At 37.5% G+C, this 541,603-nt stretch overlaps 4 protein-coding genes and 2 long non-coding RNA genes across 13 annotated transcripts; 3 read left to right on the top strand and 3 right to left on the bottom strand.

Annotated features, from left to right (window-relative positions):
- Window positions 1-65,912: 65,912 nt before the first annotated feature.
- Window positions 65,913-69,773, top strand: LOC149800077 (uncharacterized). Its single transcript, XR_016420939.1, has 2 exons — window positions 65,913-66,206; window positions 69,486-69,773. It is a non-coding gene; the product is annotated as an uncharacterized LOC149800077 (long non-coding RNA).
- A 7,951-nt stretch (window positions 69,774-77,724) lies between these two features.
- On the top strand, window positions 77,725-326,496 carry LOC149800076 (Na(+)/H(+) exchanger protein 7-like). 4 transcript variants are annotated; one of them, XM_089959635.1, is made up of 25 exons: window positions 120,249-120,757; window positions 123,265-123,356; window positions 186,024-187,284; window positions 189,372-189,417; window positions 213,811-213,852; window positions 216,681-216,752; window positions 259,319-259,400; window positions 260,859-260,886; window positions 262,445-262,557; window positions 268,991-269,066; window positions 270,386-270,456; window positions 271,699-271,810; window positions 282,197-282,278; window positions 282,703-282,798; window positions 283,892-284,025; window positions 284,602-284,678; window positions 288,807-288,935; window positions 289,420-289,509; window positions 300,151-300,216; window positions 303,492-303,598; window positions 304,195-304,278; window positions 305,330-305,487; window positions 316,424-316,545; window positions 319,544-320,338; window positions 324,942-326,496. In XM_089959635.1, the coding sequence occupies exons 3-25, from the start codon at window positions 186,849-186,851 to the stop codon at window positions 324,966-324,968; spliced, it is 3,045 nt and encodes a 1,014-aa protein (XP_089815761.1). In that variant the 5' UTR covers window positions 120,249-120,757; window positions 123,265-123,356; window positions 186,024-186,848; the 3' UTR covers window positions 324,969-326,496. The 4 variants fall into 4 exon arrangements, with proteins under 4 accessions (XP_089815759.1, XP_089815761.1, XP_089815758.1 ...); XM_089959632.1 differs by having other exon boundaries at window positions 319,544-320,371; XM_089959633.1 differs by lacking the exons at window positions 120,249-120,757; window positions 123,265-123,356 and adding an exon at window positions 77,725-77,905 and having other exon boundaries at window positions 319,544-320,371.
- A 2,610-nt stretch (window positions 326,497-329,106) lies between these two features.
- LOC149800075 (2-acylglycerol O-acyltransferase 2-like) lies at window positions 329,107-363,731 on the bottom strand. Its single transcript, XM_089959636.1, has 5 exons — window positions 363,335-363,731; window positions 357,239-357,757; window positions 353,554-353,728; window positions 342,269-342,468; window positions 329,107-336,780 (listed from the first exon to the last, which is right to left on the bottom strand). The coding sequence occupies exons 2-5, from the start codon at window positions 357,726-357,728 to the stop codon at window positions 336,623-336,625; spliced, it is 1,023 nt and encodes a 340-aa protein (XP_089815762.1). The 5' UTR covers window positions 357,729-357,757; window positions 363,335-363,731; the 3' UTR covers window positions 329,107-336,622.
- Window positions 363,732-430,141: 66,410 nt separating this feature from the next.
- On the top strand, window positions 430,142-432,448 carry LOC149800074 (uncharacterized). The gene has a single exon (XM_089957187.1). The coding sequence runs from the start codon at window positions 430,148-430,150 to the stop codon at window positions 431,615-431,617; it is 1,470 nt and encodes a 489-aa protein (XP_089813313.1). The 5' UTR covers window positions 430,142-430,147; the 3' UTR covers window positions 431,618-432,448.
- Window positions 432,449-452,237: 19,789 nt separating this feature from the next.
- On the bottom strand, window positions 452,238-461,828 carry LOC149800073 (uncharacterized). Its single transcript, XR_016420938.1, has 3 exons — window positions 461,577-461,828; window positions 457,660-457,774; window positions 452,238-453,584 (listed from the first exon to the last, which is right to left on the bottom strand). It is a non-coding gene; the product is annotated as an uncharacterized LOC149800073 (long non-coding RNA).
- A 58,167-nt stretch (window positions 461,829-519,995) lies between these two features.
- Window positions 519,996-535,786, bottom strand: LOC149800072 (uncharacterized). 5 transcript variants are annotated; one of them, XR_016421316.1, is made up of 4 exons: window positions 534,838-535,776; window positions 526,655-526,797; window positions 522,205-522,243; window positions 519,996-520,206 (listed from the first exon to the last, which is right to left on the bottom strand). XR_016421316.1 is itself a non-coding variant. In XM_089959631.1 (4 exons), the coding sequence occupies exons 2-4, from the start codon at window positions 526,787-526,789 to the stop codon at window positions 520,177-520,179; spliced, it is 1,908 nt and encodes a 635-aa protein (XP_089815757.1). In that variant the 5' UTR covers window positions 526,790-526,797; window positions 534,838-535,786; the 3' UTR covers window positions 519,996-520,176. The 5 variants fall into 5 exon arrangements, 3 of the variants coding, with proteins under 3 accessions (XP_089815757.1, XP_089815755.1, XP_089815754.1); XM_089959631.1 differs by having other exon boundaries at window positions 524,951-526,797; window positions 534,838-535,786; XR_016421315.1 differs by having other exon boundaries at window positions 522,205-526,797; window positions 534,838-535,782.
- Between the last annotated feature and the right edge of the window lie 5,817 nt (window positions 535,787-541,603).

Genomic DNA, 541,603 nt, shown 5'->3' with positions numbered 1-541,603 from the left:
GTGACTGGGTGGGACATCATGCTACATGTTTGCAGCATGATACCCCCAGTGCTAGATATCACTATAAACTGCCACACTGCAGACATCGTAGCAATATGACTGAAAAATTGTTAAAGCAACGTTAAAAACCAAATCACACACACAACCAAAATCCATTTTGTTTCTTATTAACTTGCTATCACTGTAACATGTGACCTCAAAATAAACAAGTTTTTTTATGACCTAAGAGCAAGCCATTAACAATATTTGGTCAAAGAAATTGCTCTAGAACAGTAGTTATAAGTTTGTTAGTGTCACAATGACCTTCATGTTTGACCTTTCGACCCAAAAAGTCAACAGCCCTCTTTGGACCTCAAAGTTTACACCATGTTATCCTATACAGTTGGCAAGTGATCAAACGGTTGCTTAAAATAGACGTTTCTATTGTTTTATGCGGACTAAATATATGTGCATGTAATCTGAGTATATGCCTATCGCCAAAGCATTTAACAGAAAATCCTGAATATATGCCTATCGCCAAAGCATTTAACAGGAAATCCTGAATATATGCCTATCGCCAAAGCATTTAACAGGAAATCCTGAATAAATGCCTATCGCCAAGGCATTTAACAGGAAATCCTGAATATATGCCTATCGCCAAAGCATTTAACAGGAAATCAATGATTACTACGTCATCTCATGCAGAAAAAATAGCTGCTGTTGTTTGCCTTCTCTCAACAAGCTGAGCACAGATGTGCTTAAAAGCTGTGCTCTTGAGAGATTGAGTTTATACACGAATCCAGGAAAAGTTTTAGGCTACGTGGTTGTACAAAAATATACGAACGCAAAGAACACTGTAGGATAGAGAATGAAGTGTATTGGAAAGTAAGGTTTATTATATCGATTTATACAAATGGTGCAACGGAAGCCGTATTCTGCATCCGATATGTGGAACACTAACGGTAGGCATTTCTTCTATTAAGGAGTATTTTATCTATATGATGTAGAGTGAATTGAAATTTCAATCGCGTTAATTACTGAATAAATCATTTATTGTTTATTGTAGCATACCATTATATTTTAACCAAAACAAAGTTTTTGATTTAGTGATGATTCTTTTATTAACTGATTAATATGTGAACACACCAAACTGATTTAAACCGGAAGTGCTTATATAAATCCATTCATTAAACGTTGAGGAAGTTTACGAGCATCCAAATGTATTCTTTGAACAGTCACAGGATGGTCAATTTGTTGCGATTTTCTGAGCACACATCCACATTACTTAGTCGCATTCCACTATTGTATAGGCAATTTTTTTAAAATAACCTTATTGCTATGGAGAGCGCGATTTCAGAAAGGTAAACAGAAGCGAAATAAAGCTTTAACCATGGTACCAGAGTTGCTCAGCAGATTGCTGTTCGACCATTTATCAAGTATTTTTCAGTTGGCAGGTATGTGTTTTCTTGACCTTCTCGATCTCCACTATTCAGCGATATCCTCGATCTGAGGTATCCGGCAATTCTTTCTACTTGAACGACTAAGGATACTGCAAAGGCACTGAGTTGGATACAAAGGATAGCTTTTTCGTTTGATGGCGCATGTCAAGTTTCAAGTTGGTGAGACGGTCGATGAAATCGTCAACACATGGGGATTGATGCATTTGCACGTACGAGCTGCACTTGGAGATCCATCAGTTTGTGCAGATGTCTTGGTGCTACCCGTGGCGTTCGCCAAAGCATCATCTTAACTACTGTTCAAGCCCACTGGGCGGTTCCAACGGAAACAATAGCGTTCACACAGCTGTCTCAGCAGTTTCAGACTGTGATAAAGGGGACTGCTCTGTTTCGGCTACACTTGTTACGAGGTCTCCAGCTGACTTGGTACAACGATATATTTTGTATGGGCGGGTAGTGTTATACATCGTTTCGCATCTGCTTTATAAATTTATCCTTAGAAAGATTGGAGAGGTCGCGTTTAGGTGTCATTGTGGATTCTTGCAGTTTCCTACCCATTCTCCAATTCCTAGGATCGACATAAGCCGTCTTGATGGACCCAACCTGGGTATGACTTGTACCACGACTGTGTTAGTACAGTTGCAAGATCCGGATCAACACTTATGCAAGAACCGTATCGGCTTCTGTACAAGAACCGTTTTGGATTCTACATGATTTCATTTGCTCCACCTTGCAAGTCTTGCCCACTTCTCCTGTCCATGCCCGCCACCAGGAAAACCAGAACACACCACCACCACCACCAAAATACCCCAACAACAGCAAAACCAGCAAAACAACAACAACAACAAAATAAACAAATCAGGGACGCGATGGCATGTTTGATCGCACGTGCGATGATCCAACGTTGGAAAAGTACGCATGCATTGTATATAGATGGACATGAAACTAGTATGGACAGATTCCTGGACAGTGCCAATTTTTTGCCAGCGCGATAAGAATGTTGTCAAGGTGGTCTACAAGCAAAATCAGTGCTTGTAACGACAAAAATATAATGTGTATACCTTGGACACAAAATCTGTGTAACGCGAAAAAAAAGGTGGCATACTTGCGCACCTTGAGTAAACAATTTGACAAGAGTGAGTTTGGTGGAACACTTAGAGGTTGTATATTGTTCGCCATCTTTGGAAATGCCAGTACTTGTGTGTTTATGCACGAAGTATGGACACATCCTTCCATGGTCGTAAGCATAGTGTGTAGTTAATACACTCCCCTCCCGCACCGCCCCTCAGCCCTCTCCCCGTAAAAATGTTTCTTAGGTGGCATATCAAGAGTTGACAGGCTAATAGGCACTTGCAGTCATCTCGACCGGAGTGGAAGATATATAGCAAGCGTTGCCAGTCTTGTTTGTCTTGCAGGCTGTTGTCCGTTACTACCCTGGCATGCAGCAAATGGGACTATGAGAATGATTATAGTCTGCCATCTTCCTGTTCTAGGACATATCATATTCATACGTTGGAGTCTCCTCATCACTTGTTAGCTCTCCATTGTCGTTGCATGGTTGTGGATATAGGATGGCTTGTTGTGCACTCCGAAAGGTGGTTTCCACAAAGCAGCTACAAATATATTGTACAGGTTCGGCAACGATTGTTTTTTTAAAATTTCCTTGTGTTCAGACGATGACAATTGGATTGTCTCCAGCATGGAGTTTTCTTTTGTGTGATTTCCACTAACAATCGCTGAACAATTTTCAAGAGGTTTAGATCCGGAGAGCACAGTATATGAAGTGGGTTCCAAAATATTTCTTGTTCGTTCTTTCGAAAGGCCCTGGTTGACTCTACTGTCGTTTCTTGCTCCAAAGCCCCTCGCAAAATGCCACCGGCCATGAAAAGCACACGGCCAGTCTGGTATATATCTTTGGCAAATATGTCCTGACATAGCTTCGTTTGGCAGTCGTCGTAGTCCACTAGATGCCGCCGAGATCAGAACGACGTTGTTGTAGAATTTTGTGCAGGTCGCGCATACTGCTAGTTTTATGAAGACAAAGGTTCAGACATGGTTGTCCATGATGTTGGTGTTGTCGAAAATGGTTGGCTTTGTCTCCCTTCATGTCGCAAGCTAGGCCTCCTGTAATCACATCTCCATGGTGGTTACAACAAGGACAGGCCTATATAAGACTCCCGAAAAGATACGTAGCGTCTATCAAAGATGTCGCTGAGCTAGGAAAGAAATTAAAATTTCCAATAATGCTAAAAACGATTAACTGGAGAGATTTTTTTACGAATCGAAGTATAAATCGAAAGGAGCTTCGATTGAAATTATTTATTATAATGCGCATGCCTGGATTAATGCAGTAATATTTCAACGAAATCGAGTAGTTAAATTTTACCAAGGAGATATATTTGATTTTATTAACGAAATAACTAAGAACGATCCTGTACCAGTTTGGTTATTTCAGAGTTCCGATTAAACTATGATCAGTTTGTACAACCTAATGGAGATATTTATCGCACAAAATCTCTCCCCGAAGAAATGAAAAATCTTGCGTCAAAATACACCCATGACGATGTCATGCATGAAAGACTGCTCAGTAATTGTTTTACGATTCCATTAGTCTCGGCTCATTTCGCTAGAGGGAAAAATTCATGGAAGCCTACGATATTTGATTTTCTCAATGATATAATATAGAGTTTTGTGGAATGGTGGATTATTGAATACCAGATACGATTATAACGATACTATCTTGGTTGATATGGTTGCATGTTATCCCGGAAGTTTTCTTGGAATGGGAGAATGTTCTAAGTATTTTGAGCGATTTGGACCTCCAACACACGAGGTGTCCAGAGTATCGATAAATGGACCATTGCCAGATTTTGACCTGACTGGATTCGCTTGTATCGAGTCATTTAAGTTTGTCGAAGATCTTCATCTGATTTGTTATATCTAGTTTGGCAAACATTTTTCAGAAAAAAATGTGGGCACCAACAGTATTATTACGATAAATGCTCTGTGTAAAAATACTAATATCGTTGGTTGTAAGTGAAGCAATTTTATCATATAGTTCGCAGAAACAAGTTTGGCTACCACAACAAAAGAAATATTCTGATGACGAGAATCCTAATATGACTGGTTTTGAGAATAAAATCACAAAAGATCTTGGCAGAAAAATAATCGGTAAATTCACCCAAGGAGGATCATATGATAATAAACGACGTTGTACAAGATTAATTATAGATAATGCTGAACTCGATTTTATAATTTCTGATACAACGAATATAAACACATTTATAAGTCGAAGTAATGTTGATTTATCAGACTTAACTAAATTAGGTACAATTGTGAGCCATATTGACGGTGAGTCACTGTAGTTTACTCATTTAAGATCTTCAATGCTCACTTACGGTTTGATACATCTATATATGATAAAAAGAGTGTCTGAGTTTGCTGTCAGAGTTGCTAGGGATTCATTTTATATCAACAACAAAAAATACACATAATTATTCTGAATCCGCCGACGATGAAATTAAGGATATTGTTTTAACCCAAAAAATTAAATATTAAAATTGTCATCTGCGCCATCGGTATATGATCCTGTGACCAGAAATAAGACTGTTTATCTCAATGGGCATGGAGTTCTGGTAAAACAACTCGTGTGATTCAATTATTTTGGAATTTTGGTATAGTTGTATTAACACCTACACACAGACTCGCAAGAAAAATGAAAGAAAGAAATATTACATCATGCACTTATCATAAATTCTTTCGATGGAAGGGAGATAAATGGACTCATGAAGAAATGGGCGATAAATATATTCAAAGGATTATTGTTTGGGATGAAATATGCACCGTTTCATTAGAAAAGTTAACAATATTTCTTGATTGGTTATTGACAAAAATGCTGCTGTGATAATGTATGGCGATCATGGTCCATATAAATGGCTGAAAAAGCTTGTGGATTATTATGAAGAAATAACTAATGTCATAAAGCACTTAATCCAGAATTAAGAGAGTTTAAGAAATTAATCAGACTACAACCGAATAAAGTTCAGTTTGAAATAATGCGCGAGATAATTTCAGAAACTCCTATAAACAATTTTTGGAATTTATGGAGACCAGATGATTTGATAGTTGCAAGTAGAAAGATAGTTCGTGATACACTTCAACAACAATTATTTTTGTTACATATAGAAAAAATTTCCAATTTACCCGTACCATTGTGTTATCGACCAAAAGATACGCGACGACAAAAATATCGATGTTGATATACCAGGATCGTCACAGAAACAAAATCTTGTATTTAATGATATTGTTTTAGTTCCTGTCAGTGTTGTTGAGAGCGCGTTAACTATGGACAAAACTCCATGGACGCTAGGCTACGCAATGACGATTCATTCATCACAAGAATTAACCATCTCTGATACAAATGTTTAGATCGTCGATGATCGTATCGAATGGTCCAATTTAATTTAGGTCGCAGTGTCCCGAGTCAGAATAATATCTCAGCTGCGGATGATTATCATAGACTTCAGAGAAAATAATCATCAAATTCAGGAAATTAATGATGATACAGTAAGAATTTGTTATAGTTATAAACAGTGTGACAAAAAATAAACGCGACTTTGATCTCGATACTGAATTTATCATGACATTGAAACAATGACAGAATATTCATTGTGCGAGCTATAACACAGTAATGTTGTGGCCGTATTCAAATAATAATCAAAGACAATTTACCGTAGACAGAATTAATAGTAGCCTTGGTCACACACGTGAAAATGTGATGCTGACCTGTCTTGAATGTAATCGACGTCGAGGCGCTAGTTTACAAAAGTGAATGCGTTAAAATGTAATTGTGTATCTTCAGGAATTACTTGTAATTGCTCGCGTACAAATCCACGTTGAGGAGCAGTTGAATCTACTCTGTAGATTGCAGGTCTACCCGTAGATCTTACCACGCTGGAAATTATGTGTTGCAACACTCCAAATATGATCAGTCGCTTTTTTTTACAACCTTCAAGTTCGTCAGGTTCATATAAATATCTGACAGTCACATTACCTAGTACTGGTTGTTTTGAAAAGTCATGTCGTTGTATTGGTATGTGTTTTTATGTAATTGCATTGATGGGTTTCATAGAAATTGCACGAGTAATTTCATTATTTAAGGCAGCTCTCACACTTGATAATCTTGCAACCCATTCGCGAGATATCTTATCTTTCTGAATTATTTCCTTCGCATCTTGATATCAAAATAACCGCTCAGCTAGTTTTCGATTAAATCATATAACAATTTCCTGATCGCAATGAATTGCGTTACGTCCTCGTCTAATTTTCACGTTATGTTTTTTCATCAGATATGATACTGCACCAAGACATACCTTGCCAGGATCAACCTGTAGCAACTGTGGCCATAGCAAGGGTCTTCGTTGATAAATTCGTTCAAAAGCACATACAACTTCAGCTGCTGTTTTCCTTGATAGTGGTTCTGCTTCTTTATATCTAGTTGTAACGTCAACGACTGTTAACGCGTATTTGTATGTAGGTGATTAACGTCTACCAATTTTAATAATATCTTGTGGTAAAAATAAAATATCTGCCTGAAAAACTTCATTCGGAGTGCTGACATCAAAATGTAAATGCTGAATATTTTAGGTGGTGGTAGTATAGTGTAGTATTTGCTGCATCAGCGAGTTTATTATGGAATTTAATGAGTGAATCAACTTCACATCTGCAATATATCGTTGTAAACCTTTACTTTTATAAGCTACATCATGAACGTGACATACCTGGTCAAGAACATTTATTGTTTAATCTCCAGGTCTTGGTTGATATTTCTCGTCAAGTTGGATATCAAGTCTTGTTCCTGGACCACACTAATTATATCCTGGAAGGTGGTTTTCTCCTGGGTATTTTGCCCAAGGAGCTTCTGGTAATTTTCCCAGTAAAGCAGCGATATCACCACCAGGCACTTTGTGTCAGGAGATAAATGTTAATTTTTTTTCATTTCACACACTTGCCTGTAAGTGCGCTCTTTATATTTGTTGTTATTATTGTTGTTAATTCACTTGTGGGGGTAGGTGCTCTACAGTGACCACAATATAAATCCATATTATTTATTATAGTTGTATAACATGGATGTCGTTGATTTCTCAGCGACACGAAAGCAAGAGCCAGTCAAACATCATGCAGCTGTACTAAATTCTATCAGAGCAGTTATCATTGGTCCATCTGGGTCTGGTAAGACGCAATTATTGCTTAATCTGATAATGAGATGTGAGCCAAACTAAATGGGATAAAGTTGTATTTAGTAGCTCAGTCAGTTGATGAGCAGAGAGGGTGCGACCACAAATAAGTGTCACGGTGGGTAAAAAAACATGCATTAAAACTTTTGAAAAATACAAACGACATAGAGTAACAAAATAAACTAACCCAAAAACTCTCGGTTTTTGTTAGAGACTTTGGTTTGACGTTATTGACCTTTAATTTTCATTTTTCTTAAGAAAGTTTTATTTTTCAAAAATGTGTTCACCCTTTCTGCCACTCAAATTGCTGCTTTTCTGTGTGCAATAATAACTGAATGACTATACGTTCATGTGACTTCCGCGAGCACAGAACGCTTAGTTTCTGAATACTATAAATTATGTTTACTAAGATCGTTCACTGTTTGTTCTAGCTCTGATGTCGCTTAGGGTCTGTGGCACGTGTGATAAACTTGGAGACCATTGATTCTCTTATAGATTATATTTGTTAGACACACCGCCACCCTGATGAAACATGATTGCACACTTTTGTTGAATCGTTTGTAAGCTGCGTTATATTTTATTTTTGCTTTTTAAAATTATGTTTCTATCGTGAAAAATGTCACTATTGGGACAGTAGGGAATTAAATGTTAGAAACGTCCAAAGGTTTAGCATTCATTGACAATATGGGGGAGATGGAAACTTAACACTAGACATTACTTAACAACTTTACAAACAAGTATAAAATATTTGTATGTAAGGATGTTTGCTTGTTTAAGAATTGTGTTTGTATGATAATTAATATGGACGTGTGTTTTTTTTATAGAATGTTCTTTAATTCATTTTATGATGTGTTTGGTTGTTTGTTTGTTAATACATATGTGTTTTTGTTCTTGTGGTTGTTATTAAGGATTTATGTGCATTTGTCAACACGAAGGTGTAAGTGGCTGTCACATTTTCCATTTCTCTCTGTTTTGATTCTATATGTGGTGTTGGATAGTGTATATATGCTTAAGTACCACTATTAAGCTTAGCTTTATTCGTGAAATGTTCCGGAAATGTTTGGTCTCTACTAAATTTTTCGTCAGTTTTTAAAGGTTACCACTTTTATCAAGGGCCAATTTAATAATATCCCATTTTTTTTATATTATCCCCTAAACTTCGTATGAGATTCGCAATATTAGTATTACGTTTACATGTGAACAAATTTAATAAAATATTCCCGGGTTTTATAATCTCTGCTAAATTTCAAATCAATTTAGGGAATTTTACTGCGACTTTTGTTTTTGATTATATTCATAAAATATTCCTTTCTTTTGGTCTTCCTAAAATATAGTGTCTGTTTCGGAATTTTAGTATCACTTTTAGTCTCCGTCTAATGGCCGTCATGTTGGATATATAATATCTCGTTAAGACTTTGTGTTAGTCAGTATGTGTAGGTGATGGTCCGTATGACACTAATTATCAGGAGATGTAGGTGCTTGTAAACAATGTTACTCAGTGTTAAATTACCGTGTCCACATAGAGCCATCCACTAAACAAATTAAATCTCAATTTCATACCGCGAAAATCCAAGATGACATTAGAGTAGATTTCCCATTCTCCGATACTTACCCCATAACTAGTCACGTTTTATATAAACGTGGTGTCCGAGTTCATGCCATTTCTTTTCCATGTCGCATTTATGATTCTTATTAACTCACCTAACCTTAAAGCTGAGTGATAACTTATGTACAGCCTGAGTCTGTTGTGCGTCCCCCATCAACCACAAATATTTTAAATTTCAAATAATATCTTCTCAAAGCTCGCTCAGCAGAATTCGACCAAGTATGAGGAAATCATCCCGTTTTAACGATATTCAAGTTTGTTTTTAAATGATGCCATCATATACAGCTACCAAAGAATACAATATTTAAACGACCTCTCCTCAAAATAGCTCAGCAGAATTTATTAAATGGTCGAAAGTATTATGGCATAAAGGGTTTTCCATTTGTATAAATGATACAAAGCCACCATCAAATACAGTCGCCGTGACTAATTATAGAAGAACGCTCAAACAACTTATCAGAAACGAATTAAAAGTACTTATTAAAATTTGATAGAAAGCATGTTTTATTTTATTGAATTTTAAATTTTAAATGTTACAATTTCACTTTAGCATCATCTGACACAGTGTTTTGGGAATTAAGCATAATTGTCGAGATGTCCTAACAGTGTGCACAGTCTATATAAACAACATAAATACAGAGATACATCTCTCTCTCTCACACACACACACACACACACACACACACATACGGGGTGTTACTCAGATTGTGAAAAATCTCAACAGTAGATACGTGGTTAGCAATAGTATTTTACGAGCTGTTAAATTTGTCAAGACGTCTACGTTGCCCCAAAATAATAGGTTTTATTATTTAGCTTTGTCAGATATCTTTTAACATCTTTGCATAAGTTAACTCAAACATTTGATCTAGATTTAAAAAAAAATATTCTATAAAGTCTATAAGAAGAAATAGACCATTTTATGCAAACGTCTGGGCAGGTTTTACCTTTTTTCTCATCCAAATGTTTTTGAATTTGATACATTCAATGTAAACCACTCTCAGAAAACATCCTGACGTGAAGGGATTTCAAGTTCATGCAACTGATTCTGATCTGCCGTCAAATATGGCTGCCGTTACTAAAAAATAAAAAAAGATTGAAATGACTTCTTAAAAGTCACTTAACAATTGATCGAATTCGAGAGAAAGTATCTTGGCCTGAATAACTTTATGCCACTCTGCAGTCAAGCCCGGCCCTATGATGCGCGAGGCCCAAGGCAGCAAGCGATGAGTGCGGGGCCCCAAGCGAAAAATATGCATTACCTGAAAGCGCGAGGCCCAAGGTGGTTGTCACGTTCGCCTTGCCTTGGGCCTGGCCTGTCTGCAATTAAGCATGGTCACCGTTATTTAAAAAGAAATGCTTTAAACTACGTCTCCGGAAAAATTGATACAGAAAATCTGCCAAAATATGACAGAGGGTGTTCCGACATGAAAGAACAATAAAACTCACATAAATGACTTCGTCTAAAAATATTGTTGAACAGAATAGGACAAATTTTGAAGAAAAAAAACACTATTAATGGTTTTGAAACCGGTAGGAATTATTCGATTCCGCTATCAAACATAGCCAGGTTGATCAAATTAGAAAAAGAAACATGCAAAGAACTTTATTGCAAATTGCTCTACAGACTGTGATCAAAGTAGTGAAGGGGGGCACTTTACGGACAATGGGAATTAGCATTACAAGACCCCTTGGGGTACTTTACGGACAATGGAAAATTAACATGGAGAAAAATCGTGGGGCACTTTACGGACAAGGGGAATTAACATGGAGAAAAATCGTGGGGCACTTTACGGACAAGGGGAATTTAACATGGGAATAGAGTTTGGGCTTGTTTAGGGACAAGGGGAATTTAACATGGGATATTTTTAAAAAAAAAAATTTTTTAAAAAAGGGGTAGGCAATTCAAAAGACTATCTCTTTTCGAGAAATATGGCTGGCCCTGAAAAGGGCCTTTGGTTTATGTTAATATGCCCTTAACATAGAGGGCATTTGCGACATCTTCTTTTCGTCAAACTTCGTCTTACAGCAGGGCCATACATCAGAGTCCTCTTGAGGCAACCTTGTCTCTCTATATAGACTCTTCTTATCCACAGGCTGCTGTTGGTCCTGTGGACAACGGTCCACTTGGATCGGACATACATGAGCATGTCCGTCCTGAACATCATTGTTGACACAAGGGTTGAAGATTCAACGTCTGTCCACATGTTGAGGCTCCGAGAATAGGTGAATCAATGCAGTGAACGGCGCTTATTTATAGGGACAGGAAGGATTGAAACGGATTGAGTTCATTCACCAATCCAAACACGCGTTACAGAATTCAGTCAGCCCGCATCCAATCGTAAGAGTGCAGTATGTGACGTCACGTAGTCTATATAGATTCGCTAGCGCTTGTGTGCAGTCAATCTATGCGACAGTGATTCAACATGACGGAAACTCAGAAAACGATCCATTGGGGTGCACCAGCAGGAGAGACTGCCCAAGGGAACTCGGACTTACTTTCAGAAGAAGTGAATTGGGATTTTGTGGATTTTCTCTCCTCGCAAGAATTTGTTCCGGAACCTGCGTTACCTTCTTCATTACCGCAAGTGGAAAATTTTAGACAGAGACAAAAAGAAGAATTGGAGAAATTTATACAACGACAAAAGGAAGCGGAACAGGCTTTTCTCCTACAGCAACAGCAACAAGAAGAAGAGGTAAGAAAAAAACAACAGCAGCAACAGCAAGAAGAAGTAGTAGCAGCAAAGAAACAAGAGGGTGAAAATCAAACGGTCACGGTACTGTTGGACATTTTAGCGGAGTTAAGAAGTCTGAAACAAATGTATCAGACTTCATTATCACGACCGAAGAGAATACGACCTTCCCGAGCCAAACATGTCAACCCTGTGACTAAGCCTACCGTACCACCCTTAGTGATTTCAACCCAATCATCATCAGCATTACGCAGTTCAGAAGTAGGCCTTGGCCGTGGCAAAGGCATAAGGCAGTTAAAATTGATTGCTTAAACTCACCCCTGCACCATAAAGAAAAAAGGCCCTTTTCAGGGCCACCCACATTTCTCGAAAAGAAATACAATTTCAATTTGCCAATAACTCAAAAAAAAACTCACCCATGTTACCCTTATAGTACGTGTCTGTGTATGAGTGCGTGAGTGTAGCTTCTTATTTTAAAATCAAAACTCAAAGACTCTTACCTTATATCATTCATTTATTCTTTTCTCCATTTTTTACAATCCAATTCACAATTCACAACACAACACTATAATAAAAAGTTCATTGATTTCTTCTTTTCTCCTTGTTTAGTCTCTCTGTTTTTTGAATTTCTTCACCATCACACTCTTTTCCTCTTCTTCTTCCTCCTCGCTTTCTTCCCTTCTTCTTTTTTTCTCCTGTTTCTTTTTCTTCACCTGTCTTCTTTCTTCCTCAGAAGAATCCCTCTCTTCCTCTGAAGAATCCCTCTCTTCTTCTGAAGAATCCTTCTTTTCTTCTGACTCCTCTTGTTTCTTTTTTGGGCAATCTGGAGACCAATGTCCTTTTTCTTTACAATAATAACAGGTATCTTGACTTTTGTCTTTTTTAGTCCCTGTTTTTGTTCTTTTTTGACGGTCTGGACACTCTGAAGACCAATGCCCTTTTTTCTGACAGATATAGCAAGTATCTTGACTTTTATCTCGAAAGGAAGGAGAGTAGTCTGTCGGCTGGTCTGAAGAGAATTTTCTAATGACCCCTCGCAAAGCTCTAACGAAACGTTCCATCTGGTCAGTCTCTTCCATCGTTGTGCTCGGCTTGAGAGTGAAATGAATAGTGAAAGGACAAGACACACACCCTTTTATATACGCTGGTCTGCTATGACTATAAAGTAGTTTATGGTGTTTGAACTTGAGTCATTTGACTTTTTGCTTTCAAGATGAAACGATCCCATTCATTCGAGAAGAAAGAAGAAGAAAGTAAGAGGCAGAAACGTGATCTATCGCCTCGAACCAGGGCTGAAATCTTGGCACAAATTCATGCCAGTGATTTTGAAGAGGACATGAGTGAACCAGAATTTGAAACCTCTAAACCAAGTTTACCACCCTTAGTCAACCCTGAAAAGTACTATTCCATTCGAGAGACGGAAAAGCGCTCCTCTAGAAAATTTAGAACCACGGCTTACAAATACACGGTGAAGTTTAACGATTTCAAGGCTGAAGTGCCGTTAGAGAAAGCAGAAGTGTTCATCACTGAGGTGTGGGATTCTTTGCTCACTGCACTCAAGCGACAATGTCAACCCAAAGAAGACGATCGCTTGAGACTTTCCATACAACACGACGGTTTGAAATCCCCTGTTTGGATCGAGTTTAGCACCCCTGCAGAATTGACTGCTTCCAAAGTCATGGACAAGATTCAACACGTACAACAATCTAATGATCAGTTTGACATCACCGATGGTAAAGCCACACTGGACATGACCCACGTCTCTCCTCCTCAAGGGACAGGACGCAAAAAGATGTTATTGGTGGACGACCTTCGCAACACCAAAAAGAGTCTCGTCCGAATTAACAACTCTCATGACCAGATGTGTTTAGCCCGTGCCATCGTGGTGGGACGAACCTATGCCAACAAGAACGACACGGTAGAATGGAAAAGAACCTGGGACACTATTCAACGATCCGATCGAGCCAAACAACGAAACGAAGCACAACTCCTGTTACAACAAGCCGGACTGTCCAAAGACACACCCTGTGGCATTCCTGAGATGCAAAAATTGCAAGATGCCCTAGCTCCACGCTACACCTTGAAAGTGCACCCTCAAGAAGTGCGCGGACCTCTGTTGTTTCGAGGCCAAGACTTTAAGGACGGAAAATACATTCATCTTTATCATCACGATGAACATTTCGATACCATTACCAGTATCACCGGATTCCTGAAATACAGTTATTTCTGTGAGAAATGTGACCTTGGTTATAACAATCGAGAGCAACACAAGCATTGTGGATCGAAATGCACAGGATGTTTGGCCTCTTCACCCTGTCTGATCGAAGAACCAGTGCCTTGTTCCACTTGTCTGCGCACGTTTGTCAGCCCTACCTGTTACCAACAACATCTGAAAACGCAAGGTTCACAGAAGAAATGCGCTTGTCAACTGCTGAGATTGTGCTCTACGTGTGAACAAGTCATACGTACCAATAATACCAAGGCACACGTATGTTCAGGAAAGAAAAAATGTCACATTTGTCACCACATCGTGGACTTGGAACACCAATGTTACGTGCAAAAATACCAACCCCCACCAGAGAAAGAGGACGGTCACAAGAAGAAAGGCAATTTCATCTTTTTCGATTTCGAATGCATGCAAGAAACCGGCATTCACATTCCTAATTTCTGCGTGGCTCATCGAGCGTGCGAGAAGTGCATTCAAGAACCTATCTTCAGTCATTGCCCTCACTGCAGCAAGATACCCGGAGGGCGTGAAAAAATCTTTCGGGGACCAAACACGTTAGCCGATTTTGCCCATGGGTCTTAGACCCCGTCGACAAGACGTGGAGCCAAGAGGACATCGAACGTTACGGAGATTGTCATCATCATGCCACGGTGATGGCTCACAATTTCTCCGGATACGATGGACAGTTTCTTCTCAGATACTATACGGAACAAGGCACCGAGCGTCCTAAAGTGACTTTGAACGGAGCCAAAATCATTTTCATGCAAGTGGGACAAGTACAGTTTAAAGATTCGATGAGCTATTTGGCCATGCCTTTGAGTCGAATGCCTAAAACGTTTGGAATGACAGAAATGGCTAAAGGGTACTTTCCACACTTTTTCAATACGGAAGCCAATCAACATGTCGTTCTACCCCATTTACCAGAGGCTCACTATTACGACCCCGACAACATGCGTACCGAACAACGAGAAGCTTTCTACGCTTGGTACCAGATTCACGCCTCGGACCCTTTCGACTTTCAGGAAGAAATGCTAAAGTATTGTCGTTCCGACGTGGACATTTTACGGCGTTGCTGTGGAAAATTTCGAGAACTGTTCATGGAACACGGAGGGGTGGATCCTTTGAAAGAAGCTTGCACCATTGCCAAAGCGTGTTCCTTAGTGTATCGACAACGATTCATGCCTGAAAACACCGTGGCTGTCATCAGTCCTCAAACGACCCACTTTGTCAAACGTCAATACTCGGTCAAAGCCCTACGTTGGTTACATTACTTGTGCGACAAGGAAGACAAGTGGATTCAGCATGCCCGCAACGGAGGGGGCGAAAAGACCATCGGAACGTATTCGGTCGATGGCTGGGACTTAGAAAACCCCAAGATCGTGTACGAGTTTAACGGTTGCTTATTTCACGGATGTCCCGTCTGTTACCCTGACCGTGGTACTAAAAATCAGTTTTTGCAACGAACCATGGAAGACTTGTACCAGGACACTTGTCAGCGACGCCTAAAGTTAGAACAGCAAGGATACCAAGTGGTGGAAATGTGGGAACACGAGTACGATCACCGTTTGAAAACCGATCCCGAGTTTAAACGCCTCGTGGAAAGTTACCAGTTCATGGACCCGCTGAACCCGAGGGATAGTTTGTACGGAGGAAGGACCAATGCCACCTGTTTGCTGTACCAAGTCGACGAAGAGAAAGGAGAAGAAATCAAATACTTGGACGTGTGTTCGCTGTATCCCTACGTGTGTAAATATTGTCGCTTTCCTGTAGGGCACCCGCAATTGCTGACGGAACACATCGACCTGAAAAACATTCGACAATACGAAGGCTTGATCAAGTGTAAAGTTTTGCCTCCCACGAACCTATACCATCCCGTCTTACCTCACCATTGTCAAGGCAAACTGATGTTTCCCTTGTGCCGTACTTGTGCCGAAACGTGCAACCAAGACCAAGCTTGTCAGCACAGCCAGGAAGAACGGGCCTTGACGGGAACCTGGGTCAGCGTGGAATTGTTCAAAGCTCTGGACATGGGATACCAACTGTTAGAAGTGTACGAAATTTGCCACTTTCCCAAGACACAACAGTACCGCAAGGGTGACCCCACGCAGAAAGGCATTTTCGCAGACTACGTGGATGCCTTTTTGAAACTGAAGCAAGAAGCCAGCGGCTATCCTTCCTGGTGTCACACTCCCGAAGACCAAATACAATTCAAAGAGAAATACTACGAACAAGAAGGCATCACTTTAGACCGCATCGAGAAAAACGAAGGCAGGCGATCGTTTGCCAAAGTGATGTTAAATTGCTTGTGGGGTAAAATGGCACAGCGACCGTGTTTACCCAAGACGGAATATTTGACAGAACCTTCCCGCTACTTCCAGATGATTCACGACAAAACCAAATACATGAAACACGTGGACGTCGTTCGAGAGAATTTAATCTTGGTCAATTACGAAGAAGATCTGGACTTTGTACAAGACGACCCTTTTGGAAATGTCATCATTGCGGCTTACGTGACAGCCCATGCTCGCTTAAAATTGTACGAGGCTTTAGAACTGTTAGAAGAACGTGTCCTGTACTTTGACACAGACAGTTGCATTTACATCCATCACCCAATTCAACATCACCCTGACATCGAAGGAGACCGTTTAGGAGCCTGGACAGACGAGCATCCCGACGACAAGATTTTAAGTTTCGTCAGTGGCGGTCCCAAAAATTACGGCTACGAATACCGTGACAAACAAGGAGAAGTGCACACGACGTGCAAAGTGAAAGGATTGACTCTGAATTATCGTACCAGTCGAGTGGTCAACTTTGGAGTATTGAAAGAAGCCTTGCAATCGGGAGAGGATGGAAACTTTAAAGTGACCACCTATCAACCGAACAAGATTGTACGTTTACCCACTCACCACATCGTCAGTCGGCCCTTGGAAAAAGTCTATCAAATCGTGTACCAGAAGCGAGTTCGACTTCCCAATCATTTCACCTTACCGTATGGACATGTTGGTATAAAACATTGGTTGTAAGAGGATAGTTACGAGAAAGATGACTTCGCCACAGCAAGAATCGAGTGAGAAACCCGATGAGAACTCCAAGTTCAAGCCCTACCATTTTCCAGTCTTCTTACCTGACTATTGTGATTGTGCCCGTCGATTGGACACATTTCAGAAATGGCCTACGGATAGGGAAGGATTACCTTCTTCGCATGTTTTAGCTAGAACAGGATTTGTCTACTTGTTACCTGAGTCAGGATTGGGATACGAGGTACAGTGTTTCGCTTGCGGACTGAAGTTACGAATGGATCTATGTATCTATAAAGATTCAGCTATTCTGGAACATACTCGATGGTCTCCGCACTGCCCTTACCTTTCTATGGCCTTTCCACCCATCACACTACGGTACAATGTTGACGGTACCTTAGAGACGGTACCTTCCAGAACAAGACATAAAAAACGTAAAAAAGGAAAGATGTACAAGCTGGAGACTGCATTGAGACTAGTATAAAAAGGGGCTATGGTCAAGATCGATAGTTCATTGTGACTACCAAGACCGAGCGAACAAGATGAATACTTTCAGAGAAACACAGAACAAGTTGTTTAGAAGGGCACAATTCAAGTGTGAGGCTTCGGAAGTGGAATGCGATTGTGAGCCTTGCGATGGGTACGATGCTGTACCTTGTGACCTGAGCGATGCCGTAAAGCATCATGGGAACTTTAGTGCCCCTACCCCTGTCATGGAAAGTGATGCTGTGCGTGTCAAACCTGTGGGATGCGAAAGCGATGCTGCTCGTCCTCTTGGACATTTTACTGGGTTTCGTTTTAAAGGGGAATGTCCACCTTCACGTTTACCTCCCTACGGATGTCATCCAGCCCTGAGCAAACTCCTGCCCATTTCACTCAACCCTCATCGAAACGAACCTGTGAAAAACGAATATTCGTTTCCTGTGCGTTTGTCGGAATACTGCGACTTTGAAAATCGTCTTCAATCGTTCAAAGGAAAATGGCCAAAGTATCTGGGAGGACCGACCCCCGAAGAATTAGCCAGAGCCGGATTTTTCTACTTGGGCGAAGGAGATAAAGTCAAGTGCTTCAGTTGCGGTGTGTCACTTCACCACTGGGAACCGCAAGATTCGGCCTACGTTGAACATGCTCGATGGTCACCGAATTGTCATTACTTACCCTTAGTGGGACCGAGACATTGAAGTAACTTCTTACCATAATAATTTGTTCATGGATACTTTACAAGAGAACATTCGTGCTTTGCCTGTGGAGTTGAGAGAACGCATTTACCGAGAGCTGGTCAAAATACAAGTGAAACGTAAAGAACAATTGCATCCGTTACGTCACCGGTGTTTGAACCACTGGTACCTGAAGGCTATACAAGGACTGATTCAATTGAAAGTGTTCCATCGGACAGACATTGATCAACGATCCTCTAGTTTTAGAAAGGATTGGTTTGGTATGGACGATTGCAGTTACATCATTGTAAACGTACTGCATCGAATTCCAGAGGAAGAGTTAACGAATTACCAACATTTTGAACACAATGTCAACTTAGTGAAAGAGGAAACTTCTGAACGAATTGTAATGTGTAGATTAGTGACTCAACGATTTAAATTCGACACTGAAGTGAAACCATGTTTGTGCAAAGAGTACATTTCTTGTGTCAGACCAAAGAGGAATTAGTATGACCTATTCATGGATACTTTACAAGAGAACATTCGTGCTTTGCCTGTGGAGTTGAGAGAACGCATTTACCGAGAGCTGGTCAAAATACAAGTGAAACGTAAAGAACAATTGCATCCGTTACGTCACCAGATCTTTAACCACTGGTACCTGAAGGGTATAAGAGAACTGATTCGTCAGAAATTGTTTCAGTGGTCAGACCTTGTTCAATACTTCCAGGCCCCCGATGATTCACGTGTTGATCATTTTGGTTACTTCGAGATTCACCTAGAGCAACCCATTGAGGAAGACGAGGTAAAGGATTACCAACATATTTTACGTGGAATCTACTTAGCGGAAGAGGAAACTTCTAATCGAACTCTGACGTTTCGGTTACAGTATGCAAGATTTACATTACCCACTGGAAAACGAACATCACTGGCTAGAAAGTACGTGTATTCTTTTCGAAACAAAGAGACTATAAAAACAGGCAGCTATGCCACGACTTATGTCGTATGTCATCCAACAGATTCCGTGGAAGGAACTCAATGACCATATTCAAACCGTGGATCATTACCATCGATTATTGCAAGAACTGTATCCATTCAATTTGGGACGACAAGTGGTGTGTGTCTTAGTGACTTGTTTTCTGGGATTTCGTTTACCAGCCGATTCTTTGTGGACTCTTTACGATCAGTACTTACCACCTCCATGGCCTTAAATGGTCACGAAAAACTCCTTTTGCTCAAAGCCTTGCGGTTTCATCTGGATACTTCTCGACCTCAACAGGAAAAAAAGATTCGTCAACTTTTAGCTACCCAAGACGTGTATGACGATGTGTGTGTAGCTTGTGACTTACACCCTCATTGGACAGATGTTCGTGACTGGAAAAAGGGGGGTTTTGAGGTTTGGACCCAAGAAGTGGCCCAGTATGCACAAGAGTTGTTCAAGGAAAAAAGTTACTTTTCAACCTGTGTTAGTGACGGTGCCAGAAGAACCCGTCACCGAGAACAACCACTCGCTTCAGGACAGGACTGTCATGGACATTCCTGAAAGGTCATTCCGGGAGGACACTTGTGTGACAATACCTCATGTAGAGACTGTAAGAACATTACACACTGTCCCTAGGACATCTTCGTTACCCAAAACATGTTGTACAGACACTTGTTTATATTCCACTTTGATCGCTTTGCTGTGTTTTATATTCCTGTACATCACTATTTGGGTTGTATGTATTTTTGTCTTTCGTGTTCATATTTGAAACATTCAATAAACGTGTTCTGAAAAAGTATATAAACTCTTGTCTTGTTTGTTTTTCGTGTCACAAGTGACATTTCTCACACCATGGCTACCTCTGCTGTCTCTGCTCCCTCTTCCTCTACTGTCAAAGTCATCGACGAACACTTAGATCGTGCCAGTTGGGAGGCTTTGTATCTTCGCCATCCCTTTAACATGCTCATTGCTGGACCTAGCGGTTCTGGCAAAACCGAATTCGTCAAACGTTTGATCGAACATAAACATCATTTGATCGATCGGCCCCCTCAACGGATCGTGTGGTGTTACAAAGAGTGGGAATCGGCGTACAGCCTCTTGCGAGAAAGTCAAGGCGATTCCATCGTGTTTGTGGAAGGCATTCCTAAAGAAGACGACGGCATCGTCTCTGACTCCCGTCTAACCCATTTGGTCATTTTCGACGACATGTTAGGAGAAGACGAAGAAGAAATTAAATTGTGGTTCACGCGCAAAGGGCATCACCGTAATGCCAGTGTCGTTTACATCACCCAAAATTTGTTTCAACAAAGTAAAGCCCATCGCACCATCAGTCTCAATGCGCATTACGTGGTCTTGTTTAAAAGTCCTCGAGATAAATCGCAAGTGCAAGTCTTAGCCAAACAGTTAGGAACGCCTTGGCTGACTCAGGCGTACGACGATGCCACTCAAACTCCACACGCCTATTTACTCGTCGATTTGAAACCTACGACCCCCGAGGATTTGCGATTTCGTACCCACTTGTTTCACCACTGGTGCCAAGACGGAGGGCCTGTCCTGTACACGTCTCCGTCCTCGACTTCATTTCACTCCCCATGAAAAAAATCTATAAAAACCTCAGACCCTTTTTCGTCTGTCTCACACAGTGTGAACATGACGTCCCTTCAGTCGCATCTTCCCGTCAAATTGATTCGTGCCTTGTATGACATCAGTCGAGAAAAAGATCCACAAACACGAGCCCGTGTCTTAGAAGCTAGTCTCAAAGAAGTCTTACGATGGTTCACGGTGACGGCACGTCAATTACTCCAAGGAATCATTCAGATTCCTCATCAAACCAAACGCTTTTTCGATCGAAACAAAGTCGCTTTGGTCCAACTGGCCGATCCCCGCATCGACACTCAAACCAAAAAACAAATCATTTTGAAACCTGGAGGGAGCGGTACTCTAGGAGGGGTCATCATTCGCTCACTCTTAAGATGGGATCCTAATGCCCCCAAAGTTATCCCCAAGACAAAAGTCCAACGAAGCCCCAAGAAGAAAAAGAAAAAGACCAGGTCCCCAAGAAGAATAACTTCTCCAGTGGCGGGACCCTCCTCTTACCAGACACCACCCCGAGAAAAGAAAAGAAGCCCCCAGAAAAAGAAACAGAGAAAAAGTCCCCAGAAAAAGAAAAGTCCACAGAAGAAAACTAGTCGCAAGAGAGGCACTTCGGCCAGGACGCAACCTTACACTCGCAAACCACGACCTGCCACAGCAGTGACTGCGTCTCCGGCATCCTCACGTTCATCCACTTCTCCGTTGATGACACCCAGAACTGAAGAGTACTTGGAGACGTTGATCACACCAAGAACATCTCCGTTGATGACCCCCAAAAGAACTTCCCCAGTGGCAGGACCCTCCAATTTAGTGGCAGTGGCTGCTGCTCACAAAGTACCTTCTCCCAAAATCAAAGTCCAAGAAAGATCGGGCATGTTACAAAGTTTACTGGATTTGTCCAAGCAAGAACTGGCTCGATTTAGTCCGTTGCGTACCCCTGCACGACGTGTCATGCCTGTCCTCAAACTGATAAAACGTAAAGACAATCAGTGGCGACGCGTTCCAGTATAAAAAGAGCCTGTGACCAAGTCGGGGTATCAGTGAACTTGTAAAAGATGTCACCTCCAAGAAGCCACAAAAGAAAGAGACAAAGGCAGATGCGTCATCCGACAAAGCGCTTAGCCAAGCATCGACATTACCCTAAGAAAAGACACAGTCGTTCCAAGAAAAAGAGGCGTCAACAAAGGGGAGGATTCCTTGGCGATTTTGGGAAAAACATTGTCACCTTTATGACAAAGCGATAGTCCCAAAAAAAGATAAAAGGGTGTGCGTTAAGTCATCGACGTTAGTGTCTGTTCGGTGAATGTCCCGGAACCCACAAGCAAAAAAATGTCACCCTCCAGAAAACCCCAAGGAAAGAAAAGGAAAGGACTGCCACCACGTTTAGCTAAACATGGGGACCTGTTATCTGTCCTGTCCAAAGCTTCTCCACCCCTACGAAAAAAACTCATTCAAACGGCCTCCAAAGAGGTCATCGATACCGTCTGCGAATGTTGTTTGAACGTTTTGAAAGGCACGATCCCTTTGTCCAAACACCAGAAACAATGCTTAGGCAAACATCGTCACGTTCTTCGCCAAATGGTTCAAAAGAAAATTCCCATTCGTCAAAAAAAGAAGATGTTGGTTCAACGTGGAGGCATTTTGCCTCTCTTGTTAGGCCCCATACTGAAAGGAGTCTTGGGAACCATGTTGGGAGGACTGATGGGAGCAAGATAAAAAGGCCTTCGAAAGTCCCAAGATCTCAGAATCGACCCCTGACAACCCCATGGAAGGACGAAAACTAGCTTTAGTGCCTTACAAAACGATGGATGGAATACCATCGGTGGCAAGAACAACGCACCCCGCATTTACCTCCCAATCCCAATTTGAGCGAGATGTCCCAGTTACAACACGAATTGCAATCCTTGATGGATCGCCAAGATTTGTCCGAAACAGAAAAATCGCAAAAGTACGGTCAACTCTTGCAAAGACTGCAACTCTTTCACCAGAAAGCTTTAGACGAAACAGCTTTACCCACTCTAAAAGATTTTAAGACCTTGATGAAAAGTCCAGCACCATCACCAGTACCAGTACCAGTACCACCAGTACCCGTGACCAAGACAGAAAAAGGAGAAGAAGAGGAAGGGTTTCAAACTCCACCAGAAAAATTACGCAAGTTAACAACACCACCTACCTCCAGAATTGGATGGATTAAAAAGATGATGGCCACCCCTTCTTCCTCACAAGAGAAAAAGAAAGTGAAGACAGAAGTGAAACAAGAACCGATATCCCCCGCTCAGACATCCTCCTCCTCTTCGACACCTATTGCCGGTCGCACACGCAAAGCCTTGCAATCCAAGAAAATACCCCAAGAGAAAAAGAGTAGCCTGTTCCAAGAGTGGGTGCCTTATTAACACACCAATCAACACAAAAAAAAATGGAAAAAGTCTTAGCCAGCATTTACTACGATCCCTCCCATCCTGCAGGTTACGCAGGAGTTCAAAAATTGTATCGTGCTGCCAAAACGCGACTGAAAAGTCTCCGTTTACCTCAAGTACAACGATGGTTACAAGAACAAGCTACCTACACTTTACACAAACCCATTCGACGCAAGTTTGCCAGAAGTCGCACCCGAGTGGAAGGCATCGATCATCAATGGCAAGCCGATTTAGCCGATGTCTCTCATTTGGCCAACTACAATCGCGGCTACAAATATTTGTTTTGTGTCATCGACGTCTTTTCCAAGTTTGCCTGGGTCGTGCCCTTGACTTCCAAATCGAGCAGCGAGTTAGTGCGAGCCCTGCAACGGGTGTTGAAACAAAGCGGTCGTCACCCTCTTCGATGGCAAACGGACAAAGGCACCGAATTTCTGAACCAAGCTTTCCAAAAAGAATTAAAGAAACGTGACATTCATTTTTTTACCACCGAGAATCCCGAAACCAAAGCCAGCATCGTGGAACGTTTTCAACGCACTTTGAAAGAACGCATGTGGAAATATTTTACGCATCACCACACTCTGAAGTACATCGACATCTTACCGCACCTGGTGCAAGCGTACAACCAATCTTACCATCGAAGCATCGGACGTGCCCCGCAAGACGTGACTCCCGACAACGAAGTGCTGATGTTTGAGCGCCTGTTTGGTACGTCCCCGACGAGGGCTGTCCCCAAGAAAAGTGGAGAGTTGACCGTAGGAGATTGGGTGCGCATTGGCAAAACCAAACGCACTTTCGACAAAGGTTACTTACCTAACTGGACGACCGAATTGTTTCGCGTCACTGGACGAGTGCATGGCCGTCATCCTGCCGTCTATAAATTGGAAGACATGAACGGAGAAGTACTCAAAGGAACGTTTTATTTGCCCGAGTTACAACGTGTCACCAAAAAAGAAGACGACGTGTACGACATCGAAAGCATTCTCGAACGCAGAACCCGTAAAGTGGGCAAACGACGTGTCAAAGAAGTCAAAGTACGTTGGAAAGGATATCCACCCAGTTTCGATTCTTGGATCGACGCTTCGCAAGTCATCGACTATAAAAAGAAGAAGTGACCATCATGCCCTTTCACACAGCAGACGCAGCTACGTCGACCACTCCTTCTTCCCCTAGTTCTTCTGTGCAAGATTTACAAAAACAACCCTTGTGGGTGTGGTGTGGAGAACGTGTGCCTAAAACGCAAATCGTCTTTTTCTGCCAAATCTTCGTGGTGTATTGTGTCATCGGGGCAGCCATCGCCAATTTGAGTTTGCAACAAGGAGACAAACAATTGTGGACCATTTTATTGAGCAGTTGCATCGGTTACCTGCTTCCCAATCCCTCCCTGAAATTCTCCTCGAACGGGAACGTTGTGTCCAGTGCCAGTGCCAGTCACCACTCCAACAACAACAACCAGAACCAGAACCCCATTTTGGGCGGAGACACACCTCTGACGTCCACTAATATTCCCTCGGACAGCCACAGAACTCTGGAATTATGAGTCACCAAAACCAATTTTACTTAACCTTACCCAGTGGCAGTTCCATGGAGGTGTTTCCCAACAACACGTTGTGCTGTTACACGGCCAAATTACCTCAAGCCATCCCCTTAGATCACGAAGCCCATTGGGAAGTGGCTTTAGTAGAAATGATTCACCCGACCCAAGTCCTCAATGTCGTTGCCAATCAAAATAAATTTGATGTGGAAGTTTATGACGAGTCATTGCAACAATGGATGGATATCAATAGCAAATATAAGCATAAAACCCCTGGCACAAAAAATCGACATTACACCATCTATCACTTGTTCATTCCCCCAGGTTATTATTTTAGTGGTCAACATTTGGTCAACACCATAGCCACCAGGTTTAATGGCGTGTTCGGGGAAGCTTTTAAGAATTTGAAGATTATCAAAACTGTCACCCTGGAATACCACAAAACAGCTCGTCGCTTCCTGATAAAATTTCCTGAGGATAAAATCATAGGTTTCTATTTTTGTGATGAATTGTTTGACATGTTGGGCGGTAACATGGAGATGAGAAAGAAAGTAGAACAACTAAAAAAAACCCCCGAATTATCAATCATTTACGACAACGAGTCTTTTGGCCAGTATTTTAATACCCCGGTAGAACTGAACCAAGGACTGAATTTGATGTTTGTGTATTCCGATGTGGTGGAATACAACGTGGTGGGACACACCTCCGTACCGTTACTGCGTGTCATTCCTTTCAAAGTGGATTCTGCCGCAAACGCTGACGAGGAAGGTGGAAACACTTACCACGTCCACCGCGAATTTGTCCATCCTCACTATTTGCCGGTCAGCAAGTCGTATTTGGACACGGTCAACATTACTATAAAAGGAGATCTGGGACAAAATATTCCATTCACCAAAGGAAAAGTCACGGTGAAACTCCATTTTCGAAAACGGTTCTCTCACGACTCGTAAGCAAGTCATGTATCCAGTGTACCGAGGGGTTGCTCGACAGCGAGGACACGGTTTAGGAGATATGTTAAAATCGGCCTTTCGTTCGGTGGCCCCGGTGTTGAAACCGATGGTGACACGCGGATTGCACGCCTTGAAAGATGCGGCACTGACGCAAGGCAAAGAATTTCTCCAAAATGTCATCATCGACAAACAAAACCCTAAAGAAGCCTTCATGAGGGCTGGTAAAAATGTCTTGCTGCAAACGGGCAAAGACATTTTGGGCCGACGAGACACACCTATAAATGGCCTGCACGCTACCGAGTCTGGCATTCAGCAAGGACAAGGCAGAAAGAGACGACGAAGAAAACACCCTTTCACCAGACTTCAAGCGAGAAAGGCCAAGAAAAGAAGAACCGTTCGAGACTTAGACGTTTTCGATTATTGAGACACAGAACAAAAAAATGATGCACCGAGAGTCTTGCGCTTGTTCCAAGACGGAACTGGATCTGTTTGCCATGCCCCCCACCATGATGACCATGCAAGAATCTCAGTGGGTGGAATTTCATCCCGTCTCCTCATTGACCGATTCCGCTCCCATCGAGTTTGAAATCAAAGGACAGCCCGAAGATTACATCGATCTGAATAGCAGTTACTTGTACCTGAAAGTCAAAATTCTAGATAAGACTGGAGGTCCTATAGACACTGAAGCAGTAGCTCCCGTCAACAATTTCATGCATTCCTTGTTCAGTGGAGTGGACTTGTACTTGAATAACAAACTGGTCAGTAGCAGCATGGATACTTACCCTTATCGTGCCTACCTGGAAAATCTCTTGACGTACGGAATAGATGCCAAGAACACTCATCTCAATGCCTGTGTGGTATGGGAAGCTGACGATGCAGGCCAGTTTGAAGAATTGGTAACTGATATAAGCAAAGAACACAATGCGGGATTTGTAGAACGAAGAGACAGAATCAAAGATGGACAGAGTTTAGAACTGATGGACCGTTTGCATTTGGACATGTGGTTGCAAGAGAAATATTTGCTAAACGGAGTGAATGTTCGCCTGAGACTGAATCGGAGCAGTACCGCTTTCCATTTATTGGCTAATGCTGACGAGTACAAAACCAAAATCCTAGAAGCCAGACTCTACGTACGCCGTGTGGAAGTGTTACCTAAAGTGGGAAACGACATCAGTCAGACATTGAGCAGAACGACCGCCAAGTATCCCATACGACGCGTGGAAGTGAAAACCTTCACCATTCCCAAGGGACAGCGATCCATGATCGAAGATCATCTGTTCCAAGGACAGTTACCCAAACGTTTGATCGTTGGTATCGTCGAGAATACAGCCTTCAACGGAGCTGCCGAAAAAAATCCTTTCTACTTTCAACACTTTGGCGTGTCCAAAATCGAAGTCAGTCGCGATGGCAAGACCTTGTGTACCCGACCTTTTGAACCTGACTTTAAAGAGAAGAATTACTTGAGATCGTACTTGTCCTTGTACGAAGCCACCGGTCAGTTAGGAACCAACACCAGTCACGGTATTTCGTACGAAGATTATGCAGGAGGTTATGCTTTGTGGGCTTTCGATTTCACTCCAGACCAAGGCAGCGACGAGGGACATTTCCACCCTATAAAATCCGGCCAGATTCGTGTGGAACTTCAGTTTGCAAATCCTCTGCCAGAGACAGTGAACGTCATCCTGTATGCAGAATTCGATAATACCATAGAAATCAACAGTTTGAGAGAAGTCATTCTAGATTATTAGAAGCCATGGAAGACTGTTATCCCTCTTTACAAAGTGAAGAAACTTTGGACATGGAATGTGAGGAGACCGTAGAAGGAGAATCCCAAGACGAAGAAATTGTCATGATGAAGTCGAGATGGCCAGAACAAGAAGCCCATTTAGTCTCCTGTTTTGCCAAACACTTGGTCGACAAAATGACGGAATTGATCAAGAAAAATTGCTATGGATGTCAAAACGATCATCCCAGTCAAATTCAACACGATAAATGCCTGATGTTGAGTCAAGAAGAAAAATTGGACGAGTATCTGGATGAAGCTTGGAGTCTCATCTCGAACAAAGACGTGTTGCACCAGTGGTATAAAGACTTGCGTGAACATTCTTGTCCACCATTAACCACTCAAGAGATCCATCGTATCGAAGCTCTCCTGAATCAGAGTGAGGAAACAGAACGAATAACCGTTTATTCGTCAGACATTTTCAAGCAAAAAGTCAGGATCGAATTGACGACTTATTATTACCTGTGAAGAAGAAGAAAAAAACACACACAAATCAATGGATACCTGGGAACTTTATTACCTTTTGAACCACAGTTCTTATACGGCTTCTTGGAATCCTGTCGTCTGTGCTAAAGATGAACTCCCTCATCGCAAACCTAAAGACCATCAAGCTTACGTGATCAACACGGACGACAGTCATCTCCCAGGAACCCACTGGGTAGCCGTCTACTTTCCTCAAGAAGGATGTGTGGAATATTTCGATTCGTACGGATTGCCCCCTTTGGAAGACGATATCATCGACTTTATGAGAAGAAATGCTCAAACCACCCGATTCAATAACGTGAAATTACAAGGCACAGATTCCTTGGTGTGTGGACAATATTGTGTGTATTTTCTGCATCATCGCAGCCTGGGCTATTCCTTAGAACATTTAGTGACTCATTTCGATCCTCGTTCTTCTGCTAGAAACGATGTGAAAGTAGACCGATGGTTTTGTGACCATTATGCTTATCTTTTGTCTCAAGCTAGGAAACGTAGTGTCCATCAATGGCCTAATGATTTCCAACAGTGGAAATCACAATTTCATTCACAACGTTGTCAGCCCTGTTTAAAGTAGATTGTAGATTGAAAAAAATGTTTGTGATTTGAAAAAATTGTTTGATGTTATAGTGTTGGATTATTGTTAAAAATGTTGTTGTTTAGTGTTAAGTGATTTTTGAATAAAAAATGTTGTGTTTTGAAAAAAATGCCTTTGTGGTTTGTTTAGCTATAAGAATGTTGAATTGATGCTCTTTCATTTCTTACTATCCCTCTCATGAACGTTGCGGCTCGAAAACCGTGTGGGGGATGTTTTCCTTCACGTCCGCGCTTTAACTTTAAGAACCGGGGTTGTTCCCAGTCTAACCATCCATTGTCGACTCATCCTCCTAAGAAGATGTGCTCCAAACTAGCTAAGCTCAACGAAGCCTACGTGAATTTGCATAGGGTCAGACACAGTCTGATACCGAAGCCAGAAGAAATAGAGAATGTGAGAATGTTAAAAATCACTGAAGACCTAATAGAAGAGCTCTTCAGAGAAGAAGTGAACAGGGAAAAAGAAGAATGGACAGAGAAGTACAGACTTCAAAAACAGCAGCAACAGCAACAGCAACAACAACAGCAGCAACAGCAACCTGAACCTGACAGAGGCTTTGTCGATTGTCGTATCGACACCAAAGAGTTCTTCTTCTCTTTCCGAAGAAGCAGACCTATTGCCAGAAAGTCTATCCTCAGAGGACATCGCATTCTTAGAAACTAAAAAAGAATGCCATAGCAAAACAAAAAACAGCCCTTTTCAGGGCTACCCAATACTCTAGAAAAGAAATAACTATTAATTTGCCAATGTGAGTAGGTAGAGTAGTGTGAAAATAAACACTAACTCTTTTATAAAAATGTGAGGGTATGTGTTGGTGTGTTAGTGTTAGTAAGAGCTTAAAAAATAAGTTGGTGTGGATAGTAGATTAAAATGATATATTTTCTTAGTGTTTGAGGTGTAAATTTGGGGTTAGATTGGATTGATTTGAGTATGTGGATAGTCTATTGAAGTGATTTATAAAAAATTTTAAATAGTAATGGGTAGTATAAAAAGTGAGTGAGTGTTTCTTTTAGGTCCGCGCATTGTTTTTTTGGTCATGATCTAGGTAAGATGAATTTTATGTTATTAGGGGGATGTTTTCCTTCACGTCCGCGCTTTCAGTATAAATTGAAACTCGTTCGGCAGTCCAGCTACCCTTGTTGATTGATCAACACCAAAAAATGAACACGAGACTTGAGAAACTGTTGGAGCTTCATGTGCATCTGGAATATGCCAGGCGCATATTAAATGAACTGGCCGCGGAAGCCATTGTCGAGGAGGGAAGGATAAGAGAGGAGGAAAGAAGAAAGAAAGAAGAGGAGGAGAGAAGATATAAAGAAGAAGAAGAAGAAAGAAGATATAAAGAGGAAAGAAGAAACAGAGAAGAGGAGGAGGAAAAGGAGAGAAGAAATTTCAAAATCCCAGAGAGCGAAAATTGGGATTCTGAAGCGACATATCCTGCCTCTGCTCTCTCCCCCCAAAAGGTAAAAAGTAACTGGGGGATAAGATGCGTATGTGGCGCCAGGCCTGGAAGGTGCCACCATTAACCAGGTGCCCATGAAGTTCCAAACAAAACAGCCCTTTTCAGGGCTACCCAATACTCTAGAAAAGAAATAACGATCGATTTGCCAATGTGTGTAGGTAGAGTAGTGTGAATATAAACACTAACTCTTTCTTTAAAAAATGTGAGGGTAAGTGTTTGTGTGATTGTGTGTTTGTGTTTGTAAGTGATAAAGTAGATTATGGGTTTCTTAGAGTATGTGAAGAGAATAGTTGGGGTTATATTATATGAAATGAAAAAGTAGGGGGATGTTTTCCTTCACGTCCGCGCGTTGTTGGGTCATGATCTAGGTAAGATCAATTTTATGTTTTTTAGGGGGATGTTTTCCATCACGTCCGCACTTTCAGTATAAAACTAACAGTGTTGGCCATTGGAGCTCATTCTACGGAATAAGCAAACAAGAAGATGCCAGCAGCTTCAGCTTTATATAACGATCTTATGGGAAGTTGGTATTGGATGGTAGATGGATTGAGTGTAGCAGAAAGGGTTGAACAGGAATGGAGGTATGAAGTGACAAAAGACTTCGTGTCAAGACAAGTAAACAGCCTGCACTTAGCCGTAAACATCGTGAAAGAAATGATAGAGGATGAGGAGAAGAGAATCAGAGGTTTAATTAACCCACCGTATGTCAAAGTGGGTAAGTTAAAAGAAGCAATAGATCATGTGACAAGTGCAAGGTGCTTTTTAGAAGACGTTGTAGAATGGACAGATTGGTGTTTCGCAAAGTGGGGGTTAGAAAAACTTAAGAAAGCTGAAGAACTAATGAGGAATGTGCTGACCAAAGAGGTCAAGAAGATCAAAGAAAAGTGGTCCAATGAAAGAAAAGACGAAGAAAATAGAAGAAAAAAGGATGAATTCGAAAAACTGAACACAAACTGGATGAAAATCCAAGAGAAGTTCCGGGCCATGGGCCACCCGGACTGGTTGCCGGAAACAGAAAAGAAAAAGAAGAAAGGAATGATGGACAAATTAAGAAGATGTTGGAAAAAGTTAAGAAGATAAAAGAAGAAGAAGAAAAACCCAAAGGCCCTTTTCAGGGCCAGCCATATTTCTCGAAAAGAGATAGTCTTTTGAATTGCCTACCCCTTTTTTAAAAAATTTTTTTTTTAAAAAAATCCCATGTTAAATTCCCCTTGTCCCTAAACAAGCCCAAACTCTATTCCCATGTTAAATTCCCCTTGTCCGTAAAGTGCCCCACGATTTTTCTCCATGTTAATTCCCCTTGTCCGTAAAGTGCCCCACGATTTTTCTCCATGTTAATTTTCCATTGTCCGTAAAGTGCCCCAAGGGGTCTTGTAATGCTAATTCCCATTGTCCGTAAAGTGCCCCCCTTCACTACTGATCAACTTTAACAGAAAGCACCCTGGCCTATGCTTTGTTAATATTTTATTAAGCTTGTAATCCTATATTGTCAATTTTTTTTTCAGGATTTCAATAAAATCGTTGTATTTATGTGTTGACCAGTTGCGAACCTGACAAACGTCATGTTGTTCTCTAGGAATATGATTTCTCAAACAATTGTTATAATCTTCTTCTAATATTTATTCTCTTGCAGCTATTCTATGAGACCTAATTTGATCCTACCTTGGCAACTTTGTGGCCATAATATCTGTGAAAACTTTTCTTTCCTTGCTAACTCTTCCTGAAACTGAATTAATTCAGATACAAGATTTTTCTTTTAGTTCTTCTGGATCCCCAATGTTTTCAATAACTTTTTTTCTGTCCTTTTTCAAGTAAAATCAAGCAATCCTTTCTCTGATAATTTTTAAGATCTTCTGGTGATACCACATAAATATCTGGCTGTTTGCCAAGTACTGCTTCGGTCAACAGTTTCTTCTGCCGTCTGCTGTAGACCCTTCCTGCCCAAACTTCTTTTTGAACTCTGCTCTGGTTGCAACAAATTTCTTTAGAGCCTCTATTTCTTTTGCATCCAATTTTTTCGTTTTATTTATTTTGTTATACTAATTTTATATTGTGGCCGTAAGACCAGTTTACCGTTAGATTAATTTTCGCAGTCTAAAAACGTGTATATTCCACATCTAAACATACGATTTTGATCTCTTGCTAGTTTATAAAAAAAAAAAGAAAATGTGTCGCCATCACTAGTAGGGTTATGATAAAGTTCGGCAAATTTATCCTTTAATACACCCCGCACTGTTCTCGTGTTGTATTGTATACGTCGATATTGTTTGGTCAACCAATATGAGTAAAATAAAATATTTTAAAACATTTTAACCCTCCCCCATTTTCATCCTCAGCTTTAACAGATATCAGATATAATGATATCTCATCTGAAGTGTATGATGAGTACAGAGAGTTTCTTGCCGATCCTGTCAATAAAATAATTAGTGCTCTGATCGATAAAGTTTCATCTGAAAATATTTTTACTACGGCGATTGAAATAATTACAGAAACAGTTTCATAATGACGAAAAAAGAAACAATAGACTTCAATCATATTTCAGCAGGTCTGTCAGACAATAATAGGGAAAAGCTCATCAAATACTACAAATATTACCATAAAAACATTACTGTGTCAGAAAAGTTTATTGTAAAATAATAAGCGCGCAGAATTATATTCCTAGGATTTTAAGAAAGAGTTTAATTTTTACAGTGGGGGAAACATTAAATCCAGTACTAACATTTTTCACTAGTCAACAGGACCACAGGAACAAATCCAAGTATTTCCATCGGGTGGGGATTGACTCTGTGTAGATACTTACAACATCCAAACATGACTTGCAATTCAAGAAGATTGATACACGTAAACCTAAATGTGTGCCCTCAAAGTGTGACATCTCATAATCGTCACCTTCATTAAACAACAGTCAAAATGTAACCAACCATAATAGTCACCACCACAATACAACTACAATTCTCACTGAATGAACTTTGAAAAGGATGTACATATTTTCATTCTCTTTAACTATTCACCCCAAGATTCACCCGTTGAGAAAAGTTTTAAGACAGTCGATTATAAGAAGCTGAAACCCGTTTTGAAGCTATCTGTATTTTATGTCGGTGAACGTTAAACATCTGTCTCACGATCGCCTACATTAAGTGTGCATCATGAAATCGCCCAAGAAACACATACAATTCAAGTTTGGTGACAGAAATTAAAATTAAGTTAAATTGTTTATTGCATGAAGTACTCCTCCATAAAATGAAAGACACAAAACGCTTCCAAAACTGCATAAAGATGTTATTAATGTTCGATGGCCTCATAATATCCATACGAATCGTAAACTAATTCTTTTATGACTCATCCGGATTAAAAGTTGGTTTGAAATATTTGCTATAACAATATATGAATGTTATATAATCGTGACCTCCAATTAACCTAAATTGAATAATACAATATGAGATTGTTGACATTTCTAAGATTAATTGCAAGATAGATAATGATTAACTAAGTAGAGTAATTTAACCCAACTGTTTTTTACTGAATGCATAATATATTTCACCCGATCCATCTATTTCTAAAGTTTACCAGACTTACATCATTCGGAGTGGTTAAAGTCTTCGTGCCTCAATAACGGAAGCTTTTGTAGCATGCAATATTTACAGCTAAACCGTGAGGGAGGATAATATAAACACGCTATAACCCCCTCCCCCCTTGATCGGAGAAACATCTAGGTGATATTACAGAAGGTGTATGAACTTATACATTGTTTGCTAAATGATGTCATGCTATGTCACACATCGTCAACGTATTCTTCAAAGTCACTCATCGATTTTAAAATGTTTTCCTCTTGGTCGAATTAATCCTAAGTTTCGATTTATCAAGTTTTAGGTTATTTACAAAACTGTCAAGTACTTAACTTTTACAAATAATTCGGCAAATTTACCGTGATACATTTGCACGGCAGTAATTTAATTTTGGTATTTCAGATTTTGGCTGATTTATATGCCATTTTTCGTTAATATTCATCTTTTTATGCTGAGTAACTCCGTTGAAATAGTTACAAGGTAGATTTATAGTCTACGTAAGCTATTTAAGATCTTTGTGTTTTTTAATCAACAAAACTCCATTTTCTTTAATCTCTACTTGTCTTTTTGTTTGTTCGTTCTTTAATGTTTAAAAGCATCCAGATGTTCTGAATGACGGAGACTCAACATAACGACAAATCTTCGAGGCTTTTCTATGGAAAATCCACGTAGAAATACTTCAATGAATGATTCAGTATGATGTCTTTTTCACACAGATTTTTGAAACATGAAGTTTTACTATAAGCTCAAACTTAAAAGGAGAAACTTGATTTTAGGGTCACGAGAAAATGATCCCAATCCTTGGGAAGCTGTTAAGAACTAGGTTATAATGCATTAAATCACAAGACGTCATTTAGTTAACCAGGAACATGTCTATACAGTGGACGCTTCTGATCTTTGATATTTCGAAGATATTGTCAGATGATTAGCGGAAAAGTTCGAGAGTGTCCCGATTGAGCTTCAGTATATCTTGTAGAATAAATACGTAAAAGTAAACCTTTCAGGTAACTTTCACTGAGGTCGAGTGCAGTAGATATATCAGAGTCAAATATATTTATCGAATTTCAACACAATCGTTGTGTGTGTGTGTGTGTGTGTGTGTTAATATGAATTAGCTTGGGAACAAAGTTTGAGCTTAAGTGAGAGTTCTTTACGAAATTTTAAACATGTTTAACATTACTGCGACAAGTGCATTCTTCGACAAATACTGTAAAAAATAAATTCTTTTTTTAACTATAGTATAATAATACAAACCCGTTTGTTTGTACCCCACTACCGATTTAAATAATGGAAACCTTTAATGTGATAACAAGTGCAAAGAACTAAAGTCAATTCATTCATTGATTTATAGTTTCTAACCTGACTCTGAGTAGAGTGGTCCTAACTCCGTCATGACTGCGCGGTTCATGCTTAACGGAAGTTTTCAGTGTAACAGACGGACATGCTCGGATCCATTTCCAGTTTCTGGACAAGTCCATTTTTAACAAAGGGGTGTAAGTAGTGAAGGGGGGCACTTTACGGACAATGGGAATTAGCATTACAAGACCCCTTGGGGCACTTTACGGACAATGGAAAATTAACATGGAGAAAAATCGTGGGGCACTTTACGGACAAGGGGAATTAACATGGCAATAAATCGTGGGTCACTCTACGGACAAGGGGAATTTAACATGGCAATAAATCGTGGGTCACTCTACGGACAAGGGGAATTTAACATGGGATTTTTTTTTTTTAAATTTTTTTAAAAAAAAGGGTAGGCAATTCAAAGACTATCTCTTTTCGAGAAATATGGCTGGCCCTGAAAAGGGCCTTTGGTTTATGTTAATATGCCCTTAACATAGAGGGCATTTGCGACATCTTCTTTTCGTCAAACTTCGTCTTACAGCAGGGCCATACATCAGAGTCCTCTTGAGGCAACCTTGTCTCTCTATATAGACTCTTCTTATCCACAGGCTGCTGTTGGTCCTGTGGACAACGGTCCACTTGGATCGGACATACATGAGCATGTCCGTCCTGAACATCATTGTTGACACAAGGGTTGAAGATTCAACGTCTGTCCACATGTTGAGGCTCCGAGAATAGGTGAATCAATGCAGTGAACGGCGCTTATTTATAGGGACAGGAAGGATTGAAACGGATTGAGTTCATTCACCAATCCAAACACGCGTTACAGAATTCAGTCAGCCCGCATCCAATCGTAAGAGTGCAGTCTGTGACGTCACGTAGTCTATATAGATTCGCTAGCGCTTGTGTGCAGTCAATCTATGCGACAGTGATTCAACATGACGGAAACTCAGAAAACGATCCATTGGGGTGCACCAGCAGGAGAGACTGCCCAAGGGAACTCGGACTTACTTTCAGAAGAGGTGAATTGGGATTTTGTGGATTTTCTCTCCTCGCAAGAATTTGTTCCGGAACCTTCGTTACCTTCTTCATTACCGCAAGTGGAGAATTTTAGACAGAGACAGAAAGAAGAATTGGAGAAATTTATACAAAGACAAAAGGAAGCCGAACAAGTTTTTCTCCTACAGCAACAGCAGCAAGAAGAAGAGGTAAGAAAAAAACAACAGCAGCAACAGCAAGAAGAAGTAGTAGCAGCAAAGAAACAAGAGGGTGAAAATCAAACGGTCAAGGTACTGTTGGACATTTTAGCGGAGTTAAGAAGTCTGAAACAAATGTATCAGACTTCTTTATCACGACCGAAGAGAATACGACCTTCCCGAGCCAAACATGTCAACCCTGTGACTAAGCCTACCGTACCACCCTTAGTGATTTCAACCCAATCATTATCATCATTACGCAGTCCAGAAGTAGGCCTTGGCCGTGGCAAAGGCTTAAGGCAGTTAAAATTGATTGCTTAAACTCACCCCTGCACCATAAAGAAAAAAGGCCCTTTTCAGGGCCACCCACATTTCTCGAAAAGAAATACAATTTCAATTTGCCAATAACTCAAAAAAAAACCTCACCCATTTTACCCTTATAGTACGTGTCTGTGTATGAGTGCGTGAGTGTAGCTTCTTATTTTAAAATCAAAACTCAAAGACTCTTACCTTATATCATTCATTTATTCTTTTCTCCATTTTTTACAATCCAATTCACAATTCACAACACAACACTTTAATAAAAAGTTCATTGATTTCTTCTGTCTCCTTGTTTAGTCTCTCTGGTTTTTGAATTTCTTCACCTTTACACTCTTTTCCTCTTCTTCTTCTTCCTCGCTTTCTTCCCTTCTTCTTTTTTTCTCCTGTTTCTTTTTCTTCACCTGTCTTCTTTCTTCCTCAGAAGAATCCCTCTCTTCCTCTGAAGAATCCCTCTCTTCTTCTGAAGAATTCCTCTTTTCTTCTGACTCCTCTTGTTTCTTTTTTGGGCAATCTGGAGACCAATGTCCTTTTTCTTTACAATAATAACAGGTATCTTGACTTTTGTCTTTTTTATCCCCTGTTTTTTTTCTTTTTTGACGGTCTGGACACTCTGAAGACCAATGCCCTTTCTTCTGACAGATATAGCAAGTATCTTGACTTTTATCTCTAAAGGAAGGAGAGTAGTCCGTAGGCTGGTCTGAAGAGAATTTTCTAATGACCCCTCGCAAAGCTCTGACGAAACGTTCCATCTGGTCAGTCTCTTCCATCGTTGTGCTCGGCTTGAGAGTGAAATGAATAGTGAAAGGACAAGACACACATCCTTTTATATACGCTGGTCTGCTATGACTATAAAGTAGTTTATGGTGTTTGAACTTGAGTCATTTGACTTTTTGCTTTCAAGATGAAACGATCCCATTCATTCGAGAAGAAAGAAGAAGAAAGTAAGAGGCAGAAACGTGATCTATCGCCTCGTACCAGGGCTGAAATCTTGGCACAAATTCATGCCAGTGATTTTGAAGAGGACATGAGTGAACCAGAATCCGAACCCTCTAAACCAAGTTCACCACCCTTTGTCAACCCTGAAAAGTACTATTCCATTCGAGAGACGGAAAAGCGCTCCTCTAGAAAATTTAGAACCACGGCTTACAAATACACGGTGAAGTTTAAAGATTTCAAGGCTGAAGTGCCGTTAGAGAAAGCAGAAGTGTTCATCACTGAGGTGTGGGATTCTTTGCTCACTGCACTCAAGCGACAATGTCAACCCAAAGAAGACGATCGCTTGAGACTTTCCATACAACACGACGGTTTGAAATCCCCTGTTTGGATCGAGTTTAGCACCCCTGCAGAATTGACTGCTTCCAAAGTCATGGACAAGATTCAACACGTACAACAATCTAATGATCAGTTTGACATCACCGATGGTAAAGCCACACTGGACATGACCCACGTCTCTCCTCCTCAAGGGACAGGACGCAAAAAGATGTTATTGGTGGACGACCTTCGCAACACCAAAAAGAGTCTCGTCCGAATTAACAACTCTCATGACCAGATGTGTTTAGCCCGTGCCATCGTGGTGGGACGAACCTATGCCAACAAGAACGACACGGTAGAATGGAAAAGAACCTGGGACACTATTCAACGATCCGATCGAGCCAAACAACGAAACGAAGCACAACTCCTGTTACAACAAGCCGGACTGTCCAAAGACACACCCTGTGGCATTCCTGAGATGCAAAAATTGCAAGATACCCTAGCTCCACGCTACACCTTGAAAGTGCACCCTCAAGAAGTGCGCGGACCTCTGTTGTTTCGAGGCCAAGACTTTAAGGACGGAAAATACATTCATGTGTATTATCACGATGAACATTTCGATACCATTACCAGTATCACCGGATTCCTGAAATACAGTTATTACTGTGAGAAATGTGACCATGGTTATAACAATCGAGAGCAACACAAGCATTGTGGATCGAAATGCACAGGATGTTTGGCCTCTTCACCCTGTCTGAGCGAAGAACCAGTGCCTTGTTCCACTTGTCTGCGCACGTTTGTCAGCCCTACCTGTTACCAACAACATCTGAAAACGCAAGGTTCACAGAAGAAATGCGCTTGTCAACTGCTGAGATTGTGCTCTACGTGTGAACAAGTCATACGTACCAATAATACCAAGGCACACGTATGTTCAGGAAAGAAAAAATGTCACATTTGTCACCACATCGTGGACTTGGAACACCAATGTTACGTGCAAAAATACCAACCCCAACCAGAGAAAGAGGACGGTCACAAGAAGAAAGGCAATTTCATCTTTTTCGATTTCGAATGCATGCAAGAAACCGGCATTCACATTCCTAATTTCTGCGTGGCTCATCGAGCGTGCGAGAAGTGCATTCAAGAACCTATCTTCAGTCATTGCCCTCACTGCAGCAAGATTCCTGGAGGACGTGAAAAAATCTTTCGGGGACCAAACACGTTAGCCGATTTTGCCCAATGGGTCTTAGACCCCGTCGACAAGACGTGGAGCCAAGAGGACATCGAACGTTACGGAGATTGTCATCGTCATGCCACGGTGATGGCTCACAATTTCTCCGGATACGATGGACAGTTTCTTTTGAGGTACTATACGGAACAAGGCACCGAGCGTCCTAAAGTGACTTTGAACGGAGCCAAAATCATTTTCATGCAAGTGGGACAAGTACAGTTTAAAGATTCGATGAGCTATTTGGCCATGCCTTTGAGTCGAATGCCTAAAACGTTTGGAATGACAGAAATGGCTAAAGGGTACTTTCCACACTTTTTCAATACGGAAGCCAATCAACACGCCGTTCTACCCCATTTACCTGAGGCTCACTATTACGACCCCGACAACATGCGTACCGAACAACGAGAAGCTTTCTACGCTTGGTACCAGATTCACGCCTCGGACCCTTTCGACTTTCAGGAAGAAATGCTAAAGTATTGTCGTTCCGACGTGGACATTTTACGGCGTTGCTGTGGAAAATTTCGAGAACTGTTCATGGAACACGGAGGGGTCGATCCTTTGAAAGAAGCTTGCACCATTGCCAAAGCGTGTTCCTTAGTGTATCGACAACGATTCATGCCTGAAAACACCGTGGCTGTCATCAGTCCTCAAACGACCCACTTTGTCAAACGTCAATATTCGGTCAAAGCCCTACGTTGGTTACATTACTTGTGCGACAAGGAAGACAAGTGGATTCAGCATGCCCGCAACGGAGGGGGCGAAAAGACCATCGGAACGTATTCGGTAGATGGCTGGGACTTAGAAAACCCCAAGATCGTGTACGAGTTTAACGGTTGCTTATTTCACGGATGTCCCATCTGTTACCCTGACCGTGGCACTAAAAATCAGTTTTTGCAACGAACCATGGAAGACTTGTACCAGGACACTTGTCAGCGACGCCTAAAGTTAGAACAGCAAGGATACCAAGTGGTGGAAATGTGGGAACACGAGTACGATCACCGCTTGAAAACCGATCCCGAGTTTAAACGCCTCGTGGAAAGTTACCAGTTCATGGACCCGCTGAACCCGAGGGATAGTTTGTACGGAGGAAGGACCAATGCCACCTGTTTGCTGTACCAAGCCGACGAAGAGAAAGGAGAAGAAATCAAATACTTGGACGTGTGTTCGCTGTATCCTTACGTGTGCAAATATTGTCGCTTTCCCGTAGGGCACCCGCAATTGCTGACGGAACACATCGACCTGGTCAACATTCGACAATACGAAGGCTTGATCAAGTGCAAAGTTTTGCCTCCCACGAACCTATACCATCCCGTCTTACCTCACCATTGTCAAGGCAAACTGATGTTTCCCTTGTGCCGTACTTGTGCCGAAACGTGCAACCAAGACCAACCTTGTCAGCACAGCCAGGAAGAACGGGCCTTGACGGGAACCTGGGTCAGCGTAGAATTGTTCAAAGCTCTGGACATGGGATACCAACTGTTAGAAGTGTACGAAATTTGCCACTTTCCCAAGACACAACAATACCGCAAGGGTGACCCTACTCAGAAAGGCATTTTCGCCGACTACGTGGATGCCTTTTTGAAACTGAAACAAGAAGCCAGCGGCTATCCTTCCTGGTGTCACACTCCCGAAGACCAAATACAATTCAAAGAGAAATACTACGAACAAGAAGGCATCACTTTAGACCACATCGAGAAAAACGAAGGCAGGCGATCGTTTGCCAAAGTGATGTTAAATTGCTTGTGGGGTAAAATGGCACAACGACCGTGTTTACCCAAGACGGAATATTTGACAGAACCTTCCCGCTACTTCCAGATGATTCACGACAAAACCAAATACATGAAACACGTGGACGTCGTTCGAGAGAATTTGATCTTGGTCAATTACGAAGAAGATCTGGACTTTGTACAAGACGACCCTTTTGGAAATGTCATCATTGCGGCTTACGTGACAGCTCATGCTCGCTTAAAATTGTACGAAGCTTTAGAACTGTTAGAAGAACGTGTCCTGTACTTTGACACAGACAGTTGCATTTACATCCATCACCCGATTCAACATCACCCTAACATCGAAGGAGATCGTTTAGGAGCCTGGACAGACGAGCATCCCGACGACAAGATTCTAAGTTTCGTCAGTGGCGGTCCCAAAAATTACGGCTACGAATACCGGGACAAACAAGGAGAAGTGCACACGACGTGCAAAGTGAAAGGACTGACTCTGAATTATCGTACCAGTCGAGTGGTCAACTTTGGAGTATTGAAAGAAGCCTTGCAATCGGGAGAGGATGGAAACTTTAAAGTGACCACTCACCAACCGAACAAGATTGTACGTTTACCCACTCACCACATCGTCAGTCGGCCCTTGGAAAAAGTCTATCAAATCGTGTACCAGAAGCGAGTTCGACTTCCCAATCATTTCACCTTACCGTACGGTCACGTCGGTATTGGTCTGTATATAAAAAGGAACCCTAGGCAAAATCGATAGTTCATTGTGACTACCAAGACCGAGCGAACAAGATGAATACTTTCAGAGAAACACAGAACAAGTTGTTTAGAAGGGCACAATTCAAGTGTGAGGCTTCGGAAGTGGAATGCGATTGTGAGCCTTGCGATGGGTACGATGCTGTACCTTGTGACCTGAGCGATGCCGTAAAGCATCATGGGAACTTTAGTGCCCCTACCCCTGTCATGGAAAGTGATGCTGTGCGTGTCAAACCTGTGGGATGCGAAAGCGATGCTGCTCGTCCTCTTGGACATTTTACTGGGTTTCGTTTTAAAGGGGAATGTCCACCTTCACGTTTACCTCCCTACGGATGTCATCCAGCCCTGAGCAAACTCCTGCCCATTTCACTCAACCCTCATCGAAACGAACCTGTGAAAAACGAATATTCGTTTCCTGTGCGTTTGTCGGAATACTGCGACTTTGAAAATCGTCTTCAATCGTTCAAAGGAAAATGGCCAAAGTATCTGGGAGGACCGACCCCCGAAGAATTAGCCAGAGCCGGATTTTTCTACTTGGGCGAAGGAGATAAAGTCAAGTGCTTCAGTTGCGGTGTGTCACTTCACCACTGGGAACCGCAAGATTCGGCCTACGTTGAACATGCTCGATGGTCACCGAATTGTTATTACTTACCCTTAGTGGGACCGAGACATTGAAGTAACTTCTTACCATAATAATCTGTTCATGGATACTTTACAAGAGAACATTCGTGCTTTGCCTGTGGAGTTGAGAGAACGCATTTATCGAGAACTGGTCAAAATACAAGTGAAACGTAAAGAACAATTGCATCCGATACGTCACCGGTGTTTGAACCACTGGTACCTGAAGGCTATACAAGGACTGATTCAATTGAAAGTGTTCCATTGGATAGACATTGATCAACGACCTCCTGGTTATAAAAAGGAATGGTTTGGTATTGACGATTTTATCTACTACATTGTAAACGTACTGCATCGAATTCCAGAGGAAGAGTTAACGAATTACCAACATCTTGAACACAATGTCAACTTGGTGAAAGAGGAAACTTCTGAACGAATTGTAATGTGTAGATTAGTGACTCAACGATTTAAATTCGACACTGAAGTGAAACCATGTTTGTGCAAAGAGTACATTTCTTGTGTCAGACCAAAGAGGATTTAGTATGACCTATTCATGGATACTTTACAAGAGAACATTCGTGCTTTGCCTGTGGAGTTGAGAGAACGCATTTACCGAGAGCTGGTCAAAATACAAGTGAAACGTAAAGAACAATTGCATCCGTTACGTCACCAGATCTTTAACCACTGGTACCTGAAGGGTATAAGAGAACTGATTCGTCAGAAATTGTTTCAGTGGTCAGACCTTGTTCAATACTTCCAGGCCCCCGATGATTCACGTGTTGATCATTTTGGTTACTTCGAGATTCACCTAGAGCAACCCATTGAGGAAGACGAGGTAAAGGATTACCAACATATTTTACGTGGAATCTACTTAGCGGAAGAGGAAACTTCTAATCGAACTCTGACGTTTCGGTTACAGTATGCAAGATTTACATTCCCCACTGGAAAACGAACATCACTGGCTAGAAAGTACGTGTATTCTTTTCGAAACAAAGAGACTATAAAAACAGGCAGCTATGCCACGACTTATGTCGTATGTAATCCAACAGATTCCGTGGAAGGAACTCAATGACCATATTCAAACCGTGGATGATTACCATCGATTATTACAAGAACTGTATCCATTCAATTTGGGACGACAAGTGGTGTGTGTCTTAGTGACTTGTTTTCTGGGATTTCGTTTACCAGCCGATTCTTTGTGGACTCTTTACGATCAGTACTTACCACCTCCATGGCCTTAAATGGTCACGAAAAACTCCTTTTGCTCAAAGCCTTGCGGTTTCATCTGGATACTTCTCGACCTCAACAGGAAAAAAAGATTCGTCAACTTTTAGCGACCCAAGACGTGTATGACGATGTGTGTGTAGCTTGTGACTTACACCCTCATTGGACAGATGTTCGTGACTGGAAAAAGGGGGGTTTTGAGGTTTGGACCCAAGAAGTGGCCCAGTATGCACAAGAGTTGTTCAAGGAAAAAAGTTACTTTTCAACCTGTGTTAGTGACGGTGCCAGAAGAACCCGTCACCGAGAACAACCACTCGCTTCAGGACAGGACTGTCATGGACATTCCTGAAAGGTCATTCCGGGAGGACACTTGTGTGACAATACCTCATGTAGAGACTGTAAGAACATTACACACTGTCCCTAGGACATCTTCGTTACCCAAAACATGTTGTACAGACACTTGTTTATATTCCACTTTGATCGCTTTGCTGTGTTTTATATTCCTGTACATCACTATTTGGGTTGTATGTATTTTTGTCTTTCGTGTTCATATTTGAAACATTCAATAAACGTGTTCTGAAAAAGTATATAAACTCTTGTCTTGTTTGTTTTTCGTGTCACAAGTGACATTTCTCACACCATGGCTACCTCTGCTGTCTCTGCTCCCTCTTCCTCTACTGTCAAAGTCATCGACGAACACTTAGATCGTGACAGTTGGGAGGCTTTGTATCTTCGCCATCCCTTTAACATGCTCATTGCTGGACCTAGCGGTTCAGGCAAAACCGAATTCGTCAAACGTTTGATCGAGCATAAACATCATTTGATCGATCGACCCCCTCAACGGATCGTGTGGTGTTACAAAGAGTGGCAATCGGCGTACAACCTCTTGCGAGAAAGTCAAGGCGATTCCATCGTGTTTGTGGAAGGCATTCCTAAAGAAGACGACGGCATCGTCTCTGACTCCCGTCTAACCCATTTGGTCATTTTCGACGACATGTTAGGAGAAGACGAAGAAGAAATTAAATTGTGGTTCACGCGCAAAGGGCATCACCGTAATGCCAGTGTCGTTTACATCACCCAAAATTTGTTTCAACAAAGTAAAGCCCATCGTACCATCAGTCTCAATGCGCATTACGTGGTCTTGTTTAAAAGCCCTCGAGATAAATCGCAAGTGCAAGTCTTAGCCAAACAGTTAGGAACGCCTTGGCTGACTCAGGCGTACGACGATGCCACTCAAACGCCACACGCCTATTTACTCGTCGATTTGAAACCTACCACTCCCGAGGATTTGCGATTTTGTACCCACTTGTTTCACCACTGGTGCCAAGACGGAGGGCCTGTCCTGTACACGTCTCCGTCCTCGACTTCATTTCACTTCCCATCAAAAAATCTATAAAAACCTCAGACCCTTTTTCGTCTGTCTCACACTCAGTGCGAACATGACGTCCCTTCAGTCGCATCTTCCCGTCAAATTGATTCGTGCCTTGTATGGCATCAGTCGAGAAAAAGATCCACAAACACGAGCTCGTGTCTTAGAAGCTAGTCTCAAAGAAGTCTTACGATGGTTCACGGTGACGGCACGTCAATTACTCCAAGGAATCATTCAGATTCCTCATCAAACCCAACGCTTTTTCGATCGAAACAAAGTCGCTTTGGTCCAACTGGCCGATCCCCGCATCGACACTCAAACCAAAAAACAAATCATTTTGAAACCTGGAGGGAGCGGTACTCTAGGAGGGGTCATCATTCGCTCACTCTTAAGATGGGATCCTAATGCCCCCAAAGTTATCCCTAAGACAAAAGTTAAACGAAGCCCCAAGAAGAAAAAGACCAGGTCCCCAAAGAGAAGAACTTCTCCAGTGGCGGGACCCTCCTCTTACCAGACACCACCACGAAAAAAGAAAAGAAGCCCCCAGAAAAAGAAACAGAGAAAAAGTCCTCAGAAAAAGAAAAGTCCACAGAAGAAGAAAACTAGTCGCAAGAGAGGCACTGCGGCCAGGACGCAGCCTTACACTCGCAAACCACGACCTGCCACAGCGTCTCCGACAGCCTCACGTTTGTCCACTTCTGCGTTGATGTCACCAGGAACTGAAGAGTACTTGGAGACGTTGATTACACCAAGAACTTCTCCGTTGATGACCCCCAAAAGAACTTCCCCAGTGGCAGGACCTTCCAATTTAGCGGCAGTGGCTGCTGCTCACAAAGTACCTTCTCCCAAAATCAAAGTCCATGAAAGATCGGGCATGTTACAAAGTTTACTGGATTTGTCCAAGCAAGAACTGGCTCGATTTAGTCCGTTACGTACCCCTGCACGACGTGTCATGCCTGTCATGAAGTTGATACGACGTAAAGACAATCAGTGGCGACGCGTTCCAGTATAAAAAAGGCCTGTGACCGAGTAGGGTATCAGTGTTTTTTTGGTGCTCCTGAAGACTCAAAGATGTCACCCTCCAGAAAACCCCAAGGAAAGAAAAGGAAAGGACTGCCACCACGTTTAGCCAAACATGGGGACATGTTATCTGTCCTGTCCAAAGCTTCTCCACCCCTACGAAAAAAACTCATTCAAACGGCCTCCAAAGAGGTCATCGATACCGTGTGCGAATGTTGTTTGAACGTTTTGAAAGGCACGATCCCTTTGTCCAAACACCAGAAACAATGCTTAAGCAAACATCGTCACGTTCTTCGCCAAATGGTTCGAAAGAAAATTCCCATTCGTCAAAAAAAGAAGATGTTAGTGCAACGTGGAGGCATTTTGCCCCTCTTGTTAGGCCCCATACTGAAAGGAGTCTTGGGAACCATGTTGGGAGGACTAGTGGGAGCAAGATAAAAAGGCCCTCGAAAGTCCCAAGATCTCAGAATTCACCCCTGACAACCCCATGGAAGGACGAAAACTAGCTTTAGTGCCTTACAAACGATGGATGGAATACCATCGGTGGCAAGAACAACGCACCCCGCATTTACCTCCCAATCCCAATTTGAGCGAGATGTCCCAGTTACAACACGAATTGCAGTCCTTGATGGATCGCCAAGATTTGTCCGAAACAGAAAAATCGCAAAAGTACGGTTAACTCTTGCAACGACTGCAACTCTTTCACCAGAAAGCTTTAGACGAAACAGCTCTACCCACTTTGAAAGATTTTAAGACCTTGATGAAAAGTCCAGCACCATCACCAGTACCAGTACCAGTACCGGTACCAGTGGTCAAGAAAGAAAAAGGAAAAGAAGAAGAAGAAGAAGGGTTTCAAACTCCACCAGAAAAAGTACGCAAGTTAACAACACCACCTACCTCCAGAATTGGATGGATTAAAAAGATGATGGCCACCCCTTCTTCATCACAAGAGAAAAAGAAAGTGAAGACAGAAGTGAAACAAGAACCGATATCCCCTGCTCAGACATCCTCCTCTTCGACACCTATTGCCGGTCGCACACGCAAAGCCTTGCAATCCAAGAAAATACCCCAAGAGAAAAAGAGTAGCCTCTTCCAAGAGTGGGTGCCTTATTAACACAAAAAAATGGAAAAAGTCTTAGCCAGCATTTACTACGATCCCTCGCATCCTGCAGGTTACGCAGGAGTTCAAAAATTGTATCGTGCTGCCAAAACTCGACTGAAAAGTCTCCGTTTACCTCAAGTGCAACGATGGTTACAAGAACAAGCTACCTACACTTTACACAAACCCATTCGACGTAAGTTTGCCAGAAGTCGCACCCGAGTGGAAGGCATCGATCATCAATGGCAAGCCGATTTAGCCGATGTCTCTCATTTGGCCAGCTACAATCGCGGCTACAAATATTTGTTTTGTGTCATCGACGTCTTTTCCAAATTTGCCTGGGTCGTGCCCTTGACTTCCAAATCGAGCAGCGAATTAGTGCGAGCCCTGCAACGAGTGTTGAAACAAAGCGGTCGTCACCCTCTTCGATGGCAAACGGACAAAGGCACCGAATTTCTGAACCAAGCTTTCCAAAAAGAATTAAAGAAACGTGACATTCATTTTTTTACCACCGAGAATCCCGAAACCAAAGCCAGCATCGTGGAACGTTTTCAACGCACTTTGAAAGAACGCATGTGGAAATATTTTACGCATCACCACACTCTGAAGTACATCGACATCTTACCGCACCTGGTGCAAGCGTACAACCAATCTTACCATCGAAGCATCGGACGTGCCCCGCAAGACGTGACTCCCGACAACGAAGTGCTGGTGTTTGAGCGTCTGTTCGGTACGTCCCCGACGAGGGCTGTCCCGAAGAAAAGTGGAGAGTTGACCGTAGGAGATTGGGTGCGCATTGGCAAAACCAAACGCACTTTCGACAAAGGTTACTTACCTAACTGGACGACCGAATTGTTTCGCGTCACTGGACGAGTGCATGGCCGTCATCCTGCCGTCTATAAATTGGAAGACATGAACGGAGAAGTGCTCAAAGGAACGTTTTATTTGCCCGAGTTACAACGTGTCACCAAAAAAGAAGACGACGTGTACGACATCGAAAGCATTCTCGAACGCAGAACCCGTAAAGTGGGCAAACGACGTGTCAAAGAAGTCAAAGTACGTTGGAAAGGATATCCACCCAGTTTCGATTCTTGGATCGACGCTTCGCAAGTCATCGACTATAAAAAGAAGAAGTAACCATCATGCCCTTTCACACATCAGACGCAGCTACGTCGACCACTCCTTCTTCCCCTAGTTCTTCTGTGCAAGATTTACAAAAACAACCCTTGTGGGTGTGGTGTGGAGAACGTGTGCCTAAAACGCAAATCGTCTTTTTCTGCCAAATCTTCGTGGTGTATTGTGTCATCGGGGCAGCCATCGCCAATTTGAGTTTGCAACAAGGAGACAAACAATTGTGGACCATTTTATTGAGCAGTTGCATCGGTTACCTGCTTCCTAATCCCTCCCTGAAATTCACCTCGAACGGGAACCCCGGGAACCTTGTGTCCAGTGCCAGTGCCAGTCACCACTTCAATCACAACCAGAACCCCATTTTAGACGGAGACACGCCTCTGACGTCCAGTAACCCCTCGGACAGCCACAGAACTCTGGAATTATGAGTCACCAAAACCAATTTTACTTAACTTTACCCAGTGACAGTTCCATGGAGGTGTTTCCCAAGAACACGTTGTGCTGTTACACGGCCAAATTACCTCAGGCCATCCCCTTAGATCACGAAGCCCATTGGGAAGTGGCTTTAGTAGAAATGATTCACCCGACCCAAGTCCTCAATGTCCTTCCCAATCAAAATTTTTTTGATGTGGAAGTTCATGACGAGCAAATGCAACAGTGGATGGATAGCAATGTCAAATATGACAAGAAAACCCGTACACAAAAGTACACCACCTATCACTTGTTCATTCCCCCAGGCTATTATTTTAGTGGTCAACATTTGGTCAGCACCATAACCTCCAGGTTTAATGTCGTGTTTCTGAAAGCTTTGGAGCATATCAACAAAAATGTCACCATGGAGTACCACAAAGCAGCTCGTCGCTTCTTGATGAAATTTGAACGAAGTAAAATCGTGTCCATTTTATTTTGTCCTGAATTGTTTGACATGTTGGGCGGAGACATGGACATGAGAAAGGCCATGCTCAAGAAAAACGAATTACCCATCGTTTACGACAACGAGTCTTTTAGCAAGTTATTTCGTGCCCCGGTAGAACTGAACCAAGGACTGAATTTGATGTTCGTGTATTCCGATGTGGTGGAGTACAACGTGGTGGGACACACCTCCGTACCGTTACTGCGTGTCATTCCTTTCAAAGTGGATTCTGCCACGAACGCTGACGAGGAAGGTGGAAACACTTACCACGTCCACCGCGAATTTGTCCATCCTCACTATTTGCCTGTCAGTAAGTCGTATTTGGACACGGTCAACATTGCTATAAAAGGAGATCTGGGACAAAATATTCCATTCACCAAAGGAAAAGTCACGGTGAAACTCCATTTTCGAAAACGGTTCTCTCACGACTCGTAAGTAAGTCATGTATCCAGTGTACCGAGGGGTTGCTCGACAGCGAGGACACGGTTTAGGAGACAAGTTAAAATCGGCCTTTCGTTCGGTGGCCCCGGTGTTGAAACCGATGGTGACACGCGGATTGCACGCCTTGAAAGATGCGGCACTGACGCAAGGCAAAGAATTTCTCCAAAATGTCATCATCGACAAACAAAACCCTAAAGAAGCCTTCATGAGGGCAGGCAAAAATGTCTTGCTGCAAACGGGCAAAGACATTTTAGGCCAACGAGAAACACCTATAAATGCCCTGCACGCTAACGAGTCAGGCATTCAGCAAGGACAAGGCAGAAAGAGACGACGAAGAAAACACCCTTTCACCAGACTTCAAGCGAGAAAGGCCAAGAAAAGAAGAACCGTTCGAGACTTAGACGTTTTCGATTATTGAGAAAAGAGACCAAAACAAAATGATGCACCGAGAATCTTGCGCTTGTTCCAAGACGGAACTGGATCTGTTTGCCATGCCCCCTACCATGATGACCATGCAAGAATCCCAGTGGGTGGAATTTCACCCCGTCTCCTCACTGACCGATTCCGCTCCCATCGAGTTTGAAATCAAAGGACAGCCCGAAGATTACATCGATCTGAATAGCAGTTACTTGTACCTGAAAGTCAAAATTCTAGATAAGACTGGAGGTGCTATAGACGATGAAGCAGTAGCTCCCGTCAACAATTTCATGCATTCCTTGTTCAGTGGAGTGGACTTGTACTTGAATAACAAACTGGTCAGTAGCAGCATGGATACTTACCCTTATCGTGCCTACCTGGAAAATCTCTTGACGTACGGAATAGATGCCAAGAACACTCATCTCAATGCCTGTGTGGTATGGGAAGCTGACGAACCTACCAAGTTTGAAATATTGGAAACTGATGAAAAGAAAGACAACAATGATGGATTTGTAGAACGAAGAAAGAGAATCACGGGAGCCGACACAAGTTTAGAACTGATGGATCGTTTGCATTTGGACATGTGGTTGCAAGAAAAGTATTTGCTGAACGGGGTGGATGTCCGCCTGAGACTGAATCGTAGCAGTGCCGCTTTCCATTTGATGGCTGATAGTGACGGTTACAAAACCAAAATCCTAGAAGCCAGACTCTACGTACGCCGTGTGGAAGTGTTACCTAAAGTGGGAAACGACATCAGTCAGACGTTGAGTAGAACGACCGCCAAGTATCCCATACGACGCGTGGAAGTGAAAACCTTCACCATTCCCAAGGGACAGCGATCCATGATCGAAGATCATCTGTTCCAAGGACAGTTACCCAAACGTTTGATCGTTGGTATCGTCGAGAATACAGCCTTCAACGGAGCTGCCGAAAAAAATCCTTTCTACTTTCAACACTTTGGCGTGTCCAAAATCGAAGTCAGTCGCGATGGCAAGACCTTGTGTACCCGACCTTTCGAACCTGACTTTACCAAGAAGAATTACTTGAGATCGTACTTGTCCCTGTACGAAGCCACCGGACAGTTAGGAACCAATACCAGTCACGGTATTACGTACGAGGATTATGCAGGAGGCTACGCTTTGTGGGCTTTCGATTTCACTCCAGACCAAGGCAGCGACGAGGGACATTTCCACCCTATAAAATCCGGCCAGATTCGTGTGGAACTTCAGTTTAAAGACCGAGACCCTGATGAAACGGTGAACGTCATCCTGTATGCAGAATTCGATAATACCATAGAAATCAACAGTTTGAGAGAAGTCATCCTAGATTACTAGAAACCATGGAAGACTGTTGTCCCTCTTTACCTAGTGGAGAAACTTTGGAGATGGAATGTGAGGAGACCGTGGAAAAAGAAGAAGTGATCATGATGAAGTCGAGATGGCCAGAACAAGAAGCCCATTTAGTCTCCTGTTTTGCCAAACACTTGGTCGACAAAATGACGGAATTGATCAAGAAAAATTGCTATGGATGTCAAAACGATCATCCCAGTCAAATTCAACACGATAAATGCCTGATGTTGAGCCAAGAAGAAAAATTGGACGAGTATCTGGACGAAGCTTGGAGTCTCATCTCAAACAAAGACGTGTTGCATCAGTGGTATAAAGACTTGCGTGAACATTCTTGTCCACCATTAACCACTCAAGAGATCCATCGTATCGAAGCTCTCCTGAATCAGAGTGAGGAAACAGAACGAATAACCGTTTATTCGTCAGACATTTTCAAGCAAAAAGTCAGGATCGAATTGACGACGTATTATTACCTGTGAAGAAGAAAAAAAACCACACAAATGGATACCTGGGAACTTTATTACCTTTTGAACCACAGTTCGTATACGGCTTCTTGGAATCCTGTCGTCTGTGCTAAAGATGAACTCCCTCATCGCAAACCTAAAGACCATCAAGCTTACGTGATCAACACGGACGACAGTCATCTCCCAGGAACCCACTGGGTAGCCGTCTACTTTCCTCAAGAAGGATGTGTGGAATATTTCGATTCGTATGGATTGCCCCCTTTGGAAGACGATATCATCGACTTTATGAGAAGAAATGCTCAAACCACCCGATTCAATAACGTGAAATTACAAGGCACAGATTCCTTGGTGTGTGGACAGTACTGTGTGTATTTTCTGCATCATCGCAGCCTGGGCTATTCCTTAGAACATTTAGTGACTCATTTCGATCCTCGTTCTTCTGCTAGAAACGATGTGAAAGTAGATCGATGGTTTTGTGACCATTATGCTTATCTTTTGTCTCAAGCTAGGAAACGTAGTGTCCATCAATGGCCTAATGATTTCCAACAGTGGAAATCACAATTTCATTCACAACGTTGTCAGCCTTGTTTAAAGTAGATTGTATTTGAAGAAAAAAATGTTTGTGATTTGAAAAAAAATTGTTTGATGTTATAGTGTTGGATTATTGTTAAAAATGTTGTTGTTTAGTGTTAAGTGATTTTTGAATAAAAAATGTTGTGTTTAGAAAAAAAATGCCTTTGTCTTTTGTTTAGCTATAAGAATGTTGGATTGATGCTCTTTCATTTCTTACTATCCCTCTCATGAACGTTGCGGCTCGAAAACCGTGTGGGGATGTTTTCCTTCACGTCCGCGGTTTAACTTTAAGAACCGGGTTGTTCCCAGTCTAGCCATCCATTGTCGACTCATCCTCCTAAGAAGATGTGCTCCAAACTAGCTAAGCTCAACGAAGCCTACGTGAATCTGCATAGGGTCAGACACAGTCTGATACCGAAACCAGAAGAAATAGAGAATGTGAGAATGTTAAAAATCACTGAAGACCTGATAGAAGAGCTCTTCAGAGAAGAAATGAACAGGGAGAAAGAAGAATGGACAGAGAAGTACAGACTTCAGAGACAGCAGCAACAGCAGCAACAGCAGCAGCAACAACAGCAACAGCAGCAGCAACCTGAAGCTGACAGAGGCTTTGTCGATTGTCGTATCGACACCAAAGAATTCTTCTTCTCTTTCCGAAGAAGCAGACCTATCGCCAGAAAGTCTATCCTCAGAGGACATCGCATTCTTAGAAACTAAAAAAAGAATGCCATAGCAAAAAAAACAGCCCTTTTCAGGGCTACCCAATACTCTAGAAAAGAAATAACGATCCATTTGCCAATGTGTGTAGGTAGAGTAGTGTGAAAATAAACACTAACTCTTTCTTAAAAAATGTGAGGGTATGAGTTTGTGTGTTTGTGTTTGTAAGTGATAAAGTAGGTTGGTGTGGATAGTAGATTAAAATGATGTTTGTTTTTTGGGCTGTTTGAGGTGTATATTTGGGGTTAGATTGGATTGCTTTGAGTATGTGGATAGTCTATTGAAGTGATGGGTAGCATAAAAAAGTGAGCGAGTGTTTCTTTTAGGTCCGCGCGTTGTTGTTGTTTTTTTTGGTCATGATCTAGGTAAGATGAATTTTATGTTTTTAGGGGGATGTTTTCCTTCACGTCCGCGCTTTCAGTGTAAATTGAAACTCGTTCGGCAGTCCAGCTACCCTTGTTGATTGATCAACACCAAAAATGAACACGAGACTGGAGAAACTGTTGGAACTTCATGTGCATCTGGAATATGCCAGGCGCATATTAAATGAACTGGCCGCTGAAGCCATTGTCGAGGAGGGAAGGATAAGAGAGGAGGAAAGAAGAAAAAAAGAAGAGGAGGAAAGAAGATATAAAGAAGAGGAGGAGGAAAAGGAGAGAAGAAAAAATTTCAGAATCCCAGAGAGTGAAAATTGGGATTCTGAAGCGACATATCCTGCCTCTGCTCTCTCCCCCCAAAAGGTAAAAAGTAACTGGGGGATAAGATGTGTATGTGGCGCCAGGCCTGGAAGGTGCCACCATTAACCAGGTGTCCATGAAGTTCCAAACAAAACAGCCCTTTTCAGGGCTACCCAATACTCTAGAAAAGAAATAACTATTAATTTGCCAATGTGTGTAGGTAGAGTAGTGTGAAAATAAACACTAACTCTTTATTAATAGTGGAAGTGTATGTGTTTGTGTGTTTGTAAGAGCTCAGGTATGTTTGTGTGAATAGTAGATTATGGGTTTCTTAGAAAAATGTGGAGAGTATAGTTAGGGTTATATTATATGAAATGAGAAAGTAGGGGGATGTTTTCCTTCACGTCGGCGCGATGTTGGGTCATCATCTAGGTAAGATCCATTTTATGTTTTAGGGGGATGTTTTCCTTCACGTTCGCGCTTTTCGTATAAGAACCCACAGTATTAGTTGTTCAAACCATTCTGCAAAGAATACAAAGAAGATGGCGTCAAACCAAATGGACAAATTACAAACCTTGCAAGACGTTTTAGACAACTTAGGAATAATGGAACAGATGCTAATAAGACTCGTTGAAGACCATTATTCCTATAGTCCCCATCGTGTAAAGATGGAAATTAACAATTTAAGAAAAGCAAAGGACAAGATTAGTGGTGTGATGAAGGAAATAAAGGAGGAGAAGGAGGATGAAGAGGAAAAGATAAGAATAAGAACATGGAACGAAAAAATTGAAAAAGAAGAGGAAAATGAAAAGAAGAAGAAAGAAGAAGAGGAAGAGAAAAAGAAAGAAGAGGAGGAGAAGAAAAAAAAGAAAGAGAAGAAGAGTGTAGGAGATAAGATAAGAACTTGGTGGAGGAAAAGAAGAAATTAGAAGAAGAAAACCCAAAGGCCCTCTTCAGGGCCAGCCATATTTCTCGAAAAGAGATAGTCTTTGAATTGCCTACCCTTTTTTTAAAAAAATTTTTAAAAAAAAAATCCCATGTTAAATTCCCCTTGTCCGTAGAGTGACCCACGATTTATTGCCATGTTAAATTCCCCTTGTCCGTAGAGTGACCCACGATTTATTGCCATGTTAATTCCCCTTGTCCGTAAAGTGCCCCACGATTTTTCTCCATGTTAATTTTCCATTGTCCGTAAAGTGCCCCAAGGGGTCTTGTAATGCTAATTCCCATTGTCCGTAAAGTGCCCCCCTTCACTACTGGTGTATCACGACTACGGATGTACATCCGTAAGTCGTCTGCTTCCGATATTTACAATGTCGAATCAAGCAAAGGAAATGACAACTACGCTTTTCATGTGGATTTAACAAGCGGTTTAATTTCTATGTTCATGTATGCAGAGGGATATAATTCCAAACTCTCAACGTTATGTAATTTACATCAGTATTTGCCGAACAGGATGAACTACGTCATTATGTTGTCCGATGGAAATAAACTAGCCTATAGTGTACGCAATATGGCGCCGTGTTAGTATGGAAAGTCCGTTAAGCATGAAATGGTGCAGGGGTTGCCAGCATTAGTCCATTCTGGTCACAGTCAGTTAGAAATTATAAATTAATGATTCAATTAACTTAGTTGTGTCACTTTTTATCACATTAAACGTTTCGTTTTTTAAATCGGGAGGGGGGTAGAAACAAACGGGGATGTTGAGTCAGACTATAGCAATGTATTAGCTTGTCCGCTCGGGCAAATACATTGAAGTGTGAATTAATAAATGGCTAAATTCTGACTATACAACATCAATTTTATCCAAGGTGAATTTTCTCTAGGAATAACGTGTGTATATTCAAATGTTCATGCAGAAGTAGTTTGAACTCAATTCGACAATTAATGATCACAAAGTCATGCACATCGACAGACTCCCTTATTTCTCCAAGGGATCAAGTTAAAGGAACTTTACAGATTCAAGCTGCGTGTTGCAAGGGTTGATTTTCTTGTCACAAGTTGCGCGAAACCGTCATACAATTTGCTTTTGTAATGTAACAAAAGTATCCGCTTTTTTATTTACATAAAATGGCACCGAAGAATCTACCGACAGGTGCATACAGATCCATTTTTATTGCAGACATTAAAAAATACAAACGCTTACGTATCTTAGATTACTTAACGATTAGTGATTTTTTTTATCAAATCAATATTTTTGAGAATATATGCAGATACTGAATTTTTACTTTCGCACCATAAGAATTAATTAAATTGACAGATAAGACAAGGTCAATAAGCAACCTTGAAATTGTTCGTCAAAGAACTTGTGCTGATAAGCTGATACCATTTTCATTAAACAAACACAATCATGCAGTGAGTTTTTGCTTCTTTTTTTAAATTTTGCAATAAAAGCAATAAGTAAAACAAATAAATCGCCATGCATTTAGACAACCAAGATTATCATGTCCACATCGATAATCAAAAGTAAATCTCATGTGTGACACTCCTTAGTATTCAAACATACTTTCAAGTCGCGAAGCCAATGAACCATCAAGGCTCCATTCTTTTAATTTTTGGGAGTTGCGGTGCTTCAGTGGTATATGTACCGGACTCACAGCCGAAAGGGTGCGTGTATGAACCTGCCCATCAAATCAATCTCTGTCAGCTTCCACAGGGTGCCCTGGGATAAGGAACTTTACTCCAATTGCCTTGGTCTTAAATAAGCTACTTGTATTACTGTACCGTAAAACACAAAACCAAACCGAGCCAATTAAATTAATTTCATGAAAAGTTTTAATAGTTTACGACTGAGAGGATTAATATGTCTTTATTCACAAAATACGCAACATACATACATACATACATACATACATACATACATACTACATGCATGCATGCATGCATACATACGCACGCACGCACGCACACGCACGCACGCACGCACGCACACACACACACACAGACACACATACATACATACATACATACATACATACATACATACATACATACATACATACACTGATTTCGGGTAGATAGATAGGTAATGACTGACTGATTGGCTTATAATTTAAATTAAATTCAACTAAATTATTTTTGTTCTTTTGTGTTCTTATTTTCGACTCTCTCAATTGATCAAGCAAGGCAAAATATTTTCAAATGAGTATGTTTTTTGTTTAAACAATATCTTCGATTTCCTTCCTGGTCTACATCACACAGTAAAGTGAACGTCATTAGCTATAAAACGTATTACTAGTCCCCGTTTACAAAACTAAATGAATTTAACATGCTACACAATTTCATCGTAATCATTTCTTTTTTCCATCCCATTCTCCTCTATCATGCATAAGGGACAATATAAACAGAAATAAGGAGTGAGAGAGAATTTTTTGGGGGTTTGGATGAAAACCTTTGAAACTAAACTTGCACCAATTTACCTACAAGAAAATAGTTCGTCGTCACTGTATATTTACACTTTCCTTGGGATCTATATACAGTGTTCATAATATCAATGATGGATTGTAGCAATAGCCTGTCGACACTGTAAGTTAAATTTATCGGTTAAGAGGCACACATATTGTAACCTATTTAATGCTTTATCCTTCTTGTTGTTGTTGTTTCTTCAACCTATTATAATGTTCTCATTTACTTAGATATGAAAATGTCCAAATCGCACCCCTGCTACTCTTGTGACCTTCTCCCAAGTTCTCCATACAGACGCAGCCTCAACAGTCTCATAAACAGCCACAACTCAAAAGTTCCTCTAACCAACCGTTCGCTAGGTGTAGCTTTAGGGAGTTCCAAAAGACTTCTGCAACGTCTTTCTCTTCAAAGTTTTTTGATAGGTGGTCGTCTAGCCTTCTTGGTGGGGCATCAACGACGATGTGTAGATCCATTACACATTAAAGGAGTGATACCGGTATCGTTTTCGGGAAGATCCTCCCCTAACGCAGACTGCCATCTTCCTTCGCCAGTCCAAAGCTGCTTAATTAAGAGAAGTACACGATCTGGGTTGAAAGCGTTTAAACTCATGGTTTATATTGCCTGATCTTTTGGTGTCAAGTAAAGGTTAAATGTTTCGGCTCATAAATCTATCATTCTGCCTTAAACATACATCGTTGGGAAGAATGCTTTACCATGCAGACTATTGCTTCGGTCGGGAGCTCTATAAGGCCCTGCGACTGGGCGAAATCCATCAATCGTCAGGATGTATACCTCCACATCCCCATGTTCCGGCCATACATACTATACCACTGGACAAGGAGACTTGATGTCTTTATGAATCCCAATCCTCCATTATTTCGACAACTGTTTGCTGCACAAAATTGCGGGAGATTTTTTCAGAAAGTGCTGTTCTTTGTTTGTCTCGGTTTTTTTGTACCAACATTCTCAGCACTTCTAATATGTGGGTATAATGTTCTCACCAGCATAATGAGGGTATGCGTTCCTCCAGACATGATTGACCAAATCCTGTGATATTTATATTTATCTTGCGTAATGTAAACAAAATTAAGTAATTCCTCCCTTAAGTTCAGCTCTTCAATTAAGTAATTCCTCCCTTAAGTTCAGCTCTTCAATTAAGTAATTCCTCCCTTAAGATCATCTCTTCAATCATTCGTTGTTGTGTTCAGATAAAATTTGGAATTACTAATTGCTCAATGACATTTTGGACTAAATGACTATTTTGGGATTACTAGTATTGTGAATTCATTTAAGGACGTGATGGATAATATCGTTATGATACATCAATACTGTTGGCATATCAGCTGATCCAAGACTATTGGCCCATCAGCACGTTCAATACAGGAATTCGGAAAACTATACATTTTTAACTTTTATAGACCTTTTAGGATCATTGGGCGATTTGATTCACAATGCAGTGTTTTCCTTTTAAATTTTAACTCTGTATTGCAGAGAAATATATTATTTATTGAATTTTACTGAACTTGCCAGTTTTACTTTCTATTTTTCTTAGTTTACGATAATTGAGTCCTTGTCCCTCAAAGCGGGACTCGTGATAAAGACTTCATCGTTGGCTGGCCTTAACCTTTCACCCCAGGGCAGTATGAACTCAGTTTCGGACTTAGTTCCCATTAAGAGGTTTTACATGTCTCCGCTCCAGTTACTGATTCTAGCAAACCAAAGACCGCAAACGGGCCTACTATCAGGTCGGATCCTCCTGGGTAGTGACTAAATCGGGACCTACACTTACCTGTTGGTAGAGGAGCTCAGGAGATTTCTGAATACGACAGACCCGCTGTCGCAGCAAAGGGGTCTCTCCTCCACAACATTGCGCGTATTCTCTGCCTTCACGCTTAGGTTATATAAAGGGATTGTTCCGCCACAGACAATTTTCGAGCAAGGTTGTCAATTGCATCGTTTAGTCTAACAGGTTAGCTACGCAATTAAGTGCTAAAGGGCTTCATATTGTGTCAGTGGAAATGGATAAATAATTTTTTTCTTGGGTCTTATAGTGACGGCACACCTTGTGATCCACATTTCTACTAGCCTGCAGGAATAAACACTGCTACAATAAGGAATAGTGCATTTATTTTTCTATAGCATAAACCTTCCCACTAAATGGCAAAAATTAGCAATATAATAGTATTACTGCTATTAAAATGTATTCATATAAAGATGTATGGGGGTATAACTAATTTTAATCATGTAATACTTAATGTTGCAAAAATTCCTTCTTCCCACCCGGTATTCTCGGTCCAAGTCAAAAGACTTTCGATATTCTGTATGATTGCTAAGACTAAGTAGTCAGTCTGTGTCAATCTTTTGGATTGAGAAAAGCTTAGCTTGGACTGTAGACTAGGAGTCAATTGAAAAGAAGGCAATACTATATATATATATATATATATATATATATATATATATATATATATATATATATATATATATATATATATATATATATATATATATATATATATAATCAGTCAGCATCCGTCCGTCTACGAGAGACGATTGTGTAACTTCCGGTTTTGGTGTCCTATCTGTACATTCGCAAGTTGCTGAAGAGTCAGAATCTATCTCTCTCTCTCTCTCTCTCTCAATGGGGATCTTGAAATAAAAAATATGATAACCTTCCTGGTGCCTCATAATGTTTGTATTATTTTCATGCATTGGACAATCTCTCAATCTCTCTCTAGGCATGCATGTATATATGTATGTAATTGACTGCATGTTTATATTTATTTTTATTTACATACGTACGTATGTATATATGTATGTGTGTGCATGGATAGATGACTGTTTAATATTTGTCATTCAGAATGGATAAGGGTTACATTGAAGACGGTATTTCATCAAAATACTTTGAAATAAACATGTACCCAGCTGACAGAAAACTGTTACATTATTCACACACATCTGATCACAATTTATCAAATTACAGCATAGTTACGAACAAATATAAATGAAACGCAAAACAGTCATTATGCCATAAACCAAGCCCTGTGTATACACAAAACGGGGCAATGAAATGTGAACGATTGACAATATGTTTGGTAGACTAAACATTGGACAAGATCAATAAGACCAGTGAAACTTGCTATCACATGGAGCAAGTCCTCTTTATTTAAAAACAATGACATACAAATGGGCTTTATATACCCTGATCCGTTGAACAAAATCTCCACTGACTTTTATAACTAGTCTTCGCATAGATGTGGTTGACTTAGAAGACAATAAACAACATCTTGTAAAGATTATACTGCGACATGTTGCGTGTAAGAATGACATCTCAATTTACTGTACAAGAGAGATGTACTACCTGCCGTCACCATCATTAACCCGTTCCATACTTTCAACCATGATTCTAAAAAATCTGTCAACAAGATATTTTCTTCCTGACTGAATAACTTAACCACGTCATTCAACTTTAAATTATCAATCCCACTCTCAGCATACTTACTGATTTAAACAATTAGTATTTCTCAGAATAAAATAGTACGTTTCGCTCAATCTCGATTCCACTAAGTTTACATTGCATTGGTTTGTCTAAAGTCAGGACAGATATTATCCTTTACTATTTCAGATAGAGATCATTGATGTAAAATCACGTCTTAGAAACCGAATGGATTGAATATAATTTAATGTTTTTGAAGTGAATGGCTCTCAATTAAAGTAAATATATAGCAAAGAGCATTTTAGTGTGCTGTCGCCAACGCACAAAACATAAAACTAAAATGAGGAACTACGTAGTTCAAACGCTAGAACTTCCATTAGTCCGTTTCTCTGTACACCTCACCAATATGTCCATGGGAGAGATGGTTCACTTTTGGTTACTACTGAAGAAAAACAAACACCTTTGTAACCCTTGACGAGAGAATGACCCAATCACATTCTTTACCACTGCATGCAATAACCTAAAAATTTTTTTACTAGACCTTACAACTGGCTCTGTTTCTTTTAACTGGACTGTTAAAAAGTCGACCCAGAACCAGCCGATCACATAGTACCGATCGATCAACCTTACTAATGAATGGCCCAATACTTTTGCGATATTGAATTAATAATACTGAAATAAATTGCAATGATAAGCTATATGTGCTTTACTTCAAGATCACAACAAAAAATAATTGATATGGCATATACAACCTACATAATTTAAAAAAAAACCAGCATTGGGATAAAGTCAACAGTTTTAGAGAAATCACTGAAGTGTTTAATGAGCCTAATTTAAAAGCAACAGTCTCTCGGTATAGATAGATAATGTGTACGTATTTACATGTTTCGATGGGAGAAACAGGACATAAAACTAACAACGTGTAAGCGCTTGAAAAAAAAATCTTGCAAGTTACTTAAATAAAATACCAGTTACATATCGATATTCTATTTGCTTATTGATCGTGTCTATAGGCAAGTTTTCTTGCGTTAACATGAACAAATTTATTTCACAAATATCTCAGAAAACAACTCATTCATCAGATCATCAAAACGCATCCATGGAACACGTTTGTCTTTGGTGTCAAGTCGGACGTTTTGGTGACCTTTATTGTCGAGGAGCGTTATTACTCCAACCAAGATGTAGCCGAGGGTAATATTCAGCTCGACTGCAACAAGATGTTGGATACAGTGGGCTGCCATATTTAGCCATTTATTATGTAGTGAAGCGGTCAGAGTGTCGCCGTCCTTGTTTCTACATAACCGTTTTCGTATGAGGAAGACAATGTTTCTGGTGACTTATTCTCAGTCTTAAAAGATCCATTCTTGAGACTGACAAACATAGCCTTGGGAAACTGGATTCTCGTTTTCAAATCCTCAGTGTCAAAAGATACGTTATAAAGAACTCAAGATATCGTGCAGAAATCCTACCTTCTTAGAGTCACCACGGCTTTGACATTCGATATTTTGACCCCTAATCAAAAGGTGTATTTTAACTAAAATACAAGCGATTTGCAAACTTTGGTCAATGTATTTGGTACACAATCAAATTATTGTGTACAAGCAGCTATTCTTTTTTTCAGTTCCAGCTACTTTGCTCTTGGACTTGTTGAGCCCGAAACGGACATGTTTTTTCTTGCCTCAAAATGCAAGCAGCTAGCAAAGTTTGGTAATGGTCGATGAGAGAGAACTTAAGCTATTGTACGGAAACAAAATAAGGAACAGACTGACAGGCAGACGGACAACATCATAACATGCCCCTCTCCTCTTGGGGGAGGGGGTTTATAAAAAGTGTTAGGGATGGCATGTATCTTTAATAGTATCTCAGAAATACTGAAAAATGTTTGATAAATACACTCAAGGGACAGACCGGGAATTATAAAAATCCTAACACAAGCAGATAAAATCTCTTCGGGATTGGTGGTTGGTACGCCGTGACTCCAACAACTGAAACACAAGGAAAACAGCAGGATAGTCGAAAGAAAGATGTGAATCTGCTTCAACAGCACCATCAGCAACACTATTAACAGTCAGGATCCACGATTAAGATATTTTTCATTCATTTCTTATTCTTCAAATTTTAAATGGATTTGTGCCTTCTGGATTACGACACTTGTTGAAGAAGCATTTCAGCATCCCAATGGGGTCTAATTATTTCATCATCACGAATAAAGGACCCAGGCCCTGTGCTTAGGTAAATGACACCCAAACATGACCTAAATATCATCCTTTAATGTATATAAGCTTTCATCATGATGATAGTAACTATTCAGGTATAAATATATCAAAGGTATTCGGGTATACAGATACCAAAGGTATGCAGGTATAAATATATCAAAGGTATTCGGGTATACATATGCCAAAGGTATGCAGGTTTAAAGATATGAGCACTTGAACGTTTACTTTCTTCAGAATATTCTTACAAATATGATCTTTTACGTGCCTCCATTTTTGAGCACTCTACACGGTTCTTGAAAACGGCACGAAATCTGTCATATACAACGGACATTTAGAGAACCCGTCATATGCGTTGGTGTAGATAAGATGATATGAAAGAGAGTGAGACAGTTGACTACCTACAATCAGAAAATAGATGCACTCGAGTGTGGAAACTACAGACGGAACAAATCTTTGGAAGTCGTTTTGAGGGTGTATGAAAGAGTGATTGAAAGACGTATCAGACAAACAATTTGTCTTCAAGCCTGGCAGTGGCACAGTTGATGCAATTTTCATTTTCAGGGAGGTGCAAGAAAAAATTCTGGAAGGGAGCAACAAGAATTACTTGACATTCGTGGATTTGGAAAAGACTTTTGATTGAGTGCCAATGTAAGTTGTATATTGGAGTTTAAGGAAAAAGGGAGTTGGAAAAGATTGTATCACTCATAAAATGTGGTACAGCAGGATTTGAAGAAACTCAGATTCACTGCAAACTATACTGGTGACAGGGCTGAATGGAGAAGAACCCATGTGGTTGACCCCTCTTTAGAGAGAGATTAAACTGGTCCGATGGTAGGATTCAAACCGCAACTTTCGGTACAGAACCCGGCACACCAACCCCTGAAAATTAAAAGAATGGCGCCTCGATGGTTCATTGGTTTCGCGAGCTGAAAGTGTATGTTTTGAACCCTAAAGAGTTTTCACACGATCACATGACGTTTGCTTTTGATTATCGATGTGGACATAATAATCTTTGTTGTCTAAATGCATGGCGATTCATTTATTTTACTTACTGCTTTTATGGCAAAATTTAAAAAAATTAAAATACAGAAACTCTCTGCATGATTGTATTTAGACTGGTGTAACGAAAATTATAACAGCTTATTAACATAAGTTCTTTGACGAACAATTTCAAGGTTGTCTATTGATTTTATCTTAGTTGTCCGTTTATGACGTTTTAATGCTGAAGAAGTAAAAGTTCCGAATCTGCACATTTTCCCAAAAATATTGAATTGGTCACAAAATTAATTTCACAGATCGTTAAGTAATATGTTTAAGAAAAGACGTAAGTATTTCTATTTCTTATTGGATACAATAAAAATTGATTTGTATGCACCTGTTGTTGATTCTTAAGTGTCATTATATGTAAAGAAGTGAGTTATTTTCTTACACAACGAAAGAAAAATGGATTTGTTGTGATAAGGGAATCAACCCTTGCAAAATGCACAACCTTTAGACTAAAGCTATAAAGTTGTCTACCTTGATCACTCGAGCAGAAACAAGATAATCTGTGTATTATCATTAGCCTGTGGTCTTTTGTGTCCTTTCGATTTCTAACTACCTCTGCATAACATTTGGATGTACACATTTTATTCCTACGAATATTCGCATTGGATAACTAGGTAAAATGGTTGTTGTCTCGTCAGAATTCAACCGTGTACTAATTAGCACGTTACAAAGAGATATATTGCTCGTAAAAAACCCAACATTTTACAGTATTTGTCGAAGAACGGTATACTTGCCACAATAATGTTATACATGTTGAAAGTTTCGTAAAGAATTCTCATTAAACATCCGTTTTTCAAAAATGTTGATAGAACTTTGAATTTTTCACTTTTTAAGCCAAACTTTGTTCCCAACCTAACACACACACACACACACACACACACACACAACGATTGTGTTGAAGTTCGATGCATATATTTAAGGCTGATCTATTATGATCTACAGCACTTGGCCTCAGTGAAACTTTACTGTTACGGAATTATTCCAAAATATATACTGAGGCTCAATCGGAACACTCTCGAACTTTTCCACTAAAGATCTGACAATATCTTCGAAATATTAAAGATCAGAAGTGTGCACTGTATAGACATGCTCCTGGTTAACTAAATGACTTCGTGTGATTTCATGCATCATAACCTAGTCCTTAACAGCTGCCCATGGATTTGGATCATTTTCTCGTGACCCTAAAATCAAATTTTTCCTTTCAAGTTTGTTCTTATAATAAAACTTTAGTTTACATAAATTTGTGTGAAAAAGTTAATTAAGCTGAATCATTTCAATGAAATATTTCTGACGTGGATTTTCATTGAAAAGCCTTGAAGATTTGTCATTATATCGAGGCTCCATCAATGCTTTTAAACATTAAACAGACAAAGAAAAAGAAAGTAGAGATTAAAGAAAAAGGAGATTTATTGATTGAAAATCCCACAAAGATGTTATACCTACATGGCTTACGTAGACATTAAATCGACTTTGTTACTATTTCAACGAAGTTACACAGCATAAAAAGAAGAACCTCAACGAAAAATGGCATTGAAATGAGCAGAAATCTAAAATACCAAAAATTAAAAAAAGCCGTGTAAACTTATCACGGAAATTTATTTGCAGAAGTTAAGCATATTACAGTTTGGTAATTAATCTAAATCTTGATAAATCGGAACTTATGACTAGCTCGACCAAGAGGAAAACAGTTTAAAATCAATGAGTGACTTTGATCAGGGGCACGTTGTGTGACACATCATGACATCATTTAGTAAACAATGGATAAGTTCATACACCTTCTGTAATATTATCTAGATGTTTCTCCCATCATGGGGGGATAGTAGCGTGTTTCTATTATCCTCCCTCACGGTTAGGTGTGTAAATACTGCATGCTACAAAGCTTCAGTTATTGAGGCACGAAGACTTTAACAATCCGAATGATATAAGTCTGGTAAACATTAGAAATAGATGGCTCGGATGAAATATAATATGCATTCTGTATAAACGGTGGGGCTTAAACTAGTCTACGTAGATAATCGTTTTTAATCGCTCATTAGCTATCTTGCAATAAATATTAGAAATGTCAAAAATCTCATATTGCATGTTTCTATTTAGGTTAATCCGAGATCACGATTATATAGCGTTCAGATACTGTTATAGCAAATATTTCAATCATACCTTTGCAAGAATTTGATTGCTGAAGAAGCAAGCATGCGTATATTTTAATCCTGTTGAGTCATAAAATAAGTAGTTTATGATGAGGATCGTGTTGGGGGATTCTATTTTACACAACTTAATAGCCATTTAATATAAAGAGGTGAGGAAAATATCGCGTGAATAGCCGTATTAAATATTCTCTTCGTATGGATGTTATGAGCCAAAGAATATTAATAACATCTCGATGCAGTTTTTGAAGCGTTTTGTGTGGGTTTTACGTAATGGAAAAAGCAATTGAAATTAATCTGAATTTGTCACTCAAAAAGCGAATTCTTGTTTACTCAATGACACACAACATTACCTTTAAAGGACACTAATATTTCGGGAAACAGTGACAAATGGGATGTAACTAACGGTGAGTTTTTACTTTTCATACTTTTTTATCCATGTATGCTCTGATCATGGTGTTTATACTTTACTGTCTATGTATATTTTTGATCTTGATGTTTATACATTATTACCTGTGTATACATTGATTTGATGTTTATACTTTATTGCCTGTGTATACTTGGATCTTGATGTTTATACTTTATTGCCTGTGTATACTTGGATCTTGATGTTTATACATTATTACCTGTGTATACACTGATCTTGATGTTTATACTTTATTGCCTGTGTATACTTGGATCTTGATGTTTATACTTTATTGCCTGTGTATACTTGGATCTTGATGTTTATACTTTATTGCCTGTGTATACATTGATCTTGATGTTTATACATTATTACCTGTGTATACATTGATCTTGGTGCTTATACTTTATTGCCTGTGTATACTTTGATCTTGATGTTTATTCTTTATTGCCTGTGTATACTTGGATCTTGATGTTTATTCTTTATTGCCTGTGTATACTTGGATCTTGATGTCTATATTTTATTGCCTGTGTATACTTGGATCTTGATGTTTATTCTTTATTGCCTGTGTATACTTGGATCTTGATGTTTATACTTTATTGCCTGTGTATACTTGGATCTTGATGTCTATATTTTATTGCTTGTGTATACTTGGATCTTGATGTTTATACTTTATTGCCTGTGTATACTTGGATCTTGATGTCTATATTTTATTGCCTGTGTATACTTGAATCTCGATCTTTATATTTTATTGCCTGTGTATACTTGGATCTTGATGTTTATTCTTTATTGCCTGTGTATACTTGGATCTTGATGTCTATATTTTATTGCCTGTGTATACTTGGATCTTGATGTCTATATTTTATTGCCTGTGTATACTTGAATCTCGATCTTTATATTTTATTGCCTGTGTATACTTGGATCTTGATGTTTATTCTTTATTGCCTGTGTATACTTGGATCTTGATGTCTATATTTTATTGCCTGTGTATACTTGGATCTTGATGTTTATTCTTTATTGCCTGTGTATACTTGGATCTTGATGTTTATACTTTATTGCCTGTGTATACTTGGATCTTGGTGCTTATACTTTATTGCCTGTGTATACTTGGATCTTGATGTTTATTCTTTATTGCCTGTGTATACTTGGATCTTGATGCTTATACTTTATTGCCTGTGTATACTTGAATCCCGATCTTTATATTTTATTGCCTGTGTATACTTATATCTTGATGTTTATGCTTTATTGCTTGTGTTGTCTTTGATATTGATGCATATACTTCATTGCCTGTGTATACTTTGATCTTGATGTTTATACTTTATTGCCTGTGTATACTTTGATCTTTGTGCTTATACTTTATTGCCTGTGTATACTTGAATCTCAGTCTTTATACTTTATTGCCCATGTATACTTGGATCTTGATGTTTATACTTTATTGCTTGTGTTGTCTTTGATCGTGATGCATATACTTCATTGCCTGTGTATACCTTGATCTTGGTGCTTATTCTTTATTGCCTGTGTATACTTAGATGCTGCTGTTTATACTTTATTTTCTGTGTATACTTTGATCTTGACCATTATACTTTATTGCCTGTGTATACTTAGATCATGCTGTTTATACTTTATTGCCCATGCATACTTTGATATTGATCTTTATAATTTATTGTCCATGTACACATTGCTCTTGATGTTTATACACTATTATCCTCATTTTCAAAGTATATTTGTTCTTTGAAATTGTCCTAATATTACATTGTTAATAATGTCTAAGATACATTCGTTTACTTCATATGTAAAATAATACTCAGATTTCGTGAAACTAGACAGTAGTATAGTAAGATGAGAATTCTGGCTCACCCGGGTCTAGAAACCTTTTTTTTTTTCTTTTTCTCACCAGATAACACCTACTACTAAGAAAATAAAATCAGGAAATATTTGGATTTTTAGAACACTAAGACACCTCAATAGGCTTTTGTTTTACCAACAAATATGAGATACACAACATTTTCCACCACATATAGAAAGAGACAACATATATGTAAGTGCTTCTGCATATACCTGAACATGTTCTTCCATTAAAGCTTTCTTTCCAGCTTCTTCAGGCCTTGCTTACTGTACTTTTTCCTTAATTTTTTCGCGACTCTCAGCGTATTTTTTGTGTGATTTTGATATTTGTCAGCTTGAGTAAGTAACTGGTGCCGGTGGTTTTGCTGAATTAGTTCAAGTATTTCCAGGATGTATTCTTGATATATTTCTTTCAGGTCTTCTTGAAGACATTTAATATTCCTAATATTTGGTATATTTAAAATTTGACAAATATGGACAATAAAACAAAATAACTCAATTAAACAAATTGGATGCTAGAGCGAGGGCTCAATATCTCATGAAAGCTTTATTTGTTGATGAAACAATAACATATTTGATGCGTTCTAGATTATTTATTTCCACCAACATTGCGTATTATCGCACGTTTTATGCCAATAAATTTGATTTGAACAAAAAATATTTACATATCTGTTGTCTCTTTTTATATGTGATGGAAACTGTTTTGTATCTCATATTAGCTGATGAAACAAAAGCATATTGAGGTGTCTTAGTACCCCAAAAATCTACATTTTTCCTGATTTTCTTTCTTCTTAGTAGTAGTGTTATCTGCTGAGAAGCAAAATGTTTATAGACCTTGGTGAGCCAGAATTCTCATTTTCCTATACTACTGAGATGTCTGTGTGTTCCGGAATTTCTTTGCTTGATACTATAGTGTGACCTCTAGAATCAGCCTTGAGAGGGTCAATTAGATTAATCTGAATACACATCAGTATACATTTTATTTTAAAAGTGTCTTGCAATTAGTTAACTACAGAATCCTTTAATTCATTGTCACCAAACTTGCATTGTTTTCTTTTGCCTTTCATGGGGTGGGTGTGAAGGTTAGAAGAGAACATTCTGTTCTGCAAGTATCTTAATCTTAAAAAAGGTGAGATCATAATTTCTTGAGAAAAGAACCTTTGCTTGATAAGCTTTGAATATAATGGCTATTAAGCTTGTGTAAGGCAACATATTTCAAGTATCCACCAACATGATTGTGACATTTTGGCTGGATAAATGAGGTGGCTATTTACCGACGCTAATTAAGCATGTTAAATGAATTTAATGTTTAAATCAGATTATGAATGCTATTTGTAATGTGGAATTGACTGTTATGGCAGGTTGTTGTTTAATGAAGGTGACCATTATGGAAGTTAATCAATGTCCTTGAATCTGAAGTCATGTTTAACTGTTCCAGGTGTCTACACAAATTGAGTCGATCTCCACCAATGTTACTTGCTCTGAAAAGAAAGCAGTATTAAAATCTGAACATGTGTGATTTGTGCGGTTTCAGTGTGGCCACTTGCACTAAAAAGATCCGGTCATTTAATTAAACTGTAAATATTTTCAGAAAATGCAGCGCAAACTATTCCTTCTGTCCAAGTTATTTCTCAACATATTTATAATATTCTTGATATACGTGAACGTGGAACTATTGTACTGAATGTCAGTTTAGAAAAATGAATACAATTTATAAGGAAATTAATTACTGTGTTGATTTCTTTCCAGTTTTGTGCTTTGCATTTATATTGACTCCCATTCTATTAGGTTAGAAACCAAATCATTTTCGATTTAATCATAATTGTCTTCATCATTGTGTTTCTCATCGTAGTCGTCGTCATCATCAAGATTGAAAATATTTCCGTCCAATAAAACAGACACCTCAAAGTAATTCATAGTTTAATTGGCATGCTGTTTTCAGTGCTAAAAATATGTATAATCTCCAATATTATTTGATAGAAGAAATTTCAGATTCTCTCTCTGTCTGTCTGTCTCTGTGTCTCTGTCTGTCTGTCTCTGTCTGTCTGTCTGTCTGTCTCTCTCTGCGCATAATTACTGATGCCCATAATAGCCCGCAAGAAGCATTTACTTGCTAATAACTATCCAAAGGCTCCATAGGGGATCGGGACTGCGTTACTACTGATGCTCATATTTACCCCCACCAAAACTTTACTTGCCGTACACGATAGTACACGGATGTCTTAATCATAGCTATACGCTTGTTTTAATTTTAGAACTTTTGTTACATACTTGTACCCCAGACCAGCTCTTTTTATTCCTGATAATTGTTGAAAGGTATTTCTGGTGGCTATCGATTTCTTGAAGATACAAAATCATATCGGTATTTTTCAGCCAGCAGATAGTTCTGCTTGACGTCCCATAAGGGAGAAAAATACCTTTATAATTTGGGTTCAGTGTTAACAATATGGCAGACAACAAAGTCATATTGGTTCTTGTAAATCAATGCAATTTTCCGTGTTTAATAATTGCATCGAGTACTTACTTCGCGTCTTTATTGCTTGCACACTTTATTAAAACTTAAATTTGTTATCTTTTAACTTTGATTTTGTTGTAATTTGTTTTACCAGTTATTGTGGCATCATCAATAAATATATAGTCATCATCGTCATTATCAAAATAAACAGTAACAGCCACCAAAAGGGAAACAGTAAAAATGGAGTCAGTAGTTGTAACATAGAAAGCAGCACTACATAAATCACTTAATAATAAAAAGCAAATATAAAAACTCATGTCTCCATCATCATGATGCCAGTTCGTGTGTTTATTTCAAGTTCTATTTATTTTCTATTTTCTTTATGATGAAAAACTTTAAAAAGTCTGGCTTGACTGAGAGCAAAACAAGAAAAATGTGATATTAATTATAATTAAATCGAGTCTATTTTTCACTAACTTTTTGGGCCCGTATTAAACTTCGATACAAAGAGACCCGAGTCTTTTTTTCTTCTTCTTCCGTTTAATAACTTTAACATGACTGGACGCACTGGGACAGTAAAAAAGAATTGCTTAGAGTTATGGCTAGTTGAAATCTGATTCTCAGCACTTTCCAAAGACACCTAACATGGATTAGCTTTCTTTTTATTGTACATGGTACATCTAATCCATCAGATTCTTGCGTATTATAGTTTAACTCGGCTGATACAGTTCATACATGCTGTTGCATTTCATACCGAAGACAACTGAAAGGTTCTGTGCAATCAGTGTTAAAAGAATTGCATATTTGATTGGAGATAGTCAACCTATGGTCCATACAAGCTCTGTATTTTTCGATTTTACAGTGTCATTAACTTTACATTTTGTGGATGCACGCATTAATGTACCCTGAGTCTTTCATTCTTGAATAGCCGCTGAGAGACAACATGTCTGTTTTCCAGTATATGACAACGACGACCAGTTCCAAACATGACAATTAACGTGTCCCATTGTAATTTATATAATATCCATCAGATTACATCTCAATCTACGCTGTTCATTAGAAAGCAATAGTAGAACGAGCAATGTCCAACATGGGTTCGTCTCTGCCGGCACATTATACATCATCATGTCAAGCTTAAACCAATCTCAGCTGGGTCTTCATCATTGGGAGTAAGGCTATTTGCATGTTCGATTTGATTTTTTAGAGCAGTTCTGTGAAACATTTCGAAATATTTCACAGGAAACGTTAGTGACAGAAGACAACCAAATAGACACATAACGGGAATTAAACAACATCATTCCGAGTGATAAAGGTTTTACCACACAATAAATGGTTGCGTAATTGGATTAGTATTAAGGCATTATGCATATGGACATAGAACACAATTAATTTTACTATATCTTCTCTACATTTGTTTCTCAGTACTGACCTTTCCACTGCGAGACAATCAATACAAAACAGGTTAATCTAAAATACCTTCAAAGATGACTTCACGGTGAAGTTCTAGTCAAAGGTTGACCTGCTCTTTTTTTAGATGCCGGACTGTCAACATAGCAGTATGTAAACAGAACACAGATTTCACTTCCGGATCATCACCAAGGCCTTGTTACTCACTGTGCACTGTCGCCGAAATACACACAGACAACAACACCCTGAGCTCATATTATCAAGAATAAACAGTTGCCTTTAAATCCTACCAAAAATGCATAAATAAAACTCTTCTATCACCACCAAAATGAGAGAGGAAAAAAATGTTCTAAAAATAGACTAGAACTACATTCGTGGGTACTGAACTGGAAGTATCAATTGTGAACCGATTCCATATACATAATGGTGTTATGGTTGTATCTCCATTGACGATGGTGTTATGGGACCAACGAGTTTGCTTTACAACTATAGTTAATGGTGTGTTATAAGCCTAATGCCATGACTTATTGTCATAGATGCTAGTGTCCTAGGTCACGTGTGTTTGCCATATCTCTATTGATGATGGAATCATGGGCCACATACGATGGTTTGTTTATTCATTATAGGTGATGATGTCAAGGGCCTATCGTGATTTCTTTACAGCTACAAATAATATTGTCAAAGGCCACATAAAATAGCTTCATCAAAATAGATGTTGGTGTTATGGACCACGTGTCATTGCTTTACTGCTATGGACTTCTGTCATGGGCCACAACCAACAATTTTAATTCCTAGTTCATTGATGAAAATATCATAGGCCACAATCAACGACTTTAATTACTAGTCTATATATAATGATGGCACAGGCCACATGCAACGACTTTAATCACTAGACTATATATAAAGTGATGTCATGGGCCACAAACGCCAGCTTTAATCACTACTCTATAGATGATGGTGTCATGGACACAAACAACGACTTCAATTACTAGATTATAGATAATGATGTCATGGGCCACAAACGCCAGCTTTAATCACTAGTCTATAGACGATGGTGTCATGGACACAAACAACGACTTCAATTTCTTGATTATAGATAATGATGTCATGGGCCACAAACGCCAGCTTTAATCACTAGTCTATAGACGATGGTGTCATGGGCCACAAACGACGAATTTAATTACTAGTCTATGGTGTCATAGGGTAAATTACAGTAATTATACAAGCTTGTCCTGGACGATTTAAAATCGCAGACTATGCCATATGGCTGTAGTAAAGTTAAACTTTTAATGAGGTGGTGACCACATTTTTCACAATAAAGCAAACATAAAGTGATTTTTGTATATCAAAGGATGGATATTATAACAATTGAAAAACTCCAGGACTAAAGAGAGTTTCATCAAAACCATGTGGAGAAGATTATTCAAATATTTATTCTACACTCAAAACAAAAACGTCTTTCCTAAACATGAGACGTTTTCAGGTTATACTTTTAATGAACAACTGGGATTCTTTACACGTCGCTCCTTTTCTCATACCAATCTTCCTCTGCTTACCAATAACTACTTCTGGTCCGTTATAATGGTGACAAATCTCCAATTCCGCTCTGTTGTTCTGTTTATAAATATCCGAAAACGAAATAAATCAAGTTTCATTTAACATTAATTACTTTCTATGGCTTTTATTTATCATGCTACAAATATTTCCGATAGTACCAATTTAATATATAACACGACAATGCTGCTCCTCCGCAAAGAATCAAAGTGGTACACAACCAAATCACTCAAATTCATTGTTCATGTTGCTGCTCCTTCCAACACAATGATCAAAAAATTAAAAAAAACAAAAAAAACAAACAATTGCTGATGTGTTATATATTTGGCTACATAAAACTGTTATGTCTACTTTGGGCTTCAAGTGTTACTATTTAATTTAATTTTATGAACATTTTCTCCTTTTTTCTGTGTTTTGAGAGTAGTTTTGTTCTTCCTAATGTGAACTGACCTGCACTCACTCCATCGTAGCACCACTGTTCTTGTTCTTGCATATTAGAACATCGTGGTTCCCTGGTTTAAAGTCAAAACAATGTTTTTAGATTATAAGACTTCAAACTGCATCTTACTGTAGGCATAAGATTTTGTAGTCTGCGATTATGTAATCTATACAGAAAAATATATGCTTAAAAGATGTGCTTACTGCAAAGAATAATATATTATTAAAGTGACCTTCACCAAGGGCAACATTATAACATATATTTAGTACGTCTGACTGAGTAAAGACACACGGACATTCCATGTAACATTGCATTGCCAACGATATTAATTCGTATGAAAAGTGCATTATCAAACTGACCCTAAGTCTGACTATATTATTCGCCTTCTCTCCCTGGCAGTTTGTGCCACCTACCGATCTTAAAATTGAAACGTCTCGCTGATATAAGAAGATGCAAACAACTTAAATTTCATTAATTAAATTTATAATTTCTAGACCGATTATATCCAGTGGTCTCTAGCACTGTCGTGTTGCTTGCATTTTAAACCAGGCTGGTGTTTTTCTACTAACACGGCGTATATACATGCTTAGGTAAGTTGTTTTTCATTTTAGGCAAGCGGAGCACAATGGCCGATAGCGGCCGAGAGATTTACAACGCAAAGTAACTAAAATTTCTAAAATGCGTTAGTGGCGGTCTACTCTATAGCTACAAAGGAACGCAAATTTGTTCACATACAAACCTTTCACATTAATAAATTAGAAAGAACAGCAATATTCTCTGATACGGAATTATCCTCTAATGTTATTTAATAGGTCTGGAACAATTACCAGAGCATCTTTTTGTTTACACGAACGCACAAGAAAGAAAGTGGATGGGTGAGGGTAACATGCATAGCAATAGGAATCAATAGCATTTTAACAAACCAGCACATTTTGAAGCAAGCATCTATCTCTCTCTCTCTCAAATTAATTAACATTTATTACCATTTATCTTATTGTAACGTCGCCCTCTTAGTAAGAGGGGTGGTTAATTGAATTTGGCTGGCGTTATCTAGAGGATGACCTCCCTCTATATTATAGCCCGATGGGAGTGGAAACAGAATTTCAACGGGAAATGAGCAAGAATATCGGGTAGAAATAATGTCCACGACTGATTGCACGTGTACCAACGTATTCCTACTTCCTCGAGCCTTCCTATTATCAACGCATCGCCCCTTCCTGGACTTCCTAGTCCTTTATACTGAACTCTCCCCACAGAGCTGTTCCTTACAGGACAAAATTACCCCATAATCTCTGTATGTATCACTTTCTACATGTACATAAAATTCCCTCACTTACGTTACTCAGAAGAATACTAGCTATCCACACTGCATAAATTCTGAACTAATCCAATAGAACATCACCCTCGCCTAACAGCAACAGGCCATAATTAACACGTTAGCGGTATATCTAACGTTAACGTATCTCTTTACCTACGCTACCACATGCTCGATTACTATTGCATAAAATTCACAAAATTGTAGCTCACAGCAATCCCTAACTTGCAAGATTATTCAAACATTACAAAATCAGATATAAAAATGCAAGTATTGTTAACTCACGATAATCAGTGTCATCCTAACAGACAAAGGAAATTATTTCATATAACCCTATGAGGTCCTACCCATGTGAAAACTTGGATAGGATGCAATCGTCAATTCTACCAATGAACTAGTAACTGTAAAATTAAAGAGATAAATTACGTAACAACTCTAGCATAAACAAATTTCCATGAACTTGAATAAACGATACATAATATGGATCCTAGTGATATCAAACACATTTGCATAAAAAAAAAACAATCAGAAAATAGAAAATTACGTTGGAAATTAAAATTGCGTACCTTAATGCTAAACCCTGTCTTTTCTTACAAGAGAACCACCTGGTCCCCTTTTCTTGTTTAACGAGGAAAGTACTATTCTTTTTAGGCGTCCTCGGTGTCAACTACTCTCTGGATTTTTGGAGGAAAGAATTTCGACTAAGGTCGTCACTTTAAATTCACATTATTTTCAAAGTGTACGCCTTAATTCACTCTGGCCAATCGTAAGCAGCGGTTCCTAGATTATCCCAAGACAAACATTTCTTTCGTCAGATCTCAGACAGCATAGAATCTTTGAATTACGGAAATATCAATCTCCCTTTGAAAAATGATAATTTGACATGGATTCCTATCAAGTGGTTATGGTTGGTAGCTCAAATGTTTACTTTTTCAGGACAGCGTACCAATGCTCTGTTCAATCTCACTGAGTCATAAATTCTAGCGTTTCAAGTTTTACCACTGACATGGGGGATAAAAGAGGAAATGTCGAAGTGACACTTCACAAAGATTTTTCTGGCTTAAATGTGATACAATTTTAATGCTCGATGCATTCAACCTTAAGGTTCAATACAACTCAAAATTCGACAACACTCAAACACACACACACACACTCAAACACACACACACACACACACACACACACACACACACACATATATCATAGTGACTTGAAGTGTTCATCAAATACCACAAGTTAGCCTGAATCGTGCAAAACAGATCATTACTGGACATTTAAAATAAGAGTTTGAACAACTGCTGGTTATTTATGAGTTTTCGAAAGTTTTAAGAAAAGTTTGATAAATGTCCCTTAATGATATTCCTGTTACATAATTTGTAAGTGTAACAGACTGTATTTGAAATGTATCTGCATTACGAAACGCATTTTCAACATTACATTAGACTTTTGCTATTATATTTCTCTAGTTAAGCCCATATTTCCTTGTACTTGAAGTTCTTATCACGTACGTACGTAGGACAAAATTGACTAAAATCAAGATAAAATAATATAACGAATATATTATATAAGAAGTTTCTATATCATAAAAATCCATCCAATGACCCTTTTATTTATGTTATCCATGTGGGAACGTTAAAGTGAATGAAGAGAATCCAGCAAAATTAGAAATGACCTTTATAATAATAGTTTAAATACGGGTCATTTGTTGTCCGCTACCCATAAAGCGTCGTAATGTATATTCATTCATCAAAAGATTTGAATTCTTAACGTACATGTTTGTTAGATAAGTAATCTGCCAGGAGAACTGGAGAACAAAAATGATGTTAGTCGTAGTCGTTGTCGTCATCTTCATCTACTTGATAGAGCTATTACATGGTGAAGATTGAAACTCGGATATGACAGAAACAACCATGGGGTAAGTCGAAGTAAGTAACATACACAACAAGTAACCAAAGCAAAGGCATCATAGATCATAGGAAGTCAAATCATGTTTAAATAACAGTAGTCAGTCTTAATTGAATATGCGTTTCTGTATGTGGTATATCTATTTCTATTAAACAATCTAAATATTTTCAATGTAAAGTTTGTATCATAAATTAGAAAATATATATAATATAGGATGCATTCTTGATATACCACTCGTTGTATAAGTTTATACAGCGCGTGGTATACCAGATATACAGCGTATGGAAATGTGTTGTTGTTTTAAATGCACTTTTAACACATTATTGACTTTATCACGCCAGAGAATTGAGATCTAAATGCCTATCAAATGAATGCAGACGAAAACCAATCTAATTTTCAATTGATATTTTGAAAGAGTTCTCTACAGTGTATGTAAATTTTGCTTCTTTGGCCTGGTAGATAATGTTTTTATGTATGCAAATGCTGACTGAACTGTCTTCACAATGGTTTGCGTCCATGGAAACGAGTAACGCTTGATTCTTATTTTCCCGCATACGCCAGTGGCTGGTCCATACACGTACGTTTCTACATCGAGTGTAGTACCATCGCATTAATATGTGTACATATATATACCTAAGGCAAGACAAAAAATACACGCTGTACCTGTGGATGAGCACAAGCAACAGTAGCATCATTGAAACATAAGGAATATACCAAATAACACTCGATTAATTGGCACGTCTGTAACCATTCTGTTCCTGAAGGATAACACTGGAATTCAAGGTGAGTGCTGATAAGCAAGCTTTTGTTGTTGTATGTCTTCTGGGTCTTTATTTTCTTCCCTTCTCAGCATGCAATAGTGCAGAATAAATAGTTTCTTGACCCTCAAATGCATGTCATAGGTCAGAATCTCATGATGTTGGAAAAAAATAAGCCCATAATGCTTAATATAATTTTTGTTAGCTTTTGGGTGACCTCTTACACATTTTTGAGGGATTATGTGCACGTCTACGCCAAAACCTTTTCTCGTGGTAAATCCAGGTTTTATTTAAGTGGTGGAATGTGATTAACCCCACCTGACCTCTCCATGACACACACACGCACATATGCACACACATGCACGCGCGCATACACTTATACACACACAGCTTGATAACTAATTACTTCATCTTATGACACACACACACACACACACTGTGATAACTAATTACTTCATCTGTTACAACGAAAACGTCGTATTTGCCTAACGATAAACCCACACTAAATTTAAATTTAAAGTGCCGATATATGCTAGCTGATCACGATAGAAAAACTGAATTAAAATTGGATTATGTTTTCTAGAAAATACAGCTTTAAAAAAATGTTAGAACTTTCTTTTCAATCAATTTGTTTCTTTGCAAAAACTGAAATAGATAATTAACAAGAGCATGGAAATATCAATCATTAATTCATTCTGAGTATTCAATGAAATATGAGACATTTTAATTACATATTTTCATTATTGATAATGGGGCTCTTCAGAGTACATGTATGAAAAAATTTCCGGAAATAAAAAGGCCACATTGAGGAGGATGGGAGGGGTGTGAGGGAACTAGATGTGACCGATAGGTTATTGCGTCTTATTAGATATATTCTAAACCGAGCTGGCACAAGGTTTAAATATAAGCAAGTTCTCTCTCTCTCTCTCTCTCTCTCAACTATGTTTTCCATTACTAGCAACGCTAAAGGCGATCCACAATTGAATCGTTCTCTGCAGGACTGTATGGATAATCTATGCTGTATTTCCTGATCGTTACGAAATTGATAGATGCCTAGTACACTCGAATATATTTGTAAGGTGTATCAATTACAGACCATCCACGAAAGCTCCCATGGGGAAACAATTGTTTCTTCTTATATTTATTATTGCTCTCTCTAAGTTCGTCGCAGTTTTACACGGGAATTGGTAATTGGTGTAAATAACCTAGCCGCAAAGACAACAGTGTGTGTGTGTGTGTGTGTGTGTTGGCTTTTTTGTTCTGTCTATTTATATATTCTCCGACAAGTGCTTCAGTGCTATTTACAACCCCTGCTGCCCACGCTAACAAGAAAACTAATTAACAGAACGAAGTGTATGTGTACAGAAATGTTTTCGTTGGTGTAATTTACCGACCTGTGAGCTTCTGAGCGTAAGTAGATAAGCATACTTCTCTCTCTCTCTCTCTCTCTCTCTCTCTCTATATATATATATATATATATATATATATGTGTGTGTGTGTGTGTGTGTGTGTCTCTCTCTCTCTCTCTCTCTCTCTCTCGGATCCTTCGTATTTATGTATCAGCAATGCAGTGTCATTTCCTTCATAATAAATGTGATATTGATTCTTGTGTCTTGGACTTAAAAATGTACTTAGTTATGCATGTCTCCTATCTGTACATAAAGAAGAAGTTAAATCCTATGAAGATTATGCTTGTGATGTTGAAATTTATGATGGAAAGAAATGAATATTCCGGTCGGCGGTCCAGATCTATTTATCAATGAAGTTTTCTAATTTATGATAAAAACTTTACATTGAAAATATTTACATATTTTGAATGGCGTTAGCAATTACACGGGATTAACTTTACTAAGCTGCATTGTTAAGTTTTTTACTCAGATAATAAATAACAAATTAAATGACTGGACCAAGAGTATCACCTGTTTAGCGAAGATCTAGAAAGAATACATGAGTGCTGTTAATGACATTTTCATTTTACATGGACTTATTATCACATACGGTTAATCAAGGAAAACAAATGATCAACTATTGTTGATTTCGCTAAAGACTTTGATTAAGTAGTAAGGGGAAATCATTGCACAATCATATTAATTTGGGGAAATATTTGAGATAATATAAAATATGCTTAATACTGCTATTTCAAGGGTTATGTGTAATAGTATGGTTGGAAATGAATTATCATATTATTATGTATCCTTGGAGTCAGGCAGGGTGAGAGTCTATTATCTTTCTTATTTTCAATGTTTACGTGCGATCTAGAAGAGGATTTTATTTTGGCATAGAGGACATTGACATTGGTAAGACACAAATTTTAATTTTACTTTGTAATTTTCGAGTTCTCGCACATGTCTTCAAAACAGCTGAGACTTTTTGGATGACTATTGCAATAGATGGAAACTTAAGGTGAACGTTTCAAAGACAAAAATTGTGATATCTAATTAAGGTCGTAGGTTACCAGTAAATGTAGTTTACGTATGGTGATACGACAGTAGAATTAGTAAACGGGCGGATCGTTGGATGCAATGCAGCTTATGTTTAATCACCAGGTCCCTAAAGGGCTATTTGTATTATTAATATGAGTATTGTTGATAAATCAATGTCACACATATTTAACTATTCTTGTCAGGTATTTGGTTTTATACTTGCTAAAATATTGATGTATTCTATTAATGTATTATCGTGAACTTACAAAAACGTCTTTTATTGTGGAACGGTATTATAGTATTATAAAATACTGGTTTAATGTTTTGATGGAAAATAGATAAGAGATATGAATACTATGATGCTGGATTATTTACGGTTATTGCATAATGTAAGCTGGGTTTACTAAGAGACTTGTTGTCTAGACTGACATTCTATGAAGTTTGGATCAGTCAAAGGAGTAGGTAATATATATTTCTGGATACTTTCAATGAAAGACTGCCTGGCCTGATATTTGTATTAAAAATTGCATGGAAAGGTTACAAAATTCTGCTAGAGCTTCCGTTTATATAAATATCGTTTCATTTCAATCTAAAGTTTATATCGACATTGTTCACATATCAGGTGTGCAACACGTACAACCAGCTGAAGAAAGCCAATATTCCATATTCAATACATACAGATTTCAGGATAAACTATATAGATAAGTGATACTGGAAATGACAAAAGGTTGACAGTTGTTCATCTTGTAAATTCAGAAAATATTACAAATGTACGAAGCTTTTGTTTTTATATATTTAAGGCTTTTGAACTGAGAAAAAACACCCAGTTTCTAAATAACTGATATTCGGTGAACGTGATGACGACAACAAGAATTACGACGACAAAGATGATGATGATGATGATGATGATGATGATGATGTGTGTGTGTGTGTGTGTGTGTGTGTGTGTGTGTGAATCTGCACGGATGAAAGTATTGCTTTAGTATCATTGCCACTCTTTTGCAACAGTTAAGGGTTGTTGGTCCTAAAAATATATGTTCTTTCAATATACATACCTGTGAACATGTTAATATATGGCACTTAGTGAGCTCGAGTTCCCTCAATCCTCACAATGTGACTGGGCCAATGGCAATCCGATTGGGCCAATGGCAATCCGATTGGGCCAATGGAAGTAAACAAACGCTTGCCTCTTCTTACTTGTATGTATGTATATAAACAAGTAGATGGGCATGCAAGTAACTATTTATTTAGATATGTACACAATGCATGTATGTAGGTAAATAGGTAAGTCGGTATGAAAGTAAATTGATAGGTAGGTAAATTGACAGGTAGGAAAGTAGGTAGGTAGATTGATATGTACGTAGGTTTCACTCACGAAGATTGTGTAAGAGAGGTCAAAGATCTTTCACAGAAAGATTTCATCAGGTGACCTAAAAATGTAAACTAAGAATTGTTCATTTTGCAATAGACCTGAATAAACTGAACATCCAATGATAATAGAACAGTGTCCGATTAGTGAAGAAAGTTGGCAACGTATATTGTTATAAAGCTACGACAATGCAAATAAAAAATTTTTAAAAAATAAAAACAAAACAAAACAACAACAACAACAACCATTATTGCCATTTCTTCTTAGTAAGTTCAAATTTAAAAGTCTAGCTCCGAATATACTATTAGAAATTGCAAAAGGTGAAACCAAATATCAGTTTATTCTAGTGTTACTATTTCGTATCAAATTAGAAAATCTATCCCATAAAAGGTAAATTTGAATTTCCATCAAACTTCTACACCATTTACATGATGTCTAAGTACGTAGTTACACAGGCAGTAAGCTACCACTGCATTGCAGGTCATCTGTCTTCGCATACTTTTAAATTAGTCATGAATTATATGAAAATATGGTTAAATACCATCATATTCAACGTCTTCGTCTTCTCTAATTACAAGTGAAACATTCATATGAATTCGAACACTGCTAATTATCTGCCAAAATTGTACATTTCTGCACAACAAATCCCAAATTGTACATTTCTGTACAATAAATGCTAAATCGTACATTTCTGTGCAATAAATGCCTGCCAATCTGCGAAAGCAACTTGACGTTACAGAACATGAACTTTTTTGACATGAACACAATCATAGCTTCGAGGACTGGAGACAACTTTTCCATAAAACGTACGAATTTCTGGGGAGAGGTTTGATCCATTTTGATGCCCGACAAACGTGTAATCTGTCATTGATATCGGTGTTACAAGTTCATGCGCCGGTGTGCTGTTATCAAAACAAGGTAGAAGAATTGACCTTACGCCAGAAGGTAGATCGCTCCGCCTACCGAACACGTGACTTGACAACCTCTTAACCTCCGACAAACATTCTGTGAAAATGGCGGGCGTGATAACATTAAAAGATATACCAGACGATTTTGGTGAGGAATATTTGCCATATGAAACCACATTGAGACAGAGACAGAAAGCGAGAGCATTTATCCATCGCTTGCACTTCTCTAAGTTACGTCGGTATGCGGAGAACTCGTCCCATGGAGAGCTCGCCCCCATGTATCTGGAGAAGTCGCCCCAGAGTGGTTGGTAAAATCGCCCCAATTGGTTGGAGAAGTCATCCCAAAATTTGTCACTCAAATAACCTTTCTATAACAGAATTAAGTCATCTTTTACGTGATTCCTATATATATATATATATATATATATATATATATATATATATATATATATATATATATATATATATATATATATATATATATATACACACGATTACAAAAGAGATATTAACTAAATTAAAGCAATTTCATAGTAATATTTATAAGGACGAAATTAAATCTATATATAATCTAATGAATGACGACAGTATAGTGATTAAAAAGGATGATATGCCAAACACTATTATTATTGTGAATCAAGATGATTATGTTAAAAAAGTTGAACGTCAATTAGAAATTAAATAAAAAGTTTCAACATCCATTAATGAGATCGCTAAAAATAATAATTCCGTTTGTGAGGATTTTGATATTTTCCCTCTTAACATACGTACACCTCAATTCTACATATTACCCAAAACTCATGCAAATCCATTAGCAGCAAACATAAACATTGGCAGAGATGCAGATTCATACATACTAATCGATCCTTTGAAATCAATTTCTAGCTCATAACAACTAATGCAACTGATTTGTGATTTTGTTGACGTTTAACGGATTTATGGGAATCGAGACCTGAAAGTCACACGATCTGAAGTGATTAGCTTTGATACATACGACAGGTATTTTTCTTATGTTCAATTTCATGCCTCCCCACAAAGTTACTGACCACTTTTTTTTCTAGAATTACAGTGTATTTAATTACATTCACCAGACACTTGGTTGGAACGGATTTATGTCACTTATTATTATTTCTTTCAATTCATTAACGACATTTTCCTAATGTTGCGAACTAGTTTTAGACATATCACTATGCTTTGCTTATTCGTTAATAGAAACCCATGCCAATCATTCTTTCTCTAGAGGTTGCGCTAGATTGGCTCCTTCGTGGATATATAGTGCGTGCTCTGGGATTCAAAGTAGTGCCAGAAAGACCAGCAAGGACCGGTTTATGGTTTCTATACCATGATTTGCTTCAACTGTACCAAGTGCAACTAAAGTTTTGCCTTTAAATTATTTATGACGATTGGTTCAAACCTGTCAAGAGTTGGACTTTCTGCAATGTGGGGAATAAACATTCTTGAAAAAAAAAGTTTATCGTGAGAGGGAAAGTTTTGACGCATTTTGTTCATTTAATTTTCTGGTGAAGGGTTGGAGGCATATTATTCTAATTCCAGGACTTCGAATTTCAGATACCACGTTTTGAAGTATCCGGTCTTTGTTCAGGGTTAAAGCCTCCTGAAGAGCATGCTTTGGACCAAATTCATGACAGAAGGAGAAAAGACCCTTGTCAGATGAAGCACATGCCGATTTCCTTTTATAATAGATGATTCTTCACAGAATAACCCAGATGCAATAGTTGACAAGGAGCGTCTTCTTTTCTTTGGTTAACATCTTTATTATGAACATAGTTTCTTCTTGCCCAGTTCAAATTTAAATGATCTGCTTTGACATGTCTTCTAATAGTAGGTTTCGTGATACATTATTCATTCTTCTCTGCCAACCAGGATGTCCTTAAATCATTTTGAAATTGTTTTCATCGTCACCTCCTGGACAAGTAGGATATTATTAGTTCTATACGTGTATACTTTCTTATTTATACAGAATAGTATAAAGAGTGTGTGTGTTTTTGGATTTTTAACGTAACTTTCACAATTTTTCAGTCATATTGATACAATGTCTGCAGTGTGGCACTTTATAGTGATGTCTAGCACTGGGGCATCATACCGCAGACATATAGCATGATGTCCCACTCTTATGTCACTCGTTTAGGCTCGAATAAACAGTAACACAAGAAATAATGAAAACAGCAAGCTTTGAAAAATATACAATAATTTATTTCCCTGGAAAAATTCTGTACAAATGAAAAATATGAACTTACTGTTTTATAGAATCAAATCGAGAAAAAAAATCCAAGAATAATCCAAGAATAAAGTTTGAATAGTTCTAATAACAACGTTCTACTGATTCGAATCCCGACGAACAATCCAAGATGGAAGGCGATGACGTATGCTGCAATCTGTAGTGTTGAAGTCTACGATTCCTTGTAGAAAAAAGAATTATCACTCCGGTTTCTTATAGCTGAATACATTTTTATAAAAAAAAACAAAAAAACTGTGCTTGTTCCACAATATTATGCGAGCACACGTATTTTCCAGAAAAATAACAGAATTAATCCTTTTGAAGCCAAGTAATTTGAAATAACTCCAAACAGCACAGCATACAACTAATAGTTTAACAGCCCAGCTTCTACTGATATTAATTCTTCAAAACATGGGTTAGATGGGCTTTCTAAAACGTAAACAAGGGTCACGTGATCATCTTCTGGAAACTTATAGAAAGCAAGTGCTTGTTATATGTCACGTAACCCAGTGTGACCCTGACGAAAACCAATCATTTTAAAATAAATTAGAACTTGTTTACGATGGTTGCTACAAATTTTGAAACAAGGTCAGGATTATGATCGACACATGGTGTTTTTAAACTAAAAGTCAAGGTCAAACTATTTTCTAAAAAAAGTATCATCTCTAGTGGATAAATTTACATTACAATATCATGTAATGAAAAATAAAATAATTTAAAAAAAAACTGACAGACAATTAAATTGAAATAAATATATATTAAATCAGATATAATTAAATCAAATATACATAACACCCACCCAGTCACATTATCCTGACACCAGGCCGACCAGTGCTAACACTAACCTCTTATGGACACACGGTACTAATGGTATGGAGAAATGGGAACCAGCCTGGAAATGGGTGAACATAAAATAGAGAATATATGGGTTAAGCTGACCAGGATTGGTTAATAATGTAAGTTATGTTGTAGGAAAAAGAATCTTTTGAGAGCTTATCCTAGTTGTAAGTGAAAAAAATAGAGACATTGTTTTATTGATGGAATTTCAGTCCTTTAACAGTCTTGAGTTTGGAACACTCATTACTAAAATTAGCACCTGACTCTTTGGTGCGGAATTGAAAGCACATGTTTCAAACACATGCAGGTCCAGAAAATGCCGCGGCTCATATCCTTTCTTCTAAACAGAAGCTGACAGCCACGTTTCATCTATACTGATAAATATATGTTTGATCATGAGCACTCAAAATTTTTAAGTTATTGAAATTTTAATATCGTGGTGTTTGCATAGGTCTATTATGGGAACTGAATTAGTACCGCGAGTCCTTAATGCTGAGCGCCAAGCGAGGCAGCAGTTACTACCATTTTTAAACGTCTTTGGTATGACCGAATTCCTTACAGATGGAGCAAAGATCCTTGTCAAATGAGTCACAATCCAACAAGTAGTGTCTTGTTTCCTTTGGCTGACATCCAAATTTATTAACATTATCATATTTCTCATTGCCCAGTTCAAATTCAAATGACCTGCGTGATGTGTCTTTCAATAACAGGTTTAGTGGTGATACCTTTTTCATGCTTCTCTGCCAACCATGATGTCCATAAATTTTTGAAATCGTTTTCATCGCCAAGTCGTGGACAAGTATAATAATATTATATCTACCCATGTCTATATTCTTATTCAAATGGTGCAATATAAGGACAAGGTGTATTATTATCAAATCTAGCCACCCAACTGAAGTTGATGCTACCATCCAAGGTGTAGAGAGGTGCATTTCTGATGTGAAATCATGAATGACATGTAACAAGCTGCAGATGAATGATGATAAAACTGAGGCCATTCTGATCACAACACAAAGACGTTCTCATTCACATCCTTTACCTAAAACAATAAATACACTGGTCAACAGTGAAATCATTACTGACTTGAAAAGGCCCTAATCTGTAGTATTTTGGTGTGCCGAACACGAATATAACCGTGAAAAATTTGTATTGGCTCTCGTTTTGAAGATATTCATATACCTCATTTTCTATGTTTCACTGTGTAAATTTCTCCAGTAGGACTGCAGCAACATCCGGAATAATGATGTAACATTGCATAATACCATCATGCTCACATCATCCACAGTTGATTGCATCATTTTCTGATGCAATGCAATACTAATGCCATGCGGCTGCTGAAGTAAGTTGACGTCAGCAGTGTACTATACATGTGTAGGCCTATTATACTAATGCCAGGCGGCTGCTGAAGCTGACGTAAGCAGTGTACTATATAAAGCCCAATCAGATAGGTTCAGCATTTAAAATATTTTAGACGTTGTGCGAGACAGTTCAAGCTACTGTTACATAAAACTTATTATTTTATCCATTTACGTACAATAAAGAACAGTAATGCCTCGAAAGTGTGTTAATACCGCGGACAATTTTTGCTATATTTGTGGGGAAGTGACATTTGCCAACCAGAAGAAAAGTATCAATTCTCAAGTGAAGAAGGCATATCATCTTTACTTCGGATGCAAGGTTGGTGACCAAGACAAGCCTTGGGCTCCGCATATATGCTGTGCTACATGTACAACACAGCTTTCACAGTGGTTGAATTGCAAAAGGTCATCAATGCCGTTTGCAGTCCCAATGGTGTGGAGAGAGCCAAGCAACCACCTAAATGACTGTTACTTCTGCTTGGTTCCTCCTCTTTCCGGCGGAATAACGAAGCGAAAGAAGTCGAGAATAGTCTACCCAAACATTCCGTCTGCATTGAGACCAGTTCCACATGGTGAGGGACTTCCTATTCCAGAACCTCCAGCAGAATATTCTCTTGATTCATCTGACGAAGACAAAGGTGAGTCGACCTGTTCTTCTCCTGGTCCATCAGCATGCAGTGATCCAGATTTTCACTGTGGTGCATCATCAACCCCACACAGAATAACACAGGAAGAACTAAATGACCTGATTCGTGATTTGGACTTATCAAAGAACAAGGCAGAATTGCTAGGATCAAGACTCCAACAATGGAATCTTCTAGAAGAAGATGTCACAATTACTGCATATCGAAAGCGCCACCAGCAATTGGAGCCTTTCTTCAGAAAGGAAAGTAATATGATATTCTGTTCCGATATTGAGGGCCTCATGAATGCTTTAAAAATCACTCATGACCCACAAGAATGGAGACTATTTGTGGACTCTTCGAAACTGAGTCTCAAGGCTGTGCTTTTGCACAATGGAAACATTCTTCCATCTATTCCAGTAGCGTATGCTGTCCACATGAAAGAGACATACGATAACTTAAGGCAGCTACTGAATTCCATTGAGTATAACAAGTACAGCTGGCACCTCTGTGGTGATTTGAAGGTAGTTGCCCTTTTAATGGGACTGCAGCAAGGATATACAAAATACATGTGTTTCTTATGCGAGTGGGATAGCCGAGCAAGGGAAATGCACTACATGAGGAAGGAATGGACTCACAGGCAGAATGTAGCCATTGGAGAGAAGAATATCCAACACCCAGCTCTGGTTGAGGCTCAGAAAATCTTGCTACCACCCCTTCACATCAAACTAGGTTTGATGAAGAACTTCGTGAAAGCCATTGACCGGACTTTGCCAGCATTCCGATACTTGCATGAAAAATTCCCTCGACTCAGCGAAGCAAAGATTAAAGAGGGAGTTTTTGTGGGTCCTCAGATTCGAGAGCTTTTCAAAGATGACCGGTTCAACAACGTGCTGGAAGGTGACGCGAAACAAGCATGGAATGCTTTTCGCCTAGTTTCTACAAACTTCCTCGGAAATGTTAGGGCAGAAAACTATAAGGAACTAGTAGAAGACATGTTGATGAAGTATAAGAAACTTGGCTGCAATATGTCTCTAAAGATTCACTTCCTTCATTCCCATTTGGATTTCTTTCCTAGCAACTGTGGTATTGTTAGTGATGAACACGGCGAACGTTTTCATCAAGATATCGCAACAATGGAACAAAGATACCAGGGAAAATGGTCCACTACAATGCTGGCTGACTACTGCTGGACACTCCTCAGAGATGCTCCCGAACAGCTGTACAAGAGACAGGCGAAGAAATCTAAGATGTAGTCAATGACTTGATTTTTTATAGGTAGGCTATTACAGTTGACCTTTTACTATTGGAATGCATTTCGTTATGTAAACATTAATTTCTTGCAGATTACAAAAAAACTAGAGCCAATTTTGCAATTTGACTGTCATATTCGTGTTCAGCACATAAAAATTGATAAGAATTGACTAATTTTATTTCAGTAACATGACTTTTGTAAAAATTTGTTGTCCAGTGATATCAGCAACACCAACATTAAATTCAAACAGTCAGTACGAAACCTAGGTGTTACGCTGGACAGTACTTTCACACTGCACCAACATGTCATGAACATACGCAAGGCTGCATATCTTGAGCTGAGACGCATCAGCTCGATTCGCAAATATCTTTCAGTTGATGCCACTAAAACACTTGTGTGTTCATTAGTACTTTCAAGACTGGACTATTGTAACTCAGTTCTGTCTGGTTCATCTCAATATCTGCTCCAGAAACTTCAAAAAGTTCAAAACTGCTAGGATCATACTTAGAGTACCACGATCATAGCACACCTCCCCACTGATCTGTACCCTACACTGGCTATCCATTCGATCCAGAATCAAACACAAAATGTATTCTCTGTGCTACGTTTCACTGTCGGACTCTAGTCCAGCATACCTATCCGACCTCACCCATGTGTACACACCAGCAAGATAATTACGCTCCTCTTCTGACAATCGTATACTCATTATTCCCACTATGAAAACAAAGTCATATGGACAGCATTCGTTTGCATACCAGGACCCAGCAACGTGGAATGAATTGCCCACTGAACTTAGACACAAAGACACAGTGATCACATTCAAGAGGGCTCTCAAAACTCACTTATTTCGACTGCAAGAACAAACTTAAAGACCTGATAATGTTTCCTACCTTAAATATTCTCAGCATGTTTTTTTTTTAATGTTTTCTAATTTCATGGTTTGTTTTTGTAATCATATCATTATATGTTTTTTTATCTTATAGGTGTTGTCTAATGTTGTAAAGCGCTTAGAGCTTCTAAAGATTAGGCGCTATACAAAGTGCTCATTATTATTATTATTATTATTATTAAGTGTCTGCATGCATAGCATCTCATTCAAATGCGGTAATATATATATATATATATATATATATATATATATATATATATATATATATATATATATATATATATATATATATATATATAGAGAGAGAGAGAGAGAGAGAGAGAGAGAGAGAGAGAGAGGTTGTATTAAGTGTACAAATGCCTACCTTCTCATTCAAATGGGGTTCGTAAAGACATGCCTATCTTCTTATTCAAACTGGGAAATATAAGCAAGTTGTACTATGTATGTGTATGCCTAATTGGAAAACATGTAGACAGGGTGCATTATTAGTCAGATTTTGAGAGGGCCAGAAATTGGTAAAAGTGATATTAAATAGTTGCGTTTTGCACTAACGCATGTACATATTATTCACCATTTAAAACACATTTATTGTATTATCTAAGCATGTTGTATTGAGTGTACAATTTTGTTTGAGGTGTACGATTGCCTCTCCTTTTTTCATCGCCTATTTAGCAAGCGTTTCCCTTCCTCGAGTGTCTCTTTATTCTGAACATAATGATATTTCTTCTCACTTACTTCACATTCAAAGATCTTCAAACGTCATAGTGAGCAAATGGTGTATTTATCGTCAAAAATGGATATAGTAGTCACGTGTTATCGTGCTGTTTTTCTTTCAGATATGGTGCAGATAGTATATACTATATTGGCAATTTTGATCAGGCTAATTTTACATGTACACGTCTCCTGGTGGCAATTTTGATCAGGCTAATTTTATATGTACACGCCTCCTGGTGGCAATTTTGATCAGACCCTTTTCACGTCTAAAAGTTTCTTGATGGCAAATTTTATTAGACCCATTTCAATTGCACACGTCTTGATGGCAATTTTGATCCAAACCATTTTAAATGTACACATTTCTTGTTGGCAATTTTCATCAAATTCATTTCATATGTACTCGATTCTTGATGGCAATTTTTATCAGGCCCATTTCACATATGTACACGTTTCTTGATGGCAATTTTCATTAGAACCATTTCACATATGTACACGTTTCTTGATGGCAATTTTTCTCAGGCCCATTTCACATATGTACAAGTTTCTTTAATGACAATTTTTATAAGACCCATTTCGCATATGTACACGTTGTTGATGGCAATTTCTTTTATCAGACCCATTTCACATATCCACACACTTCTAGACGGCAATTTTCATGGATCCATTTCACATATGGACATATTTTTTATGGCAATTTTCATCAGACCCATTTCACACATTTTCCCATTTCCTGATGGCACTTTTCATCGGACCCATTTCACATATGGACATATTTCTTTATGGCAATTTTCATCAGACCCATTTTACGCATGTACACGTTTCTTGATGGCAATTTGTTTCAGGCCCATTTCACATATGTACGCGTTTCTAGATGGCAATTTTCATCAGACCCAGTACACATATGTACAGTTTTTTTATGGTAATTTTCATCAGACCCATCTCACACATGTATACATTTCTTGATGGCAACTTTAATTGGACCCATTTCACATATGTGCACATTTCTTGATGGCAATTTTAATCGGACCCATTTCAATAATGTGCACATTTCTTGATGGCAGTTTTTCTTAGCCCCATTTCACATATGTACACGTTTCTTTAATGGCAATTGTTATAAGACCCATTTCGCATATGTACACGTTTGTTGATAGCTATTTTTTTATCAGACCTATTTCACATATTAACATGTTTCTTGATGAAAATTTTCATCAGACCCATTTTATATATGCACACATTTCTAGATCGCAATTTTCATCGCACCCATTTTACATATGGACATATTTCTTGATGGCAATTTTCATCGGACTCATTTTATATGTACGCGTTTCTTGATGACAATTTTTATAAGTTCCATTTCACATATGTACACGTTTCGTGATGGCAATTTTCATCAGACCCATTTCACATATGTACACGTTTCTTGATGGCAATTTTAATCGGACCCATTTCACACGTGAACACGTTTCTTGATGGCAATGTTAATCGGACCCATTTCACATATGTACACGTTTCTTGATGGTAATTTTTATCGGACCCATTTCACATATGTGTACATTTCTTGAGGGCAACTTTTCTCAGGCCCATTTCACATATGTACACGTTTGTTGATGTCAATTTTCATGAGACGCATTTCACACATGTACAGATTTCTTGATGGCAACTTTAATCGGACCCATTTCACTTATTTACGTGTGTTTTGTATGGCAATTTTCATCGGACCCATTTCACACATGTCCAGATTTCTTGAAGTCAACTTTCATCAGACCCATTTCACACGTGTAAACATTTCTTGATGTCAATTTTCATCAGACCCATGTCATATTTACACGTCTTGATAACGCTTTTTTGAGCAGACTCATTTCATATGTACAAATAATTTTAAAGCAATTTTGAGCCTACCCATTTCATATGTATACGTTTTGTGATGGGTTTATATGGGGTGCTTTATTTTACTTATAAATACATTAATTTTCATTATACCAGTTCGCATATGTATTGATTAATTTTCTAGGGGGGGGGGCGCCAGTTACGAGTCAGTTGTTGATATGCCTTGTTTTTGCCCCAGCTTCTTCACAATTTGTTTGTTGTTTCCTTCCAATTTTTATTATTTCAGCGGAGATTTTTGATGTGTTACAGGACTTGTCAAGATGCCATGGCTTACAGTTTTTTCTCCTTTGCTCTTGTAACACAATAATTTAAGCTTTGATTTCAAGCGTACTAAGATACTCTCAATAGTGATATTGGTTCCTTTGCGAATGAACTAACATAAATTCACATATTCGCTTTGCATCATGAGCATACTGTTGGGCAAAGCCATGGATGGGAATCTTCGGTAACAATTAGTGTCTAAGTTACAACAGAACAGAAGCTTAAGCATAAGCATGTAATATTTAGGAGTTAATGTGCGGAGTGTGGGAGGTAGGGTGATAAACAATAATCATTAAAAAAAATCTCTTTTGGTTTGCTTCACTTTTGTCAAGTAGTTCAACTGAACATTCTCGATTATGTTAGGAACTGTGTTCTAGAAGCTAAAAATGAACTAGTGTTTCTCTTTCGCTCGTCTAGCAACGAAGAGTCATTTGGAAGTTATAGCTAAAATTAGACGTGATGGTTCTCTAAACAGAACCGTCACTATGACAACTATGACTAGGGCCTGTGCTTAACTTTTAACACTTAGTGAATTCCAGTTGCATCACATATATGTGGGACGTACATAGATGGAACTTCTGTATTTATGGTGAGCGTTAGTTATCAGAAGTTTTGTATTAAACTTACTTACTTTACTACGATTTAGTCAGTAATGGAATGATAATAATTATTTTGACTCCTGCTAACACGTGCAATTTGTTCCCCTGCATGTATAAGGAGACCCAATTAGTGTTTTTATCATCAGGTGTTACATACGTTGAAATTGTATTGAGGCTACACGCAGGTTAAGCTGGTTTTGTGTTAATGGGCCAATTAAATTCCTTAACTGGGTTAACCTCACGATGGTTACTAATGGTAATTCAGATTAGATGAGACTTGTACAACCAATGCAGAAGAACATTGTTATTGGAGCTGCCGAGAGTAAGGTTAAGAATTCCTTATTCGTCATGTTTATTAGTCTATCAATACCATACTACCACAGGTTTTTGAAATTCTATCACTGTAGTACTACGAAAATGGCAGAATATCAGCGCGACTCCATTTCCAAAGTCAAGGTCGCATTTTTAAGGGCAAGGCCGCATCATGTTAGCTGCGGTAAATATCCGCGAAATGATAGTTGCAGCATGAATTATCTCCCTTTCCTATTTATGTTTGACATTACCTCAAACAAGTAAACAAAAAAGTTTTCATGTTATTTTGAGCAGTAGATGTATTTATTGGTAAATACTTAACGTCAGTTTATAATCATTTATAAAATACTTAGAATTAATATTAAGGGACTATGGTCTTAACCTCTGAAGAAAAACAAAAAGAAACAATGTGTTTTTCGTTTTTTATTAAATATGACATAAATTGCCGACTTTCTACAAGAACTTTTTACGACAGTACACGTGGTCCCGAAATGTAGGATCAGAATAAATCATATATGTTGGTATGATTGGATGTTATTGAAGAATTAGCATTTTATCCAGATAAATGCGATCAATGATTTAACTTTTGATTCGGTACATCGGAATCAGCACATATTTTTCTTCCTAGATACAGTGTTTGACTGAAATAAGACAAGCACAAAGTTCATTTTTTATCAATTTCCCATGATCTATATCAGTGTTTAAATGCAAAATTAAAGCCCGTGTTTCCATCGCGATAAACATTTGTGAATATGTTCGGAGGAAATCAAGCACATCACTTTTTTTATCAATGATATTTGCACCTGGGTTATTAAGCTTATCGTTGTCGGCAGTAAGCTTTCTCAGCATCCCAGTATAGTAACACTAGTGTTCTTCAGATATTTTAAAGAGAAGCTGTCTTATTGCTGTGACTGATCCCCCGGGAATCGCAAATCCAATACTGTGTTGATCTAATTACCGTTATTCTCCTCTATTCATTCCAGAAGCTGTGGTTATGCAGGAATAAATCGCTAATAAATAATTAAGCCTTTGCAGTATATTCATAGGTTTCAGTATATATAGGGGTTCCATCCTACCTGTCCTAAGAGGCGACTAAGGGAGGCAAGTTTTTGGCCCTGGGATGCATTCCGTGATGATGTACGACCCTAGATTCAGAAGATCTTGAAATTTGTTCAAGATTCATATCAAACCTTCATCTCGTATTTTTAGGATGTTAACTTTCTTGCCTCTATTTTGGTAAGCATTTGCTGGGATACCTAAATTTAATTGGCACTATGGTCAGGCTTGTGCTGATGTGCTGTTAGACAACATACATACATACGTACGTACGTACGTACGTACATACATACATGCATGCATGCATACGTACATACATACATACATACGTTATTCCTCCATAATTATTGCTTTAGGTTCTCTGGAGACCCTCTTCCTGCATAACCAATGCATTTTTGAGGTTATTCACACATAACCATGGCTTCCTTGACGTTATTCTTGAATAACTGATGCTTTCAATGTGATGTAAAAAAGTGACAGTAATGTAGTTTGAGAGACAATGTATTAAATTTGTGATTAACTGGTATCCCTCGTAATAATATGACAGCTTTGCCGGGGGAAAAAACACATATTTTATAATAAAAAAAATCAACTCTCCAAACAACAATAAAAATAAAACAACGAAACTTAATGTAACGTTACTAAACTGCTAGGGGCCCCGAGTGGTCTAAAGCGCTCTCCGTTACGGATCACTGCCATCTCACCTCTGTCTGCGCCGGTTCGAGTCTCAGATTCAGCCAATGTGGGTATGTGAGAAAGCTTGCCAGTAGCTTCTCGTGGGTCGGTGGTTCTTTCCGGTCTCTTCCTCCACCATTAATACTGGCCGCCATGTATAGCCTATAGTGTGCTGAAAAATGGCGTTAGACCCAACAAACAACAACAACAACAACAAACTGCTACATAGGTCTAGCCAAATGTGGACCGCTCCGGTGGCTCAGTGGTTAGAGCGTCCGCCTCGGATGCTGGAGGTCGTGGGTTCGATCCCTGGCCGAGTCATACCAAAGACTTACAAAAATGGTACTAACAGCTGCCTCACTTGGCGCTCAGCATTAAGAGGTTAGTATTAGGACTGGTTGGCCTGGTGTCAGGATAATGTGACTGGTGGTGGGGGGGACATCATGCTACGTGCCTGCAGCATGATGCCCCAGTGCTAGACATCACTGTAAACTGTCACACTGCATACATCGTAGCGGCATGACTAAAAAATTGTTAAAGCTAGGTTAAAAATACAAATCACACAACAAACACACACACACACACACACACTATCCGAGTGTGTTCATATACACTCAGGCTATTAGTGTTATCCGGCACTAATTATAGACCTACTGGTTGATCCTTGGGGTTGGGGAATAAAAAAATATTATTTTCAATTAATATGATGGATAAAGCAGATTCTATTTTATCGCAGATCTGAACAAAAATATCTTTGAAGCCTTTTGGGCTTATGGAACTTTTTATCGTCCTCCCATCTGAAGTCTACTCTTCCCTTTACTGTATGTATGTATGTATGTATGTATGTATGTATGTATGTATGTATGTATGTATGTATGTATGCATGCAGGCATGAGAAAGAGAGAGAGAGCAACTCCAATTCAGCTGTATTGTTGTCACAGCAGGAGGCATCACAGATGAAAAGTTACCTTCATTAGTCTCCGTTTACAAAATGAAGGAGAACGTGTTGGACTTGTTCAATATCTCTGATCCCGCAGAGGAAAACGGAGTATCAAAGGTCTGAAATCTAGCACAGATAGAAAATTTAGCAATTTCTTAAATGTACAAGTACTTTATGCTTTCAACTGAAAAGCTGAATCGTACATATTTAATAAATGATTTATTTATTTCCGTATAAAAGCAATGGGAGTTATGTCCAGTCCAGTTTTGAAGACCGGTCTGAATAGATGTTTTTGGCAGGTGCTCGTACCGCAGAGTTCATATTTTTGCCCGATACAACAGTGTGGTCGAGCTATGTTATTGACTTTGAATCACAGTTACTCTGTTACAAATATAACGAGCAAACTCATAAATCAGTACAATCTGTCAAGGCACTAACAAATCCAGGTTGGAACACAACATAATACAATACGATGGCTTGGCACTGACGACGATGGGTTGGGCACAGTATGTATCACATTTATTTCCAGCTCATGCATGCGAGTTCCCTTTAACTCGAAAAAAGATATGACGTTATCGGCAGCCATATTGGTACGCTGCAGACAGATTAAAATTGTGTATTGCAATTGAAATAAATCGTTCATATTTCTATGAACTGACATAAAACGTAAATTGAAATAGGAATATAAAAGTTTTTCGTTATTATGTATATTGTTATTTCTGAGCTGATTTTTGCTTCATTATGCCTTGTGGAATATTTTGGTATGATAAGATATGATGATCGGATAAAGTCAGTCTGCAAGCTCGAAAGGTTGATGGTTTGCATTTTGCCATTCTTGAAAAGAAATGCATGTGCAAAGATACGGGTATTATTTACAAAGTCTGTTCTTACACAGATGTGTCAAATGGAATTCTTATAACGGACGATGGTAATTGCACTGCGCAGTTGGCAAAAACTCTAGATTCATTTCCTTGGTTATCTGACTATAGACTTTGCCGTCATTATTGTTCATTTAAGATACTTTTAAATCATTTTAGGTAGGTGAGTATTATGTTACTTCCTTTATCATGCTTGTTTACAAGATGGTTTTTATATTCAAAACAATATTTCACATCATTAAACATATGTAATGACACAGACACTGCAGGGCTATATTGGTTCACTGGTGGTAGCATGCGATACGAGTTTAAACAAGTACATGTACCTTGCAAGGTTAACTTGATAAATGAGAACAGGTACGTCATTTCAACTTTTTTCGGGGGTGGGGCAAAACTTGATTCATGCAAGTATCAACGCGCTGGCTCAGGCTGAATAACAGATTAGAGAGACAGTAATATCAGGGACGTCATTTCAATTTTTGTTCAGGGCGGGCGGGGGGACAAAACTTGACGGGCTTGATAATTTTCGTATATAGGCTACAACAATTTTACAGCAAATTCAGGGCAATATCCCCCCTGCCCCCCCCCCCCCCCATGACGGCCCTGAATGAGAGCAATATCAAACATGTTTTGATCTATAATTGGGAATTAGCATCGCCTCTCCTCCAACATTAACTAGAGGATTTCAGTGTAGGTTAGATACATATGGTGTAGGTACACGATACGATTTGACATTTATCCTGCAATCCATGCATCAGTTAGGGGATTTTAAGCTAGTACGGATGTACTCTAAGACTGAGCTTTTCTGGCCTACTTTTGATAATAATGTTTGAAAAAATAAAAAATAACTAGATTTCAGTTTGTCATCGCTTCTTCTCCCACACTGCTCGGATATTCAATTTATTGATGTTTTTAAGGGCTAGATGTATGGTATACGTAATAAGTTATTTTCCTATTGTCCATTATGCTGGGCATTTGTTGAAATATTGTTGAAAAGAGGGTATTTGGGAGATTTAGTTCTTCGTCACTTCTTCTTCCACATTGCTTTAAATACTTTAAAGAAACTTTGTAGGCTAGTTATATAGTCGGTGCGCATAAAGTTTTATTTGTTTCCTTAGCTTCCTGCATGAAAGTTGGGGGATATTGTAAATTCGGTTTGTTTATTTAACTTTGATGCCATCCTATGCAATCTTAATGTTGGGCATTTACAGATGCGTAGAAAACATTTCGATATTTAATTGCTTCAGAAGTCTGGAGAGATATGAACTATATATCATTTGCCATATAAGAAATACATGTTCAGAGAAGAACGTGGATGAAGTGTGGGGGCAGCAAGCATGTACTTGATGCGATCTACAAATTGTTTGCATGAGTACTTAGCCAGGATGGATTAAATCTCCTACCACAAACATAAACATTTCATACATATTGGATACAATATCGCAATCTTTGTCACTGGAATTCGGAGTACTTTGGTATCTTATGGTGTTTTATGTGGGCCGCTTGAACCAATCGTTAACATGTTTGAAGAAATGTATCATTCGGAACTGAGAGGTTTGAGCTTACTTCTTTTAAAACTACATTGGCAATGTTTGCCAGAGAAAATTATGCCTCGGATTTATGCCGGTGGAGTAATTTACAGAAAAATCACAAATTTTGGTCACCTGGCATTTCACCCCCAAGAAAAGAAACACAATTTATTCAGACCATTTCGGTTATTTCTAACATTGGATGAATGTTCGATTGACAAAGAGGTTCCAAATGAAATGAAAAATAATTCAATAATTCGTAACTACTCATTCAATCCTTGTTTTTTTAAATAGCCTCATTATCATCGTCGTCGTCATCATCATCATCATCGAGGAATGATCCATATGAATGACATCAAATTTGCGAATGATCCTACTGATCACACGTAGAATGTATGCCGATAGTTGACATTCGGACCACCTCAGCAATGTATGTAACAAAAATTGACCGAGAAGTTACGAATGCATCGAACTTTTTTTTCATTCGCTACATCTCGATAAGTCGAACGGGTAATCCAATTGTAGAAGCATCTGGTGTGCTACGAGGAGATTGCGGTTTATATTTTAAGAAATTTCTTGCAACAAAATGTATGATTTTTTTTTTCTCTTCTGTAAATTACTTCTTCGACATACATCCGAGGCATATTTTGCGAAAGCTATAAAGGTAACCAAAATAAATTAGCCAGGCAGATAGTTATCTCAGCTGTTTTCTTTTTCTTCGGTTTTACAGTTTTATCTTTGATCGTAGACCTCTTTATTCCAAAAATTGTCATCATACATATTTAATCGAATTTAACACTTAAAAGAAATGAAGAATAAAATGTATATATACCTCAACATCAAATCAATTTAAAATTACTGTATGTACAATTTGCTCTTCAAATCTATCATAAATATTGATTTCATAAAATGACTTGTGTTATTATAACATTTATTTGTTCTGTTTCATTAGTAAATTGTCATAGATAACGATGAGAATTTGATTTCATGTGTGCTACAAATGTGTGCTTTTTTGTTCTCATTATCGTGTTTTATCAGTTTACTCTAATATTTATTTAGCTACTCTATCAGATGAGGTTTCCGTGCCTCACTTAATATCGGCCTTCAAAATTTTGAAATACTGAAATTTCACAAAAGGCGTGTTGTCTCGTTTCGGTAGGCATGTTTATGTTGACAAATGCGTTCTTCTACACATAGCTCTTTTTTTTAAAAAAAAATTGAAAACAGATATAGTATGTGAGGGAAAGTAGGACACTTGCCCTTCCTTACAAGAGCGTCGAAATCAGACTAAGGAAAATAATGTTCACACCTGATCACAGTGTACGCAGCTATTCGTATTCATGTAGCAAGAGTTGATAGTTCCTGACCGAGTTTCAGTGTTCCGAAAGTTTAGAATCATGGCCTCGTTTAGACAGAGGTTGCGTACGATTCAGATTATAAAAATCTTTACATATAAAACGATGAGATAGTGTTTTATTTTCCTTAATCAGGATTGGAGAGAACTATTAATATGTCTGCTGCCATTTTATGTCTTTCCGTTTTTCTTTGTTTCCAGGTCTCTGTATTTGTCTGATACTTTTACGATGATTTTATCTGTAACAAATCGTTTAATTATTCTGACCGCGCAGTCTTTGAAAATACACAGTACAAACATTGGCCATGAAACACTCATCACTTTTAAACCTATGTTTCCTATCTTGCAAATAAGAATTATTAGGTTTTATAAGTAGAAATATAACACACTATAATTATATGATCAGGTATGAAATCAGATTGTATTTTGAGTATAATATAGTGTAGATTATACGTACAAAAGGTGTAGTACACATATATCGGCACCAAGCCTAAAGCCTATAGGAGCATTTGGTTTTGGTTATTTCTCAAGGTGCGAGGACTAAGCGCATGTTTGGCACGGTAATCGTAATATAAAGTTATTTTTTGCTTTCTTGTTTTAAGAAAAGAGATGGTAGTTCCTTGTCTGATTCTTATAATCCTGCTCCAGAATGTCAGGAAATTTCTTCTCGAAGCTATAACCTGTTTTCGCTTAAATTGTCGAGAAGTTAATATTCTTTTTGGGGGGAAGTTATGTGCTTGAGTTCTGTTTTCTTCTGACTATCAGTGTCTGACCTTTGCGTAGTTTCGGACGTCTATTTTTAGAGGTCGTCGTTGCGTTAAATATCTGCGCGCTATCCAATTACTGGCGAATCATGCCACAGACATGTAGCATGATGCCCCAACCTGTCACATTATCCTGACACCAGGCCGACCAGTCCTAACACTAACCTCTTAATGCTGAGCGCCAAGCGAGGCAGCTGTTAGTACCATTTTTGTAAGCCTTTGGTATGACTCGGCCGGGGATTGAACCCACGACCTCCCGCGTCCGAGGCGGACGCTCTAACCCCTAGGCCACTGGAGCGGTCAAGTAAAGTAGTAATGTGATGTTATGAAAATAAAAGCTAAGAAATATATGCATAAATCCCATACATTACACTTTTGTTTCACCTGCGTAGCCCCCAATAGTTTCTAAACTCTTCTTAACAGGTGGAGGTAATCATTTCAAATGTCTGGACTTTCACACTAATTATTAGGGATCATAGGCAGCTCCTGATCCACATTTACAACTTGTACCCTTAAGTGGTGTTTTACTTGAAAATTAGCCAAATGGAATTGTTAGAATTATTTAACAAAATAATGATCTTTGGCTTCCTCATCCCCATCACGTAAACATTACTTACATTTTCTTGAGACAAAACCAAATCTATATGAATTTTAACGACGAACAATTGCCATGGAAATATTCCAGAATAAAGCCACCACGTAGTGCATACTGTCATCCAATTAACCATTTATTATATATTCAAACATTTCAAGCATTTGTTCTGCCCACAAAATGGAGAAGGTGGGCGCCGTTTTTTGCATGGCAGCGCTACGTGCGACACAAACCGGAAGGCACATTCTAATTGCCGCATGAAAACCGGCCTACATTTTAAGCTCAGTAGTCGATGGGCTCGAACTGTGTCAGACATTGTGGGAAACTCACCAACTAAGACTTACAAAGTCATTCTTTGAGAGTCTGACTTTTCTTGTTTGTTTCCAGTCAGCTCAAAAATAAAAGAAAACAAAAGAACAAACCAAATCAATCTTGCCGAAGCCAATGAAAATCGAGTAAAAATAGTTTTAAGTTCATAGCATTGCAATCGCTTTGTTGTGCAATGCTGGATTAGAGTTGTCAGAATTTTTTTATAGACATATAATCATGTAAAGTTTTCAAAATGAAGCGATTTCTTTGTATTTATTGTTTGTCATGTTTGTTTCTGTTTGTCATTGCCTTCGTGAAAAATTCTATAAAATTCTAAAGCGCTTGGACTAGTTAAAAATTACTTATTTACCATACGTTGTCAGTGTCTTGCACACACACACACACACACACACACGGAATTAATCAACTTACTTGCTGTCAGACCTTTGCATCTTGACTTTGAAAATTCGTCGTTTTGAAAACGATCAGTAGACCTGTGGACAATCTTAAGTGTAACAGAGAGACCTGTGGACAATCTTAAGTGTAAGAGAGAGTCTTGTGGACAGTTGTAGTGTAACAGAGAGTCTTGTGGACAGTTGTTGTATAACAGAGAGTCTTGTGGACAGTTTAAGTGTAACAGAGACTCCTGTGGACAGTTTAAGTGTAACAGAAACTCCTGTGGACAGTTTTAGTGTAACAGAGAGTCTTGTGGACAGTTTTAGTGTAGCAGAGAGTCTTGTGGACAGTTTAAGTGTAACAGAGAGTCTTGTGGACAATCTTAAATGTAACAGAGAATCCAGCTTTGTAGATTAAGATTTAACATGTGGCGGTATTTGATTGACACTGAATTAAATGAAGTGTAATATCGACGGAACCTATGAGATTTATCCATCTGTCATGCTTTATACTACTTTGGAAAGATATACTAAGTAATCACTTTGGTGACCAAAATCATTAATGTCACGAGCAAGGAACTTTTGTGGATAAAAATGTATGCCTCTTGGTAATCAATTATTTGCAGGAGAAATAGGAATTAAGTGCCTTTCCTAAGGATACACCGTGGTAGTAGACTGGGACTGGCCTGGACGAGTTCGGAATCCGCAACTCGTGTCCTATGTTGTACAGCGGCTCCTTCTTCTTGTTTTCATAATGTAGCTGTATGATTTGTGAGTGTGATTTGTATTTTTTAACGTAGCTTTAACAATTTTTCAGTCATATCGCTACGATGTCTGCAGTGTGACAGTTTATAGTGATGTCTAGCACTGGGGCATCATGCCGCAGACATGTAGTATGATGTCCCACCCAGTCACATTATCCTGACACCAGGCCGACCAGTCCTAACACTAACCTCTTAATGCTGAGCGCCAAGCAAGGTAGCTGTTAGTACCATTTTTGTAAGTCTTTGGTATGACTCGGCCGGGGATCGAACCCACGACCTCCCGCATCAGAGGTGGACGCTCTAACCACTAGGCCACAGGAGCGGTCATAATGTAGCTAAGATTCCTACATATAATGAAATGAATGTGTTGGCCACGGCCTCTTCCTTTTCGTTTTGCATCAGTTTGGAAGCAAATTATAGCTTTGATTTCATTTAAAATATTGGGATGAATTTCATCTGTGTAAGTCGCTCGGTTTTATGAAGTCCGTCCTGTATCTTGGCTTTTCAAGTGGATAATGAATGTCCACTTCGATTCTAGGAGGAATTTCAGTTATATGCCCCTTGGTGCAGTGACTTGGCAACAGGTGTAATGCAAATAGGGCTACGTGCATTTTGGCGCCCTTACCTGAGCGATTTTGGCGACCTCACAAGTTTTAATGCAACGCAATAGCTTCTGCGCAGCTGCAGCCATGGCCGTACGGCCCCTCACGGCCGTTATACAAATTCCCTGACGCAGATATTAAGCGTCTTTCTCTTGCCTTTTAGGGCCCGAGTTGCAAGTGAACACTTTCAGTTTTAGTCACCCTTCAAGTACAATCACACCACTGTAACTGCAAAGTAAAAGAGGAACGTCGATTATTTACCTGGCATGTTATCGCTCTTATTTCACGCTAATCGGTTTATTCCCAAAGAGATGATTCTGGTGTATGTACCTCGGAGTCTGCTTGTGGATGTTTATGTCCCTGCTCTGAGGGTTAACCCTTAATAAAGCAATCGGGTCTATTGTTCTTTTCGACACGATATTCTAGACCATTCTCTGTAGTTTGGGTTTTGATTCTGTATCTGTTTTTCTTCTTATTCTGCCAGTCTCAGAATCTTTATGTGAGCTGCTGGGTCCCAGCAATATGATCTATTTTGTGTACGTTGGTGTTTGCTCTTGAAAAGTTTCCCAAATATGTTGGTTTAGATTGTTGTTTCTCACAAGTATTACATCTTAGCTAGTCGTTATTTCGTTACCTCATCACGAATCACTTTTGAAACCATTCTATAGCAGTAAAAAAGGAATATATTAGATCAAATTAAAAACATGCTAAATGAAACTAATAAATACGTCGTGTAAAAAAAAGCCGTGGTCCAATCCAATCTCCTCTAGCTGTTAAATTATAATCCAAAATTGTGATGGATACTGTTTAAGGTATTGTTGCTATTATTCTATATTTTGTCTTGACACTCTAGGATGCCTACTACTATTACTATTACTGCCAATAACACTATAATAATAACATATACAACAACAATAATAATGATATTTCTAAAATCCTGCAGGGCCACTGAAATAGTGTATGATATAAGAATCCATGTAATATTTTTATTGCTATTTCATTCGGCTTAAATTTGAATTATTGTTCTTAAATATCCAAATTTATCACCCTTAACGTCTTGAATTATCACCCTAAATGTCGCAAATTAAGGTCCTAAATGTTCTTAATTATCATTCTGTGTCCCTAATTATCGCCCTAAATATCTCTAATAATAATCAACCTACATATCCCGAATAATCGTCCTAAATATCCAAAATAATCGCCCTAAATGGCCCTGATTGTCACCATAAATATTCATAATTATCAGTGTAAATGTTTCCTTTATATATAAAGTAAGATATAAGAGATGAGAACCATTCTCATCCTCGTGAATACATCACGACGACATGCAAGCCATAATATGATAATGTAAAAAAGCGGAGAAAGTCAAGTCATTCCAAATTATTTTTTTTTAAAAATTGTTTTATATTTTAATTATGCAGTAAGACTTAAAATCGGAAAAAATAAAATTTATCAAAATCTAAATACGCATTTTAATGCAAAACATTAGACACGTGCCATTATTTTCTCTTTCAAACGTCTTTCTCCGATATATATATTAAGAATTACAAGATCAAAACTGATTTATAAAAAAACATACCAAGGAGAGTCCTTATTTTCCAAACATTGACATAAATGGACTTTCACTGTTCTTCGTCGCAATTTATTGTAATTTTATATTTTATTATTATTTTAACTGCTGTGGAAGAAGGCACATTTTCATCATGTTATAAAACCGTCAGGAATATATTAATCACTTTTTGTTGCACCTGCAAAAACAATATTGAAAAACTGTTAGACTATTATAATATCGTAAAACAATATTGAAAGACTGTTAGACTGTTATAATATCATATAACAATATTGAAAGAATGTTAGACTATTATAATATCATATAGCTGATGTGTCATCATGTGTTTTCATAAAACTTGATCTGTTTCGTTGTTTTTGGCCAACACCCTTACCACGCACTTACATACGCAGCAAGTTTCCAAACATAGCCACAAGTGTCAATCTAAAAGTTACTGCCATCGAATAGAATTTGTGCATGGTAGAAATAATTTGAGTAAATAGCACTGTGTGCATGTAGAAAACGATGTATACGTTTCTCCATCTATATTTTTTATAGTCTATACATCATTTTCGTATGGAAACGAAACCCAGATCATTGCGCGTATATATAGCATGTACGCTAAATTGTGCTTTCTGTCCTCAGTGGATCTCTCTGGTGGCCTTATAAAAGACACAAAAATGGTACTAACAACTGCCTCGCTAGGCGCTCAGCATTAAGAGGTTACTGTTAGGACTGGTCTGCCCGGTGTCGGGATAATGCGACTGAGTGGGACATAATGCTACGTGTCTGTTGCATCATACCCCAGTACTAGACATCGCTTTAAACTGCAACACTGCATACATCGTAGCGATATGACTGAAAATCTGTGAAAGCTATGTTAAATCTCTCTCTCTCACCCACCCACCCACCCACACTCTATCTGTCTGTCTGTCTCTCTCTCTCTCTCACACACACACACACACACAGAGTCCTCAAGGTATTTAACAAACAAGAAGACATTAACTGCGTTTGAAAAACACAAGTGATTCCGAATTCTCAAAAGGTTTAGAGAAAGAAAGTCAAAAGTTGTTGTTGTTGTTGTTGTTGTAGGGTTTAACGCCATTTTCAGCACACGATAGGCTATACATGGCGGCCAGTATTAATGGTGGAGGAAGAACCCGGGAAAATCCCGGAAAGAACCACCGACCCTCGAGAAGCTACTGGCAAGCTTTCTCACATACCCACATTGGCCGAATCCGAGACTCGAACCTACGCAGACAGAGGTGAGATGGCAGTGATCCGTAACGGAGTACGCTTTAGACCACTCGGCCAATCGTGGCCCCAAAGTCAAAAGTAAGCCGAAGTGGGCAGATTTAGGAATATATATCCTGGGTTCTTTTTTCAATTTATGTTTTTAGCAACAAATCTAACCGCACGTTTAAATCTGAAAATGTTTACATTCTTTAAGTTTCATTATTAAAACCTTAGAATTGCATTGGAAGTCCCGGTGGCCAGGTGGTCAAATGCACTCGACTTCACAGACACTCACACATCTCACGTCTGTCCCACTGCGATGGAATCTCAGACTGAACGTAGGTATGCCAGAAAGCTTACTAGCAGCTTCCCATGGGTCGGAGGTTCTCGCCGGATTCTTCCTCCACCAAAACATATACTGGCCGCCATGTTATAGCTTACCACGTGCTGAATAATGGCATGAAACCACAAAAGCAATTAGAATCGCGGCATTTATGGATCTGTTTATCTGAGTTCCTTTTCTGTCGTACTTAATATCGTTGGTGTTGATGCATATAAAGGTTTCTTTTTTTTTCAACTAAGGCATGTGAACTTGAACTTGAGTTCGTGCTCTGAAAGTTTAGAGAATACAATGCTTGGTGACTTGGAAAACGTTTTCTGTTGTTTTTTTTTTTGTGGTCATATTTGAACTTAAGAACGATGCAAAGTGTATCGTTAATACAAATAGATCAACTGATTGAAAGTTGGATTTTATAGAAAAGGAAGTGCATCGAGCGAAGAAATTAATTCCGGCGTCATGAGTTTGCGGTTTGCCTAAATTTATTTTAGGGATTGGATAAGCTTTTATGGACAGAGAGACATAAGACGGAATAGGTTTGCTTCAGTGGAGTATTGACAATGGTGTATCATAATGATTGTACTTGTTTAGTTGTTTAATCAATGATGTGCTAAACAGAACACAACACGATTCGAAATTCCTTGTCCTAACACCAACAATTTGAGTCTTGCTTTTATCTTTTGAAGAAATAAAAACAACACAACATGTATATGTGGGTTTTTTCTCTCGCGTCTTTTCCCTTTGATTAGAACACCTATGACTGTTAAACATTATATAAGAATTATATATTCAGCTGGTACAAAAGACTCCAATTACACGAAATTACATGATTTACATGATAAAAGTATAATGAATTTAAAAGTGACTTAAACCGAACATAATAGAAAGAGATGACAATGGGATCCTCAGAGTTTGGAAATGAAAAGATGACGTTGTCGCTTCATCAGAAACCTGAGGTAAAAACTATCATTTATTTTGCCATGTAAATTAAAACAACGTCAATTTGCTAGTTATCAATATAACGTAATTTTGTGCCTTATTTGTGTCCACTGACCTACTGCGGAAATAATCTCATATCCGCTAGACAGCCGTCATACGGATTTATACCTGACGTCATTTGCTGAGATGGTGGCACTTAAAAAACTCGGAGAAGCTGATTTAACAACGAGCAAAATAAAATAAAAACACATACACAATCGAACCTTCGATAAATATTTCAACACTTTTACTCAAACAGCAGAATACTTAAATATTGCCTACTATGAGGTTATGTTTGTTTTTGCTCAATGTAGTTGCTCAAAATATATATATATATATAATATATTTCACGCTGTGCAATATAATAAGAACAAAGAAAATAAAAAAGAAAATGTGTCATGGTTATTAGAATATATGTTGCTTATAGTAAAGAAAAAGTTTCGGTATGTGAGGACTATTTGAAACTGCGCATTGAGGATATGAAATTTATTTCTTCTTGATTCACAACAGTTCTTGTTCTTGTTCTCTGAATAGTCTATTTCATATTAGCATAGCTTAAAATTGCGATGCTGTCTTATGTTATTGTGCACTTTCTTTACACACTTTCTTTAAAAATAATCTTAGCCTTTGAAAATGTCACTCTTACTTGTCGGTTACAGTCTAATTTTTAACTGTGCATTTTCTGAGTAGCACCAGCAATATTTCTGAAACCTTAAACAGGTATTTAATTGCCAATTAATTATGAATTAAGGAGACAACATTTGAAGGAAAAGAGTTGAAGAAAAAGTAATATCTCCAATCACAGTTCCCAATTCATTTCGAAAATGTACCTGCAAACTTTATAAAAAAAATATTTCAATATATACTTACTGGGGTTGACCATGTGATTAAAAAGACAAAACTCTTCGGTCTCGTAATCTTATCAATCAGCAGATAATGAACCTGCATGTGTATAACATTGAAACATTTATTTCAATATGGATTACACAGGTTTTGTTGAAAACATCAGTCTTCAATTAAAGTTCTTCGCCAACAAAATGATAAAACGGTTAGTACCTCACAGTACACTATCGACTCGATACACGAAGAGAACACAATTTCCCTGTGTACTCCAGGCTTGAGTAAGACTTTTTTTTAGTGAGTCCTACTTGTTTTATTTTCGCTTTTGTTCAGGCTTTTGATTCCACGGGGGGGGGGGCAGTTTGCCGATATTCAACGGATTATGAAAGTTATCATATCTGTACATGTATTCATTTCATCTTTGTACATTACTAATATAGTAACCAGATAAATATTTATGCCAATGTAGTTATACCAGAAATGTATCAAATTGATTTTTTTTTACATGGGATATCAATCAGTATGATAATTAGGCATCTGTTGATTTAACATCATTGATCACCATGCCAATGATATTTATCCTGGGAATCTCTTGTCTCTTGGCATCCGTCCGTCTACGGAAGAAGATGGTGTAGCTCTTGAGTACGATTTTGTTTCTCCTTCTGTCTAGCTCTCTTCTCAGCTTGTTTTATGTTTCTGTCTTCCTCAGCTTTTTGAACGCCCTGTCTGACAGCTAGGCTCCAGATGGAACGGTCGTTAGCACAGCTCTCCAAGTCGTTGACATTGATGCTGGCCATCTTCATGTCCTTCTGCAAACATCATTGTGGCGTAGTCAAGGTCGTCCAGTCGGTCGTGCACCTTCTGCTAACATGTCCTTGGGAATGCGACCTGGGTCCATTCTCTTGACATGGCCGAGCTAGTGAAGGCGCCTCTCGTTGAGAATGGACAACATGCTGTTCATGTTGGCGCGTTCCAGAACATATGTGTTGGGTACTTTGTCCTGCCACTGGATGTGCATATGCGCTGGAGGCTTCTCAGGTGGAAGCTTTTGGGTTTCATCTCGTGTCTCGCATAGTTGGTCCATGTTTCGCTGATGTAGAGGAGTGAGCCGAGCACGCAGGCCTGGTAGACACGCATTTTGGTCTTCTTAGTGAGGTTGGGGTTGTTACAGGCCGTCTGGTTAAGTCTGGCTATCACTGCTGCTGCCGTGACAATCCTGCCGTTCACCTATGTATCAATGGAGAGTGAGCTGGAGATGGTGGACCCGAGGTATGTGAAGTTCTCAACAACTTCCAAGTTGTAGTCATCAGTGGTGACGGAGGGAGGGGAGTCTGCGTCCTGTGCCATAACGTTCGTTTTCTTCAAACTGATGGTCAGTCCAAACTCCTTACAGGCATGGGAGAGGTGACATACCAGCTACTGCAGTCCATCTTACTTATGTGATGTCAAGGCTGCATCGTCGGCGAAGAGCAGTTCATCGATGAGTACCTCTGTGAACAGCTTGCCGCCAGCCCTAGTATGGATGTACACTCCATCGCTACAGTCCTTGAAGGCGTACTGGAGAATCATGGATAAGATGGGGAAGAGCGTCAGCGCAAGGACACAGCCTTGTTTGACTCCGCTTACGACTGCTAAGGCCTCCAATGTTGCGCCTTTGAAGCACACTGTGTTGTGCATGTTCTCGTGGAACGACGTGACGACAGCAAGCAGTCGTGGTGGTGGGCAGACGATCTTCTTCATCAGTCTGTAGAGACCACTCCGACTGACCAGGTCAAACGCTTTCATCAGGTCTAGGAAGGCAATGTAGAGGGGCATCTGCTAATTGCCGGCTCGAAAGCCACACTGGGACTCTGGGTAGGTGCGGCAGGCTAGGATCTGCAAGCGCGCCAAGGAAATACGGGCGAAAGCCTTTTCGACTATGCTGAGGAGGGAGATGCTCCAGAAATTGTTTCAGTCACTACGGTCTCCTTTGTTCTTGTACAAACTGACGATGTTGGCGTCACGCATGTCATGTGGGGTGTGTCCCTGTTCCTAGCAGAGGCAGATGAGTATGTGTAGGGACTGGAGCAGTGCTGATTTTCCGCTCTTGAAGACTTCAGGTGGAATACCGTCGCTTCTAGAAGCGTTCCCACAGGCAATACAATCGATGGGTTTTCCGAGCTATTTCAGGGTGTGCAGTGAGTCTAGTTCCTCCATGACATGCAGGTCTGGGATGGCGTCCAGGGCGGTGTCGGTGTCGATGTTATCGGTTTCATACAGCTCGAGATAGTGCTTGACCCATCGCTGAAGTTGTTTCCCCTGGTTTGAAGGGGGGGGGGGGGCGGTCTTGGAAGTGGGGTGGGGGGTGCTGTCGCCTTCTTGATGCCCTCATACATTCCTCTCGCATCCCCGGTGTCGTCATCTGTCTGTATACTGGTGCTGTGGTTCAGCCAGTAGGTGTTGGAACAGCGACGGGCGTTGTTCCTGGCAGTCTTGAGGGCTTATAGTGTTCTGGGGCTAGGTGCAGCCTTGTATGCCAGGAGGGCTTTCCTCTTTGCCTCAGTCACGGGCTCCATCGTCTCCCAGTTGCCCTCATACAAGTCGACAATTTTTCGCTCCCTCTTCCCGTAAGCAGTGATGGATGAATTGTAACCAGAGTCACTGAGGTAGGACCACTTGGAGTCGATGGTGTAATCAGGTGTCGCTTTGGTGAGAGCTTCCTGCAGTGTGCTGATGAACTGTTGTGTTTTCTCTGGGTTGCTTGCACAGCAGGTGTTGATGCGTGGGCGACCCTTCTTCCTGGCGTGGTGCATCCTCTTGGGTATTATTCGTACCTTTCTGGCCACGAGGGAATGGTCCGTGTCGCAGTCGGCTTTGTGTTAGCTCCGGGTGAGGAGGACACTGGCCAGTTCCGCACGCTTGATGATGACGAGGTCTAGCTGGTGCCATTGGCGTGAACGTGGGTGTCTCCATGACACCTGGTGGATCTCCTTGCATTTGAAGAAAGTGTTGGTCATACATAGGCTGTGGGAGCAGCACATCTCCAGCAGTAGCTGACCATTCTCGTTGATCTTGTCCCTTCCGTAAAAGCCGAGACAGGTGGACCAGGCCTCATGGTCAGCTCCCACACTAGCATTGAAGTCTCTTAGTAAGTAGGGCCTTCAGTGTTGGGGATATTGGATATTGCCTGATCCAGAGCCTCATAGAGCATGTCTTTCTCCTCGTGGGTGGAGCAGAGGGTTGGGGCGTACACGCTAAAGATGTTGACCGGGCCTAATGATGTTGACAGCCGGAGGGCAAGGATTCTCTCTGTATCTGATGACGAAGGTTCAATGAAGACGACTAGCGTGTTCTTTACGGCAAAGCCTACACCGTGCTGTCTAGGTTCATGTGAGGGCTTCCATAGGAATCTAAAGGCTCAGTAATACGTGATCAAGGGCGTAGTCACGTTTAATTGACATTTTAAAAAAGGAAACTAAAAAGGCTATCAGAATTGTTATAATTTCTACGATGAAATCACCTTTTTCGTATCCTTCCTGGGCGGTGCCCATCTGGCACCAAGAGTAATAATATTTCTCAACAAAAACCGTATATCTCCAACGTCTGACTGGTTGATGTAAAATCTCTGACCAATCATACATCAGCTTTTAGACATGGTTCTGGGTTCGATTCTTTTATTTGTTTGCAATCCTTTTATCGCATAGATTCATTAATTTACGCTTTAATGTTGGCCGATTAACTTCATTAAGGGTTAATTGAGCTTTATTTTCTCATTACGTTGTCGTCATGCAGTATACGTAGTCGATACGAAGCGTATGAAGGAATGGTAACCTCTTTATTCCAACAGGCATGTAAGACTAGTTATGGAATGGTGTCGATGCATCCAAACAAGTATAAAGCTCACCAGACATGGAATGGGCATCTCTGTTTTCCATTCGATTATCCAATGCACACCAGCCATGGAAAGGGTCATATTTATTTAAATAGGCGCCAATCATGAAATCGTACCCTATGTACTTTAACAGGTATCAAATACACCAGTCATGGAATGGTATCTATGTATTCCAACACGGTATCCAACAATTAGCTGTCATGATAAGGGTATCAAATACGCACTAGATATGGAATGTTACTTATGTATTCCAACAGAATATCAATCACACACCAGTCATTGAATATATACTGCGTACCAAACATGCCAGTCATGGCAATGTACCTATTTACTTCACCAAAGTATCAAACACACCAGTCATGGAATGGCACATACATGCATTTATTGGTATCAAAACACTTTTCATTTGATGACAGTTTGGTCTACACTGAAATGTCGACGACTACCATTTTACGATTACATCTGCCTGATGGTTTTTATTTCTTCTATTTTCTTGTTATTGCACTTTACGCATGCTCGTCACGTTAGGTTACTTCCTCTTGGCAGGATAAAACTACTACCACAATAGTGAACATTTGGTACGAAAATATCACATGTAGAAAACTCAATTCCTTGAAACCTTGTATTAAATTCAGTTTAGAGATTGATTCATTGTCTCCTTTTCCTTTAGAATGTGCAGATTTTGTATAGAATGTCCGAGTCAAAACTCCCATGATTCTTTGCTTGCGAGGACGGTTAGCATGCATGTTGTAGGTTAGCATGCAGGTGAATATATGCCATTATACACTACTATCATACACTGAAAGGATTCTGATCCGCCACATTTAGTCTGAATCATTTTCTTTTTCGTTTCCTTTCTTCCGTTCTTAATGGAATTTTGATTATTGCTAAAGAAACAAAGACAGGATAATTCGAGGTTCTCGCGTACCAATCTGTTTGAGCTGTGAAGAGCGCGTTTTCATGGCTTTTAGTTTTACATCAACATATTTCCCTCAGGCATCGTCTAATTTAGTCCATGATACAGTTTTACTTAAAATACATTGAGTATGTATAAACATTGATTACGGATGGGGAGGGAACATATTGCCCAATTTCTTTGAAGCGTTTATGTTTGCTGGAAGGTAGGTTTGTTACCAATAGCTCTCGACCCCTTTTTAGAAACGAATTCTCTTGTTGTAGAAAGTCCTAGGTGTGGTCGTTCCACTCAAGGAAAGCGTTATAAAACATTATAACAATTAACTTTACTTTGACAATACTCTCAAAGATTATTATCTATTTTCCCTTCTTAATTTTCTTGCTTCAATTAATAAATCAGTACTTCAGTCTATCTATCTATCTATCTATCTATCTATCTATCTATCTATCTATCTATCTATCTGTGTATATACCAGGATGTGTCTCTATTTTATCGTATTTATTTATTTATTTTATTTACCACCGTGCTTGTAACCTATCCTCTGGAAGTCCTGATACTTGTAGTATACTTGCGCTGAATTCTGATCAGAATGAAACGTTTGCTGTGACCCCAATCTTGCCCGGTGATGCAAACTGCTCTACCTTATAAGGAACGTCTCCTTATTGACAGTCGATGTAAATCTATTTCAAAATTGCCCTGGAGTAAGTCTTAGCGCTTTGGGGAAGATAGCATATAAAAAATGGTTTGAAAATTGTTAGAGTATGTTATAAGTTTTGCTAAATAAAAGTCTATTTTAAGTATGTGTATCGTATTTGCTGAACTATTGAACTGCGGTAACATAAAATACAACTAATTCTCAGATCGTTACATTTCACGACACTTAGTTACATGGCGTTAAGAAAACAAAATTGATCCTATCAGAATCAATGGAACCAATGCCTTATTTAAGTTTTACTTGTATTTTAGGATAAATGACGGCAACTGTTATCGGTTATCAAGAAACAGGCGTCATTTTTTTAAAAATTGATCACAATATTCCACAATATTTGGAGCCTTTCAAAAACTTTCTTAAAAAACAACCAAAAAACCCCCCAACCTTTACATCTTTTATAATTCACTGCCTCATGAAAAGATTACTAAAATATTTAGGAACGTCTTGTTTCCTTTAAAATCCGTTTGTTTTAGGCGAATGTCACGAGATAAAAGTTTGTAGAACTCAAGACGACCGTACGTACAAGTTAAACATTGCGTCTGTGTGGCTGATACTGCTTACCGGGAAATTGATAGAATTGATTGTCTCCATTATTGTTTTAAAAGGCTGAATATCAAGAAAATAGTACGCCACAAACGCCACCGGGCAAGATACACACACACACACACAAACACACACACACACACACACACCTTCTCTCTCGACCATGATAAATATTGACTCTAATGCGCATTTCGCAAGCAAATTTTGTTTCGTATTTAGTAAATACGATGGAAAATATGATCTTATAGCGATAAGAATATTTTTGTGTTAGATCAAAGAATGCGTTTGAGTCCTATCTAACAGACAACCAGTACACACGTACTTGAGCAACGACACACAAGTAGCTCGTATTCTGATTGGTCTCCCAGGCAACTGTGAATACTGATTCGTAAATGATTGGTAGTTGCCAATCATCGCGACTTAAAGCCATTTTTCGACAATTAAGCTTGCAGAGGTAACTATGTACATACAGATGGCTTATACGACAATCTTAAGGAATATTAATTTGTGCATAGATTTCTTAGCTATGCTCAGAAATGGAACCAATGTCTTATATCTAGTAGTATTGTTTATTTCGAGATCAAACATTTGCCTCGAAAGAAGTATATCGATTTATATAACTTCATATATTGTCTAGGAAAACAGCAAACTATCAAATGATGCGTCATCTAATGAAGAACAATTATCTTGATTGTTATCTTCCATTCCCTGGGACAAACATGATGGTCGTTAATTATTTTCATTTAGTCTTTAAAAGCTCATTAACATTCCAACGCCGCACTGAGCATTTTGATTTCCGACAAGTCATTATGACAGGAGGCTGATAGTTATTGGATTATATATATATATATATATATATATATATATATATATATATATATATATATATATATATATATATATATATATATATATATATATATATATATATATATATATATATATAGTTATTGTGGGGTTTAACGCCATTTTTCAGCACACGATAGGCTATATACATGGCGGTCAGTATTAATGGTGGAGGAACCCGGGAAAATCCCGAAAAGAACCACCGACCCACGAGAAACTACTGGCAAGTTTTCTCACATACCCACATTGGCCGAATCCGAGACTCGAACCCACGCAGACAGAGGTGAGATGGCAGTGATCCATAACGGAGATCGCTTTAGACCACTTAGCTAGGCTCAGGCGACAGTAAGAGGTTTTCCTCGAAAGAAGTTATATAAAATAACATTTAAAGTGTTAGTATAAAGAAAATTGATATACCAATACTATTGGTATATCAAATTGTGATCCGCACATGGCGCAATAATACGAATATATAAACATTCTTTCAACTGCAGGCCTATAGATCAATTATGAATTTCTAAATGACATATGAAAATAACAATACAAAGTATTAATAGTCCCTGTTTTCTATATGAAATTAAAATAGTACACAATTTCACCTGAATCCTTTCTTTTTTCCTTTCCCCTCTCACCTCTCGTGCGTAAGGGATAAAATAAGCTAAAAATCTGGTGTGAAAGAGAAAAACATATTGCGCTGGACGAAAACATTAAAAATGAACTTGTACCAATTAACCTGCATTAGCCGTGTTCGTCGTTACGGCATGCTTACGCATTCTGTGGGATCTATCTACAGTGTTCATAATATCAATGATACATAGTTGAATTACCAGTCGACAATAGGCCTATATGTTAAATTTGTCGGTTGCGAGGCATACACATTGTAGCAGCGTATATAATACTTTGTTGTTGTTTCTTAAACCTAGTATAATGTTCTAAATTTTTTTTATTTATTTATTAATTATTATACATAAAAATGTCCAAATGGTCGCTCCTCCCTCCCTCCCTACCCCCCCCCCCCCGATTATCGTAGCTAGTTACAGGCGAAAATGCATGAAAATACGAGCGTTGGGGATTTTCGCTTGTGCCATACGACGATGTCTCTCGACCTATATATATACATGATGGTAAAGTTTAGTCAAACCATCCAAAAGGGGGGGGGGGATAAGTTTTATAGTCTTTAGAAATGTTAATTAAATCAGACTAATGACTTAGATGAACTGTCAATATATTAAAATATTTTAATTACCTCTTGTTGGTTTGTCTTTTCGCTTAGTTTCTATTCCACGCTAATTTCCATGCGCCAGTATGTGAATGCCTGACAGTTCAGGTTCAGTGTACAAGTGGCTAACCTTGTCTGTGGTACACTACTTTCTTCATAAAACCCTGTTTATGTTTAAATCATGAGTGTGTCTTATATTGATTTAATAAATGTGAATAAAAACGGAAACTCAAAAAGAAACTAATCAACTTATCAATTTGTGATTGTGAACAATAAGAAAAGTCGTAGAAGTACATTTTGTGGCGGACACACTCGCAGGGATGTGAGCAGTTTATTCACTGGGTCAATACACAGTTGCCCGGAGTATATCGTAACTCCACTCAAAGGGCAAATATGTGTATTTGTATGTGATATATACCAAATATATGTATGGTGTGTACACTGTATCAATGATATACCACTCGTTGTATATATATATATATATATATATATATATATATATATATATATATATATATATATATATATATATATATTCATTAAAAGCCTCGTTTCCTTTTAATGAAAAATGTATACATCTTGTGGTATGTATGTATGTATGGATGGCTGTACGCTGTATCAATGCTATACCACGAGATATATGTATATAATGCAAGAAATAAAAGCATGAAATCCTCATATCAAAATACTGTTCGTACAGTACTACAGTCGTATTACAACTGTGTTTTAGCGGTTGAGACACAGGGTAAACAAAGTGACGGTTGGTTGTTTGATTTATTTTATATTTTAAAAAGACACTTTCAAAACATCATCGATTATATCATGGTAAAGCTATCAGGAGAAGTAGACGAATCTAGCTGGCCTTGGTGGGTATCGATCACGAGACGCTTTCATTTCGATTCTCACTCTCAACCATCTGAGCAACATTATTAATGATGATCTCAATCAGTCAAAAGAGATCCTTAGAGAGAAGAGAAAGATGTATCTCTATCTCTCTATCTCTTTCAACGAGGCGGACCGAGCTGTAAATAGTATATTTATGATTATTCCAAGGAAAATGTATTCCGTTAAATCCAGTTGTGATAATGTTTCTTTACTTATTTCGTGCGCAGGATGGTTTGTATTAAATAACATATATGATTTTCACTGGAGCTTCAGGCTAATCCGTTTTGGTTTATCTTTATTATAACCATTTCATAAATCAGCACGATTCTACCCAAATGGGGATTGATTGCGTGTACTTTTCTTATATGACGCGCACTTGTATTGATTCCATGGCTACACCTGAAACCAAATCTGAACGGTTCCACGGACAGGGTGATTGTCTCTCTGGATTTAGTTGTTCCAATTATGATAACGTTGGTTAATCGGGATAAATCATGCATGTACACACATGACTGTATCAGTTTTATGGCGGACAAATGGCTTTTCTTTTTTATACAAAGGAACTTAAGTATGTCAAATTCTTAATTAGTCGCCGAAAAGAGGTTAAATATTTTTCATTGCAATCAAACTGTTTAGAAGGAAATTTCGAGTCAGTTATATTCATTTTTTCGAACAATATCTTGCACAAACTGATTAATACTATGCTTGATGGGAATATAACAAATAATTATTTATAAAGATTTTTCAGCTACGTTCCAATGGACAACTCATTTACTTTTAAAGTGTCGGTCAAATTGACATTGCAACGGTGAAGTCGACAATTCGTACATTACAACTCTTCCAAAAGGTTGATCGAGACAATAATTTGACAGAACCATGAGTGGGATACTCAAACCGTTTCTCGCTAGAGACACTGTATTTAATAAAGGTTATTTATGTATCCATTACATTTTTCGAAGAAATATTTGGTAATCTCTTCTTTTATTGTTCAATATTTTGAAGCATGCATAATTAGTACGTGTATAAAATCAATCAATAATCAATTTGTTTTAAAAGTGTTGTTAGTGATGTATTCCAAAATCATTCAGTTAGGCAATATCAACGTAATTCCTCTTCGTATACGTGGACTATCAGCTACTGGACGATATTAAGTTACAAAGTAGTAATATATTGTTTGTAATATTTGTCTAAGAGAGCCACCAGACGATCCAGATCCTCCAGACGCTTCCGATGATTGAGAAAATATGTTAGGAAAGCATCCCATTAAAATCACAAACTGAGGGTCGATGTTTGTAACTTTGATAATATTTGAGGGCATAAAGATTGTGTTTTTCCCTCTGGAATAAAAGGTACATGAGATAAATTTGATTTTTTAAATTAGCGTTTAATATAGCGTGTCAGATAACGTATAGCTTAATATCAAGATGGTATCAACAGATTAGGGCTTTATGAATTGGTAAGAAACCAATTAATGATCATGAACGTTTAACGTTGGAATATTTGCAGCAATTGTAGAGGCAGATGTTTGAACTAAAATGGATATATAAATGTGATTTTCAATACAACGATGTAATTTTATCGTACAAGCAAAATGTGTTCATGATGACGCTGAATCAGAACAATAATTTAGGAGCTAACTCTATAGTTGTATATGAGAAATTGCTTGAATACAAATACAGAAAACACATTCGTGAACAACTCACAAGATACAAAACAATTATGAACTCAAAAAGGTCAAAATTTCGTATTTGTTCTTTCCATTTTCCCCCTCTTAGTTAGTATGTTTGTTAAATTTTTTTCATGTGTGTGTGTGGAAAACGGCATGCAGAGGGACCAAGTGACTACATTCCAATACTTTTATGCCGTTCTTTGAGGAAGTACACGAAGTACATTTTTCTATGTTCGTGAACCGACTTACTGTTGCGGTCGCTCTTACAGACTGGTTTGGCATGATTCCTTTGTACCAGCATGCTTCGTTACATGCACTGTTGTTGTCATATCATCCATTAGAATTGTGAGATGTACCGCTTTAATAATAATCATATTCATTTCCTCTTATGACTTTTATTATTATTATTATTATTATTATTATTATTATTATTATTATCCACAACATCAAAACACTAAATACACGTGATGACTAGTTTTAAGAAATTAAAGGTATTCAAAATTCTGAACGTGCTTAAAAGATGCTTGAAAGTGAAACCATGTGCTTTTCAGATAAGTATTCATCCCATCGAAGATTTAAAAACTTTTAACAAGGAGCTGAAAGAAAAAGCCCAAGCAAATGCCAAGGTTCTGCTATTGACAAAACATTGGATTGATGAAAACCCTTCTTCGTGTATTCATTTTAATACTATAGAGGAATCAATAACAGAGATTCCAGTGCTGTCCTGTCAATGTTCGTAGCCGAAGAGTATGCTAACTTTCAGCCACGAAAGCGTCATTAGCACGTGCTCTACGCCACGTGTTATACACTGGACTCTGCAAGAACCGAAGCCATGGGCTGAACAATAGGCAACAACTCACCTAATTTTGCACGTTTTGATTCTATACCAAAGGTGCCAGAAAAGCTATTGCTGCTGAAAACTTTTCTTTCTCTTTCAAATAACGCATTACATACCGCATACATTATGTAAGCCTGATTGCTATCCTCGTCAATGTAATATAACGAACGCTCAACACAAGCTTGATAAATTCACTTTCTAACCATTCTGAGATTTTGGTCTAATTAAAATACACTCCGGCACAAATCTACTACGAGCAACACTGTAACTGTTTTCCTTTTTAGAGAGTCATTAAAAGTGTGTAATTAGCGTAATATTTTATGTATTTCATGAGATAAAACTTTCCTCATATATATCAGGAAATATTGCAGGCTTGATAACTGTAGTGTGGTAAGTATTTTCCCTTTCACAAGTGCAACTAATTGCATAGCTTAACGTGAAGTGACACAGCATGGGAGATATTTATGAAGAGTCGACAAGACTTACTTTGTCCATACCAGTGATTGAGCTTGTCAATCCACAATTCAATGAATTAAGCTTATACCTAAAACTGAGATTAGGTAACACCCAGTCCAACAAAATTTGGCGCATGTGAATGAAGCTTAGTTCAGCAAACTCCGCGAGACTAATTTACAAACTTGAACTTGGTGACTGGTATGCAGCGTCCACGTATTGATCGTTTGGCTTGTGCCTCAAGAGATACGGCAAAGAACGTACTTTATGTCAATATTCACGTGTGCATGAGATAGACAAAAGTGGCGCTTGGGTCTTCTTGTGGGGCTATCATTTAGGGCCATTATTTTGTGTTTCCTATGGACTGAAATCCTTTATACATAAAAGCTGGGAGAATTTATTAACTGAGTAAGGAAATTATAATTCGAAACGAAGAAAGGACTCTTGAAAAAGGTATGTATTAACATTTATTATTGCAAAATAGCTTAAAGATCTGGTACTTACTATTTTTACACATCAAAATTATACATCAAAATTAGAAATTTTGATGTTTGACAAAGTATGTCGTAATTAACACATGTACTTATTTTATCATTTTAGCTGCACTGTAAGGTTTCAGGTTTGAATGTCAGCTATTTTGGGAGATTTATGTCTGAGTATGGTACCAACAGTAGGTAACGTCATGATGCAGTGTTTTCTACGATAAAACAGACTTGGCACGATAATAATTAATCGGTTAAAACAAGCAATTCAGTTGTAAACAACGTAAACTCGAACAAGTTTATCTTGTATCTTCGTGTTTTAAATGGAGGGAAATCAGGAAGAAATCAAAGTTTTCACTTTGGCGTTTCGTCATTGATCCTAAAATACATTTCATCAACGTAAACTTAGTATGAATAAGTATTTTGTTTAAAGAAAGAAAACAAATACTATATGCACTATTGAGCTTTGAAGGTTCAGACCTTAACAATTCTTCTACTACCGCAGACATAAATATGGGCTGAAGTCATACGATATACATACGCTAGCTCCAAACTTAAACATATCGCCAACACTGTGGATACGCTAAGCAAGAGAAATTGTCTTAGTCGAAACAAAAATGTTCAGCACGTAACTTGCTTCTTTTGTCATCAGTAGTTAGGAACAATAAGTAGTTTTATTAAATCTTTGCCACTATTTTGCATGTATTTATACGCAGGTTAATACGTACTAGAAATATCTGAGCTTAATTTATTAATTTAAGACTTCTGGTAAACCTCATTCATGGTTTTCGACCCTTTTCCAAGATTTGTATGGATGATAATTTGGCCAGCAGCCTAAAGAGTTTGAACATGTTTAGAGTTACCTTCTTTTGGTATTATAGCACTGTATATCAGGCATGACCTATTGAAGCGGTAACGCCAGTATAACGGAAATTGCATTGATTTAATGTGTCTAATTGCTTTTCATCAGAATCCTAAATTTCATTCAATATGAAACACATATCAAATTTTCCAGTAACTGTTTAACGTTTGCTTTTGACATTGAGAAAGAAGCTACACTGGATGGGATTATTTTAACACCATGATATTAGTCGGCAAACATTAACTGTTGGACGAAACGGAGGCGGATATTCAATTTACATACATCTTTGATCGAAGAGAGAGAGAGAGAGAGAGAGAGAGAGAGAGAGAGAGAATAAGTTATATGCGTTGTTGTAGATGAGGACATCCTACCCGAGGGTAAGAATTTGTGAGCAGGAAGTAGATCTTTTCCGAGTTTCTGTCCACAACGTTTGTCTGGGGACGGTTTTATTCTATACTCTTCGAGCGCATGTTATGTATATCGTTTTTATCATATCTTACTAGAAAATTGTTTTAAAAATGGATGATGTATAATACATATGGATGGGTATAACTTTTGGAAATACAGGGTATTTTCTAAACTCATTAACAAGTGCACGAAAAGAGCAACGAATTTACAACTCCTTAAAGGCAGATATAATTAATTTCTTAAGCATTATAAACGAAATAAATATTGCAGATCCTCATGACGTCATAAGGATAATGATGTCATATACAATGTGACTGAGGGCACTCAGCTTCATGTGCATGTTCATGTTTTCTCATGTATAACACAAATTATATCATCACGTGACTGTTATATTTCATCACACGACCATCTACTCCAGCCAAAGTCGTACACAAACTGGTACAGACTCTCAGATTTTCATTATCTCTGGAGCAGTCTTTTACAATAATGAGGATAAACATTAAGTTACACCCCCAAAATGCTCAGTGGTCCCGTACACAGTACGTTTTGTACTGGTATACCTAGCTTGAGGTACAGATTTTGTACTGAGGTATCGGATCGTAAAAATAAAAAACATTCTTTGCAATTGCTATGTTCATTCAATTTATGTTTATGTAAGTTTTTTTTTTAAGAACAAGACTATCAGTTTCTAACAAAGCTTAAAGGAGGGATCTATATCCAGTTGTGTCTGTCTCGTTTACCTGTAGAAATAAGAATAGACTTTTTCCATATGTTCACATTGATATAATTTTTTTCCACATGTTTAGATTTATATCAGCCTGTAAAGTACACAGTTTGGATGATGTATAATGCCATTATATCATCGGTCTTTGAATGCTGATGTATGTTTAACATCATTTACTGTTGTAAACCTATCCTTTTACATGCTTTCTTAAGGTCAGAAGTTTTGAAGGGCGTTTTTGCTATTTCAGAGTTAGGCCTACATAATGTGCCATTCTGACTTCGAAAACCATTTCCCATGAATATTCACTGGTGTTTTATTGAAACACTCCACTCTCCGGATCAGCAAATTTTGAGTAAAACAATGGGCAAAACCTCGTGTCTGGGCAAAATTCTGACCCTCTGCTGGAATTTTACTATCTTGCCCTGATGCATGTGAAGTATTCTAGTATTCTCACATTCCTATTTGTGCATGATCGTGTTTTCAGTGCAGAACATCGATGTTGGATAGCTCTGACCCACCTCACCTTTGATCTTTATCCTGAATCAAGGACCATCTTTACCTTCTGCTGCACACAAGGTAGGAAAAAAGTCCTAATTTCCATCATCACTTCAAAATTCTTTCACGATAATAAGGATAAACATTGATTGCAACACATTTAAGTACTTAAACAAGCAGCAGTTGAAGTGAATTGTCTCACAAACAAGCCGCTTCACACTGGTCAACCCACCAACATCACGTCACGGCAGATTTTTGAGAGACAGAGATTCAGAAATTAAAGATTGAAAGAACGATAACAAATTTCAAGATAAATCAAAACTGTAATGAGGTGTAAAGATATGCTAAATAATAATATTAATAATAATACTACATACATACATACATACATACATACATACATACATACATACATACATACATACATACACATGCATACACACATACATGATGCATGCATGCATACATACATACACACTTACACACATACATACATACATACATACATACATACATACATACATACATACATACATATTTGTTAATATTATTGTTATTAATAGCATTACAATTTTGGTTTTAAATTTTTTAAAACTATTTATCGTTCTCTACATCATTTTCCGACACGTCTGTCTCTCAAAAATTTGCCGTGACGGCCAGACCTTACCGCAGTTCCGTCCCAAGCATTGGTCAGTTATGCCCTTATATGGCACACACAAAAATGAGGCCAGGCGCGCTTTTTTCAGTCTGCTATAAAAAATATTGAACATGTTCCTTACATATCCTGAAAGAAATTAAATAGCATTCTTATTTAATACCAGAACTGCTGCATATTATTGTATAAATTATAATAAAATGTCGTTTTCCTTCTTTATCCGGTATTTTATTATGGATTGTCTGCCATATTAGTTAACTTATAAGTACTTCCGTTGTCAGCCTCGTTTTTGTGTGCATATAAGGACATTGCTGCCTTATATGGAAATATCAACAGGTTGTAGTAACAATATTGTATGTCTTTAATAACGTATCAAAGAATATCCATTTAACAAACCTTATTTTTTGGACAACGAATTACCACGAGAATCTCGTGTTATCTGTCATGGTGTAGAAAGTATGGTTACTGTAAACATATATAATATAATATAATTTTATCATTAGCCAAACTTTTTGAAAAACATAAATCAACGTAGGTTGTAGCTTTTAACTATAGTCAGCTTTTTTGTCGTTTGAAAATAGTTTTATTTGCTCCAATCGTAGCTATCGTGCTATATTTGCTTCAGTGTAGGATATAATCATTATTTAATCCTTATAATTTAAATGTTCCTCCTTTCTATTGTCAGATCAGTGAATACGACGAAAATATGATTTTAGGTAGCACGTAGTTCTCTTTAGATGGCAACAGAATACATAGCACCTACCTCGTTTGTCAAGGTACGCCCTATTACCGCGTTACGATTTCGAACACATGCCCGAAAGGAAGTCTGCCAACAATATCCAAAATCTCACTTGAAAATGGAAATTTTCAAAATTACATAAATCGAATGTTTTCTTGATGCAGGGAAAGATAGCAAATATGTATCAGTTTGTTTGTATGGCTTCAACGTTCTTGAGAATGTTAAAATCCCGCGGCAGTAATAAGTCATCCTAGTCATATATTTTGTTGCTACTCTATGGTCTTAAACTGAGTAACTGAAAAGAGCGGAAACCAACAAATTTTGTAAAATTCAACAAATAATTTACTTCCCTAAAATACAAAGTGAAAATTTTAAAAGAACTTGCTGTATTGTGAATTAAATTCCGAATAGTCCCAAAAGTTCTATAACAAGTCCAAAAGTACAAAGTTCCAATTGAATTCCAGTGGTATTCCAAATTAATTCCGGTACTGAATGTGTTGATGTGCCTGTAGTCTGGAATGTGCTAATGTGTCAATGGAATGGAATGTTGTGATGCATTAACGCTCTTCGATGTATCACAATAATATAATCTAAAATGTCCTTGTCTGAATTCACTATAATTCCAAATTAACATTTTTTTTTTCAAGAATATTATTGGTCATTTTGTAATTCCAGTGAACAATATTATGAATCAATATATCCATCCAAATTAAAAACTGAACACAACAATAAGACTGATTCTGCTTCGGATATTAAGACAAGAATGAATAATTCCTGAGTAAACTAGATTATATACCCTTATACTTGACCTATGTCACAATTACCATTTTCTGGAACTGGAAATACTCTGGCAACTTAATGGGACATTTCCATTCTGGAACTTTATAAGGTCAGAATAAAGACTGTATATTTACCTCATAATGAAGTAAACATGTTCACAGTCAATAATTATCTGAATATTTGATCCAAAATAATGAGAAATATTAGCTATGTATGGTGTTGTTTACAAAATAAATGTCACTGGTCAGGTACACCATTAACACGATTTGGGACAAAGGTCAAGTAGAAAGTACGTATACATAACATATAATCATTAAGGAACACCAGCGATCAAAAAAAATTAAATATACATCATAATATATGTGTGTGTCTGTGTGTGTATGAGAGAAAGAGAGGGAGACAAACATACAGACATACATTGCAGTGATCAGATGACTTGTCACATTGTATTCATATTTTTTATTACCTTCAGGCTAACGATTTTTAAAAATTTAAGCTGATGTCCTGTACGCATTGCTTTAGCATTCTTTGTTATTGCTTTATAAGTATTTTTAGTGAGATCTCCTGCTCGTACCTCGTCTAAATATGACCTTCAATATCACCCGTTGAAACATTGTCCAAGCGAAAATGAACGTATTCATACATTTATGAACGTAGAGTGACTCGTAAAGCCTATTGTAAGATTGTTTAGCTAGCGAGGTCAATGCTGGAGTGCAGGAACGACTGTGCAATTACAGTGATTGAGCTACTAGTCGAAGATTTTATCAAGGATGGGGGTAGGTGTTTATGTTGTTTTTGGTGTGTTGCATGGAGTTGGTTAGACATAACTTAACCTCAAGTGCACTGGACATTGATTGGTAACAGAATAACATATATATAATTTACCGATGCGATAAAAGTCCAGATCAGTATCATGTGACCATTTACATCCAATCACACAACAGAAATCTCTGCCAATTATTACAATTGGAATTATCGTAATATAATATCAGATTTGTGACGGCATGAAAATGAAAAGGTAATTATAATAAAGAATGGAAAAAGAAAAGAAGAAAATGACTTTCAAGATCATAAATCGAACAAGTACACTATGATTTATTTTAACTGAATAAAAATGGAAAAATTTGATAAATATCATCAAAAGGAACCTTATGCGTGAGACGCACTTATCATTGCCTGTATGTGTCATTATCAAAACCCGCCAGTTTTAGGCCCACATTATGCTTGAAGGAGAGAGTGTCGTTTTTATAATGTCTGTCCGTATGTCTGCATGTCATTCAAGTCTATATATTAGCGCAAATCACCAAATGTATTAGGGGCCCCAAAATACATATCATCTCTGTATGTGTGGGTTCGAATCTCGGATTCAGCCACTGTGGGTATGTGTGTAAGCTTGCCAATAGCTTCTCGTGGGTCGATGGTTCTTTCCGTTGTTTTTTTATTTATTTTTATATATATATAGCATATCTTGTGCTGCAAAATGGCCTTAAAACCCACAACAACAACAATAAAAAACGTATTAAACTTTTTATGGTCGTAAATTATTAATTTTTTAGACCATCACAATAATTTTACATTTTTTAAAATTATTCAGTGACATTTTCCTTGCTCCTTTATTACAAAAGCCCATATCACGCATATACAAAAGCAGTTTCAGGTAGAAAAATTAATTTTTTGTTGGCATCCTTATATTCATGTGTAAATGAATTGATTAAATTATCGGGCATTGCAGCAATTGTGTTTTTTCTTTTATACATTTTTAATTTATTTGGACTTGGATTATTTTGAGCAGAACCACGTTAGCGAGATATAGCAAAAAACACTTGATAGACAAATTAAATTTGATGTACATGTTACCATAGATGCAGTTTCTCGTGCCACGAAATCAAGTTTTTGATATTTTTCCTTCATTTGTATTGTTTAAAAAAATAACAGAAAAATTGGTGAGGGACACATAGCTGTTTGGTCTGGAGTGAGGACACGGGTGTGTAATTTCTCGTGTCATGAAAGCAGTTGTTTTGAATATTTGATTCCTTGTTTATAATTTTTATATGAAACTATTGTATTGTCTTTGGTTGGGGATATAAATTTATTTGGTCTTCCGAGGGGACACGTGTGGTTTACAACTAAGGCTCGGGACAAGTTTCATTTTCTTAATGTTAATTAAGGGTTTAGACGCGTTAGAAATTATAATGTTTGGTTTTCATAGTAAACAATACCATGATAAAGGAGCATACAGAAGAAACATAAACATGTTAACAACCCATATGTCCTCCCCGCCACTCACCACCACCAGCACCTTCTACTGCCAGTTAAAACTTTAGTTAGGTAATTGATGCATATAAAACAATATGGAGGCAAGTTCAAAACACATCCGGTAATGTAATAGCTACTGATTGTTTTTGTTTATCACTGATAAATAATTACATGACTACAAGGACTAAACAACATCAGCTTACTAGGGTTTTCATTTCTGCCAGTAGTCATCAAATTATACATATTCTGGAAAACGCTTGCATGTTGTCGTTCCCTGCCAAGATAGCGCAGAAGAAATTTAAAAGGGCACGGCGGGGTTTAGACTTTTCTATCAATCTTTTTCGCATTTAGACCTATCATACCGGCCATCCATTGGCTTCAGGCGTATCTTTACATATTACACATACCATTCATGGGTTTCGTGTGTCTCCGCATTTAGACCTAATGTCGCTTCGTTTATATTTTGATATACTTGATCCACGTCAGTTGATTCCATATAGTCCTGTAAAGACTTGTTCAATCTGCCTCATCCGAACAATAAATGAAAACAATGAATCATTGAAATGACGTTGGATTTTATTCGTAAGATCTGAGTGAAAATAAATGTGTGTATATACGTGTGTGTATGTATGTGTGTATGTATGTGTGTCTATGTACGTGTGTGTATGTACATGTGTGTATGTATGTGTGTATGCACGTGTGTGTATGTACGTGTGTGGATGTATCTGTGTGTATGTACGTGTGTGCATGTATGTCTGTGTATGTATGCGTGTGAATGTATGTGTGAATGTATGTGTGTATGTACGTGTGTGTATGTACGTGTTTAAGTACGTGTGTGCATACGTGTTTGTATGTATGTGTGTGTATGTATGTATGTATGTATGTGTGTGTGTATGTACGTGTGTGTATGTACGTGTGTGTATATATGTGTGTGTATGTACGTGTGTGTATTTTTAAACCTCTTTCACAAGCTCAGTCCAGGCATAATACATGTCATATGCAATCACCCAACATTTAGTTCCTTCCTTGAGATCGCTCCGATGGCTTAGTGGTTAGATCTACCGCCTCGGGAAGTCGCGGGTTCCACCTCCACCTTATTCATACCATAGACTTTTTAAAATGGTGCTAACAGCTGCCTCGTTATGCGCTCAGCATTAAGTGGTTAGTGTTAGGACTGGTTTTCAGTCACATCGCTACGATGTCTGCAGTGTGGCAGTTTATTGTGATGTCTAGCACTTGGTCATCATTCCGCAGACATTTATCATGATGTCCCACCCAGTCACATTATCCTGACACCAGGCCGACTAATCCTAACACCAACCTCTTAATGCTGAGCGCCAAGCGAGGCAGCTGTTACTACCATTTTTGTAAGTCTTTTGTATGAATCGGCCGGGGATCGAACCCACGACCTCCCGCTTCCGAGGCGGACGCTCTAACCACTAAAGCTGCATTAAAATTCTAAATCACACACACACACACACACAGGTCATGCCTTGAAACCAATTTTAAACATATTGTCTAAAGTAACGGTTATATCTTCATTTGATGTGTTCTGTCTGGATACTAATTGTACGGTTCTTTTACCATGCCAATGCAAATGACATTCGGAAAACGAAAAGCTGAGTTCCATACATAATGACACTAGAAGCTGGCATTATTCAAACATTGCTGCAATTACCACAATACACGAATTGGCACAAATACAACAAAATAAATATCAAACATGACTACAACTATATGTCTGTTTCACCTATGCAGTTCCTCATACCAGTCAAACATACCAAAGGCAATTTGCGTGTCATAGTCATTCGCAAAGAGAATTTATTTCTTCTTTCCCGGAGGATACACAATATCATATTTATGAACTAGGTGTATGACCCTCTATCCAGAATCCACAATACCATATTTATGAACTAGGTGTATGACCCTCTATCCAGAATCCACAATACCATATTTATGAACTAGGTGTATGACCCTCTATCCAGAATCCACAATACCATATATAGCGACCTTTTGATATGTCCAATGTTTGTGAAAAATAAGTTCCAATAAAAAACGGCTAGACGGATCTTCCTTCCAGCATAAGCAATTAATCTGAACTTTGACATTGTCGTGTCAGCGTGATCAGAATTGTAAAACCGTGGCCATCAGGCCGTGATGCTGTCGAGTTCGAGGCATACGTATATATTTGGTCGCATAATTAAAAATTTCATATCGTTTATGTAAGAATTCTCCAGGTCTGAAGAACAACTAAACTATTGCTCAGATATTTTTGGTCCTTTTAATTGTAAACTATATTTTAAAACGTCTGTTTTTTATGTGAGATCTGTAAACACACGTATGAATATGTTTACTCTGTTTGGTGATCAAAAATCGGGCTGAAATCTTGGTAGCAGCAAGATAATGCTATTTCAAGTGTTATTTCTTGGCGCAGGGTATATCAATAATCAAAAATATAAATAATCGATGAGTCCCAATATCACCACTTGTATCTATTAAAAGAGTTCTATACAGACACAGGCATTCAGAATATTATTTAAATAAAAAATATTAGAACATCGTTTTTAATAGAATTAAGTTTTCATGATTATAAGCTATTTTTGTAAATGTATGTACCTCATAATATATTTGAAAGAAGGAAGGTAATTGTTGCAGTGTTAGTGGTTAGATATTTGTCCAAGTGGGAGATAGTGATTATATTTTTCGAAATCTTTGTTTACTTTATACAACGATTTACTGAGCAAATCGCGTTGGACCTGTTATCTCGCCGTGTATACTTTGAGTAGAAAGAGGCCCAAATAACAGAAATTATCTTGTCGTGTATACATTGAGTCGAAAGAGGCCCAAACAACAGAAATTATCTTGTCGTGTATACATTGAGTCGAAAGAGGCCCAAACAACAGAAATTATCTCCTCGTGTATACTTTGAGTAGAAAGAGGCCCAAACAACAGACATTATCTCGTCGTGTATACTTTGAGTCGAAAGAGGCCCAAACAACAGAAATTATCTTGTCGTGTATACATTGAGTCGAAAGAGGCCCAAACAACAGAAATTATCTTGTCGTGTATACATTGAGTCGAAAGAGGCCCAAACAACAGAAATTATCTTGTCGTGTATACATTGAGTCGAAAGAGGCCCAAACAACAGAAATTATCTCGTTGTGTATACATTGAGTCGAAAGAGGCCCAAACAACAGAAATTATCTCGTTGTGTATACATTGAGTCGAAAGAGGCCCAAACAACAGAAATTATCTTGTCGTGTATGCATTGAGTAGAAAGAGGCCCAAACAACAGAAGCTACAATAGTAACGAATGTTATGAAGGATTGTGTACAACCAGGTGCATTAGAATACAAAATAATGTCTGGTCACTGATTCCAACGTCTTTTACATCGATCGATTCGAACGAGGATGGGAACTGTCAAGGAAATTCATAACTGGATAATGGTTAGTATTATGCTGCTGAGATAGCCACCAGAAAACCGGCTGGATGGTTCAGTGGAATCAATATGAGGACAGTGGTTATGATTTTGCTGCTGCGATGGCCACCAAGAACCAACGTCCCGTTGATTTCCTTTTAAAAAAAAACTTTTTTCAACGTACTTCATTTTACTCAGATGTTAGAAATATGTGAATACAAATGCGACTACACAGTGTATGTTCGTTTTATTTTGTTAAAACTTGCTTTGCCATTCAGAAAATGTTTTTATCTGTGTAACTTCAGTTGGAGTCTTTCATAACATTGGCGAAAATATTATAAATTATCCAGTTTTCAGTTTATTGTTTAAAAATTATTTTTTTTGTCAATGCTTCACTCGCTGTTCAGGTGTCGAATCTGTACTTTACTGGCTAATGAACATAAACATTGATATCATTAAAAAGTATAAAAGATACTTGATTCATAAAATCCAACATATTTATAAATTCTTGACTTTAAGTTAAGCAATTCAAGATTGGCGCTATTAAGTGAATCTTTTTTTAAGTACGACTGACATATTTAGTGGGTCCTGATATAGAAAGATTCAGCTAAACAAATTCTTTATCGATTACGAATGACGAAGGACCATTTCATTTTCTCTAGATGCTATCTAATCAGATTTGATTCACAGAAAGTCTAGCGTATTCTACTCATTCAGTTTTACATCTGATGGATCTGGAGTGCTTGTATTTCAAACATGATTGTAGAAAAGGTTCATTTAGTGTTTCGTACACATCACTGCTTGCAGATTGTTGTAAGTGTGCATTCGCTTGTCCAGCACTGTCTGGAGATTGATGTAACTGTGCATTCACGTCATTCTCGATTATTCATTTTGTCTTTGACTTGGACAGGAAAATATAATGAGAAATTATGCTTTCCTCGTCAAGTGGAAGAACTGACGCGTCATGGAATCGGTGCTATTTATAGCATAGTTATTTATGTGGGTCTCATCACGTAAGTAATATCTGACACCTGTTAGTACTAACTATGTCTTTAGAGAAATTGAAAAGATATTGGTTTTACATGCAACAGTACATAGTAGTATTTTAAATTAAAAATGAATTGTCATTATTATTATACTTTTAATTAAAGGGAGGCTACAATAAATTATGAGTAATTGCGACAATGGTGCGTTAGCAATGTAAGACCAATATATCATTGTATCGATGAAGTTCATAGTTTGATTCAATCGTGGATTCTTTTGATCTGTTTCGTTTTCCCTACTGTCGGCATGTTTTGCTTTGGAAAACGCCAAAATAAAAAAGATTATTCATTTCAATCTCAGTGTCAGTTTAACATCTATATTTAGATTTATTTTACTTTTATAATTAAAATGTCGTAGCTTCAGATACTTGTCAATTACATACACCGACATAAAACGAGTACTCCTGGTCATAAGGTATATGTGATAAACCCTACAGTTCTTCTTCTGCAAGGCATTTTTCCTCTCGTCTCATATGTGTCAAGCAAAGACGGATCACGTCACCGCTTCCATGAAAAAATATGCCGCACAAAGAAAATCATCTCGCAAAAGCCACGCGGCATTCAATACATAAACGGTGCTATACATATAATAACACAAATTTAGGAGACGATATTGTCCACGAGTTAAGGGGCATGTACAGGATGAACCACGAGTTAAGGGGCATGTACAGGATGAGCCACGAGTTGAGGGACATGTACAGGATGAGCCACGAGTTATGGGGCATGTATAGGATGAGCCACGAGTTAAGTAGCATGTACAGGATGAGCCACGAGTTAGGGGCATGTACAGGATGAACCACGAGTTAATGAGCCACGAGTTAAGGGGCATGTACAGGATGAACCACGAGTTAAGGGGCATGTACAGGATGACAAATTATGCTTAATGTATTCCATATAGCACGTTATTTCCATACGTGAACACGAGTTAATGTTGCATCACATTAACTTGTAAGAACATTGTAGCTTGTGGAATTTTCATACCGCCGATTTATTTGCCTTGCGATTCACAGATTTGGAGAACGTATGTTGATTAGCAAGGTTGTATGCAGAAGATGTGGCATTTTTCTCCTATTTAACGCAGGTTTTAACATCGCTTATATATATGTATTGTAGTATTCATCGAAGATTTCATTCACCGCAACGGTATCATATCTTACGAAATTCGTGAGTCGACGAAATTAGAAAAGAGCAGTTTCTTTCTTGAATGTACGACTCCCAAGGATTTTTGGTATTACTATAAAAATTCAGATAATATCTGATACAGTTCAATACTTTCAATCACCAGAATGAAAATCTCATTTAAGAAATAAAATGGACTCATCGCGATTATTATTTAGTATATCTGTAATGCTTCTGAAGGCATTGTAGGCTTAAAAATCTTATTAATAATATAAAAGAATCGGTTTATCACATTGTAACATTTGTTCAGCAATATGTAACGAAACGTACTCATTATGAATGAGGTCTCACCCAAGGTTGTACTTAATACACTTGAGGGGGCTACTTCAAGGTCCATTTTTGAATTGTTATGCCTTGTTGTTTGGTGCATGCCGATCAACGCCAGACTTAGAATTCTATGGTCTTATTGTTACGAGCAGGTTGAGTAAGGCCTGACTTTGATGGTTATGTTTTATTGTTTGGAGCTGGTATATTAAGGTGTTGCTTTTTGAGACCTTATTGTTTGGAGCAGGTCGATCGAGGCCAGACTTAGAATTCTTGGGTCTTATTGTTATGAGCAAGTTGGGTTAGGCCTGACTTTGATGGTGACATTTTTTTGATTGGTGCTAGTCGATTAAGGATTTGCATTTCTAGGCCTTATTGTTTGGAGCAGGTCGATCAAGGCCAGACGTAGACGTGTTGGGCCTTTTCATTGCGAACAGGCTGAGTAAGGCCTGACTTTTATGGTTAGGTTGTTTTGTTTGGAGCTTGTCGATTAAGGCGTTATTTTTGTTTAGACCTTATAGCTTGGAGCAGGTCGATCAGGGTCGAGCTTAGAACTGTCGGTTCTTTTTGTTGCGAGTAGGTTGAATAAGGCCTGGCTGTGATTGTTAGGACTTATTGTTTGGAGCTTGTCGATTAAGGCGTTATTTTTGTTTAGACCTTATAGCTTGGAGTAGGTCGATCAGAGTCGAGCTTAGAACTGTCGGTCCTTTTTGTTGCGAGTAGGTTGAATAAGGCCTGGCTGTGATTGTTAGGACTTATTGTTTTGAGCTGTAAGATTAAGACTTTGCTCGTTAGGCCTTTTTATTTGGAGTAGATCGATTAAGACCAGACTTTGAATAATTAAGCCTTACTGTTTTGAGCAAGTCGATCCTCGCTTTCTTGTGCAGTCATAGTTGAACCAATATTGAAGAAAGAATAGGAAGAAAGAATAGTTCACGCTGAGAAACGCATTATATAGAGATGAAGTTAAAGGAGATATTTTCATAACTTTACTCGCCACAGTCTGTTTTTTAATCTTTAATGTAAAAAATGATTAGATCGTAGCCATTACCAAGTACATATCTTTGTTCTTTTTTTTCTAAGCAGTAGATAGATTATGCTGGATCCATTTGACAGGCTGAAGGCAATATAACTCTTGTACGACGAATTCTTTACAATACTAGAAAAAGTTCGATCGGTAATTCGGCATAGATGATTAATGGCTCTCACTAAAATTATCAATGCTCTGTAATTTCCATTTTGACCTGTTCTGGTCGAACTTCTCTCTTACAAGTTAATGTTGAAACTATCCTTTGACATGTGTAGCTTAGGTGAACTTCCTCTGTTTCGCAATTTACATTTTGTCCTATATCTAATACGTATTTTATTAACTGATATGGGGAATGAAATAGACTAGTTTCGTTTCCTCCTTTCCACTAATTGAATGAAATGGAATCCTATTTAAAATGCGAAATACACAAGCATTTCAATAAATCAAAAGTGTCAGCTTTGTCCAACGACTGACAGAATACTATTTCGTATTATCTTTTTAATACATTTTACTTCGTCAGTACTATAATGAAGTGGCTTCTCGACAATGCGACGGTGGACATGGGCCTGTGCAGTTTGCAATCGACCTCATCGTTAAGCGATCAAAGACGGTATTTTTAGATCAGCTTTTGACGACACTGTTTTCGAAGAATGCATGTAAGTTTGCACAAAGGAATCTTATTGTTGACAAATGTTAACAAGTTAAAGAGTATGTTGACCATAACCAGGACTTCTGTTGCCATTTTTGGATATTTCATCTGAAACGAACAATCTTGATCTGTTCAATGGAGTATACTGCAGTAAAACGGCAATCGAAGACAATCCAAGACCCTTGAAACCAATAGTTGTTACGAAAAGGAAGAGCTGTGCATTCTCAAATTCATACCGATCAATATCTAATGTTTTCTAATTCATACAGGTTAGTATCTACTCTTCTCAAATTCATACCGATCAGTCATACCGATAAGTATCTAATGTTCTCAAATTCATGCCAATCAGCACGTAATGCCTGTTCTATGAATATTCAGTAGTATTTTTTCCTCGGGTTTCATAAATACCCCCGTTTGTGTGATATCTATTTAATTGTAGAGTGTACTAAAATCCAGATAATTTGAATGACCTCATTAGAAAGACCATTGGAAGAGATCTATTGAACCCTTAATGTACAAAACGTTTTGCTATGTTTAAATGTCAAGTATTTAATCTATTATATTCTCAGAAGTGACCAAAAGCCTATAATAAGGACAATAGCCTATCATTAAGGTGGAAAGAGTTACTAAAGTAGCGATTGTTTGATAATATACTTTTTGCTGCAGGTGCATTGTCCATAGCTTAGATTATTACAATCTCATTGTCCGGTACTTTGGCCTCACAAAATGTGATTTAAAATGAGGTGGAGTGGGTGGGCGGAAGTAACGATAAGCTTGTCAGTAATGAACTCAAACTGGAAGGTCTATAAAAAGAGAAGTAATTGTTCCTCAACAAAATGTAGTGTTTGTCTTTTTTTTTATAGAGTGCAGTGCTGAAATGATAAAGGTCAGTAGAATAAGCTGATATGTCCTCACTTTCTGTGTGTCCACCTTCATTTTACCTGATAGATTAAGCCTGATTTTATTGAAAAACACTGCTCTATCTATGTAATGTAAAACAAATCACTATATATCCGATTCTTGATTTTCTCATCTTCATCATCGTCATCATCGTTGTCATCATCAATATCATCACACACATATATGTGTGTGTGTTATTTTGAAACAACTGGAAATGATATCGAAGGCAGAATATTTTTTCATAACCTAAGCACACATTTAATGACATTATTTTGACTTGAAATTACTCACAAGCTCAGTTGCTGGAGTGCAGAAACTAGGAAAGCAAAGAAAACAACTGGACTGTCTGATTTAAGACTCTCAAACTCAACGACTTAAACTATTATTACTATTATTATTTTTATTATTATTATTATTATTATTATTATTATTATTATTATTATTATTATTATCAATACGTTGCATAAAGAAGACCGCAAATATTCATTAATGAGACTATAGCATATTTGGTATAAAATGTATCGAAAGATTGTCCCATCCTCATCATAGACGGATCAAAGGTGTGGCGCTTTGCTTGGAAAGTTTCCATTGTTCTTAGTGATTCTTTCCAGTTCCGCCAATCTATCAAGACATATCGACTGTTACACCAAAGAATGCATTTAAAACATCAATCTATCAAGACATATCGACTGTTACACCAAAGAATGTATTTAAAACATCAATCTATCAATACATATCGACTGTTACACCAAAGCATGCATTTAAAACATCAGTCTATCAAGACATATCGACTGTTACACCAAAGAATGTATTTAAAACATCAATTTATCAAGACATATCGTCTGTTACACCAAAGAATGCATTTAAAACATAACGAAGAGCATCATTGTTGACGCATTTTGTTTCCGTCAGCGATACACCCTCCACCACAACTACCTCACCCTCTCATGAAAATAAAACAAAATAAACAAATCGATTTTTTTATATGTCACTTCCACAAGTTAAGAGTGACTGGTGAATGTGGATGGTGAGTCTGAGTATGGTAAAAGCCGCACGTCTAGGAAATTCACATAAATCTGGACACACGGTTATATGGTCTCAACAGACCCGCATGTCTTTCGTAGGCGCAAGCGTCTTTAATTCAAATTACTTACATATGGTTTCGATGAGTCTCCAGTAGTCACTAATGCAGTATGTAGAAATTCCAGGTACTGATGACAAGTGGCGTCACCTTATTATGTGCGCACACTAAACCAATGGACACTACATCTGATAGACCAGAGAGAAGAACAACAGCTGGTAGAGAACTGTCGATATTCACAATTAAGATAGCAGCCCCGAGTGAAACTAACTTAGCTGAAGAAGGTTCAAACTAATGCAAATGATACTCACACTGTCTGGAAAAAGACACGCAACTATCATTAGCGCCTATACAACCGCAAGGACCAACCTAGATGAGAACAAAGACAAATATTATGAAGACCTAGAGTATCTTATTGCAGAAATATCAAAGGTAGATAAGTGCATCATCCTCGGTGACTTCAATGCTAGAGTTGGCACAGGCCACCAGACATGGTCAGGTGTCAATGACAAAGATGGCTTTGTCAAAGACAACAACAACGGACCCATCTTACTGAGGAGATGCGCTGAACACGACCGCCTAAACACCAATACAGTCTTCCGCCTGCTAAACCACAACAAGACGTCCTGGATGCACCCACGCTGCAAGCACTGAGATCTTATTGACTACGTCACCATCAGAGAGAGGAGTGAGGCAGGACATCCGAGTAACGAAACCAGTGAGAAGTGCATAATGCTGGACTGTCCACAGGCTCAATATCCAGATTCAGCCTAGCAGATGACCACAGGGCAATTAAAGTGCCGAAAATGTTCTATATCTCTAAATTAAAACAGTAGAATGAGAAACAGACATTTGTGGAAGAATAGTGTAGGCAACTAGATACAATCTATCGTAACTTCTAGAATGTCGAGTAAAACTGAGCATCCTTCAGAGAGAGAGAGACTCGGTGTGTCAGCTGTATATAAAACCCTCGATCCTACCACACGTAAATATCAAGATTGGTTTAATGAGAATGATGCTCACATATAGGGACTCCAGTCACAGAAGGCATGTTTTGTAAGACAGTACCTCATCATATAAAAAGGTAGCCTTCAAGAACATGATGAGGACTGTCTAATGTAAACTCCGAGTTGCAAGACTAGGACTGAGCAGTGAGCCAGACGAGATTCAGTCCCACTCAGGTAGCCACGAATGACATGAAGAACTTTTATGATGCTTTGAGGACACTCTAAAGATCACAAACATCAGGAACATATCCAATACTGAACACTGACAGCGCACAATGCTCACGTATATAGAAATAATGGGAAGAGCATTTGAACAATGTCCTCAATCAGCAGTCATCTATCAGCTTTCTTCAAATAGTCTGGGAATATCTAGACTGTAAATCATAAGACGAATACGATATAATTATGTGTAAAAATATGAACCAATATGTTATTTATTTAATTTATTAATGGATATTTGTCTGGGGATTTATTTGTCGCTTTCTTTTAATCCACCAATCAAAATAGTCACTTGTCAAGCTTCTTATCAGGTACTAAGTTTCTTTTCATGTTTATATTTTTGGTAGGATAGAAAGTCACGGACAAAAAAGTCACACTTTGAATTTTCGCTATTACTAGAGACATGAAATATAATGAAGGCATATGACGTAACGTCAAACTTTGAAATGTGTAACGTTGCAGGTTTTTATATGACAGTTAATTGCAACTTATTCACTGAAATATTAGCATAATAAACAAAACATCAAAAGTATGAGTTTTTCATATTTTGAAGATATTTTATAACAGTTTGCAAGAAAAACAAAATAAGAGTAAATATAGTACTTAAATGATGATCACATTGTTGTAACGGTCACTTATTATGCAAAAGCTCATCAATGATTTCATTTAATGGTGAATAAAATCTTAGGTAATTCTTGGTGCACTGCGGTATTTCTCGCCAGTCGAATGTTTATACCAACGTCACGAATAAACCCTGGAATGGTCTTCCTGCATGAAATACGATCAGTACAGCTGATGAACATTCTGCAAAGCAATGGCTGGGTGCTTACGGATCGACAAAGCTTTCTCTCTCTTGTTGCGTACTTCTGCTAATTTTAACAAGGTTTCATTTTATTTATATACCTTTTTCAAATGTAAATCTAGATTTAAACCAAAACGTTACTTGTGTATATGTACCAGAACTACGTTTTTATGTCAAACATGAGCCCTAAACAAGCCTCACTGTTGTCAATGTTACATGTTTGTTTTGCAATTTTTCCTTACGACTTGAGTTGCTCAACAATGTCTCCTTTCATGTGACTCCATCAGTTGTAATCATTTGTAGTAATAATTGTAGAATGTGACCTCTCGTCCTGTGACTTTTTGTCCTACATGACCATCATTACTAATTAAAACTGTGACATTTTGTCATGTGATCTTTATTCCTTTTACCTTAATGCGTGTGTGTGTGAGAGTGAGATTAAGTCTTATACGTGCTGAACAACATATGTCCTTAAAAGGTCATGTTAATTAATTGAAGAAGATGTTTTAGTCCAGCGTTGGTGCTCGGACATATTTGAAGACCCTCAAAATAATTTAACGATGAAGCGTCAGAAATTATCAAGTGAAGTTCCCAGCAAAATCAAGCCATTCGCGTTTCTTAACTTGTAGGTTTTGACAATAACGTTGACATTACCAAACGACAACAGACGTATCGCAGTTTAAAAACAGTATCATAAAGCTGTCTAGTTATGACATCACATGAAATTAGGTCCTTGAGAATCGAAAATCAGTTGTCAATTACTAACGACCCTTCGTTTAAAAATGTTTGGGACCCAAACTACGTTTAAAAAACCAATACACTTTATTTTCTACTACACACTAAGTTATAACTGGAAAGACTTAAACGATATTAAACATTCCGTTTCGTATGGGCTAGGCTAATTCTGAGTGTTTTCAAAGTAGATAACCTTATTTTTTGTACATGGGTGTTGTTAGTTAAAATGAGATCGTGTTTATTTTATAAGTAACCTTTAACAGAGTCCAAAAGAGATTTGATCCTACATCACATAAACGTAGCCTCCATAACCCAGTTTAAAAAAAAAACAAAATTAGACATTGAAGAGATTAATTGGCATGATTCGTACACACCTAGTCACGCTTTATTAAGCATTACATGCTAAGCATTGCCAAATAACAACATTTCTTTGATTTGAGTGATACAAGGCTTGATTGTTTCAATGTGGTAGCAATACTTGAAGACATAACCATGTGTGAATATATGAATAGTATCTAGTCATATTCTATGACAGATTATATAAAGATCACATTTTATGACAGATTATATAAAGATCACTTTCTATGACAGATTATATAAAGATCACTAGGATATGTTTGTCTGATTGGTACGAATACAAGGTCATATTCTATCGACCTTGGATTGTCCAATCGTATAACAGTTGTCTAATTTCTAAAACCGAGTAATTCATATCAAATCGTTACTAACGATAACACTTCTTAACATCAGATTCAAAACTTTTTCTGACTTTTTGATAAAAAATAAGTAGACCGGGAATTCCAAGGTCACCAGAACATGAAAATTTTATTGAATAGCAGCCTGGGAACGACGCTAGAGGTCGCGTGAGATCAATATTTAGATTTGCTCAAAATGGCAAGCTAATTAACCCTGGTACTTTCTCCGCTTTCGTAAACTAAAAGGCTGATACTATTAATCCAATGTATTCAAGATTTAAAGGTCAACTGTCTATATTTAGCGTATATGACTGCGTCTTTTGTACAACATATTCGGCGGAAAGAAACGACATCGTTTTTCAAACTGCAGCAAAACTAAATAAACGAATATATATGCAAACCTACGATTACTTTTTAATTATTTTGGAGATAATTTTACAAAAATAATGCTACATTGTTTGAGAATATTTGCGAAAAACCTTCGAATCACGTCTTTTAATAGGTCACCCATGCCAGCTGGAACTGTAACTCTTTCCGGCACGTAAGTACGTAAACAATGTAAACAGTGGCAACAATATGACAAAATTGAGTTAAAAACACACACAAGTTTCATTTTATGACAATGCGGATATTTACGCCTAGGAAGCAGATTATGCAAACGTGTCTTCATTCATTATACTAAATGAATTACAAAATGTGGGTACAATGTTTGGTGTGTAATGTACATGTATTTTCGAAGTTAGACTTGGACTTTATCGATATGACGGGTGAAATCAGGAGGCATCAGGCATCAGCAGGCCTATTTAATTCAAACTTTTCATGTTTAGTGTAGGCGAAAACGATATAAAATTTAAAAATTATTTTGAAGAAAAGAAAACAAATTCGTGTCATTTATTGCGAATATCAATCGTTTCTGAATATTGACATCATAAAAAGCAAACAATCGATATGAACAATATCACGTTACTAAAAACAAATAATCATTAATATTTCGTGACAATTCAATACCAGTTCCTTCTCTCGCACTTTTTCTGATTTCGCAGTTTGGTACTACTTCATGAACTATAATACTGCTCAAAACTGGTCACAATTATTAAGAAAATATTTTAAACAAATTTGACATCCAAAATTTTGGTGTTGAAACTTAGACCATAGAACATACGCCATCGAAATGCCGATTTACTGTCGTTCCAAATTAGCGGAAATCCTGTACAATGCGAAAATGTGAATGAGGAATTTGTCATGAATTTTGTCTAATGACTGACATCTTTTGGGGAATTGTATTCAATGTAAGTTATTTTTCTGTTTGTTTCTTTTCTTGTCATTATTTATAAAGATTTGAAAATTTACCAAAACTATCTTATGTTATGTATTTAGGCTCTAATAAACAGTAGCAAAGAAAGAGTGAAAACAGCAAGCTTTAAATTTTTTGTTAACAAATAGGTTTTTTTTTTCAATGGAAAAACAATGCAAAAATTAAAAAATTAAGAACTTACGGTTTCAAGAAATAAAATGCAGAAAGAATCTAAGAAAAATTCACGAATTAAATTTTAGAATTCCTAGTAATGCAATGTTCTAATGAAATTTGAGTTCAAGTCCCGACGAAAAAATCCAAAATGGAAGGCGATGACGTATGCTATAGTTAGTATTGCGCTGTTGTGTCTACAGTTCTTTGTTGTTCAACAGACAATATTCCGGTGTTTGAATTTCCGAATACAATTTTAAGAAATGTCTTTGTCCAAGAATGCTGTTTGAGCACTAATATTTACAGGAAAAAGAATTAAACGTTTAGAATCCAAATAATTTGAATAAAAATTAACATGTAACTCCAAACTGGTCACAAACAAACACTTTCCAGTGTAAAAACCCAACTGACTAGTTTCTCTATAGATAAAGGTTATACAGTCAAATAAGGCGCAAAATAGATATCTGTATGAGGGTAACATGATCACATAGCGTTTAGAAGCTATTTACATGTCTAAAGTCACGTATTCCAGTACAGCCTTGATCTCACTCTATGTATCTCAATCAAGGCCAGGAACTAGGTCAGCAAAAAGATACAAAAGTTCTATTTTTAGGTGTTTTCGTCTAAACAGTCAGGTCAAACTAATTTCTACAAAGTTTCAAATTCCAGTAAACAAAATCACATTTCTTAACATGTTATTAAATAAAAATAAAAAGATTGAAAAACTTACAAACAATTAAATTAAATCAAATATACATAACAATTATCTTTTCATAATTAAATTCTAAAGTGGCAATTGTTGTTTACTAAATTATGATTTCAGATCAGCACATGTACGTATTGGAACATTGTACTGATTACGCAATATTAGTTTAAAGAGTAAGATAAAAGTTTATGTATGACTCACCGTTATGATATTTCATGCAAAACTGAGGGGGGGGGGCACTTAAAACGGCACGAAAGGCTTAAGAAGTACCGCAACAAAAACGCAAAAGTGAAATTGTTATTAAAGCTGAATGTTTACAAAACATTTATATATTTCCATAAATAAGATATGTGCAAATTTCAGCTTGAAATATCCACGAGGTCAAGATTTTGCAAAAAGTGACCAAAGACCAATATTAAAATAATGGAAGGTGCATGTATTTTAATGAAGGCTGTAAATTTTTTTGAAAGATATAAAGCTGAGTTCAATTTTGAATTCTGTTCAACAAGTTATGTATAAAACATTAAACTGAATCAGCAACATACAATTCCAGCATCTATTTGACTCAATAATATAGTATTTATTACGAACATGGGAAGGGAGCACTTTATTAAAAGGCACAGAAAGGCTTCAAAAGTACCCGGAACATAGGAAGGGTCTATTAATTCTCATAGGTGAATGTTCACCCAACATTTCTATGTAACCATTTGCAAGAAATATGCAAATTTCAGCTTGAAATAACATGACCTCAAGATTTTGCCAAAGTGAAAAAAAAAACATATTAAAAATGTTGGACGGTGCGTGCCACCTGGGAATTATTCTGAAATGGTATAATGAAGATGAGTTCATTTTGTAATTCAGCACACCCTAATTATGCAGAAAACATTCCAGTTTTATTTATTCTAAAATTCTGAAAAAAAGATCATCCCCTGTTGCTATTCATTGGTGCCTGTCAGATAATCGTCCTGTCGAAAAACTTGACTTTAATCCGATTGTTCTCTTGTATTCTTCTGAGATTAATTTTCCATGCACCATATTGATTGGTCCAACAACCTCCTAATAAACGCCTCCCCCTTCTTTCTGAACTAAAAAGAAATTTCTACCTTGTCGAGGCTTATAGATCCGTATATATCCATTATGGTATATTCAAAAAATTAAAACAGTACATGGGTATTCCAACGACTGTTAAAAAAATCCAAACAATTTAATTTACATATGCTTTCAGTCAAACATCGATGTACAATATTCCTCGCACCACCACCACCGGGAAATTGCACCGCCCCGGTATGTCTATTAAAATAACGACGGTTTTTTAAAAATAAAGACCAAAATATGTGACTTGCGTGACTATCCTACGGATACACCAGTATCACAGAGAACGGTTTAGATAAATATCACTGTATTTTATAGTTGTCTCATGCAAAATAGTATCACAGAAGACGTTTTAGAGGAATATCACTGTATTTCATAGTTTTCTCATGTCAACCAGTATCACAAAGGACGGTTTAGAGGAATATCACTGTATTTCATAGTTGTCTTATGTCAACTAGTATCACAGAGGATGGTCTAGAGGAACACCACTGTATTTCATAGTTGTGTCATGTCAACCAGTATCACAGAGGACGGTTTAGAGGAATATCACTGTATTTCATGGTTGTCTCATGTCAGCTAGTATTACAGAGGACGGTTTAGAGGAATATCACTGTATTTCATAGTTGTCTCATGTCAGCTAGTATCACAGAGGACGGTCTGGAGGAATATCACTGTATTTCATAGTTGTCTCGCATCAACCATTATCGCAGAGGACGATTTAGAGGAAAATATCACTGTATTTCATAGTTGTCTCATGTCAACCACCTCGTCCTATGAAGAAAAGTGTCAATGTACAACGATCGTTATCGGCAGTATGGGCAATAGTTAACGTTTTGAAAAATTATAAGTTAAAAATACTATTAGAAAATGTCAATACAAGCATACATTTCATTGCTGTTCTAAACTCTGGGGAACCGGTTTTTAAGTCTGTTTGAATCTGTTAACCGTAATTTCTCTCTTAGGCAAATTAATTAAATTCCTTCGAGTACACAGTATAAAACATCGATTTTCACACGCTGAAGGTGCTTTAAGTATATTGGACTTTATAATCATCTAGTCGAGTAGAAACAATCATTGATTCAATCCGATCAATCCTTTCAACCTGTAACACTCAGAAATATTAAGCTTTTCAGTATATTCCGACATCCATGAAGAAATTAACGAAATTTGTTTGGCTTGATTACAGAACTAGCGTTCAAGTTACTAATATCCGTTTCTATTTGAATCGTTTTGGGTTGAATTTCATTCACAAAAGTGTGGTTACTGTTAAGCTTTCGTTAGCATGTTTGATTGTAAAGAACCGTTTGCATCAACAGCTGATTTTATTTTTACTAGCTTATTGCTCCTTTCTTGTAAAGCGGTGTCTTAGGGCTCTTTTGTTGCTTCAGTACGTACTTCAATCTCGACTTAGTAAGTCTATTCGAAAAAACAATGTTTATGATATGCAAAATTACACACACACACACACACACACACACAGATACAAACTGTGATCCACACATGGCGTAAGAATATATAAATATGGTTTCAACAGTACACTATTTCTTCCTTACTCTCCAGATAGTGATGAATTTCCACGTACTACTAACTCCCGTATCCTAAATAAATGAAATATTGTATACAATTTAATTTCGGTCATCTCTCTCTCTCTCTCTCTTTCTCATGGATAAGGACAAAAAATACGTGGAAATCTGTAATGAGAGACTGAAAAAATGAATTTGAGCGGATGTAATCATTGAACGTGCACGAACGCTATGTAACCTACAAGAACCTGCTTTGTAGTAATGATACGTGTAAGTGGGTACACTTCGAAATGTGATAAAATAATCAGTCAAAATCAAAATGTAACAATTTAGTAGATATTTGTACCTGTTTCGAAAACTCTTAATATATGCTGGGTTTATAATTCTAATAGTTCTTATTTATATAATAACATTTTGAGCCAATTTTAAATCAGCTTTAAAACGAATGAGAAATTAAGAAGAAATATATATGAGCGCTTATTTATAGCCGTTTTAGATCTACTGGTCGTCTGTCGTTCGTTCGTCCGTCCGGTAGCACAGGTTTGCTATCCCTGCTGCTTTTAAAATACTTGGAGGTTTGCCACAATCCTTTACATATATATCTGTTTCATGGTTTAAAGTGGTTCTAAATGAAAATGATGCTGCTCGAACATCTAATATGGCTTCCCTAGTTGCCATTTTGAAATTCTTGTTATGGCTACTCCTCCTGAATGGATGGTCATATAAACACGGGGTTTTCACTGAAAGACTCCTTATGATGTCAAGTTGGTTCTCAATGAAAACAATATGATCTTGGAAGCTTTGTTGTTTCAACTCATCCTTAATGGAATGATATATTGACATGGAATGTGTCACCAGAAAACATCGTATCATGCCTAATTAGTCCTAAACGTAAATGGGGCCTATCTGATGTCCAATATGGCCATCACAGAAGCCATCTTGAAAATCTTGCTTCTGCTAGTCCTTCTCAATGAAAAGTAATATCGCCATAGAGTCTTGACTAGAAATCTATGATATATGTTTGGTCCAAAGGGAAAATAGTGTCGATTAGATGTTTAGTATGGCCACCAGAGCGGTCATCTTGACAATATTGTTATCACAACTCCTCCAGAATGAATGGTCATAGTCGGGGGAAAATGATCGGAACTGGTTCTATGTAATTTGCTTTAAAGACACATAGAACTTGTACATATCGGCATTTTAGTGTCTTCATTTAGTTTAGACGTGGGGATCAATTCATGTTTTCTTTTCTAATGATTTGTCAACTACTGGGTTATTGTGCTGAACAGTTTAGAAAATAAATGTCAGACAGCAATATGAAAGAATTAATTTGATATTATTTATGTATTTGAATCCAGAATGCAAGTAAGGTTTCAAAGCTGCTTCAGTGTGAGTTGTAATTATAGTTGCTTTACATATAAACATTGATCAATATTTTCATTATAAAATCTATATAATCAACTGATAGTAGAATGTACTTAAAGCGTTGCAGTTTGGCCAAGGGAGCTGGAACAGATAAAGCAAGCTTACACATACTGCATGGTATTCAAAACATGATAGAAATCGACCGCTCCGGTGGTCTAAGTCTTTAGAGAGTCTGCCTGGGATGCTGGAGGTCGCAGGATTGATACCCGGCCGAGTCATACCAAAGACTTATGTAAAAAATTACTAGCATCTGACTAGCTAGATGCTCAGCATTAAGAGGTTGTGTCAGGACTGGTCGGTCTAGTGTCAGAATGATGAGACTGGGAGGGACATGATGCTACATGTTTGTAGCATGATGCGCAAGTGCTAGACATCACTATAAGCTGCCACACTGCAGTCATTGTAACGATACGACTGAATTTTCTAAATCTACGTTAAAACCCAAATCACACACACACACACACACACACACACACACACACGCACTAACACAGACACACAAACACACGATAACAATCAAACTCATTATGGAATAAGCATATAAAATGGGATGATGCACATGAAATTTGCGATTTCACTAAATGCACGAGGTCATTGAAAGCACAGAGTAAGTAAAAACTTAATTTTCTTAGAAAGATGCCTTAAACATCCTGTTCTCTTCACCGGCTGGAATGACAGACAAACACTGACCTAGAAACGTCCAGGATATAGACGCTTTAATAATTAAAGGTCAAGTCACATATATGCTTTTTTATATCATTTATTTAAAAAAATCAGAAGCCACCTGCTATTTCAGTTCTATTTTTAATAACTCTTGAATCAGGCCAATTATAGTCTTTTGGATTGTGTCGGTTTCCTCTGCTGTTATGGCACATATACAATGTCTTCCAGGCAGCTCGTACAGGAACTCCCGTTGTGCAATGATTGTACTTGCTGTAAGTCTGAGACGATATGCAGATGACCTTACACTCGATATATGGAAGAATATATTGGCCTCGTCCATTGCTCTTAGCTTTACGGCTTATCCAACTTTACACGGAATTTAAGTATTAGTTCTACACATTTTTTTTGACTCTTTTAGGATTTTTTAAAAATCTTTATCCTTTTCTGACTAGCTCCAGCAATTACTTTCTACATGTACTGAATGCGTCCCTTCATGTATAATGTTCCACTATACAAGCTATAAAATAAATTGCAGCTAACTTTAATTCCCATCCATTTACAATCTAATTCTCTGATAAAACTGCAAGTATTGTCAATTCGTTATATTAATAAGATATCTTGCACAAAATTTAATCTGCTTAAACACAGTTAACCATTTCCTCACTGTATTACCATGCATCTGGACGACGCAGATGAAACCTAGCTTGGCATGATGCTATGGTTGTACTGGTGCGTTGATATAAATTAATGATTTCTTTGGGAAGAGCATTCGCTCCTGTATGAGACGATAAAGCCACTGATAATTTTTGTGGATTTGAAAGAATCAAATGCTATATTTTAAATAATGTTAAAACGGAATTAATTGCGGAAGTGGACGGGTCTCAAACAAATGAGACTGAATTAAAGTATTGTTATTGAAAATGTGCCTGGTAATCCACGCTCATGCCACTTGCTGGGATGCAATTGAATTGCAAAGAAAACATTCCTGATAAAACCATAATGCTGTCTTGTAATGAAAATGCCTAATGTACTGACTTGGCTATCATACTATTCATAAATATAACTATTCAAATTACTTTTAACACTATGACGTTTTGATGTTTAAGTTTTCACCAAGATTAGGTTTTCTAGTAGTCTCTGACGTGCAATAATTCAAAGCAAATGAAACTGATTCTAGCAGGATAACAAAGCGGATTTATCACATGATTAATAAAACCGGCTAGATATTAGTCGATTTATCAACTTTACCTATTCAATCACAATGTATATAAAGTCTGATGGACGTTATGCTAACATTGCCAGTGATTAAGTGAAATGTACACTGTGATAAATACAGTCATGACTATTTAATCATTGGATTTCCAATTTTTTGCTCCTGAATGAGGTTAAATCAGCGGATTCCATGAACGAAACATTGGATTTTAGAGAGTACTTAATTGTTCTTTCACCAGCCCTTTAACCGAACTGTATTAACAATTACAGATCAATACAGCGTGACCGTTTATAAGACCAATCATATATCAGAAAACGCAATCTATTCATGCAAATGGAATTATTTTAATGTATTTTCTATCATGGAATAGCAGAATGTCGAGTGTTACTGATAAACGTCTTATTGTTTGGTTTTCTTTGATATTAATGTGAGCTGAGCATTGTCCAAATTAACTGACAGTACTTGATTCGTTTTCATTTATTTTGTGCTGAACCCGTATAATATCAAGCCATTCTTAATATTGATATAAATAAGATTCTTTGACCAAGAACATCGCAGATTAGTTTATGAGGATATTTATGAGTCCGCCGGTAACGTTCAGTTAAACAAGGCCGTATTTAATGTTTAAATGTAATGACCTTCATGATTGTGTAGTCAAAGTAAATGGTTGTTTTGAAGACAACGTTATATTTAATGTTTTTATTTGGTACATAACAAGTTTATTTCTCCCTGATACTGTATTGGATCTAGAGAACATCAGTTTCAATATCTTTGCCAAAATGTTTTCACGAGATAAAAAATTATTTATTGACAAACATTATTAATTTTCAATATGACAGAATCGTTCATGTTCACTTTTAAATGGCCATAGTTACAATTACTGTTGGAAAATTATGCATAATGCAGTACACTATCAATAAACTGAAAGACGGGGCCGGATTATATTTCATTTTACAGTTACTTAATTTTGTTTCGTATTACCTTGAAAAAAAGACCCTGAGTATTTTGCACAAAGATTTTTTTTCTTCATGCTTTTCGGTTTTTTATTCAGGTATATAACTTGTTTAAAGGATATACAAATGGCATGGGTGCTGGAATATTATTGCCTTTTGTCTCTGCATCACATAATTTTGCTACCTACCTTGAAGACAAAATAGTTAAAGAAATTATGTTCATCGCACATCTTTGTTTTATGTAATATTTTAGGTCATTTATAAACTAACATCTTTTATATCATGTCGTACGGAAAATCATCCTGAACTTGTTTCTTGTTTGGTCTGGTAGCACGTTTTATATCGGCCAATGATTGAAATCGTATCGAATACACGGCATGAAACATCGACTTTTTGGCACTGATGATCCAGTAAATGCATTGATCCTTTGCTTCAGTAAGCGAGTAGACACCAGTCATCAGCATTAAGAGGTTAATGTTCGGACTGGTCGCCTTGGTGTCAAGACAATGTGACCGTGTGGGACATCATACTACATGTCTGTAGCATGATGCCCCAGTGCTTGACGTCACCATAAACTGCCACATTGTAGACATCGTAGCGATACCGCTGCAAAATTGTTAAAGCTACGCTAAAAATCAAAATCACACATACACACACATACATTTACTTAAGGTAGTATTTTTCCTTCGCTTCTTAAGTAGAAATGTCTCGAAGCATTTTGTGTCAGCTGGGCATTTACCTCAGCCTTGACTGGTCCAAAATATCTTTGTGCAGGAAAGGGAATCAAAGCAGGGTCATCATACTTGGGTTTCAGAGTTGGAAGATTGGGTCCTCGGCTGTCTGCATTGAACATGTGACAGTGTAGAAATGCAGCACCCTTCTAGATCATTTTTAATATCGATGGATAGTTGAGATCTATCATCTCCGCAACAGTCGATTAATGAAACGAAAGTAAACAACAGTTCCTAGGAGTGATTTAGATTCAAAGAACTCGCATATACTCACCAACCTTCACATATCAACACGTTAACATATCAACACATATATTCATTTACTTTGCTTTTATATTTTACGCAGAGTGTGCAGACTAGATCACTATATTTATGTAAAAGTTAGAAGTAGTCCTCATCAAAGCAGCATGTGGCATGAGACGTGGAAAATGTGCAATTTTTGATGATCGTGACTCCAGTTTGCTCTAGAAGCAAGTTAGCAAGAACATCAATTCTTCATTAAGGAATAATGATATGAAATTTGTAAAGTGTATTTTACGATTTTAACTGTCTTTTTAAAAAAGCTGGATGTATTCTAAGATAAGATAAGAATTCTTTATTTCAGACTACAAAGTCCATACCTCTAAATTAAAATATAATTATAAAGTAAAAACATTGTAAACATAAAATAACATATATATATCATACATACAAGTATACATATCCATCTACAACAATTAATTGTGCCATTCATTGCTAAGAATGATATTAAACGGCACATTTAAAGAGTGATTTGTTCCATCTAATAATAATATGAGAAATTAAATGAATGTCATAGTTCCAAAGAGATTTCAATATACAATTTTTACTATTAGATATTCTAGTCATCACTGAGAAAACATACTTTCTCATTACTTCATCAAAACTGAATACATTATAATTTACAAGCATGTTGGAGGCACTGTTCCACATAGGAAGACCTAACAGAAAACGAAGACTATTATTATAACCAATAACTAGTTTTCTTTTCATACATTCATTAAAGTTTGTCCACAGAGGAGCACACTACATAGTGCAGCAATAAGATTTGAATAATCTAATTTTGATATTCAATGAACAATTCTTAAATTTACGTAGAAGTATGTTTGTTCGAGTACACAAAAATCGGTAATGTCTCATCCTATCCTCATTATCTGACCGATTGGATTTCAAAATATGACCCAAATAGGTATAACTGTTGACATATGCAAGAGCATTGCCGTTAAGATGTACCGGGGGAGAAGATGGTAATTTGAAAGAAGTTGACTGAAAGACCATGCATACTGATTTTTTTTGTATTATAGATGATATCATTCTCAAATGCGTATTGTTCACGTATCTTTAATAATTTTCTTAAACCTGTGATAGAAGGACTTATCAAAGACATATCATGAGCGAAACAAAAATTGTTAAGGAACAACACATTTGGTGGCAAACGTAACCCCACGTGACACTGACCGAGCTTACGGTTTAATTCGTCTATATATATATATATATATATATATATATATATATATATATATATATATATATATATATATATATATATATATATATATATATATATATATAATAACAAAGGGGAAAGAATACCGCCCTGCCTCACCCCATTGGTTACACGGAAAGCACTGGATATTACACTTCCCCATCGCACACAATGCAACTGTTTGCCACACCAGTTAACTAAAGTATGAACTATGTAGACAGGTATTTTAATATCAATCAACTTTTAAAAGAGTGTCCAATGATTGACCCTATCAGATGCCTTGCTAGCGTCTAAAAAGCAGGCAAACACTGGGCTGCCGTGTTCTACATAATAGCTAACAGTTTCCTTAAAGGCATATATGCATAAATCTGTTGAATGCTGCTTTTTAAAACCAAACTGATTATCGGAGATTGTGACTTCACATCTTTGCAGTATGATGCGTTCAAATATTTTTGAGATAATAGTCGTAAGAACTATAGGTCTGTAGTTAATTTTGTCCGCCATGTTACCAATTTTGCTCTTTGTAACTTGTAATTGTAACTTTTGTGAAATCATCTGGTACAAAGTGATGCACAAACATACAATTAAATAAAATCATCAATAGTACATGAAGTCGAGTATCTGAAAATTTAAAATGTTCCACATATAAAAAATCTGATCCTGGACATTTACCCCCCTTTTTGTCTTGTAATTGCACTTTGGATCTCAGATAATGTGATTACCTCAATACGAGCAGAAGGGGTATTCAATGCTTAAAGCACATGCTTCTTATTCGATTCATTTTTAACACTATTGAGTAAGTCTTCAAAATGATTTTTCCACATGTTGCGTATATTAATCTGACCATGGTTCCCAGCAATGCAAATTGGTAGTTTATTGGAAGTTGTCGTAGTATTTTGTTTAACTTGCTTCCAGAATTCACGTTGGTCGACATTTTCAAATTTTTGTGCTAGCGAGTCTGCTCTATGTTTTACTTCCTCCTTCTTACATAATCTAAGAGCATACTTAAATTGTGCTATATGATACGATCGAGTATTACTTCTACTGCCTTTTGTAACCAGGCGTGTTGTGCAGAGCTTGATGGCGAAAATCAAACATATCAAAGAGAAGACAAAATCTCAATTTGACACCTGTATTGCATACATAGTAATTTTACAAAGCCTGATCTCTAATGTAGACTCTTTCTATCTCTTGCTGATTCAGACGTACATCTGAGATCATTGATTAAATGCCTTTACAAACAACTCTTTGTTTGACCTTTTTTTTGTTATGTCTTCTAATAAATCATGTTGATAGGCAAGTAATGATTCTGCAAATACAATAGGGCATCTTGTGCATGTAAGCTGTGCCATTATATTAGGGTATCGATTCATTTCAAGAACAATGTACAATAATACCGTCACTTAACGCATACAAATGTTCCTTTCCCTCTAAAGAGAGACGGTACTAACCACATTTACTCGTGTAGTACCTCCGTATCTTGAATACGAGACAGATCAGGGTCGACGCTACTTGCACTGAGTCCAATGCATAAACGTCAGTGTAGACCTACCGTTGTTTAGTGCTACGAATCATAATTGTTGCTGCATCTCCCATCGCACTTGTGATTGTGACAATCATGACAGATCATGGTGTACGCTACTTGTTTACAGTCATATGCAGAATATGCAGAACCAACAGTGTAGACCTTTGCTTAGTGTGACAATGGATAGTTGTTGCTGTATTTCTCCTTTGCAGTGTGGAAATCATGCAGATCAGGATCTTAGCTCCTTGCTTACAGCCATGCGCAGAACCAACAGTTTAGACCATTTAGACGGTGCGACAACAGCCTAACTTTTGCTACATTTCTCCGTGATAGTTGCAGTCAGGATTGGTGGACGGAGTTGTACCTTTATTATATGCGATCGTTTGCTTCCTTAATACAGTGGTAGTGTAGACTTGCTATTGATTCTGACTTGTTTCTGACAAAGGTCATGAAGCACTGGTGACAGAGGGATCAAGAACTAGAGGTTCAATTGATCAAAAACTACCTTGGTTATTTTGCAGTCACCCGTGCATATTCGTTATAAGTTACATTTCAGCCTGCATATTCGTTATAAGGTACATTTCAGTCTGCATATTCGTTATAAGTTACATTTCAGCCTGCATATTCGTTCCAAATTACATTTCAGCACTAGTACGTACACACATAAAATGTTGTAAAAATTGTTTTCGAATAAGGGTCAATCTGATATATTGAGTATGCCGTTTTTATAGGCTATAATACAAAATAGAGAACCAATACAAACAGATCAGATACGAGACTAGTATACATTGTCTTAACTATTCACTCACAGAACCACACCTCTTCCATTCGCATGGAACATAGTTCTTTGCCCAGGTTGATTGCTGTATTCAAATCGACATCGGAGGGCAACCTCATCAAGCGCATTGGAAATGAACGTGATGCGGGGTGTACATCGTAACGATTGCCATGCGGAGATTAACAGAGGGAACTGGTTATGCGAACTATATTGGCAAGTCCTGCAAGTTCTTCTTATGTTGGTAACCGTTATCTATTTGATGGAATTGACAAAAACTTAGAAACAAAAGTAAAGAAGTTATACTCGTAGGGTGACTACGAAGAGATGCTGAAGACTACGTAGAGTGACTCGTAGGGTGACTACGAAGAGATGCTGAAGACTACGTAGGGTGACTCGTAGGGTGACTACGAAGAGATGCTGAAGACTAAGTAGGGTGACTTGTAGGGTGACTACGAAGAGATGATAAAGACTATGTAGAGTGACTCGTAGGGTGACTACGAAGAGATCCTGATAAGTCTTAAGGACCTCGTAAATTCAGCTCTTCATTTTTTATAACCGTACCTCTTGGCAATAAAGAATCTTGCCAGTGCTACGAAATAAACAACGCTTTTAGTATGAGTATAAACTCATTTTATTTGGAATTTATAAAATTATTAATTAATGTTTTAATCATTGTTCCACTGTAGTAACATCTTAGATCAGATGGATTATCACGGACAAGAAATGAGCCTAGAAGAATGAAATATGGGGGCAATGATGGCAGTAACTGCAGGACTCGTCATCGATATTAAATTCTTTTCCTTCTAGTCTTACATGAAATGAAGTATTCTCATGTGGCCGGATGACAAGAATCAAATGTCGAGATGGCCTCTGAAAACAAATCCTAATGCCTAGAAATTAGTCCTTAAGTTGTAGCATTTCAGTGGTTTATTGAGTGATGATGTACACAATTGGACACTGGTTTATTGATTGATTTACACAATTGGACAGTGATTTTAGTAACCAGACAACACCTTAATCAATCATGGAAACCACATAACCGGCACAAGATATTAAAACTGGCCTTGTTTTCAAATTATTTGATACTTAATTTCGGTAGCGCAAAGAAAATTAGTTTTCCTTAAAATTGCCAGGACACAATATTCTTGACTTAAATATGAATTAATAATTCTTGAGAGGGAAACATTACAAAATTTCATTGACTTTTGAAATCGGATTCTATACAAAAATAAAAAAATAAAGGTTTTATCGTATAATTTTGCAGCAAGAATCCTTTATTTCAAATATATAGGCTTTTCCTTTTAGATATTCGGTTCTTTAATGCAAATTGTATATTTCGATTGTAAAATGGCCATTTTCCCCTCAAGTACGATACACGTTTCACCAAGTAGATTTTGAATATTTTCGGATGATTGAAGAAAAAATTTCTTTTTCGTTTCAAAGCTGTAAAATATGATATGATGTAAATTCTCATCCAATGTCTGCAAATGTTGTACTTCTCTTGGCAGAGTAAATTAAATCTCGCTGATGTGACAGTATAGAATAATGAAGTCTCGTAGATGTGACAGTATAGGATAATGAAATCTCGTTGATGTGACAGCATAAACCAATGAAATCTCGTTGGTGAGACATTATAGAACAATGAAATCTTGTGGATGTGACAGAATAGGACAATGAAATCTCGTTGATGAAACATTATCGGACATTGTGTTCAAAATAGGTAACAATTGTACTACACTGGCATTGCAAACAAATTGAAGTTTCAACCCATGTTATTTATGAGGCTGAATTACGCGACAAGCTAATACGAAAGAAATAGGATCAGCTTTTGCGGAATGATCTTATAAACCTCTTAATGACCACTTGGCATTTATTCAAAAGTTAATATCCGTCTAGACAAAGACAGATATATCTACGTATCTTTAAGTATTGAGTCTGCACTGTAATGGTGGAAATTGTGACTGGCTTACTGATTTTAGAGTTGAATCCGTATCTGAAAGCGAGAATTTAAACCAGTCTGAACTTCCAACCTCACTTCCATGCCAATTAAACTCTAATATACCAGCCATGAGACTGTACATCTATATGGGCAGATACTTTGATACAGCTAATAAGAATCAATATTTTATCATACACCATCTTTCCCATATTAAGGGAAGATGAGCGTTTTTTTTTTTTTGATAGATTACGTTGTCACATAAAAACTAAACAAAACTTCACTCGCATGATTACATTTCTTTTTGCTCAGAGGTTCCTTATCGCCATATTCATTTTCGCCATCCAGGCTGTATTTCAGTCTAGACAGTTTTGTTACACTATAAACATTCATGTTTATGTCTGTTGGAGAAGATTTACGTGTATCTCCATCTTATGATATAGAACAACTTTGTCCCTTTTCCTCCGGCGTTGTCTATGGACTTATTATTTTAACTGTACATGTATGACAATCCCATTCAGCCGAAGTATACTTTAGCTGTGGTCGAATAATGCCCTTTGTCGAGCTAACGTTAGTGGGATGCGAAACGAAACAGTCTCTTTTTTTTGTTTACGTTTTGGTGAATGTTTTCATTTACATATATTTCCTAAAATCTTTGACAGCTTCGTACTATGCTTGGCAATAAATGCTATTAACTGAAGACAATTCATTCTACTAGATCCTCGTGCTCCCTTATACCTTGGGGTCAAGGTCAATACCAGGGAAACTTTGCGTACAGATCGTCGTTTAAAAATTAAATTTCCCAATGCTTTCTAAATTAATTGATAGATTCTTATCATACTTGGCATTGATCAATATGAAACAAACACAATTCAGTCTACGAGACGATCGCACGACCCTATGACATTGGGGTCAAGGTGAGAGTGATATATACAATTTATTTTAATGTTTTGGCTTATAATTTATTCGCTTGCTTATATTTCACAAACCCTTGATGGATTGTCTTAATATTTGGTTTGGATCATTATGAAGCTAAGACGATTCATTCAGTTCATGCAAGCATGCCACTGGACACCTTTCGTTCAAGTTCACAGTCATAGAGAACCTGCTTTTAGGTTTTAGTTTAAACAAATTCATTGGTATAATACTCACTAAAAACTGTCTGATGCATTTTCTTCAAGCATGGGTTGAATCGTCATGAACTAACCCAATTCATTCTGTGACATTTGCTTTCACTTCTTTAATCGTTAGGTAAATGTCACAAAAATTGCGGTAAGGTATGGGTTTTAGATTTCATTTCCGTATATTTCACAAACCATCTTGATTGGCTTTGTTCACACATTATATGAATTATTATGACGCTAACTTAAAGGCAAATGAATTCTTAATTTGCATGCTTTATCCTTTCGACACTAGGGTCAAGCTTAAAGTTTACGCCAATGCTTTGATTGTACTTTCTACATTAAGGCCCTGGAGATCTTGTCTTATTAGATCATGTAATTCAGTCGTCAAGAAGTTGGTGCTTTTATGGGTCATCGTTAGTGTGTTTGTGGTTCTCTTGTGTATTGTTTTAATGCTTATTTGCACTGAAACATGGTCATATATGCCTTATTTTTTATTCATGTAACGAATGTTTGTGAAAAATACATTTCTTAAAATAAATTTCGATGGAAAATATTATGAGTCATGCACACACACACTTGCACATATTAAACACACACACACTGACACAAATATATATATATATATATATATATATATATATAGGCTCGAATAAACAGTAACACAAGAAAGAGTGAAAACAACAAGCTTCGAAAAAAATAAAATAATTTATTTTCCTGGAAAAATTATGTAAAAATGACAAATATGAAATTACGGTTTAAGAATCACATCAAAAAATAATCCAAGAATAATCCACGAATACATTTTTTTTGAGTCCTATTAACAAAATGTTCTAATGCTTTGATGATTTCAAGCTCGAGTCCCGACGAAGAATCCAAGATGGAAGACGATGACGTACGCTCTATCCTGTAACCTGTAGTGTTGAAGTCTACAGTTCCTTTTAGAAACAAGAACTATCATTCCGGTTTTGGAAATCCAAATAAATTTTTATAAAACTGTCCTTGTTCAGCAATTTCACATGATCATACGTATTTACCAGGAAAAAAGAATTATTCCTTTTTTAATCCTAGTAATTTGAAATAACTCTAAACAGCACAACATACAACTTCCAGTGTAAGAGAAAGCCCAGCTGCAACTGAGAATAACTCTCCAAAACAAAGGCTATATTGTCTTCTAAAACGCAGAAAGGAGGTCACGTGATCATGTTCCAGAACTTAGTAGAAATTAGGTATTTGTTAAAGATCACGTATACCCGGCGTGGCCCTGACGAAAACCAATCATTTTACTCTAAGAAATAAAAAAGGAAAACAATTGTTCACATTTTAAACACGTAGTCCCATTATGAATGACATCGACAACAACCAGTCGTATTAAAATAAAAATAGATTTTGCTTACGTGGTGGCTACTAATTTTGAATCAAGGCCAGGATATAAATCAACACCCAGTTGTTTACAAAACGAACAGTCCAGATCAAAATAATTTCTGGACAAATAACATCATATGTGCATAAATTTACATTAAAACTACCAAACAATTAAACTGAAATATATATATATATATATATATATATATATATATATATATATATATATATATATATATATATATATATATATATATATATATATATATATATATATATATATATATATATATATATATATATATATATATATATATATCTTGTGAATTGACCTTTGTCGAAATTTAATAAAATAGCCTACCTGTCTAGTGACATTTATTCTGTAAACAACATACTACATAGCTGATATTTGTCTGTGACTATAGATTCAATAATCAGATCATTATTAATTAAGGAAAAGATGTTTTTATTTACTAATGGCTTGGAAATTCGAGCTCGTGTTGGCAACTTGGAATGTTTTATAAAGGACACCTACCTACATCCTGGTTGTATTATTGTGTCTTAGGCTTTTCTATCACGATGTTGTTTTTATTCAAAATTACTCATTCCTACTTTAACATTGGAAGTGGAACTAGTCTTAATGTTGTGTTCAGTTGTTACTTTTGTTTAATTAATTTATTTGAATTGCTCGTTAATACTTCATGGGATAAAGCATTATATTGAAATTAATGTGAACTCATTCAAGGACCTATTTGATTATAATATTGTGTTACATCAATACTAATAACACATCACTACATTCCAGGCAATTGGCACATTAGCACGTTCGAGAAAACATGCACATCAGCACATTAAATATTGGAAAATATTTGGAACACCACTGGAATTCAATTGGAACTCATTATATTTTTTTTTAAGTATGATAGGGCATTTAGATATATTTGGGATTTAATTCCCAATACTGTGGGTTCTGTTAAAATTTTCACTTTGCATTTTTCGGAAATAAATTATTTGTTGAATTTTACAAAAGAAAGATATATATTTTCCATGAGACGTGGTAAAATTACATTTCAAGAATAAGCATCGATTCGATATCAGTGCCTGTCCATGGGAAGACGGGTGATTAAAAGTCAATTTATACAAATACATACCACATTTCTAATCGATGATTCTTTGTCAGGACATAGTCACACGCTGCAGTGCATTTCTATTTGTGTTAATGTTTGTAATACGTATCTCACACATATGAGTGTTGTGTTCAGTTCGATTGCAAAAGTTAAACCAGCTGACATCCTTTAGAGTAATTGAAACCGATATTTTGATATAACACCTGCATTATGTAAACAGTAATTTTACAGTGTTTACTCTTCTGTGTAGTTTCTACCTATCTATAGCTGACCCAGGCAGCGCCAGGAATTTTTATTTTAGATCCTTTGTAAGCAGCTGTGCTCTATCATCTTTAAACGTTAGTGTTGCTTTTACCACTCATAAAACAGATTAGAATATGGATTGAGATTGTGCAGATGCGAATATGCCGCATGCGCATGGAAATGGTGCTAACAACATGGTAAATATATTTGCACACAACCACAGGAATGTACAAGTATAAAGGTACTGAAAAATATAAAGATGTTCAATAAGACCAAGGCAAAAGATCAATATGTCCAAGAGAGACGTTCAGTATGTCCAAGAGACTATTCGTATGTTAAACAGAGACGTTAAATATGTCCAAGAGACATTCAATATGTCCAAGACACGTTCAATACTTCAAAGAGACGTTCAACATATCCTAGAGAGACGTTCAATATGTCCAAGAGAGACGTTCAATATATCCAAGATACGCTCAGTATGTCCAAGAGAGGTTCAATACGTCCAAGAGACATTCTGTATGTCTAAAAGAGACGTTCAGTATGTTCAAGAGAGACGTTCAGTATGCCCAAGAGACATTCAATATGTCCAAGACACGTTCAATATGTCCAAGATACGTTCAATATGTCAAAGAGACGTTCAATATGTCCAAGATACGTTCAATATGTCAAAGAGACGTTCAATATGTCCAAGATACGTTCAGTATGTCAAAGAGACGTTCAGTATGTCCAAGAGAGACGTTCAATATATCCAAGATACGCTCAATATGTCCAAGAGAGGTTCAATACGTCCAAGAGACATTCTGTATGTCTAAGAGAGACGTTCAGTATGTTCAAGAGAGACGTTCATTATGTCCAAGAGAGACTATCAATATGTGCAACTGACATTCAATAAGACCAAGAGAGACGTTTAATATACAGCAGTTGTAGGGAGTATAACAATCTAGAAGGTCAGGACAAACAGAAGATCAGACAAGAAAGTAAGCTTAAAGGCCGTCGTAATTATTTAAGCACAGAAGTCAGATACGCTTGGCGGAATAATAACCAAAGTATAACCCTTCTAGTTCTTTGCCAGTGAATGTTATTTGATTTAGATGTTAAAGGCGAAAATCATTGATCATATTGTTTATGAATTCGACGTATTGTTTCTTCTGTGATCACGATGCTTGCCAAGAGGAGATAACCTGTAGGAACATTGTAGGCAGAATATAAATCCTTTGTATGATATTCGTGTTCCAAAACTTTATGACTGTGGTATGGGTGATGCAGTTTGCAAAACATTGTGAACACAGTGGTTCAGTCTAAGCGGTCGCTAATTCTTAAACGCTTAATCAACTTTTATCTTAATCACTAATAATCGTGTTATTATTTGTCAACGGTCTAACCAATAAACATCATCAACACAAATAATTGTTTTCGTATTATCTATGGGACGACTGAACCCACATCTTAATAACTAATAACCGTGTTAATAGTTGTCAGAGGACTAATCAACACCCGAATTAATAAATAATAATTGTGTTAGTATTTTCCAAGGGCCTACTGCATCTCCATCTTAATCATAAATAATCGTGTTAGTACTTGTCAACGTCCCACTCAGTCCCCATCTTAATCACTAATAATCGTGTTGGTACTTGTCAACGTCCCACTCAGTCCCCATCTTAATCACTAAAAATCGTGTTGGTACTTGTCACCGTCCCACTCAGTCCCCATCTTAATCACTAATAATCGTGTTGGTACTTGTCAACGTCCCACTCAGTCCCCATCTTAATCACTAATAATCGTGTTGGTACTTGTCAACGTCCCACTCAGTCCCATCTTAATCACTAATAATCGTGTTGGTACTTGTCAACGTCCCACTCAGTCCCCATCTTAATCACTAATAATCGTGTTGGTACTTGTCAACGTCCCACTCAGTCCCCATCTTAATCACTAATAATCGTGTTAGTACTTGTCAACGTCCCACTCAGTCCCCATCTTAATCACTAAAAATCGTGTGAATATTTGCCAACAGCCTACCCAATCCCCAATTTAATCACTAATAACCGTGGTTAATATTTGTCAAAAAACCTGCAAATCTTGAATGAAAATGGTCTTTTCAGTATAGATGTCAGCACGTTGTTCTTGAAAGTGTTGTATTGGAATCTATTCTCTCTACCACTAGTCCTACGTGTAAACATATATTCACAAGTGACTTTATTCGTTAGAAATTGAGGCAATTTATCTGCTAATATTAAGCAAGTGAATGGATGAGATATTCTTTTGCATGAACATCAGTTTCTGCCGTGTATTGCCGTGTGGCAATACATTGTATGGAATAGACAAAGATATTTCACTTTACAAAACAAAACAAAACAATATAAAAAAAATTATTATACAGTTCTGTAACAGACAATTCTTATATTGTTTATGATTTATATCAGTATGAAAATAATCAATACTTACTTAAAAATCATCATTTAAGAGGTGCAGGTTTTTAAATTTCTGTATCATGGGAAATCAAGATATTTACAATAAGAGAAAGTTTAGTTCTGGAATTTTACATAAAGATTTTCTTTTTCTGATCTAGAACATTTTGTTTCAGGTACTCATTCTGAAAATGTTTCGTGACTTGTATAGTTCGATCGCAATTTGGCGATCCATTATTTAAATGCACCACATTTGTTTAAGAACTATTTCCAAAATTAAATGTGCAGGTCATTATTACAACTTTTCAGCTGAGCTCTCTTTGTCTGACTGTCTCTTAATGTTATATACGAAACTCGACAAATCCGTAGACTGGTAACCGGTAGTAAATTTCTTCACTCATAGTTTGGAATGTAAGGTAGAATTCACAAGTGACCATATTCCGAGAAAATAATCATCAGATAGCCATACAAAATAAATCAGATGCCCTTAGTAATTAGAATGATTTGCATTTCAAGATTTCAGTGATTAATTCGCTATTGGAGAGTGATACTATTAACTTGGCGACGCAGTGACCAGTTAAAGAAACAGAATCGCGAAATATGTTTAGATAAATCTGATAAAAAGAATAAAATTACTGGAGACTAATTCTTTTTATATAACGTAAAAAGCAAATATTGGTAGTATAACCTGACTATATATGATACTATCAGCACGACACATGAATATTTGCTTGCTATCAACATCTTTTCAATTTTGCAATGGCATGCTGTGTTACATTAAACATAGTCTTGTGACTCCAAAAATATGCATGGTTTTTTCCTAAGTATGATGGAAAAGAGACGAATGCATCTGCAGCTGATGTTTTGTAGCAGCTTTCCATCCTAATTTCTTGCAAAGTGGTGTGTATGGACTTTTTATGTCCACCGAGCATTTACGTCAATCACAGACAGTTCAGCTGCATATTGACTGAGCGGAAGAAGTATCAGTGGGATATTACATTTGTCATTACGTGACAAAGACAAGAAGTTCGTGCTATCCTCTGGTAATCTTCAATGTCGTTCGTGTTGCTATTATTATTACCCATGTCTCAATCAATTTGCATGGAGATTCTTCTCGTAACAATAATAGAATAGGGAAAGTATGTATGTATGTATGTATGTATGTATGTATGTATGTATGTATGTATGTATGTATGTATGTATGTATGTATGTGTGTGTGTGTGTTTGTGTGTATCTAAGTATGCATGCATGTATGTATGTATGTATGTATGTATGTATGTGTGTGTGTGTGTGTGTGTGTGTGTGTATGTATGTATGTATGTATGCATCTATATATGTATGCATCTATGTATGTGTGTGTTTGTGTGTGTGCGTGCGTGCGTGGATGGATGGATGGATGGATGCAAGTATGTGCGTAACAGTGTGAATTTAGTAAGATATGGCAACACATAACTGAGTGAACACTGCAGGGTCAACGTGACACATTAAATTGACGAATGTGTTTAGGTACCGTGTTGAATCGCTATATTGCGGTGGTTTTAATATCCATGTTGAGACTTGATTGATATTTGTTTTGTGTCCGTTTACTAACTGTCAGACAGATGGACAAGGCAAGCTGAATTTGGGGTTGAGCACCGGAAAAATTATAAAGTTGAAATGATGCAATTGAACTTTCCAGAAATTGATTTATTAAGAAGGCGTGGAATTATGAGTTACTCAAACCTGGATAGGCGTGTGTTAATTTTCGGCGGTTAGGTAAATTTAGTCCTGATTCGCTAAGCTAAATAAAAGTGATGCAATGCAATGTTTTAATTTTTCTCCCTCGGAAACTTAATCAATCCATGTTTCTTCACGACGTTCTTGGCTCTAGGAGAAAATACAGTATTCTTTCGGTAAAAATCGTCAACAAAGCTATGGGTGTCTGTTAGTTTCAGTGACATGAGACCTTAAACGTATAGAGAGATTCTTCTACGATAGAAGCAAGCAAGTCTCGGAAGACATGGTACTCGTCTCATTCTGATGCAGTTTGTCGTTTGATATGAGTTGGTAATTATTTGGTTGAATTTATTTGTTGTAAATTCATACATCAATTTTTGTTTGAACCGATTTAGGGAAAATAATTGATTACAATCATTTGCCTTGAATGTTTTTCGACTCATTTATTCTAAGAAGTTCATACACTGTTTCCATTATGAGAATTTTGAGACCATTCTCTTTTATTTATAATGCGAATCATGTAAGTAGTAATTGATATTACTGTGTCTGAAAATGATCTGCCAATGATTTGTTAGTTAGCAAATATGTTAGTTAAGACCTAATTTGGTTAATAAATTTACAAAAGTAAACGGTGAATTCTTTTAACCAAGAAATTAAGCTCCTGCTGGTTGACATTTATTCCAGGTAGTGATTTATGGTCCACAGCAGTGCGTAATGGTTTATTAAGAGGTCTGGAATATGTTATAGTTCGGTTAGGGATAATAAATAAGGGGAAAACATTAATGTTCAGTACAAGGGTTTGTGTATCAACTCTCAGGATGCGAACTGATCCATATTAGGCTTAGTTTCTGTAGTATTACAATATGAAGATATCTGACGTAACAATAGAGGGGTTAATGTTCGATCTTTGCGGTAAAAGCCGGCAAATAATTAGGTCGCATATGTATTTTTGTTAACTCCATATATGCACACATGCAGTGAGGAGACTACCAAACTACGGTTAATAACCAGAAAGAGACTTGATGGAGAGAAAAGATGAAAAGGAATACTATGACTCTCACCTGTCACCAACATTAAATTTAGAGTGACAGGCATGCAAACAGGTTATGGATGTGTGCTGGACAATTGAATTCGATCTTTCTCTCAGTTACATGATGAAATATCCCTAATCGGTTTGAAGAAAACGACTAATTTTCAGTTTTTAGATAAACTTATAAATATTTCTAAGAGAGATGTATCATTCAAAGGTATTTATAATTTCATTTTGTTTAATATTTTATTTGCATTTATTATTTACTCGATCTGGGCAATAACACCGTGGTCGAGCATCCTCTAAATAAAAATAACCACCCCCACGGTACAGTATGAATGTATATAATTCTGATCTATTAATAAATAAAGGTTAAAATAATAATAATAATAATAATAATAATAATAATAATGAGGACTTTGTATAGCGCCTAATCTTTAGAAGCTCTAAGCGCTTTACAACATTAGACAACACCTATAAGATAAAAAACATAATAATATTATTACAAAAACAAACACCATGAAATTAGAAAAATATTAAAAAATAAAAAAACATCCTGAGAATATTTCAGGTAGGAAACATTATGAAACACTACACATTGCTGTTGCACAGCTGTCTATTTGAAATGTAAGTCAAGTGCCGCTCCTGCATTTAATGTTTCGGCAACGTCCTGCAGATGCAGATGCTAATACATTATAACATGAAAATGTTTCGTGATATTTTTTGTGCGAAACGTTCACACATCCCAATACCAACTCCACACCATTGTCCATTTACCAGTTCCAATCGTGTTGAAATCCTTTCTGATATCCACGCGAGAAAGTTATCTAAAATAAAATCCCGAATCAACAGCTAGCATTTATAGGGATGATCCATTTAAAGTAGACATTTTTTGTTGCTTTCTAAATGGCTTATAATTGACAAAGAAGTCGTTGATATAGTTCTTGCAAGGCAGTTAGAACTCTTGTGATAAACTTACCTTTTGGAACATTGAAAAAAATGCAGACCGCTAACTATGTTTAAAACATCGGGTCTTCTGCTTTTGCTCTCTTGATGTTTGTTCGAAGTTCTCCTAAAAATAAATTGGTTATGCTGGAACGCTCATCCAGGATGTGGGCAAATTAGAACATTCCTTAGTAACTAAATCATTCTTGAAATCACGTATCATTTGCTGCGAACCTTATTTCATAGTTCATCCAGGACTCTTTTCTATATTTCTGAGATAACTTATCATAATTGCAAATCACTAACTATATAAAAAGGTGACGTGCCTTTCAGCATTTTACTCCGGCAAATACAGAGATCATAAAACTGGGAGCTCCTCATGGGGTTTTCGCTGAAAATGAACATAAATAATTATCTATAAATAAAAAGACCATATTAAAGGAATACAATTTTTATTCTAGAGTTATAACAAAACACGATGTTTCTTGTCATGCTATGTTTATAAATTGTACATTTAATTAATTTTGCCAAAATGAATTCAGTCGTTTGTCGCAAAATAAAATGAGGTACTATGCTAAAAAAGCAACAACAAAGGACTTAAAAATGAAAGAGATCAGTAAACAGACTGGATTAATGAATAATGACTTGTTAATATAACCATGCAAATTGGTGTAATGGTTAATTATGGGTAACTTGTATAAACTGATAATAAACTACGCATGTGCGCTTCAGTGAAGTTTTCGATAATTTTTTCGGAATGGGACACGGCAATGACACTTTATAAGTAGCATCAGATTGAAATTGTATTGTACTGCAATAATCTCTAAGTGACGTTTTAGATTGGAATTGTATTGTATTGCGATAATCTCTGAGTGACGTTTCAGATTAAAATTGTATTGTATTGCGATAATATCTGAGTGACGTTTGAGACTGGAATTGTATTCCGTTAATCTCTCAGTCATGCTTCAGATTGGAATTGTATTGTATTGCGATAATCTCTGAGTGACGTTTGAGACTGGAATTGTATTCCTTTAATCTCTCAGTCATGATTCAGACTGGAATTGCATTGTATTGCCTTGATCTCTCAGTCATGCTTCATAATGGAATTGTACTGTACTGCATTAATCTCCGAGTGACGTTTCAGATTGGAATTGTATTGTATTGCGTTAATCTCTCAGTCATGCTTCAGATTGGAATTGTACTGTACTGCGTTAATCTCTGAGTGGCGTTTCAGATTGGAATTGCACTGTACTCCATTAATCTCTGAGTGACGTTTCAGATTGGAATTGTACTGTACTCCATTAATCTCTGAGTGACGTTCCAGATGTGAATTGTATTATACTGCGTTAATCTCTGAGTGACGTTTCAGATTGGAATTGTACTGTACTGCGTTAATTTCTGAGTGACGTTTCAGATTGGAATTGTACTGTACTGCGTTAATCTTTCAGTCGTGCTTCAGATTGGAATTGTACTGTACCGCATTAATCTCTGAGTGACGTTCCAGATGTGAATTGTATTATACTGCGTTAATCTCTGAGTGACGTTTCAGATTGGAATTGTACTGTACTGCGTTAATCTCTGAGTGACGTTTCAGATTGGAATTGTATTGTATTGCGTTAATCTCTCAGTCATGCTTCAGATTGGAATTGTACTGTACTGCGTTAATCTCTGAGTGGCGTTTCAGATTGGAATTGCACTGTACTCCATTAATCTCTGAGTGACGTTTCAGATTGGAATTGTACTGTACTGCATTAATCTCTGAGTGACGTTCCAGATGTGAATTGTATTATACTGCGTTAATCTCTGAGTGACGTTTCAGATTGGAATTGTACTGTACTGCGTTAATTTCTGAGTGACGTTTCAGATTGGAATTGTACTGTACTGCGTTAATCTTTCAGTCGTGCTTCAGATTGGAATTGTACTGTACCGCATTAATCTCTGAGTGACGTTCCAGATGTGAATTGTATTATACTGCGTTAATCTCTGAGTGACGTTTCAGATTGGAATTGTACTGTACTGCGTTAATCTCTGAGTGACGTTTCAGATTGTAATTGTATTGTATTGCGTTAATCTCTCAGTCATGCTTCAGATTGGAATTGTACTGTACTGCGTTAATCTCTGGGTGACGTTTCAGATTGGAATTGTACTGTACTGCATTAATCTCTGAGTGACGTTCCAGATGTGAATTGTATTATACTGCGTTAATCTCTGAGTGACGTTTCAGATTGGAATTGTATTGTATTGCGTTAATCTCTCAGTCATGCTTCAGATTGGAATTGTACTGTATTGTGTTAATCTCTGAGTGACGTTTCAGATTGGAATTGTACTGTACTGCATTAATCTCTGAGTGACGTTTCAGATTGGAATTGTACTGTACTGCATTAATCTCTGAGTGACGTTCCAGATGTGAATTGTATTTTACTGCGTTAATCTCTGAGTGACGTTTCAGATTGGAATTGTATTGAGTTAATCTCTCATTCGTGCTTCAGACTGGAATTGTACTGTACTGCATTAACCTCTGAGTGACGTTCCAGATGTGAATTGTATTATACTGCGTTAATCTCTGAGTGACGTTTCAGATTGGAATTGTACTGTACTGCATTAATCTCTGAGTGACGTTTCAGATTGGAATTGTACTGTATTGCATTAATCTCTGAGTGACGTTCCAGATGTGAATTGTATTATACTGCGTTAATCTCTGAGTGACGTTTTAGATTGGAATTGTATTGTACTGCGTTAATCTCTGAGTGACGTTTTAGATTGGAATTGTATTGTACTGCGTTAATCTCTGAGTGACGTTTCAGATTGGAATTGTACTGTATTGCGTGAATCACTTAGTGACTTTTCAGAGTGGAATCGTATTTTACTGCGTTAATCTCTGAGTGACGTTCCAGATGTGAATTGTATTATACTGCGTTATTCTCTTAGTGACGTTTCAGATTGGAATTGTACTGTATTGCGTGAATCACTTAGTGACTTTTCAGAGTGGAATCGTATTTTACTGCGTTAATCTCTGAGTGACGTTCCAGATGTGAATTGTATTATACTGCGTTATTCTCTTAGTGACGTTTCAGATTGGAATTATATTATATTGCATTAGTCTCTTAATCTCGTTTCAGATTGGAATTGTATTATACTGTATTATTCTTTTAGATACATTTCAAATTGGACTGTGTTAAATGAATATTTTTCGATTTATCTCTTAGTTTTACTGAATTTCCTCATCAGGTCTGTCATTTTTATGTTTGCTTGGAATGACAAAGTGGAAAACCATCTAACACAAGTGATACTATTTTCATGTATTTATACCATGATTTGATAACGTGTTTTTCTTTTTCTTTCATTGTATGATCGTGCACCAATACTACTTTATCTTATACATGTCAAGTAGACTTCAAATGGTTTTGCGGGGGGGGGGGGCCGAGTGGCCGAGTGGTCTATCGCGCTCTGCATTGCGGATCACTGCCATCTGACATCTGGCGTTAACTACATCAACAACTACAACTTTAAACGGTATTGCGAATACTATCTGATGCTTAACCTGAGACGTATTAATGCGAACGGTATCACTAACGCACAAGGAGAATTCATTTTATAAGAGGTTATTAATTTCGTACCTTTTGTTTCTCCTTTTAAACGGACAGGATGCATTCAACTCACCCTCAAACAGTCAAGGCCCTCCGAGTGCTAACATTATCGCAATGTTGGCAAATGGCGTTGCCTTGCAAGGGTGCGTAGGCTCCAAATTTCTGTTTCAGGTCAATAGCTACATCAGTAATTTATCTTGAACATTTTATTTAATTTTTATACGTTTTCTTTTATCATGAAGGATATTGTATTTATTCGTACAAACAAATATATGATTGCAAATTACGAACACAAGACAGTATTCAAGGTGGATAACCATTGCATGGCATTGCCAGGGGCTAATGGAATGCATACTGTACGCATTAAAGTTATTGAAGCTCGTGTAAAACTCTGCTTTGTTATCCACTGTCAGGAAGTATGCATAACACATTTTATATGTGATATCAGTTAACATTCGCGACGTTGAACATGTGCAGCGATTCCCTGAACCATCCAGGTACTTGTCTTATGTGAATTCATCTGCGTGCAGCTTAGATTTAAATCTGTTCTTAATTAGTGCCTTGGCCTAGTGATCCTACAACTCATTTACACTGTCAGCCAGTCAGAAACAATCTTTGAATACTAACGTAATTTGTGATGGTTGAAAAAGACATAATCTCATTATTAAAATAACAAGAAGAATGAATAAGGTAGACCTGGATCTGTCGACGAATGAGATGGAAAATTGGTGTTCACGTTTTTCATAGTCGAGTTCGTTTTATTTAGGAATAAATAGTTTTATGATGATGCTTTCCAGCAATTTCTATCCTAAACCCACCACCACCACCACAACCACAAAAAAGCAAAAAACAACTTAGCAAAATATGACCTCTAACAGGTTAAATGCTCGTTTGTCTTTTTAACTTGAAACCATAATTCGGAAAGTTCAATTTATATTCTCATAATTCTCATTTTAAAAGAGTTGCAATATATTTAAAAGAATGTGAGAACACAGATGCACCGGTCTTGAACTGTTTTCAAATGGCTCAGTCGAGTTTAAGATTTGGGCGCTACTAGCAAATAAAGTAACGTGATGTTGCACTAGGATTCAGGCCAGTCATCTGAACACAAGACAGTCCTCGTCACGATTCAGGCCAGTCATCTGAACATAAGACAGTCCTAGTCACGATTCAGGCCAGTCATCTGAACACAAGACGGTCTTCGTCACGATTCAGGCCAGTCAGCTGAACACATTAAGGTCTTAGTCACGATTCAGGACAGTCATCTAAACACAAGACAGTCCTCGTCGCGATTCAGGACAGTCATCTGAACACAAGACAGTCCTCGTCACGATTCAGCACAGTCATTTGAACACAAGAAGGTCTTAGTCACGATTCAGGCCAGTCATCTGAACACAAGACAGTCCTCGTCACGATTCAGGACAGTCATCTGAACACAAGCCAGTCCTCGTCACGATTCAGGACAGTCATCTGAACACAAGACAGTCCTCGTCACGATTCAGGACAGTCATCTGAACACAAAAATCAGTTCTCGTCACGATTCAGGACAGTCATCTGAACACAAGACAGTCCTCGTTACGATTCAGGACAGTCGTCTGAACACAAGACAGTAAGCGTCACGAATTAGGACAGTCATTTGAACACAAGATGTACCTCGTCACGATTGAAGCTAGTCATTTGAACACAAGACGGTCTTAGTCACGATTCAGGACAGTCATCTGAACACAAAACGGTCCTCGTCATGATTGAGACCAGTCATTTGAACACATGACGGTCTTCGACACGATTCCGGCCAGTCATTTGAACACAAGATTGTCTTCGTCACGATTCACTACAGTCATCAGAACACAAGATGGTCCTCGTCACGATTGAGACCAGTCATTTGAACACATGACGGTCTCGACACGATTCAGGATAGTCATTTGAACACAAGACGGTCTTCGTCACGAATCAGGACAATCATTTGAACACAAGACGGTCTTAGTCACGATTAGGGCCAGTCATTTTTTAACATAAGACGGCCTTAGTCACGATTCAGGCCAGTCATTTGAACACATGACTGTCTTCGTCACGATTCCGGCCAGTCATTTGAACATAAGATGGTCTTAGTCACGATTCCGGCCAGTCATTTGAACACAAGACGGTCTTCGTCACAAATCAGGACAATCATTTGAACACAAGACAGTCCTCGTCACGATTCGGGACAGTCATTTGAACACATTACGGTCCCCGTCACGATTCGGGACAGTCATTTGAACACAAGACAGTCCTCGTCACGATTCAGATCAGTCATTTGAACACAAGACAGTCCTCGTCACGATTCAGGCCAGTCATTTGAACACATGACGGTCTTCGTCACGATTCAAGACAGTCATTTGAACACAAGACGGTCTTCGTCACGAATCAGGACAGACATTTGAACACATTACAGTCCCCGTCACGATTCAGGACAGTCATTTGAAAACAAGACGGTCTTAGTCACGATCCAGGCCAGTCATTTGAACACAAGACGGTCTTCGTCACGAATCAGGACAGACATTTGAAAACATTACAGTCCCCGTCACTATTCAGGAAAGTAATTTGAACACATTACGGTCCTCATTACGATTTAGGACAGTCATTTGAACACAAGACGGTCTTCGTCACGAGTGAGGCCAGTCATATATATTAATATGCATATACATATACATATATACACACACACACACACGCACACACACACACACATATATATATATATATATATATATATATATATATATATATATATATATATATATATATATATATATATATATATATATATATACACACATATATATACATACATACATATATATATATATATATATATATATATATATATATATATATATATATATATATATATATATATATATATATATATATATGCATACATAGATATATACATATATACATATATGTACATATATACATATGAAATAATCAACGTCACTGCGAACACATTTCATCGTCTAATGCTTATATCGACGAAAAGCTAACTGTGGCGTATTTTCACTCAGATGTGTCTTAAATGAGACCTTTATCTTCAGCTTTAGCATATAAAATGTGACGTCTTCCACTGAGATGGTTTTCAGTTAGTATTTACATCCAGTATAGTACTTACTAACACGAGACATGAATAACTTCTTTCCGGCATGACAATGAACCGTACTTTGCATCGCCTAGTTATAATTACATACGGCTATCTGGACGACAATCAGTTGAATTTGAGTATAAGTATCGATGAAATATTAGATATTGTGGGACATTACGTGGGGCTTTTTCTAACAAAAACTGACTAAAATATATGGCGTATGATATATTAACCACGAGCAGGAATAATTATGAAACTACAGTACCGTATTTGTTAAATTTGAGATCTCTCTTACTTTCGGATGGAGAGATGTCTCTGTAAAATGTTATTATTTTTGATAATCCAGTAAAGATGTTCATATGCAATTTATAATATTTGGGACTTAAAAAAACTTCCCCCAAAAGGTACTGTTGTATTATTTTTCCTTCTTTGGCAGTATCACGTTGAATTACATTTACAAAACTCTCGTTAATAATGTCTCTTTTATGTTCATGTTTCGACTGAAATGAAGGATGAAGGCCATGTAATAACCAGAACCATATCATATTACAGAATCGTTCTTGAGTTGGATGTGGCAATGTCTGGATATATTTAATAAGTAACGCTGTATCCATTTTTAATGATTGATGAAATTGTCTGTGCCTTGGAAAAGAAAACTAAATTACATAGTCCAAATGCAATATCAGCGGATAATTCGGTAGGAGAGATTGCAATGTCCTGGGAACAATTTAAGGTTAATCTAGATATATTTCGCTGATACAGTACTTGCCAAATTACTTAGAAAGATTTCATAGCTGGGGTGAATTCATCTTAGGAAGTATTGGAATGTGAGGAGATTTTTTATGTGAGCTTCGTTCGATGACATTTCAGGTTCATGATATAATGGTTGTGACAACTAATAGTTTGTGAGATAGATGTGCTCCTTTGAAGGCAAATTAGAGCTGATATCTTGTGTATTTATCCAAGTGTTTTACTGTAAGAATGTGTTACTCTTTTGAAAATTTTAAAGTCCAAATGATATTCAACTCTGGTTTGAAATTTCAACTTTCCTTATTTACTCGCTTATAAGAAGAGTCCAACTGCATGCTAAACAGCTCTAAATATGACGTCACATAATGCACCGGTATATATGGGTCTATGCAGTTTCTTTTGGAGTAATTAGTAGAATAAAGAAGATGGACCTGATCTGACGGCGCATTATGTGACTGCTGTCCAGTGTCCATCTTGTTTGCAGTGGATTTGAGTATATATGATATGTCACGAGAACGGCAATTCTAGTACGTTGTGTATTTTGTTGTTCTAAGTGGTTGTTTTTCTTCAATTGGTTGATTTTTGACATGTTTTCTGTGTTTAAACCAACTGCATTTTATTTGTGGTATTGTAATCAGATAGGAAAATCTGGGAAAGTTTTGTCATCATGATAGCCAGTTCATTCTTAAAACTTCAGTTGTTACAAATGTAATAGTAAATCAGGTTAAATACTGCATTCATATATGCTGAAATATTTTTAATTGTCTGACTTTTTCACCCTACAGCCGTTCCATATTTCATCAGATAAAGTACATTTTTAATGACTGAATAATTTGTGTAAACTTGGAACCATGACCTCGTGAAAAGAGATATTGTTTTGGTAAGACAGTGTAATAAATTATTTGAATTAAACTGAAAAACCACAAAAAGAAAAAGAGAAAAAACATATTCCATTACACGAATTTACCCATCCTGGATATATTATGGGACGTCATGCACAGTCACAGCAAAATTATTCGAGAAGCTGCTGCCAAGCTTTCTCACGTACCCACATTAGCCGAGCCCAAGACTCGAGTCGACGCAAAAGGTAAGATGGCAGTGATTTGGAACGGTGAGCGCTATAAACCACTCGGCCCCTACAACAGACTAGTTTCATATCTTGTTCCCAATAATTCGTTTCACTGGTATTGCGTACCCCTAAATAACAGCAACAATAATAAAAACGAGTTAATAGATGCTGCTTATAATGATAAAAGTAGTTGTCGATGATACAGGTAGAACTATATTAAAAGCTGTTTCGTCTGTCAATTTTGATAATTTCGCACACACAGTATGTAAATGAGTATTATACACATTTCAAAAGAATTCTCTTACACGTTACGAGAACGTCGTGTATTTTACTTTCCGACGCCTACCTGATCTGAATTTAACAGACGCATTAATGCAAGCATTTCCATGCAGGCAAAATGACTTAACAGAGCGTCTGAAGCACTCACAGTTTATTGATTTGTTTTGTGAGTGGGGACGGTGCCAATCATCCAGATGACGTTTTGGAATTGGTCACAACAACTGGAAATTAGAGTTTATAAAAACGGTTTTAGATTTAGATCCAATATTACGGCATAGAGAGCAGGCTCTAAACCAAGAGTTTTCACTGCGCCAGCCATAATGATATTACAGTTTGTCATGTTCTACCTCAGGAATCTAGTTCAAATACTGTTGTTATTTGGATGACTTTCATTACACTCAACCGTCCGTAATATCACATACAATAATATACAGGGAGGTTAGTGAATTCAAGACGTTTATCGCATACGGGAAGCGGGTAGTTGTTCGAATATTTGAATTTTTGTCCTGCTTTCTCGATGTATGCATTTATAGGAGCTTATGAAAATCCGGTTATACATCTAAAAATAGTCTATTTAAATTTACATTATACGATTTGTACTTGACCTCTAAATCCAGTAATGTAAGGAGTTTGTTCCCTGTCGGCTTCACAACCACTCGCGTTTACAGCATATGAGTTTTTCAAGCTATTATTTGAATTTTACAGTTTGGCCAAGTTTTGAAAATTGTCTTTTTATAGGTGTCTTTTTATAGGTAAAATAGTTCTATATTAATAGCACACATTTCATGGACCGCTTAAGTGGAATAGTGATTAGAACATCAGCTTCAAATGCGGAGGGTCATGGGATCGAACCTCGGCCAAGTGATACCAAATACATAAATTGGTACTAACAGCTGCCTCACTAAGCGCTCAGCATTAAGAGGTTAGTTAGTGTTAGGACTGGTTGGCCTGGTGTCAGGATAATATGACTGGGCGGGACATCATGTTACATGTCTGCGGCATGATGTCCAAGTGCTAGACATCACTATAAACTGCCATACTGCAACATCGTAGCGTAATGACTGAACAATTGTTAAAGCTACGTTAAAAATAACACACACACACACACACACACACACACACATTTCCTATAATAGTCTATCGGTTTCCTCCATTCGCCACCCCATGACATCAAATGCAGAAAGTGTTGTGACAAGTCATTTTTATACCTCGAAATGTGACACGGCAACAGCGAAAACCTTGTAAGTTCACTTTTATATTTAGTCACGCGGAACACATGCCACAGCATCTTGTATATCATGCGATGACTATTATATATTATGTTAGTTTTCCTGAAATTATTGTGCCATTATTTACTCAACCGTTCACACAACGCTTTCTTATAGTTGTGCCCTAGTTCCATCCGAGACAGATTGTTCTTTAAGTCGTTGGTAAACCACTTAAAATATATATTATTGCTAAAGACTGAAGATATTTTCCTGCACGAGGCAAACACGAGATGAGATACAGTTTAATCATAAAATCATTCCACAATGAGATGTATCCGTGCATTCGTTATTTCGAAAGGCCGTGGTGAACGGCATGATAAATGGGTCGCACGTTATTTCGAAAGGCCGTGGTGAACGGCATGATAAATGGGTCGCACGTTATTTCGAAAGGCCGTGGTGAACGGCATGATAAATGGGTCGCACGTTATTTCGAAAGGCCGTGGTGAACGGCATGATAAATGGGTCGCATGTTATTTCGAAAGGCCGTGGTGAACGGCATGATAAATGGGTCGCATGTTATTTCGAAAGGCCGTGGTGAACGGCATGATAAATGGGTCGCATGTTATTTCGAAAGGCCGTGGTGAACGGCATGATAAATGGGTCGCATGTTATTTCGAAAGGCCGTGGTGAACGGCATGATAAATGGGTCGCATGTTATTTCGAAAGGCCGTGGTGAACGGCATGATAAATGGGTCGCATGTTATTTCGAAAGGCCGTGGTGAACGGCATGATAAATGGGTCGCATGTTATTTCGAAAGACCGTGGTGAACGGCATGATAAATGGGTCGCATGTTATTTCGAAAGGCCGTGGTGAACGGCATGATCAATGGGTCGCATGTTATTTCGAAATGTATTGTCATCAGTTTATCAACGTTCTGAGACTTGGTACAATGACATTGTCTATCACTGGCTTCTATCTCTTGGTCAAACAATATATTACAGTCAGTTGCTCTTCCATTCATAATAACGGTGAAATATGAACGATATGGACAATTGATTCCTTGTATATTTTGATTGATTTTGGATTCCACTCTAAATTATGAAAGAGGACATGAAAGATAGAAACAGATAAGGTTAATGTCTATTGAGACAGGAATCTTAATTTAATGTATTTCTGGATTAGAATGATAGACAAGACACAACTGTTTTTTTTTTTTTTAACCACAGACTATGTCTCCTAGCAGCCAGAGTGAATGTTGGCAACAAGTGTCACCGTTCGATATTAAGTTTAGTTCAAGAACAAGCTCTGTAAAGGTTAGTTCGTAAACTGAACATATTTACCGTATTTAGTACCTTTCCCCGACGGTTATAAAATATTTGTATAATTATTCCGATATTTTGCATCATGTAAACGATTGTTTATGGCGAAGAAATGATTTACAGTATGTGGTAGTTGAGTCACCGCTATAGACTTCACGGCTTTGTATAAAACTGTGCGTACCTCACAATGAGATCTTCAGCTAAAATAACGTGCTTGATTCTGTTTTGGGGGTATATGATTCATACAAATAATATGCCATTATTTGGTTTGGTTTGCATTATTGAAATATGAAAACGATTTAGCTGGAATTCATTGCGAAGCAGTTAAATGTAAAGCTACGTTTTTTATTTAAAAAGAACCTGTAGATCGATGAAATATTCGTTCTCGCGTTTAATTATATTAAAATAATTCTGGATAAAGAGCTAGTGGTTACATAAAGTATCGACAATCGATCTAAAATGTTTGTCAGGTTTGACATCTTTAACATCTGAGGGGTGCTTAAATTTTGGTTTGCCTATTTGTGAGGTACCGACTTTTAATGTTATTTGTGGGGAATCAAGTTTTGTCTATATTTTGGTTGCTATTAATCATGATTTTAAAGACCTAAGAAAGACATATTCATATGATGAGAAAAATGGCCCCTTACCAAATCCACTAATTTATATACTAATGAAATAGTAATTTTTCTTTATGGAAAACAGCTAAAATGTATATTCTCGACTGGTGAGAAAATTGGCTGAAATTTGTTTTCAGCTGGCCAGATAATGATATTGGCGTTTATTTGGCTATTTTCAGAGTAGATTAAAAGTGTCTCCGGGACGAAGACTTTATCTGCTGAAATCACGTGTGTTTGATTTGTTTTCGACATTCGTCGTAACTGCTCCATAGTTAACAGACTTAATTCTGATTTTTGTCTCATTTATTAGGCTGCATTCATAAGTATGTTACATAACATATACAAATATCATTCTAAATGTAAAACCAGCTACTACATAGATTGCCAGGAGAAATTGTAAAATGACTTCGTAATGAGCTCTATCGATAATTAGTCTGCTTTATCTCCCCTTAAAATTCCTATAAAGGCTGTACATGTAGTAATGGTGTAATTATATTCTGTCCGCGAGATTCTGACAAATTTAAATGAAGTTCAGTACTCATGGGTAACACAAGGACATGAGGAAATGATTGGCGACTGATTTCCAAACGAACTCTTTGAAAAAACGGATAATGCACCACCTACTTCTAACAATACCTATTCGTTTAAACTTTTAATTTTATTTTTTTCTTCAAAAATCCAGTATATGACACCGATTTTTTTTTTGTATAGAAAGAAAAATCTAGGGAAATTGACAATGTCCATTTTATAAATATTTAAATAAAATAATATTACATTTTAAACACCGTTGTATGAAACGCGGTTTCTGATTGGTCGAAAATATTTGGTGCCTTTGTAACAACATGACTCTCCATATCACGTAGTGTCACGAAACGTAATATATTTTTCTTTTTTTCGACAAAATGTTTGATAGCTTTATTAGCATAGCGAAAACGTTCACTTGTTTGAGGTTTTAACAACATTAATTGTAGTTTTACTGCGTGAACTTCGCTGATTCACTGCATAATCTCTGTTCGCGATATTAGAATCACCAGATAAGAGTGGTGTAATTTTTATATTTTTCACCAAATTTTCACTAATCAGATGGATTTTAATTTAAATTTAAGATTTGTTGACCCTGTACTTCTTCCTTTTCTTTTTGCAGTTTCTTGGTCACTGTTAATCTATTTCTTAAAATTAATAATTTTCATTCAGTTCTAATAGATTACTTGTATCAATGATCCTTTTTAATCTATTAATTTATCTGTATATTTTGTAGAAGGCCAACAATTACATTATATAGGCATCTTATGTTTTATATTTTCTTTGCTTTAAGCAATTTCCTGTTTTAACAAATTCAGAAAGTTTCCAGAAGAAAATAAAACTGTTCGTTAGATCATCGACCATCTTATATCGAAATTGAATGATATACTTACATAGTCAAACCACAACATGGATATCACATCATTAGATAGTGGTTATAGTTTATGTATGGTAGATTATCGATAATCTCTAGACCCTATTTGCTATGTTCACAAAAGGTTCCACCTTCCCATAAACGTGCATGACTTCAAGTTTATAGCTTTCAAAATTATTCATCACCCACAGCAGAATTTGTTCATTCTTCTTCAGGGTTCGATGCATTGATCTTCATAGATTCTGTAAACTTAACATGTAGTTACAAATTGCTTTGAGTAAATGCATTTTACCAGGGTGTGCCCGGCTCTGATATAAGCAAACGAATGCAGCTGAGTTTACAGAAAACATTTCATTGCAATAAAACCACATTCGGATTTCGCCATTTTAACCGTAGATTACATATTTCACGTGAGCTGCAATTGGTCAAGTAGGTTACGTGGCATTTCGCATTAAAAATGGCGTCCAGATCAAAACACACATGTAATTTCATGCACGAGGCTGCAGACTAGTTAGACGAAGCTATACTTATGCCAACCAGCGAATCAGAATCCGATAGGAAAGAACTTTCCGTAAAATCAACTTAATCTAGCCTGAACCTTCGTAGAATTCGGTTCTCTTTCATGGTGGGATGCGTGCGTTTAATATAAAATTGAAAAGCTTTCTCTCTCTAAACAAATGCACATTTTTTTTGTTGTCGTAAATTAGGAGCAGATTGGAATAGATAATTTTCGAATTATTTCCACTGGGCAATACTTCCTGAGACCTCTAGTCCTTTCTGGATCCGTAATGAGAACTCTTTTATCGGCCCTTGTAAAATCTAAGTATTTGATCGGGAAGATTATTATCATGGCTTAAAGTCAAATATGTTTATGTCTTCACCGCAGGTACTTCATGCCTTATTTATTATAGATTACGAGAAATTTTATTTTTTAACAGTCGCTTTTACACTGAGTTACTATGTACAAGATCGAACAGTGGATGGGGTGGAAACACTTTGAGGTCTTCTGCCCATTCCCAAAAGAAAACAATAATATAGAATAAACAAAATTTCAATTTGATGTAAACTATTTTTTTTAGCGTGGCCTTTAACTGTAAACTAAGAACTGCATTTGAACTGAATCGGTCGTCGCGGTTAGACAAATATATCTCCATCATAAAATCGTATATTAATGTTAATATTTTAATAAACCTAGGGAATGTGTCTTTTGAATTTACGTTTCCGTTTATAGCTTTGTTACATTTGCTTAATTAATTGTTTGATAATGGAACATAATTTTCAGCACGAGTAATTAACCAATTTCTAACAAAATACGTCATAATATACAATAATTCACAAAACTTTATGATAACGTGAATTAGTTTCGTAAAAGGGACCCTCCCAAATTCTTGAAAACAGATAATTCTCTGGAGGGGTATACGTGTTTAGCAGCTTGAAATATGGTTGGAGAAGGATAAAATGTTTACGGTTGGTATGTATCCACGTAGTTCCTATCTTAATTTATAGATGTTGTTTGGTCGTGCCTTTCAGTGTGAAATATTTATCACAGAGACTGAGTTTTACCATGGAAGAACTGGAAGGAGTCACCCCTTTATTTTGAGATGTCATTTATTGTGTTGTGAAAGCGGTGTCGTGGAAGGGCTCATGTAGGGTGATTGTGAAAAGCGGTTCAAGGCTGTGTTTAAATTAACTCCGAGATAGAATCGGAAGTACTAATGTTCTGCTAGAAAAGGCTTACCTGGCGAATCGTGCAAATTGTGAAACAATGTGAAGACATGCAAATGTTAAACAACGAGAAAACATGCAAATGTGAAGTTATAGTTTCGTTATTTGTTATCATTGGTTGATTAGAGAAAAATATTTGTAGTCTCTGCCCGTTCTGGCATCTTCCAGTTGACAACGACAATTGTCTTGAGGAAATTGGAAATAGGGGAAAACAATGGACTTCAAGCCAGACTAACTCAGGTGTTTGATTCGCTTGATAGAAAGAGACCCATTGCTTGTAGTAATAGTCCTGTAGTTTGCATAGGAATTAATAATAAACTGTCTACATACTTTATAGTAATTATGGAAGGTGTTCATGCCTCACATCACATTCAAGAACAAAACAAGCCAGAGGAACCTAATTCACACGCACACACACACACATTAAACACTAATATCTGATAAGGTCACATAATATCCTCAAGTTAAGAAATCTGACAGGGGACAATTTACGAAACTACCCTGCCACCTTGAACAGTGAAGGTTACTGATTTGCAACTAAGTTATGAGACAGTCAGGTATGGGAGGAAACTCTTGGTATTTTTCTGGAATCTTAAATTGAAATTAAAGTGTTCATTTGTAATTGTTGCTGATGTGATAGCATTCTGATCGATACATTAATATGGTTATTTTCTATCTAAGAATCAAACATTTTGTTTGCAAACAAATTGCAAATTTTATTGCTATTAAAACACCATATAATTTGGGATTCCATCATATAGCCAAAACGGAACAGTGCTGAACGGTGTTCATGTATACAAAGAGGATTATATTGATAAGTACACGGGACCTTGTCTTATCTTTTGGGACCGGGACTAGTTGTCTTATCTTTTGGGACAAAGACTAGTTATGGATTAGACTGATTTCGTGTTGGAGCAATTGGATTAAGGTGTCAGGCCCAAGGTCACGCCGCAGTAGCAGACCAAGGCTGTTCCAGTGGTCCAGCACGCTAACCACTGGGCGACCACGGCTCCTACATCTATTAGTCGCCTTATGCGACATGAAGGATAATGTTTACTTGTTGCAAAACAAGGCATACATACGTGTTTGTGGTGACGGCTTTTTTTTTAAACACACACACACACACACACCATGAGGGTCATATACAATTAGTATCTTAATGACGTGACACAAGGTGAACAGGAGAAGGTAACTAAGAGCTTTCCCCGAAAAAGGCATATTTTACACCCTGATCTCGTGGGTAATACAGTAATTATCAACGCGACACTGAAGAGCTGACGAAGGCCTATACAGACAAAACATGCACATACATTTCAGTTTTACTGCAGTGTCTATTTTTCACGTATAGTAATTTGTATCTAAGCTTGAGCTTTTTGCCCAAAATACGGGACAATACGAAACTTAGATACAGGGTCAGTTATTTTATCTTCCATAATTAACAGCAGATGCTATACATATATGGCTATTTCTGCATTATCCGGTTGGTTTTCTGTCTAGGACACATTTCGCATTTGTGTCTGTTAAGGTAATGTCGATTTAAATGAACTTTATGCATCGCCCAAGTTGGTTTGTATTTCAGCGTTTTCTTGCTGTTTAATGGCTGAAATGGTGTGGCATTCAATATAGAGGTTCAGTGCCCATTTTCGGTAGTAATAATCAAAGAGTCGTTGCCTTTAAACAGAAAATATAATTAAAGCTTCCAAAAGCAATACTCATTGGTTTTCAGGCTGGAGATTGTGTGATGTTTATAGCATTCCTTTATATTGAACAAGAGCTCAATTAATTGTTGATTGATATATTTCTTTCTGATCACCCGAATTGGATAAAATATGGCTCAGTTTTAGTCGCCTGTAAATGTCAAGTGTCCCCACTATATACATGCTTGTATAAGAGTTCTGAAGCAGGTTGCTGCTGTCTAAATAAGACTGCAACAGTCTCATGTAACATGGCATGATATATGCCTTCATAGCTTTTGCAGCTGATATTGCGAGTTGCAAATTAAAGTGATTTATATAGTTCCTATCCCTGACAAAAGTTATTGTACGTTCATGACTAAGCATCTGTCATATTCTCATAAGCGTAATTCGTCGCGCGCATGCGCGCAAGCCTCTCTCTCTGTGTGTGTGTGTGTGTGTGTGTGTGATTCGTTGTTATTCATTACCAAGGAACGTAAGACAACTTCAAGTCTAACCATATAAATATCCAAATCAGATAAATACCTTAATTAAATATATCAAAGACATACAACATTTTCGGAACTATTGTTAGAGATCAGGCATCTGAACAAGATTGGCTTTTTCAAAGAAAATGTAAATGGATTACTGCACATTGGTTATCCAAATGTTATAGGCACAAGCTGTCGCTACGTCACAAATCTTTTGATGTCTGATAGAGACAGCATAATCAGTTCTTGAATTATCCTTTTCGTTTATGACCTCAAAGATTATCACTGAAGGGATTTAGCTTTTTGTGATTGTTTTCACGTAGCACTTTTGCAAATAGTATAGGTCCAGATTCACTTGGGTGGTATATAGAATACATATTTCACAGCAGAGATAATGGAAGCTTTGAGGAATAGCCCGGAGTGTAAAATGGGTTCTCGAGGACTGCTTCCTTTTGTGTGAACTTATCGCATTGTGCGTTTATTTTATGTCCACGTGCTTGTTATAGTAACAAAAATCGATGTGGAAGAATATACCATAGATATAGCGTGCGTGGAAATTGTAATCTTCGATGCTGGGCAACGCGTGATATCGTGAAACTAATTATGATGTTTGTAACATTAGTATCTCACAACCTTCTGCGTTATAGAGTTAGGTTTGAAAAGAAATAATTTTCTTGTGGGTCTGACGACACGAAATTTTGATATATTTAATACCGCTTTGATTTTGTCTTGTGCATAACATGCAATCATTAGTAAAGAGAAAGCACGTTCCTTTATCTATTGTCACTTTCTAAGAAAAGAGAAAAATTAAACAAAGAAAACGATTTCTCTTAATTGATTTCTATTATTTCAGAATGGTTTTCCATCATAATTAAGATTAAGGGGTTTTACTTTTTAGTCTCCTGTAGGCTATTTAAACTTATTTTAGCTCTAAATGCTGTACAAATGGGTTTATTTTATTTATAAAAAAAAAAAATACTTATTTGATGGATTGTTACAAAAATGACAGTACCATTATGACCAGTGTAAAATCTTCCAAGTAGTCGGCAATTTGTTCCTGACCAATACGGATATGTTCGATTATCATGTGTGCAAGAAAAGGTTGCACTACGAGGAATATTCCACTCCTGACCTTACACTCATTAAACATTAGCAATTACCCATTATTGACATACACTCTGTCTCATAATTTTATTCTTTTACCAAAGGTTTCCTTTAAAAACTTATATAAGTGTGATTTGTTAACAAGGTATACGTTTTTTGCCTATTCATCTGGTAAGAAATTAATGCTTTACTACCTGGAAAATATATGCTAGCTAGTGGAAGTCCGTGATACTATTCTGACCACAGAACAAACACCTGAATTTCAATAGACATATTTGGGTGTTTTTGAAAAATATATACGTATTGAGATGCGTATTTTCATAAAATCGAAATCTGATTTATGTCTCTAAAGTTAATACACACCGGTCGATCATAACTCATCGGCAACGATGCCAACGCATCTCAATGTTTCTGACCACTGGCAGCAATAACAAAAATGAGGCGGAAGTTGCGGCCGTGGAAAAGGTTCGAGTTTGATTTCTCTGTGCATATAAGACAATAATGCTGCTGCCGGTAATGGTGACATGGCATGTCGAAAAGATTCAACTTTTGACCTTCATTTCCCGTAGTAATTAATTCCCACAGGCTTAGCTGCAATGTTCATCTCTGTGTATGTGACAGTTAACTTTGACATTTCACCGTAGATTTTCTTGTGTGCGGAAATTATTTCGAGACATGTGTCTAATTTCTTAACTTGTCGTGAAAAAGCGCATGATTCAAATAAATTCTATCAATTGTCGCAGTTAGACAAGATGCATTTATTATTTTATGGCTGTGATTATAGTAGAAAGGATTGTTGAACGATTTAGGTACAACATAGAACCCATAATGATGCCGATAGGTATTAGATACTGCTCATTACATGATCGGTTACTTTTCATTTTTAGGAAAGATGTGGTACAAATGAACTATACTGTCATACTCTCCATGAAGTTTTATTTGATCAAAAGGTGCAACGTAGCTTTTAAAGTGTACAGGAAATAAGAGAAGAACGCAGCTGCTCCTGCGAGAATTAGGAACGGCATTTCACGCGCATGCCCAAAATCTACAAGCTAGCATCCGTGTTCCATATTTGCGAAGTAGATAATAACGAACATATGGTACATTAGCTAAGTAATCAGCAAAATTCTAGAATACTTTCTTCATAGACTGGATTTTAATGTTCGTATTTGCCACATTTATTTTACACGCTAGCGAATGCTTTGTTTTACTCTCTTAAGACGCTTTACAAGATTTTATATACGTCTTTGAATTGCTCTCTTATGTTGTTGACTGACGATAATTTATGAGAAACATAGCACCAGGGAAACTACTATGGCAGTGCAAAAAATGTTAAATCACATGTAATTTCTAAATGTAAAACGTGACTATGAAGTCTAAATGCACAGAACACACGAGTCGACCTGCGGTATATAAAACTGCTACTTGTGCGTTCCTATATATACCGTGACATAGCCAGCATGGATAATATTACTCCATTTATAATTTCAGGACCAACAACGGTAATTTGATAAACCTGCATGGATAAATGGCCATCTCCGGATTGATCCACATCCCAGACTGTCAAATAGACCAATCAATTCAGTATATGACATATGCTGGTATAATTCGTCCAGCTTGATTACAAGTTGCTTTTCTATTCGTCTATGTGACATGACAAAGATGAAGATTTCTACGGCGCCGATTCTGATTTCCTCCATGTGGTGTGTCTGAAGTTTTACCAGAAAATGTTCAGTGCTAAAATCAGGACGAAAAAGCATCTGTCTATTGTTTTAAAATGAAAACCGATATTTGGCAATTTGTCACAAACCCATCAGCTTTTTTATATATAACTCAATGTGATTGCTTTCCTTGGCAAGAAACATACATTATGAATTTAATAAGGAGAACGTAGATTAAAGTTTATTTGCCAACGTCTTCTAGAACCGGATATATCTTTCATTCGGATTACAAATAATTGCAGAAGTCTTAGCTAAAGATAAGGAGAGGGATTGCATTTGCGATTCTTCATTATCAGTGATTCCTCAACTTAATTCGTTTGGTTTTATCTTCAGCTATTGACTAAATTATATATTCCATAATAGGGAAATTACATTCTTGCTTTGATCTGTGATTTCTGTTGCAACCAAAAATATGATCTTTTTCCTGTTAGAAATGAAACGTTGAAAAGTAGATTGTAAGTTAGTACCTCTGGCTTTATTTTGTTGTTCTCCTTCTCACGATCGATAAGTCCAAAGTACAGTACGTATAGAAAACTAAACATGGTATAGTTTGCATGGAAATATATATATGACAGTACTTCATACCTGAATAAAAATGGGATTGGTACAGTTCTATTGGTTTCTTCTCATTGGCACCATTGCCTTGACTCTCCGTAGTAACTGTGTAGGTGAATCACACGATAACAATGGCGATAAAGAGAAAGACCACTGGTCTTACTTAAAAAGCATCCTGCATGGCTTTCATGGACTACCCATAAAGGCTAGGTCAATAAATGATGAGATGTCCAAAGGGTCCACAAAAGATACATCCACATCCTTCAGTAATGTGACGCAATACTCCGTGGGTAACGCACGTAGTGATGAAGATGTTCACCACGACAACAGTGACCATAACAACGATAGTGGCCATGGTAACTCGGACCATAAACAAAAATATTACAGTATCCATGTTGCAGAGTGGAACTTTGAACACGTACAAGAGCCATTCGTTATAGCTGTTTTTCTTTTGTTTGCTGGGATTGCCAAGTTATGTGAGTAAAATTGTCGTTTGTATGTCCTTGTCTATGTAAAGCTCTTATATAATTGCTCTTTTTTTCCCCTGCTTTTCTTTAAGTGGCATTAAGATCTTCAGACTTGTCTTTACTATATAGAAACTCATTTAATTGTAAGCTACTGCCTCAGTTTTCAATTTTTTCCTAATCAGATGATTATGGTACATGTCAAAATTTAATTCCCGAAGAAGAATGTCATATTGGCTCCATTCAGGCAGTTTGAAGCGAACTGAAATGTCGTCGACAAATAAATAAAAAAGAAATCGAGAAATAAATAGATAAATACATTTTGCACATGAAGGAATATATAAATGATAGTGTGCTTTGTTTCCTTTTTATATTTGATTAGATAGTGTGAAAAGACCTAGAATATACGATCTGGAATCGTTTTTCGCAAAGCCGATTAGTTTAATCATCATGCATTCCATTTACACACATCGCTCTTAAAAATTTAAAAGTACATAACTTATAAGTTATTTTCCGAATTGTGATACTATGCATCTTAAATGATACAGATATTAGAGTCTACAAATCCTGGGTCATGGTTTCAGATGTGAGGATGATGATGCTGAAATCATTTTACAAATACAAAATTTAATAAATATAATAGAGAAACACTTTCAAAGAGTTAATGACTCTATTCTAGAGGCAGCAAATAAATGTCTATTCGATACCTATGGGAGATCTTCCGAGGACGACACCCTGCATATTGATGGCGAATACCAAGAAATTATTTTAAGAAAAGAATCATATATAAACATTTATTTGGTTACATAATTTACGAGTAATCGTTGGAGAAAACCCGCTCATAAAGCCCTGTGATGCTAATCAGCAGTAGAAAGTATAAACGTGTTCCAGTAATCGATGTTCAGCCATGTGATGACGAAAGCAGTTAAAGTAATCGCTTAGTGAAGTGCTTAAATTGGGTACCCCTTTTGACAATCTGTGTAAAATCAGATCCCCGCAGTTATACAGGAAGATCTGACAGCGACCGCTTATTGGTCATGTTCTGGTAACCTATGTTATTACCATAATTGCCAGTTTTATCAACCAATCAGATGAAGTCTAATATCTTCACGTTTGGAGACAGAGTTCTGTGAAAGAAGAGCTTGAATGTATACCGAATGATTTGTTTCACTTTCTGATTTTTGAAAGCTGCATTTCCATTGGTTATTTCAATAGGTTGCCAGAACATGTCCCTCAATCGGTCGTCGTCAGATCGTCACGCAGGACAGCGGAGATCTGAATTCAATCAGATTGCCCCCTTTGAATAAGTCTGACGTCAAGAAGCATTTGATCTTACTCAAAAACTGTTATTTTAACTTTAAATTTTCTCCTAACCCTCTAAAATCTAAATAGTATACTATTTTTTTTAGTTTAATTGAATCTAATGCTTACCATACCATAGTGAACAATACCGTCCTTACTCGTTTAATACGTTTCTTAAACCTACACTATTCTTAATCGAGTTAATATAATACGTAAACAATACCACTCTTAATTGATTAATACGATTCTTAAACCTACACTATTCTTAATCGAGTTAATATAATGCGTAAACAATACCACCCTTAATCGATTAACACGATCCTTAAACCTACACTATTCTTAATCGAGATAATATAATACGTAAACAATACCACCCTTAATCGATTAATACGATCCTTAAACCTACACTATTCTTAATCGAGATAATAAAATACGTAAACAATACAACCCTTAATCGATTAATACGATTCTTAAACCTACACTATTATCCGTCCTATTATGATACTTAAGCTAAAATTGCTAGCTAAAGTTTGCGTAATATTCAGTTAAGCAAACAAGTTAATGATTGCGCTAAATCCTCAGGTAACGTATGTATTCTTATATTTTTGCAGGTATCATTTTTCGCTGTTTTGCGAAAGCTGACAAATCTTCAGTACTGTTATGGATTTGAAAGGTTCATTCTGTTTACGTTGTAGGGTCATTTTTCGTGGTTTGTTTTGCTTGCGTGGTTATTCGTACCCTATCCTATTCATAATACAAGTTGATGATAAAGTATAACTTTTGCTCTAATTGTACAGGTTTCCACAACGCAGAATGTATCTCCAATCACTTCCCCGAATCCTGGTACGTATCCATTTCCTGGCTGTGTTTTTCTATATATAAATAAAATGTGTACAAGAAAACTATCACCACCAGCAATGTTGTTAACGCTATCAGCTTAAACTCTGTATTTCAAAAGCCCGTACTTCACATCAAATTTTGCAGACGTATTTTTCAGTGAGGCGGCAATATATGGCAATATTTACTCTTTCATATAAAGTTTGCATTCCATTTATGGCCAAAATACCTTTTCCTTACTTTATTTATATATTGCAAGATACACTACACGCGTTTTCCGACCAAACAAACCAACGCTTTATTTATTTGCTTTATCCTTTAAAATGATAAAATGTGTCCCTTTGCTTAGAATAGTTAAAAGTGAGTAGTTAATAGTGAAAGGTATTCAGGTTTGTATTTTTTTAATATAAAAATGTTTTCTCTAACCAAGAACAACGCCCAATTTCACACTCAACTTGTTCCTACTGCACCCGATGTTGAACGTTGAAAGCTCCCGGTTTGTACACTGGATCTCAGCATGTAACCTTCTAACATCTAAACTCTGTTGTGAGAAAAAAGTGAAGTATTACAAAGAAAAGGAAAAAAGTCAGAAAAATATGTGGATTGTTCTGCAGATGAAATAATCTAAATCAAACGTTTTCGTGGAATTTTCTTGTAAACGACGAAAGATCGGCACGACTTCTGAATGTTTATGTGATATTTTATGAATCTGTGATTTTTTATATGTCGTTCAACAGTCTGAACAATATCACAATGGAACACACTGACATATAACTCTGTCGGCATTGTCTTGACGTCTTTATTACATATTTCAATTTGATTCAAGCTTTTTATGGGCTTTTGTATATTTGCACTCGGCAACGAGTATTGTGCTTGCGTCAGATGACAAAAATTGTACAGTTAGGGCTCGTATAGGAAATGGATAATAAAAATATTTTAAAGAAATTATTGCTAAAATGTGGGCAGATGATATCGTTGGAATTCTATCACTTAAATTCGTCATCATAATAATCTTCAGTCTCTTCCTTTTTCCATCATTAAGAAAATCCATAAACACGATAACAAATGGAATGAAAAAGATTACTGAAATTGGTTTGATTGTCATTAGAGTTCTGTAAGCTTTATTTCACCAGTGTTTATGTGTATAACTTCTTTTTAATTTCTCCTTGCAACTGTGTACAAGAAATAACAACACAAAAAACAATAGAAAGAAAGAATTAGCAAATTTTGAAAAAAGAAAATGTACATATAAAATAAATAGTCATGTTACTTTGTGCTGCAGTTTGCGGTAACAATTAACATTAATGTTCAGTCTCCCGCTCTTCTCTTCCTGCACCCTCCAAACAACAACAACAACAACAACAACAACAACAATAATAATAATAATAATAATAATAATAATAATAATAATAATTATTATTATTATTATTATTATTATTATTATTATTATTATTGTTTTTATTGTAGACTCATGTGGTATATTTTTTACAATAATCTTTTGCGAAATTTTTCATTTACTGATGAATTATGGGTAGAAAGAAGGTATTTAATGCCCGTGTACTTCACTATTACGATCTGCTGAAGATACCAATGATCTCTTTCACTTGAGAGAGATCAAGTCAGTTTAGATGATGTGACTTTGTTCGTTTCTTTCTACACCTAGTCACAGCATATATGACAAGAGAATGACAAAACGCAGTTTACTAGAATATAAATGAAAAGAAAATACTCCATGGATTGGATTATTTTCCATCTATCCAGAAAGGAGAGAAAATTATAAACGATTTACTTCATAATTTTTTTAATAACTTTGGGTTAATCTGCTTTTGATCCTTTATATATCGTCCATTCGCATCGGAATTCGAAACAATTTACATCTATCCCTTACTGAACCCCACTGTGTAACGTAAACTCGTACACTGACATACGTACTTAATAGGTTCTGTTCGAGATATGTATTCGATGAAACTGATCGACTGTTCAGGGTTCTGTCATTAAAAGTTGGTGGCTGAGAAATGAATTAACTGCATGTTTCTCAGTGAGTATTATGGATGTTTACCATACCATAGTGTAATCGATGCCCTGTTTCCACCTGTTAAAGAAAGTCACATCATGCACACTGCGACTTTTTCGGGTTGTTTTTTTTTGCCAGTTGCATAACCACGTGGAATGATGTCATTTTTGCAATTACGCTCACAAAAAATGAACTTCCATATAGTGACGGTTAACAATACATGTATACCAATTTTTCATACAAGATGCTCCTTTAAATAGTCGGAGAATAGGAATAACACCGTTTGAGTCGCTTATTGGCATCGAAAAGCGTGGAAAGTATTTCCTGAGTAACTGCACCGTATCCTGGACTTTCACGCACAGATAAATGTCATTAAAAATAATCATTACAGTTTCAGGAAAATCATAGTGTACACAAGTAATTAGAACGGTAAAAGTTCTTTGCTTCCGCATCTTTACACAAAGCCAATTACTGTCTTATGCAATTCCTTGAAATGTGAACAGTGGGTTATTACGCGTATTTGTGCCAAGTTCCACATTCTGTAATGTCACTTTCATGAATACATGCTAGAGAATATGACTGTTATGACCCTGTTAGAGCAACTCATCAAGATGAACTAATGAAAATGTCAATAAATCCTTTGATATTGCTTTCAGAATAGAGATAAAAGCAGTGGAATGAGAACTAAATGAACATCTAGCCCTACTTTCATCGTAATGCATTGCTTGTGACATGCTTTTCTCTAGCACACTCCTAAATTAAATTAATACGATGAAGCGTGTCTAAAATAATTTGATACTACGATCATCTTTTGGTTAATGTTCGTGAAGCGATCATTTAAAAATAAACTGGTTGCGTTTATTGCCGCTTTGTGAATCTAGAAGTGACTTTTACGGAAGTTATCTAAATGCATGTATCTCTCTTTACCGATATTAGGTTCGCTTTGCTCTAGCAGACATCGTAAAAGTCAAATAAATCAGAAAAATAAGAGTTACTGCCGTTGGTTTTCATGCCAAATCTATATTTTTAAAATTATATTTTCTGACCTCCACCCTCTTTCAACAAACATCCACTTCAACAGAGTGGTGCCAACCGAAAATCTGTTAAATACATTATTTGTCCTCAAGCTATGGCTGCATATAAACAATTTTATTATATGCTCATTTTTTCCCCCGTTAACTTTACATTGTCAGAATCGTTCAATATTACCCGATACTGAACTCGCGTGACAATACACATATAGCATTCACGTGCATAAAGGAACTACTTTCTATTGTAAACAAACAATGGACACAGACGCCAGCACTTTTGATTTGTATACAAATTATGTACACTCGCGTAAGAGGCTCTTTACGTTGTGGTTGTTTAAATTTGTTTCTGAATGAACTAAAACATGTTTCGTAGACTGCAAAAAAACCCCAGCTGTTTTGGCACATTTAGCGTTGATACAATGTTACGGATTTAGGCTAGCTACATTATATAACAGACGGAAGATAAGGTCCTTACAAATAACATACAAGTGACAAGTCATATACTCTCTTCTTTAGCTGGTGATAAGAATGGCAAAATAAAATATACATACAGTTATACATCCCGAATGTCCTCAAAATGTATTTTCTCAATTCTGCAAATCCGAATTACATGAGCCATGTCATATGTTTTCAATCTGGATTACACATTTCGAAATTCTGCTGTAATTTCGATGGTAAGTGCAACTGCATCCTCCTTATTGTACTCAAAATGAAATAAGCATTAAATTCCATAGCGTCTTTTTGATAATTGCAATTGAAAGACTTCATATTTTCACCACATTATGATTTCAAACATTTAATGACAGAAACAGAAACAAATTTGCAGATGTAAACACGCTTCTCCCGCGCCACTTCAATCCGATGTATTTCATGTATAATTTGCACAGATGAATCCAGTCCAAAATCATAAACTTTCGTCGTATCGAAACAAAATACCAAAATATATTCATTCCAGATCAAATGGAAAAGTTGTTGCGATGCGCATTCTCTCACAATATGACTGCAAATTTCAATTTTAACTAGACACGCCATTTTCTTTCGAAAGTTATGTCGAGCGCGCGACTAAGTTCAAATTTATCTGGGCGGAGTTATGTGCGTATTAATAATGATGTCATTGTGTAATGACAAATCTGCGCTTGTGTATTTAGTTTGGAATACGGCATTCATTCATTTACTTTGTTTCTTGTAGTGTATTTTGTTTATATAATTAAACCTTAGGTAGAATAAAAAAAATGAGCATATAATAAAAAGGTTACTGCACTTGTATGGGAAAATTTGAACTCGTTTTGTCGGAAGGATATATTGTACTCCCAAGGTCGTGCAGTATTCCATCCCAAAACTCGTTCATATTTTCCCATACAAATGCAGTAACCTATAAGTAGTCCACAACATAAAGAGGATCTCAAATGGGTAATGATTCAATATCGATTTATGAAACGAGTTGAATAATGTCCTTATCTCGCAAAAACTGGAAATTATTCAATGAGTGGCATAAATTTAATACTGAATCACTTCCCATTTCATACTCTTTTTATCAATTGTTTTTATTTTAATTGAAATGGATTAGAGAGAAAGAAGGACAAATAATTTCGTTCATTCTGACTCGACAATGCACATTTCATTTGTTGTGCATAAACATATAGTCCCAGACCTATTCCCAGTTCTACAACAAATAACATGTAAAAGCATATTTTTTTGTAAAAAAAAATATGAATTAAAAGAGCAACTGTCTTTCCTAAGTAGTAAATGGGGTGAGATTAGCGACAATGGGAATTAGCATTACAGAGACCCCTGGGTCAGATTAGCGACAATGGAAATTTAACATGGCGAAAAATCGTGGGTCAGATTAGCGACAAGGGAAATTAACATGGGAATAAATCGTGGGTCACTCTAGCGACAAGGGGAATTTAACATGGAACTATAGTGTGGGTCTGTCTAGCGACAAGGGGAAATTAACATGGGGAATAGAGTTTGGGCTTTTGGGATTTTTTTTTTTAAATTTAAATTTAAATTTAAATTTAAATTTAAAAAAGGGGTAGGCAATGGAAAGGCTATCTCTTTTCGAGAAATATGGCTGGCCCTGAAAAGGGCCTTTGGGTTTATGTTAATGTATTCATTAACATAAATGGTACCGCATTGGTCTTCTTCTTGTCCTTAGGCTACGTCTCACTGTTGGTCCGTAAATCAGCACTCTTTTCAGGCATCCTTGTCTTTCAACGTAGATCCTACGTATCCACAGGCTGGTATTTGTCCTGTGGACAACGGTCCACTTGGATCGGACATACATGAGCATGTCCGTCCTAAACATCATGGAAGACACAAGCGTAGAAGATTGCACATCGGTCCACATCTTGAAGCGACGAGAACAAGTGAATCAATGCAGTGAACTGCGCTTATTTATAGGTACAGGAAGGATTGAAACGGATTGAATTCATTCACCAATCCGAAGACGCGTTACAAAATTCAGTCAGCTCGCATCCAATCCGAAGAGAGCAGTCTGTGACGTCACGTGGTCTATATAGATTCGTTAGCGCTTGTGTGCAGTCAATCTATGCGACAGTGATTCAACATGACGGAAACTCAGAAAACGATCCATTGGGGTGCACCAGCAGGGGAGACTGCCCAAGGGAACCCGGACTTACTTTCAGAAGAGGTACATTGGGATTTTGTGGATTTTCTTACCTCGCAAGAATTTGTTCCGGAACCTTCGTTACCTTCTTCATTACCGCAAGTGGAGAATTTTAGACAGAGACAGAAAGAAGAATTGGAGAAATTTATGCAACGACAAAAGGAAGCGGAACAAGCTTTTCTCCTACAGCAACAGCAACAGCAACAAGAAGAGGTAAGAAAAAAACAACAGCAACAACAGCAAGAAGAAGTAGCAGCAAAGAAACAAGAGGGTAAAAATCAAACGGCTACGGTACTGTTGGACATTTTAGCGGAGTTAAGAAGTCTGAAACAAATGTATCAGACTTCTTTATCACGACCGAAGAGAATACGACCTTCCCGAGCTAAACACGCCAACCCTGTGACTAAGCCTGTCCTACCACCCTTAGTGATTTCAACCCAATCATCAGAAGTAGGCCTTGGCCGTGGCAAAGGCTTAAGGCAGTTAAAGTTGATTGGTTAAACTCACTCCTACACCATAAAGAAAAAAGGCCCTTTTCAGGGCCACCCACATTTCTCGAAAAGAAATACAATTTCAATTTGCCAATAACTCAAAAATAAACCCCACCCATTTTACCCTTATAGTACGTGTCTGTGTATGAGTGCTAGAGTGTAGCTTCTTATTTTAAAATCAAAACTCAGACACTTACCTTATATCATTCATGTATTCTTTTATCCATTTTTTACAATCCAATTCACAATTCACCACAGAACACTTTAAAAAGTTCTTACACTTCTTCTTTCTCCTTATTTAGTCTCTCTGTTTTTTCAATTTCTTCACCGTTTTTTCCTCATTTTCTTCCCTTCTTCTTTTCTTCTCCTGTTTCTTTGCCTCTTTTAAATAGAATTGTCTTCTTTCTTCCTCTTCTTCCTCTGAAGAATCCCTCTCTTCTTTCGAAGAATCCCTCTCTTCTTCTGAAGAATCCCTCTTTTCTTCTGACTCCTCTTGTTTCTTTTTTGGGCAATCTGGAGACCAATGTCCTTTTTCTTTACAATAATAACAGGTATCTTGACTTTTGTCTTTTTTAGCCCCTGTTTTTGTTCTTTTTTGACGGTCTGGACACTCTGAAGACCAATGCCCTTTCTTCTGACAGATATAGCAAGTATCTTGACTTTTATCTCGAAAGGAAGGAGAGTAGTCCGTCGGCTGGTCTGAAGAGAATTTTCTAATGACCCCTCGCAAAGCTCTGACGAAACGTTCCATCTGGGTAGTCTCTTCCATCGTTGTGCTCGGCTTGAGAGTGAAATGAATAGTGAAAGGACAAGACACACACCCTTTTTATATACGCTGGTTTGCCAAGACTATAAATTAGTCTATGGTGTTTAAACTTGAGTCATTTGACGTTTTGCACTCAAGATGAAACGATCCTATTCATTCGAGAAGAAAGAAGAAGAAGAAGAAAGTAAGAGGCAGAAACGTGATCTATCGCCTCGTACCAGGGCTGAAATCTTGGCACAAATTCATGCCAGTGATTTTGAAGAGGACATGAGTGAACCAGAATCCGAACCCTCTAAACCAAGTTCACCACCCTTAGTCAACCCTGAAAAGTACTATTCCATTCGAGAGACGGAAAAGCGCTCCTCTAGAAAATTTAGAACCACGGCTTACACCTACACGGTGAAGTTTAAAGATTTCAAGGCCGACGTACCCTTGGAGAAAGCAGAAGGGTTTATCACCGAGATGTGGGATTCTTTGCTCACCGCACTCAAGCGACAATGTCAAGCCAAAGAAGACGATCGCTTGACACTATCCATAGATCACGACGGTTTGAAATCCCCTGTTTGGATCGAGTTTAGCAGACCCGCAGAACTGACCCCTTCCAAAGTCATGGACAAGATACAACAGGTGCAACAATCTAATGACCAGTTTGACATCACCGATGGTAAAGCCACACTGAAAATGGCCCACGTCTCTCCTCCTCAAGGAACTGGATGCAAAAAGATGTTATTGGTGGACGACCTTCGCAACACCAAAAAGAGTCTCGTCCGAATTAACAACCCTCAAGACCAGATGTGTTTAGCCCGTGCCATCGTGGTGGGACGAACCTATGCCAACAAGAACGACACGGTAGAATGGAAAAGAACCTGGAAAACTATTCAACGATGCGACCGAGCCAAACAACGAAACGAAGCAGAACTCCTGTTACAACAAGCCGGACTGTCCAAGGACACACCCTGTGGCATTCCTGAGATGCAAAAATTGCAAGATGCTCTAGCTCCACGCTACACCTTGAAAGTGCACCCTCAAGAAATGCGTGGAACTCTGTTGTTTCGAGGCCAAGATTTTAAGGACGGAAAATACATTTATGTCTATCATCACGATGACCATTTCGATACCATTACCAGTATCACTGGATTCCTGGGATACAGTTATTATTGTGAGAAATGTGACTATAGTTATAACAATCGAGAGCAACACAAGCATTGTGGAATGAAATGCCCAGGATGTTTGACCTCTCCACCCTGTCTGAGCGAAGGACCAGTGCCTTGTTCGACTTGTTTGCGCACGTTTGTCAGTCCTACCTGTTACCAGCAACATCTGAAGACGCAAGGTTCACAGCAGAAATGTGCTTGTCAACTCTTGAGATTGTGCCCTACGTGTAGACAAGGCATACGTACCAATAGTACCAAGGCACACGTATGTTCAGGAAAAAAAAATGTCACATTTGTCACCGCATCGTGGACTTGGAAGACCAATGCTACGTGCAAAAATACCAACCCCTACCAGAGAAAGAGGACGGTCACAAGAAGAAAGGCAATTTCATCTTTTTCGATTTCGAATGTATGCAAGAGACCGGCATTCACATTCCTAATTTCTGCGTGGCTCATCGAGCGTGCGAGAAGTGCATTCAAGAACCTATCTTCAGTCATTGCCCTCACTGCAGCAAGATTCCTGGAGGACGTGAAAAAATCTTTCGGGGACCAAACACGTTAGCCGATTTTGCCCAATGGGTCTTAGACCCCATCGACAAGACGTGGAGCCAAGAGGACATCGAACGTTACGGAGATTGTCATCGTCATGCCACGGTGATGGCTCACAATTTCTCCGGATACGATGGACAGTTTCTTCTCAGATACTATACGGAACATGGCACCGAACGTCCTAAAGTCACTTTGAACGGAGCCAAAATCATTTTCATGCAAGTGGGACAAGTACAGTTTAAAGATTCGATGAATTACTTGGCCATGCCTTTGAGCCGAATGCCTAAAACGTTTGGAATGACAGAAATGGCTAAAGGGTACTTTCCACACTTTTTCAATACGGAAGCCAATCAACATGCCGTTCTACCCCATTTGCCTGAGGCTCACTATTACGACCCCGACAACATGCGTACCGAACAACGAGAAGCTTTCTACGCTTGGTACCAGGCTCACGCCTCGGACCCTTTCGACTTTCAGGAAGAAATGCTAAAGTATTGTCGTTCCGACGTGGACATTTTACGGCGTTGCTGTGGAAAATTTCGAGAACTGTTCATGGAACACGGAGGGGTCGATCCTTTGAAAGAAGCTTGCACCATTGCCAAAGCGTGTTCCTTAGTGTACCGCCAACGATTCATGCCTGAAAACACCGTGGCTGTCATCAGTCCTCAAACGACCCACTATGTCAAGCGTCAATACTCGGTCAAAGCCCTACGTTGGTTACATTACTTGTGCGAAAAGGAAGACAAATGGATTCAGCATGCCCGCAACGGAGGAGGCGAAAAGACCATCGGAACGTATTCGGTCGATGGCTGAGACTTAGAAAACCCCAAGATCGTGTACGAGTTTAACGGTTGCTTATTTCACGGATGTCCCGTCTGCTACCCTGACCGTGACACTAAAAATCAGTTTTTACAACGAACCATGGAAGACTTGTACCAGGACACTTGTCAGCGACGCCTAAAGTTGGAACAGCAAGGATACCAAGTGGTGGAAATGTGGGAACACGAGTACGATCACCGTTTGAAAACCGATCCCGAGTTTAAACGCCTCGTGGAAAGTTACCAGTTCATGGACCCGCTGAACCCGAGGGATAGTTTGTACGGAGGAAGGACCAATGCCACCTGTTTGCTGTACCAAGCCGACGAAGAGAAAGGAGAAGAAATCAAATACTTGGACGTGTGTTCGCTGTATCCCTACGTGTGCAAATATTGTCGCTTTCCTGTAGGGCACCCACAATTGCTGACGGAACACATGGACCTGAAAAACATTCGACAATACGAAGGCTTGATCAAGTGTAAAGTTTTGCCTCCCACTAACCTATACCATCCCGTCTTACCTCACCATTGTCAAGGCAAACTGATGTTTCCATTGTGCCGTACTTGTGCCGAAACGTGCAACCAGGACCAACCTTGCCATCACAGCCAGGAAGAACGTGCCTTGACGGGAACCTGGGTCAGCGTGGAATTGTTCAAAGCTCTGGACATGGGATACCAACTGTTAGAAGTGTACGAAATTTGCCACTTTCCCAAGACACAACAGTACCACAAGGGTGACCCTACTCAGAAAGGCATTTTCGCCGACTACGTGGATGCCTTTTTGAAACTGAAACAAGAAGCCAGCGGCTATCCTTCCTGGTGTCACACTCCCGAAGACCAAATACAATTCAAAGAGAAATACTACGCACAAGAAGGCATCTCTTTAGACCACATCGAGAAAAACGAAGGCAGGCGATCGTTTGCCAAAGTGATGTTAAATTGCTTGTGGGGTAAAATGGCACAACGACCGTGTTTACCCAAGACGGAATATTTGACAGAACCTTCCCGCTACTTCCAGATGATTCACGACAAAACCAAATACATGAAACACGTGGACGTCGTTCGAGAGGATTTGATCTTGGTCAATTACGAAGAAGATCTGGACTTTGTACAAGATGACCCTTTTGGAAATGTCATCATTGCGGCTTACGTGACAGCTCATGCTCGCTTAAAATTGTACGAAGCTTTAGAACTGTTAGAAGAACGCGTCCTGTACTTTGACACGGACAGTTGCATTTACATCCATCACCCGATTCAACAGCACCCTGACATCGAAGGAGACCGTTTAGGAGCCTGGACAGACGAGCATCCCGACGACAAGATTCTAAGTTTCGTCAGTGGTGGTCCCAAAAATTACGGCTACGAATACCGGGACAAACAAGGAGAAGTGCACACGACGTGCAAAGTGAAAGGACTGACTCTGAATCATCGTACCAGTCGAGTGGTCAACTTTGGGGTATTGAAAGAAGCCTTGCAATCGGGAGAGGATGGAAACTTTAAAGTGACCACCTATCAACCGAACAAGATTGTACGTTTACCCACTCACCACATCGTCAGTCGACCCTTGGAAAAAGTCTATCAAATTGTATACCAGAAGCGAGTGCGACTTCCCAATCACTTCACCTTACCGTACGGTCACGTCGGTATTGGTCTGTATATGAAAAGGAACCCTAGGCAAGATCGATAGTTCATTGTTCATTGAAGTAACTTACCATGTCGTTGACGAAGAAGAAACCAAACTGGTTAGGAGTCAAATGTTGGACATCACCGAGACCAGGGTTTTGAGGCTTGGACACAAGAGGTGGCCCAGTATGCACGAGAGTTATTCAAGGAAAAAAGTTACTTTTCAACCTGTGTTAGTGACGGTGCCAGAATAACCCGTCACCCAGGACAGGACTGTCGTGGACAGGCCTGAAAGACCCTTTCGGGAGGACACTTGTGTGACCTTACCCCTACTATAGAACTGTTTAGAACTTTACCCAAAACATGTTGTACAGACACTTGTGTTTATTCCACGTTCATGGTTATCATGTGCCTTTTATTCTTGTACTTAAGCCTTTGGCTTTTATGCATTTTTGTCTTTCGTATTCATGTTTGAAACATTCAATAAACGTGTTCTGAAAAAGTATATAAACTCTTGTCTTGTTTGTTTTTCCTGTCACAAGTGACATTTCTCACGCCATGGCTACCTCTGCTGTCTCTGCTCCCTCTTCCTCTACTGTCAAAGTCATCGACGAACACTTAGATCGTGCCAGTTGGGAGGCTTTGTATCTTCGCCATCCCTTTAACATGCTCATTGCTGGACCTAGCGGTTCAGGCAAAACCGAATTCGTCAAACGTTTGATCGAACATAAACATCATTTGATCGATCGGCCCCCTCAACGAATCGTGTGGTGTTACAAAGAGTGGCAATCGGCGTACAGCCTCTTGCGAGAAAGTCAAGGCGATTCCATCGTGTTTGTGGAAGGCATTCCTAAAGAAGACGATGGCATCGTCTCTGACTCCCGTCTAACCCATTTGGTCATTTTCGACGACATGTTAGGAGAAGACGAAGAAGAAATTAAACTGTGGTTTACGCGCAAAGGGCATCACCGTAATGCCAGTGTCGTTTACATCACCCAAAATTTGTTTCAACAAAGTAAAGCCCATCGCACCATCAGTCTCAATGCGCATTACGTGGTCTTGTTTAAAAGCCCTCGAGATAAATCGCAAGTGCAAGTCTTAGCCAAACAGTTAGGAACGCCTTGGCTGACTCAGGCGTACGACGATGCCACTCAAACGCCACACGCCTATTTACTCGTCGATTTGAAACCTACGACTCCCGAGGATTTGCGATTTCGTACCCACTTGTTTCACCACTGGTGCCAAGACGGCGGGCCTGTCCTGTACACGTCACCGTCCTCGACTTCATTTCACTCCCCATAAAAAAAATCTCTAAAAACCTCAGACCCTTTTTCGTCTGTCTCACTCTCAGTGCGAACATGACGTCCCTTCAGTCGCATCTTCCCGTTAAATTGATTCGTGCCTTGTATGGCATCAGTCGAGAAAAAGATCCACAAACACGAGCTCGTGTCTTAGAAGCTAGTCTCAAAGAAGTCTTACGATGGTTCACGGTGACGGCACGTCAATTACTCCAAGGAATCATTCAGATTCCTCATCAAACCAAACGCTTTTTCGATCGAAACAAAGTCGCTTTGGTCCAACTGGCCGATCCCCGCATCGACACTCAAACCAAAAAACAAATCATTTTGAAACCTGGAGGGAGCGGTACTCTAGGAGGGGTCATCATTCGCTCACTCTTAAGATGGGATCCTAATGCCCCCAAAGTTATACCCAAGACAAAAGTCCAACGAAGCCCCAAGAAGAAAAAGACCAGGTCCCCAAGGAGAACTTCTCCAGTGGCAGGACCCTCCTCTGACCAGACACCACCCCGGAAAAAGAAAAGAAGCCCCCAGAAAAAGAAAAGTCCACAGAAAACTAGTCGCAAGAGAGGCACTTCGGCCAGGACGCAACCTTACACTCGCAAACCACGACCTGCCACAGCGGTGACTGCGTCTCCGGCAGCTTCACGTTTGTCCACTTCTCCGTTAATGACACCCAGAACTGAAGAGTACTTGGAGACGTTGATCACACCAAGAACTTCTCCGTTGATGACCCCCAAAAGAACTTCCCTAGTGGCAGGACCTTCCAATTTAGTGGCAGTGGCTGCTGCTCACAAAGTACCTTCTCCCAAAATCAAAGTTCAAGAAAGATCGGGCATGTTACAAAGTTTACTGGATTTGTCCAAGCAAGAACTGGCTCGATTTAGTCCGTTGCGTACCCCTGCACGACGTGTCATGCCTGTCCTCAAACTGATACGACGTAAAGGCAATCAGTGGCGACGCGTTCCAGTATAAAAAAGGCCTGTGACCAAGTCGGGTATCAGTGTTTTTTCGGTGCTCCTGAAGACTCAAAGATGTCACCCTCCAGAAAACCCCAAGGAAAGAAAAGGAAAGGACTGCCACCACGTTTAGCCAAACATGGGGACATGTTATCTGTCCTGTCCAAAGCTTCTCCACCCCTACGAAAAAAACTCATTCAAACGGCCTCCAAAGAGGTCATCGATACCGTGTGCGAATGTTGTTTGAACGTTTTGAAAGGCACGATCCCTTTGTCCAAACACCAGAAACAATGCTTAAGCAAACATCGTCACGTTCTTCGCCAAATGGTTCGAAAGAAAATTCCCATTCGTCAAAAAAAGAAGATGTTAGTGCAACGTGGATGTATTTTACCTCTCTTGTTAGGCCCCATACTGAAAGGAGTCTTGGGAACCATGTTGGGAGGACTGGTGGGAGCAAGATAAAAAGGCCTTCGGAAGTCCCAAGATCTCAGAATCGACCCCTGACAACCCCATGGAAGGACGAAAACTAGCTTTAGTGCCTTACAAACGATGGATGGAACACCATCGGTGGCAAGAACAACGCACCCCGCATTTACCTCCCAATCCCCATTTGAGCGAGATGTCCCAGTTACAACACGAATTGCAGTCCTTGATGGATCGCCAAGATTTGTCCGAAACAGAAAAATCGCAAAAGTACGGTCAACTCTTGCAACGACTGCAACTCTTTCACCAGAAAGCTTTAGACGAAACAGCTCTACCCACTCTGAAAGATTTTAAGACCTTGATGAAAAGTCCAGCACCATCACCAGTACCAGTACCAGTACCACCAGTACCCGTGACCAAGACAGAAAAAGGAGAAGAAGAGGAAGGGTTTCAAACTGCACCAGAAAAAGTACGCAAGTTAACAACACCACCTACCTCCAGAATTGGATGGATTAAAAAGATGATGGCCACCCCTTCTTCCTCACAAGAGAAAAAGAAAGTGAAGACAGAAGTGAAGACAGAAGTGAAACAAGAACCGATATCCCCCGCTCAGACATCCTTCTCCTCTTCGACACCTATTGCTGGCCGCACACGCAAAGCATTGCAATCCAAGAAAATTCCCCAAGAGAAAAAGAGTAGCATCCTCCAAGAGTGGGTGTCTTATTAACACACCAACCAACACAAAAAAATGGAAAAAGTCTTAGCCAGCATTTACTACGATCCCTCCCATCCTGCAGGTTACGCAGGAGTTCAAAAATTGTATCGTGCTGCCAAAACGCGACTGAATAGTCTCCGTTTACCTCAAGTGCAACGATGGTTACAAGAACAAGCTACCTACACTTTACACAAACCCATTCGACGCAAGTTTGCCAGAAGTCGCACCCGAGTGGAAGGCATCGATCATCAATGGCAAGCCGATTTAGCCGATGTCTCTCATTTGGCCAGCTACAATCGTGGCTACAAACATTTGTTTTGTGTCATCGACGTCTTTTCCAAATTTGCCTGGGTCGTGCCCTTGACTTCCAAATCCAGCAGCGAGTTAGTGCGAGCCCTGCAACGGGTGTTGAAACAAAGCGGTCGTCACCCTCTTCGATGGCAAACGGACAAAGGCACCGAATTTCTGAACCAAGCTTTCCAAAAAGAATTAAAGAAACGTGACATTCATTTTTTTACCACCGAGAATCCCGAAACCAAAGCCAGCATCGTGGAACGTTTTCAACGCACTTTGAAAGAACGCATGTGGAAATATTTTACGCATCACCACACTCTGAAGTACATCGACATCTTACCGCACCTGGTGCAAGCGTACAACCAATCTTACCATCGAAGCATCGGACGTGCCCCGCAAGACGTGACTCCCGTCAACGAAGTGTTGGTGTTTGAGCGTCTGTTTGGTACGTCCCTGACGAGGGCTGTCGCCGAGAAAAGTGGAATGTTGGCCGTAGGAGATTGGGTGCACATTGGCAAAACCAAACGCACTTTCGACAAAGGTTACTTACCTAACTGGACGACCGAATTGTTTCGCGTCACTGGACGAGTGCATGGCCGTCATCCTGCCGTCTATAAATTGGAAGACATGAACGGAGAAGTGCTCAAAGGAACGTTTTATTTGCCCGAGTTACAACGTGTCACCAAAAAAGAAGACGACGTGTACGACATCGAAAGCATTCTCGAACGCAGAACCCGTAAAGTGGGCAAACGACGTGTCAAAGAAGTCAAAGTACGTTGGAAAGGATATCCACCCAGTTTCGATTCTTGGATCGACGCTTCGCAAGTCATCGACTATAAAAAGAAGTGACCATCATGCCCTTTCACACAGCAGACGCAGCTACGTCGACCACTCCTCCTTCACCTAGTTCTTCTGTGCAAGATTTACAAAAACAACCCTTGTGGGTGTGGTGTGGAGAACGTGTGCCTAAAACGCAAATCGTCTTTTTCTGCCAAATCTTCGTGGTGTATTGTGTCATCGGGGCAGCCATCGCCAATTTGAGTTTGCAACAAGGAGACAAACAATTGTGGACCATTTTATTGAGCAGTTGCATCGGTTACCTGCTTCCTAATCCCTCCCTGAAATTCTCCTCGAACGGGAACCCCGGGAACCTTGTGTCCAGTGCCAGTGCCAGTCACCACTTCAATCACAACCAGAACCCCATTTTAGACGGAGACACGCCTCTGACGTCCAGTAACCCCTCGGACAGCCACAGAACTCTGGAATTATGAGTCACCAAAACCAATTTTACTTAACTTTACCCAGTGACAGTTCCATGGAGGTGTTTCCCAAGAACACGTTGTGCTGTTACACGGCCAAATTACCTCAAGCCATCCAGTTAGATCACGAAGCCCATTGGGAAGTGGCTTTAGTAGAAATGATTCACCCGACCCAAGTCCTCAATGTCCTTCCCAATCAAAATTTTTTTGATGTGGAAGTTCATGACGAGCAAATGCAACAGTGGATGGATAGCAATGTCAAATATGACAAGAAAACCCGTACACAAAAGTACACCACCTATCACTTGTTCATTCCCCCAGGCTATTATTTTAGTGGTCAACATTTGGTCAGCACCATAGCCTCCAGGTTTAATGTCGTGTTTCTGAAAGCTTTGGAGCATGTCAACAAAAGTGTCACCATGGAGTACCACAAAACAGCTCGTCGCTTCTTGATGAACTTTGAACGAAGTAAAATCGTGTCCATTTTATTTTGTCCTGAATTGTTTGACATGTTGGGCGGAGACATGGACATGAGAAAGGCCATGCTCAAGAAAAACGAATTACCCATCGTTTACGACAACGAGTCTTTTAGCAAGTTATTTCGTGCCCCGGTAGAACTGAACCAAGGACTGAATTTGATGTTCGTGTATTCCGATGTGGTGGAGTACAACGTGGTGGGACACACCTCCGTACCGTTACTGCGTGTCATTCCTTTCAAAGTAGATTCTGCCACGAACGCTGACGAGGAAGGTGGAAACACTTACCACGTCCACCGCGAATTTGTACATCCTCACTATTTGCCTGTCAGTAAGTATTATTTGGACACGGTCAACATTGCTATAAAAGGAGATCTGGGACAAAATATTCCATTCACCAAAGGAAAAGTCACGGTGAAACTTCATTTTCGAAAACGGTTCTCTCACGACTCGTAAGTAAGTCATGTATCCAGTGTACCGAGGGGTTGCTCGACAGCGAGGACACGGCTTAGGAGACATGTTAAAATCGGCCTTTCGTTCGGTGGCCCCGGTGTTGAAACCGATGGTGACACGCGGATTGCACGCCTTGAAAGATGCGGCACTGACGCAAGGCAAAGAATTTCTCCAAAATGTCATCATCGACAAACAAAACCCTAAAGAAGCCTTCATGAGGGCAGGCAAAAATGTCTTGCTGCAAACGGGCAAAGACATTTTAGGCCAACGAGAAACACCTATAAATGCCCTGCACGCTACCGAGTCAGGCATTCAGCAAGGACAAGGCAGAAAGAGACGACGAAGAAAACACCCTTTCACCAGACTTCAAGCGAGAAAGGCCAAGAAAAGAAGAACCGTTCGAGACTTAGACGTTTTCGATTATTGAGAAAAGAGACAAAAAAATGATGCACCGAGAATCTTGCGCTTGTTCCAAGTCGGAAATGGATCTGTTTGCCATGCCCCCTACCATGATGACCATGCAAGAATCCCAGTGGGATTAAATTTCACCCCGTCTCCTCACTGACCGATTCCGCTCCCATCGAGTTTGAAATCAAAGGACAGCCCGAAGATTACATCGATCTGAATAGCAGTTACTTGTACCTGAAAGTCAAAATTCTAGATAAGACTGGAGGTGCTATAGACGATGAAGCAGTAGCTCCCGTCAACAATTTCATGCATTCCTTGTTCAGTGGAGTGGACTTGTACTTGAATAACAAACTGGTCAGTAGCAGCATGGATACTTACCCTTATCGTGCCTACCTGGAAAATCTCTTGACGTACGGAATAGATGCCAAGAACACTCATCTCAATGCCTGTGTGGTATGGGAAGCTGACGAACCTACCAAGTTTGAAATATTGGAAACTGATGAAAAGAAAGACAACAATGATGGATTTGTAGAACGAAGAAAGAGAATCACGGGAGCCGACACAAGTTTAGAACTGATGGATCGTTTGCATTTGGACATGTGGTTGCAAGAAAAGTATTTGCTGAACGGGGTGGATGTCCGCCTGAGACTGAATCGTAGCAGTGCCGCTTTCCATTTGATGGCTGATAGTGACGGTTACAAAACCAAAATCCTAGAAGCCAGACTCTACGTACGCCGTGTGGAAGTGTTACCTAAAGTGGGAAACGACATCAGTCAAACGTTGAGTAGAACGACCGCCAAGTATCCCATACGACGCGTGGAAGTGAAAACCTTCACCATTCCCAAGGGACAGCGATCCATGATCGAAGATCATCTGTTCCAAGGACAGTTACCCAAACGTTTGATCGTTGGTATCGTCGAGAATACAGCCTTCAACGGAGCTGCCGAAAAAAATCCTTTCTACTTTCAACACTTTGGCGTGTCCAAATTCGAAGTCAGTCGCGATGGCAAGACCTTGTGTACCCGACCTTTCGAACCTGACTTTACCAAGAAGAATTACTTGAGATCGTACTTGTCCCTGTACGAAGCCTCCGGACAGTTAGGAGCCAATACCAGTCACGGTATTACGTACGAGGATTATGCAGGAGGCTACGCTTTGTGGGCTTTCGATTTCACTCCAGACCAAGGCAGCGACGAGGGACATTTCCACCCTTTAAAATCCGGCCAGATTCGTGTGGAAATTCAGTTTAAAGACCGAGACCCTGATGAAACGGTGAACGTCATCCTGTATGCAGAATTCGATAATACCATAGAAATCAACAGTTTGAGAGAAGTCATCCTAGATTACTAGAAACCATGGAAGACTGTTATCCCTCTTTACCTAGTGGAGAAACTTTTAGTGTTGGATTATTGTTAAAAAATGTTAGAGTTCTTGTTGTTTAGTGTTAAGTGATTTTTGAATAAAAAATGTTGTGTTTTGAAAAAAATTGTTTGATGTTATATTGTTGGATTATTGTTAAAAATGTTAGAGTTGTTGTTTAGTGTTAAGTGATTTTTGAATAAAAAATGTTGTGTTTTGAAAAAAAATGCCTTTGTCTTTTGTTTAGCTATAAGAATGTTGGATTGATGCTCTTTCATTTCTTACTATCCCTCTCATGACACTCACTAAACGTTGCGACTCAAAAACCGTGTGGGGGATGTTTTCCTTCACGTCCGCGCTTTAACTTTAAGAACCGGGTTGTTTCCAGTCTAACCATCCATTGTCGACTCATCCTCCTAAGAAGATGTGCTCCAAACTAGCTAAACTCAACGAAGCCTACGTGAATTTGCATAGGGTCAGACACAGTCTGTTACCGAAGCCAGAAGAAATAGAGAATGTGAGAATGTTAAAAATCACTGAAGACCTGATAGAAGAGCTCTTCAGAGAAGAAATGAACAGGGAAAAAGAAGAATGGACAGAGAAGTACAGACTTCAGAGACAGCAGCAGCAACAACAACAAGAGCAACAGCAGCAGCAACCTGAACCTGACAGAGGCTTTGTCGATTGCCGTATCGACACCAAAGAGTTCTTCTTTTCTTTCCGAAGAAGCAGACCTATCGCCAGAAAGTCTATCCTCAGAGGACATCGCATTCTTAGAAACTAAAAAAAAGAATGCCATAGCAAACAAAAAAACCCAGCCCTTTTCAGGGCTACCCCAATACTCTAGAAAAGAAATAACGATCGATTTGCCAATGTGTGTAGGTAGAGTAGTGTGAAAATAAACACTAACTCTTTTTTTAAAAATGTGAGGGTATGTGTTTGTGTGTTAGTAAGTGCTTAAGTAAGTTGGTATGAATAGTAGATTAAAATCATGTTTTTTTTGGTGTTTGAGGTGTATATTTGGAGTTAGATTGGATTGCTTTGCGTATGTGGATAGTCTAATGAAGTGATTTATAAAAAAATTTAAAATAGTGATGGGTAGCATAAAAAAGTGAATGAGTGTTTCTTTTAGGTACGCGCGTTGTTGTTTTTGGTCATGATGTAAATAACATCAATTTTATGTTTTTTAGGGGATGTTTTCCTTCACGTCCGCGCTCTCACTATAAATTGAAACTCGCTGGGCAGTCTAGCTACCTTTGTTGATTGATCAACACCAAAAATGAACACGAGACTGTCTAAACTGTTGGAACTTCATGTGCATCTGGAATATGCCAGGCGCCTGTTGAATGAACTGGCCGCGGAAGCCATTGTGGAGGAGGGAAGGATAAGAGAGGAGGAGGAAAGAAGAAAAAAAGAAGAGGAGGAGAGAAGATATAAAGAAGAAGAAGAGGAAAGAAGATACAAAGAGGAGGAGAGAAGAAACAAAGAAGAGGAGGAGGAGAAAGAAAAGAAGAGAAGAAGAATAAATTTCAGAATCCCAGAGAGCGAAAATTGGGATTCTGAAGCCACATATCCTGCCTCTGCTCTCTCCCCCAAAAAAGTAAAAAGTAACTGGGGGATAAGATGTGTATGTGGCGCCAGGCCTGGAAGGTGCCACCATTAACCAGGTGTCCATGAAGTTCCAAAAGAACAGCCCTTTTCAGGGCTACCCAATACTCTAGAAAAGAAATAACCATCAATTTGCCAATGTGTAGGTAGAGTAGTGTGAATATAAACACTAACTCTTTTCTAAGATAGTGTGAGGGTATGTGTTTGTGTGTTGGTGCTTGTAAGAGCTAAGGTATGTTTGTGTGAATAGTAGATTATGGGTTTCTTTATTGTTTCTTAGCGTATGTGGAGAGTATAGTTTGGGTTTTGTAACCGCTCACGTACGATTGTGTGGATAGTAGATTATGGATTTTGTTTATCGTTTCTTAGCGTATGTGGAGAGTATAGTTTGGGTTTTGTAAGCGCTCACGTACGATTGTGTGGATAGTAGATTATGGATTTGTTTATTGTTTCTTAGCGTATGTGTTTGTCGTTTTGTGTTTGTGTGTTTGTGTTTGTACCCGCTCACGTACGATTGTGTGGATAGTAGATTATGGATTTGTTTATTGTTTCTTAGCGTATGTGAAGAGTATAGTTTGGGTTTTGTAAGCGCTCACGTACGATTGTGAGGATAGTAGATTATGGATTTTGTTTATTGTTTCTTAGCGTATGTGTTTGTGTGTTTGTGTTTGTGTGTTTGTGTTTGTACCCGCTCACGTACGATTGTGTGGATAGTAGATTATGGATTTGTTTATTGTTTCTTAGCGTATGTGGAGAGTATAGTTTGGGTTTTATTATATGAAATGAAAAAGTAGGAGATGTTTTCCTTCACGTCCGCGCGTTGTTTGGTCATGATCTAGGTAAGATCAATTTTACGTTTTAGGGGGATGTTTTCCTTCACGTACGCGCTTTAAGTATAAGAACCCACAGTATTCGTCGTTCAAACCATTCTGCAAAGAATAAAAAAGAAGATGGCTTCTAACCAAATGGACAAAATACAAACATTACAAGACGTTTTAGACAACTTAGGAATGATGGAGCAGATGTTGATAAGACTGGTTGAAGACCATTATTCCTATAGTCCCCATCGTGTAAAGATGGAAATTAATAACTTAAAAAAGGTAAAGGACAAGATTAGTGGTGTCATGAAAGAGATAAAGGAGGAGAAGGAGGATGAAGAGGAAAGAATAAGAATAAGCAAATGGAACGAAAAGATTGAAAAAGAAGAAGAAAATGAGAAGAGGAAGAAAGAAGAGGAGGAAGAGAAGAAGAAGAAAGAAGAGCAGGAGAAGAAAAAGAAAGAAAAGAAGAGAAAGAGTGTTGGAGATAAAATAAGAACTTGGTGGAGAAAAAGAAGAAACTAGAAGCAGAAGAAAACCCAAAGGCCCTTTTCAGGGCCAGCCATATTTCTCGAAAAGAGATAGCCTTTCCATTGCCTACCCCTTTTTTTAAAATTTAAATTTAAAAAAACTTTTTAAAAAAAAAAAAATCCCAAAAGCCCAAACTCTATTCCCCATGTTAATTTCCCTTGTCCCTAGACAGACCCAACTCTATGTTAAATTCCCATTGTCCCTAAAGTGGCCCAGCGTTTTTCTCCATGTTAATTTCCCTTGTCGCTAATCTGACCCAGGGGTCTCTGTAATGCTAATTCCCATTGTCGCTAATCTCACCCCATTTACTACTTTCCTAATAAATAAAACTTTTGACGGTGTTACGACTCCATCGTCTTAAAGTAACAGAAAAGTGCGAAAACCGACAAGTTTTGTAAAATTCATCATATAATTTATTTCCGAAGATAACAAAGTAAAACGTTGTAAGCAAAAATACAGTATTGTAAATTAAATCTCAGATAGTCCTAAAAGTTATATCACAATTGCAAATGCATGAAGTTTCAGCTGAATTCCACTGGCGTTCCAAATAAATTCCGATATTGAATGTTTTGGTGTGCCTGTAGCCCCGAATGTAATAATGTGCCAAATGGCTTGGAATGTAGCGATTGATGTCTTGCAATAATATAATTCAAAATAACCTTGTCTGAATTTGTTATAATTCCAAATCAATATTTCAGTTCATTAATATTTTTGAGCATTTTGTAGTTCAAATGAATAATACTTTGAACAGATAATTCCACCCAAATTAAGAACTGAACAAAACAATAAGACTGATTCTGCTTTTGATGTTACGCCAAGAAAAAAGTAATTCTTAGGTAAATAAGATTACATACTCCTTTAGGTGATCGAGGTGGTAATTACCATTTCTGAAAATACTCTGTCAACTTAATATGAAATTTCCATTATGGAAGTTTCTTAGGTCCGAATAATCAAGACTGTATCTTTTAATCAAATAAACATGAATGCCAATCATAAAAATCTGAATATTTAATCCACAATCAAAGATAAATATTTTGCAATGTATTATGTTGTTTACAAAATAAATGTCACTGGTCAGGTACACCATTACCTTAGGTCAGAATCAAGACTGTATCTTTTAATCAAATAAACACGATTACCAATCATAAGGATATGAATATTTAATCCACAATCAAAGATAAATATTAATTATGTATTATGTTGTTTACAAAATAAATGTCACTGGTCAGGTACACCATTACTTTAGGTCAGAATCAAGGCTGTATCTTTTAATCAAATAAACATGATTACCAATAATTAGGATCTGAATATTTAATCCACAATCAAAGATAAATATTTTGCAATGTATTAGGTTGTTTACAAAATAAATGTCACTGGCCAGGTACACCATTAACTTAATTTTGCACAAAGGTCAAGTAGAAAATACATATATACATATATGGTCTTTAATGATACAACAGATAGGAGTTAAAACCAACAAGCTTTGTGAAATTCAACAACTAATTTATGTCCCTGTAATATACGGTGAAAATGTAAAAAGAACTTACGGTTTTGTAAATTAAATTCCAAAAGATCATATAATTTTAGCACAAGTCCTAATGACTAAAGTTATGAGTACACTTTAGTGGAATTCCAAAATAAATCCAACGCTAGACGTGTTGATATGCCCGTGATGACCTGTGTTGTAGTGATGTGTCAATAGTCTTGTGTTGAATCACGATAATAAGATTCAAGAATATAAGTTTATTTATATTTTAATATAAATCCAAGTCCCCATTTCCAAGAATGTTATTTTTGAACACTTTGTATTTGCAGAGAAAACTAATTTGAATTAAATAACTTGAATAAATCAATTCCCGCAGAAATTAAATACTGGACACAACAATATTACCATGATTCTGCTCAGATCTTAAAGCAGGAATGAATAATTTCTAGCTAAACACGATTATACGGTCTTCTACCTGACCTCAGGTCACAATTAGCATTTATTTAAACAAAAGACAACTATTTACTAATGGAACGTTTCATTCTGGTTAGTTTTAAATGTTTACAAGATAAAATCTTAGTTATAAAAAGGTTCGTTGCTAAATTTATAATATAAAATGTGGTAAACAACATGTAGGCATTCAACACCGACTATTTCAGTAATCTGTGTTACTTTTAGGAATTGGAGTTTACATACCTAAAAATGGTAACTATTCACATTATTTGGATCTTCATACAGCCATATTCATTTGGAAGATCATTATTTATACACCAATAGAAGTATCCACGGTAAAGTCAATGTTAAAGTACGTCGATATTTTCCGACGAAATCAACCTAAAGATGTGATCCAGTTTGATCCAGATTGAATGTCGCGCGATTTGATGTCACAATGAAAACTAAGCATGTTGAGATACAAATTCTTACAACCCTGTATTATGACGACTGGACTATATGTGCGCTTTTCTTGACCCAGTTTAGTCCCTGTCCACCATAGTAAAAGTCCGAAACGACAAATAAAACAGGCAAAATGAAAACTTCGCTTCAAAACAAATATCAGAAGGAACATTTTAATGTTAAGATCACTTTAGATGGGATTTATTTTCTGCATGATATATAATATTCATAATGGGTTCTGAAGACATCTTAGGGCTTCGTAGAGGTGGGAAAAGTAACTGTTGCTTACATTATTGTTTGTGCTAACCTTCTGGTATGGCTAATAATTGCTGTTTTCCTTATTTAGCTTGCTGATCATCCTTGGTGCATTTGTCGGTGCTATATTCCAGTAAGTATAAAATAACATATCGTACGAATTAAAAATTATCTAACCTGTATGTTACTATTATTTATATTGAAATATTAATTATGCCTAGTATGAAGCATTCCCTGTAGAATCCTGAGATAACACTTCCCGTTCTGCTTCGTGTATATTTTTAATTCTCTGTTATTAATAATATATACACCTTGATTTATGTTGTAAGAGTTCAGAATGACTGTAGTCTGATGAGAATTGACTACTAGGTCGACATGCGAGTGTGTCTGCTACGCTCGAGTACATATATCACCGACTTTGTAGCATCATTTGTTTGGTGAAGTGTGCTTAGTTGTGATGGTATATTGACTGGTGCGTGCAGGTAAGACGATGCGTGCCGTTTAGACGCTGATCTGAGTTCGAATCTCCGTAGAGTACGTGCACGTATCTTGTGCAATGAATGTATCACATAAGGCTTCAAAGTAAGGGCTGTATTCATATTCCTTGGTTATTGACAGTTTTAAAATGTAATAATTAACAAGACCGAGTCTTTACGATTTAATCTTCAAATTATAGTTAAGTATTGATTTAAACTAACTTTGATTTGTATCGTCCTTACTACGCCATTCTAAAAGTTTGATCATCTGCAGTGATTTTAAAGGCAAATACATTTCACAAAATAAAGATGAAATATATCATATTCATACGCACTATTTCCTCTTCCACGTCAAATAAGATATGTTTGGCGCGCTATTTTCTCTTCCACATGTCACTATGCTTGTAAGAAACATCAGTTATCACCAGGTTTAGTAGAAAAAGGTATGAATAAAAGTTGCATATTTTTATTTTATCTCTTTCCTTTGGTTTTGAAAGTTAAAAAGGTACCAGTACGGTAAAAGTTTCAATCGTGAAATTCATTTACAATCCAGTCTATAAATACACTAATTAGTAAGTGTCCTTTACAATTAAGTCTATAAGCAAACTAATTAGAAATGATCATCTATAAGTACACTATTTAGAAAGTAGCATTTACAGTTTAGTCTATCAAATACACTATTTAGAAAGGACACGTTATAATTCAGTCACTGAATGCACTAATATGAAAATACCCTTCACAATGCCTCCAAGTATAATGGATCGTTTACAGTTCAGGCTTCGAGTAAACTGATTAGAAAGGATCATTCTTCATTTCAGACTCTGAGTACACTCATGAAAAAGGATCGTTTATAATTCTGACTGATTAAAAAGGAACGTTGTTTGCAGTTAAGAGTACGCTAATTAGACAGGATCATTTTTAATACAGAATATGAATGTACTAATTAGAAAGTATCGCTTTTCAATTCAGACTCTGAGTACACTAAATAGAAAGTATCGCTTTTCAATTCAGACTCTGAGTACACTAATTAGAAAGTATCGTTTTTCAATTTAGACTTTGATTACACGAATTAAAATGGGTCGTTTACAGTTCAAAAATTAGAAGGCATAGTTTATAACCGTACACTAATCAGAAAGGATCCATTTGCAATCCCTACTCTGAGTACACTAACTAGAAAGGATCCATTTGCAATCCCTACTCTGAGTACACTAACTAGAAAGGATCCATTTGCAATCCCTACTCTGAGTACACTAACTAGAAAGGATCCATTTGCAATCCCTACTCTGAGTACACTAATCAGAAAGGATCCATTTGCAATCCCTACTCTGAGTACACTAACTAGAAAGGATCCATTTGCAATCCCTACTCTGAGTACACTAACTAGAAAGGATCCATTTGCAATCCCTACTCTGAGTACACTAACTAGAAAGGATCCATTTGCAATCCCTACTCTGAGTACACTAACTAGAAATAAATTTAAAATTCATACTCTGAACACTCTATCCAGAAAGGAGCATTTAAAATTCAGACTCTCAATACTCGCATGAGAAAGTATAAATTATAATTATGGTTCTAGATTGTTTACAGTTCTATCTCACTAATTAGAAAGGACCATTTATAATTAAGTCTCCGTATACACTAATCAGAATGGATCGTTTGCAACAGTCTCAGATTGCACTAATTAGAAAGGGTCGTTTACAATTCAGACTCTGATATCACTAATTACAAAGGATCCATTACAATTCAGTGTCAGAGTACACTAGTTAGAAGGGGCCAGTCCAGTCTCTGAGTACACTAAATAGTTAGGATCAAATCAGTCTATGAGCACACTAATTAACTAGAAAGGATCAATTCAGTCTCTGGGTACACTAATTATAAAGGATCAATTCAGTCTCTGAGTATACTAATTATAAAAGATCAATTCAGTCTCTGAGTACACTAATTAGAAAGGATCAATTTAGTCTCTGTGTACACTAATTAGAAAGGATCAATTCAGTCTCTGTGTACACTAACTAGAAAGGATCAAGTCAGTCTATGTGTACACTAATTATCAAAGATCAATTGAGTCTCTGAGCATACTAATTAGAAAAGATCAATTTAGTCCCTGTGTACACTAATTAGAAAGGATCAATTCAGTCTCTGTGTACAATAACTAGAAAGGATCAATTTAGTCTATGTGTACACTAATTATAAAAAGATCAATTGAGTCTCTGAGTACACTAATTAGAAAAGATCAATTAAGTCTCTGTGTACACTAATTAGAAAGGATCAATTCAGTCTCTGTGTACACTAAATAGAAAGGATCAATTCTCTGTACAATAACAAGAAAGGATTAATTCAGTCTATGTGTACACTAATTATAAAAGATCAATTGAATCTCTGAGTATACTAATTAGAAAAGATGAATTCAGTATCTGAGTACACGCATTAAAACGGATATCAATTCAGAAAAGATCTGTCAAGTTGCTTTACCTATTTCTTTCAGTTTTTCACTCGAGGAAGGTGCAAGAAGCCCGAATATGACGTCTAACCTTTTCTTTCTGTATCTACTTCCTCCGTAAGTTTTACCTTGGTATTTGTAAACTGACTCTGAGACTACTCTCCAAGGATGCATGTACAATTTTATATATATCGAATCATTTTTATTTGTAAGTTGAAATTCAACAATTACTTGATGAAATGACATAACTTGATTTGCTAAACATCATGTTTTAAAGGGCTTAATTTTAATAATAGGACAGAAGTAGTATTTTGGGAAACTCACGGGTCTATGAAAATCCCAGTCAAAAAGGTCGTAGGACTGTTTATGGTCTATGGGAATTTAACATGGGGAAATTAAACATGGAGTGAATGGGGAATTGAACATATCGACAAGAGATTGGGATACTATTGGGACTATGAGACTTCTGTGTTAAAAATAGGTGTTTGTACTTTAGGGTCTAATGGGATTTAACATTGTGGGATAATATACGGGTAAGGGAAATTAAACATGGGCGGGACGATATACGGACAATAGGAATTTAACATGGGTAAATTTAACATGGGCGAGACTATATCGGGACAAGGGAAAGTTTATCATAGGTTGGTACTGAATAGGGACAAGGGGAATTAAACATAGGGAATGAATAGCGACAATGGATTGGGACTAATTAAGGACAAGGAGAATCGCACATGGGACTATCTAGGGACAAGGGTGGCTTGAACATGGATGGGCCTGTTTAGGGACAATGGGGAAATTCTATAGGGCCTGTCTAGAGACAAAGATGGTAGAGGGACAAACGCAACAGAGACAGAGACAGCCATACATTAGTAAAAGCCGGAGATTTATATATAAAGTATTACCTAGATCTGAAATAATGTTGGCAGTATTCATAAATTTGCATAATTATAATGATGCTATAAATACCTATAATCAAGAAAAAGACCACCGCCAAAATGGATGTGACTAAAAGTAACGCTAAAATGACGAAATTGTCCCAGAATTTAAAGGAAATTTATCGCTATCACCTGTTGAAATTCCTATGAAAACGCACTATCTGTTTATAGTTCCAACCTGTGGAAATTCCTTTGGAAAACCCCACTATCTTTTTATTGCCTCAATTTGTGTGACGTTCCTGTTTAAAAATCCTAGTATCTGTATATAGCTACAAGCTGTGGAAAAAACAAAGTTTATATTTCTAGCTTGAGAGACGTCACTGTACTGGACACTAGGGGAATAATGGCAACAGTGTTGCAATTGGCTGACCTGAATACGCGCAACTGTAGGTATATAACTGAATTGAATTTGATAGGGATAGTGTGAGTTGTATAGGGAGAAAAAAAAGACCAATACATACACACACAAATAAACGTACACACACACACACACACAAGAAAACAAACACCAAATCTACTATTCACACAGGGAAGAAGAAACGTGTTGAGTAATGAGAAATGTGTAAAGTACTTTGCATTGGAATATAGAGATGAATATGTACATAACTTGCAAATATGCTTGTTACATGTCCAATTGTTATGTATTAAATGGATAATGCTTAGACCAAAACACAGGTCGTAGAGATCGTTTTGTCCCATACAAGATAATTTTCTTTTTGGACACTCTGCTCTATCTGTGAGTCTTTCTCTGAAATATCGCTGTCTTTTTCTGTGTCTTTCTATCTTCTGAGACTTGGAAGTTGACATCCCTTCGATTCAAAACCTACAATGAAAGTGAAAAGTTGCAAGAAAAAAAAAGACAGTTTGTGTAATCAAGAGTGCTAGAGACGGTACTGTGTCGTTAGGACACGTACGTACTCCAGAAAACTACGCTAGTCGGCAACGATCTCTCCTTCTCTCATTCACTTCTACTTTGTCGTTGACCACGATGCCTACCAACCCTGATTTAACAATCCTGTTAGTTCATTTGCTATTTTTATATATAAAAAACTACCCTTATTCGACAGCAGCGACGAAGTCTCCTCCTGCTCTTACCACTGTTGTTGCACCTACAAAGGTGATCTTTCCTAAGACCAAAGAGTGAGACCGAGCAAATAAGTTGTGACGTTTAGTGGATGTATCTAAACAACAACTGTCAAGCCCCTACGTTCCACTTCTGTTTGTGATAATTTGTGATACTTCACATTTTCTAAAGTGGAAGTTTACAAACCTTACAAAAGTTATTTGACTTTAGCTTTTGACACTTGCACAGACTCTTCACTTTTTGAATATCACAAGAAAAATATATATTAATTTTTCCATTTTCCAAAACACGCACATTTGCAGCTTAATAGAAACCTGTATTTCTTTTATTTATGTTTATCCCACAGACTCGTCCCAGCATACAGAGCTGGTTAAGAACGTTATGAATATCCCCTCAAGTTTTCAGAAATATCAAAGCTTTTATGCGTATCTTCCTTGTTACACACATTATTAGTGTTTAGGTACGTTCCAAAAAAAAAAAAAAAATAGAAACAGAAACAATATTGAAAAAAATTAATTTGGAATTAAGGTTTCTCTCTCTTTATACATTTTTTTCTTCAAGTTGTTAGTGCATGGCAGATTACACCCACATACCTTCTCAAAGTGAGATGCATATCTACACATGTCATTGCCTTTCTTGAATTCGGTCTTGTTGGTTAGTAATCTTTAATCTTTAATGTAAATTTTTTATGCATTTCTTTTTTTATAGAATATATAAGGCTTTCTGTTGTTGCAACGGTATTTATGTTGTTTAGTCTGTTGCTGAAATTATATATAGTAAAGTGCTTTTGTTTGTTCAGTGTTCTTATATCAAGCCCTACAAAAACATACCAAGTTTGTCATTTAATCAATCAATTAAAGAATTTAAGTCGCCTACGAAACTTGTGCTTTCGCGACTGGTTAAGTCTCGACGGTCGAGAACTTCAGTTGATCGGGACTGTAGGAATGGAGCCACTACAGTCCCGCTTTTATGTGCGAATGTCACACTTTTTAATTCGTGAACATGTCCGGCCAAGGAAATGAGGAAAGAGGCACGCGGGACGCGAAACGCCACAGGAAACTGTACACCCAGAAACGGCAAAGCGCGTAAGATCAAATCAAGTCCAGTTGTACTAGTGGACAGAAATAGATTCCTATGGTGTGTAAGCCACTCGTGTAATTTTCCTAATCTTTTGAGTTGTGTAATTTCATTACTATTTTTAATTAAAGTTGGAATTTGGTGTACATGGCGTACTTCTGATTTTCCGAAATGTTGTCAATCAGCTGGGTGTCAGACACCCTATACATGTTTCGGTCACGCTGTGTTTACATTCGGTTTTTACTTTTGATGGTGGTTCACAAAGGGTCGAGTTAGGGTTGTGGGGATATAGCTTTTATCGAAAGAGGTCTTCAATAGCCAAAGGAAGAACCTCATATAAATTGGCAATTTGAAAGTCGATGTCCGTTTTCTACTTTACACCTTTTTCAATCTGTGTTACACTCTTTCTTTCTTCTTCGTGCTGCTGTAGTGTTTGGCTGTTTTGCTAGAGTTCGCTGTTCTGCTTCGACTCGACTTCCACTGCTTAGATCTTGATGTTTGCGACTGGTCTTTTATCGCCACGATTCTTTGTTTAGTAGCTATATTGAATTTGGAAGGTATATTGTGTCCCTTTTTTAAATACAAATTAGTATGTTTAGTCTGAGTATCAGTGTTGGATTTACATGTCGTGTATTGGGGATTGTGTTGTTTTTGTTTATTTAGTTTCGCCTTGTGTGTGGGGCCTGATGACTGGGCTTAGGTCAACTTATAGTCTTAAAATGGTTGGGGCCTAAAAAAAAATTGTGTTTATTTATATCTTACCACTCTTGTTGTCGTGTGTATCTGGGTCTGATGGCGGGGGTTTGCCACGTTTATAATATGTATACATAGTTATGGGAATATATGTGTTGTTTTTCTCAGACCATGATGGTTAGTAATGTGTTAGCTGCATGCCTACATGCGGGAAAAACCCACACACAACAACAACAATAACCATGGTCGTGCGCTTCAGCTAGTAGTTTTACCTGAGTGCTTTAGCCCTTCTATTAATTGTAATTATAATTACTTGTGGTTGTATTTATATGTTGCCATGTTTGTTAATTTATTTGAGGTACCTTATTATGTTCATGTATGTGGCATCGATGTTTCTGTTGCGTACCTTGTCCAAAAATTCAGGGTATGTTGTAGGGGAATTAATTTTCTTTTGGTAATCTTGGAAACCGACTCGTTGATTATGGTATCTGGGACAGGTGTTGAATACGTGGTCCAGTGTTTCTGCAGCAGGGCAATGTGGACAGTTAGTAGTTTGGTTCAATTCCTTCCTGAGATGTTTCCCAAAGCTGTTTCGGAGTAAAGCGTTTCCTCTTTTGATCCTATTGATAATTCGGATTTCCACAATTTCCAGGAATTTAGGTGTCTTGATTACTCTTGTGGCCTCTTTTTGCAGTTGGTATAAATTTCTGCCCTTGTTCATTTTGCTTCTTACCTGGCTATATATCTCGTACACTCTGTAGTTAAGTGTTTTTGTTGCATTGTTCAGGAGATTGTATTTCGCCCTTCGGTCAGCTTTATCGTTGCCAATCAGATTGATGAGAGAAGGTACCCATAGGAATTTGATGGTTTGTTGTTTCTCTTCGCTCACCCTGATGGACAGCATAGTGTCTTCTAGCATATTTGCTCTACTTTTTGACATATCAGTCTCAAAGGATTTGAGTACGCAAAGAGAGTCTGTTATAACGACGAACTGACTGTGGTTTTGGGTCTTAATCCATTTGAGGGCTTCATTTATTGCCCAGAATTCTGCTGTGTAGATGGAGCAGCCATCCGGGAGAATTGCACCAAATTCAACTTCTTGTTGCAGCACCACTGCAGAAGCAGTTCTGTTTAGTTCTTTCGATTTAGATCCGTCTGCATAGATTTTAAGAAATCCAGAGTAAGTTTCTTCGATGATTTTCTGGATTTCTGTTAGTATTTGTGGTGCGTTTTGTATTTTGGATCATAAGTTCTGGGCAGACAGGTTTATTTTGGGCGTGCAGTTTTTCCAATGGGTAGGATCTTTGATTTTGTATTGTTCTGCTTGAATTCCGGATTGTTGAATTTCATCACAGAGTGTGTGTATTTTCTTACCTGCTGGGTGGTTTAGAGCTCGTTTTTGCCTGAACGGAATGTTGCACTTTTTAATCATCATTTTGGTTGGGTTGGTGTCTTGATGTATTGAGTTTCTGGTAGCATATCTCAATATGTGCTCTTCTCGTCTGAGATGCAGCGGTAGATCTCCCGTCAGTATTTGTAGCTCCTCGAGTGAGAAGTTAGGTAGAGTCCCCGTACATAGTCTAAGTGCTCTATATGTTATGCTGTCCAGTTTCTTAAGCAGGTCATTGTTTGCCGAGGCATACACCTGGCAACCGTAGTCCAGTTTAGCCCTGATTATGGATTTGTAGAGCTTTAGCATTGTTTGTTGGTCAGCTCCCCACATCGTCTCCTTGATATTTTTTAGGAGATTGATGTCTTGTTGGCATTTTTTGATTAGGGTTGTTATGTGTGTTTCGTTAAGTAGCAGTCCCAAAAGGTATGTTTCTCTTCCGATTGGGATTGGTCTATTTTGGACTTATTACGCTTCCCTGGGGAGTTCCGTTGTCCAGAATGTAAGTCGCGGAGAGTGCATCGCCTACTCTGGTTTTGATTTGCCTCCCCGTTAGGAAGTTTGAGATCCAACGGTGCATTCTTCCTGTTATGCCGAATTGATTGAGTTTGGAAATGAGGCCTTTAGTCCAGACCATATCAAACACTTTTCGAGGTCTAGGAAAACCGCAATGAAGTGCCTATCTTTATTCCTTTTGGCATTGAAGGCAAGTTTAATGCTGGCTTCTAGCCGAATTAGCTGACCAATGGTGGATCGTTTGGTTCTAAATTCACTTTGCTTTTCAGTATATAGGTGGTTTTGTTTTGGTGGTGCCTTAGCCGGTTTTTGATCATTGTTTCCATGACTTTGCAGATGGCGTTAGTCAAGGAGATGGGTCCATATGATATTATGTTTTGGGGGTCTTTTCCTGGTCTAGGTATGGCTATGACCACTGCTTGTTTCCATAATATGGGTATGTTTCCAGTGTGCCATATTAGGTTTATCATGTCAAGTATAATTATTTGCATATTTATCGGGAGATTTTTTATAGATGTCGTAGACGAGGAAGTCTTCACCTGGGGATGTGTTTTTATGTGTTAAATAGTGCTTTTCTCCATTCATCGAGGTTGAATGGGTCATTTAGTGGTGAGTCATTGTTATTTTGGTCCATGAATATGTGAGGAAATTCTTCTTCGATTGCCCGTCTTTGCTCCATACATTTTTGGGTATGATTGTTATTACTGCTGAAATTAGCAAAATGTCCTGCCAACTGTTCTGCTTTGTTCTGGTTGGTGTTGGTTCCTGATATTTTTTGTGATGTTGCCGGGACCTTCCCTTTCATGGCTTTGACTTTTGCCCAGACTTCTTTAGAGTTGGTATGATGGTTGAGTATAGAGCAGTATGCTCGCCATGAATTAGTTTTTGCTTCCTTTATTACTGATTTTGTGTTGTTTTCTTTTTGCTTATATATTATAAAGCCCGAAGTTAGTTTTGTGTGTTTAAAACGGTTGAGGGCTTTTTTTTTCTTTCTTAATGGCTATGCGGCAATTGTCTGTCCACCATTCTATACTATTGTGGTTGGATTTCCCGCTAGTTTTAGGTATACTGTTTTGTGCCGCTTTATTTATAGCCTGGGTTATGTTATGATAGTATTGATTTGCATCGTTACTTTGAAATTCTTCAAGTTATATCTTGACCAAGGCTTGTTGGAAGAGGTCCCCATTGGCTTGCTTTGTTTTCCATTTTTGTATGGTTACTTGATGCGTTTTTGGACTTTGTATGTATATTGTTATACATAGCGGGAAGTGGTCACTACCAAGTGAGCTTTGTTGTAGCACTTTCCAGTCCGTGATTATGCAAGGTTTGGTGCTGCGAGTGTTAAATCTATAGGTGTCAGTTTTCCGTGGATGGGGTCTATTCTGGTGGGTGTGCCGGTATTTAATATTACAAGCTGATTCTCTCTGGCGTATTTTTCGATGCTTTTCCCTCTTGTGTCTATATGGTCACCACCACTTTCAGTGTGGTGCCCATTAAAGCCCATACAAATTATGTTAGTTATACCCTTACATTTGAATAGCATCGAGTAAGATTGGGTGGGGTTTGTATTATTTTCTCCAGGGTCATATATGTTATACATATGTAAGTATTTTTGTCCCAATTTAATATTGATTGTTTGATATTCAATTAGGTTTCCATTTAAAGTAATGTTAGTGTCTATCTCTACTGCATCTGTGGGTGGCCGGACAAAATGGTAGCGGAGAAAATGGTACGGACAAAATGGTATGGACAAAATGTTAAGTGGACATAACGGTATTGGACAAATTGGTATGGATAAAATGGTGCGGTCAAAATGGTACGGACACAATGGTTTGGGACAAAATGGTACTAGGATTAAATGGTACAGACAAAATGGTACGACTACAATTTTATTAATACGAAATGTAAAAAAAAACCAGACAAGTCTTTACTAAATAACGTTAATAGGCTGCTATTGTGAACTGACCATGGATGATTTATAATAATTACCTATGCAAACAATTTTAAAACAGAAACGCAATTCAAGAAAAACAAAGCGCAAACTATAAAGCTACATGACAAAAGACAAGTACAAAACCTCTGACTGCTATAAAATATTTTAGAAATAGAAAAAATAAACAAAAAAATGTCACACATCCAAGGCATACTCAAATAACATTTATCATATGAGGTCAAACTTTTTAACCATTGTTACTGCGAGGTAGGTTATCGATGCATCTAGAATATTTGTTCCACAACTGAATTGCGAATCTTGGTGTACCTCTCTTCCTCTCCTTGGTCTTCCGATGAAGTTGTCCTCCATGTAATTACATATTACTTCACTTTCTCGGTATGCTGGATCTGCGGTAAGAATTTCGAAGACTTCTATGACGCTATATGTTGGAATAAACGCTAAAGCAAGAAGACGCTTGACAAGAAGCGAGAAATGTCTTGTTGATCATTCGGTCCAGCCATTTGGCAATGCCTTCGTACGTCTCGTGATAAGGTTGCTCGTTTTGGAAGTAGATGAGCGGCTGCAACTGCAACGCTCAGCAATTCATTGTGACCAATCGATCGTGTTGCTTCTTCGGTTGTTTCTGCTTTCCTTTTCATGTTGGCACGAACTGTTTCAGCTTCGACTTGCCCATGCGTTACCGTGTGATTATGAACTCCAAATTCAAGAACGATTACATTCGCTTGTGTATGAATTCGTGCCTTGCACGTTCTTCTTTCACAACGCCAGAGCTCCTTGCCATCACTGTCATCGGTGTTCTTGGTAAATAAATAACCTTGAAATACAAGCTGAATTTTTTTTTACAAGTTTAAATATTAAATAATCAAGACAATAAAGTCCTCTTAAAATGGTATGCAACTGTTTTCAGTTTTAGATTCAAACTACAAAAATGAAGGCACCACAGACGTTAGCGCGCAGTTCACTTTAATACTTTGATCGATAAACTCTATATGCCGTACAATACTGTTGTAACTCATACAGCAATTCAGTTTATTCTACTCTAAACTGTCAGCTTTGTCTGATGCCAGATTGGCTATAATTTAGGTTCAACTCGCGCAGTTCGGAAAATGTTACTCGTACGACGGGACACCAAAAATTAAGTGTATGTAAAAGAAAAACAGTCATTAAAATTACATTAAATTACTATTTGGTATCGTTGCATTTTGTAGATTCGGCATAAGTTATTAGCAGTTGCACTTTATTTTGCCTGTCTTCCATGATTTGTATGATTTTTATCTCCTGTGTTGTGTAGGGGCACTCCGTAGAGTATGGTGTGTAATTTTCCTCTGCAGTTAGCACATTTAAACGAATTTGCCGCACATTTTCCTTTGTGCTTTCCTCCGCATTTATTGCATCTTGTGTGATATCGGCATCGGGAGGTAAAGTGCCCCCATCGTTGGCAATTATTGCAGTAACGAGGCTTGTTGGTGTATTTTTGTAGTGTTGTGGGCTTGCCATATGGACCGAGCCACTCCTTGATGATTTCTTAGTTCCGTAATTCGTCTATATGGAATATGGTGGTATGTTAGGTCATATTCTATTTCCGATGTTGTCAGGTGGTGGCCTGTAAGCTTTAAGATAGCTTGGGGTTTCTTTCCTTTCATTTTCCTTGGTCTTGGTTGGTTATTTGGCCCCCTGTCTCGCGTCTCTTCTCCACAATTGGGTGTTGTTGTTTTGTTAGTGCTGATAGTGTTCGTTGTTGTATGTCTGTTGATGGTGACAGGGATGCCCGCTATGTTTGTTAATTCCAGGTATTTGGCGAGCTGCCGTGCAGAGTTACGCCAGATAACTACGTAGTTGGCCTCTGGTCGAATAATTTGGAAGGTACCGCTGTGGTGTTGTGTTAATGTTACTGCTAAACTCTTACTACTTATTCGTAGAAATCTTTCATTGGTGCTACTGATAAATATTGTTAGCTCTGGTGGGTGATAGTGGTATTTCGCGGGTTTAGATTTTTCCTTATGTTGGTAGTATCCATATGTTGTGTTGTTATTTCCCTTTGATCTTAGGTGGCTGGTGTTGTTGTTATTCTTGTTTCTTGTATCCATCATGGTTTTATTGTTTTCCTATTGTTTTTGACCGGTTGTTGTTTCTCATATGTTTGCTGTGTGTTGGTTGTGATTGTTTTTTTGATATGTTGAGTTCCTTTGATTGTTTTTTCCCCTTCACCCTGGTGCTTGTTCTTCGTAATCTGGTATATCATGGTGGGTATGTTTTTTTTTTTTTTGTGGTTCTTGGTTTGCTTCTTGGAGGGCTTTTTCTATTTCCGCTATTTCCCTGGCCGTTATGTGCTCCAATGGACCCGCTAGCTGACTGTTATGAATGGTGTATTTTTGGGGTAGTGGACGGGCGTGAGGTTTTGTGTGTTGTGCTAGTGATTGTTGTTGTTGTTTCTGTGGATGATGTGGTATTGTTGACAATGTTTTGTCCAAGTACTACCATTATATCTTGAGTATCTTGATGGTCTAGAGTGCTAGGTGTTGTTTGTTTAGGCGTTGTTGATGGTGTAGAGTGTTAGGTTTTGTTTGTGTAGGCGTTGTTGATGGTGTAGAGTGCTAGGTGTTGTTTGTGTAGGCGTTGTTGATGGTGTCGTTGTTGTTAGCTTGTTGTCTCTCATCCTTTGATTGTTGCTCGTCGTTGTTTCTGGTCCATGCTGGGTCTCATGGTGTTGGTGTGTATTGTATGTTGTAGTCGTTGTTGCATTTGTATCAGTTGATATTTTCTTGTTGTCAACCTTAACATCCTTTGCAAGGGCAGCTGGTGGTATTGTTGCTATTCTGTTGCCGGTCCCCTTTTCATTGGTGGTTTTGTCCTTTTGGGTCTCTTGTTTTTGTTGTGAGATGTAAGTTGTTTGGTTGGAAGTAGTTGTTGTGGTTATCGTTTTTGTCACTGTCGCTACTATGCTGTCAGAAGGTATTGTTGGTAACTCTGCTGTTACTCTGTTGTTAGTCTTTCTGTTTTCAGTTGTGTTGTCTTCCGGAATCTCCTGGTGTTGTTGTGGGCTGTAAGTTGTGTATTCGTTGGTTGGTGTTATTGGGGTGGTAGCGGTTGTTGTTTCATCATTGTTGGTTTTGTCTTCCACTATTGGTGTTGGTGTTGCTGTCGTTACCCTGTTGTCGGTTTCTTTGTTTTCAGTTGTGTCGTTGTTTGCTGCAGTTAGGTTGTCGTGATCAGGGTCTTGGTTTTTTGTTTCAGTTTCAGTTCTTTGATCTACTTGCAGTTGTATGGGAATCGGTTTTTTGGTGGTTTTAGTTTTTATGGCATCATCAAGGTTTGTGATTTCGGTATTTGTCTTTCGTGTGGAGGCTCTAGTGGTTCTGGTTGAGTGCTTTTGGACTTCTAATTTCCTTTGCGTGACTTCCTTTGATGTAGGAGATGTTAGAAAGTAACCTTTAACAAGCTCCCTGCGGGGGTTCCTTCCGTATTGTATTACCGGTTTCTTCTTTTGTGTCATTATTCTTTTGCTGGTTAATTGTTTCCATTTTTCTAGTTAGTCTGCTCTGCTTTGCAGTTTCCAGTCTCGTTTTGTTGAGCAGGGCAATTTTGTTTCTGGTGCCCTGTGACATAGCTATATACTGTACCTGTCTTGATTTGATGTTATGGTTTGATGATGTTATAATTAATATATATATATATATATATATATATATATATATATATATATATATATATATATATATATATATATATATATATATATATATATAATGATATATAATATTTGGTAAATAAGGCTAGAGAATAAACTTTACAATAGTAAAGGTTGTAGTTAGATTTGTTAAATTAGGACTGTTGTGTGTTGTGTGATGTAATTGGGTCCGTTAAGTAATGATGTAAGTTTAGTTTGGTGTTTTGCCAGTTCTTTGTTTTTATTGTAACTGTAAGTCAATTGTCATGAACAGCCTTAAGTGAAAAATCTGTATCAACAATGACTTGTTGCTTTTCAGGATTTCACCCAGGTAGTGCTAGTATATGTTGCCTAGCACCTGTTTAAGGTCTGCTCTAGTGCGTTTTGTAATATTTTAATTAGTGAAGGAGTCCTATAATGACGGTCTTTAAGCCTGCTTGTGTCTAGGATGTAAAATCAAATCTGATTGGGAGTTGAATTCCTTGATAGGTTTCCTAGTGGTGTGGATTTAGTTATGAAAGCTCAATTCTGATTGGTGGTTGAATACTTCGGTCGATTTTGTATGTTCCTAATTTGTTTATGTAAGGCCGAATCTGATTAAGAGTTGAAATTCCTGGTTGGCTCTGTAACTTTCCTTGTTAGTTATATAATGCCAAATCTGATTGGGAGATGAATTCTTTGGTATATTGTCTAAGAAAGTGAATTTAGTTATGGAAGGCCAAATCTGATTGGAAGATGAATTCTTTGGTCTGTTTTCTAACAGAGTGAGTTAAGTTTTGTAAAATTAATTCTGATTGGGAGTTGGTTATTTTGGGAGAATTTGAGTTCGTGTTATAAAGTTAGAGAAGGTCAAATCGGATTGGTAGTTGATTATTAGCTTTTTATTGTTTACTTAAATGTTTTAATTTTATTCACTTATAAGCAAGTTTTAATGTGAAGTTTTTAGTAGCCTACATCATCAATATTAGTATTTTAGCGTGTTTAAACTATAGGTGTTTAGAAGTTTATCCTTAATACTAATGCGGGTTGTAATTTGATATATAGAGATTATCTTTAATTTGGTAGTTTTGTCAGGTTTCTCTTTTGTTGTCGTTGTCAGGAACAGCCTTTGGTGAAAAGTCTTTTAACAACATGGGCTTGTTGTTATTGTAAAGGATCTCACCCAGGTATTGGCTAGTCTGTTTTAACTAGCACCTCTTTTAGGGCCTCTCCGGTCAGTGACGTCATGTTATAGTTGTCTAAGTTGCCTTAATATGTTTAATTCTACCGTATAGGAGTTATGTATGCAGGGTAGTTATTTTATGATGATTATGTTAATAGAGGTTTGCAGTTAGTATTGGTATAGCTAGTTGTTTTGTTAGCGTAGGTTATAAGGATGTTAGTCTGGGATAATATTGTGGATTAAAATGTAGTTAAAGTAGAATAAAGGGTCACAATATAAATTTCCCGTAGGTTTAAACCTGAAATAATGGTGGCTTATACTTCTTACCTCGTTGGTGAATTAACTCAAGGCTAAGTGTAATTTAATTGCAACCAGTCGCACTGCTGCCACAGGCCTTCCTTTTTTTCTTTGTTCGGCTAGGCTCCCTGCTGCTCGCTTTCCGTTGTTCTTGTTCCTGGTCGATTTTTAATTTCTAGATTCTGTATCCTATGCTGGCTATTCTTGAATTTCGGTGTTTTCTTGCTCTCCTTTAGCAGTGGAAGTACTAATCTTTGTTAATTATCGGTTCCAGACAGCTTCATGCTTTTTGATACTGTTTCTTCGTAGCTGCTTGGCTCTACCTCCCGTGTCTTGAAAGAGGATTGAAACTCTAAGTTACACAGACGTGAAGGAAAACACCGCCGTTGTTACTACAGTTAGCTGTCGTTGTGTTCATTCTAATCATGCTTGCCGTATATCAGTAGTGAATGGGGTGAGATTAGCGACAATGGGAATTAGCATTAAAAACACCCCCTGGGTAAGATTAGCGACAATGGAAATTTAACATTAACCACCCTGGGTAAGATTAGCGACAATGGAAATTTAACATGGGCAAAAAACCCTGGGTAAGATTAGCGACAATGGAATTTAACATTGGAGAAAGGAAAGAAAAAAGGAAATATCCATTTTAGCGACAAAGGCATTCGAACAATGGAAAAAAAATATCGATTCTAGGGACAAAGGCAATTGAACATGGGGAATAGAGTTTGGGTCTGTCTAGGGACAAGGGGAATTGAACATGGGAATAGAGTTTGGGTTTGTCTAGGGACAAAGGGGAATTGAACATGTTAGAAAAAAAAAAAAGAAAAACTACTTTAGGAACAAGGGGAATTGAACATGGGATTTTTAAAAAAAAAAAAATTAAAAAAGGGGTAGGCAATCGAAAGGCTATCTCTTTTCGAGAAATGTGGGTGGCCCTGAAAAGGGCCTTTGGGTTTCTTCTTCTTCTTCTAACTCCTCCACTTCTTCCACCAAGTCCTCACTTTTTCCATTATTCCTTTCTTCTTCTTTTTCTCCTCTGGCATCCAGTCTGGATGGCCCAAGGCTCTAAACTTTTCCTGGACTTTGATCCAATTCTGATTTAGCCTTTCAAAATCAGCCTGTTTCTTTTTGTTTTCCTGATCTTTTCTTTCTTTATTCCATCTCTCTTTAATCTTCTTTACTCTACCTCCATCACTTTTCTCATCAACTCCTCTCCTTTCCTCAGTCTTTCCTGACCTCTCTCCACAAAAGAGCACTCTGTCCCATGTGACATATTTTCAAAAAAGCACCTGACTTTGCTTGCATTGTCAAGTGCTTCCTTTAGGCTTCCCACTCTGACATAGGTGGGATTTATCATACCTCTCAATCTCTTTTCCTCCTCTTCTATCATTTCTGCTATCACTTCTTTTGCTATGTTTAGGCATTTAGCGTAGTCCAGATACTCTACTATCTTCCATTCTTTTTCTAGTCTCTCCACTACATAGATACCATCCATTATCCAATTGTATATATGTACCAAATTGTTGAACAACTCACTTGCAACCACCATCTTCGCTTTTATTATTCCGTAGAATGGTTCGAACATCAAACCTTGTGGGTTCTTATAGTTAAAGTACGGACGTGAAGGAAAACATCCCCTAAAAACATAAAATTGATCTTACCTAGATCATGACCAAACAACGCGCGGACGTGAAGGAAAACATCCCCCTACTTTTCTCATTTCATATAATATACTATCCACATAAGTGAAGCAACAATAAACAAACCCCAAATCTACTATTTACACACGCAAATCATTAAAACAAAATCCATAATCTACTATCCACACAATCGTACGTGAGCGGTTACAAAACCCAAACTATACTCTCCACATACGCTAAGAAACAATAAACAAACCCCAAATCTACTATTTACACACGCAAATCATTAAAACAAAATCATTAATCTACTATCCACACAATCGTACGTGAGCGTTTACAAAACCCAAACTATACTCTCCACATACGCTAAGAAACAATAAACAAACCCATAATCTACTATTCACACAAACATACCTTAGCTCTTACAAACACAAACACACAAACACATACCCTCACACTAAAAAGAGTCAGTGTTTATATTCACACTACTCTACCTACACACATTGGAAAATTGATGGTTATTTCTTTTCTAGAGTATTGGGTAGCCCTGAAAAGGGCTGTTGGTTTTTTTTTGAACTCCAGATGCACCTATCTAATGCTGGCACCTTCCTGGCCTGGCGCCACACACGCATCTTCTTCCCCAGTCTCCTTTCACCTTTCTTCTTGGGAGTGCAGAGGCGGGATATGTGGCTTCAGAATCCCAATTTTCTGTCTCTGGGATTCTGAAATTTCCTCTCTCCTCTTCTTTGTTTCTTCTCTCCTCCTCTTCTTTTTTTCTTCTTTCCTCCTCCTCTTTCATCCTTGCTTCTTCGACAATGGCCTCCGCGGCCAGTTCATTTAGTATGCGCCTGGCATATTACAGGTGCATCTGGAGTTCTAGCAGTTTCACAGTTCTGTTATTCATTGTTTTGTCATCGAATGAACAGGGTAGCTAGACTGCCCAGCGAGTTTCAAATTATAGTGAAAGCGCGGACGTGAAGGAAAACATCCCCCTAAAAACATAAAATTGATCTTACCTAGATCATGACCAAACAACGCGCGGACCTAAAAGAAACACTCACTCACTTTTTTATACTGCTCATCACTATTTTAAAAAAATTTTTCATTAATCACTTCAATATACTATCCACATACTCAAAGTAATCCAACCCCAAATCTACTCTCCCCACACCTCAAACACCTAAAAAACAAAAAAGACATGATCTTAATCTACTATTCACACCAACGTACGTGAGCACTTACAAACACACAATCCTATACACAAACACATACCCTCACACTATAAAAAAGAGTTAGTGTTTATATTCACACTACTCTACCTACACACATTGGCAAATCGATGGTTATTTCTTTTCTAGAGTATTGGGTAGCCCTGAAAAGGGCTGTTTTTTTTTGTTTTTTTGCTTGCTATGGCAATCTTTTAGTTTCTAAGAATGCGATGTCCTCTGAGGATAGACTTTCTGGCGATAGGTCTGCTTCTTCGGAAAGAGAAGAAGAACTCTTTGGTGTCGATACGACAATCGACAAAGCCTCTGTCAGCTTCAGGTTGCTGCTGCTGCTGCTGTTGCTGTTGTTGTTGCTGTTGCTGCTGCTGTCTCTGAAGTCTGTACTTCTCTGTCCATTCTTCTTTCTCCCTGTTCACTTCTTCTCTGAAGAGCTCTTCTATTAGGTCTTCAGTAACTTTTAACATTCTCACATTCTCTATCTCTTCTGGCTTCGGTATCAGACTGTGTTTGACCCTATGCAAATTCACGTAGGTTTCGTTTAGCTTAGCTAGTTTGGAGCACATCTTCGTAGGAGGATGAGTCGACAATGGATGGTTAGACTGGAAACTACCCCGGTTCTTAAAGTCAAAGCGCGGACGTGAAGGAAAACATCCCTCCACGGTTTTCGAGCCGCAATGTTCAATGAGTGTCATGAGAGGGATAGTAAGACGTCAAAGAGCATGAATCAAACATTCTTATAGCCAAACAAACCACAAAGGCATTTTTTTTCAAAACACAACATTTTTTATTCAAAAATCACTTAACACTAACCAACAACTCTAACATTTTTTAACAATAATCCAACAATATAACATCAAACATTTTTTCAAATGACAAACATTTTTTTCAATTTACACTCTACTTTAAACAGGGTTGGCAAAGTTGTGAATGAAATTGTGATTTCCACTGTTGCAAGTCATTGAGTCATGGATGGACACTACGTTTCCTAGCTGAAGACAACAAAACAAGCATACTAGTCACAAAATAAACGATTTACTTTCTCATCGTTTCTAGAAAAATCACGATCAAAATAAGTCACTAAATGTTCTTTTGCTGATAATAAGTGATCAATTTCGATCTCGACTTTCTCTTTGAATTTGTCAAAGAGGGCTTTGATGTAATGGATGTCTCGAGTCGTTAATGGAGGACAGAAATGTTCACGCAAGTCTTTATACCACCAACGTAACACGTCTTTTTTAAACAGACTCCAAGCTTCGTCCAGATATTCGTTGAATTTTTCTTCTTGACTGATGTTTTGACATCCATAGTAATCATGCTTCATCCATATCGTAATTGTGTCTGCCAGGTATGTAGCACAGTAGGAGACCAATTGCTGTTCTTGTTCTGGACATCTCGACTTGATCACGATGTCCTTTTCGTCTTTGTGTTGGGATTCTCCTTCCACGGTCTCCTCACATTCCATCTTCAAAGCTTCTCCACTAGGTAAAGAGGGAGAACAGTCTTCCATAGCTTCTAATAGTCTAGAATGACTTCTCTCAAACTGTTGATTTCTATCGTATTATCGAATTCTGCATAGAGGATGACGTTCACTGTCTTGTCCAGTGGTTCTGTAAACTGAAGTTCCACACGAATCTGGCCAGATTTTATAGGGTGGAAATGTCCCTCGTCGCTGCCCTGGTCTGGAGTGAAATCGAAAGCCCACAAAGCATAGCCTCCTGCGTAATCTTCGTACGTAATGCCGTGACTGGTGTTGGTCCCTAACTGGCCGGTGGCTTCGTACAAGGACAAGTACGATCTCAAGTAATTCATTTTATTGGGAGAAATGTTAGGTTCGAAAGGTCGGGTATACAAGGTCTTGCCATCGCGACTGACTTCGATTTTCTTCACGTTGAAGTGTTGAAAGTTGAAAGGACTTTCTTTGAAGGCTCCGTTGAAGGCTGAATTCAGGACCATACCAAGGATTAAACGTTTGGGTAACTGTCCTTGAAACAGATGATCTTCGATCATGGAATGATGGTTAGCGGGAATGGTGAACGTTTTCACTTCCACACGTCGTATTGGATACTTGGCGGTCGTTCTGCTCAACGTTTGACTGATGTCATTTCCCACTTTGGGTAACACTCTCCACGCGTCGTACGTAGAGTTTGACGTCCTCGACTTGGCTTTTAGGATTGGCAGCAGCAGTATCAGCCAACAAATGGAAAGCGGCACTGCTACGATTCAGTCTCAAGCGAACATTTACCGCGTTCAGCAAATATTTCTCTTGCAACCACATGTCCAAATGCAAACGATCCATCAGTTCTAAACTCTTCTTATTTAAGATTTTGCTTCGTCTTTCCTCAAAGCCGTCATTGTCTTTATCTATTTCGTCAAACTTGGTCGCTTCGTCAGGTTCCCATAGCACACAAGCATTGAGATGAGTATTCTTGGCATCTATTCCGTATGTCAAGAGATTTTCCAGGTAGGCACGAAAAGGGGAAGTATCCATGCTGCTGCTGACCAGTTTGTTATTCAAGTACAAGTCCACTGAGCTGAACAAGGAATGCATGAAATTGTTGACGGGAGCTATATTCTCAGTGTCTTCTACTGCACCATCATCCTTATCCAGAACTTTGATTTTCAAGTACAAGTAACTGCTATTCAGATCGATGTAATCTTCGGACTGTCCTTTGATTTTAAACTCGATGGGAGCGGAATCTGTCAATGAGGAGACGGGATGAAATTCCACCCATTGGGATTCTTGCATGGTCATCATGGTGGGGGGCATGGCAAACAGATCCAGTTCCGACTTGGAACAGGCGCATGACTCTCGGTACATCATTTTTTGTTGCTGTGTCTCAATAATCGAAAACGTCTAAGTCTCGAACGGTTCTTCTTTTCTTGGCCTTTCTAGTTTTAGAAGTGTGAAGTCTGGTGAAAGGGTGTTTTCTTCGTCGTCTCTTTCTGCCTTGTCCTTGCTGAATGCCTGACTCGGTAGCGTGCAGGGCATTTATAGGTGTGTCTCGTTGGCCCAAAAGGTCTTTACCCGTTTGCATCAAGACATTTTTGCCTGCCCTCATGAAAGCTTCTTTAGGATTTTGTTTGTCGATGATGACATTTTGGAGAAATTCTTTGCCTTGCGTCAGTTCCGCATCTTTCAAGGCGTGCAATCCGCGTGTCACCATCGGTTTCAACACCGGAGCCACCGAACGAAAGGCGGATTTTAACATATCTCCTAAACCGTGTCGTCGTTGTCGAGCAACCCCTCGGTACACTGGATACATGACTTACGAGTCGTGAGAGAACCGTTTTCGAAAATGGAGTTTCACCGTGACTTTTCCTTTGGTGAATGGAATATTTTGTACCAAATCTCCTTTTATAGCAATGTTGACCGTGTCCAAATACGACTTGCTGACAGGCAAATAGTTAGGATGTACAAATTCGCGGTGGACGTGATAAGTGTTTCCACCTTCCTCGTCAGTGGCCGTGGCAGAATTTACTTTGAAAGGAATGACACGCAGTAACGGTACAGAGGTGTGTCCCACCACGTTGTACTCCACCACATCGGAGTACACGAAGATCAAATTCAGTCCTTGGTTCAGTTCTACCGGGTAACGAAAATACCTTGCAAAATGCCCGTTGTTGTCAATGTCTGCTATGTGAATCTTTTTGGTCTGCTTATCCGTGACCATATTGAGGTCTCCACCCAAAATGTCATACAATTCTGGGCAAAATTTAATACGTATACTTTTTTCCTCACTTTCAAATTTGATGAGTAGACGGTGAGACAGTTTGTGGTACTCAGTGGTGACACGTTTTTTTAGTCCGGTCAGAACTTTGTCAAATGCTGCATAGAATTTGTAATCGATGGCCTCCACCAGATGTTGACCACTAAAATAATGGCCTGAGTTAATTTTAAAGTGATAAATGTAAAAAGGAGGAGAATGTGTCACTGTTGAGTAATGGGGTCTTGGGAAGTGATTTATGTTGAGAAGTGGTCGTCATGGTTTGCTGCACTGTTGGGTCCAGAATTTCGACGTCAAAAGTGTTTTGAGTTTCAGTGATGTTTTTGATTTGTGTTGGGTAAATCATTTCTACCAAAGCCACTTCCCAATGGGCTTCGTGATCTGAGGGGATGGCCTGAGGTAATTTGGCCGTGTAACAGCACAACGTGTTGTGGGGAAACACCTCCATGGAACTGTCACTGGGTAAGGTCAAGTAAAATTGGTTTTGGTGACTCATAATTCCAGAGTTCTGTGGCTGTCCGAGGGGTTACTGGACGTCAGAGGTGTGTCTCCGCTCAAAATGGGGTTCTGGTTGTGGTTGGAGTGGTGACTGGCACTGGCACTGGACACAAGGTTCCCGTGGTTCCCGTTGGAAGAGAATTTCAGAGAGGGATTGGAAAGCAGGTAACCGATGCAACTGCTCAATAAAATGGTCCACAATTGTTTGTCTCCTTGTTGCAAACTCAAATTGGCGATGGCTGCCCCGATGACACAATACACCACGAAGATTTGGCAGAAAAAGACGATTTGCGTTTTAGGCACACGTTCTCCACACCACACCCACAAGGGTTGTTTTTGTAAATCTTGCACAGAAGAACTAGGTGAAGGAGTGGTCGACGTAGCTGCGTCTGTGTGAAAGGGCATGATGGTCACTTCTTTTTATAGTCGATGACTTGCGAAGCGTCGATCCAAGAATCAAAACTGGGTGGATATCCTTTCCAACGTACTTTGACTTCTTTGACACGTCGTTTGCCTACTTTACGGGTTCTGCGTTCGAGAATGCTTTCGATGTCGTACACGTCGTCTTCTTTTTTGGTGACACGTTGTAACTCGGGCAAATAAAACGTTCCTTTGAGCACTTCTCCGTTCATGTCTTCCAATTTATAGACGGCAGGATGACGGCCATGCACTCGTCCAGTGACGCGAAACAATTCGGTCGTCCAGTTAGGTAAGTAACCTTTGTCGAAAGTGCGTTTGGTTTTGCCAATGCGCACCCAATCTCCTACGGCCAACTCTCCACTTTTCTTGGGGACAGCCCTCGTCGGGGACGTACCAAACAGACGCTCAAACACCAGCACTTCGTCCTCGGGAGTCACTTCTTGCGGGGCACGTCCGATGCTTCGATGGTAAGATTGGTTGTACGCTTGCACCAGGTGCGGTAAGATGTCGATGTACTTCAGAGTGTGGTGATGCGTAAAATATTTCCACATGCGTTCTTTCAAAGTGCGTTGAAAATGTTCCACGATGCTGCCTTTGGTTTCAGGATTCTCGGTGGTAAAAAAATGAATGTCACGTTTCTTTAATTCTTTTTGGAAAGCTTGGTTCAGAAATTCGGTGCCTTTGTCCGTTTGCCATCGAAGAGGGTGACGACCGCTTTGTTTCAACACCCGTTGCAGGGCTCGCACTAACTCGCTGCTCGATTTGGAAGTCAAGGGCACGACCCAGGCAAATTTGGAAAAGACGTCGATGACACAAAACAAATATTTGTAGCCACGATTGTAGCTGGCCAAATGAGAGACATCGGCTAAATCGGCTTGCCATTGATGATCGATGCCTTCCACTCGGGTGCGACTTCTGGCAAACTTGCGTCGAATGGGTTTGTGTAAAGTGTAGGTAGCTTGTTCTTGTAACCATCGTTGCACTTGAGGTAAACGGAGACTTTTCAATCGAGTTTTGGCAGCACGATACAATTTTTGAACTCCTGCGTAACCTGCAGGATGAGAGGGATCGTAGTAAATGCTGGCTAAGACTTTTTCCATTTTTTTGTGTTTGTGTGTTAATAACACACCCACTCTTGGAGGATGCTACTCTTTTTCTCTTGGGGTACTTTCTTGGATTGCAATGCTTTGCGTGTGCGACCGGCAATAGGTGTTGAAGAGGAGGATGTCTGAGCGCGGGATATCGGTTCTTGTTTCACTTCTGTCTTCACTTTCTTTTTCTCTTGTGATGAAGAAGGGGTGGCCATCATCTTTTTAATCCATCCAATTCTGGAGGTAGGTGGTGTTGTTAACTTGCGTACTTTTTCTGGTGGAGTTTGAAACCCTTCTTCTTCTTCTTCTTCTCCTTCTTCTGTTTTGGTCACTGGTAGTGGTGGTACTGGTACTGGTGATGGTGCTGGACTTTTCATCAAGGTCTTAAAATCTTTCAGAGTGGGTAGAGCTGTTTCGTCTAAAGCTTTCTGGTGAAAGAGTTGCAGTCGTTGCAAGAGTTGACCGTACTTTTGGGATTTTTCTGTTTCGGACAAATCTTGGCGATCCATCAAGGACTGCAATTCGTGTTGTAACTGGGACATCTCGCTCAAATGGGGATTGGGAGCTAAATGCGGGGTGCGTTGTTCTTGCCAACGATGGTATTCCATCCATCGTTTGTAAGGCACTAAAGCTAGTTTTCGTCCTTCCATGGGGTTGTCAGGGGTCGATTCTGAGATCTTGGGACTTCCGAGGGCCTTTTTATCTTGCTCCCACTAGTCCTCCCAACATGGTTCCCAAGACTCCTTTCAGTAAGGGACCAAACAAGAGGGGTAAAATACCTCCACGTTGGACCAACAACTTCTTCTTTTGACGAATGGGAATTTTCTTTTGAACCATTTGGCGAAGAACGTGACGATGTTTACCTAAGCATTGTTTCTGGTGTTTGGACAAAGGGATCGTGCCTTTCAAGACGTTCAAACAGCATTCGCACACGGTATCGATGACCTCTTTGGAGGCCGATTGAATGAGTTTTTTTCGTAGGGGTGGAGAAGCTTTGGACAGGACAGATAACATGTCCCCATGTTTAACTAAACGAGGAGGCAGACCTTTTCTTTTCTTTCCTTGGGGCTGTTTAGCAGAGGGATGTTTTCTGGAGGGTGACATCTTTGTATCTTCAGCACCAAAAACACTGATACCCCTACTTGGTCACAGACCTTTTTTATACTGGAACGCGTCGCCACTGATTGTCTTTACGTCGTGTCAGTTTGAGGACAGGCATGACACGTCGTGCAGGGGTACGTAACGGACTAAATCGAGCCAGTTCTTGCTTGGACAAATCCAGTAAACTTTGTAACATGCCCGATCTTTCTTGGACTTTGATTTTGGGAGAAGGTACTTTGTGAGCAGCAACCACTGCCACTAAATTGGAGGGTCCTGCCACTGGGGAAGTTCTTTTTGGAATCATCAACGGAGATGTTCTTGGTGTGATCAACGTCTCCAAGTACTCTTCAGTTCTTGGTGTCATCAACGGAGAAGTTGATGAACGTGAGGCTGCCGGAGACGCAGTCACCGCCGTCGCAGGTCGTGGTTTGCGAGTGTAAAGTTGCGTCCTGGCCGAAGTGCCTCTCTTGCGACTAGTTTTCTTCTGTGGACTTTTCTTTTTCTGGGGGCTTCTTTTCTTTTTCCGGGGTGGCGTCTGGTAAGAGGAGGGTCCCGCCACTGGAGAAGTTCTCCTTGGGGACCTGGTCTTTTTCTTCTTGGGGCTTCGTTGGACTTTTGTCTTGGGTATAACTTTGGGGGCATTAGGATCCCATCTTAAGAGTGAGCGAATGATGACCCCTCCTAGAGTACCGCTCCCTCCAGGTTTCAAAATGATTTGTTTTTTGGTTTGAGTGTCGATGCGGGGATCGGCCAGTTGGACCAAAGCGACTTTGTTTCGATCAAAAAAGCGTTTGGTTTGATGAGGAATCTGAATGATCCCTTGGAGTAATTGACGTGCCGTCACCGTGAACCATCGTAAGACTTCTTTGAGACTAGCTTCTAAGACACGAGCTCGTGTTTGTGAATTTTTTTCTCGACTGATGCCATACAAGGCACGAATCAATTTGACGGGAAGATGCGACTGAAGGGACGTCATGTTCAAAATGTGTGTGAGACAGACGAGAAGGGTCTGAGGTTTTTATAGATTTTTTTTGTGGAGTGAAATTAAGTCGAGGACGGAGACGTGTACAGGACAGGCCCTCCGTCTTGGCACCAGTGGTGAAACAAGTGGGTACGAAATCGCAAATCCTCGGGGGTCGTAGGTTTCAAATCGACGAGTAAATAGGCGTGTGGAGTTTGAGTGGCATCGTCGTACGCCTGAGTCAGCCAAGGCGTTCCTAACTGTTTGGCTAAGACTTGCACTTGCGATTTATCTCGAGGGCTTTTAAACAAGACCACGTAATGCGCATTGAGACTGATGGTGCGATGGGCTTTACTTTGTTGAAACAAATTTTGGGTGATGTAAACGACACTGGCATTACGGTGATGCCCTTTGCGCGTAAACCACAGTTTAATTTCTTCTTCGTCTTCTTCTAACATGTCGTCGAAAATGACCAAATGGGTTTGACGGGAGTCAGAGACGATGCCATCGTCTTCTTTAGGAATGCCTTCCACAAACACGATGGAATCGCCTTGACTTTCTCGCAAGAGGCTGTACGCCGATTGCCACTCTTTGTAACACCACACGATCCGCTGAGGGGTTCGATCGATCAAATGATGTTTATGTTCGATCAAACGTTTGACGAATTCGGTTTTGCCTGAACCGCTAGGTCCAGCAATGAGCATGTTAAAGGGATGGCGAAGATACAAAGCCTCCCAACTGGCACGACCTAAGTGTTCGTCGATGACTTTGACAGTAGAGGAAGAGGGAGCAGAGACAGCAGAGGTAGCTATAGTGTCTGGGATGTCACTTGTGACACGAAAACAAACAAGACGAGAGTTTGTATACTTTTTTTCAGAACACGTTTATTGAATGTTTCAAACATGAATACGAAAGACAAAAAAAATACGTAAAAGCCAAGGATAAAAGGCACATGATAACCATCAACGTGGAATAAACACAAGTGTCTGTACAACATGTTTTGGGTAATGTTCTGACCAGTTCAATAGGGGGTAAGGTCACACAAGTGTCCTCCCGAAAGGGTCTTTCAGGCCTGTCCACGACAGTCCTGTCCTGGGTGACGGGTTCTTCTGGCACCGTCACTAACACAGGTTGAAAAGTCGCAAGGCTCACAATCGCATTCCACTTCAGAAGCCCCACACTTGAATTGTGCCTGTCTAAACTTGTTTTGTGTTTCTCAGAAAGTATTCATCTTGTTCGCTCGGTCTTGGTAGTCACAATGAACTATCGATCTTGACCATAGCCCCTTTTTATACTAGTCGCAATGCAGTCTCCAGCTTGTACATCTTTCCTTTTTTATGTTTTTTATGTCTTGTTTTGGAAGGTACTGTCTCTAAGGTACCGTCAACATTGTACCGTAATGTCATGGGTGGAAAGGCCATAGAAAGGTAAGGGCAGTGCGGAGACCATCGAGTATGTTCCAGAATAGCTGAATCTTTGTAGATACATAGATCCATTCGTAACTTCAGGCCACAAGCGAAACACTGTACTTCGTATCCCAATCCTGACTCAGGTCCCAAGTAGACAAATCCTGTTCTAGCTAAAACATGCGAAGAAGGTAATCCTTCCCTATCCGTAGGCCATTTCTGAAACGTGTCCAATCCACGGGCATGATCACAATAGTCAGGTAAGAAGACTGGAAAATGGTAGGGTTTGAACTTGGAGTTCTCATCGGGTTTCTCACTCGATTCTTGCTGTGGCGAAGTCATCCTTCTGGTGGGTGGCTATCCTCTTACAACCAAAGTTTTATACCAACGTGTCCATACGGCAATATAAAGTGGTTGGGTAGTCGCACTCGCTTCTGGTACACGATTTGATAGACTTTTTCCAAGGGCCGACTGACGATGTGGTGAGTGGGTAAACGTACAATCTTGCTCGGTTGATAGGTGGTCACTTTAAAGTTTTCATCCTCTCCCGATTGCAAGGCTTCTTTCAATACCCCAAAGTTCACCACACGACTGTACGATAATTCAGAGTCAGTCCTTTCACTTTGCACGTCGTGTGCACTTCTCCTTGTGGGTCCCGGTATTCGTAGCCGTAATTTTTGGGACCGCCACTGACGAAACTTAGAATCTTGTCGTCGGGATGTTCGTCTGCCCAGGCTCCTAAACGGTCTCCTTCGATGTCAGGGTGCTGTTGACTCGGGTGATGGAGGTAAATGCAACTGTCCGTGTCAAAGTACAGGACACGTTCCCCTAACAGTTCTAAAGCTTCGTACAATTTTAAGCGAGCATGAGCTGTCACGTAAGCCGCAATGATGACATTTCCAATGGGGTAGTCTTGTACAAAGTCCAGATCTTCTTCGAAATTGACCAAGATCAAATCCTCGCGAACGACGTCCACGTGTTTCATGTATTTGGTTTTGTCGTGAATCATCTGAAAGTAGCGGGAAGGTTCTGTCAAATATTCCGTCTTGGGTAAACACGGACGTTGTGCCATTTTTCCCCACAAGCAATTTAACATCACTTTGGCAAACGATCGCCTGCCTTCGTTTTTCTCGATGTGATCTAAAGTGATGCCTTCTTGTTCATAGTATTTCTCTTTGAATGTCTTTTCGTCTTCGGAAGTGTGACACCAGGAAGGATAGCCGCTGACTTCTTGCTTCAGTTTCAGAAAGGCATCCAAGTAGTCGGCGAAAATGCCTTTCTGCGTGGGGTCACCCTTGTGGTATTGTTCTGTCTTTGGAAAGTGACAAATTTCGTACACTTCTAACAGTTGGTATCCCATGTCCAGAGCTTTGAACAATTCCACGCTGACCCACGTCCCCGTCAAGGCCTGTTCTTCCTGGGTGTGATGGCAAGGCTGGTCTTGGTTGCACGTTTCGGCACAAGTACGGCACAAAGGAAACATCAGTTTGCCTTGGCAATGGTGAGGTAAGACGGGATGGTACAAGTCCGTGGGCGGTAAAACTTTGCACTTGATCAGACCTTCGTATTGTCGAATGTTTGTCAGGTCGATGTGTTCCGTCAGCAATTGCGGGTGCCCTGCAGGAAAGCGACAATATTTGCACACGTAAGGATACAGCGAACACACGTCCAAATATTTGATTTCTTCTCCTTTCTCTTCGTCGGCTTGGTACAGCAAACAGGTGGCATTGGTCCTTCCTCCGTACAACCTATCCCTCGGGTTCAGCGGGTCCATGAACTGGTAACTTTCCACGAGGCGTTTAAACTCGGGATCGGTTTTCATACGGTGATCGTACTCGTGTTCCCACATTTCCACCACTTGGTATCCTTCCTGTTCCAACTTTAGGCGCCGCTGACAAGTGTCCTGGTACAAGTCTTCCATGGTTCGTTGTAAAAACTGATTTTTAGTGCTACGATCAGGGTAACAGACGGGACATCCGTGAAATAAGCAACCGTTAAACTCGTACACGATCTTGGGGTTTTCTAAGTCGCAGCTATCGACCGTATGCGTTCCGATGGTCTTTTCGCCTCCCCCGTTGCGAGCATGCTGAATCCATTTGTCTTCCTTTTCGCACAAGTAATGTAACCAACGTAGGGCTTTGACCGAGTATTGACGTTTGACATAGTGGGTCGTTTGAGGACTGATGACAGCCACGGTGTTTTCAGGCATGAATCGTTGTCGATACACTAAGGAACACGCTTTGGCAATGGTGCAAGCTTCTTTCAAAGGATCGACCCCTCCGTGTTCCATGAACAGTTCTCGAAATTTTCCACAGCAACGCCGTAAAATGTCCACGTCGGAACGACAATACTTTAGCATTTCTTCCTGAAAGTCGAAAGGGTCCGAGGCGTGAGCCTGGTACCAAGCGTAGAAAGCTTCTCTTTGTTCGGTACGCATGTTGTCGGGGTCGTAATAGTGAGCCTCAGGCAAATGGGGTAGAACGGCGTGTTGATTGGCTTCCGTATTGAAAAAGTGTGGAAAGTACCCTTTAGCCATTTCTGTCATTCCAAACGTTTTAGGCATTCGACTCAAAGGCATGGCCAAATAGCTCATCGAATCTTTAAACTGTACTTGTCCCACTTGCATGAAAATGATTTTGGCTCCGTTCAAAGTGACTTTAGGACGTTCGGTGCCTTGTTCCGTATAGTACCTCAAAAGAAACTGTCCATCGTATCCGGAGAAATTGTGAGCCATCACCGTGGCATGACGATGACAATCTCCATAACGTTCGATGTCCTCTTGGCTCCACGTCTTGTCAATGGGATCTAAGACCCATTGGGCAAAATCGGCTAACGTGTTCGGTCCTCGAAAGATTTTTTCACGCCCTCCGGGAATCTTACTGCAGTGAGGGCAATGACTGAAGATAGGTTCTTGAATGCACTTCTCGCACGCTCGATGAGCCACGCAGAAATTAGGAATGTGAATGCCAGTCTCTTGCATGCATTCGAAATCGAAAAAGATGAAATTGCCTTTCTTCTTGTGACCGTCCTCTTTCTCTGGTGGGGGTTAGTATTTTTGCACGTAGCATTCGTGTTGCAGGTCCACGATGTGATGACAAATGTGACATTTTTTTTTCCTCAACATACGTGTGTCTTGGTACTGTTGGTACGTAGGCCTTGTCGACACGTAGGGCACAATCTCAGCAGTTGACAAGCACATTTCTTTTGTGAACCTTGCGTCTTCAGATGTTGTTGGTAACAGGCAGGGCTGACAAACGTGCGCAGACAAGCAGGACAATGTACTCTTTCTTGTCCTTCGCTCAGACAGGGTGGAGAGGTCAAACATCCTGGGCATTTCCATCCGCAATGTTTGTGTTGCTCTCGATTGTTATAGCCATAGTCACATTTCTCACAGTAATAACTGTATCCCAGGAATCCAGTGATGGTGGTAATGGTATCGAAATGGTCATCATGATAATAGACATGAATGTATTTTCCGTCCTTAAAGTCTTTCCCTCAAAACAACAGAGGCCCGCGCATTTCTTGAGGGTGCACTTTCAAGGTGTAGAGTGGAGCTAGGACATCTTGCAATTTCTGCATCTCAGGAATGCCACAGGGTGTGTCTTTGGACAGTCCGGCTTGTTGTAACAGGAGTTCTGCTTCGTTTCGTTGTTTGGCTCGGTCGGATCGTTGAATAGTTTTCCAGGCTCTTTTCCATTCTACCGTGTCGTTCTTGTTGGCATAGGTTCGTCCCACAACGATGGCTCGGGCTAAACACATCTGGTCTTGAGAATTGTGAATTTGGACGAGACCCTTTTTGGTGTTGCGAAGGTCGTTCACCAATAACACCTTATTGCGTCGTCCGGTCCGTTGAGGAGGAGAGACGTGGGCCATTTTCAGTGTGGCTTTACCATCGGCGATGTCAAACTGGTCATTAGATTGTTGTACGTGTTCAATCTTGTCCATGACTTTGGAAGGGGTTAGTTCTGCGGGTCTGCTAAACTCGATCCAAACAGGGGATTTCAAGCTGTCGTGATCTATGAATAGTGTCAAGCGATCGTCTTCTTTGGGTTGACATTGTCGCTTGAGTGCGGTGAGCAAAGAATCCCACATCTCGGTGATAAACCCTTCTGCTTTCTCCAATGGTACGTCGGACTTGAAATCTTTAAACTTCACTGTGTAGGTGTAAGCCGTGGTTCTAGATTTTCTAGAGGAGCGCTTTTCCGTCTCTCGAATGGAATAGTACTTTTCAGGGTTGACTAAGGGTGGTGAACTTTGTTTAGAGGGTTCGGATTCTGGTTCACTCACATCCTCTTCAAAATCACTGGCATGAATTTGTGCCAAGACTTCAGTTCTGGTACGAGGCAATAGATCACGTTTCTGCCTCTTACTTTCTTCTTCTTTCTTCTCGAATGAATAGGATCGTTTCATCTTGAGTGCAAAACGTCAAATGACTCAAGTTTAAACACCATAGACTTATTTATAGTCATGGCAAACCAGCGTATATAAAAAGGGTGTGTGTCTTGTCCTTTCACTATTCATTTCACTCTCAAACCGAGCACAACGATGGAAGAGACTACCCAGATGGAACGTTTCATCAGAGCTCTGCGAGGGGTCATTAGAAAATTCTCTTCAGACCAGCCGACGGACTACTCTCCTTCCTTTCGAGATAAAAGTCAAGATACTTGCTATATCTGTCAGAAGAAAGGGCATTGGTCTTCAGAGTGTCCAGACCGTCAAAAAAGAACAAAAACAGGGGCTAGAAAAGACAAAAGTCAAGATACCTGTTATTATTGTCAAGAAAAAGGACATTGGTCTCCAGATTGCCCAAAAAAGAAACAAGAGGAGTCGGAAGAAAAGAGGGATTCTTCAGAAGAAGAGAGAGATTCTTCAGAGGAAGAAAGCAGCCAGGTGAAGAAAAAGAAACAGGAGAAGAAAAGAAGAAGGGAAGAAAGTGAGGAGGAAGAGGAGGAAAAGACTGTGACCGTGAAGAAATTGAAAAAAAAGAGAGAGTAAAAAAAAGAAACAGAAGAAGTGAATGTAATTTATAAAGTGTTCTGTTGTGAATTGTGAATTGGATTGTAACTATGGAGAAAAGAATACATTAATTATATAAGGTAAGTGTCTTTGAGTTTTGATTTTAAATAAGAAGCTACACTCACGCACTCATACACAGACATGTACTATAAGGGTAAAATGGGGTTTTTTTGTTGATTTTTGAGTTATTGGCAAATTGAAAGGCTATCTCTTTTCGAGAGAAGTGGCTGGCCCTGAAAAGTGCCTTTTTTTGGTGTAGGGTGAGTTTAAGCAATCAACTTTAACTGCCTTAAGCCTTTGCCACGGCCGAGGCCTACTTCTGATGATGATGATTGGGTTGAAATCACTAAGGGTGGTACGATAGGCTTAGTCACAGGGTTGGCGTGTTTAGCTCGGGAAGGTCTTATTCTCTTCGGTCGTGATAAAGAAGTCTGATACATTTGTTTCAGACTTCTTAACTCCGCTAAAATGTCCAACAGTACCGTGGCCGTTTGATTTTCACCCTCTTGTTTCTTTGCTGCTACTTCTTCTTGTTGTTGTTTTTTTCTTACCTCTTCTTGTTGCTGTTGCTGTTGCTGTAGGAGAAAAGCTTGTTCCGCTTCCTTTTGTCGTTGCATAAATTTCTCCAATTCTTCTTTCTGTCTCTGTCTAAAATTCTCCACTTGCGGTAATGAAGAATGAGACGAAGGTTCCGGAACAAATTCTTGCGAGGTAAGAAAATCCACAAAATCCCAATGTACCTCTTCTGAAAGTAAGTCCGGGTTCCCTTGGGCGGTCTCCACTGCTGGTGCACCCCAATGTATCGTTTTCTGAGTTTCCGTCATGTTGAATCACTGTCGCATAGATTGACAGCACACAGGCGCTAGCGAATCTATATAGACCACGTGACGTCACAGACTGCTCTCTTCGGATTGGATGCGGACTGACTGAATTTTGTAACGCGTGTTCGGATTGGTGAATGAACTCAATCCGTTTCAATCCTTCCTCTACCTATAAATAAGCGCAGTTCACTGCATTGATTCACCTGTTCTCGTCGCCTCACGATGTGGACCACAGATGAATCATCCACCCTTGTGTCATCAATGATGTTTAGGACGGACATGCTCATGTATGTCCGGTCCAAGTGGACTGTTGTTGATAGGACATATACTAGTCTATGGATGAGAAGAGTTTACATAGAAAGACAAGGATGCCTCAAGAGGGTACTTGTGTATGGACCTGCAGTTAGAAGGAGTTTAAGAAGAAGAAGATGTGACAGATGCCGTCTATGTTAATATTAATATTAACATAAACCCAAAGGCCCTTTTCAGGGCCACCCACATTTCTCGAAAAGAGATAGCCTTTCGATTGCCTACCCCTTTTTTAATTTTTTTTTTAAAAAAATCCCATGTTTAATTCCCCTTGTCCCTAAAGTAGTTTTTTTTTTCTAACATGTTCAATTCCCCTTTGTCCCTAGACAAACCCAAACTCTGTTCCCCATGTTCAATTGCCTTTGTCCCTAGAATCGATATTTTTTTTCTATTGTTCGAATGCCTTTGTCGCTAAAATGGATATTTCCTTTTTTTTCCTTTCTCCAATGTTAAATTCCATTGTCGCTAATCTTACCCAGGGTTTTTTGCCCATGTTAAATTTCCATTGTCGCTAATCTTACCCAGGGTGGTTAATGTTAAATTTCCATTGTCGCTAATCTTACCCAGGGGGTGTTTTTAATGCTAATTCCCATTGTCGCTAATCTCACCCCATTCACTACTTATATCTTTCTGTTTTAGAGGTCATATTTCTTCTTAAGTAAATACACGCATCAATAGACAGACAGCTTGGGTCATAATCCTTGAGGGTCGCTGTACTTTCGCTTCTTTACTTTATATAAACCCGAAATTCACTAGTTTGAAGAAAGAAAGACAGAAAGAAAAAAGCCACTCAATACTGTAACACTTCTGACTCTACCGATGTGAGTGTGAGTGTTTATGTCAAAATGTTTAAGTGAGATAAAAACAAATTGTCAGCTTGAAAACGCGAACCAATATTGTGACCGCGAAGTATTTGATGTAAGAAGAAATGATAAATACACAACAGAGGGATTGTAAGTTCACATTCCAGTCAGTTGTGCAATGATAACAACACAAGATCGTAGGCATTAGTTTGTCACACTGCCTTAGAAAAAAACGATACATCACCCGTTGTAAGCCATTTCGTTGACTATACTTATTTTCTAACCGTTTTCGCTTCGAATTGACTTCAGTAGCGCTTCACACAGTGACGAGATATGCCATATTTTTCTGGATCTCGCCGCTAGGCGTTTTATAAAAAGAATATTTAAAAAAATTAAACTAATGCACGAATAATCGTACCATGGGCTATCCCATGGAAATTGTGTCAGTCTTATTGCAAAATACATTAAGGAATGTTTAATTGTACTATTCTGTGAGTACGTTTTAGTCGCATTCGTCATCAGTTCACTGGTGATATTTTACAATGATAGATTTTTCCTATGGATTTGATTTTCTAAGTGGAAAGTGTGTTTCCTAAATTTTTCTTGGGGAATTTATACCATAAAAATCAAACGTAAGTGTCGTGATACTTTTTAAAAAGTAGGAATAACAGTCTCTCTCTCTCTCTCTCTCTCTCTCTCTCTCTCTCTCGTAATAAGTTGGATTGAACTCCTAATGGTATTTGTTCCGTTTGAAGATACCTCTCCATAAATGTGATCAGTAGTTACCATAATTACGTAAACTGTTCTGTTTGTCATTTACTTTCTTTCAAAAACGTACACTCTAACAATTGTACAACGATGTTTTTATTCTATCAATAAATCGCTGGATGAAATTAAATCTTGAGTTGACTTGAACTTGTACAATTTAAGTATCTTCGCTTTATCCTTATTTTGGCACTGCAGTGTGCCACGGAAAAATATTCTAACATTATATCTACCGTTTTTCAGAAAGGAAACAAAGACAAGGCTTTCTCAAGAATGAAGCGAGTGACATTGCACTGTATAACCCTGCCCATAGTTAACTCTGAATTCTAAAAGCAAAACACACGTTCGGAAAAAAGTAACAATGTTCGACCTATTTTTTCTTAGTCTAGATTGTCGATAGAACAAGGCGCGTGTTGGTGCTGCTTTTTTTAAATATTTTTCCCCCGCCCTAAGATTTGTGAAAATTTTGCGAAACGCAGGACATCTTTTGAATATGGGATATGTTAAGCAATGTTAAGCAGTCAGTCGACAATACATATCACACTACCTTTTTTTTAATGAAATTGATGAATGAAAACAACGAACATATTTCACATAGAATGTATGGTTTTCTTAATTATCAGCGTCCTTTAATACCGCAAAAAATAACAGAACCAAAAATGGTAGCCTACGTTTTTTTCTTCTTACCATTCTTTTTTTTTTCTGTCTCCAATGTAAAGTTTGTCTGCCCATCTCTCAAAACACTCCAGACTAAAGTACTGCCCGTTCTGCTGTTACTCAATGCAGTAACATTTGTGTGTGCGTGCTTGTGTGTGTGTTAGCTTTCGCTTACACACATATCGTTTGTACTAAAATTTCATTACAAAGAAAAAGCAACAATGGACGTAAACCATTTATTTAACCGTGTAGATCGCTAGCACAAACCTATACCAACACATTTTGAGAAGTACTGTGTAACACGGATCGCCGTTATCGCTTGGTGTCTGCTTTCTCCTCGGAAAATATAGTTTCATCTTGATTATAAAAAAATAATTTGACTAAGTTTTACATAATACTTGAACCCTTAACAGTTCACGTTGTAGGTGTAAGCCGTCGTTCTCTTTTTTCCTTCTGGACGTTCGTTTTAGCCTTTTTCAAATCTATTTTATCCACCGAACGATTTTTTTGTCGTCAATCAGGACTCTTGATTTTGTGGCATAACTGGAGAGCACTGATTTCGTCTTCGAAATCGCTGGCACGGATTTGAGCTAACATTTGAGCTCTTTGTGTGAGGCGACACGGCATGTCTTTGTCTCTTACTTTCCCAATGAAATCGTCTCATCTTAGTGCAAAATTTCATTTGACTAGGTTTCACGCGCAGCAGGTCCCTGTATATAGGGAGAGTGTCTTAGAGTCAGAGTATTCATTCAACTCTCAAACGATCAAGAAGATGGAAGAGTCAGCACAGATCGACCTGCTTTGCTAAGAGTCATACGAAAGCATAATTCACAGGCTAAAGTGGCAACAAAACTTACCCTTCTGGTCGTTGATTTGATGAGAGTTATACGAAAGTGCATAAGTGCTGATGTAGTTTGGTATATCTGCAAGATAAACGGATATTTGTCTCCCGAACACCTGCTTCATCCAAGAAAGAGCGACAGAAGTCAAGATACCTGTTATCGTTGTCAGGAGAAAGGACGCTGGAATTCAAAGTGCACTAAGAGAAAAGAGAACAAACAGAAACAAGAGGAGAAAGAGGAGAGGGGTTCAGAAGAAGAAATTGATGATGAAGAACTTGTGCCAGTGAAGAGACAGAAATGGAAAAATTAACAATTTGAGCCGATGCGATGGCCCTGATGTGAAATTTCATACTAACTTCTAAAAAAAGAACAGATCAGAAAGAAAACGTAAGTGTCTCATGATCTTGAGTTTTTATAATAAGGATGGTGTTTTTTTATTGATACTGCGTGCATATATGCTGTTTCACCTCTCTGTATCCTTCTGTGTCATTCTTTTAGTTAGAATTGAAATGAAAGAGATGTTTTCCTTCACGTACGCACTTTAGGCATGCAAGTGGGTAAAAAATAGTCTTTTCATCCATCATTTTGTGTCTTTATTTTGCATAACAGCACACACTGACGCCATAGAATAATGGGTTAAATGGGTTTTGGAGTGTATGTGTGGAGGGGTGTAGGTGTTTGGTGGAGTTGGTCAGTGTAGGTGAGGGTTTAGGTGCTTTCAAAAAACCTTTTCTTCTTCACTCTGTGTGGATAGTACATATAATGAGTTATTTCTTCGCTCTTTGTGGCTGGTATATACTGGTTTTCTTCTTCCCTCTGTGTGGTTAGTATATTATGAGTTTTTCTTCTTCCCTCTGTGTGGTTAGTATGTTTTTTTTCTTCTTCACTCTGTGTTGATAATTAATATATTGAGTTATTTTCTTCACTACGTGCTAATAGTATACATAATGGGTTATTTCTTCGCTCTGTGTGGTTAATATATAATGGTTATTTTTCTTCACTCTGTGTTGATAGTATATATAATGGATTATTTCTTCACTCTGTAGATAGATTTTGTCTTCTTCTTCTTCCCTCTGAGTGGATAGTGTATATTGGTTGTTTCTTTTCTTTTCTTCTTCCCTCTGTGTGGATAGTATATATTGGGCTATTTTGTCTTCTTCTCGTTATGTGGATAGTATATATTGGGTTTGTTGTTTACTTCCCGCCTCTGTGTGGATAGTAGATATGGGTTTTTGTTTTTCTATTCCACTGTGCAGATAATATATTTGGGGTTTGTTTTCCCTCCCTTCTCTGCTGATAGTATATTTGGGGCTTGTTTTTTCTCCTTCCCGTGTATGGATAGTATATTTTGGCTTTTGTTTCTCACTCCCTTCTGTGTGGATAGTAGATTCTTTTTTTTTTCTCCTCTTCTCTGTATGGAGAGTAGATTTGGGGTTCGTTTTTTCTTCTTCCCTTTGTGTCAATAATATATTTTGGGTTTGTTTTTTCTTCTTCCCTCTGTTTGGTGTGTGTGTGTGTGTTGGTTTTGTATGTGTGTATGTGTGCGCGCGTACGTTTGTTTGTGTGTGTATGTATTGGCTTTTGTTTATCCCTATAAAACCTCCTTTATACCTATCAAGTTCATTTCACCTACCTACCTAGATACAGTAGCGCGTATTCAGGTCAGGCAATTGCAACACTGTTGCCATTATTCCCCTAGTGTCCAATACAGTGCCGTCACTGAAACTAGAAATATAGACTTTTGTTTTTCCACAGGTTGTAGCTATACATAGATACTAGGGTTTTAAACAGGAACGTCACACGTGTTACGGCTATAAATAGATAGTGGGTTTTTCCAAAGGAATTTCCACGGGTTGGAGCTATAAATAGGCAGTGGAATTTCATAGGAATTTCGACAGGTTATAGCTATAAATAGATACATGGGTGTTTATCCACCATCGTCACACAAGTCAAGACTATAAATAGTTACTAGGTTTATACATTTTAGTCTAAACCAATGTAATATATTGTTCGGGGATATGTTTAGTCGCCTTTAAGTTCTGGGACAATTTCGTCATTTTAGCGTTACTTTTAGTCACATCCATTTTGGCGTTGGTCTTTTCCTTGATTATAGCTATTCATAGCATCATTACAACTATGCAAATTTATGAACACCGCCAACATAATTTCATGTCTAGGTAATGCTTTATAATAAATCTCTGGCTTATACTAGTATATGCTGGTCTCTGTCTCTGTTGTGTTTGGCCCTTTACCATCCTTGTCCCTAGACAGGACCTATACAATTTCCCCATTGTCCCAAAACAGGACCATCCATGTTCAAGATCCCCTTGTCCCTAGATGGTCCCATGTTCAATTCTCCTAGTCCATAGACAGTCCCAATCCATTGTCGCTATACATTCCCTATGTTCAGTTCCCCTTGTCTATACAGTACCAACCTATGTTAAACTTTCCCTTGTCCCGATATAGTCCCACCCATGTTACATTTCCCCATGTTAAATTCCCATTGCCCGTATATCGTCCCACCTATATTAAATTTTCCTTGTCCGTATATAGTCCCACCATGTTAAATTCCCATAGACCTTATAGTATAAACACCCACTTCTAACAAAGAAGTCCCATAGACCATATAACATCGGAATCCCTTGTCGCTATGTTCATTTCATCATTCACTCCATGTTAAATTTCCCCATGTTAAAGTCCCATAGACCCTAAACAGTTCCACGACCTTTCTGACTGGGATTTCCATCGACCGTAAAGTATCCCACTATACTACTGACAGATGCATTTGATTGAAATGAAGTTTAAGATGAAAAGATTAAGTAAAACAAAATCTAAGATCAGTTAATGATAGCGATCATGACTCCGTAACTGATACTCGGATAAGACGAGTGAAAGAGGACCATGTCCATTCAGGTTAAATGATAAATGAAGGTAAAAATTATTGACGTTAAGGCTTTTACCTACCGATATACTTTTAATACCAATACCCGAGTTGTACATATCGTATCGTGTTCTTTGTATGTATTTAGAGAGAGAGAGAGAGAGAGAAGGCCCCTCCTCAAAAATAAAGGTAAAAAGGTAAATTACACAATATAGAAATCATATGTTTACTTTCTCTTCTAGACGTTTACCTTATTCTTTCTCGTTTATTGTCGAATTTATGGTCGGAACAGTATCCTTTATTTATAGTTCATACGTCCATTTCCACCCCACAGCGAGTAACATAGTTCTTGTCTAATCTGCGCAGAGAAACTTAATCTGAATATTACTCTCTCTCTATTTTGGATCAAAACTTGTCTGGAGAGGCAATTGCAAATGATATTGTGAAGTATATTGATAATATGCTAAAGTTCATGACTTACAAAACAATTTGTGAAAAAGTGACAAAAGCCTCTGTGATCTGAATTGATTGAAGTCATTTAAAATATACTCGTTTCTCGTGTTAAACTTTTTTCAGTGCAAAACAAAAATTGGAACCCATTACGACAAAATATTAAAATTATTACCAACAGAAGCAGATGTAAAATTGCAATACAAGTTTACTTACCCAAACAAGCTGAGATTACCACGGAAAGGAATTTGTTTCTGTTATTGGTGGCATGTGAAATTACTTTTTAAAAAAATACTATATAAACGTTTTTGTTCTTCAGCAAGTGATACATTTTTGACACATATCCTTACTTGAAGTAACTATTTCTTGCCCCCAAAACACTGTTATCCACATTTCTTCGCATTATCTTCCACCTAATACTTATTTCCCCAATCTGGTTGAATGGTGTTTTGTTTTACATTGATTGTCATTGAATTATCTCTCTTGTGCGTATAGCTAGTCTTGTTTTAGACAAGTCGTCGTTGTAATGTGTTCTTTTATTTCGCTTATTCTCTTACATGTCCTTATTTACGTTTTTCTCGTAAATATTGTACCACAGATTAGTCCGCATTTGAAATAAGCTCTGTAAATGTATTATTATTAGTCCTTGGTTTATTCAGCGTATATAGTTTGATTTATGTAAGGTGTACCTCATTTGTATAATTTGTTATCATGTAGTATTGTATCTGTTTTTATATTATTTAGTGTATGGTTAATATCTTGCGTCGAAATTATTATCTATTGAATGTTGAATTTACCAATACAAGTACAACTACCACGTGGTCAGGCCTCACTTTGATTTCTCTATCTGATTACATACATAACTCAAAAACTACGACTACCCATTGGACAGGCCTCTCTTTGACTCCTCTTTCTGAGTACATACTCAACTCAAAATACTAACACTATCCCACGGATATGCCTCTTTGACTCCTCTATCTGAGTACATACTCAACTCAAAAATACTACAACTACCCCAATGTCAGGCCTCTCTTTAACGTCTCTATTTGAGATGATACTCAACTCATAACTTTGTGTCCTCTGTAAAAATAATTTGTCTCGATAGTCAATATATTATTGGTAAGAATAAAAATAACCAGCTTATTTCTAAACAAAAGATTAATGCAATTATCCTACTGTAGTCTGAAAATAATAAACATGCTGAACGTGAGCTGAGATTTTAATCAAAGCTGATAATAATAATAAAAAAATATGAAAGTGGGATCAATATGTAAAGTTTCCTTTCTGAGACCTGGAGTTAATTTCACCAGCATACGGTTTAAGTTAAGCCTAGACGATAGACACCTGATTGGTCAAATTTCAGTCAGATTTACAATTAAGTCAATGAGATCGATGGATTCTAAAGTATAAGTCTAGATTTTAGTTCTCAGTTGTGAAATTTAGTCCTGAAGAGAATATAGTAAGTAATTACAAGGAGATCGATTTTAACCTTTTAAGAATAAAATGTGTGGTCTTAAAAATAACACATTGTTTGCCTATTTTGACAGTTGATAATGTAGATATGTTGTAGACTATAAGACTCTTTTGGGTGAATTCGCGAAGGATTCGAATATTAAAAGAAAGCAATATCTCTATTCATGTAAAATAAATTCGTAGCTGAAATATTTTGCAGACAGACGTAAGAAATGGTATAGCAGATATAAGTTCTTTGGAAGTGGAAAGGAGGTGGGACTGCTCCATCACGACCCCTCTCCTCGTCCTTTCGCATATAATGTTTTGTCCGTGCTGAATAAATCTTCAATCGGATGTTGGCATTCATCTAGGGGCTCTGGTTAAATCACAGGTTACAATGGACCTTCTTCGGACACATGCCAAATGAGTGACAGAGCTACAAACTGCAGTAGTGAACTACATTGCTCTCTTTGCCCAGTAGGATGGGCATCAGCTTTTGTACCTCAGCCAACATACCCCCTGTGCTATCGATGCGATCGATTCTAGCTGGTAGTTAGATAACCTATTTTTATGTATTTGTATACGTTCTTGTTCTAGTGGATGGGCAGTGTGAAACTTGTGCAGTTCCCCTGATACTAAAGGTTGACATCGAGAATGAGTATCTATTCCGAGTCTGCTGAATGAGATGTAATCACAGCAACAAACGCGTATAGTGCAGTCATGCCTTGTACTCACTTAACTCAGTCTGTATGGAGCGCCTAAAACAGCGCTCAATCATGCAGGCTGTTGAGAGGTAGATGATGTGACCTTTTGGCCAACGGGCCGACTGAGCAGTTCCATCTCCGTCCTTTAAAGAAGCGCGTCTCAGCTAGGGTCTGTGCTAGTATAGTAGTGAGCCAGGTCAAGGTTGTTCTGACCGGTTCAGCAAATGGTCTCAAATACATTGGAAAGCAGGAATACGTTCGTGCGCAGTTACAGATGGTCGTATTCACCCCACCCATGTTGCCTTCACAGATGTCTCACACTGTTTGCGTGTGACAGAATTCGGCCTAAGAAATGCTCTCATCAGAGAGTTTTCAATAAAATGTCTCTTTGGGTGACAGGTGGATCTCCTGAAAATGTTCACGGCTGTCAATGTGTTGGTAGGGGCATGTTCCCTTGTAGTGGAACATGTACATGTCTCTTCAGGCTCGTATTTTGCTGTAATGTGGAAGTTGTGTTTGTTTGTTTGCTTGTTTGTTTGTTTTGTTTTTTTTGCCTTCACAAGCCCGACTAAGGGAGGCAAGCAAGAGCTGGGAGCTGTCTTTAACTCAGCTGTCGAAGAGAAAAGCAAAAATACTTCCCAATGTTATTGGGGATAAGGCGTCGTTGCCATGTGTTTGTGGAATCTAACCGGGATGATGGTTTTCGGGTTAAGGCGTAGTTTAAGGTAACATGCGCTGTAGTCTGTGTCTCTGTATTTGCTTGTTATTTAGCAATGGTCTCTAACTATATCTCCGTCCATTTGTCCAGAGGTTTGCTGCAAACATGGCAGTCTGTGGCAACATATTGGTCTTGTCGGTCGTCTGTTTTAGCCGCATAAGCAAGCAGTTGGTAAGGATATCTTTGATTTTGTCCTCGTCTCTTTTAAGTAGTTGAGGAAGCTCTTTGTCGCATCACCCGTCGGTATACGACATATGTTCACTATGGCCATCGCAATGCATGACTATGTTGCTAAAGTCGCAGGCCGTGTGCTGGCATGTCTTTTATGTGTCATCTGGATTCAGGCCCAGGCCAGTTATTTTGGTGAGCAGTACCTCAAAGTTTACATAGACGATGTAGCAAACCTCTTGCTGCTTATGCCAGTTCTCAAAGCGCAGGGTGTCCTTGCCCTCATGGGTCATCCCAACGAGCTAGTATTTGCCTTTGTATTCTTATTTGAATTTCTCGACTGGACCCTTTCGAAAGTAATCGTGGATACATCATTCGCAGAAGTACTTGCACACTCCTTGGGCACTTTGGCTAATGGGCAATCGGTTTAGACTTTGTATACATCCGATGTGCTACTTGCCTGCCTGCTCGACCATCGTCAGGTTGATTCGTGCAAGATTAGGTTGGATTTTGCTGTTGCTGTGGATGCCATTTCCCATATAAACAGGTTCATTGCAAGGTCGTTGCGTCTCGACTCTGTCAATCTGAGTGTATACGGCGCATCTACCCCAGATGGGCCAGTTGTGTATGTAGTTTTATTCATAGAACGCTCTGGATGGTCCGGCAGGCCTCACAATGTTTCTAGTAGATGCCAGGTAGGCACTAGTCGTCTTTGTTAATCACGTCCACGACTCCTCTAGCTTTACACATCCGCCAGAAGAGGGACACATGAACCACCTCGCAGTGGCTAATAACGGAAGATATTCAGTCATTACAGGTCTACCCATTCGAAAACCCACTCAGCTGGGTCCACTTTCGAGAACCTCGCGTACCAGTGAGAATTCCGTAAGCGCGTATTTAAAACCTCGTGAGCGTTACGAATCGCTTTTAGTGCGCTAGATGGGATCTGTAAATCGTTCCTGCCTTGCGTGACTGCACTTTGTCGGATAAATGGAATTTCATAACGTTTTGTCTTTGTGATTTGTATCAGGATCTATGTCCGTGTGTTTTCTAAACATGGCACCGATGCAGCTTTTAAAGGGTATCCCTTAGGGATGCAGATCTGCCATTCTCTGAGAATGTTGTTGATTACACAGGGCGTGCACTTAGTCGCAGTTTACGTAGTAGCTGTATAGCACACAGTGTGCTTTAACGCCTATCACAAACACTTACATCGCAGTTTACGTAGTAGCTGTATAGCACACAGTGTGCTTTAACGCCTATCACAAACACTTACATCGCAGTTTACGTAGTAGATGTATAGCACACAGTGTGCTTTAACGCCTATCACACACACTTACATCACAGTTTACATAGTAGATGTATAGCACACAGTTTGCTTTAACGCCTATCACAAAACTTACATCGCAGCTTACGTAGTAGATGTATAGCACACAGTGTGCTTTAACGCCTATCACACACACTTACATCGCAGCTTACGTAGTAGATGTATAGCACACAGTGTGCTTTAACGCCTATCACACACACTTACATCGCAGCTTACGTAGTAGATGTATAGCACACAGTGTGCTTTAACGCCTATCACAAACACTTACATCGCAGCTTACGTAGTAGATGTATAGCACATAGTGTGCTTTAACGCCTATCACACATACTTACATCGCAGCTTACGTAGTAGCTGTATAGCACACAGTGTGCTTTAACGCCTATCACACACACTCACATCGCAGCTTACGTAGTAGATGCATAGCACACAGTGTGCTTTAACGCCTATCACACACACTTACATCGCAGCTTACGTAGGAGATGTATAGCACATAGTGTGCTTTAACGCCTATCACACACACTTACATCGCAGCTTACGTAGTAGATGTATAGCACATAGTGTGCTTTAATGCCTATCACACACACTCACATCGCAGCTTACGTAGTAGATGTATAGCACGTAGTGTGCTTTAACGCCTATCACACACCCTGCTAAGTTCTCCATCCCCTTTTAAGCCTTTTTAGGTTGATTTAAAGTGATCACCAATACAGGTTTTTTCCGGTCTTCTCCGTTCATGCAAGTGTCACCCAAGCAAACAGTTTTTGTCGCGAAACACCGAGGCTGGTGGGGCCGTGTCTCATGCTTGCCTTGCTTTTGAGACTTATCCATTTGCCAATTTCCTTGAAAACGGGATCTAGGAGTCCATAGTTTCTTTGCCGCATTGCCCAGAGATGTGATTGAAATGGCCTAACTGTCTTGTTTCAGGAGCATTCTAGAATCAGCATACAGCCTCCATGACAGAACATTTTATGACAATGTTGGAACAGTTTTGATATATGCTGTGATAGTAGGTATCCGCACATTTCTCTGACACACACACACACGGACATGTACGCAGACATAACAAAGCACGATAGTATATATAAAAAACTGGCCAAAAGCTTATAAGATATACTGATCGCATTTAAACTAGTTAAAAACATGTATCAGTTCAAAGGATACTATTTTCTGCTTTCATACGATATATTTGCATTACCTTTCTTTGATGCTTCTGTCAGCAACAAAACAGCATTATGTAAATATATATCTTGCTAGCATATTTGTGCTTGTAACTTTTATTTGTCTGTGTTGTCCGCTTTGGAAATGGAATCTAAAGATATCGAAAGCCTTTGGTCAGATTTTTCCGATTTGCCGCAGCGTGCATTGTCATGCTTGTTTCTACTATATTTTTTCATTCACAAAAAAACAACGATTTCTCAGCGATATTTATCTAAAAATATGCTAAAATTTCAAGAGAACTTGAATTTTCACATTTCAGTCATGCAAGGTCCGTCATATGTTTTCATATCGAAACATTGTTTTTAAGATAGGACTGAGCAGAGCTATATACCGACTATATTCGCTTATAAGTCTATTCCAACTTCAAACTGCACAGACTCATATCTGCCGTTGCATAAAAAATCGGCAGATCTGGGTCTGTACAGTTTGTTAGGAATAATCTGTAGAACATACAACATAGACCTTGATCTGCATGCATATTATGCTACGGCAGATCAGGATCTTTATTGATTGCATTTTAAAGCGACTTATAAGCAAGTACAGACGGTACATTAACTCCAACCACTTTGTACAAAACGACAAAAATAAAAATAAAGAATTTGACTAATAGGAAACAATTCAGGTAGATAACTTTTGTAATGCGGGAAGTACCAAGCATGGGAGGTTTCCCTTACTGGATATAATAAATTCCATCTTATGCAACAAATTCTCATCAATATTACGACAGAACTTGTTGAAATGCAACACAGCAAGGCATTCGAAGACTTTATTTATAGGGTACCCATCTTTAAATTGCAAAATAGACTTTTAAGAATAGTAAGTTTCCTTTCTTTGTCACAACTACAATGATTTCTCAATTAAAATTTTCATTAAAAAAAATAATACCGTCAGCTTGTAATTAATTTATTAGCAATGAGCTAAAGTGCAAAGAATAAAACTCGAACGTCTGCAATTCAGTTATACACATTACATTGAACAAATCTTGCCAGAGGTGGATATGATGACCAATGCTTCTCCATGACTACATGATTTTTAACGAGACATGCTTTATTATTGCTGTCGATTACATAAAGTTTTATTAAGCCTCACTAGGGCGTTGCCAGATTTCACAACTCTCCTCTACACCCATGTATTAAATCAGTATTTAGTACATGCATTATGATTACATATCATCTGTATTACGATGACTCAAGTTTAACGTTTTATATGCCAAGTACTGAAGACAACATTATTCTTTTTCTTACAGGGGACTGTTTTCAACTTTTTCCTTATTGGTAAGATTTAATTAATCTGGTTGCTAGTTTGCTAACCTGTGTGTGTGTGTGTGTGTGTGTGTTGGATTTGTAACGTGACTTAAACTTTTTCAGTCATATCGCTTCGAAGTCTGCAGTGTGACAGTTTACAATGATGTGTATGTGTGTGTTTTTTTATTTTTTAAAAAAGTTTTAATATTTTTTAGTCGTATCGGTACAATGTCTGCTTTGTGGCAGTTTATAGTGATGTGATAGTATTGGAGCATAATGTCTCAGACATATAGCATCATGTCCTACCCTGTCAATTATCCCGACCACAATGGCCTCAATGCGGAGCGCCTTGAGAGGCATCTGTCTGTACCATTTTTAATATTTGATATGACTCGGCCGGGGTTCGAACGCGCGACCTCCCGCATCCGAGGCGGACGCTCTAATCACAAGACCACTGGAGTGGTTTTGTTAACCTGATAATGTTGAATATTTATATTGTTACTATAATATCTAAGAAAGCATAAATTCACGAGTTTTACGGGGTGACCCGACAAAAACGTGCATCAACAAATGCGCATAGGACATAGGCGCGCCTAAGAACATGTGAGCAAATGCTCTTACAATATAATGCATGAAGTAAATAAAACATTTAAATTTGCTCTAAAAAATGTTGGTTTATTTACTTAGAATGTTTAGTACTCTATATACACGGCGGGCGCCCTATACACGATGTGCTTTGTTGGATGATTTGTCGAGGTTTCTCCACGACGTTTACAGCTCGTTGACGAATTTCGGCCATAACTTTATTTGCTTCATTTTAATCTGGATCTGATGCATGTTCGGACACAACAACCACATCAGCTGTTTGACTAACTTTGATGTGGCCCCGAGTGGCCGAGTGGTCTAAAGCGTTCTCCGTTACGGATCACTGCCATCTCACCTCTGTCTGCGTGGGTTCGAGTCAAGGATTCGGCCAATGTGGTATGTGAGAAAGCTTGCCAGTAGTTTCTCGTGGGTCGTTGGTTCTTCCTGGGGTTTTCCCGGGTTCTTCCTCCACCATTAATACTGGCCGCCATGAATAGCATATCGTGTGCTGAATGATGGCGTTAAACCCAACAACAACAACAACAATTTAACTGTGTGGATCATTTAACTTAAATGGTTGAGAAGACCGAGAAGTTGGCATTGCTTAGAATTAATGTACTATGAGAAAAAGTTAGTTGATCCACACAGCTAAATTGTAAAGAAGACCTTACAATTGACTTGTGCGTATTGTCTTCTAAGTTAACATTTTGTATTGTCTTATCAATTGTCGATACTATACCCTTTACGAGAGAGAGAGAGAGAGAGAGAGAGAGAGAGAACTTATTTCTATTATCTTCCACATTTTCATCACCAATCTCCATTTCATATGCATCACACGTTTATCTTACGTCATTCATATACGGCAACATAATACATGTAATGTCCTAAGAGGTCAAAGATAGATATTCCATTCTGTTGTTATGACCTATCTGTTTTACCTTAAATCAATGACGGATGAAAGTTTCATGATTTCTTGAGGTTAGCATTTATATAAATATTGCAGGGCCTGCACTGTACGGGTTGATATATGTGGGAGCAATGGGCAGCAATATCCATATCAACCTGATTCAGTGTCTCGTATTCAGCTCCATCATTGTTGCCGTGGATCCCGTGGCTGTGAGTTATCTTCACACACACACACACACACACACTGGCGTTAAACATCAATGTGATAAATATTGTAAGCCACACTGCTGAATAATATTCAACAACGTCATTCAACAACGTAAACGTTTATGTAATTAAACGATAAAAATCTCGAGCGTGTGTTCACGAATATATACATTTAATTTAATAATACAAAAACCTTTTCTGCTCATTTTCGTAACATGTTTGAATACTTTCCTAAGATACTTAATTCTCGAAGCAGTCTTACTGTTTGTTATATTGGAATTTCTGACACAGAGATTGAAATTTGCTTAAGATACCAAACTGCTTGTACCACTTATGAAAAAATTATATGGTTGATAAAAATTAATGTTATTCGTATGCGTTTAATCAATCGTACCATAAGTTTACTATTGACTAGTTTTTATTGATTGGAAGAAGAATGCAGCTTTACTATTGACTCACGATGGCTGATCTGAAACAGAATATAATCTTTTACAAGGAAAAGTGTGAAGAGGTAACCGAACGCATTCACACCTGCTGTCTTCGGTCAACAGAACGATTCTGGCGGCATTGAAAGTAATTCCATTTAACATTCTCAGCTTAAAACATATTCATAAAATAGAAAGGAAGTTTCGAGGACAAACCTGATACCCACTTAAAGTTATATTATCCATCCAAGACTATCGCAATAATTGTTTCAAAACGATTCCATTCGTGACTATAGCGATATTAGCCCCAAGAGGTGTTCAAATGACAAAATGAATCTATCCGTGACTATAGCGATGATCGCCCCAAGAGGTGTTCAAATCAGTAAATGAATCCATCCGTGACTATAGCGATGATCACCACAAGAGGTGTCAAAATCAGAAAACGACTGTTGAAATTAAGCAATACCCCAAAGGATACTTTGTACCTAACAGTGATAATTCTATCATTATCATCTTAACGTATTTCTTTTTTCCAGTCCGAACTGAGCGAGTTGAAAGACCGCGAGTCCCATGATAGATGGAAACATAATTGCCCTTTTACATCCACAATAATGCATAATTGTTACCAGCTCAAATGAAGGCAAGACAAAAAGAACACATCCCTGTAATTACTATGCATTGGAAATATAAAACGGTTGTCAAGCTCACAGTGGATTCAGCTCTGAAACATAATAGGATTTCCTGTCCGCCAATACACGCTTTCTGGTCTGTATTTTAACTCGTTTGATTATCACCAGTTTTGAGGTTAAGGTTCTGAGTCTCAGACTTAGACTCGCCTTACATTCGGAATCATTTTGATTTTGCATGCGACAAGTCTTTTGGAGTTCGTTGGATATAACCCCTCAAGCTCAAACAAATCTTCGAGAATCATATTCTTTCCAGGTCTAAAGACTATGGAACTGTTAGCTTGAGTTTGTGATCTTTATATGCAGCAAACACAAAGGGGTATACTGTTGTTTACATAATTATGCTTCTATAAAGTGAAAGAAAAAAAAAATTTGAATCTGGCGTGTAGCTACGATGTCATAGCCTCAACTTGATTTGTTGTGGTTGAGGCTACGAACTGATCCCATATCATGTAATGGAGCAAAAATAATCATCACTAAAGTCAGAAAAACAAACAGTGTAGAAATCAACTACATAAGTATAATCATGTTGTGAAAGAAGTTTAGCTTATTTTGAATTTATTAAGCCCTTACACGATAAAATAAATTGGCATGGTTACTCTAACCTTATCCTGCCCGCCATGACAGATAACGCGAGACTCCCGCCGTGACCCCTTTTTAACGTAAGGCTTGCCAGAACATATTTTGGATATTCTACGCTTAATTATTATCAATCAAGTGCGAATAATCGCTTCTTGGTTGAATTTCAAAGTTGCCAATAAACCCTATTTACTTTTAATGCGCAGAATTTCTGACCAAACGGCGCCAAATTTTTACTACGATTTGTTTACATTTCCAAATAAGGCGTCAATGTCCTTATATGGCACACAAACAAACGAGGCTGAGAACGGAAGTAATCATTATTTGAAATAACATGGCGGACGATCTAAACGAAAATATCGGCTGAAAAAAGTAAACGAGATTTTACAACTATTTCTACAATGATTTTCGATACTTCCGGTATTAAATAAGAGGACTACTCTATTTATTGGATTATTTGCAAGGAATATGTTTAAAGTGTTATTATTAGGCTAAAAGAGCGCCGGGTGTGATTCACACCCGGCTTGCTCCATTAACACGTATATACTCATGTTAGTACCCTGTCCACGAGGAACGAGTAAGGGTACTAATATTAGTACTATCTGGCGTGTTGATTTTCGTAACATTACAATGACTTAGTAATTTTTGTTGCCTCCTATTGACAGTGTACGAAATAAAAACTACTGGAAGTTGTCGGGAATGTGTGTGTGTGTGTGTGTCTAATTTTATTACAAGTCTGTTGGATATTAAAGTCGGAATTCAAACATTTGTAATTGAAGCGCTTTTCTTCATCATAATGAAGTGTTATATAATACAACAATGAAACATGTCCTCAGACACAGCGAGCTCATAACTTCATAATCTTCATAATTGGCACAACAGTAGGGTATTCATAATGTATTCACAATAGGGTACAGTTGGAAAGTATTCTTTACATATTCTTAATTGGTACAACAGGAGGGTATTCATAATGTATTCACATTAGGGTACAATTGGAAAGTATTCTTTACATGTTCTTAATTGGTACAACAGGAGGGTATTCATAATGTATTCACATTAGGGTACAATTGGAACGTATTCTTTACATATTCTTAATTGGTACAACAGGAGGGTATTCATAATGTATTCACAATAGGGTACAGTTGGAAAGTATTCTTTACATATTCTTATTTGGTACAGAAAGAGGGTATTCATAATGTATTCACAGTATGGTACAATTGGAAAGTATTCTTTACATATTCTTAATTGGTACAACAGGAGGGTATTCATAGTGTATTCACAATAAGGTACAATTGGAAAGTATTCTTTACATATTCTTAATTGGTACAACAGGAGGGTATTCATAGTCTATTCACAATATGGTACAATTGGAAAGTATTCTTTACATATTCTTAATTGGTACAGAAAGAGGGTATTCATAATGTATTTACAAATACATATTCTTAATTGGTACAACAGGAGGGTATTCATAATGTATTCACAATAGGGTACAGTTGGAAAGTATTCTTGATGTATTCTTAATTGGTACAACAGGAGGGTTTTCATAATGTATTCACAATAGGGTACAATTGGAAAGTATTCTTTACATATTAAGTGGTACAGAAAGAGGGTATTCATAATGTGTTCATAATAGGGTACAGTTGGAAAGTATTCTTTGCATATTCTTAATTGGTACAGAAAGAGAGTATTCATAATGTATTCACAATAGGGTACAATTGGAAAGTATTCTTTATGTATTCTTAATTGGTACAAAAGGAGGGTATTCATAATTTATTCACAAATACATATTCTTAATTGGTACAACAAGAATGTATTCATAATGTATTCACAATAGGGTACAATTGGAAAGTATTCTTTACATATTCTTAAGTGGTACAACAGGAGGGTATTCATAATGTATTCACAATAGGGTACAATTAGAAAGTATTCTTTACATGTTCTTAATTGGTACAACATGAGGGTATTCATAATGTATTAACAATAGGGTACACTTGGAAAGTATTCTTTACATATTCTTAATTGGTACAACAGGAGGGTATTCATAATGTATTCTCAATAGGGTACAATTGGAAAGTATTCTTTACATATTCTTATTTGGTACATAAAGAGGGTATTCATAATGTATTCACAATAGGGTACAGTTGGAAAGTATTCTTTACATATTCTTAATTGGTACAATAAGAGGGTATTCATAATGTATTCACAATAGGGTACAGTTGGAAAGTATTCTTTACATATTCTTAATTGGTACAGAAAGAGGGTATTCATAATGTATTCACAATAGGGTACAATTGGAAAGTATTCTTTACATATTCTTAATTGGTACAACAGGAGGGTATTCATAATGTGTTCACAATAGGGTACAGTTGGAAAGTATTCTTTAATTATTCTTAATTGGTACAACAGGAGGGTATTCATAATGTATTCACAATAGGGTACGATTGGAAAGTATTCTTTAATTATTCTTAATTGGTTCAACAGGAGGGTATTCATAATGTGTTCACAATAGGGTACGATTGGAAAGTATTCTTTAATTATTCTTAATTGGTTCAACAGGAGGGTATTCATAATGTGTTCACAATAGGGTACAATTGGAAAGTATTATTTAATTATTCTTAATTGGTTCAATAGGAGGGTATTCATAATGTGTTCACAATAGGGTACAATTGGAAAGTATTATTTACTTATTCTTAATTGGTTCAACAAGAGGGTATTCATAATGCATTCACAATAGTATACAATTGGAAAGTATTCATTAATTATTCTTAATTGGTTCAACAGGAGGGTATTCATAATGTGTTCACAATAGGGTACAATTGGAAAGTATTATTTACTTATTCTTAATTGGTTCAACAAGAGGGTATTCATAATGCATTCACAATAGTATACAATTGGAAAGTATTCATTAATTATTCTTAATTGGTTCAACAGGAGGGTATTCATAATGTGTTCACAATAGGGTACAATTGGAAAGTATTATTTACTTATTCTTAATTTGTTCAACAAGAGGGTATTCATAATGCATTCACAATAGTATACAATTGGAAAGTATTCATTAATTATTCTTAATTGGTTCAACAGGAGGGTATTCATAATGTGTTCACAATAGGGTACAATTGGAAAGTATTATTTACTTATTCTTAATTGGTTCAACAGGAGGGTATTCATAATGTATTCACAATAGGGTACAGTTGGAAAGTATTCTTTAATTATTCTTAATTGGTTCAACAGGAGGGTATTCATAATGTGTTCACAATAGGGTACAATTGGAAAGTATTATTTAATTATTCTTAATTGGTTCAACAGGAGGGTATTCATAATGTGTTCACAATAGGGTACAGTTGGAAAGTATTCTTTAATTATTCTTAATTGGTTCAACTGGAGGGTATTCATAATGTGTTCACAATAGGGTACAATTGGAAAGTATTATTTAATTATTCTTAATTGGTTCAACAGGAGGGTATTCATAATGTGTTCACAATAGGGTACAATTGGAAAGTATTATTTACTTATTCTTAATTGGTTCAACAGGAGGGTATTCATAATGCATTCACAATAGTATACAATTGGAAAGTATTCTTTACATATTCATAATTGGTACAACAGGAGGGTATTCATAATGTGTTCACAATAGGGTACAATTGGAAAGTATTCTTAATTGGTACAACTGGAAAGTATCCCTTATGCATTCACAAGGTGTACAGCTCAAGAAAATTCTTTATGATATCACGGTACCAATTGTTTTTCCATATACCTCAATGCTAATGTTTTGTGAAATAAATATACTTTCTATCCTACCTCAGCATGCATGTCATACACTGTAATAGAGAACAATGCAATTTGACAAGGAAAAAACCAGGTACTCCACTGCATTTAAGTGCATAACTCTGCTGGAACTAGACAGGGGTAAGAGTTAGCTAGTCACAACAGACTCAGTTTCAGCCAGGTGTACCACATTTTAAAAAAATCATAAAAAATACAAAATATGATCTAGATAGGAATTAACATAACCTCACATGTTGCCAAGAGGCTGAACTTTTTTTTAAGCCTAACAGAAAGTACAACTCTTACATAATACACCAATCACAGCTAGCATTGTTCTTTATTTATGAATGCAGTGTTCCCTGCAACTTAAGCTCCACCCACCTGGACTTGCACAATTGGTACCATTATACCTTATGTAGTCACAGTGGGTACAACTGGAGAGTATTTTTATGTATTCGAAATGGGTACAACTAGAAAGTATTCTTTTTGTATTCACAATGGGTACAGCTGGAGAATATTCTTTATGTATTCACAATGGGTACAACTGGAGAGTATTCTTTATGTATTCACAATGGGTACAACTGGAGAGTATTTTTTGTATTCGCAGTGGTTATAACTGGAAAGTATTCTTTATTTATTCACAATGGGTACAACTGGAGAGTATTTTTTGTATTTGCAATGGTTATAACTGGAAAGTATTCTTTATTTATTCACAATGGGTACAACTGGAGAGGATTTTTTGTATTTGCAATGGTTATAGCTGGAAAGTATCCTTCATGTGTTAGGTTGGGTTCATTTGGAGAGTATTAATTTGCAGCAAATGCAATTTGATAGTTTTCATATATTCAAAATGGGTGCAATTCTGTATTTGTTGTCATTTATTTAAATATGTACATTTTGAGAGCATTCATAATGGGTATAATGTGTATCCTTCCTTAGCTTACATTTATGTACATTTGATCAAGGTAAATACTTTTTCAGGTACTGGCCACTTTCCAAGAAGTCGGCGTCAACAATGTTCTCTATTTTCTTGTTTTTGGAGAGTCTTTATTAAATGGTAAAACATACATGCACACTCACATGCACACACACAAACACACACACACAAACGCACACATGTATACTATCTGAGACAATAAAATATGGCAAAATGATTCTGTTTTAATGTAAACAGAGGTATAATTAATTATAAGTAGAAAAAAATTATATTCAACCCTTAAAATATTGATTTGTGTCATTCAGTGATTTACTCAGGAATATTTATGAAATTTTGGATATATTTAAAGTTAAAAATTTTCCTCTCTAAATCTAAACAAATGTTGCTTCCTTTTTGTCAAAAATTACATATTCCAGGAAAGTATTTAAATATACAAAAAGGAACTAGGTTGAATAAGGGTCTTCTTTGGTCCTTTAACTTCATAAAAATTAAATAACATTATCCTGTTGTGTATCATGATACTCAAAGTAAAATATCGATATCTTTGCTGTGAATTTATTACCACATTTTATAAACAAAATTAGAAGATTAACGTAAATGTCGATGAAAAAAGCAACGTATTCACAATTGTGCACTTGTAAATAAAGTAAATCTTATTCCTTGATCAAAATAATTTGCCTTTATGGACCGCAATGGGAACACTTCTAGAAATATCTACTTCATAAGTACTTCTGTGGAGTGATACAACTTAAAAAGAGGACAATTGCTGGAAAGTAGCGGACAACTTGGCCACAACCGGAATTACGCTAGGGAAAATAGAAGCATGTCAAAGTATTATGATACGTTTGTGCAACGTTTTGCACAAGTATAGTATTAAATTTCTCCAGTAAATTTATATCATTGAGGGTGTGTGACGTCCACATGACATCACTTGTAAAGAAGGTACATGTATATGCACTGGCAGCTACTGAGTGTGTTCCGATTGTATGGACACATGTCCATAATCAGAGGTTACATATTGATGTAGACTATAGAAAATGGGTTTTAACATAATTTCATTGATAAACGCGGTCTTTATATGAATACACATCTAGGCAGGGGCATCACTAAGGGGGTGCAGACCGCACCAGGTGATACCATCAGAGGGGGTGACACCAAAATGCCTGTCTATAAAATTTTTGAACATTTGTTCATGGGGTGACACCATGAGTTATCACACTGAGTGACACCAACCCTAGTGACGCCACTGCATCTATGGCAGACTTGGCGACATCATATGTAGACCTTAGGTCAAAACAGGAACAACTTAAATATATTTACCTAATTTCAATATAATACAAAAGTTGCATGTGAGAATCTCCTGCTACTGTTTGTGTTTCAGTTCTCCCTATTTGTGTGCTGCATGAATACAGATGCATTAATTTGCATGTATTTTTCAGATGCCGTGACAGTGGTTCTATACAACATGATGAATACCTTCAATCTAATGCCTTACATCACAATTGACCAGGTATAATTTGTACTGTCTTAATTGCTTTTTGAAAGATGATACATACGGCTACATTTTGATTAGCTGACTGCCAATAGAGCTCACTCACCACAGTTGTCAATAGCTCTCTTGATTTCTGGTTCTTTTACTTTGGCAGCCATTTCTCACAGATAAAAAATGTTAAACATTGAACTATAAGATTGATAGAACACATGTGCTATATGCAGAAGTAATTAAACAGGTTCTAAATATATATATGAAGGATCTAAAAGATACATGAGTCTCTAATAAAACCTGAATCAGTAAAATAATAAAATAAAATAGAGAAAAACAGTCATACATATAATTATATTGTTATAAAAGATATACAATATATCAAATTAGAAAAAAATAGATACAATTTTATATAGTGCATTGGCATCAAGGCCATTAGGATACAAAGTAACTTATGAATCCATAAAGTTTCCTTTATGAGTCTATTCATGTTTTCATCAAAGATCTAAATTTAGCAAAATAAAAAACAGGATAGAAAAGTAAAGGTTGGCTTCCACCAGTGGTATTATTTTTAGGGAGCTACCATTATTATTATTATTATTATTATTAATGTACATTGAAGAGTCCCAGAATATTACCCTTTTTCTCACAGGACGTATATTTTGCAAAGTGGAAAAGTGTGTAGTTGGGTCGAAGATAGTTTTTCTCCCTTGTTGTTTCTATAATCAGATGGTTGACTAGCCTATATAGATATATAGTTCCTAATTATCTTTTGTCTGTAATTCTTGGAATCATCGTCCAGGAAAACAAAATGTTGAAATAGTCAATCATTGTTGCAAATAAAAAATAAAAATGCTTCTTACCACTGCTGATGATTGTTTTGCATATTGAAACCCAGAAACTTTATCTTTACATGTCATTCCGAAATCTATCTATCTATTGGTCTGTCTGTCTGTCTATCTGTCTGTCTATCTATCTATATTTCTGTCTGTCTGTCTGTCCATCTGTCTATTTATGTATCTATCTGTCTATCTATCTATGTATTATCTATCTATCTATGTATTATCTATCTATCTGTCTATCTGTCTGTCTATCTGTCTATCCATGTATCTGTCTATCTATGTATTATCTGTCTATCTATCTATCTATCTATCTATCTATCTATGTGTCTTTCTATCTATTTATCTATCTATCTATCTATCTATCTGTATTTTCAAGTAAATTATTTAAATAGCTGAAAACTTGGACAATTTCTTTTCCTTTTTGCAGGTAATACTGGGCATTGTGGCTTTCTTTGTGGTTAGTTTGGGTGGAATGACCATTGGCCTTATGTTTGGAATTCTGACTGCCATAATTACCAAGTACACTCAACATTGCAGAGGTAAATTTGTTACAGTAAGATTCATACTGAAGTATTTTCTCCTGAGAGTTATTTGGAAATTCTTTTCAATAATCAAGCAAAAACTGGAAAATACTGGTATCTTCCCCACTATCATTTTACTGTTGTATGGTTTGACCCTGTGTCTGGTGTGTGTCATATGGAATTCATTGTGGGTCAACATTTTCTGTATTGATCTTCTTAAATACTGTTACAGGCCAGTGGGGTTTCTTGTTAAAGCAGTGTCAACCCTATCGTGAATCCCTCTGGAAGTTGCACAGTTCCCATGGATTCCAAGGACTCCCATACAACTACTATTGTAAACTGGAAATACCAACACATCCAAATTATAAATAATTTTACTCTAATTAATACATGACCACAAACTCAAAACTTTCCGATTGGCTGTCAACCTCACAACTGCATGGTTTCTCCTCATTAAATTTCCATAATGTACTGCCGGTATTTCATGCTGTGAAAATATACAACTCAACCACCTAATGCAGGGAACTATTTTTACTATGCCACCTTATGCCAGTCAAATCATGGCTTTAAGCCTCATTTCACCTGTAATTCTACACCATATCAGCAATACACGGCACCTTCCGAGGACGGAACAGTCACACAATCAATTCACACAATTAGATTTTAATAGGAACTACTGAGCAACAGGAACACTCATGTGGCTATGACCTGATTTCACTAAAAGTGAACCATGACATCATGAAATCTCACTAAAAGCTCCCACTGTGTTGTTTGCCCCTAGTAACTGGCTAATTATTCGGTCTGAGGACTATCTCCCCAGCACTGACTTCCCATAATGAAACAAGTAATCACAAAAATCTAACAAAATCCTTAAATTGGAGAGCATAAAAAATAAAAGCACATCTTCCAAATTTATTACAAATCTTCTGGACTGCATTGAATCAAATGGTAGAAAGCAGTTTCACATAAAGCCATTTGAACGTCGATCGCTGTGACCGACGTTAATGACAACATAATTTTTTTTATAACTTCTATTTAAAGACATACAAACAAACAAAAACCACCATTACCACCCGGCAACAAAAACCACCACTACCACCCGGCAACAGAAACCCACCACTACCACCCAGCAACAAAACCACCACTACCACCCGGCAAAAAAAAACACCACTACCACCCGGCAACAAAAATCACCACTACCACCCAGCAAAAAAAACCCACCACTACCACCTGGCACAAAAAATCCACCACTACCACCTGGCAAAAAAACCCACCACTACCACCTGGCAAAAAAACCCACCACTACCACCCGACAAAAAGAACCACCACTACCACCCGGCACAAAAAAACACCACTACCACCTGGCAAAAAAACCCACCACTACCACCCGACAAAAAGAACCACCACTACCACCCGGCACAAAAAAACACCACTACCACCTGGCAAGAAAAACCACCACTACCACCCGGCAAAAAAACCCAACCACTACCACCTGGCAAAAAAACCCGCCACTACCACCTGGCAAAAAACCCCACCACTACCACCTGGCAAAAAAACCCACCACTACCACCCGGCACAAAACCCACCACTACCAGCCGGCAACAAAAACCACCATTACCACCCAGCAAAAAAAACCACTACTACCACCCAGCAAAAAAAACCACAACAAAGAGAAACAGAAACAAAATCACACCAAAAATTTAAAGCAAATTAGAGAGAAAGCAGCGTGGCTTGAAGGTATTTTGCTATATTTTATTTTGCAAAGTATGACAGCCATTACGAAATAAAAATTAAAAAAGCGATTAAAGATTTCATCTCACAAATTGCTCAACAGACTTGATCCAAGTAGGACATAAAACACCTGGTACAGAGGCCTTTCAAAAACTTTGCAAAAAAATACCAATCTGCAATAAAATATGGCAATATACTGACGCCGACCAGCCATTAAATATAGAATGCCATCACTAAACATCCCATGCATTTATGCTTTTACGTCAGGTATAACTGACAGAGAATACTAAAAAGAAATGCTCAATAGATTATATTTTTGTATATTGCCATATCATATATGGATTTGAGGGCACTTAGTTCAAATTCAACTTACTAATCTGCTTGTAGTTTTATAATTTAACATCTCCTATATAGATAAAAAAGCATCAAATGTTATACTTAAAGTATTACTTTTCCAGGCATATTCGAGGAAATCTTGAAAATTTATTAAAATTACCATATAATTTAGACAAGAGTAGGAGGTAATACAGTGTTGTCTGATGTGCTTTTGCATGGAAATAGTTGTATTGCATAGAGTACTTGTTGTGTTCATAAGTAAAGCAGTATGGCGTAGGTTACATGCATACAGAAATAAAATTGTGTAATTCAAAACTCGGCATAAAAAAGTCTTTTTAAATAAACAAGAACAAAATACATGAGCGCAACAGTGACATATGTCCCAATTCAGTGGATCAACGAAACATGTTACTGGTTTCTGCTCATATATGTGGGTACCCAACAAACCATGACCACTTAAGAATGAGTTGGAACAATCACACGTGCATGGTTTCTGCTCATTAAATGATGACATAATCAACAAAAACATATATGTACACAATAAATGATGAGGTCTATGTACATACTGAAAGATGACATGTATGTGCACAACATGTGATGACGTAAAACATGGACTCTTATAAACATACAAAGTAGTTAATCAGACACATAAGGAAATGACATTGAAAGTGATTTAAATAAATCTTTGAATGAATAAGTATTTTATTGTACTAGCAATGATGATTTGTGGTGCATTTTTCAAGGACATTTGAAGGAGATTGTGTTCTGAAACATTTTAACAATTTGGTTGAAAAAAATTAAAACCATGCATAATTATTAGACTTATGAAGTGACTCACTTGAGAAAGAGGACAAGCTAAGTACATAAACAATTATTTTAAAAAAATAAAAAGCAAACCCTCTAAATGTATTGAACAGCAGTGAAATTCAAATGGCAACATAAACCCTCTTTGAAATAATTCATGCGTAGTTTGGACAGAAAATAAATGAAATAACAATAAGGTGTTTGACAGGAAAGACCATTGAACATTGCACAAAAATAGGAACCAGGTGCCTAGAAGAGGCTCGTGCAGAAATTTACCTAAATAAATTAGCTGAAACATTTTTACAGTAAGAAATAGACGCTATGGATTTCTTTTATGATGTGGAATCGGTGTTAAATTCACCAAACATTTAGACACACACACACACACACACTATGGTAGTCATAATGACTAAAAGGATAAAATGTACTTTATGTTGGAATAAAGCTATATCGATGTCACTTTTTGACAATTATGCCAATATCGCGTATAGCTGATTATTAAAATTGCCGATACCGATTATGAGACCGATTATTTCAAGAAACTGCCTGTTCTACAGTTAGTAAAAGCACTAGCATTTGATTGACAAGTAAACCATGTCCTATTTTTGTTATAACTAACAATGCCTAAAATGGGTGCGGATTTATGTTAACAGTTCAGTTGTGGTCTCAAGCTACCATATATGTGATAACTATTTCCCACATTTTATATCCCACCTTATTTCTTATTGTTAACTCATATATGCAAATAAAACTCTTTACTAAATAGCATATTTATTATGAATTAGTTTTTTGGGGCACCTATGCTTTGTGATATGTTTCTTCATTCCTTCTTTTAATTTAATGATGGTAATCAATGCTTATATATACAGTACAATAATGCTAGGTCAAGTTTACTCATGTAAGTTTCATTGGTGAGAATGGAGATCATAATTTGCTTGTTGAGAAAAAATCCACAGCATTCAGTGATCATTCCTGGGATTTAGGAAGCAGTTCACTAACAAGCAAAGCATGTAAAGCGCTGCAAAAATAAATTTCTGAACTCCTGGATGACACAGATGTACTTTGTGAGGCTAGCCATAAAAAAGAGGAGGGGGGGGCATTTAATTCCTGAATGCGTGAAATTGACGGTCGCATTATATGTCACTTATCTTACATTGCAAAGTATGATTATAGGGTTTTAGTATTAAAATGTCATCTAAACAAAGTTTCTTACAAAACTATTATTTGGAAAATAATATACATAATGTAGATTTGCTTAATACCTGATGTTTCTATTAAAAGAAGAGAGACTGTAGGAAAGTAGATATTTTCCATTTGAGAATGCATTTATTTCAGGTAACAACAGTTAGACCTATGTACTAACGATGACGTGCAATGCAAAGACCATGATTTATTTTGTAATATTATGACTGCTTAAATAAAGTAAATAAAGTAAAAAATATCCCATCTTTTTCAATTTTCATTGCCTATTACATTAATAGTCTTGGAAAAATATTCACTACTTATTCTGGCGACATTTTTTTGAAAAATGGCAACGAAATATTGAGATTGGCGATTTTTTTTGGCAACAACTTTTTAAAAGCCAGGACCATCCCTGTAATGTGTATGCTGGAAGTTAAACAGCCACATGAGGCCTCATTGGCTGGTTGGCTGCCATGATTGGGATGAGTGCATGCATGGTATTGATAATTTATTGTGAGCAGACAATCAGCGATAGTTTACAGCAAGCGTGTTAAAAAGTATTTACTTTTAAGAATATACTGTCTTTCAATTAACCCCCAAATCAAATGTTTATTCCTTAATTTCCACTCTTTAATTCTGATTTAAAATTCGAGCCATGTCAAGATGAATGTTATGATTAAATTAATATTTTGGAAATTTGTTTACATTGGCACCGATTATTTCTGCCGATACCGATTATACAGATTGTTCCAATAATCGGCCCGATTATGAGTATGGCCGATTAATCAGTACAGCTTTATTCTTAATATACGTATACAAAATGTTTATACACAGAAAATATGGGTGGCCTAGATAGTTCTATTTCACCTGTATGAAGTAGTGGAGATCTATTGTTCTAACCTCTACATTGGCATCCACACCTGTCATTGCATAAACAATATATACAGCCTATTCACATCTCAACATTCTTTCTTGTACATCCTAGTCAACAGTTTAGACTGAGTTTCATAGCATCTAGCAAAAGGGTCTAAGAGGGCTAACTTTTGTCATAAATGTTCACTAGTAGTTTAAGGGCCCTGAGTGGCCGAGTGGTCTAAAGCGCTCTCCATTACGGATCACTGCCATCTCACCTCTGTCTGCGCCAGTTTGAGTCTCGGATTCAGCCAATGTGGGTATGTGAGAAAGCTTGCCAGTAGCTTCTCATGGGTCGGTGGTTCTTTTCGGGTCTTCCCGGGTTCTTCCTCCACCAATAATACTGGCCACCATGTATAGCCTATCGTGTGCTGAAAAATGGCATTAAACCCCACAACAACAACAACACTAGTAGTTTAGTTAATTTCTTTTTGTATAAATACCGTTGTGACTGAAATCATGAAACATTGCAAAGGGATGCATATTAACAAGTACTACACACTCATCACAAGAAGTTTATCACTGTGAGCTTTATCTTACATTTTATGACTTCGATCAAGTATTGCTTTTTACGTTTACAGGCTCAGTTCATGAAATAAGTAAATTAGATGAATATATGCATCTCTATTAATATTACATTCTTACAACAAAAGAAGGTCTCTGTGACCCACTTTCACTTTCTATCAACTTAGGCTAAAATCTGTGTTTAGCTCAAGACAAAATCTGTCTTCTGCATATTTATTGCTATACCTAGAAGCAGGAAACTCGATGTGTTTTGATGAGTACTACTTGCTCACCTCAAACGTTAGTCACCATGACCCAAATTCCAAGCTTCACTAAACTTGATTTTGTCTCAAGTTGGATGATTAGGTCTATAGGCATCTATGTTAGTAACATAACATTAGCATAAATGAAGGTCACTGTTACCTAGATTTCACATTTCACTGGCTATGGTTAAGTTTTTATGCAAAGCTCATGAGCAAATAGCTTGGTTCATTTTCAATCCTGCACACTTACTGACTTATCTGGAATCAAAATTAAAAGCTTGTTAAGGTGATGCAGCTTGATGAGTACTTTCACACTCATCACAAATTGACCCATAGTTGATGCTTCAGAAACTTTGGTTAACTGTTTTGTTTCAACTGCTCATGCTTGAATTGCTTCTCTGTTTGTACCACACTCGTACAGAAAAGGTCAATGTGATCTACATTTTACACTTCAGTGGCATAGTTAAAGTTTTTGTGTGTAGCTCATAGATGTTGAAATGAGATGTGCATGCTATCCTGTCTAAAATCATGAAACACGGTGAGAAGATTTTGATAAATACTTTCTCCCCATTTCAGTAGTAGATGATTATGATGCATGTATTACGCTTCACTGACTTTGGTTAGATTGTGTGTGGGGGACTGTTAATTTTTTGGGCTCTGTTCGTTCTTGAATCATGAAATTGGTGATTATATTCATCTCGCATAGCACTACACTCTTACAACAAAAGAAGTTCATCGTGACCTCTGTTTAATCTTATCCTGGTGTTGATTATGTTCTTGCATTTATCTCATGGCCATACAAGGTTTTAAGATGCTATATGCATGCCATCATACCTTGAATTTTGAAAGTTGGTAAGGGATTGCATCATAATAACTGCTACATCCTTATTGCAAAATGAGGTCTACGTAACCTATACTTCATGCTACAGTGTTTGTATCGAGATATTTTATTGTTCATAATAAAACTTGACATCTGGATATTCTCTGTTAGTACTATATTCTTATTACCAGAGGAGGTCACTGTGATCTAAATTTTAAGCTTTGTTAACATAGGTTAAGTATTCATGTTTAGTACAACACTACAAAGATTTGTTCATGATATTTACATTCTAGCCTACTCAGAAAGCCATTTCAGATCAGTACGGCTGGAAGCACAAATACTTATTTTATGTTCATTGCTAAACTTTTGATATTACTAAATACTATACTGGCTATATGATACATATTAAAATAGTTTATTTTGAACAGGTCAACACAGCACTGTACATGTAAATGATTATAGGAAATAGATGTATGAAATATTCATTTTTATTGTTAGGCATCAGTTGAAGCAGCTAATCAATTCAATTTTGATACACAAACTTGGCTTATAATAATGGCTGTCACTCCGAGGTAACTCAAACTTGGCTTATAATAATGGCTGACGCTCCAAGGTAACTCAAAGTCAAACTTGGCTTATAATAATGGCTGTCACTCCAAGGTAACTCAAAGTCAAACTTGGCTTATAATAATGGCTGTCACTCCAAGGTAACTCAAAATCAAACTTGGCTTATAATAATGGCTGTCACTCCAAGGTAACTCAAAGTCAGAGACTTTAAACCAGTAAAATCTGACTTTGGACAATGATAATAGCTTCTGCAGGAGATTTTTAAAAACATGATTTAAAAAAAAGAAAAAATAATTATATCTCTTGTTTGAAATTAACTTTTCATAGTACATCTACTTTAATATCATAGAAAACAGTGTGTTTTATTATTTTATGGCTTGTATGATCTGTAAAAGTGGGTATGAGATGTTGGTAGGTAGGTAGGTTGGCTGGTAGGTAGGTAGGTGTCTTCGTTTAGTGAAGTTGAGTATGCCATTAAACATTAGGTTCTAAAACTGTTAAGATTTTTATAAAAACAGCAAAAATAAATAGGAATGGGGCCAGCATTTCCTTGACATGATCTCTTTTTTCCGAATTTATTTTCTGCATGATAATGTCAACAATAGCTGTTGGAGACTACTAAAAACTTCACTGTCTATGTAATCATTCATTACATTCTGTTTTTTTTTTATGTTATTATTGTCATATCTCTCTATACAACATGATAACGGACAAGCAAGATGACTGGTTCACCGAATTATAATTTGACCTTTGGTATTTTCTCTCCATGTATGGAATGCAGAATACATCACTGGTCCAATAATGGCATGGTCTTGATTTCTTTTGGAAGATTGCCCAAAAGAATTTACTGTATTAGACAGGGTGTAACATCCCTTGATTGATTCCGTCATTTCGTGAAATAAACTTAGGATACAATTACTCATCATCCAGAACTATATTCTGTACTACTTTTGTTAACATGGAGCAACATGGAGGTGGAAGGAAACAAAGTCACAATGGGGGATACCCCTGCTTTTGCTGTCATAACATATCTGATGGACTCTGCCAGAGGCAAATCACCAAACACATCAATTTGATGTGTATTCCTACAACCACTTCTGAGGTTAAGTCACAATTTGACGGAAATGGCTGATTGTCTTAAACTTGAAGACTGTTGCATGATGCTGAGCCGTCATCATGAATAGTTGCCCTCATAAATGAGACAAATTTATTCACAATTTTATCTCAGAAACCGCTCATCAAAATTAAAGCAAATGTGACAGGCTGCATCATGGCTTAAACACTGTCCATTATTGTACTAAATATTCTTATCTGCTGTTAAATATGGAAGACGATAAACATAAAGCAAAAAACCTTGAATGTTTTCAAAACATATGCAGTCAACAGAATTGGAAGAAATTCCACATTCAACATCGTAGTAACCTCTTTTTATTGCCCAACTGCTTTTTTGTATTTGACTGTTATACACTTGGCCCCCCTTTTTCCACAACAGAATGGTTCAGAAAACCGATATGATAAACTAGCTGTGGGTTTAGCTTATGTACCGTGAAGCGTATCTTTTCAGCCCACATTTTGCAAACAAATCGGACCAAAATAATGAAAAACTGCTGGACTGGCTCTTCATCCCTTCTCACCAAAACTTTATTCTAATTTCATATGACCAAGAAAGCTACAAATGCTAGACTCAGTCATGTTATACAAATGATTCTTCTATATAAAAAAATGGACACTACCACATACTCGGTTATCGATCTGGGAAAAATATTTAAATAGGTCACGTAATGTTTGATCATCATACAGCTTGAAAGTTAAATCAAATAAATACTGGCATCATGCTCTCTCTGAGATAATTTTGATTTATTATGTGACTACCTTGTTATTTAGTTTAGTACACGACTACTGTGTTATTCAGTTTAATACATGGCTACAGTGTGTTATTCACTTTAATACATGACTACTGTATCAAACACAAAATTTGTTCTCTGTGCTACGTTTCACTGTTGGACTCTAGTCCAACATACCTATCTGACCTCACCCATGTGTACACACCAGCAAGGTACTTATGCTCCTCTTGTGACAAACGTATGCTCATTATTCCCACTATGAAAACAAAGTCATATGGACAGCGTTCTTTTGCATACCAGGGCCTAGCAATGTGGAATGACTTGCCCACTGAACTTAGACACAGTGATCACATTCAAGAGTGCTCTCAAAACTCATTTATTTCGACTGCAAGAACAAACTTAAAGACCTAATAATGTTTCCTACCTTAAATATTCTAAGCATCTTTTTTAATGTTTTCTAATTTCATGGTGTTTGTTTTTGTAATCATATTATATGTTTTTTATCTTATAGGTGTTGTCTAATGTTGTAAAGTGCTTAGAGCTTCTAAAGATTAGGCGCTATACAAAGTCCTCATTATTATTATTATTACTGTTATCTAGTTCAATAGTCATGACTACTGTGTTAATCAGTTTTATGCAGGACTACTGTTTGTTTTAGTTTAATACATGAATACTGTGTTATTTAGTTTGATACATGACAACTGTGTTATTCGGTTTAATACTTGACTACTGTGGTATTCAGTTTAACAATGACTACGTTGTTATTCAGTTTAATACATGACTATTGTGTTAATCAGCTTAATACATGACTACTGTTATTTAGTTTAATACATGACTACTGTGATATTTAGTTTAAAACAAGACTACTGTTTTATTTGTTTTAATACATGACTAGTGTATTTTTCAGGTTAATATGACCATATCTGTGCAATAGGTATAAGAACACCTCGTACTGTCATAAATTATGTCACAATCATTAAACCTTTTTAGAAAGCATACACGAGAAAGTATCCAATAAATAGAAAACCGCATTTGTATTTGGTTCTGAGTCAGATGAAAAAACTCGTTTCATATAAGTAAGTCTCGGCCAGGCAAACTCAGCATATCCTTATACCATATCCAAGTCATTTTTTCCCCATCAACTCAAAACAAAACACATTGTAATTTTGCTTATATCTCAACCAATCTCAAACAGACATTCACGTCATATATAGTATTATTGATTAACGTTTTAAATCTCAATGTATCGATTATTGTAATTGACTGTGAACAGTGGAAGCTCTGTGACTTATAAATACATGTATTGGTAGAATGAAACAAGTATTAATGTAGCAATTTGTCCACCAATATAAGCGGAATAGATGAGAAATCTGTATTGAACTACTTGGAAAGTAAAAAGGTTAATAAGTTTTTTTGTTGTTTTTGTCTTTTTATTTTGCAGTGGTGGAACCGCTGGCTGTATTTACTATTGCCTACATCTCCTACCTCTCAGCAGAGATGTTTCATTTCTCAGGGATTATAAGGTTTTACTCCTTTTCACTTTTATCTCGACCTGTAGTCTTTGAGAGAGAGAGAGAAAGAGAGAGAGAGACAGAGAGAGAGAGAGAGAGAGAGAGAGAGAGAGAGAGAGAGAGAGAGAGTACTTTTTTAGATATGTTTTGATACAGCATCATTGTTAGATTGTTAGTCTACAGTACGGAAATGTGTGATTTTCATCAATGAAGATTATTACTATTTCTACTGATAATAATAATAATAATAATAATAATAATATTATTACTAATAACGAAAAATGCTAATATAAGGATACATATTTTAGACATTTAGTGAAAGCGGAGATATCATTGAATGTAAAAAATAACAATAATAAAGTTTAATAGAGTAAAATTTTGCATGACTGTGATAGTTCTATACTCTTCCACTGACACCTATTCATTTCATTTTCAGTATTATAGCATGTGGACTAACACAGGCACAATATGCATTTCACAATATATCAAGGAAATCGTACACCACAGTAAAGTACTTCAGCAAGATGCAAAGGTATCAAGTCTCCTTAAACAAATTGTCTACTTTTTAATAATACTTTTTAGCGATATCTGACCATTATACACTAACTGTGATAGTTTTGAGGTACATTTTCAAATATTGATCAAATGCATAAGAATGAAAATTATTCAAAAGGAAATTTAGAAAAAAATTAAGCAAAATAGCAAATAAAAACTTGAACAGTGAAAAAATGAAATTATTTTAAGTGTTTACTTTTCCTTATTTCCACGTTAGCAGGAAGCGAAACATAGTCACTTTTCCATCGTCGTTGGCATTGTCAAAAGATTGTCAGGGTTTTGGTTAAAATTTTGCTTTGCATTATACTTCTTAAAATTACTTGATGCATTTTCTTGACACTTTGCATGAATCATTATGATGACAACTCATTCTACAGTATGCTTGCTAGCCCACCCATTATACGTTGTGGTCAAGGTCACAGTTACAGAAGATTTGCGTTATGTTTTTTTTTCCTTTTCATTTCTTGATATTTCCAAAATACCTTCATTGATTTTCTTCATATCTTGGACGAGCCATTATGAAGTTAAGACAACTCATTCAGTGACACACATATTGTTATTTTTTACATTGTGGTCAATGTCACAGCCTTACAAATATGCATCAAGACTTTGGTTAAAGCTTTATCTTTGCTTATATTTCCTTAATAATCAGTGGAGTTAATGGGATGAATCATTATGACGCAAAGACAATTTATTGCAAGATATGCTCCACCTTTTGGCCTTGGAACCAAGGTCAGACGTTTTACATCAATGCTTTTGATCATGGACTCTGCATGCAGGCCCTTGCCTTTTTGGTATTGGATATATACATGTGTGTGTATATATATATATATATATATATATATATATATACATGTACCTGCATTGTAGGGAAGTTATAATATTACCATCTGTACATGTAATGTCATAGCCAATTTGTTTACTTATGGGTTTCATTTGATGATGATGATGACAACAACAGCAATACTACTACTTCTACTACTATTACTACTACTACTAATAATAATAACAGCAATAATAATAATAGCATACCATATATGTACACATACTTTATCAACTGTTATTTCTAGTTCTACCAGTGAATGTATCATTTTTATGTTCCTGGGATTCGAACTGTACCAAGAAGATTTGTTTACGTCAGCAAAATGGCATGCAGGATTTATCATCTGGGCAGTGGTTCTCTGTTTTGTTTCCAGATTTATCGGTAGGTAACGCTGATTGATGGATAGTTGTATTTATTCAGTGTGCATTAAGGATCAGTATAGTTTTTATATAAGAACCAACTACAAATGGTGTTAAGTTCTGTTAAGAAGAGATCCTTAGTATTGTTTTTATTGTTGTTGTTATTATTTATGAGGATGATGATGACGATGATGATGAAAAACAAACTGGTGAATCATGTATAAATAACCAGACTGCTACTGCTTGTGGCATTATTTCCTTTTTTTCTCTATATTCTAATTTGTTGGGGCTTTATTTGTTTATTTATTTATTTGCAGGGGTATTCAATTGTATTTTTTAGTCACATAATTTTATGTTACCACTACCTTGTTTTGTTGCATTAGTTTCCTTTGGTTCTTACTTAAAATAACCAATACTTTCCTTTAAATCGTAAGGTTTGTAAAGGTTAAAATGTCTTACATAAGGTTCATTTAAAGAGCAATTGAGAAATTGTAAAGAAATCACTATTACAAATTCAAAATACAAGTGATACAAGCCAGACTTATCTCACAGACATGTTTCTAGCAATGTAGATCAAAGTTATTTTGATCTTTTCCAGTTGTGTTTCTCTTGACCCTTTGCATCAACCATTCCAGTCGTCTGAGAAAGATAGATGTGGAAGAGCAATTCATTATGGTAAGAATAGCAAGCAGATGACTTCTTCAATATCCCATTTAACTAAAAGTATTCTTGGAATGTTGCATCCAATCTGTATCAGTATATAATCAATACAATTGCAAAATTCTTACGTCATAAAAGTGTTACATGCAGTCATGCCTACCGTAATGCAGTGGGAAGGCATGAGTAGTGCATGGGGATGATATAACGACAATGGGAAAAGACATTTCAGACCCCCCAAAACAATATAGTGACAAGACTTTTCAGATCACCCTGGGACGATATAGCAGCAAGGGGTATTGAACATGGGGTATATTGGGACTGTATAGCGACAAGGGAAAGTGGAGTTGTTGTATTGGGATAATAGGAATGGAACAGTTGAAGTGATAGCACTGTACTGGATATTGGGAACAATGTAGCGAGGGGCTGACCTGAATACGTGCTACTCTATGGTTGTTGTTGTTGTTGTTCTAGGGTTTAACACCATTTTTCAGCACAAGATAGGCTACTCTATGGAGAGACAAATACAGGAGAGATATAGGCATGTACATATATAACAAATACAGCACATAGACATAGATTGATACCATAGGGCAAATGAGAATATATAAGGAAAAACACCCTCAGAATGTATAGGGACAAGAGGAATTTAACATGGGGAAATTTAAAAAGGGTGGGACTATAGCGGAACAAGGGAAAGTTTAACATAGGCTGGGACTGTCTAGGGACAATGGGGAAATTGGATAGGGCCTGTCTAGGGACCAGAATGGACCACATACAGCAGCGACAGAGACAGACATATACTAATACAAGTCCGAAATTTATATATAAAGCATTACCTAGACATGAAATTATGTTGGCGTTGTTCATAAATTTGCATAATTGTAATTATGTTACAAATAGCCATAATCAAGGAAAAGACCAATGCCAAAATGGATGTGACTAAAAGTGACGCTAAAATGATAAAATTGTCCCAGAATTTAAAGGAGACTAAACATATCCCCGTACATTAGATTACATTGGTATAGACTAAAATGGATAAACCTGGTAAATATTTATAGTTGCAACTTGTGTGACAATCGTGGATAAACACCCATGTATCTACTTATAGCTATGACCTGTTGAAATTCCCATGAAATCCCACTATCTATTTATAGCTACAATTTGTGGGAAATTCCTTTGGAAAACCCACTATCTATTTCTAGCATCAACTTGTGTGACGTTCCTGTTTAAACACTTTAGTATCTATTTATAGCTACAAGCTGTGTAAAAACCCAAGTCTATATTTATAGTCTCAAAATTTCCAGCTTCAGTGATGTCGCTATACTGAACACTAGGGAATAATGGCCACAGTGTTGCAAGTGGCTGCCCTGAATATGAGCAACTGTAGGTAGACAACATATATACATACAACATTTAATGACAAATAATGCACTTACCAGCCAGAAGGAATCATTTGTTCGTCAACTTATTAATCCATAAGCAAATTTCACTGTAGTACTTGCCATATTTCCAAGACAGAAGAACAGATTTTCAAAGAATCTGTGACTTGAAAGTTTAGAACATAGTTATCCACTAGTGTCTGTATTTGGAGGGTCTTTTATACATGGGGTAATGTTACAATCAATATTAAGGACAACACGAGTATGTCATAAACAGTTTCACGTCTTCTAAAGAAAAGGACAGCTATATATGATAGTGACACAGATCACTAATCACCCATGAATAATCGAGTGCAACATGTTACTCTGCATTACAGCTTGTACTAAGTATAATAATAATAATAATGAGGACTTTTTAAAGCGCCTAATCTTTAAAAGCTCAAAGCGCTTTACAACATTAGACAGCACCTATAAGATAAAAAACATATAATAATATTATTACAAAAACAAACACCATGAAATTAGAAAAACATTTTTTTTTTAAATTAAAAAAAAGAAGTATAACTACAGTATCGTTTCATTATTTACAGTATAACTTTTCAAAATTGGAACTGATGAAAATGAAACAGTTTCTTGTAACAAATATTAATTATTGTCAATTTCATATAACATCCATATAGTAAATGTGACAATACCTCATTACTCTGCGACATTTTATGTTGTTATTTTTCTTTGCTCATGCATATAAACTGTGTACTTTGGTTGCAATGGTCACACCACAGCCCTCATTAACATATTTGTATTAATGAGCTGCATGTAAACATTTGCACATGAACTGTATTACACTAGTGAAGAGGTCTTTTTACTTTAAAGGAAAATATTGGGTGAGAAAAATAATCTATTGGGGTTTGGACCAAGACAAGGATATCCCAGTTGCAGGGTTAAATTATATGTCTCCCCACAAGGCTTGCCACAACATAGATTATATATATGTCTTTCTCACCCATGCAACAGAGAAATCTAGCTGTTTTGCTAGCCTTACTGTTCTTATCTCAGTCTAGTCATCTCAGACCAGTTGTCTCAGTCAAGGTGTCCATGCGCTCAGAACTACTTTAAAAAAAAAGAAATCCTTGTTGTCTTCTGCTGTGCCTGACATAGTTGTTCTAAAATCAAACAAAAACAACAACAACAAGTATATTACAAAAACATAGTAACCTAAGGTAATCCATCTTTGAGAACACACCATACAAAAACATTTCAGGAGAGACAAAGCCACACCCGCATACGATTTCAAGCTTTTTGGTATTATGCTAGTTTGTTCTACACAGCATGGTCAATTTTATCCTATATGCAGGCCTAGCTCAGTACATTTTCAGGTCAGCGTCATTAAACGTATCTAAAGCTACGTACCTAGTTTTAAATACTTTGTGTGAAACAAATTATATACTGTTAGCTACATTTAATGATGCTGACCTGAAAAATTACTGCTACAGATAGGATAAAATTCTCAATGCTGTGTGAAATGAACTATGACAGAAAACACTGATTCATCTACATAGACTATTGACCTATACACTTCATAGCCTCCCAACTCTCTTAACAACTACAGAAAACTTAGTAACAGCCAGAAATGTGTTATGTCAAACATGCTTTATTCTAATTTTGTTAAGCATCTCCATTGTGCCCCAGTTGAATAAAAAATATACTTATAATATTTAATGACAAATAATGCACTTACCACCAGAAGGAATCATTTATCCATCAACACATTAATCCATAAGCAAATTTCACGGTAGCACTTGCCATATTTCCAAGACAGAAAAATACATTTTCAAAGAATCTGTGATCTTGAAAGTTTAGCACATGGTTATCCACTAGGGTCCATATTTGGAGGGTCTTTTATACACGTTGGTTATTTTACAATCGATATTAAGGACACAAACAGTTTCATCACCTCCAAAGAAAAGCAGAGGTATATACAATAGTGTCACAGATCACCAATTACCCTTGAATAACCCAAGCACGGACACTCAAGCTACATGTAACTTTTCATTATAATAATAGCCTATACACTACAACAGATGTGTGGACCCAGTATCATTTCATTATTTTCATTATAATTTTCCAAATTGGAACTGATGAAAATGAAACATTTTCTTGTAGTAAATATTAACTATATTATTGTTCATTTCATATAACATCCATATATTAAATGTGATAATACCTCAATACTGTGTAATGTTTTATGTTGTTATTTTTTTTGGCTCATGCATAAAAGCTGTGTACTTCGGATGACAATGTCACGCCACAGTCCTCATTAACATATTTGTATTAATGAACCACATGTAAATATTGCACAACTGAGAAGATGTTTTTTACTTTAAAGGAAATTATTGGGTGAGAAAAAGAATATACGTTGGGGTTTGGACTGAGACAAGGAAATCCCAGTTGCTGGGTTACATTATATGTCCCCCACCCCTCGGCAAGCCTCATGAGGAGACAAATAATGTAACCCCTTGACTGGGATTTCCTTGTCTCAGTCCAAATCCCAACATAGATTCTATATGTCTTGCCCATGCACACACATGGCTACATATTTGGTCTAGTCTACACATTGGCACACTAACTCAGAACTGCCACAGCTCCTTTAAATAAGAAACTTTTTCATATGTATGTGTGTATGTATAAATGACAAAACACAACACAAAACTTATGTCATACTAGTATTAGTTGTTTGGACCTTTATGTTCATTTTTATCCTTAGGGTTATGGTGGACTCCGGGGTGCTGTAGCTTTTTCTCTAGTGGACCTTCTGGATGTGAAGGATGTGGAGAGGAAAGGACTATTTCTCACTACTACTCTTGTGCTCATCTTTTTCACAGTGTTCGTACAGGTAAATTCAAAAGCCCCTAATAGGCACAAGATGGCTGTCCTTGAGAAATGTGATGATATAAAAATCCTGTTTGGTGTGTATGTTTGTATTGTATGAAATTGGTTTAAAAAAAACAAGTTAATAAATCCATTGTCAATTACGTCTTGTAATCCAATGACTGTTAGCATAATCAAAGATCATCCATTGATAAACCAAACCTAATTCCAAATGCTAATGGATTGATTTGTAAAACATATGTATGTTGAAGTGTTTCTGTATATATCTGTGCATGTGTTTGAGAGGGAGAGAGAGATATAGAGGGGGTTGGGTAAAAGGTACAATTTGTTGATGATAAACTTATGTGAACCATGAATGACACAGATCTAAACAAAAAGTGCATCTGTATTTGAAGTCAAGAAGTCAGCTTCCAACCTGAGGTTTATATTATTCAACCCTCAACACGGTGTCATTGTGGAAAAAAATGAAATTCTATTTTTCTTCACAGGGGATTAGCATTAAGCCACTAGTCAAGTTTCTGAGGGTCAAGATGCAGGAAAAACAAAAGTCTACCATCAGTGAGGAGATTCATCGTCATGTACGTGTATTGAGTGTATTAATAGGCTTTACACTGGCTATCAATATTTTCTTCAGTTTGTGGGGCTGATATTGGTCCCTTGATTAGCAGGCAATCTATATATATTTTTTACGATCGGTTTAATATGTAATACATAATTAACTGTATGAAATGAGATAAAAATGCGCATGGATTTTGACTTAATATTGTCTTAACTCCAAACCCTTCTTTCTTATGTTGTCTTTCATAATCCTAATTTTAATTCCAAATACAGTGCACTGATTTGTAAATATTTTGGAACTTAGAACTTGAGTGTGTGCTTCGTTTTCAAAACTTGTAGGGAATATCCATTAATATCAAAAAGATTTTGGAAACAAGACGGCCGCTATCGCTTAACTGGCTTGAAGCAGCTGTTCCGATTTTTTAGTGCCATTTTCATGATATTTGTACTTGTTGCCTGTCTTCATCTACATTATTGTGTTCATTATGTATTGGCTGTTCAATTCGTATGTGTTTCTTCATCACCTTGTTTTGGAAATGAGAACAATAAGACTTTTTCTCAGCTGTCTTGCTCCACTATTTTTGAACAAACCACCATCATGTGATACTCGCCAGTCAACCCGTTGATGCTATGATGGACCCTCATTAATTGCTTTAAATGATCACTCCTTGGCTCTCCACACTACATTGTGCTCTAGACTAAATGAACCGGGACTACATTCATCATTACCTAAATGTAAATAGAAGTGAAAAAAGAAACGTTGTTTCAAAGCTGGCTGGCATAGAACAAGAAGAAGAATTCCAGTTATCTTCCTTTTTTCAGCTCAGCAATTTAAAAAAAATTTGACCGTTAATTTAGATAACCTAATTAAAATCCCAATTAATTCGTCAACCTTTGTGTCAACTATCCAAGAGATACCTCTGTGTATTGCATTATTCAATGCCCAGTCAGTAGGACCACCGGAAAAGTGCACAGAAATAGTTAATTTTATCAACGACCAGAATATTGACGTCTTCTTCCTGATAGAAGCATGGCTAAAACCGTCGGGCGATGAGCCCAAGTGTGCGGATCTAACACCTACTGGTTACTCCATCAAGTCGATCCCCTGTAACTCTCGCGGAGGTGGAATTGCTGTCATCACAAGGAACTCTATGATCAAATGCCTTAACCACACCACAACATTCAATTTCGACCACACATCATTTGAACTAGTCCAAACTACACACACTGGAGCAAAGTCAGTCCATTTTTTCTGCCTATACCGCCCTCCTCCTTCACAGACCTGATGATAACATTCTACGGTCCTCCCTGGTATCCCATGACCTTGCATCCGATCACCTCTGCATTATATGCCATCTTGATGTATCAGTCCCTGACCCTCCACCTTTATCTGCTACTGAGAGAAATTTCCATGTGATAAATAGAACCAAACTAATGCACGACATCCAAGCAAACCTAACAACTTGCTTACCTCCTACAGCAGAACAACTCAGTAACTCAACCTGCATTCATTGCTCGACAAACATGCCCCAGCTACCAAGTGCAGAGTATCAAATCAAAAGTGTTCTCCATGGTATAGCAGTGTTAGGGATCAGCTTCGCTCTGCTAAAAGAGACCGTCGTAAAGCTGAGAGGCTTTGGCTATCCACCAGACTCACTATTCATAAGCAGATCTATGAAGCCGCTAAGAAGAATGTCACAAATATAGTCCATGCAGCGAAATCAGCCCACTACACTACTAAGATCATGGAAAGTTCCAACTGCAAGGAGCTCTTCGAGATTACTAACAAACTAATTTCAAGGAACAAATCTACACCACTTCCAACTACCTTTTCTCCAGTCAACCTTCCGGACATGTTTGCAAATTTCTTCTGTGACAAAGTACAAACCATTAGAGATAAGCTTGACACCACAATTTCAACTGACTCATCGTCACCATACAGTTGGGACACAGAATTTGAGCAGCAACCATTAGCAGCATTTGAACCTGTCTCTATGGATTTCGTATGTACAATCCTGATAAAGAGTGCACCAAAGTCATGTGAACTTGATCCAATTCCAAATTCACTGCTGCTTGAATGCTTAGTTCCAGTATTGCCTTCTCTAACTGATGTTATTAATACCGCTCTCTCATCCGGGGAATTCCCATCATTTTTCAAAACTGCCATTGTAAAGCCTTTGCTGAAGAAACCAACACTAGACCATAATGATTTAAAGAACTGCCACCCAGTTTCTAATCTCCCATTCATATCAAAAATCTTAGAAAAGGTTGTCCTATCCCAGCTTGTATCTCATCTGAATTCAGACAATCTTTTTAGCAATGTACAATCTGCATATCGCCCTTGCCACAGTACTGAAACTACTCTTCTAAAAGTAGTTAATGACATTCTCTCTGCGTTGGATAGTGGAAAGATTACAGTCCTCACCCTCCTTGATTTGTCAGCAGCATTTGACACAATAGACCATGATATATTACTTCACCATCTCCAGCATGTATTTGGCATTCATGATACAGCCTTACTGTGGTTCAAGTCCTGCTTGGTCAACAGGACACAAATTATATCTGCAAATGGAATACACTCCAGCCCAGTTGATCTATGTTGTGGTGTTGCACAGGGGTTTGTTCTTGAACCTGTTCTCTTCATTCTATACACTCAGTCGCTCTCAACTGTCATAGATCATCATCCAGTGTCTCATCAATTGTACGCTGATGACACCCAAATATACAAATCTAGCCACCCAACTGAAATTGATGCTAACATCGAAGGTGTAGAGAGGTGCATTTCTGATGTGAAATCATGGATGACATGTAACAAGCTGCAGATGAAATGATGATAAAACTAAGGCCATTCTGATCACAACACAAAGACTTTCTCATTCACATCCTTTACCTCAAACAATAAATATCAGCAATGCCAACATTAAATTCACACAATCAGTATCAACCTAGGTGTTACTCTGGACAGTACTCTCACATTGCACCAACATGTCATGAACATATGCAAGGCTGCATATCTTGAGCAAATATCTTTCAGTTGATGCCACTAAAACACTTGTGTGTTCATTAGTACTTTTAAGACTGGACTATTGTAACTCAATTATGTCTGGTACATCTCAATATCTGCTCCAGAGACTTCAAAAAGTTAAAAACACAGCTGATCAGATCATACTTAGAGTACCACGATCAGAGCACATCTCCCCGCTGCTCTGTACCCTACATTGGCTATCCATTCGATCCAGAATCAAACACAAAATTTGTTCTCTGTGCTACATTTCACTGTCGGACTCTAGTCCAACATACCTATCCGACCTCATCCATGTGTACACACCAGCAAGATACTTACGCTCCTCTTCTGACAATCATATACTCATTATTCCCACTGCGAAAACAAAGTCATATGGACAGCGTTCTTTTACATACCAGGGCCCAGCATAGTGGAATGAATTGCCCACTGAACTTAGACACAAGGACACAGTGATCACATTCAAGAGTGCTCTCAAAACTCACTTATTTCGACTGCAAGAAAACAAACTTAAAGACCTAATAATGTTTCCTACCTTTAATATTCTCAGCATGTTTTTTTAATGTTTTCTAATTTCATGATGTTTGTTTTTGTAATCATATCATTATATGTTTTTTATCTTATAGGTGTTGTCTAATGTGAAGCGCTTAGAGCTGCTAAAGATTAGGCACTATACAAAGTCATCTTTATTATTATTACTAATGTACATGGAAAGTAAAAATTAATGTTGACGAAGAATTGTACTGATCAGTTGTCTGAAACTCCTGAGTAGCTAATTTCAAGCTCTTGTTATTGACATTAATTATGACTGGGCTAATCCTGTCAAAAGTGTGATTATCACTTGAAAGTGGCATTAGAACACACCACAGTAATAGTACTGTCTTGATGGGAAATGGACATGAGTTCGAAACAGTGTTATCTATACCAGTCTGAATATGAATTGGCTTGTAAAGGCATTATTATCTATACCAGCCTGAATATAAAGTGGCTTGTAAAGGCAGTGTTATCTATACCAGTCTGAATATGAAGTGGCTTGTAAAGGCAGTGTTATCTGTACTAGTCTGAATATAAAGTGGCTTGTAAAGACAGTATTATATGTACTAGTATGAATATGAAGTGGCTTGTAAAGGCATTGTTATCTATACCAGTCTGAATATAAAGTGGCTTGTAAAGGCAGTGTGATCTATACCAGTCTGAATATGAAGTGGCTTGTAAAGGCAGTGTTATCTGTACTAGTCTGAATATAAATTGGCTTGTAAAGGCAGTGTTATCTGTACCAGTCTGAATATAAAGTGGCCTGTAAAGGCAGTATTATCTGTACTAGTATGAATATGAAGTGGCTTGTAAAGGCATTGCTATCTATACCAGTTTGAATATGAAGTGGCTTGTAAAGGTATTGTGTTATCTATACCAGTGTGAAGATGAAGTGTCTTGTAAAGACAGTATTATATGGACTAGTCTGAATATGAAGTGGCTTGTAAAGGCAGTGTTATCTATACCAGTCTGAATGTGAAGTGGCTTGTAAAGGCAGTGTTATCTGTACCAGTCTGAATATGAAGTGGCTTGTAAAGGCAGTGTTATCTATACCAGTCTGAATATGAAGTGGCTTGTAAAGGCAGTGTTATCTGTACCAGTCTGAATATAAAGTATCTTGTAAAGGCAGTGTTATCTGTACCAGTCTGAATATACAGAGGCTTGTATAGGCAGTATTATCTGTACTAGTCTGAATATGAAGTGGCTTGTAACGGCATTGTTATCTGTTCTAGTCTGAATATATAATGGCTTGTACAGGCAGCCATTGTTATAACTACTCTTCTGATTATGATGTTTGGTCTAATATGGAAAACTTGATGAGCTGTCACCCAGCTTGAAGATTACGTTGGAATTTATTATTATAATAATAATAATAATAATAATAATATATGCTGTGGGAATATGTGGGTACAGTGTTCCCTTACTATATTTGTGTGTTCCCTTACATTGTTGGTGCTCTCCATTGTCATCATATCATGATTCAAACAGATACTATCTGCTAATATAGTTTCGAGGTCACATCCTGCCATACCATGGGGTAATTTATTTACACACTGCTCCATTAAATAGTATAGGATCTTAATGGATTTCCTGAATACATCCTGATACCATATACATTCTAGCTCAGTTCATTCCAAAAACAAAACATAGTACAGGAAAATAAATGTATTTCTCTACAGATCTATTTAACATCACTAATCGATCTTTCGCATGGTCTATTCCCAATTAGTCAAAAATTAATCCCCTGCCATGTAAACTAATAATCACTGTCATTACTAAGTCAAACACATGTACGTATACGGTTGACAATAAATCACTCTCAGTGTTGCTCCATTGCTAATACAATCGAGTCTCTGTTAAAAGAATTCACATCTTATTTATACAAATGAATTAGCAAAATTCACTTCTTGCCTTAACTACATTACAGTGTGACCCCGCTATAACACGGCAGTTGGGAGCCATAGAACCTGACCGCGTTATAGAACGAACCGTGTTATAAGCGACCAGGTCATTTGGCTGAAGAAAATTATGCATGTACCCAAAACAAAATTGCAGGGAGAGGGTGTAGGTAATAAATGCGGGCGTAAAATAACATACTTCATCGGCACAGTTACTATATTAAATCGATGCATATTAAATGAGAAATTCACATGTAGTGAAAACAGAGAAGACATATGTCACAGGTCATATTGTTCTGAATTCAGTGGAAAAATATAGCACAATCACGTAATGAATGACGAAACACATTTACTTTTCAGTACGTTCCAGGTTGGTAAAAGTTAATTTGTGTTTTAAGCTGCCGTTGGTAGCATTTGTAAGCATTAACATTTTCCCTGCAAAAAGAAAACTTTCACGGCACAGTTAACGTGTTCCAGTCACGTTGGACTATGCAAAAATCTATCAGATTCTATCACTTTCGTTTAAGTTTGGTACTGGCTTCCTTTGATGAAAAGTTCTTTATTTTTATTGAAAGATTGTAGTCGGCTTTCCTTGATGAAGGGTGCATGTGTTATTGAAGTCACCACAAAAGGACAGCTTTGGAGAACCAAACAAATGCCCATTGCTAATTGCGGTGGCAACATCAAATAATTGTATTGCATGATTGAGACCAATTTTTTTTTTCTCTGTTTGCTGAGTATGTTTTCATAACAATCGATGCTTCAAAGGTAATCTGTTTCCTTTGAAATTTCAGCAAACTATTTAATCTGGGTACATTTTTAAACAGTAATTGGCCGGCGTTTGGACTATTCTAGTTATGGTCCCCCAATGCATATTCAATAAACCAATAAGTAAAATGTATTTTTTAAAATTATTTTTTTTTTACATTTGTGGTAGCAGCATGATGCTGTCTTCCATGCATACGTCTGAAAATTAACAAAGGTCAACAGACGATAGAGACGCAGGTGTTCAGGTTTGATGACAGGGATTATTACAGAAAATGTGAGTGTTCTGAAGGAAAAGAAGAGGAATTTTACTTACCATCCACATACAAATGTCTTCCTCCACCAGTTATACTGGCCGCCATATATGACCTATCTTGTGCTGAAAAATGGCGTTAAACCCTAGAACAACAACAACAACAACAACATACAAATGTCAGTCTTTGTAAATATATTAATTACTAGTGAGCAGCCAAAAATCCGATGAAAGATAGATTACGAGACAACACCATGTCCGGTTGATCAGAAATGTCAACAACAAAAAAGCAGATCATTCACAACATACAGTACTCATGCTAGATGTCATTATAAGTGGATTATAACATAACAATGCACTGTTTAGATGGTTTGTCAATATGGACAAAGAATTTGTTTATGTAACAATAGATAAATTTCAGTGCATTTTATATCCAGTTTGTGGCTTCCTTTCATGGGGCCTCTGAATTTCTGCACTCCAAACCAATGGTTGTATATAAATGTTTAAACAGCCAACAACATCGCCAAAAAAAAAATTGCCACATGGTATGTTTTGTCGCCAATAAGGAAAAACAATCCAAATTTGTGACATTGGCGAAGACCTACACAATCCCAGAATAAACTTTATTTGCATTATTTTATGTTCTTTTAAGAAGAAAAAAAATACTTTTTCATGTACAAGAAAAATACATACAAAATTTCAGGAGCCACACCACGATCGTCATGTATTATTCATATGCGACCTCTTCCCAAAAATGATAACAAAGCTTTTACATTTTTTTTTGTACTTTTAAGAAAGAATTTTTTTCGTGTACAAGAAAAATACATGTATATTAAATTTCGTTAGCCACACCATGACAGTGTTATATCCAAATTCATGTTATAATGGAGCATGCTATAGCGGGGTCACACTGTATTTGCTAACTAACATTCTGTCAGCATAAGAACCCTACCAACCTAAGAATACTATCGATTCATCGCATATATGATTTACACGACATATAAACCAATAAATTCAAACAATTATCTCCAGACTCCTAGCAAGCAAATAAGGTATGAAGTTCTTAGAATACATGAACCATGTGATGTTCGTGATAAATGAGGGAATTTATATATTTATCTTAAGGCGCATATCAAAGAAAATTGTATGAAACTATGATTTGATACATTTCTCTTTTTTACCCATTTACAGAATCGTCTATGCAGTCTTCCAATACACATCTCTTGGACATTTTTTTATGAGAAAAATAATTTCTTTTTTCTGTGGAGTCAAGACTTCATTCCTCCCACAGAAAACTTTGACTGACTATTGTAATGGCATAAGACCTTTATAAAACAGGAAACTTCACATGGAAACAAATTCCTGATTGTTAACTTAGCTAAGCAGGATCTTAGGTTTATTTAATGGCCAAATTTAACACATGAACATCCAGAGTTTGGAAAAACTTTACTTTCACTCTTCCTTAATAACCAATGTTTGCAAAGTTTCAACTTAGGAAAAATATTTAAGCAAGTACAAACACTGTTTTGCAACATTTCAACCCTTGGCATTCTTGACAAGCAACCAAAACTTCACCCGTTAGCCTGGCACAGTTATCGGAAAGGCCTCTTTAAGAATTGATCATATCTCCAACAGATTTATTAGTGTACCCGATCCTTACCCACTGCCATGAATTTAATTCTGTGCCAATCATACATCAAATATAAATGGCTGTTTAAGACTCTGATATCTACAACATTCACTCAGTTATGTGTTCCCAGAACATCTACAACATTCATACTTTTTAACCGACATTAATTAAGAAGTAAACATTATTAAGTCTTTAAGTCTGTTTTTTCAGTAGAATAGGTTTTTAGAGCACTCTTGAATGTGGAGAAGTGTCCTTGTGTCAAAGATCTATTGGAAATTCATTCCACTTAGCTGGGCACTGGCATGCAAAAGAATGTTGTCCACATGACTTCACTTTAACAGTGGGAACAAAGAGAATATGAATTTGGAAGAAGATCACAAGTTTCTGTGTTGGATATACACATGGGTGAAGTCAGATAGGTGTACTGGACTGGAGCCAGTCAATGAAATGTAGCATAATAAACATTTTATGTTTGATTCTGGATTGAATGTGTAGCTAGTGATGGTTACAGAGTAGGGGGAGGTGTGCTCAGTTCTTCGTACTCTAAAGATGATCTGACCAGCCATGTTTTGAACTTTTGGAAGTGTCTGTAGTAGATACTGAGATGAGCCATATTGAAGTGAATTACAATAGTCCAGTCTTGAACATACTATGGAATACACAAGTGTTTTAGTGACATCAGCTTTGCATATTTCCATGATATGCTGGTGTAATGAGAGTGTACTGTAAAGAGTGACAACTAGGTTTCATATTAACTGTGTCAATTTAATTTTGGTAATGCTCATACTTATTGTTTGAGGTAAAGGATGTGAATGAGAAAGTCTTTGCATGGTGATCAGGATGGCTTCAGTTTTATCATCATTAATATGCAGCTTGTTAACTATAATGCTGACCACTCCGATGGCCTAGTGGTTAGAGCATCCACTTGTGAAAATGGAGGTCATGGGTTCGAACCCCAGCCGAGTCATACCAAAGACTTATAAAAATGGTACTAACAGCTTCCTTGCTAGGCGCTCAGCATTAAGAGGTTTGTGTTATGACTGGTTGACCTGGTGTCAAGATAATGTGACTGGGTGGGACAGCACGCTACATGTCTGCGGCATGATGCCCTAGTGCTAGACATCACTATAAACTGCCACTGCAGACATCGTAGCAATATGACTGAAATAAATTTGTTAAAGCTATGTTAAAAATCCAAATCTCACACACACACACACTATAATGCCAATAATGTTTAATGCTATATTTACATTGGTATGTGTCTTCTTATGTTAGGTTTTCATTTTAATGCTTGCATGTTTGAATTAAAATAAATATTTTATCTATCAATGAACAATGTAGTTTGAAACAAAGAGTTCTCATCTTATATATAGGTCTCAGGATGAGAGTTCTTTTCTTACATTTAGGGCTCAGGATGAAAGTTCTTATTTCTTGGACTTGGAATGTAGAATTACTATATTTAGGGCTCAGGATGAAAGTTCTTATTTCTTGGACTTGGAATGTAGAATTACTATATTTAGGGCTCAGGATGAATAGTTCTTACATATTTGACTTGGGATGTAGAGTTCCTATATTTAGGGCTCAGGATCAATAGCTCTTATATCTTGGACTTGGGATGTCGAGTTCCTATATTTAGGGCACAGGATATAGAATTTTAATCTTACATTTAGGGTTCAGAATGAAGAGATCCTATATTTAGGGCTCAGGATATAATGTTCTTATCTTACATTTAGGGCTCAGGATGAAGAGATCCTATATTTAGGGCTCAGGATGAAGAGATCCTATATTTAGGGCTCAGGATGAAGAGATCCTATATTTAGGGCTCAGGATGAAGAGATCCTATATTTAGGGCTCAGGATACAGAGATCCTATATTTAGGGCTCAGGATACAGAATTCTTATCTAAGACTTATAGTCATGGCTCAGGATGAAGAGTTTGTATCTTATATTTGGGTTTCAGAAGTGATATTGAATGAAGATTAATTCGCAGTAACATATCATTTCCTCACCACCCTTATTGTCTGTAGGAACTATTTTGCTACATTTCTATCCATCCACTGGAACCAATGATATAATGGTTTGTTTACTGACTTTTTTTTTTTATGCCTGTTCTTCAGTTAGGCATTTATCGTGTATGTTTTGTATGGATGGCAGCACTATACATATGAGGAAAGCAAAAACAAATCAACAGAAAATATAACAAGGAATAGCTTTAACATTCTAGAGTTAAATTAACATTTGAAAATGTATGCTTGAGTCACTTTGTCATAGCAATCCAAATTATATTTTTGATTACAGATATGTTATATTATAAACTTTTGTCATCCAGACATATAAAGCAAAAATAGATTGATTCTTTAAAGTGTTCCTCATTAACACTCCTCGGTACCCTCAGTAACACTACTCAATACCCTCAGTAAACACTACTCGGTACCCTCAGTAACACTCCTTGATACCCTCAGTACTACCACATACATCAGCAGCTTTTGAAAGTCACATCAGCTAAAATACACAAAGCTTTTTTTGGGAAGCTAATATTTGCAAGAATCTTGTTTTTCAGGTGACAGATCATGTGATGGCTGGGATAGAGGAAATTCTGGGAGAAAGGGGAGAGCACTATGTCAGGGTATAATAAGATTATCTATCCTTTCCTAGAAAAGTTAGAAAATTTGAGTGAGAAATCATCTTCAGTCATTTTGCTGAAGTAATTTAAAAGTCTTTTTTTCTACCTAAACAGAATTTAACAAGAATTATACTTTTATCTGAGATACAGTGTAACCTGTCTTGAAAGACCACTGTCAGTAAATAAAGGTCTCACAAAATTAAGAGGTCTCTCATAACAGGTTGTAGAACTATACAATCAGTAGACCTGTGCTTGGAGAACCAAGTCTCCCAAGACAGGTGTCTCACAGCAGTGGTCTCTCAAGACAGGTTTTACTGTATTAATCAAACCACAGAGTCTTGTATTTCAACACTTATGTTTCTTGTCAACAGTATATTAAGGACTTTAGATATGAAAATTCTGTAAGATTTTTTTGTACAATAACATTGAGCAGACTTTTAAACTTTCGTAAGTATTTTAATATATCATCAACAGATAAGTTTTCTTACAGGCAGAATATGTGTGATAAGTGCATTTTTGTTTTTATACAGAGATGTGGGTATCAAGGAATCCATGTGTCCACCTGGCCATCCTTCCACCTTTCCATCTAGTATATGTCAATGCAATTTGTTCCACTGTTTTCAATGGATCGGCATGAGACTTTGTGAATATTTTGCTCATTAACTATAAGATTTATGGACTTTTTTATTTGCAATCAATATGGCTTTTGACAAGATCTTGTGAATGCAACTAATCCCATAGCCATAGAATGTTTGCCCGTAAACATTTGTTGAATATAATGCACTGATCATGTACATATTGACAAATCACTTTGCTCTCACAGTTTTTGAAAGAGTTATTGCCCTTTTTTGATTGCAGCTGAATACAGTATGTGACAAAATCTTGTGAATGTAACTAGTATCATAGTTTTCAACGGACTGCCATGCAACTTGATAAATGTTATGGTATGTAACTAGTATCATAGTTTTCAACAGACTGCCATGCAACTTGATAAATGTTATGGTATGAGCCTTTTCCAACTATCATTTTGCTCCCACAAATTTTGTCAGAGTTATTGTAGTTTTTGTATTACAGCTGAATGCAGTTTGTGAAAGACTCTTGCGAGTGCAATTTGTCTCTGGGTTGTATGGATTGCTGTGAAAGTTAGTACATATTATGGTCACCACCCATGTGAAGATCTGCATATTGATACATTACTATGCACTTGTGACTTTTGTTGTAGTTTTATTATCATATTTGTTGGGCAGCTGGATGTTGTGAAAGACAGAATGTTGTGAACACAATTACCATAGTCTCAGTTTTCAATTAATCATCCCGAAACCTAGGAAATTATACAGTCATCTAATAATATGTATATCAACAAATGACTGTGCGCTGAAGAGTTTTGTTAGAGTTATTGAAATGTTTTACTTGGATCCTGATGTAGTGTATGATAAAATCTAGGGAAGGCAACACAACTACTGTCCTTCCATGATATTTTTGTTAGCGTTATTGCCCTTTGTGACTCACAGCTAAATACAGTGTATGATAAAGGTGTGCAAATGCAGATAGCTCCAATATTTTTGTATGGATCACAAGGAAACTTAACATATTTTGAGCAATACCTGAAGATATGCATATTGAGAAATTGATGGGCTCCTGTGTTTTTTGTTAGAGTTATTGCCTTTACAGTTTTCAGTTGATTTCCATGAAACTTTTGCACATGGTACGGCTGTCATATGAAGATGCTCATAAGACAAAGCAGAGAACTCTTCCGATTTTCTTATAGTTATTTCCCTTTTTTGTCTAAATGCATTACATGATATGATTCTGTTTTGCAGTACTTATGGATGGTACATATCAAAGTCATCATTTAAAGATGTGCATATTGATAAATCTGTTTCCTCTATTTTTATGAGTTATTTCCCTTTTTGACTTACAGCGTGATTTAATATTCTGCACTTTTCAGTGCATTACTGTAAACCTTGGTAAACAGATCTGCATTTTGGCCAGTCATTGTACCATCACTATGGTAGACTGAGTTATAAATAGTCTGATTATGGTTGCACTCAAACAATCTGAGTATAGTTGTATTCAGACAGACTGAATTTGGTTGTACTTGAATAGTCTGATTATGGTTGTACTCAGATAGTCTGATTATGGTTTTACTCAAACAGTCTGATAATGGTTGTACTCAAACAGGCTGATTATGGTTGTACTCAAACAGTCTGATTATAGTTTTATTCAGACAGCCTGAATTTGTACTAGAATAGTCTGATTATGGTTGTACTCAAATAGTCTGATTATGGTTTTACTCAAACAGTCTGATAATGGTTGTACTCAAACAGTCTGATTATGGTTGTACTCAAACAGTCTGATTATAGTTTTATTCAGACAGCCTGAATTTGCTTGTACTAGAACAGTCTGATTATGGTTATACTCAAATAGTCTGATTATGTTTGTACTCAAACAGTCTGATAATGGTTGCACTCAAACAGTCTGATTATGGTTGTACTCAAACAGTCTGATTATAGTTTTATTCAGACAGCCAGAATTCAGTTGTACTAGAACAGTCTGATTATGGTTGTATTCAAACAGTCTGATTATAGTTGTATTCAGACAGCTTGAATTTGGTTGTACTCAGATAGTCTGATTATGTTTGTACTCAAATAGTCTGATTATAGTTGTACTCAGTTAGTAGAAGTACAATTATTTGCCCACATGCACATCTGATGATGACCATAATCCACTGAAAACAGCTTTATATTTGTTTCAGTCATGGAGATGAGTGTACTCAAACAGTCTGAGTATGGTAGTTACAGGAGAGGCATAGATATATTTAGGTGAGCAAATTGCTCACCAGTTCCTGTAGTTTTTTAATTTTATTCGAACCATTTGTACTGTATTTGTGCTTGAAGACTGGTACACACATGCAGACAGTACTTGCACTGTTGTTGTTGTTGTTGTTGTGGGGCTTAACGCCATTTTTCAGCACACGATAGGCTATACTTGCACTGACATGCAGCCATATTAATACATCAATCTGAACATGCTCAGGCCTTTCCACTAATGATCAGAATATTCAGTGGAAAAGCCACAAGGTGTTTGAAATGATAATGAATTTTTACTTTTTATGATTTCAACCCAACAGATTAGACTTAGCTTTCCTGCCTTATTTAATGGTACATCTGGCGCATGCTGTTCGCATTTGGATGTTAATAATGTACTTGTGACATCACATGGTCTTTATCACAGTTACATTCATGGCCTACATTTGTTTTATTTCTCTTACCCTACAGGAAGTTATTGAACATTATAATAATAAATATTTGAAAAACTGGTTGCAACGAAATCCAGTGACAACAGATGATCAAATAATGAAGATGTTTCAAAAAATAGCACTGAGGTAAGTCAGACTGGGGGGAATACAATTTGTTTTACATTATACATTATTCTAAAAGAATGTACTAAAGCATATCTATTTATCCTAAATGTGGCATAACAAAATTGCAGAGTTAATTTTATTATGCGAATTCGAAACATGCCATTCAGTTTGTTTTGCAGCAATAGAAATATGTAAACCATTTTATCAGTGTGTACATTTCCCAACAGCTTGGCTTGCTTCGCCAGTATTTTTCTAGCAGATGCTGCCTTTTACCAAAAGCTTTAATCTCATCTGGGAGGCATCCCCTTATTAGGCCATAAACGATTAGATATGACGACACTTGTTTCTTTTATTTTATTTAAGTTTGGTACCTGCCTCATATGGCTAATATTGTTTATCAACTTTAGTTTGAACATTAGTACAGTATATATATATATATATATATATATATATATATATATATATATATATATATATATATATATATATATATATATATATGGGTTTGCGTGTGGTGGTCAATTATATCAAGGTGGATGGAAGACATTCACAATATGCATATGTTTGAAACAGATATCACATTGTCTAATTTGCCTTATGTGTCTGTGTTATTGCAGACAACATTTTGAGAATCTGGCAGGAAGTAAGATGATACAAGAGAAATATGGAAATGTATCAATTGATGAAGACCATGATGTTGGGTATGTCTCTCTCTTAGTAAATTTTCTGCATATGGGCATTTTTCTTCAGGACACAAAAGTCTGTTATGATATACATTAATTTGGATTAGCTTATCTTTGCATTTGGAGTTCTCGGTTTCATTTTACCTTCCATCTTATAAATATTATATACTAGTCATTACATTTGAACTTGGTGTTGTTTTCTTTTTGTTGTTTTCTTTTTGTTGTTTTATTTTTAACACATTAACCCCTGGAGCTTTTTGTCCTTTTTGCCTAAAAATCGAGTAGGAAACACATTTTGAAAGCTATTTCTGAATAGACTCAAAAACACCAAATCCCCAGTCATCTTTCAATAAAATACTGCCTATTGGTGTTAGAAACATCGATTTTCATTGGCTATTTGACTCGCACATGAACAGAAGGGTAAAAATTGGCCTTCTTATTTCAAATGCCCATCTTATCCTACTTTTTGCAAAGGCTCATCTGTCTGTTTGCAGTTCATACTGGTTTGCCTTAGATCTGAGACCAAAAAGTATAAAATCCGGACACAAAATCAGATTCCGACCATGGGAAAATTTTGGGTAAAAAAAGTCGGGTCCAAAAAATGAGGTTTTTCTATCAGTATTTTGTAGTGCAACTAGATATTCCAGATTATTTGATATCATTGTAGAGCTACATCAGTCTACCTTTCTATGATACCACCCACTTTAGTGTATCATGCATGACCATGACACTACAGAGCTCGGCAGTAGGCTATTACCTCCTGCCCCGTAAAGTCATCGCTTGGGGTTAATGTGTTAACAGCATGGCAAAATATAATTATAAATTTAACAATATTTTATATAGTTATTATGCAAACCATAATTTTCTAGCAAATTTTCTGCATTTTTAGTTTCTTCACATTATGAATGGATGGTGCTGGCTCTGCACCTGATTGAAATGTTTTTCAAGCAAATTTTTAATCTTGAATTTACTATTTTACTTTTTATGCTTTTTATAAATGTTGCTTTATTGAGATTTCTTAATTATCAATCAACGAATCAAATAATCAGCCAGTCAATTTATCTATTAGTTCAGAAGATTTAGAGGAAATAGAAGAAACAGTCGAAGACTCTGAGTCAGATGGTATTGTCCTTCCGTCCACCACTGTGTCTTCTATATCCCTGCCTGCCTCCCCAAGTCCAGACCTCAGTGGTCAAGGAAGTGACTTTGAGTTCTTCAATGGAAAAGGTGAGGGAAATACAGAATGATACAGTATCAATCCTCATTTTGTACTTATCTTTTCTAAGACCATTTGGAAGTCAATAGGCACAATACATCCAAGCCAGATCATAACAGTGGAACATATCACATTTGGACTAAGAACAAAGTTAATAATTATTATAAACTTGTTCCTATCAAACCAAAATCATAAGCTTATTTTTAAGGTTGCATCAAGATTGCTGCAGGCTCATTATGTAGGTTTGTTGCAAGCTTAGATTTGAAACTGCAGCAAGCTTGCCTAATTGTAAGCTTGTCTAATTGTAAGCTTGTGCAAGCTTAGATTTGAAACTGTAGCAAGCTTGCCTAATTGTAAGCTTGTCTAATTGTAAGCTTGCCTAATTGTAAGCTTGCACAAGCTTAGATTTGAAACTGTAGCAAGCTTGCCTATTGTAAGCTTGTGCAAGCTTAGGTTTGAAACTGTAGCAAGCTTGCCTAATTGTAAGCTTGTGCAAGCTTAGGTTTGAAACTGCAGCAAGCTTGCCTAATTGTAAGCTTGCGCAAGCTTCACTATTACTAGCTTGTGCAAGCTAGTAATAAGGAAGCTTGTAATAGGTAAGCTTGCTATTGGCAAGCTTGTACAAGCTTGTCATGTCAGCTTGCACAAGCTTACTAATTACAAGCTTGCACAAGCTTGCAAACAAGCTGACCTAGCTAGCTACATCAGAAGAACTGACATGGCATAGATTAAATTATTCTATACATGGTCACATACCTACATTTTTCTAGCTTTTGATGTGCAAAAAGTATGTTAATATATGGTGAACATTAATTAGCATGAGATCTTACTGTCACAATGAAAGAAAATAATGAAGTCATCAAATCATTTAATAATATTTAATCAGATAAGAATAAGAGCATATGAATGGGATTTTTGTGAGGAAACTCTTTATACTTTGTTCTGTATGGCTTTAGAAATGTTCTACTAATTTACTTCCATGAAGAAATCCCATTTGGGGGAGGCTGTTATCAAATGGTTAGGTTCCCTCTGTCAAAATGATAAACTGCTAGGTGAAAAATGTTTGCCATTTGAATTACTCTGAACAACCTCTTTTAAACAAAATCCTCAGAATAAAATTCTGCATCCTCCTCTGCTTCTGGTTTGATTCATGTATCATCCACTGAAATGGATTACAGCAACATGCACTATGTAACCAGGAAAAAAGCTAGAGTATTTACCTCTTTGGCAAAATCATTTCATTTTTAGTTCCAAAATCACTTATCAAGTCAAAAATTATCAGTAAATGTTATTCAAGATCATTCTTTATTGAGCTTCTAAATTTTAGTTTTACCATCCATTTTGAAAGGCACATGTCAAACGAATGGCACTTCAGAGCTTTAAACAACAACCAAAACATCTGATCAAACTGATTGGTACTATAAGACATTTTGAAATAAAATAACTGCCATCTTTGTTGAGAATGAAAATAATTAAATATAACAACCTCTGAACAATTATTAAATCTGATATGATAAGAGGAAAGAAAGACCCTAAGAATAACAGAAATGAGATTCACAAGCGTGCGTTTAATTTTAAAATCTCATAACCCTATTGTCGATAACTGACAGCACTGCATCGATTACTGCAGTTTGGCAAGCACAGCAATAAATAATAATGATCTTCAGAGTTGTCATCTCAATCATTGGATGAAGCAACGTTACAAAGTCATTTTTTGACGTCTTTAAATCGTAAAAGTGAAACAGAACGCAACCACCAATCTACAGTCCTGAAAACTGGCAAAATACAACACACTCTTGAGTTTACTCACCAACATGATAACTCAGTGACTTCAAATTATCTCTCGGGTTATAGGATCAATTATTGCACAAATATTGCTTCAGCAGGCAATAAAATTTACAGAATTAACGTGCTAAATTGTGACGTTTCAACTTTGAAAATTGCTTCTAATTTTTTAATGCAAGGCTACAATGGTTGCTTTGTATTCTTGCAACTCAAATATGTTGTGTGTATATTTAGAGTTCGTGAACCAGTCTGCTGACTGTAAACAGGGGAAGTAACTGCCTTTAATGACTAAACAGCCTTATTAAATGTGTGTCACAGAAAACCAAATTTCATCATGCATGTTTTATTTGATTTCTTTTTAAACAAGCAAAATTCACAAAGCTCAATTCAGGCAGAATGGGATGCATCTCTCTTCCAAAGAAAAATAAATATTGTATATATTTTAAATTTTTATTTATTAAGTAAATAACTGACAATTATTTTTTTCTTCTGACAGCAGATTGTCATTGAAACAAATATATGACAATTCCTTCAAAAACTTAATGACAGAAGTTAATATTATAAGAGTTATTGAGACTATTTTTGATGGTGCAGTCAGTAAATAGCATTTACAAGACTTGACATAAATATCTTGCTGTATTAAGTTAATCGGTGAGTAACTTTGTAATCAGCAATTACTATCTATTTACGGGATTTTACTAAATGGAATTCGTTATTCAGTCTTCCATATATGTTCTAAGTTAAGGTTTATCCACTGTACTTGATGAATGATTGCAGATGCACTCCTTCATTCTTTGCAATTGTAAATAAATTCACAAAAGAAGAAAAATGTGCATTTGTAGATAAAACCACATTGGTTCATGCATGTTTGATTCACATTTGTACTGGGAAATTGCCACACCTCTTGAAAACATTGTTGATCTGGGTTTATTTATTAATTTTTAAAAGATGAGAGCTGTATCATACTAAGACCTAATACTGTAGAAAGTGATTGAATTAGTTCTAAAGTAAACATTGTATGGGATGACTTTGATAATATACTGGTTATGTGTATTTGTAAGGACACGTTTTTGTACAGTTTAAAACTGTTTTACCTGTAGATTGAAATATTTGTATTTTTAGGAACATAAACAGATTAAAGACAACCAAGTTATTTTATGATTATAATCCATGTCACTCACTGACAAATAGTCAATTCAGTGTACAATCACTTAAAGAATTTTTCTTATATGCAAAAAGCTCAATTGTTTATCTAACCTGGCTGGTATTTTAAACAAGATATATCATTAAATTGGAAAAAAGATATTTGTAGAAATAAATTACATTTTATATTAAACAAGGACAAGAAATCAGTTTATTTTGAAATATATATTAATAATGTTTCTTTTTAAATTCAGACAGAAATCAATCAACCTGCAGCCTCTATCCTTATTAACTGTAACTATTTATTTTTCTTTTTGTAAGTGTGGGGTGTAATAATGTTGTCATCCTGTGCCTCTAACCACTATTCTGTACAACAAGTTGAATACCCATCATACAAAAAAATTTGTCCCAAACAAGCTGAATATCCATTTTGCAAAATTAGTCCCAAGCAAGTTGCATGCCCTTCTTACAAATTTAGTCTCAAACAAGTTCTAACCCATCTGACAAATTTAGTCCCAGAAATGGAATACAGTGCATGCTTGAACATTATTTATAAATAAAACAGAAATATTGGGACACTTTCTCTTTTGTGACCTTAATTTTGATGCAAAATTATATTTTATGTCAGATAATTCAAAACAATAAGCCTTTGCTCGGAGAACTATAGTTTCACTCCACCTGTCAACTGCAAACACTATTATTACTCATTCCAAATCACATACATCACACATAAAATAAAGTGATACAATCATATTTAAGATAAAGATTTTCATACTGTGAAATATATTCTATTAAGTCCAAAATCAAAATAGCATATACCAACCAACCTATCTTCCAATATAGACATACCAGTAAACTGAATTTGATGAGCACTGGGAAAATCTACAATACAAAAATGGGAGTAAACAGAAAAAAGACACGATCAATTTATGCATTTAAAATTTAAAGCATAAGGTTTGAAAATTGCAGCAAATACATTTTCATACATTGTGAAAGCACATTATAATGATCCAAAAAAGAAAGCTACTACACAGTAATAGACCGTGAATCATGATTCGAAAAGGAAAGCTACTACACAGTAATAGACCATGAATCATGATCCAGAAAGGAAAGCTACTACACAGTCATAGATGATGAGACAGGATATCATCCAAAAAGGAAAGCTACTACACAGTAATAGACTATGAATCATGATCCAAAAAGGAAAGCTACTACATAGTAATAGACCATATAGCATGATACCATCGAAAAAGGAAAATTACTACACAGTAATAGACCATGAATCATGATCCAAAAGGAAAGCTACTACATAGTAATAGACCATATAGCATGATATCATCCAAAAAGGAAAGCTACTACACAGTAAAAGACCATGAATCATGATCCAAAAGGAAAGCTGCTACACGGTCCTAGACGATGAGACAGGATATCATCCAAAAAGGAAAGCTACTACACAGTAATAGACCATGAATCATGATCCAAAAAGGAAAGCTGCTACACAGTCATAGACGATGAGACAGGATATCATCCAAAAAGGAAAGCTACTACACAGTAATAGATTATGAATCATGATCCAAAAAGGAAAGCTACTACATAGTAATAGACCATATAGCATGATATCATCCAAAAAGGAAAGCTACTACACAGTAAAAGACCATGAATCATGATCCAAAAGGAAAGCTGCTACACAGTCATAGACGATGAGACAGGATATCATCCAAAAAGGAAAGCTACTACACAGTAATAGACCATGAATCATGATCCAAAAAGGAAAGCTGCTACACAGTCATAGACGATGAGACAGGATATCATCCAAAAAGGAAAGCTACTACACAGTAATAGACCATGAATCATGATCCAAAAAGGAAAGCTGCTACACAGTCATAGACAATGAGACAGGATATCATCCAAAAAGGAAAGCTACTACACAGTCATAGAGCATGATATCATCGAGAAAGGAAAATTACTACACAGTAATAGACCATGAATCATGATCCAAAAAGGAAAGTTACTACACAGTAAAAGACTGTGAATCACGATCCAAAAAGGAAAGCTACAACACAGTCATAGACGATGAGACAGGATACCATCCAAAAAGGAAAGCTACTGCACACTAATAGACCATGAATCATGATCCAAAAATGAAAGCTACTACACAGTCATGGACCATGAATCATGATCCAAAAAGGAAAGCTACTACAGTCATAGACCATGAGACATGATATCATCCAGAAAGGAAAGCTAGTACACAGTAAAAGACCATGAATCATGATCCAAAAAGGAAAGCTACTACACAGTCATAGACGATGAGACAGGATACCATCCAAAAAGGAAAGCTACTACACAGTAATAGACCATGAATCATGATCCAAAAAGGAAGGCTACTACACAGTCATAGACGATGAGACAGGATACCATCCAAAAAGGAAAGCTACTACACAGTCATAGACGATGAGACAGGATACCATCCAAAAAGGAAAGCTACTACACAGTAAAAGACCATAAATCATGTTCCAAAAAGGAAAGCTACTACACAGTAATAGACCATAAATTATCATCCAAAAAAGAAAAGTTCCTAAGCAGTATTAGACCATGAAGCATGATATCATCCAGGAAAGCTACTACACAGTAATAGACCATAAGACAGGATATCATCCAAAAAGGAAAGCTACTATACAGTAATAGACCATGAATCATCATCCAAAAAGGAAAGCTACTACACAGTCATACACGATGAGACAGGATATCATCCAAAAAGGAAGGCTACTACACAGTAATAGACTATGAATCATGATCCAAAAAGGAAAGCTACTACACAGTAATAGACCATAAATTATCATCCAAAAAAGAAAGTTCCTAAACAGTATTAGACCATGAAGCATTATATCATCCAGGAAAGCTAATACACAGTAATAGACCATAAGACAGGATATCATCCAAAAAGGAAAGCTACTACACAGTAAAAGACCATGAATCATGATCCAAAAAGGAAAGCTGCTACACAGTCATAGACGATGAGACAGGATATCATCCAAAAAGGAAAGCTACTACACAGTAATAGACCATGAATCATGATCCAAAAAGGAAAGCTGCTACACAGTCATAGACGATGAGACAGGATATCATCCAAAAAGGAAAGCTACTACACAGTAATAGATTATGAATCATGATCCAAAAAGGAAAGCTACTACATAGTAATAGACCATATAGCATGATATCATCCAAAAAGGAAAGCTACTACACAGTAAAAGACCATGAATCATGATCCAAAAGGAAAGCTGCTACACAGTCATAGACGATGAGACAGGATATCATCCAAAAAGGAAAGCTACTACACAGTAATAGACCATGAATCATGATCCAAAAAGGAAAGCTGCTACACAGTCATAGACGATGAGACAGGATATCATCCAAAAAGGAAAGCTACTACACAGTAATAGACCATGAATCATGATCCAAAAAGGAAAGCTGCTACACAGTCATAGACAATGAGACAGGATATCATCCAAAAAGGAAAGCTACTACACAGTCATAGAGCATGATATCATCGAGAAAGGAAAATTACTACACAGTAATAGACCATGAATCATGATCCAAAAAGGAAAGTTACTACACAGTAAAAGACTGTGAATCACGATCCAAAAAGGAAAGCTACAACACAGTCATAGACGATGAGACAGGATACCATCCAAAAAGGAAAGCTACTGCACACTAATAGACCATGAATCATGATCCAAAAATGAAAGCTACTACACAGTCATGGACCATGAATCATGATCCAAAAAGGAAAGCTACTACAGTCATAGACCATGAGACATGATATCATCCAGAAAGGAAAGCTAGTACACAGTAAAAGACCATGAATCATGATCCAAAAAGGAAAGCTACTACACAGTCATAGACGATGAGACAGGATACCATCCAAAAAGGAAAGCTACTACACAGTAATAGACCATGAATCATGATCCAAAAAGGAAGGCTACTACACAGTCATAGACGATGAGACAGGATACCATCCAAAAAGGAAAGCTACTACACAGTCATAGACGATGAGACAGGATACCATCCAAAAAGGAAAGCTACTACACAGTAAAAGACCATAAATCATGTTCCAAAAAGGAAAGCTACTACACAGTAATAGACCATAAATTATCATCCAAAAAAGAAAAGTTCCTAAGCAGTATTAGACCATGAAGCATGATATCATCCAGGAAAGCTACTACACAGTAATAGACCATAAGACAGGATATCATCCAAAAAGGAAAGCTACTATACAGTAATAGACCATGAATCATCATCCAAAAAGGAAAGCTACTACACAGTCATACACGATGAGACAGGATATCATCCAAAAAGGAAGGCTACTACACAGTAATAGACTATGAATCATGATCCAAAAAGGAAAGCTACTACACAGTAATAGACCATAAATTATCATCCAAAAAAGAAAGTTCCTAAACAGTATTAGACCATGAAGCATGATATCATCCAGGAAAGCTAATACACAGTAATAGACCATAAGACAGGATATCATCCAAAAAGGAAAGCTACTACACAGTAAAAGACCATGAATCATGATCCAAAAAGGAAAGCTACTACACAGTCATAGACGATGAGACATGATATCATCCAGAAAGGAAAGCTACTACACAGTAATAGACCATATAGTATGATATCATCCAGGAAAGCTACGGTAATAGACCATGAAGCATAATCTTCATACATGTATATAAACAATGACTTACAAACAAAGAGCTAAATTCAGTCATGAAACAAACAGCTAATAAAACGTACAACTAACTTAGAAAGTAAGCAACAAATACTTAAAATAACAATGTACCAGATATACTCACTTATAAGTCAAGTCCGAATGCAAACTGCACAGATCCAGATCTCATGTACCAGCAGATCTGGGTTTAAACAGTTTGCTAAGAGCAATCAGTGGAAAAAGTACACAGATGCTGATCTGCTGGCACATTATGTGATGTCTAATCAGGGGCTATGTTGTTTACAGTTGGACTCAACTGATGAGTGGGTATATATGATAACTAAAAATGAAGTAAAACTGATGGATTGAAAGTAAAAAAAAGAATCGGGCTGATGTGAGATAGTTTTTGACAGGTGATATGACACCATATATACTTGTTTATAAGTTGGATCCAAATGCACGCTGCACAGATTCAGATCTGCCATTGCATGACAGATAACAGTCAATTTGTGTGCAGCTGGACTTATAAGCAAGCAGAGATGGTACTCTGCTGATGAAAATCTTTCCTTCAAAGATGGAATATATTATTTTTTAAAACAAATCCATATTTCCTTTATGGATATGGTTCCATTGAGCCACATGGAAATCAAAGTAGAACTGAACTAGAAGATTTTATTGACACAAAATATTGCAGAACCCAGGAAACCAAATATAATTTTTATCTTCATCAACAATTGATTGCTAAATGGCCAATAAGGAAGCATCACATTTGAACATTATCAAACGATAAAGTTCATAATAGAAGTCTTTTCCAAATATTAACAATATATTAATTAGAAGGTACTATATATTAATTAGACGGTACTATATATTAATTAGAAGGTACTATATATTAATTAGATGGTACAATATATTAATTAGACGGTACAATATATTAGAAGGTACAATATATTAATTAGAAGGTACTATATATTAATTAGATGTTACTATATATTAATTAGATGGTACAATATATTAATTAGAAGGTACTATATAAAATATTCATACTATTTAATAACAGAAAATTAATAACAGATGAAAAATGTACTATGCAAGCAACAAGGAATTGACCATGCAATGAACAGGAATAACTAGCAAATAAAAAACCCCATCTCTCATTACTTTTCTGTACAATGTGTAATTGGAACTATAAAAGTCCTTTCAGGTCACATGTGTTCTTCACATAGCAAGTTTAACCTTTTGCCTCAGAGCAAGAATTTGGCAAGATATTAGGAAAATCTTGCTGCTCTCTCACCCTCCATCCAAAAATAGTTCTTTCTCTCTATCCTCCACCCAAAAATAGTTCTTTCTCTCTAATCAGACCTGTACAGTATTCAACATAATGCTTTTTAGTTGTTAGTACCTTATGAACTAACTTCTAGGAATATCATTGGTTAATTATAAAGGTATTTACCCAATATTTCTGTTAAAAATGGTTCCAGTGAGGTGTAAAAACAAAGTTCATTGCTAGATCATGTGACTTACACACTGTGTGTAAGAAAATCACATGGCTCCTTGCAATCCACAACTGGATAACAGAAACCACACTAGATATCAGATTTATGATTCAGGTACATACCTTGGTTTTTTTAATTATTAAAAGGGCACCATCCTGAAAAGATATAGATTTTTATATAAATACAATGTAGTACTGATTAATTAGTCACTTAGAGGATTTATTTTGATCCAAAGAGAGGTAACTAACACTTGTATAAATAATTATCTGTGTAGTCAGCACTGGCTGATAAGATATTCTTCTGTATTATTCTTTCAACAAATAAGTTTATTGCTTTGAAGTAATAAATTCATTACCATATAAGACAAGTCCAACGGCAAACTGCACAGACCCAGATCTGCAGTCGTATAATGCACCAGCAAATCTGGGTCAGTGCAGTTTGTTAGGAGTGATCAGTAGAAGAAACAGAATAGATGCTGATCTCCAGGAGCATTATGCTATGATAGATCAGTAACTTTGTTGTTTAGTTGGAACTGACTTATAAGCAAGTATATATGGTATCTGTAAGTTTACAAGTAATGTTACATTAGTCTTAAATCCCATAAAACCTGAGCCATTGACTCAAGGCCTAGGGTATTCAGGACAAACAAAAAATCCTGGTAAATTCACATATATCTAATAATACACAAGGACAGTACACATGCTGAACTGCTTACAGAAATGGAAGTTGGAAGGCACTTGATGAACTCATATCTTGAAGATCAGCTAATGTCTTTATGTTGGATAATTAAAACAATGCAAAAATCTTGTCAAACCTTTCACCACAAACATATTCAATAATATTCTTCAATCTAGAACTACACAAACTAGGTTCAAGCTTTCCAGCTGCACTTAATCTTGAAGAAGAACAATGACTCAGAACTTAAAAATATCTGTAATGGTGTTTAACACTTACTGTTTAAATATAGTTTACTGACATAACCACAGTCTGAATTCACTTAAGGATTTTTGCCAGTCTTTGCAAGCATACCTACAGATTTCAATTTTTAGTAATTCTACTTAAAAAGCTAACAATATGTGTGTGCAAGTGTGTGTGTCAGATTAGGATTTTAATGAAACTTTAAAAACATTTCAGTCATAGTGCTACAGTGTCTGCAGTGTGGCAGTTTATAGTGATGTCTAGCACTGTGGCATCATGCCGCAGACATTTAGCATAATATCCCACCCAGTCACATTATCCTGACACCAGATTACACTAGCCTATTAAAGCTGAGCACCTAGCGAGGCAGATGTTAGTACCATTTTTGTAAGACTTTGGTATGACTCAGCCAGGGTTCGAACCCACGACCTCCTGCTTCCAAGGTGGATACTGTAACCACTAGGCCACCGGAGCGGTATAAAGTAGTAATAAATAGGAAGGATGAAATGAATCAACAGGAAAAGTAGCTCTGTTATGTAAATAAATTCTTGTAAAACACCAAAATGTTGATACAAGTAAATGGAGGAATGAGCAAAGAAATGTACAGGTAATTGCATTTTAAATAAGACAGCTAGTCAAGAGATGTGACTTATTTTCTTGAATTGGCTAGAACAAGAAGCACTGGTCACATATAGATAAAATACATGGTCATCTCTTGACCAGTCAAAATTTTAAACATTTGTGTGCAGTGGGATGATAACTCTTTTAAAGGTTCATTAAAAGTCATGTGTACAATACACAACAAAACTGAAACACAACTTGGCATCAATGATGTGTTTCATGAAAGTTAACAGTTGTATGGTTGATGAAAAATTAGTTTTTGATCTCTAATTATAGTGGAAAGGAGAAGAAAGTCCATGTTTCCGATGATTAACCTAGCAAAGAGGCAGGAACCTAGGATCCCTGAAAATCCAACACCCCTCGACATCAGAAGGATGATGGCGCCCACTCGTAGACAGGTTAATATGACCCTCTCCTTTTTTTGCTGTTGTCAAAAGACAGGTTACAATGACCGTACCCTTTTTTGTGCTGTTGTCAAAAGACAGGTTACAATTACCCTCCCCTATTTGTGCTGTTGTCAAAAGACAGGTTACAGTGACCCTCTCCTTTTTGTGCTGTTGTCAAAAGACAGGTTGCTATAACCCTCCCTTTGTTGTTTATTTGTGTGTCATTAAGTGTTTCTTTTTGGGGTTGTTTTCACATACGTCATGACTGTGTTCACAAATACCCATAGTACAGCATGCCACCATTTTGATTTCCTAACAAACCTTTGTCAACATTTGTCATGTTCAAGATCAAGATATTTACTTCATCAAAATGATACATGGATTATACTTGAAATTGAGTGCCCCTGTTGCATGAAAGATAAAATAAAGCCTCATGTCCCCCTGGCTTATATTGAAAGACGGAATCATGAAGTTAAACTGCAATCATGCATATTGCTATCAAATAGAAATGTAGTTATTTTTGACAAACAAATATATTTTGTATGATGTTCCCAAGATTGTCATCTTGAAAGAGCATTTCTGGACAATGATCTTCAGGATACAGTATAATTTACAGAATTAAAATTTCATGTATTATGGGAGAACTTGTATGTACAATACTTTTTGTGAATGCAGGTGCTTGTGCCAAAGACAGCTGACAAAACCAATTTTAATTAGTATGGTCATATATTGTATTTGTGGATGGAGGATAATAATGAATGAAAGTGAGAACTTTTCAAAGACATTTCATGTGTCTAACAGAACATGGCTTTGTGTGGAATGAAAACCATATATTCTGGAAATGCTTTTAGAAATATGAAAGTATATATCAGTGATTGTCTTTTTAACTTGAATGATAACCAAATAATTTGATTTTCAGCTCATGAAAATTTAAAATCATTACAAGTTTCTACTTGTCTGTCTAACCATTTGTTTATTGGATCTGTTTATTAATGGACCAATTTGTTTTTAAAAGAACATTTCTGAAAGCATTTCAAGAATACTTGGTTTTGACATTTGACACAAAGTCATTTTAATGCAGGGAAATTGAAACAACATCTCTGAACAGGTCTTGCTTTCATTCGATATCTTCTTCATCCTTCATCTCCACCACAAATCATACTTATCAGAATTTGATTATATCTTTATCAATGATTAGATCAGAGTTTTATCTTGAATACATGTGATGTTGACAAAGGATTGTTGGGGAATCAAAATGGTGGTACAAGGTGTATGTGTGTTGGATTGTGGGTATTTGCATGCACAGTTATGATGTCTGAAAACAACCAACACCATGTTTGCCTGAGATAATACCCAGTTGAACTAAACTTACTTATTCCATGCTTGGTAATGTGATGCATTCATGATAAAAATCAAGTATGTGTATACCCATTTTAGAAATGCAGATGCTCTTTCTTTTTTATTTTCCATTAAGTTGTAGATTTCATAATTTTGAGTACTTTATCCTTTGCCATTATCTGTGAATTATCGGTAAATCAACAATTTTCAAAAGACACAAATTGTATTCATATGAATGTTTGTCAATATTTATAACTCAGCATCAATTTTGTATACGATATGCAGGCTTTATTTTTCACACTCATTCATTCAACCATATGGTTGAAAAGCATATTTTAGTACATCCATTAATTACAGTCTCGTCATAATACAATCATTGATAACAAATCTCATTTTAATACATTGATAACAATCTCATTTTAATAGTCATTGATAACAATCTCATCATAATACAATCATTGATAACAAATCTCATTTTAATACATTGATAACAATCTCATTGTATTACAATCATTGATAACAATCTAATTTTTGTACAGTCATGGATAACAATGTCGTTTTAATATAGTCATTGATATCTATCTCATTTTAGTACAGACATTGATAACAGTCTCATTTTAATTCAGCCAATCTCACTTCAGTACAACCACTGATAACAATGTCATTTATATATAGTCATTGATATCTATCTCATTTTAGTACAGACATTGATAACAGTCTCATTTTAATTCAGCCAATCTCACTTCAGTACAACCACTGATAACAATGTCATTTATATATAGTCATTGATATCTATCTCATTTTAGTACAGACATTGATAACAGTCTCATTTTAATTCAGCCAATCTCATTTCAGTACAACCACTGATAACAATGTCATTTATATGCAGTTATTGGTCTAATTTTAATACATTGATAAAAATCTAATCTTAATAGTCATTGATAACAATTTCATCTTAATACAATTATTGATAACAATGTCATTTTTGTACAGTCATGATAATGTAATTTTAATTGTCATTGATATATATCTCTCATTTTAGTAGTCATTGATAACAATCTCATTTAAATACAATCATTGATAGCAATCTCATTTTCATAGTCATTAATAATAATGCCATTGTAGTAGAACCATTGATAACAATCTCATTTTCATACAGTCATTAATAATAATGCTATTTTAGCACAACTGTTGATAACAATTTTATTTTCATACAGTCATTAATAATAATGCCATTTTAGTACAGTCATTGATAACAATCTCATTTTAATACAGCCATTAAAAACAGATACACAGTATCACTAAATCTTAAGATATGGGTGTATAGGACATAAATACTTAACCTCTTTGATATTTCTTCAACTACTTTCCAGTGTTAAAACTCATGTTTGGGCCCCCAATTAATTACAAGTTGGATGCATTCAGGTATGAAATAAATAATCCGTAGCACTTTAATTTACTTTTCTGCAGTTTTACCTGTAAGAATTATTCAAGACACAGGTGCAGGAGTATCAAATCCATGCTCTACTGCAATTCACATTTGACATGATGACATGCGTGTACTTGTAGTTGATGAATTTATCCAAGCCCAGAACCATATTATGTTTCTGTGTGTATTTCTGGATATAACATGATATTTGGCATCCTTTATATTACATCTGTTGTATTTCAGATGCAGGTAACAAAACTGGACAAGAACTTGAAAACAGATTCCAGTGAACATGACCTCCTCCGCTATCTTCGGGAGAAACAGAACAGAACTCGCAGAATATCCAGGGCAGTTCCATCACTGTACTCAGTTTCAGGGATCATGGACATGAACAAAAGTCCTGCAAAAAGTGCTGCTAATGCCACTGCAAATTATCGTCGTAGGCTAAGTCTGGCTGCTCCAGAAAAACGTCCAGTTGTGAGTGAGAAGCGTCATTCAGAAGGGAATATTTTCAAAGGAATAGCATTGACTTCTCCAGTTCTGAGAAGATTAAATTTGTATAAAGCCAGATCTAAGATTTCATCTGATGAAAATGATGAACAGGAGTTATCTCCTTTGAATGTGAGCAAGGAAGATAATTTCAAATTTCCATCGGTTAGTCATGGTTCATTAGAAATAATATCTGAACATTCAGAAGAGGGTACTTTTAATGGTTCAGGATCTCCAAAGAAAACAAGTTCACCAAAGTCTTCAAATCCACGAAGATCACGGTTAAAGAAATCCAGATCATTTGATTTGACAAAGCCTTCTAAGGCTGGTGCTAAAAAACCTCAGAATATGCAAACTCTAGTTCAGTTTACAATCGATTCATCAGAAGCCTCCCCTACACCATCTATAGTGATACATGAGGCAGAAACAAAAACAGCAAGCAGACGTAAACACTTTAGGAAATCTCAGTCGATGATGGAACAGGATACAGCTATGTCATTGGAAGAGGAGAAGGAAAGCTTAGATGAGACAAAGGAAGCACTTGACAAGGCGAGTCAACCGTCTCAGGCAGTAGTCACAAAAGTACGACTTCCTGTCAGAAATCAAGACAGTATACACAAAAGTCCTTCATATGCTAGAGCTATTTCAATGAACCCATTTGGACCAGATATTACATAGCGTAGGGTATGATGTGGTCACTTGCTGTATAATACCATTTATGTTTGCTTATAAGTCAAACTGCCAACAACAGAGATCATGATCTGCAATAGCATAACATGCCTGCAGATGAGGGTCTATTTTGTTTGTTCTCCTGATTACTCATAACAAACTCCACAGACCCAGATCTGCCAGTGCCTTGTGTGATGGCATATCTGGGTCTGTGCATTGTGCAGTTGGACTCATAAGTTAGTATATACAGCAGGTTTTTTGTATAGCCTTGATGACCACATTTATCTCCAACCCTTATTTCAGCATATTTCTTGACAAGCATGTTTTACCTTTACGGGCTGTAACATGCAACTATAGGCCTTTATTAATATAACCATCAACTTTAGCACCCTAGAAGTGAAAGTAAATAAGCATTTATTCACAAGAAAAATAGGTTGTTGTTGTTGTTGTTGTTTTGGGGCTTAACGCCATTTTTCAGCACACGATAGGCTATACATGGCGGCCAGTATTAATGGTGGAGGAAGAACCCGGGAAAACCCCGGAAAGAACCACCGACCCACGAGAAGCTACTGGCAAGCTTTCTCACATACCCACATTGGCAGAAAAATAGGTGTACAGCCCGTATATTGTACACAATAACATAGCAGTATAACCAAAAGTTTTCACATTAAGGAACATATGACAGGCCAAAAACTGGACTCATATAAAACATCAGAAATAAAAGCTTCCATATAAAGAAGATAACTAAAGTTAGAAATATAAGAATAAATATAATGATAATGATTTAATAAAATTTATTATGAAAAAATACACTTAGAATGAAAATAATTGGATATAAGGAAGATTTCATAAACGTTATCATGATAAAACACTCTAGCTGAGACATTGTGCAGTTTATTATTAAATTGAATATGTAATCAAGATGCCAGGTTTTAAATAATACTGAATTGTTTCATGAAAGAAAATTCTGAAATGATGTTGGATTGGCTTCTTAAGTCAGTTTCCAAAATAATGTGAAAAACTGAATATAAATTTCTATTTAGAATATGGACAGAAACATTATATAAAATACACGAATTTGCCATGGCAATGTTTTTTAAGCAGCAGCTGTGGGAATCTTCTGAACAAATTCTTTGTTCACTGCCTTAACTTTGTCTGATTGCCACTAATATTACTCTGCCAACAATCTGTCCATCTTTTTATATCTTGCATTCACTTGCAAAGCTGCACCTCACTTTTACAACAGTTATGTAAGTTATATAAATCCTTTCATGTGCCTGAAACTTAATTATAAAAAAGTTCTGCAGCAGCAAAATCTCAAAGGAGGTATGTTTCTCTATCCCACCAGTATCAAAAAACTTTGTTAAAAAATGTCTCAGTGAACTAGATACCAAGAAAGCTACAGGACTTGATCAGATTGGTCCACGACTCATTAAATCTTCTGCCGCTGCTATTGTAGATAGCATAACATTCATAATCAATTTAAATATTGCAACGTAATCTGTCCCCAAAAAATATGGAAAACTGCAAAAGTAACTACTATTCACAAATCTTGTTCTAAGGATGACGCTGATAACTACCGACCAATCTCAATACTACCAAACTTGTTAAAATTGATTGAAAAACATGTCCATGACTCATTCATATCATATTTAACCAAACACTTGCTGTTACATCCTAATCAATCAGGCTTTAGACAGAAACATTCCTGTGAAACGGCCTTGATCTCCCTAACTGATAAATGGCTTCAAGCACTTGACCAAGGTAGAATAATAGGATCTGTATTTGTAGATTTCAGGAAAGCTTTTGACATGGTGGATCATGAAATTATTTTGAAGAAACTGAAAATCTACCAATGTAATGAAATCACATTTAGATGGTTTACTTCTTTCTTAAGTGAGAGAACACAACATGTTTACATAAATAATGTTCTGTCTAAACCTGGAACAATTAGATATGGAGTACCACAAGGCTCAATTCTAGGTCCATTACTATTTATTTTATTTATTAATGGCCAACCACTTTTACTAAGGGACTCAGTATCATCTACAGATCTCGATGTAGATGACACAACACTGTCAGACATCCAAACCACAAAGCATGAACTCAAAATTTCTTTACAGAATGTCCTAAACAAACTGGACAACTGGTGGACATGCAAGGGCATGGTGGTAAATGCTGGTAAAACTAATATATTACTTATCTCAACATGGCAAAAAAGGACCAATCTTGATAGTGATGAGCTATGTCTGACATGGAAGGATAAAAATTTGCAAATGGTCTGTCATGATAGACTACTTGGTGTTCTGGTAGATAATAACCTATCATGGACTGAACATATCAAACATATCAGTAAAAAAGTCAATTCAAGTTTATGGCTTCTCAGTAGGATAAGAAATTTTCTCCCTGAAAGGTACAGAAAACTATTTTATAACAGTTACATACAACCCTATTTAGACTGATGTAATACAGTATGGGGTAATTCAAATGATAAAAACATAGCAAAGCTGGCACATCTTCAAAAAAGAGCTTTAGGGCTAATATTAATCCAGTAAGAATGCAAGGAAAATTTAGCTGGTAAGTTAAAAATATTACCTATTAAAGACCGAATCTGTTTGAGAAAAGCCAAATTAATGTACAGGATATCCCATAATAGTGCTCCTGAATATTTACAATCACTATTCAAGTATAGGCTACCTGGTAATGCTCCCATCCTGTGATCCATGTCTACGAAAGAGTATAAAATTTCCAAACCAGATAAGGAGTTATTATAAAAAAGTTTCCAATACTCTGGAACTCTGCTCTGGAATAGTATTCCAGTTGAGATTATAAATGCCCACTCTATTTCCTTCTTCCAGAACCAATATATCCAGTGGCTTCAGAGATGCAGCTAAAATAAATAAATTCCTTTGTATGAATACCTCAAGGTAGATTAGTTCTTAGCTAATTGTATTACCCTCTTTAAATAAGGTCATTATTATTATTATTATTATCATTATTATGAAGGACCTGCTTTTGATTTAGGCTTAGAAGCATCAGATTCTGTCTTGGAAGTTTGTTGGAAATGATCATAGAAAATAAACTGCTGCTGTTTAGATTTCTGAATATAAAAATTTCGTACCTTAGAGCTTTGCAAGCTGTGTTACAATTTTGTCCTTTCCAAGCATTTTTATCTTCACTATGAATTAAAAAAAGTCTGCTTTCTCTTATTTCTCCTCTTGGACTGGTAATTTACTGCAAAACCAAGATGAGCAAAAATATTTGTTTCTTATTACAAAATTGTAATGATCAAAGCCACATATTGCCCAATCACACAACAAGAACCTTTGTCTAAGTGAGCACAAATAGGATTATTTTAATCTTTATAAGCTTATAAATTTCTAATTAACTTTTGTATACCCATGCCTCAATAGCTGCAGTTCCTGACAATTCCTTATGAGACTTGGTAAATATTTAGGTCATTAACAAAAGATAAACATGTTGAGAAATCATATTGCTCCCAATATTTTGTTAGAGTTATGGCCCTTTCTGTCTTGTAGCAGTGTCTAAGACAATCTTGCTAATGTTGTAGGTTTTGATGGATTTAAATGAAACTTGGAAATTACTAATGGAAGCACTATCGTGACCTGAGATGCCAGTATTGACAAGTAACTTTGGTCCCACAATATTGCTAGAGTTATTGCCCATTTTATATTGATAGATCGCTTTGGTCCTGCAATTTTTGAGTTACTGCTGCTACTAATTTCTAGCTTAATGCAGTGTGTGACATTGATACTGGTGCAGCTATTCACCTATTATTTTTTGGATAGCTACGAAACATGGATTACTTTTTGTATAAATCCTTAACATTTTTCTATTAAATATATGCAAATTTGTAAAATGAAGATGAATGATTTAACATGCAAACAAGCTTCAACTTATTATCAATCAATAAAATACATTAATGATTTTTACTATGGCAAAAAAAGACTCAAAAGTTTAAATGTAAAGTTTGCACATTATTTCAGAATTTAGCCAATAAATAAATAATTTCTATAGAAGTTTGACACGGTTTTCACAATAAAGTTCGGAAGTTTCTAGGTTTATATATATACTTGCTAATAAGTTGAGACCAACTGCAAACATCACAGACCCAGATCTGTTGTTGCATAATGTACCAGTAGATCCAGTTCTGTGAAGTTTGTTAGGAGTAATCAGTTGAACAAGCAACAAAAACCCTAATCTGCAAGCGTATTATGAAAAGGCAAATCAGTGTCTTTGTTGTATGCAATTTGACTTGACTTAAAAGCAAGTATATACAGTAGCTGTATTACTTCACATACCCATTCAGCTTGCTTGTTTCTTTAGCTTTTTACCAGTTGTTCTTTCTTATTTGTTGGCATACGTTTCTTTTGTTTTGTGTCATACTATAGAAATTTCTCTGAAATAACTGTAAATTTTGAGCTAATCATTTTTCTGAAAGTTTGATTTGCTTCTTTTTTAGCTTTCAGTTGAAGCCTGCACGGGATAGCATCCCCAAGGAAGCTTCTGTCCCCATGCCTTCACATCCGGTACAGGCATTGCTTTTGCTGCTGTTCACTTGCATTTTCTGCTATATTCCCTTCTAAAGATCGCATCTGGGAAAATTTTTGCACTGTACCAAATTTGCGAATTTCCTACTTAAACACTCATATTTTGAATTTTAGTGAGTTTGCATTTTTTCAGTGATGTATTGAAATTATAATTAAGTCAGATTTTCATAATTTTCTTCCAGGTCCCAAAATAAACAAGCAAACATTTACTATGTAAATATTTTCCCATATATCCTGAATGAGTGAATAACATACATCATACATATTGCAAGTAAACATTCCTTCAGGCATAAAAATTGATATTCTGACATTTTAAATGAAGCAACATTTCTTGAATATAAATATTTTTTTCAAACAAATATCAAGATGATTAAGATGCAGTGGTGTAGAAATTTCATGCAACAAAGTTATGACATCAGAAATTACTTTGTAAAATGTCATTTTAAAAGGACATTCTCTAGTATTGCACACATACACACACACACACACACACACACACACACACACACATACATGTATGTGTGTGTATATATTAGATATATATATTAGAACTTTTTTATTATTTAGCTTGCAAGCTAGGTAACCAGCTATTTACTTATCTATGACTCATTTGCCTAATATTTTAATGAGTGGTATATCATATAAGATTATTTTTCAGTACAGTTGGCACATATATGACAGTATTTGAACAATATTGTTTCATAATGGAAGACAAAGAATATAGGTCTGTCATGTTATAGATTCTTTTTTGCTGCCAGCTACATTCTTTTTTTAGAATTGTTTGATTGTAAATAAATTTAAAAGCAGGAAAGAGTAAGAATGTTTTTGAATTCCATTTTCTGTCCTTCTTTTTGTGGGTGTTTTTTTTCTTCCTTCCATTTATTGAAGCACAGAGAAAGAGAGAGAGAGAGAGAGAGAGAGACTGAGATAAGTCAACTTTACATATCACAGTAAATTGTTTCTAGCCCATTTAGTCGTCACATAATTTTCTTTTGCTTTTTAGTAATTTCGTACTTACAAGCATAATTGAAATTAGTATAAGACTGAGTCTGTACTGATACTTTCAAGCTAACATTTCCTGCGACTGCTGTGATAAAGTAACTGTTATGAAAAAAATCATTTATTTGTACATATATTTTCTGTGTTGTCATTAATTTGTCTCACTTTTTGCTGTTTTAGGTGTATAGGTACAAATAATAATTATAACATTTGGAAGTTACTACAAGTTTTAAATTTTTTAAAAGAAACAATTGATAAGAAAAATATATTCATGGTTTTCATGGATTGAGAGTGTATGAAAATTACATAATAAATTAATACATTACATGTATATTGCCTCACTCAACACTGTGCCTGATTGTTATGCATTTGATATGTAATATTCATCACTTATTATGGATTGTGAAAAAACAGAATTCAAAGAAAATTACTAACATTCTTTTCTATATAAAGTTTTTTTAAATTTGAGTTTGCTTGTTTTCTTTTGATGTTTTTTTGTGTGTTTTTTTTTCTTCATATCTGGCATTACAAGGCAATCATATGAAAGTCTTAACTTAGTGACCCCGTACATTTTTTTAAAACAAAGCTATAATACACTGTAAAAAAAAAGCAAATCCAGCTTGACTGAATGGAGGGATCAAGTCAAAACATGTAAAGAGCTCACACAACCAGCATGAACCAACCAAAGCTAACATACAAAAATATTTTAGAAGTACACTTTCAGCCATTATTCAGGCATCAGGTTCCAGTTATCACTGCAGTTGGTCCTGTATGTACGAATGCAAAACAATAAATATAAGTTTCCCCATATTTTTGTGCCCCTAACCTCACCCCAAGTGAAGTTATAGATCAAAAAGTATAAACTAAAGCACATGTTCAGTGTTTGTACGCGGACAGTTTCTAGCACACTATATGTACTTGGATGGATTCAAGTACAGTGTTTGTACGCGGACAGTTTCTAGCACACTAAATGTACTTGAATGGATTCAAGTACAGTGTTTGTACGCGGACAGTTTCTAGCACACTAAATGTACTTGGATGGATTCAAGTACAGTGTTTGTACTCGGACAGTTTCTAGCACACTGAATGTACTTGGATGGATTCAAGTACAGTGTTTGTACTCGGACAGTTTCTAGCACACTAAATGTACTTGGATGGATTCAAGTACAGTGTTTGTACTCGGACAGTTTCTAGCACACTGAATGTACTTGGATGGATTCAAGTACAGTGTTTGTACTCGGACAGTTTCTAGCACACTAAATGTACTTGGATGGATTCAAGTACAGTGTTTGTACGCGGACAGTTTCTAGCACACTATATGTACTTGGATGGATTCAAGTACAGTGTTTGTACGTGGACAGTTTCTAGCACTCTAAATGTACACGGATGGATTCAAGTACAGTGTTTGCACTGGGAAAGTTACAATGATTGTACTTGGATGGTTTCGAGTACAGCATTTTTGTACTTGGACAGTTTAAAGCACATATTCATTATTTCTACTTGGACAGTTTTCTTGAAATCAGTACCAGATTTATCTGCTTAATCAAAGACCTGGAATCAGACAGATTTGTTTAAATCGAGTGAATTTATAACAAACAATATAGCTAAGGATGGAATTCCACTGAATTTGTTTTGAAAAAGAAATGTCATAGGATGCAGAAGAGGGTCTATATTATTAGTGATCAGAAGTTTGTCCTATATCCTTTTTTAAAATTGATATAAATCTGATAAATAAATTTTTAAAAAGTGTATACCTTCTCAGCCATTTTTATACAATCAAGGAAGGCCCCATTTCTGAATGGAAGGGATCTTCAGTATTCTTGAAACGTTTAATTGCACAAGTTGATAAATATTATTCTGTTCCAAAAACGTAAACTTTTAAAGATTCTTTTTTCCTTTCCTTTTCAATACAACATTCCTCTTTTTGTCTTTTATTACTGTCAAATATTTTCAGATTTTAAAAATACAGATGCCTTCGGCTTTATGAGTAAATTGTTCTATTCATATGACCTGTACTTTCTAGTGTTATGGACTTTTAAAACTGTAAAATAGTAATTAATTTACTATTAAACATGGGGCTTCTGTTGTCATTTTCCTTAAAGATTTTAAATGAGTTCACTTCATATATTGGTAATAAATACGAACAAATTTTAAAACTTCAGTTGGAGCTTACACTGGGTTTCAACTTGAATGCAGTGCAATTGTGATCACATAATGCACCAGTCCTATAGATTTGAATCTATCTGTATGGTTCATTCATATTTTAGTTTCAAGCGAAGAGAAGTATGGAACATAACAAATCTGAAATTACTCAGGTGACCTAGAGTATGGCAGCATCATGTTTTAGTGTGGTATGTCGTTTTTCGGGCTAGCTGCAAGTCTTAGTCTGTTGGCACTAGAACTTTTGGAGTAGATAGATGTAGCATGCCTGATGGTGTAACATTGTTATTGCAAGTCATTAGGTAAATTATTATTAGTTTCATACATTAAAGTGGTGAAGACCCTATTTTGATTATGAGTGCTCCAAAATATATACTTAAAAAATGAGTGCAACTGCAAAATACACAGACCCAGATCTGATGTTGCATAGTGTGCAGTTTGTTAGGAATAATCAATAGAACAAACAATATAGACCCTGATCTGTAAGCACATTAAAATACGGCAGATCTGGATTTTTGTTGTTTGCAGTTTGACTCGACTTATAATGGATTATATACAGTAAATGAATAATTTACGATCATGCTGCGAGACCCTGTTTGCATCTACTGGAAAGATACTAATCTTGGTGTGTTACCTGATCATGGCATTCATTGCTTGCAGTCTGGAGTGGGTTCTGCATTAGCAAGTACCTGAAAATGACCTTGCCGTTGATACCATCATTAACTACTTAATGAAAGAATGACAGACAGGATGAGGGAAGGATAGATTGATGCATAGGTCAATGCAACTGCCAATATAATTCCTTTCCTGGTTCTTTCTGAAAAGGGTGGACTGCCAAAGTCAGATAATAATTTCCAACAGCTTGTGTTAAAAGCATGCATACAAGTGTAAATAGATAAAGAAACAACAACTAAAAAGTTGTAAATAATTAGAAAACAGTGATTTTAATTATCAAACAATCAAAACAATTTATATATGCAAAAAGTACATTATCATAAATATATTTGTATTAATCATTAATATACTGTGATAGCTTATAATGACTAAATTAATGTCATGTGTAGTAAGCGTTTAATAAAAAATTGATTTAGTTCTGTATATCTTTAAAAAAATATAAATTGACTGCTTTCAATGTTAAGAAATAGAAAAAGATTATATATAATAAAATGAAAGATGTGTAAAATGTATGATTTAGCACTGAATGGTAAAAGACTTGTATTTCTTACTGCATGGATTCAACTGTTTATTGGATATCACATGCCAATTTTAATATTTCTTATGGCAGGAGACATGATTGCTGTTGTCATGTGAAATGGTAAATATTTCCAAGAATTATGCCAAGCTGAGATATAGTAACAAGCCATTGAGCTGCATAGGGTTTGGAACTTAAGTTTGTGCAACTGTACAACTGGTAAATAAGGTCTACATGCAATTTACACATTTTTCAGTTGAACATAATGTTTACCATGGCTGCATGTTTCGCATACTGAACTATAAAATACATTTTCTATTTTAACAATAATAGTTTGATATTTTGTTACACCTTACTGAAAACTGGTCAGACTTATGGAAAAAAAATCAACTGCCTTACTGAGATAGTCTCGTCAGGGTTGGCAGGTCTGCTAATGTTGGATAATACCATCTTGTGTTGACAATAATATTTACATAATTATATTTACAGATTTATCTCAGCCAACTGTAAATTAGCTATACCTTGTTTACATGAACTTCGTGGACGCATGAAAACTATTTAGAATTAGGGGATTTTGTATTAATGCTTTTTGATAACTCGATGGCCAGGAATTGTAGCGCTGTAGAAAATGTAGCAGGATGACTTCAAATGAGATCACAAAATAAATCCCATCCAATTAACCACCTTAAATATTAAAACTTCTCTAGGATGAAAATTGCAAAAATATAAATAGCCAAAATTAAACTCTCCCATTGTGAACAAAATTGCCAAAGTTTACATGTACAAAACATATCAATTATATTGTATACTATTGCCAATATTGGCAGACATGTGGGAGTTATGCAACACTGAAACTCTTTGTAAAGAAAAGCTGATATTATCAACTGTATCCAAGGTAAACAATAAGGGGCATGTCTGTAGTACAAACAGCTACTGAACACTAAAAGGCAACTGTCGTGACACGAGATAAAAAGTCTGATTACTTGTATATACTAGCTTTAAAGCAGAGTCCAACTGCAAGCTGTACAGACCGAACTCTCCCATCACATAATGATGGCAGATCTGGGTCTTTGCAGCTTGTTGGAGTAATCAGAACAAACAACATGGACCCTCATGAATCACCTTATATGTGACTGTAGATCATTTGTTTATGCTGTTTTCTTTGGTACTTGACTTATAGGTGAGAATATACTGAACTTAAAATTTAACATGGAAACAGCACATTTTCAAAGGAAACTGCATGATTTTATGAATCCATCATATAGAAAGATTTAAATGAGAAAAATCTCAATATAACAATTACATTACAATTGTGTCAATTCCAATAATCCAATTTTTGGCACCTTCTAATATCTACCGTCTATACTCACTTATAAGACAGGTCACACTGCAAACAACAAAGCTCCTGACCTGACAGCAAAATGTGCCTGCACATCAGGATCTATGTTGTTTGTTCTACTAATTACTCTTATCAAACTTCAAAGACCCAGATCTGCCTGGGCATTATGCGATGTCAGATCTGGGTCTTTACAGTTTGCAGGTGAGCTCTACTTAAACGTGAGTATATATGGTATATTATTTTTAACAAACCCGACAAATAAAAACAATTGCAATAACATTTGTCAAATAAATGCTACCTTATTAAAAGTCATATACACGATTAATTTCTTTGGCTTTCTAAGTGATAACTATGTCTTTGAGATTTTGCAATTTTATTTCCTTTTTACGAGGGAAAATTGTACCAAAAATATGTATGAAGGAAATTTTGTCCATTAAAAGTCATTCTGAAGTCTTTGTTTCTATTAACTATCATATGGTCTGTTTAAAATAATTCCACCTGTCAGAAATGTTTTTAAAAAATATTGAAAATACCAATTATCTACTGACCATTACCATTGAAGCCAAGTGCAAGTTATAATTTTGTGCACAGACTGAAAAGCTTGTTCCGACTTCAGCTCTAAAGGATGACTGTAACTTAAGAAATTATAATTTTGTGTGAATATATTTACAGCTGAACCTACTTAATATGAGGCTAGTTAAAACAAAATCCTGCAAAATATTTTTCCCCTGCAATCTTCCATCAATTTTCCCCTCTAATCTTCCATTAATTTTTCACTGCCATCTTCCAGTAATTTTCCCCTGCAATCTTCTGTTAATTTTCCCTGCAGTCTTCCATTAATTATCGTCTGCAAGCTTCCATTGATTATCCTCTCCAATCTTTCCATAGTTTTTCCCTACAATCTTCCATTATTTTCTTTGCATGATTCTTTAGTTTGTGTGAAATCACTTAGTACAGGAACCTGCCTAAGTTAAGAAAATTTCAAGTTTGCTGGTCATTAATTATCTCACAATTTATGGAAAGAAAAGCAGCAATTATGTCGTTTTGCTCGTGTTATTTATATTCATCCATTAGTATTCTTCGAGATACATACCTGAAGCTTTGGGTTATGAAGAGAGTCTGCAGATGTGCCCTACAGTTTTAAAAATTTTCATCTTGTCCCGGGGGGGGGTGGTGTTAATAATTTGATTCAGGACATTTTGTAAAAGTCTAAAAATATTTCTGAAGTACTGTAGATGTAGATCTAAAGGTTACCATGAATCCTCATCAAGGCCAGGCCTATAACATATATAACAAGTTTCTAGATTACACCATTGGGTCTTGCCCAAGAGGAAAGGGAATGTTGGCCTGGGTTAAAACTAGGAAACTATTCCAATTCCCACCCCAAAAAAATATACAGCCTTGAAGGACTTGAGGATACAATGTCAGACATTTATCCCCAGTGATAGTGACTTGGCCCTGGATCATATATTGGAAACTGTTATGACCCCCAACCTTTAACCAGGAATATATGCCAATTTTCCTGATTAGTGAAAACACCTTGCAAATGTACTCAGTCATTTTGCCATATCAAATCAGCTGTTGTTGCTGTAGGGTTTTAATGCCATTTTTCAGCACACGATAGGCTATACATGGCAGCCAGTATTAATGGTGGAGGAAGAACCCGGGAAAACCCCGGAAAGAACCATGATAAGTTACTGGCTCAAATCAGTTATGTAGATATATCAAATCACTGTCTTAAGGAATCATGCAACACTAATGGGTTTAATGTAATCGAAGTGATGAAACTTTACACTGTTTGAGTTTGCTCATCATGGATTGCTGTGTTATGGGAAGCATTTCCTACAGCACTGCTGCATGCATTTATGAGTACCACATGTCCACTTTATTTACATGTCATTAATTTACTGACCTCCATTAACGTCCTCAGATTTCATATAAAAAAAAAAACATTAAAGTCAATTAGAGTACAAAAGTGAAAGGACATCAGAGATGATAAATCAGCATCACTACCTCATCCCCCGCTGTGACCAAAAAAATATCTATCTACATCACTATATTGCACCTATGTTGTGATCTATGCTTTTAGACTGCATCACTCATTAATTATCATGATATTGTATTGTGAAAGTAGCATAACGTGAACAGAGAAATTATTATAACTAATGACTTGGGGATCTGCAGTAGCTAAATTGGTTGAGTATCAGACTTGTAATTCAAGGATTGCAGGTTCAATACCCACCCAGGCCAGATCAGGTCACCCACATCACAGTATTTCATTGGGAAAGGCACTTAGATCCCATTTCCTTGGCATGATATAGTCAATGTTGTTAAAAGTTCTGGTAACACCAACATTAAAAATACTGTATATTATTAACCTCGCTTCATGAACAGATGAATAAGAATGACTTCACAAAAATACTGTCATTGACACTGAGCAAATATTTTTAACTTTAAAACCATTACAAATGCAAAAAAATTGAAGCACGAAACTTGCACGCTGTCATACATTTATACCTAAACATTTACAGGCAAAAATTTAAATGATTTACAAACAATTAAATTCACTTTACTTTGAACAGACTAGAAATGAAAATTAAAATATTAAAGACTAAAAAAACTATTTTAATTTTGTAACAGCTACCAACAGGAAACAAAAATATATATAAGTGCAAAACAACTTTACTGACTATAAAAATTCTGACACATACACAATCTTTGTTGTGATTTAGCAATACAGTGTGACCCCGCTATAACACGGTAGTTGGGGAGCCATAGAACCTGATCGTGTTATAGACCGAAACGTGTTATAAGCAATCAGGTAAGTTAGGTGAAGAAAATGATGCATGTACCCAAAATAAACTGCAGGGGGGTGGAGTAGGTAATAAATGCGGGTGGTAAAATACATTCTTCATTGGCACACTTACCATCTTAAATCAATGCATATTAAATGAGAAATACACCTGTAGTGAAAATAGAGAAGGCATATATAATAGTTTACTTTATTTAGAAAACCACGAATTGGTACATATACCTGAGTAATGTTTATATATACATGTCTAATGTATAGCATGAATAGAGCATTAACACCGTTTACTCACCCGCGAATTTCATCATATACATTGAATCCACAATACAAGTGATTTCCATCGAAAATATGCACACAGAGATTTAAAATATTAAATAATTTTGTCACAGGTCATTATGGTCTGAATTCAGTGGAAAAACATAGTACAATCATATAACGAATGATGAAGCACATTTACTTTTCAGTACGTCCCAAAGTCAGAAGAAGTTAGTTTGCGTCTTATGCTGCCATTGGCAGCATTCGTAAGCATGAACTTTTTCCCTGCAAAAAGGAAACTTCCACGGCACAGTTGACATGTTCCAGTCACATTGGAAAAGGCAAAATTCCATCAAATTCCATTACTTTTATTTAAGTTTGGTCATTTGAAGAAAAGTTCTTTGTTTTTATTGAAGATTGTAGCTTTCATTGATGAAGGGTGAATGCGTTATTGAAGTCACTGCTAAATGACAGCTTTGGAGAACCAAACAAATGCCCATTTCTTATTGTGGCAGCAACATCAAATATTTGTATTGGATGACTGAGACTGATTTCTTTCCATTTGCCGAGTACATTTTCATAACAATCAGTGCTTCAAAGGTAATCTGTTTCCTTTGACATTTTAGCAAACTATTTTAACTGGATAAATTTTTGAAAAGGAATACGCTGTCATTTGGACTATTCTAGTTACTGTTCCTCCCAGCCTAGTGAATAAACCAAAGTAAAATGTCTTTTTTTTTTTTACATTTGTGGTAGCCACATGATGCTGCCTACCATGCATGCATCAGAAATTTAACAAAGGGTCAACGGACGATAGAGAGGCTGGTGTTCTGGTCTGATGACAGGAATTATGAAAGAAAATGTGAGTGTTCTGAAGGATTTAATACCTAGTGAAAAGAAGAGGCATTTGACTTACCATCCACATACAAATATCAGTCTTTGTAAATATATAAATTACTAGCGAGTGGCCAAAAATCCGACAAAAGATAGATTACAAGATAATGCCTCGTCTGGTTGACCTCCGTTACCAGAAATGTCAACAACAAAAAGCAGATATCTCAAAACATATGGTACTCATGCTAGATGTCAAGATAAGTGGATTATGATATAACAATGCACTGTTTAGATGGTTTGTCAATATGGACAAAGAATTTGTTTATGTAACAATAGATATATTTCAGTGCATTTTATATAAAGTTTGTGGCTTAATTAATGGGGCCTCTGAATTTCTCCACTCCAAATCAATGGTTGTATATACAAGTTTAAACAGCCAACAATGTCGCCAATAAAAAAAAGTCACCAGATGGTATATTTTGCCACCAATAAGGAAAATAATCCAAGTTTGCGACATTGGCAAAGCCCTACGTGATTCCAGAATAAACTGTTTAAATGTTATTTTCGTACTTTTAAGAAGAAAAACTACTTTTCGTGTACAATAAAAATGCATATAAAATTTCAGGAGCCATGGACGAGAAAAATACATGTATATGAAATTTCGGGAGCCAGACCACAACCGTGTTATATCTGAATTTGTGTTACAACTGAGTGTGCTAAAGCAGGGTCACACTGTATAAATAAAATCTGCATCAAGTTTTAAAATATAAATTTATAGAAAAAATAATGTTTATAATATAGTAAATGCATTAAAATGTAAACAATTTAATACTGCTAAAATGTAAACAATTTAACACTGCTAAAATGTTAAACAATTTAACACTGCTAAAATGTTAAACAATTATAGACTGCTGCTAAGGTGAATATAACCTAATAAATCTAATAGTGACCAATGCAAAATGGAGGTCCATACAACATGTTTCCTGCCTCATAAAACCATAAATGTTTTATTTCATGATTTAGAACAAACTTATTTAAGAATTGTGAAAATGGTATTTTAGCTACATGATTCTACAAAACACATTACAACACCATGTAAAAGTCAACGATGTCATGACAGTGCAATATTATTCAATTAAGATTTCATGACAGTGCAATATTATTCAATTAGATTTCATGACAGTGCAATATTATTCAATTAAGATTTCATGACAGTGCAATATTATTCAATTAAGATTTCATGACAGTACAATATTATTCAATTAAGATTTCTTGACAGTGCAATATTATTCAATTAAGATTTCATGACAGTGCAATATTATTCAATTAAGATTTCATGACAATGCAATATTATGCAATTAAGATTTCATGACAGTGCAATACTATTCAGTTATGGAATTTGGTTGAATTCAATATATAACAAGTTGTGAAATACTGTACTTGAAGCAGAATATAATATTTATATTTCACAGCTCAATAAAACAATGTGGGAACCTTTTCCCATACATGTTTTATATCTTTCATACCATCTAACAATATTCTCACATAAGCATAATATATATCGTTTTGCTGAGTTGAAGTCACTGTTGGGACACCAATAGGTTGTGTTACTAATAAGTGCATCAGCCAATCAGAATTCAGAATAAACTTCATGAAAGTAAAAAGCTAAATTATTACAATCTCATGACATCATTTCAGCAAATGAATGATTACCTCACATGTGAATTGTCTAATAAATGTTTTACAGGAAGTTTTCTTAGTTACAGTAGGCATAAAATTTGACACAGTATACCATCTGTACTCACTTCCAAGCCCTACAAACAACATAGATCCAGATCTGCCATCACATGATGTGCAGACAAATCAGGGTCTATCTTACTGTTCTACTGATTACTCTTAGCAAACTATATAGACCCTGATCTGCAAGTTCATTATGCATCAGCAGATCTGACTCTTTGCAGCTGGAACCAACATATTATTGATCACGTACGGTAATTATCTGAAATTAACCAACGAAATTCAGGTGCTGTGATTCATCAACACCACATTCTCTTTTGTGCGTCTCAAACAGGTCAATCAGTGCATCCACATATTTCTTGTGTAGGTCATCTATGTCCTCCTGGCTTGGTTTGCTTTTCTTCTCTACCTCAATCGGCTTACCAACTGAAATGGATGGAAAAAATAAGCATTATCTATTATCTGCTTATTCTATCAATCCAGTTATCTATCTTATTATCTCCCTCTCTTGACTACAATGATCTTCCATTTGCCCTGAAAGTTAACTTTGAAACTCATCCCCAATTTACATTATAAAGTGACTGAAACAAATCCTTAAAGTGTCACCAACTCCTAGTGGTTTGGCAAACTGTCAAATGTAACAGAAGCAGAAAAGCACCAGCGCTGTCAAGGATCAAATCTTTTAGCCTTCATCCAAACTAGGTTGGCATAATGATTCCACACAAATATCTGACAAGAATATAAAATAGTTCATAACTTAGAAGCTTTTCATAGTCCCACCCATAAAGCAATCACTTACTTGACAGAACAAAAGGAGTTAATCTGTCCAGTCAGCATGGATTCCTGGGTCTATCGATACCCCATGTGGCCTAATCCAAGGATTCACAACTTGGAAACCATAAAATCTGCAACCAAGAGAGCCATGGTGGCTAACCAATTCTTTTAATTGTAAAATATGCTTCTTCGAGAATATTTACCTAATCATAATACCTTAGAATAATTACTACTATCCTGCAAATCCAGCCCTCCCAGGCTAAAAAGCTGAAGTTATCTGCTCACATAGGCAGTGTTCAGGAAGACTTATCTCCTCTTGGTACAAAGACTGGCATCAAATCCCATGAAATCGTCAGTTACTACTTAAGTTGAGGGCAAACTCACTACTGTATACAGATGTAACTGCACAGAGGATAGGAGGGTGTATGTTTACTATGACTGGGTAAGTATACTCAAAAAATCATTTTACTATATAAAAAAATTGGTTTCTTTAGATATATTATCCAATCATAATACCTTAGGAGAATAGGTCAGAGGTGAAGGGAGATAATGAGAGACCAGCTCCTGTGAGAACAAAGTCATGACTTCATGAGGACCCATGAACTGTTCATGAATGTGCATCAACCGTTCTTGAAATGTTCCTGATCAGTTCATCATATGAGTTCATGAACAAATATTCATGAAAGTTCCACAACTAAGTTCTTGAACACTTCATGAATTTTGATGCATTATACATGAATTTTATGTACATACTGGTGAATTTTGATTATAATAACTTACAAGTTCTTGAAATTTTATGAACTTGGTTCATGAAACAATTCAAGACCTCTGATGCAATATTATTCATTGAAAGTTCTGACCATATTTCCAAACCACTATATTTATAAAATTGTCATGTAAGTTCAATATACAAACTTCCTCACAATATTTGTGAAATAAATAAATTAAAGGTTCAAGAAGTTTAACAATGATATGAATTCTGTAGAATGTTTATGGAGGTTTTTATTCTGATACTTGTGTTCTTAACCCGAGTAGTTTTGGACTAATTTGGATAAATATTTTCAGACCTGCATAAATAAAAATTTACTTGCTATAAGAGCTTTCAATGACTTTGTTCTGACATCTACTGATATGTTCTGTGCAGAAAAAAAATGGTATAAAACAGTTCTTGGAAACAGATGTCTGTGACATTTTTGGCATTCAAGGGATTTTGTCCATTCTTGTCATTAACTACAATTTGTAACAACTGTTTCTCATTGATAAGCCATAGAAAGTTAGCTGTAGTGATATGGATGCCACACTTGGCCAAAATCGTTTACCTCTTTTTCGGATAGGATTCAGTTTGTACGACATGTCTTTGTTGAATACATTGGACAATTTCAGTAAAACATCCCTAGGATTGTAATGATATAGTTTCCTACTGTTATAAATATATAACATGTATGTATATACACCACTCCTTCATTAACTCGTGCCCTGATAACTCGCGAACCTGCTTATAGTGCAGGGTCTGAGGCCTGGAGCCAATTTTTTTTAAAGGAGAAAATACAAACAAAATTGGTCCCAATGTTTTAAACCTGAAAAAAATTGCGATCAAAATTGGTAACTGAAACATTGCTATATCACTTGTTTTATGGTTGAAAATGGTAGTTATAACCTAAAATTAGTTACATTTTCTTTCCAAATGACATTCTCAGTATACCGTAATCAAAGATATTGAATGAAATGTTGATCAATGAAAATGTCACTTACATCTAGTGTAGGCAGTTCATTAATAATTAAATGCCAATTAAAAAACTTTTACTAAGTGAAATTTATGGTTTAATTCTATCTTTTAGTTCCTCTTAAGTGTAATCATCATACATTCAATATATATTTAAACACAAAATCTGTCAATCTACCATACCAGCTATTTCCATCATAAATGCAATCTGTACTTAAATGTAAAATGTGTTAATCTACTGCAACAGCCATGTCAGCAAGCATTTTTCTGAGAACCTAAGTAAATGCTGACCATGTTTTGATAACTAACTTGCAGAAGTATTTGTTGTATTACTGAATTAAAAGCTAGCCTCCTTTGTATGATCACGTTAATTATGTCTTTTGAATCAAATAAATGAGGTGGAATAAAAAAAAGTTAAAAGGCACACAAATCCTACATTCTTAAAATCTAGTGGCCCCGGTTGTATGCCTGGTGAACTCACTTCAGTTGATCACTCGAACACTGTTATAAGTGTTATTGTCTATGCAACATAAACCACCTTAAAACCAAACAAAATGAATACTTCATAAAAAAAAGAGCTTGGTTTCACAGATATGGACCATTGTGGGCAAGCAATTTTCAGAGAATTTCTGAACTGGTACTTTGAGATATCCTTAAGGATGATAAGAAGTTTCACTATTACTTCCATTGAAACATGACATCAATATTATACTAATTGAACAAGACCAAAATTGAGTTTCAATGTAGGTGATTGTTTCACGAAATAAATGTTGCTACCTTTTGGAAAAAATGGAATCTTGTTTGGTGGTGTATCAACAGTTAGTCTAGTTCACGGCTATTTTGACTCCCGACTTGGTAGTATTCTATTACATACCACTCTGGGAACCAGACTAATCAACAAAACAAAAAGCAGTGGCATAATATACAGATGTTTTCATGTACACAAGATGGTTGTTGAAACGAGATGGAACTGTCTTTCACATGTTGGACATTTTTGAAAATACATGTTATTTATACAGAATAACAAACTTCATTAGAAAAGCACGTTATTATTAACAATAATTATCAACGTGACTGTAAATGAGGATTCAGTCATTAAGCAGCCCAGTTCCCTAACACACACCCATTGCAGTTTTCTCGATATATAAGTGGATTTTTTCAATTTTTGGAGATCCCTTACTAATTCGCACCCTCTCTTATAGTGCTGTCTATGTTGGTGGACCCCATTATGCACGAGTTATCAGGGGAGAGGTGTCTATTCACACACACACACACACACACATATATATATATATAAAGAATACAAGTCATATTGGGAATAATGATCCTTCCATGTGCGCTGGATCCAGCAAGGTGTCACGTGTGTCAGTGATTGATTAAGATAAATGCAATAAACTTACAACGAACAGTGTGAAGCAAGTATCTAGCTATACGAGTGCTTTTGACTCTTCTAATGGGTCTTTTTCAATGGCAAATACAAAACACAGGCAAGAAAAACAAATAAAACAGAAAAACGGTTATGTCTGCAAAACTTTACATGGCTGTTTCTACAGGAATAATTAACTTTATTATGCATCAACTAGTTTATTTCAGCTTGTTGCTTATACTGGAACATACTTGTACTGACCTAGAAATTGATGAGCCATAACGACATTTGTTATTTTAGGTAAATTTATGTAAGTGCAGATTATATCCTGGGTATTTTATTGTTATAGTAATCGGCTATGAGGCAAATTTAGAGAATTATTTAAAAGAAAATGTGTCAGCTGCAAAAGATAATTTTATTTGTGCATGGTTGTCTTTTTCTAGTCTTCTTGGTTTAAACCACTTGGTTTCAATGTTCTAAGGCAGTGTATCCAGTAAGATTCCTTTTCTTTCCTGGTTTGGGAACTCCAGTTGGGATTGTAAGCAAGTGCAATAAGTGTTATATCACTGAAAGTGTGGCCAGGGGAGGAGAAGTGTTCTGCAACCGGGCTTCTGTACAGCTTCCTTGTCATCCAATCAGATCTATGTGTAGCTTCCTTTTGTGTAGGTCATTGCGGTCATAGCTACAACAAAGACCTTATTACGCAGGCAACCCAAAAGGGCTAAACAAACTGTGATGACCTACTAAAATATGGAAAGAAGGAAAAGGCCGATAGGATACCATTTATCCTGACCTACCATCCAGACAACCCCAAAGTAGGTAAAATCATTGGGAAACACTTGTCTATCGTGGAATCATCGGACACACTAAAGTTAATCCTCCCTAACAAACCTGTATTTTCCTACCGGCGATCAAAAAATCTCAAGGACATCCTAGTCTGGGCGAAGCTAATGCCAATTACTAATCAACACCACCCTTGTTAATCTGGCCCCTGTGCCAATAAAAGGTGCAAAACCTGTCAACATATGATAGAGACCAGGACATTTTAAAGCACAGTTACAGAGAAAAACTAAACATACATGGATCAAACAAAACGTGCAAAACAGAGAATGTAATTTATCTCATCACATGTAAGATCTGTAGCCTTCAGTATGTCGGAGAAACTGAAAAGCTACACAAAAGGATCAACCTTCATACATCTGACTGGATGACAAAGAAGCTGTACAGAAGCCCAGTCGCAGAACACTTTGAAAGCACTCAGGCTAGCTAATACTAGTTTTACACTGTTTGTTGTCAGTTTAATGCATTTATATACAATGGGTAAGAAACTATATGTATTAGTTTACAAACCTTGAACAGCACTTGACAATAACACTTACATACAAAACCTGATCAAAATCTCTTCCAAAATGTAGCCTCTACAGTGTTCACAAGCTCAACCAGTCAACTGGAAGACCACCTTATTAACACAAATAGATGTTGCTCATAATCAAAATTATCTGAAATGTTGACGCTAAAGGTTTACTAAGTCTGGTAAAAATCTGTTCAGAAATACGGTGTCTGGTGTGTTTGCAACCTCATCCAATAAGATTCAAGACCACATCATTAACATGCATGGATATTACTCATAATTGAAAATATCCTTGATTCTGATACAACAAGCTTAAATATGAAGTCTGATCTATAACGTACACAAACTTAAGCAATAACATCACCTCTCTAATATAACTGGATGTCACTCATATTCGAACACATTCAAAATCTTGCAATTATAAGCTTACATACCAAGTTTGATCAAAATCTGATAAAAAAAGAAGAAGCCTCAAGAGTGTTCAAAAACAAGTATTGATACACAAATGGATGATAGATGATGCATCATGGATGCAAGACTACACCATCAGCAAACACTGCCTTGGACACTCGGCTTTTGGCCAAGTAAGATAACAAACTGACCCAATCATTAGGAATCTGTTCTTATATACTGTAGTCTCAAATGACAGTAAACATTTAAGTTAAACATTAATTTACTCATATGTATTTAATTTTCTTACCAACTGTAGTTACTGGATGCCTGTAAGGCATGATACCAAAGGTATAGTTGAAGACACCACGGCCATGAAAGATGGGAGGGGAAAAGCCAAATCTGTGGGTCAGGAACATTTGTAGTTTCTTCAGGAATGATCCATCTGGATTGTTTACCTGATCATACAAGTCTGTCTCTCCAAATGAGAACACTGGAACTAGTGGAGCACTGCAAAAAAGTCTAAACTTATTAATCCACTGCAAACAAGGCATATTTATTAAAAACCAGGCATATTTATTAAAAACCAGGCATATTTGTTAATTCATCGATAAGGGCCTGAATAGCAAAGCTGTACGTAGCGCTGGGAATCAGTTAAAATTTAAAGTTTGATGATTAGAGCCTCATATATATGAATGAAAGACCTCCTGTATCCCAGGCGGATGCTCTGTCCACTTAGCACATCATAGCGGTCCAACTAATAAAGACGTTTACTGTCTAAGTTTAATTCAAAGGTCACACGGTACATTTTTTCTTTGCTGTCACAATCAACAGAGGTGTCACTCATTAAACTGGTTGCATTGTTACATTTTCCAAATTGTTTCAATACTCCATTGCCTTAAAACACCAAACAAAAGTGGTATGAAAAACATCTTCCAGGACCTATTGAGAAAAAAAAACTATAACTAAACCAATACTGCAGGCTTGGTACAACAGACCTTATTAAAAAAAAATGTAACTGAATGAATGCCACAGTTTCTGTACTACAGATAATTTTTATATAAAAACAACTATAACTGAATGCCCCAGGGTCTGTACTACAGACACTGCTCCTCCACATTGTGTGATTTGTGTTGCAGTATCAGTACTGAATAATTTCATGTGAAACTTAAGCTTGAATTAAGAACAAAAGGTATTAACAGCAAAAACTGATGTTTACTATTATCCTGAATGACTTATTTGGGGACCTGACTTCATCCCTAACTTTATCTGAAACATCCATTAGTTACATGTTACATACTTTTTGATGTATTTTGCAAATCAGCCTCTTGTCAATTAATAAATCATTTCCCCCAAAAAATATAGAATAGAAAAATGTTATTGGATGAAATTCTAATGCAAAGTCTTCTGAAAGAAAAAATTATGTTTTATAAATAATTACTTCAAAATGAAACCAGTTAGCTGTGGAAGGATAATACAAAATGAAACCAGTCAATTGTGGAAGAATAATACAAAATGAAACCAGACAACTGCAGAAGGATAATACAAAATGAAACCAGTTAATTGTGGAAGGATAATACAACATGAAACCAGTTAATTGTGAAAGGATAATACAAAATGAAACCAGTTAATTGTGGAAGGATAATACAAAATGAAACCAGTTAATTGTAGAAGGATAATACAAAATGAAACCAGACAATTGTGGAAGGACAATAAAAATGAAACCAGTTAACTGTGGAAGGATAATACAAAATGAAACCAGTCAAATGTGGAAGGATAATACAAAATGAAACCAGTCAATTGTGGAAGGATAATACAAAATTAAACCAGACAATTGTGGAAGGATAATACAAAATTAAACTAGTTAATTGTGGAAGGATAATACAAAATTAAACCAGTTAATTGTGGAAGGATAATACAACATGAGACCAGTTAATTGTGAAAGGATAATACAAAATGAAACCAGTTCATTGTGGAAGGATAATACAAAATTAAACCAGTTAACTGTGGAAGGATAATACAAAATTAAGCTTGACAATTGTGGAAGGATAATACAAAATTAAACCAGACAACTGTGGAAGGATAATACAAAATGAAACCAGTTAATTGTGGAAGGATAATACAACATGAAACCAGTTAATTGTGGAAGGATAATACAAAATGAAACCAGTTAATTGTGGAAGGATAATACAACATGAAACCAGTTAACTGTGGAAGGATAATGCAAAATGAAACCAGTTAATTGTGGAATGATAATACAAAATGAAACCAGTCAATAGTGGAAGGATAATACAAAATGAAACCAGTCAATTGTGGAAGGATAATACAAAAGTAGTAACTAATCCATAACTAAAAATGATAAAAAAAAAATTCTGGTACATTTAATAATTAGGTATATCAATCTCCTTTATTTTTTATATTAAGTTCATATTAGTAGTTGGGAAATTAGGTCCAGCAAATTGGGGCCCTGGAGTTTGTAATTGCCTGGAGTAGTCCAAAAATTGAGAAATTCTGAATTTGTTTACAAAGGTAATTTACCTGTATTTATAATGTAAAGATACCTGAATTTTTACATAATTCAATAGCCAAAGATACTTCGACTCCTTAGATCCCAACACACACTCATTATAGCTTTTTTCTTGGCACACTCATTATAGCTATTTTCTTGGCATGCTCATTGCAGATATTTTCTTGGCACATTCATTACATCTATTTTCTTGGCACACTCATTACAGTTTTTTTCCTGGCACACTTATTACAGTTATTTTCTTGGCACACTCATTACATCTATTTTCTTGGCACATTCATTATAGCAAATGTCTTGGCACATTCATTATAGCTATTTTCTTGGCACACTGATTACAGTTATTTTCTTGGCACACTCATTACAGTTTTTTTCTTGGACACTTATTACAGCTATTTTCTTGGCACACTCATTGCAACTATTTTATTGGCACACTCATTATAGCAAATCTCTTGGAACACTCATTATAGCTATTTTCTTGGCACACTCATTACAGCTATTTTCTTGGCACACTCTTTACAGTTTTTTTTCTTGGCACACTAATTATAGCTATTTTCTTGGCACACTAATTACAGCTGTTTTCTTGGCACACTCATTTTTGCTATAAGATTGCTGTAAAAGATCAGACTGGGAAAATTTTACACTCAGATAATAAGAAAAATAGACAGAATTAGGCACTGAAAGTGGGGCCAAAGTTCATTCTTAAAAGATGACAAGAAAAATCCAAATATATGTGTGTGTGTGTGTATGTACATGCGTGCACGCATGTGCATGCGTGCGTGTGTGATGAAGTAAAAACATTAAAATGTAAGGTAAAATAAACAAATTTCCTGACAAAAATGTCTGTGTAGTTTTCTCCAGCTTCAGCTTCAAATTACTTTAATTCAACTTCCCAATACTTTTCCAACTGAGTAACTTGTTTTATTGAAATTTATCAATGCTGTACATTTTAATTTTCTCATGTAAAAAGGGTAACTCAATCTGCCAGTAACAGCAAACCTCGCAGGGGCAATCCTATGGACCATGCCTTACTATTTGGACCATGTGTGCAACCTACAAAGCAAGGATTGACCAAGAAGTTGCAAATGCATAAGCAAAACTTCTCAGTCAATCCTATGGTCAATCCAACCATACCTGAGGTAGTCCAAGTAGATCACACATTTTTGTTTTGAACACATTTCCAGCAAATTACTATACCGACATAACATCTAAAGCATACTTTTGTTGCATAAATACCAAGGTGATCCAAATACACCAAACCTGTTAGTCTAGATATTCCTCAATACTGCCCTTGTTTTATTTGTTATTGTTATTGTTATGGGGTTTAACGCCATTTTTCAGCACACGATAGGCTACGCATGGCGGCCAGTATTAATGGTGGAGGATGAACCCGAGGAAACCCGGGAAAGAACCACCGACCCATGAGAAGCTACTGGCAAGCTTTCCCACATACCCACATTGGCTGAATCCGAGACTAGAACCCACGCAAACAGATGTGAGATGGCAGTGATCCATAATGGAGAGCGCTTTAGACCACTCTGCCATTCGGGGCCCCCGTTGTTTTAATAGGAAACTGGTCAGTGTAGTATTTTGCTATTTTGAGTGATGGCAGCTTTATCTAGTGGTACATCATCGTACTTTACACAAAACTGGAACTCTCTACACCAGGATGCTTTCTATGGTCAAATTCTGTTGTGTGGATTTTGCAAAGAAATCACTTAAAGTTTCTATATTAATGCCAGATGATTGTTATTTCTAAAACTTGAAAACCCACTATGCCAAGATACTTTCAAATCTGGTCAAATCCTGTTGAGTGCTTTTGACAAAATGTTGTTTACGGTTTATCTTCATTTAGTAATGGTCATAACATCATCATCATCTATATAAACTCGAAAACCTACTATCATGCCAGGAGGCTTTCTTTCAAATTTGGAAATTTGGTAAAATTCTGTCAAGTGGCATTTGAAAATAAGTTGTTTAAATGTTTTCTCATTCATAACAATAGGGTAGATCAGCATCAACTGTACAAATTCTGAAATGTCTTCATGCCAGGATGCTTTCTGTCAAGTTTGAAGGTAAACAGAGCAGTGATACCGTAAGTGCCTTAAGTGCAGAAAATTCTAAATTCAATCCAGACATGTACTATACAGTGTATACTATCAAATCTTTATATAAGTGGATATGCAGATATTTACCTATGACCTACATATGTATTATTATCAAGGTGGATGTATCTCCAGAGTTCAACTGTACTGTTACAAAGATCTCTCTCCCCAAAACTATGTACTGTAAAGATAGTGTCCACCATTTCTTAAATCTAATGTAATGTCTGGAGAAAATGGAATGGAGCAATACATATCCAAGAAAAGCTCAATTCTCAAAGGAATAACAACTTTTATATTTTTATATGAATAACACAGTATTTAAAAACATTTTTGCTCATAAACACTTGAAAAGAAAAGCTGATTAGCATGAGGAAAGATTTTGCATTGATATTTTAATTCCCTGAGTCTAACAATTTCTGGTCAAGGTGGTCAGTTACAAAGCCTTTCATGTAAAAACCTACATCATTACTGTCCCATTCTTGTTCATCAACTTTTTAAGGGTAAAATGAACTTTAATTTACTTCTCACTCCTATTCCCCCATCTCAGGGATTCAAGGACAACAGTGGATTTGCTACATTGTTCTAAATATCTGTACACTTGGCCTTAATTGCAAATCTGACTTGTAAAAACAAGACACCAGCACACTGTTCTAAGTGATTACAGGCATTTTCCCAATACATGTATCTGCATATTTCATATTAATTCTACAAATCTGGTCAAATTCTATCCAGTAATGATTTAAAAAAATAACATTTGACTGTTTCTCTGTCTTTATTAACAGCTGCCATATTTGTTTGCAGATCAAGAATTTTTATACAAATTGGAAAGGTCTTCAGGCAAAAATGCTTTTCTTTTATGCTTTGGTCAAATTCTTTTCAATGAATTTGGAGAAGGAAAAATATCTTTTAAAGGGATTTCTATTTTCTGTAACAGACGTTTTTCTTATTTAATAACAGTTTCTATATTTGAAGGTAGACTGGCATCAATAATACAAACTTGAAATGTCTTCATGTCAGAGTGCTCCCTGTCAAATGTGACCAAATTCTGTTCTGCTATTATTTTCAGCTATTGTTTAAAAGTAAAGGTTGGTCATATGTGATAGCAAACTGCCATAATTTGCTCTGTGCTGAATGTAATAAAACTGTAGTGGCTTTATAAGAGTTTTTTTAAAATAGCGATTTCTGACAAATGAAGGACCATGTCATACATTCACATGACTGTAAGGTCAGGTTAAACAAAAATTTAAAATGAAGGAAATATACAAGGACCTTATTTAGTGAGTGATGCCTTTAGTATAGAAAATTCTACAATTATCTTTATATCATTTGATACATGTATGATCATCCATGACCTACATGAGTATTATTATCAAGGTCGATGTCTCCAAAGTTCAAGTGCATTGCTACAAAGTTCTCTCCCCACAACTATGCACTGTTCAGATACTGTGACCCTTTTTTTCCTTCTAATCTAACAAATGCTGGAGAAAAAGGAATGGAGCAACATCTATCCAAGAAAATCTGAGTTTGCAGAGCCAGTTCTTTTCATGTCAGATAGAGAATACAGAATTTTATATATATTTTCTGCCTGACAAGGAAACCTAATTGACATGAGAAATTATTCTGTACTGGCATCTTAATTTGCTGATTCTATCAATTTCTTGTCAAGAAGGTTCGTCACAAAGCCTACATCAAAAATGTCATATTTGTCCAAATTTTCTTCAGGGTAATGAATCTTTTTATTTCTCCCATGGCCAGGGTTTCAACATGGCAGTGACTTTGTTTTCTTCTTTATACAGCTGTACTCTGAACTTAGCAGAAAATAGGACTTACAAAAGAAAAGAATCATTGTACACTGTTCTGAGTGATTTGCAGTCCTTTCACCAAATATTCAATACCAAGGCATTTAATATGAACTGCATGCATTATTTTAAGATGTTTACAAACACTGATTTCAGAAGAAAAGTTAGAGTCTATCCGCTATGGGGACTATTGTGTCTAGCTAGTACATAAGAACAAAATTCAGAAAATGTTTGGGGTAAAGATTGTCAAATGGAAATGGTGTCAATAATGATTATGGTAGTGACAGAATGATTATATTTGTGATGAGATTATATGGCAATCAATCTAAGAGTGTGAACAAATGTTATGGTACCAGCATTAATCCAAATTTTGGGACATTAAAAAAAAATTACTTTTTATTGTCTTGATAGCTTGCATGTTACTGAAAAATTATCATTTTCCCCAAATATTTTCTCAAGAAAATTAATAACTATGTAATGATGCACCAGGGTTTTTCACTATCAGTAGAAAGTGGACAAGACAAACTAAGTTGTATTGTATCCTTGTCTGCAAATAAAGAATATTTACTGGACACATGCTAATAATTTGGTGTTTTCAATAACAAATAAGGAATACTGGTGGAAGTTCTAAATGAATCAAGTGGATCCAAAATGGACTATATAAAGTGCACTCACTGCCAAAGAAGCATAAGAAGATCAATTTCACTGGTTGACAAAAATATGTTTCTGATTTTGATTAGCTTGGCCACCAATCAAGGGTACATGGTCAATGATAACTGAGAGAAAATGTAAACAAACAGTGGATGAAATTTTGAGCAAAAACAATACATTTATTTTCCAAGTCTAAATAACCTCATTTGTTGACATGGCTGGGGCTACTGGGCCCAATATTTTCCACTTCTAAAATGAACAGTGAGCCCAAGGTCAATTTGGTTTAGTTTTCCAAACCTGTTCAGAAAAGTGTGGCTATTTTGTTGGTTCATATCATCAATTTCATTCATAACCAATCAAATATTGCAAGAAGTATGTTAATGAAAATCCCCTTTCAATTCAGCCATTCATGCAAGAAATACATCGAAAGTATGATCTTTAATCTCTGTGGTGCCTAGCTACATACTTACTAGTATTTTACAATATAAAAAAAACATGTCAACAGGACTGTCCATTAGGCCTTTATCAGTATCATCTTAAACAGGAACAATTAAATACTGCAAACGAGTAGTTTTAAAATATTTAAAATCAGTGGTACACCCACCTGTTCTGGAGATTAATTGTTTACAAGATTTTTAAAATTTTGGGGAGGTTACACTGGCATCATTTTCATTTAGGACCAACTAAATACAGAGAGGTGATTTTGTGAAATGCACACGTCAGTATGAACATCCTCTGATGTGGGTTAGTTACAGCAAGATTTTTAAGACGGACACCATCATTTTTAATAATATCAACAATAATATTTCATTTAGTCATACATGTGATAGAAAAATCAGGTCAGGTCAGGACAGATCAGATTTCCCAAATTTGGTCAGGAGCTTTGACCTTAAAACAGGGAACAGGGATATTTTCGCTGACTCTATTTTTAGCGGGCAAATGAACAAAACTTACAGCTATTCAACATATTTACATATTTTAAATATTAAAATATGCACATCATTTCATCAGATCAGTCCATTCACAGTAACCTGTCATTCACACTCTTCTTACAAGCATTTTTGGCATTTCTTAAAATGATTGCTGGATTATATAGGTATATATAGGTAGGTATATAGGTATATATAGGTAGGTATATAGGTATATATAGGTAGGTATATAGGTATATATAGATAGCAGTTCTTCATTGATCTTAACACTTAGAAGATGATGTACTGTTATTGGATCCAGGTTTCCTCTGTATTGGAATGTGGCAATGTCATTAAAACTCTAATCATTACACCAAAAAGTTTAAATTGTTTCTTTCCTCTAGGTAGATTCAGATTGTTGATTGACTGCCAGAACTGCCTGGGGCCCCGAGTGGCCAAGTGGTCTAAAGCGCTCTCCGTTACGGATCACTGCCATCTCACCTCTGTCTGCATGGGTTCGAGTCTAGGATTCAGCCAATGTGGGTATGTGAGAAAGCAATGTTGCCAGTAGCTTCTCGTGGGTCGGTGGTTCTTCCTGGGGGATTCCGGGTTCTTCCTCCACCATTAATACTGGCTGCCATGCATAGCCTATCATGTGCTGAAAAATGGCGTTAAACCCCACAACAACAACAACAACAACAGAACTGTCCAACGTTGGTACGGTCTGGGTCTAAATCTATTATTATTTTAATGTCACTAAGATTCTTTACACGAAACTCAAACACATAAATTACAGCATAACACTCTTCAAGATTTTACATCTAATTTCCAGACTCTTTTGTCCTTTCATTTGGGGTAATACTGATTACAATGACAGTTTGTGACATGTTCTTTAGTATCCTGGCATGTCTAACTTATTAACATTTAGTGCAGAGTCCAAGAACATAGATTTCAGTGATGGCATATTTGTTGTTGTCGTTAATATGCTTTAAAGAGATCAGAATTCTAAGTTCCTGATTTCATTCTTGCTACTAAAACAGACTTTAAACTCAGCTTTACAGGAAGAACAGAGTGCATATTCATGTCCATTTGAACACGACTGCAACCACTAAAATTCCCATATCCAAACATTATTAGATTTTGTGTTATTTTGATTGCTTTGATTTTGGTGTTTTGACGTTGCCATTCTTCAACATCATCTTGACCAATCTTAAACACTAAAATCAAACTGACCCCGTTTAATGTCACTTGAGTTCGTAGGTCCATAATCAATTAACAAGCTTTAATCCTGTCCAAATTATATTTGATTATACACAGAATAAATTCTAATCCATCATGACACCGAAGCAGAACATACCTTGTAGAGAGATTCAAAATAATGTTTATTGTTTTATGTTGACTGGGCTTTTTAGCAACCCAACCATAATCAAATAGTGTCTACTAAAGACACCATTAATATATTGCATCCATTTCTGAATTACTTCTAACGTATATTATGTTTCACCTCGACAAACATCAAACAATTATGACAGGATCATTAGCGGTCTTGCCCTGCTATAGTAACATGGTCACATGTTGTATTACCTTGAATATATGACACACCAGAATCAGAATATGTAAAACATGGAAAAAAGCTAATTTTTCACTAATAATATTGTGTACACAGGGGTTTTCTGTGAGTGACAGAAGACACCCCTAAATTCGGAAGGAAAAATACTTCCACATAGGAGGTTCAAATGCCATTCAGACATCATGTTTTGTTTAGAAATGATAATCCATTCTGGAGATTTTAAGCTATAACAAGCTATAACAAGATTTTTTTTCAAAGTGGCCATGACAGCAGCTATATTAGGTTTTGAAGTATTTTAGTGAAATCCCTATCTCAATATGACCTATATTAATATGACTTATATATTAATATGACCTATATTAATGACTTATATATTATGACCTATATTAATGACATATATTAATATGACTTATATATTAATATGACATATATTAATGACCTATATAAATATGACATATATTAATATGACCTATATTAATGACCTGTATTAGTATGACCTATATTAATATAACCTATATTAATATGACCTAGACTAATATGTTCTATATTAATATGACCTATACTCATACGACCTATATTAATATGACATATACTAGTATGACCTATAATAATATGACCTATACTAATGTGACCTATATTAACATGACCTATATTAATATTCAGGAAGAGTATTAATAAGATTTTCAAGGTCAGAATACGAAAGGTAAGTCTGATAGGCATCATTTTCATTTGTGATAAACAAATAATATAAGAAGTCTTTTAGTGAGAACCCCATGTTGATATGACCATCAGTGCAGATGGAGCAGCAGTAAAATAATTTTCAAGCTAGATGCCATTATGGCCATACCGGATGTCTGATCAGCACCATTTTACTTTAGATTCAATCAGACATCATAAGCTGCATTTAGTGAGATCCCTATGCTAACATGACCATCCATTCAAAAGGTTTTTGTTTTGTAGGTTTAATGCCACATATTTTTCAGTATATGACGGGCTAAAGATGGTGGCCAATATATCAGACAGAGGAAGAACCTTGGAAAGAACCACTGACAGATGGCAAGCTACTGGCAAACTTTTTCAAATACCCATGTTGGCTGGACCTGAGGCTTGAACCCATGCAGAAAGAGGTGAGATGTCAGTATCTGTTAAGGTGAGCACCATAGACCACTTTGCCACTCACAGCCCCCATTCTGAAGGAGCAGTGATAACAAAATTGTCAAAATGGCCAGTGTGATGGCCATATTTGATGTCTGATGGGCACCACTTTTAACTTGAACCAACTAGACATCATAAGAGATCTTTCAGCAAAGGCACGACCATCTAAACAGGAGGAGCTGTGATCAGAAGATTTTCAAGATGGCTTTCAATGTGACCACATCAAATATGGGATTGGCACCATTTTCATTTAAGACCAACTAGACATCATAAGAAGTCTTGAGAGAAAACACCATGTCATATGACCATCCATTCAGCAGCAATAAGATTTTCAAAATGGCCAGCACAGCAGCTGTATAGAATGTCAGATTGGTACCATTTTTATTCAAGACCAACCAAATGTAAAAAAATATCCTTTTGGTTAAAATATGTCCATCTGTTCATTAGTAACAGCAATAAGAAGATTTTCAAAATGGCTGCCATGATGGCATATTGGAATAAATGCATCTGTAAACCTCTCGTGAGATTATTAGGAATAGCATTACCTAACTGGTACTAACAGATGCTGCATAAGAGGACATCATAAAAACTCTTTTGGTCTATGACCAGTGGAGATAAAATTGTTTAGATAAGGTGACAAAATGGTGATAATACACTGATCTATTGGAGAAATAAGAATCATCAGATTTGGTTAACTGCTGGTTTCTGGCCCTCTCAGTAAATAGAAAAAAAACCGATAATTTGTATAATCAAAGCAGTTTCAAGCACAGATGACTATCTATTCAATCAATACATTTTTTGATGATAACTGTTCTCCAAAGATAACAAACAGATTGATAAAATGCATTACAAACTTTAAAACAACAACAATGTTCAAACTTACCCATGGATGAGTGCCATTTTGATAAATCCTTTTCTCTTGTTAATATAGAGGTTGTATTTTCCTGGGTGTGCTTCTAATGCTTCAACAGCACCTCCTACCACCACTCCAAGACAGCGGCCTCCCTTTTCCTGTGATAGGAGGTAGTTCATGCTCTCCTTTGTTACCTCCGCCACACCTGAGGTACAACATAAGTATGATGATCGACCTCATGCTTAATAGTCCTCTGTTTAACTCAGGAAATTACTGATTAACAGACCTCACTGATCAAAGTATGCAGGCTTAAACAAAGCTTGCTGTGCAGAAAGCATTATTGTCTTATTTATGAATCAATTTATGACTTTGACCTTTCACCTTTCGACTCCAAAAATTTAAAGGTTTTTTTCCTTAACCTACGTGTGAGTTACCCATGTTTGCTCTAGGAACACGCTTTAAAACAAAGACTTTTGTGCAAAACTCATTTCTTTGAGCCATAACTAACACGACCTTTGACCTGTTCATCCCCAAATCAAAAGGCTTCTTTCTTACCAAAACTATCCACAAACTTTGGAGCAGGTGTATGGTCAACAACTCAACTTTTTGTGCAGAAAACAACTCATCTTTCTCCCCCCAGTAATACTGACCTTTGACCTCAAAATCAAAAAGCTTTTTCCTTTTCGCAAGGTGCAGCTGGCCATCAATAAAGTTTGCTCCAGGTCAGTGATGTACACAAATATCATTGGGTGGAAACCATTTTTCTTTCAGTCATGGTGATCTTGACCTTTAATCTTTTGACCCCTAAACAAACTCCATGTGCAGGCCATCAACAAGTTTGGTACAAGTAGATGGTGTAAAAAAACAAAATTATTGTGAAGAAACAAACAAGGTAACAGACAGACAAATGTACAGATGGATAGACTCATAAAAGGATCGATGTCATACAAATATATGTTAGCAGCAAATAAAAACTGTATGAAGTAGCATAGAACAGCAGATTAAATCTTTCATAAAAACCCTGTAACCAACAATCCTGGCTGTTCCATCGTGATGGAAAGTATATAGAGGTTTGATTATATCAGACACCAAATTATGCAGCCCAGTTTTATAGCACAAGTATTACTGACACCAAATTATACAACCCGGTTATAAAGCCAAAATATTAAATTTACTGATACCAAATGAAGCAGTCCAGTTAAAAAACCAAAATATAAAGTCCCAGTTTTTATGTAATAATACACTATCTTTGCATCTATTTAGTTAATACTTTAATCACCAATTCCAAAATTCTGCAAGGGCATGTGGTTACCAACCCAAGGTTGGTGGTTTCTTGAGCATTCTCTTTTGCTGCACATATGTGACCGACATTAGCTGCCATTAACACAATTACCATGGAAGGATTGTATTGGTTTGTGGTATAAAAAAGTGAGATATATTGTATTAGGTGGAGAAGAGACATGAAAAATCTGTTTTAAAAATAGGCACAGGACACAAATTTGTGAAGTGTTCTATATTTTTTCCCCTAGAAAAGACAGTGGTGTTTGTAGCTTTAGACACCGAGTGTCACAGACACTCTGTCCAATAAATGAAGGGTCCTGTAAATAGTCATATGTTCAATCTCCAGCCCAGTTGACATGAAAAGGTAAAATGAGTTGCCCATTCAAGGTTGGTAGGTTGCCCATTCAAAGTAAATAGTTTTTGGTGGATATAATAGGTTGCCCTTTCAAGGTTGGTAGTTTTTGGTGTGTATAATGGGTTGCCATTTTAAGGTTGGTAGTTGTCTGTAGGTATAATGAGTACAGAGTTGATAGTACTCAGTGGGAATAATGAGTTACCATTTCAAGGTTGATAGTGCTCAGTGTGTATACTGAGTTACCATTTCAAGGTTGATAGTGCTCAGTAGGTATAATGAGTTGCCATTTCAAGGTTGATAGTTCTCAGTGGGTATAATGAGTTACCATTTCAAGGTTGATAGTTCTCAGTGGGTATAATGAGTTACCATTTCAAGGTTGATAGTGCTCAGTGGGTATAATGAGTTGCCCATTCAAGGTTGATAGTTCTCAGTGGGTATAATGAGTTACCATTTCAAGGTTGATAGTGCTCAGTGGGTATAATGAGTTGCCCATTCAAGGTTGGTAGGTTGCCCATTCAAAGTAAATAGTTTTTGGTTGGTATAATAGGTTGCCCTTTCAAGGTTGGTAGTTTTTGGTGTGTATAATGGATTGCCATTTTAAGGTTGGTAGCTGTCTGTAGGTATAATGAGTACAGAGTTGATAGTACTCAGTGGGAATAATGAGTTACCATTTCAAGGTTGATAGTGCTCAGTGTGTATACTGAGTTACCATTTCAAGGTTGATAGTGCTCAGTAGGTATAATGAGTTGCCATTTCAAGGTTGATAGTTCTCAGTGTGTATAATGAGTTACCATTTCAAGGTTGATAGTGCTCAGTAGGTATAATGAGTTGCCATTTCAAGGTTGGTACTTTAATATGGATATAATAGGTTGCCCATTTGAAATTGGTAGTCTTCTATAAATAATACAAAGTTGTCCATTCAAGGTTGGTAGTTTTCAGTGGGTATTATTAGTTACCATTTCAAGACTGGAACATTTTTACAGATAAATAGGCCCATTCAAGGCTGGTAGTTATCTATAAGTATAATAAGTAGCACATTCAATGTTGGTAGTTATCTATGCATTTACTGAGTTGCCCATTCAAGGCTGATAGTTTTCTCTGGGTATAATAGGTTGCCCATTCAAGGCTGGTAGTTTTCTATGGGTATAATAGGTTGTCTCATTCAAGGTTAGTATTTTTCTATGGATATAATAGGTTGCCCATTCAAAGTTGGTAGTTTTCTGTGTATATAATAGGTTGTCCATTCAAGGTTGGTAGTTTTCTATGGGTATCATAGGTTGTCCCATTCACAGTTGGTAGTTTTCTAAGGGTATGATGGGTTGCCCATTTAAAGCTAGTAGTCTTCTATGGGTGCCATGGATTGTCCATTCTGGTTGGTAGTTTCTATGGGTACAGTACATTATCCAATCAAGGTTGGTAGTTTTTTACATACAATGGGTTGTCCAATCAAGGTTGGTAGTTTTTTTGCATACAATGGGTTGTCCATTCAAGGCTGGTAGTTTTTTTAATGGGTTTCTCTGCCACATTAAAATGCATGATGCCAACATAAAGCAATTAAGATAGTTTTAATAAAATATGTGAAAACTTTAACTTATACAATCATGTGAAAACAAATGTTTCCAAAAGTTTCCAAATTGGATTGATCCAATACAATGAAGACCATATTGCATGCAAACTGGCCTTTTACTTATTAATATAAAGTTATTTTCATGATTAACTGGCCTTTCACTTGTTAATATAAAATTGTTTTGAAGATCAATTGGTCTTTCACTTATCAATATAAAGTTATTTTCATGACTAACTGGCCTTTCACTTGTTAATATAAAATTGTTTTGAAGATCAATTTGTCTTTCACTTATCAATATAAAATTGCTAACAGGATTAATTGACCTTTAACTTATTAACATAAAATTGTTGTCAGGATCACATGTATTTTCAGATACTCTTATTTCCAAAATGTTCTTCACATTAATAAACCGTTTCTAATTCATTGAATTTTTCCCCCAAAATAATTTCAAACTCAATAATACTTATGAATTATTATTTTCTGTTTTTAGACCTTAATTTAACTTTTCTTACCAGACAACATGAAATAATCTCGGTATATTGGAAACTTAAAATGGCCGGCTAAGACAAGCAAATGTGGAGTTATTCCAGGAAACTTCTCACTCCATCCTGTGGCCTCTGTGCTAAGATTTAAGAATGCACTACAGCTAAATATTCCATGAGGATGAATTCCTAAAATGTAGTTCTTTTTCGGGTCCAAATCAGCTGTTTTGACAAGTCTCATTGGAAAATAGTCCCGGAAGTATTCCCATAATTTCCATTGACGAACCCATTCACTCCGCCTCCCTCCTCTTGCACTTGTTTTTCTGTCATATACATACCAAGCGAGGCAGGCAAGTGGAATATGGTAATAATGAGTAAATAATAGTAAGTAAACACAGAGAAAAAAACATCCAAATCCTAAAAACAGAAAAGACAAAATATGCTGAAATACTGCTAGCGTCTGTAGTCGCCTCTGTAATGGAATGTTCAATGGAGCAAACTCAACACCAAAGACCTTCATCCTGGTTCTGGTTAAGTAAGGGTACAAATCTGAAAATAACATAACGATTATTATTAATGTTCAGGATTTAAAAAAGGCCATTGTTTAAATAATCCCATAAGTCAGTTCCAAAATGCAAGCAAGAGACTCAGATCTGCTATTGCAAAATGCAGAAGCAGAACTGGGTCTATTTTGTTTGAAATAATAATCAGAGCTAACAAACTCCATGTACCCAGATCCTAGAGTGCACTATGCATGGGTATGCAGTTTGCAATTAGACCCGACTAAAAAGTGAGTACACTTAATTTATGTTAGCTCAATGCATCTTTTCATCCATCAGTCTCTCAATAAATGTATACCTACCTACCTACCTACCTACACACACACACACACACACACACACATACATACATACATACACACCTACATACACACCTACATACATACTTTTACTTTAAAAAGCCACTGACAATACTAAACAATCATGATGAGCTGACTCATAGTATATAAGATCTGTAACAATGAACATCATGTAAAAATTAGATACATGTACCATTTGGTGTTGACATTGGGAAGTTGCATAGTAGCCGACACAACAAACTTAAACGAACTTTAATCAAGATATACCTATATGAAATCGATAGGAATATAATTTATTTTAAATTTACAGAAATTGCGATTATGGCATTCGTTATGTCTTTAATCCGCTGACAGACCAGACAAAAGTACATCATTGCTGAAATTTGACCTGGATCTGGCCATTTGCATTCCTAGTCATGTGACTACACAACTCTTGCAACCTACATGTCAATGACATCAGAGGTCATTACAGTCACGTGATATCCAGAAAAAAACATTTCTAGCGTTGCTGTAGGAAAACAAATTGAACATATAAATGAAAGTCACATAATTTTTCATAAAAATTAAAAAACAAAAACTTCTCAAACTATTTATTGTGAAAACAATGACCAAAAATCTGCAGCAACTGGAAGAAAACCAGACTGACTACGCAGAAAGCACATGGCAATGTGGTAGTCACGTGACACCAACAAAAATATCACTGACACGTGCTCAGTACTTCTTTAAAATGTTTTTTTTCTGCCCTGCTGTGATACCGACAGGTTTCTGGTCATTGTTCTCAGAATAAATATGTTGAGAATTAAGTGTGCATTATATTTATTTACAAACATTAAGTGCCATCCATATAATATGTCGAAATTCTGTACACAACAACTTTGGAAATGTGTTTATTGTTGATATCATGTGACTGCATGACCTCTGATGTCATTGACATGTAGGTTGCGAGATTTGTATAGTCATATGACTCAGAATGCAAATCATGGCCAGACCCAGGTTAAATTGAAGCAATAACGTACTTTTGTCTCATCTGTTAGTGGATTAAAGACATGACGAATGCTATGCTCACAAGTTTTAAGAAAATAATTCATATTCCTATTGATTTCATGCAGGTATAGCTCAATGAAAGGTCGTTAAAGTTTGCTGGGCTGGCTAGTAAGCATCTACCTTATGCCGACATCAAATGGTGTCGGAGAATTCCAACTTTTTGATAGGGAATGGACTCTGCCCATACACCCAGCATAAATGTCCAAATATCAAAAATTGGGTGACACGGGTAAGAGGAAACTCAGTCTAGTGTATATTTATATATATCCTCAAAGTAGTACATGTATATCCATGGTCATCGATAATTACATTTAGCAGCAGCTTTAGACTAACTAAAACTTGTTTTAAGTTTTAAAAACTTGGTCAATCACTGAGGATTTTAGTCTTTTACAGCAAGAATGATCAATGGTAAAATCCATATTTATTGGAGATTTATGGGAAATTCTAAAAAGTCTTGACAGATATTTTCCCCTGAAATGTAGCAGCTATATATTTGCTAGATTTCATGCAACAACATTCATAGGTGATGTAACAAGCTGTGACAAAAAAAAAAGATTGATATATCTAATTATTAAATGTACCAGAAAATGTGTCACTTCTGGTTTAAGATTTACTGTTTCCTTAGCATTAGCATTATCCATCCAAACATTTACTATTACTATAGCATTAGCAGCATCCTTATTACTTTAATATTAACAGCATCCTTATTACTTTAGCATTAGCAGCATCATTGTTACTTTAGCATTAACAGCATCCTTCCAAGATATGCTGTTACTTTAACATTAGCATCATTCTTCCAAGATTTGGTGTTACTTTACCTTTATCAGCATCCTTATTACTTTAGCATTTGCAGCATCCTTTTTTACTTTAGCATTTGCAGCATCCTTCCCTAACATGTTGTACTTTAACATTAGCAGCATCCTTCAAAGATATGCTGTTACATTAACATTAGCAACATCCTTTTTACTTTAGCATTAGTAGCATCCTTCAAAGATATGCTGTTACTTTAGCATTAGCAGCATCCTTCAAAGATATGCTGTTACTTTAGCATTAGCAGCATACTTCCAAGATATGCTGTTACTTTAACATTAGCAGCATCCTTCCCTAATATGGTGTTACTTTACCTTTATCAGCATCCTTGTTACTTTAACATTAGCAGCATCCTTCAAAGATATGCTGTTACTTTAGCATTAGCAGCATCCTTCCAAGATATGCTGTTACATTAACATTAGCAACATCCTTTTTACTTTAACATTAGCAGCATCCTTCTTACTTTAGCAGCATCCTTCCAAAGATCTGCTAATCATTTCACATTAGCAGCATCCTTGTTTCTTTAGCATTAGCAGCATCCTTCCAACTAAGGTTGTCACTTTAAAGTCTGATTGCTTCTAAAGTGTATGCCTTAATTTATTCTGCCCAATCATAGGCAGCAGTCCCTAATATTTCCCAAAGAAATAATTCCTTTTATCAGGTTTAGACAGCTCGGAATCTGTGAACAATGGTGCATAACAATTTCCCTTTTAAATAATGATAAATGGACATAGGTTCCTACCAAGTGGTTAGGGTTGGTAGCTCAGATGTTTACTTTCTAAGGACTGTGTTAAGATCCCCAGTCAATTTCAATGAGTTGGAATGCTGCCCCTTTGAAGTTGACACTGACATGTGGGGAGATGAATGAAGAATGGTCAAAGTGACCTTTCACAATGACTTTTTTGGCTTAAATGCGATAAAATTGTAATGCTCAATGCATTCAACTTTAAAGTTCAGTGCAATTCAAAATTCGACACTTCTTTTGTCAATTGTACTAGTAGAAAATGCATTTTCATGATTGTTGTTATTGTTATTGCTGTTGGGTTTAACGCCATTTTCAGCACAAGATAGGCTATACATGGTGGCCAGTATAACTGGTGGAGGTAGAGCCCTGGAAAACCCTGGGAAGAACCACCGACCCACGAGAAGCTACTGGCAGACTATCTCATGTACCCATGTTAGCCTAGCCTGAGACTTGAACCATTGCAGACAGAGGTGAGAAGGCAGTTATCCAGAACAGTGAGCACTTTTGACCACTGGCCACTCGGCGCCCCATCTTCATGATGCCATATGTATAAACATGGGTTAAAGTGACCTAAATAGTGTGCACTGGAGTAAGCCCTTACAACACATCCCTGCATATATTTTCTTTTTCTTTTCTGAATCAATCATGGTTTTAAAAATATCAGGTACACTCAGACAGCCAGGCCTTAATGCCGTCTCTTGCTAAAGTCACTCAAGGTTATCAATTCATCTGCTTACACAATGACCTTGAATTGGCTGTTTAGTAGTGTTTGGTGATGAATGCACACTGAATGTTTTAACAAAACTGAAGACAAAAGCATAAATAATAATAATACCAGTAATAATATTAAAATAATAATATCTAAGGTAACTATAATGACACATTATCATAAATCCCAAGGGTACAAGTCTCTGTCTATAACGATACCTCAGTACATAAATATTGCAAACATAAGGGGCGAGGGCCTGTGGCAAATTTCAATGATTTTTATGATATATTTCAATACACATCACCACCCCAGTACTGTACCTCACCTCCATATAGTGACCTAGAACTCATCAAACAATCTTTGTCAACAAGAGCCCATTCATGTACATGGTCACATGACTTGACATTCAACTTTTACCTCGGCTAGCAGGATTACCAAGACCTTACTGAATGGACAACATATATTATTGCTTCAAGTTAATAATAAAAACAATGAAATTGTCCATTTGTCAATAATGCCAAAATTATATCACAACAATTTTATTTTACAACATGAGACAAGATTTGTGAAAATTTACTAAATTATGAAATTACTGACCTTAATTTTTCATTGCCCTTCATAAATCAAATAGTTTTACCTGCCCACTGTGATAGCACTGTGACATTATCTAGGTCAATCACTGATGACCTTGTATGATGCATCTTTCTGACTGTGCCTGCACAGACAACTGGGTCAGAAAGTGTCATTTTAATATTGATGTTTTTGTACATTTTACCTTTAACTCACTCCATATCACCTCATGGGTGGGAGTACATGCACATTTTTCTGTCAGAAAAGGGTTTCAAAACACACAACAAACTCAAAAACCCTATTAATTATACCCATCCCCTTCTCCCAATCTAAGGCCCTTCCCACACTATTTTATAAACTTTGACATTTATGTAGTAGGATCCCTCTACCCCAACATAATGTCAAAATATGTCAAATGGGCTGGGGAGGGTAAATTCTATTATTTTTTTGAGAAGTTGTTTAAAGTTTTTATTTTTTTATTTTATTAAAGGTTTGGTCGTATCTCAGCAGATAGCATAATAAGAAATTCAGACTAGTGCAGTGGGTGTTATCTATAGTTTTCCCCTTTCTACTTAATGCAAACAACTCTATGACATCATTCTCGCAGTTCTGCCAGTCCTTGTTTCCTCTGACCTTTCCCATTCCACTTATGTTGGGAGGTCAAAATGTCTATAATGGTATAGGAAAGGTGAGAAGAATTTCTACCTATTCACATCCCTTCTGGAATTTGTAAGCCATCTGCCATCAGCACATACCATTAGTCCTATATGCAAGACGTATCACACGTTATTTGTTTTATTTTTAGTGCCACGTCCTGACGCCCAAAACATAAATATCAGCGTCGATGTCTTACATGACGCCCACAACATAAAAATCAGCGTCAAGGTCTTACATTTGGACTACACATACCATTTCTAAGTAGTTATGCCAACGAAATCGTTTTCGCGCGGACGCAATGTTATCCCTCGGTAAATGGTTTACCTCAAACGGATTTGTATTGATCTATATCTCTGCCCCCACCCCACCCAACCTCAATGCTCTATCCGCACACATACGATACAAACTGCACGTTCAGTGAACTACGTCAATATGTACCTGTTGCAGTAACAGTGAACATAATACGTCACGTGTTTTTTTTTTTTTTTTTTTTTTTTTTTTAAGACAGATGCTTCTATACTCGTTTTCTCAAAGAAATGCTTGAATGATTGGTTGTAATCACTCATTACAGACTACTTTAACGAATATCTATATACCGTTACACCACACAACACTGGGACATATATAATCCGGGTGTGTCGTGTGGCTGTGTGAACCAGCCCTTGTGGCATGAACTACTCCTACGTTACAGGTCCCTGTGGTTGCTACTATTTTTCTTAAAACAGAACTCACCCCCAAATCCTTCAAAACTCGGCCTTCTTGATGTGATGTTGTCACACTCACCAGTCCGATATTAACGTTACTTATACCAGCAATCGTCCTTCAGACCCTATCAGCCCTGCGAGTCAAAGTTCTTGTTTTGTTGTGTAGCCAGCTGTACGTGAAAAATCATTCAAAGATGTGTTTAATATAGTTTAATTGTCGAGAGTTCCTTTAGAATATATACACGGGGGCTTGGTGTTAGACTCTTTTTCGTCTTCATCTGAATCGTACCATGTATCATTTTTACAAGTAAATACAAGGTATGATCCAGGAAAGAAAACAGAAACACTATCTTACGTCGAGCTCGTGTGAACATACATACATGTATGTATGTATGTATAATGAGGACTTTGTATGACTTTTAATCTTTATAAGCTCTAAGCGCTTTACAACATTAGACAACACCTATAACATAAAAAACCATATATAATGATATTATTACAGAAAACAAACGCCATGAAATTAGAAAACATAAAAACTTGCTGTAAATATTTAAGGTAGGGAACATTATTGGGTCTTTAAATTTGTTCATACATACATACATACATGCATGCATACATATACACAGACAGACAGACAGACATGCATGCATGCACGCATACATACATACATATAATTATATATATATATATATATATATATATATATATATATATATATATATATATATATATATATATATATATATATGATTTTCTAATTAAAATAATATTGATATTTCACTGTAGTGAAAAAATAATATTTGTTCACTACAGGAACTACTTTTTCGGGTCAGAACGTACTTACCTCCCTTTGATATTCTGTTTTAATAAAAAATAAATAAAAAACAATTATACATTGATGAATTACTTGTGGTTGTTTTTTTTTTATATATTAATAATCCCTGTCTGTTATCTTTGAAACTTGTAGTTTGTTATTCTGGAAATTATTATGTAATTAATTAAAGTGGATTTTTTTTAGATGTATAGTGACAATTTTTGAATAAAAATCAATATTTATAGTGTGTAGTTGAGTACATAATAAATCGCACTAATGAAAATGAATAAAGCTCTGGATGTATGGTTTTGATGTGACCTCATTTGTTGATTGTCGTTTTTAATATCAGTTTAATAAAGTTGCTACAATGTATGGTCTTGATGCGACCTTCTTATTTGTATATTGCTGTTTTGGATATCTTAAAATTTATGATTTAGGTTGATTTATTTCTTTTTATACTAGGATGGTAGGGAATGGTTGAGTACAGTAGAGTAGATAGCATGTGAGATATCTCCTAAAAGGCAATGCCATTTTTTAAGTTGATATTAATGTTTTTTATTTTATTTTATGATAAGCAGTGAATTACTCGATTTTCTAATTAAAATAATATTCATATTTCACTGTAGTGAAAAAATTAACTTTTTTCACTACAGGAACTACTCTTTTGGGTCAGAACATACTTACCTCCCTTTGATTTTATGTCAGTGGACTAGTTTTTCTTTATGTACATGTTTTCTTATTAATTATTTCTGTCTGTTATCCTTGAAACTTGTAGTTTGTTATTCTGGAAATATCAGTTAATTTTTATCAATCTGATGTGGAACTAATTTTTGTGCGCAGGTACACATAGCACAGCAGAACATGTACGGTAAACAGCTGACATTACCGTAAGAAATCTGCTAATTCACTGTGTCACAAACTTTAGGTAGCCAACGTATGCTAGCATAAAATAAAAAGAATATTTGCTTGAAACGAGTGAATAACGGATACATTTCATCTCGTGGGTGAAAAACTCTAGTATTTTCACTTGTGGCTGCGCCACTCGTGAAAATACTGAGTTTTCATCCACTCGATTAAATATATCCGTTATTCACTCGTTTGAAGCAAATATCCTCTATTTATTTAAAATTGTCACTGTACATCTAAAATAAATCCACTTTAATTAATTACATACGCAAAATGATTGGGAAAATGTATTTCCGCAAGCTTATCAAGCTTTCTAAAGATGCAGTGAATTATATAAGTAGTGAATGGGGCCACCCTAGCCTCAATGGGAATTATCATTACAGAGACCCCTGGGCCACTCTAGCCTCAATGGAAAATTAACATGGAGAAAAATCGTGGGCCACTCTAGCCTCAAGGGGAATTTAACATGGGAAATAGTCTTGGGCTACTCTAGCCTCAAGGGGAATTGAACATGGATAAAAAACCCTGGGCCACTCTAGCCTCAAGGGGAATTGAACATGGGATTTTTTTTTTTAAATTTTTTTTAAATTTAAATTTAAATTTAAGTTTAAAAAAGGGGTAGGCAATTGAATAAAGTCATTATCTTTTCGAGAAATATGGCTGGCCCTGAAAAGGGCCTTTGGTTTTTCTTCTTCTTCTGCTTCTAATTTCTTCTTTTTCTCAACAAACTTCTTATTTTCTCTCCTACACTCTTTCTCTTCTTTTCTTTCTTTTTTTTCTCCTCCTCTTCTTTCTTCTTCTCTTCCTCCTCTTCTTTCTTCCTCTTCTCATTTTCTTCTTCTTTTTCAATTTTTTCGTTCCATTTGCGTATTCTTATCCTTTCCTCTTCATCCTCCTTCTCCTCCTTTATCTCTTTCATTACACCACTTATCTTATCCTTTACCTTTCTTAAGTTATTAATTTCCATCTTTACACGATGGGGACTATAGGAATAGTGGTCTTCAACGAGTCTTATTAACATCTGCTCCATCATTCCTAAATTGTCCAAAACGTCTTGCAATGTTTGCATTTTGTCAATTTGGTTAGAAGCCATCTTCTTTGTAGAATGGTTTGAACGACGAATACTGTGGGTTCTTATAGGGAAAGCGCGGACGTGATGGAAAACATCCCCCTAAAACATAAAATTGATATTACCTAGATCATGACCTAACTTCGTGCGGACGTGAAAGAAAACATCCCCTACTTTTCTCATTTCATATAATATACTATCCACATAAGTGAAGCAACAATAAACAAACCCCAAATCTACTATTTACACACGCAAATCATTAAAACAAAATCCATAATCTACTATCCACACAATCGTACGTGAGCGGTTACAAAACCCAAACTATACTCTCCACATACGCTAAGAAACAATAAACAAAATCCATAATCTACTATCCACACAATCGTACGTGAGCGGTTACAAAACCCAAACTATACTCTTCACATACGCTAAGAAACAATAAAGAAACCCATCATCTACCATTCACACAAACTTACGTGAGCAGTTACAAACACAAACACACAAACACATACCCTCGCACTATGAAAAAAGAGTTAGTGTTTATAATCACACTACTCTACCTACCTACACACACACACACACACACACACACACATTGGCAAATCGATAGTTATTTCTTTTCTAGAGTATTGGGTAGCCCTGAAAAGGGCTGTTTTTTTTTAACTCCAGATGCAACTATCTAATGATTGCACCTTCCTGGCCTGGCGCCACACACGCATCTTCTTCCCCAGTCTCCTTTCACCTTTCTTCTGGGGAGCGAAGAGGGAGGATGATTCGCTTCAGCACCCCAATCCTCTGTCTCCGGAATATTGAACGACATCCTCTCTTCTCTTTTCTTTTCCTCCTCATCCCTCTGTCTTCTCTCCTCCTCTTCTTTATTCTTTCTTCTTCTATTATAGCCTCCGCAGCCAGTTCATTTACCAGGCGCCTGACATATTCCAGATGTATCTGGAGTTCAAGAAGTTTGCTTATTCTGCTACTATTCATTCTTGTGTTGATCAATCAACAAGGGTAGCTAGACTGCCGAACGAGTTTCAATTTATAGTGAAAGCGCGTACGTGAAGGAAAACATCCCCCTAAAAACATAAAATTGATCTTACCTAGATCATGACCAAAAAAAAACAACAACGCGCGGACCTAAAAGAAACACTCACTCACTTTTTTATTCTACCCATCACTATTTTAAAATTTTTTATAAATCACTTCAATTGACTATCCACATACTCAAATCAATCCAATCTAACCCCGAAATCTACACCTCAAACACCAAATAAAGACATCATTTTAATCTACTATCCACACCAACGTACTTGATCACTTACAAACACACAAACTCACAAACACATACCCTCACATTTTTTTAAAAAGAGTTAGTGTTTATTTTCACACTACTCTACCTACACACATTGGCAAATGGATAGTTATTTCTTTTCTAGAGTATTGGGTAGCCCTGAAAAGGGCTGTTTTTTTTGTTTGCTATGGCAATCTTTTAGTTTCTAAGAATGCGATGTCCTCTGAGGATAGACTTTCTGGCGATAGGTCTGCTTCTTCGGAAAGAGAAGAAGAACTCTTTGGTGTCGATACGACAATCGACAAAGCCTCTGTCAGCTTCAGGTTGCTGCTGTTGTTGTTGTTGCTGCTGTTGCTGCTGTCTCTGAAGTCTGTACTTCTCTGTCCATTCTTCTTTTTCCCTGTTCATTTCTTCTCTGAAAAGCTCTTCTATCAGGTCTTCAGTGATTTTTAACATTCTCACATTCTCTATTTCTTCTGGCTTCGGTATCAGACTGTGTCTGACCCTATGCAAATTCACGTAGGCTTCGTTGAGCTTAGCTAGTTTGGAACACATCTTCTTAGGAGGATGAGTCGACAATGGATGGTTAGACTGGAAACTGCCCCGGTTCTTAAAGTCAAAGCGCGGACGTGAAGGAAAACATCTCCACACGGTTTTCGAGTCGCAATGTACAGTGAGTGTCATGAAAGGGATAGTAAGAAGTCAAAGAGCATCAATCCAACATTCTTATAGCTAAACAAAAGACAAAGGCATTTTTTTCAAAACACAACATTTTTATTCAAAAATCACTTAACACTAAAAAACAACAACTCTAACATTTTTAACAATAATCCAACACTATAACATCAAACAATTGTTACAAATCACCAACATTTTTTTCTCAATTCACAATCTACTTTAAACAGGGCTGACAACGTTGTGAATGAAATTGTGATTTCCACTGTTGGAAATCATTAGGCCATTGATGGACACTACGTTTCCTAGCTTGAGACAAAAGATAAGCATAATGGTCACAAAACCATCGATCTACTTTCACATCATTTCTTGAAGAAGAGCGAGGATCAAAATGAGTCACTAAATGTTCTAAGGAATAGCCCAGGCTTCGATGATGCAGAAAATACACACAGTACTGTCCACACACCAAGGAATCTGTGCCTTGTAATTTCACATTATTGAATCGGGTGGTCTGAGCATTTCTTCTCATAAAGTCGATCATATCGTCTTCCAAAGGGGGCAATCCGTACGAATCGAAATATTCCACACATCCTTCTTGAGGAAAGTAGACGGCTACCCAGTGGGTTCCTGGGAGATGACTGTCGTCCGTGTTGATCACGTAAGCTTGATGGTCTTGAGGTTTGCGATGAGGGAGTTCATCTTTAGCACAGACGACAGGATTCCAAGAAGCCGTATACGAACTGTGGTTCAAAAGGTAATACAGTTCCCAGGTATCCATGTTTTTTTCTTCTTCACAGGTAATAATAAGTTGTCAATTCGATCCTGACTTTTTGCTTGAAAATGTCTGACGAATAAACGGTTATTCGTTCTGTTTCCTCACTCTGATTCAGGAGAGCTTCGATACGATGGATCTCTTGAGTGGTTAATGGTGGACAAGAATGTTCACGCAAGTCTTTATACCACTGGTGCAACACGTCTTTGTTTGAGATGAGACTCCAAGCTTCGTCCAGGTACTCGTCCAATTTTTCTTCTTCACTTAACATTAGGCATTTATCGTGTTGAATTTGACTGGGATGATCGTTTTGACATCCATAGCAATTTTTCTTGATCAATTCCGTCATTTTTTCCACCAAGTGTTTGGCAAAACAGGAGACTAAATGGGCTTCTTGTTCTGGCCATCTTGACTTCATCATGATCACTTCTTCTTTTTCCACGGTCTCCTCACATTTCATGTCCAAAGTTTCTCCACTAGGTAAAGAGGGATAACAGTCTTCCATGGTTTCTAGTAATCTAGGATGACTTCTCTCAAACTGTTGATTTCTATCGTATTATCGAATTCTGCATACAGGATGACGTTCACCGTTTCATCAGGGTCTCGGTCTTTAAACTGAATTTCCACACGAATCTGGCCGGATTTTATAGGGTGGAAATGTCCCTCGTCGCTGCCTTGGTCTGGAGTGAAATCGAAAGCCCACAAAGCATAGCCTCCTGCATAATCTTCGTACGTAATGCCGTGACTGGTGTTGGTTCCTAACTGGCCGGTGGCTTCGTACAGGGACAAGTACGATCTCAAGTAATTCTTCTTGGTAAAGTCAGGTTCGAAAGGTCGGGTACACAAGGTTTTGCCATCGCGACTGACTTCGATTTTGGACACGCCAAAGTGTTGAAAGTAGAAAGGATTTTTTTCGGCAGCTCCGTTGAAGGCTGTATTCTCGACGATACCAACGATCAAACGTTTGGGTAACTGTCCTTGGAACAGATGATCTTCGATCATGGATCGCTGTTCCTTGGGAATGGTGAAGGTTTTCACTTCCGCGCGTCGTATGGAATACTTGGCAGTCGTTCTGCTCAACGTCTGATTGATGTCGTTTCCCACTTTAGGTAACACTTCCACACGGCGTACGTAGAGTCTGGCTTCTAGGATTTTGGTTTTGTAACCGTCACTATCAGCCAATAAATGGAAAGCGGCACTGCTACGATTCAGTCTCAGGCGGACATCCACCCCATTCAGCAAATACTTTTCTTGCAACCACATGTCCAAATGCAAACGATCCATCAGTTCTAAACTTGTGTCGACTCCCGTGATTCTCTTTCTTCGTTCTACAAATCCATCATTGTTGTCTTTCTTTTCATCAGTTTCCAATATTTCAAACTTGGTAGGTTCGTCAGCTTCCCATACCACACAGGCATTGAGATGAGTGTTCTTGGCATCTATTCCGTACGTCAAGAGATTTTCCAGGTAGGCACGATAAGGGTAAGTATCCATGCTGCTACTGACCAGTTTGTTATTCAAGTACAAGTCCACTCCACTGAACAAGGAATGCATGAAATTGTTGACGGGAGCTACTGCTTCATCGTCTATAGCACCTCCAGTCTTATCTAGAATTTTGACTTTCAGGTACAAGTAACTGCTATTCAGATCGATGTAATCTTCGGGCTGTCCTTTGATTTCAAACTCGATGGGAGCGGAATCGGTCAGTGAGGAGACGGGGTGAAATTCCACCCACTGGGATTCTTGCATGGTCATCATGGTGGGGGGCATGGCAAACAGATCCAGTTCCGTCTTGGAACAAGCGCAAGACTCTCGGTGCATCATTTTTTTTTTGTTCTTTCTCAATAATCGAAAACGTCTAAGTCTCGAACGGTTCTTCTTTTCTTGGCCTTTCTAGCTTGAAGTCTGGTGAAAGGGTGTTTTCTTCGTCGTCTCTTTCTGCCTTGTCCTTGCTGAATGCCTGACTCGGTAGCGTGCAGGGCATTTATAGGTGTCTCTCGTTGGCCTAAAATGTCTTTGCCCGTTTGCAGCAAGATATTTTTGCCTGCCCTCATGAAGGCTTCTTTAGGGTTTTGTTTGTCGATGATGACATTTTGGAGAAATTCTTTGCCTTGCGTCAGTGCCGCATCTTTCAAGGCGTGCAATCCGCGTGTCACCATCGGTTTCAACACTGGGGCCACCGAACGAAAGGCCGATTTTAACATGTCTCCTAAGCCGTGTCCTCGCTGTCGAGCAACCCCTCGGTCCACTGGATACATGACTTACTTACGAGTCGTGAGAGAACCGTTTTCGAAAATGGAGTTTCACCGTGACTTTTCCTTTGGTGAATGGAATATTTTGTCCCAGATCTCCTTTAATAGCAATGTTGACCGTGTCCAAATACGACTTGCTGACAGGCAAATAGTGAGGATGGACAAATTCGCGGTGGACGTGGTAAGTGTTTCCACCTTCCTCGTCAGCGCCCGTGGCAGAATCTACTTTGAAAGGAATGACACGCAGTAACGGTACGGAGGTGTGTCCCACCACGTTGTACTCCACCACATCGGAATACACGAACATCAAATTCAATCCTTGGTTCAGTTCTACCGGGGCACGAAATAACTTGCTAAAAGACTCGTTGTCGTAAACGATGGGTAATTCGTTTTTCTTGAGCATGGCCTTTCTCATGTCCATGTCTCCGCCCAACATGTCAAACAATTCAGGACAAAGTAAAATGGATACGATTTTACTTCGTTCAAATTTCATCAAGAAGCGACGAGCTGCTTTGTGGTACTCCATGGTGACACTTTTGTTGACATGCTCCAAAGCTTTCAGAAACACGACATTAAACCTGGAGGCTATGGTGCTGACCAAATGTTGACCACTAAAATAATAGCCTGGGGGAATGAACAAGTGATAGGTGGTGTACTTTTGATTTTGTGTACGGGTTTTCTTGTCATATTTGACATTGCTATCCATCCACTGTTGCATTTGCTCGTCATGAACTTACACATCAAAAAAATTTTGATTGGGAAGGACATTGAGGACTTGGGTCGGGTGAATGATTTCTACTAAAGCCACTTCCCAATGGGCTTCGTGATCTAACTGGATGGCCTGAGGTAATTTGGCCGTGTAACAGCACAACGTGTTCTTGGGAAACACCTCCATGGAACTGTCACTGGGTAAAGTTAAGTAAAATTGGTTTTGGTGACTCATAATTCCAGAGTTCTGTGGCTGTCCGAGGGGTTACTGGACGTCAGAGGCGTGTCTCCGTCTAAAATGGGGTTCTGGTTGTGGTTGAAGTGGTGACTGGCACTGGCACTGGACACAAGGTTCCCGGGGTTCCCGTTCGAGGTGAATTTCAGGGAGGGATTAGGAAGCAGGTAACCGATGCAACTGCTCAATAAAATGGTCCACAATTGTTTGTCTCCTTGTTGCAAACTCAAATTGGAAATGGCTGCCCCGATGACACAATACACCACGAAGATTTGGCAGAAAAAGACGATTTGCGTTTTAGGCACACGTTCTCCACACCACACCCACAAGGGTTGTTTTTGTAAATCTTGCACAGAAGAACTAGGTGAAGGAGGAGTGGTCGACGTAGCTGCGTCTGCTGTGTGAAAGGGCATGATGGTCACTTCTTTTTATAGTCGATGACTTGCGAAGCGTCGATCCAAGAATCAAAACTGGGTGGATATCCTTTCCAACGTACTTTGACTTCTGTGACACGTCGTTTGCCCACTTTACGGGTTCTGCGTTCGAGAATGCTTTCGATGTCGTACAAGTCGTCTTCTTTTTTGGTGACACGTTGTAACTCGGGCAAATAAAACGTTCCTTTGAGCACTTCTCCGTTCATGTCTTCCAATTTATAGACGGCAGGATGACGGCCATGCACTCGTCCAGTGAGGCGAAACAATTCGGTCGTCCAGTTAGGTAAGTAACCTTTGTCGAAAGTGCGTTTGGTTTTGCCAATGCGCACCCAATCTCCTACGGCCAAGTCTCCACTTTTCTTGGGGACAGCCCTCGTCGGGGACGTACCAAACAGGCGCTCAAACATCAACACTTCGTTTTCGGGAGTCACGTCTTGCGAGGCACGTCCAATGCTTCGATGGTAAGATTGGTTGTACGCTTGCACCAGGTGCGGTAAGATGTCGATGTACTTCAGAGTGTGGTGATGCGTAAAATATTTCCACATGCGTTCTTTCAAAGTGCGTTGAAAACGTTCCACGATGCTGGCTTTGGTTTCGGGATTCTCGGTGGTAAAAAAATGAATGTCACGTTTCTTTAATTCTTTTTGGAAAGCTTGGTTCAGAAATTCGGTGCCTTTGTCCGTTTGCCATCGAAGAGGGTGACGACCGCTTTGTTTCAACACCCGTTGCAGGGCTCGCATTAACTCGATGCTCGATTTGGAAGTCAATGGCACGACCCAGGCAAATTTGGAAAAGACGTCGATGACACAAAACAAATATTTGTAGCCACGATTGTAGCTGGCCAAATGAGAGACATCGGCTAAATCGGCTTGCCATTGATAATCGATGCCTTCCACTCGGGTGCGACTTCTGGCAAACTTGCGTCGAATGGGTTTGTGTAAAGTGTAGGTAGCTTGTTCTTGTAACCATCGTTGCACTTGAGGTAAACGGAGACTTTTCAGTCGCGTTTTGGCAGCACGATACAATTTTTGAACTCCTGCGTAACCTGCAGGATGGGAGGGATCGTAGTAAATGCTGGCTAAGACTTTTTCCATTTTTTTGTGTTGGTTGGTGTGTTAATAAGGCACCAGCTCTTGGAGGATGCTACTCTTTTTCTCTTGGGGTACTTTCTTGGATTGCAATGCTTTGCGTGTGCGACCGGCAATAGGTGTTGAAGAGGAGGAGGATGTCTGAGCGGGGGATATCGGTTCTTGTTTCACTTCTGTCTTCACTTCTGTCTTCACTTTCTTTTTCTCTTGTGAGGAAGAAGGGGTGGCCATCGTCTTTTTAATCCATCCAATTCTGGAGGTAGGTGGTGTTGTTAACTTGCGTACTTTTTCTGGTGGAGTTTGAAACCCTTCTTCTTCTTCTTCTTCTTTTCCTTTTTCTGTCTTGGTCACTGGTACTGGTACTGGTACTGGTGATGGTGCTGGACTTTTCATCAAGGTGTTAAAATCTTTCAGAGTGGGTAGAGCTGTTTCGTCTAAAGCTTTCTGGTGAAAGAGTTGCAGTCGTTGCAAGAGTTGACCGTACTTTTGCTATTGTTCTGTTTCGGACAAATCTTGGCGATCCATCAAGGACTGCAATTCGTGTTGTAACTGGGATATCTCGCTCAAATTGGGATTGGGAGGTAAATGCGGGGTGTGATGTTCTTGCCACCGATGGTATTCCATCCATCGTTTGTAAGGCACTAAAGCTAGTTTTCGTCCTTCCATGGGGTTGTCAGGGGTCGATTCTGAGATCTTGGAACTTCCGAGGCCTTTTTATCTTGCTCCCACCAGTCCTCCCAACATGGTTCCCAAGACTCCTTTCAGTATGGGGCCTAACAAGAGAGGCAAAATACCTCCATGTTGCACTAACATCTTCTTTTTTTGACGAATGGGAATTTTCTTTTGAACCATTTGGCGAAGAACGTGACGATGTTTGCCTAAGCATTGTTTCTGGTGTTTGGACAAAGGGATCGTGCCTTTCAAAACGTTCAAACAACATTCGCACACAGTATCGATGACCTCTTTGGAGGCTGTTTGAATGAGTTTTTTTCGTAGGGGTGGAGAAGCTTTGGACAGGACAGATAACATGTCCCCATGTTTGGCTAAACGTGGTGGCAGTCCTTTCCTTTTCTTTCCTTGGGGTTTTCTGGAGGGTGACATCTTTGAGTCTTCAGGAGCACCAAAAAACACTGATACCCGACTTGGTCACAGGCCTTTTTTATACTGGAACGCGTCGCCACTGATTGTCTTTACGTCGTATTAGTTTGAGGACAGGCATGACACGTCGTGCAGGGGTACGCAACGGACTAAATCGAGCCAGTTCATGCTTGGACAAATCCAGTAAACTTTGTAACATGCCCGATCTTTCTTGAACTTTGATTTTGGGAGAAGGTACTTTGTGAGCAGCAGCCACTGCCACTAAATTGGAAGGTCCTGCCACTGGGGAAGTTCTTTTGGGGGTCATCAACGGAGAAGTTCTTGGTGTGATCAACGTCTCCAAGTACTCTTCAGTTCTGGGTGTCATTAACGGAGAAGTGGACAAACGTGAGGCTGCCGGAGACGCAGTCACCGCCGTGGCAGATCGTGGTTTGCGAGTGTAAGGTTGCGTCCTGGCCGAAGTGCTTTTCTTGCGACTAGTTTTCTTCTGTGGACTTTTCTTTTTCTGGGGACTTTTTCTCTGTTTCTTTTTCTGGGGGCTTCTTTTCTTTTTCCGGGGTGGTGGTGTCTGGTAAGAGGAGGGTCCTGCCACTGGAGAAGTTCTCCTTGGGGACCTGGTCTTTTTCTTCTTGGGGCTTCGTTGGACTTTTGTCTTGGGGATAACTTTGGGGGCATTAGGATCCCATCTTAAGAGAGAGCGAATGATGACCCCTCCTAGAGTACCGCTCCCTCCAGGTTTCAAAATGATTTGTTTTTTGGTTTGAGTGTCGATGCGGGGATCGGCCAGTTGGACCAAAGCGACTTTGTTTCGATCAAAAAAGCGTTTGGTTTGATGAGGAATCTGAATGATTCCTTGGAGTAATTGACGTGCCGTCACCGTGAACCATCGTAAGACTTCTTTGAGACTAGCTTCTAAGACACGAGCTCGTGTTTGTGGATCTTTTTCTCGACTGATGCCATACAAGGCACGAATCAATTTGACGGGAAGATGCGACTGAAGGGACGTCATGTTCACACTGTGTGAGACAGACGAAAAAGGGTCTGAGGTTTTTATAGATTTTTTTATGGGGAGTGAAATGAAGTCGAGGACGGAGACGTGTACAGGACAGGCCCTCCGTCTTGGCACCAGTGGTGAAACAAGTGGGTACGAAATCGCAAATTCTCGGGAGTCGTAGGTTTCAAATCGACGAGTAAATAGGCGTGTGGCGTTTGAGTGGCATCGTCGTACGCCTGAGTCAGCCAAGGCGTTCCTAACTGTTTGGCTAAGACTTGCACTTGCGATTTATCTCGAGAGCTTTTAAACAAGACCACGTAATGCGCATTGAGACTGATGGTGCGATGGGCTTTACTTTGTTGAAACAAATTTTGGGTGATGTAAACGACACTGGCATTACGGTGATGCCCTTTGCGCGTGAACCACAGTTTAATTTCTTCTTCGTCTTCTCCTAACATGTCGTCGAAAATGACCAAATGGGTTAGACGGGAGTCAGAGACGATGCCGTCGTCTTCTTTAGGAATGCCTTCCACAAACACGATGGAATCGCCTTGACTTTCTCGCAAGAGGTTGTACGCCGATTGCCACTCTTTGTAACACCACACGATCCGTTGAGGTGACCGATCGATCAAATGATGTTTATGTTCGATCAAACGTTTGACGAATTCGGTTTTGCCTGAACCGCTAGGTCCAGCAATGAGCATGTTAAAGGGATGGCGAAGATACAAAGCCTCCCAACTGGCACGATCTAAGTGTTCGTCGATGACTTTGACAGTAGAGGAAGAGGGAGCAGAGACAGCAGAGGTAGCCATGGTGTGAGAAATGTCACTTGTGACACGAAAAATAAACAAGACAAGAGTTTATATACTTTTTCAGAACACGTTTATTGAATGTTTTTTTCAAACATGAATACGAAAGACAAAAATGCATAAAAGCCAAATGCTTAAGTACAAGAATAAAAGGCACATGATAACCATGAACGTGGAATAAAAACAAGTGTCTGTACAACAACCACATGTTTTGGGTAAAGTTCTAACCAGTTCTATAGTAGGGGGTAAGGTCACACAAGTGTCCTCCCGAAAGGGTCTTTCAGGCCTGTCCACGACAGTCCCGTCCTGGGTGACGGGTTCTTCTGGCACCGTCACTACCACAGGTTGAAAAGTAACTTTTTTCCTTGAATAACTCTCGTGCATACTGGGCCACCTCTTGTGTCCAAGCCTCAAAACCCTGGTCTCGGTGATGTCCAACATTTGACTCCTAACCAATCTGGTTTCTTCTTCGTCAACGACATGGTAAGTTACTTCAATGAACAATGAACTATCGATCTTGCCTAGGGTTCCTTTTTATATACAGACCAATACCGACGTGACCGTACGGCAACGTAAAGTGATTGGGAAGTCGCACTCGCTTCTGGTATACAATTTGATAGACTTTTTCCAAGGGTCGACTGACGATGTGGTGAGTGGGTAAACGTACAATCTTGTTCGGTTGATAGGTGGTCACTTTAAAGTTTCCATCCTCTCCCGATTGCAAGGCTTCTTTCAATACCCCAAAGTTGACCACACGACTGGTACGATAATTCAGAGTCAGTCCTTTCACTTTGCACGTCGTGTGCACTTCTCCTTGTTTGTACCGGTATTCGTAGCCGTAATTTTTGGGGCTGCCACTGACGAAACTTAGAATCTTGTCGTCGGGATGCTCGTCTGTCCAGGCTCCTAAACGGTCTCCTTCGATGTCAGGGTGCTGTTGACTCGGGTGATGGATGTAAATGCAACTGTCCGTGTCAAAGTACAGGACGCGTTCTTCTAACAGTTCTAAAGCTTCGTACAATTTTAAGCGAGCATGAGCTGTCACGTAAGCCGCAATGATGACATTTCCAAAAGGGTCGTCTTGTACAAAGTCCAGATCTTCTTCGTAATTGACCAAGATCAAATCCTCGCGAACGACGTCCACGTGTTTCATGTATTTGGTTTTGTCGTGAATCATCTGGAAGTAGCGGGAAGGTTCTGTCAAATATTCCGTCTTGGGTAAACACGGTCGTTGTGCCATTTTACCCCACAAGCAATTTAACATCACTTTGGCAAACGATCGCCTGCCTTCGTTTTTTTCGATGTGGTCTAAAGAGATGCCTTCTTGTTCGTAGTATTTCTCTTTGAATTTTATTTGGTCTTCGGGAGTGTGATACCAGGAAGGATAGCCGCTGGCTTCTTGTTTCAGTTTCAAAAAGGCATTCACGTAGTCAGCGAAAATGCCTTTCTGAGTAGGGTCACCCTTGTGGTACTGTTGTGTCTTGGGAAAGTGGCAAATTTCGTACACTTCTAACAGTTGGTATCCCATGTCCAGAGCTTTGAACAATTCTATGCTGACCCAGGTTCCCGTCTAGGCCCGTTCTTCCTGGGTGTGCTGACAAGGCTGATCTTGGTTGCACGTTTCGGCACAAGTACGGCACAATGGAAACATCAGTTTGCCTTGACAATGGTGAGGTAAGACGGGATGGTATAGGTTCGTGGGAGGCAAAACTTTACACTTGATCAAGCCTTCGTATTGTCGAATGTTTTTCAGGTCGATGTGTTCCGTTAACAATTGCGGGTGCCCTACAGGAAAGCGACAATATTTGCACACGTAGGGATACAGCGAACACACGTCCAAGTATTTGATTTCTTCTCCTTTCTCTTCGTCGGCTTGGTACAGCAAACAGGTGGCATTGGTCCTTCCTCCGTACAAACTATCCCTCGGGTTCAGCGGGTCCATGAACTGGTAACCTTCCACGAGGCGTTTAAGCTCGGGATCGGTTTTCATACGGTGATCGTACTCGTGTTCCCACATTTCCACCACTTGGTATCCTTCCTGTTCTAACTTTAGGCGCCGCTGACAAGTGTCCTGGTACAAGTCTTCCATGGTTCGTTGCAAAAACTGATTTTTAGTGCCACGGTCAGGGTAACAGACGGGGCATCCGTGAAATAAGCAACCGTTAAACTCGTACACGATCTTGGGGTTTTCTAAGTCCCAGCCATCGACCGAATACGTTCCGATGGTCTTTTCGCCCCCTCCGTTGCGGGCATGCTGAGTCCACTTGTCTTCCTTGTCGCACAAGTAATGTAACCAACGTAGGGCTTTGACCGAGTATTGACGTTTGACAAAGTGGGTCGTTTGAGGACTGATGACAGCCACAGTGTTTTCAGGCATGAATCGTTGTCGATACACTAAGGAACACGCTTTGGCAATGGTGCAAGCTTCTTTCAAAGGATCGACCCCTCCGTGTTCCATGAACAGTTCTCGAAATTTTCCACAGCAACGCCGTAAAATGTCCACGTCGGAACGACAATACTTTAGCATTTCTTCCTGAAAGTCGAAAGGGTCCGAGGCGTGAGTTTGGTACCAAGCGTAGAAAGCTTCTCGTTTTTCGGTACGCATGTTGTCGGGGTCGTAATAGTGAGCCTCAGGTAAATGGGGTAGAACGGCATGTTGATTGGCTTTGGTATTGAAAAAGTGTGGAAAGTACCCTTTAGCCATTTCTGTCATTCCAAACGTTTTAGGCATTCGACTCAAAGGCATGGCCAAGTGACTCATCGAATCTTTAAACTGCACTTGTCCCACTTGCATGAAAATGATTTTGGCTCCGTTCAAAGTCACTTTAGGACGCTCGGTGCCTTGTTCCGTATAGTATCTGAGAAGAAACTGTCCATCGTATCCGGAGAAATTGTGAGCCATCACTGTGGCATGACGATGACAATCTCCGTAACGTTCGATGTCCTCTTGGCTCCACGTCTTGTCGATGGGATCTAAGACCCATTGGGCAAAATCGGCTAACGTGTTCGGTCCTCGAAAGATTTTTTCACGCCCTCCAGGAATCTTGCTGCAGTGAGGGCAATGACTGAAGATAGGTTCTTGAATGTACTTCTCGCACGCTCGATGAGCCACGCAGAAATTAGGAATGTGAATGCCGGTCTCTTGCATGCATTCGAAATCGAAAAAGATGAAATTGCTTTTCTTCTTGTGACCGTCCTCTTTCTCTGGTGGGGGTTGGTATTTTTGCACGTAGCATTCGTGTTCCAAGTCCACGATGTGGTGACAAATGTGACATTTTTTCTTTCCTCGACATACGTGTGCCTTGGTACTGTTGGTACGTATGCATTGTCTACACGTATGGCACAATCTCAGGAGTTGACAAGCACATTTCTTCTGTGAACCTTGTGTTTTCAAATGTTGTTGGTAACAGGTAGGGCTGACAAACGTGCGCAGAGAAGTCGAACAAGGCACTGGTTCTTCGCTCAGACAGGGTGGAGAGGCCAAACATCCTGGGCATTTCCATCCACAATGCTTGTGTTGCTCTCGATTGTTATAACCATAATCACATTTCTCACAGTAATATCTGTATCCCAGGAATCCGGTGATAGTGGTAATGGTATCGAAATGGTCATCGTGATAATAAACATGAATGTATTTTCCGTCCTTAAAGTCTTGGCCTCGAAACAACAGAGGTCCGCGCACTTCTTGAGGGTGCACTTTCAAGGTGTAGCGTGGAGCTAGGGCATCTTGCAATTTTTGCATCTCAGGAATGCCACAGGGTGTGTCTTTGGACAGACCAGCTTGTTGCAACAGGAGTTCTGATTCGTTTCGTTGTTTGGCTCGGTCCGATTGTCAAATAGTTTTCCAGGCTCTTTTCCATTCTACCGTGTCGTTCTTGTTGGCATAGGTTCGTCCCACCACGATGGCTCGAGCTAAACACATCTGGTCTTGAGGGTTGTTAATTCGGACGAGACTTGTTTTGGTGTTGCGATGGTCGTCCACCAATAACATCTTTTCGCGTCCAGTCCCTTGAGGAGGAGAGACGTGGGCCATTTTCAGTGTGGCTTTACCATCGGTGATGTCAAACTGGTCATTAGATTGTTGTACGTGTTGAATCTTGTCCATGACTTTGGAAGGGGTTAGTTCTTCGGGTCTGCTAAACTCGATCCAAACAGGGGATTTCAAACCGTCGTGATCTATGGATAGTGTCAAGCGATCGTCTTCTTTTGGGTTGACATTGTCGCTTGAGTGCGGTGAGCAAAGAATCCCACATCTCGGTGATAAACCCTTCTGCTTTCTCCAAGGGTACGTCGGCCTTGAAATCTTTAAACTTCACTGTGTAGGTGTAAACCGTGGTTCTAAATTTTCTAGAGGAGCGCTTTTCCGTCTCTCGAATGGAATAGTACTTTTCAGGGTTGACTAAGGGTGGTGAACTTGGTTTAGAGGGTTCTGATTCTGGTTCACTCATGTCCTCTTCAAAATCACTGGCATGAATTTGTGCCAAGATTTCAGCCCTGGTACGAGGCGATAGATCACGTTTCTGCCTCTTACTTTCTTCTTCTTCTTCTTTCTTCTCGAATGAATAGGATCGTTTCATCTTGAGTGAAAAACGTCAAATGACTCAAGTTTAAACACCATAGACTAATTTATGGTCATGACAAACCAGCGTATATAAAAGGGTGTGTGTCTTGTCCTTTCACTATTCATTTCACTCTCAAACCGAGGAGAACGATGGAAGAGACTACCCAGATGGAACGTTTCGTCAGAGCTTTGCGAGGGGTCATTAGAAAATTCTCGACAGACCAGCCTACGGACTACTCTCCTTCCTTTCGAGATAAAAGTCAGGATACTTGCTATATCTGTCAGAAGAAAGGACATTGGTCTTCAGAGTGTCCAGACCGTCAAAAAAGAAAAAAAACAGGGACTAAAAAAGACAAAAGTCAAGATACCTGTTATTATTGTAAAGAAAAAGGACATTGGTCTCCAGATTGCCCAAAAAAGGAACAAGAGGAGTCAGAAGAAAAGAAGGATTCTTCAGAAGAAGAGAGGGATTCTTCGAAAGAAGAGAGGAATTCTTCAGAGGAAGATGAGGAAGAAAGAAGACAATTCTATTTAAAAGAGGCAAAGAAACAGGAGAAGAAAAGAAGAAGGGAAGAAAATGAGGAAAAAAACGGTGAAGAAATTCAAAAAACAGAGAGACTAAACAAGGAGAAAGAAGAAGTCAATGAACTTTTAATTAAAGTGTTCTGTTGTGAATTGTGAATTGGATTGTAACTATGGAGAAAAGAATACATTAATGATATAAGGTAAGTGTCTTTGAGTTTTGATCTTAAAATAAGAAGCTACACTCACGCACTCATACACAGACACGTACTATAAGGGTAAAATGGGTGGGATTTATTTTTGAGTTATTGGCAAATTGAAATTGTATTTCTTTTCGAGAAATGTGGGTGGCCCTGAAAAGGGCCTTTTTTCTTTATGGTGTAGGAGTGAGTTTAACCAATCAACTTTAACTGCCTTAAGCCTTTGCCACGGCCAAGGCCTACTTCTGATGATTGGGTTGAAATCACTAAGGGTGGTACGATAGGCTTAGTCACAGGGTTGGCGTGTTTAGCTCGGAAAGGTCGTATTCTCTTCGGTCGTGATAAAGAAGTCTGATACATTTGTTTCAGACTTCTTAACTCCGCTAAAATGTCCAACAGTACTGTAGCCGTTTGATTTTCACCCTCTTGTTTCTTTGCTGCTACTTCTTCTTGCTGTTGTTGCTGTTGTTTTTTTCTTACCTCTTCTTGTTGCTGTTGATGCTGCTGTAGGAGAAAAGCTTGTTCCGCTTCCTTTTGTCGTTGCATAAATTTCTCCAATTCTTCTTTCTGTCTCTGTCTAAAATTCTCCACTTGCGGTAATGAAGAATGAGACGAAGGTTCCGGAACAAATTCTTGCGAGGTAAGAAAATCCACAAAATCCCAATTCACCTCTTCTGAAAGTAAGTCCGGGTTCCCTTGGGCGGTCTCCCCTGCTGGTGCACCCCAATGGATCGTTTTCTGAATTTCCGTCATGTTGAATCACTGTCGCATAGATTGACTGAACACAAGCGCTAGCGAATCTATATAGACCAACTGACGTCACAGACTACTCTCTTCGGATTGGATGCGGGCTGACTGAATTTTGTAACGCGTGTTTGGATTGGTGAATGAACTCAATCCGTTTTTATCCTACCTCTACCTATAAATAAGCGCAGTTCAGTGCATTGATTCACTTGTTCTCGTCGCTTCAAGATGTGGACCGATGTGCAATCTTCTACGCTTGTGTCTTCCATGATGTTCCGGACGGACATACCCATGTATGTCCGATCCAAGTGGACCGTTGTCCACAGGACAAACACCAGTCTGTGGATACGTAGGATCTACGTAGAAAGACAAGGATGCCTCAAAAGAGTCCTGATTTACGGTCCTACAGTGAAACGCAGCCTAAGGACAAGAAGAAGACCAATGCGGTGCCCTTTATGTTAATGGATACATTAACATAAACCCAAAGGCCCTTTTCAGGGCCAGCCATATTTCTCGAAAAGAGAATGACTTTATTCAATTGCCTACCCCTTTTTTAAATTTAAATTTAAATTTAAATTTAAAAAAATTTTTAAAAAAAGTCCCATGTTCAATTCCCTTTGAGGCTAGAGTGGCCCAGGGTTTTTTATCCATGTTCAATTCCCCTTGAGGCTAGAGTAGCCCAAGACTATTTCCCATGTTAAATTCCCCTTGAGGCTAGAGTGGCCCACGATTTTTCTCCATGTTAATTTTCCATTGAGGCTAGAGTGGCCCAGGGGTCTCTGTAATGATAATTCCCATTGATGCTAGGGTGGCCCCATTCACTACTTATATATTCAGTGAATTATATATTCTCATAAGAAGTTTCTCGAGGAATTAGAAGAGTCGTTCAGTACATTATTATTCATAACAGGAAATTACATAGAAACATAAATTGAAACCGCACGAAGAAAAAGAAAAAATACCGGTGAACTGATTTTTAGTGGCCAGTCAGCTGAAGTGTTGTATTCAGTCTTATGAAGAGTTGTCGTTCGTAATAATATTTTCCAGATTATATCTTTTCTTTCAGAAATGTGCCAGCTGTAACTTTGTTGATACATTAAGCTGTCAAAAGAACATTATTTTTTACTGGTGCCCATGAATCGACAGCTTATAAATAGAGATGTTGATCAGATTGCCAGTATATCAGGCCTTTTGCGTCAGGTTAATGTTCACTTCGTGATGGTGGTCATGCTTTGCTTATAGTTCGTCTAGACGGCCGTTTGCCCCCAACTCTTTCGACTCTTTGTCTGTCAAATTCCCATCCTTCCCCCTTTTGCGATTGATGCAGACTTGCGAAAATCGTATTGGAAACAAGGCAATTTCGATAAACTCTTTATTTTTTAACAGTATTGTATTTGCAATCAATATACACATTTTGAGATGCGATATTAAGAATGAAGAAATTGAAAATTGCAGTCTTTGAGGAAACAATATAAATTCATTTTTCATAACGTTCTTATATGTACATGAATTGCTTCTCATTCGACACACGGTGAGATCGCATAGATGAAAGATCGTAACGTTGTATCATTGCGGCAGAGATCAAGGTTAAACGAATTCATCCATATATTTATTAAAGATATGAAAAAAGCAACATTGATTCAGGAAAACTAAAAACTTGCACAATATTACAGCTATAAATCTGCACAATGGGAAATATTTGGAGGAAAATTAAAGACATTATTTGGGTTACTTGTACATCTTTATAGCAGATTTTAAAAACCATAACTTATGGCAAAAAGTGATACTGTTAAAAAAAAAGACAATTATTTTGGTCTGGTAACACTTTTATATCTAAAATCTCAAAGGTCTTATTGTTCTTTGCAGTACAACCCTCAAAATGAACACTTTAAAAACACGTACTGTGATTTTAGTCATATATTTTTTTCCACCATAATGTCAATGTTTATATCGCACACAGAAGAAACCCACTGAAAATATGACAGTTTCTATTTATTGCATCAAATTAAGAATGAGTTTGTAGCCAGACTACGCTGCCTTTCTAAGTTCCAATGGCATGGTAATGCTCGCACTCGCGTAATGGTTGGTCCAGTGACAATAACTATTTAATCTATGTATCTCGGCACCGTCTTTATTCAATATTAAATAAAGGTCCTTTCCAGGGCAGGACACTGCGCTCACATGAAACACGTGCAGGCCACTTATTGGAGTTATGCAACTGAGAAAGTTAGGGTGTTATCCGCCCAATATTGGTTACAAATATTGTCAAAGGTAAAGGCATGGTGGATTCCAAGTTTCAATAAATCGGGTACTATTACGTGTGCGTGGAAAAAAACATTACCTTCTATATCTTGCCCTGCAGCTCAAAATTAGGAAATTAAAAATTATAAAGATTTCGAATACTACCTTACCTCTGCAAGTCTTATTCATAGTGCTTCCTTTTAAAACACAATGGTAATTCTAGAAATCTAGATCTGTTGTTTGAAGATAACATGTATAATTTTATGCATTACATATAAACTTCGATTTTATGGCAACCTGAATTAAGTGAAGAAGAAAGAGATTTTTTCAACTGGATGGATTTGTCAGATATTTTGCAGAACAGGGGAAATATTTAACTGATCAAAATATATCGTCCTTCAAGGATCAAATTTGCAATACATTTTTCATAATGTATATCCCATAAAGTGTGAAAATAATAATTGTTGGGATTTTTTAATTGCTCGAATATTTGGTGGAAAAGAAATAAGTTACATGGTTTATAATGAAATCTTACTTTTGACCAAATGACATCTAATTATTGATTCATAGGTTTTAGAAACAGATTTAACCCTAGAAGACAGAGCTGAGGATTTTCATTTGCCTCTAGCTCCCATCGTGAAATGCGAAAGGACATGGTTTACCAGAAAGGTATTAGTTTTCGTCCCTTCTACTTGCACTAAAGATACCTTAGAGTAGTCAGCAAAATCATTCAGTGATGTTTAAGCTTGGTTGTTTATTGCCTTGTTTTCTTCTTTTAATTTGTAATATATATATATATATATATATATATATATATATATATATATATATATATATATATATATATATATATATATATATATATATATATATACATACATACATACATACATACATATATATATATATATATATATATATATATATATATATATATATATATATATATATATATATATATATATATATATACGGATTCATGTGTTTATATTTGGATCGCCAGTCACGAAAAAGCTTCAGGTTTTTGACAAATTTGAAGATAGTGAAAATCTGATACTCATTTATAAAGTTCATGATCTGATGAACTTTGGAATAACTGGATACTGATATTGAATAACCAAACATATAAAGCGTTGCTTTTGTTAGTAACAATGACTCGAATTTTTTTTTCTCTTTCAGAAATATGTGAGCTATAATTTGTTTGACAAATTAAGCTGCCAAGAGAATACAGCTTTTAATCGGAGCCGTAACTTAACTTCTAATAAGGAGAACTCGAATTTAATTCAGATTCCAGAAACTTAATTACTCCTTGTATGTAATGTTAATTTTGGCTTCTATGGCAATGGCTTCGCTTATAAGGGGCCGTCCATTTAGTATGTACGCATGGAGGGGGAGGGGGTTATGTCCTTTATAGTATAGATGTGTCTACAGTTCTTTGCTGACTCGCAACAATATTCCGGTGATTGAATTTCTACATAAAATTTAAAGAATTCGGTATAAGCACTAAAACATTTCAAGGAAGAAAAATTAATCTTTTAGAATCCAAAAAATGTGAATAAAAATTAAAATATAACTCCAAACTGGTCACAAACAAACACTTTTCCAGTGTCCAAGGTAAAAGCCCAAACTGATAAAACATCTCTTTAAACATCATTATTAAATCTAAATAATGCGCAATTTCGGAAAACCCAGAATTGCGAAATGGAGAGTGTTTGCATCTAAAAATCACTACTCTCAGTATGACCTTGATAAAAATTAATCATTTTACTCCAAGAATAAAATAAATATAGAAGTTGTATAGTTGTCTCGGTGATTTCTGAATTATGGTCGGAAACAGTGTTTCTATTATTAGATATTTATGATAAGATTCAGGTCAAAACTGAATTTTCTGTAAAATATCAAATTCCTAGTAAATAAAATTACATTACTTTGACATGTAATGAAATTAAAAATAAAAAGATTTAAAAACTTACAAACAAATAAATTAAATCAAATATAAATTTTGGCATTGGTCTTTTCCTTGATTATAGCTATTTATAGCATCATTGCAATTACGCAAATATATGAACAACGCTAACATAATTTCAGGTCTAGGTAATGCTTGATATATAAATCTAGGGCTTGTATTAGTACATGTCTGTCTCTGTTGTGTTTGGCCCTCTAACATATTTGTCAGGCCCCATACAATTTCCCCATTGTCCCTAGACAGTCCCAACCTATGTTAAACTTTCCCTTGTCCCGCTATAGTCCCACCCATGTTAAATTCCCCTTGTCCATATACGTTCCCAAGGTGTTTTTCCTTATATGTTCTCATTTGCCCTACGGTTTCAATCTATGTCTATGTGTTATATGCGTTATATATGTTTATGTCTATATCTCTCCTGTATTTGTATCTCGTTAGATTAGCGCGTATTTATGTCAGCCCCTTGCTACATTGTTACCAATATCTAGCACCGTGACGTCACCTCCGTCCTATTGTCCCTATATAACAACCCCACTTTTCCCTTGTCGCTTATAGTCACAAAATTCCCCATGTTCAATTCCCCTTGTCGCCATATTGTCCCAGGATGATCTAAAAAGTCTTGTTACTATATCGTCACGGATGGGGTCTGTAATGTATTTTCCAATAGTCGCTAAATCGTCCCCATACACTACTAACGTGTCATTATACGTTCAGTTTTAAAATCGGATCCTTATGCTAAGCTAAAAAGGCAAAACCTAAACGAGAGAAACACGAAGAGATGGATAGAAGATCGATCGATAGAAGTAAAAGATGATGATAGCGAAAACTTAAAGGAAAAAAGTTTCAAGATAGGCACTGCCGCTAGAACGCGAACGCACTCAAGAAAACATTGCTTTGATTTTCTTCTACTCCTTCTCCGTTAACGACGTTACCAACTGGTCTATTTTACGAGCAGCATTTCCTCATTTGACGAAAAAATTAAACCATTCTTTCAGGAAACATCGACTTCGTTGATGACTTCTTCTTTTGCTCTTGACATCTTAGATAAAAGCACGAGACAAAATAGATGTGTTACAAAGTGTACAAGATTTACCCGAATAAGAACTAGCAAGATTTAGTCCGTTAATAACACCAGTAGTGCCCAAAGCTGATACAACGTCCAACAATCAATGGAGACGAATTCCAATATAAGATGTATTAATTATGGTTCATGTCAGTTTTCCTCTTGAACAAAGATGTCAAAAATTTCATAAAAATGATCAAAGATACCTTAAAAAAGTCTGTATCCTCGTTTAGTTAAACATTGGGCTATGTGTCAGTATTAACCAAATCCGGTGCCCAAGTGCAAAAAACAATTATTCAAAAAAGCGCCAACAACTTATCGATGTAGTTTGTGAATGTTGTTTGAATTTTGGAGAGGAATGGTTTATTTGATCCTCAGAGAGAAACAACAATTATGACGATATTGTTACGATCTTCGATAAAAAGATTAAACAATATCTGAAATATCAAAAGAAACAATTATTGATCAACCAGGAGGATTTCTACCAATGCTGATCGGACTGTTGTTAATCGAGATTGCCGCTTTGTTAGAATCAGTTGCTGGACCTCTTTAAGGAGTAGTGACGAGATGAAGAAAACAAAATAAAAGGACACAATCCCCTGGAAAAACATAGTACTTGTACGCTTGGATCGTAACTATGGACGAAAATCAACTTAAGTTCTTTTCAAGGGATGTATGGAACTCCGTCATTGGTGTGAACAACACATATTTCCCGCCTAATTATAATCTCACCGAAATGTCACATTTGCAACAAGAGTTAAAGTCGTTAATGGATAGAATACATTTGTCAGATACCGAAAAAATGCAACGTTAAGGACAATTATTGTAAAGTTTCTAACGAGTGCTCAGGAGAATATCTTTTGTGGGCTTTGACTTTACTTCAGATCAGGGCAGCGACGAAGCACATTTTCACCCTATAAAATTAGGCTAACTTCGCGTGGAACTGAAGTTTATATTTGTCCTCGTGAACACAGTGAACATCTAATACACATAATTTTACAATACTCCGGAAATCAACCGTTTAAGGCAAGTAATCATACAGTGATAAAAAATAGAACACGAGCCCAGGGAAATACTTGAACAAGGTAGTTTCAATTCAAAAAACAGCAACAGTCACAGACACCAAGTGGAAGGAAACGAAAACACGAAAATATATGGAACAAGACGTCATGAAGGTATGTGAAGAGGATGCTGTATTGACCTTGACCTTATGGGCGGTAGATTTTTGTTCAACGCACAACTTTACCACATTAACTGAGACCAATGAAGTGGTTTTGTGGCCACTGAAGCAGTGTTGTGAAGTTTATATCCCTTGTCAGTAACATTTAGAAACCGCAAAGGTACTGTACCCAAAAGAGGATTGAATATAGTTTTAGTGAACAGGATTTCATGAGTCTCATTTAATTTTCTTGTCGCTTTAAGGAGTTAATGAACAAACTGGGTCAATAAGTTTCCAAAGAATAATGCTGTCTCAGCCGATAGGAATAATGACATCATCAGGGATTGAAACACGCTACAAATGAGTTATACTTTAGTTTGGTATCGAAAGCATTGCGTATTTTCCCCATTTTACCGTTACAGTTTATTTGTTGTTGTTTTTTGTTTTTTTCAAGAGAACTTCAATTGGATGTCCAGTCATGAAATCTAGACAAAACATTCCGTTCTATTTTGTGTTAGCTACGTTAACCTCGTGCCTAAACTTTGGACTTCTTAGGGCAAGGTCATGCTCTCGTTTTCCTAGGAAGGCTTCATATCTTCAGCTACGGTCACTAAATTTAATTTCACAGATCTGAAGTTTATCTGTAGAGTCTTATTTTGTTTTTAGTATATTGCCATTAATAGTAACACTGGGACCAGTATCCACAAGCAAATTTAATTGATACTTTCGTACGTCAGCACAATCGAAGAGCCTTAAGTACTGTTAGTGATGTTACTGATCATAACATCAGTCGGTCTATTTGTTTCTTCAATTTCTGCTGACTTCTACTTCTAAATTCATTACTAACTAGTTTATATCAGTCTGATATTTGATTGACTATGTCAATACTGTTGCGTCTGTATAATTTCCCTACCCTGGGAGTTTAGGTTGTTATTGTGACTTTTACACTTTTGATTTATTTTGTAATTCTGCTTGTCTTTTTATTGGAGCTTTGATTACCATTCCAAGTATTTGTTTGTCTGCTGGTGGATCTATTCTGTCTAGGGTTACCCTACCCAAACTGCATTTTCTATCAGCTGTTTACTAGTATTATCATGAGTTTAAATTGATTCATTTAGAATCCTAATGTCGATGTCCTCCTTTTTCTAAGCGACAGTCTGTTTCTGGGCATGACAGACAGTTATACTACTTTCATGCTCTGCAGAGAGATTGAATTCCCAATTTGTTGTTCAGCAAGTTCAGACTGATAGCACAACTTTCAGCTTTATTGATAGTTCTGGGCCTAAGTTCCCTTATTTGGAGTATTAATTCTACGTCTTGGATAGTTTCAAAAGAAATAATAAAATGTTTTAAAAAGGCCTAGTCAGATTGGCTAACCGGGTTAGCTTTAGGACTGACTGTGCAAATTCAAATAAGAATTCATCTTTTCCCCTACCTCTTGTGAGCATTATTTGCTTTATACCTATCCAAACTGATCCAAATCAGATATTTAACATTCGAACTAAAGAATGAAAATCTTGCCTCTCTTGACGTCGTAATTCAAGTAAAACGACTAAAACTGTCAGATTGATTGGTTATTATTATTATTATTATTATTATTATTATTATTATTATTATTATTTCTTAATGTAAACAAATAGGTATAGATTAAAATTCTTGTGTTAAAAGTGTCGTAAGCTTTAAAATGGATACTATTAGAATATTAAATGATATAATTACCAGACTGATGTACTATACTAAATTATCACGCTGGTGTACTGTAGAAAAAGTAGTTGTCATATGAACTGAAACTATAGGCAACACTCGGCAAACTAGCATCAACGATCTCAGATACAATAACCATTTGTGCTCATATTGATAGACTATCAGGGGCGGATTAAGGCTCACTGGTGCCCTAAGCACTGACAAATCATGGTGCCCCCTCCTTTCCACGTACACCTGGGAAGATAACCCTAGGGTGCACCATGATCAAGAAACAGAACATTATGATCAATTTGCACTAGTTTTATCAATTTTTTTTTTTACAAATCTTCATTCGTTTTTTTTCTTTTCACCCTTTTCTCAACTTTGTGGTGCCCCCTTTGGCACTGGTGCCCTAAGCACGTGCTTAGTCTGCTTAATGGTTAATACGCCCCTGTAGACTATCATTTAATTTTTTTAAAATGCCACAGTTCGCATATTCTTACAAAAACATACTACATGTGTATGATAACATAATTTTGTTGCGAGACCCATCTCTAACGTCATTCCATCATATGACGTGGAGGCCTTTTAATGTTTAGCGAGTCAATTGATCGTGTGAAGGTAAATCGCTATTTTTTACGTTTACTAAGTATTCCATGGAAGTAGGCACGAGATGGGTTTGTAAACACATATGTATGAACGATAAAAACTAAAAAACCTCCATAGAAATGTTTCATCACTGCATTCTTTCTTCTTTAAGATCAAAAAACTATTCGAAATGCAGCCGCTTCCAATCCACAAGGTCTGTCTGTGAATTTCAACAGCTTGGTCGCTGGGATTCAAATGTCGTTGAAACAATGTTAGCAGAGCATGTTTCTGATTTATGTTATTGGTGTCTTCCATGCATGTCTGACGTCATTTACTATCCTTTTATTCTACTTTTTATATCATATCTCTTGTGGCCATAGACCACAAACGGAATAACAAACATGATTCTTGCAATCCCCAGGCTGTATAGTACACACATGAGATTTCACGCAAATCGCGCGTGGCGGTCCATATAGTGGTTGTGAAAAGCAGACTTGAATTATGTCTACCCATTATTTCAATGGAACTTGGCAAGAGGTGGGCAAAATACGGCATGCGAGCTGGTTTTATTCGTTAATTTACGAGATATGATGTGATTTTAAAAATCACCATAACGCAGAAGACATGCTTATGTTGCGACTCGCGCTGATTCCTGGATATATGGAAGAGTAGAACAAACTTTAATGTGGGTCCCGCAGGTATCGTCCATTCGTTGATTTTTTCGTCCTCCAGTCCTTCTCTATTCTTTTTACCAGTTCTGTATTGTTTCATACGTTTTTAGGTTTTATAGACATGTTATTGTCGCATGGATTCTCAGAAAACGACCGATATTTTCTCTCCTGTTACTGTGAGAATAAGGTGAATACCACTGTCTGAGTAGCAACAGGGGTTGCCGCTAGAGGGCACTGGCGATCAAAATTAACGTTTTCTCAAAATGCCAGCCTTATTACACACGGTACTTTCTCCGCTTTAATATGTAAAAAGCCGACATTATTACATCCGAATGTAATCCTGGTTGAAAGGTCAAATGTCTATATTTAGCATATATGACACTGGGCCATTTCTACAACTTGTTCAGCGGAAAAAAACGAAAACCGAATTTTTCAAAACGCTGAAAAACTAAATAAACGAACATATACGCTCACCTACGCCTACTTTTTAAATACTTTGGAGTTCTTTTTAAGAGAATAATGATAAAATGTGAGCGAATATTTGCGGAAAACCCACGAATTACGTCTTTTTCAACGGTCACCAGTGCCAGCAAGAACAGTAATTCTTCCCGGCACATGGGTACGTACAAAATGTAAACAATGACAACAAATCGACATAATTTGGGTTCAAAAACAAACGAAAACTTGATTGTATGAAAAGGCAGACGTTCATAGCAAGGAATCGGATTATACAGACCTACTGTCATTCATTATATCAAACGTATTATAAAATATTTGTACAACTTTTGTTAGAGGTTAGAGACGCGACGGGAGTAGCACTCACCGACTCAGTGATACTAGACGTATTGATAATATGTATGTGATTGTGATCACTGAGATATTATCAATGTCAGGTCATCTGTTCTACGTACGATTCTTATCTAGAGACACTGGTTCAAAATTAAAATGTTCATGTTTAGTAGGGACGGAAAAGAGGTAAAAGTTCAACTATTTTTCAGAATTTTGAAGAATGAAAACAAATTCATTTAAAATTTTCATGCCATTATTTTGTGAATATCAATATGAATATTGTCATCATAAGCCAAGGAATAGAAAATCAGTCTGTAGTATTTCTCCGTTTAAACAAATACATAATCATAAATGTTTCTTGAGAACCAACTTAGTGCCAGTTTCTTCTCTATCTCTGACACCACAATTGTCTTTACTTCATGAACTATGTAATATTGCTCAAAACAAGGGTCAGAATTATTATAAAAATATGCAAATTTAGGACATTCAAAATTTAATGTTGCACCATCCTAAGTTGGCATTGTAGAAATCCTGACTTACTGTAATGAAAACTTAGTGGAGAACCTTTTGTCATTGATTTTATTTTATAGATATGAAAACTGATCAAATATATCTTATGATAACTAAATTCTAAAATAGCAATTGTTATTTACTAAATTGTGATTTCAGATAAATGTATAAATGTACAAGAACACTGTAATGAATATGCACTATTGGTTTTAAGAGTAACATACAATTTCAACTTGGTATGACTCATGATTATGCTATTTCATGCAAAAATGATAAGGGGCGTGTGATAAAAAGGCACAGAAAGTCTTCAGAAGTACCTGGAACATAGAAAAAGTGAATTTATTCTTGAAGCTGAATGTTCAAAACACATTTTTATATAACCATATGTGAAAAATATCCAACTTTCAGCATGAAGTAACATGAGGTCAAGAATTTTCAAAAAGTGACCAAAGACCAATATTAAAAATGGTGGACGGTACATGTGTTTGAATGCTTCCTGTGAATTTATTTGAAAAGATATCATAAAGTTGGGCTTATTTTTGAATACTGCACACTCAAATTAAGCAGAAAACATTCCATTTTAAAAGCAACATATAATCTCAAACTGTGTATGACTCAAAAATATAGTATTTCATGCAAAAAAGTTTGTGGGGGGGGGGCTGATAAAAAGGCACAGGGGGGCTTCTGAATTACCTGGAACATATAAAAAGTCAATTTATTCTTAAAGATGAATGTTCACAAAACATTTCTTTATAAAATATATGTAAGAAATATGCAAATTTCAGCTTGAAATAACATGAGGTCAAGAATTTTTAAAAATTGCCAAATAACAATATTAAAAATGGTGGACGGTAGATGTGTTTGAATGCTTCCTGTGAATTTATTTGAAAAGATATCGTGAAGATGGTTCATTTTTGAAATCTGCACACTCAAATTATGCAGAAAACATTCCATTTTTATAAATTCTATAATTATGAAAAAACCATCCCCTGTTGCTACTGTCTGGCAGGTTATTGTTTTTGTATCTTGTTTCATTTTATACAATGTAAGTAGTGAATGGGGCCACCCTAGGGACAATGGGACTTACCATGCAAAAACGGGCCATGCACTCTGGGGACAATGGGAATTTAACATGGTAGGCTTGTCTAGGGACAATGGGACTTTAACATTAGAAAAGGGTATATCAATTCTGGGGACAATGGGACGTTAACATGGTGGGCTTGTCTAGGGACAATAGGACTTTAACATGGGTGGGACTATAGAGGGACAAAAGGTATTGGGTCTGTCTAGGGACAATGGGAAAAATACATTACAGCAGAGATAATACAGACAATACACAAACACTGATACAACATGAACAAAAAATTAAGGCAAGAAAGTCATTTCTTTTCGAGGCCTATGAGGGGCCCTGAAAAGGGCCTTTGGGTTTATGTTAACAGCCTTTCGTTAACACAGAGGGCATGGCATTGGTTTCCTTCTTTTCCTCAAACTTTTTCTGACTTCTGGTTCGTAGATCATAACTTTCTTTAAACAGCCTTGTCTCTCCACATAAATTCTTCTTTTCCAAACGCTTGTATCTGTCCTCCTGACAATGATCCACTTCTCCGTTGATGACCCTATGGAAGCCCGTGTCTCCAAGAACTTCTCCTCCAGTGGCGACACCCTCCTCTTTAGTGGCAGTGGCAGCTGCTCACAAAGTACCTGCTCCCAAAATCAAAGTCCAAGAGAGATCGGGCATGTTACAGAGTTTACTGGATTTATCCAAGCAAGAACTGACTCGATTTAGTCCGTTGCGAACCCCTTCACGACGCGTGATGCCTGTCATCAAGTTGATACGACGTAAAGCAATCAGTGGCGACGCATTCCAGTATAAAAAAGGTCTGAGACAAAGCATGGATATCAGTGTTTTTTGTGCTCCTGAAGACTCAAAGATATCACCTCCCAAAAAACATCCCTCATCTAAACCCAAAGGAAAGAAAAGGAAAGGACTGCCTCCTCATTTAGTCAAACATGGGGACATGTTGTCTGTCCTGTCCAAAGCTTCTCCACCCATGCGAAAAAAACTCATTCAAACGACCTCCAAAGATGTAATCGGTACCGTGTGCGAATGTTGTTTGAACGTCTTGAAAGGTACGATCCCTTTGTCGAAACACCAGAAACAATGTTTAGGCAAACATCGTCACGTTCTTCGCCAAATGGTTCAAAAGAAAATACCCATTCGTCAAAAGAAGAAGAAGTTGGTCCAGCGTGGAGGAATTTTGCCACTATTGTTAGGACCTTTGCTGAAAGGAGTCTTGGGAACCATGTTGGGAGGACTCGTGGGAGCAAGATGAAAAGGACCTCTGGAGGCCCTAGATCTCAGACGTGACCCTTGACATCGAATGGAAGGACGAAAACTAGCTTTAGTGCCTTACAAACGATGGATGGAATACCATCGTTGGCAAGAACAGCGGACCCCGCATTTGCCTCCCAATCCGAATTTGAGCTAGATGTCCCAGTTAAAACACGAACTGCATTCATTGATGGATCGCCACGATTTGTCCGAAACAGAAAAATCGCAAAAGTACGGTCAGCTCTTGCAACAACTGCAACTCTTTCGCCAGAAAGCTTTAGACGAAACAGCTCTACCCTCTCTGAAAGATTTCAAGACCTTGATGAAAAGTCCATCCCCCACACCACCACCAATACATTCCCCAGTGGTCATGAGAGACGCTACCCCACGAAAGCCTGAGGAAGAAGAGATACGAGAATTCTTTCAAATACAGTCAGCAGCTCCCATTTTTAGTAAGATTTCAGCGTCCTTGTTGACCCCTTCCCCCACATCCCAACGGGAAGAAATGAAAGCCTGGGTTAAAAAGATGATGTCCACTCCTCCTTCGACAGAAGTGAAAAAGAAAGAAGCGAAACCAGAAGTGAAAAAAGAAAAGAAGACCAAAGCTATTCCATTATCACCTCCACCATTTGCTTCGACTTCTACTCCCGTGACTCATCGGACAAGCAAATCCGTTTCCAAACCACCCTTTCGCCCCGTCCATCAGCGAAGAGTGGGTGACTTATTAACAAACAAAAAAATGGAGAAGGTGTTAGCCAACATTTACTACGACTCATCCCATCCTGCAGGTTACGGAGGAGTTCAGAAATTGTATCGTGCTGCCAAAACTCGACTGAAAAGTCTCTGTTTACCTCAAGTGCAACGGTGGTTACAAGAACAAGCTACCTACACTTTACACAAACCTATTCGACGCAAGTTTTCCAGAAGTCGTACCCAAGTGGAAGACATCGATCATCAATGGCAAGCCGATTTAGCCGATGTCTCTCATATGGCCAGCTACAATCGGAGCTACAAATATTTGTTTTGTGTCATCGACGTCTTTTCCAAATTTTCCTGGGTCGTGCCATTGACTTCCAAATCGAGCAGCGAGTTAGTGCAAGCCCTGCAACGGGTGTTGACACAAAGTGGTCATCACCCTCTTCGATGGCAAACGGACAAAGGTACCGAATTTCTGAACCAAGCTTTCCAAAAAGAATTAAAGAAACGTGACATTCATTTTTTTACCACCGAGAATCCCGAAACCAAAGCCAGCATCGTGGAACGTTTTCAACGCACTTTTAAAGAACGCTTATGGAAATATTTTACGCATCACCACACTCTGAAGTACATCGACATCTTACCGCACCTGGTACAAGCGTACAACCAATCTTACCATCGAAGCATTGGACGTGCCCCGCAAGAGGTGACTCCCGACAACGAAGTGTTGGCCGTAGGAGATTGGGTGCGCATTGGCAAAACCAAACGCACTTTCGACAAAGGTTACTTACCTAACTGGACCACCGACTTGTTTCGTGTCACTGGACGAGGGCATGACCATCATCCTACCGTCTTTAAATTGGAATACATGAACGGTAAGGTGCTAAATGGAACGTTTTACTTGCCCGAGTTACAACGTGTCACCAAAAAAGAGGACGACGTGTACGACTTTGAAGGCATTCTCGAACGCAGAACACGTAAAGTGGGCTAACGTCGTGTCATAGAAGTCAAAGTACGTTGGAAAGGATATCCACCCAGTTTTGATTCTTGGATCGACGCTTCACAAATCATCGACTATAAAAAGAAGTGACCATCATCCCCTTTCACACAGACTCGGCTACTGCTACCACTCCTTCACCCAGTTTTTCTCTTCAAGATTTACATAAACAACCCTTGTGGGTGTGGTGTGGAGAACGTGTGCCTAAAACGCCAATCGTCTTTTTCTGCCAAATCTTTGTGGTGTATTGTGTCATCTGTGCAGCCATTGCCAATTTGAGTTTGCAACAAGGAGACAAACAATTGTGGACCATTTTATTGAGCAGTTGCGTCGGTTACCTGTTTCCCAATCCATCCCATAAATTCTCCTCGAACGGGAACAATGGGAATCTTGCGTCCAGTGTCAGTCACCACTCCAACAATAATAACAACTACATTTTGGGCGGAGACACGCCTCTGACTTCCAGTAACCCCTCGGACAGCCACAGAACTCTGGAATTATGAACAATAACAACCAATTTTTCTTAACCTTACCCAGTAACAGTTCCATGGAGGTGTTTCCCCACAACACTTTGTGCTGTTACACGGCCAAATTACCTCAGGCCATCCAATTAGATCACGAAGGTCATTGGGTAGTGGCTTTGGTGGAAATCATTCACCCGACACGAATCAAAAACGTCACCAACAAGCAAAACACTCTCCAGGTGGAAATCTTGAATGCCCAATTGCAAGAAGAAATAAATAAAATCGGATTTTTAGGGGACACAAGACCAGTCAGTAATCCATCCTTCAGTATCTACACATTGAAAATTCCTTCAGGGTTTTATTTTAGTGGTGAACATTTGGTGGACACTATTGCAGACAGGTTCGACTTAGCCTTTGGCAAAGCCCTGAACAGAGCCAAAAGAAGTGTGAAGATTGAGTACTATAAAGTGGCTCATCGCCTCATGATCAAATTTCAGGATACGGACACATTGTCCCTCAGGTATAATGGTAGTTCGTTTGAAATTTTGGGTCGACATGCACCAATGGTAGTAAACAATTTAAGCCCCAAGATCAACAGTAATATGAATTTTTACAGGGCTTTTTGGAAACCCGGTAGAACTGAACGAAGGACTGAATTTGATATTTGTGTACTCCGATGTGGTGGAGTACAACGTGGTGGGACACACCTCCGTGCCGTTACTGCGTGTCATTCCTTTCAAAGGGGATAGAACCACGACCGATGACCAGGAAGGTGCAAACACCTATCACGTACACCGCAAATTTGTACATCCTCACTATTTGCCCGTCAGTAAGTCGTATTTAGACACTGTCAACATTGCTTTAAAAGGAGATCTGGGACAAAATATTCCATTCTCCTAAGGGAAAGTCACGGTGAAACTCCATTTTCGAAATCGATTCTATAACGAATTGTAAGTCATGTATCCAGTCTAGCGAGACCTTGCTCTACAGAGAGGACATGGTTTAGGGGATATGTTAAAATCAGCCTTTCGTTTGGTGACTCCGGTGTTGAAACCGATGGTGACACGAGGATTGCATGCCTTGAAAGATGCGTCATTGACACACGGTAAAGAACTTCTCCAAAATGTCATCATTGACAAACAAAACCCTAAAGAAGCATTCTTGAGGGCAGGCAAAAATGTCTTGTTGCAAACGGGTAAAGACATTTTGGGCCGACGAGAAACTCCTATAAATACCCTGAACGCTACCGAGTCAGGCATTCCTGCTTCCGTGACGACACAGCAAGGACAAGACAGAAAGAGACGACGAAGAAAACACCTCTTCACAAGTCTTCACACTTCTAAAGCTAGAAAGACAAAGTAAAGAAGAACTGCTCGAGCCTTAGACGTTTTTGATTATGAAAAAAATAGAAACAGAAATGATGCACCAAGAGTCTTGCGCCTGTTCCAAGTCGGAACTGGATCTGTTTGCCATGCCACCCACCATGATGACGATGCAAGAATCCCAATGGGTCGAATTTCATCCCGTTTCCTCTTTGACGGATTCAGCTCCCCTCGAGTTTGAAATCAAGCCACAACCCGAAGATTACATCGATCTGAATAGCAGTTACTTGTACCTGAAAGTCAAAGTGATCAAAACGGACGACACTGCTCCAGGAGCCGATACTAGAGTAGCTCCCGTCAACAATTTCATGCATTCCTTGTTCAGTGAAGTAGATTTGTATTTTGAATAACAAACTGGTCAGCATTAACATGGATACTTACCCTTACCTAGGGTACCTGGAAAATCTCTTTACGTACGGAAAAGAAAGCAAGAACACTCATCTGGATGCTTGCGTGGTATGGAAAGCTGACACAGCAGGGGAGAAGACGTTTAACGACACAGCCCTGACAGCAGATGACGATCCTCACAATGTAGGTTTTAACGACCGTAGAAAGAAAATCCTGCAAGGACAAAGTTTAGAACTGATGGATCGTTTGCATATGGACATGTGGTTGTAAGAGACTGAATCGTAGCAGTATCGCATTCCATTTGATGGCCCATGTTGCCGAGTACAAAACTATCATTCAAGAAGCCAGACTCTACGTGCGACGTGTGGAAGTGTTACCTAAAGTGGGAAACGATATCAGCCACACTTTGAGCAGAACGAACGCCAAGTATCCGTTACGAATTGTGGAAGTGAAAACTTTCACTATTACTGCTGGATTCCGATCCAAGATCGAAGATCATCTGTTCCAAGGACAGTTACCCAAACGTTTAATCGTTGGTATCGTGAGCAATGCAGCACTCAACGGAGTCCACGATCAAAATACCCGACCTTTCGAACCTACGTTTGGTGACAGGAATTACTTGAGATCGTACTTGTCCCTGTACGAAGCCACCGGACAGTTAGGGACCAACACCAGTCACGGCATTTCGTACGACGATTATGCAGGAAGCTATTCTTTGTGTGCTTTTGATTTTACTCCAGACCAAGGCAGTGACGAGGGACATTTCCACTCTATAAAATCTGGTCAACTGCGTGTGGATCTTCAGTTTGCAGAACCTCTACCCCTGACGGTGAACGTCCTCCTGTATGCCGAATTCGATAATACCATAGAAATCAACAGTTTGAGAGAAGTCATTTTAGACTATTAGAAGCCATGTAAGACTGTTATCCCTCTTTACATAGGTCATTATGGTTATCTTTTGTCTTTTAGCTAGGAAACGTATTGTACATCAATGACTCAATGACTTCCAACAGTGGAAATCTCAATTTCATTCACAACGTTGTCAACCTTGTTCAAAATAGATAGTTAGTTGAAAAAATGTTTGTTAGTTGATTGATTGGTTAATTTTTTTTAAAAATTGTTAATTGTTAGTTGTGAGGTATTTGAATAAAAAATATTGTGTTTTGAAAAAAAATGCGTCTATCGTTTGTTTTGCTATTGGTATCATGAACCATGCTCTTTGACTTCTCTCTATCCCTCACATCACACTATTTTAGTGTGCCGACTCGAAGTCGTGTAGGGATGTTTTCCTTCGCCCTTTTACCATAAAAGCGGGGCAGTCTCCAGTCTGACCATCCATTGTCGACTCACCCTCCTACGAAGATGTGCTCAATATTAGCCAAGCTGAACGAAGCCCACGTCAATTTGCATCGTATCAGACAAAATCTGATACCGAAGCCTGAAGAGATAGAGAATGTCAGAATGTTACAAGTCACTGAAGACCTGATAGAAGAGCTCTTCAGAGAGGAAATTAACAGGGAGAAAGAAGAATGGACGAAGAAGTACAGACTTCAGAAACAGTAGAGAGAACAGAGAGAGCAACATCAACAGCAGCAGCAGCAGGAACCTAACAGAGGCTTTGTCGACTGCGTGTCGACACCAAAGAGTTCTCGTTCTCTTTCAGAAGAAGCAGACCCTATCCTGTGAGAATGATATAGGTAATGTAAGATTTGGGTCATAGTGGATGTTTTCCTTCACGTCCGTGCTTCAAGTATATATACGGAAACACTCAGCAGTCTGATTGATCAACAGTGCGGAATGAGTAGAATGAGCAGCAGACTGACTAAGTTAATGGAATTTCAGGTGCACCTGGAGTATGCCAGGCGACTCCTGGACGAGCTGGCAGCGGAGGCTATTGTGGAAGAAGCCAGGATAGAGCAGGAGGAGGAAGTGAGAAAAATGAAAGAAGAGGAGGAAAAGAAGAGAGAGATCCGACCTCACCTGTTCATGAGACCAAGTTGCGAGGTGAACCACAGCCACACCGTGAATAACAACAACAACAACCAATACAGGACCCACAGGAGGCAAGGAGGCCAGTTGTTCATCCTCGAGTGTGGCATAGAAGACAAAGCATAGAAGACAAAGAAGACAGAGGGAACAAGAAGTGTTCACTATTCCACAAAAGGAGGAGTGGGATAGTGAAGCCACTCAACTCCCGTCTGCTTTTTCAACCACTCGAGTGAACTGGAACAATGATTGGAGTAGACGTTGTTTCTGTGGTGCTAGACCTGGAAAGTACTGCCATTAGACAGGTGCATCTGGAGTTCCAGAAAAACAGCCATTTTTAGGGCTAACCAAAAATCTAGAAAAGAAACACTTTTCAATTTGCCGATGTATGAATGGGGAGTAGTGTGATTATAAATACTTACTCCTTTCCTGATGTGTGTGTGTGTGTGTGTGTGTGTGTGTGTGTGTGTGTGTGTGTGTGTGTAACCGCTCACGTACGTTTGTGTGGATGGTAGATTATTGGGTTTTGTAAGTGGTGAAGTAAGTTAGTGTAAGTTAGTGTAGATAGTAGAGAGTATGGTTTTTTTTTAAACCTTCCCGTGTGTGGATAGTATATTATGGTTATGTTTTCTGCTTCTCCGTGGCTTCTTCTCGTGTGTGGATAGTAGATTATTGTTATGTTTCTGCTTCTTGGCGTGAGTGGATAGTATTGTTTGGGTTTGATTTGACTTCTTCTCGTGTGCGGATAGTATATAGTGGTTATGTTTTTATCTTCTCAGCATGTGTTGATAGCATAATTTGGGGTTTGATTTGGCTTCTTCGCGTGTGTGGATAGTAGATTATGGTTATGTTTTAGCTTCTCCCGTGTGTGGATGGTATAGTTTGGGTTTGAATTGGGTTTTTTCGTGTGTTGATAGTAGATTGTGGTTATGTTTTTAATTTATCAGCGTGTGTGGATTGTAAATTTTGGGTTTTTTTTGGCATCTCCGCGTGTGTGGATAGTAAATGATGGGTTTGTTTCTGTTTCTTGGCGTGTGTGGATGGTAGATTTGGGGTTTGATTTGGCTTCTTCGCGTGTGTGGATGGTAAATTATGGTTATGTTTTTTGCTTCTTCCGTGTTTGGATGGTAGATTTTAGGTTTGATTTGGCTTCTACGCGTGTGTGGATAGTAGATTTTAGTTTTTGTTTTTGTCTCTTCACCTCTGTGTGGATAGTAAATAATATGAGAAGAGAAAAAATAGTGGATGTTTTCCTTCACGTCCGTGCTTTAGATATAAAATCGCAAAGCGTTCGTCGTTCGCACCATTCTACGGAATAAGCAGAGAAGATGGCAGTTTCAGCTTTGTTCAATGATTTAAGAAATACTTACTTTTGGATGGTGGATGAGGAATATGCTGTTGAAATAATTGAAAGAGAATGGAGGTTAACAAACAGTCTTGCCTATGTCAACCAACTAAAATTAGCCAGGGAGATGATAGAGGGGATAATAGAGGAAGAGGTGAAGAGGTTGAGAGGATTAATTAATCCTCCCTATGTCAGAGTGGGGACAATAAATGAGTCTCTGGATAAGGTAATAGAAGTCAGATGCTATTTGGAAGAGATAGAGCATTGGTCAAAGTGGCCCTTTGTCAAAAAGGGTGGTCAACAACTGAAGAAAGCGGAAGAACAGATGAGAAAGGTGATAGATGTAGAAGTGAAGAAGATCAAGGACAGATGGTTATAGGAGAGGAAAGAAAGCGAAAATATAAAGAAAAAGGAAGAGTTTGAGGGGCTGAACCATAACTGGATCAAAGTCCAGAACAAGTTTAGAGCCATGGGCCATCATGACTGGATGCCAGAGTCACAAAAGAAGAAGAAGAAGAAGAAGACAGGAATAGTGGGATAGGTTAGGAGATGGCTGAAGAAGTGGAGGAAATAGAAGAAGAAGAAGCCAAAGGCCCTTTTCAGGGCCCCTCATAGGCCTCGAAAAGAAATGACTTTCTTGCCTCAAATTTTTTTTCATGTTGTATCAGTGTTTGTGTATTGTCTGTATTATCTCTACTGTAATGTATTTTTCCCATTGTCCCTAGACAGACCCAATACCTTTTGTCCCTCTATAGTCCCACCCATGTTAAAGTCCCATTGTTCCTAGACAAGCCGACTATGTTAATGTCTCATTGTCCCCAGAATTGATATACCCTTTTCTAACATTAAAGTCCCATTGTCCCTAGACAAGCACAAGCCTACCACGTTAAATTCCCATTGTCCCCAGAGTGCATGGCCCGTTTCTGCATGGTAAGTCCCATTGTCCCTAGGGTGGCCCCATTCACTACTAATGTATGTTTCGTTCAGTTAGGTCATTTTCCATATTACCTGTTCACTTTATTCATAATATCATGTTACAATATAAATTCCATCACTTGTATGCTAATGTAAAAATTTTGAAGGAAATTATATTTGTCATTTCCAGACACTATATAGTCATCATGTCACAATTACTTACTAGACATTTGTTGTAATATTAAATACTGTCACAATATGTGACCTGTATAGATAAATCTAGTCATGTATTACAATCTGATACAGATTTTTAACGTCCTTCTCGAACCATATCCTCTTGTCTTGGCTGAATACAATCTTATGTCTTACTGATAACCAAACCAGTTTTATTTTCCCTTTGATATATATATATATATAATTGAGATCTTTAGTTTCTAGCTGTTAGCACCCGTCCCATCCCTTTGTTTACACTAAGTCATAAATGCAGCATGGTACGAGAACTCTCTCTATCTAACGTAGTTCCTAATCCATCTTGTCCCTGGAGGTATCCAGTCGAAAATTATTAAATGTTTTTGTGCAGACTACATGATGAGCTAACATATGCATTATTTTCTGACTCTCCTTCCTTGGTATCAATTTTAACTTATCAAAACTTTTGTTTGGAACGAATATTTCCTGACTAGACAATTTCAGTTCATAAAACCCAACAAAGATATTCCTTATCAAACAAAGAGGTTTGCAAACGAGCATAGTTAGATTGCGCAATGGTTATTGCATTCGTTTGCTTCATATATAATTACGAAATCCAATTAATTAATCTTTTCACGGACACCTGCTTGTTTGACTGTATAATCTATGTCAGATTCACTTACTTTCGTCAGTTTTGATTAAACATTAGCATTTGTATAATGCAGAGCAATAATTGATGTTTAGAGAATTTTTTCCCAATTGTTTTACCATATAAAAATATTACTAAACGTAGCTGTGAAGTATGTTTAAGCGGATCTTCACGAGACCGATAGCATAAAAAAATCATTGATCCCTTCTTGCATACGGATAGCGCAGAAATTGAATACATACAAATCATACAGATGGCATATCACACGCAAATCCAATGGGTATTAAGAAAAAGAAATTCTCAGACTATGTTATGTTTGTTTAACAATTTTAAACTGCTTACACACGGTTCATATTTTCTAATTAGGCGCACATCAATATTCAACTATATTAGTTCATATTTTTCTATTAAGTGCACATTTATATTTCCCAGAACAATATTCATAAATAATACATGCAATATGGATGCCAGAATTTGTTATCCTGAGGTGTAGATTATGAAATGCCTGTTAATTTAAAGCTAGAATGTCCTTGTCCAGGAGGTGGCTGAATTCTTCGACAGATAAGCCGAGTAAGACTATCGTCTGCATACCGTTCTAAGGAAGTAATCTTCATATCTCTTTCCCAACGAGTTAGCGCGGTATAAATCGATGCTCACCATCTGTCCGTCTGTCCATCCCTACTTCTGTCCCTAACTCTAGCTCATCCTAAAGAGCTTGGTGAAAATGCAGCAAAACTTGGTCATACGATAACCGTATGCAAATGGGGTGTGGTGTTTGGGCTTCTTTGATCCCTGGGGGTGTGTTTCTTTTTATACTGAAGATCTGTTTATATCGAGGGTGTTTCTCTTATCAGTAATCATAGACGCAGGGCCAGTCCGACTGTATAGGTTAAATATGCGGTCGCCTAGGGCACTAGGTTTTAAAGGTCGTCAGATCAGACAGAAGTGAATTAGTTTCTTGGAAGGAGGGCGCAGTCATAGTTCGACCAGGGCGCCAAAAACCTTTGGGCCATCCGCTGCATAAACTGAGATGTTGTTGTTGGTTTAAAGCCATTTTCAGCACATGATAGTCTCTGTACATGGCGGTAAGGATATCTGGTGGAGGAAGAACCCGGAAAAATCAGGGAAGAACCACTGACTAACGGGAAGCTGGTGGCAAATGCTCTAACATATCCACGTTGGCCGAGCCAAAAACTCGAATCCATGCGGACAGAGGTGAGATGTCAGTGATATGTAAAGGCGATATCTTTAGACTACTCTGCACCCGGAGCCCATACACCGTGATGTAACCAACGTGAAATATTTAATTTTTTTAAGCTTTCATTCAGTGTGATTAAAATAAGATATCCACTGTCCTACGTGAAGATCTGGCAGCTACCGCCTATTGGCCATATTCTTCTGACCTTTAAATTAGCCATTGGAAATGGAGCTTTCATAAATCTGAAAGTGAATCAAATCGTTCGGCACACATTGATGCTAATCAGCCGCACTGCTCGGTCTCCCTAATGCGAAGATATAAGACTTTTCATCTGATTGACTGGTAAAATTAGCAATAATGGTAACAACATTGGTCACCAGTACATGACCCCTAAGCAGTCGCTGTCGGATCTTCATGTAGGACAACGAAGATCTGAATTTATTCAGATTGGATTTCATTTGTCAGACTATGAGAAGTTTATATGTGTGGTCATTTATCTACAAAGCCAGTAACAATACGACTGTAAACCACAGGGAAAATAATCACGGCTCAGCAATAATATCCACTGAAAAGGCATCAGTAGCACTGTTCACTTATTATATAGTTCATTTTACAAATGATAATGTTAAAAGATTTGTTATTTACACTATTTACAGGCGTGCTAGAACTGACTTTGGCGTCTCTAATATATTTAGGGAAAGAAGAGAGAGTTGTTTTCCTTTCTTTGAGATATTTTATTTTTCAACTAATATACTGAACATGGTTATTTATTTGTCAAAGCTAATATTATTTTTTTCAAACTACATGAGTGCCAGAAATTTCAATTTTTTTAAAAAAAGACACCCTCTCCGTAAAGGTTAATGGTTGGTTGATTTGTGTAACGGTGTAAAAGTTCATAGTGATTGATTGCTGTGTTAATATGCATTTTTTTTTTGCCTCATCGGAAGACTAGCTCAACATTTCTAATTATAACTAGGTTACGTACCTTAGAATCATGCAAATATGTCTTGTTTTCCTATTCACTATTACATTATGAAAACTATTAATTCGTACGATATATTCAAATAGAGTCAATATTGTTAGAAATACTGACGCATTTGCCTACACGTTAACCATTGGAATCATTATGTAAAATTTAGTTTAACGTATTTCGGAACAAAAACTTTAATGCTTGGACAAAAAGATTTCGATTTTCTTTATATCAAACCTCTTTATGATGGAACATACGATCAAACAATACTGTGCTATTTCTGAGGGTGTGCCTAGAATGAACGACTGAATGATAATTTGAAAATTTTAAAATAAGTTGAGGTTCTCCATCTCAATGAAGGTTGTACCATTTAAGCGATCTCCAGATCTGGGTTTGTGTCCGCTGTACAGAACAATGAGTTGCCAAGAACTTATAATACATGTACATTCTTTAACAGCCATTTCGTTCTTGACCATGGACGCATAAATGGGCCTCCTGATAAGCATTATGCTACATATATTTGCAAGTATACTCATTTACAAAAGCTGGAAGCTAATGATTTGTGCATCAATGAATGCATACTAAAGAGTTACATTGTTTCCTGTTGATTTATGGATATAACTCGTTCACGATCATGTGACTCAATCCCTAATGAAGGTTCCTTTCGTTTCTTCGTGCAGCTTTGTTACACAATATCGGAGTAAAATGTTTTCAAAATACTAACGTTTTAAATCTTTTCATTTATGTGTGACTTGGCGCATTGTGTATGAGTTAGGACTTTGAAACATGTAATAGTAGAACCTGTTGTAATCACACCTTGCACACTTCGTGAAAGGAACAAACTTTGCAACAGTAGCACAAACACTCTTAGTATACACACATATTCTGACTTTGCACAGACACACTGACTATATACCGGTCTGACTTTGCAAAGACTCTTATGTCATGTGTTTAGGCTCGAATAAACAGTAACACAAGAAAGAGTGAAAACAACAAGCTTTGAAAAAATACAATAATTTATTCCCTGGAACAATTATGTAAAAATAAAAAATATCAACTTACGGTTTTATAGAATCAAATCCAAAAATGATCCAAGACTAATCCAAGAATAAAATTTTAGTAGTCCTAATAACAAAATGTTCTAATGATTTCAAGTTCGAGTCCCGACGAAGAATCCAAGATGGAAGACGATGACGTATGCTGTAATCTGTAGTATTAAAGTCTACAGTTCCTTGTAGAAACAAGAATTATCACTCCGGTTTTGGATTCCTGAATAACTTTTTTATAAGACCTGCCTCTGATTAAGAATCTCTCACGAGCACATGTATTTTCCAGGAGAAAAAGAATTAATCCTTTTTAATCCAGGTAATATGAAATAACACCAAACAGCACAACATACAACTTTCAGTTTAACAGCCCAGCTTCTCCTGAGAATAATTTTCCAAAATAGAGCTTATGTGGTCTTTTAAACGTAAACAGGGGGTTACGTGTTCATGTTCTGGAAGCTTATATAATTATGCACTTGTGAAAGGTCACGTACACCCAGTGTGACCCTAACGAAAACCAATCATTTTATTCTAAGAAATAATAATTTTAAAAAATTGTTTTCATCTTAAACCCGAAGTCCCATCATGACCTCGGCAACAATCAATCATTTTAAAATAAAATAGAACTTGTTTACGTGGATGCAGAAATACTGAACAAGGTCAGGATTTAGATCAGCACCTTGTGTTTATAAACTACCAGTCAAGGTCAAACCATTTTCTGAAGAAAAAAAAGTATCATCTCTAGTGAATAAATTTACTTTACAATATCATATAATGAAAAATAATTGTTTTTTAAACTGACAAACATTTAAATTGAAATAAATGTATATTAAATCATATATAATTAAATCAAATTTACATAACAAGACGCCCGGGCCCCGAGTGGCCGAGTGGTCTAAAGCACTCTCCGTTACGGATCACTGCCATCTCACCTCTGTCTGCGTGGGTTCGAGTCTAGGATTCGGCCAATGTGGGTATGTGAGAAAGCTTGCCAGTAGCTTCTCGTGGGTTGGTGGTTCTTCCCGGGGTTTTCCCGGTTTCTACCGCCACCATTAATACTGGCCGCCATGCAAAGCCTATCGTGTGCTGAAAAATGGCGTTAAACCTCACAACAACAACAACATAACAAGACACATTGACTACATAACGGTCGGATTTTGCAAAGACACACTGACTAGATAAAGGTAGATTTCAGAAAAGCATAAACGTGTATACAAGCAAGGATTTTTCATCTGCCTAATATTTCATTGTCACATTCTTACATTTTTGGGGTATGTATAAGTAGGCCTCATGAGAATATCAATAAATTTAAATTCTATTGAAACAAATTAAGGAAAGCATAAGAAGGTAACAATACTTTAAAAAAAAACGAACAATTTTTATTAAAATCTATGAATTTGAATGGACTAACGATTTAATTTTCGGGATGGACGGCGGGATTTTCTTTTCATAGTTCTTTTATATTCCTAGATAACTTGTTTCTTCTACCTGAATAATGGATGCAGTATGTTTTCTTTGCAGTAAATAAGAACAAGAATATTGTTTCAAGCTATTTGTGAGCTATTTGTGAGCCAGAAATTGTTTTCAACAAAATACCCCCCCCCCCCAACACACTTCCATCCTCTCACCCTACTCCCAACCAAATAATCAGTCCCTAAATCTGTAGACAATAGGGAAAACAAAGGAAAAGAACAATAAATAACAAGAGAGGTCAACGAATAAAATCAAATTTCTATTTTCACGCTCGTCTACCTATTAACTATTTATTCCGATAGAATTAAACTATTTTGCAGAGGCTGCATATTGAACGTTAAGATACAAGTAGTTTCCTACTCAAATTATGTCATCATCCTGAATCCCATTTTGATAAATATTGGACTTGCCCTGTATCAAGATGCATGTACAAATGTAAATGTTTACTGCTAACGTGTGGACATTCCCAATAAGAGTGATAGGAAGATTGATGACGTCATCACCGCACACAGAGAAAATGTTTACTGAATTGTTACTGTGGTATGTGGAACTATGTATGATGAAGATGGATACAATGATAACGAGGGTGATACGATTTGCTAAAATCTTATTCATCAGGCGAAAGAGACAATAACGTGTTCACGCTTGTATCCTTTGATGCAAAGTCTGCCAATTAGATGCGTCTTCACTGCCCGTAAGGCTTGGTTGATCGACAGAAAATATAAAACTTATTGGTCCATCAGTATAGATATACAGTTCTCATTACCGGACCAGTTCGATGTTACAAAATGCCCGTATTTTGCATGTTCTAATCTTATGTTACCTGTTCAGGCTCTAACAAACACTAACAAAAAACGAATGAAAAGAACAAGCTTTTCAAAATTTAACAAATAATTTATTTCTCTGGGAGAACTATGTAAAACTAAAAATATAAGAACGTACGGTTTTAAGAAATCAAATCCAAAAAATAATCCAATAATAATCTACGAATTAAATTTTAGAAGTCCTAGGAATGAAATGTTCTAATGAATTCAAATTCGAGTACCGACGACAAATCCAAAATCGAAGGCGATGACGTATATTGTAACTAGCATTGTGCTGTTTTGTCAACAGATCTTTGTTGATTCACAAACAATATTCCGGTGTTTGAATTTTAGAATAAAATTTAAAGAAATGTCTTTGTCCAATAATTCTGTATGAGCACTCAAATATTTCAAGGAAATAGAATTATTATTTTAGAATCCAAATAATGTGAATACAAATTAAAATGTAACTTCAAACTGGTCACAAACAAAACGAACACCTTACGTCCCAGTGTTTAGAAGCCCTACTGCCTAATTTCTCTATAGACAAAGGTTATAATGTCAAAAAAGACGCAAAATAGATACCCGTATGAGGGTCACGTGATCACAGTCCACAACAAGATAGAAACTATTCACATGTCTAAGGTCACGTATTCCAGTACAACCTCGATCTAACCCTATGCATCCCAAAATAAAAAAGATGAAGTTGTTTACTTGATTCTCAATGAAGGCCAGGAACTAAGTCAAAAATAGAAACAGTGTTTCTATTATTAGGTGTCTACGAAAAGAGTCGGATCAAACAAAATGTTCTGAAAAAATGCCAAAACAAATAAACAAGATTACGTTACTTTGACATGTAAAATGAAATTAAAAATAAAAAGATTTTAAAACTTATAAACATTTGAATTAAATCAAATATAAATTAAACAAATATACATAACACTAATCAATACCATCTGTACAATATCATGCACCGCTAACTCTACGAAGTGGACGATTGGTTAGTTTCTTTTAAGGACGAATCTGCCGTGGCGACTATTTCTTTTCCTTCAGGTTCAATCTGCATACTTTATTTGCATAAACTATAAATAATGTTTGATACAAATTCAATATGTTCACACGTCAAACCTTATCATTGTATTGCCATACACTTAAATCGTAATTGGTCTACAATGGTACAGTCAAAAGCCAGATTCAGTTTGAAATTTGGTTCCATCTTTGTCGAACTTAGTTCCTAAGTACATTGTACTTTTATACTGGTGTAATTGGGATTACATGGACGTCTTGTGGATTCTATTCTTACGTATAATTGTGACGGTCATGTGCAAGTAATGTCAAGTATAGAAATAATTTTGGTTTTCTTGTGTATTAATTTAAATGCAATTTTACAAGAATCGTTGTGCCAGTGCTCTTTATTCACGTGATAAATTTTTACATGTGAGTATTATACTGTATATATTTAGTCAAAACCTTTTATCAACAGTATAGCAAAATGCCGGCTTATCACAAAATCACATATTCACCTTCAGAGATAGTGAGTTTATATAGGAACATCACGTTTTTGACTTCATTTCGTACTCAGCTGTTTGCATGAACAACTATCAGGTAGTAACCCTTTTAATATACAGTTTCTATCAGCTTTTGTAACTTAAAAATCAAGTTTAAAGCAAGAATTACGTGTGATAATTGCCAGTTTAGGCTGAAAAAATGTAACTATATAGTTGTATTCTTTGTAAGAGCAAAGCGGCTTGGAAAATTTGTGGTGAGCAAAACCAGCCTTCCAGTATATAGAAACCAGGTCATAAACTAATCTTGATTACACGTGTTTTTGATACTTTTGGAAACGTCCACCCCACACCATGATAGGACAAATTCTTAAAATCGATCATATATGAGTTTGAATGCAGAATAAATAACTTCCACCAAAAATGACCTATATACCCAGGTATTAGAGATGCTTGACTGTCAGCGCAACATCACGTTTAATATTTTTTCTGTGGTCATAAGTGAGTTTTTGTTTAAATTTAAACGTTTAACTTATTATACGACGAAAGGAAATTGTCTTCAATTTTGTGCCCAAGTACAATTATCACTTTCATTAAAATCGAAACTGAAAAAAGCCTCAAAAAGTGCCGTTTAACGCTGTATGTAAAACAATGAACTAGAGCTGTGCAGTGTGCATCACAGTTAATAGGTGTTTAATAACAGCAGGATTATCAGTTACAGTTGGGACAGTCCATTTTAACATTATTGCACAGAAAGTACATTATACGAAATTCATTGTATTGTTATAGTTTGTAACTTAATTAAAGGACATTATCACAATTTTATTTAGCAAGAAAATAGCATTTCGAGGGAAAATGTGGAATATACGCAAATGAAACGTATAGCCATGTCGCGTTTCTTAATGAATCAGGCTTGAAGGTAGAAAACGGTAAGCTTGAGTTTCAATCATTGCCCACAGCCAACCAGATGTTATGAAAATCCTTTCTTGTCCATTGACGGGAAATTACTATTTCAGAATCAAGCTTCAAAGTTCCAGGAAAGATAAAAATCTATAATTTTGTAAACTGTTTTCAAATTGAACTTCCCCGATGCCTTTAGGAGCTGAAGAGTCATAAAAAAACATTCACATGTCAAGCAGCAGAGAGGACGAACAGACCACTGTGTGGAATGGTCACCCTTTTTTTACCAAAAAAAATAGTGACCCTTCATAGAGGTAAATACCACGTCTACGGTTATTGTTTGTCCCAAACAGAATTGTAGACAAGGCCCTCTCTGCTGCTATGTTATTCTGAATAATCCTGGGAATCTGTATCTGAATCCTGGGAATCTGTATCTTTAAATCTTAAATACTATTCAAGTTCTGATGGTGGTTTTTCTATTTTTGGATTTATGTTCTTTCTGTGTTTATAATATATCATTAAACTTCTGTATCGATCTCCACCGCAATTTTTGCAAATCTGATATAATCCTCTAACGCCGTTGTTACAACCAACACAACTTCGTGGACCAGCATGAGGATTTTTTGATAAAATATAGTTGTGTTTTTTACAATATTCTCCACGGCATCTTTTATCACATTTGTTAGTGGTTCCTTGACACAGCCATGTACAGTTATTCATGATATTAATTATATCTGTTTAATTAAATTTATTAATTAAAAAGTTGTTATATTAAAAATAATGGTACATCCAGAATCTTATACTGCAAGAATAGCACGAGAGAGACTAGAAGCAATTAAAAAATTTCTTCCCGTGCGAGACTCATTTAGAAAAAATCTACAAGCGCAGCAAGAAGCACAAGTTGAATACGAAGAGGACACTACAAAACTGTTTAAACCCGTCACTGCAGCTACTGAACAAGTTACAGCTGTTATCAAAGAAGATCTTCTTCCGGTATCAAAACAAACAGCAGAACAAACCGAAAAAATAGCAAGAAGAACTAAACAGACAAAGAAGATTTTACGAGATCTTCCAATTGATATAGCTGCGCCTCAGTCTCCACCTGTTGGTGAGGAAATACTTGAAAGTATTGGAAAACTTCGTACTGAAGTCACCGGCGTAGAAAAAGAACTTGAAATTGAACCCAAGCCAGTAAAAGAAAATATAAAATTAATTGCAAGATTTAAGGAAGGGTTTGCCGAAGATATTAGAAACACTGAAAGAGAAAAATTACCTGAAAAAATATTATAATGTTTATTTAATAAATCTGATATTTTAAACCACCCTCATAAGAGTACAAATGATGATAATCTTATTAAATGGATATATCGCATATATGCAAACAAAAGACGGGTTGAAAGTAATGATTTGAAATACAGAGCTCTTCATAAAGAAGTAGAAATACTTTATAGAGAGAGACTGGAACAACAAGAACGAGAACTTTCCCACTATCAACTTCCTCCACCTCTGCAACGAACAGAACAAAAACAATATCTTTCACCGCTGTCGAAATTTAAGGAGATGTTTAGAACAACACCATCTAAGAAATCAGAAGAAGGAGCAACTGGAAGTGGTCTGGGAGATGATTTTGTTTGTCCTGATAATATTATTAATGATGTGTCACGGTTAGAAGTTCTCATAGGAGGAAAACGTGCCGGAAATAATTCACCAGAAATAATTAATGAAGCAGCTGATATTTGTCGGCGATTATTTCAAGGTGGTATCATGGATATCGGAGTTTACCGAGAGCTTATCGATGAACTTGCTGATGATTACAGTGACTAATTGTTAGATAAATAGCAAATAAAATAAGATGATCATACATAATAATCATCGTAAACCCGTACAGGTCAGAGCGGTAAACTCACGATTACCAATCTACAGAGCTACTTACGGAGATCGACTTGGTGATGTTGTACAAGGATTATTTACAAGGATAGCTCCAAAAGCAGCACCTACTGCAAAACAATTATCGATGAAAGCTATTGATATTGTTCGTGATAAAGCTCCTGGAGCAATTGTCAATGTTGCTGGTAAGGCGTTCTCGGCGATCAAAGACAGACTAGCACGATTAATGCGACGAAAACAACAACCACCAGTAAAACTGGCAAGTACTGAAATTATGCCCGCTGACGTAAGTAAAATAATAAATCAGGCTGCAAATAAAAAACTAGCGGCGTTAGCAGATCAAGGACTCAGTGAACCAGGGAATAATATTTCAAGTTTGATATCAGGGAGTGGAGTTTCCAAACCCGGTTTTCGTGTTAGACGAAAATAATTATAATAAAATGTTTAAACGTGAATCCGATGAAGCATTTGATATGGAGGCACCTGTCCTTAAAGATGAATCGGTACGTGATTATCAGTTTTATTCTTATGAAGCACGAGTACCAGATCAACGTGGAAGAATTGAATTACAAGTTCATGACACAAGTAGATACTTTTTACCCGCTGAGGCTTTTCTTGAGGTAGAAGGTACAATTATAAGAACAACTAATGCCAATTACGCAGATGCAATAAAAGTTGGTTTTGTCAACAACAGGATCATGGCACTGTTTGATAGCGCCACTTATATGATCGATGGAAAAAATATCGAAACGATTCAGAAAGATGTCGACGTTGCTACAACAATAATAGGATTAGCAAGATATTCTGATGATTATACAAGATCAGCAGGTCCCACAATGATGTTTGTGAAAGATAATTCTGGTCATCCTGAAAGCGATCAGTATGATATAGGTCGACCAAGAAATCATGCCGATAACGCTGATGCTGATGTGAGGCCAGTGGTTAAAAATGTTATCCAAAATTTCAACCTGGGATTTGCAATGCGTAAAAATATGTTGCTAGGAGCCAATAGAAGTTTTTCATGCACAATTCCACTATCGCATATTTTTGGATTTTGCAGAAATTTTAGGAAGGTTATTTTTAGAGCTAGACACACGGTTGTTCTTGTGAGAAAGGGTGATGATAACGATGCTCTGTGGAGACCTGCTGGTGATGCTGGTAAAGTAGTATTATCGAAACTTTCACTGTGGATGCCGGTAATGACTCCAACGATCGCAGTAGAACAAAAAATAATTTCTTTCATGGACACTGGTGGCAAATCCTTGTTGTCATGGTTAACAATAAGCACAGATAGTATGCAAACTAACGTTGATGGTCAGTTCACATGGCATATAGCATCACAACAGGGTGTTTCTGCACCGCGACATATTTTTATTGCGTTTCAGGAAACTAATCGTTTAGGTAATCAAGAACGTACTCATATGATATTTGATAAACTAGGTGTCACAGATATTTCTTTGCGGATAAACGGACAGCAAGAACCAACAGAAAATTTACAACTAAATTATGAACAGAATCATATAGGACGTGCATATCATCGTTTGATGTCATTTATGGGACGTGATCAAAATGTAGATACTGGGTTGCAAATATCACAACATGATTTCAGAACTTTGTATCCGATTTATTATTTTGTACTGGAGCATCTTGATCTATCAAAACAATATGTCGTTGATATACATCTTAAAGCAACATTAAATACAGGTGGTGTTGATTATAGAGCAATCGCGGTCATACTCAGCGATAAAGCGATGTTACTTGAAGGTGGTAGTAGTCGAATGAGAGTCGTTGATGCACCAGTGGAAAATCTTTGATCGTGCTATTTAGAAAAATATATTTTATATAAAAATGTCGTATGGTCATGTTAATGTTACTCTGACTCCCTGTCAGGTCAAAAAGCTTCAATCAAAAACCACCAGCAAATGCGTAACTAAAATATCACTAAAACGAGATCAGATTGGTGGTGGTCCAAACAAATTATCATTGACAAATAATCAGATTAAACATTTCAATAAAGCCCTAGAATCAAAAACTGGAGTTCAATTACATCTTTCTCCGAGCGCCATCAAGGATATGGTTAAAATAGGTGGTATATTTCCACTTCTTGCGGCTATTGCAGCATTAATAGCTGCTGCGGCTCCAGCCGTAGCAAAAGCAGCCGCATTAGGTGCTGTTGGGACAGCTGCTGGAATGGCTCTAAAGAAAGCAACAGGAAATGGATACAAAAAAAGGGACGCGGACTAAGATTACCGGAATCTCGTTGGGGAAGAGGTCTGAGGCTTCCACGTTAGATGTTCCAGCATCAAATTTTGATTTACTTGATGCTGCTAAACGATTAAAAATAAAAGCCTTTAGAGGTGTTTGTATGCGAGATCAATTACCAAAACAACCAAACAAACTCGAAACAGGTATTATTAATCTCGACTCAAATTCAGGACCTGGTACTCATTGGGTATCATACGCGGTTGATCCACGTGGAATCGTTTATTTTGATTCATACGGGTTAGCTCCACCTATTGAATTTATCAAGTATATCGCACCACTTCACGCGCAAGTTTGGTATTCAACGCTACCCACACAAACAATGACAGATCCGCCAATATGCGGCCGTGAAGTAATTAATGTACTTAACGCTATATCAAAATCATCCAAACCTCCACATAAAGTCGTGCATGATTATACAAGCAACCGATTCGTTACGCGTAAAGCGTTTTAAACAGATTATTAGATCTTAGATCTTATATAATGGTTGATATTTACGGAAGAAGATCTTCACGCGTTGAGAAAAAAACCGGCGACTTTGATCTGTCAAAGTACGCGACTAAAGATGAACTTGCTGATATTATGAACCTGGCTGGAGTTGATCCAGATGAGGTTGTTATTTTTCAGGATAGATACGGAAAACTAAAAACCAGTAATATTAAATGGAATGATATAGTTCGACGAGTACTCGGTGCAGTTACGAATAATATTCCTGTGTTTACTAACGGCGGTGGAATCAAAGACTCAAGTATATCGTTTACAACCATCAGAGATGAAATTGCAAAAAGTGTTGCTAATCGTGTAAGAAACACCGGCGACACAGTGACAGGTGAGCTCAGCATGAACGGGAATAAGATAGTAGTGTTAAGAGATCCAACATCCGACGAAGACACAGCAATAAAAATATATGTCGACGTCAGCTACAACACTGTAGATATTAAATTATCCACGTTGCGGGCCGAGTATGACGTTCACGTGGGCGCTTTTGGAAGATTTCGAAGAAATTTTCAAAAAACCGATGAATGTATTGATAAATTCTTCGGCACTCCGCACTCCGTTGACATAAATCTCGTTGATATCAAGACGAACATCGACACGATCAAACGAACACAGCAAGACATCGTAGTGGGGATTCCTGAGATCGTTAATAAAACAAATTTGATTGAAATCGCAGCCGGAATAACTTCCGGACATATCACAAACATCGTATACACTGTATCATCGGGATTCGCAACATGGTAGCAGCAAAATAAAACTATTAAATATACCGCAACAGTCACTGGCGTGTACAGGTTGTCTGTGTTCAGTGCTGCAAAATTTGGAATATTTACAACGTATCCATAGCGTCATTCACCTGATAAATTTTCCGCGGTTGTATCTGTTATATTAAATAGCGGAACCGAAGAAATATTTATTCTGGAAGCAGCTGATAAGAAATTAACCGCAACATCTTACTGGTGGTGTTTGGAATTTGTAGCTGAAACACCTCAATTGGTTACTGCTTAAAAATATATCGGGGTGCACAATACAGGTACAATCAAGCGCGTGAATGGCAGGCAGCATTAAGAGATCGAGTCGAACAGTATACAGTAAAAGTAAAAAAATATCGACGACGATTAGTTATCGTTGATATGATTGTTTATTCAGTATCCGCTGTTGTTGCTGGAACGGGTGTTATATTATCAGCGGTGACAATGATGGCACCAGTAGCCGTAACTATTTGTATTTCAGCAGCAACAACTATTGCAGGTGTGCTTAATATCATCACAAAAAAAAATATGTACCTGCATGAATGAAAAATTATCCGATTATATAATAAAATTACACACAGCGACGGTAGCATACTCGAAATTATCCTCGTTGTTATCAGCGAGTCTCAGTGATGGAATTATATCTGATTTCGAGTTTTCAATGATGACTAAAATATATGACGAAGGTATCGGTATTAAAGATACAAGTACTAATAATGACAGAATTACTGCAGCAGATCGTGACAAACACAACTCCATCAAAGATAACGATGATCTCGGTAAGTTCAGCTAATCCTGAATTTAGTATTAACTTTCCTACTGCAATTCCAGCAAAGGAAATAACACTAGCTCAATTACGGGTATATTACAGCTGGCCAAATATCAGATCAAAATCATTTAATGGTACACCAGCAAATAATTTACTTATATTTGCTGACAAAAACAAACCAGATGGTACTCCTGACTGGATTGTTGTTGGAATACCCACTGGTAGTTATGAGATTGAACAAATTAATGAGGAATTTCAGCGTAGAATAAAATCAATAACCGGAAAAGAAGCGAAAATATCAATTAACATTCATGAACCGACGCTATCTTCGACGATTGAAATACATTCTCCTGATTACGTCGCTGATATTTATCAATCCACGATAAGATCCGTACAAGGTTGGCCTGTAATATCACCACAGATAACACCGATACCACCAGAACCAATTCGGGATGATTTTACATCATCGAAAAGTTTTCATCATAATATTAAAATGAATTATACAAGTTTCTGGTGGAACATAGAAAAACGGGTATGGGATAAACGGGATCGATTTCATATCGATACAGCTGGTGAGTACTACTGGCTCTTACACAACGCTGATGACGGTAATAACCTGTATAATTCATTTTACGACATAAATATCAATAATATCATCAGTATCATAAATTCAGATCACGAAGAACAACTAGATAATTTACGTACTCTTTTTAATGAATATTTGTCCGATTTGACATCTACGCATGAATAAATTATTAAACGAGTAGAAATTTTAAATCATATAACTGATACTATTGAATATTTTCATAATAGAATCATAAACTTAGCTTTTGAATCATCGGGTAGTTATAGAAGGTTTTTCGCAACTAAATACAAAATATCCGAAGCTGACATTGTAACGTTTAAGTTCCCTGATTATAATCCAGATAGATTAAGAAAATCTGTCAATGATGTTATTGATGAATATTTCCTAAAATAATCGATGCATGGAGAAAACTAGCTCCACTAGCAACTGTTCTCAGACATAATAATGATCCACACGGCGGCGGTAGACACGTATCTCCGGGAATCGTTAATATAACCAGCACGATCGTGGTCAATCTGGTTTGTGACGTAGTCGATGGTAGCTATCAAATAGATCTCGGAAGATCAAATCAGGCTCAACAGGGATATATTTTATATACATTTACACCACAAGTATCCCCTGGAAGTTTAATCGTGCAAGAACCAACTAATCCTGTGTATCTGCGGTGTCACAATAATGTGTTAACACGAGTAAATTTGAAGCTCACAGACCACCTTAATTGCTTAACTGACCTACGTGGAGAAGAGCTTGTAATAAATCTATATGTGAAATCTTAATTAATCAAGTAAATGTTATATAATGTACCAGCACGTGAAGGTTTTCATACATGACAAAGAAGTACTTGAAAACGCCATCAGAACAGCGTTTTCACAAAACACAGAAACACAGAGCAATTTAACGTTAATTTAGTTATTGATGAACACGGAAACGAGGATTTCTTATTAACACAAGAACAGTTAGATGAGCTCCGTGGAGAACATATTATCGAGATCATTTGTAACAGAGATCAGATTCTAAATTATACACATTCCTGTATTAAACTCGATCAACTTAAAAAAATAATATTTCAAAATAAATAAATAAATAAATAAAAATATTTTTTTATTATTGATACAAATCAATCAGTTTTGTAATTCTGATGGGGTGATTAGATCTTTGATCATAGATCTTTGATCTTAATATTTTATTTTATTTTTATTTTATCAGAAATAAAGAATTTTATTTTACTTTATCAGAAATATTTCAACATTTTTAGTCAAATTTGTTATTTTTTCAGCTATTTTAGTCGATTTGTCAAGGAAAATTTGTCAAGTTACAGTTTTTCGTCAGGTCAAACCTCAAGCGGTTCTCTAATTGATTTATCGATAAATCGTCAAAAATCCTCATTTTTTTTAGGAAATTACCAGAAAAATTAACAAAATTCGCATGAAAAATCTCAATTTTTTTGAGCTAATTGTACTGATTTTTGACGATTTATCGATAAATCATATAGAGAACCGCTTGAGGTTTGACCCTGATGATGTTGGCAAATTCATCAATTTTCACTGACAAATGTTGAAATATTTTATTTTTTTCTGAAAATTTGATCATTTTACATATTTCTGAGTACCAACTAGCCCATCAAAATTACAGAATTGATTGGTTTGCATAATTCTGAGTGCCAACTAGCCCATCAATTTCAGAAAAAATAAAATATTTCAGAATAAATATATAATATTTCAGAATAAATATAAAATATTTCAGAAAAAATAAAATATTTCAGAATAAATATAATCTCAGAATAAATATATAATATTTCAGAATAAATATAATCTCAGAATAAATATATAATATTTCAGAATAAATATAATCTCAGAATAAATATATAATATTTCAGAATAAATATAATCTCAGAATAAATATAATATTTCAGAATAAATATAATCTCAGAATAAATCTATAATATTTCAGAATAATATTTCTGATCAAAGATCTACTCAGTTACCGAAACTTTCATTTTCATTTTCACCAGAATTATTGAGGTTACCTGCTGACCTAATTTTTCTTAAGTATCTTATGCGGGTACAGATTGTTTTTTTTTCGTTTCGTATTCGTTGGATAATCCCGATCTGACCTTTTCTACTGCAACAGAAAGAGGAATAAATTTATTTACTTGATCACCGTTCACCATAGCTAGCGACTGTAACATAGCTGCCTGAATCCGCTTTATGAACTTATACTGAGATGATAACATACTTATTTTCATTTTTAAGTTCTTCTAACGTTTCAAAATCAGATATTATTTTTTCAGGATTTAGTTCATCAGATATATTAATTCCGCTTTCTTCCAATTTTTTAATAGCAGAAATAATGTCTTTGATATTTTCATTGTTCATTATACAATATATAAATCTTTAAAATAATAAAAAAAATATCCCTGTAGAACCCCTATCGAGTGTTTAGCGAGTTCGTCGGGATGTTTCAAGGACGGCACAACACGTAGTATTTACATATTTACAGCCTCATTAAACTCGCAGATTACCACCGCATTCTACTAAGTTTAGAAGATACACAACACAGAACACAACACATAGTATTTACATATTTACAGCCTCATTAAACTCGTAGCTCGCCACCGCATTCTACTAAGTTTAGAACACAACATATATTATGAATGACGAGCCCCTATCGAGTGTTTTAGCGAGCTCAGATTATGCATGCAATGAATGAATGACGCAAACATATAACTTAATTAAGGACAGTACAAACATATAACTTAATTAAGGAAATGAATATATACAATGAAATGGATATATACAATGAAATGGATATATACAATGAGATGGATATATACAATGAAATGGGTATATACAATGAAATGGATATATACAATGAAATGAGTATATATAATGAAATGAGTATATACAATGAATGAAGCACAGTACAAACATACACGCTCAGCAGACCCACCACCAATAATCAGCCCGTGGGTGATACGAAAATATGTATCAACCACCAGTTAATATGTGGTTGAGGGTTCTGCTGAGCGGGTTTTTTTTTTTTGCGGTTCCCCCAATTATTATAAAAATCGCAATTATGCGTAAACCACCGACAGTTGTCAGCCATGGGGATTCGATCCTGGACCGCGAGCGTCACAGTCCAATACGATACCGATTGAGCTATCGAACTTCTTACAAACATATGTTTCGGAAATTAATATATAGTTACGGTACATATATTTGCACTAAAACAACGGTTTCTGAATAATAATAGTTTCTACATTTAAATAACTGTTTCTGAATAACAACGGTTTCTGAATATATCTGTATTATAACAGCGATTCCTAAACAGACTGCAAATACAAACCTGCGAAATCAAAGCGGATTGTGAATACACCTGTGCACCATAACAACGGTTTCTAAGCTGATTGTAAATGCAGCGTGTTCTGCCTATATACAACTACCAGCGGATCAATAACAGCGGTTCCAAGCAGATTGTAAATTACCCTGATTTCTCGTAACAGATCTAAAAATCACCTCGCTATGTTGTATGATGGGAAATACGTTTATATATTTAAAAACCATAAATATACTTCTACGAGTAATTAATTACGACGTAAATGGTTAAACTGACTAATTATGATCGTAAAAAATCAGAAATCTACAAATAAATATATACATACAGAAGTAATCTCCCTTTTGCATAATCAAAAATTCAGTAGTATATGGGGGAAATACTGTGACATAAATTAAAAAAATTAATTCGAAGTGGTGATGATAGTTAACAATACTGAAAGGTGACTTTTTGCTTATATTTTTTTGAGAAAGTAGATCTGGTTATATTTTCCGCGATAAATTGTACCAAACGCGAGTTAATATCAAAATATTTTGCAGCTGAGTACATTGACTGAAATGTAATTTCTTCACCGGTTTCTATGTTTGTAGACTTTAATGCCATTTTTACAATTGTTCTGTCATATTTACCAGTTCTCCTTCGTGCAGAGTTCACGCTCTGTGTAACAACTTCAAGGTTGGATAAACTATTATCGGTTTTCACGCCGTTAATGTGATCGATCACAAGACCGTCTTTGATCAACCCCTTGTGACACTCGTGTGTGAAACGATGACAGAGATAACTTTTCTTTCCAGCAGTAAACATTAGATAACCAGTATTAATAACAAAACCAACCGGTCTTTTTAGCATACAATTTCTGATCACACCATTATGATCCGATTCATAGTTTGTTATAACAGGATGTGGGACAAATTTATTTTGCTCCATTATAATAATATTATTTGTTTAAATCATTGTTTGTCTGAAATCGTGATATATAATCCTCCACGGATTTTATAGCGTTTTCACTGTTATTTATTTTGTTGTCATAATATCTCCTAAGTTCTCTGAAACGTTTTCCACCGTATTTCCACATAATTTTGTTTTTCTCGCACTCCAACACCACATCGCAGACACGGTATTCGTCCTAGACTTCCTCGTCGTATATTTTGTAAGCGCATCCAACAAAATTCACCTCTACAGGATTTGTTGCAGCGATTTACTGAGCCGATCATGAGCCATTTGCATTGAGACATTGTATATATAATATTCTTTATTTAAATATTTGTTTAATTATATGAGCGAATTCGAGAGATTATCCCAAACTAGGCCTTCTAAATATAAATTTAATCTCGACAGATTATCTCATGACTTACCAGTACGAGATCTGGTTGATCCGAAAAATAAAAGTTTGATCTCAAAAATTCACGACGCCAAGAAAGAATTTTACGCAGATGGTGCATCTCATGTATGGTCAACGTTCAAGATTATTCGCAACACTGTCAAGGACGCTACAATGAATGACAAACGAGCGGCAACTATCATTAACTACATCACTGAATACGAAGGCAATCAAAAATATTTCTTCAGAGTAAAATTTGTTGTACTAACAGAAACTGGTAGTTGGATTATCCATGATAAATACGATCCTGTCCTTGGCAATAATAAAACTGTCATATTAAGAAAAAATTCCAAACCGGGTCTGTTGACTGGTATTGATAAACCGTATTATGAGGAGCGTACCCTGTAATAGCAGTTATTTATAGAATCTATGAGATAAATAAAAAACCCAGCGTTGATAAACTGACACCCATGAAATTTTCAAAGATTAAATTGTGTTGCCGAACGAGTAATATAACACTTTACAAACGCGATGCGTGGATTGTTGTGGTTGTTGTGGGGTTTAACGCCATTTTGCAGCACATGATAGGCTATACATGGCGGCCAGTATTAATGGTGGAGGAAGAACCAGAGAAAACCCCGGAAAGAACCACCGACCCACGAGAAGCTACTGGCAAGCTTTCTCACATACCCACATTGGCTGAATCTTAGACTCGAACCGCCGCAGACAGAGGTGAGATGGCAGTGATCCGTAACGAAGAGCGCTTTAGACCACTCGGCCACTCGGGGACCCTCACGCGATGCGTGGAAACGGATTAACTGATTTAAGACGTGAAAAAATAAACGCGTGGGCTGATTCAGTTAAGGATACCGGTGCTACAATAAAAGATGTTGCTGAACTAGGAAAAATATTAAAATTTCCAATAACAGTATCAACGATAACCAGAGAAGTACTGCACGAATCAAAATATAAATCGAAAGGAGCTCCAATAAATATTATTGATCATAACGCACATGCATGGACTAGCGCAGTAACAATATTTCCACGTGATCGAACTGTTAGATTTTACCCCTCAGATACGGGGAGAGGCATGTTTGATTTTATTAACGAAATAAGTAAAAACGATCCTGTATCGGTATGGTTATTTAAAAGTGATGAGGAAGGTGAATTTGATCAGTTTGTTAAACCGAATGGTGAAATATATCGAACAGAATCTCTCCATGACGAGATGAAAAATCTCTAGGAGAAGTTTTTCACGGAAAATACCGATAAATTACTAACTAATTGCTTTACCGTTCCATCTGTTGCGGCTCATTTCGCTAGAGAAAAAAATTTATAGAAACCAACACGATTTGATTTACTCGAGGACGTACGCGTAAGTTGCGTCGAATACGGACACGGTGGACTATGGAATACCAAGTATAATTACAATGATGTTATTTCGGTTGATATGGTTGCATGTTATCCGGGAAGTTTTCTAGGATACGGAGATTGTTCTGTGTACTTTAAAAGATTTGGTCACCCCACAAACGAGATGACACGAGTGGCAATTAATGGACCATTACCTGATTTTGATCTGACTGGATTCGCTTGTGTTGAATCATTCGAGTTTAACGAAAATCTCCACCAAATTTGTTATGTTTGGTTTGGTAGACATTTTTGTAAAAAACGCTGGGCACCTATAGTTTTATTACGATATATGCTAGATTGTGCGGTACTGACATCGCTGGTTGTCAGTGAGGCGTTTATATCATATCACTCGCAGACCGAAGTTTGGTTGCCCATGCCAGGTTCTATCAATCTCGATGAGTTATTAAGGAATTTAAGGAAAAATGTCCTGATGTTTCCGAAGATGATATTATCAAAGAAACTCCTAAAATTCTCGAGATTAAACTTAAAACCGCAAAAGATCTCGGTAGAAGAATTATAGGTAAATTTACTCAGGGTGGTGCATATGATCATAAAAGACATCACACAAAAATTAATTCTAGATGATGCCGAATACGATTTTATAATTGCTGATACAACAGCAAGAAATATATTTGTAAATCGAGAAAGTGTTTATTTATCCGACGGAACAAAATTGGGTACGATCGTTAGTTACTTAAATGATGTATCCCCACAGTATACTCATCTAAGATCTTCTATGTTGGCTTATGTTTCTATAAATTTATTATCGATGATTGATAGATTTCCTGAGACCGCAGTCAGAGTCGCAACAGATTCGTTTTATATTTCGAGTAAATATTTAGAGTCTGTTATGAAATTTACAAGTAATGATGAACGATGGAGTTCGTGGAGAATAAAAAAGGAAATATTGCACAATTATACAGAATCAGCAGATGTTCCGATGAGAAATCTTTATCGTAAAGGCAATAAAATATCAGAAATGTCAAAAGCGCCGTCAGTGAGTGATCCAATAACTAGATATAAGACAGTATATCTTAATGGACCTGGTGGATGCGGCAAGTCGACTCGAGCAATTAATGTTTTTAGAAATTCAGATATGATCGTGCTGACACCCACACATAGACTTGCACGAGAGATGAAACAACGGCAAGTACAATCGTGCACGTATCATAGTTTATTTCGGTGGCGCGGGGATACATGGACTCCTGAACGAATGGGAGAAAAATATATACCTAAAATAATTATTGGGACGAAATATGTACGGTGTCATTGGATACATTAAAAACTTTTCTTGATTGGTTGTTGACGAAAAATACCGCTATAATAATGTGTGGCGATCATGGTCAACCGCCGCCTTTTGTTGGACCATCTCCACATGATTGGTTAAAAAATTTCGTTGATTATTACGAAGAAATAGATGATGATCATAGAGCTCTTGATGAAAATTTAAAGGAGTTTAAAAAATTAATCAGATTACAATCAAACAAACTTCAGTGTGAAATAATACGTGGAGTGATCTCAGAGACCTCAATGAGTAATTTTTTGAATTTATGGAAACCCAACTATTTGATAGTAGCAAGCAGAAAAATAATCAGAGATGCTTTACAACAGCAGTTATTTCAGCTACATAAAGAAAAATATTCAGAATTGCCCCTACCGTTGTGTTATAGACCATCAGATACACGAAAACAGAATATTAATGTTGATATTCCAGGACAGACTGAGAAGCAAAATCTCGTATTAAATGATATTGTCGCTGTTGATATCAGTGTAGTCGAAGATGCATTACGCGCTGACAAATCTCCATGGGTATTGGGATACGCTATGACGATCCACTCGTCTCAGGGATTAACTATTTCTGATACACAAGTTTGGATCGTAGACGATCGTATCGAGTGGTCAAATTTAGTTTATTTAGCGGTATCAAGGGTTAGAAAAATGTCTCAGTTACGGAGAATTATAATTCCTGAAATCGTTAGTAAATTTAACATCATCGACGGTGATATAATAAGAAAAAAATTAATCGGATACAACAATCTGATGAAAAAAAATAAACGCGACTTTGATCTTGATGTTGAATTTATTATTGAGTTAAAACAGCAGCAGAACAATCATTGCACATGTTGTAATTGTATAATGTTATGGCGGTATTCGAGTAAAGATTCAAGACAATTTACCGTAGACAGAAAAGATAATAATCGCGGTCATACACGAGAAAATGTGATGTTGACCTTTCTCGAGTGTAATCGGCATCGCGGCGCTAGTTAAGTGATCGCGGTGGTAGTTGTGTATCCTCGGGAATTATTTGTAGTTGTTCACGTACAAATCCACGTTGAGGAGCAGCCGAATCTAATCTGTAGATTGCAGGTCTACCTGAGGATCTTGTCACGGTGGATATTTTGTGTGTGGTAACACTCCAAATAGGATCAGTAGCTCTTTTTTACCACCTTCAAGTTCACCCGGTTCATATAAATATCTAACTGTAACATCACCAAGTATTTTTTGTTTTTCAATACCTTTTCGTTGTATTGGTATATTTTTTTTTGTAATTGCATTAATGGGTTTCATGTTGGTTGCTCGTGTAATCTCATTATTTAATGCAGCTATCACGCTTGGTAATCTTGCAACCCATTCACGAGATATCGTATCCTGAATAAATTCCCTCGCGTATTGATATCCAAATAACCGCTCAGCGAGTGTTCGATTAAATCGTTCAACAATTGCCTGATCACGATGAATTGCAGTATGACCTCGTCGTATTTTGGTATTATGTTGTTTCATCAACGATGATACTGGACCAAGAAATTCCTTACCAGGATCAACCTGTAATAGTTGTAGTCATCGCAGACCACCTCGTTGATAAATTCGTTCAAACGCATCGGCTACTTCAGATGATGTTTTCGCTGATAACGGTTCTGCATCTTTATATCGACTTGCAACATCAACAACAGTTAACGCGTACTTGTACGTTTTTCTACGTACAGTATCATGTGGTAAAAATAAAATATCTGCCTGATGAACTTCATTAGGAACACTAACATCGAAATACGCATACTGAATTCGTTTCGGTGGTGGTAGGTAAACTTGCCATATTGCTTGTTTGGATAACCACGCTTTAGCAGTAGAATGTTTAACCACTGCTGCATCAGCAAGTTTACCAATTGCTGCTTTACCTTTCCAGTATCCTCTTGGACTATAATAAATCGATTCCATTATATATTACCAGACCCAAACGCTAATTTACCTTTCATCGCAGATCTTACTAACCAATTAGCTAATTTTTCTTTGATATTTTTATTTTTTAAAGAATCTAGCGCGTGAATTAATTTCACATCTGCAATATGCATGTCTTGTAGATTTTTACTCTTATACGCAGCATCATGAGCGTGACAAGCTCGATCAATAGCGTTTACTGGTTCCTCGCCTGGTTTTGGTTGATCCTCATTATCGAGCCTGATATCAAGTCTGGTACCAGGACCGCAATAATTATATCCTGGTAGATGTTTTTCTCCTGAGTATTTAGCCCATGGAGTACCTGGAAACTTTGACATCAAATTGGCAATATCACCACCGCGCTTATTAGGTAAAACGAAAATTTCTTTCTACCGCATACAGAACATTTTCCACCATACGCTATTTTTTTATTTTTTTGTTGTAACCGTAACTAAATCAGTAGTTGGAGTTTTAGATCTGCAGCGTAAACAATATAAATTCATGATATAAAATATATGGGTATAATTGATTTCTCAGCAACCCGGCGACGAGAGCCAGTTAAACACCACCCTGCGTTACCCAATTCCATCAGAATGATTATCATAGGATCATGTGGACCGGGTAAGACGCAATTATTACTTAATTTGATAATGAGATGGTTGAAATGGGATAGATTATATTTGGTAGCACCATCCGTTGATGATCAGAGGTGTTATGAAGCATTAAAAGACTTTAACGAAAATGCAAGATTAATAAATGACGGTGAAAATATTATTAATTTTGTAACAGATATTGATGAAGCACCGTCCGTAGATGTTTTAGACGGATTTATTAATAATTTAGTTGTGTATGATGATGTGATGCTGGATAAACAAGCAAACCCAGCCAGAATATTTTCTCGAGGTAGACATAAAAATACAGATGTGATCTATGTTACTCAGCGGTATCCACAAATTCCGAAAGTAATTAGGGATAACTGTAATATTTTAGTTGTGTTTAATGGCGTAGACACACACACACTTAGAAATATTCATCAAACCTGGTGCAGCGGTGACATGGATATAATTAAATTCAGAAATTTCTTCTCACGAGCGCAAACTACTCCGCGTGGATTTATAACAATAAATTTGCACGATCCTAGAACAAGATATCGTGTAGGTCTTGATAAAATATTTGGATAAATTAATAAATTTAATTAAACAGATATCATTAATATCATGAATAACTGTACGTGGCTGCGTCAAGGAACCACTAACAAATGTGATAAAAGATGCCGTGGAGAATATTGTAAAAAACACAACTATATTTTATCAAAAAATCCTCATGCTGGTCCACGAAGTTGTGTTGGTTGTAACAACGGCGTTAGAGGATTATATCAGATTTGCAAAAATTGCGGTGGAGATCGATACAGAAGTTTAATGATATATTATAAACACAGAAAGAACATAAATCCAAAAATAGAAAAACCACCATCAGAACTTGAATATTATTTAAGATTTAAAGATACGGATTCCCAGGATTCAGATACAGATTCCCACGATTATTCAGAATAACATAGCAGCAGAGAGGGCCTTGTCTACAATTCTGTTTGGGACAAACAATAACCGTAGACGTTGTATTTACCTCTATGAAGGGTCACTATTTTCCCACAGTGGTCTGTTCGCCCTCTCTGCTGCTTGTCACGTAGAACAATAGTAGATGCATTAAAAGAAGTATATGTATCAATTTATTAGGTATCTAATGAAAGACCTTATTTTTATTTCAGGTGAAAACATGGCTAAATGTATACTCTTCCTCTTGATATGTGTGGTTCCTTATTCATTTGAATACGACATTAATGACCCAAAGACGAACCTGGATTTCTTTGTAAGAACCACGGGGTCAAGGGATCCAAAAGTAGAGACGGTGAACTACTTAAATGGATCTGTGTTTGCAAAGATTCCAGACATGCCACTGGTGAAAATCTTTAATTATGAAGGATACAATATAAATAGAAAAATACCGTTGGCAAATGGAAGCTACAATTCGCTATCTCGAGAGTTCGTTGTTTACAGGGACCCAGAAACTTATGTCATTCAAAGAGTTTGGATGAACATCTATACTGGTCTGGCTAATGAGGTCTTTTTTGTAGCCAACGATCCAGTAAACGGACATTTTCGACTGGGCGATATAGTTCCTACAAAAATACTCCCAAGGGAGAAAATTGGGTTTAATTCTGATATTGTGCTCGAATATCCGAATGCTTTAGACCCAGTTAATTATCCAATATACTCCGCGGGACCCGTGTATGACTCAGTGGAACTATTCGAATTCTTTGTCAATGTAACGCGCCTGGCAACAACAAAGGATAACAGTGTCCCCTCAGCAGGAACATGGGCGAGAAAGAGCCAGTTTTTGCCGTGGATGGAGATGAGCACAACACCAGGGGATCTCTACTATACAACAATGTTTTGGAAATGTATGGATGGCTTAAACTGTGTAGCAAAGGACGTCCTAGACATTATCAAGGCTGAGTTTCCAATATATTTGAAGGCTCCCAGTTCTTATGAAATACCCAACGAGACTTCGTGGACCCAGTTCAAGCAGGTGATAGACAAAAGAAGGAAAGCAGGATTGCCCGATATTATTATACCACAAGTCAACGTAACACAAAACGTCACTTCTCGGGAAACGTGGGTTGATCCAAGAATACTTCGAATCTTGACATCTAATGCAATTAGTGTTCATTTCAACGGGACTGGGATGTCGGAAATAGTAGGTAAACAGCAGATTAATCTGTTTAACTTCGAAGGAGATGTTACATTTCGCGTCAGTCTTCCAACAAATCCAAATAACTCCTCCTACTCTGCGACTATATATGCAGCGGGTGTTTACCAGGACCCTACTAATGGTACTGTTTTGAACAACTGGTTTAATCCCATTACAGGAATCACAGTAGAGGTTCCTCTTATTATAATACAGTCACTAAATGTGGATATCCCAAGAAATTTCGTCTATTCCATGGGTCTTCCATCGGAAGACAGTGTGGGATTGATTACAGCACAGTCTAACCCGTGGGGAGAGTTTTGGGACGTCAACCTGGTGAATCTTCTATTCGGTAACTCGGACTTGAACACGGCTGCAGATGAAGTATTTTTCTATGGAACATTCGCTAGATTTTCGCATTGGCTACCATGGATGCAAATGGGAGACGTTGATGGAAAATTAGTTCTCAAAGCCACGGTCTTTCGAAATGTTTCGTAACATGCGTTGGAAACTGATTTCACTTACTGTATTATACGGGCTATGTCCATAATTTCAAAAGTCTTTGAACTTTCTTTGTATTATCGCATTGAGGACTTATCTGCTAGAAAATAGGCATACATAGTTGAATTCTCGTAGGAATTAAAACAAAAAGTATTTTGTAATAACCACCCCAACAAAGTTCTATGAATTACTTAGGGATAAATGACTTAGGATCTAGTCGATACTTTCAGACTCTCAGAGATCCTTTCGAATAGTTACAAAAGTTTGTTTTCATTTTAGGTGTATATAAAAACAGTCTAGAATTGTGAATTAGTGTCTTTCCTCTTTGCATCTAAGTGATACGTTTCAAGTTATATAGGTAATGTTAATGACTTTGACTCCAACATTTTCATTTAAAACAACTGAATTTATAAATGGAGGAAAATCTGATTCTACGTTATCGATTATTTTCTTCTAACTCATCTACTACGTCTCAGATTTTGTTCAATGAGATAACCGTCAAGTTCGCAAAAGTAAGTAAAAAAACGTGACACGACCTGCGACAATAGTATTGCAAAACAATAATGCTTTGGTATTTTGACCAAATGATTAACTGGTTTTAAAATGCAATGACGTTTCCAAACACAAGAAGAAGGCATGTCCACGTCATTGTTTTCGTTTTAGGGCGAAAACCTTCGGGATCAAAAGATGAACACTACTGAAAACATTCTGTCCTTCCTTCCTGTAACAGACACTAAGGAGATGTCATGTCGACGTAATAGGTGTTACATTTTGAGGGTGTTAACGGCAGGGACGTGATTGGGAGGGGGGAGGGGGCTATTTGCCTCTCCCCCCCCCCGATTCTACATGTGTTGTAAAATTGTTGTAGTCTATATACGAAAATTAACAAGCCCGTCAAGTTTTGCCCCCCCCCCATGAAGTTTGCCGCCCCCTCCCCCCGAAAAAGTTGAAATGACGTCCCTGGCTAACGGTAATCATGATCAACTCAACGCTTATCTACATGCAAAGAAAGATATTTCTGAGGAATAATGATGTAATTTGCAGATAGATAGATAGATAGATAGATAGATAATTTACTTATACAAAATAAACATGAAACTACTTTACTTTATACATTATACTAAATTTTATTGAGGTTCACGAACTTCATACTTTCATAAACTTTCTGTACTTTAATATCACGTACAATGCTGTAAACGACTAAATAAACAATTAAATTAAAGTAGTCAAAATATATTTGAGATGTAGTAGATAATCAATATTTCTAAATAATACGCAAATCGTTGTCTGAATTTGAAGAAGAAAAAACAACACAATTTCTAATATTGGACCATAAATGCTGAAAAGCCATAGTTTATAATATTTTAAATTTTACACAATTCATTTGCGAAAATAAGTATCAAAGTTCATGAAGTTCGCAGCTGAAGTATAATCACAAGAAATAATGACAAAAGCTAGTAAAATGTATATTCATATCATTACTTTTCCATGATGTTACTAGATATAAATTTTAATGAAAGGTGGAACAGTCCGTAACTAACAATATTTACACTTTTACATCATAAGAAAATAAGAGAATAACGATAAGAAATTGAAATGATGATAAAAATGCTTTCAGACACTTACTACGTTTAGAAGATATGAAAACAAGGACTTAAATTCATAGAGAATAAAGTAATTAACATTAAGAGGTGGGGGGAGAGAGGGAGAGAGAGAAGAGAGAGGGAGAGAGAGAGAGAGAGAGGGAGAGAGAGGGAGAGAACTTGAAAATTTAAGTATAATTATATTTTGTGATTGTAGTTTTGTATACAATAAAATCTTTCTTTAATGTATGATGCTCAAGCTTGTCTAATTTATTGGAAATAATCGCTTTTATTTATGTTTAATTTACATTGTGTGCTTTACTTTTAACCGTAATTGAGGGGTGTGGATAGATTTTTGTCATGATTGTGATTGATGGTTGTGATCGAGCTTTTGCCTGCTTTACTTTTGGCATGGTTTTAAATAGTAAGAAAGATGTTCACCAGAATTAAAGTTCAATGGTAAGTGGAATTTTAAATGGAAATCATAAGTTTTCCAGAACATTGTATTGCGACGTAGGTTAAGCAAAATATCCATAAATTGAGATTTCGTAAGCAGTTATTTATTCCAGTTTTAAAATCAGTCTTTGGAATAATTTCCAGTTACATTCAGATATAATCAATGTTACGTATATTTGATTTAATTTATATTTGATTTAATTTAATTGTTTGTTTGTTAGTTTTAATTTTTAATATTAAATTACATGCTATTGTAATATAATTTTATTTACTGGAATTTGACATTATTCCAGAAATTGGTTTGACCCGACTGTTTTTTCGTAAACACTTAATATTAGAACCTTGTATCTTAATGCTGGCCTAGTTCCGGACCTTTATTTAGAATCAGTTAACAACTTCTTTCTTTTATTTATTTTTTATTCTTAATGTGTGATTTGTAGAGTTAAACTGAGGCTGTACTTGGAGTACGTGATGTAAAGTTTCTATATCACGTGACCTTCATACTGGACTCTGTTTTGCGTCTTAAATTAGTGTATAACCTTATTGTGTAGAGAATTTAGTTAGTGGGGCCTTTAAACATTTATTAGTCAAGGTGATTGTTTTGTTGTGACGAGTTTGAGTTGAAATTCTATTTTATGGAATTATTAATTCTTTTCCATGTGAATATTTAAGTGCTCATACATAATTCTTGGACAAAGACATTTACGGAAATTTTATTCGGATTCAAACACAGGAATATTATCTTCTGTGGTTCAACAAAACAATGCAGACAAATCAGTACTACAGTGGTTATAACGTACGTCATCGCCTTCCATTTTAGATTTCGTCGGGACTCTATCTCAAATTGATTAGAACATTTTATTACTAGAACTAAATTTTAATTCTTAGATTATTCTTGGATTATTTTTGGATTTGATTCTTAAAACCGTTAGTTCTTTTTCTTATTTTTAACTTGTTTGTCTAGGGAAATAAATTATTTGTTAAATTTTATAAAGCTTGTTGTCTTCACTCTTTTCTTGTTACCGTTTATGAGAGGCTAAACACGTAACAATTAGAAAGGATTTTATTTTTATTTTTTTATATTGAATTACAAAGTTCATGTGTTTTTAAACTATAACACAACTTTGAGATTTTTGGTAAGTCATTCAAATGCATTCTGGATTGTATCATTGTGGTACATCAGAACATTCAGGATCATTGGAATTCATTCTGAACATTCTATATTTTTAGGCTTGTGATACGATATTTGGGTTATTTTGGATTCAATTAACAGTACTGTAAGTGTCTCTTGAATTGACACCTTGTAACCTGAAGAAACCATGTGAGTGGTTCTGTTCGTCTCTATAATTATTGAAAACCATTTAGATAAATTCAGAAGATACTAAGCTTTATTTCAGGATGTTGTTCGTAATAATCAAGAGGTTCAAAATTCAGAAAATTATCAAACTAATAAAGAAACACTGGAATCACCTTCTAAATATATTCTATCCAAATGGTTTAAATTCTAAGATTATATATGAACTTTATTGATGAATTTATCGTATTTGGTCGCTTCTGGTGGTATTGCTCAGAGTGAGAAACACATTCACTACTAAAGTCAGTCATTCATAATAACTGGCATGATTTAGCTGAACCCGCTTTTAAGAACTGCCTGCAACTTAAGGGGTATTTCTACCTCTCATCGGTAACATAAACAACACAGGTTGGTTTATTGTTGTTTCTTTCCAATACAACTTTATTGTCATATTTATATGATGAAAGAGACATATTTATCTAGAATAATATATATTTAAAACAAAACCACCGCATTTCCCTACTGCTTTATGAAAATTGTTTAACATATAGCAAAAGAACTGCCATTTTATAACTGTATTTATTATTTGTAGAAAACTTACGCAAGAATCAAAACAAAATCATTTTGAAATTTAGAAATGTAAAATCCTTTCTGTGTTCCTTATTTTGATTGTGCAAGGGAAACAATTAAACATTAATAAGGGGAACAAGTCAACAATAATTCCAAAATGAAACGAATATTAAAAGGAAACATTGGTTTGTCCGTTTGAATTATGTCGAACACATCTGAAAAGTTCTAATTATAAAAACTATTGATAATCTTTATTTATAAATTCATAATATTTATTCAATTATACATAAAATTAGCGAAATAAAACTGTTTGTCTCAACTTCGTTATATATGTTCTACAATTCAGTAAGAAAGAACTTGGTTCTATCTACATCGTTTCCGTTGCCGGGTTCTAGTTTAACATTCTCTAGGATTAAAACGCCTCAGATCACTAGATTCAGTGTTGTGCATGCCAGGCAGCTCGCTGATGAAAACCCGCTTGCTTTACACCCTGGGAGCTGAGTTATTTTATATCAGCGGTTAGAGCGTCCGCCTCAGATGCGGGAAGTCGTGGGTTCGATCTCAGGCCGAGACACATCAAAAACTTATAAAAATGGTGCTAACAGCTGCCTTGTTAGGCGCTTAGTTTTAAGAGGTTAGTGTTAGGACTGGTCGGCCTCGTGTCAGAATAATGTGACTGGGTGAGACATGATGCTCCATGGCTGCGGCATGATTCCCCAGTGCTAGACATCACTATAAACTGCCACACTACAGACATCGTAGCGATATGACTGAAAAATTGCTTAAGCTACGATTAAAATCCAAATCACACACAAATCAGGGATACTCTTTTCAGTTTACGAGGTGTATGACAGACATGGTATTCCGTTATAGCATTATATCTTTCTGTGAGGGGCTCCGAGTGGCCGAGTGGTCTTAAGCGCTCTCCGTTACGGATCACTGCCATCTCACCTCTGTCTGCGTGGGTTCGAGTCTCGGATTCAGCCAATGTGGGTATGTGAGAAAGCAGCGGGGGGGGGGGGGGGGGGGCGAATCGGACATTTTGTCCAATCGTCATTTTGCTTAATTATTACTTTCTGCACTCAACGATCTAGTGTCGTCAGCGCCTGGTAAAAAAAAACGACGACGTCGTTGGGGGATCGTCCAATCGTCATTTGGTTTAATTAACACCTTCTGCGCGTCGATCCCCAGCGTCGTCAGCGTCCGGTAAGCACATCGACGACCGCGTCGATGTCATCGCCCCCCCCTGCTGCTAAGTGGTTATTTACAATGAAAATTATTTACAACTAACCGAATATTTGGTCAAGTCCGATACGATATCGTGTCCGAGGATCATGTAAATTTATCGTTACGAATCCATGTGGGGTCGACTGAGCATGACTAAAAAAGTTTCGAAAAACATTAAAGTCCATGTCACCGCCGCACCATGTCTGCCAAATATTTCGTAGCGTGTGTGTATCAACGCCGTTGAACACAGCAAGAATATTACAGTTGTCTCTAATTACTTTTGGAATCTGAGTGTATCGTTGAGTGACATATATCACGTCAGTGTTTTTATGCCTGCCTCTGGAAAATATCCTAGCTGGGTTTTTTTGATTGTCTAACATAACATCATCGTACACGACTAGATTGTTAACGTCGCCATCAATATCATCAATACCCGGTGCATCATTGATATCTGTAATAAACTCGATGACATTTTTTTTAGCGATCGCTGATGCATTCTCGTTGAAATCTTTCAACACCTCGTAGCATCGTTGATCATCTACGCTAGGAGCAACCAAATACAACTTATCCCACTTCATCCATCTCATTATTAAATTGAGTAACAATTGCGTCTTGCCGGATCCAGATGGTCCGATGATAATCATCCGGATCGAGTTTGGTAACGCTGCAACATGCTTAACTGGTTCTCTTGTTTTAGTCGCCGAAAAATCAATTATATTCATATTTCTATACATAAATTATGGATCTATATTGTGTGAAGTGTAGAGTACGTACTGGCACAAATGATATGACAACCGCTACAACAAGAAATAACAGATCGGCGCTTACTGGTAAGTGTGTACAATGCGGTACAAAGAAATTTAGATTTATTTCTATTAGACCCGGAGATGTTTTAAAAAAAAGCGAGGAGGTGACATCGCAGCCAAATTGGCAAAACTCCCCGGAACACCGTGGGCAAAGTATCCAGGAGAAAAACACCTCCCAGGATATAACTACTGTGGCCCCGGAACACGATTAGATATTAGACTCGATGATCAAAATCAGCCCAAACCCGGTGAGTATCCAATAAACGCTATCGATAAGGCGTGTCATGCTCATGATGTTGCTTACAAAAGTAGCGATCTGCAACAGCGTCATATCGCGGATGTAAAATTAATTCACGCATTAAATGCTATTCCTGATAAATCCGTCAAAGAAAAATTGGCCTCATGGTTGGTAAAATCGGCTATGAAAGGTAAATTAATTATGGGCGCTGGTAATTAATAACAACATGGAATCCATCTATTATTCTCCGAGAGGATACTGGAAGGGGAAGGCCGCAATTGGTAAGCTTGCAAGCGCTGCAAAGGTAACAAAGACCACTGCGGCTAATTGGTTATCCAAACAGGCTATATGGCAAATCTATCTACCACCGCCTAAACAAATCAACTTCTCGCGCTTTGATGTCAGCGTACCTAATGAAGTTCATCAGGCTGATATACTATTTTTGCCGCATGACAACGGTTACAAATACGCGCTAACCGTAGTTGATGTTGCGAGTCGATACAAACAAGCGGAGCCGTTAAAAACAAAGTCGGCAACTGAAGTAGCCGCTGCGTTTGAAAGAATTTATCGAAGAGGCCCTCTGCGCTGGCCAAATCTATTACAAGTTGATCCCGGTAGTGAATTTCGCGGCGCTGTTTTATCAACGCTGAAACATCATAGCGTCGCGATACGACGAGGTCATACTGCGCTACATCGTGATCAGGCAATTGTTGAACGATTCAATCGGACTCTCGCTGAACGGTTATTTGGATATCAATACGCGAAGGAATTCATCCAAGAAAAACGATCTCGTGAATGGGTTAAAAGGTTGCCAGGTGTAATTGCAGCGTTAAATAACGAGATTACCCGAGCAATCAACATGAAGCCCAGCGACGCGATTAAATACGAGTATATACCCGGAAAATCAAAAATAAATAGCGTTTCCAAGCCGATTCTTGGCGATGTCACTGTTAGATATCTATATGAACCAGGAGAGCTTGAAGGCGGTAAAAAAAAAGAGCTACTGATCCTATTTGGAGTGTTACCACGCATAACATATCAACGATAACACGATCAACTGGTAGACCACCGATCTATAGACTGGATTCAACTGCTCCTCAGCGCGGATTTACACGCGAGCAACTACAAGTGATACCTGACGATACTCAATTACCCCCGCGTGGTCTTAACTAGCGCCGTTGCGTCTATTGCACTCAAGACAGGTCAACCTCACATTGTTTTTGACATGACCGAGACTGTTATCGATCCTGTCCACGGTAAATTGGCGAGCGTCTTTATCCGAATAACGCCAGCGCATTACACAATTACAACTCGCGCAGTGATTATTCTGTTGTTGTCGTAACGCAATTATTAATTCGGCATCAATATCAAAACGCCGCTGTTTTTTTTTATCCTGTTGGCGGTAACCCGAGAGTTTTCTATCAATGACGCTTGCATCGATGGTGACTTTGTCGCCGGCTTCGTCACTGGCTTCGTCAATAACAATTCTTCGAAGCTGATTTATCCTTCGTACTCGGGACACTGCAAGATAGACTAGATTCGACCATTCGATGCGATTATCAACCATCCAAACAATTGTGTCCGTGATGGTTAGTCCCTGCGAGGAATGTATTGTTGTTGCGTATCCTAGCGTCCACGGGGATTTATTAGCACGTAGCGCGTCCTCGACGACACCGATATCAACGAGCACGAAATCATTCAGCACGAGAATTTGTTTTTTTGTCCCCGACGCTGTCGGGGCTGGAATTTCAACTTCAATGTTCTGCCGCCGTGTGTCCGCGGGTCTATAACATAACGGCACTGGGTGCGTTGGAAACTTTTCCTTATGCAACGTAAACAACCTCCGCTGCAGTGTGTCCTTGACTATCTTTCTACTCGCTACAATCAAATCGTTTGGTCTCCATGTTTCCCAGAATTCATTTAACGGCGTTTCCGGAATCACCTCGCGGATTATTTCACACTGAATTCTATCCGGCTGTAATCTGATTAATTTTTTAACCTCGCGCAGTTGTTCATCAAGTGCTCGGTAATCAGTATCGGTTTCTTCATAATAGTCCACAAAACCCTTTAACCAATCATGTGGGCCCTCGCCGACAAATGGTGGTGGTTGACCATGATCCCCACACATGATCACCGCTGTATTCGCGAGCAGCAACCAATCAAGAAACATTTGTAAAACATCTAACGAAACAGTACATATCTCATCCCAGATGATAATGTCGGGAATAAATTTTTCACCCATTCGATCAGGAGTCCACTCACCGCCGCTGTATCGAAAAAAGCTGTGATAAGTAACGGCGTCAACATTTCGTTGTTTTATCTCTCGCGCTAGTCTATGGGTCGGTGTAAGCACGATTATACTTGCCCGCGTTCGAAATAATTCAATTGCCCGAGTCGTCTTTCCTGACCCGCCACAGCCGCTTAAATAAACCGTCTTGTGTCTGCAAATTGGATCAGAACACGATGGTGCATTAGACCATTCTGACAATTTATCACCGCGTAAGTAGTTGTTCTCAACGGTGACATCTGCTGACGGGGAATAATCGCGTCGTATTTCATTTTTAATTCTCCATGTACCCCAACTCTCGTCCGGACTAGTAAACCCGGCTACGTTTTCCTTATACGCTACGTCAACATAAAACGAATCAACGGCTACTCTAACCGCGGTATCGGGAAATCTATTTATCATCGAGAATAAATTGATAGCGGCATAACCCAGCATAGACGCCCTCAAATGTGGATACGCCGGGCTGTCTCCATCGCTGTAGGAAACAACTGTACCCAACCTCGTTCCATTGGACAAGAAAGCTGTTTTGCAGTTCACGTATCTATTTTTTGCCACTGCGTCCTTGATTACGAAATCATATTCTGCGTCATCTATAATCAGCCGTGAGCAATATCGTTTGTAGTCGTGGTTTTTTCCACCTTGTGTGAACTTACCAATTATTCTTCTACCGAGATCTTTTGCCTCGCGGTTTCGTTGGTTGAATATCCTCCTGGACCATTCGATGATATATTCCTCGTCGGCATCAACGTGTTTTCTGGACTCGTCAATTATGCTATCTAGACGCTCCGGTTCTGGTAACCAGACTTCAGTCTGCGCCCGGTATGATATAATCGCGTCACTGACAATCAACGATACAAGCATTTTACAATCAATCATATACCGTAGCAGCGCTATTGGCAACTACTTCTTTTCAGCCATGTGTCTACCGATCCAAATATAACAACAGCGATGAAGTCCTGTCGCGAACTCAAATGATACTACGCGAGCGAATCCGGTTAAATCAAAATCAGGCAGTGGTCCATTAATAGCAACACGAGTCATTTCATGACTGGGGTGTCCAAATCGTTTGAAATACTCAGCGGCGGATCCATACCCGAGAAAACTCGCTGGATAACAGGCAACCATATCAACCGAGATCATAGCGTCGCGGCTGTATTCAGTGTTCCATAGTCCACCGTGATAGTATTCCAAACAACTGGATTGTACATCCGGCAGAAATTCCTTGCGCGTTGGTCTCCACGCATTTTTCCTTGCTGCAACATGAGCTACAACCGATGGAATCGTAAAACAATTTGTTAGCAGTTGTTCATCATGCTCTTCAAATTCCATGGCGGTTTTTTTCATCCTGTTGTGAAATGCTTCAGTGCGATATAATTCGCCGTTTGGTCTTACAAACTGATCAAAGGTATCCGCATCGTTTTCAGCGCTGCGAAGTAACCACACTGATACAGGGTCGTTTTTACACAAGTAGGCAATAGCATCAAATAGTTTCCTCTCCGCGAGAAAACCATCCCGGGAGAATTCTTCGGGTATATACTTTACTGTTCTATCCCGTGGAAATATTGTGATCGGGGGCGTCCATGCGTGTTCGTTATGATCAATAATTTTGATTGGGGCTCCCTTCGATTTATACTTCGATTCGTATAATACTTCACCGGTTATCGTTGTAACGGTTATTGGAAATCTCAGCGATGTTTCTAATCTCGCTATGTCGCTGATGGTTGCTCCACGCTCTTTTACGGTTAGTTCCCACTGGTTGATTTTGCTACGTCGTAAATCAGTCAATTTGTTTCCTCGACATGCATTTGTAAAATGCTCTATTATTCGTTCTGCTACACAATTTATCCCCGTTGACTGTTTCATCGGTTTCAGTTTTCCGATATCAGGTTTCTTATTTAACGGGTATATTCCATAAACAACTGCTGTTTCAGGATACGCTCGTTCATAGTATGGTCTGTCAATTCCGGTTAACAACCCCGGCTTGGAGTCGCGGCTGACAGTGACTGTTTTCTTGTCGCTGAGAACTGGTTCAAATTTATCACGTATGATCCAATCACCTGATTCCACCCGGACAATGAATTTTACTCTGAAGAAATACTTTTTACCGTCAAGTTGTGATATTATCGTTGCTGCGCGGTTGTCGTTCATGGTAGCATCAACAACACCATCAATTCGAAATGTTGACCAACTATGAGATGCACCATCACGCTTGAATTCATTAATACAATCGCGTATTTTATTCAACAGGGTTCTATCGTTTATTAACGCTTTTGGTGTGTCCTTGAGGACTCTATCGAGATTGAACTTAATATTTTTCCAGGGCTTAATTACTGCTAATCTCTCAAACTCATCCATATAATTAAAACAAGTATTTAAATAAAAGAATATAGTATAATGAATAAATGCAAATGGTTGATGATTGGGTCGACAACCCCGTGCAATAAATCATGCAGAGGTGAATTCTGCGGGTATCATTTACAAAGCGTTCGTAATGGCTCTCTTGGCCCCCTCCCGTGCTTGGTTTGCCACGTTGGTGTAAGAGGAAAATCGCAGTTGTGTATCAATTGTGGCGGAAAGCGATACAGAGAGTTAAAGCGTTATTACGACAAACGAATTAAAAACGCCGTCATTGACCCCACCGCCGACTCCGTCAAAGACAAAATCATCAAAACTCCTCAAGACTACATTGAAAGGTTTATAATTAAACCAAATAATGAATTAGACAAGTAGTATTATTATACAAATGGACCAAGAGTTCAGACCTCACCCTGTGTTTGTTAATTACGAGGCATCTCGCGACGGCATTGTTAGAAACCGCAGACTGAAGAAGCCGGTTGGATGGAAAAATAATCAGGGGTATTTGATGTTTGGTGTCGGAAAAAAGAAGTATTTTGTTCATAGGGCGGTATTTGAAGCATTTAACGGATTAATCGAGAATGGGCTTGTTATTGATCATATTAATAATAATAAGACTGATAATTCTCTTACAAACTTGCAAGCTATCTCGCAAAGTCAAAATACCAAAAAAGGGGAAACTGGTAAATACTCAAAGAAAGCAAAACCCGTAAAGTCATTTGATACAACAACTCACGAGGAAAAAATATTTCAGTCGATGAATGAGGCAGGAAAATATTTTGACATTTGTATCGCCTCAATACGAAGAGTAGCAGAACGAGTATATCAAACAGCGATCTCAAAAAGGACCGGACACAGAATTCGATTTTCATATATAACATCAAAGGGAGATAACTCGTTTTGTGATAGCGTCGCATGACAAGAGTTATGTCCCTTGAAGTCCAATTAATGTTGCGATTAATTAATCATTTTACGATGAAAACTAATGAAATACACACTGTTATCTAACAGCTGTATTCTTTTTTTTAATGTTTTATTTGAGTATTTGGTTTCATTTAAATGCCGTGAAACACCATTAATAAGTATTTAAGGGTTTAACGATTCAAGGGAATTCAAATTAACACACACCTTGTGACTGACGCCGCTGTATTAGTCACTTTATATATAAGATGACTCGTTATAAGCCTGGGGCTTTCGAAAGCCAATTCAACTAATCAAAACTAACCCACGCTCTTGACCCGGGCGTGTGGTTGTCTTTTGTTCACAATCATGCAACCGGGTTAATTTAATTGGGTTGCTTTTGATTGGTTGAATTGGCCGTAGAGTTCCGCCCCGCCGTTTTATGTTTGTGCTGTCTTGTGCCGTCCCATCATCCATCAATCATTTCATTGTAAATATATTCATCCTTAATTAAGTACATGTAGTGATGTCCCCCAAGCATATCTTCTGGGCGGTTTACGATGACGTTTGTCACCCTAGGCCTCCCTCCCGGAGATGTATGTTTTGGGGTTCCAAGATGTGAATGTCCTTAATTAAGTATATGTGTATGCCTGTAATCTGCCACAACACTCGAGTGGAGATTTACGGCATTGTACTGTCCATGTATGCCTGTAATCTGCCACAACACTCGAGTGGAGATTTACGGCATTGTACTGTCCATACAAAAAACGGGGTCAAAAATGACCCCCAATAATTTTATTAAACTTTAAACTTAAATTTTATTAAAATTTTTGATATTAGAAATAAGATGTTTATAAGAATATGGATTCCCAAGACATCAATAATATATTAACTGAGATTTCAAAATTAAAAAATCAAGGAATTGAATTATCTGATGGTCTCGACAGTGAAAAAATATTATCCGATTATGAGATTATTAACGAACAGTCGAAACGGGGGCGTTTTACCCTGGCCCGCGAGTACTTTTTTATAAAACGATTACAACATACGATTAATGAGAACCTGTACCACAATGACGCAAATGCATTCATTGGACTATTCACTGCCGTTGAAATAATACGAAAAAAACTCGGACGTGTTTATGAACGACGCCGGGAGATTTCTAGTAAGATCAAAAACATTAGAAGAATTATAGACGAAAACTCCGTGGAGCCCCCGATGGTACACTCGGCGGAAAATTAGAAAATTGCTGATCAATTTACAATAATGGTAGGTGAATCACTTACTACTCGGCTAGCCAGAGAGCGGCTAGCCACGCTTAGAAAGTTTATACCGTTACGAGACAGAGTGAGAGAGAAACTTCAAACGCGACAACAAATGCAAACTGATTTTGCTGTTGGAAGTGAACAGTTATTTGCCCCGGTAACTAAAGCGACTAAGGATGTTACGGCGGTAACTGTACCCGTTCTTGGTGCGCTTGAAAAGATAGCGGCAGAGACAAAACAAACAAAAAGGTCTTTAGAAACACTCCCTGCAAAAATAGCGGCTGCTACAACACGGAGGCCACCACCACTCGCTATAACGGAACCACAAGACCCTTATGTTACAATGGCCGACGAGGAAGAACTAGGCGCTACTGCGAAAGAACCAGAAGAAGAAATACCAGAAGAAGAAATACCAGAAGAAGAAATACCGGAAGAAAAAGAGGGGGATAAACCCCGTAATGTACTCAAGAAGAGCACAATAGATGAAATTAGAGGCTTCAGCCATGAAGAATTAATTAATTTTGCTGCCAACAATTTTGCTAAGAGCATACGAGATAAGAAGCATATCAATAGCGGTTACGAGAAAAATATAAAGTCGTTAAAGGATTGGACAAGAATGGTGTATTTAGCGAGTAAATATAAAGATGCATTACCACCGCGTGATAATAAATATATAATATTCCACAATAAAGTAAAAAGTATAAAACCAAAAAAAGGAAAAGGATACTCTGTTGGTAAAGAATCCTACGGCGTTACCTGTCCTGGTAGTGTTCTCAGTGATATATCACGGCTAGAGGTACTAACTGGAGGAAAACGAGCCGGAAATAACTCTCCGGAAATAATCAATGAGGCCGCTGATATTTGCAAGCGGTTATTTGCAGGCGGTATTATGGACATTAATGCATATCGAACGCTCATAGACGAACTCGTGGATGATTAAAAAAATTATAAAATTATAAAATTATCGTTTCTGTTAATTTTTAACCGTTTTTTGGCCATTTTTTGACTGTTTTTGACCATTTTTTGACTGTTTTTGGCCATTTTTTGAGGGCAGAAACCCAAGGAAATCATTTAGAGAAAATCGATGTTTTTCTGAAAAATCGAGAAAAAAACGACTATAGGCAACAAAAAACGACCAAAAATGACTAAAAATCAAGAAAAAACCAGAAAAAAAACAGATTTTTATCGAGGGCAAAAACCCAAGGAAAATTTGATAAAATTTATTCCGGTTTTCCACACGGCGGTGGGGGGGGGGGTAATCAATCACTGGTGATCACAATCACTAATTGGAAAACTGGTGTTTTTAATAAGAATGATCATACACTACAACCACGATAAACCAGTACTCGTCTACGTGGTAAACTCGCGATTGCCTGTTTACCGCGCGTACTATGGAGATGGTCTCGGTAGCACCATTGCGGGGTTATTTACAAGAATGGCTCCAAAAGTAGCGCCGTTAGCCAAACAATTAGGAATGAAGGCTATTGATGTTATTCGTGATAAGGGTATTAGTGCCATTGGAGATGTTGCCGGAAAGGCGCTTTCAGCCGCGCGGAACAAACTAATGTCATTGGTGAAATCCAAGAGATTCTCAAAAAGAAAACAGATGCCATCAACGACAGTGATGCCTGCAAATGTCAGTAAAGTAATAAATAACGCCGTGGAAGAAAAATTAGAGTCGTTGGCGACGACTCAGTCGTTGGCGACGACTCCGTCGTTGGCGACTTCGCCATCCGCCGATGCGGCAACCAACGCGCTCATGAACGCGATAGCGGGAAGTGGTCTACGACGAAAAAATCGCAATTGAAAACATCAACATGATAAATAATAGAATGTTTGCGCGTACCGCTGATCCCGCGTTTGATATGGACGCCCCAGTGCGCAGGGATGATTCTGTCCGTGATTATCAATTTTATTCTTATTATTCAGCGCAACCTGACCTACGATCGCGAATTGAACTTCAAGTCCAAGATACCAGTAAATACTTTCTGCCGTGTGAAGCGTTTATCGAAATTGAGGGAGAACTCGTGACAAATGCCGCCGATAATGCACCATACGCAGATGACCATCGTGTTCGAGTTGGCTTCGTCAACAACGGTATCATGGCGTTATTTGAGAGCGCCAGATATCTTATTGACGGGCGAGAAATTGAATCAATAGAACGCGAGGTTGATGTTGCAACGACGATAATTGGGTTGGCGAGATATTCGGATGATTATACAAGATCGGCGGGCCCATCTATGATGTTTGCGAAGGACACCACCAATAACGCTGATCATCTTCAGTACATCAACGTGCTGGCGAAAAAAGATATCGCAGGTGATCAGGCTGAAGCAGCCAATCCAGACCGCAGAGCAAAACCGGACGCTAATTTCACTGTTACAAAAAGTCTTAACGATAATTACAATATGGGATTCGCAACACGAGTAGGGATGTTGCAAGGACCACGCCGAAAGTTTTCATACGCGATTCCACTCCATCACATATTTGGATTCTGCAGAAATGTCAGGAAGGTTATCTATGGGGCTAAGCATACAATCGCGCTGACGCGAAGGGGTGATGATAACAATGCAATATGGCGTGCTGCTGGCGTCGCTGCCGGTAAAGTCGTTTTAACTAAAATGGCATTGTGGATGCCGGTGCTGACTCCATCAGTTACCACGGAAGCACGATTGTTAGCATTTATGGAACAGGGGGGAAAATCGTTGTTGAGTTGGCTAGCGGTAACAACTGATGCTAAAGAGGATAACGTCGCCGATACGTTTACATGGCACTTGGCATCAAAACAGGGTGTTTCAGCCCCGCGTCATATATTCATAGCGCTACAGAATAGGGAACGATTGGGCAGTCAAGAACACAGCCATATGATATTTGATCAATTAGGAGTCAGGGATGTTTCGCTGAGAATAAACGGACAACAGGAACCATCCGAGGATATACAGCTTAATTACGGCGACAACCATATCGCACGTGTGTACCATCGATTGCTGTCGTATATGGGTCGTGATCAAAACGTCGACACTGGTTTGCAAATATCACAACTTGATTTTAAAAACCTGTATCCGATTTATTATTTTTCGCTGGAACATCTTGATTTAACGAGACAATCCGTCGTTGATATACACTTCCGAGCTCGTATAGCCCCGGGTGGTGTTAATTATAGAGCGGTTGCTGTCATTCTCAGCGATAAATCAATGCTGCTAGAAGGTGTTGGTGGACGAATGAGAATCGTTGATGCGCCAGTGGAAAACATGTAATTGAAAGCACAAAACGCGTTTACAATAAATGTCGTATAGTGTCGTCAGTGTAGAGTTGACTGATGGTCAAGTCAAGAAATTACGATCAAAGTCGGCTAAACAATGCGGGACCACAATAACGCTGAAGCCGTCACAGATGGCGGGTGGTAATCATAATATATCGTTGACGGCGCGTCAAATAAAACATTTCAATGATGCGATGAAGAATAAAAAGGGTGTTCAAATAGATTTTTCAGCCGCAGCAATTAAAAACATGGAAAAGACCGGTGGGATATTTCCGCTGTTAGCTGCGATTCCGGCATTGATTGCCGCGGCCGCACCAGCAGTGGCTAAGGCGGCGGCGTTAGGAGCCGTTGGTACCGCGGCGGGAATGGCATTGAAGAAGGCAACCGGGAAAGGCTACAAAAAAAAACGACCCGTGGCCGGAAAGGGTCTAAGACTACCGGGAACCCCGTATTCATGGTACTCGGGAAAGGGTCTAAGACTACCGGGAACCGTTTATTAACGCAAGAGTCTATGACTCCAATGTCTAATTTTGATTTAATAGACGCCGCAAACGCGCTAGCGATAAAAAACTTCAGAGGTGTTTTTATGAGGGATCAATTACCGGCGGCCCCAAGGAATACTGAAACAGGCATAATTAACCTCGATGGGTCCTCCGGAGCGGGAACTCATCGGGTTGCATACGCGATTGGTCCGCGTGCGATCGTCTATTTTGATTCATACGGGTTAGCCCCGCCGAAAGAGTTCATGCGGTATATCCGGGCGTGTTCAACCCGGGCGTGTTCAGCCCGGGTTTTTTATTCCACGCTGCCAACACAGCAATTGAGTGACCCACCGATATGTGGCCGTGAGGTATTGAACGTACTCGCGGCGATTTCATCATGGCGGAAACCACCTCATGTGGTTGTAAACGAATACACTAGTGGGGTCGTAGAAGCTCAACGGATTTTAGAGAATAACATTTACAATAATAATGATTGATATTTGGGGACGACCGGTTTCGGCGCTGAAAGAATCCACGGAAACGGCCGCCGCCGACATAAAAAAACTAATTGAGGATGAAATCGCTGATATGTTGAATCTAACAAGTGTTGACCCGGGCGAAATAGTTGTATTTCAAGACCGCCAGGGTAAATTGAAATCCGGTAATGTGTCACTGAATGACGTTTTAATACGACAGCGTGATGCCGCCGAGGACACTATCGCGCTGTATACCAGCGACGGACGACTCAAACCGGGTGAATCCATCTTGACGATAAATGGAAAAATAAGTACACTTGGCGACAATTATATAACCATGTCAAATTCGTTAAAAGGTTTACGTAGTGAATTTAACTTGCATGAAGAACGGTTCAGGTTGACGCTAACGCATTTCGCCGATGTGCAACACATTGTCGATAGTTTTTTTCGGGGACCCCCGACGGCAACCGAACCGAATTTTGTAATAATAACAAATGCTATTTCGGAACTTATGGCGCTGTCGGCCAATTTACCCCCGTTGCGAAAAAATGTTAACAGGATCGATGACAACTTTGATAAATTCTTTGGTAAAAAAAATACCAAGCCGGATGAGATTACAATAACTATAAATGATATCACTGCGTATGGACAGGAAATAAAAACAATCAAAACTGATGTTGCAACAAACAAAAGGAGTGTAGACGCGCATGAACGGGAAATAGAAATAATCGGCGCTAATGTTGCAACGATCATAAATAATGTAGACTCGCATGGACGGAAAATAGAAACAATCAAAACTGATGTTACAACGATCATAAATAATATGGACGCGCATACACAGGAAATAGGAACAATCAAAACTGATATTGAAGCGAACAAAAAGGGTGTGGACGCGCATACACAGGAAATAGGAACAATCAAAACTGATGTTGAAGCGAACAAAAAAAATGTAGACGCGTATTGGCGGGGAATAGGATTAATCAAAACTGATGTTGCAGCGAACAAAAAAGGTATAGACGTGCATACATATGAAATAGAAACAATCAAACTTGATGTTGCAGCGAACAAAAAAAGTATGACCGAGAATACACGGGAAATAGAAACAATCAAAACTAATGTTGCAGCGAACAAGAATAATATAGACGCGCATACAGGGGAAATAATAACGCTCAGAACTGATGTTGCAGCGGTCAAAACTAGTGTAGACGCGTATGGAGGGGAAATAATAACGCTCAAAACTTATGTTGAAGCGAACGAAAGAGGTATGAGCGGGCATTGGAGGGAAATAGTTAAACTCGCTGCTAATAATGCAGCGATCAGAACTAGTATAACCGAGAATACACAGGAAATAGGAACGATCAAACTTGATGTTGCAGCGAACAAAAAAAATATAACAGAGCAACTCGAAAAAATAAAAATCCCTCATGAGAACACCATCAACACAGTATACACAATTCGGCATGGATCATTCGATTGGACTCCTACACAGAATACAGTAAATATCACCGCAACTGTTAAGGGCATTTATCGATTGACACTGGTTTCAATGATGCAGTTTAATATATTATCGTCGAGTTCATCCGGGTTTAACAATACAATATCAACAATTATAGACAGGAACGCAACTGAACAGTTTACAATTTATGCCGTTGATAGAAATCTAACCCGGGCAAACATTACATGGTATGTGGAATTTGCAGCGAATCTAAGTAATTAAAAACACTAGCTCTTTTAAAATAAAAATGACCACCAAGGAAGTTGAATCAGAGGTATCACCGACGTCACATCAATATCGATTCGATACCGCAAAAGAATTTTCCGCAAACTTGAAAACGCTTTCCGAACAATACCGTGTAAAAATAAAAAAATACCGTCGTAAAATAACCGCCATCGACGCGGTCGTGTACTCGGTGTCGGGTATAGTAGCTGGCGCCGGTGTTATTTTATCCACGGTGACCACGATAACCCCGATCGCTGTTCCAATCGCTGTCTCCGCAATGACAACAGTTGCTGGAGTTGCCAACGCAATCACTAGGAAGATATCATCGTGTTTTCAGAAAAAACTCAACGAGTATACAGTAAAACATCAAATAGTATCCGACGCATACTCGAAATTATCCGGGTTGATCTCGTTATCGATTGATAATTTGTTCGTATCCGATGTTGAATTCTCCACGATGGTCCAGTTGTATAACTCCGCGATGTCAAAAATCGAGGATTTTCAACTGGAAGCCGGAACCACCTGGTTGTTGAAATTAGACACTAAAGACAACGAATAATAATAATGTCGCTGAACCCCGAAGGGTTTCAATTACTTCAGCGGATCGTGGAGAACACCACTCCGGTACAAACAAATATGATATCAATAACGTCAACGAAACCCGAATTCAGTGTGAACTTCCCGTCGCCGGTTCCAGTGAAGGAAATAGCGCTGGCAAAATTGCGAATATATCACAGTTGGCCTAATATTCGAGCGAACGCATTTAACGGACAACAACCTAATAACTCGCTGATTTTTGCACGGACAAATAAACCCGATGGAACCCCAAACTGGGAGGAGGTTACAATACCAACTGGGTCATACCAAATAGAGCAAATCAATAAAGAATTTCAACGCAGGATAAAATCGATCACAGGAAAGGAATCAAAAATCGCTATTACGGTTCATAAACCGACGTTATCGTCGACGATTGAAATAAGCACACCGGGGTATATGGTTGATATTTATAACAGTTCAATAAGAACCATACTAGGATGGCCTGAGAATCCACCCGCGGACACCCCCCCCATCAACTATCCTCAGACACGATAACGGAGATGGTGGTAGGCATATTGCTCCATACAACGTAAATATTGCATCGGTGATAGCGATTAATCTAGTGTGTGATGCTATCGAAGGAAGTTACCAGGTAGATACCAAGCAATCAAATCAGGCTCAACAGGGATATATCCTTTATTCGTTTTCACCAACAGCCACTCCGGGATTTTTAATCGTTGAGAGTCCGATTAATCCGGTCTATATGCGATGCCATGATCGGTTTTTAACGAGAATTAATTTTAGAATTACCGATCAGTCAAATAACCTAATTGATCTACAAGAGGAGGAGTTAGTGATCACTCTGTTTGTAAGATCATAAAGACCTTCATTGTAAATAACCACTTAGCAGCGGGGGGGGGGGGGGCGATGACATCGACGCGGTCGTCGATGTGCTTACCGGACGCTGACGACGCTGGGGATCGACGCGCAGAAGGTGTTAATTAAACCAAATGACGATTGGACGATCCCCCAACGACGTCGTCGTTTTTTTTTTACCAGGCGCTGACGACACTAGATCGTTGAGTGCAGAAAGTAATAATTAAGCAAAATAACGATTGGACAAAATGTCCGATTCGCCCCCCCCCCCTGCTGCTGAGAAAGCTTGCCAGTAGCTTCTCGTGGGTCGGTGGTTCTTTCCTGGGTTTTCCCGGGTTCTTCCTCCACCATTAATACTGGCCGCCATGTTTAGCTTATCGTGTTCTAAAAAATGGAGTTAAACCCAACAACAACAACATATCTTTCTGTGCAAATACAATAAAGACAGTCCAACCAAGAAAGTACGTTTCTACGTAAAAAGTAAAAAAGCAACCTAAAATCACTCGGATGCCTAAAATGGTATCTTATGATGCTCAAGCCTCCCCTAAGAACCGTATAAACGATATATACATGATGTTAGTGATGTATTGACGTAGGGGATTTTTGAGGATACTCAAATATATATTATAGTTTTCCATATAAAGCAATACGTTGATGATCTTGTATTTATACCATACGTTAATTCTACATTATGCAAAATACTAGGACGGTGAAAAATGGCTTCTGTAGATCACTTGAACTAATTTATCCTCGCGTACACTGTCTAGGCCTTGACCATTTGGAAGGAATCTTGTGCAGTCCTGGTTCCTATTACCACCTTATCTAAAACTTTGAATGTTTAGTTGACATCAAGAAGTCAATATTGCGTATCAAACGTTGAAATATTCCAAAGACATATTCCATTTGAATACAGACAGTAATCATACACAATAAATATTAAAACGTTCAAAAGAAACAAAACTGAATCACTGCCATCTCATCTCTGTCTGCATATATTCTAGTATCGGGTTTGGACAAAGTGGGTTTGTGAGAAAGTAGCCATTAGGTTCCCGTGGGTAGGCGGTTGTTATCGGGGTTTTCCAGGGTTCTTCCTCCATCATTTATGCTGTCCGCCACATATAGCCTAAATAAATAACGTAAACCCCCCACCAAACAACAACAACAACAGCCTTGTGTAATTAGAATTTGTCATGAAGAACATAATGGAAATCCCAATGCTTAAGCCTATATATTTTCCGTTTCTCCAACAGTTACAACTGTTGCCTTCATCATACAGACCAAGTCTACGGCGAATATTTTCCAGTTGGTTGTGAGTAATATCGAGTTCATTTCCAGCTTCAGTAATATATCTTTTTACATGTGGCATATGCCTATCGCCAAGTGACCTGTAAAGTTGAATTTTATTTGCATTTACTTCAGTCATTTCTGAAACTTGCCACCGTGTCCTTTTTAGTATGATACGTGTCGTCAATTGTGTAATCAAGCAGGGTAGGCATAGAGGTATACGTTGACGAAAGAGAGATTCCGAATTTCGTTGTAATTGATCGATATCTTGTTGAAAACTATTCATCCGTTCTCTGAGGCGGTCAAGTCCGGTATCAGCGTTTCGATTCATGGTTCAGTTCTGAAACTAGATAAAATGCTGTATTAACACTTGAGACCTTTTGGATTAGGGGTCGTCCATTAATTATGTCAACAAAATGGGGGGGGGGGTATTTGAAGCAGTTTGAGAATTGTTGACATGGGGGAGGGGGGAGTTCAAGATAAATTGACGTCAACAATGTTATTTTTTCACAATAAATTTAATAAATCAAAAACTAGGAAATTAGTCGGTGCGTTAATATGGCACACACTCACTCGCCCGTCAGCAGCCCACCAGTTTAATCCTAAACCGGTTGAGCTCTTGCCAAGGACGTCATAGTCTTGCATCATCATATTTTGTTTTTATTCAATGTAGATTGTAGACTGTAGACAGATTTTTAAGGGAAGCTGTTACCAAATTCAAAGACTGCACTGAGCCATAGACATCTAAATAGTATACCTATCCATGGACTCTATTAACTAGCATCTATGGTATATGTATAGATGCTATATATATTGAAGTCCATGAGCTATTATCCCTCCAAGGATGGATAACTGAGCCTAGGAAACTTGAGAGATTGACTATTATACAGTCATCTTTAACATAATACATAAAATAAATTATGTAGCCTACACAAGCATACAACTTCTTCAACCAGATTCAGTAACCTTAATGCCTTACAAATATTGTACACTTTGATAACAGACTCTTGTTCATTTCAGGCAAATGCCCGCCCCCCCCCCCCTTGCATGTGCTGTAAAATTGCTGTAGCCTATATACGAAAATTAACATTGCCCTCCCCCCCCAAAAAAAAAAAAGACAGAGAGAGCTGACGGCAATTGTTGCTCATGGAGAGATATTAAGCGCAGAATGGTTAGATGAAGATGATGTTGACTTGTCGGGTGTATCGGTTCCACAAGAAATTAATGAATCAGCCACTATGCCCATTATAACAACTGAGGAACATTTGGCTTCCCCATGGGAAGATGATAGAAGCTAGAATATAAACTCTCGATTTTTTCATGAATTCAGAGTGTTATAGTCAATTTGAAATCTGTTAAACAAGTAAAAGAAATGTATTAAAATTTATTTGTAGACCTTTAAATTTCCATAATTCTATTTTTAGCATAAAAGCCAGCCGTATAAAATATTGTTAGTTTGTGGGGGGTGGGTAAAATTTTATTAGGGACGTCACTGAAAGTTTGACAGTTGTTGACAAGGGGGGGGAGGGGGGTAAAAAATTGCCTAAAAATTGTTGACATAATTAATGGACGTCCCCTTATGTCTTATTCTTTTATCTAGAAACGTCATCACTAAAGTATTGGGTACAATGTGCTTAGGTTACATCTGAATTCTCAGTGCGAATCCATAAAAAGCAACCAATGCGATCTTTAGGTATGGCTGGAATTTATTGGAAAGTTTGCTCAGTGTTTTGCATAATTGCTGAAACCCCGATCAATTTCTGGAGTACGAAAACCAAGTTTTATTGGTCTAACAAATGTCAGGAGGCTTTTGATAAATTAAAGGCCATACTTAAGAGGTCACCAGTTCTTTCAGCTCCAGGTTTCAGTGAATTATTTAAAATGTATGTTGATGCAAGTGATGTAGCGGTTGTTGGAATGTTGATTCAAGCAGACAAAAATGGTATTGATATTTCTTTGTGCAATTTTTTTTTCTCATAAAAAAGACTATTAAAAAAACATCAGGGAAATTATTCCACAAATCGAGAAGGAATGTTTTGTTGTACCATTGGCTTTATAACACTTTGAATTCAGCAATGATGGGTGAATTGTCTAATGCTTCACAGAACATGGTACACTACATTTTCACTATTGTCGGTGAATTATAATTCAGTGTAATTGGAACCAATTATAGATAAGGATCCTGATATCTTATAAAAATTATGGAAATGGTTTATTGATCAAGTGTGTTTCCATCAAACCAGATGCAAGAAAATTTGTTGAATCTGTTGCATTAAATTTTTTGAAATTCATTAAAATACTAAAGATGAGAATATACTTATAAATTATGTTAAGAACATGTTTTTCTGGTTATATTTTTCAACTTCTCTTTGAAGCTAAAATGAATTTGTTTTCCAACTCTAAAAATTTAATCTGTGTGTAAATGACAACAACAACAACAACATGGGCATAACAATGCTACTAAAAATATGAGGACAATTGTCTTTAAGTTGTTGTGTCTATTTGTAGACTGCTAATTCGGTACATTTCCTGTTGCTTATTATGTCCTTTGTTTTTAATTGCAATTACAAATTCAGTACAAGAATCATCGTTAACATTTTAAGAGCAGTGGAACTTAGCTTATATATATAAACGTCTGCCTTAGCATCAGGGAACGTCATTTCAACATTTTTTCGGGGGGAGTGGGCAAAACTTGATGGGGGGGGGGGAAGCTTGACGGGCTTGTTAATTTTCGTATATAGGCTACATCAATTTTACAGCACATGCAAATTCGAAGGGGGGACAAATGCCCCTCCCCCTTAATGACGTCCCTGCTTAGCATATACATGACCTTCACGGAGCACATGCCTACATATACATCAATAATAATAATTCATCAATTACCGTTACATTTTCACCAAAGAAATGGAAATAGTGTTTACATAACGGTCGAACATTCCGTCAAAAGTCATTAGATCTCACGCACGCAAACCAAATCACACACACACACACACACACACACACACACACCACTACCACCATACCCGAACCAAAATTAAGGACCAATAATGTAGGAATAAAATGACAAGGGTGAAGTTTATTCAGGGCGAAAATTAACTTTCTGCAGAGGTTTTGGTATTGGAAAGTTTTCGTCATGCGTCCGTCTCACTATTTCAAACTTGTGAGCTTTCATAGCAAATATAACCAATCTATTCTCCAGCCATTGTAAAACACCCAGTCGCATGATTTCTACCAATTTAAAAAAGGACGTTTTGTATACATTATATTAACATGAAATATTTTCAAATGAAAGCACATTTTCAGTCAGTCTGCTTCCATATGTATCTTTCAGCTAAACTGCCTGGTGCTATTCTATAACTCTGTGCTCACTTCTTTAAAATCGATACTGATGATTTCGAACTCGAGTGTTTTTTCCTTGTCTCGATACTCGCCTTTCTTTACCCTATACTCGATTTTATTTCACTTTTCTTTACCGACACTCGCCAATGTGGGCATGTGAGAAAGCTTGCCAGTAGCTTCTCGTGGGTCGGTGGTTCTTTCCGGGGTTTTCCGGGTTCTTCCTCCACCATTAATACTGGCCGCCATGTATAGCCATCGTGCTGAAAAATGGCGTTAAACCCCACAACAACAACCGACACTCGCTTTTCCAGATTCTATAATCGCTTTTATCTACTCAGTATGTCTTTATATATTCGATACTGGCTTTACTGTACCCAGTGCTTGCTTTTCTTTACTCATACTGGCTTTTTAAAGCTCGATAGTCGCTTTTCTCTAGATGCTACTCAAATGCAAGTATACCTCGTATTCACTGAAAACTTCGTCATTCTTCCTGTACTCGTGAAACAGGAGAGAGTAAGCATCCCCCATTCTAGAGAAAGCACTGAACCTGTAAACTTTTCCCATGAAGCATCGCGCCCAGTAGTCTTCTTCTCTAACTTGTCTAAGTGTGCTTCACACTCGGCTATATAATTAACTAATTCGGACACGCATATTTTACATTTTCCCGTCTTACGATATTGGTTTGCCACTTTAGGTAGGGCACCAGCGAGCACCTTGTACCGAAAAGTCTAATTTCCCATGTATGTTTTGTTTGAATTATGATCCTTTCAGTAAAGGATTGCATTCCCATAGAGTATATATGCATGCACCATTTAGCTGAAAGAACATATTTATAAGTGTAACATAAACATTTGTCAATCTTTTGATTTGTGCTTGATATAAAATAAACGCAATAGTATGATTTTGTTTTATTTGATAATTATCAACGAAAATTATATTAAGATATTATACTTTATGTTTTTGTTGTGCAAATTGCCTGCTATAGAGAATAATTTCTTACTTGATAGGAAGGGACATAACCTAGTTGAGAATACAGAAGTCAAATTACCTGTACTGTTTATGATTAGGTTGCCGTTATTTACCTTGACAACTGTATTAGCTGAACAGGTGAAGATACAGAATAAAATCAAGGCAGTCAGTTTATGGTACAGGTTCTTCTTTATAAATTCAAAATATGTTAGAATCAGATCCTTTGCCCTAAATTAATAAATAAAAATTAAAATTTTATTCACTCTTTATAAGACAATTAATTTATGAAAAACAACCATGAGAACTCTTTCGTATTTAAACCTTAAACGAAAATAAAATAATGGAATTTTATTGTTCAACAAAGGTGAAATATATCGTCACAATGAGACAGGTAGACTTGGTATGAATTTATAATAATTACCTCTATGAAAAGGATCAGGACTCGTAATAATAATTTATTAAAATAGGAACAGGTGTGTGTGTGTGTGTGTGTGTGTGTGTGTGTTAATCAGAAACTATTCCCTTTTAAAATATTACACCATATGTTTTATTGCAACAAAATCCAATATAATGTTCTAAATCTTGCTGCAAACTGTCATTGCAAAACTGAATTTAACAGACCAAGAACAAAATAACTTTATTTAGACCATGATAATGCTCTCCTTTTGTTCCTTCCAAGTAATATTTTATGTATAGGTTATCAGAATAAAATGAAAAAAAGATCATTTCACTTCTAGCAATGCAGACATATATCACTGCACACACAAAACACACACGCCTGCACATCCTCTCTCTCTCTCTCTCTCTCTCTCTCTCATATATGGCTTAAATCAAATTAAACTCAATTTAAATAAGAAGTATAGTCGTCATAATAAAGATAACAATACTCTGTTTCTTTTAACCAAAAAATATTTTCTGGAATAGAGCAGCAGTATCATAGCAAACGTTTTTCTCTTATATGACTTATAAAAATACAGGTCTAGGACGACATCTTTGAAAACCTTATTGTCGTAGACCTCCAAACTGAGACGAAAATGAACATTTACAGTTGCAAATAATGCATATAGGATATTACCTTAATAATATATCAAGTATGTGTTTAACGTTTAAAAAAAAAAATGTAAAACGAGAATCTTGTATATTTCCAAATTAAACAGTTAAGATCGTCTCAATGGAAGTCGAACATTTTTACTAAACTACCCCACCAAGTAACTATCTAAAGAATTATTCAAAATAAATTGCTGAATCGTCCATAATTTATACGATTTTCAGGGAAATGAATCTGTTGAAAAATAATATCAAAACATTTACAGAGTTAATTGTGTAAAAAAAAATGTATCTCATTGTTATGCAGATACGAATAAATGTGATTTTTCATTTACGACTACATTATAACAGATTATGCCAAATATTTTCTTTCCTACCAATTAACTTTCTTTTTTCTTTCTCGCCTAGATAACTTAGCTCCTCGTCTTTTTTAAATTCTCTCTCACCGACGATAATGTCCATAATCCATCCGCTTGAGACATTTTATTAAGCATCATGAAGATGGTATCATTTTATTGCTTGTTTATTAAAATGGAAATATATATGGGAAATAACCTTGGACCGCTTTATTCCATGCTGCCACCTATCGGTTTAAAGGGAAGATAACAGGCTACGGTCCCTCATTCAAGCGATATACTCCATGTATAATGCATTGCCTCTGTTAATTCTCATACAACATGTTAGCATGTTTTGTTTTAAATGATAAATGAATAGTGTTGGTTTAGAATCACCCAGAGTTATTTCAACAATAACAGCTTTCGTTAAAGTAGCTGAATTTTATTTTGAAGAAATTAGGCATGAGATGAATTTCAGTATCAGTCCGTGACTACGTCGTAAAAGAAGGTAGGAATGCATGGAAGCGTGTGCTGCTATTGTTGTCCGATCTCCTTTGCTTCATTAGTCATTCCTCCTCACCGACGACACATGTGAAACACACACATAAACACTAAACTGTAGGAGATTTACATGTTAGTGAATAAAATATATTTAGTTGTGAAATATAAAACAAGTTAAACATTGAAATATCCACAGCTTAATCGCAATTTTTCAATAGATAGCGCAATACCCCAATTAGAATCACATTACACAAGTCAGCTCAAAGCAGACTTTGTACAGCATTTATAATGACTTTTAGGTAGTGTAGGCTAATGTGACGTAAATTGATTTTGATTTTCTGGATATAATAGTGTGTGTGTGTGTGTGTGTGTGCGCGCGCGCGTTGGCTGTCAGTGTGTATGAATGTGTGTGAAACAGTAAGAAAAAGAAGTCAAAGAGGGAAAATTACATACGTTTTGGAAACAAGTTAACACCATTTGATTCTTTTAAAAAATAAACAATATTTTAATATGTCCCGCTCACTTAAACATTAATAAATAAAGATGGGGGGATTTGGGCCTATTGCTTCATTTTCACTTACAAATACCAAATCTCAAACATGAACATATTTACAAGGTTGACAACAAACCTCCCAGGTGTTCATTTTAACACGTACTAATAAATTTACATTTAATTTGTACTTTTGTCTAATTTTCCATGCAAGACGTCGTTCACATTGTTCTCGCCGGCTTCTGTAACCTAAAATTTCAAACGTCGTTTGTCTGATTTTATGGGGTGAAAATGTTCTTCATTGTTGCCCTTGTCCGTAGTGAAATAAAATCCCCAATGTTTTTTTCTTTTTCTTCACGGTACAACATATTAAAAAATTGTTTAAATAAAATAGACAAAATATAGTTTGTTTTTCTTTATTTTCATCAGTCACACAAAATGTATTTAACATAAGCAATTGTGTCTTTGCTTTCAAGTGTATCTTTGTTTTCAAGTGCCGAATCCAAGACTTATCCAGTCACGCACACCATTCTAGACATTAATCGTTTGGTGTAGCCTACTAGTAATAAGCTATTCGTGGTAAGAACGAGGAGTAAATAAAGTGTGACGAACGTTTAACTATTTTCTTTAGCCCAGAAACGTGGTGTGCATGAATGGCGTCATGACAATGTCACTAATGATTGGAAATTTAGTCTTCCTTCACAACGTGAAGTTTCACTCCGTGTAAGGTAAACACGTATTGTAGCAAGTACACTGCCATTGGTGACGTGTTTGTGTATTGGTGTATCTGATTGATCTATAGAAATTAAAATGTCACAATTTCAATAAGTCTTACCTGTCAGTTATGCTAAACGTAAAGTTAAAAAAGAGAGCTTCAATTAGGTCAGAAAGGTCCGTATTTTCATAACTCTGACAAATCGAAACGAATATGATCCATTAAAGCAAACAAGTCTGTATGCAAATAGCAGACTAAGTTGACTCATGCAATCCCCACCCCACCCCCAATTCACACATTTATAAATAAATCCCCAAAGTAATATTCACTCAAAGTGACACTTTACTGTACAAATGCAGACCCCTTCCACAAGTGGGTGGTAAATTCTGAAACACGGTGTGTTCTAAACAGTTTGACGCAGTTAAAATAAGTCGACATCAAGAAGGTTTGTTCTTGTTGTTGGTCTTGTTGTTGTTATAGGGTTTAACGCCATTTTTCAGCACATGATAGGCTATACATGGCGGCCAGTATTAATGGGGTGGAGGAAGAACCCGGGAAAACCCCGGAAAGAACCACCAACCCACGAGAAGCTACCGGCAAGCTTTCTCATATATCCACATTGGCCGAGCCCGAGACTCGAACCCACGCAGACAGAGGTGAGATGGCAGTGATCCGTGACGGAGAGAGCTTTAGACTACTCTGGGCCCCTGCTTTTGTTGTTGTTTGATATTTATTCTACTTGCCTTAAACATAAGGTGTCTACTGATCCAGATAACAAGTTTACTTTTTAGCTTATTTTTGGTAATTTGGTACCCTGATATTGTTTTGTAATTATGAGAGGTGTGCATGTTTCACGTCACTTTCAAAAACAAAACAAGGCTAAAATATAAAATCCAGAAATATATCCCTATATTTCATTCTTAAGCAATAATAGCTACAAACCTCACACGATGGTCTTTAGTTAAGAATTCGCCATGGGCAAGTTTACGAGACTATGTATCCCTCCCTGCTCACTGCTTAGGTGGCCTTGTGGTAATGCGTCCGCCTCAGATACGGGAGGTGGTGGGTTAGAACCAAACACTTATAAGAAGGAACTAGCAGCTGCCTCGCTTGACCCTCAGCATTAAGAGGTTACTGCTAGGACTGGTCGGCCTGCTGTCAGGATAATGTGACTGGGCAGGACATGATGCTACATGTCTGCGGCATGATGCCCCAGTGCTATACGTCACTATAGACTATCACACTGCAGACATAGTAGCGATACGACTGAGTTTTTTTTAAATGTACGTTAAAATCCTAGTCATACACACACACGCACACACGCACACACACAAACACACACACATAAATAGATTGAAGAGGCAAATACTCACAAGTTACGAGCAATTTTCCAAACTTAGCGTCACCATTGAATTATGCAGAACAAGTATGTTCAACACTAGCAGCGTACAAAGGGCTATATATATAGACGCGGTAGTAGTATGGTGGGACGATATACGGACAATGGGAAAATACATTGCAAGACACACACACCCTGTGACGATATAGGGACAATGGGAATTTAACATGGGGAATAGTGGGACTGTATACGGACAAGCGAAAGTGGGGTTGTTAGGACAATATGAATGAAACAGGTGAGGTGACATCTCGATACTGGAGATTGGTAACAATGTTGCAGATGGCTGGCCACAATTCGGACCAAAGAGCGGGAAAAAACATAGAACGCATGGCGCGACATAGACATATATATAACATATACAACATACAGACATATAATGATGAACATTAATCTATCACAAACAAACTATACAACTGACTAAAAAAAAGTTTAGGCAATAAAGCAAATCTTTTCGAGGCATATGAGTGGCCCTGAAAGGGGCCTTTGTTTTTTTTTGTTTTTTGTTAACATCATTCCGTTAACATAGAGGGCATATCATAAGTCTTCTTCTCTTTCTCAAACTTCTTCTGACTCTGGACCGTAGACGAGGACTCTCTTAAAACAATACTCTGTCAAAGCCCTACGCTCGCTACATTGTTCGTGCGACAAGGAAGACTAATTGATTCAACATGCCCGAAATGGAGGAGGCGAAAAGACTATTGGACCATATTCGGTGGATGGCTGAAACTTTGGAAACATCAAGATCGTGTACGAGTTTAACGGATGTTTATTTCACGGATGTCTGTTCTGCAACCCTCAACGTGACACTAAAAATACATTTTTACAACGTGCCGTACTTGTGCCAAAACGTGCAACCAAGACCGACCTTGTCAGCACACCCATGAAGAACTCGCCTTGACGGCAACTTTGGTCAGCGTTGAATTGTTTAAAGCTCTGGACCTTGGATACCAGTTGTTAGAAGTGTACTAAATTTACCACTTTCCCAAGACACAAAAATACCACAAGGGTGATCAGACTCATAAAAGCATTTTCTCAGACTATGTGGATGACTTTTCGAAACTGAAGCAAGAAACCAGCGGCTGTCCTTCCTGGTGCCACACTCCCAAAGACCAAAATAAATTCAAAGAGAAATACTGGGAGCAGGAAGGTATCACTTTAGACCACGTGGAGAAAAACAAAGGAAGGCGATCGTTTGCCAAAGTGATGTTAAATTGCTTGTGGGGTAAAATGGTACAACGACCGTATTTATCCAAGACGGCGTATTTGATAGTACCTTCCTGCTACTTCCAGATGATTCACAACAAAACTAAATACATGAAACACGCGGCCGTCCTTTGTGAGGACTTGATCTTAGAGAATTACGAGGAAGAACTGAACTTTGTAGAAACCGACGAAGTTGGAAATGTCATCATTGAGGATTACGTGACAGCCCGTGCTCGCTTAAAATTGTGCAAAGTTCTAGAACTGTTAGGAGATAACGTTCTGTACTTTGACAAGTACAGCTGAATCTACATCTATTGCCTGGGTCACAGTTACACTAAAATCGAAGGCGAACGTTTAGCAGCCTGGACGAACGGGCAACCCAACGACAACATTCCATGTTATGCTAGTGGCGGTCCCAAACATTACGGCTACGAATACCGCAATAAACAAGGAGAAGTACACACAGAGTGTAAAGCGAAAGGATTGACTCTGAATTATCGCAACAGTCGAATGGAGAACTTTGGCGTGCTGAAAGAAGCTCTGCAGTCTGGACAGGATGGAAATATTAAAGTGACCACCTACGAACCGCACATGAATGTACGTTTACAAACCCACCAAAATGTCAGTCGGCCTTTGGAAAAGGTGTATCAGATCGTGTACCAGAAGCGAGTGCGGATTCCCACCTCATCACTTTGCTGTACGGACACGTCGATATTGGTCAGCATATAAAAAGGGACAACGTCCACGACCAATAGTTCATTGTAACTACCAAGACCATGCGAGAAAGATAAATACTTCATAAACAGATATCATTTAAATTTGGTGATTCTCAAGTGGAGAGCGATGCTGTACCTTGCGACGAGAGCTATGCCATACGCGGTGACCTCAGGGATTCAGTAACACATCGTGGAAACTTTGATATGACTACTACTACTACTACTACACATACCATAGAAAGTGTTGCAACGCGTGTTAAATTTATCGTGGACTCTTTACTGGTTTTCATGGTGGATGTCATCCTCCACGTTAAACCATGCAACTACCACCCTACGGATGTAATCCATAAATGAGCAAACTCCTGCGCATTTCACCGTACCCTCATCGAAACGAACCTGTGAAAGACAAATATTCAACCCCTATGCGTTATCCTGAATACTGTGACTTTGAGAGGGGCTTCCAAACGTTCTAAAGAAAACGGCCTAAATATCTGGATGGACCTACCCTAGCAGAATTAGCCAGAGCCATAATGTTCTACTTGGGCACAGGGGATAAAGTCAAATGCTTCAGTTGCGGCGTGTCACTTTAGAGCGGAATCAGAAAGATTTGGCTTACCTGGAACATGCTCGATGTCTCCGCATTGTCACTTTCTACCTTTAGTGGGACCACAGTCACTGAAGCGGCATACCATGTCGTTTAAGAAACCAGTTTGGCAATGAGTCAAACGTTGGACAACACCTAGACAAGTATTTAAACCCCATTAAAAAAGGATTAACAAACGAACTGCAAGCGAAGATCCACAAGTATGTTTGGCAGGGACTTGCCAGAGCAAAATCTCAATTGGTGACTGTAGAACTTTTGTGTCGCGAAATTCACAAGAGGAAATGAATAAAAGTCAACAAACTCGTCAGACTTATCTTGATCACGTCTGCGTTCAACCGATTATTTAGCTTTAGACCGTTTACATTAGAATATTTTATTGACATTCTTAACTGTTACCCTGAAAGACAGTGGTCAGAAATTACTCACTATGTTCATTACTGACTGATATGATCATCCAAACTTTACAAGAGAACATTCGTGAATTGCCTGTGGAATTGAAAGAACATATTTACCGAGAGATGGTCAAAACACAAGTGAAACGCAAAGAACAATTGTATCCGTCACGTAACCGATGTTTAAACTACTGGTACCTGAATCATATAAGATGACTGATTCAGATGAAAATGTTCCAGTGGTCAAACATTGATCAGCTACTCGTGGGCGAGTAGGTTTGGTTTGTTACTGGTTGTATGCACTACAATGAATAATTTCTTCAACGAATTCCAGAGGAAGAGTTAGAGGGTTAACAAAATCGTGTACACAACATAAACTCATTTGAAGAGCAAACTTCTGAGCGGTGTGTTGTGATGTGCAAGTTAGTGACTAAACCATTTAGATTCGCCGCTGGAGTACGATCATCTCTGTGCAGAAAGTAGATTTATTGCCTCCGACAATAAGAGGTATAAAAACGGACTACCATGCCACGACCTTTATCAGTGGTGATACAACAGTTTCAGTGGAAAGAAATCGATGAGAGTATTCAAACGGTGGAGGATTACCAACACTTATTAGGAGAATTGTGTCCTATGAATTTGGGCCTACGTGTGGTGTGTGTCTTAGTGACAGTCTTTCTGGTATTTCGTTTACCAGTCGATTCTTTGTGGACTCTTTACGAACAGTACTTACCACCAAATAAAGCATGAACGTGGTCCCTTCAAATGAGCATGAGAAACTCATTTTGTTAAAGGCCTTGAGTTTTCATCTGGATACTTCTAGACAACTACTGGGGAAAAAAGATTCATAACGTTTAGGTACTGAAGATCTGTACGACGATGTGTGTGTAGCTTGTGACTTTCACCCTCACTGGACAGATGTACGGGACTGGAAAATTTGGGGTTTAGAGGCTTGGACCAAAGAAGTGGTCAATTATGTCCAAGAGTTGTGATCCTAAATTGTAACATCCAGTGAAAAAGTAACTTTTAAACCTGTGTTAGTGCCAGTGCCAGAAGAAGAATCCGTCACCGAGGACAACCACTCCCTTCAGGACAGGACTCTCATGGACGTTACTGAAAAACCCTCCAGGAGGACACTTGTGTGACTGTACCCAATGTAGAGAATGTGATAACATTATACACACTGTCCCTAGGACACTTTGTTACGAAACACATGTTGTATTTGTTATATTCCACTTTGATCGTATTGATGTGCATTTTATCGTTTTACTTAACCATTTGGCTCTGTTATATTTTTGTCGTTCGAGTTGTTCCATTTTAACTTGTAATAAACGTATCCTGAAAAATGTATAAAAGCTCGCGAATTGTCTGTCTTTATGTCAAAAGCGACATTCCATGCACTATGACTACCTTTACTGTCTCTGCTCCTTTTCCGACCACTCTCAAAGTCATCGACGAATATTTAGATCGTGTCAGTTGGGAGGCCTTGTATCTTCGCCATACCTTTAACATGTTAATTGCCGGACCTTGCGGTTCAGGCAAAACCGAATTGGTCAAACGTTTCATCGAATATAAACATTATTTGATCGATCGTCCACCTCAACGGATCGTGTGGTGTTAGAGAGAGTCGCAATCGGCGTACAGCCTCTTGCGAGAAAGTCAAGGCGATTCAATCATGTTTGTGGAAGGCATTCCTGGCGAAGACGACGGAATCGTGTCTGACCCCAGTCAAACCCAGTTGGTCATTTTCGACGACATATTAGGAGAAGACGAAGAAGACATCAAACTGTGGTTTATGCGCAAAGATGCCCTTTGCGGTTTGCAAGTTCGTAATGCAAGTGTCATTTACATCACTCAAAATTTGTTGCAACCAAGTAAAGCACTTCAAACCATCATTCACATCCTCACCAAACCAAACGTTTTTTTGATAGAAACAAAGTAGCCTTGACGCAACTGGCTGATCCCGGCATCGACACTCAAACTAAAAAGCAAATTATTTTGGAACCTGGAATTAACGGTTCTCTAGGAGATGTAATCATGCGCGCCTTCCTAAACGGGACCCAAATGCCCCAAAAGTTCTCTCCAAGAAAAAAGCCACTCCCAAAAAAGTCTAAATTATCCAAAAGAAGAAAAAGAGCAACAGTGCAAATAACAGGGTACAGACCCAGGAAAAGCAAAGCCCACAGAAAAAGAAAAGTCCCTAGAAAGAAAAGCTCACAGAAAACAGTTTCTACCCGAAAGAGAGACACCTCGGCCAGGACGCAATCTTATGTTCGCAAATCACGAGCTTCAGCGACGCTGACCACGTCGCCAATAGCCTCAGGTTCTTCAACTTCTCCGTTGCTGGTGATGCCAGCCAAACCCAACGTGACACCCGTTGTTCCTCATTTGATGAAACAATGGAAATATACGTCTCAAAAAATGTCTCCTCGATGGAAACACCCTCCTCCTCTTTAGGTGCAGTGGCAGCTGCTGACAACGTACGTGCCCCAAAATCAAAGTCCAATAGTGTTATAGATTTTACTGGATTTGACCAATCAAGAACTGTCCCGGTTCAGTACTTAAAGACAATCGGAGGCTATGCATTCCAGTATATAAAAACACCTGAGGCGAAGAATGGGAATCATTGTTTCTGTGCTCCTGAACACCCAAAGATGTCACCCACCAGAAGCCATCCCTCTTCTAAACCCAAAGGAAAGAAAAGGAAAGGACTTCCTCCTCTTTATTCAAACAATGGGACATTTTGTCCGTCCTGTCCAAAGCTTCTCCACCCATGCGAAAAAAGCCTCATTCAAACTGCCTCCAAAGACGTCATCGATACCATGTGCGAATGTCGTTTGAACGTCTTGAAAGGCACGATACCTTTGTTTCCACGCAATACAAATGTTTAGCCAAACATTGTCACGTTCTTCGCCAAAAGAAAATACGCATTCGTCAAAAGAGAAAGATGATGGTACAACGCGGAGGGATTTTGCCCATGTTGTTAGAACCCTTGCTGAAAGGAGTATTGGGAACAATAAGAGTGTGAGCCAGATAAAAGGGACTAGGAAGATAAAAAAAGACCGTTTGGGTCCAAAAAACTCAGACGTGACCACTGAAATCTGATGAAAGGACGACAACTGGCTTTAGTAACTATAAACAATGGATGGAATTCCATCGTTGTCAAAAACAAAGGACCCGCATTTGCCTCCCAATCCTCATTTGACCAAATTGTCACAGTTACAACATGAATCTCAGTCGCTGTTGGATAGCAACGATTTGTCTGAAACAAAAAAAAATCGCAACTCTTTCACCAAAATGCTTTAAAAAAACAGCTCTGCCAACTCTAGAAGATTTTAAGACCATGATGAAAAGTCCATTATCACCACCATCCCCAGCTGTCAAGACAGACGCAGCGAAACGAATGCCTGAGGCAGAAGAGGTACGACAAGTCTTTCAAACACCGTCAGCAGCTCCTATTCGTAGTAAGATAGAAGTGTCTTTCTTGACACCTTCACCCACTCCCCAAAGAGAAGAACTGAAAGCTTGGGTAAAAAGATGATGTCCACCCCTTCGACAGTTGTTGTTGTTGTTGTTATAGGGTTTAACGCCATTTTTCAGCACAAGATAGGCTATACATGGCGGCCAGTATTAATGGTGGAGGAACAACCGGGAAAACCCCGGAAAGAACCACCGACCCACGAGAAGCTACCGGCAAGCTTTCTCACATATCCACATTTGCTGAGCCGGAGACTCGAACCCACGCAGACAGAGGTGAGATGGCAGTGATCCGTGACGGAGAGAGCTTTAGACCACTCGGCCACTCGGCCCCCCCCCCCTTCGACAGAAGTAACAACGGAAGTAGGGAAACCAGAAGTGACAAAGAAAAGAAGACCAACGCCATTCCAGTACCATCTCCATCACAGCCACTACCCTTGACTTCAACTCCGTGGCGCTTCGGAAACGTAAAGCCGTTTCCAAACCACCATCTCGCCCCGTCTAAAGTAGCATCAGTGAAGAATGGGCTACTTATTAAAAATGGAGAAGATGCTACCCAACATGTACTACGGTCCCTCCCATCCTGCAGGTTAAGAAGGAGGTCAGAGAATGTATCGTGCTGCCAAAACCTAACTGAAAAGTCTCCGTTTACCTGTAGTACAACAATGGGTACAAGACCAAGCCACGTACACTTTACACAAACATATCGACGAAAATTTTCCAGAAGTCGCACCCGATTGGTGGGCATCGATCATCAATGTCAAGCCTATTTAGCTGATTCTCTCGTTTGGCTACCTACAATCGTGGCTACAATATTTGTTTTGTGTCATCGACGTCTTTTTCAAATTTGCCTGGTTCGTGCTTTTGACTTCCAAATAGAACACTGAATTAGTTCGAGGCCGCCAACGGGTGTTGACACAAAGTGATCGTCATTCTCTTCAATGGCAACCGACAAAGACTCCAAATTTTTGAAACAAGTTTTTCAAAAGGAAAGAAAGAAACATGACATTCATTTTTTCAACACCGTGAATCCCGAAACCAAAGTCAGCATCGTGGAAGGGTTTCAACGCACTTTGACAGAACGCAGGTAGAAATATTTCACGCATCAACACATTCTCAAGTACATCGACGTCTTATCTCACTTAGTTCAAGGGAACAAACAATCTTACCATCGAAGCATCGGACATGCCCCTCATGAATTGACTCCCGACAACGAAGTGACCGTTTTTGAGTTCATGTTTGGTACGTCCCCGAGGGTGATTGTTCCCAAGAAAAATGGAGTGTTGGGTGCACATTGGTAAAACCAAACTCACTATCGAAAACGTTACTTACTAAGCTGGACCACTGAATTGTTTCGTGTCATTCACTTGAAGAGTGTCTGACCGTCATCCTACCGTCTATATATTGGAAGACATGAACTGGGAAGTGTTAAAACACCTGATCAGAAAAGAAAACAAAGTGTGCGACATCGAAAGCATTCTCGAACAAAGAACTTGTAAAGTGGGAATACGACGTGTCAATGAAGTCAAAGTACGTTAGGAATGATATCCTCACAGTTGTGATTCTTGGATCGACGCTTCGAAAGTTATCGACTATAAAAAGAAGTGACCACCATGCCCTTCCCCTCAGCCTCAGCTACCGCTACCGCTACCATTGCACTGACCACTCCTTCACCCAGCTCCTCTCTGCGAGATCTACAAAAGCAACCCTTGTGGGTGTGGTGTGGATAACGTGTACCTAAAATGGAATCATCTTTTTCTGCTAAATCTTTGCGGTGTATTGTGTCATCGGTGCTGACATTGTCAATTTGATTTTGCAACAAGGACACAAACAATTGTGGACCATAATACTGAGCATCTGCATCGGTTACCTTCTTCCCAATCTTTCCTAGAAGTACTCATCGAACGGGAACAACGAGAGCTCAACGTCAGTCACCACCTCAACAACAAAAACCAACACAGCAATACTCTTTTAGACACTCCTATGACTTCGAGTGACCCCTCCGATATCAGCAGAACTCTGGAATTATGAATAACAACAACCAATTTCACCTGATGTTACCCAGTGACAGTTCCATGGAGGCGTTTCCCAACAATAATTTGTGTTGTTACACGAACAAAATAACATCAAGCCATCCAATTAGATCACGAAGCCCATTGGAAAGTGACTTTTGTGGAAATGATTCACCCTACACAAATCAAAAAGGATTTACAACAATTTTTGAATCAAATCCCGATTGCAAATACCTCTTTACTAAACCAGAACCGCAATACTAAATTTGCCACCTATGGTTTGGTAATTCCTCCATGTTATTATTTTACCAGTCAACATTCGGTGAACACGATTGGTACCAAGTTAAATGCCGCGTTTCTTAAAGCCATGGAGAAAAGAGGAGAAAGTATTATAATCGAGTACCATAAAGTGGCTGGTCGCACACTAACCAAATTTTCAGAGAGCAAAATGCTATCCATTGTATTTTGTTCTGAATCGTTTGACATATTGGGTGGGGACACTACGTTAAGAATGAATACGGTGAAAACGGCGAATTACCAATAATTTACGACAACTTGAGTTTTGCGAAATTGTTTAGAAGCCCGGTAGAAATGAACCAATGAATTTGGATTTTTGTGTATTCCGATGTTGTGGAGTTCAACGTGGTGGGACACACCTCCGTACCGCTACTGCGTGCCATTCCTTTCAAAGTAGATTCTGCCACGAACGCTGACGAGGAAGGTGGAAACACCTATCATGTTCAACCTGAACTTGTAAATTCTCATTATTTGCCCGGTATTAAGTCGTAATGGACAGCATGTTCTCCATACTCAGCGAGAGGCGCCTTCGCTGGCTCGGCCATGTCAAAAGAATGGACCCAGGTCGCATTCCCAAGGACCTGTTATACGGGGAGTTAACAGAAGGTGCACGACCAACTGGACGACCACATCTGCGCTACAAAGATGTTTGCAAGAAGGATATGAAGACAGCAAACATCAATGTCAACGACTGGGAGAGCTGTGCAAACAACCGTTCCAGCTGGCGTCTAGCTGTCAGGCAGGGAGTTCAAAACGCAGAGGGAAAGAGAAGAATAAAGCAAGCTGAAAAGAGAGCTAAAAAGAAGGATAAGCAAAATCGTACTTTGGAGCTATGCCATCGTCTCCCGTAGACGGACGGATGCCAAGAGATTAAGTCGTATTTCGACACTGTCAACATTGCTATAAAAGGAGATCTGGGACATAATATTACATTTACCAAAGGGAAAGTCACAGTGAAACTCCATTGTTGAAAACGATTCGCTAACGACTAGTAAATCATGTATCCTGTGTACCGAGGCGTCTGCTTGACAGCGAGGACATGGTTTAGGAGATATGCTGAAAACGGCGTTTCATTCTGTAGCCCCGGTGTTGAAACCAATGGTGACACGAGGATTACCATGCCTTGAAAGATGTCGCATTGAGGCACAGGTAAATGTTTTCTCCAAAATGTCATCACCGACAAACAAAACTCCAAAAGAAGATTTCTTGAGAGCAGGTAAAAATGTTTTGCCTCAAACGGGCAAACACATTTTGGGCCGACGAAAAACTCATGTAAATGCCCTGGACAAGGCCGAGTCAGGCATTCCTGCTTTCTCAGCGTCACAGCAAGGACAATGCAGAAAGAGACGACAAAAACACCCTTCAGAAGCCTTCATACTCCCAGAGCTAGAAAGACTTGCAACCACATGTCTAAATGCAAGCGATCCATCAGTTCTAAACTACAATCAACAATCACAGAGTTTCTACTATGGACAAAACATTGTAGGGATGTTTTCTATCGCATCAGCGCTTGCATATTATACAGCGAGGCAGTCTTCAGTCTGACCATTTGATGACTGGGAAAAGATGGTAGACTTTGTTTTAAAACGCCACTTAGTGCTGCCCAGAAGTGAAGAACATGCCAGACCGTGTACCAGTGGAAACCATATCCGGGCAAGCTGAGGCATTCCCGAAACTCGAGATGTATTGCCGAGTTACTTTCAAAGTTGCCTGGTCGAATAATCCTGGTTCTCATTTTGGCTAGAGAACGTATTTTATAATATCTATTTTAACAAAAAAAACCTAATGTGATTTGTTTTGTTACCGCCATCAAAACTGTATTCTCTCTTTTTTTTTCCTTGTGCATGATACAAACTATTTATAAGTCATTTCGACTTTACTGATTGGTGTTTAATTAGTATATCGAATGTACACTATGTACACTAAATTCCAACTTTGTTTGAATTATTTTTCAAAATGTAAAAGCTTAATTGATTTGAACAATTGCACAGGTGGCTTGCACACTATTGGCATTTGTATTGTCCCTTAGCTAACCTGACTATACTTGAAATAAGTACGGGCTGGCGTTTTTGGCAGTACACAAAATCCAAGGCTGGCTTTCCGAGACCCTTCTTCCTGGCCTCACTCGGACATCGTACCATTGACGGAATGTGGGACCATTTCCACCCGTCCGAAAAACAGGTGCCCTAATGTGACGTTATCGCTGCCGACCAACCTCAGCGGACGTTACATACTGCTTGAGTTGACACCTGGTGCGTTCAATCGCAATCTGAATTCCAACTTTTTAATCATTAGTGCGTGTTGGGCTCATTCCCACTCATAACGGCCCTACGTTCAGGTTGTTAGGGACTAGTTAGTCCCTCGATCTGATGGCCAAATTAATAAGTATTCTTTGAACAAATAAATGCATGGGGGATGAGGCACCAATTCATTCCTCCAGGAGTAATTAAAAATCCAGCTGTGCTGGAATAAAGCGTGGAACATGCCCTAACGGGCGAAATCGACGCAAACTCAATTATAGATAGACAGATTCGCGCCATTCTACGGAATAACCACAAGAGAATATGGCAAGCAACCAAATGAACAAAATGTTGAAAATACAGTAAGTCGAGGATACGATTGGCATGGTGGAATTATTACTAGTGAGAAGTGAAAATGGGGCCTATAGTCCGCACATTTTAAAAATGAATTGATACAATTTAAAACGGCTACGGAGCAACTGAGACAGATGATTGAAGAAGAATAGGAGGAGAAGGAGGATGAAGAGGACAAACAGAGGATGAAAGAGCGGAATAACAAATTAGAAAAGGAAGAAGAAAATGAAAGGAATAAAGAGGAGGAGGAGAAGGAAAAACGGAATGAAACGAAGAAGAAGAAGACAAAAAAGTGTAGGGCAGAAAATAAGAAGCTGGTTGAGGAATTGAAGAAATTAGAAGAATAAAGGCAATTGCCCTTTTCAGGGTCAATTATATGCCTCGAAAAGATTTGCTTTCTTGCCTAAAATATTTTTAGTCGGTTGTATAGTTGTTTATGTGACAGATTAATGTTCATCAATCTATGTCTGTATGTTGTACGTGTTATATATTTCTCACCCATGCGACAAATAAATCTAGCTGTTTGCTAACCTTACTTTCCGAATCTCAGTCTAGTCTAATCGCCTGTCATGGTATCCACGCGATACGGATTATTGTATCAAGGGACGTAACCATTGTTGTCTTATGCTTGGCCTGATGGAGTTATTTTCCGATCAAACAAACGCTAACGCTTTGGGACATTTAACAAAATAATGTTTTGGAGGAGAGAAACAATAACTAATAAAAAGAAGATTAGAAAGAAAACAACAAAGATAAGACAAAACGAAAATGGACACAAGCTTGGAAACATCTTGACTCGTAAAGGTAGGAGAGCAAAAATCGTAAATATTTACCACCCCACTGGGTACCTATTCCATTTACCACCCACTGGGTACCTATTCCATTTACCACCCACTGGGTACCTAGATATTCCATGTATACAGTATGCATTTTGGACGATGGAAGTTTCACAACTTATTGTAAACAACTAGTAATTTCAGAAAATTCACCAAAGCATGAGTCAGGGAATCTTTCCTTTCTTTTTGATGACTGGGAAACAAAAGAAATAGATGTGTCTCGGAAACTGAAACAACTTTCGTCTGAGAAAATGACAAAATCAATAGTGGAAATAAAAAACAATGAACGGTCAAAGAGAGCAGATTTACAGAGTGGACGGGGGCCTTGAGTGGCCAAGTGGTCTAAATCGTTCTCCGTTACGGATCACTGCCATCTCACCTCTGTCTGCTTGGGTTCGAGTCTAGGATTCGGTCAATGTGGGTATGTGAGAAGGCTTGCCAGTAGCATCTCGTGGGTAGTTAATCCCGGGGTTTTCCGGGGTTCTTCCTCCTCCATTATTACTGGCCGCCATGCATGGCCTATCGTGTGCTGAAAAATGGCGTTAAACCCCACAACAACAACAACAGAAGTGTACGAACAATAACACAAATTTTGTTTTAGAGCATGAAAATGTGAATACCAAACGCAAGACATTGGGACACATAAGACTACTAGAAGAAAATCTTGAGAAAACAATGAGATACGCTCTATACATCAAGTGCAGGCACCGGCCCTGAATAGCATTCTCTCAAGATTTTTCCTTTCGATTCGTCAGAATGATGGAAATGAATACGAGCCGACAACATTGATAGGTGGTAAAAAAGGGCCTACTTATTGACTAAAAACACAAAAATGAATTTAAATAATAGTATATTAGCAAATAAAATGATACATAGCGCAGCTGATACACTTTCAATTTGCTAAAACAGAAATGAATTTTTGAATGAGTGCTAGAATGAATAACTAATTACCGAAAAAACATTATGTAATGAACAAGAATTTTATTCATATTTTAATAGGTAAATTACCTTATAAATTAAAAAACTTGACTGTTAAAGCAATTTAGGCCCTCCCCAACATGGATGACAAATGATGAGAGAGAGAGAGAGAGAGAGAGAGAGAGAGAGAGAGAGAGAGATTTTACCCTAGGTACATGGCTTTTAATAATTAATTATTATTTATTATAGGTATGATGGGACGTTTTGAACCATATCTGAGACGAAACAGATACAGTTGCAGCTAGGTTTATGGCCCTGAATTTTATCAAGCAAGAGAGGCCTTAAAAAGTAAACAGAAAGATTTAAAGAAGAAAAGAAAAGGAAACAAACCCAAAATTGCTGATGCCGTAATTATGATGACATTTAAAAAAAAAACGACCTGTATCAATATTCGCTCTTTGGCCCCAGCACACCGTCAAGTTTACTGAACACTTTATGGTTTAACAATACTTTGCACTTTGGGGTACGGGGAGGGGGAGAAGAACACAGAAACATAAAGTGGGGAGACATATCATTAAAGCAATATTGCGAACTTAATCTAGAATATTTAGAGTTTAACGAGAGACAGACGAAGACGTAAACAGTGGAGGACATAAAAAAACACGACAAATGAAAAACCAAGGATGTAAGCAAATTCTCTATTTCCAGATATATGTCCCGTAACAATCCACCAATGTTTCATCAACAAACGTTCATGTGATTTTTGTAACCCTGACCATCCATTTTACCTTGCCCCTGTAACTTACGTGCATGCACTAGTGGCCACATGAGCAATGGTTTCATACGTGCACCAGTTGGTGGCCGAAAGCTTAACTCGCTAATGAAAAACATGGCTATGAAAGTAAACTTGCCCGACTTGGCTTCTAAACTCATTACAAACAAATATATATGTCAGAAACTAATAAAAAACAATGTTCCAGACACTCAGGCTATACACATCACTGGCCACAAAATCGTAACTCTCCCAACAACTACAGAAAACTTAGTAAGAGCCAGAAATGTGTTATGTCAAGCATCCTTTCTTCTAATTTTGTTAAACATCCCCACTGTGAACCAGTTGAATCAAACATGTGCAAGCAATCTTTGATGACAAATAATGCACTTACCAGCCAGAGGGAATCATTTATCCGTTCATACGTTATCCACAAACAAATGTTCCTGTAGCAGATCCTCCCACAACTAATAGCAACACTCGCCATATTTCCAAGACAAAAAATATCAATTTTCTAAACAATCGTGAACTTGAAAACTTCATCACATGGTTATCAGCTAGGGTCTGTATCTGGAGGGCTTTTCATACAGGGTGGTAATTTTTCAATCAGTATTATTTACAATACAATTATGACACAAACAGTTTCACCACCTCCAAAGAGAAGGAGAGTTATATACGATAGTGACTCGGATCTCTAATTACCCGTGAATAACCCATGCATGGACACTCATGCTACATGTAACTTTTCTTTATAATAATAGCCTATACATTGCAATATATGTATGGGCCCAGTATCGTTTCATTCTTTACAATATAATTTTCTAAAATGGGACTGATGAAACATTTTCTTATAATAAATATTAACTATTTACTGTTAATTTCATATAACATCCATATATTAAATGTGACAATACCTCAATACTATGCAACGTTTTATGTTGTTATTTTTTTGGCTCACGCATAAAAACTGTGTACTTCGGATTATACGGTCCTCATTAATATATTTGTATTAATGCACCGCATGTAAACATTTGCGCTTGAACTATATTGCACAAGTGAGAAGTTCTTTTTTACTTTAAAGGAAATTGTTGAGTGAGAAAATGAATGTACATTGGGGTTTGCAATATGTAACCCTTTGACTGGGATTTCCTTGTCTCGGTGCAAACCCCAACATAGATTCTATTTTCTCACCCATGCGACAGAGAAATCTACTTGTTTTGCTAACCTTACTTTTCTTGTCTCAGTCTAATCATCTCAGACCAGTCGTCTCAGTCAAGGTGTCCAATCGCTCAGAACTACTTTTAAAAAAAAAAGACGTTGTCTTCTGCTGTGCCTGACCTAGTTGTACTAAAATAAAACAACAACAACAACAGCAACAAATATATAACAAAAGCATAGAAACTTAAGTTAAATCCATCTTTGAGAACACACCATGCAAAAACAATTCGAGAGAGACAAAGACAAACGCATATGATATCGAGTGAAATGAACAATATAACAGAAAACACTTATCCATACATATATACTACGACCTATACACTTCATAGCCTTCCTACTCTCTTAACAACTACGGAAATAATTTATCCGTCAGCACATTAATCCATAAGCAAATTTTACTGTAGCACTTGCCATATTTCCATGACAGAAAAATAAATGTTCAAAGAATCCGTGAACTTGAAAGTTTAGCACATGGTTTTCCGCTATAGTCCGTTTTTGGAGGGTCTATGATACACGGTGGTAATTTTGCAATCAATATTAAGGACAATACAAGTATGTCACACACAGTTTCAACTCCTCCAAAGAAAAGAATAGTTATATACTATAGTGACACAGATAGTGACACAGATCTCTAATTACCTATGAATAATCTAAAGAAAGATGTTACTCTTCGTTACAGCTTGTACTAAGTATAACTACAGTACAATAGAGCTGAGTAGCCAATATCGTTTTATTATTTACAATATAACTTTTCAAAATTGGAACTGATGAAAATAAAACAGTTTTTTTGGTAATAAATATTAATTATTTATTGTCAATTTCATATAACATCCACATATTAAATGTTATAATACCTCATTATTATGCGACGTTTTATGTTGTTACTTTTCTTTGCTCACGCGTATAAAATGTGTACTTCGGATGCAACGGTCACACCATAGCCCTCATCAACATATTTATATTCATGCACCGCATGTAAACATTGGACGTGAACACTAGTGCAGAATTCTTTTTACTTTAAAGGAAAATGTTGGGTAAGAAAAATAATCTACGTTGGGGTTTGGACCGAGACAAGGAAATCTCGTGGGGAAGCAAATAATATAAACCCTTGACTGGGATTTCCTTGTCTCGGCCCAAACCCTAACATAGATTGTATATTAGTTTATGTCCCGCCAAGCGTTCTAGGATATTTTTCCCCGATCTTTGGTCCCGATTGAGGTCAGCCAATTGCAACATTGTTGCAACATTCTTATCAATCTTCAGTACCGTGACGTCACCTCGCCTTTCCATAAATAACAGGCTCGAAACGTCGCATGAACCATGGAAAGGGTCACAGATTTCACTTCCGGATCTGCGTCAGTGCCTCACTACTCACTGTGCACTGCCGCTAAAATAGACAAGACAGCCACACCATAACACTCAAACTCTAAAGAATAAACAGTTACGTTTAAATCAATGCAAAAATGTGTAACTTTAACTCTTGCACAATCACCAAAATGAGGGAGGATATATACTCTAAAAATAGACTGGGGCTACATTCGTGGGTACTTAACCTGAAGTAATAATTGTGACCTGAGTATTAACAGGGCAAATTATTTGTGGCCAGTTTTAATCAAAACTTTCTATTGCACGACACACCTATTTCAACTTTACACATGAAGTCCTTTTGAATTTCATAGCAAATAAGGTGGGTGACAGTTGTCAGAACGTGTGTAGTGCTGGTGTTGCATAGGTTGCAATTTGTGCTCTTCAGAAACCAAAAATAAGTGTGTTCTATCTTTTTTGTTTCTAGACATTTTCAATAAAATCTTAATCGTAGTACAAAATAAGTTATATCTACAAATATGTTTGAAATATTAAAACATTGATAAAATAAATCGTAGATATTTAAATAAACAATAAAATTTAGAAACTAAAGTTTAATGAAAAGTTTAATGTACAGACAAGTTTTAGAATTCAAACAGACAAGATGTATACAGCAATGGTATTTAAAACAAGTGTAGCTTGGATTTGTACAACTTACAGTATTGTATCTGACGGTAGTGAAACAAGAGAGCTCACAGTGAGTTTTGCTGTAAATAATGGCAACGTACCTCTTCAAATGCATATAGGTGTATACACAAAAGAAATATTTACAGGTTCTCTGTTCCACATTTACAACGTCAGATGCTCATCCAGTTGTTAGTACTCAAATTTAAAATTTTGATGGGACCAGTCCAAGCAAGAATGTATTTTTTCCCAATGATAATAATGACAAAAAGCGATACTGTAATAGGAAAATGCAGCTCCAGGGAAGCTTTACCTAACTGAATAATGGTGCTAATATCTCTCATGAAGACCTAAGCCATGTTTTTGAGGTGTTATATATTGGTGTAGTAAAATGATATAATCTTGGTCGTTTATGGCAGGTATGTTGCATATGTCCTTTTGAAGCCTTGTTATCACCAACTGACTATTGGAGAACATCCACAAACTAATCCAACTCTCCTACCTTGTTCCATATACCAGGCTAGACCTGAAAAGATTTAACATGTGTTTGACTTAATGTCAGAGATCAGCGAGATGCAGACAAATGAAGTTAAAAAGTGCTACATATGTAGATTTCAAAATGGCAAAAGAACAAATATAACACTTGGCTTAGTGAGAATCAGAAATATGAAGTATTAAAGTTACTATTCACCTACCCACCTCTCCAAAAAATGAACGACGTTTCTAGAAGTATTTTATGACGTTTATGTTTTGTCATTTACCGACTAAATAACTAATAGGGTATCATAAAGTTTAATGCAATGTGTGGATGTTGAGGTGTGTTCAATGGTGAAAAAATTCGTACGTGCGATTGTACAAGAAAGTAAGGTGACAATGTACTAAACTGAATGATATTATCATAAGTAAATATATCATGATGGAAATAACTATTCTGGATATTGCAACTGAATACACCCAATTATAATATGCATCACAGATCAACTATAGAGGTCATATATGTTCAACGAAATATGAAATTCTGATCCCCAAAACTTGTAAACAAGAAGGACATTTGCATATGTGGGACATGTACCATGTATTAATTAGGATCAACTGTACAAACATAATTCAAATAATCTGTTTCAACATTGCTAGAGTATTTTTAAGAGTGCCAGTTAACAATTATCAAGATGAATAGGTCACTGGAATGTGATATCAGCTGATGCTATAATGCCACGCTCTGGCAAAGTACTAAATATAAGCATATTCATGATGGAAAAGACATTTTTGGATATTTTAAGTTCATTCAGCCAAATATTTGCCTTACAAATCAACACTAGGCACACTAACATCCTATATGATGTATTAAATGCGAACTTCTGATCACACTCTAAAACATGTTAAGATTAGTTGCATAAAATTAAATTCAAATAATCTGTCTGAACAATTATGTTATAATGTTGAGTCTGTCATTAACAATTATTATTAGTAATTAATAATGCATAAATCAAAATGGTTCATTACATTTGATTATCAGTTTATGCCAGAACGTCGTACTTAGCCAATCAAACTCCAGTAAACTGAACAATTAAACGGAATGCGTTTTGTGTTAAACTTACTTCATTTCGCTGTTTTCTTACATCAAGGGGTACATAGACTTGGGGAAAGAATATTTTAACCCTTTGACCTATATTTCTTTCGATACTTTTCTTTCTCTGACAGATTAAAATGGCTAAGTAGACAACCCGAGTATGCCCGACTATAAAGCTTTCATCTCCATCCAGCACCGGTGCAAGGGTATCTGGCGCCATAGGCGAGCTTTAAACATTGCCCGCCCCGCCCCCCATTGATTATTATAATTGTTCATTAGTACTAATACACATTTGGCTTGATGATGTATTAATTTCATTAATTAGTCTACATATCTAATGATAATAAATGAATAAATTGACAGTGTACTTCGTTTCTGGCACACACACACACACACACACACGCAAGAAACCCAAAAACAAACATATTGGCACCCTGGGCAGACGCTTAGATTGTCTAATGCCTCGCGCCAGCCCTATCTCCATCCTCTCATTAGGTACCATATAACTATGTAGGTCAACAATTAATGAAAGCCATAGTATCAGATATGTGTTACTCATATAGGATCCCCATCATAAGTACATCAATTAACTGCTTGGACCCATACTAAATAGTATAAGTCACCTAAAGGTACAATATCAACTACAAAGCTGTATTCATGTGTTTGAAATAAAGGCCTCATTCTGGTTTTGAAAGATATTATCACTCAGAATATGTCACAAATGCCCGCCATCACAACTTGTACAAGGTCTAGGAATACTTACGTGCTGATGATAATGAGTATCAACCAATTAGTCTCCATACAATTATATTTTTTGGAATAAATTTTTATAAAGTTATTTAAATATAGAAGTCATTTAAATATTTTAAATTGAATCGTTTATTTGTTAATTAAATAGTTATATTTTAATTGTAAACACACAACTTGTGTAAGTTTCATTTGTCAATAACTAATAATAAATGATACCAATTAAATTTTCAAGGTTAGACTACTAAACGACTCAGCTCACAATTATTTTCCTATAGTCCCTACATTTGTTTCTCAGTTCTGAACTTTCCACTATGTCCAAATCCCAATAATTCATGTCTTAATGAAGTTTTATCACACGTTATTCGACCTTTAAAAAAAAATATTTTTAAATGGTTGTACCTTAAACAAAGTACCGTGCAATAGTACACAGATTTCACTTCCGGATCAACATCAATGTCTGTGCACTGCCGCAAAAATACACACAGACAACCACACCATAGCGCTCAAATTCTGATGAATAAATAATAATCTTTAAATCAATACCAAGAGTGCCTAATCGAAATCTTGTATCACAACCAAAATGAGAGAGGAAGGCATTCACTAAAAATAGACTGGGAAATACTTTCACAGGTAAAGAACCGGCAGTAGTAATTATGACAAATTCCTGTTTTGAAAGCATGACATTGTTTTCTCCGGAACCTATTCTAACACCAACCACCCTGACAAATTAAATTGCCCCATAATTAGAGTGCGTATTTCGAGAAGCTAATATAATACGTCTTGGAGACAAAGGTTAAGATTGTGATGAAGAATATTGGGAACAAAAACAGATGTAAAGTAAATTGTTTGGTGATAGTTGTCACAGAATTAGGCAAATAAATAACTTGGTTTTGCCTTAGAACTATTTGACTATTTCTCTTTGTACATGCGTACAACGTTATCTAGGGTGAATGCGTGTTTTTCCAGGTAAGCTACTGTATTACCATGTACCTCGCCAGAAATTACTTGTGACGAAGGAACATTAATAACATGATATGCACGGGTATTTTACCCTGACTTTTGCTCACTCTCCCATGGATTTAAGTAAGATCAATTTCTAAAACCGACACTGGTCGTTTTGGATCAGGTGAAGGAGTGTACGCTCTCCATTGTTCTCCAGCCATAGGGGTAAGTGTTAAATTTACATTTGATTTGATATGCGAAGCTTATTCGGTTTGTAATGTCTTATCGCGTAATAATGCATTTATTACAACGCAGATTTGAACTTTGAATTACAAGTCACATTTAGAGGTTAAAGTATTATCATATATCTAGGGATTATACAGAAACTATTATTATGACCAATTTGGTTTTATTGTAGCTGATTGTGTCTGTCGCTGTGATTGTTTCTGTCGCTGTGATTGTGTCTGTCACTGTGATTGTGACTGTGAATATGACTAGAGCTGTCTGAAGCTGTCTGAAGCTGTCTAAAGTTGTTAAGAGCTGTCTGGAGTTTCCAGAGTATTTAAGGCAGCGTGCTGTCGATACGTATGTATGTATGTACGTATGTCTGTGCCACGGACGTAGACGTAGCAAATTAAAAAGGGTGATGTATGCTGTATGTACGTGTGTATACGTATGACTGTACATGTGGTGGATCCATAAAGGGTGCGAGCGGCCGATAAGAGTGTGGGCAAACCCAAGGAATCGTGCGACTGTACAAGGGGTCTAGAAGCATACGTTTGGTTCAATTATACTTCCAATTGCATTGTTATGTTCATAAGATTATTTTGAATCTTCGTTGTGTTCATAAGATTATTTTGAATCTAAATAGGAGTTCATATTCGAGATTATGTGAATCTCTATTGTAGTGTAAAATGCTGTTTGAAGCGTATTTGCAGTCCATGAGGTTTCTTGGATCTGTACTTCATATTTATTTAATATTTTTGGTTTATTTGCGATGTGTGAAAGTTGTGTAGAGTGATTTGAATCAATCGTATGTTGAGAGCGTGAGAAAATCATTGTATTTTTACATCATATATTTTTCTTTATTAATTCATTCATAAATTTCCATCTTTCTCACATTGTGTTTGTCTTATTCATATAGTCCAAAGACCCACTCGGTTTCTATTCTGCGACAATAGTGGTCTCGTCTATGATCACACCAGGATAGGATCTGACAAAACACCACAAGACATCCAAAGACTCTCCAAGAATACCTTAAACTGTACATAATACCTACTTTAAATTTTAACAACAGCAAAAAAAGCAAACAAACAAAAACTGCGAATATTTAGCGATTGTTTGTGTAACATATCTCTATAAAGTAGTCATGGGGTTAGTGCCGGCTCTCACATCAAAATATATTTAAAAACCATTAAGACAAAAACGACAAATTAAAGCCAAAACTTTTCATAATTTTGAATCTACAAACATTGCAGGAGAATAAGTAATAAATCAGAGTAGATGTTTTGTTGTTGAGCAATGTAGAACATAACAATTTAGAAATTATTTCTTCATAGAAACAATTGTGGACTGGAATCATTTGAGTGACAGTGCTGTGTGTGCACAGTCAGTGGAGACCTTCTAGACAGCTCTTGAACACTATTACTAACATTCAAGTTTGCTGTCTCTACCGGTGCAAATTTATACACTGTACACATTCAGATTCAGACAGAGATATATAGAAGTAGGTTTAGCTGTTTTGTCTAAAGCTTTCTGCTGAAATAGTTGAAGACTTTGCAATAATTGGCCGTGCCGTTGCGATATTTCTAATTCGACAAATCGGTTGGATCCATTTAAGTGTGTCTGTGTGTGTGTGTGTGTGTGTGTGTGTGTGTGTGTGTGTGTGTGTGTGTGTGTGTGTGGGTGGGTGGGTGGGTCTGTGGGTGTGGGTGTGTGTGTATGGGTGTGTGGGTGTGTTTGTGTGTGACATTAGGATTTTTAACGTAGCTTTAACAATTTTTCAGTCATATTGCTACAATGTCTGCAGTGTGGCAGTTTATATTGATGTCTAGCACTGGGGCATCATGCTGCAGACATGTAGCATGATGTCCCACCCAGTCACATTATCCTGACACCAGGCCGACCAGTCCTAACACTAACCTCTTAATACTGAGCGTATAGCGAGGGAGCTCTTAGTACCATTTTTGTGAGTCTTTGGTATGACTCGACCGGGGTTCGAACCCACAACCTCGCGCTTCCGAGGCGGATGCTCTAACCACTAGGCAACCGGAGCGGTTGGATCCATTTAAGATTTTCATTCTTGTCATAACTGACTTTTTGGTGAGACTAGCATTCGGAGGTAAATAAGGTATCCATTCATTACCATTACCAAGGATGGGCTTCCATTCATTCTGTGTAAGGAACTACGGTGTGTTTTCGTCCTACCATAAGTTTCAAAAGTTCAAGTGTGATGTCTTTCCAGATAAATGTCTCCTTTTTATTTATTTTTCTTTGTCGTAATCTCACGACTCCTCCTAAAGGTGGGCCATCAATCGATCCTAATAGTTCTAGTAACCATTTTTAGCATAGAACTCCTGATTTGTTTGGGTGCTTTTGGTTTTCTCATCGGAGGATTACGTTTAGTCTGTACTGACAAACAGCCCAATGTTTAGCTAAACGAGGAGGGAGTCCATTTCTTTCCCTTTCTTTATATGTACTTTATGTCTTTGGACGACATGGAGGGTGGTTTACACTTCTTCTTTGTGCATCTTCTTTTGTTTCTGGATTTTTTTCTGGATCAGAGGCACTCAAGTAAACTGTACCTCATACTTCTTTTTCCACTGGATTTCGTGTCCACTGATTGTCAGCACATCGCATTAGCTTCATTATGGGCACCACCCGACGATGAGGTGCTTTAAACGGATTAAATCCTGAGCAATCTTGTTTGGATTAATCCAGTAAACATCGCAACACCCCTGCTGTTTTTGAACTTTTGTCTTGGGTCAAGGCATGTCTTTGCTGCAGCAGAACTGGTGGGAAAAATGAAGACAGGGTCGCTGCTTCTGGAGAACGGCAGGCTGCTTTAGAAATAGAAATGGATGTCCATTGCCTCAACAAATTATGCATTGCGGGTGTTAAGTCATGTTTTGCAGGCATCACCGACAATGGTGAAGAAGGAATAAAAGTTGTAGGAGGAGGTGGCACCATCACTGAGCAGCGTGTTTTTCTGGAGTATGTCCGCGTCTTCGCAGCTCTACCTCTTTGTCTGCAGATTTTTTATTGGGTCTTTTCTCTTTTGCGATTTTCTTTTTTTATATGTTAGCTTATGGTACTATTGCCATTCATTTTTGAGTGTCGTGACGTACTTTTTCCTTTGTTTTAGCTTCGGCCTTGGGATCCTAGTTTTAATGGAACAAATGAAATGACTTTAACGAAGTTTCAAAATAATTTGTTTATTGGTTTGAGTGTCCATTCTTGAATCTGACAACTCTACTTTATGTTTTCCAAAATAGCGTTTTGTTTGATTGAACGTGCAGATGAGCATTGAAGCAATTGTCGTTCGGTCAAGGTAAACCACCGTAATACTTTTTTTAGCCTGACCTCTAACAAGTGTGCACGGACTAGTCCGATAAATCACCCCCACAAATCTGTGTTGATACTGATGGAGGATGTTGTTGGTCTGATGTCACCTGTTCATTAAAATATGCAATTTTGCCTCATGCAGATAATTCCGAAACAAATCAGCGAACACTTCAGACACATACCGGTAATTGGTACCAGCCATATCAAGCGCGAAATTCAAAATGGCCACAGGACAAATGGTTATGCTATTCCAAGTTGATTTACAAGTCGCCAAACATATGATTTGCTCAGGAAATATAATCTACATGTCACCAAAAAGAACCTTTCGGCCGACGAGAAATACCGGTAAGTGTATAAAATATACATCGATGTGTGCAGCCAAAGTTGAATGCAGATAATTACAGCTTTTAATGAATAAGTGATATCAGCCCCTTACCCAAAAATCAATATCATCACCGGTGAAGGGATACTTTTTCGGCATATTTATGGACTTGTGCATTATTTTTTGCCACTGATGCCATACAGTGCATCCATATGACAGGAGGATGAGACTGAAAGGAGGTTATATTGAATATTGTTTGAAGAAAAGCTGTCTAGAATGATTTTTATAATTGTGTTTCTTCCGATTAACGCCAAAGTTAACATGTACCGTAAATGACAATACCTCCTTGACACCAATTATGAATCCAAGTAGTAAAAAATTGTATTATCATCGAGAATGGTGGGTTTTAAATCAATGAGTATATATTCGTGAGATGTTTGAGTGGCATAATCATTTGAATAATTCGACCAATGTGTTCCTAACTGTTCGTATAACACCTTCACTTGAGATTTATCTCTAGGACTTTAAAAAGCAATACCACCTAATTGTCATTGATACTGATGGTGTGATGTGCTTTACTTTGTTTAAAAAATGTTGAGTATTGTAATTAATACTGACATTATAATAGTGTAATTTTCTCTTCAACCAAGGTCTAATTGTTTCTTCGTCTTTTCCAAACATGCCATCGAAGATGACAAGATGTATTAGACAAAGGCCAGCCACGATCATGTCGTCTTCACGAAAGATTCCTCGTACAAACGAAATTGATTCTCAGTGACATTATTGGAGCGTTGTGTACGCTGATAGCCACTCTTTCTAACACCATAACCAGGGCCGTTGAAAGCAATTACGGGCACTGGGGTAAGATACAGCCGGGCCTCTCCCACGTCTTGTTCAAAAACAAAATTTCTTTCATAAAATTAAATAGTTTTATTCGGTCCTAGCCCCCATAAATGCCCCAGAGACATATACTCGGTTGCTCTCCCCCTCTTCTCGGCCATGATGACAACATACGTCGACGTCGACGATCAAACAAGTGTAATTTAGGTTTGATCAAAATCGTTTGACAAATCGGTTTTCCTGAACCATTCAGTCCAGCAATTGACATGTTAAAGGAATACCGAGAATATATTGCCTCCAAAATTCGATGTTCTAACGTTTCGTCAGTCACTTCCAGAACAGAGGAAGATGAAGAGATGACGAAGAACGATGAATCCATAACTATGGGTTTCAAAATTCTGAGATTGCTACAACAACATCAACAACACAAGACATTTTACAATTTCAATAGAGGTTTAATGTTTGAGCGTTAAAGAATTAATATACGATAACACATAAGTCATGAATGATTCCGTAAATCATTGAAGCACAAATTAAAATCGCCAAACTTGTGTGTGAACAAGACGGTGTACATTATTCTCGATCTACAATATTCTCGGTCTATGTGTTTCATATGAAATCTCTGAACATAATCTGGTGATCTTCTAGTTTCTACAAAATCCATTGGGGAACTTGGGTGGCTCCGTGTTCTAAAGCGTTTGCATTTATCAATCGCTGCCATCTCACTTCAGTGCGCGTGGGATCCAGTCTCTGGCCTGGACAACGTTATTATGTGAGAATGTAACTTCATGTAGGTCGGTAGATCTTACCGGGGTTTATACTGGAGAACACGTGTCGCCTGTTGTGTGCTAAAAAACGGCGTTAAACCAACAACATCGATAACAGAACGAAAATTAATGTATTGACTCGTTTTATTTTCATTCTTTTCTATTTGTACGAAGGTGCTTTCGTAATCTTGTCACATTACGTCCTCTGTTTCGGGTTCTTCTTTTATCATTGTTTCTAACATTGTCTTTTATCACCTGTTTGTTTTCCTGTACTGGTTCTAAATCAGCTTCTTGTCGTGGATTAGTGATATATGATGTCTTTTGCATAGTCAGCCACTTCTTGTATCAAAGCGGTCGAAGCCAAAACCTTTCCTGTCACGTACATTATTCCAATGTTACATTTGTTCGTTTAACCAACTAGATATACACTTTTCTATGGCTATACTAATGTCTTCTTCCAGGACATACACAGTTTGTTTTCATGAATATTCTTAACACTTTTAACACAAGTTGCTTTCGTGCACATAACACGTTGGTGTTCATGTCTTTGCTGCATCTACTAGTGGTGGAAACAGTTCTTGTAAATGTATTTGGTATTCCTCTAAGTCACTGACATTCATCCTCGGAATATGTTGCAACACTGACGACAAAATATCGTGGCATGGTAAGCTTTAATATTAGTCATTCACTGGGATGTCTTTCATTTTACACAGGATATATACTCGTACAGAGTGGATCAGAAACCTTTTAGTCACTAATTCATACATTAAACCTCTTAAAGAAGTCACACTTCTTGTACACAATTTTTGTAATCTTGTAAGTCTTCATCTTCTGATAAAAAACTCTTTGTAATATTGCAACCTTGTACGTAAAGTTCTTGGCATCTGGTCGCGGTATCGGTATTCGTAATTTTGGGGGCCACCGATAGCAAGACTGCCGAGAGTGTCTGCTTTGTGCTCGACTGTCCATGCATCTAACATGTCCACTTTGATTTGAGAGCGATGGATGTAAATACAATTGTCGGTATCAAAGTAGAGAAATCGACATACTAAAAGTTCCATTGCGTCATACAATTTTGAACGGGAATTGGCTGTCACGTAATCTGCAATGATTGCATTTCCAAATTCGTCGGAAGGCGCAACTCTTGTCTCTTCTTCGTAATTCGCCAAGATCGAATTTGCACAGGTGATTTCAGAGCGTTTCATGAGTTTTCATTGGTGGTTCACCAGTTAAAAGTATCGACTTGGATCTGCTGCGCATTCGGTCATGGTTAATATTAGACGTTACGTCAGTTTTCCCCACAAACATATTAACGTAACTTGGTAAATGATCATCTTCCGCAGTCCTTTTCCACGTGTTCCAAAGTGATGCCTTCAACGGATCGGCACCGTTATTTGAATATGCCATTGTCTGAAGTTTAACACGAAGATGGATAGCCACTAGTTGGTTTAAAGTTGAGAGAATATGTTCCACGCCGATGTATTCTGTCAACATTTCAGGGTGCCTTGTAGGAAATCGAACATGTATGCGCTTGTTGTCACTTGCACAGTAAGTAATAGAGCCAGTGTGACGCTTTGGCAGAGTATTAAATGCTGACGGAGAGTTGATATTGAGGGAGTAAGGTGGCTACATTGTTCTCAGACATGAACATATATATATGTACACTAATCATCACGCTTTAGCGATTGCAGCAGCTTCCTTCAAAGGATCTATACCTCTGTAATGGTAAATAATTGCCAAAATTGTTCACAGCAATGGTATAAAATGTCCACATCAGATCAGTAATGCTTCAACATTTCTTTCAGAAAGTCAAACGGGTTTGAAGAGCAAGTTCGGTACCAAGCGTTTCGGAAAATGTGTCAAATGTCATTTAGCCTTTTCTGTCACTCCAAATATTTTAGGAATTCTACTCAAATGAATATCCAACTAACTCATTGAATCTTTACCTGTCCCACTTTCTTGTAAACTAGAATGTCTCTGTTCTTTATCAATGTAGGATATTCAGAATAATATTTCAAAAGAAATTGTCAGTTATATCCGAGAAAGTGTAAGTCATGAATGCAGCATACCTATGGCAGCCCCGGTAACGCTGGATATCATCTTCACTCCTAGTGTCATTGAAAGAGTCTGAACTCTATACGGCAAAATTGGCAAGAGTGCAGAGATCTTGACAATTACATATGTGAATGTATTTTCCGTATAGAAAATCGGGTCCTCAAAACACAATAGCTCCAGTATCAACTTGAGGGTACACTTGTAGCGAGTACCAACACACCTTAAAGTACATGCATTTCATACATGTGACAAACGGTTTATATATAGATATGCCTGCCTGCTGTAACAGGATATCTGCTTCTTTTCGTTGTTTTGGTCCGTCACATTTGCGTATGCTCTCCTATGGTCTATTAGATTTTGTGGTCCCATGATGATGGCACAGGCTAAGCACATCTGGTCTTGTAATTTGTCAGTTTGGACGATACTTTGTTTAGTACTACGAATGTTGTCCACCAATAATAATTTTATGTGTGGCCTGCTACTTTTAGGTCAAGTAAAGATTGGCTTTTCCAACGGTGATGTTAAACTTGTCATTGGATTGTTTAACGTGTTTAGTCTTGCCAATTACATTGGACGGTCTTAATTCTGACTTTGTATTAAACTCGATGCTGACAAGAGAGTTCAAACTGTCGTAATGGATTTTAGGCTATTGTCCATTTCAGCTTGGCATTGTTTTCTGAATGTCTCTAATAAGGAATCCCACAAATCTGAAACGAAACCTTCTTCTTTTTCGTGTAGCACTTCGTGTGAACTCTTTAAATTTACCGTGTAGGTATAAGCCGTGATTGTAAATATTCTTGAAGTCTGTATTTCTGCCTCTCTAATATGACAATAATCCTCGGAAGCTACTGAGCACCTTTCTTTCTTGGAGGATTAGGACTCACTTCGTCTTGTGGCAGAAGCTGAAGATTTTTTTCAGGCTCATTCATGCTGTCTACAAACTTACTGGCATGTATTTGGGCTAACACTTGGTTTACCTTTCTTCTAGTTTTTTCTCACGAGAGAGAGAGAGAGAGAGAGAGAGAGAGAGATTCTCACCATAAATCCTTCAGCTTTCTAACAGTGGTGAAGAAAATTGGAGAGTCTGAACAGATAGCACTACTCTTCGGAGATATACGGAGAGTCATTTGACAGTATTATCTCGATAAGATTACAGACTACTCCTTTCGAGATAAAAGTCATGATACTTACTATATCAGTCAAATTAAAGGACATTGGAGACCAGAATGTATACAACCTCAAAACAAAGGGAATGCAAGAGAAAAGAGAAATGATTCATGTTATCCTTGTCCGAAAAAGGCCATCGGTCTTCAGGGTGTCCGAAGAAAAAGGAGAGCAAGCAGAAGGTGGAGCTGGAGAAGGGGAGTTCTTCATAAAACCGAAAACGACGAACCCATACCCATCAAGAAATGTAAGAAGGCAAGACAATTCGAAGACAGTGGAGATGAATTCTTGCCAATTAAGAAATGGAGAAAAAAGAGACAGTGAAAGAAAGAAAGAAATTGTCTTTTATTATAAAAATTTTAGTACGATTAAATAAGTCTTTTTTCTTGACTTCTTATTATATGGGTAATATACTAGTACACCAATACATCATCGGAAAGGGATATAGGTTTGGCTCATTTGGCAATCATTGAGTTGTTTCTCTTTTCTATGAGACATAGAGACATAGGTAGCCCTGAAAAAGACCTGAAAAGACCTTAGGGTGTTCTTCATTTTAGAAGAAATATCCGTTCCATGGCAAACTCCTATTCCCCTCCTCTTGGCGCTGCTTTTGGTAGTGGTAGTTGTAACTGCTACTGCTGCTGGCATCTCATTGACGGTGAGCGTGTACGTAGTAATGGACGGTTGAGAAATCTTGATAGGTAAAGGTCTCTTTTAGCTTTAACAAATTGTCTGATATATTGCTGTCAGATACTTTATCTCCGCCCAAAATGTCTTGTAGCAAACACATAGTTTTCATTCCCTTCCTTCTGGCCTTCACATTTCAAAGTTTTCCTCTTCTCTTCTTCTTTGTTCACCCTCTCGCTTCTTCTTTCCTCTTCTTGCTGTTTTTGAATAAAAATATTCTGCTTCTAACTGTATTTCTAACAAATTCTCCAATTCTTCCTAATGTCTATTTCTGAAATCAACCAATTGTAACGATGGAGAAGACGGCAATGTTAGTATTACGGCTGAAACGATGGAGAAGACGGTAATGTTAGTATTACGGTTGTAACGATGGAGAAGACGGTAATGTTAGTATTACGGTTGCGGCAGACAACACATTATTAGCCAGAGCTAAATTAAAGGTATCCTCTTCTGGAAGAAGGCGACTGGTTACAACTACATTGATAGTCGTAGTTATTGTACTATTAATGCGAGTGTAGATGCATCCGCATGACTTATACCGCAATACATTGTCTTCATTCCTTCATTTATGAGTCCTCAAACTGTGCCGCAATGGTAAACAGTATAAACGCAGGTGCGCCATGTGCAGAATGTGATGGCATGGGTCCGCTCTCTTCTGATTGGAAACCACAGTCGACTCGGGCTGAAGTTTGTAGCACGCGGTTGAATATTCGGAACATTCATGTCCATTTTGATCCGGTCTTAGGCTATATATACAAGAGCATTGGTCCATTGTTTCGTGTATACTCAGTACCAAATCCCGATAAAGGTATTAGTCTTTAATATCATTCCCATTTTTAACATACGGATCAGTTTAATATATGATTTACTCTTGTCCTCATAAGGTTCTCTGCATGTTACCATATGGAACGCAATCTTATTAAAACCATGTCTCCACTGTCCTACGTGAAGATCTGACAGCTTATGGGTCATGTCCTGTGACCTTGGATTAGCCAATAAAATAATCGTTTTCATAAGTCTGAAAGTGATTAACTCGTTGGGCACACACTGATGCTCTTATGCTATATTGCCCAGTCTTCCAACGTCAAGATTAAAACTTCACATGATTGCTGAGAAAATTAGCCATTATGGTATAAACATAAGTAAGCGGAAAATAACGACTAGCCGGCCGCTCTCGGATCTTTACCTAGCACAGTGGAAATTTATGTGGAGATCTTATTTTAATCAGATTGATACATAGCGTAACGTTATTCATATGGTATCCCGCAATCCCCTCATATAACTACTTCTTTTTAAAGGTTCTGAGAATGATGATAAATAATTGTCTTCTCCACTTTGAAAGGAATGACGTTGATTAAACATCATACCATCACCGTCAACAGGCATCAATAATATTTTTTAAAAATGCACAACACTTAGTTATTTCATTCATTGATTTACAAGTTCCAACCTAATTCTCGCTAGAGGTCCAAAACACTGTAAACATGCTGACGTTTCGAATCAAACGGGAGTTTCTTTAGCACACATTCGTCATATTTGCTTGGGCTAGTCGATGTTTTCAAGTAACATATACGACCTAGTTCACCGTCTTTGATAATTTCAATTATTCCATAACTGTTTTAGTTAATCTCTTTCAACAAACGTACACAACAGTTCATCCGTATCCTCCTATTTAATTGTTCAATTTGTTTCAGAACTTGAAATTGCAAATATTGGGCGCAACGGCCTGGTTTAACTGAAAAAAACAATTGTATACACTAGCTATTAATGAGCAGCGAGCAGTCTGTGTGCTTGTTTACACACAGAGCTTCTGTTTGCGTTGAGATGCAAATAAGTGTTAGAAATTACAAATTAATGAATGATGTGACTAAGTTTTCTGCATTTGTTATATCCTTGATGCTTTTTGTTTTTAAAATGGAGAGTGTGAACAAACTAACGGTGTACATCATTAACTTACTGAATTGTAAATAATAATAGTGAGATCATTCATCAATCAAAATGCAAGATCTGATTGATCAATGTCGCTATAAATAAACCACTTTAATTGTTACTTCCTAATTTAGAACGCACAGTATAATGCAGTCCTTAGTAGTAATGTGGGATGCTATAGCGAGACGTAGAGTTCTATGTTAAATGGGGGGGGGGGGGGTACTATGGCAACACTGGGAATTAATCTTGTGGAATATTGGGACAGTATAGTGAGATCATTCATCAATCAAAATGCAAGATCTGATTGATCAATGTCGCTATAAATAAACCACTTTAATTGTTACTTCCTAATTTAGAACGCACAGTATAATGCAGTCCTTAGTAGTAATGTGGGATGCTATAGCGAGACGTAGAGTTCTATGTTAAAGGGGGGGGGGTGTACTATGGCAACACTGGGAATTAATCTTGTGGAATATTGGGACAGTATAGTGACAAAAATATTGGAACTGTTTAGTGAGAAGGGAAATGGAACAGCGGTGACGTCCCAGTGCTGGACATTGGCAACAATCTTGCAAGTGGCTGACATCAGTCGCAGACCTGCCAATCCAGACGAGTCTGTCTCAGTAAGGCGGTCGATATTTTTCCGTAAAATTGACCATTTATCACTAAGGTCTAACAAAATATCAATAACTGTTATTGAAACGCTGGAAAACATAATTAAAAGTTCGACACAGCGACGATAATATTGTGTTCAGCTGTAAAGTTTGTAAAGTGCGCGTAGACCTTATATACCACTAGTACAGTTGCACAAACGTTAGTTCCGAACCCAATGCAACAATGGCTTGTTGCTATCTCTCAGTTTGACGTAATTCTTGGAAATTCTTTTTCCATTTCATATGACGACAGCAATCGTAACTCCCGCCACTAGACGTATTCAAATTGGCAAGTGAAGTTCAATAAACGTAATTGTGTCATTTCCTACTTTTGTTCACAAGAATCTGAATATTGCTTTTTATTCTTCTGTGTTGATTATTAACACTTTTCTAGAGGTTTTGTTTCCATTTCATCTTCAACATGCTTCACTAACGGAACGCCATTTTTAAATTTGTTTTGTATAATCAGCAGTTTGATCATGCAGACGCGTCGCATAAAGAAACGTGCAGTTTAAAGCGTCTGGGGTGCTGCTGTAAAGTTAGTCTCGTTCCTAACTAATTTCCACTAATTCTAATATAAAACCCGGATCCCAATAAAACACAGATGAACCAATTATCATGAATTTTTGACAACGATCATTTTTCCGTAGTTTTTGCTTGTATGCCGTAAATCCGTATTAAAAGGGTAATTTTCGTAAGACTTCTGGAAAAAACGTAAGAGTCGGCAGGTCTGCTGAATCGGGCGAAACAGTGACAGTGGGAAAATAAAGAAAAATGACGGGGACCCGTACTGTTCATACAAAAAACACAAACATAGATTGGTGAACATCAATATATCACTTAAACATCGACTAAAATTGTTTAGGTAAGAGAGAATATATATCTTTTCTAGACATATGAGTGTTCCTGAAAAAAAAAGCCTTTATTTGCTTTGTTCACACCATTCAGTTAACATAGAAGGCATCGCATGAATCTTTTTCTCTTCCTCAAACTTCGTCTGACTTCTGGACCGTAGATTAAGACTCTCTTCAGATAGCCTGACTTCTCAAAATCGATCCTTCGTTTCCAAAGGGCTGTATCATTCATCTGGGTGATGACCCATAATGATTTGACACAGACATGAGATATTCAGGGTGGAATGGCATCGATGATAGGAGGATAGACGATTCTACGTTTGTCCAAATCTTGTGACGAGGACAGGTTAAGGGAATGAAGTGATATGCGGTTATTTATAGTGGAAGAGCAGATCGAAAAGGATTGAGGTTCTTTTACCAAACCAAACACGCGTTACAAAATTTAGTCACAGAGCGGATTCTGTCTTCAAATTCAAAGAGAGCTACCTGTTACGTCACATTCCCTATATAGATTCGCAAGCGTCTGTGCGCAGTGAATCCATGAGACAGAGTTAGAACATGACGAAAACTAAGAAACAATTAACAGTTTGGATAAAGGGAAATCGCCATGGTCAGATGGGATTACATATATCACTTTTATAATAGAATTGCTATTTAATAATATTCTTGTCAAGGGGGAAATGCCAAAAACTTTGAGGAAAGGGAAAATTACACTAATATACAAAGGGAAGGGAGATAGGAACGAAATTAAAACCTGGAGAGCAATTAGACTACTAAATACTGACTACTAAATAATAAGCAAAATTATCGCCAATAGAATAAAAACCTGCCTAGATACAATAATTGATGTAAGCCAAAGTTGTGGATCGGACCGAGCCAAACAACGAAGACAAACAGAACTCCTTTTACAGCAAGTTGGTTTATCTAAAGACATACCCTGTGGCATTCCTGAAATTAAAAAAATTATGAGACATCTTGGCTGCACGATACATCATGATATACCTTGAAAGTGCATCCTCAAGAAGTGCTAGGTACTCTGTTGTTTCGAGGCAAAAATTTCAAAGACGGAAAATACATTCTCGTCTATCATAACGATGAATATTTCGATGCCATTACTAGTATCAACGGATTCTTGGGATACGGTTATTATTGTTAGCAATGTGATTATGGCTATGACAATCGAGAGCAACACAAGCATTGTGGATCGAAATGTGAGGGATGTTTGGCCTCTAAACCCTGTTTGGACGAAGGACAAGAACGCGTACATTGCCTAGCTTGTCAGCGCAGTTTTTTGTTTTTGTCAGCCTGACTGTTACCAACATCTGAAGACGCAAGGGTCACAGCAGAAAGGTGTTTGTCAACTCCTGAGATTGTGTCCTAATTGTGTACAAGTGATACGTACTGATTGTGCCAAGGGTCACGTATGTCCAGGAGAGAAAGGATGTCACATTTGTCACCAATCGTAGACTTGGAACACAAATTATACATTAAATAAATGCCAATTCCAACAGGAGGAGGAAAAAGATGACAATAAAAAAAGTGAATTTCAGTTTTGTTTCGATTTCGAATGCATGCAAGAGACCGGCATTCACATTCCTAATTTCTGTGTAGCTCATCAAGCGTGAGAGAAGTGCACCCAAGGGCTTATCTTTAGTCATTACTCTCAATGCAGCAAGATTCCTTGAGGACGTGAAAAAAATCTGTGAAGGACAGAACACGCTGACCGATTTTGCCCAGTGGATCTTAGGTTCCATTGACGAAACGTGGAGTTATGATTACATCGAATGCTACGGACATTGACATCGCTACGCCACGGTGATGACTCATAATTTCTCGGGTTACGATGGGCAGTTTCTTCTGAAGTGCTATACGGAACAAAGCACCGAACATCCGAAAGTCACTTTGAACGGAGTGAAAATCATTTCCACGCAAGAAGGACGTGTGCAGTTTAAATATTCAATGAGTTACACGGCCATGCCATTGAGCCGAATGACTAAAACAGAAATGGCCAAGGGCTTTTTTCAACACTTATTCAACACCGAAGCCAACCAACACGCCGATCTGCCCCCATTTGCCTGATGCTCACTACTACGACACAGACAACATGCGTAACGAACAATGAGAAGCTTTCTACGCTTGGTACCTTTCTCACGGCTCAAACCCATTACACTTTCAGGAAGAAATGTTAAAGTAATTTCGATACGACGTGGATATTTTCCGGCGTTGCTATGGAACTTTTCTAGAATGATTCATGGAACATGGAGGGATCGATCCTTTAAAATAAGCATGCACCATTGCCAAAGCATGTACTTTAATGTACCGCAAACGATTGATGCCCGAGAAGACCATGACTGTCATACGGCTCAGACCAATTTTGTCAAACGTCAATTCTCGTTCAAAGCTCTGCGCCGGCTACATTACTTGTGCGACAAGGTAGACAAATGGATCCAACACGCCAGAAACGGAGGTGAAAAGACCATAGGAACGTATTAGGTGAATCTTTGGACTTAGAAATCCTGAAGATCTTGTACGAGTTAAACGGTTGCTTTATACACGGATGTCACATCTACTACCCTAAACGTGACACTAAAAATCAGTTTTTACAACGGAACATGGAAGACTTGTACGAGACCACTTTCAGCGGCGCTTGAAGTTAGAATAGCAGGGACACCAAGTGGTGGAAATGTTTGAACACGAGTACAATCACCGTTTGAAATCCAATCCCTAGTTTAAACACATGGTTGAAGGTTACAAGATGGTGGAGCCTCTGAACCAACGGGACAGTTTGTATGGAGGACGGACGAATGCCACCTGTTTGCTGTACGACGCTAAAGAGGATAATGCTTCATCCTCCTCCTCTTTAAAACTCATCGACGAAAGCTTAGATCGTGCCAGTTGGTAAGCATTTTAACGTGTTAATTGCTGCACTCAGCGGTTCAAGGAAAACTGATTTTGTCAAACTTTTGATCGAACGTAAACAACATTTGATCGAACGCCCACCTCAACGTAAGATGTAGTGTTACAAAGCGTAGCAATTAGCGTACAGTCAAGGCGATTCCATCGTGTTTTTGGAAGGAATTACTGCGAAGACGATGGTATCGTGTCTGAACCCCGGCAAATTCATCTGGTCATCTTCGACGTCATGTTAGGAGAAAACGAAGAATAAATTAACCTGTGGTTTACGCGCAAAGGGCATCATCGCAATTCCAGTGTCATTTACATCGCCAAATATTTGTTTCAACAAAAAAGGTCATTGCACCATCAGACTCATTACGTGGACTTGTTCAAAATCCCTAGAGATGAATCGCTAGTGCAAGTCTTAGCCAAACAGTTTGGAACACCTTGGGTGACTCATGCGTAAGACGATGCCACTCAAACCCCTCACACCTATTTACTCGTGGACTTAAAACCCACGATCCACGATTATTTGCTATTTCGTACATATCTGTTTCACTACTGGTTTCAAGACGGAGAGCCTGTCTGTACACGTCCCCGTCGACTTAACAAAAATTTATAAAAACCTCAGGCACTTTTGGTCTGTCTCAAACATCGTCAACATGACATCCCTTCAGTCTCATCTTGACATCAAACTGATTCATGCCTTATACGGTATCAGTCGCGATAAATATCCACGAATACGTGCTCGTGTCTTAAAAGCCAGTCTCAAAGAAGTCTTTAGATGGTTTACGGTGACAGCACGTCAATTACTGCAAGGTATCATTTACATTTCACATGAAACCAAACGCTGTTCTGAGACAAACAAAGCCATGACGAAACAAGCAGATCACCGCATAGACGCTCAAACCGAAAATCAAATCATTATGAAATCTGGAAGTCGCAGTTCTCTAGGAAATCTCAGCATTCAATCCCTCTTAAAATGGGATCCCAATGTCCCCAAAGTCATCCACAAGATAAAAAAGCCACCCCCCGGCCCAAACGTATTCAGAAGAAAAAGAGCAGTGGTGTCAAGACCAGGTCACACCCTAAGAAAAAGCAAAGTCCCCAAAAAAGAAAATGAAAAGTGCCACGATAAAGATCCCAGAAAACAGCTTCTATCCGCATGATAGGCCCATACATCCCCAAGCCACGACCTGCAGTGAGGGTGACCGCGTCTCCAGTTGCCTCAGGTTCTCCACTTCTTCATTGCTGGTGATGCCAGCCAAACCAAATTTGACACCCGTTCTTCCTAATTTGATGAAACAATGGACACCTGTGTCTCCGTGAATTTCCCCTTCGGCGGTGACACCCTCCTCCTCTTTAGTCACAGCAGCAGCTAATCACAAACTACCTGACCATCTGAATCAAAGTCCAAGAGATCGAGTATGTTACAGAGTTAGCTGGATTTATCTGAGCAAGAACTGTCCAGATTTAGTCTGTTGCGAACCCCTCCACAACGATCCCTGTCATCAACTTGATACGACGTAGGGCAAAATCAATGGCGACGTATTCCAGTAAAATAAAGACATGGGAAAACGATGGGTATCTGTGTTTGTTGTGCTCCTGAACGCCAAAAAGATGTCCCCTAAACGAAATCCCATCACCATCATCGTTGTTCTTCTGTCAAAAAGAAAAAGGAAATGGACAGTCTCGTGATTGTACCTTGCATCAGAAGAAACTCTTAGCCGAGTCAATGTCTACCCCTGAAAAGACCCTATCATTCAAAGAAAAAGAGGAGCAACCAAAGGGGAGGATTGTTTGGCGAGATAGAAAAACAGTCGTCACGTTGTTGACGAAGCGATAGTCCAAGAGTTCGTCACAAAAACACTGGTTACAGACCCTTCGACCTAGACCAACAAATAAGATAAAAGGGCGTGTGCCAAATCATCGACGTGAGTGTATTTTGTGTTTTCTCCGGAACATACATAGAAGTCACCCCCAAAAATCATTCTTCTTCTACCCACAAAGGAAAGAAAAGGAAAGGACTGCTTTTCCGTTTAGCTAAACATTATAACGTGTTGTCCGTTCTGACCAAAGCTCCTCTACCCATGCGAACACAACTCATTCAATCTGCCTCCAAAGACGTTCGATACCGTGTGCGAGTGTTCTCTGGATGTCTTGACAGGAACGATACCTATGTCTCAAGATCAGAAAGAATGCTTAGCCAAGGACCGACAAGTTCTTTGCCAAATGGTCAAAAAGTACCCATCCATCAAAAGAAAAGATTTTGGTGCAACGTGGAGAATTTGTGCACATGTTGTTAGCATTCTTAGTGAAAGGAGTAGTGGGAACAATTATTATAGGACTCACGATCACCACCACCACCTCCACCACCTCTAGTGACCAAGACAGAAAAATGACAAAAGTTTGAACCTCGACCAGAAACAATACGCAAGTTAGCAACACCACCAGATAAAGAACGCTAATTAACAACACTACCAACATTCAGAATTGGTTGGATTAAAAAGATCATGACATCCCCTTCTTCCACAGAAGAGAAAAGAAATGTCAAGACAGAAGTTAAACAAGTACTCATTATCCATGTTTAGACATCTTGCTCGATACCTATTGCTCGTCGGACACGCAAATCCAAGAAAATACCCAGCCAGTTAGCCAGCATTTACTACGATCCAGCCCATCAGGCGGAATACGGAGCAGTTAAGAAATTGTATCGTGCGGCCAGACCCTGACTCAAAAGTGTCCATTTACCTTAAGTGCAATAATGGTTACAAGAACAAGCCACGTACACCTTACATAAACCCAGTCGACGAACATTTTCCAGAAATCGAACCAGAGTGGAGGGCATCGATCACTGATGGCAAGCTGATTTAGCCGATGTATCTCTTTTGGCCACTTACAACCGTGGCTACAGATATTTGTTTTGTGTCATCGACATCTTTTCCAAATTTTCCTGGGTCGTACCATTGACTTCCAAAATCGAACACTGAGTTACTGCGAGCCCTCAAACTGGTGTTGAAATAAAGTAGTTGTCACCCACTTCAATGGCAAACCGACAAAGACACCGAATGTCTGGACCAAACTTTCCAAAATGAATTAAAGAGACGAGACATTCATTTTTTCACCACTGAGAATCCCGAAACCTAAGCCGGCATTGTAGAACGTTTTCAACTCATCTTGAAAGAACGATAATGTTCTCGACCGTGATGTCACCCCTGTTCCATTTCCCTTGTCGCTAAACAGTCCCAATATTTTTGTCGCTATACGTTCCCAATATTCGCCATGTTAAATTACCCTTGTCGCCATAGTACAACCAACCCCCCCCCCAAAAAAAAAATGCAACATAGTCGCTATAGTATCCCACATTACTATTGACCTTCAATAACTTTTATTACAGGCAAGTGTTGTTATATTATATACGTGTTAATATAATAGACAGAGGATCAAATAGAGGATCTCAAATGGGTAATGATTTACTATTGATTTTATGAAACGAGTTGAATAATGTCCAGCTTTTGCAGGCCTTTGCGAGCTAAAGCTGGGCATTATTTAACGAGTTTCATAAATTTAATATTAAATCATTACCCATTTGAGATTCTTTTTATCCCATGGTTTTTTTTTTTGGTTTCAGTTTACGTCTTCTGTAGTCTTCTGTTCCAAATCAAATACTGCAAATATCTGGTCACAAATGCATTGCAATAAATATGGGAATTTCTGCATCCAGTAAACCTTTCACAAGAATATTGCAATATCAATGTAATCTTTAGTTGTGAAAGTGACACTTTAAAGTTACGTAAACATGGATCGTCAACTCTAACGGTAGTGAATCAAAACAATGCGGCAATTTCGGCGTAAAATTTATCAAGGAATCGATTGGAAAATTAATTTTTTATATGACGCTGTGTAATACGTGCAATATTAACAAAATGTCTTTGTTTGTGCCCTTTTCCTCTTTTCCTTCGTCTTCGCCTACTAGTAAAAATATTCCTAAAAATGATAATATGACCGAATTGGTGGTTAAGCTTGAACACAAAATAACGACTGCTATAGTTAAAATCGAAAGTATTATTAAAGTTCACATTGTGGCACTAACAAACAGAATATTAAAGGAATAAATGTGCAGAGGTTAAATTAACTAGAGCTCTCAATTTGAGGCTATTTATTTTGATCACGTGACAATTCGGCGTCGGCGTTCGCCTAAGGGGGCAGGTGCCGGTTTTTATGTACAAATTTAATGCCGCAATCAGCGACTTAATATAAAAAAATCAAATACACAAATGATGTCAAATAGGTCCATATTTTTGGATACCTATTTTAAAACAATTAATAAGAACATTATCCATTTCACCAGAGAAGTAAATGGCAGTTCATAGCAGAAGTTTCTGCACCCAACCCCGAATTTCTACCTGCAGTATTCATGTTCGAACTTCATTTTTTGACGCCATGTGATTGATGCTCACAGTGCAAACACGAGCCCTTTTCCTATATGAGAATTCTGCAAAACAGTGTGTACTAAACAGGCTGATGCGATTGAAAATATCTGTCATCCATGCCGTTTTTGACATATTCTACTTGCCACAAACCCATGTGTTTACTGCTATAGAAGGCTAGCTCTTCTTCCTAGCCGACTGTTGCTATTTTACTATCAACATACTGCAGAGTAACTAGGGAAGGTGTACATGCCGTATATCAATTTCAAGAACAACACAAATCAAAAACATTTAGTTCACAAATGTCTCCATATCTTTAAATAATAAACAATAATAGTTGAAAAAGTCACACCATAGCCTTTCGTTAAGAAATTTGACAGGGGCCAATATACGAAACTCTACCCTGCCACCTGACTTTGTATAGCAGAGTCCAATGCAGGGAACATACGAAACAAAGAACCAGACTACAAGACCTCTTTAGGCCGTCACTATATTTGTTGTGCAAAACTGATCAATATGCAACAGGCCTAGCTCATGTCAGATTTTCGCTATAACAAAAATTACAAGGATGAACATGTCTTCCAAAGAAAAATCTTTCAAGTGTACAGTTTGTGATAAAGTATTTTTTTCGTATAATGGTTTGAAGTCGCATAAAAGGAAACATACTGGAGAAAAACCATACAAATGTCAAGTTTGTGATGAAAGGTTTGGTCAGATTAGCACATTCAAGGTGCATGCCATGATACATACAGGAGAAAAGCCACACAAGTGTGAAGTTTGTAATAAAATGTTTCGTCAAAGCCATCACTTGACGGAGCACATGAAGATACATACGGGAGAAAAGCAATATCCGTGTGAAGTTTGTAATAAAATGTATAGTTCGAACAGTGGTCTGAAGATGCATAAAACGAAACATACGGAAGAAAAGCCATATTGGCCTAAATGTCAAGTGTGCAATAAACACTTTCGTGAGATTATTAAATTGAAAGCCCACTCAAGGATACATACTGGAGAAAAGCCATACAAATGTGAAGTTTGTGATAAACTGTTTCGTCAGCCAAGCCAGCATAAGTTGCATATGAAGATCCATACTGGAGAAAACCTATACAAATGTGAAATCTGTAATAAAATGTTTAATGTGAGTAGCAATTTACAGAGACATATGAGGACTCATTCTAGAGAAAAAAGGTACAAATGTGAAGTTTGTGATAAATTATTTGGTCAAAAGAGTCACTTGCAAGAGCATATGAATATACATACTGGAGAAAAGCCATACAGGTGTAATGTGTGTGATAAAACCTTTGGTATGCATAGTACTTTGAGGACGCATCTAAGAGCACATAATAAAGAAAAAAACATATAAGTGTAAAGTTTGTGGCACAATATTTACTGAGCATGTTAATTTGAATAGGGATATAAAGATACATTAGAGTTGCCGTAATCCCCATTTCTCAGTCATATTCTCCTTTGTGGTCAAATAAAACCCAAAACAGATACCAACACCGATACACCCACTCTCCAGTGTGTCCACTTTTTCTCTAACATGTCCTCCTTTTCTGGCTTTAAATCACTGTGATACTGGTACAGATAGATACACCCTCTCTCCACAGTGTCCCCATTTTCTCTTACATGTCCTCATTTTTTGGCTTTAAATCTCTATAGTGATAAAAATGCACAGACTTTCTGGATTGTCCTCATTTGTGAAAATTCAAATATCATAAGCCTATAGGTCTATACATATAGCAAAAAAATAAATGTAAGTGTGAAGCTTTTTAAGAATGTGTTTGGCAATACTGGTAGGATGGAACAGCTTAGCACAATACATACTGGAAAAATAAAAGACTGAAAATAAAATAAACTTTAATGGCTTTATAAAGATGCATTCTGGAGAAAAGTCGTAAAAGTGTGATGTTTGTGATAAAAATATTTCTTGCAAGATGCAGTTTGAAGAGGCATTTGTAGAGACCTACCAGAATTAAAGCATACAAGTGTGAAGTTTGTTATAAAATGTTAAGTGAAAATTGAATAAGGTTAGATTTCTTCTGACCTTTGGCACAATCTAGACACTTTCCAATCCATCATTGCCCTTGCAGAAAAATCTCACCAGTTCACATGAGTTGCTGGTGAGCTACACAGCACAACCCTGTTAGAAATGTACACAAATTTTGCATTTAGATGTTGTGAGCCCAGGAAGCCGTTGGAAGAAAACCAAATTCCCACATGCTCGGATTTTGCTCAAGTGTGAATTTGAAAGTTTACATGAGGAAGTATAAATTATAAACCTTTTTTTTTTAATTGCATCAGATAAGAAGACAGATTTCTAATTTCTCATGTAAGTTATCTTGTAAGAAATATTTACTTTGATTCTGATTAAACATTGAAACTTGAGTCAATTGGACAAATTCTTTCTGCAAATGTTGGATGTCTAGATTACTTAAATATTTTCTGTAAAAATGTTGGATGTCTAGCTTACTTAAATATTTTCTATACAAATGTTGGATGTCTAGCTTACTTAAATATTTTCTGTACAAATGTTGGATGTCTAGCTTACTTAAATATTTTCTGTACAAATGTTGGATGTATAGCTTACTTAAATATTTTCTGTACAGATGTTAGATGTCAAGCTTACTTAATTATTTTCTTTACAAATGTTGGATGTCTAGCTTACTTTAATATTTTCGGTACAAATGTTGGATGTCTTGCTTAAATATTTTCTGTACAAATGTTGGATGTCTAGCTTACTTAAATATTTTCTATACAAATATTGAATGTATAGCTTAATTAAGTATTTTCTGTACAAATGTTGGATGTCTTGCTTACTTAAATATTTTCTGTACAAATGTTGGAAATCTAGCTTATTTAAATATTTTCTGTACAAATGTTGGATGTCTTGCTTACTTAAATATTTTCTGTAAAATGTTGGATCTTTAGCTTACTTAAATATTTTCTGCAAATGTTTGATGTCTATCTTAAATATTTTCTGTACAAATATTGGATGTTTAGCTTACTTAAATATTTTCTGTAAAAATGTTGGATGTCTTGCTTAAATATTTTTGGTACAAATGTTGGATGTCTAGCTTACTTAAATATTTTTTATACAAATGTTGGATGTCTAGCTTACTTAAATATTTTCTCTAGCCTACTTAAATATTGTTTTTACTTTGTTGATGTTATTTTATCCATCAGTTTATTTTCTCCCAAGTATGATTTACTCTCACCTTGACCCAACAGTCATCTCATTTGGGCTGAGACAGAATGTACATGCTAAAGGTTTTGAAAGTAAAAAATAAACTTGTAACAGTTAACTGAAAAGTAAAATTATGAGGATCCCAGATAGTGTGTTAGAATAATCTGTATTGTATGTTTAACTTTTGTCCATGTATGTAGATCATCATAATTTAATTTTTTTAAGCATATTTACACGGCTTTTTGATGGTAGAAGATTCTAGAAGTACCACCTACACTTTATCTTGCTAGTAAGCTATTAATAGGTTGTTTACTTTCGTTTGAGTTCAAGACCTGGCCATGTTTATGACCTTAAAAGATTCTAGAAATGAATTGGTTCAAAGTTTGGGATAGTTTTCTATTAGGATGATCAAGTTTTTTTAGAAAAGGTTAGTGCAACCTAGGTCAAGTGGGGATGTATATAAGGTTAATGGAGGTTTCAGAAATGCTTAATCACACATATTTGGATGCAGATTGTTTATCTGGGATGTAGAAAATCACTTTCTCAAGTCCTACATATGCACGCAAAAGCTTGACAGCAAATTCAAAGGCTTGCCAGTCTTACTTCAACCACCTGCTGAGTGGGAAATTATGTTGATCAATGATCATATTAGCTTTGCTGATATTTACAATGAGAGAATTAAGTGACTGAAAGACACATATGTACATGTTGCCATTGTAAGAGTATATCAGAAGAATGACACAATAGCTGGGCAGCAGGTTCAAAGACTTAAGCTAGCTGCGCTGTGGTGGGAAAATGCTGATATTTGCAGTGACTGAATTCAGAGGCAGAAAGACCCAGTGATGTACATGAGGTCATTATAAGAGTACATCAAATGAACAACTTTGGCTTTCATTATTGTATTTGTTTCCAAGTGTAGCCGAAAAAGTAGTGCATGTGACCTCAAAATCGAGATGCATTGAGACTTCGACAAAATGCCGTTGCAAATTTGGTTAAGTATTTTGGTGTTAAATGGCAAGCTGACAATGATTGTAATGAGATTCAGAAGAGTGCTAAAATTGATAGAACTGATAGTTGACATGGAACAGTAGCCAGACATAGTTTGCGTGGAACAGTTGCCAGATGTAAGAAAGTGTTTGATGCCTAGTTTCATGCATGGAATATGACATTTCCATGGCGTACCATAATTCATTCTCTAATGGACAAACAAAAGGTATATATCAGTAGTTTCCATTATTTTGTATATTTATTTTGTGTGATTAACTTTTTTCCATGATTTTAGATAGTACATTAAGATAATTTAAACATGTTTACATGGCCCTTTGACCATAGAAGGTGATAGAAGTGCCTACCTGCACTTTGTCATGTTAGTAAGCTATATATAGGTTGTTTGCTTGGGTTTGAGTAAAAGACCATGCCTTAACTAAGACTGTAGAAGATTCTTGAAACAAATTTGTTTACAGGGTAATTTTCCTTTAAGATGATCAAGTTTTTTTCCAGAAAATGTTAGTGCAATATAGGTAAGTTGGTGATACATATATAAGGATCAGATCAGCAAGATTATTGATTTCTGTGTTAACATTAGTTTATGATCGAATCAGTTTTCATTGTGTTCAGTTATAATTTAAGAGGAATTATTCATTTAAATTATTCATTGGAATTACAAAGTGCTCATTGAAATTTTAAACTAAATCACTATTTAGGGGTTATTGTGAATTCTTTCAAGGACATTCAGGATTACATCATTGTGATCCATGAAGACTGTTATCACATCAGATCATTCAATGCTAGAATGAATTATATGAAAAAAAAAACTATTTTCTTGTGATAAAACTTTTAGGATTATCAGGATTAATTCACAATACTTTATGTTCCTTTTAAATTTTCACTTTGTGTTCTAGTAGTATGGATGTAATGGTTGAAGTTCAGAAATATGGGCATGTAAAGGTCTCTTTAACTTGGGTTTAGCTTCAGAAGTCTAATACATTTGTCTCAGATGCTAACTCTGCCAAACTTTCTTATATTTTGTTTTCAATCCCTTCCTTTTGTCCCTCACACTTCAATTTTCCACTTCTCTTCTTCTTCTCTTGGCTTTCTTCTTTCGCCATCTCGTTTTTCTTAAATAAATATGTCTGCTTAAGAAAAGGCAGAAGGAAGCATTGAATAATTTCTTACAACAACATTTCTGTTGTTGTAACAAATTCTCCATTTCTTCCTTTTAGCCTTTTCTGACGTAAAAATGGAGAAGGACGTGAAGGTAGTATAACCTTTAAATGAAACATTCTTGCAGACACTGCAGAAAATCAGCAAAAGCGAAATTAAAATCATCCTCTTTTGGAAGAAGAATACTATTTACCGTTGCATTAGTATTCATAGTCATCGTACTATCACTTCGAGTATACGAGTTAACCACATCATGTGTACTCCAGTACATTGTTTTCTTGTGTCTGTGTGTGTGTGTCTGTGGTGTGTGTGTGTGTGTGTGTGTGTGAACACCTATTCGCTCTCCGGCTATTTGGCCTGACAACCTTCTAGGTGGCCCAACCCATTTTTGATGTTTAAAGGATTTTTTATGCTGATCTTTACCACCACCACCCCCCACCCCCCCCCATAGTATGTTGTGGTTTGTAAAAATGTAAACAGAATTTTCGAAAACGTTTTATGAAGTTTAATTGGGGTCCATTTATTATTGTTTATAGATAGTTGCATACTTGAGCAGTCCCTGCTCAGGATACCGTCTGTTATACTTCCAGTTTTGATGGCTATTACTACATTCCATAGGGTATTGCGCCCTTTATCTGCTTTCTTGCCATGTTACCTATCAGTGATCTTTGCCTTACATCTAGTAATGTCCATTATTTGTTCTATCTATTATTGCTATATTTTGTGCGTTGCTATACGGTATGTGTGTATGGACAGGTTGTAATTTGTCAAAGTCTTTAATATCAGTTGTCTTTATTTCTTATGAGATCATATGTAAACAGAAAACAAATTGGCATGGTTGCATTCCTTCAGGCCTTCTGCTGAGCGGGTTGGTGTTTTTGTGCCACCTTCTTCTACATACGTATATCCTCCCCCTTCTTTCTTCGAGTCTCTTGGTCTTCCTTCCATCTTCTTTTTGTATCCTTAGTCCATCTAATTCTTGTTGAGATAGTTCTAGAGATACAGTAATATAAGACAGAAAAAAATTCACAAAAAGGATATGTTGTTTGCATGTGATGCATATTAGTTCTGGTGTATTCCATTTGTTAGTTTTTCTAATTGTTCCCCTTGCATTTATGTTATGACATGTTTGTTAAGTTACGCTTCCATTTTCAGATAGTCTGGCGTGACCAGTACTACCTCGCATTAGCATTATAGCGTTGTTGTCATGCCGTCCATGTATCTTACTTTGACAGCTCAATCCCTTTGACCCATGTTGTTTCTGTTACATACCTTATATATTCGCGTATAAGCCAAATAATTTAGGTAAAAATGAAGGCCTGGAAGAAGGGGGGTCGGCTTATTCGTGAGCAAATGTCTAAACTTGACAGCTTTTAGGTATTTTTGGTGACTACTGTAAAGGCTGTAAATCTTGGGAAACGAAACAAATATATTTTTCCGTATCCTTAAACATGGGCATGTGATAAAAAATAACTTTTGGTGACCCTACAATTATTAAACTGTTATAAAGTGCTATGAATTTGTTGTAATTTTGCATATGCATATTTTCTGATTTCTCCAACACGAGATTAAATAAAGGTAAATACAGACTTCATAATCTGCGGGCCGGTTGAGTTTACCCAGGAGACCAGACTGAACTATAATGTACAGTACTTACACAGTGCAAAGTGTGCACAGCGTCAATTAAATACTTATTTATTCCCAAACATATCAGATGCAGATTTTACTATATCCATTGTTTTGACAAAATTGCATTCTTCCAGATAACATTTCAGCTAGTACTTAATATCTGTTTCATTTACGTTGAATGATGTGCTCAGCCCAAAGATTAGTCTTAAATAAGCAAGCAAGAAAGCCAGCGCGACTAATTAAATAAAAGTTTATCCTTATCCGTGCAACCATTTTGTGAAAACGACTGGCCCTCTGTTGTAATTCAAAGAAATCACGTTCTATTGTGTGTTTTCAAGCACCAGCAATTGATTGGCAAATAAAGGATTCCCAATTTTGTTGAACTAAAGGTATCAAAATAGCCAGCCTCATGGTACCATACATGTGGCAACTATTTTCCCCTCGTTGTATATACGACCTTATTCCCCCTCATTGTCAACTTGTAACGCATTTAGTATTGTTTACTAAAAAAACATGGGGGCTCCGAGTGGTCTAAAGCGCTCTCCGTTACGGATCACTGCCATCTCACCTCTGTCTGCGTGGGTTCGAGTCTTGGATTCGGCTAATGTGGGTATGTGAGAAAGCTTTCCAGTAGCTTCTCGTGGGTCGGTGGTTCTTTTCGGGGTTTTCCCGGGTTCTTCCTCCACCATTAATACTGGCCGCCATGTATAGCCTATCGTTTGCTGAAAAATGACGTTAAACACCACAACAACAACTATAAAACATGTATTCTGAATTAGTTTTTCGAGGACAAGAAAGAATTTAGCAAGGATGGTGCATTTCGTGTCGTGTGGTCGACGTTCAAAGTCATAAGCATCACCGATGGTGTCGACAACGTTGTCGATGCTACAATGAACGACAAACGAGCGGCAACGATTATATATTATCTAGATGATCAAAGATATTTTTCAGAGTAAAGTTTATTGTATTAGCAGAAACAATACTTGGATTATCAGCAACAAACGTGACCCTGTCCTTCTTAATGAAAAAAATTGCCATATTAAGTAAAAATTCCAAACTAGGAATGTTGACTGGTATTGACAAACCGTATTATGAAAGAGCGTATCCTGTAACCACGATTATTTATGGAATTTAACCGATAAATGATAAACCAAGTGTCAATAATCTAAAACCGATGAGATTTTCAAAAATAAATTGTGTAGCCGAACGAGTAAAGGAACATTTTACAAACGTGATAATGGTTTAACGGATAAAATACGTAAAATAATAAACGAGTGGGGAGAAATAGTTAAAGATACCAGAGCATCTTTCAAGGACGTCGCTGAAATAGGAAAGAAATTATAATTCCCCATAATGGTAAGAACAATACCGGAGAGATTTTATACGAATCAAAGTATAAATCGATAGGAGTTTCAATTGAAGTAGTTGATCATAATGTGCGTGCGCCGACTAATGCATTAATAATATTTTCACGAAATCGAACTGTTAGAATTTATCAAGGAGATATATTTGATCTTATTAACTAAATAAGTAAAAGTGATCCTGTATCAGTGTGGTTATTTCAAAGTTCCGATAATGGAAATTATGATCAGTTTGTACGGCCTAATGGAGATTTTTTTATCGCACAGAATCTCTCCATGAAGAAATGAAAAATTTTGCGTTGAAATATACCCATGACGATGTTGAACAATTACTGAGTAACTGTTTTACCGTTCCGTCAGTTGCTGCTCATTTTGCTAAAGAGAAAGATTCGTGAAAAAAAACACGATTGGATTTTCTTGAAGAAATACGACGCACTTGTGTCGAATACAGACAAAAGCAGAAGAAACTTCAGTTGCTGTTTTAGTTGACAACGGCTCTGCTTCCTTGCATCTACTTGCAACGTCAGCAACAATCAACGCATATTTGTAAGTTAATTGACATCCTCCAATTTTAATAGTATCAAGTGGTCAAAATGAAATATCTGCTTGATGAACTTCATTAGGAGTGCTGACATCAAAATGTGCATGCAGCATTTGTTCAGGTGGTGGTAGTTAAATTTGCCATATTGTCATTCGTGATAACGATTTTGCAGCAACAGCATGTGTAACATTTTGCTGCATCAGCGAGTTTACTAATCGCTGCTCTACCTTTCCAATAACCTCTTGGGCTATAAAAAATCGATTCCATTATTTTAAAATAATCGGTTGATTAATTCCCAGCTCCAGATAATAATTTACCTTTCGTCGCAGATCTTATCAACCAATTAGCTAAAGATTCTTTGAAATAATTTTTGTTGTTGTTGTTCTAGGGTTTAACGCCATTTTCAGCACAAGATAGGCAATACATGGCGGCCAGTATAACTGGTGGAGGAAGAACCACCAATCCACGAGAAGCTACTGGCAAGCTTTCCCACTTACCCACGCTAGCCGAGCCTTGGACTCGAACCCACGCAGACAGAGGTGAGATGGCAGTGATCCGGAACGGTGAGCGCTTTAGAGAATTTTTTAAACATAGAATTTAATGCAAGAATCAACTTCACATCTGCAATCTGTGTTTGTTGCCGATCGTTAATTTTAATAGCTATATCATAAATGTGACATGCTTTATCAATGGCGTTTATTAGATATTCACCAGGTCTTGTTTGATCTAGCTCGTCAAGTCGAACATCAAGTCGAGTTCCAGGACCGCAATAATTATATCCTGGAAGATGTTTTACTCCTGGGTATTTAGGCCATGGAGCTCCTGGTAATTTTCCCAATGAAGCAGCGATATCACCACCGGTCACTTTGTGTCCGAAGAAAAATTTATATTATTTGTACCTATTTACCTGTAAGTGCACGCTTTTTATTTTTTGTTATTATTGTTGTTAATCGACTTGTGGTGGTGAATGCTCTACATCCAACACACTATAGATCCATATTTTTTTTATTTTTTTTGCAACATGGATGTCATTGATTTCTCAGCGATACAAAAGCAACAGCCAGTCAAACATATTTCAGCATTACCAAAGTCCATCCGAATGATAATAATAGGTCAATTTGGGTCTGGTAGAACGCAATTATTACTTAATTTGATAATGAGATGGCTCAAGTGGGATAAGTTATATTTAGTAGCTCCGTCAGTGGATGTTCAGAGATGGTATGACGTACTTAAAGATTTTAATACAAATGCAAAATTGTTGGACGAAGATCGTAATGATATTATTAATTTTATCAGCGATATTGATGAAGCCCAATCTGTAGATGACCTTGATGGATTTAGAATAATTTAGTTGTATACGATGATGTGATGCTGGACAAACAATCAAATCCAGCTCGGATATTTTCTCGAGGCAGACATAAAAATACTGATGTGATTTATGTTACTCAGCGATATACACAAATACCTAAACTGATCAGAGATAACTGCAATATTTTAGTTGCATTTAACGGAGTTGATACATATATTCTGCGAAATATTCATCAGACTTGATGCAGCGAGATATGGACATAACCATATTTAAAAACTTCTTTCCAAAAGCACCATCTACTCCAAAAGGATTTATAACAATAAATTTGCATAATCCTTGATCACGATATCGTAAAAGTCGTTGATAAAATATTTGGTTGATATAATAATGATTTAATTATAGCAGCAGAGAGGGCGTGACCTCAATGAAACGTCCGGAGGGTAAACAAAACACACATTCAATCTTAGAAACACACTAACAACAAAAATAAAGTAACAAAATAAGCTAACCCAATTAGAGAAACGCTCGGTAAAGTTTGTGGCATCGATTTGGTGTTATTGCGCTTACATTTTTCATTTCGTACGAAGCTTTATTTTTCAAAAATAACGTTTTAGCAAAAGGTCTGTTCACTCTCTCTGCTGCTACGCTTATTGGATTCTGCTAAGTAGGTCAGTTTTGGATGACAGTGTTTTACTAAGCTTATCAATATGGTCATTCCATAACAAATTCTTATCTACTGACACACCTACAATCTTTTCATTTTTAATATTTTATAATGGATGAATATTTATTGCAAGATATAGTTCTGGGTTCCCTGACTTGCGTAGCTTTTGTGATGCCCCCAAAATCACAGACTTTGTTTTACCTTCATTAATTATTATCCTATTTTGTTGTGTCCAGTTTTGGACTCTAATAAAGTCTGAGTTTAATCTCATTTGGATAACTTCAATATCAAAACTAGATGTATACAAGGTTGCATCGTCTGCAAACAAATCTGTATCTGTGGATTCATTATTTAATGGTAGATCACTGATATAGATAAGGACGAGGAGAGGGCCTACAACTTAGCCTTGAGCGATCTCTGAATGAATAGTAAGAGCTAATAATGTCAATGCTTACTTGTTGACCAACCATTTAGCAGAAGTTCGGTTGATTGTGTTGGTTCCTTACCTAAGACCAAATCAGGTAACCGATGCTTGTTGACCATACTGTGTGGGTCAACAAGGTTTCCAGAGGCAATTCCATTGAGAGATATTAAATCGAAAACAATAGTAAAGCATTGATAAAGAGTTTTACTCAATTTGGCCTTCCCAAATTTGTCCAATCGTGTCAAGAGTCACGTTATAGGCCTGGAATTTTCCAATTGATTATGTTTGAATTTGTCATTCAGCAAGTCAAGTCAAACGTGAAATTATGGTTTGACAGAATTACAATGGAGAGAACCTTATGAGTCTAATAATAGAGTTCTGTCTGTCTTGCTCATTCCTCATAATTTTCCTCAGATTAGATATTACGGCCCTTACAAAGATAAAAAGAAAATGAATAAGTTAAATTATAATAACAGTACTGCTGGGATCTAAATAAATTAAAGAAGTACCATTATTTTGAGAGAGATATCCAGGTTAATCATGCAATTATTTTAGCTGTACCTGCCTCACTCACTGAAGATTTAAGTGAACGAATATGATCGGACTCTACTGGTGTTTGAGTGACAAATCTTCGGAATTCAGAAATTATGAATGATCTGGACCAGAAACTTTCACATTTGCAAGAGCAATAAAGGAATGAATTTAAACAAGTATTATTTGAATATAAGCGCTTATTTCTTATGTTGCTAAAAGAACAAACAAAATTGTGCATGACGTTGAAATTGTAATTCCAACCCTGTGAAACAACACCCGAACAGGATGAACCCTCTCAAACATGAATACTTCGAAAACGATATTCAGTATTTACTGGAGAATGATTTCATAGAGCCAATTAAAAGTGACAGAGTTCACCGTGTATACTTGTTCCGAAACCAGATAAAACTTTCCGTATGTGCACTGAGTATAGGAAGGTGAACATTGTGACTAAGACAGATTCATTTCCATTGCCAAGAATCGATGACTGCATTGATAAAATGGGAAATGCCAAGTATGTCACCAAATTTGACCTTCTGAAAGGATTTTGGCAAATTCCACTACTTGAAACAGCAAAGGAAATTTTACATTCGTGACTCCAGATGGAATTTATCAATATAAAGTGATGCCATTTGTGATTAAAGGTTCTCCAAGTACTTTTCAACTCCACTGAATATGATTTTCTCTGGTCTAGATAATTGTGATGCTTACATCGATGATGTCATCATCTTACAACAACACCTAGAAAGAACATTTAGCAACAATTCGGAAATTCTTTGACAGTCTCACTGATGCCAGTTAGACAATTAAGTTATCAAAAAGTGAGTTCTGCCGTGGTATTGTAACATTTCTAGGACATAACGTGGGACATGGACAGGTTAAACCTATAGGTTGTTAAGGTCAGGGCTATCTCTGAATTCCCTATGCCTGTTGGTAAAAAAAAATTATGCGATTTTTAGGTATGGCTGGATACTATCCGAAATTTTGTTCCAATTTTTCCATAATTGCGGAACCTCTGTCAGATTTATTGAGCAAGAAAAACGAGTTTCCTTGGACTGAAAAATGTCAGGAGGCTTTTGATAAGTTAAAAACAATACTTAAAGGCACGCCAGTTCTTACAGCTCCAATTTTTAGTCAATCGTTTAAATTGTATGTTGATGCAAGGAAGCCGAAAATGGTGTTGATCATCCATTGTGCTATATTTATAAGAAATTAAATAAGCACCAAAGAAATTATTCAACATTCGAGAAGGAATATTTGACTTTGATATTGGCATTCCAACATTTTGAAGTTTACATTAGTTCAGCTCCTTCTTGGATTATTGTGTTTAGTGATCATATCCACCTTACTTTCGTCGGCAAGATGAAAAATAAAAATCAGAGACTGCTAAGGTCGAGCTTAGTCTTACAGGAATATATAATCTTGACATCAGGCACATCAAGGGAAAACATTATTTAATAGCCAATGCAATTTCCCGTGTACAACAAGATATTATTTCATGTACACTGTGTAATTTATATGAGTTCTTTTAAACCTGTGGTAAAAAGAAAGCTTTATGTATAAATCTTTCTTTTTCTTTATGGGGGAAGTGTTATGTTTATTTGATTTAATTATATCTGAATTGATATATATTTATTTCAATTTAATTGTTTGTCAGTTTAAAAAAATATATTTTTCATTACACGATATTGTAATGTAAATTTATTCACTAGAGATGATACATTTTTTTAGAAAATAGTTTGACTTTGACTGTTAGTTTATAAACACCAGGTATTGATATAAATCCTGACCTTGTTTCATAATTTGTAGCAACCTTCGTAAACAGGTTCTTTTTTATTTTAAAATGATTGTTTATTTCCAAGGTCATGATAGGACCACGTCTTTAAGATGTAAACATTTTTTTTCTTAGAGTAAAAATGATTGGTTTTCGTCATGGTCACACTGGGTAAACGTGAGCTCTAACAAGTACTTGCTTCTATAAACTTCCAGAAAATGATCGCTTGACCTTTGTTTACGTCATAGAAACCCTATATAACACATGTTTTGGAGAATCAATCAGTAGAAATTGGGATGTTACATTGTTAGTTGTTTGTTGTGCTGTTTGGAGTTATTTCAAATTACTTGGTTTAGCGTTATTTCAAATTACTTGAATTCAAATGGATTTATTCTGTTATTTTTCTGGAAAATACGTGTGCTCATGTAATATTGTGCAACAAGAACAGTTGTTTTTATAAAAATTTATTCAGCTATCAGAAACCGGAGTGATAATTCTTGTTTCTACAAGGAACCGTAGACTTCAACACTACAGATTGTAGCATACGTCATTGTCTTCCATCTTGGATTCTTCGTCGGGATGCGAACGTGAAATCAGTAGAACATTTTGTTATTAGGACTACTGAAATTTTATTCTCGGATTATTTTTGGATCATTTTTGGAGTTGATTCTATAAAACCGTAAGTTCATATTTTTTTTCATTTTTACAGAATGTTTCCAGGGAAATAAATAATTGTATTTTTTTTTAAAGCTTGTTGTTTTCACTCTTTCCTGTGTTTCTGTTAATTCGAGCCTAAAGAAGTGACTTCAGAATATGGATGACTAATTTATGTAATTACCGAGCCACACCTGATGCAACTACGAACAAATCTCCCGCCAATATGCTACTGGGATGATATTTAAGAACTACACTCAAAAGTACACAAATTAAATCAGCGGACAACAAAGCTAGGAAAACTGATACTGAGGCAAAGGAAAAGATGACGAGTTATCAAATCAAACTTGAAAACGGAAGAAGTAAAATTTCAAAGTTTGAAACAGCATTCCAGTCAAATGAGATGAGCTAGACAATTTATCAACACCATTTCAATCAGATAAAAGTGAAAGTCATGAAGTAAAAGGATTATGTTGATGAGTTACTATTATGTTAGTTACAGTTGTTAAAAATGTGTATCATTATGATTAGTTTGAAATCAAAGGCATTATATTTTAACCAAGCAGTGTGGCACAAAACCCAGGAGCTGGGCCTAAAAACAACATATGACATGCGTGAACCAGTGGCTCTCTTGTTCCTTCCAGTGGCAGACATACAACCAGTCTTTGACCATTTAAAAACAAAGGCAAATTTCCTGATCTTCAGGAGCAAGTACGATACATATACAATAACTGGTTGATCAACTCTGTGTGGTATCCCAACACAATATCAGAACAACTAATGACGTGGAACGTAATTAATGTGAGTGAACTAATCAAATGTGACCAAATTAAGAATACTTACAAGAAAATAATTGTTTCCTTGATATAATGATGTATATTAATGAAAGGTAATTAAACAACCTAAATAATTTCATCACACTTGCTTAAATTTCGACTTAATTACTGATATACCATATTTTATAAGCATTTATTTTGCTTCTTTCTTTACGTTGGCATACCCATATCAATAGAGACACTAAGAAAAGTAACCTGACATTTTGTTTGCTGGTGTGGCTCCTGTGAAATGAGGCAAACCTTCTTGAAATCCAACAGAGACTGGTGGGAGAAGAACACGTACTGAGAGATCAGTGTAGCCGGTTTAAAGACATGGAAGTCTGACTTCACCAGTATTGGACAGAGTATTTCAAGAGAGAGATAAATATTTCAGAACTACCGAGGCAGTGTGCTCATGTCCAAGGTCCTACCAACGACTGATTTAGTAACTAATGTATTTTTTATTGCTAAAAATAAATAGTAAAAATAGTACTGGTTTTGACCTTTCTTGTCAACTGTTTACCCTTGGAGTTAATTAAAGTATGTATTAACATAGTCATGTAGGTGCATTTATTCAGATTAAATTAAATATTAGTTGCTGTTCTACATAATACTACTATATCTTAACCAAATGTGTCAAATTCTGATTTTTGAATGTCCAGCACCTTAAATGTCATCAAAATACTTCCGACCGAAATTGTTTATCCATTTCACTTTTAAAGGTACTACACTGGGTCTAGAAAAGAGGATATCAAATATTTACTGCTGATAATAAATGTATACAAAACTATTTAATCACGGTTAGTATTGAGAGAAGGAATAAGACAGGGCAAAGATGGACAAATGTAAAAAGAAATATAATAATAAACAATTAATACATAAGAAATTTAAATGTTTAATTTTGTTTTCGTGCTTATTCTTTCAAATATATTCATTTAACTCAGTTAAAATAGCAGCATTACAAGGGCAGATATGTTTTGAACATTGAATCCTGGAAAATATGTACTGTTTATAAAAAATTACAGTATACGGATGGGAAGTGCGACTGTGATGAGATTACGCGTGTCAGTACATGTTTACCATCAGAAGTATAAGAGTAGACACGTACTACCTAAACAATTAATGTAATTCAAATGGTCTGATGTCCGCAATTCACTACTTCAGCTGGTTGAAAAATGAATACTGTAATAAGATAGATTTGATGTGTACCGATACATATTCACCTTCAAACCGAAAACTTTTAAAGAGATTGGAATGATGACATTGAGCATTATGACATTGTTGCGAATCAACAATGCTTAGTCAAATGGTGTTACAGAAGTGACTATAGCATGGTGAGTACGCAACTAAAGAAAAGCATGGCAAGACATTGGCCACACAGAATTAAATCCCTGAAGTGTTTTAATGTTTTTGGCAGAAAACAAATAAGGTATTAATGCTATTGCAATGAAGAATATAAATCTGCTTTCTAAGTTTCATACAAATACTCCTGAAGAAGCTGCTAAAGATGTCAATAGGTTTACCATCAAAGGTACACGCTGCAATAAGTGCAAAATTCATGTCAATTTTCACTCATTTCACAATTAGCTACGTGATAAACTGTTAACATTGTAAGCAAGCACAAGCGTAAAACAAAGTTACATTGCTAAATGCATGACAAATTTAATAAATAAATATAATAGCAATCATCTGCAGACAAAAGTCGACTGAAACGAAAATTATTATCAGCATAATTTATCACGCAGCATTAAGCCCTACTTTAGTGGTGGTACATTATGATCTGGAAAGTTAATTAGGTTTATAATTGGCCATTCGTAAAATATGATGATCAAAGAAATTGTAAAAGTTAATAATTGTTCTAGCCAGTCCACAATGGACTGCCTAATAGGATATGGACTTTACCTGACATTGTATGACTGACTAAATAGCGTTCCATTTGTAAAGGATAATTTGCAATCTGTGATAAGCCATTATAGTTACTAGAAAAGACCGCTTCTGCACGCGCCTTTTTGTGTCACAATAAATTAGTATTTGTGAATCAAAGGATTGCAACACTTTTATTCTCTAAAAACAAGGTAAAGAAAATGTTAAAATCATTAAGAAAAACCTCCAAAATCTAATATCTCTCTTCTTTCTCTGAGTGTGTGTGTGTGTGTGAGTAAGAGAGAGAGAGAGAGATAGTGTGTGTGTGTGATTCGGATTTTTAACGTAGCTTTAACAATATTTCAGTCATATTGCTACGATGTCTGCAGTGTGGCAGTTTATAGTGATGAGTATGTATGTATGTATGTATGTATGTATGTATGTATGTATGTATGTATGTATTGTTACAAACCAGGGATATTTTGCTTGACCGATCGGTGTCAAACCCTGGCGCTATTCCGCTAGAAGTCATAAGTTTACCCTAACCCAAAGACTTCTATACAACTTCTAATGTTAATTAAAAAGCCATACGTGTCCATTATATAATTAATTTTATTCTAATCACTATAAGACCACAGATCTCACAACTTTCCAATTGCATATCAACCGCACATCTGCGTGGTTTCTCTTCATCAACTTTCCGTACCGTCAGCAGTTCACGCCGTAAAACTGTACAACTTCCCCAAACACAGGGAACTATTTTTACTGCGCCACCTTAGGCCAGTCGAATCGGGCCACATTTCGCCTGTAAAATTGCATCACATTTGCTACATTTATACAGATTCGGCAAATAGGAGATTTGTTAATATCAATGACGGCACTTACGCGAAAGACACTGAAAGTATTTCCTTAAATGAAGACAGTATTTCCTTAAATGAAGACAGTATTTTCTTAAATGAAGACAGTATTTCCTTAAATGATGACAGTATTTCCTTAAATGAAGACAGTATTTCCTTAAATTGTGCAGTAAAACCATGTTGTAGAAATAGAATATAACATGGCACCCATTTATTAATCGTGCAGAAATTATGTTTTCTTTTTTATTTTAAAACGTCATTACAGCATAAACCAAATAAGCAGAGTATCATTGAAACGTGCGCATTTAAATAACCAGGGATATGTACTAAACCATTCGAATATCAGTGTCAGTACAGAGTTTTTGCTCTCTATTGATATATTTACTTGATGTAGATCTAACATTATATTAAGTAAATAGTGTAAGCCGATGGTAAAAAATGCAATCTGATTAAAATCAGACCTCCACTTTCCTACGTGAATGGGTCATGTTCTGGTGACCTATGTAATTACCATAATCGATTATTTTATCAGCGTTTAGGAGATTGAGCAGTTTAGCTGAAGAGCATCAGTGTGTGCCGAGCGATTTGATTCACTTTCAAATTTCTGAAAGCTGCATTTCCATTGGCTTAAACTCAAAGGTCACCAGAACATGAACCCTAAAAGGTCGCAGTCAGATCTTCACAGTAGAGATCTGAATTTAATCAGATTGGTAAAGAACGTATCAAATTTTAAGTTAAGACAAAGCAACTGATAAATATGTACTGATTAAAAATAACGTCCTGAGATAATGAATTAATTCACACGATTCGCCTAAAACGGTTTCTGATCTTCAGAATATTATGTGAGAAAAAGGTTTAACAAGGGACATTACTCGTCCGACTAACCATTATAAATGTATATGTTTTGAAGATATTTCACTAATGTTTTCCTGATTCAAAGGCGTGGGTTATTGTGACTCATTAAAGAAGAAGAAGAAACAACTATACTTATGTGTTTTAGCGATTAAATGCCTATAAAGAGTGAATAAACAGCGTCTCCTACATAATTCACTGATCTTGACCAAAGATCGAACATGTATGCAGAAAATATTTACAAGAACAATCAGACCTGAAGAAGAGATACAGACATATGTGTGTTCCCGTAGTTCTGAAAAAAGTGTGCTGCTTGACACAACTTGTCATTTAAGTCACCCAAGTGAAATACATATGACCAGAATTCCTCTTTATCAAAATAGAGTGTTATGTTCGACAATCCACTATATTTCTACAATTGACACAGACAAGGATCGTTATTTATGAACTACACTCTTCAACAAAACCACGTGGAAACTAGTTGCTAGCTGATACATAAAGCAGTAAAATGTAAACCAATAAACATGTTAAGTGTGATATCACAAAAAAAACTTTGCAATCAGTATTTCCGCACGATCTTTGAGTTTCAATGCGCCCTAAAGAGCATTTGCAACTTCAAGGTCAGTCCTACGAATCGTACTTTGAGTATCTGCCGATAGCTACTGTTCGGACCACCTCGGTTATTTATGAAACAAGGAATGACCGTGAAATTATTTTTCATTCGCACCTTCTCGGTCAACCTTAAGGTCAACCAAACATTAAAATAGCAGAAATTGGTCTTCTTCATCCCGACTGGTACATAAGGCTGCGATAGCATAAATGGTCAGAATATATTAGGGTTTTTTTGCAAAGAAATTTACGGCGAACAAATTATTAAAAAATTCTGTAAATTACAACATAGATATAAATAACGGCTCCCAGAAATAGTCGAAACAGATCTGAATGCCTAAAGAACTGACGCCTATTGTAATTCCACACTATAAATGGTAAAGTAGGGGAGCTAAATATGAATAAAACATTAATATACCATGATTTAATAGACAGAGAAGTAAATCTGCATATATAATGAAATTAATGTGTCATACAAAACTTACGCATATACAGAACATTGGCTGTTGCAACAGGTTCATTATCTGTAAGAAAAGTTAACGATTTGTTCAACATTTCACTTTTTTCATCCAAAATAAATAAATATTTATTAATATAAATTAAAGCTACTTTTCACTGAATATGTCATATACTTATATATATATTGTTGGATAAAATAAACCTTTGGGACACTGCAAAAAATCCTGGCAAAGGTAACTCACTTTTTTTAATTGTTGTGAAATTCTTCCCTAAGTGAAAGCAATCTCGTAAACGAGCAAAGGAAGAAATCTGGTCTCCTTTGTCAACTTTATTTAAATTAGTTTCTTAAACTAACTAGTGCTAACATTTGGTGTCAGACGGGGCCAGGGCCAGGAATCTGGATCTTATGTCAGGCGACCCAACATCACGGCACCTTATAATACAAGTATTACCGTCAATCCCGCAGCCAATCTGCCTTCGGGAAGACTATCACATGGGTTTAGTTTAACAATGCTAACATTTGCCGTATAATTGGACCACGTGTGTATATTCAAGTTTAAAGTACATCAATTTCAATGGCCAATGGCAATGCATATAATGAGATGACAATAATTTGCGAAAATGCAGTAATTAGAACAAACTAGAAACGCTTTCGTACTACATTTTGCGACAGAAGGGTCACGTTATAAGTCAAACAAGGGCTATAACTCCGAAAAATATTGTCAGACAATGGTGAAAGTGGACATGCCTAAGTCTTCTTATTGTACCTCTCAAACCAAGTTCTTCCAATGTCATTGAGTGCAAACGAAATGCGTGAGGAGAGACAGAGACGGGCAACAATAATATATTCCCTATCTACAGATATGGCGAGATGGACATAATACAAAGTAACGAAACCTCATGGATGTGCTTAAGATATACATATAAACAACTTTTGTTATTGTTAGAAAAGTTGATTATTTAACCTGTTCCCTCTGTGGTGATAAAGTTAGTACAAGGAATACATTTTAGCTGATGCGAAGAATAAAAACGCGTTTCTATTCAAAGCAGTATTACATATGAAATGCACTTCTTTCGAAACGAAGGTAGGAGTAGTAGCCCTTTCGTCCTCCTGATGATGTTAAATTTATGTCTGAAATATTCTAACCCCACGATGTGAAAGGGCAACCTACCATTTAGAGATAATGTCAACATAATCACCTAAAAACGAAAACCTTCCACCGATGTCAATTTATTGGAACACGTATGTCTAATTTACTGCATGGATTAATGCATTTCATTTGGACAGATAAAATAGAACCATTTCTATTATTTTGGTCACATAGGTTGCAATGTATTTTATCAAGTTCAACATTTCACTCGTCCATTTAAACATGTGATTAGACTTTGGAGTCATAACGATATTTATTGAATGTGGAAGAGTATACACGCACAATTAGCATATGTTCAGTAAGATGGCTGAACATGTATTATCTCTGATACATTCTGTACAATATCTATTTTCCTTAATGTACACACTAAGAGGAGACAAACAGTTCGCATGAGCAATTTTAAATTTACAACTGGCAATGGATTTTTATCACCAATTGTGAAAGGACAAAACAATGAACATCCATGGTCTTTTCCGTTGATGCGATAAAGATAACCCAAAACAAGAGCTGATGCTCACGTTTTATGCGTTAAGCATATGAGAAAAATTGCGCCAATAAACTATTTTTGTATAAATACGTATTTGAGGGATACAACAATTTAAACTGCAAAATCAAACCGACAATTTAGAGTAAGGTCAAACGTGTGGCTGATTCTTGATAGACTGAATCTCGATATCCAAACATATGAACTCTGGAGACGGGGCCCCGAGTGGCCGAGTGGTCTAAAGCGCTCTTCGTTACGGATCACTGCCATCTCACCTCTGTCTGCGGCGGTTCGAGCCTAAGATTCAGCCAATGTGGGCATGTGAGAAAGCTTGCCAGTAGCTTCTCGTGGGTCGGTGGTTCTTTCCGGGGTTTTCCGGGTTCTTCCTCCACCATTAATACTGGCCGCCATGTATAGCCTATCGTGCTGAAAAATGGCGTTAAACCCCACAACAACAACATGAACTCTGGAGAAACACGTACTATCACTAACAAAAAGGTATTTCTGGTTCGCAGATATGCATCTATGATGCATTTTCTTCTGTTTGATACTGTACCTTCAAACATCTATCCATTGAAAAATATTAAGATTATATATATATATATATATATATATATATATATATATATATATATATATATATATATATATATATCTGTTTCGTGAAGATTTGTAACATTTCCTGGAACCCTTTGATATTAAGGGTGTTCTTTATAAACTTGACTCGGGACTTTACTGTTGGGGATTTGAATCTCCATCAGGACACGATCGATGAAATGCTCCTTCACAGCCCTCTCTGTACATGCACCAACATTCACTGTTGCAACATGCTTCAGCAGAAAGATTACTGGGGGTACCTACTCTGCTCCTCTCAGAAGCATTCTTCTGCAGAGTACCAGAGTCAAACTTTTTATTTTCAGTTTCGCTTGTTACCGACTCTTGGTCACAATGATCTATTAATTCAGACTGAGACTCATTTCCCCCATTCTGTGCTTGAACAACTTCCTTTACCTCCGTGAGACTATTATCCTCACAATCAATTGCTACCTTCACCGTCGTTATGCTTTCGTCACTGATACTCTCGTTTTCTTTTGTAGTATATAGATCATGTCCAATACAATAATTCAATCTCATCACCTCAGAATAGGAGTCGTCATATGTTTCCTCCGTCACAAAGACCACATGAGCAAGGTTCTTGTTTAAATCTGGCGACAAATGTACATTTCTCGCATAGCTCGATCTTTCAAGACAATCCGTATTGCCTTCCAAATTACCATCTTCTGGGTCATTCTCAGCAACGTATTCATCAGACCTGTCGCATTCTGCATTCTGAGCTTGTTTTGGAAAGGTCAGTTGCTGTTGCTCCGAGGACAATTCCTTCCAGCTAGCACTCGAAGTGTCATTTGGATGAAAAATGTCAACATTCTGGCTGTCTACAGGTGGCGCCTCACATTCTTCAATTCGGGCACATTTCAGAAAAGTCATGTTCTGCAGTTCCGGAATGAAATTCTGATCATCAATGCATGCTATACTTGCTAGTAAGTTTCCGTTGCCACTGGGGTCATTTTGCGATGACATCTCAGGGAGCTCCAAACGAGTCGTTGAAAGCGGTACATTTTCTGTGCCTGGAGCATGATTAAGCAGATTTATATGTTGACTATGTGACGATATTTCCTCCGCGTCGACGAACGGTCTGCTTAGTTCCTCTGCGTATTGCTGAATGAATTCGAACTCTTTAAAATTTCCTTTAATGGCGTAACCTTTTGCTCTGTTTATGTACCCAATAGCCGGGAGTAACTCATTCTTCAGATGGTGAAGACGTGCCCTTGCTACACAATAGAACATCTCTCGCCTTAGTTCAATTCCATCTTGATCGATGTTAGCAAGCAATCTTTCAGCCTGCAAAAAGTGTTCGGTACGAACTTCACAGTTGGGTATGATGTTGGCCCTATTCCCAATACCCAGCAAGCAAAACACCATTCTTAAGACAAACATTCTTGTCCATAAAGAACGGGCTTCATCTTCTTCAAAGCTCAGGGACCAAAGACCCTTGTCGCCTGCATAAAGCAAATCCCTGCGCAGTTCATCGGAAGGAAAACGTTCAAATTTCCAGAGCTTGAAATAAACGTCGATATAATACATATTTGCCAGCTCCAAACATGGTCCAAGATGCTCGGCATAGCACTGAGCTCCCCGAAGCATATTCTCGCCAGCCTCAAAATTACCCGAAATTCCATATGCATTTGCCTTTCTTCCCAGCAAAACTACCTGTGTAATCAATGTATTTGATGACTCGTTCGTCAGATTATTCAGCTCTCTGAAAAGCTCGTGTTCGGAAAGATCATTATTAAAAGTAATTGCATGTGCATCTATCTCAGCTCCTAAAAGGGCGACATACATGTCCGCTGTTTGTTGGTGCCGCAACTCGCTCATCCCTGGTTCACGAAGTTTTCTTTGAAACCTGTGTGCAAGGTTTCGTAGAGCTGCTTTAGGATCCTTGAAACTTGCATCATGCACAAGTCGTTTCCACTGTACAAAATGAGAATGAATTCTCTTCCTATCCCCGACTGGTACCCTACCAATTTGAAGTACTCTACGTTCGGCTCTTGTCCTCGTCAGATTCAGGTACAACTGTTTTGCAAGCGTTGTGTATTGTGTCTGATATAATATGATAATTACCTCTTCTATAGGGCAATAGAAAGGAAGATGGCTTAGCAGGATTTCTGACATTTCTTCCCTGGACCTTCCTTCTCCATTCTTGTTTATGAATGTGCAATAAGCATCTGTATCAATATGTTTTCGTTTATAAAGTTCTTGAACAAATGGAAATGGGTCTATTACCTTCTTCATCTCAGTAGTCGTTCTATTCAATGCAATAATCCCAATATTGTCCATCATCAGTTTTTCCGTAAAGGTCTTTGAACATGGCCGTACCGTTGGTGATAGGTTCAAATTTCCCCTTCTGTCCATCGACATGGCAATATCTAAATTGAAGAATTAATACTAATATTCAATGGTCTTGAAATGAAAGTCAAATGTCCAAAAGTATTCGAAACTTACTTCTAAAAATAGTTCACAACGAAATGACAACACTAATACAACAACAGGTACAACTAATGTTGCTGCTGCTTCCAACATTAATCCTGCCCAAACTCTACTCTATTACTTTTCAGCAATTACAACTATTTTTGCGAAACGAAACGCACACACACACAGATAGATATATATATATATATATATATATATATATATATATATATATATATATATATATATATATATATATATATATATATATATATATGTATGTATGTATGTATGTATATATGTATGTATATATATATATATATATATATATATATATATATATATATATATATATATATATATATATATATATATATATATATATATATATATATATATATAACAACATACTACATAGCTAATATTTCTCTATGAATGTTGATTAAATAGTCAGATCATTATCAATGGCAGTAAAATGTTTACTTCCATTTGAATGTAGGATATTAGTTTTTCACATGGAAATACCTATTTGTGTTGTCAACTTTAAATGTTTGACTGAGGAGACTGACTATATCCTGTCTCTATAATCGTGTCTTAGCGTTTTAACTGATGGTAATTACTTAAAAAAATGACCAGTTCTTGCCTTAATATATGAAGCAGAATCAGTCTTATTGTTTTATTCAGTTCGAAATTTGGGTGGATTTATTTATTGAAATTATTAATCACTGCAATTACACAGTGCTCAATAATATTCTTTAACTAAAACATCAATTTAGAATTATAGAGAATGCAGAAAAAACCATTTGGATTATATTATAGCTATCCCTCAAAAGACTGTTAGCACATCGCCACATTCCATACCACTGGCGCATTAGCACGTTCGAGATTACAGACACATCAACACATTCAAAAGACCGCTCTGGTGGCCTAGTGGTTAGAGCGTCCGCCTCGGATGCGGGAGGTCGTGGGTTCGATCCCCGGCCGAATCGTACCAAAGACTTACAAATATGGTACTAACAGCTGCCTTGGCTCTCAGCATTAAGACGTTAGTGTTAGGACTGGTCGGCCTGGTGTCAGGATAATGTGACTGGGTGGGACATCATGCTACATGTTTCCGGTATGATGCCCCAGTGCTAGGCATCAATATAAACTGCCACACTGCAGACATCGTAGCGATATGACTGAAAAATTGTTAAAGCTACGTTAAAAATTCAAATCACACACACACACACACACACACACACACACACACACACTTTCAATAACCGAATCGTTTTGGAACACCAATGAAATTCAATTGGAACGTAATACATGTAAAACTTGTGATACAATTTTTAGGACTATTTGGGAATTAATTCACAGTACCATAAGTTCTAAATAAAATTTCACTTTGTATTCTAGGAAAGTAAATTATTTGTTTGAATTTTACAAAACTTGTTTTTTTTTCTCACTCTTTTCTTTTAGTTTACGACCATAAAATCGTACCACAGTAACTACTACTACTACCAACAAACAAAATCATGCTACTATTGCGACCCCTACCATGTAAGGTGTTTGCTAATCTGATTCATATAGGTGAGAATTATTTATCGACATGAGAAGATGATGAATAAAGCGTGTAAACATTCCGACTGCATAAGGAATATGAAACATTTGCACGATGTTATCTACACATATAAATGTACTGTATTAATATTTCTTTAAAAAGCAGAATGGTGACCACCCTTTATCTGGATCATTCCATGTTTTGTTTACACGTGTGCTTGTAATGCTATTTTTTTTTATGAAAACAATAAACACGTGTCACGCTATTTATAAGTAACCCACTGAAAATGTGCAAGCGGTACCTTTATCAACTTGCTTCATTTGTCTCTGGACTTGAAAAAAGTAGCCACGTTGGTGCAGTATTACTCATGATGGTAGAACATTGTATAACGCACGGACTTGAACCACTTTCATTTACAAGTGAACAATGTACATGGAAACAAGGAACGAAACGACAGTGAAATCCACAGAATATAGATCATGCCCCCACCCACCTAGTAATTAAACGGAAACGTCAAAATAAACTTTGATCCATGGCCAGTATTTGGAAAATGAAATGCCAAAAATGAAAAGCAAAAATGAAACGTATAAAATGAGACGTCAAAAATGATGTCAGCAGTTTTCAATATTATCTTGCCTGGGGAGATTCGCTCAAAATATCCAATATACAATGCAAGAAAATATATTTTCCACAGCCAAGTGTTGAGAATATTTAATAACATAAAGCATGAGGGACTTGACAATGAATAATATTTTAGTTATGGAGTTCACGGGGCTACTTTAGAGTCAAATCAAACACACGGGTTTATCATAGATGACTCAGAGCAACAGCTCCACAGCTATATTAGCAAATACACTGGAAGGCAAAGGCTGGAATGATCCTGCCAAGAAGTTGAAAAAATTACATATCAAGGTAAGTGTGGAGCTTTCTCAATGCTTGTATAAATGACAAGTAATATTTTGAATGAAGATAGCAGAAAGAAAAACATTGACTAACTTTCAGAACATTTCTGGCTTCCGGTGCGTAAAAATAGGCTTTTGAGTAAGCAAATGGTGACCAGAGTTTGTGTGTAGCCCAGATGTAATGGTCTTTCGACATAACTGCACCAAGCTGGAGAGGCGACCATGGATTGGTGGAAATAAAATGCCTTAAAATGTTCACATATGTATCGCCACATAACATAGGGGATGCTGTTTCAGAGACAATAATTTCTATTTTTTTAAAAATAATTCAGTTATGTCCGTTTTAAAATTGAAGATGACTGACTAATTCTAAAAAGTGGTCATCAGTATATGTTGTTCAATTTCAGTTGTTGGTAACAGCCTTGACATTGTGTGATTTTGCCCTATGATCACCTTTTGGACTTAATTTGAAAGTATTCATATGATTAAGTTTAATTAATTAATTTACTGAGAATACTACTTCATTTTGACATCGTGTAATAACACGAGAGATGTGTGAAATGAAAGTTCCAAAGAATCTAGACCCATTCTTTTGAACTAATATAGCTTGCGACGCTGCGTCTTCACCATCGCCAGTCTTAAATGATAGAAATAATGTTTCAGAATAAATTAAAACCACTGATTTAACTAACAATCTATTTGTATAATGTAAGAATAGTGTTACTGAGAATTTTCCTTCAGCAAAGCTAAAATACACAAATCCATGTTAAAGTCTATAGAAAGATAACCGGACGAGTAAATTCCGTTTATTTATGTTAATACATACATACTAGCTGATTGCTGAAACCCATTTTGTTAATATTTATTTATTCATACACTTAAAGACTCATCAAACGGACTTTACATTCGGTATGTTTTTGTTTTATTCATATACATATTATCATGATTAAGATGGCCCAAAGTAAATAACGTCATCATCATGTAAAACCCTGAAATGGTTCTTACATAAGTGTTATAATTTATATGATGTAATAATAAATTTAAATAAATGTATATAAAATTACTTGGAAATGTACTAAGCACGAACACTAGTGGATTCGTGATAGATGAAAGGGACGATTCTGCTTTCCTTATATTTTTTCACCCTCTCGATTACCCGCTAAAGTGTACTCCGTTCTGTTTTTAACTCTTCCTTCGGTTTCCTAACAGTGGTTGCTTATTAATTGACTCTAGTCCAGGCAAAAACAAATCTGTAATTGTAAAACTACGATCTGCTATGATCAGATCACCCGGACTACGATAATTGGCCCCTCATACATGTCTGATGTAAATATTATAACCACAGCTGTTATGTTGCTATCAGGAACTTGTACATTTCCTTGACGCCCAAAATCCCGTGGCATTTGCACGAAAAATTACGTATAGTCGGCTGAACATGGTATATTTTTTAATGACTTATAAAGTCTTGGTGTGAATTATCTGAGATGATGTTGGTCTTGAAACATGTATTCTCTCAGTTCATTAAAGTGATGTACAGCTGAATCCATGTACTACTTACATTGATGATATATGAGATTGACATTCGGAGAAGAAAAAAAAAGTGGCATACGGTCCGTTGAGGTTGACCTCGTCTTCAACGAACAGGAGTTAAATATAACTTGGCTTTCGACTTCTTTGCTTCCGGTCACATTCGTTGCCTAGTTTGTTAGACCAATATTTCAAGCTGTTGGCACTGTTTCTTCCGACATTCAACAATGCCATAAACTGTACATTTGCATGACCAGTAAACTATTTCATTTTTAACAACATTTTTAAGGTATTTAATGGCAATGTGCCGAATCTATAGTCATCCTGTTTTTGTGGCAAACACTGACCTCTATTTAGTCATGTCAATTTGTAGAATTAGGTGATTCATTTTACTTTCCAAACAATTATTATAATAATCAGCTTAAGTACACGAATCTACACATAGTATGTCCTCCTCGTCTTGGGGATATGTCTGGCTGTAAATTCTGGATTTCTATCAAATTAAATGTGTAATTATTACTATTATTATCGTGTGCAGTACGTGCTCAGCCATTTGACAACGTAATCATAAGCAAGGTGCAGAGCCTGCAGTCCACCGGAAAACTTTGTCAGTGGACAGTTGTTCACAGTGTGTGACATGGTCTGAAGAGCTCCACAGCAGCAGGAAGAGTTAGTGGCCTGGCCCCATCGGACAAGGTTGACTGCACAACGACCATGTCCTGTCCGAAAGCGGTTTAGTGTGGTCCACAGATGACGTGGAAGGTTGAAGCCAGGAGGGCAGACATGTGGTTCAGTTACGAGGGAGTGGTTTACAACAGATGCTGAAGACCACTTAATACTCCATGCCGGGATAGCTGTCATATCTTCCGGCAACGAAACAAACGTGTAATGACAGTAGTGGATGATCATGTTGCTGTGTTATTAAGCTAATGCTCATGATCGACTACGAGACCTGCTTGTATTATGACGTACAATATAGACAGGAAATTATCAAGCCTGTTTCTCTGTATCACGTGCAGGAATCGGATCAGTGACGTTTTCAACCGAAGTTAATGTGTTCGTCGAACACATTCTAACGCATCGGACGCGTTTCTTTGGTCGTGCCCTGACCTTGGGAAAAAGGTATTAAAAAAGACATACAAAAACAAAAAAAAATAAAAAATAAATCTGTATTATAAACCTAGGTTATTAGCTATTTGTATTATGCTATTTTATTTTATTGTTTTGCTAGATTTAAGTGATTATTTTTATTATTGCGAGTCGGTGTCAAGAAGGTATTTCTCAGCCCGAGTAATTAGCCAGTTTCTAGAAGCATACATCATAATATACTCCATGAGACTTTGTGACGGCATGAATTAGTTTCGCAAAATGGACCTTCGGTCATTTCTTAACATAGGGAATTCAATGGATATGTTATGTATACGTGTTTAGTAATTTGTTACAGAAATAATTCTATGCATTAGGTATTTTGGTCGTGTTCTGTATTCCATTGCAGTATGCACTAATATTTCAGCAAGGAAAGGTTTACTAAAAAGTCATACAAATGTGAAACGAGAAGACCAAACAAGTATGAAATTAGAGTTTGGTAATGTGTGGTCATTGGGTGATTAAGGTTGTGTATTTGTAGTATTCGCGTATTTAAGAACCTTCCAGTTGAAAAGAGCTGTTGTCTTGAGGCCCTTGGATATAGGTGAAAACTATGGATTTCAAGCCGCGCTCATTCAGATGTTTGATCCGCTCGATAGCGAGACCACATGCGTGTAACAATATGTACCGTACCAGTTGGCGTATTATTTCTTGATGTTGATTGGCAATTAATACCTGTAGGTAGTGAGATGTATAGCCTGTTAAATCCCTCTTCGTTGGCATATACTCATTGCCAAATCTGATGCATGTCTGAATCAAAGTGGTAAATTTCAAGTGTACCTGTCTCCCTATATATCCATATATGTTGTTGTTGTTGTTGGGTTTAACGCCATTTTTCAGCACACGATAGACTATACATTGCAGCCAGTATTAATGGTGGAGGAAGAACCCGAGAAAACCCCGGAAAGAACCACCGACCCACGAGAAGCTACTGGCAAGCTTTCTCACATACTCACATTAGCCGAATCTGAGACTCGAACCCACGCAGACAGAGGTGAGATGGCAGTGATCCGTAACGGAGAGCGCTTTAGACCACTCGGCCACTCGGGGCCCTTATCCATATATGATTTCTCCTTCTCAAAGTAATTATCATCCCTTCATAAAAGATCTTGGCAAATTCATATTGAATGCGCAACACAAAAATTCAAGGTTGACTTTTTTCTCGTTAGCCCTTCTACACGTAAAATAAATAACTGAACTAACCGTTATGAATAGTTATTTTTAAAAAAAAGTTTTTAGAAAACCCCACAAAAAACCACGAACACTATAGAACACGTTAGGCAAGCTAAATTTGCATTGATGAAAAAAAAACAATAAATTCAAAACTAAAATAAAAGTTAATGCAAGTACTGAGATCATACATTTTTGTGAGGTACTTTTTCAGTAATACTTGAGCCCTTAAAAACAAAATAATACCCAGTGACCTTGAAGGAAGTAGTCCTGCAGAAGTAATTTTCATATTTTCTTCCATTTCTAAACCATGTACATTTACCAGAGAATTAGTTACCATTACGGCCATAATGGGAATTCAGCGAAAATCTTATGGATTCATGTTTCTCTCCAATTTGCACGATGAGTCGTAAAGCTGAAAATATCTCGCAGAAACAGACGAAGAACAAATTATTGTGCTTATGCACGTTCAAGCCACCCTTTAAGTGTGTGTGTGTGTGTGTGTGTGTGTGTGTGTGTGTGTGTGTGTGTTCCTAGATAGTACCACTCTTATGTCTGCGTAAATACCAAGTAGTCAATGTATTAAATTTTACCGATATCCTTTCTAATGTTATCTTTTTACAACTTTTTTCATTTGGAAATAAGTGAACCTGGTATTGTGAATGTATTCATATCGAAATCAAGAGGGATAATAAATCCTGCCTTTCGAAAAGTACGGATTAGACCTGTTGTATATACTCGCTTATAGGTCTGTTTCAACTGCTGACAACATAGACCCAGACATGCAGTCGCATACTGTTACGTAGGATCAGGGTCGATGCAGTTTGACGTTGGACTCGACATATAAGCTAATATATACGTTAGGTTTCAATAATACTAATTATATCTACATGAGAAACACGAGCCGCATTACTAGTCCATATCAACCGCTATTAACACGGTAACTCATATTATGTAAACAAGGTTTATACATGTCCGTTATATCAGCCATCCCCTTTAAAAAATCGACTTTGGTTTCTGTTTCAGTCCAGTCTAATCTGTGACCAGTTATTTCTCTTATTTGTATGGTACCTTCAGCATTAAATGTTTAGATTAATGATATTCAATGAAATTATACGCACAAAGTTGCATATTATATTGACTAAGCATTAGTTACTCTCAAACGAGATAATACATGTACAATATATCATAATAATTACAACATTGAGCGTAATGAAAGTAGTAAGATTTTTTCCACGTCGCCGTTGTGTAAGCAGATATAAAACAGCTTAATAACGTGTACCGCTTTAACACCTCTAAAACCAGCATGATGAAAGCTCTCGAGTAACTGAGCACATTATTTAAACTAATTATGTACTAATTATAGTACATACTACGCCATGACTTATGATTCTTGATTGATCTGTTATAATTCTAGCACAAAGAACCAATGCCATTCTACTCGATATATATATATATATATATATATATATATATATATATATATATATATATATATATATATATATACTCTGTCATTCATGACAGTATAATATATAATATTTACTGTTCACGTCATGATTTCATAAATCACACACACACACACACACACACGCACACACACTGATGTAACCATGTTTTCCCACATAGACAAAGAGAGTGAGACAGGGAATGAAATCGAAAGCATGATCTGCAGATAATAATTTGAAACCGATCAGCTGACTTACTTGGTATTTTTCTCCGCCGACCTCCGTCAGATGAAGGAAGCTTGACTAAAACTTGTCTAAAAATACTCTCGTGTCAACAGACGATAATATAGGGATGACTGAAGTGTATATATTTGCTGCTATTCGGCATTAGTTCAAATATGAATGTTTATCCGAGCGGTATCGATCCATCTGACATGTATGTAGTGTTACTAGGAAAATATATATGCAACCATATACTCAGAAACAACACGTTCAAGAAAATCCCATTGATCCAAAATTAGCAGAGTACTTCTTCGAAAATCCCCATGTTTGAAAACAATTATGTAATCGATTTTCAACCACAATCGAACATGTCCGTCGGTACTAACAACTATTGTTGTTATTATTATTGATGATGGTGTTGATGTTTATAGTGATGGTTATCTTATGCTTGTTTTACAATAAGGAGAGAGAAAGAAACCCTTTCTAAACACGTTGATTTGATTCCACTGGTTCTTTACCAAAGTACCAAGAGAGGAGGCGAGTGAAACATAGCAGCAAACATTTGCTTCTGTTTCCCATTTCCCATTCATGAATCCAAGTGGAAGATCTTTATCTTCTTTCACGTTTGCCATTTGATACAAATATGAAGGTCATTGCGAAGAATGAAAAACAGGACATTCTGAAGATATCTCGCCTGATTCGCCGGTGCATAATCCAAAAGTCTTACCACAGCCAGTTAAGCAAACAGTAAATTACTATAACCACATGCACATGTGATACGATACACTACTATTATACCTGCGCCTGTTTTCTTTCTTAAGCTAACAAATAATAACTGCAATATGTTTGAAAAAACTCTAATTTTATATAGTATTGTTCTAATTTTAGCCACAATTATTCACAATGAATATTTTCACAAATCGGTTTGAAAGTTAACACGCCCTTTCCCCTTGCACCCCACTTCTATCCACTGTCCAGTCAAACCTATAATGTATCGGTTGTATCTGCGCAGTCACGTTAAGATCCGTGTACTTACGCATGTCCGTGGAGCATAATAACGACGCCCTCTCCCCCTTAGCCACCAATGCAAGGGAAATATACAAACACTTTGGCATGACTTAAGATTCTCGAGGATATGTTCTATTTTTGGCACAATGCACCAATGCCATTATGTTCACTGTTTCAATGTCTTTTGTTTATCTTAACGAATCTTAATGCATATATATATATATATATATATATATATATATATATATATATATATATATATATATATATATGGCAGTTTCACATCTCAAACACTATTATGATGATAGATTAGGTCAAGGTCAGATGATAAGAAATTGAAGCAGATGAATTTACTTGCTATTTTCTTTCGCTTATCTCAGCTTCAGGAAGGAAGATGACAACGCAAAATATAGAATTCCATTCGTGCAAAAAGATGTCAGTATGGACATCATATGCATGGATTTATGGTCTTATAAGTATTTGTGATATACACAGGAACCCCACATGACTCTTAACTTATATACATGTTTTGTCAGTGAGGTAACAATTCTCTACACATCCATACGACCACTCCGGTGGCCTAGCGGTTAAAGCATCCGCGTTGGATGCCGGAGGTCGCAGGTTTGAACCCCGGCCGACTCATACCAAAGACTTATACAAATGGTACTTACAGCTGCCTCGCTTGGCGCTCAGCATTAAGAAGTTAGTATTATGACTGGTCGGCCTAATGTCAGGATAATGTGACTGGGTGGGACATATTGCTACATGTCTGCGTCATGATGCCCCAGCGCTAGACATTATTCTAAATTGCCACACTGCAGGCATCGTAGCGATATTGCTAAAATTGTTAAAGCTACGTTAAAAATCCAAATCACACACGCACGCACACACGCACGCAAACGTTGTTACTAGGAAAATATAAACATGCGGTTACAATGTATTACGGGATTCCCACTGACCTAAAAATAGCACAATGGACAAGTGTGCACATGACATGTTATGAGTAAGTTTTACGAACTATAGCATGCAAAAAGTACATATATATTTCCTCCAAGACGAGTTAACTAAAGAGAGTGATTTTTTTCTTGTCGTATAGAAATCAGCTCCAAGAATCAACAAAACGTTTTATAATTCTTTTCATCATTTCTTTTTTTAAAGGCAAATTCTGACTTTCGACATAAGTAGTTACTAGTTCAAAGCAGTAGAAGTCACGGATTATCGATTTGAGACATTGATAACTATGAACGAACAAGTGTGAAAAGATCAATCACTGCATGCAAGGATATGTATAGTAAAATCTGTGCAACCCGACACCAAATCGGACAAATTATGTCGGACTTAACAGAATGTTGGAGTGTTCAGAGAACTTGCAAATCCGAAATTGAGACTATTTCGAATATTTATTCATACTTTTACATTTGAAGAAGTATTTATTTAAATCGGTGTCAGCGCGGTAAGATTTAATACTGACGTGTCTAACACAAGAATAAAATGACTATGCCCATAAGTACCATTTATGAGTTTATTCGGGGGTAAAATTGACTAACTTACTCCTTAAGGAGTATAGTAGCAAAGTTACGAGCTGAGAATGTGGTGACTTATTTCAAGGAATTTATATAAATAAAAAAAACACAAACAATGAAAAGCTAGATCCACTTCGCTTTATATGCCTTATATACCATTTCAAAATTCTACCAGAAATGGTGTATAATGAACAGACTCTTTTTACAACTTAATTAATTATTTGAAAAGCTGCTCTCTCCATTAATATTACCCAGAACAACCATAGTCGATAGAGAACGAAAATTTTTTTCTTCTGTATTGCATGTTTCTTCATGGCTTATTACATTCCTATCCTTTTTTAAAAATCTATTTTTGTCTTCTTGTGCTGTATTTTCGAAGCCCCATGCAATAGTGGATATGAATTCGATGAATTTATTTTCATAATTTTAAGTCTAATAATAGAAATATTTCTCATTATGCTGTTGGTGTAAACGGAGAGTCCAAGGCTCCCCAACTCTGGCATCGTGCTTGTCTTGGGTAAACAAAAGAGCAGGATCTAGCTAAGGAATACATGCGCCTTCTGGTTAATCTCTGTTCACGAATAGAATCTCGATATTTATTGCCAGTGGTTGGTGCACATTGGTAAAATGATAATTATTTAATTTTAGTTTAAGCACAACTTGATGATCTTGAGTTATTGTAGGTACACATTGCCAGTGTTCCAATGGGGTTTGTCTGTTAATGACCATTGAGATAGGAATTGGTGTTGTGGTAAGATGATGTAATGCCAGATTATAAGGCTATGTCAGTGGCTAACACTTGGATAGGATTGTTGTATATGTACCTTGAAATTGAGAGGCAGACAGGGAATTATGCAAGAGACTGTTATTAGCCTCTTACTTGCCGTCTTCACGGGGCTTGTTGGGGGGTGGGTGAGCAGAACTATATATATTGGTTGGCATTGGCAACATAATTCAAAGAGCCAACCGAATTAGATAATCTTATGTAACACTGCATGATCATGCCATGTAATCAGTCAATTCTCTGGTTTTTCAAATGTATATGTGATAATGAATGTAGAGTTTCACTTCTCTGGCTTTTCAAAGGTACAGAACATGGAGTTTGAGTCTCCACATCAAACTTTTATTATGATCTGTGCTGCAACTTTTCTTATGGATTTGTGCTGGATTTGAATCTGGTGGTTTTCCATATCATGCAAACTGATTTTCTGTTCATCTTCCTGATTTTGCGCCGTAACAGTCGAGTTGACCCTCTTGCTCACCAGCAACGGCCAATTATAACGTGACATTGCCGGAGAATTGGTCCCTGCCAAATTTAGACAAGATCCTTCTGTTCATTTCAGCCCGGGAGTAACGAAATCTCGACAATTCCTTTGTTCAGGGATTGTAGCAGCAACGGTGTTAACGATAATCAAACAGTTCTTGGAACAGACAAGTTCGCCCATGCGCAACCGGAAGTGCCTTCAACACATCCTAATATTTCGGCAGTAACCCAAATGTCGAGGATGGTGGTGGCATTGTAAACTACTCTGGTTACATTATCTGAAAGTGTTTCGCTCCTTGACTGACTCTAGGAATAGTGGCACAAGGGAAGCACGGACCAATCTGACATTATATTCTTTAGGGCATGCAGAATCATTTCCGCCGGATGTCCCCGTCATGGACAACAATGCAGCCTTAGGGAAGACAACTTCCATCCCTTCAGTGACGGTTGCAATATACTAGGCAGAACTCTTGCCATTCGTGGAGACAGTGCATCAGAATCTTCGCCAACAAATTCAAGAAAGTGCACAGATTCCTGCAGCACTTACCTTATGCAGAGGAAAATCCAGTACAGGTCTCGGAACTTCCAACATTAATGACTGGGAGTAATAAAATTGTCCATTTTGGTAAAAAGTGCTCTTTCTCCATGTTCCATGGAAGCTTACGGGTGCAGTTGGAAACTACTACATCGATTTTTTCAACAACATTAAAACTCCACATCGCTATCCTTTTTTTTCTTCTCCATGTACCAGTTTGGCAATTTTTATTTCACATCTTTTTGAAAAACACTATGCGGTATCTACCATATCTACCTATGTCCCGGCTATTGGCTATGTACAGAAACTGAACAATATCCCGGATCCAATCAATTCCTCTTTTTCTCAAAAACTTGTTCAGACACTTCATAACATTTGCCGCAGATTACCATAATAAATGCATTCTACAAAAAACTCATTCTAGTCCTGCCAAGATTCACTCACAACGCCATCCGTGTAGCTCTATTTAATTCCATGTTTCTCCTTACACTTCATTTTTTCTTGTGGTTAGGGGAAATGACAGACAACCTGGTTGCGGAAACCCAGCTTTAGTTTTCTCGGGTTCAGATCAGTGACGTTGGTTTAGTTGTCGAGTTTGCACAGTACAAACACTCCAAGGGTACCCGTTTTGCGTAAGTGTCATGCCCCAGAAAGTACCAGACCAGTGCCCTGTCCATGAGCTGCGTCACTATTTACAACTACTGGGGTGGCATTTGGGACCACTCTTCCTTACCTTTGGGGGAGGGGAGATTTTCCTATAACTAGGCAGGAGTTCAGTCAATCCTTGCACACTTTCCTCATGCTATGCAGTTTTAATTCTCATCTATTCAAAACTCATATTAGGGCAGCATCAAGGTGCTAAGCATTGTCTATCAGACAGTATTTTTTGAGTCTTGGGTAGGTGCCAGTCATATCCTTTTGAGAAATATATCTGCATGAGCGATGAAATTTCAAGTTTGTAATTTTGTGCTGACTTAAGGTCGTTTTTGCACATCACCATAGCACTTCCTAGTGCCTGGTTCTGCTTTTCAATTTTCTTCTTTCTGGTCTTGTAGATGCACAGACTGGTACCGATGTCCACATCATATTGACACTTCAATTCAGATGGGTTCATTGCAGAGCACTTCACTTCATATGGGTTCATGCAAGACATGACCTTCTTACAACACGTCATTGGAAGACAGGCATTCTGTGACAGGGAAATACAAGCATGTTTTGGATAGTGTGTTCAAAGCTCAGCAGTCTCATGCGTGCACAGACCGATACAGCCGTCCACATCATATGGCACTGCTCTTCATATAGGTTTATTGGAGAGCACTTTCAATATGGGTTCACTGAAAGCATGACCGTCTTACAACACATCGTTCTTCCACTGTCGTTCAGTGGCATGGAATACAGACATTTCTGGATATTGCGTGCCATTTTGACAGAACATTGCAGGACTGTGGTGTTAATGGGGAAATCAGTAGCCAAAGAAAAGGATTCTGGAGAATCGTGACAATTCTGCAACGGCTGAAACCATTAACAAAGGCTGATCCATTTTGTGCTAGTGTCAAGATTTAATTCCTTCGGAGCTCGTGGTTGTGCCCTGCGTCCTGTATAAAGCAGTATTTGAGTCAGTGGCGGAAAGGTACTTTGGCTGGAGGTCATGGCGCGAATGCTTATTTGTGGATTCCATGGGCCGTCCATTTAGTATGGAACTTATTTCTGTCGTACTTGAAGTTCCTGCTGCCACGCATGGGCTATGATGAGCAAAAACGTTTCTCGTCATTCGTTTCGTATTTGAGCAGCCACAACTGAACCTGCAGTTGGTTAGGAGGACCATCTAATTAGGACTTTAGAACAATGGTCTTCGTCATGTTGTACGCACTACATCAGAGTTCACTCTTACCCACTCCTTTCTGCTCATGAACAGTTGTGTACGTACATTTAGTATCATGCGTTGGACACCAGTCCTTCCAAATGGATTTTCACATTACAAACTGACATTCTCTTAGGGGCTCTCATTTGATGTATTTTAATATCAAATTCAATTTGGCATTTTCCCCAATCGGATTCTCATAAGCTATACTAATAATGTAAAGGTCATGCCCGTAAAATACATTACTTTCACAGTTTTAAAGAGGAAAAATATAAGAAAATTTTCTTCATTCTGGGATCAGCCTAGCTCTATTCCACGAATCTGGGACCAACCCAGAATACACTTCTATGCAGGGATCAGCCTAGCATAGATTTAGTTAAAATGGGATCAGCCCAGAATACACTAGTTTGCTGAGATCAGCCTAGCACATAGTCTACCAAAGCTGGGATCAGCCCAGAGTACCCTGTAATGCTGGGATCAGCCTAGCACCGATTTGGAATCAGTCTTTTACAATGAGCTGGGATCAGCCTAGCACCAATTCTACTCGAGATGGGATCAGCCCAGAATACACTGTAATGCTGCGATTACCCTAGCACTGATTGGGAATCAGT

This window comes from Sinohyriopsis cumingii, chromosome 5 (assembly GCF_028554795.1).
Source record: "Sinohyriopsis cumingii isolate HCF-2022 chromosome 5, ASM2855479v2, whole genome shotgun sequence".
NCBI lineage: Eukaryota > Metazoa > Mollusca > Bivalvia > Unionida > Unionidae > Sinohyriopsis > Sinohyriopsis cumingii.
Note: the sequence above shows the minus strand (reverse complement) of the source record. Positions and strands in the feature narration are given on the sequence as shown.

Bases quoted from the DNA above. Each gene is read 5' to 3' on its own strand.
- LOC149800075 (XM_089959636.1), bottom strand. From the start codon at position 357,728: ATGAAGGTCTTTGGTGTTGAGTTTGCTCCATTGAACATTCCATTACAG. The intron at 342,469-353,553 runs GTAAGTTTGAAC...ACTTTTTTGCAG, and splicing joins AAAATGGCACTCATCCATGG to TGCTCCACTAGTTCCAGTGT. The intron at 336,781-342,268 runs GTAAGAAAATTA...CATCCATTTCAG, and splicing joins GCATCCAGTAACTACAGTTG to TTGGTAAGCCGATTGAGGTA.
- LOC149800076 (XM_089959633.1), top strand. From the start codon at position 186,849: ATGGGATTGGTACAGTTCTATTGGTTTCTTCTCATTGGCACCATTGCC. The intron at 262,558-268,990 runs GTGAGTTATCTT...ATACTTTTTCAG, and splicing joins TTGCCGTGGATCCCGTGGCT to GTACTGGCCACTTTCCAAGA. The intron at 320,372-324,941 runs GTACGACTTCCT...CTTCTTTTTTAG, and splicing joins CTCAGGCAGTAGTCACAAAA to CTTTCAGTTGAAGCCTGCAC.
- LOC149800072 (XM_089959629.1), bottom strand. From the start codon at position 526,789: ATGTCGATGGACAGAAGGGGAAATTTGAACCTATCACCAACGGTACGG.
- LOC149800074 (XM_089957187.1), top strand. From the start codon at position 430,148: ATGGCTAAATGTATACTCTTCCTCTTGATATGTGTGGTTCCTTATTCA.